Source organism: Oncorhynchus gorbuscha, linkage group LG21 (genome assembly GCF_021184085.1).
Source record: "Oncorhynchus gorbuscha isolate QuinsamMale2020 ecotype Even-year linkage group LG21, OgorEven_v1.0, whole genome shotgun sequence".
Classification (NCBI taxonomy): domain Eukaryota; kingdom Metazoa; phylum Chordata; class Actinopteri; order Salmoniformes; family Salmonidae; genus Oncorhynchus; species Oncorhynchus gorbuscha.
The window spans coordinates 55838407-56380906 of NC_060193.1; the positions used below are offsets into that span (position 1 = coordinate 55838407).

A 542500-nucleotide genomic window follows, 5' to 3' on the forward strand; every position below is an offset into this window, starting at 1 on the left:
CCCTTGATCTCTCAACTGGTGAACCTCTCTCGGCCCCCTTGATCTCTCAACTGGTGAACCTCTCTCGGCCCCCTTGATCTCTCAACTGGTGAACCTCTCTTGGCCCCCTTGATCTCTCAACTGGTGAACCTCTCTCGGCCCCCTTGATCTCTCAACTGGTGAACCTCTCTCGGCCCCCTTGATCTCTCAACTGGTGAACCTCACTGAGCTCGAGCTGTTTTGAAAGGAGGAATGGGAAAACATTTCAGTCTCACGATGTGCAAAACTGATAGAGACATACCCCAAGCGACTTACAGCTGTAATCGCAGCAAAAGGTGGCGCTACAAAGTATTAACTTAAGGGGGCTGAATAATTTTGCACGCCCAATTTTTCAGTTTTTGATTTGTTAAAAAAGTTTGAAATATCCAATAAACGTCGTCCCACTTCATGATTGTGTCCCACTTGTTGTTGATTCTTCACAAAAAAATACAGTTTTATATCTTTATGTTTGAAGCCTGAAATGTGGCAAAAGTTCGCAAAGTTCAAGGGGGCCGAATACTTTCGCAAGGCACTGTATGTTCCCTATTTGTTTTTGTGGCTTAACGCTACAACATAAACTCTACATCAGCACCGTATTATTACCATGCCGGTTATTCACTGGGGACAGAGTTTCATAGAGAAAGATATTCCCAGATATTCATCTACTTCTGTGTCTATTGGGGTCACAGTAGAACACAGTAGCAGCAGCTCTTTATAAAAGCCCACCTGACGGAGGTAGAGGGAGCTGTCTATAGAGCCTTATGCTGAGGGAGGCTACAGTAACTCAGCCTACGTATCCACTCCTGTCTTATTCAATCAAAACCAATGGTCACACTACATTTTTACATTATCATAGTTGCACATACAGCAAGTCCTTTAGTCAGCTACGTATACGGAATTGTAATTTTGCAGTGAAATGAAATTTGGGGCATGACGAAACATAGGCCTAGGTACTAACTGAATTCCACACATGTGGTTCATAGAATGTGTAGCCTAGTGTTAATTAAATAACACCTCATCCATGCAATAGTCTGCTGTAAGACTCAGTACAGGACAGCTCCAGTGCTGCTAGGTGACCTAAACTGGGACATGCTTAACACCCCAGCCATCCTACAATCTAAGCTTGATATGCCCTCAATCTCACACAAGCTATCAATGAACCCACCAGGTACAACCCCAAATCGGTAAACACGGGCACCCTCATAGATATTATCCTAACCAACTTACCATCCAAATATAACTGCTGTTTTCAACCAAGATCTCAGCGATCACTGCCTCATTGCCTGCATCCGTAATGGGTCTGAGGTCAAACGACCACCCCTCATCAGTGTCAAACGCTCCCTAAAACACTTCAGCGAGCAGGTCTTTCTAATCGACCTGGCCCGGATATCCTGGAAGGTTATTGACCTCATCCCGTCAGTAGAGGACGCCTGGTTATTCTTTAAAAGTGCCTTCCTAACCATCTTAAATAAGCATGCCCCATTCATTTTTTTTAAACCAGGAACAGATATAGCCCTTGGTTCTCTCCAGACCAGACTGCCCTTGACCAGCACAAAAACATCCTGTGGAGTTCTGCATTAGCATGGAATAGACCCCATGATATGCAAATTATCAGGGAAGTTAGGAACCAACATACACAGGCAGTTAGGAAAGCTAAGGCTAGCTTTTTCAAGCAGAAATTTGCATCCTGCAACACTAACTCAAAAAGTTCTGGACACTGTAAAGTCCATGAGTGCACCTCCTCCCAGCTGCCCACTGAACTGAGGCACTGTCACCACCGATAAATCCACTATAATTGAGAATTTCAATAAGCATTTTTCTACGGCTGGCCATGCTTTTCACCTGGCTACCCCTACCCCGATCAACAGCCTTGCACCCCCCACAGCAACTCGCGCAAGCCTCCCCATTTCTCCTTCACCCAAATCCCGATAGCTGATGTTCTGAAAGAGCTGCAAAATCTGGACCCCTACAAATCTCTTTCTAAAATTATCTGCCGAAATTGTTGCAACCCCTATTACTAGCCTGTTCAACATCTCTTTCGTATCATCTGAGATTCCCAAAGATTGGAAAGCTGCCGCGGTCATCCCCCTCTTCAAAGGGGGAGACACTCTAGACCCAAACTGCTACAGACCTATATATATCCTACCCTGCCTTTCTAAGGTCTTCGAAAGCCAAGTTAACAAACAGATTACCGACCATTTTGAATCCCACCATACCTTCTCCGCTATGCAATCTGGTTTCAGAGCTGGTCTTGGGTGCACCTCAGTCACGCTCAAGGTCCTAAACGATATCTTAACCGCCATCGAGAAGAGACATTACTGTGCAGCCGTATTCATCGATGTGGCCAAGGCTTTCGACTCTGTCAATCACCACATTCTTATCGGCAGACTCAACAGCCTTGGTTTCTCAAATGACTGCCTCGCCTGGTTTACCAACTACTTCTCTGATAGAGTTCAGTGTGTCAAATCGGAGGGCCTGTTGTCCGGACCCCTGGCAGTCTCTATGGGGGTACCACAGGGTTCAATCCTCGGGCCGACACTCTTCTCTGTATACATTAATGATGTCGCTCTTGCTGCTGGTGATTCTCCGATCCACCTCTACGTAGACGACACCAGTCTGTATACCTCTGGCCCTTCTTTGGACACTGTGTTAACTAACCTCCAGACGAGCTTCAATGCCATACAACTCTCCTTCCGTGGCCTCCAACTGCTCTTAAATGCAAGTAAAATCAAATTCATGCTCTTAAACCTGCCTGCCAGTCCAGCATCACTACTCTGGACGGTTCTGACTTAGAATATGTGGACAACTACAAATACCTAGGTGTCTGGTTAGACTGTAAACTCTCCTTCCAGACTCACATTAAGCATCTCCAATCCAAATTAAATCTTGAATCGGCTTCCTATTTCGCAACAAAGTGTCCTTCACTCATGCTGCCAAACATACCCTCGTAAAACTGACCAACCTACCGATCCTTGACTTCGGCGATGTCATTGACAAAATAGCCTCAAACACTCTACTCAATAAATTGGATGCAGTCGATCACAGTACCATCCGTTTTGTCACCAAAGCCCCATATACTACCCATCACTGCGACCTGTATGCTCTCGTTGGCTGGCCCTCGCTTCATACTCGTCACCAAACCCACTGGCTCCAAGTCATCTACAAGTCATCTATCTGCTAGGTAAAGCCCCACCTTATTTCAGCTCACTGGTCACCATAGCAGCACCCACACACATGACTGTAAGCTTTGGATAAAACGCTCCTCCAGCAGGTATTATCTCACTGGTCACCCCCAAATCCAATTCTTCCTTTGGCCGCCTTTCCTTACAGTTCTCTGCTGCCAATGACTGGAACGAACTGCAAAAATCACTGAAGCTGGAGACTCATATCTCCCTCACTAGATTTAAGCACCAGCTGTAGAGGCAGATCACAGATCACTGCACCTGTACATAGCCCATCTGTAAATAGCCCATTCAACTAGCTCATCCCCATACTGTATGTATTTATTTATCTTGCTCCTTTGCACCCCAGTATCTCTACTTGCACATTCATCTTCTGCACATCTACCATTCCAGTGTTTAATTGCTATATTGTAATTACTTCGCCACCATGGACTATTTATTGCCTTACCTCTCTTATCCTACCTCATTTACACACACTGTATATAGACTTTTTCTACTGTATTATTGACTGTATGTTTGTTTATTCCATGTATAACTCTGTGTTGTTGTGTGTCAAACTGCTTTGCTTTATCTTGGCCAGGTCACAGTTGTAAATGAGAACTTGTTCTGAACTAGCCTACCTGGTTAAATAAATGTGAAATTTTAAAAAATGAATGAAAACAAATGCATGGTGTCATACAGTGGTCTGCTGTAAGGCTCAGTACAGGATAGCACCATGCATGGTGTCATAGTCTGCTGTAAGGCTCAGTACAGGACAGCACAATGCATGGTGTCATACTGTAGTTGTTGTAAGGGTCAGTACTGGACAGCACCAATCATGGAGTCAGTCTGCTGTAAGGCTAAGTACAGGACAGCTGCTGAGAATCATTCTGTTAATAAACTCCTTCCTCCATGCTACAGAGGGTAGGACAGAGGAAGAGGCTATGCTAAGCTATACTAGCCCAAACCTCCTGGGCCTTCGCTACACCATCTCCTCATAAATCATCTTCTCACTTCCTCCTTTTGTTCCAGGAGACACTACACACACAGGACATGGCACAAGATGATATCGTAGCCATCTTAGAGGTATCACATGGGGAACCCACAGTGATAAGTGATAAACCATTGTGTTGGCGGGTCATAGTGTTTTCTGGGATCTGCTCAGCTGATTGGGGTTAGCAGTAAACAACTGATGTGTGGTAGGAAAGTGTTCTACCTGTAACCCTCTAGCATAGTCAGAGATACTGTAGTCAGCAGGGAATGACAAGAGCACAGAGTGATAGGAAACAGCAACACCTAAGTCCCAGCGTCCCGGGCTATTTGTTATTGTAGAGGCCGACTTGTCCCAGTCCCAGGGCTATAAGTCAGTCCACCCGAGCTGAGTGTTCCCAAGGCTGTGTTTTGTCCCAGGCAGGACCAGACAGGCTCCAGGGGGTGTGAAGTGGTGGATATTAGGGTGTAGCAGGATGGAACCAGACTAATTAGTCTATTTCCATGAATTGCTGACTGGCCGTCTGCTACATGGTGAGAAGACTGATCATATTATCCTACTGATTCATGGCACACTGTGACAGACGCTGTTTCACTGTCAATGCTTGGACGGGAAACAAAAATGCTGTTCCTCAAAGTATGATTCATTACTAATGTCAAGTAATGAAGCAATCTGTATTATCACGGACGGAGAGGTTCACAAACTCAATACAAGCCTGATGGAATTTTAAAGGAGAGTTCCGAGTGGCGCAGTGGTCTAAGTCTAGCGTCTCCTGTGGCGGGCCGGGCGCCATGCACGCTGACACAGTCGCCAGGTGTACAGTGTTTCCTCTGACACATTGGTGCGGCTGGCTTCCGGGTTAAGCGGGCATTGTGTCAAGAAGCAGCGTGGCTTGTCTGGGTCGTGTTTCGGAGGGCGCACGGCTCTTGACCTTCACCTCTCCCGAGTCCATACAGGGGTTGCAGCGTTGGGACAAGACTGCAACTACCAATTGAATATCAAGAATTTGAGGTGAAAAGGGGTAAAACAATTTTTTTTTAAAATACTGCTACACAAACAAGTCATATAAGGATGGTTGGTTCCTGCATGACTGATACCAGACCAGGCTTCTTACCTTGAAACTGAGATACTCCTTTTGGTTCCCAGAGCAATGTTCTGGGCATACTGCCAAATTGACTAAGCAATCTGTCACTCGCATAAACCCAACCAAGCGATGTTGTTAGAAAGCAGTATTATTCTAAACATACGATTGGATACACACAGAACATTTCCATCACAATGCATTACTAACGTCAAGTGGAAAAGGTGCAGAGTAACGAAGGTGCAGGTTATCAGTGTGTTCATGTGGCTTCATAAGCAGTATGACTCCCAGGAATGGCTGTGTGACGACAGCTTGTCTGTTCGTCTGTAGAGTGGTGCCAGGTTTGGTCCTCTCCTCTCTGTCTCTCTTCCTGCTCGGTCTCCCCAGCTATCGTCTCTGTTTCTCTGTGTGTGTGTGTGTGTGTGTGTGTGTGTGTGTGTGTGTGTGTGTGTGTGTGTGTGTGTGTGTGTGTGTGTGTGTGTGTGTGTGTGTGTGTGTGTGTGTGTGTGTGTGTGTGTGTGTGTGTGTGTGTGTGTGTGTGTGTGTGTGTGTGTGTGTGTGTGTGTGTGTGTGGTGCTGTGGCCATCCTGGGATTAATGTTGCTCTCTCAGACACACTGCCTCTTAGGCCTGGAAAACACACACACACACACACACACGATGCACTGCATTCCAGAGACAGGAAAACATCCAACTCAACTCCATTCAAGTCAACCCTGAAACAACACTCAAAACACACTCAGAACAAGTGCACATAAAAACTAAATGTTGTCGCCAAAAGATTTTAGCCTTTGGAATCTGCTGAACACAGATATGAATCCTAACAAAGCTCCTCATGACTGATCATCTACATGGTCACACTAGTGTGCATGTTACACCATAGAGGCAGTTCTGTTCTGGGCTAAACAGTCACATGATCACACAGGCCTTAGTCATGTGATGGGGGACTAACTGTGTGGTGGGATCAGACCAGCTGACCCTTCAGCAGGGGTAAATATGTTAAAACCTAATCTGCTCAGCTCTACTGAACACAGGCACTGTGAGGAACACCTCAGAGCTCTGTGCTCGGCCAGGTTTGATTATACCTCCACTCCCATCAATTCAAACTTTAGAAACTACACAAGCTTCCAACATATAAATGAATGAGATACCAAACCCATTCACAGGGTTGGTTAACTCTTCAGATTCCTCAGGTCTCCGTGGAATTAGGTAAATCCACTTTTAGTTCTCGCACTCCACAAAATGTATTACATTTATATTCCCTGGTGCCACTAGGGCAGTTTGGAACCGATGATGATGAATGAGTTCACAGAGGTGTGCAATAGTTTTGACGGATTGATTTAGTACCTTGTTAATGAAGGCTGTGATGTTGCTGATGTTCTAATGTAATGTACTTGTCATTGGATCTTGTTATATTTCTTTAAATCTTTTGCTTTGTGGTCTCAGGCCACCATTGAAAATTAATCCTGGTCTCAACTGGACTCCACTGATTAAATAAAAGTAGCTAAGAATGTATCAAATGACAATAGAACAGACGCCAGAACAGAAATGCCAAAAATAGACCTGTCAATTCTAAGTCCAGGGCTGTGTTCAAAAACCTAGCGGGGGTGTAAGTGTGAGCGTCACAGTGAAAGTGTCTCTCTGGTCTCAGTGTTAAAAGGTTACATCGCCGTGCACTGCCCACATACTGTAACAATGAGGAGGGCTCGTAAAAGCTCCGCATTGACATGATTGGGACTTCCTGTATAAACACAAACACTTCTTTGACAACTTCCGTCACAACAGCTCTGCTCCGCGAAGCGTAAGAAGTATACATGCCCTGACTTCTGCAGAGGCCGTATCTCAGTAAATGCTGTACAGCCACTGCAGACCTCAGATTGACCATACAGAGGCTTTAAGGCTGTCTGTCTGTGGTGCTATCTAATCCTCCAGACTAGAGCCAGGCGTGTGTGTGTTGGCCCTGTGGCATCACTTCACTACACTCTCACCTTAGCAGCACCAGTCAATCTCCTACTACCTATAAAACTTTCACCAGCTAAAGCCAGGACCAAAAATAGCATAGACCTGTCAGGAACCTCCCTGTCATAGAGCTAGGAGCCAGCCAGGGGACAACACAGACCACAGTCACAGCTCTGACTCCTTTAACCCTTTATTTCGTTCTTTTGAATGAAAACATTGAAAATCAATACCAGTGAAAGTTTTGAATGGAGAGAGTTGAGGTTATGTTTTTCTGACTTGAAGCCGAATTATTCTGACTAGCAGAAATCTCTCTCACACTCACTCAACGTGCAGCCAGGCATAACAACCCAATACCTCTCCGTCAGATCACTGACAGCAGCCTGATAGCAGCCTCGCTCTTCTCTCCTAAACGCTTCAAATCGATCTGTGGGCACATTGCATCCACTCACCTCACCAGGCGTTTGATAGACAAAAGGCTGCCAGCAAGAGCCAGCCATGTTTAAATAGATCATTTATCAGATTACAGACCTAGACTGAGGGATTTCTAAGCACGCAGAGACAAAAGGACCTGGTAGGGAAGTGATACTGAAACAATGGAAATCTGTTCTGAAGTTCACGGAGCTCGCAAAGTAAAAGTTGAAAAAGAATGTCTTTGTGAGATCAGATTAGGCAATGAAGCGAATTGTAATACTTGTATCATTACGGTGCCTCAGCCCACTCACAATGTGGACAACGAACACGATCATCTGTGATATTTGATCACAGGATATGACACAGATATACACACACATACATACACTGAATGTACAAAACATTAAGGTCACCCGCTCTTTCCATGACAGACTGACCAGGTGAATCAAATCCTATTTTATTGGTCACATACACATGTTTAGCAGATGTTATTGGTCACATACACACGGTTAGCAGATGTTATTGGTCACATACACATGTTTAGCAGATGTTATTGGTCACATACACACGGTTAGCAGATGTTATTGGTCACATACACATGTTTAGCAGATGTTATTGGTCACATACACACGGTTAGCAGATGTTATTGGTCACATACACATGTTTAGCAGATGTTATTGGTCACATACACACTCGGCCTTGTCTCAGGATGGTAAGTTGGTGGTTGGTTAGCAGATGTTATTGGTCACATACACATGTTTAGCAGATGTTATTGGTCACATACCTGACATGATGACTGGTTAGCAGATGTTATTGGTCACATAGTCCACATGTTTAGCAGATGAACATTTATTGGTCACATACAGCCAGAAGAGGACGCCACCCCACATATGTTAGCAGATGTGACATGATTGGTCAGTCCATCTGACAGTTTCACTGTTCTGCCTTATTATTAGCATGCTGGATGAACATTTGAACATTGGTCACAGAAGAGGATACACACTAGGTTTTGGTTAGGGAGCAGATGTTATTGTTTGCTGTTTGGGGTTTTTGGTCACTTTGAGATATCAGCACAGGGCTATATAAATAAATTTGATTTGATTTGATTTGATTTGTTTAGCAGATGTTATTGGTCACATACACACGGTTAGCAGATGTTATTGGTCACATACACACGGTTAGCAGATGTTATTGGTCACATACACACGGTTAGCAGATGTTATTGGTCACATACACACGGTTAGCAGATGTTATTGGTCACATACACATGGTTAGCAGTTGTTATTGTGAGTGTGGCAAAATGCTTGTGCTTTTAGTTCCTACAGTGCAGCAATATCTAACAATTCCCCAACAACTACCTAATACACACAAATCTAAGTAAATAAATGGAATAAGAATATAAATATATGGATGAGCAATGACAGAGCGACATAGGCAAGATGCAATAGATGGTATAGAATACAGTATATACATATTATATGAGTAATGCAAGATATGTAAACATTATTAAAGTTACATTATTAAAGTGACTAGTGATCTATTTATTAAAGTGGCCAATGATTTCAAGTCTGTGTGTAGGCAGCAGCCTCTCTGTGTTAGTGATGGCTGTTTAACAGTCTGATGGCCTTGAGATAGAAGCTGTTTTTCAGTCTCTCGGTCGCAGCTTTGATGCACCTGTACTGACCTCGCCTTCTGGATGGTAAGCGGGGTGAACAGGCTGTGGCTCGGGTGGTTGTTGTCCTTGATGATCCTGTCACATCAGGTGCTGTAAGTGTCCTGGAGGGCAGTTGGTTTGGGAAAGGGGGATACCTAGTCAGTTGTACAACTGAATGCATTCAACTGAAATGTGTCTTCCGCATTTAACCCAAACCCTCTGAATCAGAGAGGTGCGGGGGGCTGCCATAATCAACATCACCCATGGCCACGCAGTCATGGGTGAACAGGGAGTACAGGAGGGGGCTGAGCACACACACTTGTGGGGCCCCAATGTTGAGGATCAGCGAAGTAGAGATGTTGTTTCCTATCTTCACCACCTGGGGTCGGCCCGTCAAGAAGTCCAGGACCCAATTGCACAGGGCGGGGTTCCGTATAGCTATAATGATGGTTGACGGTAGGTGGGGGCAGGAGTTCCTGGATAAACACAAACTCACTTCTTTGACAAAACTCACTTCTTTCCTTCACAGCAGCTCTGCATGAAATCTATGATCCCTTATTAATTTACTTGTTAAATCCCCCTCAATCAGTGTAGGTGAGGAGACAGGTTAAAGAAGAATTTTTAAGCATTGAGACATGGATTGTGTATGTGTGCCATTGAACGGGTAGTAGGTGTCAGGCGCACCTGTTTGAGTGTGTCAAGAACTGCAATGATGCTGTGTTTTTCCCGTGTGTATCAAGAATAGTCAACCACCGAAAGGACATACAGCCAACTTGATACAATCCCCTAGGAAAGCTTTTGACACCTTTTAGGCGTCCATGCCCCGATCAATTAAGGCTGTCCTGTGGCAAGGGGGGGACGACAACACAATATTAGGAAGGAGTTCCTAATGTTTTGTACACTCAGTGTATATTTAAGTCTACTTTAGTCAGTGGTGACACAATGACCTCAGAAAGCCCTCGTTCCAGCACTTTCCATGTCCTCACAATCCACTCAACCACAGTTCAGAGCATGAAGAGATTGTTTTTATTACCCAGACAATTCAATTTGACTTCCATCACCACATTATTATAAAGCCTCTCTCTCATTGCCCCACCCCTTTTCTCTCTCATTCCCCCACCCCTTCTCTCTCTCATTCCCCCACCCCTTCTCTCTCTCATTCCCCCACCCCTTCTCTCTCTCATTCACCCACCCTTCTCTCTCTCATTCCCCCACCCCTTCTCTCTCTCATTCACCCACCCTTCTCTCTCTCATTCACCCACCCTTCTCTCTCTCATTCCCTCATTCCCCCACCCCTTCTCTCTCTCATTCACCCACTCCCTCATTCTCTCTCTCTCATTCACCCACCCCTCTCTCTCATTCTCTCATTCCCCCACCCCTTCTCTCTCTCATTCCCCCACCCCTTCTCCCCATTCCCCCACCCCTTCTCTCTCTCATTCCCCCACCCCTTCTCTCTCTCATTCCCCACCCCTTCTCTCTCTCTCATTCCCCCACCCCTTCTCTCTCTCATTCACCCACCCTTCTCTCTCTCATTCCCCCACCCCTTCTCTCTCTCATTCCCCCACCCCCCTTCTCTCTCTCATTCCCCCACCCTTCTCTCTCTCATTCCCCCACCCCTTCTCTCTCTCATTCACCCACCCCTCTCTCTCTCATTCCCCCACCCCTTCTCTCTCTCATTCACCCACCCCTCTCTCTCTCATTCCCCCACCCTTCTCTCTCTCATTCACCCACCCTTCTCTCTCTCTCATTCCCCCACCCCCCTTCTCATTCTCTCTCATTCACCCACCCTTCTCTCTCTCATCACCCCCCATTCCCCCACCCTTCCCTCTCATTCCCCCACCCTTCTCTCTCTCATTATTCACCCACCCTTCTCTCTCTCATTCCCCACCCCTTTCTCTCTCATTCATTCATTCCCCCACCCCTTCTCTCTCTCATTCACCCACCCCTCTCTCTCATTCTCATTCCCCCATTCCCCCCTTCTCTCTCTCTCATTCACCCACCCCTTCTCTCTCTCATTCCACCACCCTTCTCTCTCTCATTCCCCCACCCATTCTCTCTCTCATTCACCCACCCCTTCTCTCTCTCATTTCCCCACCCTTCTCTCTCTCATTCCCCCACCCTTCTCTCTCTCATTCCCCCACCCCTTCTCTCTCTCATTCACCCACCCCTTCTCTCTCTCATTCACCCACCCTTCTCTCTCTCATTCCACCACCCTTCTCTCTCTCATTCACCCACCCTTCTCTCTCTCATTCACCCACCCTTCTCTCTCTCATTCCATTCCCCCACCCTTCTCTCTCATTCCCCCATTCACCCACCCTCTCTCTCTCTCATTCATTCCCCCACCCTTCTCTCTCTCATTCCACCACCCTTCTCTCTCTCATTCACCCACCCTTCTCTCTCTCATTCACCACCCTTCTCTCTCTCATTCCCCCACCCTTCTCTCTCTCTCAATCCACCACCCCTCTCTCTCTCTCATTCACCCACCCTTTCTCTCTCTCATTCACCCACCCATTCTCTCTCTCATTCACCCACCCTTCTCTCTCTCATTCATTCCCCCCTCTCTCTCTTCTCTCTTCATTACCACCCTTCTCTCTCTCATTCACCCACCCCTCTCTCTCTCATTAACCCTTCCCCCACCCTTTTCCTCATTGTCTGTGTCATTCACCCACCCTGCTGCTCTCATTCACCCCCCATGCATCCTGGCTGGTGGGCATTCACATTGATGATCCAATGACCCATTCCACCACTCTCATTCAAACAAAATCCCTCTCTCATTCACCCACCCCTGAGGTCTTCCTCTCATTGAGGTCTTCTCTCATTGAGACTGAGGTCTTCTCTCTCATTGAGACCCTTCTCTCTCTCTCTGAGGTCTTCCTCTTGACCACTCAGAGGTCTTCCCTCTATGAGACTGAGGTCTTCTGGCTGGTGGGCGGTCACATGATGAGTCTTCCTCATGAAACAAAATCCCTCTGTCTACACTGAGGTCTTCCTCTATGAGACTGAGGTCTTCCTCTATGAGACTGAGGTCTTCCTCTATGAGACTGAGGTCTTCCTCTATGAGACTGAGGTCTTCCTCTATGAGACTGAGGTCTTCCTCTATGAGACTGAGGTCATCCTCTGAGACTGAGACTGAGGTCATCCTATGAGACTGAGGTATTCCTCTATGAGACTGAGGTCTTCCTCTATGAGACTGAGGTCTTCCTCTATGAGACTGAGGTCTTCCTCTATGAGACTGAGGTCATCCTCTATGAGACTGAGGTCATCCTCTATGAGACTGAGGTCTTCCTCTATGAGACTGAGGTCTTCCTCTATGAGACTGAGGTCTTCCTCTATGAGACTGAGGTCTTCCTCTATGAGACTGAGGTCTTCCTCTATGAGACTGAGGTCTTCCTCTATGAGACTGAGGTCTTCCTCTATGAGACTGAGGTCTTCCTCTATGAGACTGAGGTCTTCCTCTATGAGACTGAGGTCTTCCTCTATGAGACTGAGGTCTTCCTCTATGAGACTGAGGTCTTCCTCTATGAGACTGAGGTCTTCCTCTATGAGACTGAGGTCTTCCTCTATGAGACTGAGGTCTTCCTCTGATGATCAGAGACAACAAAGTTGTAGCAGGATCTTGTTATAACATGTTACAATTCAGGAAAATATAATTATCTTTGATTAATTTCAAAACGGAATGACACTTTGACACTATCAGATTTCTGCTGCAGAGAACACATCCTAAAGTGATGAAGATCAAAGTTCAAATTCAGACTGCCATGTCTTTGTTCTAGTTTTCAGACGACCTTTCTTGTACATGATGTATGACAGGCAAACCATAGACAGTCAATCACATGAGTGTTTAACATGTTTTCTATGACGACAACCAATGTTGAAAGGTCAGAGGTCACAGCCTAAACACATCAGCAGCGTGACGTCTAGAGAACCAACCATTGACTTCTAATCGAACTAGTCTTTGTGCTCCATTATAACCCTGAAAAGGGTTTTTTAAAAGGGGATCACGCACTAGTCTTCCGCTCCGCTCGTCCGGACACGGGCCAGAGAGCTGGGTGCATGAACCCTGATGTCCTTGGTCGTCACTGTGGGAACAGGAGGAGGATCTATATTATGGTACGCTGCACCACGGCTCTCACCTATGGTGTTGACACAGTGGATAAAATAGTGCTACGCCTCAGTGTGTTTCATTAGCTCCCTATCAGCCGTGAAATAAAGCTGCCACCTGTGCCCTCAGCCACTCCCCCCTCTCCTTCACTTCCTCTCGCCATCTCTTCCTCTTTTACTCAGTGACAGTCTAACCCCCCCCCCCCCCCTCTGTCTTACACTCATTCACACAAGTTATTCCAAGGACAGAGTGTGTCTCCAAGTTGTCATGGCACATTCTTTAAGAATTCTGACAATTATTTAACCATTAGCTCACCATTTCCATCCCAGCTGGGGACCATGAGGAGGGACGTCCTGTTTTAACTAGTCGCTCGTCATTAATCTGATTAATATCAGTCATAATAGATCAAAGGGAATGTCAAGCTCTTTCTCTCTCTCTCTTTCATAATGTATTTCCAGGCTGAGCGTGCAGTTCATCAAGTCTAGAAGTTGAGAATCTCTCCTATTCGAACAGTGAGGACGTTCACGCTTCACTTCACTAAGGTCCTATCAAACTGACAAACGCTCATCCACCATCCATTGCTATTACATCACCACTGTCTGCTGTGCTAGGCTGGCTCATTCTCCTCTGACACTGCTGTGGATAGGTAGAGGGGCTCTGTTCTCAAGGACAGAATGTCCTGAACGATCCCTCCACATAGAAATGTATTGTGTAGAATGGACAATGTTCTATCACACAGTGTTCTATCACATTTCTATCTACATTCAGTTTTATGAATGTGTCGTGCTGGGCTACTTTCATCCTGACATCACTGTAGATTAGAGCCGTTTCAGTTGGATCACATGGAACAGATTTTGAGCAGCTCCCTCTGGGCTCTGGGACCAGTGACCTGATATCAAAACACTGCTAAAAGAAAGAGTACCGTCATTGAGATTGGATTGAATTGAGCCCAAAGCCATTTCAACCTTTTGAGATGCACCTGAGCAATGTTCCTGTCTCTGTGTGATCTCTAAAGAATGAGTATGTGCTGTGTAGTGAGATCTGATTCTCTGAGGGGGGCGGCATTAAGGGTTATGCCCCCCTTTATCAGCACTGTTTAGTGTTCCTATCCAAGGGCCAGGAACCAACACATGGGACATTACCAAGTTCAAACACTCACTGGCTCAATCTCTCCTGATGTGGCCTTTTCTGCTCCATTAAATAACTGCAATCCATCACCAGCCTCTTGGTCCACAGGGCCCTTCCCTGTGTAGGTTGATACTCAGCAGTACGGTTGGTAATACTGGAGCTGTAGCAGCTCAATAGTTATAGGCAGGGCCAAAGATATACAGAGTTTGGTGGTCAACTTGCTTTAAGATTCTAGAATTATGATGGGCACCATGTTGGAACCAAATGAATGGAAAGTAGAATGTCATTGTTATTGGATGGAAAGGAATTAACCGGATACTTAAAGGAGAGCAACAAGACAAAATGGATTAAGGAGGAGCTCTGTGGATCCCTGTTCAAGAAGTAGCCCCGTCTGTCCGCACAGAGACACACGTACAGTATGAGGGTGTTAAGTCATATGTTATTACCACCTGGCTGAAAGACCCTGGACCGAGAGACACAGAGGGTGGGTGCAGCGAGGTGTGATAACACTGTGATTACACAGCTCACACAGTCATAATACCGCTATTTAACCTGGCTACAGCTAGATCAATACGGGAAGCTTGAGTCGAAGCTCTATGAGTGAGGTCTTCAGGGGAAATACGTACTCATGTCCATTGAGAGTTGCATAGTATTTTCATGCAGCAAGCCTACATCAAGGAAATGAGCTTTTTTTCTTTATCTCAGAAAAATGGTTTTAAAGAGGCCAAGCATATTACATCATATTGTAATGCACAGTACAGCTTTTGAATTGATGTAATTTACACAACAGCAGCAAAAATATTTTTTGACCAGATAAAATGTTTGTGTGACCTTTAGAAACCCCTGACCGGATCCTAAGTCTAAACACTAACGACAAGTGGTGTCATGGCCCGTTATCCGTTTAGCTCAGATCCTACTAATCCCAAAACGTCCCTCCTGTCCCGTTCTGTCCCTAGAAACACAGCACAACAGTCACAACACCATACATAGGCAGTAGACCCTGTGTAAATATCCCACTGGTGGACACAGATGCTGTGGTACTGTATTACTGACTAGCAGGAATAATGAAACACTAAGAACGTGCTATACAGTACAGCTAATGTAACAGAGTATAGGCTACATTACATAATGGTAACATTACATGCTCATGAGTTTACCTTTCAAAGCAAGTTAATTCAATATCTTCTCGTCCCATTTGGAGAGATCCATTGTGCAGTCAGATATGATCATTTACATGTCTGTATATTCACCTCATAATCACCTCTCAACAACATGATCCCATTATATCATGACATGGTTCTAGTGTTTCATTAAGGTCCCTCCCCCTGGCGAGTATAAATGAGATCATCTATCTATGTGGACAGCGAGAGAGAGAGAGAGAGAGAGAGAGAGAGAGAGAGAGAGAGAGAGAGAGAGAGAGAGAGAGAGAGAGAGAGAGAGAGAGAGAGAGAGAGAGAGAGAGAGAGAGAGAGAGAGAGAGAGAGAGCTCCCCCACTCCTCACCTAATCCCCAGGAGACAGGAAGTCAGCAGGAGAGAGACTTCCTGTCCAGACGAGCTGATTAGTCAGCAGCCAAACAGCCACGGCCCGAGAGTTTCATGCTCTGTCCCACCTTTCTAGTATTGACCAGTGTGTTACTGTTGTGTGCTTGTGCTTGTGTCTGTCGGTCTGTCGCCCGATTTGCTTCATACATGTTCCATCGCTTACCTTCGTGTTAATGAATAATGCATTACTGTCTCTATGCTGTTGTTGTTTCTATGTTTCTGTGTATTATTTTGTACTTGTGTTTTGAGTGAACCCTCAGGAATAGGGAAGAGTAGCTGCTCCGGGAACCAAATAATTGAATAGAGAACAGATGTCATTGGCTGAGACTGATGACAGAATCATTGATAATGTCCTGATTCCTGTGTCCTGGCTGATTTCCCCCGAGGCAGAACACAGGGAATTACCCCAAAGGAATAACGTATTCATCAGTAACAAACCATTGTCAGGGGATGAGCCCAAAACACAGTGCTACACACAGAAAAAAGTCTGTACAACGAGCCTCATCATTGTAAGAAACAGCAATTTCACTCACGGCTTCAGCTCTATGGATGAATTAGTATTTTGGTTTCATAACCCACCAATACATCATAGGCGAGGAACAGCGGGCACCTTGTGCAAACTGACAGCTACAAAGATTACAGTGCTGCCTTTGAACACTTTTGCGGGAATGACAATTTGAAATTGTCAACCTAAAGAAGGTACACTTGCATAACTGTGTGTCTGTGTGTGTGTGTGTGTGTGTGTGTGTGTGTGTGTGTGTGTGTGTGTGTGTGTGTGTGTGTGTGTGTGTGTGTGTGTGTGTGTGTGTGTGTGTGTGTGTGTGTGTGTGTGTGTGTGTGTGTGTGTGTGTGTGTGTGTGTGTGTGTGTGTGTGTGTGTGGAAATCTCCTCTCCTAACGCCAGACAGCATTTCTACGCATTAGATCAAAGTTCAGGGGGGCCCAAGCTTTTTGTGACAAACTAACCCAGTGCGTACTGCATCCAATGGGTTGCCTTCCTCTCTCCCTCTACTCACTGTCACACTCTCTAATAGACACCATTAATGACCATCAAAAGTTACAGTATGTTATTCAATAGTCATGTATGTAGTGAAGTCCTATGGATATAGGTTTGTAGCCAATCACCAAGACAACATCACTATTTGCTGTTCTTTAATTCACGCCCATCATATCTCAACAGAGCGAGGCAGAGTCTGAATCAGAGTCTGTCTGTCAGCCCGTCTGTTTGCTGATAAACACACGTCTCAACACGCGGCTACAGCCATGCCCTTCAGAGGTGACGCGCTGGACGACTCGCATGTATACCCCGACTAGTCCATTGATGTTCTGTGTAGTTTTTAAAAATGTATTTGATTTTTTTACACCCTTTTTCACCCCAATTTCTTGATATCCAATTGTTAGTAGTTACCGTCTTGTCTCATCACTACAACTCCCTCACGGGCTCGGGAGAGGCGAAGGCTGAGAGCCATGCGTCCTCCGAAACACCACCCAACCAAGCCGCATTGCTTGGCTACAGTCAGTAATATGTCCATAAGCTTCTCCAAATGCCTCGAACCCCGTGGCCTCATGGGAGCAGCCCTCTGGATTAGCGCCAAACAAGCATTACTGTACTGAACTGGATAACCCACGGCCCATAGGCTCCGATGTAACCTATTGATGTCCCCAGCAGCACACATCAGCCCTAAAACCACTGGATTACATCATTCTCCACACAACTACGCTAGTCATATGGTCTAATGTGTAAAGACAAAAAAGGAGTGTTTGTTTGCTTTAGGTAAGCCAGAGGAGGCTGGTGGTCTAATGTCTAAAGAAAAAAGGAGTGTTCGGTAAGCCAGAGGAGGCTGGTGGGAGGAGCTATAGGAGATGGGCTCATTAGCTGAAATAGAACAAACGGAACGGTATCAAAACACATCCAACATATGGAAACCATGTTTGAATCTGTTCCCTTCATTACAATGAGCCTGTCCTCCTATAGCTCCTCCCACCAGCCTCCTCTGATGTAAACTTATGAACAGGTGGTTTATGGGATATCTGTAATATTTTTTGCTTCATCTTTTAACATGCAACACAGAACATAAATACATTGGTAGAAGTGTATTTTGCATTCTTGGGTTGTTGCTGTTTTTACAGGCCTTTACCAGGGGCCTCTACCTCATGAGTTCAATTGCATTATTGTTATGTTTACATTCCAAAAACGGCCCGTTATAAATCGCAGTCTGGGTCAGGTGGGCATGATTTGAAAGCTTGTTCTATTGCCATCATGACTAGCTAAATTATAAAATACGAGCTAACAGCTTTCACAAGGCAATTCAGAGAAACAGATCGTAATTTTGGTGTACATAGAAAGGAGTCATTAGTGCATTCGGGTGCGTCTGCCACGACACATTTTCTTCACAATAAACAAAGTCTCATTCTGTTCAGAACAGCATAGGGTATGACGGCATGTCATCTTGTAACTGTACATAAAACATAATGATCTTAAACGTTGAAACACTGTATACGGCATGAGTTTTATTTCGAAATGTGAAGCTCACATTTGGACTCACTGTTTGGCTTGCTTGTATGACATCAAGGCGGTATTTACTATACTCCTCAATGTCTCATCTTTCAAAATACATAAAGTAATCTTAATTTATTCAGAGAACAAAAAATATGCAAAATGTTGCCCAATTAGAGGGTGGGTTAGGGATAACTTTTTGTCGTGCGTGGTATCCAAATTCATAAAGGCTGTCAGTCAAAACCCACACAGCGCCGTGAAGTGCAGAGCCGGAGCTCTGACGTCATGTATTGAGTGTTCCTGTACAGCCATTACCTTCCAAATGTATTTATTTATCCGTTATTTTACCAGGTAAATTTGAGAACACGTTCTCATTTGCAGCAACGACCTGGGGAATAGTTACAGGGGAGAGGAGGGGGATGAATGAGCCAATTGTAAACTGGGGATTATTAGGTGATCGTGATGGTTTGAGGGCCAGATTAGGAATTTAGCCAGGACACCGGGGTTAACACCCTTACTCTTACGATAAGTGTCATGGGATCTTTAATGACCCAGGACACCCGTTTAACGTCCCTTCCGAAATACGGCACCCTACACAGGGCAGTGGGACAGGGCAGTGGGATATTTTGGGGGGAGTTTATTAGTGCCGTAATCTATCATTTTCATCCGGTATATGGGTACGAGTGTAAAGGGCAACATGGGAAATGGAAACACACAATTGTTCATAGAAACGCAACAATGTTTAATTGAGAATAGACTGTAAAACCGCAACAACCTGACCAACAAGTTGGTAGCCTACTGTACAATAGTAGGCTAAACCCCATAGACTTTTGCTTTGGCACAAGCAAATCGATTCCAAGAAAGTAATTCAGTGCAATAGGCTACTTACCCATCTGGTGATCAATTTGCGAATAGAGCTAAAATCCATTATTTAACAGGTTCCAGATGCTCCGGGCAATTTATTTTTTGCAGTCTTCTTTAATCTTTTAACGCTAGCTAATTTTTATTTCTACTCTATACTCCATGATTTTCGGACGGTCCCCCTTTTCTGCCTAAGAACTATAATAGTCTGGGTGCGACTATTGTAATCCTATACAATCAGTCATCACCTATTGGTCTCTCTATGAAAGGTAAAGCTCAAATGCCCACGCGCTTTCATAGTTCTGGTTTCATTCATATGCTGACATGTTAGTCTATGATTCAGCAGCCAGTACGGTATTCTTCCCCAATGTTTCAGACGCAAAGTCGCTTACTTCTACTAGTCAGAAGTAGCGTCTTCTTTTCCCTCTCCTGCCTTCTCTCTCTCACCTTCCTCGCGCGGGTAATCTTCTTGGCTCTCGGCTGTGGGAAATAAACGTTTTTCTTCCATCATAGGCTACGTCACTGGGAGCCGTAAGCGCTTGCGCAATATAGTGTCACACACTTGCCTACTGGAATGTATCAGTTTCGGTCAGGCGTGCATGCTCATGTCTTTTCTCAGCAGAATCGCTTAAAAAACGTATTCAGGATTGGTGGGTCCCCTGCGGACGGTTGAGCTAATGTAGGCTAATGCGATTAGCATGAGGTTGTAAGTAACAAGAAAATTTCCCAGGACATAGACATATCTGATATTGGCAGAACCCATAAATTATTGTTAATCTAACTGCTCTTTCCAATTTACAGTAGCTATTACAGTGAAAGAATACGATGCTATTGTTTGAGAGGAGTGCACAGTTTTGAACATGAAAAGTTATTAAAAAACAAATTGGGCACATTTGGGCAGTCTTGATTCAACATTTTGAACAGAAATATAATGGTTGCTTGGATCAGTCTCAAACTTTGCACGCGCACTGCTGCCTTCTAGTGGCCAACATCTAAACTGCACCCGGGCTGGAATAATACATTATGGCCTTTCTCTTGCATTTCAAAGATGATGGTACAAAAAAAATATAAAACAACAGTTTATTTTGTTTGGTATTGTCTTTTACCCGATCTAATGTGTTATATTCTCCTACATTCCTTTCACATTTCCACAAACTTCAACGTGTTTCCTTTCAAATGGTACCAAGAATATGCATATCCTTGCTTCAGGGCCTGAGCTACAGGCAGTTAGATTTGGGTATGTTATTTTAGGCGAAAATTGAAAAAAAGGGGCCAATCCTAAAGAGGTTCTTAACTAATACACAAAACTGTTGCATAAACTAAGAGTTAGAAACCAAATGGAATGGCAAATTCCCCGTTAAAGCATGGCAGCGCACCATGGTAAGGTTTTGAACCATAAAGCCTAATTCATTTTGGCACGTGCAGGCTATAATAAACTTAAATCAAAAAGTGTGTGTGTTTGTGAGAGGGAGAGAGAGAGTTCACAAACCTGTTCTAATAACACACTGACATCTTAGGACCAGAACGTACAATATATCAGATCCAACCAAATTACAACACAGTCTGAGTTTGAGTTTGAGATTATTTTATTTTTTACAGGGACAGTGCACATTAATCAACGTTTCAGTAAAAGTGCCGGTTTTAGCCAGCCGGATAATTTTCAACCGCAGTCCCTGGGCAGGTTATTAAAAACAATTACAATATAGACAATAATTGAGCAGTGAGCACACGCAGAGCAATATAGGACAAGCAAGACATAGCATACAGACAGAGCAACATAGGACAAGCAAGACATAGCAACATAGAACAAAAAGCAGCAAGACAAAATTCATAAAAGCAACAAAGCGTTTCCACACCTCACAAACTACAGCCAACATGGAAAGCGGCAATACACAGCTAGGGATTATGATCACAAATCTGATTGACCTTTAGCCATGTATTCATACATTTTGTGAAAGTGTGATAGGTGGTGCAGTTATGTGTGTCTGAAGGCAGTGTATTCCAGACATGGGAAGCTCTCACAGAGAAAGCGGATTTACTAAAGGTGCTTTTCCTTAAGGGAACTATACAGTCACCTCTCATGGCAGACCTTGTGGATCTGCTGCCATATGTTTGGGTTTTCTGTTTAACAAAAATACTGAGTGGAGTGGGGGCCAGGCCATTTAGGATCTTGAATACAAGACATGCGTCGGTGTATTGCACAAGATTTTCCCAACTCAGGAACTCATGCTTTCTGTGGATGTAACAGTGATGGTGGCTATTGGGCTTCCTATCAAGCACTTTGAGAGCCTGTTTGTAGACAGACTGAATAGGTTTTAATGTTGTATAGCAAGCTTGGGCCCAACTAGTCAAGCAGTATGTTAAGTGGGGGAGTATCATAGATTTGAGGTACAGTTTTGCTACCTCTGTAGTCAAACAATTTCGTATAAATCGGAAATGAGCTAGGTTGAATTTGGTTATCTGAATGACCCTTTTCACATGCTTTTTAAAAAAGAGGTTGGAATCAAGTATGATGCCAAAGTACTTAAAATCAGATACCACCTGGAGCTTCTCCCCTGACACATAGACATCTGGCTCAGTAGCATCTGTTGCTCTCTTTGTGAAGAACATGTAAACAGTTTTTTTCACATTGAGATGCAAACACGAGTCACTGAGCCACTTTGTAACCTGGACCATTACAGTAGTGAGTTCTTGTGCAGCTTGTTGTTTGCTCTTTGCATGCACATATATCACTGTATCATCTGCATACATTTGAACTTCAGACCCAGTACAGACAGAAGGAGGATCATTAATGTACAGGCTGAACAGGAGGGGCCCCAGTATTGACCCTTGGGGCACGCCCACATCATAGCTAAGAGTGGGTGACAGCTCATTGCTCACTCTGACACACTGAGTTCTGCCTTCAAGGTATGATTTTATCCATCTCAAGGCATCGGGGGAAAAGTTGAACTTGGACAATTTTGTGATGAGAATCTCATGGTTAACAGTATCAAAAGCCTTCCTTAGGTCCAGAAACACAGCCCCAACAATGCCCCCTTTGTCCATCTTGGACTTGACATTTTCCAGAAGAAAGCAGTTGGCCGTTTCTGTGGAGTGTTTCGCTCTGAAGCCAAACTGCATGGAGTGTAAGGTGAACGGGCTGTTGTTGAGGTTGGCAATGAGTTGTTCTGCTACACACTTTTCAACAACCTTTGACATCACAGGTAGTATACTAATGGGCCTGTAGTTACTCACGTCAGCAGGGTCGCCCGATTTAAAGATGGGCGTTAATTATGGCCGACTTCCATACCCTTGGAAACACCCCGAGACGTGTTGTGTTGTGTTGGTGACCTTAGTGATGGGGCCAATGAGTGACTCTTTGTAGTTTTTAAGAAAGGTAGAGTCCAGCCCAAACACATCTTTGGCTTTAGAGTTCTTTAGTGAGCTAATCACCTTGTTCATCTTTGACTCAGAAACCTCCCTTATGATGAAGACAGGTTGAGCGTCATTCACTAGCACTGAGCCCAAGAAACCAGTGGAGGGGTTCTGTATCAGCACCCAGTCAAAACAAAACATGGCACCCTGCAGAGGAAAATCTGTGCAACCACTGCACCACAGCAGAAAGCAAAACAGAGCTGTATTTCCTGACAAAATGTCTCAAATATAAAACAATTAGAGAGTGTCATTTCCCCAAATTTGAAACCCTTATTCAAGGTTTCAAAGACCTCTCTGATGCGGATAGGCTAACCATCTTGTTGCGGGAGGACACAGAGAGCTGTGGGTTGGCAGTGCACTACATGGCTGCCTGCCATTTAATGAGGGACAGTGTCATGCCAATAGAGCTAATTGAATTTAATTGAGAGAGACTTAAATCAGTTATAGAACCTATTGCCCTTTATGGTTGTGAGGTCTGGGGTTCGCTTTCCAACCAATAATTCACTAAATCGGACAAACACCAAATTGAGACTGCATGCAGAATTCTGCAAAAATATTCTCAATGTACAACGTAAAACACCAAATAATGCATGCAGAGCAAAATTAGGCCGATACCTGCTAATTATCAAAATCCAGAAAAGAGACGTTAAATTCTACAACCACCTAAAAGGAAGTGATTCCCAAACCTTCCATAATAAAGCCATCACCTACAGAGAGATGAACCTGGAGAAGAGTCCCCTAAGCAAGCTGGTCCTGGGGCTCTGTTCACAAACACAAACAGACACCACAGAGCCCTAGCACAGCGACACAATTAGACCCAACCGAATCATGAGAAAACAAAAAGATAATTACTTGACACGTTGGAAAAAACAAACAACAAAAAACTGAGCAAACTAGAATGCTATTTTGCCCTAAACAGAGAGTACACAGTGGCAGAATACCTGACCACTGTGACTGACCCAAACGTAAGGAAAGCTTTGACTATGTAAAGACTCAGTGAGCATAGCCTTGCTATTGAGAGAAGCCGCTGATGGCAGACCTGGCTCTCAAGAGAAGACAGGCTATGTGCTCACTGCCCACAAAATGCGGTGGAGACTGAGCTTCACTTCCTAACCTCCTGCCAAATGTATGACCATATTAGAGACACATATTACCCTCAGATTACACAGACCCACAAAGACTTTGAAAACAAATCCAATTTTGATAAACTGACATATCAATTGGTGAAATTCCACAGTGTGACATCACAGCAGCAAGATTTGTGACCTGTTGCTACAAGAAAAGGGCAACCAGTGAAGAACAAACACCATTGTAAATTACAACCCATATTTATGTTTATTAATTTTCCCTTTTGTACTTAAACTATTTGCACATTGTTACAATACTGTATATTGACATAATATAACATTTGAAATGTCTTTATTCTTTTGGAACTTTTTTGAGTGTAATGTTTACTGTCAATTTGTATTGTTAATTTCACATTTATTTATTATCTACTTCACTTGCTTTGGCAATGTTAACATATGTTTTACATGCCAATAAAGCCCTTGAATTGAAATTGAATTGAGAGAGAAAGCTGTCCACTACTTGGGTCATGAAATGCATGCCTTGTACCCCAAGTCTGGGAACTGTCCACTCTCCTGGTTCTGAAATGCATGCCTTGTACCCCAAGTCTGGGAACTGTCCACTCTCCTGGTTCTGAAATGCATGCCTTGTACCCCAAGTCTGGGAACTGTCCACTCTCCTGGTTCTGAAATGCATGCCTTGTACCCCAAGTCTGGGAACTGTCCACTCTCCTGGTTCTGAAATGCATGCCTTGTACCCCAAGTCTGGGAACTGTCCACTCTCCTGGTTCTGAAATGCATGCCTTGTACCCCAAGTCTGGGAACTGTCCACTCTCCTGGTTCTGAAATGCAAATATGCAAAATAACTGTCTTTCGATAAGTCTGTATTTCATTGCAATTAATTCCAATAAAATAATTTAAAATGAACATTGAAAATGTATTTCAAAATTAACAGTCAACTGGCTATCTACTTCGCTTACAATTTGACCACCATAATAAGCATGGGGCGAAGGCTAGGAACAACTGACATGGGAACCTTTAGTGCCATTGCCTTGTTTTGGAGGGTAATATTTTCATTTATTTTTCCCATCTCTTCTTGCTAGCAACGCCTCCAGTCAGGACGCTTTCGGCGGGTTCCGTTAAAATGGCTGTTACTGAGAGTGGAAACCCAAAGCAAGAGCAATCGTAGTGGGTACAACTGCATCCAGTAGTATCGCTGGCGTCTGATAAGGAAAATTAAAGACTGCAACGCAATGGCTGCCCTAGATCAAAAGTCCCCCAACGTCCTCCTTCAAAGTCTCTGCTGCAGGATCACTGGGAAGAGCGAAGGTAGCTATGATGCTAGCTAGTTAGATTGCCCAGGCGCGGTTATGTGCAGCTAGCCTGTTCTGTTGCTAGCTAGCTAACATTTAACACTGATGCTGATATAACAGTTGTATACCAGCGTTCAGCTCGCCATCTAGCTACAGTAGCTAACGAAGTTTGTGTGACAGCCAATGTTAGTTAGCTTAGGCTAGCTAGTAACTGTACACCTAGCCAGCCAAGTCAGAGATGGCATGCTATGTATGGACCACAGCTAGTTAGCCATCTAGCTAACGTTAGCTCGACCCTTATTTTGTATTTAGGTGATGGCTACATCCAAGGCTTTAACTAGCTAACTACCAAAAGTGTGTCATAGCTAGATAGATATAGGTAGCTGCAGATAAGGTTGACAACAGTCCAACCACGCCTTGTTTCAAATAAGTTAGCTAGTTAGGGATAGCTAGCTTGGCTTGCCAGGCTGCCAGAAAGTTTGCCCAATAAATCTGACTTTGATACCAATTCTTGGTAAAGTTATACAGTCTGAAACAAAGCACTGCACAATCGTGGACATTTTCCTTACAAGCCAGAATGTTGAATACAATTACGTTTGAACTTACTATACCGGTTGTCTGTGCAGTTAAGTCTTTCAGCTGCTCGAAATATGAGACAAAATATTCACCGGAAAGTATTGTTTACCCGACTTTTTAGAGCGCAGGTACTAAAGTTTAATTTTCTATCACTTGGCATAACTACCAGAAAGTGTAAGATTGGGAGCTAGCTACTGATTTAGGGGAAACGTTCTGCATCTGTAAGATTTGAACCAGTCTGAAAGATTCATTCACCAGTCGTGAAATGTTTTAGGAAAAGCCGATATTCCATGCTCAATACTTCAACTCAACCCTATTTCACATTTCAGCTGAAGTAGCCCACCAGTTCCAGTATGCTGTGAGAGTCGTCGGGAGTAACTATGCTCCCACCATTGAGAGGGATGAGTTCCTAGTGTCGGAGAAGATAAAAAAAGAACGTGAGTGACCTATGACCTATTATTAGAGACAATAATGTGAGTGATCTAAACTGGACTGGTTTGCTGCGTGAATCCTCTTTGAGGGTCCATCTCGACAGTCGAAAGTGGCATCTGCACATCACTGGTTTGCTCTTTCTCTGTTACCTTTGCAAACATGCATCCTTTGTTAATGTGGTCTTTTGTTGTTGTTTTCCCAGTAGAGCTTTTCTGTCTCGTGTTATTTGACAATAAAGAAAGACGTTTGTTAAGAGTCTCCATAATAGTAAATCTCAATAGATTTTGTTTGTAGTCGGAGTAATGCCACTAATGACCATCTCATCGATCGCTAAGCATAGTAAATAAGATTTAAAAAACAGCACTTACCCTTGTTCAGGGTGGAGTTGGGCCCCCTTTAATCAACTGTTTTTGGAATTGGTGTATGTCTGTTTATTTAGTGGTCTGATTCTGTTTGTCTTGTCCTTTGCTTCTCCAGTGCTGAAGCAGAGGAGAGAGGGTGACGCTGCCCTGTTCTCTGAGCTCCACAGAAAGCTGCAGACTCAGGTCAGTCTTCTGTTCCAAATACCCTGGTGCATATACATACTTCCATTGGCTTTGAAAAGAGAACCAATTGAGAATCTGTGTGTTTTGCTTTCCATTAACAGGGGGTGCTGAAACACAGGTGGTCCGTCTTATACCTGCTGCTCAGTCTCTGTGAGGACCCCAGGAAACCGTCCAGGGTGGGCATACTTGTCATTACACCACAGTGCTACACACACACACACACACACACACACACACACACACACACACACACACACACACACACACACACACACACACACACACACACACACACACACACACACACACACACACACACACACACACACACACACTCTGCAGGAGGAGGGCAAGGGACCCAGTGTGCCACACCACAGAGATCAGGCAAACAAAAGAGGGCCATTACTGCTGGGACTGAATAAACCAATTGGGTCTGTACACACAGACTAACCATAGCTATATATACACAGTACAGTCAAAAGTTTGGACACACCTACTTATTAACGCATATGGAATCATGTAGTTACCAAAAAAGTGTTAAACAAATTAAAATCTTTTTTTTTTCATTTTAGATTCTGCAAAGTAGCCACCATTTGCTTTGATGACCGCTTTGTACTCTTGGCATTCTCTCAATCAGCTTTACCTGGAATGCTTTTCCAACAGTCTTGAAGGAGTTCCCACATATGCTGAGCACTTGTTGGCTGCTTTTCCTTCACTCTGCGGTCCAACTCATCCGAAAACATCTAAATTGGGTAGAGATTGAGTGATTGTGGAGGCCAGGTCATCTGATGCAGCACTCCATCACTCTCCTTCTTGGTCAAATAGCCCTTACACAGCGTGGAGGTGTGTTGGGTCATTGTCCTGGTTGAAAACAAATGATAGTCCCACTAAGTGCAAACCAGATATGATGGTGTATCACTGCAGAATGCTGTAGTAGCCATGCTGGTTAAGTGTGCCTTGAATTCTAAATAAATCACTGACAGTGTCACCAGCAAAGCACCATCACACCACCACCTCCATGCTTCACGGTGGGAACCACACATTCAGAGATCATCCGTTCACCTACTCTCACATAGAAACGGCGGTTGTAACCCAAAATCTCCAATTTGGACTCATCAGACCAAAGGACAGATTTCCACTGGTCTAATGTCCATTGCTCGTGTTTCTGGGTCCAACCAAGTCTATTCTTCTTATTGGTGTCCTTTAGTAGTGGTTTATTTACAGCAATTCGACCACGAAGGCCTGATTCACACAGTCTCCTCTGAACAGTTGATGTTGAGATGTGTCTGTTACTGAACTCTGTGAAGCATATATTTGGGCTGCAATTTCTGAGGCTGGTAACTCTAATGAACATGTCCTCTGCAGCAGAGGTAACTCTGGGTCTTCCTTTCCTCTGGCGGTCCTCATGAGAGCCAGTTAACTCTAATGAACTTATCCTCTGCAGCAGAGGTAACTCTGGGTCTTCCTTTCTTTTGGCGGTCCTCATGAGAGCCAGTTTCATCATAGCGCTTGATGGTTTTTGCGACTGCACTTGAAGAAACTTTCAAAGTTCCTGAAATTTTCCGTATTGACTGACCTCATGTCTTAAAGTAATGATGGACTGTCCTTTCTCTTTGCTTATTTGAGCTGTTCTTGCCATAATATGGACTTGGTCTTTTACCAAATTGGGCTATTTTCTATATACCCCCCTACCTTGCCACAACACAACTGATTGGCTCAAATGCATTAAGAAGGAAAGAAATTCCACAAATGAACTTTTAACAAGGCACAGCTGTTGATTGAAATGCATTCCAGGTGACTACCTCATGAAGCTGGTTGAGAGATTCCAAGAGTGTGCAAAGCTGTCAAGGCAAAGGGTGGCTACTTTGAAGAATCTCAAATATAAAATATATTTAGTAACCAACACTTCTTTTGGTTACTACATGATTCCATAGGTGTTTTTTCATAGTTTCGATGTCTTCACTATTTTTCGACGTTGTTGGAAATAGTAGAAATAAATATAAACCTTTGTGTGTCCAAACTTTTGACGGGTACTGTAGATACAGTTACTAGCTAGATAATGGAAGCATTATAATCCTCTAGACTGCATCATCACAAACAGTAATTCCATCGTGGCCATGTCAGTTCTGTAGAACTCCATTAATAGCAGAAATAGCTATTCTATTAAATGTTCCATGTTATTCCACATTTAATTATTTAATTGATACATCATTGATTTAATGATAGCATGTCATTCTCAGGTTGGCAGCTATGGGGCGCTGTTTGCCCAGGCCCTCCCCCGGGACGCCCACTCCACCCCGTTCTACTGCACCCGACCTGGGAGCCTGCCCCTCAGCTACCCCGAGCGCTCGGGGCCTGGGGGCGTCCAGATCTCCACCAGCATGGGCACCAGTGGCATCAGCAGCCTGGGGGTGTACTCCCTCAACGGGCCCACACCCACCCCTCAGCCCCTGCTGGCCGGGTAAGGCCAATCGATGGAACCCTGTTTGTCCGGTCAGCACCCAGGCCTCCATAGTCAGTCGTACATGAATCTAGACTTTCTTCAGTGTTGTTCCTGTGGACTTGCAGAGAGTGTGTGCTTTTGTTGTAGATCAGCACCGCATCTGAGTAACCAATGAACCTTCAGAATATGAAGGGGTGTTAAATTAGTAGGACATGTAAAAAAAAAAAAAAAATCTTTGTAGCCATTTGTTGTAGCAGGGTATTTCCATTCCGTTGTGAGCATCAATTATGCATGTCCTTCTCCACAACCCCACAAGCACTTGTGTATAATTAGTCTGGCTATACTCGTCTAGTGCCAGGGTAAGTATCTGATTAGTGGGTGGTTGAGTGGATCATCATCAACACTATAAAAGTCATTTGGAGCTGAGGCATCGCTACGCCCTCATTAACAGGCTATTAATGGTAATGGTCCTACAAGACAGTTTGCATTAGGAGAACCAACATGTATAGGGGAAGAGTTATGCATGTCGAGGGGGAGATAAAATGTCTATAGTTACACGGATGTAAACATACAAAATGGTCCATTAAACATTTCTATGTTTGCTCTCTCCAGACACCCACCCCAGACAGCAGGGCAGCAGCTGGGCTCTCGGCTGGCGTGGGCCCTCCCCAACACCTCCGCCCTAGCACCTACCTCACGGGCCCCGCTCGGCCCCCCACCCCTGTCCACCCGGGCCCCCAGGCCACGCCATGACGGGGACCTCACTGGTGAGTTGGGGGTGGGGACTGACATTGTTGGGATGTATAAGCCTACTTTTTGTATAAGCCTACAGGCTTCACGGTTGGAGGACATTTTGTAACGTAAGCAGAAGTTGGGCAGGGGGCCTGTAATGGTAAAAAAACACATTACTCTCTGCACAGAGGCTCTGCAAACTGAATACTCAATATTAAACAGAAAGAGATTAGAGGTCGGAGGGAAATGTACCAAGTCTGCAATGAAATGTTCCTGTTCTGCAGGAAGAACCACCTCACATAATCGCCTCATTTCATAAACCGTTTAGTTGCTCTCCCGGTATTTAATTTGTCTTGGTGCTCCTCTGACAGGGTTGGGGGCTGACTTAAATAGATATGTAGAGAGATACAGCACCTACTCATTCCAGGGTTTTTCTTTATTTGTACTATTTTCTACATTGTAGAATAATAGTGAAGACATCAAAACTATTAATAACACATATGGAATCATGAAGTAAGCAAAAAAGTGTTAAACAAATATAAAATATATTTTGATTTGTTTAACACTTTTTTGGTTACTACATGATTCCATGTGTGTTATTTCATAGTTTTGACTTCTTCACTGTTATTCTACAATGTAGAAAATATTACCAAAAAAAACAATTGAATAATGAGGTGTCCAAACTTTTGACTGGTACTGTAACTTTTATGGCTTTCATTAATGTTGTCCTACTTTTTGTTGTTTTTCTGAATCCCTCGTTCTTCTTCTCCTCTCCAGCGGAGGTTGGTGAGGCTGCACTGGTCAGAGACATCCTGTATGTCTTCCAGGGGATCGACGGCAAGTTCATTAAGATGAGCAACACAGACAACTGCTACAAGATCGACTCCAAGGTGACGTGAACATTCTGTCATACGTGAACAATGTCCAAGGTGTCTTTGGTATTTCAGTTTGTGCCCCTTGTTCCTGAAATATTTCCCTGACGAATGCAAAAACTGATAACCAACTTCATAAGCTATTTGACCTTTCACTGAGTGTACAAAACATTAGGGAACACCTTTCTAATAACCTTTCTAATGATTTGCACCCCCTTTTGCCCTCATAACAGCCTCGATTTGTCAGGGCATGGACTACAAAGTGTCAAAAGCGTTCCACAGGGATGCTGGCCCATGTTGACTCCAATACTTCCCACAGTTGTCTTGTTGGCTGGATGTCCTTTGGTTGGTGGACCCTTCTTGATACACACGGGAAACTGTTGCGTGTGAAAAACCCAGCAGCGTTGCAGTTCTTGACACACTCAAACCGGTGCGCCTGACACCTACTACCATACCCCCCCCCCATTCAAAGGCACTTAATTATTTTGTCTGGCGCATTCACCCTCTGAATCCCTCTTTAACCTGTCTCCTCCCCTTCATCTACACTGATTAAAGTGGATTTAACAAGTGATGGAGAGAGCAGGTATTCCTAATCTTTTGTACACTGCGTATATGTTAGAGTTAGTCAACGTGTTGTGTTTACACGCACCATGGTAGGTAGGCTAGCGGTTAAGAGTGTTGGGCCAGAAACCGAAAGTCTCTGGTTTGAATCCCCAAGCTGACTAGGTGAAAAATCTGTCTGTGCCCTTGAGCAAGGCACTTAACCCTAATTGCTCCTGTAAGTCTCTCTGGATAAGAGCGTCTTGCTAAATGACTAAAATGTTTCATGTAGAAGAGCGCCGTACTTCCATCCATACTAGCTAGACCAGTTATTGACAGATTACCCTGTTTCATCGCTAGCTGACTCCCTGACATCATGGCTGTTGTAGAACCGGCCGACCGACAGTGTTTGTCAGATTCAGCTGTAGTGCTGCTGACATCAAGGCTGTTGTAGACCGACAGTGTTTGTCAGATTCAGCTGTAGTGCTGCTGACATCAAGGCTGTTGTAGACCGACAGTGTTTGTCAGATTCAGCTGTAGTGCTGCTGACATCAAGGCTGTTGTAGACCGACAGCGTTTTTCAGATTCAGCTGTAGTGCTGCTGACATCAAGGCTGTTGTAGACCGACAGCGTTTTTCAGATTCAGCTGTAGTGCTGCTGACATCAAGGCTGTTGTAGACCGACAGTGTTTTTCAGATTCAGCTGTAGTGCTGCTGACATCAAGGCTGTTGTAGACCGACAGCGTTTTTCAGATTCAGCTGTAGTGCTGCTGACATCAAGGCTGTTGTAGACTGACAGTGTTTTTCAGATTCAGCTGTAGTGCTGCTGACATCAAGGCTGTTGTAGACTGACAGTGTTTTTCAGATTCAGCTGTAGTGCTGCTGACATCAAGGCTGTTGTAGACTGACAGTGTTTTTCAGATTCAGCTGTAGTGCTGCTGACATCAAGTCTGATGATCTGTTTCTAAAAGGGGTAAAAAGCTTGACAGATCAATAGTTGGCTCTTTGGTTAGGAGCCACATCGATGGTGTCCCTCTATCATCCATCAAGGATTCATTACAACTTTCCTCCCTTCTAATATTCCTACAAATTACAGTCAAACTGTTTCAGCTATACATCTTCTCAGTGTTAAAAAAAAAAATATATATATATATAGCCTGCTGTCAATGCGCTGGCCTAGGATCACTGTATCGGACAAGAACACTGGAGCCAAATCTAGCCGTCAAGGGTGTTTCCTGAGGTCTTTTTGAAATCATCATTTGCGCTATAAGCCCTATTCAATCTAACACGGTTTCCGGAATAATTAGAACAGAATACAAATGGAACATTATTAGAGACAATCATGTAGGTGAGTATCTCGTCCTCATAAGACGACTCCGTCAGCAGAGAGACACTGCTGACAGTTTGGGCTCCAGGCTTCTTGGCGAATGTCTTCAATCTGTGGAACAAGGGCCACGCTGACTACCATTTACAAAAAAGTTAAATGAATTCTGAACAAACGGGTGTGAAAGGGATGAATATTGAATTCTAATGGTCCTCCAACTGGCAAAGGGCTCTAATAATACAGCTGATGTGTTCTTATTCATGATTCTGGGCTGAAGAGCGGAGCTGCTGTTCCTTTGGTGATGCTGTAGTTATGGGGGGTTGTGGCGTACTTGTGTGTGAGTGACTGAATGGTAACCTGGCAGCAGGAGAGGCCCGTTTTCCGATTGTGAGTGTCTCCTGTTTGTGGGGAGCCATACAGGACAGATGGTACACACGGGGATAATTAACTACCAACCTGGCAACCCCTTCAAACATTAAATGGGTTACTTTGACAGATATTCACATTATTCCCTGTATTTTATGCCTGTGTGTGCATTCTCCTGTTGTAACGTCTCCAGTGTGTCCCTAGGTGGTTCTCTGTAAGTCTCTGAGGGACACCAGTAACCGATTGGCTGAGCTGGGCTGGCTCCACAACAAGATCAGGAAGTACACTGACTCGCGCAGTCTGGACCGAGCCTTCGGCCTGGTGGGACAGAGCTTCTGTGCCTCCCTGCATCAGGAACTGAAGGAGTACTACAGACTTCTGGCAGTGCTGCACTCACAGGTAAGACACACACCTTTCTCTACCTCTCAAAACACTGTACTGCCTTATTCAAGTGAATGAACTTTGTTCTTAGCCCTTCAAGAGGAAAACCCATGTAGGCTACAGGACATGTAAAGGTGTGTTTGACAGTTGCAGGTGGAGGATGACCAGGGAGTGAACCTGGGAGTGGAGAGTAGTCTGACCCTGAGACGTCTCCTAGTCTGGACCTACGACCCGAAAGTCCGCCTCAAAACCCTGGCTGCCCTCGTTGACTTCTGCCAAGGTAGAGTTGTGTGTGTTGTATGTCTGTGGCACCTGCTGATTGGTACCATCAAGTATCCATTTAAATAGTGTGTGTGATTTAAGTGTGTGGTTCAAATGTTGTGTGTGTAGGGAGGAAGGGAGGGGAACTGGCATCAGCAGTCCATGCCTATGGGAAGACAGGGGACCCTCAGATGAGAGCTCTGGTGCAGCACATCCTCAGCCTGGTGTCACATCCCATCCTCAACTTCCTCTACCGCTGGATCTACGACGGAGAGCTGGAGGACACTTACCATGAGGTGACTCCCACACACACCATATATTTAATGTACACACCATATATACAGTGCCTTGCGAAAGTATTCGGCCCCCTTGAACTTTGCGACGTTTTGCCACATTTCAGGCTTCAAACATAAAGATATAAAACTCTATTTTTTTGTGAAGAATCAACAACAAGTGGGACACAATCATGAAGTGGAACGACATTTATTGGATATTTCAAACTTTTTTAACAAATCAAAAACTGAAAAATTGGGCGTGAAAAATTATTCAGCCCCCTTAAGTTAATACTTTGTAGCGCCACCTTTTGCTGCGATTACAGCTGTAAGTCGCTTGGGGTATGTCTCTATCAGTTTTGCACATCGAGAGACTGAATTTAAAAAAAAAATGTTTATATATATATATATACATACATACATACATACATACATACATACATACATACATACATACATACATACATACATACATACATACATACATACATACATACATACATACATACATACATACATACATACATACATACATACATACATACATACATACATACATACATACATACATACATACATACATACATACATACATACATACATACATACAAATGTCTTGTTAGCAAACTATAGTTTTGGCAAGTTGGTTAGGACATCTACTTTGTGCAGGACACAAGTCATTTTTCCAACAATTGTTTACAGACAGATTATTTCACTTACAGTTCACTGCATCACAATTCCAGTGGGTCAGAAGTTTACATACACACGAAACAGCTTGGGAAATTCCAGAAAATTATGTCATGGCTTTAGAAGCTTCTGATAGGCGAATTGACATCATTTAAGTCAATTGGAGGTGTACCTGTGGATGTATTTCAAGGCCTACCTTCAAACTCAGTGCCTCTTCGCTTGATATTATGGGAAAATCAAAAGAAATCTGTCAAGACCTCAGAAAAAAAATTGTACATCTCCACAAGTCTGGTTCATCCTTGGGAGCAATTTCCAAAAGCCTGAATGTACCACAATCATCTGTACAAACAATAGTACGTAAGTATAAACACCATGGGACCATGCAGCTGTCATACCGCTCAGGAAGGAGACACGTTCTGTCTCCTAGAGATGAATGTACTTTGGTGCGAAAAGTGAAAATCAATCCCAGAACAACAGCGAAGACCGCTCGGCAAGAAAGAAGCCACTGCTCCAAAACCGTCGTAAAAAATCCAGACTACGGTTTGCCATTGCACATGGGGACAAAGATCGTACTTTTTGGAGAAACGTCCTCTGGTCTGATGAAACAAAAATAGAACTGTTTGGCCATAGTGACCATCATTATGTTTGGAGGAAAAAGGGGGAGGCTTGCAAGCCGAAGAACACCATCTGAACCGTGAAGCACGGGGGTGGCAGCATCATGTTGTGGGTTGCTTTGTTGCAGGAGGGACTGGTGCACTTCACAAAATAGATGGCATCATGAGTTAGGAAAATTTATGTGGATATATTGAAGCCACATCTCAAGACATCAGTCAGGAAGTTAAAGCTTGGTCGCAAATGGGTCTTCCAAATGGACAATGACCCCAAGCATGCTTCCAAAGTTGTGGCAAAATGGCTTAAGGACAACAAAGTCGAGGTATTGGATCAATCCTATAGAACAATTCAGAACTGAAAAAGTGTGTGCGAGCAAGGAGGCCTACAAACCCGACTCAGTTACACCAGCTCTGTCGGGAGGAATGGGCCAAAATTCATCCAACTTATTGTGGGAAGCTTGTGGAAGGCCACTCAAAAACATTTGACCCAAGTTAAACCATTTAAAGGCAATGCTACCAAATACTACTTGAGTAGGTGTACAATTCTGACCCACTGGGAATGTGATTAAATAAATCAAATCTGAAATAAATCATTCTTTCTACTATTATTGACATTTCACGTTCTTAAAATAAAGTGGTGTTCCTAACTGACCTAAAGACCGAGAATTTTTACTAGGATTAAATGTCAGGAATTGTGAAAAACTGAATTTAAATGTATTTGGCTAAGGTGTATGTAAACTTCCGATATATATATACACACACACACAACATTTTTTTGTCCATGACAATAACATCAAATTGATCTGAAATACAGTGTAGACATTGTTAATATTGTAATTAACTATTGTAGCTGGTAACGGCTGATTTTTAATGGAATATCTACATTTATCAGCAACCATGTGTTCAAATGGCACGTTATTCGCTAATCCAAGTTTACCATTTTAAAAGGCTAATTGATCATTAGAAAACCCTTTTGCAATTATGTTAGCACAGCTGAAAACTGTTAGGCTGATTTAAAGAAGCAATAAAATTGGCCTTCATTAGACTAGTTGAGTGTCTGGAGCATCAGCATTTGTGGGTTTGATTACAGGCCACAAAACACCAGTCTCCTTGTCAACAGTGAAGAGGCGACTCCGGGATGCTGGCCTTCTAGGCAGAGTTGCAAAGAAAAAGCCTTATGTCAGACTGTCCGAAAAATAATAATATTCAGATTGGCAAAAGAACACCGACACTGGACAGAGGAACTCTGCCTAGAAGGCCAGCATCACGAAATCACCTCTTCACTGTTGTTGAATGTTGAAACTGGTGTTTTGCAGGTACTATTTACTGAAGCTGCCAGTTGAGGACTTTGTAATGCGTCTGTTTCTCAAACTAGGGTGGCCTTGATGACAGCTTTTACATTTATTTTTACTGCTCTAATTACGTTGGTAACCAGTTTATAATAGCAATAAGGCACAGCTAAGGGGCTGTGTCCAGGCACGCCGCGATGCGTTGTGCATCAGAACAGCCCGTAGCCATGGTATATTGGTCATATACCACACCCCATTGTTCCTTATTGCTTAAATATAATACACACACACACTTCCATTAGTTTGTCATGGTCAGAGTCCGGATGGTAGTAACTGAGCTCAGGCTGAAGTGGACTCAGACAGACGTCAGACAGGTTCATCTCCGAGCTGAGATGGAGGGAAAGGGGGACGGGAGAGGGGGAGGGGTGCGGCGGCCTTCCAAATGAGGATGGATGAGAGGACGGTAATGGGGAACTGAGTAATGGCCCTCTCTTCTCTCTCTCCTCCTATCTCTGTCCTTGCTCTCCATCCATTTCCCTGTCTCCACAACTACAGGACAGTAGTAGAAGGCCGTGAATCTAGTCCTAATGCACCTGCTGCTGAATTGCCCTCTCAGGCTCCGTCTACCTGAGACTAAGTGCTGATTGGGCAAGCACAGAGCACAGGAGAGTTGTAGCGGCTTTCAATACCGACTGCCGAGCTATTCTCAGAATGGAACGCTTCAAAGGGCACACTGGTTTTAAGCCCCCTGTATTGACCCTCCCCGTAGCAGGGCTAAGTGATAGTTATGGAGCTGTTCGTTCCCAGCAGAGGGGAATGAGGGTATGGCTCTGAAGCTTACAGGCACCTCTGTCAGCCCAGGGGGCGGCTGGGAGGTGGCGTTACACTGTAAACACTCATTATGACAAGAAGAGCGGAAATTAAAATCAAACTTTCTATATATACTTTTTGTTTACTGAAAGGCTTTTCAATCCCCCTTGTTGTACCCCCTAGGAGAGAAGTCGTCACCTTGTAACACTGATGTCTACTTATCGGCATCCATTTTGGTTTTCAAGTTGAACCACTGGCTCAGTGACTATCATGATTGAGAGAAGGAACCACCATTCACTTTCTTTCCATTACTGTAATAAGTATCCATTGTTGTAGTAATCTCCTGTGTTCGGATATAGTTGAGTCCTGTCTTTTAAGGTGTGATTGTGATGGTGATGGGGATTCCTCTCCCTGCAGTTCTTTGTGGCATCTGACCCCACGGTGAAGACCGACAGACTGTGGCACGACAAGTACTCACTGAGGAAGTCCATGATACCCACCTTCATCACCATGGACCAGGCCCGCAAGGTAGACACACACACAAACACCAATTATCTCATCCTCAACGTAAAAAAATATAAACTTTTTATTCACGTTCTCTCTCTCTCTTCTGTCTCTGTAGGTTCTGCTCATTGGAAAGTCCATTAACTTCCTGCATCAGGTGTGCCATGACAGAACCTCACCAGGGAAAATCACCCCGGCCTCCAAGTCTACAGACTCTCCCAAAGATGGTACGCTCTCTAACCTCTCTCCCCTACCCCAACACACTGTGAAAGGGGCCTGTCAGTGGCTAGCTCAATACAACACAGGCATTTGGTGTTTGGTACACATTTGTACATAATATACCTCCAGAGAGTGTGTATTCAGCAGGCAGTGTCTTTCGACAGAGTAGAGAAGCCTTGGTCTTGCCATAGTAGTGTTTGTAGCTAGTGAGAGCAGAGCCGCATTGATCTGTTTGGCATCAGAACTGGTTGTACTGTTATGGTGCTTACTGTCGTATCGACTGGATTTAGTCTTGCTCCTCTCTCCGTCGCTGATCAATGGTTGTACAGTTCCTTCCTTAGCCTCGTCCTTGAGGGGAATGACTGCATACTGACTGGCGTTGGAAGGGGAGGGGTTGGGTTGTATTTTTACCCTGTCTGTCCCAAATGACACCCTATTCCCTTTTATAGTGCACTACTTCTGACCATAACCTTAAGGGTTAAAGGTAGTGCATTATGAAGCCCCCGGTCAAAAGTAGTGCATTATGAAGCGAATAGGATGCTATTTGGGATGCAGACTCTTATCTTGAATTATAGATACAGAGTTCAGAAAACGGTCTGAGAGATGAGTTTAATATGCATCATGTAGTGCCAACTCCAGTACCCACATAATGACCACAGATAATAACTCTCTCTCTGTAGCTGCAGAGCTGTTATCAGACCTGGAGGGGGCGTTCCAGGGGAAGATAGATGCAGCCTACTTTGAAACCAGCAAGTACCTGCTGAATGTCCTCAACCAGAACTATCTGCTGCTGGAGCACCTGCAGGCCATGAGACGATACCTGCTGCTGGGCCAGGGAGACTTCATACGCCACCTCATGGACCTGCTAAAGTTAGTACACACACACACACACACACACACACACACACACACACACACACACACACACACACACACACACACACACACACACACACACACACACACACACACCATCCTACATGTCATATATTGACGTTAGTGTTTGTCCCTTCAGACCAGAGCTGGCCCGCCCAGCCACCACTCTGTACCAACACAACCTGACAGGCATCCTGGAGACAGCCGTGAGGGCTACCAATGCCCAGTATGACAACTCTGAGATCCTCAAGAGACTGGACGTACGCCTGCTGGAGGTAGGCTGCAGCTCATACCATTACAGCCGTCATAGGCTACAGCTCATACCATTACTACTGTCATAGGCTACAGCTCGTACCATTACTACTGTCATAGGCTACAGCTCATACCATTACTACTGTCATAGGCTACAGCTCATACCATTACTACTGTCATAGGCTACCGCTCATACCATTACTACTGTCATAGGCTACAGCTCATACCATTACTACTGTCATAGGCTACAGCTCATACCATTACTACTGTCATAGGCTACAGCTCATACCATTAATACTGTCATAGGCTATAGCTCATACCATTAATACTGTCATAGGCTACAGCTCATACCATTACTACTGTCATAGGTTGCAGCTCATACCATTACTACTGTCATAGGTTGCAGCTCATACCATTACTACTGTCATAGGCTATAGCTCATACCATTATTACTGTCATAGGCTATAGCTCATACCATTACTACTGTCATAGGTTGCAGCTCATACCATTACTACTGTCATAGGCTATAGCTCATACCATTACTACTGTCATAGGCTATAGCTCATACCATTACTACTGTCATAGGCTACAGCTCATACCATTATTACTGTCATATGCTACAGCTCATACCATTACTGCTGTTATAGGCTACAGTTCATACCATTACTACTGTCATAGGGTTTATCTCAGTGGGCTAACACGGTATTGAGTCAGGGGTTTGAAACACAACCTGGTAACCCGTTGCTCAAGACTGTTAGCCCTCTGAGCTGAAGCCTAGATGGTTGATGTCTGGATGCTGGATGTACATGTGTCAGAGTTACCTATTAGATTTCAAACTGTCAACTTGGCACCATGTTATCCCTCTGAACTAAAGCCTGGTCATCAACTCATCTGTGCTCCTTCTGTAGGTGTCTCCCGGAGATACAGGCTGGGATGTCTTCAGTTTAGACTACCACGTAGAGGGTCCTATCGCCACGGTAACCACAGCACTTTACATACATACACATACCATCCTATCTGGTGTTGCCTTGTCTCTCTCCACACACATACACACACAAACACACACAAACACACACACCCTCGCAAACAATCCAATAAGCTTCTCCTCTTCCCTCTTCATTCATCCATAAAAGCCCACCTGGAGCATCTGAACGTTGTTTCTTTCTGTTCTGTTATACAGTGGGGCAAAAAAGTATTTAGTCACCCACCAATTGTGCAAGTTCTCCCACTTAAAAAGATGAGAGGCCTGTAATTTTCATCATAGGTACACTTCAACTATGACAGACAAAATGAGGGGGGAAAATCCAGAAAATCACATTGTAATGAATTGTAATGAATTTATTTGCAAATTATGGTGGAAAATAAGTATTTGGTCAATAACAAAAGTTTATCTCAATACTTTGTTATATACCCTTTGTTGGCAATGACAGAGGTCAAACGTTTTCTGTAAGTCTTCAAGGTTTTCACACACTGTTGCTGGTATGTTGGCCCATTCCTCCATGCAGATCTCCTGGCTAGGCCACTCCAGGACCTAGAAATGCTTCTTACGAAGCCACTCCTTCGTTGCCCGGGCAGTGTGTTTGGGATCATTGTCATGCTGAAAGACCCAGCCACGTTTCATCTTCAATGCCCTTGCTGATGGAAGGAGGTTTTCACTCAAAATCTCACGATACATGGCCCCATTCATTCTTTCCTTTACACGGATCAGTCGTCCTGGTCCCTTTGCAGAAAAACAGCCCCAAATCATGATGTTTCCACCCCCATGCTTCACAGTAAGTATGGTGTTCTTTGGATGCAACTCAGCATTCTTTGTCCTCCAAACACGACGAGTTGAGTTTTTACCAAAAAGTTATATTTTGGTTTCATCTGACCATATGACATTCTCCCAATCTTTTTCTGGATCATCCAAATACTCTCTAGCAAACTTCAGACGGGCCTGGACATGTACTGGCTTAAGCAGGGGGACATGTCTGGCACTGCAGGATTTTGAGTCCCTGGCGGCGTAGTGTGTTACTGATGGTAGGCTTTGTTACTTTGGTCCCAGCTCTCTGCAGGTCATTCACTAGGTCCCCCCGTGTGGTTCTGGGATTTTTGCTTACCGTTCTTGTGATCATTTTGACCCCACGGGGTGAGATCTTGCGTGGAGCCCCAGATCGAGGGAGATTATCAGTGGTCTTGTATGTCTTCCATTTCCTAATAATTGCTCCCACAGTTGATTTCCTCAAACCAAGCTGCTTACCTATTGCAGATTCAGTCTTCCCAGCCTGGTGCAGGTCTACAATTTTTTTCTGGTGTCCTTTGACAGCTCTTTGGTGTTGGCCATAGTGGAGTTTGGAGTGTGACTGTTTGAGGTTGTGGACAGGTGTCTTTTATACTGATAACAAGTTCAAACAGGTGCCATTAATACAGGTAACGAGTGGAGGACAGAGGAGCCTGTGAGCGACAGAAATCTTGCTTGTTTGTAGGTGACCAAATACTTATTTTCCACCATAATATGCAAATTAATGAATAAAAAATCCTACAATGTGATTTTCTGGATTTTTTTTCTCATTTTGTCTGTCATAGTTGAAGTGTACCTATGATGAAAATTACAGGCCTCATCTTTTTAAGTGGGAGAACTTGCACAATTGGTGGCTGACTAAATACTTTTTTGCCCCACTGTACATGTTCATTCAAAGGCCACCAGTCAACCATGTTAGATGAAGTCAAGTGCTGGCTGGTTTTGTGTTGTTCTGTGATGTGGTGAGAGAACATGTGTAAATGCTGTGCTAACCTTTGACAGGTGTTCACGCAGTCTCTCTCTCTTCACTCTGTCTCCTTTGTCTTTCTCTCTGTCTAATTTCTCTCTCTCTTTCTCTCCTTTGTCTCTCTTCTTGCTTTCTGTTTCTCTCGCTGGTTCTGGCTGTGGCAGGTGTTCACACGGGAGTGCATGAGCCACTACCTGCGGGTGTTCAACTTCCTGTGGCGAGCCAAGCGTATGGAGTACATCCTCACTGACATCTGGAAGGGACAGATGTGCAACGCCAAGCTGCTTAAGAGCATGCCAGGTGAACACACACACACACACACACACACACACACACACACACACACACACACACACACACACACACACACACACACACACACACACACACACACACACACACACACACACACACACACACACACACACACACACACACACACGTTGGGTAGCTATCAAGTAAACACAATGATACACACACACACACACACACACACACAAAACCATGCAGTTCCCTCTCACCTCCAGCAGAGGGAGTCATGTACAGAAGAGCTGTAGATAAGGCAGCCAGGGTAACATGTTAGATGTTGTGTTACAGAGCTGTCTGGTGTGCTGCACCAGTGCCACATCCTGGCCAATGAGATGGTCCACTTCATCCACCAGATGCAGTACTACATCACCTTTGAGGTCAGAGGCTGTACTTTTTCTTCTTCTTCCTCTCTAATCCTCTCACTCCTCTCACACTCTCCCTCCTCCCCTGTCTGTCTGGGTCTCTGGCTGTGTGTGTGTGTACAGGTGCTAGAGTGTTGTTGGGATGAGTTGTGGAACAAGGTAGAGAAGGCCCAGGATCTAGACCACATCATCGCTGCCCACGAAGGATTCTTAGACTCTGTCATCTCCCGTTGCCTACTGGACACCAACAGCAGGGTGAGACACACGTATGCTCATACACTCTAACAGGCACTTACTGACGTCCACTTCTCTTTGACCTGCCCTGTTGGCGCTTAAAAGGATACTTCGGGATGTTGGCAATGAAGCCCTTTATCTATTTTCTCCAGAGTCAGATGAACTTGTGTCCAGTATGAAGGAAGTTGAAGGTAGTTTCGTGACCCAATGCTAACTAGTCTTACCGCAATGACTGGAAGTTTATGCGTATCTACTAGCATGCTAGCAGATACCCATAGATTTTGTCATTGTGCTAACGCAAGTTAGCAATTGCGCTAGAGATAGTTAGCAACTTCCTTCAAAGTGCACGCAGAGACTTAAAAAATGGTATTGGTGATTACATCTGACTCTGGGGAATTAGATGAAGGGCCTCATTGCCAAAATCTCTAAGTATCCCTTTAAGAATTTCCCTGGACCCAGCTATTACATCTGCGACCCTGTACATGTGACTAATAAACTCTAATGTCATCTAGAATGTTCTTCTCTCCCGCTAGTCCTTGTTGAACCAGCTGAGGGCGATCTTTGACCAGATCATAGAGTTCCAGAGTGCCCAGGACTCTCTGTACCGCTCTGCTCTGGAGGAACTCACCCTGCGGCTGCAGTACGAGGAGCGGAAGAAGCACAGGGATTCTGAGGTAGAAGGATCGGGGCTTAAAGTGGACTGAAATGAGTGCCAGCACTTAGGGCTGTTACGGTGACCGTATTACCGCCACACCGGCAGTCATGAGGGCAGTCAAATTCCACATGACTGATTAGTCAGGGTAATTACGCTTCTCTATGCTCTGATGCTGCTGCTGTTCATTAGTAGTCTACTAAACTTGCTAACTGCCTGGTACTCAGCACTCTAAAATCAACGCAAATGTAATTGAAAATCTAATCAAACACTTCATGTTGCGCAACATTTCTATAGGCTATGCAATTATGTGAGAAAACAGAGTGATGGCTTCTATTAAAAAGAGGAGGATCCCATCAGCTTTCTATTGGCTAAGCCTACTATATTTGATTTTTTTAAACGTTCCTAATATTAAGCACATTGCTTATATGTACAACAAGAGTATAGCCTACTGGCTGGCATGAAATTAGCTATTTAAGTGCCTAGATTTTTATCCCTCTGCCCCAGTTTGGAGACAGGTGCATGATAATGGCCCATTCTAAATCAAAACAGATTTCACATATATTATTTAGTATATGTAAAGACCAGATTAAATCAAGAATAGCTGATGGGTGACAATCACTTAGGAACGATATATTATCACTTTCTTTTGCAACTTTTTCAATCATAGTCCCACACCTCATGTAGCCTAGCCCATGATATATTATCACTTTCTTTTGCAACTTTTTCAATCATAGTCCCACACCTCATGTAGCCTAGCCCATGATATATTATCACTTTCTTTTGCAACTTTTTCAATCATAGTCCCACACCTCATGTAGCCTAGCCCATAAGCCTATATATTTTGATAGGGTTTGTATCACAACTAAAGTGGCCAAATAACTTCTTAAAATTAAGCAGATGAATTTGCTTTACAAAGGGTGTAGCGCCTCACTGGCATAAATACGCAGCGTGTGAGTTTCAAGTTTGGGGAAGATCATTTTCACCTTTTTATAATAAAAGCATTACATGCATAATCTAACTTTTGATAATGGTGTTTTCCAGTTAATGGAACATTTGTGCTTGTAGCCGTGTGCGCATTGCTGCAGTTAGAATGTGAGGAAATAGCCTAATAGTTTATCAACAATTTAAGCTAAATGTTCTGAACTGTTGCGTCAGCCTCATTGCATTAAAAAAATGTTTCTTTGATGCAAGAGGTTGTATTAATTTGATCTATCACATTCCACAACTGTCCCAGACGGTTTGAAATATTTATTTCTCACACAAAATATAGAATAGGTCAACATTTGTACTATGGGGGATAGTACATTGACATAGGCTAGTGCTTTTGCTGTTTGTTAGGCCTACACATCTTGTTGGCTGACGAAAAGTAAATATGGACAGTTCTTCCAATATCTTCAATATGCACCTCGGAATTGGATAAGGACGGGTGCAGTTGCGCCCCCGATGTGTCTGTCTTCACTTGTAGCCTGTGAGAAAGACTAGATCACGTGACAGAGAGCCAAGTGAGTGAGAGTTGCATTTTTTAGGGGCATTACGGCCACACGAAAGGGATGCCGCTGGGAAATTCGAGTCATTATCAAGTGCCGGTCAAATTATGAATAAGAGACTGATGAAGTGTGTACAGCCTGCACAAAAAAAAACAAAGCAGAGCTCATGCCTTTCAAGCAACTTTTCTCAAATCCTCATTAGAGTCTCATCATGCAGCCTTAGAAAGTATTAAAAATAAAAACATTTGTATCACAACTAAAGGTACATAAATAACTCTAAATTAAGCATATAGGAGTACCTGTTTCTTTTGTTAATTGCTCAACACAGAATAGCCCATGTGGGCGCTCCCTCAAATCGTTTGGAGAAGGTATCCTTTATACTTTATTTAGCTTTGTTCAATTGTATTCTTCATACTATAAAAAAACTGTAAAATAATGCCACAGAATTCTAAGCAAATCTTGTCTGCTAAATGAGTGTAGCCCACAGCCATTTGGCATAGCCAGATCAGGACCTATCATAAGGACAACTCAGAGTATGCTATTCTGTTCTTCTGAAATAGACATTTTCATCATATCATGTTTCTTTAGACCGGTCTAAAATAAATAATGGATTTATTGTGAAGGTGTGGGCTGTATTACATGGATTTATTGTGAAGGTGTAGGCTGTATTACATGGATTTATTGTGAAGGTGTGGGCTGTATTACATGGATTTATTGTGAAGGTGTGGGCTGTATTACATGGATTTATTGTGAAGGTGTGGGCTGTATTACATGGATTTATTGTGAAGGTGTAGGCTGTATTACATGGATTTATTGTGAAGGTGTAGGCTGTATTACATAGGCTGTATTACATGGATTTATTGTGAAGGTGTGGGCTGTATTACATGGATTTACTGTGAAGGTGTGGGCTGTAGGATTTATTTAGGTTAGGCTGATGGAGGTGTGGGCTGTATTACATGGATTTATTGTGACATGGATTTATTGTGTGGGCTGTATTACATGGATTTATTGTGGAGGTGTGGGCTGTATTACATGGATTTATTGTGAAGGTGTGGGCTGTATTACATGGATTTATTGTGAAGGTGTGGGCTGTATTACATGGATTTATTGTGAAGGTGTAGGCTGTATTACATGGATTTATTGTGAAGGTGTGGGCTGTATTACATGGATTTATTGTGGAAGGTGTGGGCTGTATTACATGGATTTATTGTGAAGGTGTGGGCTGTATTACATGGATTTATTTGAAGGTTAGGCTGTATTACATGGATTTATTGTGAAGGTGTGGGCTGTATTACATGGATTTATTGTGAAGGTGTAGGCTGTATTACATGGATTTATTGTGAAGGTGTGGGCTGTATTACATGGATTTATTAGACTTTTTGAAAAGTAGACATTTACATTTAAGTCATTTAGCAGACGCTCTTATCCAGAGCGACATTCCAAAGGTCTGCATCAGTGTGGAAGCCAGGAGATGCTGAATGTGTTAATGTTCATTAACGGTCTGTTACTGTGAGACTGGCAGTTATTTGCTTGACAATCACCGGCTGACAAAGTTTATATTTAGGTTCAGGTACTCTGCAATATTTTTAAGACAATATTCTATAAGAAGTTGCCGGTACTCAAGCTGTATAACATTTTGAGGTGTTGGTTTTCAGTACCGGTGTGTACTGGCCCAATTCAAGTACTTATAATGATAACTTTTAGTTATAGAGCGCAATTGGAGGGCCATGTAGTCTTCAGAGTGTCCCATGTCCTGTTTGTTCTAAGTCGTCTGGAACCCAGCCAGGGGCCAACTCAAGTTCCCCCCTTAATGGCCACTGGCCATGCTGGTGTTGTCATTCTATTGATTTAACAGGCCCTGAGCATCAGACTATTAAACTCTTAAGTGTTAGAAAAACAAACAGCCTCGGCATTTGCCAAGTTTCTCTTTTAATAGCTTGTAAATAAGACTGAGGTCCAAGGTAAGAGGGTTTGGGGTGGCAGAAGCTGTTGGTCAGTGATGGGGGGGTTTTATATTAACTTTAAATAATGAGGCGTTGAGTGTGTTTACATGAATGAGAAGTATGCGAGTAGAAAAGACATTGAAGGTCATGTCTCTATGGGGAGAATGCTGGGGTCATAGAGTGGGAATCTGTAACAGTTTAGTATGGGTGTTAGTTACTCATTTACTGAAGTGAAGAGATGGCACTGGTTACTCTTTCAAATCAAATTGTATTAGTCACATGCGCCGAATACAACGGGTGTAGACCTTACAGTGAAATGCTTACTTACAAGCCCCGAACCAATAATGCAGTATAAAAAAAATACAGATAAGAAATAAAAGTAACAAGTAATTTAAAGAGCAGCAGTAAAATAACGAGACTATATACAGGGGGATACTGGTACAGAGTCAATGTGCGGGGGCACCGGTTAGTTGAGGTAATATGTACATGTAGGTAGACTTATTAAAGTGACTATGTATAGATGATAACAACAGAGAGTAGCAGCGGTGTAAAAGGGGGCAATGCAAATAGTCTGGGTACCATTTGATTAGATATTCAGGAGTCTTATGGCTTGGGGGTAGAAGCTGTTTAGAAGCCTCTTGGACCTAGACTTTGCGCTCCGGGGCCACTTGCCGTCTGGTAGCAGAGAGAACAGTCTGACTAGGGTGGCTGGAGAATTTTAAGGGCCTTCCTCTGACACTGCCTGGTATAGAGATCCTGGATGGCAGGAAGCTTGGCCCCAGTGATGTACTGGGCCGTACGCACTACCCTCTGTAGTGCCTTGCGGTCAGAGGCCAAGCAGTTACCATACCAGGCAGTAATGCAACCAGTCAGGATTCTCTCGATGTTGCAGCTGTAGAACCTTTTGAGGATCTGAGGACCCATGCCAAATCTTTTCAGTCTCCTGAGGGGGAATAGGTTTTGTCGTGCCCTCTTCACAACTGTCTTGGTGTGCTTGGACCATGTTCATTTGTTGGTGATGTGGACACCAAGGAACTTGATGCTCTCAACCTGCTCCACTACAGCCCCGTCGATGAGAATGGGGACGTGCTCGGTCCTCCTTTTCCTGTGGTCCACAATCATCTCCTTTGTCTTGGTCACGTTGAGGGAGAGGTTGTTGTCCTGGCACCACACGGCCAGGTCTTTGACCTTCTCCCTATAGGCTGTCTCGTCGTTGTCGGTGATCAGGCCTTCCACTGTTGTGTCATCGGCAAACTTAAGGATAGTGTTGGAGTCGTGCCTGGCCGTGCAGTCATGAGTGAACAGGGAGTACAGGAGTGGACTGAGCACGCACCCCTGAGGGGCCCCTGTGCTGAGGATCAGTGTGGCGGATGTGTTGTTACCTACCCTTACCACCTGGGGCAGCCTGTCAGGAAGTCCAGGATCCAGTTGCAGAGGGAGGTGTTTAGTCCCAGGGTCCTTAGCTTATTGATGAGCTTTGATGGCACTATGGTGTTGAACGCTGATCTGTAGTCAATGATAGCATTCTCACTTAGGTGTTGCTTTTGTCCAGGTGGGAAAGGGCAGTGTGAAGTGCAATAGAGATTGCATCATCTGTGGATCTGTTGTGGCGGTATGCAAATTGGAGTGGGTCTAGGGTTTTTGATACCACACTGATGCTGCAACAACAAAGTTCCTTCTGAAACTTGACACCTAATGTTGCCTGTCTGTGTGTGTGTTTTCAGGGTGAGTGGGGCGTGACTGCTGAACAGGAGGCAGAGGAGAACAGGAGGATCCAAGAGTTCCAGGAGACCATACCAAAAATGCGCTCTCAGCTACGGATACTAACACACTTCTACCAGGTATGGGTCTTACTCTCTTCTCACTGCCACAGTGGCTTTCACTAGGACAGTCTGGTTGTCTGTGGTAGTGTTCAGTGGATAGGACCGTCTGGTTGTCTGTGGTAGTGTTCAGTGGATAGGACCGTCTGGTTGTCTGTGGTAGTGTTCAGTGTATAACATCTGTGGTTGGTTGTGCTCCTTCTCAGGGCATAGTGCAGCAGTTCTTGGTGCTGATAATGACTAGTCCAGACGAGAGCCTGCGCTTCCTCAGCTTCAGACTGGACTTCAACGAGCACTACCGGGCCAGAGACCCCCGTCTGAGGGCCTCACTGGGGGCCACCAGGGGCCGACGGCCCTCCAACATCTGACCTGACGCACACCACCATGTCACAACATAGAGACAGAGAGCCACATGGAATCTGCCTTGATAGTATTTATATATGACATGAAGATGACATCAAAGTAGAGCTAGATGGAATCTGTTGTGATGACATCACAATAGAACCAGACAGAACATTGACATCACAAAAGAGCCAGACAGAATCTGTTGCGATGACATCATAATAGAGCCTGGTGGAGATAATACCGCATTCAAAACAACTCTAGGAACTCTGAAATCTCAGACTTCAGTGCGTTCAAAACAACTGGGAACTCGGTAAAAAAACAAGCTCCAACTGGGAAAAATCGTTTTGAAAGGTCATCCAACTCGGAATTCCAAGTCGGGAACTCGGGCCTCTTTCCAGAGCTCCGACTTTCCTACCTGAAGATCACTGACGTCATGATTTGACCAAGTTTTTTTTTCAGAATTCCCAGTTGTCTGTTCAGTGATCTTCAGGTCGGAAAGTCGGAGCTCTGGAAAGAGAACCCATAGGAGGATGCTGTAGTGGTGACTTCACAGATTCCATTTGGCTCTGCATTTTAACACCTCAAGACAAATAGGGCTAACTGGGATTCATTTCACTATGACATAAACAAACAGAACATTTTGAAACCCTGCCTCCTCCCCCAATGTCATTGGCAAATGACTCACAAACAAACACACACGCTCAATTCACCACACACACACACACACATCCACGTTTCCCACTCTTTCACAGTCCCCTCTTGGGAGGTGTGGTTTTAGAAGCCTGTCATTTTAGTAGTCTGCCTCCAGCCTCCAGCTGTGTTCACCCTCACCTCTTTGAGGTGTCTGATAGGCTACCATCACCGTGTGAATTTCATATTGTACATTTGATAATGAACAGAATGTCTTGATTTGATTGGTTTGTTTACATGTTCTGTGAATATTTTGTTTAGGTTTTCTTACTGACATTTGTTTATTTTTCATACCAGTGTCTTAAAGTCTGCGGTGTGTTTTATAAGTGTTAATAAACACTGTTCTAGCTGTTTAACAACTGTATTATGGAACCAACACCGCAGGCTCCCACCTCTAAAGAGATTCAAAAACAATGCCCACAGCCCCTAAGACTAAAAGACTGACAGACGTTAGGATTTTTATTTGTGTTTTGTATTATTTTAACTGGGTTTCTCTTGATTCTCCTTGCAGACTGTGGCCTCTGTGCTGCTTGTGCATCTGTCATGTTGAACCAGCTCAATTCCTTAATTGTACAAGACAGATTTGTCAAACGTGTTGCACCAAACAACTTATGCCACTTTTCTCTCCTGACCACTCAGACAAACCTGGGAAAATACTTTTGTCATAGTGCAACATTAAACCTTGAAGAAGCTACAAGTGGAATGGTAACTGTATGGTGACATAACTAGCCTTTCAACCCCCCCCCCCCCTATGATGGACTATACTGTAGTATTGGGGTGCATCTCAATAGTCAGAGGTGGCTTCCTCGCCTCCCTTCCCTTTTCACTGATCCGAAAGCGATATGGAAGATGCTTACCAGGACTTGCTTTCATTCACCTGTCAGCAGAGCAGATGGAGGAAAGGAGGCAAGGAAGCTATTGGTTGCGTCCTAAATGGCACCATACATAATAGGGCGCCATACAAAATAGGGTGCCATTTGAGATGCAGAGTTAAAGATGCACCCTTTAGTGTTTTAACCTCTCCCAGCAGGCTCCCCTGTCTTTCTTTCCAATCACAAGTTCTCATCAGGGCGTGCCAAGAGAAGATGCTACTGGAAGACCTCTGTCTGTAGATCCTGTCCATTGTATAGCACAGATGTATAGAAATGACATACCATGGACACAAACATCCTGTCATCTCTTTAATAATAAAGTCAAGTTTTTTAACAGTTTGTACTTCGTTTTTTTTAGTCAGCATCAGGGCTGCATTCTAAGTAGACTATATGAGGGCCTTTGTCTTAAAGGGTATTTTCTAATAAATTTAATTCAATACATCACGCTCCCGGTGAGTTTTTTTTTTCTTGCAGGACGCATTCAGAGTTGAGGCCTAATTAGTTTGAAGGGGGCATGTGACTTGGCCATTGTGCTGGATTTCGAGAACGCAGCAGAACGCATGTGAAGTTATACAGTGGAAATCCACGATATAGCAGGTAAGTTTACTTAAATAGTTAACATCGAAGTGATTTTAGAAAAAAAAGTAGTCGACATTAACGGGGCAGACTTCAGATAATGTTTTCTAGGTAGGTAGAATTTGACGCACAGACTTGTCAATGTCAGTTCCCGCTTGTTTGAATCTAGTAAGTAAATCATGTTTAGACAACTGTCATGGTTAGAAAACAAACAATATTACAGATAACTGGAGTATACAGTAGTAGTAGCTACACTTGTACTAGCTAGACACTTCCAACAAGAGCTGTCTTAAGATATTTGAGGTAGAATGAGTTTGAGTATTTAACCACGTGGTGGCAGTGTAGTTCAATAAATGCGAGATGACGTTTAGTACTGATTCATTAATGATCGCACGTGTTGATCTGTGAAACCATGGATTCACTTTTCTATCCACAATATGATACGTAGTCAGCTCTCAAGTATTTTGCTGTGTGTTGGAGTAGAATAGACAGTCACAGAGCAGCTTTATTAAGTAGCGATATATTTAGTAGGAGAGGTGTCACAATGTCAATGCATGTCTCACTGCAGCCTGGCTCTAGTTGGACACGTCACAAGACCCATGACACTGTCCCCCCCATTTAGATGAATGGCGTTCTTGTTCTTTACACTAACTCACTTTGTTTCATTAGTATCCCTGTTTGTTGTCTGTGTTCTGGTGCCTGTGTGTCTGTTGCTGGTGGCAAACTTAATTAGCTGATCTCGGGATCAGTATATTTAATAAAATGCTTTATAGCTCTGATCCATAGATGCATCGTCTGATCCACTACAGCCACTAGCAGGCAGAGTGGAGGAGGGGGTGAAAGATCATTTAAGATGACATAAATCAAACTCTCCTGCTGGTGTAGCCGGCAGCCACATCAAGCAGTCAGAGAGAATGCAAGTGTGTGTGTGGTCCCTGAAGCAGCCTTGCATGTCACAAGGGCACTACTTCCCAGCTCAGTAGCCTGTAGGTGCATTTGATGTGTGACGTGTAACTGCTAGCGATTAAGACTGTTGGGCCACAAACCGAAAGGTTGATGGTTTGAATCCCCTAGCTGACCATATCTGCCGATGTGCCATTGAGCAAGGCCCTTAACCCTAATTGCTCCTGTAAATCCCAGAGCGTCTGCTAAATAAAACAAAAATAACTAGGTCAGTGTTGCTGTTCTTTATTAAATGTGATGTTCTGGCCTGCAGCAGCCATCTTGAAGCAGAGAGGATACCAAGCTCTGTTTACACACAGATCAACCTCTGCTTTTACCACAAGTTGTTTTTTATCCTCAGTTGATGATATGTACTAGCTATACAGGACACTTTTAGTGGTGTTCTTGTACAGTTTACACACGATCTGTGAATTCTGGCTGAATATGAGATGTTAGGCTTATCAAAGTCACTGAGGGAATGGATCTGTGTGTCTGTATAACTTTCTGGAAGGTCCCTACTGACCCTGTGATGAACCTGTGGCCGTGATCATCTGTAAGATAATAAAGTGTAGGACAATGATGAATCGTGAACTGGGTGAGAGTGACCACATAAAACTCATGGTTAATACATGAGAGGGGTGAGCCTCATGCCTTCAGCAAAAATAGCGAAACAATGAGGGATTGCATGAATGATTGTCAATTAAGAAATAGTCCCTTTTTCTTGTACAGTATTAGAGATTAATCTCCATATTATCTTCTTATATTCCCATTTGCAACTCTTAATGACTTGATTCTTAACCGTAAGAACTGTGTTCAGGAGAATTCTAATCTCCTTGATTCTTAACTGTAAGAACTGTGTTCAGGAGAATTCCAATCCTTGATTCTTAACCGTAAGAACTGTGTTCAGGAGAATTCTAATCTCCTTGATTCTTAACTGTAAGAACTGTGTTCAGGAGAATTCTAATCTCCTTGATTCTTAACCGTAAGAACTGTGTTCAGGAGAATTCTAATCTCTTGCAATGCAGTGCTTTAAATCGCTGTGCTACTCGGGAGGCCCCTGCAAATTGATTTGAACAAACAATTGGTCCCCCAAAAAATGCATCCCTCTGTTGAATTTCAAAATCCTGATGTGGCCCTCGAGCCATAAAGTTTGCCCACCTTTGGTCTTTAGTGTCCCATTCAGTTGCGGCCAGTATACAGGTTTGTGAGATACTTGTTTGGGAAACTCCAGAAACTCCAGTTAGATTACCAGAGTAATACGCCTTGGATAGTTGTTGGACGGGGGTATCGGGGCAGGGGGTTGCAGTGGTTGTATCAGCTGTTGTCACACCACTCCTCAGCTGTCTGGCCTGGGGTCAAGTTTGACCCAGACTGGAGCCAGACAGACCTAATGTATAGGAAGCTGCTGCTGTTGGGGGGGAACAGACCCACTTAAAGGGATAATTCACCCACATTTCCAAACAATAGATCATCTTAAATTACATTTTTTGAGCTAAGCAGAAAATGCTCATATCTGGGGTATTGGCTTACACTGGCATTTGCTAAAAAAAATCTAAACAGTTTGGAGACAGTGGCCAGGTACACAATGAAAACATGGATTGCTGTCTTACCTTGTCCATGGACTAGCTCTGGGAGAACTATCCCTTTTTAACAGAGTAGTTCACACCAAAATCAAAGCTTGTCAGAAGTTTCCGTACCTCAGAAGTGCTCGAACAATTCAGCTGAATTTATATTCCAGGCAGATGGAGATACATTGTGCAGACAAGGACCTTTCTAACTTACTATCATGGGGAAATAACCTGTCAGTCATAGAACATACATTTCTATTACAACTCTAAACATTTCCCATAATGAAGTAAGTGCCTGGTGTACAGTAGCTGCCATTCCCTCTGTCTGTCTCTAGAGTGTTGGCTCTGTTGTGTGATAGTGAAGTGTTTCTCCAGACAGACCGAGAGAGTCACACAGAGAGCCTGCTTGTGAAAGATCGGCATCAGAGATCCTTTGACTACCCAGGGATATTGTACTGGGTGATTGGCTCTGTAAATCGCAGTTTGTTTCTATGTGATAAGAGGGGGGTGGAGAATACCCATCTTGTGTGGAGGGATACCCACTGTATGTCTGGCTGCAGATCATGCTATCAGATGTGGTAGGCCAAGAGGCAATAGAGTTGACTGAGGAAAGAGAGTCCTGATGTTGAGGAGTCTCTGATTCTGGAACGAATACGTCCTTTATTGTCACAGCCTTGGTTTGGTGCTGCTGTGGAGGAAGTGGACAATGGCATTGTTCACAGTGTGCTCACATCGTGAACTATCTGTGTGCGCATGCGTACGTGCGTGCGTGCATTGGTCCCTGAGCATGCACAGATTACACTTGGCTGGCTGTTGGTATAATTAGCGCAGTAGAAGGGGATTGGTGGTCCTAAACAGCAGCCAGCGCTGTGTTCCCTCCATCCCCTGTCCCGGGTCCCACCCCTCTCTTCCTCTCTGCTGTCAACCGGACGTACCACCACCACTAAGATGTGTTCCCCAGTCACACACACAGTCACAGACAGACTGGCTGGGGAGTGGAGGGATCAGAGGCACTGGTTGGCACAGTGCGGCTTGGTTTGACTCATTTAGACTTGATTTGGAGAGACTGGAATACACACTGAGTGTAGCTTAGTGTGGCTTGGCTCGACTTGGGGACTCCGGAACACTCACCCACGAAGCTGCATACACACACACTCTCTCCCTCACACACTCTGTCATGTCTCTGGCGGAATTTGTGCGTCAGGGACAGCTGCAGGAGGCTTCATCACATCTGCTGTCCAGACTGGGTCAGGTCCTACACAGCCTGTCTGTCATTGTCCTGGCGCACAGAGCTACAGACAACCTCAGCTACAGACGCAAGAGCACCTACTGGGACCGCCGGGACACAGGTTAGGAGTGTGTGTGTGTGCGCATCGGACCCTGGGTGTGCTTCTGTGGGGCGTTATTTTGCAGACTGTGTGTGTGCGTGCAGAAGTCTGTGTGTGTGCGTGCAGAAGTCTGTGTGTGTGTGTGCAGAAGTCTGTGTGTGTGTGAAACGCTGTTGTTGGCCTGTGTTTACAGAAAGCTACCGTCAGTATGAAATGGCTCCTACAGGAATCTCCCTGTAGCTACTTGGGTGGTTTAATGAAGTGCAGTACTTTCCCTCGAGAGTTCATTGCCTCACATGACCCTGATATCTAGCTGATGAAGATGGCGCCGAAGGAGATTTTATTTTGATTTCACCTTCATTTAACCAGGTAAGCTAGTTGAGAACAAGTTCTCATTTTCAACTGTGACCTGGCCAAGATAAAGCAAAGCAGCGCGACACAAACAATAACACAGAGTTACACATGGAATAAACAAGCATACAGTCAATAACACAATAGAAAACAATTGTCTATATACAGTGTGTGCAAATGGCCTGAGGTGGTAAGGCAATGAATAGGCCATAGGAGTGAATAATTACAATTTAGAAAATTAACACTGGAGTGATAGATGTGCAGATGATGATGTGCAAGTAGAAATACTGGTGTGCGAAAGAGCAGAAGAGTTAATAAAACAAGGTAGGTAGGTAGATTTGATGGGCTATTTACAGATGGCCTATGTACAGCTGCAGCGATCGGTTAGCTGCTCAGATAGCTGATGTTTAAAGTGAGTGAGGGAAATATAAGTCTCCAGCTTCAATTTTTGCAATTCGTTCCAGTCATTGGCAGCAGAGAACTGGAAGGAAAGGAGGCCAAAGTAGGTGTTGGCTTTGGGGATGACCAGTGAGATATACCTGCTGGAGCGTGTAATACGGGTGGGTTTTGTTATCGTGACCAGTGAGCTGAGATAAGGTGGAGCTTTACCTAGCATAGACTTATAGATGATGAATATGTAGCGAGGGCCAGCAGACTAGAGCATACAGGTCACAGTGGTGGGTGGTATATGGGGCTTTGGGGACAAAACGGATGGCACTGTGATAGACTGCATCCAGTTTGCTGAGTAGAGTGTTGGAGGCTATTTTGTAAATGACACCGCTGAAATTGAGGATCGGTAGGATAGTCAGTTTTACGAGGGTTATGTGTGGCGGCGTCATGGCAGTATCGCAACAACCTCTTAGAAAACTTTGCAGTGTTTTGTTTTTATAAGTACTTTTTTTAAACATTATTAGCTCAGGAAATGTTTTGTCATTACATACAGCCGGGAAGAACTATTGGGTATTAGAGTGGTGGTAACTCACCAGAACTACCAGCATTACGACTTCGCTGGAGCAGATCCCTTTGTTCACTCTCTCCAGAGCATTTGAACTTATTCCAGAGGCCGACCCAAAACATCGCCGGCGGAGGAGAGGCATTCGAGGCGGCCTGCTGGTTCGACCTAGGAGGCGTGCATACCACCCAGGCATGCACATATTCAATCTCTCCCTATCAAAGTCTGCTGTCCCCACATGCTTCAAGATGGCCACCATTGTTCCTGTACTCAGAGGTAACTGAACTTAATGACTATCACCCGTAGCACTCACCTCTGTCATCATGAAGTGCTTTGAGAGACTAGTCAAGGATCATATCACCTTACCTGCCACCCTAGACCCACTTCAAAAGACCCACAGACAATGCAATTGCTATCACTCTGCCCTATCCCATCTGAACAAGAGGAATACCCATGTAAGAATGCTGTTCATTAACTATAGCTCAGCATTCAACACCATAGTATCCTGCAAGCTCATCATTAAGCTTGAGGCCCTGGGTCTCAACACCGCCCTGTGCAACTGTGTCCTGGACTTCCTGACGGGCCGCCCCCAGGTGGTGAAGTTAGGAAACAACATCTCCACTTCGCTGATCCTCAACACTGGGGCCCCACAAGGGTGCGTGTTCAGCCCCCTGCTGTACTCCCTGACTGCGTGGCCAAGCACGCCTCCAAATCAATCATGAAGTTTGCAGAAGACACAACAGTAGTAGGCTCGATTGCCAACAACGACGAGACAGCCTATAGGGAGGAGGTGAGGGCACTCGGAGTGTGTTGTCAGGAAAACAACCTCTCACTCAACGTCAACAAAAAAAGGAGATGATCGTGGACTACAGGAAATAGCAAAGTGAGCACCCCCCTATCCACATCGACGGGACCTCTTTCTATTCTGGTTAGAGCCAGTTTGCGCTGTTCTGTGATGGGAGTAGTACACAGCGTTGTACGAGATCTCCAGTTTCTTGGAAATTTCTCACATGGAATAGCCTTCATTTTTCAGAACAAGAATAGACTGAAACATTTCAGAAGAAAGTACTTTGTTTATGGTTAGTTTGAGCCTGTATTCGAACCCACAAATGCTGATGCTTCAGATACTCGACTAGTCTAAAGAAGGCAAGTTTATTGCTTCTTTAATCAGAACAACAGTTTTCAGCTGTGCTAACATAATTGCAAAAGGGGTTTCTAATGATCAATTAGCCTTTTAAAATTATGAACTTGGATTAGCTAACATAACGTGCTATTGGAACACAGGAGTGATGGTTGCTGATAATGGGTCCCTGTACGCCTATGTAGATATTCCATAAAAAGCTGAAACAGTTGTAGTGGTCAACATACTGAGAGTATTTCCTATAGTGCTGTAATTACAACTACTGGCCTCCATTCACAAGTTTCGTACACTAGATAGTCTCTGTTGTGTGTGATTGGGACAGGATGGCAGCTGGCCGTTTCTGCTGCTGGAATAAGAAGAGACAGAGCTGCAGGAGCACTCAGGTCAATGGCCCGAGGTCAGTGGTTCTGCTGCTGGTCTGAGACAGAGCTGTAGGAACATTCAGGTCAGTGGTTCTGCTGCTGGTCTGAGACAGAGCTGTAAGAGCAGTCAGGTCAGTGGTTCTGCTGCTGGTCTAAGACAGAGCTGTGGGAGCATTCAGGTCAGTGGTTCTGCTGCTGGTCTGAGACAGAGCTGTAGGAACATTCAGGTCAGTGGTTCTGCTGCTGGTCTGAGACAGAGCTGTAAGAGCAGTCAGGTCAGTGGTTCTGCTGCTGGTCTGAGACAGAGCTGTAGGAGCAGTCAGGTCAGGGTTCTGCTGCTGGTCTGAGACAGAGCTGTAGGAGCAGTCAGGTCAGTGGTTCTGCTGCTGGTATGAGACAGAGCTGTAGGAACATTCAGGTCAGTGGTTCTGCTGCTGGTCTGAGACAGAGCTGTAGGAGCAGTCAGGTCAGTGGTTCTGCTGCTGGTCTGAGACAGAGCTGTAGGAGCAGTCAGGTCAGTGGTTCTGCTGCTGGTCTGAGACAGAGCTGTAGGAGCAGTCAGGTCAGGGTTCTGCTGCTGGTCTGAGACAGAGCTGTAGGAGCAGTCAGGTCAGTGGTTCTGCTGCTGGTCTGAGACAGAGCTGTAGGAGCAGTCAGGTCAGGGTTCTGCTGCTGGTCTGAGACAGAGCTGTAGGAGCATTCAGGTCAGTGGTCTGAGGTCAGTGGTTCTGTGAGTGGCAGTGAAATATTCCCTTTTGGTTTGTTTCAGGTTAGTAATGTTCAAGTGTTAATATCACGTTGGAAGTAGAGGTCGAACGATTATGATTTTTCAACGCCGATGCCGATTATTGAAGGACCAAAAAAGCCGATACCGATTAATCGGCCGATTTCTAATAAAAAAGAATAAACAAATTTTATTTGTAGTAATGACAATTACAACAATACTGAATTAACACTTATTTTAACTTAATATAATACAATCAATTTAGCCTCAAGTAGATAATGAAACATGTTCAGTTTAAATAATGCAAAAACAAAGTGTTGGAGAATAATGTAAAAGTGCAATATGTGCTAATGTTTCAGTTCCTTGCTCAGACAGAACATGAGAACATATGAAAGCTGGTGGTTCCTTTTAACATGAGTCTTCGATATTCCCAGGTAAGACGTTTTAGGTTGTAGTTATTATAGGACTATTTCCCTCTATACCATTTGTATTTCATTAACCTTTGACTATTGGATGTTCTTATAGGCACTTTAGTATTGCCAGTGTAACAGTATAGCTTCAGTCCCTATCCTTGCTCCTCCCTGGGCTCGAACCAGCAACACAACGACAACAGCCACCACATCGAAGCAGCGTTACCCATGCAGAGCAAGGGAAACAACCACCCCAAGGCTCAGAGCGAATGAAGTTTGAAACGCTTTTAGCGCGCGCTAACTAGCCAGCCATTTCACTTCGGTCACACCAGCCTCATCTCGGGAGTTGATCGGTTTGAAGTCATAAACAGCGCCATGCTTGACGCACCAAAGTGCTGTTTGAATGAATGTTTAAGCGACTGCTTCTGCCTACCACCGCTCAGTCAGATACTTGTATGCTCAGTCAGATTATATGCAACACAGGACACGCTAGATAATATCTAGTAATATCATCAACCATGTGTAGTTAACTAGTGATTATGATTGATTGTTTTTTTATAAGATACGTTTAATGCTAGCTAGCAATTTACCTTGGCTTATTCGCGTAACAGGCAGTCAGTCTCCTTGTGGATTGCAACGAGAGAGAGGCAGGTCGTTATTGCGTTGGACTAGTTAACTGTAAGGTTGCAAGATTGGATACCCCGAGCTGACAATGTGAAAATCTGTCTTTCTGCCCAGGCAGTTAACCCACCGTTCCTAGGCCGTCATTGAAAATAAGGATGTGTTCTTAACTGACTTGCCTAGTTAAATTTTAAAAATGGTCGCCCAAAAATACCGATTTCTGATTTGTTATGAAAACTTGAAATGGGCCCTAATTAATCGGCCATTGCAATTAATTGGTCAACCTCTAGTTGGAAGACTCTGATTCGTTGTGTTTGTGTTCTATGATTGAGGTGGCTCTGTTGGTTGGGACAGGGGTTCTTGCAAAAGCACTAGTGTGGGTTGGTTTCCTGTAGGTGCTGGTACTGTGTTTTGTTTCAGCCTCCCTGTCAGAATACTCTTTATTGTGAGTAGCTGAGTAAGAGAGATGGCTACAATGTGACTGGAACCTTACAGGAGTTTTGTTGTGTGGGTAGGGTGGAGAGGTCTGTTTCTGTTGCACTGTAGCTGAGTAAGGCAGTCGGGTAAATCCAGCTCAATGGCAGAAGTGAAACAGTGTGTGTGTGTGTGTGTGTGGAGGCGTATCTCTAAGGTAAAAAAAAACTCAGAGGACACACAAGGCAAAGTGGAGAGAAAGACCGACAAAGCGTTGAGAGCTACTCATTTTTACTGCAGCTGTTTGGAAGGTGGGAGAGGGAGGGAGAGAGAGCGGGAGGGAGGGACATCATAATATAGAGGTGTGAAGAGAGGGATGACAGAGCTGCACTGGTTCATATCTCTGTGACAGGTGGTGATGAGGACGGGAGAGAGGGATGAGAATATGAAGGAAAAAGAGGAGAAGATGGGAGCGAGGGATGAGATGGAGGTGCGTTTGCAGTCCAGCGGACACGGAGGAGGAGGAGGATGTGTCCACATCTCTCTGGAGGAAGTGAAGAGCTTCTACCGGTTCTCACAGAGCTGTCAGCGCCTGCATAGTGAGTGAGTGTGTGTGTGTGTGTCATGCATAGCTAGCTCTTACTCTCACTGATTTTAGACAGTGGTGAAAGTGTGTTTGAGTGAGCCTCTGTGTACTGTACTGTGTGTGTATTACCCAGGGTTCTATGTTTACAGTGTTAAAGGGTCTGTTCAGCCACCCACCAGAGTGTAATAACATACAGTACATAACCTTGTAATGCTCGGTGGAGTTTCTCATCATGGCACTAATAAGCACTGACTTAAACATCCGCCTATTGGTCAACTCTGAAGTAATGCTTTACTGGATGAGGCTGGTCTGTATGTTTTATGTGCCAGGATGCAGGACCTACATGATGAGACATTCATCTCCTTTTCACTGTAGTCACTTTTATTGCACAAGACAAGCTGTGACAGGAAATCACTATTGTGTTCAGTGGTAATTGTTACATGGTTATATCCTTATTTGCTCAGGGTGTTGCTGAATATGCGTAGGAAAGGATCATGGGAGTCCGTGTTAATCCAAGCCCCAGCTGAGCTATACCATTAGAGGGCATATTTGCCTGAATATTTGGACATAAAACATTCACCCTGCTTTGGACTACAAAGTCTGTTAAACTGAAAAAATATAAGTCTTAATTTTAGCCTCATTGATGTGCACCTCAGGGACTTGGATTGCTGTGTCATGCTGTCAGGGAATGGAAGCTATTTAAAGGTATAGTTCAGCCCAAAACCAAAAGTTTGTCAGATGTTCTTATATCTCTGAAGCCGTCTGAAGTTGAGCTTCAGAGATTGTTTTCTACACGCCGTCTACTGGGTAGAACTCGCTAAAGAGAGAATTCTGCAGGCACCCGTCCTAAACAAACAGGAAAGATTGGCACCATGTTATTGGATGGCATTAGACGGTGCCAATATTTCCACTTCGTTACACAGTCTTTGTATGCCACTCACATTTCTGCATTAATTTCCCATTGAAGTCAATCAGTGGTGGTCGGTGCTGTTTAAGATGAGGGAGGACGATTCATTATTTTTATGAGCATGACCTTATTTCTATTACAGCATATTGGAGGACTGTCATATTCATATTCCATTCACCCAGATCAATGTAACATTGATAGGTTTAGGCTACTATATGATACTCTAATGTCCCTATACCCATCATGAGGTTGCTACAACCTAGCCTATGAATGAAAGTTTACAACATAGGTGCACAGGTCAAGATGATAATTCTTTGTAATCAAGGTGACAAGACAGTGACACATAACCGCCTTGCACACTCATGCCTGCATATAGCTGATCTAGGGAGCAATCATTAGTCCAACAGTTGTAAACAATAGTTTCTATTGGACAAAATTTGGCTAATTTTATCCCCGTTTCATTTTGTTTGCTTCCGCTTTGAGAAACTTTTTTTAAACGGAATTGACGGAATGAATACAGCCCTAATCACACGCAAACACAGTTCATTTTCATAGCAGCCACATACAAACAGCATGATCACTGCTTGTTGTAATTCCTTCTTGCATGTACGTGCTGTCCTCTCTCACCTTTTCCCTTCGCTTGTGGACTTTAGTACAACACATCAGCTGCCTGTGACCAGGCAAAAAAAACTTTCCAAGCCAAAGCTTCATATCATAACCACTACGCACAGCCTTCATAGTTGTCACCATATTATCTAACGTCATAGTCAACATAGCTAATAGAACTAACACATTAGTAAACCCGCTACAATCATGCAGTACAGTGTACAGTCAGCAAGTACTTTCAGCTACACCAGCAGGCCCTGGTGGCAATAAATGAATTAAACCAAAGGCTTACCTTGACTTGGAAGAGTTCCAGTGTTGGATAGCCGTAGCCAACTAGCTAACATAGAAGCCTTCTCAGTTTGAACCGGGTGTTTGAATAGGTTAATCTAGCTAGGTAGCTAAGTAAGTGAAAGCTAGCTAGCTCTCTCTCTCTCCCTGTCTCTTGCTTCTCCTTCATTTTTGAAAAAATGTAATTGTTACGACTTCCGGCGAAGTCGGTCCCTCTCCTTGTTTGGGCGGCGGTCGACGTCACCGGTCTTCTAGCCATCGCTGATCCACCTTTCATTTTCCATTTGTTTTGTCTTTGTTTTCTACACACCTGGTTTCATTCCCCAATTACATGTTCATGTATTTAAGTATTTAACCCTCTGTTTCCCCCATGTTTTTGTGCGTGATTGTTTCTATGTTCATTCGGTACATTATGGCTGGTTTTCGATGGGTGCCGTTTTCACTCGTGCGTAATTGATTACCGTTTATTGTTGGTCAAGTGTATTGTGACCTTGTGCCTTTATTTTGAGTAAAGTACGTTGCTCACTCATTCTGCTCTCCTGCGCCTGACTTCATGCACCAGCTACACCCACCTTCTGACAGTAATTGTTCAAAACTGTTCAACTATTGTCTTTCTCTCTCTTTATGTCAACTACTCACCATATTTTATGCACTAGCTGTAGCTTATGCTTTCAGTACTATATTCATTCTCTGATCCTTTGATTGTGAGGACAAAATGTCAGTTCATGCTGCAAGAGCTCTGACAGGTTGGAAGATGTCCTCTGGAAATCGTCATAATTACTGTGTAAGTCTATGGAAGGAGGTGAGAACCATGAGCCTCCTAGGTTTTGTATTGAAGTCAATGTATCCAGAGGAGGACGGAAGCTAACTGTCCTCCAGCTACACCATGGTGCTACCCTACAGAGTGCTGTTAAGGCTACTGTAGACCTTCATTGCAAAGCAGTGTGTTTTAATCAATTATTTGGTGACACATATTTGGATACATTTAGTATAGTTTTATTTAAAAATTATAGTTTTTTTTAATTTAATTTTTTTTTTTTAATGAAATTCACTGTGGGTCTTCCTCTTTCCTCTTCTGAGGAGCCTCCACTGACATCCATGCATTATTTACTTAAAAGTCAGAGTTTGAAGTGTGGATCTAATGGTAGGATTCAGCCCTAACAACACACTATGGGCCGGTTTCCCAGACAGATTAAAGCTATGCCTGGATTAGAAATCATTCTCAATGGCATCTTCAGGACCAGTATTTATCTGTGTCCAGAAAACTGTCCCGATACATTTCCCCCACTTTTGTTCTGTTACACCTCAATCCCATGACCATGATTCCTAGTCATTTATATTTCAGTTTCCTTTTCATCCCATTGAACACCCTCTCTATCTGTCAGTGTCGATTTCGGTTTCGTCGTCCCAGCGGAGACCTTTCCCTGATCTCTGAACCTCACTGTGACCCCTCTGTAGCGCTCTGCAGCGTCAGCATCTCTAGATACTGAACAGCCCAGGCCCAGACACTGACACATAGGCTACCCCCTTCCTGTCCTAGCCTTTATCCAACTCGTGTTACTCCAGTCCAGTGTAGACTGTTGTGTGCCTCCTTTGGTATTGTGCTTGTGAAAGACTGGATATGTTTTTGACTCCGCTACAGTAATGTGATGATGCTTTCTCTGTCAGACTCGGGTAAGAGTTCATTGTTTGTCTTGCTAAGAAGTGGAATGGATAATGGTGTTTTTTTGTCTGTGCCTGATTTGATGCTATCGATGTTTCTTTATGATTGAGCAGGGCGTGTGCAATAGGTGTTACATTTGGTTGATTGAATTGTCTGTGACACATTCCGATTAATCATTGTCCACCATGAAGGCTTGTCTGATTGTTTTGGCTGTGCTCTCTCTGCCTCTATCCTGTTCTCTTTCTGTTTGTTCTTCCATCCCTCCTTTCCCAAGTTGTCTGTCTTTCAATGTAGTCGTATACTAATCCCCACAGCTGGTATTCCCAGGTGTTTCAGGCTATTAATAGTGTTTTATACATGGTGAATGTTGGAAGTATGATTATTTAATCATTATCCCAAATATGTGTTACGACGCCCAGGTTCCAAGTAAGATAGCTTGATAAGAACACACACACACAAGCCTGCCTGCCCTGGTAGCACCACCCAGGCTGCTGGTGAGGCGGACGTGACTGGGAGTGGGCAGGAACAAGCAAATTGGCCTTAATGACCGTCTGGCATTCTGAACTGATACACAGAGTGACGGAGAAGGATATAGGGATATAGAGGGGTTGAGAAACAGAGAGACGGAGAAGGATATATGATATAGAGCGGTTGAGAAACAGAGACTGAGAAGGATATAGGGATAGGGGATGAGAAACAGAGAGACGGAGAAGGATATAGGGATATAGAGAGGTTGAGAAACGGAGAGAAGGATATAGGGATATAGAGAGGTTGAGAAACGGAGAGACGGAGAAGGATATAGGGATATAGAGCGGTTGAGAAACAGAGAGACGGAGAAGGATATAGGGATATAGAGAGGTTGAGAAACGGAGAGACGGAGAAGGATATAGGGATATAGAGCGGTTGAGAAACAGAGAGACGGAGAAGGATATAGGGATATAGAGAGGTTGAGAAACGGAGAGAAGGATATAGGGATATAGAGCGGTTGAGAAACGGAGAGACGGAGAAGGATATAGGGATATAGAGCGGTTGAGAGAAGGATATAGGGATATAGAAACAGAGGATTGAGAAACAGAGAGGTTGAGAAACAGAGAAGGATATAGGGATATAGAGCGGTTGAGAAACAGAGAGGTGGAGAAGGATATAGGGATATAGAGCGGTTGAGAAACGGAGAGAAGGATATAGGGATATAGAGGTTGAGAAACGGAGAGAAGGATATAGGGATATAGAGCGGTTGAGAAATGGAGAGAAGGATATAGGGATATAGAGCGGTTGAGAAATGGAGAGAAGGATATAGGGATATAGGTATATAGAGAGGTTGAGAAATGGAGAGAACGATATAGGGATATAGAGGTTGAGAAACGGAGAGAAGGATATAGGGATATAGAGGGGTTGAGAAACGGAGAGATGGAGAAGGATATAGGGATATAGAGAGGTTGAGAAACGGAGAGAAGGATATAGGGATATAGAGAGGTTGAGAAACGGAGAGAAGGATATAGGGATATAGAGAGGTTGAGAAACGGAGAGACGGAGAAGGATATAGGGATATAGAGAGGTTGAGAAATGGAGAGCGGGATATAGAGAGGTTGAGAAACTGAGAGACGAAGAAGGATATAGGGATATAGAGAGGTTGAGAAATGGAGAGAAGGATATAGGGATATAGAGCGGTTGAGAAACGGAGAGAAGGATATAGGGATATAGAGCGGTTGAGAAACAGAGAGATGGAGAAGGATATAGGGATATAGAGCGGTTGAGAAACGGAGAGAAGGATATAGGGATATAGAGCGGTTGAGAAACAGAGAGGTGGAGAAGGATATAGGGATATAGAGCGGTTGAGAAACGGAGAGAAGGATATAGGGATATAGAGCGGTTGAGAAATGGAGAGAAGGATATAGGGATATAGAGCGGTTGAGAAACGGAGAGAAGGATATAGGGATATAGAGGGGTTGAGAAACAGAGAGGTGGAGAAGGATATAGGGATATAGAGAGGTTGAGAAATGGAGAGAAGGATATAGGGATATAGAGAGGTTGAGAAACGGAGAGAAGGATATAGGGATATAGAGAGGTTGAGAAATGGAGAGATGGAGAAGGATATAGGGATATAGAGAGGTTGAGAAACGGAGAGAAGGATATAGGGATATAGAGAGGTTGAGAAACTGAGAGACGAAGAAGGATATAGGGATATAGAGCGGTTGAGAAACGGAGAGAAGGATATAGGGATATAGAGCGGTTGAGAAACAGAGAGGTGGAGAAGGATATAGGGATATAGAGCGGTTGAGAAACGGAGAGAAGGATATAGGGATATAGAGCGGTTGAGAAATGGAGAGAAGGATATAGGGATATAGAGCGGTTGAGAAACGGAGAGAAGGATATAGGGATATAGGTATATAGAGAGGTTGAGAAATGGAGAGAACGATATAGGGATATAGCGAGGTTGAGAAACGGAGAGAAGGATATAGGGATATAGAGGGGTTGAGAAACGGAGAGATGGAGAAGGATATAGGGATATAGAGAGGTTGAGAAGCGGAGAGAAGGATATAGGGATATAGAGAGGTTGAGAAACGGAGAGAAGGATATAGGGATATAGAGAGGTTGAGAAATGGAGAGATGGAGAAGGATATAGGGATATAGAGAGGTTGAGAAACGGAGAGACGGAGAAGGATATAGGGATATAGAGAGGTTGAGAAATGGAGAGCGGGATATAGAGAGGTTGAGAAACTGAGAGACGAAGAAGGATATAGGGATATAGAGAGGTTGAGAAATGGAGAGAAGGATATAGGGATATAGAGAGGTTGAGAAACAGAGAGACGGAGAAGGATATATGATATAGAGCGGTTGAGAAACAGAGACTGAGAAGGATATAGGGATATAGAGGGGATGAGAAACAGAGATGGAGAAGGATATAGGGATATAGAGAGGTTGAGAAACGGAGAGAAGGATATAGGGATATAGAGAGGTTGAGAAACGGAGAGACGGAGAAGGATATAGGGATATAGAGCGGTTGAGAAACAGAGAGACGGAGAAGGATATAGGGATATAGAGAGGTTGAGAAATGGAGAGATGGAGAAGGATATAGGGATATAGAGAGGTTGAGAAACGGAGAGACGGAGAAGGATATAGGGATATAGAGAGGTTGAGAAATGGAGAGCGGGATATAGAGAGGTTGAGAAACTGAGAGACGAAGAAGGATATAGGGATATAGAGAGGTTGAGAAACGGAGAGAAGGATATAGGGATATAGAGGGGTTGAGAAACGGAGAGATGGAGAAGGATATAGGGATATAGAGAGGTTGAGAAACGGAGAGAAGGATATAGGGATATAGAGAGGTTGAGAAACGGAGAGAAGGATATAGGGATATAGAGAGGTTGAGAGACGGAGAAGGATATAGGGATATAGAGAGGTTGAGAAATGGAGAGCGGGATATAGAGAGGTTGAGAAACTGAGAGACGAAGAAGGATATAGGGATATAGAGAGGTTGAGAAATGGAGAGAAGGATATAGGGATATAGAGCGGTTGAGAAACGGAGAGAAGGATATAGGGATATAGAGCAGTTGAGAAACGGAGAGAAGGATATAGGGATATAGAGCGGTTGAGAAACAGAGAGATGGAGAAGGATATAGGGATATAGAGCGGTTGAGAAACGGAGAGAAGGATATAGGGATATAGAGCGGTTGAGAAACAGAGAGGTGGAGAAGGATATAGGGATATAGAGCGGTTGAGAAATGGAGAGAAGGATATAGGGATATAGAGCGGTTGAGAAACGGAGAGAAGGATATAGGGATATAGAGCAGTTGAGAAACGGAGAGAAGGATATAGGGATATAGAGCGGTTGAGAAACAGAGAGATGGAGAAGGATATAGGGATATAGAGCGGTTGAGAAACGGAGAGAAGGATATAGGGATATAGAGCGGTTGAGAAACAGAGAGGTGGAGAAGGATATAGGGATATAGAGCGGTTGAGAAACGGAGAGAAGGATATAGGGATATAGAGCGGTTGAGAAATGGAGAGAAGGATATAGGGATATAGAGCGGTTGAGAAACGGAGAGAAGGATATAGGGATATAGGTATATAGAGAGGTTGAGAAATGGAGAGAACGATATAGGGATATAGCGAGGTTGAGAAACGGAGAGAAGGATATAGGGATATAGAGGGGTTGAGAAACAGAGAGGTGGAGAAGGATATAGGGATATAGAGAGGTTGAGAAATGGAGAGAAGGATATAGGGATATAGAGAGGTTGAGAAACGGAGAGAAGGATATAGGGATATAGAGAGGTTGAGAAATGGAGAGATGGAGAAGGATATAGGGATATAGAGAGGTTGAGAAACGGAGAGAAGGATATAGGGATATAGAGAGGTTGAGAAACTGAGAGACGAAGAAGGATATAGGGATATAGAGCGGTTGAGAAACGGAGAGAAGGATATAGGGATATAGAGCGGTTGAGAAACAGAGAGGTGGAGAAGGATATAGGGATATAGAGCGGTTGAGAAACGGAGAGAAGGATATAGGGATATAGAGCGGTTGAGAAATGGAGAGAAGGATATAGGGATATAGAGCGGTTGAGAAACGGAGAGAAGGATATAGGGATATAGGTATATAGAGAGGTTGAGAAATGGAGAGAACGATATAGGGATATAGCGAGGTTGAGAAACGGAGAGAAGGATATAGGGATATAGAGGGGTTGAGAAACGGAGAGATGGAGAAGGATATAGGGATATAGAGAGGTTGAGAAGGATATAGGGATATAGAGAGGTTGAGAAACGGAGAGAAGGATATAGGGATATAGAGAGGTTGAGAAATGGAGAGATGGAGAAGGATATAGGGATATAGAGAGGTTGAGAAACGGAGAGACGGAGAAGGATATAGGGATATAGAGAGGTTGAGAAATGGAGAGCGGGATATAGAGAGGTTGAGAAACTGAGAGACGAAGAAGGATATAGGGATATAGAGAGGTTGAGAAATGGAGAGAAGGATATAGGGATATAGAGAGGTTGAGAAACGGAGAGACGGAGAAGGATATAGAGATATAGAGAGGTTGAGAAACTGAGAGAGGGATATAGAGAGGTTGAGAAACAGAGAGACGGAGAAGGATATAGGGATATAGAGAGGTTGAGAAACAGAGAGACTGAGAAGGATATAGGGATATAGAGCGGTTGAGAAACAGAGAGAGGGATATAGAGAGGTTGAGAAACTGAGAGACGAAGAAGGATATAGGGATATAGAGAGGTTGAGAAATGGAGAGAAGAATATAGGGATATAGAGCGGTTGAGAAACGGAGAGACGGAGAAGGATATAGGGATATAGAGCGGTTGAGAAACAGAGACTGAGAAGGATATAGGGATATAGAGCGGTTGAGAAACAGAGAGATGGAGAAGGATATAGGGATATAGAGAGGTTGAGAAACGGAGAGAAGGATATAGGGATATAGAGCGGTTGAGAAATGGAGAGAAGGATATAGGGATATAGAGCGGTTGAGAAACGGAGAGAAGGATATAGGGATATAGGGATATAGAGAGGTTGAGAAATGGAGAGAACGATATAGGGATATAGAGAGGTTGAGAAACGGAGAGAAGGATATAGGGATATAGAGGGGTTGAGAAACGGAGAGATGGAGAAGGATATAGGGATATAGAGAGGTTGAAAAACGGAGAGAAGGATATAGGGATATAGAGAGGTTGAGAAACGGAGAGAAGGATATAGGGATATAGAGAGGTTGAGAAATGGAGAGATGGAGAAGGATATAGGGATATAGAGAGGTTGAGAAACGGAGAGACGGAGAAGGATATAGGGATATAGAGAGGTTGAGAAATGGAGAGCGGGATATAGAGAGGTTGAGAAACTGAGAGACGAAGAAGGATATAGGGATATAGAGAGGTTGAGAAATGGAGAGAAGGATATAGGGATATAGAGAGGTTGAGAAACGGAGAGACGGAGAAGGATATAGAGATATAAAGAGGTTGAGAAACAGAGAGGGATATAGAGAGGTTGAGAAACATAGAGACGGAGAAGGATATAGGGATATAGAGAGGTTGAGAAACAGAGAGACTGAGAAGGATATAGGGATATAGAGCGGTTGAGAAACAGAGAGAGGGATATAGAGAGGTTGAGAAACTGAGAGACGAAGAAGGATATAGGGATATAGAGAGGTTGAGAAATGGAGAGAAGAATATAGGGATATAGAGCGGTTGAGAAACGGAGAGAAGGATATAGGGATATAGAGCGGTTGAGAAACAGAGAGACTGAGAAGGATATAGGGATATAGAGAGGTTGAGAAACGGAGAGAAGGATATAGGGATATAGAGAGGTTGAGAAACGGAGAGAGGGATATAGGGATATAGAGAGGTTGAGAAACTGAGAGACGAAGAAGGATATAGGGATATAGAGAGGTTGAGAAATGGAGAGAAGGATATAGGGATATAGAGAGGTTGAGAAACAGAGAGACGGAGAAAGATATAGAGGTTGAGAAACTGAGAGAAGGATATAGGGATATAGAGAGGTTGAGAAACTAAGAGACGGAGAAGGATATAGGGATATAGAGAGGTTGAGAAACAGAGAGACGGAGAAGGATATAGGGATATAGAGAGGTTGAGAAACAGAGAGACTGAGAAGGATATAGGGATATAGAGCGGTTGAGAAACAGAGAGACGGAGAAGGATATAGGGATATAGAGAGGTTGAGAAACAGAGAGAAGGATATAGGGATATAGAGAGGTTGAGAAACAGAGATGGAGAAGGATATAGGGATATAGAGAGGTTGAGAGACTGAGAGATGGAGAAGGATATAGGGATATAGAGAGGTTGAGAAACGGAGAGACTGATATAGGGATATAGAGCGGTTGAGAAACGGAGAGACTGATATAGGGATATAGAGCGGTTGAGAAACAGAGAGATGGAGAAGGATATAGGGATATAGAGCGGTTGAGAAACGGAGAGACTGAGAAGGATATAGGGATATAGAGAGGTTGAGAAACGGAGAGAAGGATATAGGGATATAGAGAGGTTGAGAAACTGAGAGAAGGATATAGGGCTATAGAGAGGTTGAGAAACGGAGAGAAGGATATAGGGATATAGAGAGGTTGAGAAACGGAGAGAAGGATATAGGGATATAGAGCGGTTGAGAAACAGTGTGACGGAGAAGGATATATGGATATAGAGAGGTTGAGAAACAGAGAGACGGAGAAGGATATAGGGATATAGAGAAACTGAGAGATTCAGAAGGATATAGGGATATAGAGAGGTTGAGAAACTGAGAGAAGGATATAGGGATATAGAGAGGTTGAGAAACTGAGAGACGGAGAAGGATATAGGGATATAGAGAGGTTGAGAAACTGAGAGAAGGATATAGGGATATAGAGAGGTTGAGAAACTGAGAGACGGAGAAGGATATAGGGATATAGAGAGGTTCAGAAACAGAGAGACGGAGAAGGATATAGGGATATAGAGAAACTGAGAGATTCAGAAGGATATAGGGATATAGAGAGGTTGAGAAACAGAGAGATGGAGAAGGATATAGGGATATAGAGCGGTTGAGAAACAGAGAGACGGAGAAGGATATAGGGATATAGAGAGGTTGAGAAACAGAGAGAAGGATATAGAGATATAGAGAGGTTGAGAAACAGAGAGCCGGAGAAGGATATAGGGATATAGAGAGGTTGAGAAACAGAGAGAAGGATATAGGGATATAGAGAGGTTGAGAAAGACATTTACATTTACATTTAAGTCATTTAGCAGACGCTCTTATCCAGAGCGACTTACAAATTGGTGCATTCACCTTATGACATCCAGTGGAACAGTCACTTTACAATAGTGCATCTAAAGCTTAAGGGGGGGGGGTGAGAGGGAATACTTATCCTATCCTAGGTATTCCTTAAAGAGGTGGGGTTTCAGGTGTCTCCGGAAGGTGGTGATTGACTCCGCTGTCCTGGCGTCGTGAGGAAGTTTGTTCCACCATTGGGGGGCCAGAGCAGCAAACAGTTTTGACTGGGCTGAGCGGGAGCTGTACTTCCTCAGTGGTAGTGAGGCGAGCAGGCCAGAGGTGGATGAACGCAGTGCCCTTGTTTGGGTGTAGGGCCTGATCAGAGCCTGGAGGTACTGAGGTGCCGTTCCCCTCACAGCTCCGTAGGCAAGCACCATGGTCTTGTAGCGGATGCGAGCTTCAACTGGAAGCCAGTGGAGAGAACGGAGGAGCGGGGTGACGTGAGAGAACTTGGGAAGGTTGAACACCAGACGGGCTGCGGCGTTCTGGATGAGTTGAAGGGGTTTAATGGCACAGGCAGGGAGCCCAGCCAACAGCGAGTTGCAGTAATCCAGACGGGAGATGACAAGTGCCTGGATTAGGACCTGCGCCGCTTCCTGTGTGAGGCAGGGTCGTACTCTGCGGATGTTGTAGAGCATGAACCTACAGGAACGGGCCACCGCCTTGATGTTGGTTGAGAACGACAGGGTGTTGTCCAAGATCACGCCAAGGTTCTTAGCGCTTTGGGAGGAGGACACAATGGAGTTGTCAACCGTGATGGCGAGATCATGGAACGGGCAGTCCTTCCCCGGGAGGAAGAGCAGCTCCGTCTTGCCGAGGTTCAGCTTGAGGTGGTGATCCGTCATCCACACTGATATGTCTGCGATTTGCCACCTGGTCATCAGAAGGGGGAAAGGAGAAGATTAGTTGTGTGTGGTCTGCATAGCAATGATAGGAGAGACCATGTGAGGTTATGACAGAGCCAAGTGACTTGGTGTATAGCGAGAATAGGAGAGGGCCTAGAACAGAGCCCTGGGGGACACCAGTGGTGAGAGCGCGTGGTGAGGAGACAGATTCTCGCCACGCCACCTGGTAGGAGCGACCTGTCAGGTAGGACGCAATCCAAGCGTGGGCCGCGCCGGAGATGCCCAACTCGGAGAGGGTGGAGAGGAGGATCTGATGGTTCACAGTATCGAAGGCAGCCGATAGATCTAGAAGGATGAGAGCAGAGGAGAGAGAGTTAGCTTTAGCAGTGCGGAGCGCCTCCGTGATACAGAGGAGAGCAGTCACAGTTGAATGACTAGTCTTGAAACCTGACTGATTTGGATCAAGAAGGTCATTCAGAGAGAGATAGCGGGAGAGCTGGCCAAGGACGGCACGTTCAAGAGTTTTGGAGAGAAAAGAAAGAAGGGATACTGGTCTGTAATTGTTGACATCGGAAGGATCGAGTGTAGGTTTTTTCAGAAGGGGTGCAACTCTCGCTCTCTTGAAGACGGAAGGGACGTAGCCAGCGGTCAGGGATGAGTTGATGAGCGAGGTGAGGTAAGGGAGAAGGTCTCCGGAAATGGTCTGGAGAAGAGAGGAGGGGATAGGGTCAAGCGGGCAGGTTGTTGGGCGGCCGGCCGTCACAAGACGCGAGATTTCATCTGGAGAGAGAGGGAGAAAGAGGTCAGAGCACAGGGTAGGGCAGTGTGAGCAGAACCAGCGGTGTCGTTTGACTTAGCAAACGAGGATTGGATGTCGTCGACCTTCTTTTCAAAATGGTTGACGAAGTCATCTGCAGAGAGGGAGGAGGGGGGGAGGGGGAGGAGAATTCAGGAGGGAGGAGAAGGTGGCAAAGAGCTTCCTAGGGTTAGAGGCAGATGCTTGGAATTTAGAGTGGTAGAAAGTGGCTTTAGCAGCAGAGACAGAGGAGGAAAATGTAGAGAGGAGGGAGTGAAAGGATACCAGGTCCGCAGGGAGGCGAGTTTTCCTCCATTTCCGCTCGGCTGCCCGGAGCCCTGTTCTGTGAGCTCGCAATGAGTCATCGAGCCACGGAGCGGGAGGGGAGGACCGAGCCGGCCTGGAGGATAGGGGACATAGAGAGTCAAAGGATGCAGAGAGGGAGGAGAGGAGGGTTGAGGAGGCAGATTCAGGAGATAGGTTGGAGAAGGTTTGAGCAGAGGGAAGAGATGATAGGATGGAAGAGGAGAGAGTAGCGGGGGAGAGAGAGCGAAGGTTGGGACGGCGCGATACCATCCGAGTAGGGGCATTGTGGGAGGTGTTGGATGAGAGCGAGAGGGAAAAGGATACAAGGTAGTGGTCGGAGACTTGGAGGGGAGTTGCAATGAGGTTAGTGGAAGAACAGCATCTAGTAAAGATGAGGTCGAGCGTATTGCCTGCCTTGTGAGTAGGGGGGGAAGGTGAGAGCGTGAGGTCAAAAGAGGAGAGGAGTGGAAAGAAGGAGGCAGAGAGGAATGAGTCAAAGGTAGACGTGGGGAGGTTAAAGTCGCCCAGAACTGTGAGAGGTGAGCCGTCCTCAGGAAAGGAGCTTATCAAGGCATCAAGCTCATTGATGAACTCTCAGAGGGAACCTGGAGGGCGATAAATGATAAGGATGTTAAGCTTGAAAGGGCTGGTAACTGTGACAGCATGGAATTCAAAGGAGGCGATAGACAGATGGGTAAGGGGAGAAAGAGAGAATGACCACTTGGGAGAGATGAGGATCCCGGCGCCACCACCCCGCTGACCAGAAGCTCTCGGGGTGTGCGAGAACACGTGGGCGGACGAAGAGAGAGCAGTAGGAGTAGCAGTGTTGTCTGTGGTGATCCATGTTTCCGTCAGTGCCAAGAAGTCGAGGGACTGGAGGGAGGCATAGGCTGTGATGAACTCTGCCTTGTTGGCCGCAGATCGGCAGTTCCAGAGGCTACCGGAGACCTGGAACTCCACGTGGGTCGTGCGCGCTGGGACCACCAGATTAGGGTGGCCGCGGCCACGCGGTGTGGAGCGTTTGTATGGTCTGTGCAGAGAGGAGAGAACAGGGATAGACAGACACATAGTTGACAGGCTACAGAAGAGGCTACGCTAATGCAAAGGAGATTGGAATGACAAGTGGACTACACGTCTCGAATGTTCAGAAAGTTAAGCTTACGTAGCAAGAATCTTATTGACTAAAATGATTAAAATGATACTGTCATGCAGGTGAAAGAGGACCCAAAAGCGACTTGGCGAAAACAGAGTCTTTAATCCAGTAAAGTAATTTACAAACAAAAAAAACACAACTTTCACTCGAAATGACTAGGACAAACTGGAGACTCGATCTTGAACAGCAGGTGAACAGCAGGTTGCCTCGGGAAGGCACTTGAACCAGACCGACTCAGACACCTGCTCACCACGCAGCATCTGAGGAAAACACGACACGACAGGGCGATACACAATCACAGCACGGTGAATTCTAAACAAGGAACCGACAGGACAGGAACGGAACACAAAGGAAGAAATAGGGACTCTAATCAGGGGAAAGGATCGGGAACAGGTGTGGGAAGACTAAATGATTGATTAGGGGAATAGGAACAGCTGGGAGCAGGAACGGAACGATAGAGAGAAGAGAGAGCGAGAGAGTGAAAGAGGGAGGGGGAGAGAGAGGGATAGAAAGAGGGAAAGAACCTAATAAGACCAGCAGAGGGAAACGAATAGAATGGGAAGCACAGGGACAAGACAAGATAATAAATGACAAAACATGACAGATACAGTACTGCGGAAGTAGGCTAGCTGGCAGTGGGTGCGTTGTTGACACTACACTAATCAAGTCGTTCCGTTGAGTGTAATAGTTTCGACAGTGCTGCTATTCGGGGGCTAGCTGGCTAGCTAGCAGTGTTGTTTACGTTACGTTGCGTTAAAAGAACGACAATAGCTGGCTAGCTAACCTAGAAAATCGCTCTAGACTACACAATTATCTTTGATACAAAGACGGCTATGTAGCTAGCTATGTAGCTAGCTACGATCAAACAAATCAAACCGTTGTACTGTAATGAAATGAAATGAAAATGTGATACTACCTGTGAATGCGACCGGGTTGTGTGTCTATTCGGTAGACGTTGGCTAGCTGTTGGCTAGCTGTTGGCTAGCTGTCGGCTAGCTGTTGGCTAGCTGTTGGCTAGCTAGCAGAGTCTCCTACGTTAAGGACGACAAATAGCTGGCTAGCTAACCTCGGTAAATTAAGATAATCACTCTAAGACTACACACTCTAAACTACACAATTATCTTGGATACGAAGACAGCAAAGACAGCTATGTAGCTAGCTAACACTACACTAAACAAGTTGTTCAGTTGAGTGTAATAGTTCTACAGTGCAGCTCATCGGTGGACGTTAGCTAGCTGGCTAGTGAAGACTACGTTAGGACGGCGAAATACGATAATTACGCAATTTTCTTTGATACAAAGACGGCTATGTAGCTAGCTAAGAAGAAATTGCTAAGATTAGACAAAACAAACCGTTGTGCTATAATGAAATGTAATGAAAAAGTTATACTAGTTATACTAAAGTTATACTACCTGCGGAGCGAAATGCGGATGCGACCGCTCGCTCCAACCCGGAAGTTGAGAGAGAAGTTGAGAGAGAAGGATATAGGGATAAAGAGAGGTTGAGAAACAGAGAGATGGAGAAGGATATAGGGATATAGAGAGGTTGAGAGACTGAGAGATGGAGAAGGGTATAGAGAGGTTGAGAAACTGAGAGACAGAGAAGGATATAGGGATATAGAGAGGTTGAGAAACAGAGAAACGGAGAAGGATATAGAGAGGTTGAGAAACTGAGAGACGGAGAAGGATATAGAGATATAGAGAGGTTGAGAAACAGAGAGACGGAGAAGGATATAGGGATATAGAGAGGTTGAGAGACTGAGAGATGGAGAAGGGTATAGAGAGGTTGAGAAACTGAGAGACAGAGAAGGATATAGGGATATAGAGAGGTTGAGAAACAGAGAAACGGAGAAGGATATAGAGAGGTTGAGAAACTGAGAGACGGAGAAGGATATAGAGATATAGAGAGGTTGAGAAACAGAGAGATGGAGAAGGATATGGAGATATAGAGGTTGAGAAACAGAGAGATGGAGAAGGATATAGAGAGGTTGAGAGACAGAGACAGAGAGATGGAGAAGGATATGGAGATATAGAGAGGTTGAGAAACAGAGAGATGGAGAAGGATATAGAGAGGTTGAGAGACAGAGACAGAGAGATGGAGAAGGATATAGAGATATAGAGAGGTTGAGAAACAGAGAGATGGAGAAGGATATGGAGATATAGAGAGGTTGAGAAACAGAGAGATGGAGAAGGATATAGGGATATAGAGAGGTTGAGAGACTGAGAGATGGAGAAGGATATAGGGATATAGAGAGGTTGAGAAACTGAGAGATGGAGAAGGATATAGAGATATAGAGAGGTTGAGAAACTGAGAGACGGAGAAGGATATAGAGATATAGAGAGGTTGAGAAACAGAGAGATGGAGAAGGATATAGAGAGGTTGAGAGACAGAGACAGAGAGATGGATAACGATATAGATAGAGAGGTTGAGAGACAGAGAGACAGAGAAGGATATAGAGATATAGAGAGGTTGAGAAACAGAGAGATGGAGAAGGATATGGAGAGGTTGAGAGACAGAGACAGAGAGATGGAGAAGGATATATAGATATAGAGAGGTTGAGAAACAGAGAGATGGAGAAGGATATAGAGATATAGAGAGGTTGAGAAACAGAGAGATGGAGAAGGATATAGAGAGGTTGAGAGACAGAGACAGAGAGATGGAGAAGGATATAGAGATAGAGAGGTTGAGAAACAGAGAGATGGAGAAGGATATAGAGAGGTTGAGAAACAGAGAGATGGAGAAGGATATAGAGAGGTTGAGAAACAGAGAGATGGAGAAGGATATAGAGAGGTTGAGAGACAGAGACAGAGAGATGGAGAAGGATATAGAGAGGTTGAGAGACAGAGAGACAGAGAAGGATATAGAGAGGTTGAGAGACAGACAGAGCGATGGAGAAGCATATAGAGAGGTTGAGAAACAGAGAGATGGAGAAGGATATAGAGAGGTTGAGAAACAGAGAGATGGAGAAGGATATAGAGAGGTTGAGAGACAGAGACAGAGAGATGGAGAAGGATATAGAGAGGTTGAGAGACAGAGACAGAGAGACAGAGAAGGATATAGAGAGGTTGAGAGACAGAGACAGAGAGATGGAGAAGGATATAGAGAGGTTGAGAGACAGAGACAGAGAGATGGAGAAGGATATAGAGAGGTTGAGAGACAGAGACAGAGAGATGGAGAAGGATATAGAGAGGTTGAGAGACAGAGAGACAGAGAAGGATATAGAGAGGTTGAGAGACGGACAGAGCGATGGAGAAGCATATAGAGATATAGAGAGACAGAGACAGAGAGACAGAGAAGGATATAGAGAGGTTGAGAGACAGAGACAGAGAGATGGAGAAGGATATAGAGAGGTTGAGAGACAGAGACAAAGAGACATAGAAGGATATAGAGAGGTTGAGAGACGGAGACAGAGAGATGGAGAAGGATATAGAGAGGTTGAGAGACAGAGACAGAGAGACAGAGAAGGATATAGAGAGGTTGAGAGACAGAGACCGAGAAGGATATAGAGAGGTTGAGAGACAGAAACAGAGCGATGGAGAAGCATATAGAGATATAGAGAGACAGAGAGACAGAGAAGGATATAGAGAGGTTGAGAGACAGAGACAGAGAGATGGAGATGGAGAAGGATAAGAGACAGAGACAGAGAAGGATATAGAGGTTGAGAGACAGAGAAGGATATAGAGAGGTTGAGAGACAGAGACAGAGAAGGATATAGAGAGGTTGAGAGACAGAGACAGAGAGATGGAGAAGGATATAGAGAGGTTGAGAGACAGAGACAGAGAAGGATATAGAGAGGTAGAGAGACAGAGACAGAGAAGGATATAGAGAGGTAGAGAGACAGAGACAGAGAGACAGAGACAGAGAAGGATATAGAGAGGTTGAGAGACAGAGACAGAGAGACAGAGAAGGATATAGAGAGGTTGAGAGACAGAGACAGAGAGACAGAGAAGGATATAGAGAGGTTGAGAGACAGAGACAGAGAAGGATATAGAGAGGTTGAGAGACAGAGACAGAGACAGAGAAGGATATAGAGAGGTTCAGAGACAGAGACAGAGAGACAGAGAAGGATATAGAGAGACAGAGACAGAGAGATGGAGAAGGATATAGAGATATAGAGAGACAGAGACAGAGAAGGATATAGAGAGACAGAGACAGAGAGATGGAGAAGGATATAGAGAGACAGAGACAGAGAGATGGAGAAGGATATAGAGATATAGAGAGACAGAGACAGAGAAGGATATAGAGAGACAGAGACAGAGAGATGGAGAAGGATATAGAGAGACAGAGACAGAGAGATGGAGAAGGATATAGAGATATAGAGAGACAGAGACAGAGAGATGGAGAAGGATATAGAGATATAGAGAGACAGAGACAGAGAGATGGAGAAGGATATAGAGATATAGAGAGACAGAGACAGAGAGTGACCAGCTACTCCCTTTGGTAAACAAATACACATGCAGTGTCAGAGAAAGGAAATATGAAAGCTTGGTTGTTGTTCTCTTGTACTATAAATGATCTCAAAAGCAACATTTAGTTTTTAGGTGTTTTCCTGTCCAATGGTTTGACAGATAAACTAGAGACAAGTCTAATCCTTTATTGACTCAGTGGATGGTCAATTGTCTTATGAGTCCTAACATGTCCCAGTGTTCCCGTTCTATAAATTCCCCTGAGATCATGTCAGCTCTCAGGTGGCTGTTATCTTACACCTACACAGATCCCACAGGCCTTAAGTCACACCTCAATGTTGATTTTCCTGGTAAGTTTATGGGGGGAGGGAACAAATGGTGTTTGAATAAAGAGATGGGGGAAGCACGGCATAAACAGTCAATCAGAGCAGTGAGTCTGGTTCCAGTCTCCACCATGCCCCCCCAGACCCACTGTTTCATCTCAGGCCACTAAAAAGACCAGTACATGTTTATCAACCACAACAATGACTTCCTTCAACTGAACAGGCCTGCCAACGGTCAGCACTAATCTCATGTTATCAGTCACGTTATAAATTAAACGTTGATATCAACCGCCGAGATCACGTGGCAAACTCATTCCACGGAGGGCCGAGTGACTGCAGGTTTTCACTCCTCCCTTGTACTTGATTGATTGAGTAAGTAGTAAGGAACTCCCCTCACCTGGTTGTCTAGGTCTTAGTTGAAAGGGAGAAAAACCAAAACCTGCAGACACCTGGCCCTCCGTGGAATGAGTTTGACACCTGTGGCCTAAGTACTAAGCTCAGTTGTCAACAAGTTCCGCCCAGAATAAAGCTAGTATGTTTGACCCTTGGATTACTTACATCGACCCTTGGACAGGTCGATTTCCCTCACCCACAGGACCAGCTTCTGTCTCACACATAATGTACACACAAACACACACTTCACAGTTGTCTCAGAGACCGTGGGGACTCCACCCATAACACTAACATCAAGTTATGTTAATAGTACCTGGCTTCAGCTGCTATTAGTCATTTATTTAGTTCCATCTGTCAACAACAAGACAATCCATCCTATATTGTTCAAATGTACGCAAACTATTCAGAAGGAAACTGCATCACACAGGTACAAGTGTTGCACGTAATTCAAACAAGCCGAGAGCATCGTACCAATAGATTAGTCTATATTGTAGACATTGACAGAAGCATCTAGTCCAGGGGTGTCAATGTTTACAATTTACAACATAGCGGGCCAGGCATGGGTCACAACTAATTTGCCTAACAATCTGTTTCTTGGAAATGAAATGCTGACCGGTCTGTTGTGCACCTTGCCCTGTGAATAGACGCCTCATGTGTCCCAAAGCAATCCAGCAGCCACAGGAAACTGTCCGTTTATAAACTACCACTTCCTTTCCTAGAGTCAGCGTTCAGTGTCACACAGATCACACACTGTCCCTGTCTACTTCCCATCTTCTGCCCTGGATTTCATATCAGTTATCAGGTCAGTATAGATATATGAGATGAGACGCACCCCTACAGTGGGACCATGTGACAGGAAGGCTGTCAGCCGTCCCATAATACAGTAGAACAGTTGACAGGCTGAATCTCCATATGCTTCCTGGTTCCTGGGTCTTCTCATAATGGGGACAAATACAGTAACGGCAGTCTATTTTCATCACTACGCCGACAGAGAGACAATGTAAAAGGATTTGGATCAGACACACTTGGTGTGCTTCCCAAGTGGCACCCTATTCCCTTTATAGTGCACTACTTTTGACCCCCCTAAATAGGAACTAGGGAGCTATTTGGGATGCAAGCTTGTTTATTCCTGAGTCTGTCCCTGTTGACTGACATCAGATGTGTTTGACTAATTACTGTAGGGCCTGGATTGACGTCTTTCGAAAGTAATTGAAGTGATGCATATTGTACGCATATTTATGCGTAGCATTAACTCAGATTACATAACTCAGATAGCATTACCTATGTTATTGGCTTGTTTATAATCAAGTTATTATAATGCTGTGTAACATGAGGTAGATAAGTATTGGGGAAGGGCCGGGGAAACGATTGACAGGGAGGGATGGAGTGGCCCTAGGGCAGAGAGACACACCGTAACAGGTCAATGATCCTTTTATATTATCCCATGAAACCACAGTCATTTGTCTGCTGTAGTCTGGGAGCCAGAACCAGCCTGGCGAGAGGTTGCTGGTAATACTCTGTCTCTAGATATATTGGACTGTGGGAGTCTATAGGACACAGACTGGAGAGAGAGATGGGATGAAATCACAGTCATTTGTCTGCTGTAGTCTGGGAGCCAGAACCAGCCTGACGAGAAGTTGCTGGTAATACTCTGTCTCTAGATATATTGGACTGTGGGAGTCTATAGGACACAGACTGGAGAGAGAGATGGGATGAAACCAATTCAATTTTTAAACCCCATCGTCCCTCATCTCTAATCTCGCAGTCATTTCAGTTTTTACTTTAAATGAAAAACCTAATGCCACCCTGTCTGAATACTGCCTGGGATTATACAGCATCCTGTATGTAGAGGGGTCTCCTAATCTGTTCTGTATTCTATGTGGAAACATGTAGCACTGTCAGATACATGACTTCATCACTAGGTGACCATCTCATAAAGGACCACAATGACAATATAAATAGAACTAAAGAGGAAGTACATGACTCTGTCCTCTCCACCATGGCCAGACAGACGGTTTTCTCCTATGTCTGGATGGATGTCTGGATGGCTATAGCGTGAGTCGGGGGAGGGGGGTTGATTGTAGAGGTCGACCGATTATGATTTTTCAACGCCGATACAGATTATTGGAGTACCAAAAAAAGCTGCTACCAATTAATCGGTCGTTTTTTAATATATTTATTTGTAATAATGACAATTACAACAATACTGAATGAACACTTTTATTTTAACTTAATAAAATACATCAATAAAATCTATTTAGCCTCAAATAAATAATGAAACATGTTCAATTTGGTTGAAATAATGCAAAAACAAAGTGTTGGAGAAGAAAGTAAAAGTGCAATATGTGCCATGTAAAAAATCTAACGTTTAAATTCCTTGCTCAGAACATGAGAACATATGAAAGCTGAGTCTTCAATATTCCCAGGTAAGACGTTTTAGGTTGTAGTTATTTTAGGAATTATAGGACTATACCATTTACCATTTCTCTCTATACCATTTGTATTTCATATACCTTTGACTATTGGATGTTCTTACAGGCACTTTAGTATTGCCAGTGTAACAGTATAACTTCCGTCCCTATCCTCGCCCCTACCTGGGCTCGAACCAGGGACGCTTCGAAAACAGCAACCCTTTTTTCACGAATGCGCATGTTAAATCATCACCCGTTTGGAGAAGTAGGCTGTGATTCGATGAGAAATTAACAGGCATCGCATCGATTATATGCAACGCAGGACAAACTAGTTAACTACACATGGTTGATGATATTACTAGTTTAACTAGTGATTATGTTAAGATTGATTGTTTTTTATAAGATAAGTTTAATGCTAGCTAGAAACGCGTAACCGGTAGTCAGCCTGCCACGCAGGCTCCTCGTGGAGTGCGATGTAAGGCAGGTGGTTAGAGTGTTGGACTAGTAATCAGAAGGTTGCAAGATCGAATCCCCGAGCTGACAAGGTACAAATCTGTCATTCTGCCCCTGAACAAGGCAGTTAACCCACCTTTCCTAGGCCGTCATTGAGAATAAGAATGTGTTCTTAACTGACTTGCCTAGTTAAATAAAGATAAAAAAGAATAATATTCGGCCACAATCGGTGTCCAAAAATGCAGATTACTGATTGTTATGAAAACTTGAAATCGGCCATTCCGATTAATCGGTCGACCTCTAGTTGATTGCCATGTGCGATGGGATCTCTGTAGTGAGTTGAGGGGATTTCCCACACAGAGCTCGTCTGTGTGTAACCATCTCAGCTAGAGTCTCATATTACTTCCTGAGGAGATTAGCCCACTGCTTCACTATCTCACTAGCTGTGACCCATGAGTCATGCACCAAGTCCGTCTGGACTTTTATGTCAAGGAGAGGCTCAGCAGATAGGACCACCGGCAATTAACACTGACCGTAAACATTCTGCATTTCACATTTTCTAACAGTTTGCCTCATTGACATTAAAAGAATCAAAACTCTGTAGATCTATGGCTAAGTACACACACACATCACACAGACACAGACTCGCACACCACAGAGACACACACACCACACAGACACACAAGGGGGGTCAGGAGACAACAGCTGTGTGAGACTAGAGGTCAATGTCAGGGGTCCAGATCACCAGGTGTCTTCTGAGTGTCTAGAACAGAGCTGGTAAAAGGGAAGACTGTGAGAGAAATCTACAAGCCCCTCCCTTCTTTCTCCCTCTCGCCCCTCTTCACACCCCCCTTCCCCCTCCCTTCCTCTGTCTCTCTCTCTCCCCCTCAGTCTCTCTCTCTCTTTTCCCCTCCGTCTCTCTCTCTCTTTCCCCCTCCCTTCCTCCTCTCTCTCTCATTCCACCTCCCTTCCTCCATCTCTGTCTCTCTTTCCCCCTCCCTTCCTCCTCTCTCTCTCATTCCACCTCCCTTCCTCCATCTCTGTCTCTCTTTCTCTCTCCCTTTCTCCGTCTCTCTCATTCCACCTCCCTTCCTCCATCTCTGTCTCTCTTTCCCCCTCCCTTCCTCCTCTCTCTCTCATTCCACCTCCCTTCCTCCATCTCTGTCTCTCTTTCTCTCTCCCTTTCTCCGTCTCTCTCTCTCTGTCTATTTCTCTCTCTGAGTCGTTTGTTTACGCTCTTTCAGTACCTGGGAGAGAGGGATCATTGGGAGGTGTAATCTGAAACTGAGCCCAGTCTGGCTGAGTGTGTATATGGAGACAGAGGGGGAGGGATGGGGGTGCGGTGAGTGTGAGTGTGTGCCGCCCAGTGACGGAGCGTTCAGTGTATGGCTGAAGTCTCAGCACTCAGGCTGTGGAGGAATGGATGGCTGCCGCTCACACGACGGCTTATTCTGAGAGTGTGTGTGTGTCTGTTTGGGAGTGTGTGTGTGTGTTCTCCCGGGGGAGAGGGGGGACAGGATGGCCCTCAATCCAGTGTCCCTGCTCTGCCATGACATCACCAGAATGTGGCTGCAACTCAACTTGATAACCGGTAAGGTGTTTGTGTGGCAGGGGGGGGGTGTTTGTGACTGACAGTGCGTGTGACAGAATACAGTGCAGCTGTGTGTGTGTGACTAAACGGTATTGTCAGAGAGGTGAGGAAGTTCCACTTCAGTTTAATGCACATTTTTTTACACTTTATTTTAGCTTTGTTGTCATCTAAATTTGTCCCTCCCGCAAAAATATTATATTTGCATAAATGGAAACACTGTAGCAGCAGTTAATTGGTACCTGGTTACTAACAATCTTCAACTACCAATGACTGTGTTTGTTGCCCTGTGCCAAGTAGTCAGGACTAGATTCTAGTAAATGTTCAACAAGAGAATTCAAATGAAAACATTGAATCTGTGCCACGTTGTCATGGCAACATTTTCACTTAGTTGGCTGTCCATTTATTTGAGAAAACTGTAGCAGTTTGTTTTGTTGTTGTGTTTTTTTCGTTTGACTTGATTCCAAAAGTATTTCAAATCATTTCTGGGAGCTTAAGGAAGCGTTTTTTCTCAGTATATTCTGCCTTGTCATGAGTTAACATGTTGTCTTAAAGACGTGAGTTATAAAAACAAAGAGAGTCGCACACTCTCAGTCATTTATCGGGTAAAAAAATATATGTTTCGGCTGAACTGTGCCTTCAGGGCTTCTCACACCCTCAAGAAGGCACAGTGATGCCGAAACGTTGGTGTTTTTTGACCCAATAAATGACTGTGATGATATATAGATATATATGGAGTGTGCGACTCCCTTTGTTTCTATAGCTTCCAGTTTATTCACCGTTAGTCAGCACCTCTACATAATTTTCTCTGGGTGTGCACCAGCTCATGCTTTTTATTAAACACCTGAGTTGACATCGATCAATACGGTGAACCCACTTCCATCTCCTGAACTATTAAGTACCAAGAGAGGTTTTACGGTACGAGTAAAAACACATCCTTGGAATCTCCTTTGGAATGTCTCTCCTTTGTCAAACCAAGGGAAAGTTTGACTAGAGGTGTCCTAAAAGAGATGTTCTGTTTCCTTGGAATATCTGGTGTGTGTGTGTGTGTGTGTGTGTGTGTGTGTGTGTGTGTGTGTGTGTGTGTGTGTGTGTGTGTGTGTGTGTGTGTGTGTGTGTGTGTGTGTGTGTGTGTGTGTGTGTGTGTGTGTGTGTGTGTGTGTGTGTGTGTGTGTAGTAGCGTGGGACAGTGGACAGGGTGATGAACAGTGGTGTGTTGTCTGTCTCTTACTTCCATTCAGTAACAGAGATATGCTCGTCAACACACAGACTGGTCCGCTGGCCAAGCGGAAAGACATTGTGCCACATTTCCTCCAGTCTCTCAGGGCTAGCACACAGACACAGGTTTACACTAATGACCAAAAGTGTGTGGACGCCTGCTCGTCAAACATCTCATTCCAAAACCATGGGCATTAATATGGAGTTGGTCTCCCCTTCGCTGCTATAACAGCCTCCACTCTTCTGGGAAGGCTTTCCACTAGATTTTGGAACATTGATGTGGGGACATGCATTAGGTCGGGCAGTGATGTTGGGCGATTAGGCCTGGCTGACAGTAGGTGTTCCAATTAATTCCAAAGGTATTCGATGGGGTTGAGGTCAGGGCTCTGTGCAGGCCAGTCAAGTTCTTCCACACCGATCTCAACAAAACATTTCTGTATGGACCTAATTTTGTGCACGGGGTAAAGTCATGCTGAAACAGCAAAGGGCCTTCCTCAGACTGTTGCCACAAAGTTGGAACCACAGAATCATCTAGAATGTCATTGTAGGCTGTTGCGTTAAGATTTCCCTTCAATAGAGCTAAGGGGCCAAGCCCAAACAGTTAAAATCAGCCCCAGACCATTATTTCTTCTCCACCAAACCCAGATTAGTCCGTCTGACTGCCAGTTGGTGAAGCGTGATTCGTCACTTCAGAGAACGCGTTTCCACTGCTCCAGAGTCCAATGGCGGCGAGCTTTGGTATTGCACATCATGATCTTAGGCTTGTGTGCGGCTGCTCGGCCATGGAAACCCATTTCATGAAACTCCAGACAAACCGTTCTTGTGCTGACGTTGCTTCCAGAGACGGTTTGGAACTTTGCAACCACGGACAGACGATTATTACACACGTCAGCACTCGGCGGTCCCATTCTGTGAACTTGTGTGGCCTTCCACTTCACAATAACAGCACTTACAGTTGACCGGGGCAGCTCTCGCAGGGCAGAATTTTGACGAACTGACTTGTTGGAAAGGTGGCATCCTATGAAGGTGCCAAGGTTGAAAGTCACTGAGTTCTACAGTAAGGCCATATTACTGCCAATGTTTGTCTATGAAAATTCCATGGCTGTGTGCCAAATTGGATACACCAGTCAGCAATGGGTGTGGCTGAAATAGCCCGAATCCAGTCATTTGAAGGGGTGTCCACATACTGCTGTGTATAAAAAGTGTAGCTTACAGTGCAGCAGAATAGCCAACATGTTGGCACCTGACGCTCCATGGAGAAAAAAGGATTTGACAAAGACTGAACAGTAGCCACATAATGCAGCTCATCACGTAGAAATATTCCAGATTTAACCCAGAGATGTATGGGCTGGGCAGAGGACACCCACACACAGTGAGCACGCATGGCAACAGGGCAACGGTGGCCGTTTGACCCAGTTGTTACTGTCATGTGTGTTGTTATCCCCATGGCAGATGGGGACCTGGTAACCCAGACTGTAATACCATAATAGAACTGGGTTCCCCCCCCACATACACAATGATACACACACACACACACACACACAGCTGTGGAACGGCTGTTCATCCCTTACTTGTCCTCTCACTCACACACACAGCTGCCCTTCTTCTTGCCACACCACCATCAACAGTTGGCTCCATCACCAGCTCATACCCACACAGCATGGTGCTCCACACAGCATGGCGCTCCACGTCATACCCACACAGCATGGTGCTCCACACAGCATGGCGCTCCACGTCATACCCACACAGCATGGTGCTCCACACAGCATGGCGCTCCACATCATACCCACACAGCATGGTGCTCCACACAGCATGGCGCTCCACGTCATACCCACACAGCATGGCGCTCCACACAGCATGGTGCGCCACGCCACACACACACACACACACACACACACACACACACACACACACACACACACACACACACACACACACACACACACACACACACACACACACACACACACACACACACACACACACACACACACACACACACACACACACACACACATACTTCCACATCCCCAATACAATCTGTTGCCTTTCAGTCCACATACCAAGACTGCCCTGCCCACCCTGCCCATACACCACATACCACAACAACACATGAAGTTACTGCATGGACCAGCGAACCGAGGGGTTAGCTGTAGGGGTTAAATAAAGGGGAGGGGAAGGGAGGGGTTAGGGTCTAGGGGTTAATGTCAGACTGGGTGATTATACTGTATTTTTCAAGGGGCGACATCAAGGACTGTACCACCTGTGATAGTGACTTTGTCCTTCAGACCAGACGTGTAATGGCAAGGAGGTCTTTCCAGGCTGCTAACATGTGTTTTACCACCGGCTGCTTGTGGGAACATGATGACGAACAAAGAGAGATTCATGGGACAGGAGAGGGAGTAGCACTCTGTGTAGCACAGAGGCATGGTAACTACCATGTTGGTGCATGTGTGGAACTGGTGGTGAACCTTTGTGTCAGTGGGGTCACACGATCAAGTGAAAGGAATGTCATGACTGGAGTGAAAATGCATTGTAAACTATTCAACAAAAACTGTTGGTCAGATCTTTTGTTTTAGCTCTGATAGCATTGGATAAAACGCATAGAAGGAACGTGGAGAGAGAGGCCTCTGTAGAATCTCCTTTACTGGAAAGGGCTGTGTAGTTGTCTTCCCAGTCTCCACAGCTCAACCAGAGCCATGTCTCCACATTAACAATGTAGGCATTAGTAATAGAACCCTGGCCTCCTTTCAATGGAGTATCTCCCTCCTCCTTTTCCCCTTTCCTCTCTCTCCTCCTTTTTCCCCTTTCCTCTCTCTCCTCCTTTTCCCCTTTCCTTTCCCTCCTCCTTTTCCCCTTTCCTCTCCCTCCTCCTTTTCCCCTTTCCCCTTTCCTCTCCTTTTCCCCTTTCCTCTCCTTTCTCCTTTTCCTCTTTCCTCTCCCTCCTCCTTTCCTCTTTCCTCTCCCTCCTCCTTTCCTCTTTCCTCTCCCTCCTCCTTTCCTCTTTCCTCTCCCTCCTCCTTTCCTCTTTCCTCTCCCTCCTCCTTTCCCCTTTCCTCTCCCTCCTCCTTTTCCCCTTTCCTCTCCCTCCTCCTTTCCTCTTTCCTCTCCCTCCTCCTTTCCTCTTTCCTCTCCCTCCTCCTTTCCTCTTTCCTCTCCCTCCTCCTTTCCTCTTTCCTCTCCCTCCTCCTTTCCTCTTTCCTCTCCCTCCTCCTTTCCTCTTTCCTCTCCCTCCTCCTTTCCTCTTTCCTCTCCCTCCTCCTTTCCTCTTTTCTCTCCCTCCTCCTTTTCCCCTTTCCTCTCCCTTCTCCTTTTCCCCTTTCCTCTCCCTCCTCCTTTCCTCTTTCCTCTCCCTCCTCCTTTCCTCTTTCCTCTCCCTCCTCCTTTCCCCTTTCCTCTCCCTCCTCCTTTTCCCCTTTCCTCTCCCTCCTCCTTTCCCCTTTCCTCTCCCTCCTCCTTTTCCCCTTTCCTCTCCCTCCTCCTTTCCTCTTTCCTCTCCCTCCTCCTTTCCTCTTTCCTCTCCCTCCTCCTTTCCTCTTTCCTCTCCCTCCTCCTTTCCTCTTTCCTCTCCCTCCTCCTTTCCTCTTTCCTCTCCCTCCTCCTTTCCCCTTTCCTCTCCCTCCTCCTTTCCTCTTTCCTCTCCCTCCTCCTTTCCTCTTTCCTCTCCCTTCTCCTTTTCCCCTTTCCTCTCCCTCCTCCTTTCCTCTTTCCTCTCCCTCCTCCTTTCCTCTTTCCTCTCCCTCCTCCTTTCCCCTTTCCTCTCCCTCCTCCTTTTCCCCTTTCCTCTCCCTCCTCCTTTCCTCTTTCCTCTCCCTCCTCCTTTCCTCTTTCCTCTCCCTCCTCCTTTCCTCTTTCCTCTCCCTCCTCCTTTCCTCTTTCCTCTCCCTCCTCCTTTCCTCTTTCCTCTCCCTCCTCCTTTCCCCTTTCCTCTCCCTCCTCCTTTTCCCCTTTCCTCTCCCTCCTCCTTTCCTCTTTCCTCTCCCTCCTCCTTTCCTCTTTCCTCTCCCTCCTCCTTTCCTCTTTCCTCTCCCTCCTCCTTTCCTCTTTCCTCTCCCTCCTCCTTTCCTCTTTCCTCTCCCTCCTCCTTTCCTCTTTCCTCTCCCTCCTCCTTTCCCCTTTCCTCTCCCTCCTCCTTTCCTCTTTCCTCTCCCTCCTCCTTTCCTCTTTCCTCTCCCTCCTCCTTTCCCCTTTCCTCTCCCTCCTCCTTTCCCCTTTCCTCTCCCTCCTCCTTTCCCCTTTCCTCTCCCTCCTCATTTTTTCCCTTTTCTCTCCCTCCTCCTCATCCACATTTCTCCCCCTTTTCTCTGAGATATCATCCATCCAGATCTGAGCTGTAACTTGTTAGGTTATACAATAGTTAACTGACAAGAAGTAATATGACAAGATATAAAACCTTACATGATAGAAATCTAATTTCAGGTCAGCTCTATCCTCACATTGACATTGTAAACCTTGACCTTCACTGATTGAGCCCCTGACCTGATTGTGAATGAGTGTAGAGGGGGAGGGGGGGGGGGGCAACATTCTTGGCCCCCATCAACCTCAAAACGTGGGGCCTGTGTTGGCCTGGTTGGGAGGAAGTTGTGGGTGTTGTGTGGTTTTGTGCTGCTTAAGAGTTCCCTGGCTGGGAAAGGCCTGTTTTGGTGGCTTTTCTCCGGGTCTCAGTTGGAGCGCTCACGGACCACAGTGATGAGACTGAACACATCTCTACACATCATATACAATGCACTTGGTGAGGAGGGTAGGGGCCTTAGTTCTCAATGGAACTGAATGGGTTAGAGACGTTCCTTACCTCTAATACCAGGAAGAAAGGGGGGAAAACACAGAGCGAGAAGTACCTACCACCCAGGGCTGTTAGACTGAGCTGTTACCTACCACCCAGGGCTGTTAGACTGAGCTGTTACCTACCACCCAGGGCTGTAAGACTGAGCTGTTACCTACCACCCAGGGCTGTTAGACTGAGCTGTTACCTACCACCCAGGGCTGTAAGACTGAGCTGTTACCTACCACCCAGGGCTGTAAGACTGAGCTGTTACCTACCACCTAGGGCTGTTAGACTGAGCTGTTACCTACCACCCAGGGCTGTTAGACTGAGCTGTTACCTACCACCCAGGGCTGTAAGACTGAGCTGTTACCTACCACCCAGGGCTGTTGGACTGAGCTGTTACCTACCACCCAGGGCTGTTAGACTGAGCTGTTACCTACCACCCAGGGCTGTTAGACTGAGCTGTTACCTACCACCCATGGCTGTTAGACTGAGCTGTTACCTACCACCCAGGGCTGTTAGACTGAGCTGTTACCTACCACCCAGGGCTGTTGGACTGAGCTGTTACCTACCACCCAGGGCTGTAAGACTGAGCTGTTACCTACCACCCAGGGCTGTAAGACTGAGCTGTTACCTACCACCCAGGGCTGTAAGACTGAGCTGTTACCTACCACCCAGGGCTATAAGACTGAGCTGTTACCTACCACCCAGGGATGTTAGACTGAGCTGTTACCTACCACCTAGGGCTGTTAGACTGAGCTTTTACCTACCACCCAGGGCTGTAAGACTGAGCTGTTACCTACCACCCAGGGCTGTAAGACTGAGCTGTTACCTACCACCCAGGGCTATAAGACTGAGCTGTTACCTACCACCCAGGGCTGTAAGACTGAGCTGTTACTTACCACCTAGGGCTGTTAGACTGAGCTTTTACCTACCACCCAGGGCTGTAAGACTGAGCTGTTACCTACCACCCAGGGCTGTAAGACTGAGCTGTTACCTACCACCCAGGGCTGTAAGACTGAGCTGTTACCTACCACCCAGGGCTGTTAGACTGAGCTGTTAACTACCACCCAGGGCTGTAAGACTGAGCTGTTACCTACCACCCAGGGCTGTAAGACTAAGCTGTTACCTACCACCCAGGGCTGTAGTAAGACTGAGCTGTTACCTACCACCCAGGGCTGTAAGACTGAGCTGTTACCTACCACCCAGGGCTGTTAGACTGAGCTGTTACCTACCACCCAGGGCTGTTAGACTGAGCTGTTACCTACCACCCAGGGCTGTAAGACTGAGCTGTTACCTACCACCCAGGGCTGTAGTAAGAATGAGCTGTTACCTACCACCCAGGGCTGTAAGACTGAGCTGTTACCTACCACCCAGGGCTGTTAGACTGAGCTGTTATCTACCACCCAGGGCTGTTAGACTGAGCTGTTACCTACCACCCAGGGCTGTAAGATTGAGCTGTTACCTACCACCCAGGGCTGTAAGACTGAGCTGTTACCTACCACCCAGGGCTGTAAGACTGAGCTGTTACCTACCACCCAGGGCTGTAAGACTAAGCTGTTACCTACCACCCAGGGCTGTAGTAAGACTGAGCTGTTACCTACCACCCAGGGCTGTAAGACTGAGCTGTTACCTACCACCCAGGGCTGTTAGACTGAGCTGTTACCTACCACCCATGGCTGTTAGACTGAGCTGTTACCTACCACCCAGGGCTGTTAGACTGAGCTGTTACCTACCACCCAGGGCTGTAAGACTGAGCTGTTACCTACCACCCAGGGCTGTAAGACTAAGCTGTTACCTACCACCCAGGGCTGTAGTAAGACTGAGCTGTTACCTACCACCCAGGGCTGTAAAGACTAAGCTGTTACCTACCACCCAGGGCTGTAGTAAGACTGAGCTGTTACCTACCACCCACGGCTGTAGACTGAGTTGTTACCTACCACCCAGGGCTGTAGACTGAGTTGTTACCTACCACCCAGGGCTGTAAGACTAAGCTGTTACCTACCACCCAGGGCTGTAAGACTGAGCTGTTACCTACCACCCAGGGCTGTTAGACTGAGCTGTTACCTACCACCCAGGGCTGTAAGACTGAGCTGTTACCTACCACCCAGGGCTGTAAGACTGAGCTGTTACCTACCACCCAGGGCTGTTAGACTGAGCTGTTACCTACCACCCAGGGCTGTAAGACTAAGCTGTTACCTACCACCCAGGGCTGTAGTAAGACTGAGCTGTTACCTACCACCCAGGGCTGTAAGACTGAGCTGTTACCTACCACCCAGGGCTGTTAGACTGAGCTGTTACCTACCACCCAGGGCTGTTAGACTGAGCTGTTACCTACCACCCAGGGCTGTAAGATTGAGCTGTTACCTACCACCCAGGGCTGTAAGACTGAGCTGTTACCTACCACCCAGGGCTGTAAGACTGAGCTGTTACCTACCACCCAGGGCTGTAAGACTAAGCTGTTACCTACCACCCAGGGCTGTAGTAAGACTGAGCTGTTACCTACCACCCAGGGCTGTTAGACTGAGCTGTTACCTACCACCCAGGGCTGTAAGACTGAGCTGTTACCTACCACCCAGGGCTGTAAGACTAAGCTGTTACCTACCACCCAGGGCTGTAGTAAGACTGAGCTGTTACCTACCACCCAGGGCTGTAAGACTGAGCTGTTACCTACCACCCAGGGCTGTAAGACTGAGCTGTTACCTACCACCCATGGCTGTTAGACTGAGCTGTTACCTACCACCCAGTGCTGTTAGACTGAGCTGTTACCTACCACCCAGGGCTGTTAGACTGAGCTGTTACCTACCACCCAGGGCTGTAAGATTGAGCTGTTACCTACCACCCAGGGCTGTAAGACTGAGCTGTTACCTACCACCCAGGGCTGTCGTAAGATTGAGCTGTTACCTACCACCCAGGGCTGTAAGACTGAGCTGTTACCTACCACCCAGGGCTGTAAGACTGAGCTGTTACCTACCACCCAGGGCTGTAAGACTGAGCTGTTACCTACCACCCAGGGCTGTAGTAAGACTGAGCTGTTACCTACCACCCAGGGCTGTAGACTGAGTTGTTACCTACCACCCAGGGCTGTAGACTGAGTTGTTACCTACCACCCAGGGCTGTAGACTGAGCTGTTACCTACCACCCAGGGCTGCTAGACTGAGCTGTTACCTACCACCCAGGGCTGTAGACTGAGCTGTTACCTACCACCCAGGGCTGCTAGACTGAGCTGTTACCTACCACCCAGGGCTGTAAGACTGAGCTGTTACCTACCACCCAGGGCTGTTAGACTGAGCTGTTACCTACCACCCAGGGCTGCTAGACTGAGCTGTTACCTACCACCCAGGGCTGTAGACTGAGCTGTTACCTACCACCCAGGGCTGCTAGACTGAGCTGTTACCTACCACCCAGGGCTGTAGACTGAGCTGTTACCTACCACCCAGGGCTGTAAGACTGAGCTGTTACCTACCACCCAGGGCTACTAGACTGAGCTGTTACCTACCACCCAGGGCTGTAGACTGAGCTGTTACCTACCACCCAGGGCTGCTAGACTGAGCTGTTACCTACCACCCAGGGCTGCTAGACTGAGCTGTTACCTACCACCCAGGGCTGCTAGACTGAGCTGTTACCTACCACCCAGGGCTGTAAGACTAAGCTGTTACCTACCACCCAGGGCTGTAAGACTAAGCTGTTACCTACCACCCAGGGCTGTAAGACTGAGCTGTTACCTACCACCCAGGGCTGTTAGACTGAGCTGTTACCTACCACCCAGGGCTGTAAGACTGAGCTGTTACCTACCACCCAGGGCTGTAAGACTGCACTGTTACCTACCACCCAGGGCTGTTAGACTGAGCTGTTACCTACCACCCAGGGCTGTAAGACTGAGTTGTTACCTACCACCCAGGGCTGCCTGGCCACCTGTCCTGATGCATTACACCAACATCAGACTGAATACTGACAGTGACTGCCAACATGCATGTCTATGGTTCTAGAATAGACTGCATTAGTGTTTCTCAGCCTTGATCCCTATGAACCCACTCACTGTGTGGATGCTAGTCTTCCCGGCTCCAGCTGGATGGAGGTAGCTAAGCCTGGCAGGTTGACGTCACCTTCCCTGTGACCTGAAGTCAGTCCCTCCTGAAACGTGACCACGGGGTTTTCTGGTTTATACTGATGATGGTTGATTGGGGAGAGCATGGTATAAAAACCAAACTGGTACATAAGCATTAGTTAGAAACAATTGAGCATCATTGCATATAGTTTTTATTAAAATGAGTTAAGAATAGAGAGAAATAAAGTATTGTTTTAAGCTCACCTTGGCAGTGGCGATTTTAGCATGGTGGGGCAAACTCAAGAAAAAAAATATATGCATGCCAGCAAAGCCACACTACACAACGCTAAACATTAATTGCACTATAACGGTGACAAACGGTGCCCATAAACTGTTAGGGCCTACATAAAGCTGTCCCAACAGAAGAGCTTTCTTTTCAGCACCATGGAGTGAATCCTTACCACCAATACACCTGGCTATCAGCGAAGCCTTGTCTGGCAGCAAAACAGTTCATTCAGCCTCATTTACTGCCCTTTTAAAAAACATAGCTGATATGGCTGACTTGCTTAAACAAATGTGGTTTCTATTGACAATTGAGATGTACAAATGGGACGACGAGCGGATAAGAGGCCATCCGTAATTTCTATTAAAACATTAATGACCGAGTGGACAGACATAGTCAATATAACTGTTTGTTCAGCACTTTTGAAAGGTACATCGACAGAATTCAGAACATGGGCCGTTCTTACAGTATTATCCCTGTACACAAGTCAGAACCGTAGGATAAATAAAGGAGGCATATAAAGCAGACAATGAAAGCTCTTACAATATTTGATGATTACATTCATCTAAAACCGGTTATAGGCTACATGTGCACCACCAAGTCAGAACAGTACGCTGAATTATGACGGGGGAAAGGAACAAACTATTAGAGTGAGGCACATGGGCTACTAACAGCTTACGACACAACATATACTTACTATGACTTTCTTAGCTACAGTATACATATCGCCTTGGCATATTACATCCTTTATGCAGCAGCATATAAGACATTTTTGGACCTCGTTGTGCTTTGCTCACTTGAACAGGAAGGTGGTGCGGCGGTCCTTCGTGTGCAAATTTTGGCATCAAACTTTGTCATCGAAGTCTGGCATTCTCTGGATTTATGGTGCATTCAAGACAACTGGGGACTCAGAAAAACACAAGGTTGAATCTTGACATCAGGTCGGAGCTCAAGAAAGATTATCGAGTTCCTGACTTTGAATTCCGAGTTGTATGACCGTATTCTCCCAGTCGGAGCTAGTTTTGTTCAGAGTTCCCAGTTGTCTTGAACTCACTGAAGTCTCCCATTTCCCAGTTCTGAGTTTCCAGTTGTTTTCAACCGCCAGAAGTCATGTTGGATTGACAGTATGACCAATGTATTCAACCATGGTGTTGAATGTTTATCCTTTTAAGCTTGGAAAAGAGACCCTTAAACCCAGACTTGGACCACACGCCCACTCGTCTGACTAGCAGGCTAGTGATTGCTTTGCAACACTTGCAGTTAGCCACTGATTCCTTCCAAACTACTCATTGTTGAATTTGTGATTTCCAACTTGTTGTGTAATGTTCATGTCCAATGACCGATGAGCACCGATACGTTTTGTCTATAATTTCTCTTCATATGACAAGGATTGAAAAGGATTTGCCAGTAGATTGTCGACTTGATTAGTCATCTATGAACATCTTGGCCATGTTCTGTTATAATCTCCACCCCTCAGCCTGGTTCCTCTCTAGGTATCTTCCTAGGTTTTGGCCTTTCTAGGGAGTTTTTCTGAGCCACCGTGCTTCTACATCTGCATTGCTTGCTGTTTGGGGTTTACAATAATAGATGACAGGTACAGTAACATACAGTATTTACAACAATACTCTCTCTGCCTCTCCCCCTCCTCTCAGCATCTTCCCGCAGCCCCTCCTCCCCTCTTTACTCCTCTCCTCAGCCTCACCTCCCGCACTCTCTTCCTCACTGAGACTGGGACTGAAAGTTGGAGAAGGGGGGGATTTGGGGAGACTTCTCCTTGAGAAGTGGGTCAGTGGCGTCTCTGCTCCTCTCTCTCTCTGTCATGTCATTTCAGGTGCTCTGTCTGACTAATACTATGTTCTATTATTGTAAATACTGTATGTTACAGTATTTATAGCTCAGTCTTACGCCCAGGGCTGTAAGACTGAGCTATATGTTACTGTAACTGTCATCTATTGTTGTAAATACTGAATGTTACTGTATATGTTACTGTATCTGTCATCTATTGTTGTAAATACTGTATGTTACTGTATCTGTCATCTATTGTTGTAAATACTGCATGTTACTGTAACTCAACTATTCTTGTAAATACTGTATGTTACTGTATCTGTCATCTATTGTTGTAAATACTGTATGTTACTGTATCTGTCATCTATTGTTGTAAATACTGTGTTACTGTATCTGTCATCTATTGTTGTAAATACTGTATGTAACTGTCATCTATTGTTGTAAATACTGTGTTACTGTAACTGTCATCTATTGTTGTAAATACTGTATGTTACTGTATCTGTCATCTATTGTTGTAAATACTGTATGTTACTGTATCTGTCATCTATTGTTGTAAATACTGTATGTAACTGTCATCTATTGTTGTAAATACTGTGTTACTGTAACTGTAGTTGATGTTTTTTGTCTCTTATCTTCCAGATGACATCATGCAGCAGGAGAGTGATCGTCTGTTTGCTGCAGACATCGATCCTGACCTCAGGAAACGGTTTGCTTTCCTCTCAGGTCAGTCTTTTTCTTTTCCCTCCATCGCTCCCTCCTTCATAGTTACCTCTCATAGTGGTTCAATCCCAAACATCCGAGTGAGCCAATCCCAACGCTATGCCAAGGCCCTTGAAGATCTCACTTCACAGATGGAAAAAGCTTAAGCAATATGGCAGAAGCTAGTAACAGTGAACCATCCCCAAAGCTGACACAGCCACTGATGGAGCAGCAATCATATCACACTGTATGAGTGAAGTAGCTGAGTGAAGTAGCTGAGTGAAGTAGCTGAGAGAAGTAGCTGGCCTAAACATCAAAACATAATCCGTCGGCATTTTCCTATTTATAAAAGTACAGGGATAGCACTCTGGCTGCCAGATAGAGTACAGCAGGGTTGTTCAAACTGATTTCCGTTGTATGACTTAACTAAATGACTTAACTAAATGACTTAACTAAATGACTTAACTAAACTAAGACTTTTGCAACGATCCGACCTTTGGGGGAAAACTGAGGAAAACCGTTCCACACCAGACCCATATTTCCAAAGAGTTGGGCCAACTCAGTTTGTTCCGTTACTACGGCGATGCCAACCCAGATAGGGCCCCACGTCGGGTTACCACGGATAATAACGGCACGGAGACGGCCCGTGAATAATTCATCGACACGACGATCCACTTGGCAACCTGGCCCGGCAACGGTTGGAAGAGCCAAGTGTGTGTGGCACTATGTGCTGCTGTGATTGGCTGCTGAGTGTGTGACTGAATTTAACACTCCACCCGTTGAGAGTGTGTGTGTGTGTGTCTAACTGAATTTCACGAGCTTCAGTTCCTTCAGTTCCTTGCTGTTACATGTCTTGCCCGGGAACCTGTTCTTAGGATGTGTACAGTCTGTGTAGAGTCTATTTGTCTTCATATCTCTCTGTCAGTGTGTTTAATAACTCCGTGGTTGCCAGGGGTGATGCGTGTGTGTGTTCATGACAGCTGCCCACCCTCTGATGAGTAGTCACATGAGCACACAGCTGATGAAGATGACCCTTGGTCTAGTTGTAATTCATACTTCTACGCTACAGCCTTGGTACGCCACTAGAATGACTCCAAGCCCAGCGGATGAGAGTGTGACGCAGCACTACTGTTTTAGCTGTGTCATTAAAGACTCCTACTGTGTTCCTGTTCCTTCCAGGTTGTCTCTGTATGTCCTCTCCCCTGGAGGTTGTCTCTGTATGTCCTCTCCCCTGGAGGTTGTCTCTGTATGTCCTCTCCCCTGGAGGTTGTCTCTGTATGTCTTCTCCCCTGGAGGTTGTCTCTGTATGTCTTCTCCCCTGGAGGTTGTCTCTGTATGTCCTCTCCCTGGAGGTTGTCTCTGTATGTCCTCTCCCCTGGAGGTTGTCTCTGTATGTCCTCTCCCCTGGAGGTTGTCTCTGTATGTCCTCTCCCCTGGAGGTTGTCTCTGTATGTCCTCTCCCCTGGAGGTTGTCTCTGTATGTCTTCTCCCCTGGAGGTTGTCTCTGTATGTCTTCTCCCCTGGAGGTTGTCTCTGTATGTCCTCTCCCCTGGAGGTTGTCTCTGTATGTCCTCTCCCCTGGAGGTTGTCTCTGTATGTCCTCTCCCCTGGAGGTTGTCTCTGTATGTCCTCTCCCCTGGAGGTTGTCTCTGTATGTCCTCTCCCCTGGAGGTTGTCTCTGTATGTCCTCTCCCCTGGAGGTTGTCTCTGTATTGTCCTCTCCCCTGGAGGTTGTCTCTGTATGTCCTCTCCCCTGGAGGTTGTCTCTGTATGTCCTCTCCCCTGGAGGTTGTCTCTGTATGTCCTCTCCCCTGGAGGTTGTCTGTGTCTCCAGGCCTTGTTTTGTGTTGTAATCATTAACCTCTGGTCCTTCTCTAGTCGCCTACTCAGGCAGGTGTCTGCCTGACACACATACACACATGGTACCAGATGGATCAGGGCACAGTGCTCTGCTTCTGCTCTAGTGGTCTGGTACCAGATGGATCAGGGCACAGTGCTCTGCTTCTGCTCTAGTGGTCTGGTACCAGATGGATCAGGGCATAGTGCTCTGCTTCTGCTCTAGTGGTCTGGTACCAGATGGATCAGGTCAGAGTGCTCTGGTTCTGCTCTAGTCGTCTGGTACCAGATGGATCAGGGCACAGTGCTCTGGTTCTGCTCTAGTGGCACGGCTGGTACCAGATGGATCAGGGCACAGTGCACTGGTTCTGCTCTAGTGGTCTGGTACCAGATGGATCAGGGCACAGTGCTCTGGTTCTGCTCTAGTCGTCTGGTACCAGATGGATCAGGGCACAGTGCTCTGGTTCTGCTCTAGTGGCACGGCTGGTACCAGATGGATCAGGGCACAGTGCACAGGTTCTGCTCTAGTGGTCTGGTACCAGATGGATCAGGGCACAGTGCTCTGGTTCTGCTCTAGTGGCACGGCTGGTACCAGATGGATCAGGGCACAGTGCTCTGGTTCTGTTCTAGTGGCACGGCTGGTACCAGATGGATCAGGGCACAGTGCTCTGGTTCTGCTCTAGTGGCACGGCTGGTACCAGATGGATCAGGGCACAGTGCTCTGGTTCTGCTCTAGTGGCACGGCTGGTACCAGATGGATCAGGGCACAGTGCTCTGGTTCTGCTCTTGTGACACGGCTGGTGCCAGATGGATCAGGACACAGTGCTCTGGCTCTGCTCTAGTGACAAGGCTGGTGCCAGATGGATCAGGGCACAGTGCTCTGGTTCTGCTCAAGTCGTCTGGTACCAGATGGATCAGGGCACAGTGCTCTGGTTCTGCTCTAGTCGTCTGGTACCAGATGGATCAGGGCACAGTGCTCTGGTTCTGCTCTAGTCGTCTGGTACCAGATGGATCAGGGCACAGTTCTCTGGTTCTGCTCCAGTCGTCTGGTACCAGATGGATCAGGGCACAGTGCTCTGGCTCTGCTCTAGTGACACGGCTGGTGCCAGATGGATCAGGGCACAGTGCTCTGGTTCTGCTCTCTGCTCTAGTGGCACGGCTGGTGCCAGATGGATCAGGGCACAGTGCTCTGGTTCTGCTCTAGTGACACGGCTGGTACCAGATGGATCAGGTCACAGTGCTCTGGTTCTGCTCTAGTGACACGGCTGGTACCAGATGGATCAGGGAACAGTGCTCTGGTTCTGCTCTAGTGGCACGGCTGGTACCAGATGGATCAGGTCACAGTGCTCTGGTTCTGCTCTAGTGGCACGGCTGGTGCCAGATGGATCAGGTCACAGTGCTCTGGTTCTGCTCTAGTGGCACGGCTGGTACCAGATGTATCAGGTCACAGTGCTCTGGTTCTGCTCTAGAGACACGGCTGGTACCAGATGGATCAGGGCACAGTGCTCTGGTTCTGCTCTAGTGACACGGCTGGTGCCAGATGGATCAGGGCACAGTGCTCTGGTTCTGCTCTAGTGACACGGCTGGTGCCAGATGGATCAGTGCACAGTGCTCTGGTTCTGCTCTAGTGACTCGGCTGGTGCCAGATGAATCAGGGCACAGTGTTCTGGTTCTGCTCTGGTGACACGGCTGGTGCCAGATGGATCAGGGCACAGTGCTCTGGTTCTGCTCTAGTGACACGGCTGGTGCCAGATGGATCAGGGCACAGTGCTCTGGTTCTGCTCAAGTGACACGGCTGGTACCAGATGGATCAGGGCACAGTGCTCTGGTTCTTCTCTCTGCTATAGTGGCACAGCTGGTGCCAGATGGATCAGGGCACAGTGCTCTGGTTCTGCTCTAGTGACACGGCTTGTGCCAGATGGATCAGGGCACAGTGCTCTGGCTCTGCTCTAGTGACACGGCTGGTGCCAGATGGATCAGGGCACAGTGCTCTGGTTCTGCTCTCTGCTCTAGTGGCACAGCTGGTGCCAGATGGATCAAGGCACAGTGCTCTGGTTCTGCTCTAGTGACACGGCTGGTGCCAGATGGATCAGGTCACAGTGCTCTGGTTCTGCTCTAGTGATACGGCTGGTACCAGATGAATCAGGGCACCATCCTCTGGTTCTGCTCTAGTGATACGGCTGGTACCAGATGAATCAGGGCACCATTCTCTGGTTCTGCTCTAGTGACACGGCTGGTGCCAGATGGATCAGGGCACAGTGCTCTGGTTCTGCTCTAGTGGCACGGCTGGTACCAGATGGATCAGGGAACAGTGCTCTGGTTCTGCTCTAGTGACACGGCTGGTGCCAGATGGATCAGGGCACCATTCTCTGGTTCTGCTCTAGTGACACGGCTGGTGCCAGATGGATCAGGGCACAGTGCTCTGGTTCTGCTCTAGTGGCACGGCTGGTACCAGATGGATCAGGGCACAGTGCACTGGTTCTGCTCTAGTGGTCTGGTACCAGATGGATCAGGGCACAGTGCTCTGGTTCTGCTCTAGTCGTCTGGTACCAGATGGATCAGGGCACAGTGCTCTGGTTCTGCTCTAGTGGCACGGCTGGTACCAGATGGATCGGGGCACAGTGCACTGGTTCTGCTCTAGTGGTCTGGTACCAGATGGATCAGGGCACAGTGCTCTGGTTCTGCTCTAGTGGCACGGCTGGTACCAGATGGATCAGGGCACAGTGCTTTGGTTCTGTTCTAGTGGCACGGCTGGTACCAGATGGATCAGGGCACAGTGCTCTGGTTCTGCTCTAGTGGCACGGCTGGTACCAGATGGATCAGGGAACAGTGCTCTGGTTCTGCTCTAGTGGCACGGCTGGTACCAGATGGATCAGGGCACAGTGCTCTGGTTCTGCTCTAGTGACAAGGCTGGTGCCAGATGGATCAGGGCACAGTGCTCTGGTTCTGCTCAAGTCTTCTGGTACCAGATGGATCAGGGCACAGTGCTCTGGTTCTGCTCTAGTCGTCTGGTACCAGATGGATCAGGGCACAGTGCTCTGGTTCTGCTCTAGTCGTCTGGTACCAGATGGATCAGGGCACAGTTCTCTGGTTCTGCTCCAGTCATCTGGTACCAGATGGATCAGGGCACAGTGCTCTGGCTCTGCTCTAGTGACACGGCTGGTGCCAGATGGATCAGGGCACAGTGCTCTGGTTCTGCTCTCTGCTCTAGTGGCACGGCTGGTGCCAGATGGATCAGGGCACAGTGCTCTGGTTCTGCTCTAGTGACACGGCTGGTACCAGATGGATCAGGGCACAGTGCTCTGGTTCTGCTCTAGTGACACGGCTGGTGCCAGATGGATCAGGGCACAGTGTTCTGGTTCTGCTCTGGTGACACGGCTGGTGCCAGATGGATCAGGGCACAGTGCTCTGGTTCTGCTCTAGTGACACGGCTGGTGCCAGATTGATCAAGACACAGTGCTCTGGTTCTGCTCTAGTGATAAGGCTGGTACCAGATGAATCAGGGCACCAGTCTCTGGTTCTGCTCTAGTGACACGGCTGGTACCAGATGGATCAGGGCACAGTGCTCTGGTTCTGCTCTAGTGACACGGCTGGTACCAGATGGATCAGGGCACAGTGCTCTGGTTCTGCTCTAGTGACACGGCTGGTACCAGATGGATCAGGGCACAGTGCTCTGGTTCTGCTCAAGTGACACGGCTGGTACCAGATGGATCAGGGCACAGTGCTCTGGTTCTTCTCTCTGCTCTAGTGGCACAGCTGGTGCCAGATGGATCAGGGCACAGTGCTCTGGTTCTGCTCTAGTGACACGGCTTGTGCCAGATGGATCAGGGCACAGTGCTCTGGCTCTGCTCTAGTGACACGGCTGGTGCCAGATGGATCAGGGCACAGTGCTCTGGTTCTGCTCTCTGCTCTAGTGGCACAGCTGGTGCCAGATGGATCAAGGCACAGTGCTCTGGTTCTGCTCTAGTGACACGGCTGGTGCCAGAAGGATCAGGTCACAGTGCTCTGGTTCTGCTCTAGTGATACGGCTGGTACCAGATGGATCAGGGCACCATTCTCTGGTTCTGCTCTAGTGACACGGCTGGTACCAGATGGATCAGGGCACAGTGCTCTGGTTCTGCTCTAGTGACACGGCTGGTACCAGATGGATCAGGGCACAGTGCTCTGGTTCTGCTCTCTGCTCTAGTGGCACAGCTGGTGCCAGATGGATCAAGGCACAGTGCTCTGGTTCTGCTCTAGTGACACGGCTGGTGCCAGATGGATTAGGGCACAGTGCTCTGGTTCTGCTCTAGTGACACGGCTGGTGCCAGATGGATCAGGTCACAGTGCTCTGGTTCTGCTCTAGTGACACGGCTGGTGCCAGATGGATCAGGGCACAGTGCTCTGGTTCTGCTCTAGTGGCACGGCTGGTACCAGATGGATCAGGGAACAGTGCTCTGGTTCTGCTCTAGTGACACGGCTGGTGCCAGATGGATCAGGGCACCATTCTCTGGTTCTGCTCTAGTGACACGGCTGGTGCCAGATGGATCAGGGCACAGTGCTCTGGTTCTGCTCTAGTGACACGAATGGTACCAGATGGATCAGGGCACAGTGCTCTGGTTCTGTTCTAGTGGCACGGCTGGTACCAGATGGATCAGGGCACAGTGCTCTGGTTCTGCTCTAGTGACATGGCTGGTGCCAGATGGATCAGGGCACAGTGCTCTGGTTCTGCTCTAGTGACACGGCTGGTGCCAGATGGATCAGGGCACAGTGCTCTGGTTCAGCTCTAGTGGCACGGCTCGTGCCAGATGGGTCAGGGCACAGAGCTTTGGATCTGCTCTAGTGACACGGCTGGTGCCAGATGGATCAGGGCACAGTGCTCTGGTTCTGCTCTAGGGACACGGCTGGTGCGAGATGGATCAAGGCACAGTGCTCTGGTTCTGCTCTAGTGACACGGCTGGTGCCAGATGGATCAGGGCACAGTGCTCTGGTTCTGCTCTAGTGACACGGCTGGTGCCAGATGGATCAGAGCACAGTGCTCTGGTTTTGCTCTAGTGACACGGCTGGTGCCAGATGGATCAGGGCACAGTGCTCTGGTTCTGCTCTAGTGACACGGCTGGTACCAGATGGATCAGGGCACAGTGCTCTGGTTCTGCTCTAGTGACACGGCTGGTGCCAGATGGATCAGGGCACAGTGCTCTGGCTCTGCTCTAGTGACATGGCTGGTGCCAGATGGATCAGGGCACAGTGCTCTGGTTCTGCTCTCTGCTCTAGTGACACGGCTGGTGCCAGATGGATCTGGGCACAGTGCTCTGGTTCTGCTCTAGTGACACGGCTGGTGCCAGATGGATCAGGGCACAGTGCTATGGTTCTGCTCTCTGCTCTAGTGGCACAGCTGGTGCCAGATGGATCAGGGCACAGTGCTCTGGTTCTGCTCTAGAGACACGGCTGGTGCCAGATGGATCAGGTCACAGTGCTCTGGGTCTGCTCTAGTGACACGGCTGGTACCAGATGGATCAGGGCACAGTACTCTGGTTCTGCTCTCTGCTCTAGTGGCACAGCTGGTGCCAGATGGATCAGGGCACAGTGCTCTGGTTCTGCTCTCGTGACACGGCTGGTGCCAGATGGATCAGGGCACAGTGCTCTGGTTCTGTTCTAGTGACACGGCTGGTGCCAGATGGATCAGGGCACAGTGCTCTGGTTCTGCTCTAGAGACACGGCTGGTGCCAGATGGATCAGGTCACAGTGCTCTGGTTCTGCTCTAGTGACACGGCTGGTACCAGATGGATCAGGGCACAGTACTCTGGTTCTGCTCTAGTGACACGGCTTGTGCCAGATGGATCAGGGCACAGTGCTCTGGTTCTGCTCTAGTGACACGTCTGGTACCAGATGGATCAGGGCACAGTGCTCTGGTTCTGCTCTAGAGACACGGCTGGTACCAGATGGATCAGGGCACAGTGCTCTGGTTCTGCTCTAGTGACACGTCTGGTACCAGATGGATCAGGGCACAGTGCTCTGGTTCTGCTCTAGAGACACGGCTGGTACCAGATGGATCAGGGCACAGTGCTCTGGTTCTGCTCTAGTGACACGGCTGGTGCTAGATGGATCAGGGCACAGTGCTCTGGTTCTGCTCTAGTGATACGGCTGGTGCAGAGATTCACATTGACCGCCTGTCTCTTTCTCTCTACTCACACCTGTTAATTTCTCATTCCCTTGACCCTCCTCTAGCACTAAATCAAGTCAAATTTGATTTGTCACAGGCGCCGAATACAACGGGTGTAGGCTTTACCGTGAAACGCTTTCTTGCGAGTCCTTTCCCAACAACGCAGACTTAAAAAGGAAGAATAAAAATAGAAAATACTATTATTGCAGCCTGCAGAGCCGCAGTAACACCAGGCTTTGTGAGAGAAGACAGATCCTATATCTCATCCTCTAATCTCCCCCTCCCCCACTCAGACCGTCACATGATTCCTCTGGGTCAATGGTTCTCAAAACCTCTCCTCGGGACCCCCAGACGTTTCACAAAGGGCTTGATGATTAGCTGACAAGTTGAATCCGGTGTGCTAACTGTGGAATAGTTCAAATACATGGAACAGCTGAGGGTCCCCAAGGAGAGGCTGGAACCGCTGCTCTGTGTGTTCATTCAACTGGGGGGGGGGGTTAGCTATATCTATCAGAAGAGTAATGGACATTATGAATATGATGTACATGAACGTTTTAAAACACATTAAATTAAAGGATTCCAAAGCTTGTCACTATGTCTATTCTGTGCGGGTCTGAAAGGGGGATATGGGGGGCTGTATGTGCTGTCTAATTGAGGGCAAAATGATGGCCTTGTTGAACAAATGTAATCAATTAATCAATCAAACGTCCCCATTTCTTTCCCAGGGGGCCGAGCTGAGAACGGCAGTCCCATCATCGTGTTCCCAGAATTCCCTGCGTTTGGCGAGCTCCAGGAGGAAGAGTTCCACAACGTGCTGACCTACCTGACCAGTGTGCCCAGGTGACACACACAATGCATTGCACACTCTGATGCTTGAGCTTGTCATTACTTTGTATAGTTGAGGAAGTGGTGTGGTAACAATACCAACCAGCAGATGTCAGTGTAGAACTATCTTCACAGTTCCTTTGTCTGAACAGAACAATGAATCTCCCTACAACAAAGTGAACTTGTCTTATGCAGGACTGTATCTTAACCATTATAGTTGGCATCTATATTACACCTCATCGTTGCTGCAACTGGTACATGTGGTGTATGTCCTTGTACATGTGGTGTATGTCCTGGTACCCGTGGTGTATGTCCTGGTACACGTTATGTATGTCCTAGTATACGTTGTGTATGTCCTTGTACACGTGGTGTATGTCCTGGTACACGTGGTGTATGTCCTGGTACACGTGGTGTATGTCCTGGTACACGTGGTGTATGTCCTGGTACCCGTGGTGTATGTCCTAGTACCCGTGGTGTATGTCCTAGTATCCGTGGTGTATGTCCTGGTACACGTGCTGTATGTCCTGGTACACGTGGTGTATGTCCTAGTATACGTTGTGTATGTCCTAGTATACGTTGTGTATGTCCTAGTATACGTGGTGTATGTCCTAGTATATGTGGTGTATGTCCTGGTACACGTGGTGTATGTCCTGGTACACGTGGTGTATGTCCTGGTACACGTGGCGTATGTCCTGGTACACATGGTGTATGTCCTGGTACACGTGGTGTATGTCCTGGTACACGTGGCGTATGTCCTGGTACACGTGGCGTATGTCCTGGTACACGTGGCGTATGTCCTGGTACACGTGGCGTATGTCCTGGTACACGTGGCGTATGTCCTTGTATACGTTGTGTATGTCCTGGTATACGTTGTGTATGTCCTAGTATACGTGGTGTATGTCCTGGTACATAATATATGCCATTTAGCAGACGCTTTTATCCAAAGCGACTTACAGTCATGTGTGCATACATTCTACGTATGGGTGGTCCCGGGGATTGAACCCACTACCCTGGCGTTACAAGCGCCATGCTCTACCAACTGAGCTACACAGGACCACATGATGTGTATGTCCTGGTATATGTGGTGTATGTCCTGGTATACGTTGTGTATGTCCTGGTATACGTTGTGTATGTCCTAGTATACGTGGCGTATGTCCTGGTACACGTGGCGTATGTCCTGGTACACGTGGCGTATGTCCTGGTATACGTGGCGTATGTCCTGGTATACGTGGTGTATGTCCTGGTATATGTGGTGTATGTCCTGGTATACGTGGTGTATGTCCTAGTACATGTGGTGTATGTCCTGGTATATGTGGTGTATGTCCTGGTATACGTGGTGTATGTGCTGGTACACGTGGTGTATGTGCTGGTACCCGTGGTGTATGTGCTGGTACCCGTGGTGTATGTCCTGGTACATGTGGTGTATGTCCTAGTATACGTTGTATATGTCCTGGTACACGTGGTGTATGTGCTGGTACACGTGGTGTATGTGCTGGTACACGTGGTGTATGTGCTGGTACACGTGGTGTATGTGCTGGTACACGTGGTGTATGTGCTGGTACCCGTGGTGTATGTGCTGGTACCCGTGGTGTATGTGCTGGTACCCGTGGTGTATGTGCTGGTACCCGTGGTGTATGTCCTGGTACCCGTGGTGTATGTCCTAGTATACGTTGTATATGTCCTGGTACCCGTGGTGTATGTCCTGGTACATGTGGTGTATGTCCTAGTATACGTTGTATATGTCCTGGTACATGATGTGTATGTCCTGGTACACGTGGTGTATGTCCTGGTACACGTTGTGTATGTCCTAGTATACGTGGTGTATGTCCTGGTACACCAGGTGTATGTCTTGGTACACGAGGCGTATGTCCTGGTACACGTGGTGTATGTCCTGGTACACGTGGCGTATGTCCTGGTACCCGTGGTGTATGTCCTGGTACATGTGGTGTATGTCCTGGTACACGTGGTGTTAGTCCTGGTACACGTGGTGTATGTCCTGGTACATAATATATGCCATTTAGCAGACGCTTTTATCCAAAGCGACTTACAGTCATGTGTGCATACATTCTACGTATGGGTGGTCCCGGGGATCGAACCCACTACCCTGGCGTTACAAGCGCCATGCTCTACCAACTGAGCTACACAGGACCACATGATGTGTATGTCCTGGTATATGTGGTGTATGTCCTGGTATACGTTGTGTATGTCCTGGTATACGTTGTGTATGTCCTAGTATACGTGGCGTATGTCCTGGTACACGTGGCGTATGTCCTGGTACACGTGGCGTATGTCCTGGTATACGTGGCGTATGTCCTGGTATATGTGGTGTATGTCCTGGTATATGTGGTGTATGTCCTGGTATACGTGGTGTATGTCCTAGTACATGTGGTGTATGTCCTGGTACATGTGGTGTATGTCCTGGTACATGTGGTGTATGTCCTGGTACATGATGTGTATGTCCTGGTACATGTGGTGTATGTCCTGGTACATGATATGTATGTCCTGGTACATGATATGTATGTCCTGGTACACGTGGTGTATGTCCTGGTACCCGTGGTGTATGTCCTAGTACATGTTGTATATGTCCTGGTACCCGTGGTGTATGTCCTGGTACATGTGGTGTATGTCCTAGTATACGTTGTATATGTCCTGGTACACGTGGTGTATGTGCTGGTACACGTGGTGTATGTGCTGGTACACGTGGTGTATGTGCTGGTACACGTGGTGTATGTGCTGGTACCCGTGGTGTATGTGCTGGTACCCGTGGTGTATGTGCTGGTACCCGTGGTGTATGTCCTGGTACCCGTGGTGTATGTCCTGGTACCCGTGGTGTATGTCCTAGTATACGTTGTATATGTCCTGGTACCCGTGGTGTATGTCCTGGTACATGTGGTGTATGTCCTAGTATACGTTGTATATGTCCTGGTACATGATGTGTATGTCCTGGTACACGTGGTGTATGTCCTGGTACACGTTGTGTATGTCCTAGTATACGTGGTGTATGTCCTGGTACACCAGGTGTATGTCTTGGTACACGAGGCGTATGTCCTGGTACACGTGGTGTATGTCCTGGTACACGTGGCGTATGTCCTCTGGTACCCGTGGTGTATGTCCTGGTACATGTGGTGTATGTCCTGGTACACGTGGTGTTAGTCCTGGTACACGTGGTGTATGTCCTGGTACATAATATATGCCATTTAGCAGACGCTTTTATCCAAAGCGACTTACAGTCATGTGTGCATACATTCTACGTATGGGTGGTCCCGGGGATCGAACCCACTACCCTGGCGTTACAAGCGCCATGCTCTACCAACTGAGCTACACAGGACCACATGATGTGTATGTCCTGGTATATGTGGTGTATGTCCTGGTATACGTTGTGTATGTCCTGGTATACGTTGTGTATGTCCTAGTATACGTGGCGTATGTCCTGGTACACGTGGCGTATGTCCTGGTACACGTGGCGTATGTCCTGGTATACGTGGCGTATGTCCTGGTATACGTGGTGTATGTCCTGGTATATGTGGTGTATGTCCTGGTATACGTGGTGTATGTCCTAGTACATGTGGTGTATGTCCTGGTACATGTGGTGTATGTCCTGGTACATGTGGTGTATGTCCTGGTACATGATGTGTATGTCCTGGTACATGTGGTGTATGTCCTGGTACATGATATGTATGTCCTGGTACATGATATGTATGTCCTGGTACACGTGGTGTATGTCCTGGTACACGTGGCGTATGTCCTGGTACACGTGGTGTATGTCCTGGTACACGTGGTGTATGTCCTGGTCCACGTGGTGTATGTCCTGGTACACGTGGCGTATGTCCTGGTACACGTGGCGTATGTCCTGGTACACGTGGCGTATGTCCTGGTACACGTTGTGTATGTCCTAGTATACGTTGTGTATGTCCTAGTATACGTTGTGTATGTCCTAGTATACGTTGTGTATGTCCTAGTATACGTTGTGTATGTCCTAATATACGTGGTGTATGTCCTAGTATACGTGGTGTATGTCCTAGTACACGTGGTGTATGTCCTGGTACACGTGGTGTATGTCCTGGTACACGTTGTGTATGTCCTAGTATACGTGGTGTATGTCCTAGTACACGTGGTGTATGTCCTGGTACACGTGGCGTATGTCCTGGTACACGTGGCGTATGTCCTGGTACACGTGGCGTATGTCCTGGTACACGTGGTGTATGTCCTGGTATATGTGGTGTATGTCCTGGTACACGTTGTGTATGTCCTGGTACACGTGGCGTATGTCCTGGTACACGTGGTGTATGTCCTGGTACACGTGGTGTATGTCCTGGTACATGTGGTGTATGTCCTGGTACATGTGGTGTATGTCCTGGTACATGTGGTGTATGTCCTGGTATACGTGGTGTATGTCCTGGTATACGTGGTGTATGTCTTGGTATACGTGGTGTATGTCCTGGTATACGTGGTGTATGTCCTGGTACATCAAATCAAATCAAATCATATTTTATTTGTCACATACACATGGTTAGCAGATGTTAATGCGAGTGTAGCGAAATGCTTGTGCTTCTAGTTCCGACAATGCAGTGATAACCAACAAGTAATCTAACTAACAATTCCAAAACTACTATCTTATACACAGTGTAAGGGGATAAGGAACATGTACATAAGGATATATGAATGAGTGATGGTACAGAGCAGCATACAGTAGATGGTATCGAGTACAGTATATACATATGAGATGAGTGTGTAGACAAAGTAAACAAAGTGGCATAGTTAAAGTGGCTAGTGATACATGTGTTACATAAGGATGCAGTCGATGATGTAGAGTACAGTATATACATATGCATATAAGATGAATAATGTAGGGTAAGTAACATTATATAAGGTAGCATTGTTTAAAGTGGCTAGTGATATATTTACATCATTTCCCATCAATTCCCATTATTAAAATGGCTGGAGTTGGGTCAGTGTCAATGACAGTGTGTTGGCAGCAGCCACTCAGTGTTAGTGGTTGCTGTTTAACAGTCTGATGGCCTTGAGATAGAAGCTGTTTTTCAGTCTCTCGGTCCCAGCTTTGATGCACCTGTACTGACCTCGCCTTCTGGATGATAGCGGGGTGAACAGGCAGTGGTTCGGGTGGTTGATGTCCTTGATGATCTTTATGGCCTTCCTGTAACAACGGGTGGTGTAGGTGTCCTGGAGGGCAGGTAGTTTGCCCCCGGTGATGCGTTGTGCAGTCCTCACTACCCTCTGGAGAGCCTTACGGTTGAGGGCGGAGCAGTTGCCGTACCAGGCGGTGATACAGCCCGCCAGGATGCTCTCGATTGTGCATCTGTAGAAGTTTGTGAGTGCTTTTGGTGTCAAGCCGAATTTCTTCAGTCTCCTGAGGTTGAATAGGCGCTGCTGCGCCTTCTTCACGACGCTGTCAGTGTGAGTGGACCAATTCAGTTTGTCTGTGATGTGTATGCCGAGGAACTTAAAACTTGCTACCCTCTCCACTACTGTTCCATCGATGTGGATAGGGGGGTGTTCCCTCTGCTGTTTCCTGAAGTCCACAATCATCTCCTTAGTTTTGTTGACGTTGAGTGTGAGGTTATTTTCCTGACACCACACTCCGAGGGCCCTCACCTCCTCCCTGTAGGCCGTCTCGTCGTTGTTGGTAATCAAGCCTACCACTGTTGTGTCGTCCGCAAACTTGATGATTGAGTTGGAGGCGTGCGTGGCCACGCAGTCGTGGGTGAACAGGGAGTACAGGAGAGGGCTCAGAACGCACCCTTGTGGGGCCCCCGTGTTGAGGATCAGCGGGGAGGAGATGTTGTTACCCTCACCACCTGGGGGCGGCCCGTCAGGAAGTCCAGTACCCAGTTGCACAGGGCGGGGTCGAGACCCAGGGTCTCGAGCTTGATGACGAGCTTGGAGGGTACTATGGTGTTGAATGCCGAGCTGTAGTCGATGAACAGCATTCTCACATAGGTATTCCTCTTGTCCAGGTGGGTTAGGGCAGTGTGCAGTGTGGTTGAGATTGCATCGTCTGTGGACCTATTTGGGCGGTAAGCAAATTGGAGTGGGTCTAGGGTGTCAGGTAGGGTGGAGGTGATATGGTCCTTGACTAGTCTCTCAAAGCACTTCATGATGACGGAAGTGAGTGCTACGGGGTGGTAGTCGTTTAGCTCAGTTACCTTAGCTTTCTTGGGAACAGGAACAATGGTGGCCCTCTTGAAGCATGTGGGAACAGCAGACTGGTATAGGGATTGATTGAATATGTCCGTAAACACACCGGCCAGCTGGTCTGCTCATGCTCTGAGGGCGCGGCTGGGGATGCCGTCCGGGCCTGCAGCCTTGCGAGGGTTAACACGTTTAAATGTCTTTACTCACCTCGGCTGCAGTGAAGGAGAGACCGCATGTTTCCGTTGCAGGCCGTGTCGGTGGCACTGTATTGTCCTCAAAGCGGGCAAAAAAGTTATTTAGTCTGCCTGGGAGCAAGACATCCTGGTCCTTGACTGGGCTGGGTTTCATCTTGTAGTCCGTGATTGACTGTAGACCCTGCCACATGCCTCTTGTGTCTGAGCCATTGAATTGAGATTCCACTTTGTCTCTGTACTGACGCTTAGCTTGTTTAATAGCCTTACGGAGGGAATAGCTGCACTGTTTGTATTCAGTCATGTTGCCAGACACCTTGCCCTGGTTAAAAGCAGTGGTTCGCGCTTTCAGTTTCACGCGAATGCTGCCATCAATCCACGGTTTCTGGTTAGGGAATGTTTTTATCGTTGCTATGGGAACGACATCTTCGACGCACGTTCTAATGAACTCGCACACCGAATCAGCGTATTCGTCAATATTCCCATCTGACGCAATACGAAACATGTCCCAGTCCACGTGATGGAAGCAGTCTTGGAGTGTAGAGTCAGCTTGGTCTGACCAGCGTTGGACAGACCTCAGCGTGGGAGCCTCTTGTTTTAATTTCTGCCTGTAGGCAGGGATCAGCAAAATGGAGTCGTGGTCAGCTTTTCCGAAAGGGGGCGGGGCAGGGCCTTATATGCGTCGCGGAAGTTAGAGTAACAATGATCCAAGGTTTTACCACCCCTGGTTGCGCAATCGATATGCTGATAAAATTTAGGGAGTCTTGTTTTCAGATTGGCTTTGTTAAAATCCCCAGCTACAATGAATGCAGCCTCCGGATAAATGTTTTCCAGTTTGCAAAGAGTTAAATAAAGTTCGTTCAGAGCCATCGATGTGTCTGCTTGGGGGGGATATATACGGCTGTGATTATAATCGAAGAGAATTCTCTTGGAAGATAATGCGGTCTACATTTGATTGTGAGGAATTCTAAATCAGGTGAACAGAAGGATTTGAGTTCCTGTATGTTTCCTTCATCACACCATGTCCCGTTAGTCATGAGGCATACGCCCCCGCCACTCTTCTTACCAGAGAGATGTTTGTTTCTGTCGGCGCGATGCGTGGAGAAACCCGTTGGCTGCACCGCCCTGGATAGCGTTTTCCCAGTAAGCCATGTCTCCGTAAAGCAAAGAACGTTGCAGTCTCTGATGTCCCTCTGGAATGCCACCCTTGCTCGGATTTCATCAACCTTGTTGTCGAGAGACTGGACATTGGCAAGAAGAATACTGGGAAGTGGTGCGCGATGTGCCCTTTTTCGGAGTCTGACCAGAACACCGCCGCGTTTCCCTCTTTTTCGGAGTCGTTTCCTTGGGTCGCTGCATGCGATCCATTCCGTTGTCCTGTTTGTAAGGCAGAACACAGGATCCGCGTCGCGGAAAACATATTCTTGGTCGTACTGATGGTGAGTTGACGCTGATCTTATATTCAGTAGTTCTTCTCGACTGTATGTAATGAAACCTAAGATGACCTGGGGTACTAATGTAAGAAATAACTACCTTCTTGGCCAGATATCCCACGATATTCTCTATTCTCTATCTCAATAGGAATTCCTGATATTAATAAATGTTGAATAACAAAAAAAAGTCATAAAATGGACCATATCCTCCCCTCCCCATTAGCTAATGGTGAAACCTTTAACCCCTGACCCCTGACTCCTGTGGGAGTTGGCTGGGGTGCGGCTTGGAGAGACAGATCATGGCTGGTGTGGAGGTGTTAATGAAAGAGACTCCCTGTGTATCTAACGGGGTCTGTCAGTTAAGACTCCAGGGCTCAGCTACTATATGGAAGCAGTTTGTCATAGAAAGGAGTTCTGTAAAGATGTAATTTCAGACAAATTTTAATTGACAAAACAAGAAAGAACATATATATTTCTAAATAAAATAGTATCATATACTATCCATTCGTTATAGCCGGAGGGAACCCATCTGTATGAAATGCATGAATGAGGTTTTACCTGAGATGTATATATTCAGTTGTGGTGTGTGACTGGGTGATGATATGTGTGATCATGAGCTCACGTTACTAAGACCAGGGGGTGTTCATAAAGCAGACAACTCTCCTGTGGATACTGCCGCCCTCCAGCTCCATGTACAGTGCCTTGTGAAAGTATTCGGCCCCCTTGAACTTTGCGACCTTTTGCCACATTTCAGGCTTCAAACATATAAAACTGTATTTTTTTGTGAAGAATCAACAACAAGTGGGACACAATCATGAAGTGGAACGACATTTATTGGATATTTCAAACTTTTTAAACAAATCAAAAACTGAAAAATTGGCCGTGCAAAATTATTCAGCCCCCTTAAGTTAATACTTTGTAGCGCCATCTTTTGCTGCGATTACAGCTGTAAGTCGCTTGGGGTATGTCTCTATAAATGTCGTTCCACTTCATGATTGTGTCCCACTTGTTGTTGATTCTTCAAAAAAAAATACAGTTTTAAATCTTTATGTTTGAAGCCTGAAATGTGGCAAAGGGTCGCAAAGTTCAAGGGGGCCGAATACTTTCGCAAGGCACTGTACCTCTGATGTGAGAGACCCCTACAAATCAGCTGGGCTAGACAATCTGGACCCTTTCTTTCTTAAAATAATCTGCCGAAATTGTTGCCACCCCTATTACTAGCCTGTTCAACCTCTCTTTCGTGTTGTCTGAGATTCCCAAAGATTGGAAAGCAGCTGCGGTCATCCTCCTCTTCAAAGTGGGGGACACTCTTGACCCAAATTGCTACAGACCTATATCCATCTTACCCTGCCTTTCTAAGGTCTTCGAAAGCCAAGTCAACAAACAGATTACCGACCATTTTGAATCCCACCATACCTTCTCCGCTATGCAATCTGGTTTCAGAGCTGGTCATGGGTGCACCTCAGCCACGCTCAAGGTCCTAAACGATATCTTAACCGCCATCGATAAGAAACAATACTGTGCAGCCGTATTCATTGACCTGGCCAAGGCTTTCGACTCTGTCAATCACCACATACTCATCGGCAGACTCGATAGCCTTGGTTTCTCAAATGATTGCCTCGCCTGGCTCACAAACTACTTATCTGATAGAGTTTGTTCAGTGTGTCAAATCAGAGGCCCTGTTGTCCGGGCCTCTGGCAGTCTCTATGTGGGTACCACAGGGTTCAATTCTTGGACCGACTCTCTTCGCTGTATACATCAATGATGTCGCTCTTGCTGCTGCTGAGTCTTTGATCCACCTCTACGCAGACGACACCATTCTGTATACTTCTGGCCCTTCTTTGGACAATGTGTTAACAACGCTCCAGGCGAGCTTCAATGCCATACAACTCTCCTTCCGTGGCCTCCAATTGCTCTTAAATACAAGTAAAACTAAATGCATGCTCTTCAACCGATCGCTGCCTGCACCTGCCCGCCTGTCCAACATCACTACTCTGGACAGTTCTGACTTAGAATATGTGGACAACTACAAATCGCTAGGTGTCTGGTTAGACTGTAAACTCTCCTTCCAGACTCGCATCAAACATCTCCAATCCAAAGTTAAATCTAGAATTGGCTTCCTATTTCGCAACAAAGCATCCTTCACTCATGCTGCCAAATAAACCCTTGTAAAACTGACCATCCTACTTCGGCGATGTCATTTACAAAATAGCCTCCAATACCCTACTCAATAAATTGGATGCAGTCTATCACAGTGCCATCTGTTTTGTCACCAAAGCCCCATATACTACCCAACACTGCGACCTGTACGCTCTCGTTGGCTGGCCCTCGCTTCATACTCGTCGCCAAACCCACTGGCTCCATGTCATCTACAAGACCCTGCTAGGTAAAGTCCCCCCTTATCTCAGCTCGCTGGTCACCATAGCAGCACCCACCTGTAGCACGTGCTCCAGCAGGTATATCTCTCTGGTCACCCCCAAAACCAATTCTTCCTTTGGCCGCCTCTCCTTCCAGTTCTCTGCTGCCAATGACTGGAACGAACTACAAACTGGAAACACTCTGGAAACACTCTCTCTGAAACTGGAAACACTTCTCTCCCTCACTAGCTTTAACCACCAGCTGTCAGAGCAGCTCACAGATTACTGTACCTGTTCATAGCCCATCTATAATTTAGCCCAAACAACTACCTCTCCCCAACTGTATTTATTTATTTTGCTCCTTTGCACCCCATTATTTCAATCTCTACTTTGTACATTCTTCCACTGCAAATATACCATTCCATTGTTTTACTTGCTATATTGTATTTACTTCGCCACCATGGACTTTTTTGCCTTTACCTCCCTTATCTCACCTCATTTGCTCACATTGTATATAACCTTATTTTTCTACTGTATTATTGACTGTATGTTTGTTTTACTCCATGTGTAACTCTGTGTCGTTATATGTGTCGAACTGCTTTGCTTTATCTTGGCCAAGTCGCAATTGTAAATGATTACTTGTTCTCAACTTGCCTACCTGGTTAAATAAAGGTGTAATAAATAAAATAAATAAGAGAGAGATGGATTCTCCAATTACCTTGAATGAACTACAGGACAAAATACAAACCCTGTGGTGTTGATGGTATCCTCAATGAAATTATCAAATATACAGACAACAAAGTCCAATTAGCTAGATCAAATTTGACCACAATAACTACCGTGGGATATGCGTCAACAGCAACCTTGGGAAAATGCTCTGCATTATCATTAACAGCAGACTCATACATTTCCTCAGTGAAAACAATGTACTGAGCAAATGTCAAATTGGCTTTTTACCAAATTATTGTACGACAGACCACGTATTCACCCTGCACACCCTAATTGACAAACAAACAAACCAAAACAAAGGCAACGTCTTCTCATGCTTTGTTGATTTCAAAAAAAGCCTTTGACTCAATTTGGCATGAAGGTCTGCTATACAAATTGATGGGAAGCAGTGTTGGGGGAAAAACATACAACATTATAAAAATCCATGTACACAAACAACATTTGTGCGGTTAAAGTAGGCAAAAAACACACATTTCTTCCCACAGGGCCGTGGGGTGAGACAGGGATGCAGCTTAATCCCCACCCTCTTCAACATATAGATCAACGAACTGGCGAGGGCGCTAGAAAAGTCTGCAGAACATAAAATTCGACATACCAATTAGGATCTGGCTAAAAATACTTGAATCAGTTATAAAACCCATTGCCCTTTATGGTTGTGAGGTCTGGGGTCTGCTCACCAAACAAGAATTCACAAAATGGGACAAACACCAAATTAAGACTCTGCATGCAGAATTCTGCAAAAATATCCCCTGTGTACAATGTAGAACACCAAATAATGCACACAGAGCAGAATTAGGCCGGTACCTGCTAATTATCAAAATCCAGAAAAGAGCCGTTCAATTCTACAACCACCTAAAAGGAAGCGATTCCCAAACCTTCCATAACAAAGCCATCCCTTATAGAGAGAGGAACCTAGAGAAGAATCCCCTAAGCAAACTGGTCCTGGGGCTCTGTTCACAAACACAAACAGACCCCACAGAGTCCCAGGACAGCAACACAATTAGTCCTAACCAAATCATGAGAAAACAAAAAGATAGTCACTTGACACATTGGAAAAAAATTAACAAAAAAACTGAGCAAACTAGAATGCTATTTGGCCCTAAACAGAGAGTACACCGTGGCAGAATACCTGACCACTGTGACTGACCCAAACGTAAGGAAAGCTTTGACTATGTAAAGACTCAGTGAGCATAGCCTTGCTATTGAGAAAGGCCGCTGTAGGCAGACCTGGCTCTCAAGAGAAGACAGGCTATGTGCACACTGCCCACAAAATGAGGTGGAAACTGAGCTGCACTTCCTAACCTCCTGCCCAATGTATGACCATATTAGACACATATTTCCCTCAGATTACACAGACCCACAAAGAATTAGAAAACAAAACCCGATTTTGATAAACTCTCATATCTATTGGGTGAAATACCACAGTGTGCCATCACAGCAGCAAGATTTGTGACCTGTTGCCACAAAAAAAGGTCAACCAGTGAAGGGCAAACACCATTGTAAATACAACCCATATTTATGTTTATTTATTTTATCTTTTGTACTTTAACTATTTGCACATCGTTACAACAATGGATATAGACATAATATGACATTTGAAATGTCTTTATTATTTTGGAACATCTGTGAGTGTAATGTTTACTGTTCATTTGTATTGTGTATTTCAATTCTGTATATTATCTACCTCACTTGTTTTGGCACTGTTAACATATGTTTCCCATGCCAATAAAGCCCCTTGAATCGAATTGAGAGAGGGGGGGTGCTTTCTCTGTTGTGCTCTCTAGCTTGCTTTCATTTATTCCCTCTCTTTCATTCTCTTTCTCTGTGCCTCTCCCTTTCTCTCTTGCTTACTTCCTCACTCTTTCTTTCTCTCTCTCTCTCTCTAGCGCACTCGCCAGACCAAAAGCGTGAGTGATTGTAAGGGGGTAGAAAGAGGGAGCTGGAAGAGGAGATATAAAAGAGAATGTGGGGGTATTGTGGGGGTGTCCTGGGTGTTTAATTACTATGAGTTTATCTCTGAATCAGAGTGTTGTATTTAACACAGTGTCCTATAGAGAAACATCCATCATGCTGCCAGTTCAGCACTATGGACGGTCCTGATTAGTACCACTGGATAAATCACATCACCGTCTGTTTTATCTCACAAGATGCTCTCTGCACTTTCTCCTTTCCTTTTTCTCTCTGTCCTCTCTCTCTCTCTCTTTGTTCGTCTCTACCTTCATTTCTATAAATCTCTCTCTTTCTATCTCTATGGCTTCCTCCTTGTCCTTTACCTCTGTGCGCTCCTCACTGCCAACACACATGCTGCTGAGCAAAGAGGGAGAGAGAGAGGAAAGGAGGGGGAGAGAGAGAGAGAGCCAATGAGACGAGGGGGAAGGGAGGGGAAGCTCTATAGCTAAAGCGAGAAGAAAGCTGTGTGTGCGTGTGCGTGCGTGTGTGTGTGTGCCACTGTCATGGCGGCAATTGAATTAATGACACTTTTGCGGTCCCCTCACCTACCAGCTAAAGGGGGGTGGATCCCATCTCATTCTCCATCAGATGTCCCGCCCCCCTCTGCTCATGAGCCATTCAAACACACTCCCGCCACCGCTGTCCATCATCCGTATGCTGCTCTGTGATAGGCTATGGGGGAGATGCAGGGCTGAGTTGATTGGCTGGTGTAGAGAAGCGGGTAGGCAGAGGATCGTTGTTCTCGGGGGCGGTTGGCTCCCGTTCTATCAGAGCTGTAAACAGAACACTGGTGCTTAACAAACGGGATCTGCAGAGAGGGGAAACCGGAATAACAGAGAAAAGGAATGGGAGAAGGAGATGACATTCTATTGAGGAGGTTTTGGGAATAACATTTGGGAATAACAGACGTATCCTGTCGTGTCACATCAATGGGATTAACCTGAAGAAGAGGCAATTTGGTAGTGTGTTTTCTACTGTGTGTGTGTGTGTGTGCACAGCAGGGTGATGGATGGATGATGGATTTGCTCATGGCTGTGTTGATGTACATGGACCACCTCAGCAGCATTGACTCTTTCACATTTCTGTGTGTGTGGTTGTCACTCTTGTTAAGAGCATCTGCTAATTGACTGAGATGTAAACGTGTGCTGCCAGCGACACTCCTCGTACTTTTGTACACGATCTACACACACTCCCACACACACACACAGGGATTGAGCGTAATAATGCCACTGCCTGTGGGTAGCCTGTGATCTTGGAGCAGGCAAGGGTCCTGTCATTAGGAGGATACACACACATCCATGTAACCGTGGTAACATACACACACATCCATGTTGCTGTCGTGACCGTGTCTCGCTCTCCTGCAGTGTGACAGCGTCTGGAGTGGGCTTCATCCTGGTCATCGACCGCCGCCAGGACAGATGGACCGCCGTCAAGGGGACCCTGCTACGCATTGCAGTGAGTAACCCACCGTGTGTGTGTGTGTGTGTGTGTGTGTGTGTGTGTGTGTGTGTGTGTGTGTGTGTGTGTGTGTGTGTGTGTGTGTGTGTGTGTGTGTGTGTGTGTGTGTGTGTGTGTGTGTGTGTGTGTGTGTGCACGCCTCATTAACACTGTATGCGGAGGGTGTGTGTGTAATCTATTAAGACATACACTTTAACAGGTGTTCGAGATGTGCTGAGCGACAGGAAACCTTTGTATATCAGAGTAGTGGCACAGTGCAGACTTCTCCATGAGGTGTCTTGCTGTCTGGTGAAACTAACTACTAGCCTAGTTCTGCAGGAGGGCAGAACTGTAGCATCTCCTCCTTTCAGATTATACAACATCACACTCACTTCAACCTGCAGGAGGGGACTGTAGCATCTCCTCCTTTCAGATTATACAACATCACACTCACTTCAACCTGCAGGAGGGCACTTAGCATCTCCTCCTTTCAGATTATACAACATCACACTCACTTCAACCTGCAGGAGGGCACTGTAGCATCTCCTCCTTTCAGATTATACAACATCACACTCACTTCAACCTGCAGGAGGGCACTGTAGCATCTCCTCCTTTCAGATTATACAACATCACACTCACTTCAACCTGCAGGAGGGCACTGTAGCATCTCCTCCTTTCAGATTATACAACATCACACTCACTTCAACCTGCAAGAGGGCAGAACTGTAGCATCTCCTCCTTTCAGATTATACAACATCACACTCACTTCAACCTGCAGGAGGGCACTGTAGCATCTCCTCCTTTCAGATTATACAACATCACACTCACTTCAACCTGCAGGAGGGCACTGTAGCATCTCCTCCTTTCAGATTATACAACATCACACTCACTTCAACCTGCAGGAGGGGGCACTCAGATTATACAACATCACACTCACTTCAAGCATCTCCTCCTTTCAGATTATACAACATCACACTCACTTCAACCTGCAGGAGGGCACTGTAGCATCTCCTCCTTTCAGATTATACAACATCACACTCACTTCAACCTGCAGGAGGGCACTAGCATCTCCTCCTTTCAGATTATACAACATCACACTCACTTCAACCTGCAGGAGGGCACTGTAGCATCTCCTCCTTTCAGATTATACAACATCACACTCACTTCAACCTGCAGGAGGGCACTGGCATCTCCTCCTTTCAGATTATACAACATCACACTCACTTCAACCTGCAGGAGGGCACTGTAGCATCTCCTCCTTTCAGATTATACAACATCACACTCACTTCAACCTGCAGGAGGGCACTAGCATCTCCTCCTTTCAGATTATACAACATCACACTCACTTCAACCTGCAGGAGGGCACTGTAGCATCTCCTCCTTTCAGATTATACAACATCACACTCACTTCAACCTGCAGGAGGGCACTGGCATCTCCTCCTTTCAGATTATACAACATCACACTCACTTCAACCTGCAGGAGGGCACTGGCATCTCCTCCTTTCAGATTATACAACATCACACTCACTTCAACCTGCAAGAGGGCAGAACTGTAGCATCTCCTCCTTTCAGATTATACAACATCACACTCACTTCAACCTGCAAGAGGGCAGAACTGTAGCATCTCCTCCTTTCAGATTATACAACATCACACTCACTTCAACCTGCAGGAGGGCACTGGCATCTCCTCCTTTCAGATTATACAACATCACACTCACTTCAACCTGCAGGAGGGCACTGTAGCATCTCCTCCTTTCAGATTATACAACATCACACTCACTTCAACCTGCAGGAGGGCACTGTAGCATCTCCTCCTTTCAGATTATACAACATCACACTCACTTCAACCTGCAGGAGGGCACTGTAGCATCTCCTCCTTTCAGATTATACAACATCACACTCACTTCAACCTGCAGGAGGGCACTGGCATCTCCTCCTTTCAGATTATACAACATCACACTCACTTCAACCTGCAGGAGAGAGAGGGAAAGCGATGGGATTTCCTACTCCGTATTTTAGAACACACTATAAGGAGTATAATGGCACCAAGATGTTGTCTGTATCATGTACGGCTCACAGATCATAGGGTCTCACAGGAGGCATGTATAGGTCTAAAAAGGGCCTTATATGGCCACTTTCATCTGGATTTTCTCACATTGTTTGTGATACAAATGTAAAAAGCTTGTTGAACATTTTTCCTCCCAAAAGTGTCTATGTTAGAATTGCCAGAACAATCTGAGAAAATATTTAGTAATAATCACCCTTTTACACCTCTTCTCCTGTACACTCTTCCTCTCTCCTTCTCTAGTCTGTCACATGCTCCTCTAGTTCTCTTTTCTTCTTTCTCTCTCTCGCTGTCTCTCTCTCGCTGTCTCTCTCTCGCTGTCTCTCTCTCGCTGTCTCTCTCTCGCTGTCTCTCTCTCGCTGTCTCTCTCTCTGTCTCGCTCTCTCGCTGTCTCTCTCTCGCTGTCTCTCTCTCGCTGTCTCTCTCTCGCTGTCTCTCGCTCGCTGTCTCTCGCTCGCTGTCTCTCTCTCGCTGTCTCTCTCTCGCTGTCTCTCTCGCTCGCTCTCTCTCGCTTTCTCGCTCTCTCTCACTGTCTCGCTCTCTCTCGCTGTCTCGCTCTCGCTGTCTCGCTCTCGCTGTCTCTCTTGCGCTCTCTCTCGCTCTCTCGCTGTCTCTCTCTCGCTGTCTCGCTCTCTCTCGCTGTTTCGCTCTCTCTCTCTCGCTGTCACTCGCTCTCTCTCGCTCGCTGTCACTCGCTCTCTCTTGCTCGCTCTCCCTCTCTCTCTCTCTTTCTCTCTCTCTGTGTCTGTGTCTCTCTCTCTCAATTCAATTTTAATTTAAGTGCTTTATTGGCATGGGAAACATGTTTACATTGACAAAGCAAAGGAAATAGATAATGAACAAAAGTGAAATAAACAATAAAAAATGAACAGTAAACATTACACTCACAAAAGTTCCAAAACAATAAAGACATTTCAAATGTGATTATGTCTATATACATAGTTACATACATATATATAGTTAGTGTGTATCTGTGTATCTGTCTGTCACTCTCACTGCATGTGGTACAGGCTGTGACAGCTCAACAGCTGTGGCTGAAGCTGAGGGGAAAGGCTGATTTGACTAGGGAGGGGATAGGGTGATTTGACTAGGGAGGGGATAGGGTGATTTGACGAGGGAGGGGATAGGATGATTTGACGAGGGAGGGGATAGGATGATTTGATTAGGGGGGGTAGGGTGATTTGACTAGGGGGGGTAGGGTGATTTGACTAGGGGGGTTAGGGTGATTTGACTAGGGGGGTTAGGGTGATTTGACTAGGGAGGGGATAGGCTGATTTGACTAGGGAGGGGATAGGCTGATTTGACTAGGGAGGGGATAGGCTGATTTGACTAGGGAGGGGATAGGCTGATTTGACTAGGGAGGGGATAGGGTGATTTGATTGGGGGGATAGGCTGATTTGACTAGGGAGGGGATAGGCTGATTTGACTAGGGGGATAGGGTGATTCGACTAGAGGGGATAGGGTGATTTGACTAGGGGGCGTAGGGTGATTTGACTAGGGGGGTTGAGGCTGATTTGACTATGGAGGGGATAGGGTGATTTGACTAGGGGGAGGGGGTAGGCTGATTTGACTAGGGAGGGGGTAGGCTGATTTGACTAGGGAGGGGGTAGGCTGATTTGACTAGGGAGGGGGTAGGCTGATTTGACTAGGGAGGGGATAGGCTGATTTGATAATATAATAATAATATGTGCCATTTAGCAGACGCTTTTATCCAAAGCGACTTACAGTCATGTGTGCATACATTCTACGTATGGGTGGTCCCGGGAATCGAACCCACTACCCTGGCATTACAAGCGCCATGCTCTACCAACTGAGCTACAGAAGGACCATTTGACTAGGGAGGGGATAGGCTGATTTGACTAGGGGGATAGGGTGATTTGACTAGGGGGAGGGGATAGGGTGATTTGACTAGGGGGTGTAGGGTGATTTGACTAGGGGGGATAGGGTGATTTGACTAGGGGGGGATAGGGTGATTTGACTAGGGGGGGATAGGGTGATTTGACTAGGGAGGGGATAGGATGATTTGACTAGGGAGGGGATAGGGTGATTTGACTATGACATTTGTAATGTCTTTATTGTTTTGAAACTTTTGTATGTGTAATGTTTACTGTTAATTGTATTGTTTATTTCACTTTTGTATATTATCTGCCTCACTTGCTTTGGCAATGTTAACATATGTTTCCCATGCCAATAAAGCCCCTTGAATTGAATTGATATCACTAGGGAGGGGATAGGCTGATTTGACTAGGGAGGGGATAGGCTGATTTGACTAGGGAGTGGATAGGCTGATTTGACTAGGGAGTGGATAGGCTGATTTGACTAGGGAGTGGATAGGCTGATTTGACTAGGGAGTGGATAGGCTGATTTGACTAGGGAGGGGATAGGCTGATTTGACTAGGGAGTGGATAGGCTGATTTGACTAGGGAGTGGATAGGCTGATTTGACTAGGGAGTGGATAGGCTGATTTGATGAGGGAGGGGATAGGCTGATTTGACTAGGGAGGGGATAGGCTGATTTGACTAGGGAGTGGATAGGCTGATTTGACTAGGGAGTGGATAGGCTGATTTGATGAGGGAGTGGATAGGCTGATTTGATGAGGGAGGGGATAGGCTGATTTGACTAGGGAGGGGATAGGGTGATGAACACAAAACACCCACAATGAGTTCCAGGAATCACCATCATATTAACTTGATACAGGCTTCACATCTGTGATCTTCATAATGTTGGTAATAAATGCAGAGTTATGAAACAGACCCAACAAAACAGAAATATTACTTTTCTATAAATATAACATTGACAAATGTGAACCTTTTAGCTCACCCATCTCCCATCAGCAAACCATAATGTCTCCATCATTCTCCTTATATGGGCCTGTCAGCCCCCCAATAATAATGGACTGTTCCAGCCATAACGGCCCGTTCCAGCCCATTGGATATGTCCATGTGACAAGGGAGGGGAGGAGGGTGGTGTTGAGCCGTTAACATTGCTGAGGTAGGACATTCGTCCTCTGTAAGCCTCTGTTAAGTGTGGGTGTGTTCATTGATTTCCCTACAGTGATAGTAGTGTGTAAACAGACTGGGGAAACCTGCTGATTAGTAGAGTACAGTATCAGTGTGGTGGACCCAAGGGCAAACGCGCACATACATACACACACACTCACACACTCACACACACCCTCAAGCATACAGTGTCTGTGATTGTGATTGTGATTACCAGTATGATTTGTGACTGTGTCCTTGTGGGCCTGCAGTGTGAGGAGCAGAGGGTTGGTGTCATTACTCACCCCTAGGCACTGCACTGCATGGTTCTGAAGCAGAGGGGTAGAGGGGCTGGGCTGTGGAGAGGAGGAGGAGGAGGGAGAGAGAGGGGCTGGGCGATGGAGAGGAGGAGGAGGAGGGAGGCAGGAGGGGGGGGGTAGAGGGGCTGGGCTATGGAGAGGAGGAGGAGGGAGGAAGGGCGGGGTAGAGGGGCTGGGCTATGGAGAGGAAGAGGCAGGGGGAGAGGGGCTGGGCTATGGAGAGGAGGAGGGAGGCAGGGGGTAGAGGGGCTGGGCTGTAGAGAGGAGGAGGAGGGAGGCGGGGGTAGAGGGGCTGGGCTATGGAGAGGATGAGAGAGGGGCTGGGCTATGGAGAGGAGGAGGAGGAGGAGGGAGGGAGGCAGGCGGGAGGTAGAGGGGCTGGGCTATGGAGAGGAGAGGAGTAGGGTGGAGGGGGCGTGTGAATGAGATGGAACCCGAGGGAGGCAGGGGGGTAGAGGGGCTGGGCTATAGAGAGGAGGAGGAGGGGGAGATGGGGGGCTGGGCTATGGAGAGGAGGAGGGAGGCAGGGGGTAGAGGGGTTGGGCTATGGAGAGGAGGAGGAGGGGGTGTGCAGGGGAGGGAGAAGGCTATGGAGAGGAGGAGGAGGGGGCGTGCAGGGGGAGGGAGAGGGGCTGGGCTATGGAGAGGAGAGGAGTAGGGTGGAGGGGGCATGTGAATGAGATGGAACCCGAGGGAGGCAGGGGGGTAGAGGGGCTGGGCTATGGAGAGGGGGAGAGGGGGGACTGGGCTATGGAGAGGAGGAGGGAGGCAGAGGGGGTAGAGGGGCTGGGCTGTAGAGAGGAGGAGGAGGAGGCAGGGGGTAGAGGGGCTGGGCTATGGAGAGGAGGAGGAGGGGGAGAGGGGGGCTGGGCTATGGAGAGGAGGAGGGAGGCAGGGGGGTAGAGGGGCTGGGCTATGGAGAGGAGGAGGAGGGAGAGAGGCAGGCGGGAGGTAGAGGGGCTGGGCTATGGAGAGAAGGAGGAGGGGGCGTGCAGGGGAGGGAGAAGGCTATGGAGAGGAGGAGGAGGGGGCATGGAGGGAGAGGGGCTGGGCTATGGAGAGGAGAGGAGTAGGGTGGAGGGGGGCGTGTGAATGAGATGGAACCCTTTAGGGAGACAAGCAGCATGGGAAAGAGATAGTGGTGTCAGGCTACTCAGCTGGGTGTGATGGTGGAGAGATAGTGGTGTCAAGCTACTCAGCTGGGTGTGATGGGGAGAGCTAGTGGTGTCAGGCTACTCAGCTGGGTGTGATGGGGAGAGCTAGTGGTGTCAGGCTACTCAGCTGGGTGTGATGGGGAGAGATAGTGGTGTCAGGCTACTCAGCTGGGTGTGATGGGGAGAGATAGTGGTGTCAGGCTACTCAGCTGGGTGTGGTGGGGAAGAGATAGTGGTGTCAGGCTACTCAGCTGGGTGTGATGGGGGAGAGATAGTGGTGTCAGGCTACTCAGCTGGGTGTGATGGGGAGAGATAGTGGTGTCAGGCTACTCAGCTGGGTATGGTGGGGAAGAGATAGTGGTGTCAGGCTACTCAGCTGGGTGTGGTGGGGAAGAGATAGTGGTGTCCAGCTACTCAGCTGGGAGTGATGGGGAAGAGACTTCCTGTAGAAAGGATATATTGGTCTGTGTGTGCTTGTGTATGTATCAGGAGGGTGTGTATTTATTTTTATTTTTTATTTATTTTTTATTTCACCTTTATTTAACCAGGTAGGCTAGTTGAGAACAAGTTCTCGTTTGCAACTGCGACCTGGCCAAAATAAAGCATAGCAGTGTGAACAGACAACACAGAGTTACACATGGAGTAAACAATTAACAAGTCAATAACACAGTAGAAAAAAAATGGGCAGTCTATATACAATGTGTGCTAAAGGCATGAGGAGGTAGGCGAATAATACAATTTTGCAGATTAACACTGGAGTGATAAATGATCAGATGGTCATGTACAGGTAGAGATATTGGTGTGCAAAAGAGCAGAAAAGTAAATAAATAAAAAACAGTATAAAAACAGTATGGGAATGAGGTAGGTGAAAATGGGTGGGCTATTTACCAATAGACTATGTACAGCTGCAGCGATCGGTTAGCTGATGTGATGTGATGGCATATCTCATGAATGTGTTTATGCTGTAGGCTGGATCTTCCTCTGCATCTTCCTCTGTAGCTGACATATGTCAAGGTTATCCTGAAATGTTCTGTCTATATCTATACTCCCTACAGAATGACATTGAAGATCGGAAAACATGTCCAGAATAAATGACCAAATCAGCTGTTCCACGGTAACCGCTAGCTGATGTGTGGTTTGAGTGTTCTGTTACATGGCCACCACCTATCATCTAAGTGGGTGCTGCTACACATTAGCGGTGGTGGCAGGCTACTCAGTGGTTTGAGTGTTCTGTTACATGGCCACCACCTATCATCTAAGTGGGTGCTGCTACACGTTAGCGGTGGTGGCAGGCTACTCAGTGGTTTGACTGTTCTGTTACATGGCCACCACCTATCATCTAAGTGGGTGCTGCTACACGTTAGCGGTGGTGGCAGGCTACTCAGCGGTTTGACTGTTCTGTTTGAGTGTTCTGTCAGCGGTTTGACTGTTCTGTTACATGGCCACCACCTATCATCTAAGTGGGTGCTGCTACACGTTAGCGGTGGTGGCAGGCTACTCAGCGGTTTGAGTGTTCTGTTACAACATGGCCACCACCTATCATCTAAGTGGGTGCTGCTACACGTTAGCGGTGGTGGCAGGCTACTCAGCGGTTTGACTGTTCTGTTACAACATGGCCACCACCTATCATCTAAGTGGGTGCTGCTACACGTTAGCGGTGGATGGGGTGAGTTCCCCCCCGACTGATGTGTGTTCCATTATTACTTCCGACAGTATATCATATACTGTGTAGCTGGGTTTATTGTTATGGAAATCACAGTTTGAAGGTCAAGAAGCAGCCCCTCCTTCCATGTTCTCATTAAATGGTGTTTAACGTTCACCCGCCCGCTGTTAAAGTGCTTTTATAATTTTAGTGTCGGTAAACTCCAAGCTCTCCAAAAATATTGATGGGTTACTTTGATAGGAAAGGGCCATATTATGTGAAAATAGGGTTCAAATCTACTGAGAGGAGGAGCCTAATAACAGTCAAGCTCTAATCACAGCAGGCTTGCTCCAGTCCCATACAGCCATCAGTCCCAAACAGATCAAGTCATTTGTTTGAGTGTCATGTGCAGGACAGACAGTGTGACCGTGTGCTGGATCATTGATTAGGAGATAAATAATTAGAGTGAGGTAATGAAGATTAACACGTTTTATCTCTCAGGACCTCTTCATTGATTTTGCGGTGGTAGTTCAGTAATACATTCAGATTTGAGTGACCTTGCCTGACACCTGAAGACACGTGTTAGCTCCCCAAGCAAATGCCTAGGTCTTTAGCTCAGTGGGCTAACGCAGTCTTGAGATCCAGGTTCGAAACCTGGTCATTGACACATTTTTTTTTCAATGAGAAAGAGCAGTCCTTTATTTACTAGATGCAATTCATTAATAAAAAATAGACTGGATGTGTGACAGACGTGGAAAACGTCGCTGTGTGGAACCTCATGTCTTTCTCCCAAGGAGTGCAGTTTCCATGGCAACGTGGTCTTGCAGGGTAGGTAAGCAGCTGTGTGTGGATGTAGTGGGCTAGTCTCTGGGAAGCAGCCGTTTGGCAATATGAGATGACATCATACTGCTGAAATAGAGCCTTATTCTGCTAATTGGAATTGTGATTTGCAGAGGTTTTACTGTGGTTACAAACCTATTTATTTGAACAGTTAGGCTAAAACTTTTAATTTGTCGCATTTTGGATTTGAGATCAAATGTTTAATACGAGGCAACAGTACAGAATGTCACCTTTTATTTGAGGGTATTTTCATACATACAGTGCCTTCAGAAAGTATTCATACCCCTCGACTTATTCCACATTTTGTTGTTACAGCCTAAATTCAAAACGGATCAAATCATGTTTTTTTCTCACCCACCTACACGCAATAATACCCCATAATGACAAAGTGAACATGGGTTTTTAGAAAATGTTGCACATTTCTTGAAAATGAAATACAGAAATATCTCATTTACAGAAGTATTCACACCCCTGAGTGAATACTTTGTAGAATAACTTTTTGACAGCGATTACATCTTGTATCTGGATAAGGGGTGAGAAAAATTCAGGCTGTAACACAACAAAATGTGGAATAAGTCAAGGGGTATGAATACTTTCTGAAGGCCCTGTATCTGTTTCACGGTTTAGAAATGAAAGTCCCCCAATTTGAAGGTGTCATAAGTATTTGGATTTAGTTAAATGTAGTATTTGGTCCCATATTCCTGGCACACAATGACTACATCAAGCTTGAAGCTCAATAAACTTGGGTGCATTTGCAGTTTGTTTTGTCTGTGTTTCAGATTGTTGTGCCCAATAGAAATGAATGGTAAATAACGTATTGTCCTTTTTTGGTCACTTTTACTGTAAATAAGAATAGAATATGTTTCTGAACACTTCTACGTTAATGAGATCATGCCACCAAAACATGCTTACCACTCACCATTACCAATAACAGGGGAGGTTAGCATTTGGGGGGGGGGGGGTGTGACTCTGGCTCATCCAATCAGACAATAGGCTACATTCAGGCTGTCAGTTGCTGTGTGGATTCTGGGTTTTCTGGCGAAATCTCTTCTCAGTATTTTCAACACAAAGAATTCAATAAAAGTACCTATTCTAAAACAAGCGAGAGATGCACCTGTTTTATAACATGCACTAGATATTTTTGGCTGCACCCTCCAGTGATGTTGGTTGAAGCGTTATCCCTCCCTCCTCCAGGGATCAGTGTTATGCCCACTCAGCCTGCTATATATGTCAGCTGTAGCCAGCAGCAGTAGAGTGTGGTGATGCTGCATCACTGTGGGGGTGTAGGTTCTACAGCGGGTAGTGTTGTTTGTGTGCCTGAGGCTGAGGAAGGTTGTCCTACTCTAGCTAGTCTTGCGGTATCGATTGAAGACCACCCCTGTAGAGCAGAGTAATTCACCACTCCTGTTACAACAAGCCACTAACCATCTGGCTTACAGGTCCTTCAGAAAGTGTTCACACTTCTCGACTTTCTCCACATGTTGTTGTGTTACAGCCTGAGTTTAAAATGGATTACATTTATATGTTGTGTCACTGGCCTACACACAATACCCCATAATGTCAAAATTGAATTATGTTTTTAGAAATATTTACAAGTATTTAAGGATTCATCCCCTTTGCTACGGCAAGGCTAAATAAGTTCAGGAGTAAAAATGTGCGTAATAAGTCACATAATAAGTTGCATGGACTCAATGTGTGTGTAATAATAGTGTTTACCATAATTGACTACCTCATCTCTGTACCCCCACACATAACATTTTCTGTAAGGTCCCTCAGTCAAGTAGTGAATTTCCAACACAGATTCAACCACAAAGACCATGGAGGTTTTCCAATGCCTCGCAAAGAAGGGCACCTATTGGTAGATGGCTAAAAATGGACAAAGCAGACATTTAAATATCCCTTTGAGCATGGTGAAGTTATTAATTACACTTTGGATGGTGTATCGATACACCCAGTCACTAACACAGTTGCCGGAGAGGAAGGAAACCGCTCCAGGATTTGACCATGAGGCCAATGGTGACTTTAAAACAGTTAGAGTATGATGGCTGTGATAGGAGGAAACTGAGGATGAATCAACAACATTGTAGTTACTCCACAATACTAACCTAAATGACAGAGTGAAAAGAAGGAAGCCTGTACAGAATAAAAATATTCCAAAACATGCATCCTGTATGCATTAAGGTACAAAAGTAAAACTGCAAAAAATGTGGGGAAAATCCAGCACAACACTGACTACCACAGTTCATATTTTCAACCATGGTGGTGGCTGCATCATGTTATTGGTATGCTTGTCATCGGCAAGGACTAGGGAGTTTTGTAGGATAAAAAGAAACTGAATAGAGCTCAGAACAGGCACAATCCTAGAGGAAAACCTGACCCAGTCTGCGTTCCATCAGACACTGAGAGAAAAATTATATATATATAAAAATTCACCTTTCAGCAGGACAATAAGCTAAAACACAAGATCACTGGATTTGCTTACCAAGATGAACCACTGCCCTGATTTACCACTCTTCCCAGTAAGGCATGTGTATGTATGTTCAGTTAATTTGTATCAATGAATTCCATTCAAGTCCATAAGCCTTGAAGGTTTATCCCCCAACAACAACATCACAAAGTAATGAATGTGTGTGTTCCACAGGGCTCATTCCCAGTGCATTTACAGCTGGTTCTGGTCTTGCGGCCCTCCACCTTATTCCAGCGGACGCTCTCCGACATCTTCTTCAAGTTCAACAGGGATGAGTTCAAGATGAAGGTGCCGGTGTGTTTTTTTTATATGCATGTGCACGTCTGATGTGAGGACGTTAGTGGACCTTTGTATGCGTCTCATATGTCGGTTAATGTGTGTTGACTCTCCTCGCTGTGTCTCAGGTGGTGATGCTGAGCTCTGTGACTGAGCTCCATGCCTACATCGACCGGACTCAGCTGCCCCAGGAGCTGGGAGGAACCCAGGATTACTGCCATGATACCTGGATCTCACATCGCACCGTGAGTACCCTACTACCATACCCTTCCCACCAGACCCCTGACAGACTACATAGGGCCCAATCCCAACATGATACCTGGATCTCACACCGCACCATGAGTACCCTACTACAATACCCTTCCCACCAGACCCCTGACAGACTACATAGGGCCCAATCCCAACATGATACCTGGATCTCACACCGCACCGTGAGTACCCTACTACCATACCCTTCTCACCAGACCCCTGACAGACTACATAGGGCCCAATCCCAACATGATACCTGGATCTCACACCGCACCGTGAGTACCGTACTACCATACCCTTCTCACCAGACCCCTGAAAGACTACATAGGGCCCAATCCCAACATGATACCTGGATCTCACACCGCACCGTGAGTACCGTACTACCATACCATTCTCACCAGACCCCTGAAAGACTACATAGGGCCCAATCCTAACATGATACCTGGATCTCACACCGCACCGTGAGTACCCTACTACCCTACCCTTCTCACCAGACCCCTGACAGACTACATAGGGCCCAATCCCAACTTGATATCAGGTCACTGAACTGAACTCATTCTAAACTGTCCCATTAGTCCACCCCATCTCAATAGGATGTGTGTGTGTTTCTAACCAGTGATGACACAATTGGGTTGTGTTTGTCCGATCCTCAGGCTATCGAGGCCTTTGCTCTGATGGTGAAGACCACGGCTCAGACCCTGCAGTCGTTTGGGACGGAGCTGGCCGAGACCGAGCTACCCAACGACGCCCAGGCCACGTCCAACCTGCTGGCCACACACACCGAGAAGAAAGGACAGATGAAGGTAAAGGCACGGAGGGACCAAGTCATTAATATACAGACTATTATCAAAAACTCCATGTTTTAAGTGATCGTGTTGAGGTTGTTTCATTTGAAGTTCAAGGCACAGTTAAACATTCAGTTCATTCTGATTGGTTCCTGATGTTTGTGTTTCTCAGGGGAAAGATATACTGAAGAACAGACTTTGGCTGTAGCTGAGACTGTATACTCTGTACTGTCCAATGGTAGATCCCTCTAACTGATGTGTCCATGTCCTGACTCTCTCCCAGGAGGACCTGTGTGTGGCACTGAGCCAGGGAGGCCGGCTCCTGGAGAGCATCAACGAGCCCCTGCAGAGAGAACCCGACTATAAAATGAACCAGGACGAGCTGGAGAACCTGGCCACCGTGCAGAGGTCAGGGGGACAGGGGTCAAGGGTCAGGCTTAGAGGTACTCTCATACCTAAGAAGTAGTCTAAAGTTGTGTTGTTTAGATCATACTAAATCTGTATGTTTGCCTCAATCTTAAATTAATGGAAAAGTTTAGCACCATATACATTTTAAGGTGAACTGTCCCTTTAATGCTAATGAAATAGGTTGAGAAAGGGACAGGGTACAGTAGGAGCAAAAGAGATAGGAAATAAGACAGAGAGATCCTGAGGTCCAACTGGTTATGGAACAGTCAAGATTCATGTTCTCTAGTATCAATGCTGGTGTGTGTCTTGCTAGAAGTTACCTAGAACTCTACTCTCTCATCTCCCATCATGACCCTGAACCTTCTAGGCTGTGTTCTGCCGCGCTGCAGTGAAATCTGCCCCCATGCCATTCTGGTGTATTTTTGGAGTACGGGGATAGGATGCATAGTGGCAGCACTCACAGCTGCTGAGCAGAATTGGGAGAACAAAGGAAAGAAAACTGCAGTGTTTCATAACCCAAAACATTATGTTGGTTATACTGTAAAGTGCTCTGCTCTTGGAGGAGTAGGTTATGTAAGGGATTTGATTAAACACAGGACTTTGGTTTGGTTTCAATGAATAGATAATTCTGGTTTCACTTAGTGATACTTTGAGATCCAAGCTGAAATACCATTGTTAGCTTTTTTTTCTTTGACTACTCTCCATCCCTTCATTCCCCTTTCATTTCTCCCTCCTTCCTTCCTTCCTTCCCTCCCTCCCTCCCTCCCTCCCTCCCTCCATCCATCTCTCTCTCTCCATCCCTTCATTCCCCTTTCATTTCTCCCTCCTTCCTTCCTTCCCTCCCTCCCTCCCTCCCTCCATCCATCTCTCTCTCTCCATCCCTTCATTCCCCTTTCATTTCTCCCTCCCTCCCTCCATCCATCTCTCTCTCTCCATCCCTTCATTCCCCTTTCATTTCTCCCTCCCTCCATCCATCTCTCTCTCCATACCTTCATTCCCCTTTCATTTCTCCCTCCCTCCATCCCTCCCTCCCTCCATCCATCTCTCTCTCTCCATCCCTTCATTCCCCTTTCATTTCTCCCTCCATCCATCTCTCTCTCTCCATCCCTTCATTCCCCTTTCATTTCTCCCTCCCTCCATCCCTCCCTCCATCCATCTCTCTCTCTCCATCCCTTCATTCCCCTTTCATTTCTCCCTCCATCCATCTCTCTCTCTCCATCCCTTCATTCCCCTTTCATTTCTCCCTCCCTCCATCCATCTCTCTCCATCCCTTCATTCCCCTTTCATTTCTCCCTCCATCCATCTCTCTCTCTCTCCATCCCTTCATTCCCCTTTCATTTCTCCCTCCCTCCCTCCCTCCATCCATCTCTCGCTCTCCATCCCTTCATTCCCCTTTCATTTCTCCCTCCCTCCCTCCATCCATCTCTCTCTCCATCCCTTCATTCCCCTTTCATTTCTCCCTCCCTCCATCCATCTCTCTCTCCATCCCTTCATTCCCCTTTCATTTCTCCCTCCCTCCCTCCCTCCATCCATCTCTCTCTCTCCATCCCTTCATTCCCCTTTCATTTCTCCCTCCCTCCATCTCTCTCTCCATCCCTTCATTCCCCTTTCATTTCTCCCTCCATCCATCTCTCTCTCTCCATCCCTTCATTCCCCTTTCATTTCACCCTCCCTCCCTCCATCCATCTCTCGCTCTCCATCCCTTCATTCCCCTTTCATTTCTCCCTCCCTCCATCCATCTCTCTCTCCATCCCTTCATTCCCCTTTCATTTCTCCCTCCCTCCCTCCATCCATCTCTCTCTCCATCAATTAATTCCCCTTTCATTTCTCCTTCCCTCCATCCATCCATCTCTCTCTCCATCCCTTCATTCCCCTTTCATTTCTCTCCCTCCCTCCATCCATCTCTCTCTCTCCATCCCTTCATTCCCCTTTCATTTCTCCCTCCCTCCCTCCATCCATCCATCTCTCTCTCCATCCCTTCATTCCCCTTTCATTTCTCTCTCTCTCCATCCCTTCATTCCCCTTTCATTTCTCCCTCCCTCCCTCCATCCATCTCTCTCTCTCCATCCCTTCATTCCCCTTTCATTTCTCCCTCCCTCCATCCATCTCTCTCTCTACATCCCTTCATTCCCCTTTAATTTCTCCCTCCCTCCATCCATCTCTCTCTCTCCATCCCTTCATTCCCCTTTCATTTCTCCCTCCCTCCATCCATCTCTCTCTCTCCATCCCTTCATTCCCCTTTCATTTCTCCCTCCCTCCCTCCATCCATCTCTCTCTCTCCATCCCTTCATTCCCCTTTCATTTCTCCCTCCCTCCCTCCATCCATCTCTCTCTCTCCATCCCTTCATTCCCCTTTCATTTCTCCCTCCCTCCCTCCATCCATCCCTTCATTCCCCTTTCATTTCTCCCTCCCTCCCTCCATCCATCTCTCTCTCTCCATCCCTTCATTCCCCTTCCATTTCTCCCTCCCTCCATCCATCTCTCTCTCTCCATCCCTTCATTCCCCTTTCATTTCTCCCTCCATCTCTCTCTCTCCATCCCTTCATTCGTCTACCGTTCTTCCTCCATCCATGTGTAGACTGCTGGGCCAGCTGGATGAGACAGAGACGGCGTTTGATGATTTCTGGGAGAGACACCAGACCAAGCTGGAACAGTGTCTGCAACTCCGCCATTTTGAATACTACTTCCGTGAGGTGAGGGGAACAGGGACACGAGAGCATCATGGGAGATGTAGTCACTGTTTGTCAATTTGTAGTGTGTGTGTCTGTCTGTGTGTCTGTCTGTGTGTCTGTCTGTGTGTGTGTGTTCTGACTCTACCTGTCCCTCACTTTGGGTGTTCAGGTGCGTGCCCAGCTGGATGTGGTGTCAGAGCGGGTAGAGGCGTTCTCGGAGGTTGGCATCAGTCCCGCCCATGCAGAACACATCCTACGAGAACTCAACAGCCAGGAGGAGAAAGCCTGTGTAAGACACAAACACACACACTTCATCCCAATAGCACACAACATCCTCCCCATAGCTCAACTTGTCTAACAGATCCAAAACACGATGAGTGAAATGAATGTAGAAACTTGAATGATGAGATTCCACCAGCTGACATGGGTCGTATCCTGTTTCCACTCTAGTTGTACCCCAGTACATTATAGACCCCATTCATCTCAATGACAGTATTGACTTTACAGATTAGACTCACGTGCAGTGGACCATACCTCCTATTGGTTGGTTCACACATGGTGTGAACCATGGTTCACACATGAAATCTCACATGAAATCTTTACAGACTGTATACGTTTTGTAAGTCGCTCTGGATAAGAGCGTCTGCTAAATGACTTAAATGTAAATGTAATGTAAATGTGTAAAATGATGAGTTGGCTGTTATGCATCGGCCTTTATTTCAGAGGCAACTAGGAAGTAACATGGATTTAATGGCTTTCCATTATGACTGCTTTGTTCATATTTATTTTGTTTTATTGTGTAGTTGTCGTGTGTGTGTGTGTGTTCTCACCTGCCTGTGTCTCTCTCTCCAGGATGTGTTGGACTGGGCTCTGTCCCTGGCCGCTGAGGGGGATGGGCTGATTGAGAGTGCTCACTATGCTGAGGACTCCATCCTGCCAAAGTGCAGTGAGCTGAGGGCCATGTGTGATGAGGTCACCTCCTTCCTCAAGACCAAGAAGGTCCTCCTCCTGAGGGCCATGGAACTGCACCACTGTCTGGAGAAGGTGAGGGCTGGAGGGGAGAAGTAGGGTCATGGAGCTGCACTACTGTCTGAAGAAGGTGAGGGAAGAAGTAGGGCCATGGAGCTGCACCACTGTCCTGAGAAGGTGAGGGCTGGAGGGGAGAACTAGGGTCATGGAAACACTGGTAAACCCTGGTTTAGATGGGGATCAGTAACCGGGTGATTGGTCAATGTAGCCCTCTAGTAGGTGAGAGCTGATGGAATCTTTCTGATGTATGACAAGTGTCAAGGTATAAGAGTTCGGGTTTGAGTTCAGCCAGGTAAGGATTCATTCTCCCTCTGACCTATGGTATAATGAATCCCTCCCTCCCTCCCTCCCTCCCACCCTAGGCATCGAGGTGGTGTGAGGAAGGGATCTACCTCCTTGCCTCCCAGCCGGTAGATAGATGTCAGTCTCAGGATGGGGCGGAGGCCGCGCTACAGGAGCTGGAGAAGTACCTGGACACGGCCGCCCAACACCAGATAACCGACCTCAACGCCATCTGGAGGGACTATGACTCCATCCTCAACCCAGAGCTCAGGGTAGGTGGCGCCCCATAGAGGCACCAGATATACATTACATGAGAAAACATTGTATTTGGTGGGCCAGTTGTTTTGAACACGAGACGTGACCAGGAGGTCGAGATATTTTTCCAGGTTTTTCCTCCCCTCTCCACGTGGTCAGGAAAAACTCCTGGCCCCAAGTATAATCAAACGATTGAATAGAGACGAGGAGAGGAAGACATCTTTTACTATTGAGCTACACCCTCAAAATGTCAGCATTTAACCCTCCCTCCCCTCTGTGTGTGTTAACAGGAGCAGGTGGAAAAGGTGTTTCAAAAGCAGGTGTCCATGCAGGAGATGTTTGAGAAGAGGAGGGTCAGTCTGAAGAAGCTGGCAGCCAAACAGACACGGCCCGTCCAACCAGTGGCTCCCAGGCCTGAAGCCATCATCAAGTTCCCCATGTCCCCTCCTGGTGAATACCACACTCTGCGCCACATGTCACACTGGTCGTCACTATCTGACTCTACCTTTCCCTCCCCGTCTCTCTGGTTCTGACTCTACCCTTCCCTCCCCTGTCTCTCTGGTTCTGACTCTACCTTTCCCTCCCTGTCTCTCTGGTTCTGACTCTACCTTTCCCTCCCTGTCTCTCTGGTTCTGACTCTACCTTTCCCTCCCTGTCTCTCTGGTTCTGACTCTACCTTTCCCTCCCTGTCTCTCTGGTTCTGACTCTACCCTTCCCTCCCCTGTCTCTCTGGTTCTGACTCTACCTTTCCCTCCCTGTCTCTCTGGTTCTGACTCTACCTTTCCCTCCCCGTCTCTCTGGTTCTGACTCTACCCTTCCCTCCCCTGTCTCTCTGGTTCTGACTCTACCTTTCCCTCCCTGTCTCTCTGGTTCTGACTCTACCTTTCCCTCCCCTGACTCTACCTTTCCCTCCCTGTCTCTCTGGTTCTGACTCTACCTTTCCCTCCCTGTCTCTCTGGCTCTGACTCTACCTTTCCCTTCCTGTTTCTCTGGTTCTGACTCTACCTTTCCCTCCCCGTCTCTCTGGTTCTGACTCTACCTTTCCCTCCCTGTCTCTCTGGTTCTGTGTCTCTCTGGTTCTGACTCTACCTTTCCCTCCCTGTCTCTCTGGTTCTGACTCTACCTTTCCCTCCCTGTCTCTCTGGTTCTGACTCTACCTTTCCCTCCCTGTCTCTCTGGTTCTGACTCTACCTTTCCCTCCCTGTCTCTCTGGTTCTGACTCTACCTTTCCCTCCCTGTCTCTCTGGTTCTGACTCTACCTTTCCCTCCCTGTCTCTCTGGTTCTGACTCTACCTTTCCCTCCCTGTCTCTCTGGTTCTACCTTTCCCTCCCTGTCTCTCTGGTTCTGACTCTACCCTTCCCTCCCCGTCTCTCTGGTTCTGACTCTACCTTTCCCTCCCTGTCTCTCTGGTTCTGACTACCTTTCCCTCCCTGTCTCTCTGGTTCTGACTACCTTTCCCTCCCTGTCTCTCTGGTTCTGACTACCTTTCCCTCCCTGTCTCTCTGGTTCTGACTACCTTTCCCTCCCTGTCTCTCTGGTTCTGACTCTACCTTTCCCTCCCTGTCTCTCTGGTTCTGACTCTACCTTTCCCTCCCTGTCTCTCTGGTTCTGACTCTACCTTTCCCTCCCTGTCTCTCTGGTTCTGACTCTACCTTTCCCTCCCTGTCTCTCTGGTTCTGACTCTACCTTTCCCTCCCTGTCTCTCTGGTTCTGACTCTACCTTTCCCTCCCTGTCTCTCTGGTTCTGACTCTACCTTTCCCTCCCTGTCTCTCTGGTTCTGACTCTACCTTTCCCTCCCTGTCTCTCTGGTTCTGACTACCTTTCCCTCCCTGTCTCTCTGGTTCTGACTCTACCTTTCCCTCCCTGTCTCTCTGGTTCTGACTCTACGAGTTGTTTTGCAGGTCAGCAGTAGTCTCTCCTGTTTCTGATTGCCATCTAGTGGCATGTAAGAATTGCAATTGTGCCTTAACCTTTCTAGCGCGGAACCCCTCGACAACATTCCCCTGAAAAGGCAGCGCGCAAAATTCAATAATATTTTTTTGAAATATGTAACTTTCACACATTAACAAGTCCAATACAGCAAATGAAAGATAAACATCTTGTTAATCTACCCATCATGTCTGACTTAAAAAATGCTTTACAGCTAAAGCACAACATATGATTATGTTAGGTCATAGCCAAGTCAAAAAAACACAGCCATTTCTACAGCCAAAGATAGGAGTCACAAAAAGCAGAAATATAGATCAAATTAATCTCTAAACTTTGATGATCTTCATCAGAAGACACTCATAGGACATCATGTTACACAATACATTCGATAATGTGCATATTTATATCCAAAAATCTTAGTTTACATTGGCGCCTTACGTGCAGTAATGTTTTGATTCCAAAACATCTGGTGATTTTGCAGAAATACTCATAATAAACATTGATAAAAGATAGTGTTATTCACAGAATTAAAGATAGACTTCTCCTTAATGCAACCTCTGTGTCAGATTTCAAAAAAACTTTATGGAAAAAGCATAATCTGAGAACGGCGCTCACAACCCAAAACAGCCAGAGGAATATCCGCCATTTTGGAATCAACAAAGTTAGAAACAACACCATAAATATTCACTTACCTTTGATGATCTTCATCAGAAGGCACTCCCAGGAATCCCAGTTTGACAATAAATGACTGATTTGTTCCATAACGTTCCATCATTTATGTCCAAATAGCCACTTGTTGTTAGTGTGTTCAGCCCAGTAATCCATCTTCATGAGGCGCAGGCACTTCATCCAGACAAAAACTCGAAAAGTTCCGTTACAGTCCTTTAGAAACATGTCAAACGATGTATGGAATCAGTCTTTAGGATGTTTTTAACATAAAACATCAATAATGTTCCAAACGGAGAATTCCTTTGTCTTCAGAAAAGCACTGGAAGTCTGTCGGGTGCGCGCTTCATGAGACCAAGGCTCTCTGCCAGACCACTGACTCAAAGAGGTCTCATGAGCCCCTCCTTTATAGTAGAATCCTCAAACCAGTTTCTAAAGACCGTTGACATCTAGTGGTATCCCTAGGAAGTGTAACCTCATCCATATCTCAATGTGTATTTGGTAGGCCAAGCTTTGAAAAACTACAAACCTCAGATGTCCCACTTCCTGGTTGGATTTTTCTCAGGTTTTCGCCTGCCATATGAGTTCTGTTATACTCATAGACACCATTCAAACAGTTTTAGAAACGTCTGAGTGTTTTCTATCCAATACTAATAATATTATGCATATATTAGCATCTGGGACAGAGTAGGAGGCAGTTCACTCTGGGCATGCTATTCATCCAAAAGTGAAAATGCTGCCCCCTATCCCAAAAAGGTTCAACAATATCTCATTCCCCAACAATATATCATTGATTGATTGAAATGACTTTTTTGTTGGTTGTTTGTAGTTCAGATGAGTAGTTCTTATCCCGTCTTTCTGTTTCTTGTAGCTCACAGGAGTCAAGAGTCAAGGAATGCAGAGGACAACATCTTGAACGTAGAAAACTGCAGAATAGTGGAGGTCCAGGTACAGAACGACGGCAGCAGACACGGCTCTCTGTCTGAGGAGGAGGAGAACCTGGCTGTGCTACGACGGTAGGGTCAGGGGTCAAAGGTCAATGATGTCATACTATAGCCTGAAATGCCTTAAAATAAATCAGTGAATGGCCTCCCGAGTGGCTCAGTGGTCTACTGCACTTGAAGCGTCACTACAGCCCCGGATCAATCCCAGGCTGTGTCACAACCGGCCGTGACCGGGAGTCCCTTAGGGCGGCGCACAATTGGCCCAGTGTCGTCAGGGTTAGGGGAGGGTTTGGCCGGGGGGGCTTTACTTGGATCATCGGGCTAAAGCGACTCGTGGCGGGCCGGGCGCCTGCAGGCTGACTTCGGTCGTCAGCTGGACGGTGTTTCCTCCAACACATTGGTGCAGCTGGCTTCCTGGTTAAGAGGACAGGTGTTAAGAAGCGCGGTGTGGCGGGTCATGTTTGGGAAGACGCATTACACGACCTTCGAGTCCATTGGGGAGTTTCAGCGATGAGACAAGATCTAAATTGGGGAGAAAAAGGAGGTGAAAAAATATATTTTAAAAAACAATATCAATTCATCCTCTTGTGAAACACAATTGAAAAGAGATGGTTAGAAAGATAGTTAGATATTTCATACTTGGTATAGTTTATCAAAATAATAATACAATATGTTGATGTTAAATAGAATGTTGTTGTTTTGTTCCTACAGACATGTAATGAACGAGCTGTTGGAGACTGAGAGGGCGTACGTAGAGGAGCTTCTCTGTGTACTGCAGGTGTGTCACCGCTAGAGGTCGCCACTACTCCACTTACTGTCCTAAATGTAGTAATACATATACATACATACAGTGCCTTGAGAAAGTATTCGGCCCCCTTGAACTTTGCGACCTTTTGCCACATTTCAGGCTTCAAACATAAAGATATAAAACTGTATTTGTTTTGTGAAGAATCAACAACAAGTGGGACACAATCATTAAGTGGAACGACATTTATTGGATATTTCAAACTTTTTTAACAAATCAAAAACTGAAAAATTGGGCGTGCAAAATTATTCAGCCCCCTTAAGATAATACTTTGTAGCACCACCTTTTGCTGCGATTACAGCTGTAAGTCGCTTGGGGTATCTCTCTATCAGTTTTGCACATCGAGAGACTGACATTTTTTCCCATTCCTCCTTGCAAAACAGCTCGAGCTCAGTGAGGTTGGATTGAGAGCATTTGTGAACAGCAGTTTTCAGTTCTTTCCACAGATTCTCAATTGGATTCAGGTCTGGACTTTGACTTGGCCATTCTAACACCTGGATATGTTTATTTTTGAACCACTCCATTGTAGATTTTGCTTTATGTTTTGGATCATTGTCTTGTTGGAAGACAAATCTCCGTCCCAGTCTCAGGTCTTTTGCAGACTCCATCAGGTTTTCTTCCAGAATGGTCCTGTATTTGGCTCCATCCATCTTCCCATCATTTTTAACCATCTTCCCTGTCCCTGCTGAAGAAAAGCAGGACCAAACCATGATGCTGCCACCACCATGTTTGACAGTGGGGATGGTGTGTTCAGGGTGATGAGCTGTGTTGCTTTTACGCCAAACATAACATTTTGCATTGTTGCCAAAAAGTTCAATTTTGGTTTCATCTGACCAGAGCACCTTCTTCCACATGTTTGGTGTGTCTCCCAGGTGGCTTGTGGCAAACTTTATACAACACTTTTAATGGATATCTTTAAGAAATGGCTTTCTTCTTGCCACTCTTCCATAAAGTCCAGATTTGTGCAATATACGACTGATTGTTGTCCTATGGACAGAGTCTCCCACCTCAGCTGTAGATCTCTGCAGTTCATCCAGAGTGATCATGGGCCTCTTGGCTGCATCTCTGATCAGTCTTCTCCTTGTATGAGCTGAAAGTTTAGAGGGGCGGCCAGGTCTTGGTAGATTTGCAGTGGTCTGATACTCCTTCCATTTCAATATTATCGCTTGCACAGTGCTCCTTGGGATGTTTAAAGCTTGGGAAATCTTTTTGTATCCAAATCCGGCTTTAAACTTCTTCACAACAGTATCTCGGACCTGCCTGGTGTGTTCTTTGTTCTTCATTATGCTCTCTGCGCTTTTAACGGACCTCTGAGACTATCACAGTGCAAGTGCATTTATACGGAGACTTGATTACACACAGGTGGATTGTATTTATCATCATTAGTCATTTAGGTCAACAATGGATCATTCAGAGATCCTCACTGAACTTCTGGAGAGAGTTTGCTGCACTGAAAGTAAAGGGGCTGAATAATTTTGCACACCCAATTTTTCAGTTTTTGATTTGTTAAAAAAGTTTGAAATATCCAATAAATGTCGTTCCACTTCATGATTGTGTCCCACCTGTTGTTGATTCTTCAGAAAAAAAGACAGTTTTATATCTTTATGTTTGAAGCCTGAAATGTGGCAAAAGGTCGCAAAGTTCAAGGGGGCCGAATACTTTCGCAAGGCACTGTATATACACTGCTCAAAAAAAATAAAGGGAACACTAAAATAACACATGCTACATCTGAATGAATGAAATATTCTTATTAAATACTTTTGTCTTTACAAAGTTGAATGTGCTGACAACAAATCACACAAAAATTATCAATGGAAATCAAATTTACCAACCCATGGAGGTCTGGATTTGGAGTCACACTCAAATTTAAAGTGGAAAACCACACTACAGGCTGATCCAACTTTGATGTAATGTCCTTAAAACAAGTCAAAATGAGGCTCAGTAGTGTGTGTGGCCTCCACATGCCTCTATGACCTCCCTACAACGCCTGGGCATGCTCCTGATGAGGTGGCGGATGGTCTCCTGAGGGATCCCCTCCCAGACCTGGACTAAAGCATCCGCCAACTCCTGGACAGTCTGTGGTGCAACGTGGCATTGGTGGATGGAGCGGGTCATGATGTCCCAGATGTGCTCAATTGGATTCAGGTCTGGGGAACGGGCGGGCCAGTCCATAGCATCAATGCCTTACTCTTGCAGGAACTGATGACACACTCCAGCCACATGAGGTCTAGCATCGTCTTGCATTAGGAGGAACCCAGGGCCAACCGCACCAGCATATGGTCTCACAAGGGGTCTGAGGTTCTCATCTCGGTACCTAATGGCAGTCAGGCTACCTCTGGCGAGCACATGGAGGGCTGCGCACTCCCCCAAAGAAATGCCACCTCACACCATGACTGACCCACCGCCAAACCGGTCATGCTGGAGGATGTTGCAGGCAGCAGAACGTTCTCCACGGCGTCTCCAGACTGTCACGTCTGCCACGTGTGCTCAGTGTGAACCTGCTTACATCTGTGAAGAGCACAGGGCGCCAGTGGTGAATTTGTCAATCTTGGTGTTCTCTGCCAAATGCCAAACGTCCTGCATGGTGTTGGGCTGTAAGCACAACCCCCACCTGGGGACTTTTGGCCCTCATACCACCCTCATGGAGTCTGTTTCTGACCGTTTGAGCAGACACATGCACATTTGTGGCCGGCTGGAGGTCATTTTGCAGGGCTCTGGCAGTGCTCCTCCTGCTCCTCCTTGCACAAAGGCGGAGGTAGCGGTCCTGCTGCTGGGTTGTTGCCATCCTACGGCCTCCTCCACGTCTCCTTATGTACTGGCCTGTCTCCTGGTAGCGCCTCCATGCTCTGGACACTACGCTGACAGGCAGAGCACACCTTCTTGCCACAGCTCGCATTGATGTGCCATCCTGGATGAGCTGCACTACCTGAGCCACTTGTGTGGGTTGTAGACTCCGTCTCATGCTACCACTGGAGTGAAAGCACCGCCAGCATTCAAAAGTGACCAAAACATCAGCCAGGAAGCATAGGAACTGAGAAGTGGTCTGTAGTCACCACCTGCAGAACCACTCCTTTATTGGGGGTGTCTTGCTAATTGCTTATAATTTCCACCTGTTGTCTATTCCATTTGCACAACAGCATATGACATTTTTTGTCAATCAGTGTTGCTTCCTAAGTGGACAGTTTGATTTCACAGAAGTGTGATTGACTTGGAGTTACATTGTGTTGTTTAAGTGTTCCCTTTATTTTTTTGAGCAGTGTATATATATATATATATATATATGTATATATGTATATATATATGTGTGTGTGTTATTGTTGAAAATAGTTTTTTTTTAATTGTTAAAATTTTAGTATGTGTTGTTATTCCAGGGTTATGCTGCAGAGATGGACAACCCAGCCATGGCTCACCTCCTCCCCAGTGCTCTGCTCAACAGGAAGGATGTCCTGTTTGGCAACATGCCAGAGATCTACCAGTTTCACAAGAGGTGACTTTTACTCCACTGCAGCACCCATGTTACATAATGTTTACTGAGTAATGTCCTGTCATTGTAAACAGCTGTAACAGAAGAGGCACATTCATTCAACCATATCGATTTATAGGGACCAATTTTAACAATATTTAATTTGGTTAACATTACCTCAAGTCCCCCACTGCTTCCCAACCTTGGTTGTACTAACCTGTGTCCCGCTGTCTGTCTGTCTCTCATCAGGACATTCCTCAGGGAGCTGGAGACCTACACAGACGTCCCTGAGCTGGTGGGACGCTGTTTCCTGGAGAGAATGGGCGACCTGCAGATCTATGAGAAGTACTGTCAGAACAAACCTCGCTCCGAGAGCTTGTGGAGACAGTGCTCCGACTGCGCCTTCTTCCAGGTAACCTTTCACCTTTCTGTCAGGACCCTCAGTGTATATTGGATAGGATCCTCAAGCTCAGTATACTGTAAGCTTGTAAAAAAAATTGTATTGATGTGTGATTGTTTGTTTTTACGAAGGAGTGCCAGAGAAAGTTGGAACACAAACTGGGGTTGGACTCGTACCTCCTCAAGCCAGTCCAGAGGATAACCAAATACCAGCTGATACTGAAGGAGTTACTGAAGTACAGTAAGGGCTGTGAGGGTTCAGAGGACCTGCAGGAGGCGCTGTCCTCCATCCTGGGGATCCTGAAGGCCGTCAACGACTCCATGCACCTCATCGCCATCACAGGATATGAGGTCAGCTAACCACGACACCCCTATTCTCCTCATGCTTTAGGGTGGAGAGGAAAAATGTACCCAACCGTGTAACATCTTCTGTACCACAGACAGCGCTCAGTTACCTTTCCTACTTGTGATTGATTGGTTGTGTTCATTTATTGATCCCCAGGGGAGCCTGACGGAGTTGGGCAGGCTGCTGATGCAGGGGTCGTTCAACGTGTGGACGGAACACAAGAAAGGTCACGCTAAGGTCAAGGACCTGGCCCGCTTTAAGCCCATGCAGAGACACCTGTTCCTGCATGAAAAAGCCTTGCTCTTCTGTAAGAGACGGGAGGAGAGCGGGGAGGGTTACGAGAAAGCCCCGTCCTACAGCTTCAAACACTCCCTCAACGTGAGTCTGTTTATGTCTGGCTGGCTGGCTCACTGACTGGGGGAGGGTTACGAGAAAGCCCCGTCCTACAGCTTCAAACACTCCCTCAACGTGAGTCTGTTTATGTCTGGCTGGCTGGCTCACTGACTGGGGGAGGGTTACGAGAAAGCCCCGTCCTACAGCTTCAAACACTCCCTCAACGTGAGTCTGTTTATGTCTGGCTGGCTGGCTCACTGACTGGGGGAGGGTTACGAGAAAGCCCCGTCCTACAGCTTTAAACACTCCCTCAACGTGAGTCTGGTTATGTCCAGCTGGCTGGCTCATTGTCTGTGGGAGGGTTACGACAAAGCCCCCTCGTACAGCTTCAAACACTTCCTCAATGTCCTGTCTGACTTTCTGGCAGTCTGTCTGCCAGTCTGTCTGGCTGGCTGGCTGGCTCTCCTTGGATTTTTATTTGGATCTATAGTATGTTATGAGTTCAACAGTGATATAGAAGTGTAATATTCTTCGGTTCTCTCTAACAGATGAGTGTGGTGGGCATCACGGAGAGCGCCAAGGGTGACAACAAGAAGTTTGAGATCTGGTGTAATTCCAGAGAGGAGGTGTTTATCGTCCAGGCTGCGACACCTGAGATCAAAACATCTTGGTTGAACGAGATCAGGAAGGTTCTGACTGGCCAGCTGAAGGCTTGCAGGGGTAAGATAGGGGATCTGCGGCATTACAGACACACGCACACACATTCCAGAGTTGATACACATCTGGATGCTAAATTCTCTGTTGTTGTGTCTGTGTTCTGTTAGTAACTGTGATGATTTGTTCCAGAATCTAGTCAAAAGAAGGCGTCAGACACAATGTCTCCCAGTCCAACCAGCAACAGCCCACCTATCTGTCTCAGGTCAGATTTTACAGAGAGAACCATGGCTAGAGCCAGTTACAGAGAAGGAATCAACATGGTTGGTTCTTCTCTTTTTCACCTGTTTGTTTCTCCCTCTTAGTCCATTTAGGAACTGTCAGAAGAGCGTGAAGAAGGGAGATGAGAAGAAGACAGATGCTGTCAACTCCGACCCCAACTCCCCCTCCTCCCCAAAACACAAAGGTGAGTTGCCCTATTTTGTTGATTAAAGAAAATGTTTTTTACTTCTATCAAATGCTCTTGACAAGGAAGCAAACTTCTGTTGCCGTTTTAGTGACCCCCCTCGTCTGGTTAGGTACCCAAGCCGCCCTTGAATCTTTTCCTACTTCCTCCTTCCTTGTTCCTCCTTTAATCTGAGCTTTCTTCCTCTTCTTTTCCTCTTCAAACCACTCTACTCTGTCTCTCCTTCCTGTCCCTCTTTCTCTACCATGGTTGTAGAGGAGACCGTCACCAGTCCCACCACTGACAGGGCATCAGTGGTTAAAAAGCGTTTTACCCTTCAAGGCTTCAGCAATCTGAAGAGTCAGAAAGGTAACACTAGTGTCCTGGAGGCGTCCCCCATGTTGTCGTCATCATATATGGCAAAGATATGTTCTCCATTTTGACGTCAACCCCAAGCTCTCTTCACCTACCCCCCTAATATGATTTTAGACAGGACACATCCTTTCCAGTAGTCGACTGCATCAGGGCTTTTGAAGAATGATATTTTGGCTTGCTTTCCTTTGCAGAATTTCTTCACCCTGCTGGTAAAAGTCTAACATTACCAATGGTATTCTCTCAACCAGGTATACTACAGTGTAGTTTGCAGTTAATACATCAAATATTAGAATGAGTGTCTGTTTTAGTAGGCCTGTCCCCCAGCCTCATTATTTAGATGTCTCCAATAGTATTAGCAAGTAGCTAATTATTCTAGTCAGTGTCAGGAAGCTCTTCCCTCTCTCACGGCTGTTTTTCTATTGCTCGCTTTATAATTTCTCTCTGTTTCCTTCTCTTCTGTCTCTCTTCTTCGGCCAACAGGATCCCCCCTTAGCCCTGACCATAAGGCCAAAAGCCACGAGATTAAGAGTGACCCATCTCCCTTTGGGTGTAAAGGTATTCTATCTAGTCCATGTCATACCTGTGTTTGACTCTGTAGTGTAGTCATCCATCCTGACCCTCCCTCACTGTAGTCATCCATCCTGACCCTCCCTCACAGTAGTCATCCATCCTGACCCTGCCTCACTGTAGTCATCCATCCTGACCCTGCCTCACTGTAGTCATCCATCCTGACCCTCCCTCACAGTAGTCATCCATTCTGACCTTCCCTCACAGTAGTCATCCATCCTGACCCTGCCTCACTGTAGTCATTCATCCTGACCCTGCCTCACTGTAGTCATCCATCCTGACCCTGCCTCACTGTAGTCATCCATCCATCCTGACCCTCCCTCACAGTAGTCATCCATCCATCCTGACCCTGCCTCGCTGTAGTCATCCATCCATCCTGACCCTCCCTCACTGTAGTCATCCATCCATCCTGACCCTGCCTCACTGTAGTCATCCATCCATCCTGACCCTCCCTCACTGTAGTCATCCATCCATCCTGACCCTGCCTCACAGTAGTCATCCATCCTGACCCTCCCTCACAGTTGTCATCCAGCCATCCTGACCCTGCCTCACTCTGGTCATCCATCCTGACCCTTCCTCACAGTAGTCATCCATCCTGACCCTCCCTCACAGTAGTCATCCATCCTGACCCTCCCTCACTGTAGTCATCCAGCAATCCTGACCCTGCCTCACTGTAGTTATCCAGCCATCCTGACCCTGCCTCACTGTTGTCATCCATCCTGACCATGCCTCACTGTAGTGATCCATCCATCCTGACCCTGCCTCACTGTAGTCATTTACATCATTACATTTAAGTCATTTAGCAGACGCTCTTATCCAGAGCGACTTACAAATTGGTGCATTCACCTTATGACATCCAGTGGAACAGTCACTTTACAATAGTGCATCTAAATCTTAAAGGGGGGGGTGAGAGGGATTACTTATCCTATCCTAGGTATTCCTTAAAGAGGTGGGGTTTCAGGTGTCTCCGGAAGGTGGTGATTGACTCCGCTGTCCTGGCGTCGTGAGGGAGTTTGTTCCACCATTGGGGGGCCAGAGCAGCAAACAGTTTTGACTGGGCTGAGCGGGAGCTGTACTTCCTCAGTGGTAGGGAGGCGAGCAGGCCAGAGGTGGATGAACGCAGTGCCCTTGTTTGGGTGTAGGGCCTGATCAGAGCCTGGAGGTACTGAGGTGCCGTTCCCCTCACAGCTCCGTAGGCAAGCACCATGGTCTTGTAGCGGATGCGAGCTTCAACTGGAAGCCAGTGGAGAGAACGGAGGAGCGGGGTGACGTGAGAGAACTTGGGAAGGTTGAACACCAGACGGGCGTTCTGGATGAGTTGAAGGGGTTTAATGGCACAGGCAGGGAGCCCAGCCAACAGCGAGTTGCAGTAATCCAGACGGGAGATGACAAGTGCCTGGATTAGGACCTGCGCCGCTTCCTGTGTGAGGCAGGGTCGTACTCTGCGGATGTTGTAGAGCATGAACCTACAGGAACGGGCCAACGCCTTGATGTTGGTTGAGACGACAGGGTGTTGTCCAGGATCACGCCAAGGTTCTTAGCGCTCTGGGAGGAGGACACAATGGAGTTGTCAACCGTGATGGCGAGATCATGGAACGGGCAGTCCTTCCCCGGGAGGAAGAGTAGCTCCGTCTTGCCGAGGTTCAGCTTGAGGTGGTGATCCGTCATCCACACTGATATGTCTGCCAGACATGCAGAGATGCGATTCGCCACCTGGTCATCAGAAGGGGGAAAGGAGAAGATTAATTGTGTGTCGTCTGCATAGCAATGACAGGAGAGAACATGTGAGGTTATGACAGAGCCAAGTGACTTGGTGTATAGCGAGAATAGGAGAGGGCCTAGAACAGAGCCCTGGGGGACACCAGTGGTGAGAGCGCGTGGTGAGGAGACAGATTCTCGCCACGCCACCTGGTAGGAGCGACCTGTCAGGTAGGACGCAATCCAAGCGTGGGCCGCGCCGGAGATGCCCAACTCGGAGAGGGTGGAGAGGAGGCTCTGATGGTTCACAGTATCGAAGGCAGCCGATAGATCTAGAAGGATGAGAGCAGAGGAGAGAGAGTTAGCTTTAGCAGTGCGGAGCGCCTCCGTGATACAGAGGAGAGCAGTCTCAGTTGAATGACTAGTCTTGAAACCTGACTGATTTGGATCAAGAAGGTCATTCAGAGAGAGATAGCGGGAGAGCTGGCCAAGGACGGCACGTTCAAGAGTTTTGGAGAGAAAAGAAAGAAGGGATACTGGTCTATAATTGTTGACATCGGAGGGATCGAGTGTAGGTTTTTTCAGAAGGGGTGCAACTCTCGCTCTCTTGAAGACGGAAGGGACGTAGCCAGCGGTCAGGGATGAGTTGATGAGCGAGGTGAGGTAAGGGAGAAGGTCTCCGGAAATGGTCTGGAGAAGAGAGGAGGGGATAGGGTCAAGCGGGCAGGTTGTTGGGCGGCCGGCCGTCACAAGACGCGAGATTTCATCTGGAGAGAGAGGGGAGAAAGAGGTCAGAGCACAGGGTAGGGCAGTGTGAGCAGAACCAGCGGTGTCGTTTGACTTAGCAAACGAGGATCGGATGTAGTCGACCTTCTTTTCAAAATGGTTGACGAAGTCATCTGCAGAGAGGGAGGAGGGGGGGGAGGAGGAGGATTCAGGAGGGAGGAGAAGGTGGCAAAGAGCTTCCTAGGGTTTGAGGCAGATGCTTGGAATTTAGAGTGGTAGAAAGTGGCTTTAGCAGCAGAGACAGAGGAGGAAAATGTAGAGAGGAGGGAGTGAAAGGATGCCAGGTCCGCAGGGAGGCGTGTTTTCCTCCATTTCCGCTCGGCTGCCCGGAGCCCTGTTCTGTGAGCTCGCAATGAGTCATCGAGCCACGGAGCGGGAGGGGAGGACCGAGCCGGCCTGGAGGATAGGGGACATAGAGAGTCAAAGGATGCAGAGAGGGAGGAGAGGAGGGTTGAGGAGGCAGAGTCAGGAGATAGGTTGGAGAAGGTTTGAGCAGAGGGAAGAGATGATAGGATGGAAGAGGAGAGAGTAGCGGGGGAGAGAGAGCGAAGGTTGGGACGGCGCGATACCATCCGAGTAGGGGCAGTGTGGGAGGTGTTGGATGAGAGGGAAAAGGATACAAGGTAGTGGTCGGAGACATGGAGGGGAGTTGCAGTGAGGTTAGTGGAAGAACAGCATCTAGTAAAGATGAGGTCGAGCGTATTGCCTGCCTTGTGAGTAGGGGGGGAAGGTGAGAGGGTGAGGTCAAAAGAGAGGAATGAGTCAAAGGTAGACGTGGGGAGGTTAAAGTCGCCCAGAACTGTGAGAGGTGAGCCGTCCTCAGGAAAGGAGCTTATCAAGGCATCAAGCTCATTGATGAACTCTCCGAGGGAACCTGGAGGGCGATAAATGATAAGGATGTTAAGCTTGAAAGGGCTGGTAACTGTGACAGCATGGAATTCAAAGGAGGCGATAGACAGATGGGTAAGGGGAGAAAGAGAGAATGACCACTTGGGAGAGATGAGGATCCCGGTGCCACCACCCCGCTGACCAGAAGCTCTCGGGGTGTGCGAGAACACGTGGGCGGACGAAGGGAGAGCAGTAGGAGTAGCAGTGTTGTCTGTGGTGATCCATGTTTCCGTCAGTGCCAAGAAGTCGAGGGACTGGAGGGAGGCATAGGCTGAGATGAACTCTGCCTTGTTGACCGCAGATCGGCAGTTCCAGAGGCTACCGGAGACCTGGAACTCCACGTGGGTCGTGCGCGCTGGGACCACCAGATGAGGGTGGCCGCGGCCACGCGGTGTGGAGCGTTTGTATGGTCTGTGCAGAGAGGAGAGAACAGGGATAGACAGACACATAGTTGACAGGCTACAGAAGAGGCTACGCTAATGCAAAGGAGATTGGAATGACAAGTGGACTACACGTCTCGAATGTTCAGAAAGTTAAGCTTATGTAGCAAGAATCTTATTGACTAAAATGATTCAAATGATACAGTACTGCTGAAGTAGGCTAGCTGGCAGTGGGTGCGTTGTTGACACTACACTAATCAAGTCGTTCCGTTGAGTGTAATAGTTTCTGCAGTGCTGCTATTCGGGGGCTAGCTGGCTAGCTAGCAGTGTTGTTTACGTTACGTTGCGTTAAAAGAACGACAATAGCTGGCTAGCTAACCTAGAAAATCGCTCTAGACTACACAATTAGCTTTGATACAAAGACGGCTATGTAGCTAGCTATGTAGCTAGCTACGATCAAACAAATCAAACCGTTGTACTGTAATGAAATGAAATGAAAATGTGATACTACCTGTGAATGCGACCGGGTTGTGAGTCTATTCGGTAGACGTTGGCTAGCTGTCGGCTAGCTGTTGGCTAGCTGTTGGCTAGCTAGCAGAGTCTCCTACGTTAAGGACGACAAATAGCTGGATAGCTAACCTCGGTAAATTAAGATAATCACTCTAAGAATACACACTCTAAACTACACAATTATTTCGGATACGAAGACGGCAAAGACAGCTATGTAGCTAGCTAACACTACACTAATCAAGTCGTTCAGTTGAGTGTAATAGTTTCTCCAGTGCAGCTAATCAGTGGACGTTAGCTAGCTGGCTAGTGAAGACTACGTTAGGACGGCGAAATACGATAATTACGCAATTATCTTTGATACAAAGACGGCTATGTAGCTAGCTAAGAAGAAATCGCTAAGATTAGACAAATCAAACCGTTGTGCTATAATGAAATGTAATGAAATGTAATTAAAAATTAAAAAGTTATACGACCCTGCTCCAAACCGGAAGTGCTCGAGGTCATCCAGCCATCCTGACCCTGCCTCACTGTAGTCATCCAGCCACCCTGAGCCTCCGTCACTGTAGTCATCCAGCCATCCTGACCCTGCCTCACTGTAGTCATCCATCCTGCTGTAGTCATCCATCCTGAGCCTCCGTCACTGTAGTCATCCAGCCATCCTGACCCTCCCTCACTGTAGTCATCCAGCCACCCTGAGCCTCCGTCACTGTAGTCATCCAGCCACCCTGACCCTCCCTCACTGTAGTCATTCCAGCCATCCTGAGTCATCCATCCTGAGCCTCACTGTAGTCATCCATCCATCCTGTAGTCATCCATCCATCCTGAGCCTCCCTCACTGTAGTCATCCATCCTGAGCCTCCGTCACTGTAGTCATCGAGCCATCCTGACCCTCCCTCACTGTAGTCATCCATCCATCCTAAGCCTCCGTCACTGTAGTCATCCATCCTGAGCCTCCGTCACTGTAGTCATCCAGCCATCCTGACCCTCTCTCACTGTAGTCATCTCAGCACCATGTCAACTCCCCATCATCCCAAAATATATCTCTGTGTGACCATCATGCAAGCAGAGTAAACTGGAGAGGGAATGAATAGTGGTAGATCAATGTAAGACATTCAGCCACCGGGGCCCACTGAGTGCATTGGTACTGTCTAGCTAAAGACACTGGACTGACGAGAGACTGCAACATGGAGATGACCCAGAAAAGATCATTCAAATCTGACGATCGTTGAAACAGAAGATGCATACAACAATGTCTTGATTTCAACAAGTGAAAAATCTATGACATGCCTTATTGGCCTCAAAGGCCTTTGTAAGACAGTTTGATGGATGAGTCAACCTACACCTGTGTACTTCAAAGCCACCTGAGTGTCAGACACAGCGTTCATCTGGACGACGTTGCTGACTGCTACTGCTTCTTCTCCTCAGAGCCTGGTCAGACTCCTCACATCACTCTAAGCAGGACCAAGTGGCTCAGCACCTCTAGTCTCTTACAGGCCAAAAGGAGAGGTAGTGTGACAACATGCCTGGGAGGAACATGCTGCTGCACTGTATGGTTGGCCTGGAGCCTGCTCTGCTTCTCCCACATACAGAACCCCCCCCCCCCCCCCCCCAACACATAGTCACAAATCACTGGCTTGTTCCACAATCTTCTCTCTGAGATTTGCTGTTGAATATCTGTGTGATATTCACAGCCGGAAAATACTGATTTGGGTTGTTTGTTTACTGAAAGGCAAACTGTGTGTCTCTCTCTGTAGCATGTGTTGTCGTGTTGGTTGCTGTGTGTCTGCGTTTCTGACGGATCACAATGCATTGATCTAGGTCTCACTGGATGCTAGGACTCCACGTCTGTTCTTCTTGGTTATTCAATCATGTTCTTTGGGTTCTAATCTGGTTCTTGTGGTTCTGTTTGAGGATTTACAGTGTACTCTGTCAATGGATGTGTTTGCATCCAGTTCTCACCAGCTATCACTGTACATATCACCTTGTCTTGTGTATGATTGTGTTAGTGTCCACTCTTCCTTTCCTCTTGAGTTTCACTCCCTTTCTCTAGTTTGACAAACTATCCTCCATGTTGGGATCAAACATTCCATGACAATAACGTTCTCTAAATTGCAATCTATCTTGGATATGTCTTGGAATTTTTGGTGCCACTGCTAAATCTTAATCTAGATATCAAATCGAGTTTGCTGAATTCTATTACTCTCCTTCTCTCTTTCCTACTCTCCTTCTCTCTTTCCTACTCTCCTTCTCTCTTTCCCTCCTCCCCCTAGGTTGGAACAAGGCCTCTTTCTCCATGGACGTGCCAGAAGTGCAGGATGGGTACTCCAGTGCCGAGGACCCCATGAACTCTGACCCTGAGGATGAGGGAGGCAGGAAGCTGGTGAGTCATGGTCACCAACATGTCTACAACATGTTATGAAAGTTACTTGTTATTCCCTAGCAACACACATAGTAACATGACACACTGGACGCAAACATATGAACTTTGCCCTTTACCCTGTGACCCAAGGCTGTCGGCGACAGGTTCACAGTGGTGGCAGACTATGAGAAGGAGAAAGGAGGGCCTCAGGACCTGTCAGTGAAGAGTGGAGACATGGTGCAGCTCATTAAAGAGGGAGATGACGGACAGTGGTTTGTTAGAAACTTGGGGAGCAACAGAGATGGCTGGGTAGCAGCAGCCAACCTTCTCACCCTCATCATAGAGTTCAAGTCCTCACAGTCCCTCTGCAGCTCAGGTACACTGGCTCCATCTGTCTGTCTGCCTCTTTCTCTTCAGTCTCTCTCTCTCGGTTTGTGCAAGAGGGAACTGTATCTTGCTACCCAAATAGCTATTTTGAAAAGTGACAGGAGTGTGTCAGTATTTTAGTTTGTTTTAGAAGTATCTGTGGACTCTAATGGAAACTAACTTGTGTGTGTTTTGTTGTATTACAGAGGGCAGTGTAACTGGCAACCTCAGCACCTCCTCCAGCTGCAGTGAAACCTACACAAGTTTCTCTGACATCAAGCCCTAAAGTCCCACCCCCTCTAAACCCTGAGACACAGCTACAGCGCCACCCAGTGATTGGCTGTGCAAACGACACGTGCACTTTTCCCCTCTACTACTGTTCAAATCAAATCTAATTGTATTTATCACATGCGCCGAATACAACTGGTGTAGCCTTTACAGTGAAATGCTTGCACACGTTAGTTTTCATTACAGTCCATAGATACTTCACTCTCATACTGAAGTGGAGGCTGCCTGGAATGTAGCCGAAAGCAGTCTAATAGCTGCTTATCTGTCAATGTGAAGGGAAGGTAATGAAGGACTGCTTTCCTCTGGACATACTCTACTCTCAGGGATAAGAGGCAGTGTCCTAGTCTTTTACTGTGATTGAGGGCTAGCACACATTGAGAACAGGAAGTTCAGGCCTCTCCCCTACCTGTTTGACAGAGATGAACAAGGAAGGACACACCCGCTCCATTCACACACACAGGCAGGCTTTGTTAGCCTAGCGCGGTCCCGCTCCTCCCACTCCAACAAGGTGACAGTGATATGGAGCCAGGAGCTCCTCTACTGAATTCAACACTTCAACAGACAAACAAACAGACGCCTCAGTCTCTCTCCTGTGGACTCTGGTAACCAGTTGTGTCATAATGTTTCTCTGTGTCAGGCTGTCAGCCTCCTCAGTATGTCCTCAGTCCTCTCCTGAGTGACTTTAAAAATAGATGATGGATTTATATTTCATATGTTTCTACTGGATCCCCCAAGACAAACTGAACTGTAAAAGTGTCGAGACAATCACATTCTAGCAAGAATGCAAAATTAGAATGGAATTGTCATTAAATACTTTTTGAGTTTGGTCAACTGTGTATATCTATGGCTTTGTCCAGAGGCCCTCCAGTACATTTCCAGTCCCTGTTTCTCCTTCCTCCACCTGTGCTGTCTGGGCTATTAGTGAACTCTTGGCTTTGTTCCCAGTGATCTGAGAGAGCTGGGCTTTAAACTACCAGGTGTTTCTTTAGGCAGGGGCGATATTACAGGACGGTCAGATATCATAGATACTTCAACAATAACAGTGCTCAGGATGTTCTTCTGAATCATTTTCTCTTGGCTCAAAGTCCAATCCTATACACTACACAGAAATCCCCTGAAGATTGAGATTCCCGTAAAGAGATTCATGTCAAGTCGATTGGTGTTGAAATAACTGTGTACTGTACCAGAGAGTATAAACTTAAAAGGAAATATTTGTGTGCTTAATCAACGTGTATCAAGTTCATTTATTTGAGAAAGATGTGTACAGATAGTATTATCCTATACCTCGTATTTTTCATTGAATGTGTATGTTGTGTATGAAGACCATGGATATGTTTTCGTGGGTCTAAGTATATCAAAGATATTTTATTAATTGGTTGGCGGAGCATGTTTCCATGGTAATTTCTCAACTCCTGAGACGATACATATTAATAGAAATGCCATCCCTTTTGCTCATTTGAGAATGCAGTCTGTACACTGAAAACCGAAGATGGAATATAACTATACGTCGTGTGCTGAAATAATGATGGCTGTCTCAAATTTCAGCACGCGCAATAGGTTAGGTTTTAAACTGTTTTGGTTATAACCGTTTTAGTTATAACTGTTTTTATAACTCATTGTTCTACTGTATATCTTTTTCGATTTGCACCCAGTGAGATTACAATGTTGTTCCTGTGTGTCACATTGTTATGCAGCACATTGCCGCATTATTTTGTTCTTTATTTTCCTACGGTAACAATTATTGATACAGATGTTATATAATTAATGATATGCATTCATATCTGTGTATATGTGTAAATATGTATCTCTGAGGTGTATTATTAAAGTCGCTGAACAAAGTCAAACATCCTTTGCTTTAATCCAATGACTGTTTGTTTTTCTCGTTATAAAACCATCAAATATCATTAAATGATGTAGTCAATCATTGCTCAATGTGTGGTCGTTAGTTTGTTTTAAATCATTTAACGTTGCAGCTACTGACTTATTTTAATGTCGAGTTTCACTCTCACAGCCTAGACATGTTTGAAAATCTATACATTTGAAATTGTTTCATATTTTCAATCTTTTTGTGATTTTGACATAACACAAAATAAAAACAGTACAGTATATGAATAGAAAACACCACGCACAACTCAAGTTAGGCTTCTACCAAAAATATTTTATGAAATATTTAATTGAGTGTATATTACTAGAAAATATTATTATTCACCTCTAGTTGCTCAGCTCCAGAAGCGTGATTTACAGCGACTACGGAGGTTTGGTGAATACTGTTTCGTGAATACTGTTTCGTGAGCTGTAACTGATAGACCTACTGTAGGGCCATCTTGTTTCTCCGGTTTAAGGGTCAAATTGACTTTTTCCCATTTATAAATCATTTGTACACAAAAAAAACACAGACATAATCAAAACATTGTTCGAGCATGTTTTTCTGGAGCATAGCTGCTATTATTCATGAAATCTAAAAAACAATTCTGATCCGGATATGAAAATCCCTCAACGTCACAGGGGAAAGGACCAATTGGCTGGTAGATAAATATTCAGTGTGCGCCGCCTATCCCGGGACTGTGGCTCATAACGAATCAGACCAAATGGAATTCTGCACTGCCTTCTTAAAAGATTCCGTACATTTTAATTCGCACATACACATATTCCTCTGACGTTTTGCCCAGCATACAACACACCGCTGGCGTGACCAGAAAAAGCTGCTCGGTTACATTGAGAATCGAGACAGCAGCAAAGACATCCGAGAGAAAAAATACTAAATAGACTCTTGCACCGTAAGTATTCGGAATTTATTAGATCCTTACGAGATAGCTAGCTAGGTAAAGTTAGGCAATTTTACCCCACAATTATTGTTCAAATGTTTCAAATTGATGCTGCCCTTAACATTGTATTCAATCGATTCAAGTTTGAAACAATCTTGCTATTTAAATACAGCCATTGCCCATCTGTTTAGCTGCTTCTCTGTAAAACCATTAGCTGCTAAAACGGTCCGATTTATGCATGTGACATCCATTCTATTAAAGGGAGTTTAAAAGCCCAAACGGGTGTATCCCATAGTTGACATATTCGCACATGTCTTATTTGTTTTATTTCTGCGTGTCTACATTAATCTACATGTCATGTGAAGCCTTCATCCGGGAACGCTCTTCCCTAAACATGTTTTATGGTCCTTTAACACACAGGACAAGTAGAGTGCGTAAGCGTAATGTCACGCATCGAATGTGTCAAGCCTGGCTTTGTTTGTACAGGGTTTGTTTTGCTTTAGCGCTAGCAGAGCTTTGCTTTCCGTGCAGTAGGATAGGAACACCAATGGCCGGAGTGGCCGTTGCATAGGCTGCTAATTCTGTCTCGCCAGCTGTCATTCTATTAGGCCTACAGTAACAACTTCATCGAAATGTTCTTCTTATAAATAATTACTTAATTTATAGACATTGGACCTTGACCTACCATGTTACATTTGTAGTTTGGCTCCTTGTTTTGTTATTATTCATTAATTTATGTATTTATCCAGCCAGACTAGTTTGGTGTTCTCCAGCTTTAATGCATAATTATTTGTGCCTTCATATTTTTAAATCAGACAGTCCGTGTCATTAGACAGGATGTGTGCTGTAAATGTATGTTATGAAAGTGTCAGATTGGCTACCAACATTCACAATCTTAGACCAGGCATAAACAACTGTCACCCAGACTGCACCTCACATAGGTTAGATTGTGTCTCACCATTTTTTTAAAGAGTACCCTATAACATCTCTGACAAGCTGCATAGGCCTATGTCATCAGTGATGTAGTCAGTGCAGGGACTGTCATGATGCTCAGTGCCCCTTTAGGTAACTCTAGGCCTTATGGGAGTTTTATTTCAGCGGCAGCGCCATGTACTGTGTGTTGGCTCTAACCACAGATCTAGGACCAGATTACCCTACCCCCAATCATAGCCTTCACCATTAGGGGTTGGAAAATATCTGACCCGATCTGTGGTTAGGGGTGGTTATCTGTGGTTAGGGGTGGTTATCTGTGGTTAGGGGTGGTTATCTGTGGTTAGGGGTGGTTATCTGTGGTTAGGGGTGGTTATCTGTGGTTAGGGGTGGTTATCTGTGGTTAGGGGTGGTCTGTGGTTAGGGGTGATTAGAGGCCAGAATGATGATGGTGGTTTGATGATAAAATAACAGGCAAAATGGCTGCAGAACATCTCCTGAAATAGAACAACTCATTGGAGTGTTCTATCAGTTTGTTTTGTCTGGGTTCCGTTTGCATTCAGTCAGAGTTCTGAGCTGTTCCACCTGTATTCTTTCTGCCTTGCGTCTGTGATGAGGTTGTGTGTTTGTTCATGGAGCTCTGGGACTGGACTCCATCTTGACTGATGGAGATGGAATCATGTCAGGCCCTGTGAATGGCAGTACCTCTCCTCTCTCCTGCTTCAGTCTCTCTCTTACTACCGTAACCATTCTCATGATTTATAAATGACTCCATATAGCTCCATAAATGACTCCCTATAGCTTGTTTAGCAAAAAAATCGATGCATTCGCAACCATGGAGCAAAACAGACGGGGTTGGCTTTGAATCAATGGATTGTTGACATGTAAACTTGTATTTTTATTGTCACATGCTTAGTAAACAACAGGTGTAGACTAACAGTGAAATGCTTACGGGGCCTTCCCAACAATGCAGAATATGAAAAAATTGTGACACAAGGAATAAATCCACAATGAGCAATGATGGCTTGGCTATATACATGGGGTACCAGTACCGAGCCGATGTGCAGGGGTACGAGGGATTCGAGGTAGATATGTACTTATAGGTAGGGGTAAAGTGACTTGTTAATAGGATAGATGATATGTGATGAGTGTGTGTTTGGCGACGGTGTGCCTGTGAGTGTGTATGTGTTGGAGTGTCTGTGTGGGTAGAGTCCAGCTTGTATGCATATAGTCAAAAAGAGTTAGTGCATTATTTTCGTGACGTTGTCAGCTAACCTATCTGGCTGTAGATCAACTATTTTTCAGTTTCACATCTGATCAACCAATGCTAGATATTTGGTGAGATGATTTTAATTTAATATGCTATGTAATAACAGGGTATTGTTAGATGAGGTTAATGTAATATGCTATTGTAGTACCAGGGTGTCGGTTAGATGAGGGTAGTTTATTAATATGCCTATTGTAATACCAGGGTGTCGGTTAGATGAGGGTAGTTTATTAATATGCCTATTGTAATACCAGGGTGTCGGTTAGATGAGGGTAGTTTATTAATATGCCTATTGTAATACCAGGGTGTCAGTTAGATGAGGTTAGTTTATTAATATGCCTATTGTAATACCAGGGTGTCAGTTAGATGAGGTTAGTTTATTAATATGCCTATTGTAAACCAGGGTGTCGGTTAGATGAGGGTAGTTTATTAATATGCCTATTGTAATACCAGGGTGTCAGTTAGATGAGGTTAGTTTATTAATATGCCTATTGTAATACCAGGGCGTTGTTAGATGAGGTTAGTTTATTAATATGCCTATTGTAATACCAGGGTGTCGGTTAGATGAGGGTAGTTTATTAATATGCCTATTGTAATACCAGGGTGTTGTTAGATGAGGTTAGTTTATTAATATGCCTATTGTAATACCAGGGTGTCGGTTAGATGAGGGTAGTTTAATTAATATGCCTATTGTAATACCAGGGTGTCAGTTAGATGAGGTTAGTTTATTAATATGCCTATTGTAATACCAGGGTGTCAGTTAGATGAGGTTAGTTTATTAATATGCCTATTGTAATACCAGGGTGTCAGTTAGATGAGGTTAGTTTATTAATATGCCTATTGTAATACCAGGGTGTTGTTAGATGAGGTTAGTTTATTAATATGACTATTGTAATACCAGGGTGTCAGTTAGATGAGGTTAGTTTATTAATATGACTATTGTAATACCAGGGTGTCAGTTAGATGAGGTTAGTTTATTTAATATGACTATTGTAATACCAGGGTGTCAGTTAGATGAGGTTAGTTTATTAATATGCCTATTGTAATACCAGGGTGTCAGTTAGATGAGGTTAGTTTATTAATATGCCTATTGTAATACCAGGGTGTCAGTTAGATGAGGTTAGTTTATTAATATGCCTATTGTAATACCAGGGTGTTGTTAGATGAGGTTAGTTTATTAATATGACTATTGTAATACCAGGGTGTCAGTTAGATGAGGTTAGTTTATTAATATGACTATTGTAATACCAGGGTGTCAGTTAGATGAGGTTAGTTTATTTAATATGACTATTGTAATACCAGGGTGTCGGTTAGATGAGGTTAGTTTATTAATATGCCTATTGTAATACCAGGGTGTCGGTTAGATGAGGGTAGTTTATTTAATATGCCTATTGTAATACCAGGGTGTCAGTTAGATGAGGTTAGTTTATTAATATGCCTATTGTAATACCAGGGTGTCAGTTAGATGAGGTTAGTTTATTTAATATGACTATTGTAATACCAGGGTGTCGGTTAGATGAGGTTAGTTTATTAATATGCCTATTGTAATACCAGGGTGTCGGTTAGATGAGGGTAGTTTATTTAATATGCCTATTGTAATACCAGGGTGTCAGTTAGATGAGGTTAGTTTATTAATATGCCTATTGTAATACCAGGGTGTCGGTTAGATGAGGTTAGTTTATTAATATACCTATTGTAATACCAGGGTGTCAGTTAGATGAGGTTAGTTTATTAATATGCCTATTGTAATACCAGGGTGTCGGTTAGATGAGGTTAGTTTATTTAATATGCCTATTGTAGTACCAGGGTGTCAGTTAGATGAGGTTAGTTTATTTAATATGCCTATTGTAATACCAGGGTGTCGGTTAGATGAGGTTAGTTTATTTAATATGCCTATTGTAATACCAGGGTGTCGGTTAGATGAGGTTAGTTTATTTAATATGCCTATTGTAATACCAGGGTGTCGGTTAGATGAGGTTAGTTTATTAATATGCCTATTGTAATACCAGGGTGTCAGTTAGATGAGGTTAGTTTATTAATATGCCTATTGTAATACCAGGGTGTCGGTTAGATGAGGTTAGTTTATTAATATGCCTATTGTAATACCAGGGTGTCAGTTAGATGAGGTTAGTTTATTAATATGCCTATTGTAATACCAGGGTGTCAGTTAGATGAGGTTAGTTTATTAATATGCCTATTGTAATACCAGGGTGTCAGTTAGATGAGGTTAGTTTATTAATATGCCTATTGTAATACCAGGGTGTCAGTTAGATGAGGTTAGTTTATTAATATGCCTATTGTAATACCAGGGTGTCGGTTAGTTTATTAATATGCCTATTGTAATACCAGGGTGTCAGTTAGATGAGGTTAGTTTATTAATATGCCTATTGTAATACCAGGGTGTTGTTAGATGAGGTTAGTTTATTAATATGCCTATTGTAATACCAGGGTGTCGGTTAGATGAGGTTAGTTTATTAATATGCCTATTGTAATACCAGGGTGTTGTTAGATGAGGTTAGTTTATTAATATGCCTATTGTAATACCAGGGTGTCGGTTAGATGAGGTTAGTTTATTAATATGCCTATTGTAATACCAGGGTGTCAGTTAGATGAGGTTAGTTTATTAATATGCCTATTGTAATACCAGGGTGTCGGTTAGATGAGGTTAGTTTATTTAATATGCCTATTGTAGTACCAGGGTGTCAGTTAGATGAGGTTAGTTTATTTAATATGCCTATTGTAATACCAGGGTGTCGGTTAGATGAGGTTAGTTTATTTAATATGCCTATTGTAATACCAGGGTGTCGGTTAGATGAGGTTAGTTTATTTAATATGCCTATTGTAATACCAGGGTGTCGGTTAGATGAGGTTAGTTTATTAATATGCCTATTGTAATACCAGGGTGTCAGTTAGATGAGGTTAGTTTATTAATATGCCTATTGTAATACCAGGGTGTCGGTTAGTTTATTAATATGCCTATTGTAATACCAGGGTGTCAGTTAGATGAGGTTAGTTTATTAATATGCCTATTGTAATACCAGGGTGTCGGTTAGATGAGGTTAGTTTATTTAATATGCCTATTGTAATACCAGGGTGTCGGTTAGATGAGGTTAGTTTATTTAATATGCCTATTGTAATACCAGGGTGTCGGTTAGATGAGGTTAGTTTATTTAATATGCCTATTGTAATACCAGGGTGTCGGTTAGTTTATTAATACGCCGATTGTAATACCAGGGTGTCGGTTAGTTTATTAATATGCCTATTGTAATACCAGGGTGTCAGTTAGTTTATTTAATATGCCTATTGTAATACCAGGGTGTCAGTTAGTTTATTTAATATGCCTATTGTAATACCAGGGTATCGGTTAGATGAGGTTAGTTTATTTAATATGCCTATTGTAATACCAGGGTGTCGGTTAGATGAGGTTAGTTTATTTAATATGCCTATTGTAATACCAGGGTGTCGGTTAGATGAGGTTAGTTTATTTAATATGCCTATTGTAATACCAGGGTGTCGGTTAGATGAGGTTAGTTTATTTAATATGCCTATTGTAATACCAGGGTGTCAGTTAGATGAGGTTAGTTTATTTAATATGCCTATTGTAATACCAGGGTGTCGGTTAGATGAGGTTAGTTTATTTAATATGCCTATTGTAATACCAGGGTGTCGGTTAGATGAGGTTAGTTTATTTAATATGCCTATTGTAATACCAGGGTGTCGGTTAGATGAGGTTAGTTTATTTAATATGCCTATTGTAATACCAGGGTGTCGGTTAGTTTATTAATATGCCTATTGTAATACCAGGGTGTCAGTTAGTTTATTAATATGCCTATTGTAATACCAGGGTGTCGGTTAGATGAGGTTAGTTTATTTAATATGCCTATTGTAATACCAGGGTGTCGGTTAGATGAGGTTAGTTTATTTAATATGCCTATTGTAATACCAGGGTGTCGGTTAGTTTATTAATATGCCTATTGTAATACCAGGGTGTCAGTTAGTTTATTTAATATGCCTATTGTAATACCAGGGTGTCAGTTAGTTTATTTAATATGCCTATTGTAATACCAGGGTGTCGGTGAGGTTAGTTTATTAATATGCCTATTGTAATACCAGGGGGTAGATGAGGTTAGTTTATTTAATATGCCTATTGTAATACCAGGGTGTCGGTTAGTTTATTTAATATGCCTATTGTAATACCAGGGTGTCAGTTAGATGAGGTTAGTTTATTTAATATGCCTATTGTAATACCAGGGTGTCAGTTAGATGAGGTTAGTTTATTAATATGCCTATTGTAATACCAGGGTGTCGGTTAGTTTATTAATATGCCTATTGTAATACCAGGGTATCGGTTAGTTTATTTAATATGCCTATTGTAATACCAGGGTGTCAGTTAGATGAGGTTAGTTTATTTAATATGCCTATTGTAATACCAGGGTGTCAGTTAGATGAGGTTAGTTTATTTAATATGCCTATTGTAATACCAGGGTGTCAGTTAGATGAGGTTAGTTTATTTAATATGCCTATTGTAATACCAGGGTGTCAGTTAGATGAGGTTAGTTTATTAATATGCCTATTGTAATACCAGGGTGTCAGTTAGATGAGGTTAGTTTATTTAATATGCCTATTGTAATACCAGGGTGTCAGTTAGATGAGGTTAGTTTATTTAATATGCCTATTGTAATACCAGGGTGTCAGTTAGTTTATTAATATGCCTATTGTAATACCAGGGTGTCAGTTAGATGAGGTTAGTTTATTTAATATGCCTATTGTAATACCAGGGTGTCAGTTAGATGAGGTTAGTTTATTTAATATGCCTATTATTAATACCATTGTAATACCAGGGTGTCAGTTAGATGAGGTTAGTTTATTAATATGCCTATTGTAATACCAGGGTGTCAGTTAGATGAGGTTAGTTTATTAATATGCCTATTGTAATACCAGGGTGTCGGTTAGATGAGGTTAGTTTATTAATATGCCTATTGTAATACCAGGGTGTCAGTTAGATGAGGTTAGTTTATTAATATGCCTATTGTAATACCAGGGTGTCAGTTAGATGAGGTTAGTTTATTAATATGCCTATTGTAATACCAGGGTGTCGGTTAGATGAGGTTAGTTTATTAATATGCCTATTGTAATACCAGGGTGTCAGTTAGATGAGGTTAGTTTATTTAATATGCCTATTGTAATACCAGGGTGTCGGTTAGATGAGGTTAGTTTATTTAATTGTCATACCAGGGTGTCGGTTAGATGAGGTAAGTTTATTTAATTGTCATACCAGGGTGTCGGTTAGATGAGGTTAGTTTATTTAATATGCCTATTGTAGTACCAGGGTGTCGGTTAGATGAGGTAAGTTTATTTAATTGTCATACCAGGGTGTCGGTTAGATGAGGTAAGTTTATTTAATTGTCATACCAGGGTGTCGGTTAGATGAGGTAAGTTTATTTAATTGTCATACCAGGGTGTCAGTTAGATGAGGTTAGTTTATTTAATATGCCTATTGTAATACCAGGGTGTCAGTTAGATGAGGTTAGTTTATTAATATGCCTATTGTAATACCAGGGTGTCGGTTAGATGAGGTTAGTTTATTAATATGCCTATTGTAATACCAGGGTATCGGTTAGATGAGGTTAGTTTATTTAATATGCCTATTGTAATACCAGGGTGTCAGTTAGATGAGGTTAGTTTATTAATATGCCTATTGTAATACCAGGGTGTCAGTTAGATGAGGTTAGTTTATTTAATATGCCTATTGTAATACCAGGGTGTCGGTTAGTTTATTAATATGCCTATTGTAATACCAGGGTGTCGGTTAGTTTATTAATATGCCTATTGTAATACCAGGGTGTCGGTTAGATGAGGTTAGTTTATTTAATATGCCTATTGTAATACCAGGGTGTCGGTTAGATGAGGTTAGTTTATTTAATATGCCTATTGTAATACCAGGGTGTCGGTTAGTTTATTAATATGCCTATTGTAATACCAGGGTGTCAGTTAGTTTATTTAATATGCCTATTGTAATACCAGGGTGTCAGTTAGTTTATTTAATATGCCTATTGTAATACCAGGGTGTCGGTTAGTTTATTAATATACCTATTGTAATACCAGGGTGTCAGTTAGATGAGGTTAGTTTATTTAATATGCCTATTGTAATACCAGGGTGTCGGTTAGTTTATTTAATATGCCTATTGTAATACCAGGGTGTCAGTTAGATGAGGTTAGTTTATTTAATATGCCTATTGTAATACCAGGGTGTCAGTTAGATGAGGTTAGTTTATTAATATGCCTATTGTAATACCAGGGTGTCGGTTAGTTTATTAATATGCCTATTGTAATACCAGGGTATCGGTTAGTTTATTTAATATGCCTATTGTAATACCAGGGTGTCAGTTAGATGAGGTTAGTTTATTTAATATGCCTATTGTAATACCAGGGTGTCAGTTAGATGAGGTTAGTTTATTTAATATGCCTATTGTAATACCAGGGTGTCAGTTAGATGAGGTTAGTTTATTTAATATGCCTATTGTAATACCAGGGTGTCAGTTAGATGAGGTTAGTTTATTAATATGCCTATTGTAATACCAGGGTGTCAGTTAGATGAGGTTAGTTTATTTAATATGCCTATTGTAATACCAGGGTGTCAGTTAGATGAGGTTAGTTTATTTAATATGCCTATTGTAATACCAGGGTGTCAGTTAGATGAGGTTAGTTTATTAATATACCTATTGTAATACCAGGGTGTCAGTTAGATGAGGTTAGTTTATTTAATATGCCTATTGTAATACCAGGGTGTCAGTTAGATGAGGTTAGTTTATTTAATATGCCTATTGTAATACCAAGGTGTCAGTTAGTTTATTAATATGCCTATTGTAATACCAGGGTGTCAGTTAGATGAGGTTAGTTTATTAATATACCTATTGTAATACCAGGGTGTCAGTTAGATGAGGTTAGTTTATTAATATGCCTATTGTAATACCAGGGTGTCGGTTAGATGAGGTTAGTTTATTAATATACCTATTGTAATACCAGGGTGTCAGTTAGATGAGGTTAGTTTATTAATATGCCTATTGTAATACCAGGGTGTCAGTTAGATGAGGTTAGTTTATTAATATGCCTATTGTAATACCAGGGTGTCGGTTAGATGAGGTTAGTTTATTAATATGCCTATTGTAATACCAGGGTGTCGGTTAGATGAGGTTAGTTTATTTAATATGCCTATTGTAGTACCAGGGTGTTGGTTAGATGAGGTAAGTTTATTTAATTGTCATACCAGGGTGTCGGTTAGATGAGGTAAGTTTATTTAATTGTCATACCAGGGTGTCGGTTAGATGAGGTTAGTTTATTTAATATGCCTATTGTAGTACCAGGGTGTCGGTTAGATGAGGTAAGTTTATTTAATTGTCATACCAGGGTGTCGGTTAGATGAGGTAAGTTTATTTAATTGTCATACCAGGGTGTCGGTTAGATGAGGTAAGTTTATTTAATTGTCATACCAGGGTGTCAGTTAGATGAGGTTAGTTTATTTAATATGCCTATTGTAATACCAGGGTGTCGGTTAGATGAGGGTAGTTTATTTAATATGCCTATTGTAATACCAGGGTGTCGGTTAGATGAGGTTAGTTTATTTAATATGCCTATTGTAATACCAGGGGTTGTGAGGTTAGTTTATTTTAGATGAGGTTAGTTTATTAATATGCCTATTGTAATACCAGGGTGTCAGTTAGATGAGGTTAGTTTATTAATATGCCTATTGTAATACCAGGGTGTCAGTTAGATGAGGTTAGTTTATTAATATGCCTATTGTAATACCAGGGTGTCGGTTAGATGAGGTTAGTTTATTAATATGCCTATTGTAATACCAGGGTGTCGGTTAGATGAGGTTAGTTTATTAATATGCCTATTGTAATACCAGGGTGTCAGTTAGATGAGGTTAGTTTATTAATATGCCTATTGTAATACCAGGGTGTCGGTTAGATGAGGTTAGTTTATTTAATATACCTATTGTAATACCAGGGTGTCAGTTAGATGAGGTTAGTTTATTAATATGCCTATTGTAATACCAGGGTGTCGGTTAGATGAGGTTAGTTTATTAATATGCCTATTGTAATACCAGGGTGTCGGTTAGATGAGGTTAGTTTATTTAATATGCCTATTGTAATACCAGGGTGTCGGTTAGATGAGGTTAGTTTATTTAATATGCCTATTGTAATACCAGGGTGTCAGTTAGATGAGGTTAGTTTATTAATATACCTATTGTAATACCAGGGTATCGGTTAGATGAGGTTAGTTTATTAATATGCCTATTGTAATACCAGGGTGTCAGTTAGATGAGGTTAGTTTATTTAATATGCCTATTGTAATACCAGGGTGTCAGTTAGATGAGGTTAGTTTATTAATATGCCTATTGTAATACCAGGGTGTCAGTTAGATGAGGTTAGTTTATTAATATGCCTATTGTAATACCAGGGTGTCAGTTAGATAGGTTAGTTTATTAATATGCCTATTGTAATACCAGGGTGTCAGTTAGATGAGGTTAGTTTATTAATATGCCTATTGTAATACCAGGGTGTCAGTTAGATGAGGTTAGTTTATTAATATGCCTATTGTAATACCAGGGTGTCAGTTAGATGAGGTTAGTTTATTTAATATGCCTATTGTAATACCAGGGTGTCAGTTAGATGAGGTTAGTTTATTTAATATGCCTATTGTAATACCAGGGTGTCAGTTAGATGAGGTTAGTTTATTAATATGCCTATTGTAATACCAGGGTGTCGGTTAGATGAGGTTAGTTTATTTAATATGCCTATTGTAATACCAGGGTGTCAGTTAGATGAGGTTAGTTTATTTAATATGCCTATTGTAATACCAGGGTGTGTTAGATGAGGTTAGTTTATTTAATATGCCTATTGTAATACCAGGGTGTCAGTTAGATGAGGTTAGTTTATTAATATGCCTATTGTAATACCAGGGTGTCGGTTAGATGAGGTTAGTTTATTAATATGCCTATTGTAATACCAGGGTGTCAGTTAGATGAGGTTAGTTTATTAATATGCCTATTGTAATACCAGGGTGTCGGTTAGATGAGGTTAGTTTATTTAATATGCCTATTGTAATACCAGGGTGTCAGTTAGATGAGGTTAGTTTATTTAATATGCCTATTGTAATACCAGGGTGTCGGTTAGATGAGGTTAGTTTATTTAATATGCCTATTGTAATACCAGGGTGTCGGTTAGATGAGGTTAGTTTATTTAATATGCCTATTGTAATACCAGGGTGTCGGTTAGATGAGGTTAGTTTATTAATATGCCTATTGTAATACCAGGGTGTCAGTTAGATGAGGTTAGTTTATTAATATGCCTATTGTAATACCAGGGTGTCGGTTAGATGAGGTTAGTTTATTAATATGCCTATTGTAATACCAGGGTGTCAGTTAGATGAGGTTAGTTTATTAATATGCCTATTGTAATACCAGGGTGTCAGTTAGATGAGGTTAGTTTATTAATATGCCTATTGTAATACCAGGGTGTCAGTTAGATGAGGTTAGTTTATTAATATGCCTATTGTAATACCAGGGTGTCAGTTAGATGAGGTTAGTTTATTAATATGCCTATTGTAATACCAGGGTGTCGGTTAGTTTATTAATATGCCTATTGTAATACCAGGGTGTCAGTTAGATGAGGTTAGTTTATTAATATGCCTATTGTAATACCAGGGTGTCGGTTAGATGAGGTTAGTTTATTAATATGCCTATTGTAATACCAGGGTGTCGGTTAGATGAGGTTAGTTTATTAATATGCCTATTGTAATACCAGGGTGTCGGTTAGATGAGGTTAGTTTATTAATATGCCTATTGTAATACCAGGGTGTCGGTTAGATGAGGTTAGTTTATTAATATGCCTATTGTAATACCAGGGTGTCAGTTAGATGAGGTTAGTTTATTTAATATGCCTATTGTAATACCAGGGTGTCGGTTAGATGAGGTTAGTTTATTTAATATGCCTATTGTAATACCAGGGTGTCAGTTAGATGAGGTTAGTTTATTTAATATGCCTATTGTAATACCAGGGTGTCGGTTAGATGAGGTTAGTTTATTTAATATGCCTATTGTAATACCAGGGTGTCGGTTAGATGAGGTTAGTTTATTTAATATGCCTATTGTAATACCAGGGTGTCGGTTAGATGAGGTTAGTTTATTAATATGCCTATTGTAATACCAGGGTGTCAGTTAGATGAGGTTAGTTTATTAATATGCCTATTGTAATACCAGTTAGTTTATTAATATGCCTATTGTAATACCAGGGTGTCAGTTAGATGAGGTTAGTTTATTAATATGCCTATTGTAATACCAGGGTGTCGGTTAGATGAGGTTAGTTTATTTAATATGCCTATTGTAATACCAGGGTGTCGGTTAGATGAGGTTAGTTTATTTAATATGCCTATTGTAATACCAGGGTGTCGGTTAGATGAGGTTAGTTTATTTAATATGCCTATTGTAATACCAGGGTGTCGGTTAGATGAGGTTAGTTTATTAATATGCCTATTGTAATACCAGGGTGTCGGTTAGATGAGGTTAGTTTATTAATATGCCTATTGTAATACCAGGGTGTCAGTTAGTTTATTTAATATGCCTATTGTAATACCAGGGTGTCAGTTAGTTTATTTAATATGCCTATTGTAATACCAGGGTGTCGGTTAGTTTATTAATATGCCTATTGTAATACCAGGGTGTCAGTTAGATGAGGTTAGTTTATTAATATGCCTATTGTAATACCAGGGTGTCGGTTAGATGAGGTTAGTTTATTTAATATGCCTATTGTAATACCAGGGTGTCGGTTAGATGAGGTTAGTTTATTTAATATGCCTATTGTAATACCAGGGTGTCGGTTAGTTTATTAATATGCCTATTGTAATACCAGGGTGTCGGTTAGTTTATTAATATGCCTATTGTAATACCAGGGTGTCGGTTAGATGAGGTTAGTTTATTTAATATGCCTATTGTAATACCAGGGTGTCGGTTAGATGAGGTTAGTTTATTTAATATGCCTATTGTAATACCAGGGTGTCGGTTAGTTTATTAATATGCCTATTGTAATACCAGGGTGTCAGTTAGTTTATTTAATATGCCTATTGTAATACCAGGGTGTCAGTTAGTTTATTTAATATGCCTATTGTAATACCAGGGTATCGGTTAGTTTATTTAATATGCCTATTGTAATACCAGGGTGTCAGTTAGATGAGGTTAGTTTATTTAATATGCCTATTGTAATACCAGGGTGTCAGTTAGATGAGGTTAGTTTATTTAATATGCCTATTGTAATACCAGGGTGTCAGTTAGATGAGGTTAGTTTATTTAATATGCCTATTGTAATACCAGGGTGTCAGTTAGATGAGGTTAGTTTATTTAATATGCCTATTGTAATACCAGGGTGTCAGTTAGATGAGGTTAGTTTATTTAATATGCCTATTGTAATACCAGGGTGTCAGTTAGATGAGGTTAGTTTATTAATATGCCTATTGTAATACCAGGGTGTCAGTTAGATGAGGTTAGTTTATTTAATATGCCTATTGTAATACCAGGGTGTCAGTTAGATGAGGTTAGTTTATTTAATATGCCTATTGTAATACCAGGGTGTCAGTTAGATGAGGTTAGTTAGTTTTATGCCTATTGTAATACCAGGGTGTCAGTTAGATGAGGTTAGTTTATTTAATATGCCTATTGTAATACCAGGGTGTCAGTTAGATGAGGTTAGTTTATTAATATGCCTATTGTAATACCAGGGTGTCAGTTAGATGAGGTTAGTTTATTAATATGCCTATTGTAATACCAGGGTGTCAGTTAGATGAGGTTAGTTTATTTAATATGCCTATTGTAATACCAGGGTGTCAGTTAGATGAGGTTAGTTTATTAATATGCCTATTGTAATACCAGGGTGTCAGTTAGATGAGGTTAGTTTATTTAATATGCCTATTGTAATACCAGGGTGTCAGTTAGATGAGGTTAGTTTATTTAATATGCCTATTGTAATACCAGGGTGTCGGTTAGTTTATTAATATGCCTATTGTAATACCAGGGTGTCGGTTAGATGAGGTTAGTTTATTAATATGCCTATTGTAATACCAGGGTGTCAGTTAGATGAGGTTAGTTTATTAATATACTATTGTAATACCAGGGTGTCAGTTAGATGAGGTTAGTTTATTAATATGCCTATTGTAATACCAGGGTGTCAGTTAGATGAGGTTAGTTTATTAATATGCCTATTGTAATACCAGGGTGTCAGTTAGATGAGGTTAGTTTATTAATATGACTATTGTAGTACCAGGGTGTCAGTTAGATGAGGTTAGTTTATTAATATGCCTATTGTAATACCAGGGTGTCAGTTAGATGAGGTTAGTTTATTAATATACCTATTGTAATACCAGGGTGTCAGTTAGTTTATTAATATGCCTATTGTAATACCAGGGTGTCAGTTAGATGAGGTTAGTTTATTAATATACCTATTGTAATACCAGGGTGTCGGTTAGATGAGGTTAGTTTATTTAATATGCCTATTGTAATACCAGGGTGTCAGTTAGATGAGGTTAGTTTATTAATATGCCTATTGTAATACCAGGGTGTCGGTTAGATGAGGTTAGTTTATTTAATATGCCTATTGTAATACCAGGGTGTCGGTTAGTTTATTAATATGCCTATTGTAATACCAGGGTGTCAGTTAGATGAGGTTAGTTTATTTTATATACCCGGTTAGATGAGGTTAGTTTATTTAATATGCCTATTGTAATACCAGGGTGTCGGTTAGATGAGGTTAGTTTATTAATATGCCTATTGTAATACCAGGGTGTCGGTTAGATGAGGTTAGTTTATTAATATGCCTATTGTAATACCAGGGTGTCAGTTAGATGAGGTTAGTTTATTTAATATGCCTATTGTAATACCAGGGTGTCAGTTAGATGAGGTTAGTTTATTAATATGCCTATTGTAATACCAGGGTGTCAGTTAGATGAGGTTAGTTTATTTAATATGCCTATTGTAATACCAGGGTGTCGGTTAGATGAGGTTAGTTTATTTAATATGCCTATTGTAATACCAGGGTGTCATTTAGTCTATTGTAATACCAGGGTATCGGTTAGTTTATTTAATATGACTATTGTAATACCAGGGTGTCAGTTAGATGAGGTTAGTTTATTAATATACCTATTGTAATACCAGGGTGTCGGTTAGTTTATTTAATATACCTATTGTAATACCAGGGTGTCGGTTAGGTGAGGTTAGTTTATTAATATGCCTATTGTAATACCAGGGTGTCGGTTAGTTTATTTAATATACCTATTGTAATACCAGGGTATCGGTTAGTTTATTAATATACCTATTGTAATACCAGGGTGTCGGTTAGATGAGGTTAGTTTATTAATATGCCTATTGTAATACCAGGGTGTCGGTTAGATGAGGTTAGTTTATTTAATATGCCTATTGTAATACCAGGGTGTCGGTTAGATGAGGTTAGTTTATTAATATGCCTATTGTAATACCAGGGTGTCGGTTAGATGAGGTTAGTTTATTAATATGCCTATTGTAATACCAGGGTGTCGGTTAGATGAGGTTAGTTTATTAATATGCCTATTGTAATACCAGGGTGTCGGTTAGATGAGGTTAGTTTATTAATATGCCTATTGTAATACCAGGGTGTCAGTTAGATGAGGTTAGTTTATTTAATATGCCTATTGTAATACCAGGGTGTCGGTTAGATGAGGTTAGTTTATTAATATGCCTATTGTAATACCAGGGTGTCGGTTAGATGAGGTTAGTTTATTTAATATGCCTATTGTAATACCAGGGTGTCGATTAGGTGAGGTTAGTTTATTAATATGCCTATTGTAATACCAGGGTGTCGGTTAGTTTATTAATATGCCTATTGTAATACCAGGGTGTCGATTAGGTGAGGTTAGTTTATTTAATATGCCTATTGTAATACCAGGGTGTCGGTTAGTTTATTAATATGCCTATTGTAATACCAGGGTGTCAGTTAGATGAGGTTAGTTTATTAATATGCCTATTGTAATACCAGGGTGTCAGTTAGATGAGGTTAGTTTATTAATATGCCTATTGTAATACCAGGGTGTCAGTTAGATGAGGTTAGTTTATTAATATGCCTATTGTAATACCAGGGTGTCAGTTAGGTGAGGTTAGTTTATTAATATGCCTATTGTAATACCAGGGTGTGTCAGTTAGATTGTAATACCAGGGTATCGGTTAGTTTATTAATATACCTATTGTAATACCAGGGTGTCGGTTAGTTTATTTAATATGCCTATTGTAATACCAGGGTGTCGGTTAGATGAGGTTAGTTTATTTAATATGCCTATTGTAATACCAGGGTGTCGGTTAGATGAGGTTAGTTTATTTAATATGCCTATTGTAATACCAGGGTGTCGGTTAGTTTATTAATATGCCTATTGTAATACCAGGGTGTCAGTTAGATGAGGTTAGTTTATTTAATATGCCTATTGTAATACCAGGGTGTCGGTTAGTTTATTTAGATTGTAATACCAGGGTGAGGTTAGTTTATTAATATGCCTATTGTAATACCAGGGTGTCGGTTAGATGAGGTTAGTTTATTTAATATGCCTATTGTAATACCAGGGTGTCGGTTAGTTTATTAATATGCCTATTGTAATACCAGGGTGTCGGTTAGTTTATTAATATGCCTATTGTAATACCAGGGTGTCGGTTAGTTTATTAATATGCCTATTGTAATACCAGGGTGTCGGTTAGATGAGGTTAGTTTATTAATATGCCTATTGTAATACCAGGGTGTCAGTTAGATGAGGTTAGTTTATTTAATATGCCTATTGTAATACCAGGGTGTCGGTTAGATGAGGTTAGTTTATTAATATACCTATTGTAATACCAGGGTGTCAGTTAGATGAGGTTAGTTTATTAATATGCCTATTGTAATACCAGGGTGTCAGTTAGATGAGGTTAGTTTATTAATATGCCTATTGTAATACCAGGGTGTCGGTTAGATGAGGTTAGTTTATTTAATATGCCTATTGTAATACCAGGGTGTCGGTTAGATGAGGTTAGTTTATTAATATGCCTATTGTAATACCAGGGTGTCAGTTAGATGAGGTTAGTTTATTAATATGCCTATTGTAATACCAGGGTGTCAGTTAGATGAGGTTAGTTTATGTAATATGCCTATTGTAATACCAGGGTGTCGGTTAGATGAGGTTAGTTTATTTAATATACCTATTGTAATAACAGGGTGTCGGTTAGATGAGGTTAGTTTATTAATATGCCTATTGTAATACCAGGGTGTCAGTTAGATGAGGTTAGTTTATTAATATGCCTATTGTAATACCAGGGTGTCAGTTAGATGAGGTTAGTTTATTAATATGCCTATTGTAATACCAGGGTGTCAGTTAGATGAGGTTAGTTTTATTAATATGCCTATTGTAATACCAGGGTGTCGGTTAGATGAGGTTAGTTTATTTAATATGCCTATTGTAATACCAGGGTGTCGGTTAGATGAGGTTAGTTTATTAATATGCCTATTGTAATACCAGGGTGTCGGTTAGATGAGGTTAGTTTATTAATATGCCTATTGTAATACCAGGGTGTCGGTTAGTTTATTTAGATTGTAATACCAGGTTAGTTTATTAATATGCCTATTGTAATACCAGGGTGTCAGTTAGATGAGGTTAGTTTATTAATATGCCTATTGTAATACCAGGGTGTCGGTTAGATGAGGTTAGTTTATTTAATATGCCTATTGTAATACCAGGGTGTCGGTTAGATGAGGTTAGTTTATTTAATATGCCTATTGTAATACCAGGGTGTCGGTTAGATGAGGTTAGTTTATTTAATATGCCTATTGTAATACCAGGGTGTCGGTTAGATGAGGTTAGTTTATTTAATATGCCTATTGTAATACCAGGGTGTCGGTTAGATGAGGTTAGTTTATTAATATGCCTATTGTAATACCAGGGTGTCAGTTAGATGAGGTTAGTTTATTAATATGCCTATTGTAATACCAGGGTGTCGGTTAGATGAGGTTAGTTTATTTAATATGCCTATTGTAATACCAGGGTGTCGGTTAGTTTATTTAATATGCCTATTGTAATACCAGGGTGTCGGTTAGTTTATTTAATATGCCTATTGTAATACCAGGGTGTCAGTTAGATGAGGTTAGTTTATTTTAATATGTCGGTTAGTTTATTAATATGCCTATTGTAATACCAGGGTGTCGGTTAGATGAGTTTATTAATATGCCTATTGTAATACCAGGGTGTCGGTTAGTTTATTAATATGCCTATTGTAATACCAGGTTAGTTTATTAATATGCCTATTGTAATACCAGGGTGTCGGTTAGATGAGGTTAGTTTATTTAATATGCCTATTGTAATACCAGGGTGTCGGTTAGATGAGGTTAGTTTATTTAATATGCCTATTGTAATACCAGGGTGTCGGTTAGTTTATTAATATGCCTATTGTAATACCAGGGTGTCGGTTAGATGAGGTTAGTTTATTTAATATGCCTATTGTAATACCAGGGTGTCGGTTAGATGAGGTTAGTTTATTAATATGCCTATTGTAATACCAGGGTGTCGGTTAGATGAGGTTAGTTTATTTAATATGCCTATTGTAATACCAGGGTGTCGGTTAGTTTATTTAATATGCCTATTGTAATACCAGGGTGTCGGTTAGTTTATTTAATATGCCTATTGTAATACCAGGGTGTCAGTTAGATGAGGTTAGTTTATTAATATGCCTATTGTAATACCAGGGTGTCGGTTAGATGAGGTTAGTTTATTTAATATGCCTATTGTAATACCAGGGTGTCGGTTAGTTTATTAATATGCCTATTGTAATACCAGGGTGTCGGTTAGATGAGGTTAGTTTATTTAATATGCCTATTGTAATACCAGGGTGTCGGTTAGATGAGGTTAGTTTATTTAATATGCCTATTGTAATACCAGGGTGTCGGTTAGATGAGGTTAGTTTATTTAATATGCCTATTGTAATACCAGGGTGTCGGTTAGATGAGGTTAGTTTATTTAATATGCCTATTGTAATACCAGGGTGTCGGTTAGATGAGGTTAGTTTATTTAATATGCCTATTGTAATACCAGGGTGTCAGTTAGATGAGGTTAGTTTATTTAATATGCCTATTGTAATACCAGGGTGTCGGTTAGTTTATTTAATATGCCTATTGTAATACCAGGGTGTCGGTTAGTTTATTTAATATGCCTATTGTAATACCAGGGTGTCGGTTAGATGAGGTTAGTTTATTTAATATGCCTATTGTAATACCAGGGTGTCGGTTAGATGAGGTTAGTTTATTTAATATGCCTATTGTAATACCAGGGTGTCGGTTAGATGAGGTTAGTTTATTAATATGCCTATTGTAATACCAGGGTGTCGGTTAGATGAGGTTAGTTTATTTAATATGCCTATTGTAATACCAGGGTGTCGGTTAGATGAGGTTAGTTTATTTAATATGCCTATTGTAATACCAGGGTGTCAGTTAGATGAGGTTAGTTTATTTAATATGCCTATTGTAATACCAGGGTGTCAGTTAGATGAGGTTAGTTTATTAATATGCCTATTGTAATACAGGGTGTCAGGTTAGATGAGGTTAGTTTATTAATATGCCTATTGTAATACCAGGGTGTCGGTTAGATGAGGTTAGTTTATTTAATATGCCTATTGTAATACCAGGGTGTCGGTTAGATGAGGTTAGTTTATTAATATGCCTATTGTAATACCAGGGTGTCGGTTAGATGAGGTTAGTTTATTTAATATGCCTATTGTAATACCAGGGTGTCGGTTAGATGAGGTTAGTTTATTTAATATGCCTATTGTAATACCAGGGTGTCGGTTAGATGAGGTTAGTTTATTTAATATGCCTATTGTAATACCAGGGTGTCGGTTAGTTTATTAATAGCCTATTGTAATACCAGGTTAGTTTATTAATATGCCTATTGTAATACCAGGGTGTCGGTTAGATGAGGTTAGTTTATTTAATATGCCTATTGTAATACCAGGGTGTCGGTTAGTTTATTAATATGCCTATTGTAATACCAGGGTGTCAGTTAGATGAGGTTAGTTTATTTAATATGCCTATTGTAATACCAGGGTGTCGGTTAGATGAGGTAATACCAGTTTAGTTTATTAATATGCCTATTGTAATACCAGGGTGTCGGTTAGATGAGGTTAGTTTATTTAATATGCCTATTGTAATACCAGGGTGTCGGTTAGTTTATTAATATGCCTATTGTAATACCAGGGTGTCGGTTAGTTTATTAATATGCCTATTGTAATACCAGGGGGTTAGTGAGGTTAGTTTATTAATATGCCTATTGTAATACCAGGGTGTCAGTTAGATGAGGTTAGTTTATTAATATACCTATTGTAATACCAGGGTGTCGGTTAGATGAGGTTAGTTTATTAATATACCTATTGTAATACCAGGGTGTCGGTTAGATGAGGTTAGTTTATTTAATATGCCTATTGTAATACCAGGGTGTCGGTTATGCCTATTGTAATACCAGGGTGTCGGTTAGATGAGGTTAGTTTATTAATATGCCTATTGTAATACCAGGGTGTCGGTTAGTTTATTAATATGCCTATTGTAATACCAGGGTGTCGGTTAGTTTATTAATATGCCTATTGTAATACCAGGGTGTCAGTTAGATGAGGTTAGTTTATGTAATATGCCTATTGTAATACCAGGGTGTCAGTTAGATGAGGTTAGTTTATTTAATATACCTATTGTAATAACAGGGTGTCGGTTAGATGAGGTTAGTTTATTAATATGCCTATTGTAATACCAGGGTGTCGGTTAGATGAGGTTAGTTTATTTAATATGCCTATTGTAATACCAGGGTGTCAGTTAGATGAGGTTAGTTTATTAATATGCCTATTGTAATACCAGGGGGTTAGATGAGGTTAGTTTATTTAATATGCCTATTGTAATACCAGGGTGTCGGTTAGTTTATTTAATATGTCTATTTGTTAGGGTGTTTAGTTTATTAATATGCCTATTGTAATACCAGGGTGTCGGTTAGATGAGGTTAGTTTATTAATATGCCTATTGTAATACCAGGGTGTCGGTTAGATGAGGTTAGTTTATTTAATATGTCTATTGTAATACCAGGGTGTCGGTTAGTTTATTTAATATGTCTATTGTAATACCAGGGTGTCGGTTAGTTTATTAATATGCCTATTGTAATACCAGGGTGTCGGTTAGATGAGGTTAGTTTATTAATATGTCTATTGTAATACCAGGGTATCGGTTAGTTTATTTAATATGTCTATTGTAATACCAGGGTGTCGGTTAGATGAGGTTAGTTTATTAATATGCCTATTGTAATACCAGGGTGTCGGTTAGATGAGGTTAGTTTATTAATATGCCTATTGTAATACCAGGGTGTCGGTTAGATGAGGTTAGTTTATTAATATTATTGTAATACCAGGGTGTCGGTTAGATGAGGTTAGTTTATTAATATGCCTATTGTAATACCAGGGTGTCGGTTAGATGAGGTTAGTTTATTAATATGCCTATTGTAATACCAGGGTGTCGGTTAGATGAGGTTAGTTTATTAATATGCCTATTGTAATACCAGGGTGTCGGTTAGATGAGGTTAGTTTATTAATATGCCTATTGTAATACCAGGGTGTCAGTTAGATGAGGTTAGTTTATTAATATGCCTATTGTAATACCAGGGTGTCGGTTAGATGAGGTTAGTTTATTAATATGCCTATTGTAATACCAGGGTGTCGGTTAGATGAGGTTAGTTTATTAATATGCCTATTGTAATACCAGGGTGTCGGTTAGATGAGGTTAGTTTATTAATATGCCTATTGTAATACCAGGGTGTCAGTTAGATGAGGTTAGTTTATTAATATGCCTATTGTAATACCAGGGTGTCAGTTAGATGAGGTTAGTTTATTAATATGCCTATTGTAATACCAGGGTGTCAGTTAGATGAGGTTAGTTTATTAATATGCCTATTGTAATACCAGGGTGTCGGTTAGATGAGGTTAGTTTATTAATATGCCTATTGTAATACCAGGGTGTCGGGTTAGATGATGAGGTTAGTTTATTAATATGCCTATTGTAATACCAGGGTGTCAGTTAGATGAGGTTAGTTTATTAATATGCCTATTGTAATACCAGGGTGTCGGTTAGATGAGGTTAGTTTATTAATATGCCTATTGTAATACCAGGGTGTCTATTGTTTATTTAATACCAGGGTGTCGGTTAGATGAGGTTAGTTTATTAATATGCCTATTGTAATACCAGGGTGGGTTAGATGAGGTTAGTTTATTAATATGCCTATTGTAATACCAGGGTGTCGGTTAGTTTATTTTGTAATACCAGGGTGTAGTTTATTAATATGTTAGATGTGGGTTAGTTTATTAATATGCCTATTGTAATACCAGGGTGTCGGTTAGTTTATTAATATGTCTATTGTAATACCAGGTTAGTTTATTTAATATGCCTATTGTAATACCAGGGTGTCGGTTAGATGTGGTTAGTTTATTAATATGTCTATTGTAATACCAGGGTGTCGGTTAGTTTATTAATATGTCTATTGTAATACCAGGGTGTCGGTTAGTTTATTTAATATGCCTATTGTAATACCAGGGTGTCGGTTAGTTTATTAATATGTCTATTGTAATACCAGGGTGTCGGTTAGATGGGGTTAGTTTATTAATATGCCTATTGTAATACCAGGGTGTCGGTTAGATGAGGTTAGTTTATTAATATGCCTATTGTAATACCAGGGTGTCGGTTAGTTTATTAATATGTCTATTGTAATACCAGGGTGTCGGTTAGATGGGGTTAGTTTATTAATATGCCTATTGTAATACCAGGGTGTCGGTTAGATGAGGTTAGTTTATTAATATGCCTATTGTAATACCAGGGTGTCGTTAGTTAGTTTATTAATATGCCTATTGTAATACCAGGGTGTAGTTTTTATTAATATGCCTATTGTAATACCAGGGTGTCGGTTAGATGAGGTTAGTTTATTAATATGCCTATTGTAATACCAGGGTGTCGGTTAGATGAGGTTAGTTTATTAATATGCCTATTGTAATACCAGGGTGTCGGTTAGTTTATTTAATATGCCTATTGTAATACCAGGGTGTCGGTTAGATGTGGTTAGTTTATTAATATGTCTATTGTAATACCAGGGTGTCGGTTAGTTTATTTATGTCTATTGTAATACCAGGTTAGTTTATTTAATATGCCTATTGTAATACCAGGGTGTCGGTTAGATGAGGTTAGTTTATTAATATGCCTATTGTAATACCAGGGTGTCGGTTAGATGAGGTTAGTTTATTTAATATGCCTATTGTAATACCAGGGTGTTAGTTAGATGTAATACCAGGTTAGTTTATTAATATGCCTATTGTAATACCAGGGTGTCGGTTAGATGAGGTTAGTTTATTAATATGCCTATTGTAATACCAGGGTGTCGGTTAGTTTATTAATATGCCTATTGTAATACCAGGGTGTCGGTTAGTTTATTAATATGCCTATTGTAGTACCAGGGTGTCAGTTAGATGAGGTTAGTTTATTTAATATACCTATTGTAATAACAGGGTGTCGGTTAGATGAGGTTAGTTTATTAATATGCCTATTGTAATACCAGGGTGTCGGTTAGATGAGGTTAGTTTATTTAATATGCCTATTGTAATACCAGGGTGTCGGTTAGTTTATTAATATACCTATTGTAATACCAGGGTGTCGGTTAGTTTATTTAATATGCCTATTGTAATACCAGGGTGTCGGTTAGTAATAGATTGTAATACCAGGTTAGTTTATTAATATGTCTATTGTAATACCAGGGTGTCGGTTAGTTTATTTAATATGTCTATTGTAATACCAGGGTGTCGGTTAGTTTATTAATATGCCTATTGTAATACCAGGGTGTCGGTTAGATGAGGTTAGTTTATTAATATGTCTATTGTAATACCAGGGTGTCGGTTAGATGAGGTTAGTTTATTTAATATGTCTATTGTAATACCAGGGTGTCGGTTAGTTTATTTAATTTGTCTATTGTAATACCAGGGTGTCGGTTATGTCTAGTTTATTGTAATACCAGGGTGTCGGTTAGTTTATTAATATGCCTATTGTAATACCAGGGTGTCGGTTAGATGAGGTTAGTTTATTAATATGCCTATTGTAATACCAGGGTGTCGGTTAGATGAGGTTAGTTTATTAATATGCCTATTGTAATACCAGGGTGTCGGTTAGATGAGGTTAGTTTATTAATATGCCTATTGTAATACCAGGGTGTCGGTTAGATGAGGTTAGTTTATTAATATGCCTATTGTAATACCAGGGTGTCGGTTAGATGAGGTTAGTTTATTAATATGCCTATTGTAATACCAGGGTGTCGGTTAGATGAGGTTAGTTTATTAATATGCCTATTGTAATACCAGGGTGTCAGTTAGATGAGGTTAGTTTATTAATATGCCTATTGTAGTACCAGGGTGTCAGTTAGATGAGGTTAGTTTATTAATATGTCTATTGTAATACCAGGGTGTCGGTTAGATGAGGTTAGTTTATTAATATGCCTATTGTAATACCAGGGTGTCGGTTAGATGAGGTTAGTTTATTAATATGCCTATTGTAATACCAGGGTGTCGGTTAGATGAGGTTAGTTTATTAATATGCCTATTGTAATACCAGGGTGTCGGTTAGATGAGGTTAGTTTATTAATATGCCTATTGTAATACCAGGGTGTCAGTTAGATGAGGTTAGTTTATTTAATATGCCTATTGTAATACCAGGGTGTCGGTTAGATGAGGTTAGTTTATTAATATGCCTATTGTAATACCAGGGTGTCGGTTAGTTTATTAATATGCCTATTGTAATACCAGGGTGTCGGTTAGATGGGGTTAGTTTATTAATATGCCTATTGTAATACCAGGGTGTCGGTTAGTTAGTCTATTGTAATACCAGGGTGTCGGTTAGTTTATTTAATATGCCTATTGTAATACCAGGGTGTCGGTTAGATGTGGTTAGTTTATTAATATGTCTATTGTAATACCAGGGTGTCGGTTAGTTTATTAATATGTCTATTGTAATACCAGGGTGTCGGTTAGTTTATTTAATATGCCTATTGTAATACCAGGGTGTCGGTTAGTTTATTAATATGCCTATTGTAATACCAGGGTGTCGGTTAGATGAGGTTAGTTTATTAATATGCCTATTGTAATACCAGGGTGTCGGTTAGATGAGGTTAGTTTATTAATATGCCTATTGTAATACCAGGGTGTCGGTTAGATGAGGTTAGTTTATTAATATGCCTATTGTAATACCAGGGTGTCGGTTAGATGAGGTTAGTTTATTAATATGCCTATTGTAATACCAGGGTGTCGGTTAGATGAGGTTAGTTTATTAATATGCCTATTGTAATACCAGGGTGTCAGTTAGATGAGGTTAGTTTATTTAATATGCCTATTGTAATACCAGGGTGTCGGTTAGATGAGGTTAGTTTATTAATATGCCTATTGTAATACCAGGGTGTCGGTTAGTTTATTAATATGTCTATTGTAATACCAGGGTGTCGGTTAGATGGGGTTAGTTTATTAATATGCCTATTGTAATACCAGGGTGTCGGTTAGTTTATTAATATGCCTATTGTAATACCAGGGTGTGTTTATTAATATGTCTATTGTAATACCAGGGTGTCGGTTAGTTTATTTAATATGCCTATTGTAATACCAGGGTGTCGGTTAGATGTGGTTATTTATTAATATGTCTATTGTAATACCAGGGTGTCGGTTAGTTTATTAATATGTCTATTGTAATACCAGGGTGTCGGTTAGTTTATTTAATATGCCTATTGTAATACCAGGGTGTCGGTTAGTTTATTAATATGTCTATTGTAATACCAGGGTGTCGGTTAGATGGGGTTAGTTTATTAATATGCCTATTGTAATACCAGGGTGTCGGTTAGATGAGGTTAGTTTATTAATATGCCTATTGTAATACCAGGGTGTCGGTTAGTTTATTAATATGTCTATTGTAATACCAGGGTGTCGGTTAGATGGGGTTAGTTTATTAATATGCCTATTGTAATACCAGGGTGTCGGTTAGATGAGGTTAGTTTATTAATATGCCTATTGTAATACCAGGGTGTCGGTTAGTTTATTAATATGTCTATTGTAATACCAGGGTGTCGGTTAGTTTATTAAAATGCCTATTGTAATACCAGGGTGTCGGTTAGTTTATTAAAATGCCTATTGTAATACCAGGGTGTCGGTTAGATGGGGTTAGTTTATTAATATGCCTATTGTAATACCAGGGTGTCGGTTAGATGAGGTTAGTTTATTAATATGCCTATTGTAATACCAGGGTGTCAGGGTTCGGTTAGTTTATTAATATGATTGTAATACCAGGTTAGTTTATTTAATATGCCTATTGTAATACCAGGGTGTCGGTTAGATGTGGTTAGTTTATTAATATGTCTATTGTAATACCAGGGTGTCGGTTAGTTTATTAATATGTCTATTGTAATACCAGGGTGTCGGTTAGTTTATTTAATATGCCTATTGTAATACCAGGGTGTCGGTTAGTTTATTAATATGTCTATTGTAATACCAGGGTGTCGGTTAGATGAGGTTAGTTTATTTAATATGCCTATTGTAATACCAGGGTGTCGGTTAGTTTATTTAGATTGTAATACCAGGGTTAGTTTAGTTTATTATTGTAATATGTCTATTGTTTATTAATACCAGGGTGTCGGTTAGATGTGGTTAGTTTATTAATATACCTATTGTAATACCAGGGTGTCGGTTAGATGAGGTTAGTTTATTAATATACCTATTGTAATACCAGGGTGTCAGTTAGATGTGGTTAGTTTATTAATATGCCTATTGTAATACCAGGGTGTTGGTTAATTTATTTAATATACCTATTGTAATACCAGGGTGTCAGTTAGATGTGGTTAGTTTATTTAATATGCCTATTGTAATACCAGGGTGTCGGTTAGTTTATTAATATGTTAGATGAGGTTAGTTTATTTAATATGCCTATTGTAATACCAGGGTGTCGGTTAGTTTATTAATATGTCTATTGTAATACCAGGGTGTCGGTTAGATGAGGTTAGTTTATTTAATATGCCTATTGTAATACCAGGGTGTCGGTTAGTTTATTAATATGTCTATTGTAATACCAGGGTGTCGGTTAGTTTATTTAATATGCCTATTGTAATACCAGGGTGTCGGTTAGTTTATTAATATGTCTATTGTAATGAGTTTATTAATATGCCTATTGTAATACCAGGGTGTCGGTTAGTTTATTAATATGTCTATTGTAATACCAGGGTGTCGGTTAGATGAGGTTAGTTTATTTAATAATGTGTCTATTGTAATACCAGGGTGTCAGTTAGATGTGGTTAGTTTATTAATATACCTATTGTAATACCAGGGTGTCGGTTAGATGAGGTTAGTTTATTAATATACCTATTGTAATACCAGGGTGTCAGTTAGATGTGGTTAGTTTATTAATATGCCTATTGTAATACCAGGGTGTTGGTTAATTTATTTAATATACCTATTGTAATACCAGGGTGTCAGTTAGATGTGGTTAGTTTATTTAATATGTCTATTGTAATACCAGGGTGTCGGTTAGTTTATTAATATGTCTATTGTAATACCAGGGTGTCGGTTAGTTTATTTAATATGCCTATTGTAATACCAGGGAGGTTAGTTTATTAATATGCCTATTGTAATACCAGGGTGTCGGTTAGATGAGGTTAGTTTATTTAATATGCCTATTGTAATACCAGGGTGTCGGTTAGTTTATTAATATGTCTATTGTAATACCAGGTTAGTTTATTAATATGTCTATTGTAATACCAGGGTGTCAGTTAGATGTGGTTAGTTTATTAATATACCTATTGTAATACCAGGGTGTCGGTTAGATGAGGTTAGTTTATTAATATACCTATTGTAATACCAGGGTGTCAGTTAGATGTGGTTAGTTTATTAATATGCCTATTGTAATACCAGGGTGTTGGTTAATTTATTTAATATACCTATTGTAATACCAGGGTGTCAGTTAGATGTGGTTAGTTTATTTAATATGCCTATTGTAATACCAGGGTGTCGGTTAGTTTATTAATATGCCTATTGTAATACCAGGGTGTCGGTTAGTTTATTAATATGCCTATTGTAATACCAGGGTGTCGGTTAGTTTATTAATATGCCTATTGTAATACCAGGGTGTCGGTTAGTTTATTAATATGCCTATTGTAATACCAGGGTGTCGGTTAGTTTATTAATATACCTATTGTAATACCAGGGTGTCGGTTAGTTTATTTAATATGCCTATTGTAATACCAGGGTATCGGTTAGTTTATTAATATGCCTATTGTAATACCAGGGTGTCGGTTAGTTTATTAATATGTCTATTGTAATACCAGGGTGTCGGTTAGTTTATTTAATATGTCTATTGTAATACCAGGGTGTCGGTTAGTTTATTAATATGTCTATTGTAATACCAGGGTGTCGGTTAGATGAGGTTAGTTTATTAATATGCCTATTGTAATACCAGGGTGTCGGTTAGATGAGGTTAGTTTATTAATATGCCTATTGTAATACCAGGGTGTCGGTTAGATGAGGTTAGTTTATTAATATGCCTATTGTAATACCAGGGTGTCGGTTAGATGAGGTTAGTTTATTAATATGCCTATTGTAATACCAGGGTGTCGGTTAGATGAGGTTAGTTTATTAATATGTCTATTGTAATACCAGGGTGTCGGTTAGTTTATTAATATGTCTATTGTAATACCAGGGTGTCGGTTAGTTTATTTAATATGCCTATTGTAATACCAGGGTGTCGGTTAGATGAGGTTAGTTTATTAATATGCCTATTGTAATACCAGGGTGTCAGTTAGATGAGGTTAGTTTATTAATATGCCTATTGTAGTACCAGGGTGTCAGTTAGATGAGGTTAGTTTATTAATATGTCTATTGTAATACCAGGGTGTCGGTTAGATGAGGTTAGTTTATTAATATGCCTATTGTAATACCAGGGTGTCGGTTAGATGAGGTTAGTTTATTAATATGCCTATTGTAATACCAGGGTGTCGGTTAGATGAGGTTAGTTTATTAATATGCCTATTGTAATACCAGGGTGTCGGTTAGATGAGGTTAGTTTATTAATATGCCTATTGTAATACCAGGGTGTCAGTTAGATGAGGTTAGTTTATTAATATGCCTATTGTAATACCAGGGTGTCGGTTAGATGAGGTTAGTTTATTAATATGCCTATTGTAATACCAGGGTGTCAGTTAGATGAGGTTAGTTTATTTAATATGCCTATTGTAATACCAGGGTGTCGGTTAGATGAGGTTAGTTTATTAATATGCCTATTGTAATACCAGGGTGTCGGTTAGTTTATTAATATGTCTATTGTAATACCAGGGTGTCGGTTAGATGGGGTTAGTTTATTAATATGCCTATTGTAATACCAGGGTGTCGGTTAGTTTATTAATATGTCTATTGTAATACCAGGGTGTCGGTTAGTTTATTTAATATGCCTATTGTAATACCAGGGTGTCGGTTAGATGTGGTTATTTATTAATATGTCTATTGTAATACCAGGGTGTCGGTTAGTTTATTAATATGTCTATTGTAATACCAGGGTGTCGGTTAGTTTATTTAATATGCCTATTGTAATACCAGGGTGTCGGTTAGTTTATTAATATGTCTATTGTAATACCAGGGTGTCGGTTAGATGGGGTTAGTTTATTAATATGCCTATTGTAATACCAGGGTGTCGGTTAGATGAGGTTAGTTTATTAATATGCCTATTGTAATACCAGGGTGTCGGTTAGTTTATTAATATGTCTATTGTAATACCAGGGTGTCGGTTAGATGGGGTTAGTTTATTAATATGCCTATTGTAATACAAGGGTGTCGGTTAGATGAGGTTAGTTTATTAATATGCCTATTGTAATACCAGGGTGTCGGTTAGTTTATTAATATGTCTATTGTAATACCAGGGTGTCGGTTAGTTTATTAAAATGCCTATTGTAATACCAGGGTGTCGGTTAGTTTATTAAAATGCCTATTGTAATACCAGGGTGTCGGTTAGATGGGGTTAGTTTATTAATATGCCTATTGTAATACCAGGGTGTCGGTTAGATGAGGTTAGTTTATTAATATGCCTATTGTAATACCAGGGTGTCGGTTAGTTTATTAATATGTCTATTGTAATACCAGGGTGTCGGTTAGTTTATTTAATATGCCTATTGTAATACCAGGGTGTCAGTTAGATGTGGTTAGTTTATTTAATATGTTATTGTAATGAGGTTAGTTTATTAATATGCCTATTGTAATACCAGGGTGTCGGTTAGTTTATTAATATGCCTATTGTAATACCAGGTTAGTTTATTAATATGCCTATTGTAATACCAGGGTGTCGGTTAGATGAGGTTAGTTTATTTAATATGCCTATTGTAATACCAGGGTGTCGGTTAGTTTATTAATATGCCTATTGTAATACCAGGGTGTCGGTTAGTTTATTTAATATGCCTATTGTAATACCAGGGTGTCGGTTAGTTTATTAATATGCCTATTGTAATACCAGGGTGTCGGTTAGATGAGGTTAGTTTATTTAATATGCCTATTGTAATACCAGGGTGTCGGTTAGTTTATTAATATGTCTATTGTAATACCAGGTTAGTTTATTAATATGCCTATTGTAATACCAGGGTGTCAGTTAGATGAGGTTAGTTTATTAATATGCCTATTGTAATACCAGGGTGTCAGTTAGATGAGGTTAGTTTATTAATATGCCTATTGTAATACCAGGGTGTCAGTTAGATGAGGTTAGTTTATTAATATGCCTATTGTAATACCATGGCCTATTGTAATACCAGGGTGTCAGTTAGATGAGGTTAGTTTATTTAATATGCCTATTGTAATACCAGGGTGTCAGTTAGATGAGGTTAGTTTATTAATATGCCTATTGTAATACCAGGGTGTCGGTTTAGTTAGTTTATTAATATGCCTATTGTAATACCAGGGTGTCGGTTAGTTTATTAATATGCCTATTGTAATACCAGGGTGTCGGTTAGATGAGGTTAGTTTATTAATATGCCTATTGTAATACCAGGGTGTCGGTTAGTTTATTAATATGCCTATTGTAATACCAGGGTGTCGGTTAGTTTATTAATATGCCTATTGTAATACCAGGGTGTCAGTTAGATGTGGTTAGTTTATTAATATACCTATTGTAATACCAGGGTGTCGGTTAGATGAGGTTAGTTTATTAATATACCTATTGTAATACCAGGGTGTCAGTTAGATGTGGTTAGTTTATTAATATGCCTATTGTAATACCAGGGTGTTGGTTAGTTTATTAATATGCCTATTGTAATACCAGGGTGTCAGTTAGATGTGGTTAGTTTATTTAATATGCCTATTGTAATACCAGGGTGTCGGTTAGTTTATTAATATGCCTATTGTAATACCAGGGTGTCGGTTAGTTTATTAATATGCCTATTGTAATACCAGGGTGTCGGTTAGTTTATTAATATGCCTATTGTAATACCAGGGTGTCGGTTAGTTTATTAATATGCCTATTGTAATACCAGGGTGTCGGTTAGTTTATTAATATACCTATTGTAATACCAGGGTGTCGGTTAGTTTATTAATATGCCTATTGTAATACCAGGGTGTTAGTTTATTAATATGCCTATTGTAATACCAGGGTGTCGGTTAGTTTATTAATATGCCTATTGTAATACCAGGGTGTCGGTTAGTTTATTTAATATGTCTATTGTAATACCAGGGTGTCGGTTAGTTTATTAATATGTCTATTGTAATACCAGGGTGTCGGTTAGATGAGGTTAGTTTATTAATATGCCTATTGTAATACCAGGGTGTCGGTTAGATGAGGTTAGTTTATTAATATGCCTATTGTAATACCAGGGTGTCGGTTAGATGAGGTTAGTTTATTAATATGCCTATTGTAATACCAGGGTGTCGGTTAGATGAGGTTAGTTTATTAATATGCCTATTGTAATACCAGGGTGTCGGTTAGATGTGGTTAGTTTATTAATATGTCTATTGTAATACCAGGGTGTCGGTTAGTTTATTAATATGTCTATTGTAATACCAGGGTGTCGGTTAGTTTATTTAATATGCCTATTGTAATACCAGGGTGTCGGTTAGTTTATTTAATATGCCTATTGTAATACCAGGGTGTCGGTTAGTTTATTAATATGTCTATTGTAATACCAGGGTGTCGGTTAGTTTATTAATATGTCTATTGTAATACCAGGGTGTCGGTTAGTTTATTTAATATGCCTATTGTAATACCAGGGTGTCGGTTAGCCTATTGTAATACCAGGTTAGTTTATTAATATGCCTATTGTAATACCAGGGTGTCGGTTAGATGAGGTTAGTTTATTTAATATGCCTATTGTAATACCAGGGTGTCGGTTAGTTTATTAATATGCCTATTGTAATACCAGGGTGTCGGTTAGTTTATTAATATGCCTATTGTAATACCAGGGTGTCGGTTAGTTTATTTAATATGTCTATTGTAATACCAGGGTGTCGGTTAGTTTATTAATATGCCTATTGTAATACCAGGGTGTCGGTTAGATGAGGTTAGTTTATTAATATGCCTATTGTAATACCAGGGTGTCGGTTAGATGAGGTTAGTTTATTAATATGCCTATTGTAATACCAGGGTGTCGGTTAGATGAGGTTAGTTTATTAATATGCCTATTGTAATACCAGGGTGTCGGTTAGATGAGGTTAGTTTATTAATATGCCTATTGTAATACCAGGGTGTCGGTTAGATGAGGTTAGTTTATTAATATGCCTATTGTAATACCAGGGTGTCGGTTAGATGAGGTTAGTTTATTAATATGCCTATTGTAATACCAGGGTGTCGGTTAGATGAGGTTAGTTTATTAATATGCCTATTGTAATACCAGGGTGTCGGTTAGTTTATTAATATGTCTATTGTAATACCAGGGTGTCGGTTAGTTTATTTAATATGCCTATTGTAATACCAGGGTGTCGGTTAGTTTATTTAATATGCCTATTGTAATACCAGGGTGTCGGTTAGTTTATTAATATGTCTATTGTAATACCAGGGTGTCGGTTAGTTTATTAATATGCCTATTGTAATACCAGGGTGTTGGTTAATTTATTTAATATACCTATTGTAATACCAGGGTGTCAGTTAGATGTGGTTAGTTTATTTAATATGCCTATTGTAATACCAGGGTGTCGGTTAGTTTATTAATATGCCTATTGTAATACCAGGGTGTCGGTTAGTTTATTAATATGCCTATTGTAATACCAGGGGTTAGTTTATTAATATGCCTATTGTAATACCAGGGTGTCGGTTAGTTTATTAATATGCCTATTGTAATACCAGGGTGTCGGTTAGTTTATTAATATGCCTATTGTAATACCAGGGTGTCGGTTAGTTTATTTAATATGCCTATTGTAATACCAGGGTGTCGGTTAGTTTATTAATATGCCTATTGTAATACCAGGGTGTCGGTTAGTTTATTAATATGTCTATTGTAATACCAGGGTGTCGGTTAGTTTATTTAATATGTCTATTGTAATACCAGGGTGTCGGTTAGATGAGGTTAGTTTATTAATATGCCTATTGTAATACCAGGGTGTCGGTTAGATGAGGTTAGTTTATTAATATGCCTATTGTAATACCAGGGTGTCGGTTAGTTTATTAATATGTCTATTGTAATACCAGGGTGTCGGTTAGTTTATTTAATATGCCTATTGTAATACCAGGGTGTCGGTTAGTTTATTAATATGCCTATTGTAATACCAGGGTGTCGGTTAGATGAGGTTAGTTTATTAATATGCCTATTGTAATACCAGGGTGTCGGTTAGTTTATTAATATGCCTATTGTAATACCAGGGTGTCGGTTAGTTTATTAATATGCCTATTGTAATACCAGGGTGTCGGTTAGTTTATTAATATGCCTATTGTAATACCAGGGTGTCGGTTAGTTTATTTAATATGCCTATTGTAATACCAGGGTGTCGGTTAGTTTATTAATATGCCTATTGTAATACCAGGGTGTCGGTTAGATGAGGTTAGTTTATTAATATGCCTATTGTAATACCAGGGTGTCGGTTAGATTTAGTTTATTAATATGCCTATTGTAATACCAGGGTGGGTTAGATGAGGTTAGTTTATTAATATGCCTATTGTAATACCAGGGTGTCGGTTAGTTTATTAATATGTCTATTGTAATACCAGGGTGTCGGTTAGTTTATTTAATATGCCTATTGTAATACCAGGGTGTCGGTTAGATGTTAGTTTATTAATATGCCTATTGTAATACCAGGGTGTCGGTTAGTTTATTAATATGCCTATTGTAATACCAGGGTTAGATCGGTTAGTTTATTAATATGCCTATTGTAATACCAGGGTGTCGGTTAATTTATTTAATATTATTGTAATACCAGGGGTTAGATGTGGTTAGTTTATTTAATATGCCTATTGTAATACCAGGGTGTCGGGTTAGTAATACCAGGGTGTTTAGTTTATTAATATGCCTATTGTAATACCAGGGTGTCGGTTAGTTTATTAATATGCCTATTGTAATACCAGGGTGTCGGTTAGTTTATTAGGGTGTCGGTTAGTTTATTAATATGCCTATTGTAATACCAGGGTGTCGGTTAGTTTATTTAATATGCCTATTGTAATACCAGGGTGTCGGTTAGTTTATTTAATATGCCTATTGTAATACCAGGGTGTCGGTTAGTTTATTAATATGCCTATTGTAATACCAGGGTGTCGGTTAGTTTATTAATATGTCTATTGTAATACCAGGGTGTCGGTTAGTTTATTTAATATGCCTATTGTAATACCAGGGTGTCGGTTAGTTTATTAATATGTCTATTGTAATACCAGGGTGTCGGTTAGATGAGGTTAGTTTATTAATATGCCTATTGTAATACCAGGGTGTCGGTTAGATGAGGTTAGTTTATTAATATGCCTATTGTAATACCAGGGTGTCGGTTAGATGAGGTTAGTTTATTAATATGCCTATTGTAATACCAGGGTGTCGGTTAGATGAGGTTAGTTTATTAATATGCCTATTGTAATACCAGGGTGTCGGTTAGATGTGGTTAGTTTATTAATATGTCTATTGTAATACCAGGTTAGTTTATTAATATGCCTATTGTAATACCAGGGTGTCGGTTAGTTTATTAATATGCCTATTGTAATACCAGGGTGTCGGTTAGTTTATTAATATGTCTATTGTAATACCAGGGTGTCGGTTAGTTTATTAATATGTCTATTGTAATACCAGGGTGTCGGTTAGTTTATTAATATGTCTATTGTAATACCAGGGTGTCAGTTAGATGTGGTTAGTTTATTAATATGCCTATTGTAATACCAGGGTATCGGTTAGTTTATTAATATGCCTATTGTAATACCAGTCGGTTAATTTATTTAATATACCTATTGTAATACCAGGGTGTCAGTTAGATGAGGTTAGTTTATTTAATATGCCTATTGTAATACCAGGGTGTCAGTTAGATGTGGTTAGTTTATTTAATATGCCTATTGTAATACCAGGGTGTCGGTTAGTTTATTTAATATGCCTATTGTAATACCAGGGTGTCGGTTAGTTTATTTAATATACCTATTGTAATACCAGGGTGTCGGTTAGTTTATTAATATGCCTATTGTAATACCAGGGTGTCGGTTAGTTTATTTAATATGCCTATTGTAATACCAGGGTGTCGGTTAGTTTATTAATATGCCTATTGTAATACCAGGGTGTCGTTAGTTAGTTTATTTAATATGCCTATTGTAATACCAGGGTGTCGGTTAGTTTATTTAATATACCTATTGTAATACCAGGGTGTTAGCCTATTTATTAATATGCCTATTGTAATACCAGGGTGTCGGTTAGATGAGGTTAGTTTATTAATATGCCTATTGTAATACCAGGGTGTCGGTTAGTTTATTAATATGCCTATTGTAATACCAGGGTGTCGTTAGTTTATTTAGTTTATTAATATGCCTATTGTAATACCAGGGTGTCGGTTAGTTTATTAATATGTCTATTGTAATACCAGGGTGTCGGTTAGTTTATTAATATGCCTATTGTAATACCAGGGTGTCGGTTAGATGAGGTTAGTTTATTAATATGCCTATTGTAATACCAGGGTGTCGGTTAGATGAGGTTAGTTTATTAATATGCCTATTGTAATACCAGGGTGTCGGTTAGATGAGGTTAGTTTATTAATATGCCTATTGTAATACCAGGGTGTCGGTTAGATTTAGTTTATTAATATGCCTATTGTAATACCAGGGTGTCGGTTAGATGTGGTTAGTTTATTAATATGCCTATTGTAATACCGGTTAGTTTATTAATATGTCTATTGTAATGTCGATGAGGTTAGTTTATTAATATGCCTATTGTAATACCAGGGTGTCAGTTAGATAATATGCCTATTGTAATGGTTAGTTTATTAATATGCCTATTGTAATACCAGGTGTCGGTTAGTTTATTAATATGCCTATTGTAATACCAGGGTGTCAGTTTAGTTTATTAATATGCCTATTGTAATACCAGGGTGGTGTCAGGGTTAGATGTGGTTAGTTTATTTAATATGCCTATTGTAATACCAGGGTGTCGGTTAGTTTATTTATGCCTATTGTAATACCAGGGTGTCGGTTAGTTTATTAATATGCCTATTGTAATACCAGGGTGTCGGTTAGTTTATTAATATGCCTATTGTAATACCAGGGTGTCGGTTAGTTTATTAATATGCCTATTGTAATACCAGGGTGTCGGTTAGTTTATTAATATGCCTATTGTAATACCAGGGTGTCGGTTAGTTTATTAATATGCCTATTGTAATACCAGGGTGTCGGTTAGTTTATTAATATGCCTATTGTAATACCAGGGTGTCGGTTAGTTTATTAATATGCCTATTGTAATACCAGGGTGTCGGTGTAATACCAGGGTGTCGGTTGGTTTATTTAATATGCCTATTGTAATACCAGGTGTCGGTTAGTTTATTAATATGCCTATTGTAATACCAGGGTGTCGGTTAGTTTATTAATATGTCTATTGTAATACCAGGTTAGTTTATTAATATGTCTATTGTAATACCAGGGTGTCGGTTAGTTTATTAATATGTCTATTGTAATACCAGGGTGTCGGTTAGATGAGGTTAGTTTATTAATATGCCTATTGTAATACCAGGGTGTCGGTTAGATGAGGTTAGTTTATTAATATGCCTATTGTAATACCAGGGTGTCGGTTAGATGAGGTTAGTTTATTAATATGCCTATTGTAATACCAGGGTGTCGGTTAGTTTATTAATATGTCTATTGTAATACCAGGGTGTCGGTTAGTTTATTTAATATGCCTATTGTAATACCAGGGTGTCGGTTAGTTTATTAATATGTCTATTGTAATACCAGGGTGTCGGTTAGTTTATTAATATGTCTATTGTAATACCAGGGTGTCGGTTAGTTTATTAATATGTCTATTGTAATACCAGGGTGTCAGTTAGATGTGGTTAGTTTATTAATATGCCTATTGTAATACCAGGGTATCGGTTAGTTTATTAATATGCCTATTGTAATACCAGGGTGTCGGTTAATTTATTTAATATACCTATTGTAATACCAGGGTGTCAGTTAGATGCGGTTAGTTTATTTAATATGCCTATTGTAATACCAGGGTGTCGGTTAGTTTATTAATATGCCTATTGTAATACCAGGGTGTCGGTTAGTTTATTAATATGCCTATTGTAATACCAGGGTGTCGGTTAGTTTATTAATATGCCTATTGTAATACCAGGGTGTCGGTTAGTTTATTAATATGCCTATTGTAATACCAGGGTGTCGGTTAGTTTATTAATATGCCTATTGTAATACCAGGGTGTCGGTTAGTTTATTAATATGTCTATTGTAATACCAGGTTAGTTTTTATTAATATGCGGTTAGTTTATTAAATATGTCTATTGTAATACCAGGGTGTCGGTTAGTTTATTAATATGTCTATTGTAATACCAGGGTGTCGGTTAGTTTATTTAATATGCCTATTGTAATACCAGGGTGTCGGTTAGATGTGGTTATTTATTAATATGCCTATTGTAATACCAGGGTGTCGGTTAGTTTATTAATATGTCTATTGTAATACCAGGGTGTCGGTTAGTTTATTTAATATGCCTATTGTAATACCAGGGTGTCGGTTAGTTTATTAATATGTCTATTGTAATACCAGGGTGTCGGTTAGATGGGGTTAGTTTATTAATATGCCTATTGTAATACCAGGGTGTCGGTTAGATGAGGTTAGTTTATTAATATGCCTATTGTAATACCAGGGTGTCGGTTAGTTTATTAATATGTCTATTGTAATACCAGGGTGTCGGTTAGATGGGGTTAGTTTATTAATATGCCTATTGTAATACCAGGGTGTCGGTTAGTTTATTAATATGTCTATTGTAATACCAGGGTGTCGGTTAGTTTATTTAATATGCCTATTGTAATACCAGGGTGTCGGTTAGATGTGGTTATTTATTAATATTTATTAATATGCCTATTGTAATACCAGGGTGTCGGTTAGTTTATTTAATATGCCTATTGTAATACCAGGGTGTCGGTTAGTTTATTAATATGCCTATTGTAATACCAGGGTGTCGGTTAGATGAGGTTAGTTTATTAATATGCCTATTGTAATACCAGGGTGTCGGTTAGATGAGGTTAGTTTATTAATATGCCTATTGTAATACCAGGGTGTCGGTTAGTTTATTATTAATATGTCTATTGTAATACCAGGGTGTCGGTTAGATGGGGTTAGTTTATTAATATGCCTATTGTAATACCAGGGTGTCGGTTAGATGAGGTTAGTTTATTAATATGCCTATTGTAATACCAGGGTGTCGGTTAGTTTATTAATATGTCTATTGTAATACCAGGGTGTCGGTTAGTTTATTAAAATGCCTATTGTAATACCAGGGTGTCGGTTAGTTTATTTAATATGCCTATTGTAATACCAGGGTGTCGGTTAGTTTATTAATATGCCTATTGTAATACCAGGGTGTCGGTTAGATGAGGTTAGTTTATTAATATGCCTATTGTAATACCAGGGTGTCGGTTAGATGAGGTTAGTTTATTAATATGCCTATTGTAATACCAGGGTGTCGGTTAGTTTATTAATATGTCTATTGTAATACCAGGGTGTCGGTTAGTTTATTTAATATGCCTATTGTAATACCAGGGTGTCGGTTAGATGTGGTTAGTTTATTAATATGTCTATTGTAATACCAGGGTGTCGGTTAGTTTATTAATATGTCTATTGTAATACCAGGGTGTCGGTTAGTTTATTTAATATGCCTATTGTAATACCAGGGTGTCGGTTAGTTTATTAATATGCCTATTGTAATACCAGGGTGTCGGTTAGATGAGGTTAGTTTATTTAATATGCCTATTGTAATACCAGGGTGTCGGTTAGTTTATTAATATGTCTATTGTAATACCAGGGTGTCGGTTAGTTTATTAATATGTCTATTGTAATACCAGGGTGTCAGTTAGATGAGGTTAGTTTATTAATATACCTATTGTAATACCAGGGTGTCGGTTAGATGAGGTTAGTTTATTAATATACCTATTGTAATACCAGGGTGTCGGTTAGTTTATTAATATGCCTATTGTTAGTTTATTTAATATACCTATTGTAATACCAGGGTGTCGGTTAGTTTATTTAATATGCCTATTGTAATACCAGGGTGTCGGTTAGTTTATTAATATGCCTATTGTAATACCAGGGTGTCGGTTAGTTTATTAATATGCCTATTGTAATACCAGGGTGTCGGTTAGTTTATTAATATGCCTATTGTAATACCAGGGTGTCGGTTAGTTTATTAATATGCCTATTGTAATACCAGGGGGTGTAATCGGTTAGTTTATTAATATGCCTATTGTAATACCAGGGTATCGGTTAGTTTATTAATATGCCTATTGTAATACCAGGGTATCGGTTAGTTTATTAATATGCCTATTGTAATACCAGGGTGTCGGTTAGTTTATTAATATGTCTATTGTAATACCAGGGTGTCGGTTAGTTTATTTAATATGTCTATTGTAATACCAGGGTGTCGGTTAGTTTATTAATATGTCTATTGTAATACCAGGGTGTCGGTTAGATGAGGTTAGTTTATTAATATGCCTATTGTAATACCAGGGTGTCGGTTAGATGAGGTTAGTTTATTAATATGCCTATTGTAATACCAGGGTGTCGGTTAGATGAGGTTAGTTTATTAATATGCCTATTGTAATACCAGGGTGTCGGTTAGATGAGGTTAGTTTATTAATATGCCTATTGTAATACCAGGGTGTCGGTTAGATGTGGTTAGTTTATTAATATGTCTATTGTAATACCAGGGTGTCGGTTAGTTTATTAATATGTCTATTGTAATACCAGGGTGTCGGTTTTTTTAATATGCCTATTGTAATACCAGGGTGTCGGTTAGTTTATTTAATATGCCTATTGTAATACCAGGGTGTCGGTTAGTTTATTAATATGTCTATTGTAATACCAGGGTGTCGGTTAGTTTATTAATATGTCTATTGTAATACCAGGGTGTCGGTTAGTTTATTAATATGTCTATTGTAATACCAGGGTGTCGGTTAGTTTATTAATATGCCTATTGTAATACCAGGGTGTCAGTTAGATGAGGTTAGTTTATTTAATATGCCTATTGTAATACCAGGGTGTCAGTTAGATGTGGTTAGTTTATTTAATATGCCTATTGTAATACCAGGGTGTCGGTTAGTTTATTTAATATGCCTATTGTAATACCAGGGTGTCGGTTAGTTTATTAATATGCCTATTGTAATACCAGGGTGTCGGTTAGTTTATTTAATATGCCTATTGTAATACCAGGGTGTCAGTTAGATGTGGTTAGTTTATTTAATATGCCTATTGTAATACCAGGGTGTCGGTTAGTTTATTAATATGCCTATTGTAATACCAGGGTGTCGGTTAGTTTATTAATATGCCTATTGTAATACCAGGGTGTCGGTTAGTTTATTAATATGCCTATTGTAATACCAGGGTGTCGGTTAGTTTATTAATATGCCTATTGTAATACCAGGGTGTCGGTTAGTTTATTAATATGCCTATTGTAATACCAGTTTAGTTTTAATATGCCTATTGTAATACCAGGGTGTCGGTTAGTTTATTAATATGCCTATTGTAATACCAGGGTGTCGGTTAGTTTATTAATATGCCTATTGTAATACCAGGGTGTCGGTTAGTTTATTAATATGCCTATTGTAATACCAGGGTGTCGGTTAGTTTATTAATATGCCTATTGTAATACCAGGGTGTCGGTTAGATGAGGTTAGTTTATTAATATGCCTATTGTAATACCAGGGTGTCGGTTAGATGAGGTTAGTTTATTAATATGCCTATTGTAATACCAGGGTGTCGGTTAGATGTGGTTAGTTTATTAATATGCCTATTGTAATACCAGGGTGTCGGTTAGTTTATTAATATGTCTATTGTAATACCAGGGTGTCGGTTAGTTTATTTAATATGCCTATTGTAATACCAGGGTGTCGGTTAGTTTATTTAATATGCCTATTGTAATACCAGGGTGTCGGTTAGTTTATTAATATGTCTATTGTAATACCAGGGTGTCGGTTAGTTTATTAATATGTCTATTGTAATACCAGGGTGTCGGTTAGTTTATTAATATGTCTATTGTAATACCAGGGTGTCAGATGTGGTTAGTTTATTAATATGCCTATTGTAATACCAGGGTGTCGGTTAATTTATTTAATATACCTATTGTAATACCAGGGTGTCAGTTAGATGAGGTTAGTTTATTTAATATGCCTATTGTAATACCAGGGTGTCAGTTAGATGTGGTTAGTTTATTTAACATGCCTATTGTAATACCAGGGTGTCGGTTAGTTTATTTAATATGCCTATTGTAATACCAGGGTGTCGGTTAGTTTATTTAATATACCTATTGTAATACCAGGGTATCGGTTAGTTTATTTAATATGCCTATTGTAATACCAGGGTGTCAGTTAGATGTGGTTAGTTTATTTAATATGCCTATTGTAATACCAGGGTGTCGGTTAGTTTATTTAATATGCCTATTGTAATACCAGGGTGTCGGTTAGTTTATTTAATATGCCTATTGTAATACCAGGGTGTCGGTTAGTTTATTTAATATACCTATTGTAATACCAGGGTGTCGGTTAGTTTATTAATATGCCTATTGTAATACCAGGGTGTCGGTTAGTTTATTAATATGCCTATTGTAATACCAGGGTGTCGGTTAGTTTATTAATATGCCTATTGTAATACCAGGGTGTCGGTTAGTTTATTAATATGCCTATTGTAATACCAGGGTGTCGGTTAGTTTATTAATATGCCTATTGTAATACCAGGGTGTCGGTTAGTTTATTTAATATGTCTATTGTAATACCAGGGTGTCGGTTAGTTTATTAATATGTCTATTGTAATACCAGGGTGTCGGTTAGATGAGGTTAGTTTATTAATATGCCTATTGTAATACCAGGGTGTCGGTTAGATGAGGTTAGTTTATTAATATGCCTATTGTAATACCAGGGTGTCGGTTAGATGAGGTTAGTTTATTAATATGCCTATTGTAATACCAGGGTGTCGGTTAGATGAGGTTAGTTTATTAATATGCCTATTGTAATACCAGGGTGTCGGTTAGATGTGGTTAGTTTATTAATATGTCTATTGTAATACCAGGGTGTCGGTTAGTTTATTAATATGTCTATTGTAATACCAGGGTGTCGGTTAGTTTATTTAATATGCCTATTGTAATACCAGGGTGTCGGTTAGTTTATTTAATATGCCTATTGTAATACCAGGGTATTGTTTATTAATAATAACCAGGGTGTCGGTTAGTTTATTAATATGTCTATTGTAATACCAGGGTGTCGGTTAGTTTATTAATATGTCTATTGTAATACCAGGGTGTCAGTTAGATGTGGTTAGTTTATTAATAGTTAGATGTGGTTAGTTTATTAATATGCCTATTGTAATACCAGGGTATCGGTTAGTTTATTAATATGCCTATTGTAATACCAGGGTGTCGGTTAATTTATTTAATATACCTATTGTAATACCAGGGTGTCAGTTAGATGTGGTTAGTTTATTTAATATGCCTATTGTAATACCAGGGTGTCGGTTAGTTTATTAATATGCCTATTGTAATACCAGGGTGTCGGTTAGTTTATTAATATGCCTATTGTAATACCAGGGTGTCGGTTAGTTTATTAATATGCCTATTGTAATACCAGGGTGTCGGTTAGTTTATTAATATGCCTATTGTAATACCAGGGTGTCGGTTAGTTTATTAATATGCCTATTGTAATACCAGGGTGTCGGTTAGTTTATTAATATGCCTATTGTAATACCAGGGTGTCGGTTAGTTTATTAATATGCCTATTGTAATACCAGGGTGTCGGTTAGTTTATTAATATGCCTATTGTAATACCAGGGTGTCGGTTAGTTTATTAATATGCCTATTGTAATACCAGGGTGTCGGTTAGTTTATTAATATGCCTATTGTAATACCAGGGTGTCGGTTAGTTTATTTAATATGTCTATTGTAATACCAGGGTGTCGGTTAGTTTATTAATATGTCTATTGTAATACCAGGGTGTCGGTTAGATGAGGTTAGTTTATTAATATGCCTATTGTAATACCAGGGTGTCGGTTAGATGAGGTTAGTTTATTAATATGCCTATTGTAATACCAGGGTGTCGGTTAGATGAGGTTAGTTTATTAATATGCCTATTGTAATACCAGGGTGTCGGTTAGATGAGGTTAGTTTATTAATATGCCTATTGTAATACCAGGGTGTCGGTTAGATGTGGTTAGTTTATTAATATGTCTATTGTAATACCAGGGTGTCGGTTAGTTTATTAATATGTCTATTGTAATACCAGGGTGTCGGTTAGTTTATTTAATATGCCTATTGTAATACCAGGGTGTCGGTTAGTTTATTAATATGTCTATTGTAATACCAGGGTGTCGGTTAGTTTATTAATATGTCTATTGTAATACCAGGGTGTCGGTTAGTTTATTAATATGTCTATTGTAATACCAGGGTGTCAGTTTATTAATAGATTGTGGTTAGTTTATTAATATGCCTATTGTAATACCAGGGTGTTAGATGAGGTTAGTTTATTAATATGCCTATTGTAATACCAGGGTGTCAGTTAGTTTATTTAATATGCCTATTGTAATACCAGGGTGTCAGTTAGATGAGGTTAGTTTATTAATATGCCTATTGTAATACCAGGGTGTCGGTTAGTTTATTAATATGCCTATTGTAATACCAGGGTGTCGGTTAGTTTATTAATATGCCTATTGTAATACCAGGGTGTCGGTTAGTTTATTAATATGCCTATTGTAATACCAGGGTGTCGGTTAGTTTATTAATATGCCTATTGTAATACCAGGGTGTCGGTTAGTTTATTAATATGCCTATTGTAATACCAGGGTGTCGGTTAGTTTATTAATATGTCTATTGTAATACCAGGGGTCGGTTAGTTTATTAATATGCCTATTGTAATACCAGGGTGTCGGTTAGTTTATTAATATGCCTATTGTAATACCAGGGTGTCGGTTAGTTTATTAATATACCTATTGTAATACCAGGGTGTCGGTTAGTTTATTAATATGCCTATTGTAATACCAGGGTGTCGGTTAGTTTATTAATATGCCTATTGTAATACCAGGGTGTCGGTTAGTTTATTAATATGTCTATTGTAATACCAGGGTGTCGGTTAGTTTATTTAATATGTCTATTGTAATACCAGGGTGTCGGTTAGTTTATTAATATGTCTATTGTAATACCAGGGTGTCGGTTAGATGAGGTTAGTTTATTAATATGCCTATTGTAATACCAGGGTGTCGGTTAGATGAGGTTAGTTTATTAATATGCCTATTGTAATACCAGGGTGTCGGTTAGATGTGGTTAGTTTATTAATATGTCTATTGTAATACCAGGGTGTCGGTTAGTTTATTAATATGTCTATTGTAATACCAGGGTGTCAGTTAGATGTGGTTAGTTTATTAATATGCCTATTGTAATACCAGGGTGTCGGTTAGTTTATTAATATGTCTATTGTAATACCAGGGTGTCGGTTAGTTTATTAATATGCCTATTGTAATACCAGGGTGTCGGTTAGTTTATTAATATGCCTATTGTAATACCAGGGTGTCGGTTAGTTTATTAATATGCCTATTGTAATACCAGGGTGTCGGTTAGTTTATTAATATGCCTATTGTAATACCAGGGTGTCGGTTAGTTTATTAATATGCCTATTGTAATACCAGGTTTATTAATATGCCTATTGTAATACCAGGGTGTCGGTTAGTTTATTAATATGCCTATTGTAATACCAGGGTGTCGGTTAGTTTATTAATATGCCTATTGTAATACCAGGGTGTCGGTTAGTTTATTAATATGCCTATTGTAATACCAGGGTGTCGGTTAGTTTATTAATATGCCTATTGTAATACCAGGGTGTCGGTTAGTTTATTAATATGCCTATTGTAATACCAGGGTGTCGGTTAGTTTATTTAATATGCCTATTGTAATACCAGGGTGTCGGTTAGTTTATTAATATGCCTATTGTAATACCAGGGTGTCGGTTAGTTTATTAATATGCCTATTGTAATACCAGGGTGTCGGTTAGTTTATTTAATATGCCTATTGTAATACCAGGGTGTCGGTTAGTTTATTAATATGCCTATTGTAATACCAGGGTGTCGGTTAGTTTATTAATATGCCTATTGTAATACCAGGGTGTCGGTTAGTTTATTAATATGCCTATTGTAATACCAGGGTGTCGGTTAGTTTATTAATATGCCTATTGTAATACCAGGGTGTCGGTTAGTTTATTTAATAGATTGAGGTTAGTTTATTTAATATGCCTATTGTAATACCAGGGTGTCAGTTTATTTAATATGCCTATTGTAATACCAGGGGTTAGTTTATTTAATATACCTATTGTAATACCAGGGTGTCGGTTAGTTTATTAATATACCTATTGTAATACCAGGGTGTCGGTTAGTTTATTAATATGCCTATTGTAATACCAGGGTGTCGGTTAGTTTATTTAATATGCCTATTGTAATACCAGGGTGTCGGTTAGTTTATTTAATATGCCTATTGTAATACCAGGGTGTCGGTTAGTTTATTTAATATGCCTATTGTAATACCAGGGTGTCGGTTAGTTTATTTAATATGCCTATTGTAATACCAGGGTGTCGGTTAGTTTATTAATATGCCTATTGTAATACCAGGGTGTCGGTTAGTTTATTTAATATGCCTATTGTAATACCAGGGTGTTGGTTAGTTTATTTAATATACCTATTGTAATACCAGGGTGTCGGTTAGTTTATTTAATATGCCTATTGTAATACCAGGGTGTCGGTTAGTTTATTTAATATGCCTATTGTAATACCAGGGTGTCGGTTAGTTTATTTAATATGCCTATTGTAATACCAGGGTGTCGGTTAGATGAGGTTAGTTTATTTAATATGCCTATTGTAATACCAGGGTGTCGGTTAGTTTATTAATATGCCTATTGTAATACCAGGGTGTCGGTTAGATGAGGTTAGTTTATTTAATATGCCTATTGTAATACCAGGGTGTTGGTTAGATGCCTATTGTAATACCAGGTAAGTTTATTAATATGCCTATTGTAATACCAGGGTGTCGGTTAGATGAGGTTAGTTTATTTAATATGCCTATTGTAATACCAGGGTGTTGGTTAGATGAGGTAAGTTTATTTAATTGTCATACCAGGGTGTTGGTTAGATGAGGTAAGTTTATTTAATTGTCATACCAGGGTGTCGGTTAGATGAGGTAAGTTTATTTAATTGTCATACCAGGGTGTCGGTTAGATGAGGTAAGTTTATTTAATTGTCATACCAGGGTGTCGGTTAGATGAGGTTAGTTTATTTAATATGCCTATTGTAGTACCAGGGTGTTGGTTAGATGAGGTTAGTTTATTTAATTGTCATACCAGGGTGTCGGTTAGATGAGGTAAGTTTATTTAATTGTCATACCAGGGTGTCGGTTAGATGAGGTAAGTTTATTTAATTGTCATACCAGGGTGTCGGTTAGATGAGGTAAGTTTATTTAATTGTCATACCAGGGTGTCGGTTAGATGAGGTTAGTTTATTTAATTTAATTGTATACCAGGGTGTTGGTTAGATGAGGTAAGTTTATTTAATTGTCATACCAGGGTGTCGGTTAGATGAGGTAAGTTTATTTAATTGTCATACCAGGGTGTCGGTTAGATGAGGTAAGTTTATTTAATTGTCATACCAGGGTGTCGGTTAGATGAGGTAAGTTTATTTAATTGTCATACCAGGGTGTTGGTTAGATGAGGTAAGTTTATTTAATTGTCATACCAGGGTGTCGGTTAGATGAGGTAAGTTTATTTAATTGTCATACCAGGGTGTCGGTTAGATGAGGTAAGTTTATTTAATTGTCATACCAGGGTGTCGGTTAGATGAGGTAAGTTTATTTAATTGTCATACCAGGGTGTCGGTTAGATGAGGTAAGTTTATTTAATTGTCATACCAGGGTGTCGGTTAGCACTGGGCGATATTGCCAAAAATCCACATCAAGCTAAATTAATTGAATTATCCCGATAACAATACATTTAACGATACGTTTATAACATTTAATGTGTACGACAGTTATTATTTTTTATTACCCTTAAAATTACTACAACTACTTTGAATGTTGTAGCTATCATTTGTCCTATAAACAATAACCCATATTAACAAATGTATATCATTTTCATAATTCACATTTCTCTAGTAGGACCCTATAGGTTATTTATGTAATGACCGATATCAGCAAAATGTTCACGATATGTGGTCAGTGTCGATCATTTTCAGTTTATCGTCCCAGCTCTGGTGTCAGTACAGGACAACAACCTTGCTGTTCTAGGCCCATGACAAAAAATACAACCACTCCCTTTAGGAAGGGCTAAAAGCATTCCTCCTTATTTTTACAAATATATTTATTTAACCTTTATTTAGCTAGGCGAGTCAGTTAAGAACAAATTCTTATTTACAATGACGGCCTACCAAAACGCCTCCTGCGGGCACAGGGGCTGGGATTAAAAATAAATCAAATATAAATATAGGACAAAACACACATCCAGGGAAAATCAGTTTATTTGTAAAATATTACATACTGTACGCCCCTAGTCTGTTACTAGATGTCCGATAATGAACCCAAGTCTGTGAATTGTGTTCAACTGGGCCTAGGCTACATCCAGGATCCTTGGTTTCATCCAATTGCTCCTAATATCCGTAGGCTTCGTGGTATGTTTATAAAGTAGGCTAGCAGCCTTTTATTTCCTGGTTGAGCATGTTGTGGCGTGTCTGAATCAGGATTATCCCTTCCATTATGGACTCATGCAGTTGCCTGTCCAGAGACATTTAGCCTCATTCTTGTTTAATTCTGATTGATGGGTTGTTATTAAAGTTGCATTAATCAAATCAAATGTTATTTGTCACATGCTTCGTAAACAACAGGTGTAACAGTGAAATGCTTACTTACGGGTCCTTTTCCAACAAAACAGAGACAAAGATACTACTTATACTGTGTTTACCTCACAGCTTCATGGGAAATGCAGTTTTCTGAACAGGTCTGGGTGGGGAGAGCGGGGTCGGGTAGAGAGGGGGCTCCTTTCTTGCTTGTAGTCAGTGAGTGGGATAGGAAAATGATTTTCTTGGGTTCACTGTCCTGCGTTGTGCACTGGGGCTTTTTCAGGGGTGACTGCAAGCATACCAAACATCCAGATAGAAATGGATAGTGTAGAACAGACATTCTCTTGCATGAAGAAAACAGGAATAGGGAATCCCATCTGCTCTACATGATGTGCAAGGCTGTGAGCGACGCAGTCCACTGACTAGTCTCCTGCTGTGGACTGTGATCAAAGTGACAAGCTCCTGGCATCAGTCTGTCTGTTCTGGGAGGAATGGAGGTAATACCGTCACGCTCAGCACTAAGGATTAACAGTCACAAGTTCTACTCACCCCCACCCTCTCCCTCACACTCTCTTGCTCTCTCTCTCTCTCTGAGAGTTTGTTTCAGCAGCTAGGTTATCCTTCATGTTGGCGACAAACACTCCATGACAATAATGTTGTAAGATTCTTGCTAGAATGTAAACTGTGTTCGAACGCCAGGTGCCAGCATGGCGAACCATTGGAGTCCTAAATCTCAAACGGAGTTGTCCTAACTTTACACTGGCCATGAGTAGGCTATCTCAGTATCTCGGACGCACATTGTTGAGACATCCTCTTGAGTGATGAAACGCACACACCTATTATCTGTGGTCTGGCTGCCTTTGTTTTGTTGTCATGACAACCATGCTGAATGCAGTGAGGTGTGCAGTGTCGTCTGACTCAACGTAAGCGGGTATTGCTTATGCCCTTTCATAAATCACTGCGAGATCCCAGGGGGAAGACTGCACTCTTCTTTCTGTGGGTGTATCTCAATACAATTGCCTTCTTCTCCTTGTCTCCTCTCCTCCATCACTACTAATGTTCTTCAGTTCTGGTCTGGGACACCCTCAGGGGATGCAGGCTTTTGTTTGTTTATTTCACATCAATGTAGGTAAACGAGAGAAGATTAGAAGATACTTCAGACTATTGAGATGCACCCCATGTCAAGTAAGGGGAGAAATGCCTGTGGTACACTGTTCTATGGTATAATTAAGCAATAAGGCTTGAGGGGGTATGGTATATACCACAGCTAAAAGCTATTCTTATGCAAAACGCAATGTGGAGTGCCTGGATACAACCCTTAGCCGTGGTTTATTGATCATATACCACAAACCCCCGAGGTGCCTTATTGCTATTATAAACTGGATACCAACATAATTAGAGCAGTAAAAATATGTTTTGTCATACCTGTGATATACCACAGTTTTCAGCTTTCAGGTCTTGAACCACCCAGTTTATAATGTGTGATATACACTGAGTGTACAAAACATTAACTTAAGAACACCTTCCTAATATTGGCTTGCAACTCAGTTCTTTGGGGCAATTCTTCGGGGCACTCTGCAAGGTGTCGAAAGCTTTCCATAGGGACGCTGGCCCATGTTGACGCCAATACTTCCCACAGTTGTGTCAAGTTAGCTGGATGTCCTTTGTGTGGTGGAATATTCTTGAAACACACAGGAAACTGTTGTGTGGAAAAACCCGGCAGCGTTGCAGTTCTTGACACAAACCACTGTGCCTGGCACCTACTACCATACCCTGTTCAAAGGCACTTCAATATTTTGTCTTTCCCATTCACCCTCTGAATGGGAAACATAGACAATCTGTCTCAATTGTCCCAAGGCTTAAAAATCCTTCTTTAACCTGTCTCCTCCCCTTCATCTATATTGATTGAAGTGGATTTAACAAGTGGCATCAATAAGGGATCATAGCTAACACACTCTTGTCATTCTCTCAACCAGCTTCACGAGGTAGTCACCTGGAATGCATTTCAATTAACACGTGTGCCTTGTTAAAAGCTAATTTGTGGAATTTCTTAATGTGTTTGAGCCAATCAGTTGTGCTGTAACAAGGTAGGGTGGATATACAGAAGATAGATAAAAGACCAAGTCCATATTATGGCAAGAACAGCTCAAATAAACAAAGAGAGACGACAGTCCATCATTACTTTAAGACATGAAGGTCAGTCAATTCGGAACATTTCAAGAACTTTGAATGTTTCTTCAAGTACAGTTGCATAAACCATCAAGCGCTATGATGAAACTGGCTCTCATGAGGACCGCCACAGGAAAGGAAGACCCACAGTTACCTCTGCTGCAGAGGACAATTTCATTAGAGTTAACTGCCATTCAGTTTGCAGCCCAAATAAATGCTTCAGAGTTCAAGTAGCAGACACATCTCAACATCAACTGTTCAGAGGAGACTGCGTGAATCAGGCCTTTATGGTTGGATTTCTGCAAAGAAACCACTGGTAAAGGACACCAATAAGAGACTTGCTTGGACCAAGAAACGAGCAATGGAAATTAGACCAGTGGAAATCTTTCCTTTGGTCGGAGTCCGAATTTTGAGATTTTTGGTTCCAACCGCTCTGACTTTGTGACTCAGAGTAGGTGAACAGATGATCTCCGCATGTGTGGCTCCCACCATGAATCATGGAGGAGAAGGTGTGATGGTGTGGGGGTGCTTTTCTGGTGACACTTAACAAGCATGGCTACAACAGCAATCTGCAGCAATATGCCATCCCATTTGGTTTGCACTTAGTGGGACTATCATTTTTTTCTTCACAATGACCCAACACACCTCCAGGCTGTGTAAGAGATATTTGACCAAGAAGGAGAATGATGGAGTGCTGCATCAGATGACCTGGCCTCCATAATCACCTGAACTCAATTGAGATGGTTTGGGATGAGTTGGAATGCAGTGGTATTTTGGGATTTCATTAGCATCCCCATTAGCTGTTGCAAAAGCAGCAGCTAATGTTCCTGGGGGCCACACAACTTGAAACATGACATAATACAGAACATTAATTAGACAAGAACAGACAAGAACAGCTCAAGGACAGAACTACTTTTAAAAAAAGAAGGCCGTAGCCTTCATATCAATGCATACACAAACTATCTAGGTCAAATAGGGGAGAGGCATGGTGCTGTGAGGTGTTGCTTTGTCTATTTTTTTCTTAAACGGGTTTGCTGTTTATTTGAGCATTATGAGATGGCATGGAGTTCCATGCAATAATGGCTATATATAATACTGTACGTTTTCTTGGATTTGGGGACAGTGAAAAGACCCCTGGTGGCATGTCTGGTGGGATAAGTGTGTGTCAGAGCTTGTGTAAATTAACTATGCAAACAATTTGGGATTTTCAAAAAAAGAGGGCCTAGAGAGCTGCCCTGCGGTACACCACACTTTACATGTTTGACATTAGAGAAGCTTCCATTAAAGACTAGCCTTGTTTTATATTAGATTGCCATATCATGGATTTAGAGGTTGAAAGTTGAGTTGAGGTGCAACAACAGTTTATGGTCAATAATATCAAAGGCAGCACTGAAATCTAACAGTACAGCTCCCACAATCTTCATATTATCATTTGTCAGTGCAGTACATGTTGAGTTTCCTTCTCTATAAGCATGCTGAAAGTCTGTTGTTATTTTGTTTACAGAGAAATAGCATAGTTTTTGGTCAAACACCATTTTTTTCCAACAGTTTGCTAAGAGCTGGCAGCAAACTTATAGGTCTGCTCTTTGAACAAGAAAAGGCCGCTTTACCACTTGGGTAGCAGAATTATCTTGTTTCCCTCCAGGCCTGAGAACGGAGACTTTCCTCTCTTTCCTCTAATTAAAAATAATTGGCTAAATTAAATGGTTTTGTGATGACTAAGCCATCTGATTCGATGAAAGATGGAGTTGAATTTGTCTTTCTGCCCATAAATTCATTTAGTTATTCCATCATTCTTAATTTTTTGATCTTGACTTCATAATACAGTTTCTTCTTCTTTTTGAGTTTAGTCACATTTCTTCATTTGCAGTAAGTCAACCAGTCAGATGTGCAGCCAGACTTATTAGACACTCCTTTTGCACCATCTCGTTCAACCATATGGTTTTTCAATTCCTCATCAATCCATGGAGCCTTAAGTCAGTTTCTTAACAAGTGTGTGTTTATCAATAATTGGAACATCATCCACATAAATCACAGCTAAATCTCTTATACACTATTTTAGGCCCAGCTGTTGGAACTTTGGCTTTCCTGGATATAGCCACTATATTGTGATCACTGCATTCAATGGGTACAGACACTTCTTCCCGTGGTGTTTGTAAACATGGGATAGCCTTCGTTTCTCAGAACAAGTATAGACTGATGAGCTTCAGAAGACAATTATTTGATTCTAGTATAGACTGATGAGCTTCAGAAGACAATTATTTGATTCTAGTATAGACTGATGAGCTTCAGAAGACAATTATTTGATTCTAGTATAGACTGATGAGCTTCAGAAGACAATTATTTGATTCTAGTATAGACTGATGAGCTTCAGAAGACAATTATTTGATTCTAGTATAGACTGATGAGCTTCAGAAGACAATTATTTGATTCTAGCCATTTTGAGCCTGTAATCGAACTCCAGATCCTCACCTAGTCTAAAGAAGGCCAGTTTTATTGCTTCTTTAATCAGAACAACAGTTTTCAACTGTGCTAACATAATTGCAAAATAGTTTTCTAATGATCAATTAGCCTATTAAAATGATAAACTTGGATTAATTAAATGATATTGAAACACAGGAGTGATGGTTGCTGATAATGGGCCTCTGTACGCCTATGTAGATATTCCATTAAATATCAGCAGTTTCCAGCTACAATAGTCATTTACAACATTAACAATGTCTACACTGTATTTCTGATCAATTTTATGTTATTTTAATGGACAAAAAATGTGCTCTCTTTCAAAATAAGGACATTTCTAAGTGACCCCAAACTTTTGAACGGTAGTGTGTGTGTATGTATTCTCCCGAAGGATTCTCAGATCAAAACCGTGTCCTATCCTATCTGAGGAAATGAGAAGCATCACATCTTCCAATACATTTTTTCTGAATTGGGACTTTTAAATAAATTATCTGCCTCTGATAGTTATATTTTTTAGCATGAAAAAACAGAGTTTCATTCCGACGGACGGTATAAATAAGCAATAAGGCCCAAGGGGGTGTGGTATACGGCCAATATACCAGGGCTAAGGGCATGACGCAACACGGATACAGACCTTAGCTGTGGTATACTGGCCATATATCACAAACCACTGAGGTGCCTTATTGTTATTATAAACTGGTTACCAACGTAATTATAAATAAATGTTTTGTCGTACCCGTGGTATACGGTCTGATATACCGCGGCTGTGAGCCAATCAGCATTCAGGGCTCAAACCACCCAGTTGTGTAATTTATATGTTATCGATAGATAGGGTATAATGTGTGTGTTTTTAAGGCTGCCAGGAGAGACCCGAGGAGAGGCCCAGCCACCATGCCGCTGTTCGGTAAATCCCACAAGAATCCCGCCGACATCGTCCGGACTCTGAAGGAGAACATGGCCATCCTGGTCAAACAAGACAAGAAAACAGAAAAGGTGTGGCGCATCTTCATAACATGAGTCCTTACACCACGAATCCTCACTAAACAAATCCTTACAACACAAGTCCTTATAATAGTCCTCACCACACAAACCAGTACTTCCCTTAGAAAAGGCCCACAAGCAGGTGTTGTGTAACATTGCTGTTGGGGCCTCGGTGTACCTCTTCTATTTGATCCGATCAGTCAGTTGGTGTGGTTATTATTACGGTGCGCCTCTAGCTGACACTGGGCTGTGAAAGTAGCATCGCTGCCTGGCCGTTCCTTCACTGACACCCAGCTGTAAAGGCCCTCTCCACCATGGGACTGTTAGAGGGGCTGTCCAGGCAGAACTCCCAGTAACCTGGCTCTGGGCTGGAACTGCTTCAGCTCTAACCAGGCTGCTTCCACACACAGCCAGGCTATAGTGATCTCAATACAGTCCACTCCTGTCATATGCAATGCTGATATCCAGAGAAAGTCAATAATAATATGTCTTATGATTGGGCCTGAGGCTGAGACACAAGTGTATACAGAGCTGTACCTCCATAGGTAGTCAATTAAATGTCTCCCTCTTGTGGGCAACTCAAGTATAATACCATGGCAGTTTTTAAAAATAAACAGCATAACATTATTAGCAGCAACACTGTTAGAAGTACATATTGTGCCTGTGTGTCTAACTGGTGTCCCTGTCCCAGGCATCAGAGGAGGTGTCTAAGTGTCTTGTGGCCATGAAGGAGATACTATATGGGACCGGTGACAAGGAGCCTCACACAGAGACGGTGGCCCAGTTGGCCCAGGAGCTCTACAACAGCGGCCTGCTCATCTCCCTGGTGGAAAACCTGCAGGTCATCGACTTCGAGGTGAGACTGAGCCAAAGCCGGACCATCAGGGTCGTGTTCATTAGGCACCAAATGGAAGAAAACAGTCTGAAACAAGGCGGCTTTCGTTTTTAAACGTTTTCCATTGCATGTCCCCAGGGGAAGAAGGACGTGTGTCAGATCTTCAACAACATCCTGCGGAGGCAGATCGGCACCCGCAGCCCCACCGTCGAGTACTTCTGCTCTCACCAAGAGGTGCTGTTTGTGCTGCAAAAAGGGTGAGTTTCTCACACACACACACTCTCCATGTACCACAGCTGACCACAGCCATTGGTATGATACTCAGTGACGTCTGCATGTGTCCCTCTTCCTGCAGGTATGAGACCCCTGGGTCTGCGCTGAACTGTGGCATCATGCTGAGGGAGTGTATCAGACACGAGCCACTGGCCAAGCTGGTTCTCCACTCAGAACACTTCCAGGACTTCTTCAATTACGTAGAGATGGAGACCTTCGACATCGCCTCAGACGCTTTCGCCACCTTCAAGGTCAGATTACACAAGATTTGAAAGCATCTTTGGGTCCTGGAAAAACCTTGTATTAAACCCATGCTAATAAGACTAGGATGGTCCGAGATGATATGCTGATCTTCACATGACTGTTGTATCTGTCCATGCCCATTTGTTTGAGAGTTGACAAAATGTATAGATCAGAAATGATTCGATGCAGCAGATGATATGCAATATTCAATGTTTGTTTTTGTGTGAATTAAAGTGAGCACGTCTCCTCCCCCATTCACAGGACCTGCTCACAAGACACAAGGTCCTGGTAGCTGAATATCTAGAACAGAATTATGATGCCGTAAGTATATGTTCAACATTCTGCTGCCCTGGGAGCATTTACCTTTTTTCAGATGGACTTCATGGAAAGAAAATGCTTTTTGTTGTTACACCCTCTGCCCTCTTGACAGAATTCGTGAAGGAATGGGTGAATGCAATTACGACGTCACACACTCGTACTCTCATTACCATTTACCAGATGAATACACTGAAGTGCGTGTGTGTCGATAAACAAAACATGTTGATTGATGACCCATGCTCTACAATGAATGAGTGCATTTATACCACCCTTGACACACTAGCCACATACACTCCAGGCATCTGTGGTCACTGGCTTTCCCCGCTTGCATAAGACCACCTTGTGTGTTGGTTGTAGTGTGGGGCTCAGGGAAGACCCCAGGGGAGAGCAGACAGTCCGGCTGGAGGCTGCTCGGGTTACAGGCCAGACACTACCCTACACTGGGCCGCACTAGTTTACAGAAGGATGCTTTCATGCCAAAGGCCGCTGGAGGCTTATCACACGCACACACACACTGGCCCAAACAACACCCTTGATAAGGGTCCTTTTCAGACCTGACTGAGAGATGTTAGAGAATGTATCAACTTCAGACATTCCATCCCATTTAACTATCTGAAACACCCATTTAATTCTATGAACATTTTCTTTTTATTGTGAATTTATTTTGAGCCACTTTTGACTGTTGAGATGCAGCCACCCCTCAGCCTGTTCCTTTATATCTTTGCAGATCTTTGACCAGTATGAGAAGTTATTACACTCTGATAACTATGTGACAAAGAGACAGTCATTAAAGGTGTGTTCTATTATTCACATTGTACATGGATTATTTATAGACTAAAACTTTGCATGCTATTATGGTGTTGATTATCTCGCTTCATAGTAAACATTTGCATACTCTGTTCTTTGTGTGTTTATGTAGTTGTTGGGAGAGCTTCTGTTGGACAGGCATAACTTTACAGTGATGACCCGGTACATCAGCAAGCCTGAGAACCTGAAGCTGATGATGAACCTACTGAGGGACAAGAGCCCTAACATACAATTTGAGGCCTTCCACGTCTTCAAGGTACGACACAAAAGCTGTTCCCTGAGCCGTTCATATACAAAGTCTGGCAAACTGGCATCCATGTTGGCCCCAAGCATTCCATGTTATTACCATTGGGTTCTTACTAGAATGTAATTGCCGATATCAATGTAATGTACAGAGCTGACAGGCTGACCCCTCCACCCAGGTGTTTGTGGCGAACCCCAACAAGACGCAGCCCATCATAGACATCCTGCTGAAGAACCAGCCCAAACTCATCGACTTCCTTAGCAACTTCCAGAAGGACCGCATGGACGACGAGCAATTCAACGACGAGAAGACCTACCTAATCAAACAGATCCGAGACCTAAAGAAACCCGCCTCTTAAAACCTTACCCCCATTCGTCCCCAAAACCCTTCCCCTTAGCTAGGACCTTTACCCTAACCTTTACTTTTTGTCGACAAAAAATACATTGACAATAATGATTCAATTTCTTAATATCGAAGACATTGTGTCTTTTTCTTGGTTCCTTAAACTTTGCAGAGAATAGTTCGTAATCACAGATTTTTTTTCATTGTTTTTACTTTTAAATTAACCCTTTTCTTATTAGTGTGTAGTGTTCCAAAACGGGAAGGGGATTTCCTCTCTTGGGGGGAACCAATGGTTAGAGACCTCTAGGTGATTGGCTGAGTGAGCTGTGGAGACCACTGGTCATCACTTTAATTGTGCAAATATTTTTCCGCAAATGTTCTCTTTTCATTGCCACTTGCAGCACGAGCCAGCTAGATAGTTCTGACTTCTTTCTAATACTCTCCTAATCTCACCACAGTACAACTGAAGTATCCAGAATCATAGAAGGAATTGCTATTTCTCTATTAGAGGATCTAAATGGTATTCTCAAATGTTCCGTAGAACTCCTCTTCAGAATCACATTCCCTGCTAGTCTTACTCCTGTGGTTGTTCTTCCACTATTTACACTTAAGTTATGTTTCAACACTGAAGTAGGTCCTCTGACATGACAACTCTACATTTGATCTTACAAGGAACATATTAGATGTCTGGTGATCAGCAGGACCATTCTTCTACTGCTAACCTTCGTATAGAATATGACTTATCAATAGTTTTGATAATTGATTCTCCACAGATGGCTGGTAGCACTTTCTGTATCATTCAACGCTAAAGGAGCGATTCCTTTTTTGGTTTATTTTAAGCTGATGAAGTAGTTTCCTGTTCAACAGGATTCTATCATGATGATGAAAAAAGTATTGTGTATAATAGCTGGTTTTAACCCATAAGTAAGTGCCATTGCAGGTGACAGAAATCCTGATATTTTTTTCTGTACAAAAGTGATTTCTTTAACTTGTTTTCTTATTTAGATGGTGGAGGGGGATGGTTGGAACACATTAACAGTAGGGGTACATACAGAGGTGCCTTTTGTTTTCCCTCTTCAGGGGGATGGTTGAACACATTAACAGTAGGGGTACATTGCCTTTTGTTTTCCCTCTTCTTATTTAGATGGTGAAGGGGATGGTTGGAACACATTAACAGTTTACAGAGGTGCCTTTTGTTTTCCCTCTTCTTATTTAGATGGAGGGGGATGGTTGGAACACATTAACAGTAGGGGTACATACAGAGGTGCCTTTTGTTTTCCCTCTTCTTATTTAGATGGTGGAGGGGGATGGTTGGAACACATTAACAGTAGGGGTACATACAGAGGTGCCTTTTGTTTTCCCTCTTCTTATTTAGATGGTGGAGGGGGATGGTTGGAACACATTAACAGTAGGGGTACATACAGAGGTGCCTTTTGTTTTCCCTCTTCTTATTTAGATGGTGGAGGGGGATGGTTGGAACACATTAACAGTAGGGGTACATACAGAGGTGCCTTTTGTTTTCCCTCTTCTTGGAACACATTTAGATACAGGCCTTTTGTTTTCCCTCTTCTTATTTAGATGGTGGGGATGGTTGGAACACATTAACAGTAGGGGTACATACAGAGGTGCCTTTTGTTTTCCCTCTTCTTATTTAGATGGTGGAGGGGGATGGTTGGAACACATTAACAGTAGGGGTACATACAGAGGTGCCTTTTGTTTTCCCTCTTCTTATTTAGATGGTGGAGGGGGATGGTTGGAACACATTAACAGTAGGGGTACATACAGAGGTGCCTTTTGTTTTCCCTCTTCTTATTTAGATGGAGGAGGGGGATGGTTGGAACACATTAACAGTAGGGGTACATACAGAGGTGCCTTTTGTTTTCCCTCTTCTTATTTAGATGGAGGAGGGGGATGGTTGACATTAACAGTAGGGGTACATACAGAGGTGCCTTTTGTTTTCCCTCTTCTTATTTAGATGGAGGAGGGGATGGTTGGAACACATTAACAGTAGGGGTACATACAGAGGTGCCTTTTGTTTTCCCTCTTCTTATTTAGATGGTGGATGGTGGAGGGGGATGGTTGGAACACATTAACAGTAGGGGTACATACAGAGGTGCCTTTTGTTTTCCCTTTTTTTGTATTTTAAATACTTTTCTAGGCGGAGCTTAATTCTTATTTAGAAAAATATGGTCTGGTTGAACATATTAGTCGTGATTAAGCAATGAACCTTGAACTCACTATATTTGAGTTGTGCAGTTGAAATAATATTTTATTTTAAACTTATTGCAGTTCATTGATCGCATCATAAAACTAGGAACCAGGAGGCCAAAACTCAGGACTATGATTGTCCAGGAAAGTTAACATTCCAGTAAACTGGATAAGGTAGAAGAATCATCTTTCTCTGAATATATATATTTGACATGTAGCTTGTTTTGGGGGAAATCTAAATTAAATAACCTCAGACAAATTGAGCCAATGCATATTTTAATCGTGGTGGTTGAGCTTACATCTAAATTGAAAATATGAACCAATTAATATGGCTCTTCAATGTAATATTGAATAATTCATGTGATGGGCACCATGCCACGAACAAGTGATTGTCCTTTAAATTGCCAAATACTTTTTTTTTTTCAATTGTTAGATTGGACTTGACACAAGTCAATGCCCTTGTCGTTTTGGTGAAACTCCATTCCAGCCCTGTTCTATATCTGGTGCTAACATGCAATCTTGACCACATTTCTAGACCAGTGTAGACAATTAATTGTGAACAGATCTTCCCGACCACCTCGAGGTAGCCAGGGACAAGCTGATTGGATGAAAGTTCAGTGGGCAGACCTTAGTGACATGTCACTGGGTGGAGTTTAGGAGTCAAGTAAAGGTGTTTCAGGGAGGTGGAGTGCTTGTGGGAGGGTGTTAAAACAGGTTGCGACAGATGGTGTTGCCAGTTTGAATCCAAATGCAGCTCTTGTTTTCCAACCTACTTAAAATGTTTTAGTACATATCTGACATTCTAAAATGACTAAAGGAATTAACAGCTTTATAGAATCTACACCCAATCCTTCATGAATTCTGTCAAGAGGGCAGATGGTGTAACAAAAAAATATATATTTCCATGAAGTCCATCTGATTAAGGTAGGCTCCCAGGGCAGCAGAATGTTGAACATATCACTTATTGCATCATAATTCTGTTCTAGATGGTGCCCTCCCTCCTGCTGGTGCTGTGGACTATGACCACAAGGTCACAGGTTCAAGTCTTGCCATGCCAATGACCTTTCTCAACTTATATTTTGAACCCTAGTCCCTCCCTGTATTCAAATGATGAGATTCCCAATGTTAAGACATATTGATCCCTTGAATCAATGATTTGAGGGACTATTTAAAATGGTTTGACAATCCAGATCTGTTTACACTTGTAAGATATCAAGATACCATTAGTCCTCGATGGCCTCTGGAGGTAGTCAGGAAGAATAACCAGCAATAATTGTAATATTCTACACAGGTCTAGAAATGGTCACAATCAGAATATGGACAAGATCAAGACACAGGACCCATGTTAACACCAGGTATAAACGGGGCTTCGAATGGCAAACTGACATTGTTGGATTAAAATGTTAAACAAAAGAGACTTAAAAGATTCAGGCTGTATCAGAAGGAACTTCCACCCGAGCCAAAACAGATTTACTTAACATACTGTACTAAAGTAATATTGACCCTTTTCAACCATGGGATTTCATTTATCATCACATTGATACTGTACCACAACACCAATAAAATAAATGCATACATAGTTTTCCTGGTTTGTCATTTTATATAGATTTTGTTGCTGTTAGATGCTTATTGTTATCAGTTAAAAGCAGTTTGGCAAAACAGGATGAAACAATTCAAGGATGTAGGAGCTAAACCATGTAACAAAAAAACAGACAAAGCACAGTTGCACAGGTCTTGGAGTTAGTATCCTTTGAGGCAAAGTGCAATCTAGTGGTGGTAGCCTGCACTGGCTGGGATGTGACTTGGATTCTTCAAGTCTGGAAGAACTATAGTAAACTTAAAGCTACAATCAACAGTAACCTTCATAGTAAACTCTTCAGACAAATAATTAGGAAACACGCATTTAGAGTTCACTTGCCTTAAAATTACTTTTAAAAAAATCTCCGTAGTACCATTTCCTTTGAATATACAGTCAGTCCATTAAAAATCACTGAGTTTACTCCTTGAAACTGTCCATTATAGGGGAGTATGAAGAGGCCTTTGAATTTCCAACATTGTTAAAATACATCCTTCCTTGAATCACTGATCAATATGCGACTGGATAAATGAAATGTTTCCAATGCCAACAAGAACCTGGGGACCGTAGCCTGGTGAAACCAGACTGAAAGCTACAGGTACCATTGTTCAACAAACAGGGGAAAGGTCTGGATTTGTTGCCGACCGTAACCTCTTATTGGATTGAAGGGCCTGTTCAGGCTGTCTCCCATGCTTCCCCTCACATCCATCTGTAATCATAACAAGACATGGTCAGAGGTGGGACACATTGCAGAGTCAAATCAGAGACGTTTAGAAGGGCTGATCCGTCATCAGTATTGCGGTGATTAGGTGGAGGCATACAATATAAACTCAGCAAAAAAAAGAAAACGTCCTCACTGTCAACTCAGTTTATTTTCAGAAAACTTAACATGTGTAAATATTTGTATTAACATAATATTTAACAACTGAGACAGACTGAACAAGTTCCACAGACATGGAATAATGTGTCCCTGAACAAAGGGAGAGGGGGGGGGGGGGTCAAAATCAGAAGTAACAGTCAGTATCTGGTGTGGCCACCAGCTGCATTAAGTACTGCAGTGAATCTCCTCATGAACTGCACCAGATTTTGCCAGTTGTTGCTGTGAGATGCTACCCCCCCTCTTCCACCAAGCCACCTGCAAGTTCCCAGACATTTCTGGGGGGTTGGGGGAAAATGGTCCTAGCCCTCACCCTCCAATCCAACAGATCCCAGACGTGCTCAATGGGATTGAGATCCGAGCTCTTCGCTGGCCATGGCAGAACACTGACATTCCTGTCTTGCAGGAAATCACTCACAGAACGAGCAGTATGGCTGGTGGCATTGTCATGCTGGAGTGTCATGTCAGTATGAGCCTGCAGGAAGGGTACCACATGAGTGAGGAGGATGTCTTCCCTGTGACGCACAGCGTTGAGATTGCCTGCAATGACAACAAGCTCAGTCCGATGATGCTGTGACACACCGCCCTAGACCATGACGGACCCTTCACCTCCAAATTGATCTCGCTCCAGAGTACAGGCCTCGGTGTAACGCTCATTCCTTCGACGATAAATGCGAATCCGACAATCACCCTTTGAGACAAAAACCGTGACTTTTTGTCAGTCCTGTCTGGTCCAGCAACGGTGGGTTTGTGCCCATAGGCGACATTGTTGCTTGTGATGTCTGGTGAGGACCTGCCTTACAACAGGCCTACAAGCCCTCAGTCCAGCCTGTTACGGACAATCTGAGCATTGATGGAGGGATTGTGCGTTCCTGGTGTAACTCGGGCAGTCGTTGTTGCAATCCTGTACCTGTCCCGCAGGTGTGATGTTCGGATGTACCGATCCTGTGCAGGTGTTGTTACACGTGGTCTGCCACTGCGAGGACTATCAGCTGTCCGTCCGGTCTCCCTGTAGCGCTGTCTTAGGTGTCTCACAGTATGGACATTGCAATTTATTATCCTGGCCACATCTGCAGTCCTCATGCCTCCTTGCAGCATGCCTATGGCACGTTCACGTAGATGAGCAGGGACCCTGGGCATCTTTTTTTTGTGTTTTTCAGAGTCAGTAGAAAGGCCTCTTTCGTGTCCTACGTTTTCATAACTGTGACCTTAATTGCCTACCATCTGTAAGCTGTTAGTGTCTTAACGACCGTTCCACATGTGCATGTTCATTAATTGAACAAGCATGGGATCTGTAAAGTTGTTTGGGTTTTTACGAATTATCTTTGAAAGACAGAGTCCTGAAAAAGAGACGTTATTTTTTTTGCTGAGTTTATTAGAGGAGAAGACGTGACATCACTCTCTACAAAGTGACAAATATCATGCTAACTAATGGTACAGAGAAGGACAACTCACTGGCTAGATGAGGACCAGCATGTTCAGAGGCTCTCCTGGCCAGAGAGGACTTCTGCCACTGTGACGAAAACATGTAAACACACTAAGAAAATTGCATCTGTAGAAAGCACTATAATGAGTATACCTCAGTAGCCTAACGAGGAAAACACAAGGATAGGTAAAAGCTGAATGGAAAACATCTACGAGGAATCCCTCCAGTTTTTCCCTCATCGGTACAGATGAAGAAAATGGCAGGAATAGACTATTGAGATGCTGCTACACCCATAGAAAAACTATTCATCAGTCAATCAATGTAGGTACTCACAATGAACTTCAGGACTCCTTGGAGGCTGGGGAATCTGAGGTAGGAGATGTCTCCCTTGTCTTTGCCGCTGTCCAGGTCAGTGGTGTAGATCTGCTTGATCCCAGCTCCTCGGATCAGAGGGACACACTCATCACACGGACACTTAGTCACAAACAGCATGGTGTTCTCCTCCTCGCGGATCTCTTCACTCCTACAAACGACAGTCAATCACATGTATTTACATCATAAATCCTCATGCCCAGCTACGAATTCCTGTCCCCTGGTCCGACTTCTCGGATGTACCTCCTTGCTTCCTCTCCGCTGACCTGTAAGGACTGGACAGGTTGAGAGCAAATATACCCATGTACCCATACACACATTCCCTGTATTTCCTTCATCTACAGATGTAGAATCTTAATTTGATCACCCTGTTGCAGAAAAACTTTCCTGCAATGCAAGAAATGTAAAATGTGTAGTGCATGAGGTTTAACAAGTCTTCTGAAGTTTGCCAATTCCACTTTAAAAATGTCAATACCTTACGAAAAATGTATCAAAACCTACAAAAATGTCCATTAATTATAATCCACATAATTCACATTTCCTGTTGCTGCAATTAAGCTCCTACATCTGTACCCTGTCCTCTCATATCAGTGGAGATGAAGGGTGGATATAAGGGGAGGAAGTCACTTAGGAGTATTGAGATGGGGCCCATGTCTTCCCTCTCCTCCTGACCTGAAGGTGAGTGCGTTCTGCTCAGCGTGGATGATGTAGCGGTACTTCCTCCTCTGGCGGTCCTGCTGTTTGGTGTCCATCTGGGGGTACTGTCCGTACTCTGAGCCCACTGGGTAGGCGTTGTACCCACAACCCACCAGGTACAGCCGCCCCGTGCCATCACAACCACCCTAAAACAGTTGAGCACAGAACACAGTGAATGGCAGTTTGACCTTATTCATTTTTCACATTGAAATCTTTGTTACCAGCCTTTGCACTTTATTTTGTGTCATTATATTACAGAGGCAACATACATAATATTCATGTATAGTTATGAGCTTAGAAAATACAACGGTATTTTCAATGGTTTTCTCACCGATTTCCCTTCTGCCCAAATGACAGCACCAACCCCAACCTTAGGGTCCTCTGGAATAGCAACAAACAAGTAACAGTCAGACATGTTCCATCTGTTTAAACCTTCAGACAGGTTGAACCACCCATCGCAGCTTGTCCTGTTAGCCTTAACATGAACAACGTGCAGTCAACCATGGGACGTTATGTCATAACAATAGTCTTCTCTCCTGCAATTTTTTATTACTTGGAACTCCTTTATGTGATTCCCCACAAAATGTGGTGACATGTCACCTTTACAAAATGACTTCCTAGTTTGAATGAGTAATCTGGCTAGTATATAGGCTACTAAACAGATAATTCAGGTACCTGTTCTGTAGGCCAACAGTCTGGCCTGTACGATGCAGTGTCTGGCAATTTCCTGGGACACCCCCTGAGGCTGGGGCTGCTCAGAGGTTGCAGGCTGGGAGTCCTTCCTGTAGAAGCCATGCTGGAGAAGAGGCACACTAGCAGCTACGGAGGCCAGAACCCCAACCAGCTCCCTCATGTTCTGACGCAGGTTGGAGAAGTACGGCTCCATGCAAAAGTTCTCCAGACCTGTAGCAAGACAGTGTCAAATCCTCATCTATAAACAGTATGTTTACCATTAATTTAACAGGATCTACACAACAGATGGCGTGGCACGTGGCCTCTTGAGCAAAGGAGATCCTCAAACCTACCAATCTTGAGTTAGCCAATATAGCCCAAATACAGCTAACCGGTGAACACAAGCTAGCTAACAAGTATGGTTGAATGATTGTACTACGGACCTATTTTGGTGAGAATGTCACGGTGGCACTGTTCGTGTGGGATTAGGAACTCTTCGGAGAAAGTGTCCAGGTTCAGTCTCCTCTGCTTCCAGTAGAAGTCCCCAGCGTCCAATTCGGGGTCGTCCCCCGACACCCTCTCCATGAAGTCACTCCCCCTAGAGGTCTCCTCCACAAACTGCTGCAGGCCAGGGGCCACGGGCTGCACCACCACACTGATGTGGGGCCGGCTGTTGGACTTCAGCTTCTCGGATGCAATGGCGTCCAATATGGCCTCCTGGGAAATGGAGTCCGTCCCATTAGGCCTGACCGCTAGCAGACTCATCTCAGGGTCACCAGGCCAGAAGGAGATGCGGCTCACCCCAGCTGGAGATGACAGACAAGAGACAAGACTTGTATGTATATATATACACTGCTCAAAAAAATAAAGGGAACACTTAAACAACACAATGTAACTCCAAGTCAATCACACTTCTGTGAAATCAAACTGTCCACTTAGGAAGCAACACTGATTGACAATACATTTCACATGCTGTTGTGCAAACGGAATAGACAACAGGTGGAAATTATAGGCAATTAGCAAGACACCCCCAATAAAGGAGTGGTTCTGCAGGTGGTGACCACAGACCTCTTCTCAGTTCCTATGCATCCTGGCTGATGATTTGGTCACTTTTGAATGCTGGCGGTGCTTTCACTCCAGTGGTAGCATGAGACGGAGTCTACAACCCACACAAGTGGCTCAGGTAGTGCAGCTCATCCAGGATGGCACATCAATGCAAGCTGTGGCAAGATGGTCAGCGTAATGTCAAGAGCATGGAGGCGCTACCAGGAGACAGGCCAGTACATCAGGAGACGTGGAGGATGCCGTAGGAGGGCAACAACCCAGCAGCAGGACCGTTACCTCCGCCTTTGTGCAAGAAGGAGCAGGAGGAGCACTGCCAGAGCCCTGCAAAATGACCTCCAGCAGGCCACAAATGTGCATGTGTCTGCTCAAACGGTCAGAAACAGACTCAATGAGGGTGGTATGAGGGCCCAACGTCCACAGGTGGGGGTTGTGCTTACAGCCCAACACCGTGCAGGACGTTTGGCATTTGCCAGAGAACACCAAGATTGGGAAATTCGCCACTGGCGCCCTGTGCTCTTCACAGATGAAAGCAGGTTCACAATGAGCACGTGACAGAGTCTGGAGACGCCGTGGAGAACGTTCTGCTGCCTGCAACATCCTCCAGCATGACCGGGTGGCATTTCTTTGGGGGGCCGCACAGCCCTCCATGTGCTCGCCAGAGGTAGCCTGACTGCCATTAGGTACCGAGATGAGATCCTCAGACCCCTTGTGAGACCATATGCTGGTGCGGTTGGCCCTGGGTTCCTCCTAATGCAAGACCTCATGTGGCTGGAGTGTGTCAGCAGTTCCTGCAAGAGGAAGGCATTGATCCTATGGACTGGCCCGCCCATTCCCCAGACCTGAAACCAATTGAGCACATCTGGGACATCATGTCTCGCTCCATCCACCAACGCCACCTCATCAGGAGCATGCCCAGGCGTTGTAGGGAGGTCATACAGGCACGTGGAGTCCACACACACTACTGAGCCTCATTTTGACTTGTTTTATGGACATTACATCAAAGTTGGATCAGCCTGTAGTGTGGTTTGAGTGTGACTCCAAATCCAGACCTCCATGGGTTGATAAATTTGATTTCCATTGATCATTTTTGTGTGATTTTGTTGTCAGCACATTCAACTATGTAAAGAAAAAAGTATTTAATAAGAATATTTCATTCATTCAGATCTAGGATGTGTTATTTTAGTGTTCCCTTTATTTTTTTGAGCAGTGTATATATAGATCTCACCATTGATAAGCATCTTGAGGCAGGTAGCGCAGGGTCTCCTAGAGAAGTAGAGGTCTGAGGCAGCCAGCCTGGGCCCGTGTCTGATCACAGCTACCTGCCCCACGTGGAGCTCCGGACCGGAGCAGTGGAGACCCACCACCCTCTGGTCCCGAACCACCACCAGGCCTGTACCCCGCGTCTGACACACGAAAACAGACAGGAGATAAGGGAGAAAAGTGATGATGCATATCATATAATTGATGATGCTCAATATGGTAATTTATTGCATGTTATGTATACAAATAAATTAAAAATGACACATACACCTGATAGGTGCAGTGAAATGTGTTGTTTTACAGGGTCACCCATAGTAGTACAGTGCCCCTGGAGCAAATTAGGGTTAAGTGCCTTGCTCAAGGGCACATCAGATTATTTACCTTGTTGGCTCGGGTGTTCAAACTAGCGACCTTTCGGTTACTGGCCCAACGTTCTAACAACAATATGTAATGAGGTACCTAGGTGTCTGGCTAGACTGCAAACTCTCCTTCCAGACCCATATCAAACATCTCCAATCGAAAATCAAATCAAGAATCGGCTTTCTATTCCGCAACAAAGCCTCCTTCACTCACGCTGCCAAGCTTACCCTAGTAAAACTGACTATCCTACCGATCCTCGACTTCGGCGACGTCATCTACAAAATTGCTTCCAACACTCTACTCAGGAAACTGGATGCAGTTTATCACAGTGCCATCCGTTTTGTCACTAAAGCACCTTATACTACCCACCACTGCGACTTGTATGCTCTAGTCGGCTGGCCCTCGCTACATATTCGTCGCCAGACCCACTGGCTTCAGGTAATCTACAAGGCCATGCTAGGCAGAGCTCCGCCTTATCTCAGCTCACTGGTCACGATGGCAACACCCATCCGTAGCACGCGCTCCAGCAGGTGTATCTCATTGATCATCCCTAAAGCCAACACCTCATTCGGCCGCCTTTCGTTCCAGTACTCTGCTGCCTGTGACTGGAACGAATTGCAAAAATCGCTGAAGATGGAGACTTTTATCTCCCTCACCAACTTCAAACATCAGCTAGTTGAGCAGCTAACCGATCGCTGCAGCTGTACATAATCTATTGGTAAATAGCACACCCATTTTCACCTACCTCATCCCCACAGTTTTTCTTTATTTACTTTTATGCTCTTTTGCACACCAATATCTCTACCTGTACATGATCATTTATCACTCCAGTGTTAATCTGCAATATTGTAATTATTCGCCTACCTCCTCATGCCTTTTGCACACATTGTATATAGACTCCCCTTTTTTTCTCTGTGTTATTGACTTGTTAATTGTTTACTCCATGTGTAACTCTGTGTTGTCTGTTCACACTGCTATGCTTTATCTTGGCCAGGTCGCAGTTGCAAATGAGAACCTGTTCTCAACTAGCCTACCTGGTTAAATAAAGGTGAAATAAAAAATAAAATAAAAAAATGGCCGCTACACAGTGCATTCAGAAAGTATTAAGACCCCTTGACTTTTTCCACATCACAGCCTTATTCTAAAATGGATTTTTAAATAAATGTTCTTCACCAATCTCAGCACAATACCCCATGATGACAAGGCAAAAGCAGGTTTTTAGAAATGTTTGAAAATGTATTAAAAATAAAAAACGGAAATATCACATTTACATAAGTTTCCAGACCTTTGTAGAAGCACCTTTGACAGCCTCAAGTCTTCTTGGGTATGACGCTACAAGCTTGGCAGACCTGTAGTCGGGGAGTTCCTCACATTCTGCTCTGCAGACCCACTCTTCACCGTAGGGATGGTGCGAAGGTTTCATCCAAAAGTGATGCTTTGCATTCAGACCAAATAATTCAATCTTGGTTTTATCAGACCAGAAAATCTTGTTTCTGATAGTCTGAGAGTCCTTTAGGTGCCTTTTGGCAAACTCCAAGTGGGCTGTCATGTGCCATTTACTGAGAAGTGGCTTCCACCTGGCCACTCTACCATAAAGGCCTGATTGATGGAGTGCTGATGAGATGGGAGAACCTCCCAGAAGGACAACCATCTCCACAAAGGAACTCTGTCAGAGTGACCATTGGGTTCTTGGTCACATCCCTGGCCAAGGTCCTTATCCCCGATTGCTCAGTTTGGCCGAGCAGCCAGCACTAGGAAGAGTCTTGGTGATTCCCAACTTGTTCCATATAAGAATGGGGCGGCAGGTTAGAGCGTTGGACTTGTAACCGAAAGGTCGCAAGATCGAATCCAGCTGACAAGGTAAAAAATGTAATTCTGCCCCTGAACAAGGCAGTTAACCCACTGTTCCTAGGCCGTCATTGGGAATAAGAATTTGTTCTTAACTGACTTGCCTAGTTAAATAAAAGGTAAAAATATATAGAGATTTTTTAAAGAATGATGCAGGCCAATGTGTTCTTGGAGACCTTCAATGCTGCAGAAATGTTTTGGTACCCTTCCACAGATCTATGCCTCGACACAATCCTGTCTCTGAGCTCTAGGGACAATTCCTTTGACCTCATGGCTTGGTTTTTGCTCTGAAATGCACGGTCAGCTGTGGGACCTTATATAGACAGGTGTGTGCTTTTCCAAATCATGTCCAATCAATTGAATTTCCCACAGGTAAATTCCAATCAAGTTGTAGAAACATCTCATGGATGATCGATGGAAATAGGATGCACCTGAGCTCAATTTCAAGTCTCACAGCAAAGGGTCTGAATACTTATATAAATAAGGTATTTCTGTTTTTTATTTTTTAATACATTTGCAAAAATTCTTAGCCTGTTTTCACTTATTTATTATGGGGTATTGTGTGTAGATTGATGAGGGGAAAAGGCTATAACAACAAAATGTGGAAAAGGGGAAGGGGTCTAAATACATTCTGAATGCACTGTGGGTCAAACCTACAAAGTCATTCTGGTTTATGTCTTCTGGTTCCTCCTTGGGGAAAAGTTCCATCCATAAACTCAGCAGGGTGAAGAGGTTAACCTTGGACAGCCTGGGTCCATGACCTAAAAACACACCATAGAAAAACGGGATTACAAATAGGGAAGGCAAGTGAGTTGTGTCCACTAGATCTTTGCTGCTCCCAAGTGATAACACATTGAGCTCAAAGAAATTATTTAGGTTAAAGCAAACATTGGGCAGACATTTACTTCCTCTTCCCACTGCAATTCTGGAGCACTGACATAGAATGTGAAACTGTTGGCCGGGACATTTCTCTTCAAAACATGTATGTGACTCTGGCATTCATAGGGGAGAACAACCAAATGGATGCTTGATCCAGCAACCCTACTATTACAGAGCAAGCCTAGCTTACCTGTCCGGTGCCATAATGCTCAAGACCTTTTTGCAGAACCAGTCACATGATCCTTGGAACGTCACTACCCGAAACCGCTACCATTTAAGTTTCAACTTCAATGGGGTGACAAAATTGTTAAAACAAAAAAAATACGACCGGTTGTACTATTTAATGGTTTTGATATGATTAATTTCAGAAATTCTGACAAAGATGCAGTTTAATTTAATATACTACTAATAATACTAGGTAAATTTCATATTCACAAATGGTCTAATTCAAAACCTAACTTTTTTCACTGAGTTTAAACAATATGGCACTACTTTAACTAAAATGAAAAACAAAAAGGCAATTCAAACTTGTATTATTGATATGATTTGTTTGTTTAGGATTCTTGGAAATGTAAATAGTTTGTATTCTTGTTTGCATGCGACTATTCCTCTTTTGTTTGAAGATATTTGTAAATAAAATAAAATAAATTCAATGGGGTGACGTCAGACAGTTGGGACGTCCCAAGGATCCCGTTTGGACGCTTCTAGACAGTCACTAGGTAGGTTACAGACGTGTGGGTTCAAACTAATAAAAGCCTAGACGGTGACACAATTACGTCTTTATTTTTAATATGCCTCAAAGCTCATTATTCCGTGTGAGTAGCAATATTATATCGAACAGTAAAAACATTCGCAGCATTCTCTGTCAAGCTGTCAACTCGCCAGTAACTGACAGCGCAGTAGTCTCACCTTGTACTTTGGTGTCGGTTTGTGTGCTGGCTTCCCTTACATCGCGAGATCCTTTACAGTTGCATGAAACGGCACAGGTTGGTTTCAAATATTGGTTCGACTGTACAGTATCCGTCGTTGCCATTCAATCAATTGAATGTAAAATGTAGCGAACGTCTCCAGACAAGGCAAATACGTATGATGATTTGATGTTGTTTGTTTCTGAACAGCTAAGCTCGGCTTCTTCCTATATCTTCTGACGTCGAACAAATAGGCGGAGCTTGTCTTGCACCCAACCCCCAGAACTGTCAAACGCAGTGTTTGTTATAAATGTTCTGCATTCTTGGTTGTAAATGTTCTGCATTCTTGATTGTAAATGTTCTGCATTCTTGGTTGCAATTAAAAAACAATTGTCAGATTACATCTGCATTCCACTATAAATATGTCATTTCATTCATGACGTAATAATCTTAAAACATAAGGCCCCTGGAGGTGTGGTATATGGCCAATATTCCACGGCTAAGGGCTGTTCTTAAGCACAACGAAATGCCTGAACACAGCCCTTAGCCGTGGTACATTGGCCATACATCAAACCCCTGAGGTGCCTTATTGCTATTATAAACTGGTTACCAACGTAATTAGAGCAGTAGAAATAAATGTTATCATACCCCTGGTATAGGATGTGATATACCACAGCTGTCAGCATTCAGGGCTTGACCCTCCAGGTTCAAATAAAAATGGTATTCATTTGGCAAGTGTCTCTAGGATTAGATAATGTATGTGATGGCCTCTAGATGGCAGCATAAGGACATGTTTGTAATTATCTGTCATTGCTCATATGAATGTTCAAAACAATAATATATGAAGTAATTTCTAATGCATCATCCAGCATTGTATACAATAATGTAGTTGTTTATTTCAAATTGGTTGCATTTCATTTTTTTGCAAGTCGATAAACATGTTGAATTGTGGCACCAATATAAACTCTTTCCATCCTAAATAATTGTAAATATTACAAAATAAATGTAATTGCAAAAATAAACATAAGCAACAAATCTAAGAGTACAATGCATTGAATTTAAATTTCAGTACAAACACTCGCTTCAAAGTAAATTAGAATGTAGTAATTAACGTTAAACCATTAAAACAATATTCAAAGCAGCAGAATGATTGGAAATGCTGGGGTGGAGTAATCTCAACCAAAGGAATGCAATAAGTAATAGTAAAAAATGTAGATAATATCTATTTTTGTAAGAATAAAAAAAGTTCACACACAGTAACAAGTTGTATATGGTGCAAATGTGTTGTTTTCTGTCTGGTAAAAGACCAGAAGAGGTGAAAACCAACTTCCTGCTCATTGTTGCATTGCATCACCATGTTCATCTCAAGTCTCGAGAATGAACGTGCCTGAATGAATAAATGACAAGCTCTGCTCTACTTTGTCAGTACACAGCATATTACAAGTCATATTGAAACTGTCATTTTCTCAAAACATCCACAGGCTCTGAACCATAAACCCTGTCAAATATATTTCTGGCCAGCTACATCCACCCTTTCAACAGTAGAGCAAAGTACACAACTTTGATGCAAAAAAATCTATTATAATAATAATAATAATAATCTGCAAATCGGAGGGGGGGGTTGACTGCCATCACCTGCCATCAGACATTGTCAGGCATGTAACCGTGTCCATCTTAAGCTAGAGCTATGGTCCTCCAATTAAACTGACACTAAATGAGCAGTCTGATGCCATTTAGCAGGTTTGTAAACATGCAGTGACAGACAATGAACTCGATGTCACTGTTTTGACTGGTAAAGGAACTTCCTCCCCACAGTGCCATCTGTCCACGTGGAATATTAGGTGCACAGGCAGGGACTGGCTTTGGCTTCTTTGGCTGTGTAACTGGAGGTGAGCCAGTCACCAGATGACCTCACCAGATGACCACGCCAGACATTGTCTCAATGGATTAATAATATGGCAATTTAGAGATCCGGTTCAAGCTAGCCGTTTCCATGTTCATACCATTTCTTTCTTTGTCCTTTCTACCATGGCCAAGTAGTGTCAAGCCAAACCAGTTCATGCTAGCCCTTTCCTCGTCCTTCCTTCGGGGCTGGTTAGTGGTCAGTCAGTTTTTGAAGGCCCCACAGCGGCTGGCTCTGCAGATGAACTCTTTGAGCATGTTGCCATCGATCTGCCAGAAGGCTGCAGTCTGGGTCACCTCTGTCAGGTGGTTCACACAGAACTTGAAGCAGAACTCCTCCAGGTCCTACAGGGAAGCAATCACATCCAGTCACAGTATGAACCCCCCCCCCCCCAAGTGATCTTTTGGGCCCCCCCCCCTTAGTTTTGAGTCAGAAAAGACTGTAAAGTCACCAGGAATTCAGCAACAAACAAAAAAAACAGCTTAACGTAAGGTAATCAAGGTATCTTTGTTATTTTCAAATCAAATCTATTTTGGGGCTTAGTTGTATCCAATTTGTAGAGTACAACTTATAATTTTAAAAAACGGCCTGTGGCTGAATCTAGTTGCCTACCCCTGGCACACAGTACCTAAATATGTATAAGATGGAATACGAAGTCATCTGACCAATATGTCCATAATGACATGGCCAACGTCTCTCGTAGAAGGCAGCCTCAAGAAACTTGTGGTAACCAGTAAGCATCTGAGCGGTTAACCCTTAGCAGTGACACTGTCACAGTGTGTCTCACCTCAGCGTCGTATCGCACGGCTGCAGAGAGCAGAGAGAAAGCGTTCTCCACGGTGATGCCTCTCTTGATGATGTGTTGACACAGACGTTTCAGACGGTTCTCACAGTAGGATGTGGCCAGGTCCAACAGGCCTGAAACAGAGACATAGTTCATACACACAGCGGCTTTCCTATGGATGGACTTTAACTCAATCAAGTCATTTGTTTTGATTCTGGGGCCCCGTATGGATCCTATACAGGATTCCTGCTTCAGTCCAACTCACCGATGGCGTCCTCTGGAGGCAGGTCTACATTGTCAGTGTAGAGGAACTCCAAGAAGGAGCGGTAGACGGGGTAGGAGAACTGGTCGATCTCAATCACCTCCTTCATGTCCTCTGTCCAGTGGGACTGGAACATGGAGCGGAAGTGTTCACACCTGACAGAAACAATGATGGACACATGTTTTCGTGTTACGTCTATAGACAGGTTTTGTACCTGGTTGATCCTATCGGAAAGGCTAAAACTAGAAAAGCTACATTTCTTAAAGATAATGTCTGTGCTTGCTTCAGCAGTATAATAAAATATATATTTAACTCAAATTCACATACCGGATCTTGAGCACAGCCTTGTGTACGTGGATGTATTTCCCGTCCACACTGAACTTGAGGTCGGCCGTCTCAGGGCTGTCGAACTCTTTCCTCAGAGACTGGGCCACAGTCAGGAAGTCATCATGCTCTACAACAGAACACAACGCCTTAGCTGGGAATCGTGTGTGTGTGTGTGTGTGTGTGTGTGTGTGTGTGTGTGTGTGTGTGTGTGTGTGTGTGTGTGTGTGTGTGTGTGTGTGTGTGTGTGTGTGTGTGTGTGTGAGAGAGAGGGTTATCCTAGACCATTGGTTAGGGGAACCTCCTACTTAGAGATCAGAAAAAAAACACAGAACCAAGTTACATACTGCACCTTTAAATAACATTTAATAAATGATTAAATTAGCTCACCCATGGAGAGTAGCCTCCACATGACAGACGGCGTAGCGAAGCAGGCGAAGACGTCGTCAGTGCAGGAGAAGTGTGTGAGGTGTGGCAGCACGATGGACTGACCTCTACACTGGCCCCACATGTACACCTGGCCGCTCTGGGTCTTACAGGCAGATGTGTGTGTGGAGTGGCACGCCGCGATCTCCACTATCCTGCTGGGGTGGGGGTGGGGGTGGGGGGGGGGAGTGTGTTACACACACACACTCTACCAAGTAACGGTACTCTCCTGTGTCTTTTGACCGCTATAAGAAATTCTGTGCTTCTTGAGTGCATTGTTTCTTTACACGTCTCCCTACTCTGTCTCTCTGTGCCACGCCTCTTCAGTGTTTTCCCTTGTCCTTTTGCTGCCTACGGTGGGCCTCTCTCCCTCTCCCCTTTAAGACGAAGACAGGAAACACAAAAAAAGAAGGAAGAATGACAGGACACTGCTGAAGTCACTGCTGTTCCATGAATTTAACTATATGGGATATACACTATGTACTAAAGTATCTGGACACCCCTTCGAATTAGTGGATTTGGCCATTTCAGCCACACCTGGGGCCTCCCGGGTTGCGCAGTGGTTAAGGGCGCTGTACTGCAGCGCCAGCTGTGCCATCAGACTCTGGGTTTGCGCCCAGGCTCTGTCGTGACCAGGAGGTCCGTGGGGCGACGCACAATTGGCCTAGCGTCGTCTGTGTTAGGGAGGCTTGGCCGGTAGGGATGTCCTTGTCGCGCACCAGCGACTCCGTGGTGGGCCGGGCGCAGTGCGAGCTAACCAAGGTTGCCAGGTGCAGCGTTTCCTCCGACACATTGGTGCGGCTGGCTTCCGGGTTGGATGCGCGCTATGTTAAGAAGCACTGCGGCTTGGTTGGGTTGTGTATCGGAGGACGCATGACTTTCAACCTTCGTCTCTCCTGAGCCCATACGGGAGTTGTAGCGATGAGACAAGATAGTAGCAACTAAACAATTATAATAAATTGGATGCCATGAAATTAAGGAGAAAAAGGGGTAAAATAAAAAAATAATAAAAGGGTTTCCATTTCGAACAGCCACACACAAGCCTAAGATCACCATGCGCAATGTCAAGCATCAGCTGGAGCGTCATTAGACTCTGGAGCAGCGGAAAAGCATTCTCTGGAGTGATGAATCACGCTTCACCATCTGGCAGTCAGGTGGACGAATCTGGGTTTGGAGGATGCCAGGAGAAAGCTACCTGCCCCACTGGATAGTGTCAACTGTAAAGTTTGGTGGAGGAATAATAGTCTGGAGCTTTTTTTCATGGTTTTTCCAGGCCCCTTAGTTCCAGTGACGGGAAATCATAACACTACAGCATACAATGGCATTCTAGACCATTCTGTGCTTCCAACTCAGTGGAAGGCCCTTTCCAGTTTCAGCATGACAATACCCCCAGGCACAAAGCGAGTTCCATACAGAAATGGCTTGTCAAAATCGGTGTGGACGAACTTGACTGGCCTGCACAGAGCCCTGACCTCAACCCCATCGAACACCTTTGGGATGAATTGGAACAGACTGCGAGCCAGGCCTAATCGGCCAACATCAGTGCCCGACCTCACTAATGCTTGTGGCTGAATGGAAGCAAGTCCCCGCAGCAATGTTCCAACATCTAGTGGAAAGCCTTCCCAGAAGAGTGGAGGCTGTTACAGCACAAAGGGGGGGGACCAAGTCCATATTAATGCCCATGATTTTGGAATGAGATGTTTGATGAGAAGATGTCCACATACTTTTGGTCATGTAGTGTAGCTTATGTCAGAATCGATTTTTCGCAGCAGGTTAGGAGAACTTACCCAGCAGGTTAAGATAATTAACGTAGCAGGTTAGGAGTATTAGGTTAGGGTTAGCTAAAATATTATACTTTGACGTCAATTTGACAAACTGTATCCTGTCTAGCCATGACCGTATTCCCATGGACATAGAAGGTTGCTGGTTTTATTGTGCCCTCTGTCTTGTAGCTTGATCTCAAGGCCAACCTGAGGCTCATTCAAGAGTGTTTTGACATGTTACACAACGTTCAGAGATAGAATAAACATGACAAATGTCCACGATCTATTCCGAATTAAATCCAAATAACTGGTTTGCATGTTTTCAGTGAAAAGTTCATGCTTGTCAAGTGTCAAAACCATTTGTACCCCAGCCCACAACATAATGGCCCCCTCTCTCCCCTCCATTCTAGTTTTGCTACATTGTGACAGGGACAATGTAAACTCAGAGACAGATTATTCTAGATCTGGTGTGTGAGCCAATGTTTGGACTATGCAGTGTTACAGTACGGACAAACACTGGATGGAATACAACAGAGAAGACGAAGAGAAAAGAGAACTAACCATGGGTCTCTGAAAGATGACAGTATCAACTGGGGCTTTTAGTGGGCAGTAGCAGCCACCAGAGTTACATCTCAATCCTGTGAGTGTGTTCTCTCCCTTACCTCTCCTTCTCAGCCATGATGTGTACAGGACTGAGCTGGTTGCTCTTGTTGCCAGTACCCAGCTGTCCGTAGGTGTTAGCCCCCCAGGCATACAGCAGGCCCTCGTCGGTTAGAGCCAGGGAGTGGGCGTAGCCTGACGCGATCTGGAAGACAAGTCCTTAAGGGTTTTACACAGTGGGAGTGGATAGCAACAAGGCTCTGGGCTCAATTCTGTTTTGTATTAGTTTGAGTTGAAGTAGACATGAGTAGACGATTCAGACAGAGACATACAGGTGGTAGTAGTGTACAGTCCAGTCTTACTTGTAGTACACAGAGACCCTGGAGGGCTGCCAGGCGACAGGGGGTCAGCTGGTTACCGTTGTTGCCCACTCCCAGCTGGCCATTCCCATTGTAGCCCCAGCCAAACACCTGCAACACACGCAGGCCACGGTAGTCAGCAATGTCTTCCTTTATGTACATGTTGCTATATAACATTTTGATTTGACTTTCTCTGGACCGTAGAGAAATATACAATATAAACCCATCCTTCCCAAGAGCTTGGTCTCTTACCTCCCCATTGTCGAGCACAGCCATGGAGGAGGTCTGTCCACAGGCGATGCCCATCACCACTTTACCCTGCAGGCAGTTGGTCACCCTGCGGGGGGTTGGCTGGTTGGCTGTGGCACCTGAACCCACCTGGCCACAGTTGTTGTAACCCCACGCAAACACCTAGCAGATAGAATCATATAAATACACCGACTGTCAACCCTATACACAATCACACCTCGTGACCAGTGATCCTAGGTAACCATGATATTAGGTAATGTTGTAACTACCCCCTTACAGTGCTAAGTAACATATTTCAACACATCCAAGATAGATATTTAGGGCTACTTTTGGAAATCATTAGTCATTTCTACATCAGCTCTGCAATCGTGTGTGAGACCAGGCCAGTGGGCCTGGGTTAGATGCAGCCAGCCTGGACTCAGTGAACTGAGATAATACCTTCCTAACCTGCTGCTGGGACAAACATAAACCACTTAAAGAGACAGACAGCCAAGACAAGTGACCACTGATCAGCCCTGGTTAGAAAACTTGAACCTGACAGGGTTCCATAGTCCACTCCACACACTGACAGGCTACACACAACCTCCACCAATACTCCACTCATGTTCATCAGTGTTTTTATTCTCTTGAACATTATGTACCTAGCAGTAGTACTGTAGCAGTAGCATTAAGACGCTGACATCTTCAAACGGGCTTATTTCAGGGTTACAAGTGCATGTAAAAGGACTTAAACAATAATTTCCCCTCACCTCTCCATCATGTGTCAGGGCCAGAGAGTGATGTGACCCACAGGCCACTTGTGTTATTTTGTTGTTCTGCAGGTTGGTTGAAACCAGGATGGGTGACACCCCCTGGTTGGTGGTCCCGTTGCCCAGCTGGCTGTATCCATTGTGCCCCCAGGCAAACAACTCTCCCCCTGAGAGACAAACACACCAAAGTATAACAGAGCTATTTAAGTAAGCTGCACTATGACAATTAATTATACTGGCTTTTGGTAAAGTTCTAGTAACGTGCCAACGTTGCCATTTGGTGGTGGTAAAAACAAGTAAGGCAAGTGGGCAGCATACCTTCTGTGGCCAGTAAGACGTGTGGTCCACTGCCATAGCTGAGACTGACCACCTTCTTGCCTCGGAGGAAGTCTAGTTTCTTAGGGACCATGGTGCTCTGACTGTCTCCCGTCCCCAGACAGTTACTGCAGTTCAGCCCAAACACAAACACCTACAGGGAGATCAGAGACAAAGAGGAAGAGGAGAAGGCAGGGAGAGGATGCCATTGCATGTAATTATATTTATTTAACCAAGAAACTCCACTCAGTAACCATTTCCACTGCTTTCCAGAGAGTTCTGCACTACATAAAAACTATGAAGTTATTCTATACAATAGAGACACCCCCAGTCTCACCTCATCGTCCTGGGTGATGTAGATGGCTTCGTTGGCCGAGGTTCCGAAGACACAGGCCTGCCTGATGCGGGAGACCTCCTGAGCCCCCAGCAGGGTGAAGAGGGGCCACTTCCCCACATCCACCATGGCTGGGTACCTCACTCTGGCTCTCCGCGGCGGGGGGGTCGGGGTGAGGACGGGGGACACAGGAGAGGGAGAAGCAGGGGCTGTGAGGCCACCACTGTCCCCGCTAACACTGTTACAAGACAACCATCAAAGACAGACACAAACAAAACACTGTGTCTTAGTCTAAACCTCAGTGGTGAGGCACCCTGGTTTCAATTAAGGTATTCATAAATATGTTCACATTTGCTCAAAGGCTTGTGCAGTAAGTTAGACATGACTTCCGTACTTTATAATGCCATCTCTGGATGCTCACGGTGATATCGACATGGTTTTAAATAGTATTGGGCCATACAGACAACATGCAGATGGAGATGGAATGACTACTTTATATGGCAAACGTTCCCATCCAGATCTTTCAACTGTCTCATACAGTTGGTTAAATAATTGGATGACTAGCTAGGTAACATTAGCTAACTACGTAAGTACTGCAGATCCAGCGCATCTCTGGCCATGCACTCTGTTTACCATTGGGATTACAATCGTGAATTTCAGCCACAACAGATGCGGCATCCATTAGCCTCCTAGCTGGCTAACAGTAGTTAGCTTACATTGCCAGGTAGCAAACGAGCTTGCGACATGGTAACGGTCACCTAACAGTGACTGGTCAAGCTAGCGATTCACTACGTTGAAGGCTGCACCCATGGCAGTCTCCCTTTGCTGTTTACAGTTCGCTGGCTATTTACAAAGCAAGCTAGCCTAGCACCTAGCTGGATAGATTCAGCGCTGACTAATAGCTAGCAAGCTGTAACGTTACTGTACCTAAAGCATCGCTCCATATCATCAAGAAAACTGAGGAGAGAAACAAGAAAGACACATTTAACAGCTCGACTATTAATAAACCTACCTCAAGTAAATATGATTTGAAAGGACGATTACCAGAATAAAGCTGTCACTTCGTTGTTGTCGTCGCTGATGTAAGGATACCAAACGTACCAGGCAGCCGCTTTGAGTTTAGCGATAGTTTTGCGCTCGAGCCCCGTCCAAATCCTTGGTCCAGATGGACACTCTGACGTCATGGGCTGAAGAAGGTGCGCTTGGTTTAGGTCATCAGCGGACTCGGTGGGCAGAGTCCACGGTTGAGAAGATTTTCGGACACATGCGCCTAGCCTGGGTGCTAGTCTATTGTTCTCTTGCCAACTACTAACGCAATAAATGGGAGTTAAGAACAACCGGTTTCAGCCCTCTGGTGTTTAATAATAATAAAACATAGGCCCAATTAAAATAATAAAAAACATACTTTCCTCCCTTGCGATAATAATCACCCCACTGCTTTCACCAATCAAACCGTACCGTCATTTGCGCAATGAGGGAGGATGCATTAGAGTATAGAGAAACTGAGAAAGCCTGTTGGTACAGCCTCTACAAGAAGAATGTGAAAAGACTGGTTCTCATGTGACCATGTTTATATTCTGAAACTCAAACTCAGTTTTATTCACGTTGAGTGAGTCTCTAGTCACCGGAGGGCAGCAGCAAGTGAGCACACCAGACGCGTTCACGCCTATCACCGAATCTCCTTTTGTTGATGTAAATCAGAGACTACCGAGGAAGACCCAACAAACCAACATTGTTCAGAAGCTGTGGATGGACTTCCCAGATGAGCCCAGGCCCATCAGAACCGTGGGAGTCCTCTTGTTTCCCTCTTGGATAGAAGCAGCCCCATGACAGACACACTTGGCTAGGCAAAGCAGGGTCTGACGTAGAAGGTAAATAGGAAGTATGGCCTATTTAACGCACAGGCCCACACCCCTGCCTAGGTAGGACTGCCGTACTTCCTATTTACCTTCTACTGCTTTGCCTAGCCAAGTGTGTCTGTCATGGGGCTGCTTCTATCCAAGAGGGACATCAAGAGGATTCCCACAGTTGTTCTGATGGGCCTGGGCTCATCTGGGAAGTCCACCCTGCTCTTCAGGTTCAAGACAGGGTTGGTGATGGATACTTCCCCCACCTTGAGCTTCAACGTGGTGACCCTGGATCTGAACAAGAAAATGGCCTTGACCGTGTGGGATGTGGGCGGACAGGGGGAGATGAGGGCCAACTGGAGGTGAGTTGTTGGTTCTGTGCTATTCTATTTCTGTTTTAGCCCAGTACTACAAACATCTCATTCCACTAATCATAATGCCTGTTATTAGACTGAACAAAAAGTAAATCAATCGATTTACACAGTAAACCAGTCAATTGAATTAAATAGGCCCTAATCTATGGATTTCACATGACTACACAGGGGTGTGGGCCTGTGAGGACATAGGCCAATCCACTGGGGAGCCAGGCCAAGCCAGTCAAAATGTTTTTCCCTGCACAAAAGGTCTGTATTAGACAGTGTCATCTTCTGTCTGGGTGGCTGGTCTCAGACGATCCCACAGGTGAAGCCGGATGTGGAGGTCCTGGGCTGGTGGGGTTATACGTGGTCTGCAGTTGTGAGGCCAGTTGGACGCAATTTCTCTAAAATGACGTTGGAGGCAGCTTATGGTAGAGAAATTAACATTCAATACTCTGGCAGCAGCTCTGGTGGGCATTTATGCAGTTAGCATGCCAATTTCATGCTTCCTCAACTTGACATCTGTGGAATTTTGTTGTGACAACTGCACATTTTAGTGGCCTTATTGTCCCCAGCACAAGGTGCACCTGTGTAATGATCATGCTGTTTAATCAGCTTCTTGATGTCACACCTGTCAGCTGGATGGATTATCTTGGCAAGGAAGAAATACTCACTAACAGGGATGTAAACACAGTTGTGCACAAAATTTGAGATGAGGCTTTTTGTGCGTATGGAAAATGTATGTCATCTTATATTTCAGCTCATGAAACATGGGACCAAAACTATGTTGAGTTTATATTTTTGTTCAATGTAGTTTAATCAGGTGTGACAGTTAAAGTCTAGAACAAATAAATGCACATTCTGTCTCCGGTCCCATGATCAGGTTGCGAGAGTACTGGAATAGAATAGAACCTTTTAAGAACCTTTTATCCTCAACTAATGACTTGCTAAAATTGCAATGTCATTAGCTAGACACTACCTGGAGGGCTGTAAGGCTATGGTGTTGTGGTGGACAGTAGTGACCGGGCCAGTATAGGGGATGCTCAGAAGGCTCTGAAGAATGCTCTGTCCGACGTCAACATGAAGGGAATACCTCTGATGGTGCTGGCTAACAAGAAGGACCTCCCCAACACCATGAACATCAGAGAGGTGTCCAACCAGCTGGAGCTGCCCAGCTACAAAGACCGAGCCTGGCAGATCCAGGCATGCAGCGGCCTGAAGGGAAAGGGGCTCCAGCAAGCCTTCCTCTCTGTGGCCAAACTCATGAAGAAGAGCTGAGAGGAGACACGTCAGTGGAGATATCACCGTGTGAGAGACACTTGACAAGTCGGAGATACTGACTATATAGTGCACTACCTTAAACTAGAACAAAATTAAAGCACCTCAGCAGTAGTACACTATAAAGAGAATAGGGTGCCATTTGAAATGCAGATAACAGAACAATGATTGTGGAAGAGCCAGGATTCTCAATCCAATTATGAACTAAGCACTAATTCCATATTTGGGCATTTTGATTGTGCGATCAACATGGTTGAGATTTAACACTTAACATCACAGCAGTTAAATGTGCCTGCTAAGGGAGACTGGAGACTATTGTTACACTGTGGAGATGTGGGGAAAGATGGCTAGGGAAACTAATATTTTTGTTTGCAGATACATCACTATTTATATTAATGATAAACTAATAAAACATGCTAAACCTAATGTCTGTCTGCTAAATGGCATATTATTTGTGCGTAGCCAGGCTTTTGGGTAGTGGGCGTGCCAATGCCTACTATGTACATACAAAATAATGTCTATTTCTGCTTCTTCGGTGCTTGGTAGGAGGGGTGAAGTCGTTTGAGTGACAGCCATGATTGCCACAGCAGCAGTCCAGGCACCACCACCCACACCCCATTGAAGAAGACCAGGTAGATCCATAAGTAGAGCCAGTGGTTTGTGTTGAGGTTGGGGCTGCCTGCCAGCCAGTCTGGACAGAAGGTCATCCAGCCTCCGTACAACTCACACACGCACAACGTGATCTGGACAAAGTGCCTGAAAACAAACATGGAGAACTATTCACCCGGAAGGCCAGGCTGTGCAACAACAAAACAAGCTAACAACACGTTGACCATTGAGATTCAAAACAAACAATGACACGTTTACTTAGGTTGATAACCAACTTGCGCCCAGGCTATATTTTCCATGTACAGTGCATTAGGAAAGTATTCAGACCTTGACTTTTTCCACATTTTGTTACGTTAAAGCCACATTCTAAAATTGATTAAATTGTGTGTGGGGAGGTTCTCAGCAATCTACACACAATATCCAATAATGACACAGCAAAAACAAGTTTCACATTTTTTCAGGTTTGACATGTATTAATACCTGAAATATCACATTTACATAAGTATTAAGTCACTATACTCAGTACTTTAAAGCAACTTTGGTAGCAATTACAACTTCGAGTCTTCTTGGATATGCTACAAGCTTGCTACACCTGTTTTTGGGGAGTTTCTCCCATTCTTCTCTGCAGATCCTCTCCAGATCTGTCAGGTTGGATGGGGAGTGTCACTGCACAGCTATTTTCAGGTCTCTCCAGAGATGTTTGATCGGGTTCAAGTCCGAGCTCTGGCTGGGCTTCTCAAGGAAATCCAGGGACTTGTCCAGAAGCCTCTCCTGCGCTGTGTTGGCTGTGTGCTTAGGGTGGTTGTCCTGTTGCCCCAGTCCTTCACCCCAGTCTGAGGTCCTGAGCAGGTTTTCATCAATGAGCTCTCTGTACTTTGCTCCGTTCATCTTTCCCTCAAACCTGACTAGTCTCCCAGTTTCCGCCGCTGTAAAACAACCCCACAGCATGATGCTGAGGTTTCCTCCAGATGTGACACTTGGCATTCGGGCAAAGAGTTCAATCTTGATTTCATCTGACCAGAGAATCTGGTTTCCCATGGTCTGTCCTTTGGGTGCCTTTTGGCAAACTCCAAGAGGGCTCCATGTGCCATTTACTGAGGAGTGGCTTCCGTCTAGCCACTCTACCATAAAGGCCTGATTGGAGGCGTGCTGCAAAGATGGTTGTCCTTCTCGGAGGTTCTCCCATCTCCACAGAGGAACTCTAGAGCTCTGTCTGAGTGATCATCGGGTTCTTGGTCACCTCCACGACCAAGGCCATTCTCGCCCTGATTGCTCAGTTTGGATGGGCGGCCAGCTCTAGGAAGAGTCTTGGTGGTTCCAAACTTCTTCCATTTAAGAATGATGGAGGCCACTGTGTACTTGGCAACCTTCAAAGCTGCAGAAAATGTTTGGTACCCTTCCCCAGATCGGTCACTTGACACAATCCTGTCTCGGAGCTCTTCGGACAATTCCTTTCGACCTCATGGCTTGGTTTTTGCTCTGACATGCACTGCCAACTGTGGGACGTAGACAGGTATGTGCCTTTCCAAATCATGTCCAATCTATTGAATTTACCACAGGTGGACTCCAATCAAGTTGTAGAAACATCAAGGATGATCAATGGAAACAGGATGTCCACGGAGCTCAATTCTGAGTCTCATAGAAAACAATCCTTACATAAATAAGGTATTTTTATTTATTTAATAAAATGTTAAAAATGTTTGTCCTGTTTTCACTTTGTCATTATGGGTATAGTTTGTAGATTGAGGGGAAAACAGTATTTCATTTTAGAATAAGGCTGTAATGTAACCATGTGGAAAAAGGGGTCTGAATAATTTCCTAATGCACATTACATCTATGTATATGGTAATAGGTCATTCAACACATCACATGCTGAAGACAGCAAGAAAATTCACATTTTTATAGTGTTTAATGGGATGTAAACACTCGTTTGTGTAATGGGGCAATTCTGTATATAATTAGTGTTCTCTATAAAGAAATATGGTACCAATATAGAAATTAATGGCATATAAAGCATGAGAAAAGCCTGACAATGAAGAATATTTAGTACCAGTGTTCCTACCTGTAGTGTTTGTCCTTGACGATGGCATAGACAAGCACCAGCGCCAGGATGCCATCCAGGACGACCGTCAGCAGCTCCAAGGAGACGATGGTGGGGTCAGAGTGGAGCCAGCGCTCATCTGCCTTTCCATACTCCTTCCCTACATGGACAGGATATCTGTTTGAGCAGTATCTCAATATATTCCCGGGGGACCCCAGGGCCAGAGGGTGCACGTTTTTGTTCTACTCCAGCATTAACAGTGATTGATATTCCATTCCTGTATATTATTCAGTTTAATGTGAGCATTTTAATACTATATCCACTAGATGTCTCACCACAACCAGGCTCCAAAGCACATCTCAAACACACGCACCATTGTTAATAATTTATATTTTGCATGATAAAACAAAAAGTTCAATACACAGTACTATAAATCATTTTGTTTAATCCATTTGTTTTTTATTGCACAGTCAAGGTAGCCTACTTACAAAGTTCAGCAAAAATATTGTCTGAAGTTGCCACGGTTCCAACAAGTGACATGTAAACAAAGGGTCCTTCCTGAAAGAACAAACAGTAGAAAGAGTCAAATAAGAGCTGCAAATTAACTTTCTATGTTGACAACGCCTTCTCACTCACATCACACACTCACCAAAGTAATGTGAACAATTGCGTCGTAGAAAAGCCACACGAGCACCCATCTATCAGTTCCAGAGCATTTTCTTCCCCATATCTGCGCGAGGATGTATCCCACGACGAACTGAGTGGCGCAGGCCAGCAGAGAATAAACCGTCACTGGAGTAAAGAGAGATTGGGTTTCTTTAAACGCCGCCGATACCATTTTCACAGAAAACTCGACTCAAACCATGCAAATTACTCTTTGAACTTGTAACTATTGTCTCGTCCATAAAGCTAGATAGATGACTCATCTGTGCCCTTTTGCGTCTGCCTGCCCTGCGGATGCTGTCCATCTCGATTTTGAAGTAGCACATTTTCTTCTTCATGATTGGCTGATCCGTCCGGTCGGACATGACGCTAACAGAGTCACCAGGCGGGATCATTCAATGAAGTTGGAAGTCCCACCCATTTGACTTCATTACAATGGTGGAAGCCCTCAATGGCGCTTCCCATCCTAATATATCTTGTTTTGCCACTAGAGTCCTCTATCCTTCTCTATGGTCTTGTCCCAAATGGATTCCGTAGTCGTCTCCCCCTGCCACAGTGTCACGCTGTGAAAAGTACATGATTGGCTGTCGGATAAATCTCTACACTTCTGAGAGAAAATGAAGGGGGAGCTGAAGTTGGTAAACCGGAGGCGAAGCGAGTCTCGACTCCGCCCAAAATCTGTCTGCGTAAAAATAATCGTTTAAGCAGACCAAGTGAGGAGTTTTTGTATTGGGGGCGGCGCAGCAATGAGTGTCGAATCTAGTGAAGATACAAGTTAATTGCTATTTTTATGGGTGCGGATTATTTGATCAAATATACGTTTCATAATACTTAAATTACTAAGAGTGTACTGATGTCCTGCACGTGACATTGCGACGATTTTTCTATCGGTTGTGCCAGTTCTTACGGGTATCTGCTCTCTCATTGGCTAGAATGTTCCCATCTGATCTCGCCTGCCGCATGCCTTTCGCCTTTGAGAAATTGTTAGAGCGGTCAGTCGACCATCTTGCCACGCCGATTGTAGAATCAACCAGGAGGAAGTCCGAAATCAGGACCTTGGACAGCAGATTGGACAACGATTGACAATAGTATAAATAAAGCATAGTATATTTGACTAGTCAAACTTTATACTGTTTGTATATCGTATTTTACAGTGGTGTAAAGTACTTAAGTAGTTTTGGGTATCTGTACTTCACTATTCATATTGACTACTTTTACTTCACTAGATTCATAAAGAAAATAATGTAGTTTTTACTCCATACATTTATCCCAACATCCAAAAGTACAAGTTACATTTTGAATGCTTAGCAGGACAGAAAATTGTCAATTTCCAACACTTATCAAGAGAACAACTCTAGTCACCTCGAATGCTTATGATCTGACCGACTCACCAAACAAATGCTTAATTTCTAAACTGTGTTGGAGTGTTCACCTGGCTATCTGTAAATTTTAAAAACAAGAAAATGGTGCTGTCTGGTTTATAAAGGAATTTGAAATGTATACTTTTTACCCATACTTTTACTCAAGTATTATTTTACTGGGTGACTTTCACTTTACTTGAGTCATTTTCTATTAAGGTATCTTTACTTTTACTCAAGTATGACAATTATGTACTTCTTCCACCACTGGCATTATACACTGCTCAAAAAAATAAAGGGAACACTTAAACAACACAATGTAACTCCAAGTCAATCACACTTCTGTGAAATCAAACTGTCCACTTAGGAATCAACACTGATTGACAATAAATGTCACATGCTGTTGTGCAAATGGAATAGACAACAGGTGGAAATTCTAGGCAATTAGCAAGACACCCCCAATAAAGGAGTGGTTCTGCAGGTGGTGACCACAGACCACTTCTCAGTTCCTGGTTGATGTTTTGGTCACTTTTGAATGCTGGCGGTGCTTTCACTCTAGTGGTAGCATGAGAAGGAGTCTACAACCCACACAAGTGGCTCAGGTAATGCAGCTCATCCAGGATGGCACATCAATGCGAGCTGTGGCAAGAAGGTTTGCTGTGTCTGTCAGCGTAGTGTCCAGAGCATGGAGACGCTACCAGGAGATAGGCCAGTACATCAGGAGACGTGGAGGAGGCCGTAGGAGGGCAACCACCCAGCAGCAGGACCGCTACCTCCGCCTTTGTGCAAGGAGGAGCACTGCCAGAGCCCTGCAAAATGACCTCCAGCAGGCCACAAATGTGCATGTGTCTGCTCAAACGGTCAGACCCCTTGTGAGACCATATGCTGGTGCGGTTGGCCCTGGGTTCCTCCTAATGCAAGACGATGCTAGACCTTATGTGGCTGGAGTGTGTCAGCAGTTCCTGCAAGAGTAAGGCATTGATGCTATGGACTGGCCCGCCCGTTCCCCAGACCTGAATCCAATTGAGCACATCTGGGACATCATGACCCGCTCCATCCACCAATGCCACGTTGCACCACAGACTGTCCAGGAGTTGGCGGATGCTTTAGTCCAGGTCTGGGAGGAGATCCCTCAGGAGAACATCCGCCACCTCATCAGGAGCATGCCCAGGCGTTGTAGGGAGGTCATACAGGCACGTGGAGGCCACACACTACGGAGCCTCATTTTGACTTGTTTTAAGGACATTACATCAAAGTTGGATCAGCCTGTAGTGTAGTTTTCCACTTTAATTTTGAGTGCGACTCCAAATCCAGACCTCCATGGGTTGATACATTTGATTTCCATTGATAATTTGTGTGATTTTGTCAGCACATTCAACTATGTAAAGAAAAAAGTATTTAATAAGAATATTTCATTCATTCAGATCTAGGATGTGTTATTTTAGTGTTCCCTTTGTTTTTAAGCAGTGTACATTGTTGCGACTGCCCTTGTCTATCGGTTTTGTAGACCCCAGGAAGAGTAGCTGCTGCTTCTGCAAAAACTAAATGGGGATCCAAATAAACAGTGAGCATTTGCCATGATTCTCAGTTAACCTAGTGAGAAAACAAGAGACCAAACAGCTAAATGGATTTCAACTCATTTTCTTTAATATGCACAAGAGTTGAAAGGAACATTGTGAGCCACCTTAAAGAGATATGGATTCTAAAATGTATAAAAAGTAAGACAGAGGCCAAAATGCTATCTGTTGCTTTTTCGTCTTTAGTACATGTTTCGTTAGCAAGTAAAAATCTTGCCCAAAAGCATAAGCTTGTATCAGTTGCTGATACAAGACAAAAATTCCATTCTTTAAAGTGGCTCTCATTCTATGTCTCTAGAATCTAGATCAATGACTGTACACCAGCTAGACTTTGTTCATCGGTTGTGAATGGCTAGTCCAAAAAGGCGTGGGCCGCTCCCCTGAAATAATCCCCATTCCTTCTCAGTAGTTAGCAGCCAAAACATAACTACATTAGTCCAAATGTAATTTTTTTTTTTTCCGGTCCCTTCACAAATAAATGCTGGAGGGAAATCAAGACAAAAGTCCAGTTCACAAGATAATTTTCAATCAAGTCATCGATCACGTTTAAAAACAAAAGTTCCCTGTTAATCTTTCAACTGTAAAAACATTACAGCTTCGCAAAGTGAACCGATTGATGGATGACTGGCAAAATGCAGCTGCTTTGTACAGACCAAACTTCAGACAGTTGGGGAAATACTCTTAAATTGTAGAATTAGATGTAGCATATAGAAGAGAAAAATATGGAACAACTGTATGGTCAATGGACCATTGCAATGCAACCATAGCTTTGACTTATTGAAGCAAACATTGCTTTCCACACACAGTAAGCAGAGGGAGGGGTGACTGAAGTGTGCATAAGACTGAATAGAAACTGCAGATGTGGAATCTACACAGATGAAATCAGTGTTCCATCGTCTTTCTCTGTCCCTCTACCAATAGATCTATCCAAAATATTTCCTCAAATTCTTGAGTCATTAAATTCAATGTCCGACGATATGTCTCCCCTGCAAGAGGAGATGGATGTCTTTTGGAAAAGCCCAGTTGAAGCCTGGTTTAAGGCTTATGTTGTTGAGGGGTTTCTCATTAGAACCTGGTAAGAGGGACTGATCCAAAACCCAGTTTAGAGGTTCTGAGGAGAGGTGCGTTTGGTTCCAGCTCAACTCAACTCCACTCCCCTTCCCCCTCCTTTCAACCCAAAAACCTTTCCATCAGCAAGCCATCCATAGATCAATGCTACAAAGTCTTCCTTGTTATTAATTTCAGAATTTCCCTGTTGCATAATTTTAAATATATATTTTTTGTACTGTAAATCCATTGTTTTTCATGATGATTTCACAACTAAAAGGAAAAATATTATAGTGGTGGGTGGTTGTTGAAATCTGTTCAGTCCACTTGGGAATATGTCGACTGCTCACTTCTCTACCCTCTGAGAAGGGTTGAGAGCATTCATTCTCAGGGTTCTGTTCCAAAAAAAACTGTAGTTCAATGAGGACTGAATAATTAACAGCCCTTTGATGAGGTCATCAATTAGAATGTTTAACAAAGGACAGCCTAGATGCTGTCCGTACTCCTCAAGAGTCAATTAACTCGGAGGTTGAGTGTCTTCAGTCGCTGTGTCCAACGTGCTCTGATCCCAGACCATGAGACCAGACTCCAGAGAAGAGCACGCCTTTAAATGAGACCATTCCTCTTCTTTGCTGATATGATGATTGGTAGAACAAGATCATTGGTCCATGCACACAGACGACTTCAGTCTCTTCAGTGTGTATGTGTGAACGTGTCTGAGTAAGAGGATAATAGCAACTTTTTGGCAACTGCAGGAATGACGGACGAGGCGTTTTCTCTTTCTGGAACATTTATAAGCATCGCTGTGAGATGCTTGAAAAGAGATGGATAACAATGATCCTTCCTTCAGTGCTTGAACTGTTGTTAGTGAGTCAGTGATTGATGTTGGGAAGGAGGTGACTTGAGGGTTCAGAGCAGCTAGAGAGTTAGACCTACTAGGTGGCCGTTTGCCTTTAAAACTTGAACTCCTTTGCTTGCAGGTTGGTGGCGGGGTCAAAGTTGAATGTTCCGCCCTGAGTGGCTTCGGGGATCAAGCTGGGATCCTCGTCAATCTAAAAAGAGAGAAGGAAAATAAATGGATCAGGGTGGTGCCATAGATGAACAAACACACAGAGTGGAGACTAGATTCACTGTCACTACACAAAACATAGGTCAATTTTTCATTAGATTTTATATAGAATTTTGTAGCAAGGCCTATAGCCGATTCCTCCGTCTTACCCCATTGACAGAGGAAGTGGAGGAAAAAGGCCCTGCGTTTCTGTAGCACACATCCTACACCCAGCACAGCACTGTCAGGACAGCGCTGGGTTCTAACGGTGTGCAAACTGTAGGGCTTCTGTCAGAGCAGAGGTACTCACATCGTCTCCTGAGAAGTACTGGTCGATGATCTCGAAGGCTAGTTTGTAGATATCCTCGTTTTCATGCTGCTGAAGGTTCTCGATCTTCTCTAGACCTGATGGGCAGAGGGAAATTAACATGAAAGTCCATCGCAGTGAATCAATCTAGAATGTGTGCTTCACAATAGCAACACTACACTGTCATACAATGGCAACATGGTGAACTGACACACAAGCACTCCCCCCTCTAACCCACACACTGACCTCCACACTCCTCTATGATCTCAGCGATGGTGCTGGCCTCGTCCCCGGCCATGATGAGGACGTTCTTGAGGCCGTCTAGGACCACTTGAACCACCTGGGAGTCCTTCACAGACAGCAGGCTGCAGAACGGAGGAACCACATTCTGCTGCACCAGGTACTCTACCTATGGGGTCGGGTAGAACATAGCAGATCAGCCTATCAGGGCCTTGCTTTGCCTACAGATGGGTAACCTTAACCAGCCAATCAGGACCATACAAAATGCAACGCTGTATGGATTGGGTATTGATGTAAACAGCCCTGGTAGAACATACCTGATCTTTTCTTCCACTTATTGTCAAGTTGCTGATTGCCCAGGCTGCCTCCTTCTGTGTGCCAAAGTCTCCCTGCAGACAAACACAGAGAGAGGTTGTCAGTGGTTAGGGTAGTGTTCCATACAGATCTCCACAAGAATATAGGGGCTACATAATGCTTCGTAGGGCTACATAAGGGCTCAGCGACTCACCTTAGCCAGCTGGTGGATGATCATGGGCAGCAGGCCAGCGTCGATGACGGCCTGCACCTGCTGCTGGTTGCCTGCTGTGATGTTGGACAGGAACCACACGGCCTCCTAGTGGGCGGGAGGGATACACACACACACAGGAAGCCATTCAGCTGAGAGAAACCCACAGACACGCACACCATGGACCACATGAGTACGACTGAGACCGTTACACAGAGGTATAGATACTGTTGGAAATAAACGACACTGGGGTCCATCCCATTTCAACGCTACAGGACTTAGTTACAGCAAAACAAACATATGCCACCAATAGCATCTAAAAGTGTGCCTGTTACCTTGTTGATCTTCTCCTTGGGGTGTGTGAGCAGGTTGGGGAAGTGCGAGAGGACGTCACAGTTGAGCACCACCTGCGTCTGCTCGTCTGTCCCCGTCACAATGTTCCCCACTGCCCTCAGAGCTGCAGTCTACAGGATATGACATAATGCATGGTTAATGACGTCACAGGAAGTCAGATCAGAGTAGGGGCGACTTAACCCTACTTAGGGATGTGACTCATGAAATCTTGTCAGCCGGTGATTGTCAAGCAAATAAACTGTCATTCACACGGTAATTGACAGTTAACATAAACACGTTTAGCATCTCCTGGCTTCCACACAGCCTACAAGTCACTGATGCAGACCGTAGGAACATCTAATAAATCCATGTAATATAGCCTACACCCTCACAATAAATCCACTATTTATTTTAGACAGCTCTAAAGAAAATGTAGTCTATTTCAGAAGAACAGAATAGCATACCGAGTTTCCTTATGATAGGTCCTGACCTGGCTATGCCATATGGCTGTGGGCTACACTAGTTTAGCAGACAAGATTTACTTAGAATTCCATGGCATTATTTTATAGTATGAAGAATACAACTGAACATAGCAAAATTAAATAAAGGATATTTTCTCCAAACAATTTAAGAAGTTTGCAAATGCGACTATTCTGTGTTGAACAGTTAAAACAGGTACTCCTATATGTTTAATTGAGTTATTTATGCAACTTTAGTTGATACACCAACATTGGGAATGTTTTCATTCAGGCTGCATGATGCGACTAATGATGATTTGAATAAAGACTCATGAATGGCATGAGCACTGTTTCTGGTGCAGGCTGCACACCATCATTCTCTCATTCACAAGCACTTGATAATATTCTCAACATGCCTCAAATTTCCCAGCGGCATCCCCTTAATCCCCTAAAAAAAATCTATGCCTTTTGCCACTAAAGTGGCCGTTGGGCTAAATATAATAATTATAATTCCTTTCTCCCGGCTGCCGTGCTCCAAAGCATCTCTTACGTGGTTCTCTCATATTTCAATTCTTATTAATAAGCCGATGCAGGTCACGTGATCAGGTCCTTCTCGCAGGCGTCTCAGCTAAGAAGTAGGCTACAAGTGAAGACACATGCGTGTCGCTCATATATCACTCACAACTGATAGGCTATTGTCACCCATCAGACTATTCTTGATTTAATGCTGTCTCGGAACAGGTGTAGGGAGGGAAAAAAATAATGCGATCTATGCACTTATATAGTGAATGGAGGACGCTGTGGTTTATTTTCATACCAGCCAGTAGGCTATACTCCTGTTGTAAATATAAGCAATGTGCTTAATATTAGGAAAGTTTAAAAATTAAAAATAGTAGGCCTAGCCAATAGAAAGCTGATGGGATCCTCCTCTTTTTAATAATAGCCTATTAAAATTTTGCGCAACATGAGCGCTCATGAAGTGTTTGATTAGATTTTCAAATACATTTGCATTGATTTCAGAGTGATTAGAGGGACAATAGAGTGCTGAGTGCCAGGCAGTTAGCAAGTTTGGTAGGCTACTAATGACCATCAGCAGCAGCATCAAAGCTATAGAAGCCTAGTTACCCTGACTAAACGGTCACTTGGCATTTGACTGTGGACATGACTCATGACCATTGATGTGGCCATAATACGGTCACAGTAACAGCCCTAATCCTACTTCCAATCAGGGGAAAGGAAGCAAACATACCTGAACTTTGACCTCTTGGTGGCTGAGCAGGGGGACGAGGAAGGGAACAACCCCCGAGTCGATGACCATCTGGATCTGTTCGTTCCCTCCATCTGTGAGATAGGACAAGGCCCACACTGTATCCACTAGGATCTGACCACAGAGAGAGGACAGAGTTAGAACCAGGGAATTTCCATAGGGAATGGCAAAGCAACTAGCTTTGCTGTTGTGATAGTAGGGTGATACTTACATTTATATCAGTGTGGTATATCAATACACAGAGAGCAGGTAGAATCTGGAAGAGGAGGAGAGGAGAGAGAGTCAGGCATAATGATTGGAGGCCTACAATGAAGCTACTATTGAGCAGATCAACAGACAGGACCCAGGGTGTTTTCTGTTTCAGCAGGCAGACACTGCAGACCTCCAGGACCAGGCTAGATGGTTGGGAACAGGGAAGCAGAATGCTAGGCAGCACCCAAAGTCCCAAAGTCCCAGACCACTTTCCCTAATCAAACCCCCCATGGTCTGATTGTCCTCAGAGCCAAACACATGGAACACAGCCAGAGCTGTTGGGCAAAGGGTTCAGCTTATATTGACGACACAAACATCTATGTGAAGATCATAAATCAGTCAGATTGGCCTCCCGAGTGGCGCAGCATCGCAGTGCTTGGGGCGGCAGCGTAGCCTAGTGGTTAGAGCGTTGGACTAGTAACCGGAAGGTTGCGAGTTCAAACCCCCGAGCTGACATGGTACAAATCTGTCGTTCTGCCCCTGAACAGGCAGTTAACCCACTGTTCCCAGGCCGTCATTGAAAATAAGAATATGTTCTTAACTGACTTGCCTGGTTAAATCAAAGGTAAAATCACTACAGACCCGGGTTCAATTCCAGGCTGTGTCACAACCGGCCGTGACCAGGACTCCCTTAGGGCGGCGCACAATTGGCCCAGTGTCGTCAGCGTTAGGGGGGGGTTTGGCCGGGGGGGGCTTTACTTGGATCATCGCGTTAAAGCGACTCGTGGCGGGCCGGGCGCCTGCAGGCTGACTTCGGTCGTCAGCTGGACGGTGTTTCCTCCAACACATTGGTGCAGCTGGCTTCCGGGTTAAGAGGACGGGTGTTAAGAAGCGAGGTTTGGCAGGTCATATTTCGGAAGACGCATGACACAACCATCGCCTCTCCCGAGCCCGTTGCAGCGATGAGACAAGATCGTAATTGGATATCAACGAAATTCAGTTAGATTGAATGTCTGTCTTACCTCCTGTACGGTCTCCATGGGGGGCGGTGGGTCCTTGTTGCGGCAGAGGTTGACGATGACCCAGGTGACGTTGCGGAGGAAGGTGATGGGGATGGAGGGGTTAATAAACGACAGCAGGGGCTTGACCACGCCCAGGGAGATTACGTAATCCCTGCACTGCGGTCCATCGCCTGCACGGGAAGAACACAGGTGTCATTGACTGGCATCGGCCAGTGTGTGTGTGTATGCATGTGTGTGAGCCATCACTCACCGATGATGTTGCCTAGCGCCCACACAGCCTGTTCACATACGTTCTGGTGAGGAGATTGTAGCAGCCGCAGAAATAGAGGCACAGCATCTGGACATGTAGAGAGAAAGGCAGACTCATATGTTAGACAACATTGTAGACAACAGACAGAGACATCAGTTAGAGACAGGTAGAGAAAGAGACATAGGTTAGACAGAGTTAGAGTGAGGGTCTGGCAGACAAGAGACAGAGAGATGGGGAAGACAGTTGAGAACAGGTGTATCTATACCAGGAACCAGATGGATAGATTGCCTCAAATAGACCGGTCCATTATGTATGCCTGATGGGTCAGTTTGAAACTGGGCCACAGAAGAACTAGAAACTACTTACTAGATTTGACCACAGCTTGAGTCTGTTGTGACGTCCCTGATGCTATGTTGGTCAACGCCCAGGCAGCCTCAAACTGGAGAGAGGGACTGGGGAAGAGGAGAGAGTAAATGAGGCTGGCTATATGAAGAGACAAACAGAAGCTGTCCCCAGACAACAAAACACAACCAATAAGCCCATCACAGCACATGGCTACTGATCAACAATCCATATCAACCTGCATCACCACTAACCCCCACCCCTGTCTAATATATATATATATATGGTCCAATTTTTCAGTTTTCGATTTGTTAAAAAAGTTTGAAATATCCAATAAATGTCGTTCCACTTCATGATTGTGTCCCACTTGTTGATTCTTCACAAAAAAAATACAGTTTTATATGTTTATGTTTGAAGCCTGAAATGTGGCAAAAGGTCGCAAAGTTCAAGGGGGACGAATACTTTCGCAAGGCACTGTAAATATACACACACACACACAAAAGTTTAGGGTCACTTAGAAATTCCCTTGTTTTTGAAACAAAAGCACATTTTTGTCCATTAAAATAACATCAAATTGATCTGAAATGCAGTGTAGACCTTATTAATGTTGTAAATGACTATTGTAGCTGGAGAAGGCAGATTTTTAATTAAATATATACATTGATGTACAGAGGCCCATTGTCAGCAACCATCACTCCTGTGTTCCAATGGCACGTTGTGTTAGTGCAAGGAGTGGGAGGCCCCGGTGCAGAACTGAGCAAGAGGACAAGTACATTCGTGTCTAGTTTGAGAAAGACACCCCCACAAGTCCTCAACTGGCAGCTTCATTAAATTGTACCTCTAGGTTAGCTAGCCAGCTATTGTCGTTCTTTTAACGCAACGTAACGTAAACAACACTACTAGCTAGCCAGCTAGCCCCCGAACAGCAGCACTGTAGAAACTATTACACTCAACGGAACGACTTGATTAGTGTAGTGTCAACAACGCACCCACTGCCAGCTAGCCTACTTCAGCAGTACTGTATCATTTTAATCATTTTAGTCAATAAGATTCTTGCTACGTAGCTTAACTTTCTGAACATTCGAGACGTGTAGTCCACTTGTCATTCCAATCTCCTTTGCATTAGCGTAGCCTCTTCTGTAGCCTGTCAACTATGTGTCTGTTTATCCCTGTTCTCTCCTCTCTGCACAGACCATACAAACGCTCCACACCGCGTGGCCGCGGCCACCCTAATCTGGTGGTCCCAGCGCGCACGACCCACGTGGAGTTCCAGGTCTCCGGTAGCCTCTGGAACTGCCGATCTGCGGTCAACAAAGCAGAGTTCATCTCAGCCTATGCCTCCCTCCAGTCCCTCGACTTCTTGGCACTAACGGAAACATGGATCACCACAGACAACACTGCTACTCCTACTGCTCTCTCTTCGTCCGCCCACGTGTTCTCGCACACCCAGAGAGCTTCTGGTCAGCGGGGTGGTGGCACCGGGATCCTCATCTCTCCCAAGTGGTCATTCTCTCTTTCTCCCCTTACCCATCTGTCTATCGCCTCCTTTGAATTCCATGCTGTCACAGTTACCAGCCCTTTCAAGCTTAACATCCTTATCATTTATCGCCCTCCAGGTTCCCTCTGAGAGTTCATCAATGAGCTTGATGCCTTGATAAGCTCCTTTCCTGAGGACGGCTCACCTCTCACAGTTCTGGGCGACTTTAACCTCCCCACGTCTACCTTTGACTCATTCCTCACTGCCTCCTTTCCACTCCTCTCCTCTTTTGACCTCACCCTCTCACCTTCCCCCCCTACTCACAAGGCAGGCAATACGCTCGACCTCATCTTTACTAGATGCTGTTCTTCCACTAACCTCATTGCAACTCCCCTCCAAGTCTCCGACCACTACCTTGTATCCTTTTCCCTCTCGCTCTCATCCAACACCTCCCACACTGCCCCTACTCGGATGGTATCGCGCCGTCCCAACCTTCGCTCTCTCTCCCCCGCTACTCTCTCCTCTTCCATCCTATCATCTCTTCCCTCCGCTCAAACCTTCTCCAACCTATCTCCTGATTCTGCCTCCTCAACCCTCCTCTCCTCCCTCTCTGCATCCTTTGACTCTCTATGTCCCCTATCCTCCAGGCTGGCTCGGTCCTCCCCTCCCGCTCCGTGGCTCGATGACTCATTGCGAGCTCACAGAACAGGCCTCCGGGCAGCCGAGCGGAAATGGAGGAAAACTCGCCTCCCTGCGGACCTGGCATCCTTTCACTCCCTCCTCTCTACATTTTCCTCCTCCGTCTCTGCTGCTAAAGCCACTTTCTACCACGCTAAATTCCAAGCATCTGCCTCTAACCCTAGGAAGCTCTTTGCCACCTTCTCCTCCCTCCTGAATCCTCCTCCCCCCCTCCTCCCTCTCTGCAGACGACTTCGTCAACCATTTTGAAAAGAAGGTCGACAACATCCGATCCTCGTTTGCTAAGTCAAACGACACCGCTGGTTCTGCTCACACTGCCCTACCCTGTGCTCTGACCTCTTTCTCCCCTCTCTCCAGATGAAATCTCGCGTCTTGTGACGGCCGGCCGCCCAACAACCTGCCCGCTTGACCCTATCCCCTCCCCTCTTCTCCAGACCATTTCCGGAGACCTTCTCCCTTACCTCACCTCGCTCATCAACTCATCATCACTGACCGCTGGCTACGTCCCTTCCGTCTTCAAGAGAGCGAGAGTTGCACCCCTTCTGAAAAAACCTACACTCGATCCCTCCGATGTCAACAATTACAGACCAGTATCCCTTCTTTCTTTTCTCTCCAAAACTCTTGAACGTGCCGTCCTTGGCCAGCTCTCCCGCTATCTCTCTCTGAATGACCTTCTTAATCCAAATCAGTCAGGTTTCAAGACTAGTCATTCAACTGAGACTGCTCTCCTCTGTATCACGGAGGCGCTCCGCACTGCTAAAGCTAACTCTCTCTCCTCTGCTCTCATCCTTCTAGATCTATCGGCTGCCTTCGATACTGTGAACCATCAGATCCTCCTCTCCACCCTCTCCGAGTTGGGCATCTCCGGCGCGGCCCACGCTTGGATTGCATCCTACCTGACAGGTCGCTCCTACCAGGTGGCGTGGCGAGAATCTGTCTCCTCACCACGCGCTCTCAACACTGGTGTCCCCCAGGGCTCTGTGCTAGGCCCTCTCCTATTCTCGCTATACACCAAGTCACTTGGCTCTGTCATAACCTCACATGGTCTCTCCTATTATTGCTATGCAGACGACACACAACTAATCTTCTCCTTTCCCCCTTCTGACGACCAGGTGGCGAATCGCATCTCTGCATGTCTGGCAGACATATCAGTGTGGATGACGGATCACCACCTCAAGCTGAACCTCGGCAAGACGGAGCTGCTCTTCCTCCCGGGGAAGGACTGCCCGTTCCATGATCTCGCCATCACGGTTGACAACTCCATTGTGTCCTCCTCCCAGAGCGCTAAGAACCTTTGTGTGATCCTGGACAACACCCTGTCGTTCTCAACCAACATCAAGGCGGTGGCCCGTTCCTGTAGGTTCATGCTCTACAACATCCGCAGAGTACGACCCTGCCTCACACAGGAAGCGGCGCAGGTCCTAATCCAGGCACTTGTCATCTCCCGTCTGGATTACTGCAACTCGCTGTTGGCTGGGCTCCCTGCCTGTGCCATTAAACCCCTTCAACTCATCCAGAACGCCGCAGCCCGTCTGGTGTTCAACCTTCCCAAGTTCTCTCACGTCACCCCGCTCCTCCGTTCTCTCCACTGGCTTCCAGTTGAAGCTCGCATCCGCTACAAGACCATGGTGCTTGCCTACGGAGCTGTGAGGGGAACGGCACGTCAGTACCTCCAGGCTCTGATCAGGCCCTACACCCAAACAAGGGCACTGCGTTCATCCACCTCTGGCCTGCTCGCCTCCCTACCACTGAGGAAGTACAGCTCCCGCTCAGCCCAGTCAAAGCTGTTCGCTGCTCTGGCCCCCCAATGGTGGAACAAACTCCCTCACAACGCCAGGACAGCGGAGTCAATCACCACCTTCCGGAGACACCTGAAACCCCACCTCTTTAAGGAATACCTAGGATAGGATAAGTATCCCCCCCCTTTAAGATTTAGATGCACTATTGTAAAGTGACTGTTCCACTGGATGTCATAAGGTGAATGCACCAATTTGTAAGTCGCTCTGGATAAGAGCGTCTGCTAAATGACTTAAATGTAATGTAAATGTAAAACACCAGTCTCAACGTCAACAGTGAAGAGGCGACTCCGGGATGCTGGCCTTCTAGGCAGAGGTCCTCTGTCCAATGTCTGTGTTCTTTTGCCCATCTTAATATTTAATTTTTATTGGCCAGTCTGAGATATGGCTTTTTCTTTGAAACTCTGCCTAGAAGGCCAGCATCCCGGAGTCGCCTCTTCACTGTTGATGTTGAGACTGGTGTTTTGTGGGCACTATTTAATGAAGCTGCCAGTTGAGGACTTGTGAGGCGTCTGTTTCTCAAACTAGACACGAACGTACTTTTCCTCTTGCTCGGTTGTGACCCGGGGCCTCCCACTCCTCTTTATCAAACACACAAATGCTGATGCTCCAGATACTCACCTAGTCTAAAGAAGGACAGTTGTATTGCTTCTTTAATCAAAACAACAGTTTTCAGCTGTGCTAACAATTGCAAAAGGGTTTTTTAATGATCAATTAGAATTTTAAAGTGATAATCCAAGTTTAGCTAACACAACGTGCAATTGGAACACAGGAGTGATGGTTGCTGATAATAGGCCTCTGTACGCCCATGTAAATATTACATTAAACATCTGCCATTTCCAGCTACAATAGTCATTTACAACATTAACAATGTCTACACTACATTTCTGATCAATTTGATGACATTTTAATGGACAAAAAAATTAGCTTTTCTTTCAAAACAAGTATATTTCTAAGTGACCCCAAACTTCTGAACGGTCGTGTGTGTGTGTATATATATATATATATATCTATCTATAGTTGCCTCAAAGCTCCTGCTTCCATCACCCAACCTCCCCTTTTTACACAACACATACATCCCCCCATGTCTCCAGCAGCCCTGTGCCTGTCCAAGCGTGACACCCCACCCTGCACATTAAGCCCTGCCCCCCCATCTCATCCCACCCACCAGTCCATGTCCAGGGGAGTCCCCCCTAATCGCTCCCCACCCCCATCACTGAAGAGACAGAGCTGTCAGCTGTGGGGCAGCACTAGTGCAGCAGAGCAGAACACACACTTTCTCTCCTATCCGTCTGTGTCTGCAGCCTGCTACAGTGTTCACATCAGCCCAGCCATGCGGAGGAGTGGGAGGGCACACCAGTAGCCCCAGAGCATGACAGAGAATGTAGAGAGAGACAATGGAGAGAGAGAATGGAGAGTGAGCAGTCTGACACATATGGGGCTAGTCTACCCACTCATTCACGCTCCGGTTTTCAGCCTTCTCTCCTTTCTCACTTCTCCAACTTTTGAATGGGGGCATCACACAGAATTAACACAGGGGCAATTTACCGCCCCATCTTTTAATTACTCTTCCATGGCAAATGTGCCCCATGACCCATACAGTCTATTCCTCCCCCACATGAAGCAGACTTACTTGTCGTCCCTCTCTAGGCATTTGACCAGGATGGGCAGGATGCCGGATTTAATCAAGTCGTCGATGGGGGGGTTTCTGTCACTGGACAGGAGTTTTCTGGCTGCCTGCACGGCACTGAGCTGGATGAGTCCGTTGTCACTGACAGCATTCTGACAGGAAGGAGAGCGAGAACACGAGGTTAGCTCCAACAGCTCAAGGTGTATGTACGGGATGGGTCTCCACAACACTGACAGAATGCAGGCTTACCTGTAAGATGGCTTCCAGTGTTACATTTTGCTGCAAAACAAAAACTAGAGTCGTGAGATTTGCTGTAGCTACGCGTTTACATGGTGCAAGGTTAGAGCTAGGAAACATATCCCTGTCATTCCTGAACTTGAAGTCGTAGTGTGAGAGAGAATGAGGATTGACTCACCCCTTTAAAGTCAGAGTCTATGTCTGAGTCTTCCAGGCTCTCCTCCTGTGGAACGTTCCTCTTCTTCAGAAGGTGCTCATCTCGTTTGTTCTGGGGGAAAAAAAATATATATATATTTTTTTTAAGTGTTGAGAATCCTAGAAGGAATATAGGAGTGAATGCTATTGGGAACATTCACCCACACAGCGAGGGAATAGATTCCCTGCTTGACTCCTACAGGCTAAGACTGCTCCCATAACCTCCCAGTGATGTTAGTGGCAGATAGCACGAGGGAGGAATGCATCCATCTCTGCACAGACGGTTCTCTTCTGCAGCACACATACTGCTATGTGAGAGAACTGCTGTGTCACTCATCCTACATTAGTGGTTTGCTCTTCTGTAAGGGTAGGACATGGCTTTTTAGCAGAAAAAAACTGAAGTTCTCTCACACTTGTTGTCAAATCATACAGGCCTACTGGAAATGTTTCTACAAAACTGCTGGTCAGCTCAGACTTCCTGAAACACTTCTGCAAGCCGCATTCGGAGGACATGTTGGGGCCTTAGTGCAAAGACCAAGGGCTCAGAGTAGAGCTGGGCAATATGGACAAAAATCCATACCGCGCTAAATTGTCTGAATTGATGCAATCATGATAAGTTTGGAACATTGATGTGCAGTGCAGTTTAAAATGATCCTTTAAACTACTAGTATGATGCTTGTACATTTTCTCAAATCACCCATTTTAGAAAATGTATTTGATTTCAAACTTCTCTTTTCTCTAATATAGGCTTCTTATCGTAATGAACGAAGTTCAGTTTGGCACCATCCCCTCTAATAGTCATGGTTCTACCCAGAGAAGCTGCTATAGAGTTATACATCCAGAGGAATGGTCATGGTTCTACCCAGAGCAGCTGCTATAGAGTCATACATCCAGAGGAATGGTCATGGTTCTACCCAGAGCAGCTGCTATAGAGTCATACATCCAGAGGAATGGTCATGGTTCTAACCAGAGCAGCTGCTATAGAGTTATACATCCAGAGGAATGGTCATGGTTCTACCCAGAGCAGCTGCTATAGAGTCATACATCCAGAGGAAATGGTCATGGTTCTACCCAGAGAAGCTGCTATAGAGTAATACGTCCAAGACAAGCCTGTGTGTCTGACGAACCTACTTAATGGCCCCTGGCCAGAGCTCTGTGCTTCCGCAGGCCAGGAGAGGGAAACCCTCCCCAAGGCTGAGGGGTAAGACCAGTCTGGCCTCTCTGACAGGGTGGGAGAGCGAGAGAGGGATGACCTATACAGCCAAGGCATCCTGACTCTTCAACAACAACCTGAGCATAAGAGGAGGGGGGGGGGGGTCCTCACACACACCTATTTACAAACTAAATGACTCCACAGATAGAACAGCCCATAAGGGGCAGGGGGTGTACCAGGCTGCTCTGTCTCAGCCAATTGGATAAACAGAGACTGCAACATTTCCTGTCAAAATAAAGGTGAATTAATTCTATAACCCTGCTTCCACCTAAGTCCCAGAGAGGCTTAACAGGCTGAAATAAGGGCTAGTATGTATCAATTATATGTACAGTTGTGCCACGCATACCAAAATAAGAGGTACATGACAGACACAGCAGAGCTGGAATGGCATCTGTGGAGTGGGCCAGGACACAAACAGAGACCAGAGTGGTGTGGTAGGGTGGGAGGTGAAGGGTGAAACTCAAGAGGATAGTGTGGAGATTTAGCCTTTCTAATTTCAGTGTGGGGAGGAGCAGAAGTAGGCTAATGGGTTAGTCCACTGGATGCAACTGAAGTATAAACAGTCAATAGAGATGCTGAGGCTCACCTTTCTCAGCTCCACTGTCACTTCATTGCGATGTCTTCGCATAGTCTGTAAGAGAGAGAGGAGCACAGTCAGAGATGAGCCTAACTACTGGAGCATTAAAAAGACAGCCCATACACTCAAACAAACCCCATGCAATGTTAGTCAATTGGAACTGGCTCCATTTTGTTTACAGACTGGGCTTTAGATTACAAGTGTACTGCTGCATGTTGGCAACTGGCGGCAGAGGATCATGTTAACTTGATTGCCAGTCGGGACATCCTGGTTCATATTACTAATGCTGTGTAACCTCCCTCATGCAAGCAATGATTCTGTTTACATTTATCCACCAAATCAACGGTGTGACCCGCTGCTGCTGGCAAAACCCTGCCCCTGATCTGACACCCTAACTCAAGGTTGCAGTAAAAACAGATGTGGTTCTGTATGTGTTTGAAACACTCCATCTATTGAAGACGGAACACAATGTTTTGTCAACACTGCCTTTTGTGGGAACTGTGTTTAGGGAGGATAGTGAATCAGCCATGAGAGAAAGCCTGAGAGTGGGTCAGCTGGCCAGCTGGGAGGAGGAAGTCAGAGACCTCTGAAACTCAACAACGATCGATCAAATCTATGGAATTCCAAGCATTTCTCTGGGACACTCATTCCATGCTGGGACAAGAGGGCAACTTCCTGTGAGAGGGAAGACTGCCTCAGCTCCTGGAGAACACACCAGAGGTCTTCAACCTTTCTTTACATTTGAATACTACTTATTCTGCATAGCCAATGTTGATTGTGGAGTATCCTGTTATATGTTGGGATTATTATTGTATTATATCAACGTCATACACAGCAGTCACTGTGGCCCTCTGTGGTGGTGTAGGTCAGAACTTGTGAAAGGGATACATTTTCTGTAGCCTACATCTTTTAACATTCATTGAAGTCTAAACACAGCCTAAATCTCACTGAAGATGCTGTGCGTGTCCTCTGATGCAGTAGAATTCAGCACTATAGGAGCAGGGTGAGTGTGTTGCCCTGGGGCACTTCTATAGATCTGATAGGTTACTGTGCCTAAAGGATAAGGGCTGTATCTGGACAAGGCTTTCATCTCTGACAACAAGTGATCCATTTCGTATTCTTGGCTTAGCTGCTGCAAGCTTATCAGCAGGGCTGGTGGGTCGTCAGACATGTGCAAGTCACACTGGCACTTGGCCCCAAAACAACCATGCCACACTTCTGTTTCCTCTTCGCTCAATATAGCACATACCAGATGGACAGTAATCCATCATGACCCCATCCGAGATTACTGTGTTTCTAATACATAAGAATATGGGATAGTCAACATGTTATGTCGTCCCAAAAGTGGAATATTTATGTTAAGGATGTGTGATCAATACAGATACAAGGTAAATGGCATGTCCCTTTGAATTAAATGTGTGGCCCTAATCATCGAGTACTGGGTTTTAATTTTACCTTTATTTAAATAGGCAAGTCAGTTAAGAACAAATTCTTATTTACAAAAGACTGCCTACCCCGACAATCGTGCACCGACCTATGAGTCTCCAAACACGGCAGGTTGTGATACAGCCTGGAATCGAACCAAGGTCTGTCGTGACGCCTCTAGCACTGAGAGACAGTGCCTTAGACCGCTGCGCCACTCTGGGGGGGTATTGAATCAGCATGGTGACAGTAGCATCATTAGCTTTAGTTCCAGATGTGCTATGGTGTTTATGGTGCAACTGCTCTAACTCACTGTTTGTTAAACACCCACCCTGCGGTCACTGGGACATTGAATTGCAAGCTGTTCATTCACGTATGAGTTAGTTAGCTGGGTATATTATTATAAACTGATTAATAACGCCGAATCTCAACTGTTGCAGCCGTAGAAGTTGAGTTGTGCTAGTGGTTTTGTAACAGTTAATGTGCATCATCCGCCCATTTTGACACATACAACTAGCTATAATTAGCTGGTTTGGTTAGCTGGTAAGCGTATCTAGCTCAGTTAAGTTACAGTGACTGACTTGCCAACTCGAAATATCAAATGTCATGCCCATGACCGACATAAAGATAGTTATTTGTCTGGTGCCTTTTACCAATTATAACTATTACTTTAATTTAGTTTATGCCAGAATAGTTCATTTCCAAAAATATGTTCCTCACAACCTAGCTAGCTGCTAGCAAGCACAGAGTTAGCAACTTTCCTGGCTAGCTAGCAGGCCTTGCGAAAGCCGCGCCCGCTCCGCATGATACACTTTAGTTAGTTAGTGAATGTGGATGATATCATAATCGGCGACACATTATAGAAAAAGATAACTTCAACACGGACGAACAATGAATACTGCAGCAACCAAACCGAATTGAGAACTAGGTAACCCCGAGTGTTCGCAAGCACTCGTTGCTAACGGCTAGTTAGCCAGCCAGCTAACGTTAGCCTAGCTAGATTCTCACCTCGACATCGCGTCCCTTGTTTTTGAAGCTCTTAATTCGGTGGTTATCCAAATCGGCGTTTTCTGCCATGGCTGTCTGTGTTCGGGATGTTTGGCTATCCTGCACTTGAAGCTCCGGAGGGAAAAGAGAAAACGTACTGCTGTTTTGCCGAAGGGTGGCTGGCCAGACGTGATACACCGCGATGGGATAATCTCGTCAGGGAGGAGCCACGGAATCCTGTCAATTGGGGGAGGAGGACCTATGGCTAGTATGTGTGCATCCCCTGGTGAACCCACTTCCTTGCAACATTGCTGCGCAATGTAACTAGTTGATACCCTGAAATTGCTGCAATATATCGTTTTTTTGTCTCCAAATGAAGATACTGTACATTATTACCAAACGACTCGCTAATCAACTATGCTATGGGTGGCTACTTTACACGGATTGCTTGCCGTTGTTGACAGATAGGTTGGATTTGAGCCGAAAGGGAGGACATCATTATGAAGAATCACTGAAGATCAATGCTTCACAAATTAAACAAGAAATGAATTGACTTTACTGTTAATCCACACAAATGTAGCTACACTAATATCTGAACAGAAAAACTATCAAATCACTACTAGTTTGTTGTTTATTATTGCTTTAATGTATTACCTACAACTAAATAAACATTATCACATTGAATTTGAGGAAACTACATAAACATATGCTCACATATTTACCCATCCTATTTTTTTCAGATTAGTGCAGATTAAGTGCCACTCACTGTCATTTATTGAACTAAACGGACAGGAGGGTAGACTGAATAAAAGAGACACAAAGCATAAAAAACAATGCAACAAAAAAAGGGTAATGCTAATCCCATGTTGAATGTAGATGTAACTTTAGACCAATGTCTACTGTCAGGAGCCAAACCAACCATCTGGGGGCCAACCTCTCTGTACTCCATTTAGTAACTTTAGTACCACTTGAAGTTGTTGGGGGAGCACAGCTCATAATTATGGTAACCATGTATTTGATACTTTTCCGCTCCAGCCATAACCACGAACCCGTCCTCCCCAATTAAGGTGCCTCCAACCTCCTGTGTTTTATTACTCAATTTACTCCATTGGGGCTCAATGATCAATTTCAATTTGTGGCTCATATTAGCCCCTAGTGGTAACATTCTGTACTGTCTCCAACTGAAGTTATGTGACTGCACTCACCTAGCATGAAATTTGTTTTGTTTACAGTTGGTGTTGCCAGGATATGTTCGCTGAATACCACTCCTCTCCTTAGACCCATTCTTGTCTGCAATGATTTAAACTGTTAGTCATCTAAACATGAGTGCCCAGGACTTAATAACATTCAATATTGGAGGTCAAACATTCACCACTACTCTGTTAACTCTCAGAAGACACCAAGACTCAAGAATAGCTAGGATCCTGGATGGCAAAGACGTAGATTTTAAAGTTATCAGTGGACAAGTTTTTGTAGATAGAGATGGAACTTTCTTTAAATACATCCTGGATTATATGAGGACAGGTCAAATCACCTTGCCAGCAGAATTCTCTGACTACAATGGCTTGGCTCAAGAAGCACAGTTCTATGGTTTGCATCCTTTGGCACTTTGGGTTGAGAGGAACAGCCATCGATCCAGAGTTGAGGTTCTAGAGTTGCGCTTCTCTGTCCAGGAAACTCACGGATTCTTCCAAATATTCTGCTCCAACAACAAAACTCTGGAGGCTTTGGCGAGAAGGATATCCATTTTTGTGGAACATCCAAATCTGAATGGGAATTTCCCACACCTGCCTCAGAACTCCAGCACACCTCATCCTGTACCAGTCCAGAGACCCTCTCACCACAACATGGTGTTCCACTGTGGGACTGACCAACTAGCCAGTGATGATTTCTCTGCCAGGTGAGGGGAAGATACACTCACCCTATTATACCCATCTCAGTGTCTCCCATTGGCCAATTCCTCAAGGGCTCCATATTGTATGATCAGTTTATTAGTCACATGCACAGAGTTGCAGATGTAATTGCAGGATACAGTGAAATTCTTAAGCTCAGAGCTCCAACAGTGCAGGTCAAAAAGAGAAGTGAATGAAACAATACAAATAATAATTAAAATATATACATATTTACAACTGTAACACTAATACATGTCCATTGGGGGGTGGGGGCAGGGTAAAGGTAGAATGTCCCTGAGGAATTGTCCATTGGGGGAGCAGCAGGGGGGAAGTGAGAAGTCCGGGACCATGGGGAGCAGGTAGCTGCCTAGTTTATAGGCATTCACCTGTGTAATGTTAGGGGAAACACTGGATCCTTAATAACTCTTGTATGTTTATTCAAAGAACTATATTATGCACAATTTTTAAAGACCAAACTTGCATTGTTTTACTCTTACAGGTTTGTAACTATTGAGCCGGATGACAGAAAGCTTTTCAACAGCACCAACGTCCTGGGCCTGCTGGTAGACACCCTTCTGAAGGATGGGTTTCGCCTGATCGACACAAGGACAGTTTCCCAAGAGGAGAAGACTGAATGCTACATGTTTGAAAGGAGCAGGAATACCCAGATCGTTGTACTGAGTGAAACCCCCAGGGCAGAACATCTCAGAAGACAGAACACACAGAGCCAGCTTGTTGAAGGAAAGAAAAAGTGAACTCAGTGTCAGGGTGCATCTCAAAAGTCTGAAATGGTTCCCTTTCCATGTCCAGTTCTGTCATATCAGTGGACTTCAGACTATTGAGATGGATCCATTCTCTGCGAGTCAGACTGGATTGACCAGCAGATGGCGACAAAGGATAATAATGTTGATGGCCATAATGTCAATATGCTTCACCTCACCATTAGTCTCAATTTATACAGTATATTTTATTTGACATCAATTTCCTGTGTCCTAAAGTATATTTCCAAAAGTACAATTCTCTAAATTGAAATAGAATTGAGAATGTATTTGATCAAGAACACAAATAAAACATGAAAAAAAACGTTGTTTTATTCAACCAGGTAGCCCATAGACTGATGTCAAACGGCAATGCTTTGCTTCAACAGCACCGTCAATACTGGAGGCTTCAGCAGTGGTGAACTCCAATATTTACGTGCTGCTACAGCAAGGCAGCCAGTCACAGAATGGCGGTCACAAGCCTCGGATGTCCAGGTTTCGCTCACGTTGTTACAAACATGCACGTAACACCACAGCCATCCTCTCTTGTACCCTGGCTGAACTCTCAAGCTCTTAGACACTTATCAAGCCCTTAGACACTTATCAAGCCCTTAGACACTTATCAAGCCCTTATCAAGCCCTTATCAAGCCCTTATCAAGCCCTTATCAAGCCCTTAGACACTTATCAAGCCCTTATCAAGCCCTTATCAAGCCCTTAGACACTTATCAAGCCCTTATCAAGCCCTTATCAAGCCCTTATCAAGCCCTTATCAAGCCCTTAGAACTCTCAAGCCCTTAGACACTTATCATAGGTCTGAGAGGATAGGATAGGTGTAAGCACAGGTTGGGCAACTCTGGTCCTGGAGGGCCATGGTGTATGCAGGCTTGTGCTCCGGCACACCTGATTTAATTGATTGTGGTCTTAAACCACAATTAGTTGAATCAGGTGTGTTAGAGCTGGGTTGTAACAAAAGCCTGCATACACCGTGGCCCTCCAGGACATAAGCTAGCAGGTGGAACTATTTGTGTATTGCTTTCACTCTTCCAATCCTTTTTTCCATGTTTCTCCAGGCGTTACTGCAACAGCACAGTACAGCCTGTATCCCTGTATTACCCACAAACCATTCTGTGCTGCTTCAGCACTGCAAGGCCTGACACATCTACACTAACACATTCACACATACCCATCAGCTGTGTATGAAGGATGGCTAGAGTTCTCCTCTATCTGAAACAAGACAAGAAAAGCCAATGAGGTTGGGATGGCATGGTCATGGAACAATAACAGCATGCTGTATCCTCTGCCATGAGGTATGGGCCTTTATGGCACAAGTGGTAGTATGCACAGGGTCAGTTGTAACACCTACAAATTGGAAACCACTTAGAAAGCTGTTATTCAATGTGCTAATACTTGGTTAATGTCTCTACATACCTGAGATGTTTTAGGAGTACCAGTCAATCTTTTTTTATTTATTGGTCAAAGTGTTTTGAGGCCTAACATGAATAGTCTTGATGCCTCCATTTTTTTAATGACCAGTGGAACATTCCCCATGTATCTAATCATATATAATTTATCCGTAAGAATAGATATTTTGATTAGTTGATGACAATAATGATTCTAGTATTTTTTTCAATAGACTCAGATTAGATTAAAATAAGTAATTGGGGGTCAAATGAAACACATTTTATAATTTGATATTTTATATGGTATTTAGACACATTCACATAATTATATAACATTTCACTTCTTTACATCAAGTTTCCCAGTACAACTAAGATAATACCTTTTTGAATGCTTATATTAATTTTGGACAATTCGTTTTTGGCCAATATGACATGCCCAAAAAATGTAATCAAAATATGTTTTGTCAACTTAGTGTATTTCCATCTAAATATCAGTTTCAAATCATAACATTTTTCAATTACCACTTATTTTTAAAATTGAAGAGTGTAACATTGAATCCTGCAGCCTGTTACATTTAACCCTGCTGACGGGGTATTTCACTTCAGCCACTCTCGTTGAACTGTAAACGTCTGTATGTCATAGAAACTTAGTTACAGTGTGTAATGGTTGCTGAGACGTGTGTTGTTTGTATAAAAATATTATTAATCTAACTCAAACAATCCTTTCAGAAATAAGTAAAAGGCAAAAGTGTTAATTTAGCACATTTAACAAAGCCCATGCATTGTTGCATTATATAATATATATTTTTTAATCATTTATATTTATTTCTATCACTTATTACATATTTTCGTAGGCTCTGGCAGTGATAAAACAGCAGTTGATGTGGAGAACTCCGCCGCAATTGAAACGGAAGTCCCGCCTTTTATTGGTTACAGTTGATGATGTAACCCGTTTTTAAATTGATCTAGTTGTTGATGCCTCAAAAGTTGTTTTTCTCCAGTGGCTGAGTCTACTGTCTGTTACACGAGGTCATTGTTATTGTAAACAGTCGACCCTCCACATCAAGCATTAGTATGTACCTGTTAATCAAATACAAATAAGGAAGTGTACAGGCTATACTATAATTGTAATTTATGAAATGTATTAATATTTTAAGGTAGGCTATTTCAAGTGTTGTATTTATTGAGGAACGCACACGGCAATCATAACAACAACTGCACACACCGATTTGACAAAAAAATGTTAGACAGACTGAGTGAGAATAACGGTCACAACAACTGTCACGCAACGACCTCACGAAAAGAATGTTACAGACCGACTGAGTGAGAGTAAAATGAGTAGACATCGTGCTACTTACCTGCGCGTATGACACCTGGAGACGGTAGCCTACAGCCAATGATCCCGTTTAGACTCTTCCCAATGTGCACAGGAAGCCGCGGATTGAAACAACATAATATCCCAGTGAGTTTAACCAGCCGGTCATCACGCTTCAAGGAAGTTCTATTCTTTTGTTACTACTGTAGTAGCCTATTTATAGGCTACCCCATAGCGCTAGTTTTGCGAGGGAGGCGGGGCGAAGGCATTTGAAGAAAATAGGGAGATCACTTGACCTCAGCCGACACAAGAGCTAATACACACGAACCAATAGATCAACGCATCCTCCATCGACTTTATATATAGACAGAGCGCGACCCCCCCCCCCCCCCCCCCATCTCTATAAAACCATAATCGGCGAGCCCTCTTCCAAAGACGTGCGCCTCGGGGAGAGAAGAAGAAGTCGCCTTTCGAAGTTCGGTTAAGTGATGACTATAGTTTTCAGCGGTGGTTTAAAGTACTTAAGTAAAAATACTTGAAAGTACTACTTAAGACGTTTTTTTCAGTATCTGTACTGCACTATTTATATTTATGGAAACTTTAACTTTTACTTCACTACATTCCTTAAGATAATAATGTACTTTTAACTCCATACATTTCCCTGACACCCAAAAGTATTCGTTACATTTTGACAAGAATGGTCAAGTTCACATAATTACCAAGAGAACATCCTTGGTCATCCCTACTGCCTCTGATCTGGCGGACTCACTAAACACACATGCGTAAATTATGACTGAGTGTTGGAGTGTGCCCCTGGCTATCCAATAAAAAAGGAAGATTGTGCCGTCTGGTTTGCTTAATATAAGGAAGTCGAAATTATTTATACTTGTACTTTTACTTTTGATACTTAATAAGTACATTTGAGCAATTCCATTTACTTTTGATACTAAAGTATATTTAACACCAAATACTTTTAGAATTTTCTCAAGTAGTATTTTACTGGGTGATATTCACTTTTACTTGAGTTATTTTCTATTAAGGTATCTAATTGAGTACTTTTTCCACCGCTGGTCGTCAGGAGCTGTCAGGCCTTTTCTTTAACTCTGTATTATGAACTATTTGGGGCGTAATTTTGCGTGGTTGGATAAACGGAGGCCCGACAGTGCGGAATTCTCGCGCGTCAACGCCAACTAACACTGGCTGCACTGCATTGCAATGATGATGGAAATATTCCATTCGTTGATAATGTTGTTTTAAAGTTGCTTCATACAATGAATTAGCAGTTGGAAGTGTTGTTGGTGGAATTGCCTTAATCTTTTACATTTTTACATTGTTGTCCACATCCTTCTCGTTTCATGTAGCACACATTTTCAATATCATAACTTTGTTTCTCGTTTTCTGTGATCAAAATTGTAAGAGCAAAATTGTGTATTTTGAAGGTGCATGTGTTTAGTCGTAAATTATATACATTTTCACGCTTAGTTTCATCCTTAGTGTGGTAATTTATTTGAAATGATTTATTTTACATTTTGATGTCACACTACTTAGGCTACATAACATGTAGTACATTTCTAGCTTGTTGTTCAATTAAAACATAATTTGTTTCATTACAGTTCCATTTTCAATTAATGTACACGCTATAGCTGTAGGCTGAAAGTCTTTCTGAAAGGAATATACACCAAATATAAACAATTAGTTTTCGAAAATATTTGCAGTCAGACATAGTAAGGCTACTCAACAAACGATCATCGACTCTGCTTGGAATAGTATTGTCGCGTGCTCACTGAAATAAGTTAGCCCAGTCTGATTATCGAAAAGAAAAATGTGTTGGAAAACAAAACTCTGAATTTGTCGTCTTCATTTGAATAGCAATGAGCTAATATTTGGAACGCATTATATAGTTTATAGTCTATGAACCCTTTTAATCCTTGAAATAATGTATGTAATGTATCGGAGGCCTGTGTAATGGAACATTGGTCTTACAAAGGTGTTTTTCATTTATCAAAATCTTCATTATAGGTCTATGGATAAAATACTGTAAAATATCATGCCTATTACTAAATCCCGCTTTAATCTGTGACGTCTTCGTGCAACCCGAAGATTGTATTCATGTTTAATATTATTTACTCTTACATGGAACGAATTTGAAACATAAATTCGTCCAGTTTTCTTACATTTGTCTTATACCTCACTTGCAACTACAGCTGAGTGATTGGTCTACATTGTTACCAAAGTACAGTAACAGCATGGCATAAAGACAAACTGTTGCATCACTTTCTCTGATGTGTCTGTATCGACAAAAGGCATCGGAGATGACAGACGTGTCTGCTATTGCAACAGAAGACCCACAGTATCTGCAAAAGGCCAACCTCAGAATCAGTTGATGTCCCATAAGTGAAAGAAAACATGACAGTGGATCCTATCAACAAACATAGCCTACATTCAATTGTGTTCAAATTTACCCAGTTTACAGGGACAACTGAAAGCCCATGTTTCAGTGGAATTGGTAGAGTGGGGATCCCCTGTATGAATAAAGTATATACTAAACAAAAATATAAACGCAACAAGCAACAATTTCTAAGATTTTACTGAGTTACAGTTCATAGAAGGAAAACAGTCAATTGAAGTAAATTCATTAGGTCCTAATCTATGGATTTCACATGACTGGGCAGGGGCGCAGCCATGGGTGGCCTCGGAGGGCTTAGACCCACCCACTGGGGAGCCAGGCCCAGCCAATCAGAACAAGTTTTTCCCCACAAACAGACAGAAATATTACTCAGCACCCCCATCCCCCTCCTCAGACAATCCCGCAAGTGAAGAAGCCGGATGTGGAGGTCCTGGGCTGGCGTGGTTACACGTGGTCAACGGTTGTGAAGCCGGTTGATTGTACTGCCAAATTCTCTAAAACAACGTTGGTAGAGAAATTAACATTAAATTCTCTGGCTACAGCTCTGGTTGACATTCCTGCAGTCAGCATGCCAATTGCACGCTCCCTCAAATCTCGAGACATCTGTGGCATTGTGTTGTGTGACAAAACCGCACATTTTAGAGTTGTCTTTTATTGTCCCCCGCACAAGGTGCACCTGTGTAATGATCATGCTGTTTAATCATTTTATTGATATGCCGCACCTGTCAGGTTAATGGATTATCTTTAGTAAAGGAGAAATGCTCACTAACAGTGATGTAAAAAAAATAAGCATATATATTTTATTTATTTTTTCTTTCTCTTTTTCTCCCCAATGTCGAGGTATCCAGGGATCTTTTATTTCAGCTCATGAAAAATGGGACCAACACTTTACATGTTTTGTTCAGTATTTTTGTTCAGTATAGATTAGTTAATGAAAACTAAAGAAGATAATGAAGCTCATTTCTGTATAAGCAATATCTACATGGCAACTGATGAGGTAAAAATGGTGGACTAAAGTCCATGGAGACAAGATAACACAGGAGCAAAAGGTGTCCTATATCCCCTGTGCACATCTCAACCCCTCTCTCTGTCTATCTTTATCTCTCTCTGTCTATCTTTATCTTTCTTCATGTCCCAACAGGTTAAATGTTTGTCTGCATTTCTGAGCAATCATTCCACGTGTGCTTGCTTCCTGACTATTTATAAAGGACTAGTTGCTACCCTCTTCGATTACACTAGTCCCCATCCCTTTCCATACTGAGACCTATCCTCTAGCCATAGGCCCCTTCCCATTTAGTGATTTCAGATATGAAGGGGCTGGATAGGTTTAAGCAATAAAGTAAGGATTTTATTACAGTCTTCCAAATGGACTTTGGTAACTTTTACCATGTTGCTTACAACTATCCACTTCCCTCAGATCTACAAACACCATAGGGTGGAACTACAGATGTAGGATCTTAATTTGAGCCAGAAAATAATCCTGCAGCATCAGGACATTTGAATTATTATGTGGATTATAATTAATATACATTTTTGTAGGGGTTGATACATTTTTTAGAAGGGAAAATCAAGACCGAAATGTAACAGTGGAAATGACAAACTTCAGAAGACTTTTTAAACCTCAAATACACCACAAGTTTTAAATCCCCCCTGCATTGCAGGAAAGTTCTCTTGCAACAGGCTGATCCAATTAAGATCCTACATCTGTAGTGAGAGAAGGTTCTAGAGATTCTTTTAGGACCGGGCTTAACAGTATCTGTGCAGTAGCAGTAGCCCAACCCGTCAATGCAACACAAGACAGGACACAGAATCCAGATCCAGGGTTGTGATCACCAGACACCACAGCATAAACAAATATGGCCGACAAATGCGATGTACAGAAATAAAGCCAGAACAAGTTGTCACCAGGTCTTAACTCTTTAAGTTTGGGGAATGGCCAGCAAGTGCAGTGTGGGGCTGTGAGAGGCGATATGGGGAATGGCCAGCAAGTGCAGTGTGGGGCTGTGAGAGGCGATATGGGGAATGGCCAGCAAGTGCAGTGTGGGGCTGTGAGAGGCGATATGGGGAATGGCCAGCAAGTGCAGTGTGGGGCTGTGAGAGGCGATATGGGGAATGGCCAGCAAGTGCAGTGTGGGGCTGTGAGAGGCGATATGGGGAATGGCCAGCAAGTGCAGTGTGGGGCTGTGAGAGGCGATATGGGGAATGGCCAGCAAGTGCAGTGTGGGGCTGTGAGAGGCGATATGGGGAATGGCCAGCAAGTGCAGTGTGGGGCTGTGAGAGGCGATATGGGGAATGGCCAGCAAGTGCAGTGTGGGGCTGTGAGAGGCGATATGGGGAATGGCCAGCAAGTGCAGTGTGGGGCTGTGAGAGGCGATATGGGGAATGGCCAGCAAGTGCAGTGTGGGGCTGTGAGAGGCGACATGGGGAATGGCCAGCAAGTGCAGTGTGGGGCTGTGAGAGGCGACATGGGGAATGGCCAGCAAGTGCAGTGTGGGGCTGTGAGAGGCGACATGGGGAATGGCCAGCCAGTGCAGTGTGGGGCTGTGAGAGGCGATATGGGGGGAATGGCCAGCCAGTGCAGTGTGGGGCTGACAAACACACTGGGACAGAAACGCACACACACGCATAGACAAAGAGAAGCACACACACACACACACACACACACACACACACACACACACACACACACACACACACACACACACACACACACACACACACACACACACACACACACACACACACACACACACACACACACACACACACACACACACACACACACACACACACACAGAAGTGAGGCGATATGGGGAATGGCCAGCAAGTGCAGTGTGGGGCTGTGAGAGGCGATATGGGGAATGGCCAGCAAGTGCAGTGTGTGGCTGTGAGAGGCGACATGGGGAATGGCCAGCAAGTGCAGTGTGTGGCTGTGAGAGGCAATATGGGGAATGGCCAGCAAGTGCAGTGTGTGGCTGTGAGAGGCGATATGGGGAATGGGCAGCAAGTGCAGTGTGTGGCTGTGAGAGGCGATATGGGGAATGGGCAGCAAGTGCAGTGTGGGGCTGTGAGAGGCGATATGGGGAATGGCCAGCAAGTGCAGTGTGTGGCTGTGAGAGGCGACATGGGGAATGGCCAGCAAGTGCAGTGTGTGGCTGTGAGAGGCAATATGGGGAATGGCCAGCAAGTGCAGTGTGTGGCTGTGAGAGGCGATATGGGGAATGGGCAGCAAGTGCAGTGTGTGGCTAGCAATGGTAGTGTACTCGACTAAAAATAAGGAACTACTACTGTTAATACACTACAACAAACGGACAACCCCCTCAGTGAAACTTGACTGATTCCCTTGTAGTCTATTCTAAATCCTCATCTAAATGAACCGTCTCTAGCTGTTTCATGTCCATTAGACGTTTCCCCTCAACAGGGCCAAAGTCATAAGCGACATAAGCGGTTGCTTAGGGCCCCCGGGGTCTCCACTTACTATTGAATATACTAAGAATACTAGAATACAGCAGGTGCAATTTCGAAATATAGTTGTGCATCAGCAGTTTTTCACTTGCTACTGTATGTCAGTCACTCCATTAGTCATGTCAGCTAACAATGATTTGAATGGTATCTGAACTTGTAGTAAGTCATGGCCGAATTCCGACCGGGGACACAGTGCACGTCCCCATGGGCCCTGACCTCCAGGAGGCCCCATTCATTTTGTTAGTCATTCTCACTCAGAAATCATGTTAGCGTGATAATTGTGGAATTGGAGGAAATTTGCTTTAAAACTGTAACCATTTCCTTCCACTCCATGGGAAATGGGTAGAATTGCATGAAATTTGTCATAAAAATGCTATGTTTTCTCTCTGCCCCATGGCAAATGGGTAGAATTGCAGGTAATCTGTTATAAAACTGCAACATTTTCTCTACACCCGTGGCAAAATGTGTAGAATTGCAAGAAATTAAATCTAAAACTTACCAAATCTCGCTTAGGGCCCGGCCCGCAAAAGGCTAGAGCCGGCCCTGCCCCTCAATAACTGAAGGTGAGACTGACAGACTGATGGCATCGGGGTGTTCTGTATCTGTATGAGGTCATCATGAAGCCTGGAGGCGGTTTGGGTTTTATGGATTTCTGCCCTGTCATGCTCCGTCCACTTCCATCTGACATGATCAAGATCTAATGAGAATGAATGTGATTCCTTCCATCTGACATGATCAAGACTTAATGAGAATGAATGTGATTCCTTCCATCTGACATGATCAAGACTTAATGAGAATGAATGTGATTCCTTCCATCTGACATGATCAAGACTTAATGAGAATGAATGTGATTCCTTCCATCTGACATGATCAAGACTTAATGAGAATGAATGTGATTCCTTCCATCTGACATGATCAAGACTTAATGAGAATGAATGTGATTCCTTCCATCTGACATGATCAAGACTTAATGAGAATGAATGTGATTCCTTCCATCTGACATGATCAAGACTTAATGAGAATGAATGTGATTCCTTCCATCTGACATGATCAAGATCTAATGAGAATTAATGTTATTGCTTCAAATCTGTAATAATCCAGATCTAATGAGAATGAATGTGATTCCTTCCATCTGACATGATCAAGACTTAATGAGAATGAATGTGATTCCTTCCATCTGACATGATCAAGACTTAATGAGAATGAATGTGATTCCTTCCATCTGACATGATCAAGACTTAATGAGAATGAATGTGATTCCTTCCATCTGACATGATCAAGATCTAATGAGAATTAATGTTATTGCTTCAAATCTGTAATAATCCAGATCTAATGAGAATGAATGTGATTCCTTCCATCTGACATGATCAAGACTTAATGAGAATGAATGTGATTCCTTCCATCTGACATGATCAAGACTTAATGAGAATGAATGTGATTCCTTCCATCTGACATGATCAAGATCTAATGAGAATTAATGTTATTGCTTCAAATCTGTAATAATCCAGATCTAATGAGAATGAATGTGATTCCTTCCTAAAAGTGTACACTAACTTTGTACTAGCCTTACTACCCTCCAGCTAGAGATAGGGAGAGAGATGAGAGAGAGAGATGGAAAGAGAGCTAGATGAAAGAGAGTGGTGGAATGAGAGAGATGGCGAGAGAGATGAGAAGAGAGAGAGATGGAAAGAGATGGAGAGAGAGATGGAGGGAGAGAGAGAGAGATGGAGGGAGAGAGAGAGAGATGGAAAGAGAGCTAGATGAAAGAGAGTGGTGGAATGAGAGAGATGGCGAGAGAGATGAGAAGAGAGAGAGATGGAAAGAGATGGAGAGAGAGATGGAGGGAGAGAGAGAGAGATGGAGGGAGAGAGCGAGTGAGAGAGATGAGAAGAGAGAGAGATGGAAAGAGATGGAGAGAGAGATGGAGGGAGAGAGAGAGAGATGGAGGGATGGAGGCCTTTGAATTGAATTGAGAGACAACCCAATTCTGGTATTTTTTGCACTAATTGGTCTTTTGACCAATCAAACCAGATATTTTCACATCAGCTCTTTTTCAGAGCTGCTCTGATTAGACAAAAGACCAATTAGTGAGAAAAACACATCTGAATTGGGTACCTTTGTGAACGGCGCCTTAGAGGAGTGATGGAAGAAGGGGAGAGAGACTTGATGGGTTGGGGTGTGCGGTTGATCAAATGACCATCTCTGGGTTATAAATCAAATCATTATTAAGTCTCTTTGGAGGGTACACAAGAAGCAGGCACGTCCTTTCTTTGACTGCTTCTGTGGGGTAAAGAGCAGATCCCAATCAGTCACATATTCCCACATGCCAAAGTCACCCTGCTAGAATGACATCATGGATGAAAACCCACTAGTCAATTCCCCACCCACGCATACATTTATATACACACACACACACACACACACACACACACACACACACACACACACACACACACACACACACACACACACACACACACACACACACACACACACACACACACACACACACACACACACACACACACCTATACGCTCTGTGTGCAGCAACCATGGCAGCCAACATCTAAGCCATGACATCACCCTTCCCACCCCAGGAGAGGAGAAGGTGACTCGTGACTTGTCTGTCAGTCGGTGACTCTCTTCCCAGGGATTTCACTCAGCTCGACTCGATAACGGTACCGATACTGCAAGGACGTTTCAACAACCCTCTATGTGGTTTACAGTGCTAACACTAAACTACCAAACCAGACCATGTTACAGGTCCAATCAGCTGTCAGGGCCTACCTAGACCCATATCAGACCAAGGGGGGAAATTCCCTCTGACCACCACCTACCGCCCACTGTCTAGCACCTCCACAGTCCTATGCTGCTGTGGGACATATTCTTGAGCCTACAGTTTTCCCACAATGGTGAGTCACTGCATGGCTCTCCCGCTATCACACAGGTGCTGTCTGGAACCATTCAAATGGACATAGACACAGTATACACACATCACATCACTCCATACAGGTGCAGGGTTTAGAGAATATCATTTGAAAAGAAAGGATCCTTTTTGTAATACTCCCAGAGTTGCAGTAAAGACTGGATCAGAGTCTAGAGGGTTGTCATTACCTATTAGTCAAATACATAGTGTACATAAAGACAACACACGTACACAGAACATTAACGTCATTTAGCAAACACTCTTAATAACCAGAGAGATTTACAGGAGCAATTAGGGTTAAGTGCCTTGCTCAAGGGCACATTGTTCGCCCTGTTGATGGCTCGGGGATTCAAACCAGCAATCTTTTGGTTACTGGCCCAACACTCTTAACCACTAGGCTACCTGCCAGGCTACATTGTCTTCAATTAGTCACAACTGGTAATAAATTAAATTCAGATTACAGACAATGACTCAATGGACTAATTCATTATTGAATGAATCATCTTGCACTTTATCTAGAACTCCTAGGAAACAATGGAGACATGCTAGAGTGGAACGAGTGGGATGGGGGTCCATACATCCTGGGACAACCTCTAAAGCCAGACTGCAGACTGCTCTAGACACCCACGCACCACATGGTGGGCCCTGACCCGAGCCCTGACTCCTGACTCAGCCGTCTAGGACCGTCTGAGACCCTGAGAACAGGATGTGTCACAAGCTTAGAGTTCTGTATGTGCCTGTGTAATGGAGTCCACCCATGAACGGCCGACCAGGTATTAGAACTCGCGTTCACAACTATATTTGATAGGGCTGTCGACTAACTTACTTTAATGCAGTATCTAGCTACAGTAGGAGTATGTAGTACTATAAAAAAAACCTGTCTAACTATAAAACATTTTCACAACTTGTAGCCTTTTAAGAACCACTATTTCTTAAGAGCAGTGATCTTCAATCCTGGTCCTGGGATCCACAGAGTCTAAACAAGGGCTATAGGGCTTGATGTCGAGTAAATTAGTTGAATCAGGTACTTCAGTGCTGGGCTAGCACAAAATACTGAGAACTACTTCCTTGATAAATAGCGCCATCTGGTAACAGCAGCTTGGATCCACCCTGTAGTGTGCTGGCATGCCCATGCTTCTCATCCATCCACATAGCCGTTTTAGTCACGCCTTGTATAAGGTCAGATCTAAACATATATCCACCAAATTGTGAAGTAACAACTTCATACAAAGATTCAATCAATGTTTATTATCCAATGAAACATACTAATACTTTGGAAAGGCCAACCCACCGTGGGCAGGTCTACAGTACACAACTGTTGGGATCTGGAATTCCTGGTAGGTTTTTCAAACTGACAGAAACTTCAGGCCTTTAAGGATTTGTATAAAACACTTTGCATAACACACATTTTTGTCCCAGTATCATTTCTTCTAACATTCCTTTTTACAATGTAGGCCTACATAGTTGCACCTCCAATAATTTTATATAAAATAAATTATTTTAAAAGTACATTCAAGTAAACAATAGGCTATCAACCCTGAGATTGGGTAAAGTGAGATATTAGCATTTCAGATTTCAGGGAAGCTCAGACATATCTCTTCAAGCGTGCATGATGTCTGAATGGCTACAGGATGGTTCATGTTGATGAGAGAAGACGCCTGACTGTCCACCATGGCTTTTAAACAGTCCTGCAGATCTCTAAGGTCCCAGGTCTTCTGACAGTCAGAGTCCCTCAATGCCATGTGCACACAGATGTTCCTCAGCTCTATGCTTACACCTAGGTGGAGAGAGTAGAGGCACAGATAAGATAGAACAATGAGACAGATATTTCACCGGATGTATAAATGTGAAGTATCAAGTTGGCGTTTCCACTCACTACCAAATATGGTGATGAGCGGAAACCCAGTGGCCGGCAGTGGGAGAAGATGGAGCGAGATGGATTTTCGCCGACGTTCTGCAAATTTTCTCATTGATGAAACCAAAGCTCCATACAGTTTCCAAAACTAAAGTCTGTAAAAAACAGAGTGGACTGAGTTTTGTAGACTTTACTCTTTGCCAAAGTTTTTAAAATGGTGTTGTTTAGGAGTGCAAGGGAAACTTGAGTTCTTGCACACGCGCATTTGACAGAGTAGGTGTTCCCTAAAGGAAATATGCAAATAAATGCTAGATTGAGCCAATAGGTTCTCACTAGGTCGTGCTTGGCTCTGTTCACCTCCTTGCTTGTTTTGCCCGCTATTATTTATTTGCTCCCATTGGAAACGACAGGCTCTGGTCTATCTTGCGTTAGTTATAAAACATATTTGGTAGAGGCGTCCGCATACATAGGTTCGGTTTGCTCCTAGCAGAACTCGGCTAGGCGAACATCTCTGCTCGCATACTCCCGAAGACCTTTGTTTGAAAAAGCGGCAATATTACTTTTGTTTGTCGCTCGTGTCATCATAGCAACAACATAGCCAGTACAGTTCCTCAAAATAGCTTAAATTAAATCAGATAAATCAAGAAATCTGTAAAAAATTGACATTTTTCTAGATGTCTAGACGTTTGGTGCAGTATTTCTCAAGTGAAAAAATGTGCATGAAAACTAGTCAGACGAGACTGATGGGCTCTTGCCACAGATGATTTGCTTACATCGCAGTTTAGGATAACTAAGGTGGACTAATCCACATAAATAGAAGCATTGTTTCCTCAAAATGATTTTGCCACTGAGCAAATTTCAATTTCCAGCTCGAGTTTACTGTCAAAACTGAGGCTGTACCCGCTTTAAGTTACAGTTTCAGACAGTGTTCAAGTAAGCTACTGTGGCTATTTGATCATAATATAGGCCTACCAGTGTGTCCTACCATCAAAAACAACTGAAAAAATGCATTCCATAACAGTTTAACTTGTCTGTTCTATCATTCAGCCTACGGTAGCAGCCAATGTGTTGTGTTCAATGTAGGCCAACATTCCATGAGACATTTGAAAAAATAAATCTGGGTTTGACATTAACCTGTTTATCCACTTGTCCTTCCGACAAAGAGGTGACTGAAAATGTTCTTGTTATTTGATGCAAGAAACCACTTCACAAAATAAAATGCATTATTATTGATATACCGTTATTGTCTTTAAGACAAAAAAAGCTCTAGATTTTCTTTCAAATATGTCTAGAAATGTACATGTTTTGTGCTCTTGTAGGAAGCAATCACTCCATTGCTGACTACAAATGATCTATAACTGGTCTTAATTTATGATTAGGCATAAGGTTAGGAATGTGGTTATGGTTAGGTTCAAAATCCCATTTCAAGAAGAGGAATTGTAAAATAGTGATGTTTAGAAACTCAAGAGCAGACAATGAATGTTGTTCATATACTCTGTTTGTTCTTTTTATATTTTACATTTTGAATTGCTTTACAATACAACAAATAAAGGTTAGGATAACGTACGTGTCAGGTTAGGATAATTAACGGTTAAAGTTAGGAAAAGGGTTAGCTACAATGCTACAGTTGTCAACAACTGTTGTCCCGACATAAAATAAACGCCCACAGACCAATGGCTAGCATCAATTGGTGTAACTTGATATCAAGACACACCTATATCAGAAAACGCCTCTGATTGCGGTCTGCAATTATACCCTTCACGAAAAAAAAAGACCAAAACGTCACAAAAACGTCTTCATAATATATCCGTGAACTGTTTCGACTGGGAAGCGTATGGTAAGCTTTTAGGTCGAGCCAACATGAGTCAGTCATAACAAATGAAGTGTTTTTTTTAAACATATACAGAATATGTTGATGTCCATATACCATACAATATTGTTTTCCCATTCATAATCATGTTTATTCTCATCTCTAGCCTATCAACCAAATAGAAAGATATCAAACATTTTTGTCAAATTATGAAAACCAGCAGATGCACACCATCACTCACCAAGAAATTAGAACTTCATATCAGGGATAAAACACTCACTTTAGGACGCCGAAATATCCTCAGATCCTGAAACGAACTATGACTGATTTCTTCGTCGAATGTGAGTATTTGGGTCGATTAGCTGCGTAATGACACTTTCACGCGCCTTTTCTGCTATTGTGCGGGCCGCTGCTGACGAATCTTGGTTGGTTGTCACTTGTTTTTCTAGTCCAAGTTTACTGGGCCTACTGATCGCTATTTGGTGAGAGCGCACATTCTGTAGCAACTTCAGTGCTTCTGTTTGGTGCTCCATGGGACAGTACTGCAACGTTGCTGTCTCCATTTGGGCCCCTCTCTGTGTCGCTGCCTGTAGCGCGATTGCACTTCGGTGCGCTTAAGTCACAAGAGTTTCCACCTCTCCCACTCACGCGTCAATTGTTGTGCTATCGCTGGTATTTGTGGTAATTAAATGTTAATGACAGCCACTTTCCCAACATACACACACACACCACATGACCTTTTTTTCCCAACTGTTAACTGTTTACTTTAGTCAGCGAAAAGGGCCACAGGGAGTTGGAAAATGAGGCATAAGACCTAAAGTAAACACGTCTAAGAACATCCCAACTGTACAAGGTTTAGGCTATATAACAACACCTCCTTATGCAGATTACAGTTACTGTGTACTCATGGCATCTGGAAATGCTGAGAGAAGAGAAAGATGACATTCCTTGCTGTTGTCTAGCAGACCCCAAACTATTAAAATAAATAAAAGTAACCTTTATTTAACTAGGCAAGCCAGTTAAGAACAAATTCTTATTTACAATGACACCTACCCCGGCTAAATCCGAACAATGCTGGGCCAACTGTGCACGGCCCTATGGGACTCCCAATCACGGCCGGATGTGATACAGCTTGGAATTGAACCAGGGACTGTAGTGACCTTTTGCACTGAGATGCAGTGCCTTAGACCGCTGTGCCACTCGGGAGCCCAAAACGACAGCATCTCTATTCAATAGATCCGTCTCTCTGCTATCTTTCTACTATCGAATACAAGCCTGGGGGGCATGTATTAGCTATGGCAGAGTTCTGGTGTTGACAGCAGCTGCACGTGAAGCTTGTCTTTTCTATAATGGCTGCCCCCACCCCATGGCAACCCCAGGTGTCCCCACCCTATGGCAAACCCAGGTGTCCCCACCCCATGCCAACCCCAGGTGTCCCCACCCCATGCCAACCCCAGGTGTCCCCACCCCATGCCAACCCCAGGTGTCCCCTAGAAGGTGGCAGTCACCACAACAACACAGAGCTCATCCAGGAGGCTCCCACAGATTGAATACACCTGTTTAGAATATCTAAACATAATTTTGTCAATGTGGTTACAATGTTGAATCAACGTGGAGACCATTGGATCATCAACAAAAATTTGAGATACGACTTATCACTTTTTGTCTACAGTATTTATAAAACTTCCCACTGGGCACACAGTGGTTTAATCAACGTTGTTTCCATGTCATTTCAATGAAATTACATTGAACCAGCATTGAATAGACATTGAATTGACTTCTGTGCCCAGTGGGTTAGTAAGCCTGTGTAGAAACATTGTTGATTCTTTGAAAACTGTCAGAACTAGCATGCCTTTGTGGAGTTCAACATTTCATTTCCTAAATGGTCTCAGATTTTCAAATGATGTGCTTCCAAATGGAGTCCTCATACTTAGAGCAGTTGGCAGAATCTTGACTTCACGTCGTTGAGGTGGCCCTTTTGAAAAGGTGTAGTGTCTCCCAGAAAAGGTGTGTCTTCGTTGGTGAGGTCACTGGAAGAAGAAGCAGATGCCATGTTTTGGCCATTCGTTTCTTCCTTTCTCACACTGTCTGGTTCTTCTGTGTCTAAATGGGACAAGAAAGACTCCTTTATCTGGCTGTATCATATGAATCTGAATATTTCATATCTTCTGATATGTAATGAAGGCTGTATAACTTGTCCAATAATAAACACATTTTGTTGTTTAATAACCTTTTTTTCCTCCCTACTAGCTAGCAATTCGAACAAACCCAAATTGCCTCATCTCTCTCACTCTCTCCCGCCCTCTGCTGGTTGTCTCTGTACACGCATGGCTCTCCTGTCCCTCTGGCCATGATGGTGTCCTCAGACACGCACAGGTTCTGCAGCAGGAAGTTGGTGGTCATCAGGCCTTTCCCCTTCACCTGGATCTCTCCTCTTTCTAGGATGTCAAAGCCCTTATCTTCCAGCGCACTGCAGATAGGTATAGTTAGAGAGAATCAGAACCATAAGAACTAAGTTCTTCGGCCAACTATATTGGCAAATCTGAATGGGAGCCATGTTGGCACTACCTGTATCAAATCAAATCAAATTTTATTTGTCACATACACATGGTTAGCAGATGTTAATGCGAGTGTAGCGAAATGCTTGTGCTTCTAGTTCCGACAATGCAGTATTAACCAACAAGTAATCTAACTAACAATTCCAAAACTACTGTCTTATACACAGTGTAAGGGGATAAAGAATATGTACATAAGGATATATGAATGAGTGATGGTACAGAGCAGCATAGGCAAGTATCCAGGCAGTATCGAGGCATCTTGTCCCCTACCACACCAGCCAGCACTGGACCTGTGTGCAGACCCACCCGAATCTGGTACACGCACGCCACACATAGACACACACACACACACACACCGCTACTTCAAATCACAATTCGATAGTTTCATTAAAGAACAGCTAGTTTGGGGCAGGGCAGTGGGGCAGACTGGCACACCTGGCTCTCATCCTCTCCAATGCCTCTGCCTGATGCTGTTACCAGACCAGAGGAATACACCAGAGATCTCACACTGAACCCCTGGAGACCACAGTGTCTGCTTGGTGTAGACTACTTTGCTCTTATTATTTAACCCTCTCGACCTCATTCTACTTTCATTCAATTATAAACATATAATACTTAAACACTGCGACTTGACTCTTGTTTTGAATCATGACAAATTTAAATAGAAAATAAACGTCTCAACCCTCCTATCAATCTCCTCATCCTCCTTGGTTACCTCCTTGATCTCTCTTTGGGGCCGGAAATCCCTCTTTGACCCTCGGCTCTGAGAGACCAGGAAGACCACATGTTCTTTCTTCCCTATGCGCTCGTTCTCCTCTGATTGGTTAAGGATGGTCATGCTCACTTCGCTGTCAAAGAAGTCTTTGGCCACCGCCTCAATGATGCCTGCACAGAGAGAAAAGAGATAACCTCCTTAGATTAAAGGTACACTTTAGGTATGGATGATTACCGTACCTGGCACAATGTGATATAGGCCTTTCCTGTCCGAGTAGTAATGAAGCAACATCCTCCCATCATCGTTCTTCTCCACACGGAACGAGGGAGCGTTCATCTCCTGGAAGAAGGATATTTATTGCATACATAATCTTTTTAAATTTTAAATTTGGGCTCTAATGGATTGAAATACATAATAGATTACCCATTGTAGAGGCCGTAAAGAGTAGGTCACCTGGTCGGAGAGAGCCAGGTAGCTGCTAAAGGGCATCCAGGATCCCCCCTAGCGTACGCAGCATGGTGTCGTACCCCGCCATCTTACAGAAGCTGAAGAAGTACTCCCCGAAAAGCTTCAGCACCACCTCAGAAGGCATGTCTGTGGCCACAACACCACCACATCATCATCATTGTCATCACTATATCATCACCAACTGTCAAACTAAATGGTGCCTATCTCTCACCTTAGTTTGGGATTGTGGACTGTCACGTAATTCTAACCCTGATACCGTGTCATGTCCACAGGCTCTGGGGTGACCCCTCAGGTACAGGACATCTGGAACACACTTGGGTCACCTGTGCCACACCTGGAGGGCCTCAGCAGGGATGTTGTTAACACCTGGCCTTACACACCCCCTCCCCCAAGGAGGTAGACACTCCTAACCACTGATATAAGGGTATCAAAAACACTGACATGTGTTTCTGGTTCAAGATGAAACACCGTTATAGAATTGTAAAGAGCGTAGAGACTGGTACTTACCCAGCATAGTACATGCCTCCTGCACAAGACGCAGAGTAATGACATCATCGTATATCTCATAAGTCATTAACGTGTCCTGGACCTCTGCCAGGGTCCTGAAGAGATAGAGAGAATTGGCATACTCATGTCCTGAATCCTTTCAAATTTACATCAACATTTACTTAGTACACAAAACACCAGACCTCAATGACCAGAAATCTCAATGACCAGATCTCAATGACCAGAGATTTCAGACAGGTATTTATGAATCCGTACTGCGAACACAAACAGCGAAGAAGAAGAGAGCGATATGAGATATCATAGTTGTCAAAAGCAAGAATGGGTTAGACTGACTAGAATGACTTGATGTTAAAATCAACAAACAGACATCTTGGTACTCACCATCTCTCTGGTATCTCTCTGTCCTCGTCCTCCTGGTTTGTACTCTCTATGTACAGAACCCCTAACTCCTCACTCACTCACGCACACACACGATGGAATTATTCTGCCACCATATGGTGAGAATTAGACATTGCAGGGCATCCAGTCCCATCTTCTTGTTGCATGAATCCTGTCTTCAATTTTTCCAATTATTGTATTTTTCGCAATGTGTATTCTTTCTCTTGGTAGTTGATTAATTCAGTGGAGGCTGTTGGGGGGAGGACGGCTCATAATAATGTCTGGAACGGAGTGAATGGAATGGCATCAAACACATAGAAACCACACGTTTAATGTATTTTATACCATTCTGCCTATTCTGCTCCAGCAATTACCACGAGCCTGTCTTCCCCAATTAAGGTGCCACCAACCTCCTGTGGATACAATATACACTGAGTGTACAAAACATTACATAAAATGATCAAGTGAATCCAGGTGAAAGCTATGTTCTTTTATTGATGTCATCTGTTAAATCCACTTCAATCAGTGTAGATGAAGGGGAGGAGACAAGTTAAAGAAGGGTTTTTAAGCCTGGAGATAATTGAGACATGGATTGTGCATGTGTGCCATTCAGAGGCTGAATGGGCAAGACAAAAGATTTAAGTGCCTTTGAACGGGAGATGGTAGTAGGTGCCAGGCATACAGGTTTGTGTCAAGAACTGTAATGCTTCTGGGTTTTTCACACTCAACTGTTTACCATCTGTATTAAGAATGGTACACTCCCAGAAGAATATCCAGCAAATTTAACACTACTGTGAGAAGTATGGAGTCAACATGGACCAGCATCCATGTAGAACGCTTTCGACACCTTGTAGAGTCCATTCCCTGACAAATTGAGGCTGTTCTGAAGGCAAAAGGGGGTGCAACTCAATAGTAGGAATGTGTTCCTAATGTTTTGTAGGTCTGTATATCAGTAGTATAGAACACACAAAGCTGCCTGAACTGTTATTGGTTGGAAGTCCTTGTCCATGGTCCTGAAATAGTGTCCAGGTCAATGTTGCAGGCTGCATGTGAGATTAAGGGTTAACAGCCTTATAGGAATTTGGTCTATTTGAAGTAAATAACGCATTTCAGTCTTTGGATGCAAAAGGAAGCTATTTTATTTTTCTAATAAATGATTACTTGACATAGTCTGCAAAAACCATAAACAGTAGACGTCTGTCTTATCTGAAAGAAAAAAGAAAGAAACAATTATGATTGCGCTGCCTATGCTTTCCCAGTAGCTATAAATGCTGTTGTTCCCCCAATAAATGTTTTACCAGTGTCACAACATATTACGTGAAACACAAGACAAGCTAAAACTAGACACGAAATTGTAAAAACTGATACATCCTGGCATGCTTTCAAAAAACAAATGGCTCCCTAAAATAAAGTGGGAACTGACGCAAAGTTACTTTGATCATTTTTGTTAAAAAAAATAACGTTCATGTTCAGTTTGTCGGAAATTTTCAGACCCCTCAAGGAGGGTCAAATGTTAAGATGATTTGGAATCAAACAAACATTGATTTGGAGTGAATCAACACGTGAACTACTTTTTTTAACGAACTTAAAATTGCTCTGACATTACATCACAGCAATTTTTATTTTGCAATGATCATAACCGTTGGCAGTATTTTCTGTTAATCTTTAATTGAATGTACTTTTCCAAAAGAAATCTCCTCCATCGGCAAAGTGCTTATGCGCGGTGTGTAACCAGAGACAGTAGAGAAATCATTCCCAGACCATCTCTAGTGTAACTTCAGGAAGAGAAGAACCAATAGCCTACAGCTGAATCAAGTACAGCATTGCCAAAGGAGAAGCAGGCAAGACCTTGAACGTTTATTTATTTAAATACTGAGTTTTTACGATCGACAACAAATCACAGCCATTCTCAACGCTTTTTGTGTTATATGGGTTTTGTAATCAGCGTGAGTCATTTCACATGGAGGGCAATGAAGTGACAATGGTGTAACTGATAAGGTAGAGATACTAAAACACAGCGAAAATACAGTTTAGAGGCTTGGAGGCTTTTCAGTTGTAATTCGAGTAACACTTCAACTACAGCAGACCATACAGTATAAACGCATACTATATTTACTGTCTTGTTCTACACAGGGATGTTGTGTGAAAGCGCACTCTGGGGCATGGATCACCATGAAGACTTGGCGAGAGAACTCACTCCTCCTCACGCGTCCCTATCAGAGCCAACATCAGACCGGGGTAGTTTCTACCCTCATCTCTCCAAATGCGCCAACATCGAGGTTGATGGCAGGGAAAATATGGAAAACCATACAGTGAAAAGGGCGGTGAAACAGAGATCGGGTCATCAAGAAAATGGACTGGTCCCAGGAGACCAATTAGTGAGGAATATGGCATCACCCCATTCTACAGAGCGGTTTGGACCAACAGGGAGAGGGAAATCATCAGGAGCCGGACGGACACTGGTACCCTGTCAGACTTCATCTCCAAGCCTCTCGCAGAGTCGCACGAAAAACCATGTAGTGTAAAGCTTGCCTCTTCATTCTCCATGGACATATTTAACAGTGGCTTATGGAACAATGTTATTTATTTTGTATGTCATTTCACTATCCTTCACAACCTATGCTTTTTCGTTGACACGGTTGCCAGTTGTACGGTGTTTCCTCCGAAACAATGGTGGGGCTGGCTTCCGGCGAGCAGTGTGTCAAGTAGCAGTGTGGCTTGTCAGTGTCGTGTTTCGGAGGACGCGTGACTTTCGACCTTCGCCTCTCTGGAGTCGGTACGGGAGTTGTAGCGATGCGACAAGACTGTAACTACCAATTGGATATCACGAAAATGTGGAGAAAAAGGTGTAAAAAGTACAAACAAAAATGACAATAACACTGTGCTTGATATCCTGTTCAACCCTTCCTGTGAATTAAATAGCATTACAGGCCTATTGCTTATTGCATTTGTTTGATTGAAGAATGTTCATGTATTGACTAAATGTGCAGTGTTTATACATTGTTCTTTCAACTATTTATTATTCATGGAGAGGAAGCCGGCCTTAACATTCACCATCACTGGAACACTGTAACAGGATGGCATGGAATGAATCCTGTACTCTATTCTGTGTTGATGTTATTAACAAATAGGGATAGAATAGGCCTGCACTTGTTTCTTATCATTATTCCTTTCCTTTTAATGTGGGTCCATTCCAGATAGTGAAGATAGATATTTAGGTCTATGACATATCTATCTAGGTCTATGAAAATACTGTAGATGTTAGTTACCATAAATGACCTCAGATCCAGGTTTATAAGGAAGCACTTACGAGAGTCAAATTTAGTTGTTCATTTTTTTGTTCAGTCATGTTCACCATATTTTGCAAAAATATTCTCTGTTTTATTTAATTTGAAAGTAGCTGTTGACACCAAAAAACAAGTCTCAACTATTCAATGATTACTACCATTCATATGGGCACAACATACAGTGCCTTCAGAAACTATTCATAGCCCTTGACTTATTTCACATTTTGTTGTATTTCTATTTATTAGGGATCTCCATTAGCTGCTGAACTTTAAAGGGCCAGCCCTGCTGCCCTGTTCTGAGCCAACTGTCATTTTCCCAAGTCCCTCTTTGTGGCACCTGGCCACACTACTGAACAGTAGTCTAGGTGTGACAAAACTAGGGCATGTGGGCCCTGCCCTGTTGATAGTGTTGTTAAGAAGGCAGAGCAGGGCTTTATTATGGACAGACTTCTCCCCATTTTAGCTACTGTTGTAAACTGTTTTGACCATGACAGTTTACTACAATCCAGGGTTACTCTAAGCAGTTTAGTCACCAACTTGCTCAATTTCCACATTATTCATTACAAGACATAGTTGAGGTTTAGGGTGTAGTAAATGATTTGTCCCAAATACAATGCTTTTAGTTTTAGAAATATTTAGGACTAGCTTATTCCTTGTTACCCATTCCAAAACTAACTGCAGCTCTTTGTTAAGTGTTGCAGTCATTTCAGTTGCTGTAGTAGCTGACGTGTATAGTGTTGAGTCATCCGCATACATAGACACATGCCTTACTCAAAGCCAGTGGCATGTCGTTAGTAAAGATTGAAAAAAGCAAGGGGCCTAAACAGCTACCCTGTGGAATTCATGATTCTACCTGGATTATGCTTGAGAGGCTTCCATTAAAAAACACCATCTGTGTTCTGTTAGACAAGTAACTTTTTATCCACATTATAGCAGGGGCTGTAAAGCCATAACACATACGCTTTTCCAGCAGCAGACTCAAAGCTGCACTGAAGTCTAACAAGACAGCCCCCACAATCATTTTATCATCAATTTCTCTCAGCCAATCATCAGTCATTTGTGTATGTGCTGTGCTTGTTGAGTGTCCTTCCCTATAAGCATGCTGAAAGTCTGTTGCCTGAATTCAAAATTGATTACATTTAAAAAAAAATCCTCACCCATCTACACACAAAACCCCATAATGACAAAGTGAAAACATGTTTTTAGAAATTCTTGAAAATGTGTTGAAAATTAAGTATAGAAATATCTAATTCACGTAAGTATTCACACCTGAGTCACCTTTGGCAGTGATTACAACTGTGAGTCTTTCTGGGTAAGTGTCTAATAGCTTTGCACACCTGGATTGTACAGTATTAGCCCATTATTATTATTTTTTAATTTTCAAGCTCTGTCAAGTTGGTTGTTGATCATTGTTACACAGCCATCTACAAACATAATGCTTTCTATTCAAGACATAAAGTTAATGTATTTGCCACATTTTTTGCAGTTGTACTTTTTTGCCTTATTGCAAACAGGATGCATGTTTTGGAATATTTGTATTCTGTAATGGCTTCCATCTTTTCATTCTATCATTTGGGTTAGTAGTGTAGAGTAACTACAAAGTTGTTGATCCATTCTCAGTTTTCTCCTATCACTGCCATTAAACTCTGTAACTATTTTAATGTCACCATTAGCCTCATAGTTAGATCCCTGAGAGATGTCTATCCTTCCTGGCAACTGAGTTAGAAAGTATATTTGCAGTGACTGGGTGTATTGATACAGCATCCAAAGTGTAATTAATAACTTCACCATACTCAAAGGGAAATTCTGTCTGCTTTTTTTTTTTTTACCATCTACCAATAGGTCAAATCAAATCCAATCAAGCTTTATTTATACAGCACATTTTAGACATACAATGCAATGTGCTTCTCTGGCAGGCTATTCCAGAGGCTGGGGGAATAATAACTAAAGGCTGACTAAAGACTTACTGGGTAAATAACTTAAAAGCATGTCTGACATGTGCACAATGTGCACCATGGTGCACAACCATGGATTGATTTAAAAACCAATGGAAGAATCTTAAAATGTATTCTAAAACTCACAGGCAGCCAGTGCAGAGACCTTAAAACTGGTGTCATGTGTTCTCTCCGCCTGGTCTTTGTCAGTACCCATGCTGTAGCATTCTGTATGTTTTGCAGTTGACCAATGGCTTTTTTGGGTATACCAGACAGGAGAGCATTACAGTAGTCAAGCCTGCTTGTAATAAAAGCATGGATGAATCTCTCTGGATCAGCCTAAGAGAGAAATGGACACACCTTGGCAATGTTCCTCAGATGGTAAAAAATGAATTTTGATCACATTCCAAATGTGTGATGAGAAATTTAGTTCAGAATCTAAAATAACACCTAGGTTTTTTACCTGGTGTTTAATCTTTATTGCCCATGAATTCAAATGTGCGGCTAGATTCTCTCTTTGTGCTTTGGCTCCAACAATAAGTACCTTGATCTTATGATGATTTAGCTGGAGGAAGTTGTGAGCCATCCAAGTATTTAAATCACTAATACAGTCTAATAATTTATCCTTGGAGCTAAAGTTGTGTATCGTCTGTGTAGCAGTGGAAATCAATGCTGAGCTTTCTGATAACGCTGCCAAGGGGTAACATATATACATTGAACAGTACCGGTGTTACAATCGCCTGGAGTGGTGGGTGCAGAGTCAATTGCAGAGAGCAGAGGATACTGGGGAAAACCGTCTTTATTGGGATTCCCACACGAATGCCCAAAACCATAGGCGATAAACAGACAGAAAAATAGTCCGACCCAACACAGGGCACAAACAGGACGGAAGGACCGACCGACCATGACTAACAGAAAATAATCCTGCACGAACATAGGCGGGCCTAAAAGGCTAAAATAGACATAAATCAGGAAACAAAATAAGGGACAGGTGCAACGAATAAGACCAAACGAACAGAAAAGGAAAAAGGGATCTGTGGCGGCTAGTAGACCGGTGACGACGACTGCCTAGCGCCGCCTGAACAGGCAGGGGAGCCACATTCGGTGGGAGTCGTGACAACTGGACCCAAAATTGAACCATGTGGAAAGCACATGTGATGTGTATTTTCTTTGAGTTATGTTACAAGAAACACTTGACTGGTTAAATAGGTCCTAAAACAATTTAGAACTGGACCGGAGAAGCCAACCCACCTCTCTAGTCTTTCCAGAAGGACATCATGGTCAACAGTGTCAAATGCAGCACCTTAATCTAAGAGTACAAGGACAGAAAGTTGTTTGGCATCTGTGTTGGCTCTAAGATCATTTACCACTTTAACTAAGACTGTCTCTGTGCTGTGGTGGGCATAAAAAAGCAGAATAGAATTTTTCAAAAATACAAACTTCTAATCAGGTCTTGCATGACTGATACCGAGCCTAATGTTATCTAATCTTACCTCTGAAATACACTGCAAACTCATTACATTTAGATGTGGAGGAAAGTTCAAATAGGTTTGCAGGGGTAGGATTCATCAGGCCATTATTGGTCGAGACTCAAATTATTCTGATTAATAGTGATGAAGTTCAACAAATGACCTCGGTTGGCATTTATAATTGCCTTGTTATATATGCCAAGTTGCTCTCTCAGAATATCATATTGGACCTGCAACTTTTGTTTCAAATATTTTTTATTAAACACACACAAGAATGGTGTATAGGTATACAAGACAGGTATATAATTCTTATTTAAACATAAAAGAACATACCGGAACAACAAGACCCAGAGTTCTGGGTGCAAAACAAATAATACAAAACACGACATACAAAACAAGGACATATAGAAAGAAAGAGGGTAGATGTCCCGCCCCCCACCAGAGATAATTCATCTCTTTCCTGTGCTATCGAGGGTGTTTAAAAATGTTTGTAATCCTCACTCAGTTCCTCAGATCTCTTAAAACAAAGGTCGTTAAAACCTACCTGAGTGACAATGGTGTCAATATTGGAGTAGTTGGCCAGAACCGTGGGCAGGAGGGAGTTGATGCCATGGACACAGGCTCCTGGGTGACAGTGGAACTTAGTCTGTCCACAGATCTTCTCTGATAGAGGAAGATGCAGGTGCCCTTCTTTGCGAGACATCAGAAAACTTCCCTGGTCTTTGTGGTTGAATCTGTGTTAAAAATGCAATGCTTGACTGAGGGACCTTACAGATAATTGTATGTTTTATTTAACTAGGCAAGTCAGCTAAGAACAAATTCTTATTTACAATGATGGCCTACACCGACCTAACCCGGACGACGCACCCGGACGACGCGGGGCCAATTGTGCACCGCCCTATGGGACTCCCAATCAAGGCCGGTTGTGATACAGCCTGGATTCGAACCAGGATGTCTGTAGTGACACTTCTAGCACTGAGATGCAGTGTCTTAAAAATAATGTTAAACAATATTGTTACACACAGAGTAAGTCCATCCAAGTTATTATGTGACGTGTTAAGCACATTTTTATTCATGAAATTATTTAGACTTGTCATAACAAAGATGTTGAATACTTATTGACTCAAGACATTTCAGCTTTTAAATTGTATTAATTTGTAAAAATGTCTAAAAACATAATTCCACGTGGACATTATTGGGTATTGTGTGCTAGTATGCCAGTGAAACAACATCTCAATTTAATACATTTTAAATTCAGGCTGTAACACAACATAATTTGGGAGAAGTCAAGTGGTGTGAATACTTTCTGAAGGCACCTTTTTGACAAACTAAATGTGAGGTGAACTATTACTTTAATTGTAAAACGTTACCTTAATGGGCTTGTTCGACATTGGCGCCGACAGTGCAGGCGACTGCCGACTGACTGATCTACAAGGAACTTTACATCGTAAATAATTGCTCATTATTATTTGTCGATCAGTCAGCAAGTCACCCATGATACATGACGGGTTTGATCCTCTCGAACACGGCCTCCGTCAGCTGCGCTTACCACGGACTGGCTGGGAAAACTGTGCTAGACTACAGTAGAGGGGGGGGGTTGATGGTGACGCAGGAAAAACACCCAAGTGCAGACAAAAAAAAAAAGCAAGGAAGAGAGATCATATTAGCAGATCTGGATGTATGCATGAAAATATTATGTAACACACGTTGACACTTAGCGAAACCCAGAATAGAACGATTCATAGACAGGACAAGTCAACTCAAGGAAGTTCCATCAAATTTTGGGGTAAGTAACATTGGGAAGCTAGCAACAATGGTGCTAACTGGCTAGTATAGCTAGATAACATTTCTGAGTAATCATTAACAATGAAACGTTATAGCTGTCTAGCTTCAAGGTGTAACGTTACACATATGCTTTTCATTAGATACAGAGGAGAGAGTAATAGCAAGCAAGGTATCTGACATCGACAGAATGAATGCTGAAATGCCGGTTTGTTTCTGTATGTAACGTTGGCTAGTTAAGTTAGCTGTTATTTTTGGCTGTGGCAAAATGGCTGACGTTTCCCATACCAACCTGTTAATTGTTTGGATTTTGAAATATAACGGTTTCCACATAGCTAGTTCAAGGTCAGTCTCAACCAGACAAGATGTTGGCTAACTTCTTGGACTAGTGGTGTTGACAGATATGGGCTGGTGTTTGATCAACAACCTACCAATGCACACAGACTGTTGATTGTTGTGGCAGCGCCATTAGCTAACGTTAACTAGCATGTTAGCGCTACTACCGATGTTGAGTAAGGAGAAGGCCCTTGCAATGCTTGTCAGTAGCTAGCTAACTAACGTTACGGGCCTTGATAACGTAATGCATTAGTTATCGTCCAGACTCCTGTTGCATGAAGTTATTTTTCACATCAGTTAACCGTGTTCCAGGCAGTGTTTGCAGGCTGGTTATTTTCGCATTGTTTGAAATATTTGGCTAATGCTACGCAATCTAGCAAGTGTAGTTAGCTACTGGCTAGTTAGCGGTCTCTCATATCTAGAATACACCATATAATGTAACAGCGACACTTATTGAGATTGCGTTGTTTGCTGTAACTAAATCAAGTTTTCCTTATACTCCATAACCCCAAGTAACTTGATTTAATTAGCTGTACAATGTTACTCAATGACGTGTCCTCATAGAAAGAGATTCTGGTGAGGAAAGCGGATCGTGATAAGAATGATTAGCAAGCCAAGGACCAAGTACATTTTTATTCACACACATCATGCAAGCAACCTTCTCATTTGTCGTAACATAATGTTTTCCGTTGTGCCAAGCTCCTTGTAAACCAACGGCTGTCACAAGAAATGTCCAAATATCTTGACATGCCTGTCTGCATCAAACTGTCTCCAGAACAGAAACTGAAGGTGGAGCCAAGGGTAGTCTTGAAAATCCGACCCTAGTTGCCTCTGCCTAGTGTCGGTTTTTGAGGCTAGCCAAGGAGGGGGCTGGCATTGGATCTATTGACAAAGATTAGATTTGTTATTTGCAAGCAAGGTATTGTCAATAAAAGCAATTGTTGCCGATTTTGAGGCCTGGTAATATGCTTACTTTGTGCATTTCCGGATACAAACGCAGAACTTTCAGGTGAACTTTCCTCAGTCATGACCTAGCTATGCTCACTTCAAGTTTTACTCAAGTCAGCAAAACTAAGCCTTGACCATGATGACCTGAATAGTTGTCGTATACTAGCTGTGTATACACACTGCCATGGCAGCTGTGCCCCCCAGAAGTTCTAATTTGAGTTTTAACCCTAAACTTGCACCACTAATTCAGTTATTCAACTAATCATAACACCTTTGACTAATTAAATCAGGTGTGACGTTTATGGTTAGAACACACATGTGGAACGTCTGGGGGTGCTGAGGAGAGGGTTGGGGAAACCCTGGTTTATGGCCCGGTCAGGTGCTTTCTCAAGACTCAAGGTTTCTTTTCATCTGATTGGTTCCTCAACCGTTCTTGCTCCTTGGGTCATTGATTCCGATTGGCTTGTCAACTTTCATTCACACTGTAGCTGTCAGCTGTAGCCTACTCCTGCCGGCTTGCCTGATGATGCTTGAGGTAGAAGTCGGCCCAAACCACAGATCTAGGATCAGATTCCCCTTCCCTAATACTAACCTCTTCCATTAGATGGAAGCGGATACATCTGAAGACAGGAAACTGAAGACAGCCAATAATAAACCTGTAAACTGAGCCCAGAGGATCGTAACTCAGCTGGAGACTGTCTTAATGTGTCTCAAGACTTCCAGTGTCTCACAACTAGACACACAGACCTTTCCTACCCAGAAACCCTATCCCCTAATCTTAATGTTCCCTCATAGGCACTTGAGTGGATTGAAGGAGCCTGAGGCCCTAAACCTATCTCTTCCATCCTGACTCATAGTGATTTAAGATGTTTTGCGTTGTCACTCTGCTGTTGTGTAAGGTCAATATTCTACACAGACTCTCTCCAGTCCTCCAGTACCCCCCAACATCACACATTTGTCTTATAGGCCTGGGAAAAAAAACTGATTCAACTCATTGAGGGCTTGATGATTAGTTGACAAGTTGATTCAGGTGTGTTTGTCTGGGGCTCCAACAAAAATGTGTGCTGTTGGGGCTACTGGAGGACTGGAGTTGGGAAACATTTACAGAACTGGGACACATTGTTGGACTACCACAACTTTATGTCAGTGGCACTGGCAGCCAAGCATAGATGGCCTGATTTCAATCCAATATGCTATTATTAATAATTTTGGGCAATTGTTAAGAATACATTGTTTGTTAGTAAGCGCACAATGGCTTGTTCTCCTTGTTCAATTGTTCTTGTTTTGTTATTGTATTAGGCTTGGCTAATATAGCCAGGTGATATCTTGAAACCTCAATATCCCATGCATGTTTTGCTGTAGTGAGACGTGTGTAACCTAGGGGCTGCAGTTAGTTGGGGTTGGGGTAGGGTTAGGCTAGGGTCATGCTCTGTGTGACCAATCAACAGTTTGTCAGTAGCTGTATACTGTCTTGCACAGTCTAGATATCTCTGAACCAGTTCGACAGAGACTATTAATAGGCCAGTGTGGTGCATGGTTGATAGTCCTGTGCTGTCTGCAACTGGAAATAGGAGAGTTGATGGCAGTGGGGGGGGCTTCTGTCTGTTGGTATTTGGGCTAGTGTGTATGTATGTAATAATTCCACCCCGTTGCCAAGCATGCGTAAATAGCATTTTAATGTCTAGACCCAGATTGTGGCAGAGTGAGAGTCATTTGAATTGGTCTCGCTTAGTTGAAGAGTCCTGTCTTGCAAACATACTGTGGAATCATGGCCTTTGGATGTTGTTTCGCAGCTATTTTTACACCTCGAGTGGTCTGAAGTTGTCCATGTGATGTTCACTACATTTTACACCGATTAGCTGAAATGCACATGCCTCAGTCCCAAATGCATGGGGAAAAATGGGGCATCAACCATTCTAAATCTCTCTCTCCTGTCTCTGTCCCACAGCTTCTGCGATGGTTTCTGCAACCCTCCCTGAGCCTCAGCAGCCGGAGCGTTCCCTCTCAGCCGGCCTCTGGTTCTCCTTTCCTACCCAGGCAGTGATTCCCCCCCAGGCCAGGGCCTCCTAAAGCGGACAAGACTGCCAAGATCTGCCCTGTGTCGATCATGACGGTCACCACACGTGGCTCCCCCGTGGGGGGAAATGATAGCCAGGGCCAGGCACCCGCTGATTCTCAGAGCCAGCCCCCACCCACACAGGCCCAGGTGAGTGTCGGGGTGACGTGTGTCTATCTATGCATAGTTCCCCAATTATCAGTGAACAAGGTTACCCGCATGTCAACTGTATGTCTGCGTGAAGTTGACTGACTAATATGGAGCGATCTGCAATACCATATGCTTTAGTACTTACTTACTTAGGCCCATCGCCCCATGAGGAGCATAGGACAGTAGTAGGCGTTCATCTTTAGTATGAAACGGCATGAGTCGTGTTGAGGCCACAGCTGGATGTTCTCCAATGAGAGAAGCTCTTTGTAATTTAAGAGTTTCTGAGCTGTGGACAGGATCACTGATGTAAGCCTAATTACTGTCACATAATTGAATAAGCTTTATTTATAATCTAATTTAGTCCCTCATGCTCTATGAATTGTGTTTGTTTGACTTTGTGCTTCCTGTGAAGTTCCAAGGCTTAATTACCTACCTTCCTCACTGTGTGTGTGTGTGTTCCCGACTAGCGTTTACCTCTTTTAATCAGTGTCTGTAGTATGCTTGCTATTAATGTGTGTGCGCGTTGCAGGCGGTGTCCCCAAACCCGTCGACCACGGAGCCGTCTCCTGTGAGCCCACCGGCGGCGGAGGAGGAGCAGGGCCAAGGAGACTCTGCCCCTGCTCTGGAGGAGGAGGAGCCTGCCTTCCCTCACACTGACCTGGCCAAGCTGGACGACATGATCAACAGGCCCCGATGGGTAGTCCCAGTCCTGCCAAAGGGGGGAATTAGAAGTTCTACTTGAAGCTGCTATAGACTTATGTAAAAAAGGTGTGTCCATCATCGTATACAATATACATCCATATAGGACATCTTTTTCATTTGTCTTCTATTGATCTCTCTTTGTTTTCTGCCTTTAATCGTTGCCTCTTTTTGTAGGGCTTGATGTGAAGTGTGAGGCGTGCCAGAGGTTTTTCAGGGACGGCCTGACCATCTCCTTCACTAAGATCCTCACAGACGAGGCTGTCAGTGGGTGGAAGTTTGAGATCCATGTAAGTGTGTGTGTGTGTGTGTGCGTGTGCGTGTGCGTGTGCGCGCATTAGCACTTCCTGTTTGAACTACAGCTGATTGTCCTTCCCTCCACAGAGGTGTATCATCACCAACACACACCGGCTGGTGGAGCTGTGTGTGACCAAGCTTCCTCAGGACTGGTTCCCCTTACTGGAGCTACTGGCCACAGCCACCAACCCCCACTGCAAGTTCCACATCTACAACGGCACGCGGCCCTCTGAGACCATCCCCGCCGGGGCCACGCTGGCCGACGACGAGCTCTTCGCCCGCCCACCTGACCCTCGCTCACCCAAGGTAGGCCCCAACTCACCCTCGCTCACTCAGGATTCCTTACTTGATACAGTATGTCCAAGTTTTCAACATGAATAAAGCTGTCGTCAGTGATTAGCCATTCATTGTTTTCTCTCCATCTCTCCCTCTCTCAGGGATGGTTGGTGGACCTGATTAATAAGTTTGGCACGCTGAACGGGTTTCAGACTCTACACGACCGCTTCATGAGCGGACAGGCTCTCAATGTACAGATCATCGCTGCCCTCATCAAGTATGTTAGATCAGATGGACCAATGTAAGGGACTTGTAAGGGATGTGTGCGTGTCCTAACCCGTGTATGTCTTCCCTCCAGGCCGTTCGGCCAGTGCTATGAGTTCCTGACCTTGCACACAGTGAAGAAGTACTTCCTGCCAGTGATCGAGATGGTTCCTCAGTTCCTGGAGAATCTGACGGACGAGGAGCTGAAGAAGGAGGCCAAGAACGAGGCCAAGAACGATGCCCTGTCCATGATCATCAAGTCCCTGAAGAACCTGGCCTCCAGGGTGCCCGGTCAGGAGGAGACCGTCAAGAACTTGGAGATATTTAGGTTGAAAATGATCCTTAGGTGAGATTCCTTCAGTTGTTTTCTTTTTAGGTTGTTATTGTATAGAATTAAAACTGTCACATTGGGGTTTGAGCACCTCGTATGATGAGTGTTTTGGACAGTCAACTGCTGTTTTATTATTAAGGGAAAACTCCACCCAAAAACTATATTTTGGTATTTCTTTCATTAGTCCATTGTTCACATAGTCCCAAACTTGTTTGCTAACATGCACATTTTTTTTCAAGATGTATAACTTTCAAAATACAGCTGGTATTTTTCTGACATGCAAAACATTTTGGGACTCTGTCAACAATGGACTAATGAAACAAATACCAAAAGATAGCTTTTGGGTGGAATTTTTATTTTCGATAAGATGGTTAGGCTTTTAATTTGTTGATTGGTCCCCAGGTTATTGCAGATTTCCTCATTCAACGGCAAGATGAATGCCCTGAACGAGGTCAACAAGGTCATCTCCAGTGTGTCCTACTACACGCATCGGCATGGCAACCCCGAGGAGGAGGAGTGGCTGACTGCAGAACGCATGGCGGTGAGTCACCTAGCCCCTAACAGTTACTCCTTATGAATGATAATGGACTGGATTTGTATAGCGCTTTTAAATTGCTCATCAGAGTTTAATAGTCAATTCCAGTTCAATTCCCATCAGTCGAATTGGACATGGAATTTCTCCACAGGAATGCAAATCTATGCCTGACGTTTGTCTTTCTCTCCCTTTCTCTCAGGAGTGGATCCAGCAGAACCACATCCTGTCCATCGTGCTGAGGGACAGTCTCCACCAGCCTCAGTACGTAGAGAAACTAGAGAAGATACTCCGCTTCGTCATCAAGGAGAAAGCCCTCACCATGCAGGACCTGGACAACATCTGGGCAGCGCAGGTACTGAATTAAACGTGTCATGGGAAAATGGGTCTCAGCAATATGGGGATTTGGGAATTTTAATGTACTTCCTATTCATTGAACCTATACAGGTTATTCTCATTTGTGAAAAATATATTTTTTGCTAGAGAGACCTTTTCCTTTATGGGTAGGGGAAGGGGTTGTTTTTAGAACCATGCCTAAGTGTCTTCTGTGTCTGTTTCTATGTCAGGCTGGTAAGCACGAAGCCATAGTGAAGAATGTCCATGACCTTCTGGCCAAACTGGCCTGGGACTTCTCTCCAGAGCAGCTCGACCATCTCTTTGATTGCTTCAAGGAGAGTTGGACGAATGCGAGTAAGAAGCAGCGTGAGAAGCTGCTGGAGCTGATCCGTCGTCTGGCGGAGGACGATAAGGATGGAGTGATGGCCCACAAGGTGCTCAACCTGCTGTGGAACCTGGCTCACAGTGACGACGTCCCCGTGGACATAATGGACCAGGCCCTCAGCGCACACATCAAGATACTGGACTACAGCTGCTCTCAGGTAAAACTACTGTTACTGCTACTGGGTTGTAATTCATTAGGCACCAAATGGAAAAAAAACAGACTGAAACTGGGACACTCTACCTAAGCTTGTCAAATGAGAATATCTTGTTTTTTTGTTTTCTGTTGCAAAATGTTTTGCTACGATGTTCCCTAATGACTAGGACCCTGCTCTGTGCTTCTGTGTTCCAACAGGACAGAGACACCCAGAAGATCCAGTGGATAGACCGCTTCATCGAGGAGCTGCGCACCAACGACAAGTGGGTCATACCAGCCCTGAAGCAGATCAGAGAGATCTGCAGCCTGTTTGGGGAAGCTCCTCAGAACCTCAGGTAACGAAACACACTCTCCACCTCCCTGTCTCTCTCCATTTCTCTCTCGCTCTCTCATCTCCTTTTCCCATTGAGTCATAGCTTGTGATGAAATATTACACGTCTCTCCTTCCCTTTCCTCTTCCCCATACAGTCAGACCCAGAGGAGTCCTCATGTGTTCTATCGTCATGACCTGATCAACCAGCTGCAGCACAACCATGCCCTGGTCACTCTGGTGGCTGAGAACCTGTCTGCCTACATGGAAACCATGAGACCGTTCTCCAAAGCTGAACATGCAGACTTTGACCCTCAGACGGTCAGAGTGGGAAGTCGCTACAGTCATGTTCAGGAGGTCCAGGAGAGGCTCAACTTCCTGAGGTAAGACAGGCGGCTGTCTACAGGTATCTCAGGATGAAAACAATGACCATTGACTGCTTTTCTGGGCGGCGAGGCATTTCTCAGTCTGTGGGAATGAAAGTCGTCTGTTAGTGTCGTCTGTTAGTGTCTAACTGCTTTGAACCATCTTGTTCTCCAGGTTCCTGTTGAAGGACGGACAGTTGTGGCTATGTGCTCCTCAGGCCAAGCAGATCTGGAGGTGTCTGGCTGAGAGCGCTGTCTTCCTGTGTGACCGGGAGGCGTGCTTCAAATGGTACGTACACATTTGTTTAGACCAGCCTTGTATATTATATTAAATATGATTTCCCTTTTGAATTATTCCAGGTTAGTTCAACTCAAATGTTATTGGTAGCACTTCACTTAAATTGTTATAAGCAAGTATGAGCCTTTATAATGTCTTTATACTGTCTATTCCAACTCTAGGTACTCTAAGCTAATGGGAGATGAGCCAGACCTGGACCCGGACATCAACAAGGACTTCTTTGAGAACAATGTTCTGCAGCTGGACCCGTCCCTGCTCACGGAGAACGGCATGAAGTGCTTTGAGAGGTTCTTCAAGGCTGTCAACTGCCGCGAGGGCAAACTGGTGGCCAAACGCAGGGCCTACATGATGGATGACCTGGAGCTCATAGGACTGGACTACCTCTGGAGGGTGAGTGTTAAACAGCTTATCAATGTTCTAAAGCTTTCTGAACATACTGTAAAACCTGGAGCTCATAGGACTGGACTACCTTGGGAGGCATTTGACTTAAAGTCCTCTTATCACTGTTATAAGCTTTTATAGACAACAGTCTGGTTCCTGGATTAACCCTGGAGGAGGATAGTGAGCAAAACAGCTTTGCATTGTTCTACCAGGTGGTGATCCAGGGTACTGATGACATCGCCAGCCGAGCCATCGACCTGCTGAAGGAGATCTACACCAACCTGGGGCCCAAGCTGCAGGTCAACCAGGTGGAGATCCACGAGGACTTCATCCAGTTGTGTTTTGACCGTCTGAAGGCGTCGTACGACACGCTGTGTGTCCTGGATGGGGACAAGGACAGCATCAACTGTGCCCGGCAGGAGGCCATCCGCATGGTTCGCGTGCTCACCGTGCTCAAGGAGTACATCAACGAATGTGACAGCGACTACCACGAGGAGAGGTCCATACTGCCCATGTCCAGGTAGGAGAGAGAAACACACACACACAGACTCACACCAACACACACTTGTGAAAGCGAGGTCTAACTTAGTTTGTCAGAGTCTCAGTGCCAACATTTTGACAGACCGATCCCTCTTTCTTTCTCTCAGGGCGTTCCGGGGGAAGCACATCACGTTGATCGTGCGTTTCCCTAACCAGGGTCGTCAGGTGGATGACCTGGACATCTGGTCTCACACCAATGACACCATCGGTTCGGTGCGCCGTGGCATCCTCACACGCATTAAGGCCAACGCCACGCACACCAAGATAGAGCTCTTCATTGGCGGGGAGGTTGTCGACCCGGCGGATGACAGGAAGCTGATTGGACAGCTGAACCTCAAGGACAAAGCAGTGAGCTAGTCATTTCGTAATCAATGGCCCATGCACTGGTTTTGAATTAGGGCTTAGTTTCCGATGTGTTTAAATACAATTTTACTCTCTCCTGGAATCACTAATCTACTGGGATTAGATGATGAAAGCACAGTGTATCTGTTAGCGTTTGGTTCAAATTGGTATATTTTGTGTGTGTGTATGAAGTTGATCACAGCCAAGCTGACCCAGGTGAGTGCCACCGTGCCCTCCAGTCCTGACAGCTCCTCAGACTCCTCCACTGCCTCGCCCAGTAACCACGGCAACCACTTCAGCGAAGGACCCAACCCAGAGGTGGAGGGCTGCCTGCCTGGAGTGGTAAGACACACACACACACACACCTTTCCTCACGTGAGAAATGTCAAATGTGTCGTCTTCTCCTGAGTATCATCTTCCTCTCTAGATCATGTCTCTCCACCTGCGCTACATCTCGTTCCTGTGGCAGGTAGCAGACCTGGGTTGTACCCTCAACATGCCTCTGCTGCGAGATGGAGCCAGGCTCCTCATGAAGCTTATGCCTCCAGGTACACTGTCTTTCTCTCTCACGCTCTCATTCTTTCTCATTATAGCTTGCTGTCCTTCTGTGGCCCCAAAACAGCATCTCTCATCCTTCCTCTGCGTCTCTCTCTCTCTCGCTCTCTCTCTTACTGTGGTTTGAAATGATTCGTCCTGACTGACTGATGTTCTGGTTGAGCTGTGTGTAGACAACGGTACCGTGGAGAACCTGCGTGCTATCTGTCTGGATCATGCCAAGCTGGGAGAGAACAGCCTGAGCCCCACACTGGACTCCCGCTTCTTTGGCCCCTCGCCCTCACAAGTCCTCTACCTCACTGAGGTTGGTAACACACACCACTGTGTGTGTGGTGGTTTACGTGATCGATTCATTACCCCTTACACTCTTCACATCCTCCTGCCACGTTTGATTGATTGGATTGATTCCCCAGGTTGTGTATGCGTTGCTGATGCCGGCCAGCGGAACCCTCGGTGAGGACGCCAGCGACTTCCAGTACAACTTCCTGAAGAGCGGCGGCCTCCCGCTCGTATTGAGCATGCTCACCAGGAACAACTTCCTGCCGTCGGCCGACATGGAGACGCGGCGGGGGGCGTACCTCAATGCCCTCAAGATCGCCAAGCTGCTGCTGACCGCCGTGGGGTTCGGACACGTCAAAGCTGTGGCCGAGGCCTGCCAGCCCGTAGTGGAGGGGACCAGCCCCGCATCACCAGTAAATAACTCTATTGTATTGCTGTTAAATTACCTCTGTAAATACGGGGAAAACCTCGTAGTACTACAGCTTAGACGAGTGCAGAACAATGAGAGTAACAGGACCCTTGTTACCAGACCCCGAATGGACAGACCATGATCACCTCAAACATAACTTCTTTAATCCACTGTCTTCTGTTTTTGTTCCTCTCCAGATCAACCAGGTGACCCACGACCAGGCCCTGGTCCTCCAGAGTGCTCTACAGAATATCCCGAACCCCGCCTCTGAGTGCATGCTCCGCAACGTGGCCATACGACTGGCCCAACAGATCTCTGACGAGGTGAGACGAGTGCTTACACATGCATTCAACCGGGTAACAACGGCCAGTCAAAAAGAGTACGACCGTAAACGTCTGGTCACTTTTTTTGGCAGTCTCTGCCCCCGAACGCCCAGAACTTCTTCCAAGCATCCAAGTACATCCCAGACCTCTGTGTGATCCGGGCGGTGCAGAAGATTGTGTGGGCTTCAGGCTGTGGCACGGTACAGCTGGTCTTCAGCTCTAATGAAGAGATCAGTCAGATCTATGAGAAGGTAAAACCCTATCTAAACTGAGATGGTGTGTGCTTGATTCTTAAGGTGTGTATCGCAGACTTCTAGGGGTTTGTATGGAGAGTTTCTGTGTCTTCTATAAACTCACAGCGGTGTGTGTGTTCATCACCTCTACAGACGAACGCGGGTAAGGAGCCGGACGGGGAGGATGAGATGGTGTGCTGTGAGGCACTGGAGATCATGACCCTGTGTTTTGCCCTGCTGCCCACCGCTCTGGACACTCTCAGTAAGGAGAAGGCCTGGCAGACTTACATCATAGACCTGCTACTGCACTGCCACAGCAAGTATGTCTGCATCTGGCTGTTAATCTATGTCTGTGTTGTGGATCCGTTCATTCAGGGCATTTCCTGGGCACGAAATAATCGTGGACTGAAAAGCATTTTCAATGATGGATTCTCCATTGAGTTTATTATAGGAGTGGGCATAATCTGTGTCGGGGAAACCGCCCCTTGGTGTTCAAACTTAATCTCACAAAAACAAGCCGATATAAAACTGTCATCAGACTATGTTAAAAGCACCTTTTGACGGTGAAAGGAACCTGTTGTCATCTTCCTGTCTGTCCCCAGGTCAGTTCGTCAGATGGCTCAGGAGCAGTTCTTCCTCATGGCCACTAGGTGCTGTATGGGACACAGACCCCTCCTATTCTTCATCACCCTCCTCTTCACTGTTTTAGGGGTGAGTATCCTTCCATCTCTTCACTGTCCCCTACTGACACAATAGTCATTCTTCGGCTTTGGGTAGAAGTTGCCCTTAAGGACAGACCTCGGATCAGTTTACCAGCTCTTAATCCCAGCCTTCATCATTAGAGGAGGAAATGTAACACACTGAAACTCTTCACCTCACTCCATTGGGACCCCTTGTTGTTGTAACACGTATCCTTCCTCTCCTCCAGAGCACGGCGAAGGAGAGGGCGAAGCACGCAGGGGACTACTTTACGCTGCTGAGGCACCTGCTGAACTACGCCTACAACAGCAACATCAACCTGCCCAACGCTGAGGCGCTGCTCAATAACGAGATCGACTGGCTCAAGAAGATCAGGGTATTGGACAAGAGAAGTCTTTTCATTGTTAGAAAATGAAATGCAGTTTAATATGATGTAGTTTAGAGAAGACCTAAGATGGGCTTTCATATCTCATAAATATTACCGCTAAATGGCAGTTTGGTGTTTTTTCCACAGGATGAGGTGAAGCGGACAGGAGAGACTGGGGTGGAGGAGACCATTCTAGAAGGTCACCTGGGGGTCACCAAGGAGCTGCTGGCCTTCCAGACACCAGAAAAGAAGTACTACATTGGCTGTGAGAAGGGCGGGGCCAACCTCATAAAGGTGGGTCATTATGTTGTTTATGAAATCCAGTATGGTTGCCAAATAGTTCACTCAATATAGTCACAGGACAAGCCACCATAAGATGATGCTTTGTCCATTCTGTTAATTCACCCCACTCTTTCTCCAGGAGTTGATAGATGACTTCATCTTCCCGGCGTCTATCGTGTACCTGCAGTACGTGAAGAGTGGGGAGTTCCCTACGGAGCAGGCCATCCCTGTCTGTAGCAGCCCCGCCTCCATCAACGCCGGCTTCGAGTTGCTGGTGGCTCTGCCGGTCGGCTGTGTCCGGAACCTCAAGCAGATCGTTGATACACTCACTGACATGTACTACCTAGGTACACCAACTATACACTCACTGACATGTACTACCTAGGTACACCAACTATACACTCACAGATATGTACTACCTAGGTACACCAACTATACACTCACTGACATGTACTACCTAGGTACACCAACTATACACTCACTGACATGTACTACCTAGGTACACCAACTATACACTCACAGATATGTACTACCTAGGTACACCAACTATACACTCACTGACATGTACTACCTAGGTACACCAACTATACCCTCACTGACATGTACTACCTAGGTACACCAACTATACACTCACAGACATGTACTACCTAGGTACACCAACTATACACTCACAGACATGTACTACCTAGGTACACCAACTATACACTCACAGACATGTACTACCTAGGTACACCAACTATACACTCACAGATATGTACTACCTAGGTACACCAACTATACACTCACAGATATGTACTACCTAGGTACACCAACTATACACTCACAGATATGTACTACCTAGGTACACCAACTATACACTCACAGACATGTACTACCTAGGTACACCAACTATACACTCACAGACATGTACTACCTAGGTACACCAACTATACACTCAGACATGTACTACCTAGGTACACCAACTATACACTCAGACATGTACTACCTAGGTACACCAACTATACACTCAGACATGTACTACCTAGGTACACCAACTATACACTCACAGACATGTACTACCTAGGTACACCAACTATACACTCACAGACATGTACTACCTAGGTACACCAACTATACACTCACAGACATGTACTACCTAGGTACACCAACTATACACTCACAGACATGTACTACCTAGGTACACCAACTATACACTCACAGATATGTACTACCTAGGTACACCAACTATACACTCACAGACATGTACTACCTAGGTACACCAACTATACACTCAGACATGTACTACATAGTCACTTAATCTGTGATCTTAATTCCTAATTATTATTTTTCTCACATATTCCTCTATCTATACTGGTAAATTATACCTCTCCTCAATGAATTATAAATGTTTTTCTGATATTCATTGTTGCGTTGATCATATATGTGGAATGGATAAACGTTAAACAACTCCCTCTCCTTCTCTCCCTGTCTCTCAGGTTGTGAGGCTCTGACAGAGTGGGAATACCTCCCCCCAGTGGGGCCGCGGCCCACCAAAGGCTTTGTGGGGCTGAAGAACGCAGGGGCCACCTGCTACATGAACTCTGTCATCCAGCAGCTCTACATGATCCCACCCATCCGTAACGGTGTCCTGGCCGTGGAGGGCACCGGCACCGACGTGGACGATGAACTGTCCGGGGACGAGAAGCAGGAGAACGAGGTGACCTGACTGACTGGGAATCAATCAAAACTGTATTCACTCTTCAGATTGAATAACTGCAAAATGACTTGCTTAAAGCTACAATCTGAGATGCTTTTTATGGCAGCCCCAGCCCTTGGTATAGAGCGAAGGGACTAGGGAAATGAAATCCCTCATATTACCGAGTGTTTATGGATGTTGTGTAGAGGAACCAAGATGTACATTTTAAATTGAAATAATCCATCCGGTGTATTGTTACTTTCCCTCCTCAGACTAATGCAGACGGAACGGCGCGGGACGAGGTGTTCGCCTACCAACACCAGTTTGACGACAAGCCCTCGCTAAGTAAGTCGGAGGACAGGAAGGAGTACAACATTGGGGTGCTACGCCACCTACAGGTCATCTTTGGTCACCTGGCCTCCTCCCGACTGCAGTACTACGTACCCCGAGGCTTCTGGAAACAGTTCAGGTGAGCTAACGATAGCAGGCTGAGGTAAAACAATGAAATGTCAAGGAATGTAGTGGTGTACAGATTACAAGCTGTTTATTTTGATACCAATTTCACACAAACGGTCTTGGAAGACTAAGAGCTATCTCTATCGATCTCTTTCCTGTAGGTTATGGGGTGAGCCGGTGAATCTGCGAGAGCAGCACGATGCCCTGGAGTTCTTCAATTCTTTAGTGGACAGTCTGGATGAGGCTCTGAAGGCCATGGGCCACTCTTCCATGCTCAGCAAGGTGCTGGGAGGCTCCTTTGCTGACCAGAAAATCTGCCGTGACTGCCCCCACAGGTGAGTTGTTTTCATCCATTTACTAACACTGGCGGAACCGAATGAATGACCACTCATCCTCCAGATATGCAAATATTCTAAAACCTGCATAAACAAAATATGTACATTTTCCCACCAGTGTGGTATTTCCACCAAATGGACTTGTTTTGGAAAAAATCAGTACGTGATGACGTAGTGCACACAATGTACTTTTTCGCATAACCTTTCTAGGCCAGGCGTTCCGCTAGCGGAACCCCTCGACAACATTAGGCTGAAAAGGCACCACGCGAAATTCAAAAATATTTTTTAGAAATATTTAACTTTCACACATTAAGTCCAATACAGCAAATGAAAGATAAACATCTTGTTAATCTACTCATCGTATCCGATTTCAAAAATGTTTTACAGCCAAAGCACAAAATATGATTATGGTAGATCACCGCCAAGTCAAAAAGAAACACTGCCATTTTTCCAGCAAAAGATAGGAGTCAGAAATACAGATAAAATTAATCACTAACCTTTGATGATCTTCATCAGATGACACTCATAGGACATCATGTTACACAATACATGTATGTTTTGTTCGATAATGTGCATATTTATATCCAAAAATCTCAGTTTACATTGGTGCGTTACGTGCAGTAATGTTTTGATTCCAAAACATCTGGTGATTTTGCAGAAATACTCATAATAAACATTGATAAAAGATACAAGTGTTATTCACAGAATTAAAGATAGACTTCTCCTTAATGCAACCTCTGTGTCAGATTTTTTAAAAACTTTACAGAAAAAGCATAATCTGAGAACGATGCTCAGAACCCAATCCAGCCAGAGAAATATCTGCCATTTTGGAGTCAACAGAAGTTAGAAACAAGTCAAACGATGTATGGAATCAATCTTTAGGATGTTTTTAACATAAAACATCAATAATGTTCCAACCGGATAATTCCTATGTCTGAAGAAAAGCCATGGAAAGAGAGCTAACTCTGTCGGTAGCGCGCGTCACGAGCCTGAGACACTCTGCCAGACCACTGACTCAAACAGGTCTCATGAGCCCCTGCTTTGTAGTAAAATCCTCATTCAAGTTTCTAAAGACGGTTGACATCTAGTGGAAGCTGTAGGAAGTGCAACTTGACTCCATAGATACTGTGTATTCTGTAGGCCAAGCTTTGAAAAACGACAAACCTCAGATTACTCCAACCAGGAAGTGGGATTTCTCAGGTTTTCGCCTGCCATATGAGTTCTGTTATACTCATAGACATCATTCAAACAGTTTTAGAAACTTCAGTGTTTTCTATCCTATACTAATAATAATATGCATATATTAGCATCTGGGACAGAGTAGGAGGCAGTTCACTCTGGGCATGCTATTCATCCAAAAGTGAAAATGCTACCTCCTATCCCAAAAGAGAACTTCTCATGTATCGAATACAAATCTGAAGTGCAATGTTTCCATTGGATTTTCCACTTGACCATTAGTTTTGTCACAAACTGTTGTGGTAAATAGAAAATGTGCCTACTCTTGTCTTTACATGTGCGCTCCAGCTAACAGCTCTGAGTCAGTGTGGGTCGGCTAGTCTACATGATGACATTATTCTGGAGAAGAGAATTTGTTTTTTTTGTTAAACAGCAGTCATGTATTTACCATCTTGTCACCAGAATAAGACCCATGATATTTATTGGAAAGGAGCGTCAAGCTCATCACCTTTAATCTGTAGCCTAATAAACTGCATGGTTTCCTGAACCGTAGTGGGAGGACCCACACCGTGTCATCGCATGACTCAAAGTTTACTTCCATATGATGATTATTATATAAATGTTTGCGCATTTCTCGCATAATACATTTTTAACAAAGATCCCACCATGTTGAACGAACAAAATGTGGTTAGTGACACAAAATGGCACCACATAGTTCTCAGTTATCACATGCATGAAATATAATAAGTGAAACTGTTCCACCATCTTGTTCCCAGGTATGAGTGTGAGGAGTCCTTCACCACGTTGAACGTGGACATCAGGAACCACCAGAACCTGCTGGACTCTATGGAGCAGTACGTCAAAGGAGACTTGCTGGAGGGAGCCAACGCATACCACTGTGAGAAGTGTAACAAGAAGGTACCTCACTCTTCTCCTGTCCTTCATCATTCCTGTTGAGTACTCAGTCCTTTGTTTTCATTCCATTGCAAAATAGCAGTGTCGATATGGATAGATACTTTAGGATGACATTTCTTACTGTTTTGTTTTATCCACTACAGGTGGACACAGTGAAGCGTCTGCTGATAAAGAAGCTTCCTCCAGTGCTGGCCATCCAGCTGAAAAGGTTTGACTACGACTGGGAGAGGGAGTGTGCCATCAAGTTCAACGACTACTTTGAGTTCCCCAGGGAGCTGGACATGGAGCCCTACACTGTGGCCGGGGTGGCAAAGCTGGAGGGAGATGACGGCAACCCGGAGAGCCAGGTAGATTACTTTTATATCAAATTTGATTTGTGTATTAGAGCTCTATAAATGTTTCACAAAGTTCTAAACAAAACCATGAAAGAGTAAACAGAAGCAGCATTGGCAGGGAAACTCATCATTAGTCCAAACATTGTCTGTACTCAGTCACTCCTCCCTCCTCCTTGCCCTCTCAGATGATCATGCAGAACGAACCATCGGAACCCGACCCGCCAGGCTGCAGTTCTAAGTACCGCCTGGTGGGGGTGCTGGTGCATTCAGGCCAGGCCAGCGGCGGCCACTACTACTCTTATATCAGCCAGCGAGACTGCGGCGCCGGCGGTAGCGCCGACAGCGGGCAGAAGGAGCGCTGGTACAAGTTTGACGACGGTGACGTGACGGAGTGCAAGATGGACGACGATGAGGAGATGAAGAGCCAGTGCTTCGGGGGGGAGTACATGGGAGAGGTGTTTGACCACATGATGAAGAAGATGTCCTACAGGAGGCAGAAGAGATGGTGGAACGCCTACATCCTGTTCTATGAGAGGATGGATGCGGCAGGGGGAGGGGCCGCAGTGGAGGCAGACGGAGAGCTGGCCAGGTGCATCTCAGAGTTGACTGTGTCTCCCACTACACCACGACAGGTGGGGATCAGGACTGTGTGTGCATTTGTTTGTGATAAAGTGCAGAGGCGAGAACCTGTGGGTGTGAATGAGTCTGTTTGTGTGTATGATGACGTAATGCTCATAACCGTACTAATGAATTCCCCCCTCCCCTCCCAGGTGACGATGCCGGGGGCCATTGAATGCAGTGTGAGGAAGCAGAATGTCCAGTTCATGCACAGCCGTATGCAGTACAGCTTGGAGTACTTCCAGTTCGTCAAGAAGCTGCTGACCTGCAACAGCGTCTACCTCAACCCTCCCCCGGGTCAGGACCACCTGCTGCCAGAGGCAGAGGAGATAGCCATGATCAGCATCCAGCTAGCAGCTAGGTTCCTCTTCAGCACCGGGTTCCACACCAAGAAAGTAGTCCGGGGGCCCGCCGGTGACTGGTGAGTGGGTTGTCTGTGAGAGGGAGAAAGTGTGTTTTTTTCTTTATATTGTAAGACAGCCTTGTAACTCTCTTTCCCTCGTCTCTCTCATTTTCCCTCTTTCTGTCTACTCCTCCCTCCCCCACCTTCTCTCCCTCTCTCTCAGGTATGACGCCCTGTGCATCCTGCTGCGCCACAGTAAGAACGTCCGCTGCTGGTTTGCCCACAACGTTCTGTTTGCTTATCCCACGCGCTTCTCTGAGTACCTGCTGGAGTGTCCCAGTGCCGAGGTCCGGGGGGCCTTCGCCAAACTCATCGTCTTCATCGCCCACTTCTCTCTGGCTGACGGGCCATGCCTCGTCCCCACCAGCTCCCCTGAGGGGTCCACGCAGGTACGGAGGGAGAAAAGGGGGAGTGAGAGATGGAGGGAAAGAGTAGTGAAAGTGTGTGATTATAATACTAATGACCATACTTGGTATTCACATCTAAAAAAATACAAATGAACTTACCACAATCAATTTCAATAGTAAGTTAGCAAAAATAGATAAGATTCTGCAACCATGGAGAAGTAAATACTTGTCTATTTATGTAAAAATCACATTGATTAACTCTGGTCCCATCACAGTTTACTTACTTACTAATGGCACTGCCTACTCCAGATGACTCGTTTAAAAAAATCATATGAGCAAATAATATTTCATTTTATTTGGAATGCTAAGCCAGAAAAGTTAAACGTACCTATTTATATAATGAATATCACTTTGGGGGCTAAAATTATTTAAATATTAAAGCTTTAAACCTCTCACTAAAAGCTTCACTTATGTATAAGTTATACTTAAACCCAAAATGGTTCTCCAGTAGATTAAGGCTCATCCTTTGTTAAAAAAAAATATTTTTTTGCCTTCATACAGATTACAAATTCTCATTTTTGATGAATTGAAAATGAAATTTTGTTTAAAGTATTGCCGTTTTGTTAAACAAGCCATACAAAGCTGGTTGCAATTTCAGTTTTATCCTCCAGAAATGATAGAACAAATGTTATGGTTAAACACAAATATACTGATTATTTAAACAAACAATACATTCTTTGTGGAAAAAATGTTTAAAAATTGTATTCATTAATGATATTATGATTAGAAACGGAAGAGTTATGTCACATATGCAGCTATCGAAAATATCTGCTCAATCCAAATGTACAACCAACTGATTGCAGCACTACCACAAAAATGGAGGAGGCGACTTGTTATCCTGCCATATATTAAAGATACAAATTGGCTGAAAGGAACTGGCATAAATAGAAAAATATACCAGTTTCATTTCAGGACAAAAATGTTGTGCCATACAGGATGTAAATCAATGGAAAGAGATTTCCGATGTACCGATTCCATGGAAGATGGTTTATGAACTGGTACAAAAAAACACTTGATTCAACACTTATTGTTTTTCAATTTAAATTATATAAAATTCTTTGCACCAACAGAATGCTATATATATGGGGTGTACAACAATCTCAGCTCTGTAGATTTTGCTGCAAAGAGACAAAATCAATAGATCAATTATTCTGGTATTGCCTCAATGTAGCTTGTTTCTGGTCACACGTTCACGGAATGGTTAAAAAAATCATAACGTGCCATTAAAATGAACCTTACAAGTTGCAGTGTTTGGCGGTTTCGAAAGCTGTAGTCACTAAATAATATAATACTCGTGGGAAAGGTTTTCATCTTTAGCTCACAATCTGTGGATACTATACGTTTTAGAAAGGTTCAATTATGTTAAAGAGCACAATTCAAAAATATATGGCACATGGAAACCAAACGAGGGGGGTCTATGGTGATAGGTGGGATGGGCTGAGAGTAGCTGAGGGGCAGGATTAAAGAGCTGAGGTCTATGGTGATAGGTGGGATGGGCTGAGAGTAGCTGAGGGGCAGGATTAAAGAGCTGAGGTCTATGGTGATAGGTGGGATGGGCTGAGAGTAGCTGAGGGGCAGGATTAAAGAGCTGAGGTCTATGGTGATAGGTGGGATGGGCTGAGAGTAGCTGAGGGGCAGGATTAAAGAGCTGAGGTCTATGGTGATAGGTGGGATGGGCTGAGAGTAGCTGAGGGGCAGGATTAAAGAGCTGAGGTCTATGGTGATAGGTGGGATGGGCTGAGAGTAGCTGAGGGGCAGGATTAAAGAGCTGAGGTCTATGGTGATAGGTGGGATGGGCTGAGAGTAGCTGAGGGGCAGGATTAAAGAGCTGAGGTCTATGGTGATAGGTGGGATGGGCTGAGGGGCGGGATTAGAGTTTATGGTTGGTAATGTATTATTGTTAGGTGACTGCTTTATATAAAAGTCCCATTGACGCTAAATGTATGTACATGCATGTAGCAGAAAAGCTGTAAAAAATACAAAAATATATTTGGCCGACTGGGGGGGCCATGGGTAAATAAAAAAATGACCTGTAATCTTTGACCTCCTGCATCAGGGCTGTGATAACCTGAGTCTGAGTGATCACCTGTTGAGGGCTGTGTTGAACCTGCTTAGGAGAGAGGTGTCAGAGCACGGCCGACACCTGCAGCAGTACTTCAACCTCTTCGTCATGTACGCCAACCTGGGTAAGACGACGTGCGTGTGCAGGAGAAACGCTATTGGTTTGTTTCTTGCTGGAATAAAACATGGTTTCTCTTCCTCCCTCCCTCTCCCCCCAGGTCTGGCAGAGAAGACCCAGTTGTTGAAGCTGAGTGTCCCTGCTACCTTCATGCTGGTGGCTCTAGATGAGGGGCCTGGCCCTCCCATAAAGTACCAGTATGCAGAACTGACCAAGCTCTACGCTGTGGTCTCCCAGCTACTGCGCTGCTGTGACGTCTCCACACGCATGCAGTCGTCCATCAATGGTATGTTTCACTCTCTCTGTCACCGCCTTGTGGTTGCTGTCTCTTCTACTCTCCTTTCTCTCTCGTTCTCTAATGGTTCCATTCTCTCTCTCGGGTTCACTGTCTGTCATTCTCTCTCTCCTGTTTCTTTACTCTTATTTGCGTTCTTAGAATAAAGCGAAGTGTCCAAATAGATATAAATGTATCTCACTGTCCTCTAGGTAACCCGTCCCTTGCCAACCCGTACGGAGACGCCAACCTGACCACCCCCATCATGCCCCTGCAACAGCTGGTGTCAGAGATCCTCTTTGTTAGGACCAGCTATGTGAAGAAGATCATCGAGGACTGCAGCAACTCTGAGGAGACGGTCAAGCTGCTGCGCTTCAGCTGCTGGGAAAACCCCCAGTTCTCCTCTACCGTGCTGTCTGAGCTGCTCTGGCAGGTAAGGGGTTAACACTGATGACTCACTCACACACAGCGTTTTTGTTTCCCTCACCCGTCTACCTGTCTCGACCCCTAGGTGGCGTACTCCTACACATATGAGCTGAGGCCTTACCTGGACCTGCTGCTGCAGATACTGCTGATAGAGGACTCCTGGCAGACCCACAGGATCCACAACGTGCTGAAGGGTATACCAGACGACAGGGACGGCCTGTTTGACACCATTCAGCGCTCTAAGAACCACTACCAGAAACGGGCCTACCAGTGTATCAAGTGCATGGTGGCTCTGTTCAGCAACTGTACTGTGGCCTACCAGATACTACAGGTAAACCATGACAGTAATAGACTAGATATGATATGGTAGTCACCTTTCTCTCCTCTCTGCCTACCAGATCAGTCATTTTAGAATGGTGTTTCAGATATGTGCAATATGTTTGTGTCTGGATATCTTGAATGGTGTGTATCAGGAATAGTTCTAATATTAACACAGTTCTATTCGTCTCTCTCTGTTGTGCTCCCAGAGTAACGGGGACCTGAAGCGTAAGTGGACGTGGGCGGTGGAGTGGCTGGGGGACGAGCTGGAGAGGAGGCCCTACACAGGGAACCCTCAGTACACATACAACAACTGGTCTCCCCCTGTCCAGAGCAACGAGACCTCCAACGGGTACTTCCTGGAGCGCTCACATTCCGCACGCATGACCCTGGCCAAGGCCTGCGAACTTTGCCCCGAGGAGGTACGGAAGGTGTGTGCGCGTGGGATGGGTGTTGGCATGTTTTGTCGGTGTGTGTGTGTGGTAATGTAACAGAGCTCTCCTTGACTGATTCCATTGTCTGTATTTTCTTTCAGGAGCCAGATGATCAGGAGGCAACAGAAGATCACGACTCCTCCCCTCCCGAGGACACAGCGCTGTACCCCCATAACCCTGCTCCTGCCACGCAGTTTCAGCAGGTAACACACACACTTTATGGCACTGTTCCAGAATTTACAGAATGCTCATATTGAATGCTGACACCTCTTTCTCCCTGTTTCCATGTCTCTCTACAGCAGAACAACCACCCCCACGCCCAGCCCTATACGGGTCCGGCTGCCCAGCACATGAACACGCCCCAGCGGCCCCCACAGAGAGCACAGGAGAGCTGGGAGAGCACCACAGAGGAGGTGGGGCCCGTGGCGCTCCCGCCCGCTGTCCAGACGACAAAAGAGTAACAACACGACACGAGGGCAACCAAACCCCCTTAACCTGCAACTCACCAAATCTCTTTGAACACTAATATCACTCAATACCTTCAAGACACCTAGTTTATTGATTGATCAAACAGTCGATTTAAGACTAGACCCAGGCTGGAGCGCTCTCTTTTCTCCAGGAGGAACAGCGTCCTCTTTGTCACCTCTGACCCTTGATTCCTGCCCTCTGGATCGGGCCAATTAAGCTCTTCAAGTGTCTCTGTTTCTATCGTAGAATTGGAATTCTATGATTTTTAGAACGTTGAGTTGGAAGAGTCTTGACCTTCTATTTCTCTCTGCCCCATGGAGACACGTCACTGCTGACAGAGAAAAAAACATACCTCTGCAGGGTTGTGTGTACAGTGTTTTTGAGAAACTTTGAGATGAAAGACAATGATGTGTGCAATGTGTGTACAGGAACTGAAACAAAATGGTGAAGGGAAGGGGTACATGTTAATGTTTTGGAATCGTTAAAACCTTCCTTCCCTCGACCTCCCTCCCAACCTACAGCAATGATGCAGCAAGGCTGTCCTGGATTGGCCCCTAATATGTGACTTCAAAACTGAAAAGGAAGACCAACGTCAAATCAAATGGGGAAAAGAACAAGCGTTTCTATTGTTTTCTCTGCTTTGTAGTCAATGCATGGAGGTGAGGTTTGGCCTTTCACTGGCTGACCGGGTCTTGGTTGATGCAGTCATCTGTTCCAACACTATAGTAGGTTTTAAACGCCTGTCTCGCAGTGAGGACATGTTGAATAAAGAATTAAAACCAGTATCACCCTGTGTGCACCAGTTGACAATGGCAGGGGTGGGTGAAGGGTTGTTTAATCTCTGCTCACTTGAAGTGAAAATAACTGCTTTTTGGTTTTCTTACTTTTTTCCCTTCCACATTTTGTCCTACTTGAACACAGCTACAGTCTTACAAATGTCTGTCTGTTGAGAATAACATATGAAGCATTCTAAAGCAGGGTCATGATCTACAGTAACTGCTGGTAAACAAGCTAACTGACTCGCCCAGCGTTTCTGATTGTTCTTCTAGGATTCTATCTGCAACGAAAGTAGATGGCTGTGTTTCAGTTGGTAACATGAATCCGTGGTTTGTTGTCAATTGTTTTTTGTTTTACTAGGAGAATTGTCTGAAATGAGCAAAGTCCCTGCAAAAAAAAGAAGCCCTTGATATGAAGAATCGTAGACTATTTTATTTGAATTTCCTAGATGTTGTTTTTGCTGATTTGAAAGGAAGTAGGAAGTAATTGAAGAGGAACTTTTTGGTCCAATTCTTTAAAAAAACAACACTTTGTTTTGAGTTCCATCTGCCCTGAACTGTTTTTGCTAACAATAGTTTTGGCCATGGTGTGATTGTGAATTCTGCTACAGTTCACACTTCGAAGTTGTTGTTTTTGTCTGTACAGCAGTGTGCCCTCTACCAAGAATACATGGAAAATGCAATCTTTACATTGTAGCGGTTTCATATTTCATCTATGGTACATTGTAAATACCTAATGCACGCAAAAAAAATCATCAGGACATACAACGTGACAATGACGAAACAATATCTAGTTGAGGGAATTTGCCAACAGTAAATGGCATTGCCCCAAGGGACTGGGTTAAAACTGCAATGGATTAGACACAAGATGTCTTCTAAAACTGTGGCCTATACAGACGAGCTGTGGAAGCGCAAGGTGAGGAGGGAAACAGTCTCCCTGCCCCCCCCCCCCCCCCCTCCCCCAAACAAAAAGCATACTGGGGAGAAAAAAGGGGCAACCCGGGAACCTCCTGAGAGGACAAGACTATGGATGGTTCTAGATTAGGACCTAATGAGGGGGTGTGGTTAGAAGGCTGTATGGACTGATGTCATCCTTCCAGGCCCTGCCCTAAAGCACTACAGGTCATCTCTCCTCACTTATTCCATTTTTTTTTTAGACTGCAAGGTCTTACAGGTTTTGTTTATGTAGGCAGTTTCTTTGTGTAAAGTGTTATTTCAGGATCAGATTTGCCTTATCTTGTTTGATTAAATCAGAAGTTTTTTTTTTTTTGTGAAACATGCATGGATGGTTATTACCCCCCCCCCCCATCTGCCTTGGCGCACTCAACAAACACACCACACTGTAAAATTATACTTTAAGAAAAGGACAAATAAATGGTCTTTTGAATTATTATGCCCTGTATGCAAGGAGGAACCTACATTAAAAAAACAACTTTCACTTGTCATTTGTTTTTAGATTAGCATGGATAAAGGGGAGGAGTCAAGGGAGAGGAAATTACTTTATTATTGAGTAACCTTTCTTTTGCCCCCATATAACCTTGTGCTTGTCAATCTAACGAACCAAACAGACAAGCTTTACAACACAGCTTATAAACCCAACTTTGAGCATACGCTCGGAAGGGATGAGCCGGTCTGCCACAGCAGGTTTCCAGCCACTGATCCAGTCAGCCAACTTTACCCCATCCCTATCCTCCTTCAGTATGTGAAAACTGACACTAGATCTGCTTTTGAAGCAACAATGTCTGGCGTCTATTCTCTCAGCAGGCACTGTTTATTCTAGCTCATTCTCACCCGCAGGAGGAATGTCAAGGGGAGAATCTCAATTGTGTACATCTCGCTTCCTTTCTCCTCACCGCCTCCTCAAATTTCATTGGACGACAAAGCCAGAAGTTCCTCCCCTCTGACCTCCAATGGGTTTTGAGGAGGCGAGAAATTGCAATTGAGATTCTCCCAAGGACTGTTAGAAAGGCAAAGGGGATGTGGTGTTGACATAATGAGACTTTACTGCTGTCATCCATTCCTTTATCTCTACCTAATATAACAGAGTCAAAGTTCCTTGCCCAGTCAAAGTCATGAATGTAGAATTATCAGCACCAGTGTCCAGGCCGATCTGACTAAAACCAATGCAGCCAGGAAAACCTTGAGCCAGTGACAATGTTTTCGATGCATCCACCATGCACACTACCTCCTGTGCCATAGAAGTACAGAACTCCTGGCAGAGACTTCAGGACACCTACATTTTGGGACCCTGCATTCACATAACAAGGAGTGTCAGTACAGTAGCCTCCAGGCAGCTACCTGTTATGTCACAATTTGAAACAGCAGGGGAATACTACAAAAAGAGTAGGTTGGTGATTGATTAAAAGGCTTCCTTCAAAAATGTTTTATTAACAAATATAACACACCTCATTTCAGGGTTTTTATTTTGATTATTTTCTACATTTTAGAATAATAGTGAAGACATCAAAACTATGAAATAACACATAGAATCATGTAAAAGTGTTAAACAAATCAAAATACATTTTATATTTTATATTCTTTAAATAGCCAACCTTTGCCTTGATGACAGCTTTGCACACTCTCAACCAGCTTCACGAGGTAGTCACTTGGAATGCATTTCAATTAACTGGTGTGCCTTGTTAAAGAAAAAAAAATATATATATATATATTTAACCTTTATTTAACTAGGCAAGTCAGTTATGAACAAATTTTTAGTTACAAAGACGGCCTACTCCGGCCAAACCCGGACGACGCTGGACCAATTGTGTGCCGCCTTATGGGACTCCCAATCACGGCCGGATGTGATACAGCCTGAAGATAAACTTTTGTTAAAAGTTCATTTGTGGAATTTCTTTCCTTAATGCATTTGAGCCAATCAGTTGTGTTGTGACAAGGTAGGGGGGTATACAGAAGATAGCCCTATTTGGTAAATGATCAAGTCCATATTATGGCAAGAACGGCTGAAATTAGCAACGAGAAATGACAGTCCATCATTACTTTAAGACATGAAAGTCAGTCAATATGGAACATTTCCAGAACTTTTAAAGTTTCTTCAAGTGCAGTCTGAGGACCGCCACAGGAAAGGAAGACCCAGAGTTACCTCTGCTGCAGAGGATAAGTTCATTAGAGTTACCAGCCTCAGAAATTACAGCCCAAATAAATGCTTCACAGAGTTCAAGTAACAGACACATCTCAACATCAACTGTTCAGAGGAGACTGCGTGGATCAGGCCTTCATGGTCTGATTGCTGCCAAGAACCTACTACTAAAGGACACCAATAAGAAGAAGAGACTTGCTTGGTTCAAGAAACATGAGCAATGGACATTAGACCGGTGGAAATCTGTCCTTTGGTCTGCATGTGTAGTTCCCACCATGAAGCATGGAGGAGGAGGTGTGGGGGTGCTTTACTGGTGACACTGTTAGTGATTTAGAATTCAAGGCACACTTAACCAGCATGGCTACCACAGCATTCTGCAGCGATATGCCATCTGATCTGGTTTGCGCTTCATGGGACTATCATTTGTTTTTCAACAGGACAATGAACCAACACACCTCCAGGCTTTGTAAGAGCTATTTGACCAAGAAGGAGAGTGATGGAGTGCCGCATTAGATGACCTGGCCTCCACAATCACCTGACCTCAACCCAATTGAGATGAGATGAGTTGAACTGCAGAGTGAAGGAAAAGCAGCCAACAAGTGCTCAGCATATGTGGGAACTCCCTCAAGACGGTTGGAAAAGCATTCCAGGTGAAGCTGGTTGAGAGAATGCCAAGCGTGTTCAAAGCTGTCATCAAGGCAAAGGGTGCTAACACTAATTGCAGTGTGTCTTCATAACCTGGTTCAATAATCCATGACATTAACCTGAGGAAGGCACAGTGATGCTGAAATGTTGGTAAATACCCATTAAATTGCTGGGAGATTATACATGGAGTGTGCGATTAATTTTATTTTGATAGTTTATAGTTTATTCGCCGTTAGTCAGCACCTCCACACAAACTATTATTCTGGTTGTGCGCCAGTTTTTATCTACTTAGAAAAATGTAAAATATATTTTGAGTTTAACACTTTAATACATGATTCCATTATTTCATAGTTTTGATGTTTTCAGTATTTGTCCTCAATGGACAAAATAGGAAGAAATAAAGGACTTAAATTAATGGTATGTCCAAACTTTTGACTGATACTGTATGAGGTATTGATTGTCATATATCTTTATATCTTTAACTAAACTATGACGATATCGATATTCTACATCACAATTGAATATGAAATAGTCCAGCAAATTATACAAATGTAGCCATACTTTTACAAACTTTTTGGAAAGGGTGATACAATGTCGTGATATGCGCAAGGTCCTCTGCTCTTTGTGGTTGTCTCAACCAATAAAATCTCGCTCTGGGTTCCTGCTTCTAGCTTCCATTACACCACGACACGCACCACCACCAGTTAGTAAGCGGTGTCGGTTTTAAAGGCTTTTGACCACCTAACTATAGTGTCATGAAAATAAGCAAAAATAATTTACAGTAATATAATATATCAACTGTATATTCAAGGTTCATTCATTCGGAAATTGACAAAAGAAAAGACGAGCGAAATCTAAGGGACGTCGACAAACCGGCAAACAAAGAGATCCCTTCTCGACGACAACATTTTTCCTCAATATTCTTTAGTTATGAGTCATGTGGCCGTCGAAAATTTACACGGTCTAGAACAGCAGGTGAGTTTTCTGTATTTCTTTTTTATTTGTGTTCATGTCTATAACACGTCGGAATGAGTAGAAGTCTGAATGCAGTCGTGGATACCAAGCTAGTTGATTAGCTTTGTTCGCTAGCTGTAACTGCGTGTGTTGTCTAATCTCTGGGTAAAATGGAGGCCGGTGGGTGATAATGGTTGGTGACGATGCTTCACGTTCAACAATGCAGTATTTCTCACAATTGGGTTGATCCTTAACTATACCTCCAAGACATGCAATCTAACCCCTATGTTCAATGTTGGTGACATTAAAAAAATAATTATATATATATATTGCATTTATTCACTTGAGCTGATTGTTAGCGTGCTTGCTAGTTTGGCCTCTAGTTAGCGTTAGGTACTTACGCTAACATGAAAGCTAGCTGGCAACATTTTCTTCTGCGTCACTGTGACATTGTTTTATTCCCGAATGAACAAAGCGTGCTTATGCTTTGCACAGTTGCTGGCTAGCAACGACTGCATTGTTTGGGTTTGTGTTGTGCTATAGATTTTGTTGCCATGTTAAAGAACATGTCATTGTTAAGTCAACCAGTTGTTTTTTGTCACCTGTAACGTTAGTCCAGCCGACAGTATCCAGGAAAACACCCATTAATTTGGTATGGAAGCATTATAAAAGTGAGTCTTGCTGTAACTGCATTTGCAAATGCAACATTTGTCTATTTTAAATAAGGTTTCATCTTCCATGTTTTGACCAAACATAATTAGTAAGCTGTCATGACATTTTCTGATAGTCAGCAGATGCATATTTGACATGTGCTTGGAAGTGTGAAAGGATGTTGGGTTGGTGGGGGCCAATTTATTTTGACACAGGAAATAAGACCTCTGAGCCATGTTGGTCACGCTCCTTGATAACCTGTATTTGTCTGTTAAAGCAAAGGACTCGAGGGGAAGAACTTCGGTAGCAGTATATATATTTGAGCAGAGAAGAATCTAGTCCAACTCTGTAATTGGAGTGTTTTGGTAGGGTTAGGGAACGAAATCAAGCTATGGTTTGTTCTGGTGTTACACTTTGTATTCCATGACTTAGAGAAGCTTCTCATGAACGCACAATACTTTATTTCCTGATGATAGGATTTACCATTGCTAATATCAAATGTTCAAGTGATTTAAAAAGGTCCGACAGGTTGTCAACCCCTATTCAATAATGGCACCAAATCACTTCTCTGAATTCTTAAATGAAACACATATTGTCCAATATTATAAGGATAGGGTGGTCATACTGTTAGGATATTTTCAGGGCTGATGTAGAATAGAGATTATTCAAATAAAAGCAATAAATTATTAACTTAAAATGGCACTTCACTTGCAAATTAGGCACTTCATATGCAAACCAGAATACATAATTACTGTAATTTAAGCCCAATTGAAAGTAGGGTGGTCATATTAACAGATATAAATGCTTTATACCAGACTGAGTTGGCAAAAATTTGAAACAATTTATGATCTTATTAGCTTTAAACTTTTTACACTACTTTATGCAAATTACATATTTAATACACTCCTACACTCACTCACACACAGCCTAATGGTGTCTGCATGCTTCTCATCCACAATCATTTGGAACAGTTTTGCATTTATTATAACAAGTGTTACATTTTTGTTCATTTTTGTTTTCAGCAAGTTTTTTCCCCCTGGCTGTTCACGCCCCTTCGTCTGTGAATGCTCAGCAGTATGGATTCTTCAATGAAGTGTGACATTCCAATGAGAGTAATATTTTTCACTTTAGATATAATGCACCAAAATGATTTGTTAGATGAAAAAAATGGGGGGGGGGGAAACGTCTTTGGCAACCTCAATGATTTACAGATTTCTTGAGGTGTCTATTTTGACCAGGTGTATTCTGGCTATGGTGTCTCAAGATGGAAAAAGGTACTATTGCTTATTTATTTTCTAGTTTTTAAGCGATGTTCTTTTAACCTGTCTAGGACACGGACCCCCCCCCCCCCCCCCCCCAACATTCCGCTGAAAAGGCAGCACGGGAAATTCAAAAATATTTTTTTGAAATATGGAACTTTACACATGAACTCTTGTAACTACCCATCCTGGATCCGGGAGCGTTGCCATCAACTGACACTAATTAGCATAACGCAACGGACATAAATATTACTAGAAAATATTCATGAAATCACAAGTGAAATATATTGAAACACAGCTTAACCTTTTATTAATCACCCTGTCATCTCAGATTTTGAAAATGTGCTTTACAGCCAAAGCAAGACGAGCATTTGTGTAAGTTTATCGATAGCCTAGCATAGCATTATGCCTAGCTAGCAGCAGGCAACCTGGTCATGAAAATCAGAAAAGCAATCAAATTAAATCGTTTACCTTTGAGCTTCGGATGTTTTCACTCAAGAATCCAAGTTAGATAGCAAATGTTCCTTTTTTCCCAAAATATTATTTTTGTAGCTGAAATAACTCTGTCAATTTTTCACGTTTGGCTGAGAATTCGAACGGAAATTGCGGTCACGACAACACCGAAAAATATTCAAAATTAGCTCCATAATATCGACAGAAACATGGCAAACGTTGTTTATAATCAATCCTCAAGGTTTTTTTCAAATATCTATTAGATATCAACCGGGATAGGTGGCTTCTTAGTAGGAAAGAGAGAAACAATGGCCGCATTTGTCTCTTAGGCACAAAACACTCTGAGAGACTCCAGCTGACCACTGACACAATGTTGACGTTCAGGCTCAGTTTTCAAAATAAATGCCTGAAACTATGTATTGTGACACTAGACACATTAGGGACGCCATAGAAAGAGGAATCTGGTTGATATCTCATTCACTGCTCAATAGGGACGCTTAGGAACCCAGATTTTTCTTTCCCTTCCTGATTGGATTTTTCTCAGGCTTTCGCCTGCAATATGAGTTATGCTATACTCACAGACATTTTTACAGTTTTGGGAACTTTAGAGTTTTCTATCCTAAGCTGTCAATTATATGCATATTTTAGCATCTTGTCCTGACAAAATAGCCCATTTACTTTGTGAACGTTATTTTTCCAAAAATGAAAATAGTGCCCCCTAGGTTCAACAGGTTAACAAGTCCAATACAGCAAATGAAAGATAAACATCTTGTTAATCTACCCATCGTGTCTGATTTTTTAAATGTTTTACAGCGAAAATACAACATATATATTTGTTATATCACCACCAAATCCAAAAAAAACACAGCCATTTTTCCCAGCCAAAGATAAAATGAATCACTAACCTTTGATAATCTTCATCAGATGACACTCATAGGACATCATGTTACACAATACATTTGTTTTGTTCGATAATGTGGATATTTATATCCACAAATCTCGATTTACATTGGCGCCATGTTCAGAAATGCCTCCAAAATATCTGGAGTAATTACAGAGCCATATAACAGAAATACTCATCATAAACTTTGATGAAAGATACATGTTTTACATATAATTAAAGATACACTGGTTCTTAATGCAACCACTGTGTCAGATTTTTATTTTATTTTTTACAAAAAAAAGTAGACCGTGCAATCTGAGACGACGCTCAGACGTAAATATATTTCTCCGCCAGGTTGGGAGTCAACAGAAATATGAAATTACATCATAAATATTCCCGTTACCTTTGGATGATCTTTCATCAGAATGCAGTGCAAGGAATCCTAGTTCTGCAACAAATCTTTGTTTTGTTCAATAATGTCCATTACTAGTGTCCAGTTAGCTACTTTTGCTAGCACGTTTAGTTCACATGTCCAAAAGCTGGCGCTGGTCCAGGCGAACTCGGACGAAAGCTTCAGAAAGTTAAATTCCAGGTCGAATAAACTGGTCAAACTAAGTAGAGAATCAATCTTCGGGATGTTATCATATATCCAATAACCTTCCAACCGGATCATTTGTTTTTGTCTACAGAGTAATGGAACGCAAGGCATATAATGAGTACTGCGTGTAACCAGGAACTGGCATTCTGCCAGACCAGTGACTCAAATAGCTGCCATCCGGTCCCACATCACACTAGAGGCTTCATTCCACGTTCTACTGACTGTTGACATCTAGTGGAGGGCGTAGGAAGTGCGAACAGATCCATATATTTTTGGGATGTGAATAGGCGAGGAGTTGAAAATCAAACAGCCCCAGAATTTCCACTTCCTGTTTGGAAGTTTGCCTTGCCTATGAGTTCTGTTATACTCAGACATAATTCAAACAGTTTTAGAAAAGTCAGTGTTTTCTATCCAATAGTAATAATAATATGCATATTAGCATCTGGGACAGAGTAGGAGGCAGTTCACTATGGGCACGCAATTCATCCAAAGTGAAAATGCTGCCCCCTATCCCTAAAAGGTTAAGGGAATATATGAGCACACTCGTTAGGCTTGCCGAAGGCATGCGGAAGGCTTAAGACACACACTTCTCAGCATCCCCACACAGTTACCCAACACACACTTCTCACTAAGTCTGAACTGTATCACAGAAAGCTACTAGTCAAATAACGTACACTACATGGCCAAAAGTATATGGACACCTGCTCGCCCAACATCTAATTTCAAAATCATAGGCATTAATATGGAGTTGGTCCCCCCCTTTGCTGCTACAACAGCCTCCACTCTTCTGGGAAGGATTTCCATTAGATGTTAGAACATAGCTGCAGGGACTTGCTTCCATTCAGCCACAAGCATTAGTGAGGTTGGGCACTGATGTTGGGTGATTAGGCCTGGATTGCAGTCAGCATTCCAATTCATCCCAAAGAGTTGAGGTCAGGGCTCTGTGCAGGCCAGTCAAGTTCTTCCACACCGATCTCCACAAACTATTTATGTATGGACCTCGCTTTGTGCACGAGGGCATTGTCATGCTGAAATAGGAAAGGGCCTCCCCCAAACTGTTGCCACAAAGCACAGAATCATCTAAAATGTAATTGTATGCTGAAGCGTTAAGATCTCCCTTCACTGGAAATAAGGGGCCTAGCCCAAACAGTGAAAAACAGCCCCAGACCATTATGCCGCCTCCACTAAGTCTTTGTTGGCACTATGCTTTCAGGCAGGTAGTGTTCTCCTGGTATTTACCAAACCCAGATTTGTCTATCGGACAGCCAGATGGTGAAACATGATTAATCAAACCAAAGCACGCGTTTCCACTGCTCGAGAGTCCAAAGGAGGCAAGCTCTACACCACTCCAGCCAATGTGTTGCGCATGGGGATCTTAGGCTTGTGTGCGGCTGCTTGGACATGGAAACCCTTTTCATGAAGCTCCCGACTAACCGTACTTGTGTTGATGCTTCCAGAGGCAATTTGGAACTCTGTAGTGAGTGTTGGAACCGAGAACAGATTTGTATGTGCTTCAGCAGTCCTGTTCTGTGAGCTTGTGTGGCCTACCACTTGCTTCTAGACGTTTCCACTTCACAATAACAGCACTTAAAGTTGACCGGGGCAACTCTTGCAGGCCAGAAATTTAACGAACTGACTTTATGATGTTTCGTTGAAAGTCATTGATCTCTTCAGTGAGGCCATTCTACTGCCAATGTTTGTCTATGGAGATTGTATGGCTGTGTGCTCAATTTTATACACCTGTCAACAACGGGTGTGGCTGAAATCCACTCATTTGAAGGGGTGTCCACACACTTTTTTATTATAGTGTTCCATAAAGTATATTTGGATTTTTGGACATTGGGTAACAGCTGATACTTTGTTTAAAAAATGCTATACGTTTTTATTTGAGTGAAAACTGATTTGTTTACAGAGTTTAAATAAATAAAACGTTTTTATTTTTTACATTGGTCCATTATTTCTCCCTCACCGAACACCCTAGTTTTGGGTCTGTATTCCTTTTCACCAACTTTCTTCCTGGATATCTGCAGTCCTGTAGGTTTTCAGTCCAACCCAAATTTAGCACATCTGATTCAGCTAGTTAAGGTCTTGTTGAGCAGCTAAATGGTAGAATCAGGTGTGTTAAATTAGAGTTTGACGGTAGATCTCCAGGAAGAGGGTTGTGCAGCCCTGATCTAGCCTATTGGCAGTTTTGAGTGTCTGCCTTGCAAGAAAGTATCTTTTGTTGCTTGCAAAGGTACACCCATGGTAGACTGCTCTGCAAAATGTACAATTGAAACTTACTGTAATCGGATTGTGGTGGGGGGGCAACAACTAGACAGGGGAGTTCCCTGCTTCACATATGTATAATGGGGGAAGCACTGTAGTATAAGGGTTATTCATGTCTTTCTGCTTTCTGGAGATCAAGTTTGTCACACTATCCAAATAAAGTGACAATCTGTTGATATGCAACTGCTGGTGTGGGTTAGGATAAGTGTTGGGGTTAGTTTAAATATTACTGTAGAGCATCTATAGATGGTGTTACTGAGTTTTTGTCACCCTTTGTCTTGCGGCTTACTGTCCTATATGCATGTTTAGAATTACATTTATCCGTAACAGTGTTTACCGTAGTACTTAACTGTATGTTTTAATTTTCTATTTCAGCTTGCTGTCCTAGGCTTGAACAATGCTGATGGGCAGGGTGGAGGCACTGGCAGTAAGTGATCTCTACTCTTTGAGCCAAAGGACATCTAGGTTGTGTTATGGTGATCCTTTTATGATCACTTGGTCTGAAGCGGCCCTCACTCTTATCCTTTCCTTCGGGGCCATTGGGTAGTTCAAGGACTGAATATAACCCTCCCCGCAGGTGGCCTTTTTAATGGATAATTCATACCCCAAAGTCAAAAACTTGTCAGGTGTTTTCAGACCTTAGAAGTGGTCTGAAGTCGAGCTGAGTTAGTGTTCTGCAGGAAACTGCAGATAAATTATTGGTACTGTCCAATAGAGGTCGACAGATTTTATGATTTTTCAACGCCGATACTGATTATTGGAGGACCAAAAATGCCGATACCGATTAATCGGTCAATTTTAAAAAATTGTATTTATTTGTAATAATGACAATTACAACTACCGAATGAACACTTATTTTAACTTAATATAATGCATCAATAAAATCAATTTAGCCTCAAGTAAATAATGAAACATGTTCAATTTGGTTTAAATGATGCAAAAACAAAGTGTTGGAGAAGAAAGTAAAAGTACAATATGTGCCATGTAAGAAAGCTAACGTTTCAGTTCCTTGCTCAGAACATGAGAACATATGAAAGCTGGTGGTTCCTATTATTAACATGAGTCTTCAATATTCCCAGGTAAGAAGTTTTAGGTTGTAGTTATTATAGGAATTATAGGACTATTTCCTCTATACCATTTGTATTTCACTAACCTTTGACTATTGTATGTTCTTATAGACACTTTAGTATTGCCAGTGTAACAGTACAGCTTCCATCCCTCTCCTCACTCCTCCCTGGGCTCGAACCAGCAACACAACGACAACAGCCACCATCGATGCAGCGTTACCCATGCAGAGCAATGATTGTTTTTTATAAGATAAGTTTAATGCTAGCTAGCAACTTACCTTGGCTTACTGCATTCGCGTAACAGGCAGTCTCCTTGTGGAGTGCAACGAGAGAGGGGCAGGTCGTTATTGCGTTCGACTAGTTAACTGTAAGGTTGCAAGATTGGCTCCCCTGAGCTGACATGGTGAAAATCTGCGTTTCTGCCCCTGAACAAAGCAGATTATGCCACTGTTCCTAGGCTGTCATTGAAAATAGGAATGTGTTCTTAACTGACTTGCCTAGTTAAATACAGGTATAATTATTTTAATCGGCGCCCAAAAATACCGATTCCCGATTGTTATGAAAACTTGAAATCGGCCCCAATTAATCGGCCATTCCTATTAATCAGTCGACCTCTACTGTCCAATCAAAGGCCTACGAAACATCCCATTACTGACATCCCTGGCATTTGTGGGAAAGAGACTAGAGTAGGGAGCTTTAAACTATTGGGACTGACTCACATTTCCATCAGTGTATTACTAGGTTCATTTAGGTATAAGATGCCATCAAGTGATTTTAATTTCACTTGTTTGTTTTTAGCAAATTCATGCTCTTTTCATTTATGAAATCGCATAAACGCCATTTAAGTTTTCAGTTTCCTCATTTGGGATACAAGACAGTTTTCCAATTTGTTTGTTTAATCAAACAGGCCAGATAGGCTACTTAATCCCTATTAAATGAATCCCTATTAAATTAAAGGGATTGAGACATCCCTAGAATAAGACTAGGAACCCATTAGACCTTTGACGTGTTTGTGTACAGTACTTCCCTTGTGTTCACAAGTCTGTCTCTCTAGGGACCTGTTACATTCCACCTCATTTACGGAACCAAGAGGCTTCCAAAAATGGTAAGTGTCGTCCCCCCATCAACAGTACCACCTCTATGAGGTATGCCAGTTGGACACCGTAAAAATGCCCTGGCCCCCTAGTGGTCAAGAATGCCATAATGCATTGTTGTGGCCCATAATAAACATTTCACAAAATTAATTGAGCTAGCAACAATGTTGTGAAATTCCCCCTTTTTTTAAAAAAAAACTCAGATAATTAGCTTTAGTTTTATCTTGACAATTTTTTTTCTCGCTGGGCTGGGACAAGGTCAGCTAGAGGGTGACCCGACTGTATTGATTTTCTCCACTTGTTGGAAACAGTGGCGTAAAGGTTGCGTTAGAATCCCCATCTTATATAGCCAGCCGCTTGTTTTTCTCATCCCAAAAGACACTACGGAAAGACGGACACAAAACCGTGCATATCCAATGTCCTGGAGTCCATTTTGTGACAGCATCTGGGAACTGCGTTGACAAACCATCAACCACTCCATTTCCCTGCTCTTACCTACCGGCCAAAATATCGCAGTACATCGGCAGCATGTTTTCATCATGAAGCTCCCCCCCCTATGACGCTTTTTTTTTTGTAACAGATGCTTTCTCTAGACCGAGCGCCTTGTCAATGGCACCAGGAAGCTGTAAGTCCCTTTACAGTCCGCTCTTTGGCTGAGGGAAGCTCTGGTGTTTTTTATTTTAAATGTTGTCTTTATTTTATTCTGCATGTTTTAATTAAATTGCCTACCAGAACAGTGGTCTCACTCAATTCGATTAGAAAACAAGGCCACGTGCATTTAGACAAGGGGACTGGAGGCTCTCAAATTACATCTTTAAAACCACATTCCCATGGGTGAAATGAAGACATGACTGGCTTTTTCCTGCATTAAGGGTGTTGGCATCCGCTCACATGCTTACATTTTGTTCAAACAAAAAACAGCCTCCATTAGTTATGTCATTCCAACATACTGCTTAATTGCAATGTATCTATTTATTTGTGTGTGGAATTGAAAGTGGTAGGTATTAGCAAATTAATGCTGCTTGCATAACAAATGTTCCTTAATCGGAACCCTAGTTCATGAGCCAAATTATTGACTTGTGTATACTGTTTTGTATGGCTTGTGCATTGTTTACTGGGAAAATAAGCCAGGTCCTTTTTAATTTAAGTATTTCCCTTTTCAGAGGCATCCATGAGGTAACAAGTGGTGGGTATCTGGGATGTTAAAGCCAAAGGAACCAAGAAGGGCGTGGTTCCATTGTGCCCCTAACTCCTACTAGCTCTAAAGGACCTCAACACATTTCTTACAGCCATCCAGGTCATTCTAATCTGTTAACATAGAAAGGCTAAGGGGAAGTAGTTAGAGGCTGAAATGGAACTAGGCCTACTTAGTCCAAATCTCTCTTCCTATAGGGTACATTACTGCCTACCACCGTTGTGCCCTTGAGCAAGGCAAACCTCTAAGTGCTCTAGGGGTGCTGCTCTGCCGCTGCCCCTGTGTTGCTCCCAGCCTGTGGTGTCTGTGAGATTGGGTACTGTGACAGCAACAACTAAGAATATCTGTGCAAATGGACCAATAAACAATGTATTGTATTGACTGTGTGTGAGGAGGAAACCCTCTTGTACAATGGGAGTCAACATGTCTCCCCTCGATTTCCTTTCTGTTTTTACCCAAGATACGCCTGGCGGTTGGGACGGTGGACGCAACAATGGCTTCGTGCAGAATGGTTACCACGACAACCGCATGAATGGGGGCAACAGGTACAACAGTGGCCCGCCTCGCATGGAGAGGGGCAGGGGGGGTGGAGGTTTCCGTGGCGGAAGGGGCGGGTCCTACAACCCGGTACAGCCTATGCAGAATGCCGGCATGTTTGGAGTCTACGACAACAAAGATGGCGGCGGCTGGAACACGACTAAAGATGCCTACACCAGCTTCGGCGCACGTCCCGACCGGGGAAAGTCTGCTTTTTTCAACAACGGCGGGAGTGCGCCCCGAGGAAGGTGAGAAGACTAGAGAATTCACTCCCAAGCCCTTAGCCAGCAGTTTTCAGGTTCCTCAAGAGTTCTGTGCTGTACCATGAGGCAACTCATTAGCAAGCTAGCTTTCCTGACCCCTGTGGTTATGTTATGCTTGACAGTTACCAGCGTGGAGGGTTTGGAGGCAGTGGAAACAGCCGCTGGGTGGAGGAGTCCAGGGATGACGAGGACTGGTCCAAACCCACTCAGGCCAATGAGCGCCTGGAACAGTGAGTAGTAAACCTAACCTACCCCCCTTTCTGCATACTAATGATATTTCAATAATGAGGAGTTACCAATGTAATTTTATCAACATCCCCTTTCGTTAAAATGGTCACGTAGACCTTTTTCTGTCACTTTCCTGACCTTCTGTGTTTCTGCCTCTCCCCAGGGAGCTGTTCGCTGGTGGCAACACAGGGATTAACTTTGACAATTACGACGACATTCCCGTTGAGGCCACTGGCCAAAACTGCCCCCATCACATTGACAGCGTGAGTCCCCAAGTATTCTAGCCAAATAACCCTGTTTCAGATCCAGTAACCCTCATGTCCTATTAGTCAGCATTTTGTTAGTATTCTTCAAAACCAGAAGCGTTTCCCATGGGCTCTACTGAGCAGCTTGTGGTGCTGTTGATCCCCCTGCACATACCCCCCCTCCCTTCCCTCTGAAACAGAGTTGCGTGAAAGCTGTTTGGTGTTCATTTGAGTGACTGGTTTGTCTTCATATTTCAGTTCCAAGACGTGGAGATGGGAGAGATCATCATGAGTAACATTGCCCTGACCCGCTACACTCGGCCCACTCCGGTCCAGAAGTACGCCATTCCAATCATCAAGAACAAGAGGGACCTGATGGCCTGCGCCCAGACAGGTTAGAACCAGAGCGAACTAGAACCACTTCAAATTGGATTGGTCTGGAGAGCTGCAGATATGACGTACGACAACTGTATTGTACTGTAGTTGATTTAAGTATAGGTATATGACTAATATAAACTGTGGTCTCTCAGGTTCCGGTAAGACTGCTGCGTTCCTGTTGCCTGTACTGAGTCAGATCTACACTGAAGGCCCAGGAGAAGCCCTCGCTGCCCAGAAGTCTGGAGGACAGGACAATGGAAAGTATGGTCGCCGTAAGCAGTACCCCCTCGCTCTGGTCCTGGCACCCACCAGAGAACTGGCCCTGCAGATCTATGAAGAGGCCAGAAAGGTAAGCAACTGCCCTCCTCTCACCTGGGATGTTATTGCGGGTGTAGCAAAATGCTTGACACACCCACGCAATGTGACCACACACACAGAGGGGACAGATATCCCATCAGCATCAATACCAGCTAGGTCGGTAGCGGTCTGCCAGTGGGCCTCTATCTCTTTGTCTCTGTTTTTGTGTTGACGGCCAACCAGCCACGGTTGGTATTAGGGAACTGCAGTGTAACACACAATCATTGTTTGTGTTCTCCTTTCTCTCTCCTCTCTTGTCCCTTTCCCTGCCTTCTCTCTCTGTACCCCGTATTCCCCCTCTCGCTCTCTGTACCCTGTATTCCCCCTCTCGCTCTCTGTACCCTGTATTCCCCCTCTCGCTTCTCTCTCCATCTCTGTACCCTGTATTCACCCTCTTCCACCCCTCTCTCCTGCTGTAGTTTGCATACCGGTCCCGTGTGCGTCCTTGTGTGGTGTACGGAGGGGCTGACATTGGCCAGCAGATCAGAGACCTGGAGCGAGGCTGTCACCTGCTGGTGGCTACACCTGGACGCCTGGTGGACATGATGGAGAGGGGCAAGATCGGCCTCGACTACTGCAAGTGAGTAGACTTCCAACATGCTGGACTGCTGGCAGACTGAGCTGTCCCAGACATAGCGTCTGGTTCTTGACTTCATTGTTTTTGAAAGGTGTAGACAAGTTACAAAGCCCTAGGGCCCAGTCACTAGGCACTTTACCTAGATGAATAACCTAAGCCTTATTCGTATTGGGTTAGTTTTACTGGGGGAGATGTGGTGATTTGTTCACATAATTCCCATCTGTGATTTAAGTCCTGTCCAAATCTTCCATGTCTGTCATTTTTAAGTAGCAGGAGAGTAGTAAATCCAGCTGGAAAAATATAGCATCTCCAAAGTACTCTGATAATACTAGTCATGTGCGACTCGATATCCCTTTCTTTTGAGAGAAATGTCTTGAGTTTGACAGGCGTTGCTCATGGTTTGAGCAAGAAACAATAACTGATTTAGATGGGTTTTTAAGTGTATGTATGAAGGGTCTACATGTACCAACTTTCAGTGAATGCTTTTGTTTATACGTTTTGTGGCAATTAATTGAATGTGTTTTTTTTGTGCATATTTAATCTAACACTTGCTGTTAATAGATCACAAAGAAGCATTACAACGTAGCTATACTTTTGGAAATGACTTCCCTTTCTCACCCATAGCCGAAAAATGCATCGCAAGTCTGCTATTTAGCTCGCATCTGTGGAATGGGGGCCTTTTAAGGACGTTTTCTACTGCAGAACGCTAAAATACCCTTATGATTGTACTTCCTCAATCTAAAGCTGGCTTTGTATAGTTTAGAAACTTGGGAGCTAAGCTCTAGTTATCAGTGTAGCCTGTTGTCACCTGGACATGTTGAAATATATCTTCACACCTAGAATAAAAACCTCCAGGTTTCCGTCATAACTGTCAATTTATTGAGTAGGAAAATAATTAATTACGGGGCAGTTTGGGGAAATAAACTTAACCCATCTGAATCATCCTCTGGAATAAGACATTCTGGGGTAATAATTACATAACCAATGTTCTCTAGTAATACTAGCGCTGTGCAAATGGAGCTCTAGATGAATTGCGTACATGTGGGCAATATGATTCATTCCACCTAGTCCATCAGAATGCAAGCAAGAGCTGAGACCATATTGCGTAGCCCAGCTCTACATCTCCTGATGCAGCTTATCAGACTATTGATTAGTTGAATTGGCCTGCTGGACAGGAAAGGAATCCTACATACCCATGCGACTATGATGGGAAAACAGGTCTACAGCCAATCCCTGACCCTGTCTCTGTTAGTTATCTGGTGCTGGATGAGGCTGACCGGATGTTGGACATGGGTTTTGAGCCCCAGATCAGACGCATCGTGGAGCAGGACACCATGCCCCCTAAAGGCATCCGTCAGACCATGATGTTCAGCGCTACCTTCCCCAAGGAGATCCAGGTACTCACACCCACATGGTGTTCAACTCCCTTTCCTAAAGAGATCATGGTACATGGACAATAATTCTTACACTCCAGTCCCCACAATTGCTTATGTATTTGTCAAAAGTATTGTGCTTAATGAAGAAAGGTGTTATTTGCCATATGTCCTCTCTATGGTGTATTAACCCACCTTTCCACACACATTTAATAAACTGTCCTCCATGTTGGCTCCACAACAATAACACAAACCCCTCGGTCAGATCCTGGCGCGTGACTTCCTGGAGGAGTATATCTTCCTGGCGGTGGGACGTGTGGGCTCCACCTCTGAGAACATCACCCAGAAGGTGGTGTGGGTGGAGGACGGTGACAAGAGGTCCTTCCTCCTGGACTTGCTCAATGCTACAGGTAACTACCTGGACTATAACTGCCGCTGGCTCAACCCCCTCTCCTGTCCCTGTGTGTTACTTACTGGAACCTTTACTTGTAGTGCAGGGTTTCTCAAAGCTCATCCTGGGGACTCGCTCACTGTGTTCTCGATTTTAAGCAAAAATTGTATATACATTGATATGTGGTTGGTAAGGGCATTGAGTTATCTGAAGGAAGCTTTGATTGGTTGAAATTAAAACCTGCGTTGACTGTGGGTGTTTGAGGACTGGAGTTGAGAAACCCTGTGTTTGAATAGCCCCTCTGTGTCTTATGAATATGTTGACTTGATCTGTTGGGCTAGGTGGAATCTGCAATGGCATGATTTCCCAACATCAGCTGTCTTTATTCAAATCGAACTAAATCCTGAAGCTAATCATTGATTGAATATGCAGACATGTTTTTCATAGGACATCTTCCCAGCAGATTCCACCTGTTCCTAACACTTGGCTAGTTCCTGATTTTAAAGCTTGTCAGATGTAAGCTATAGATCTTAGAAGATGGGTAACCATTCAGCTGTGAGGGTCTAGTATTGATTGCATTAGGTATTCTGTTCTTTCAGATGGTCATAAGCCTGGGTTTTGTTCAGTGGGCAGTTTTTGTGTGTTGAACATGACCCAGTGTTGGTAGTGTCATAGGGTCAGATATGAGGTGAAGACTTGTACTCTAGCTTAGGTATGTTGGATATCATAAACAGACCCTGCCTAGTATCCCCAACCCCCAGTTACTCCTATGCAGAGCCATGTACACACAGAGTTCAGGAAACCATCCTCCATGTTGGCACCAAATGTTCCTCAACAATAACATTCTAATAATGAGGTCGTATTGGAACTTGTTGGTACCACTAACCTCTCTGGGATAGGGGGATGCAAATGTCCCACTTGGCCAATTACCAGGGAAAATGCAGAGCGCCAAATTCAAATAAAATACTATAAAATTCAAACCTTCATTAAATCACATATGCAAGATGGCAAATTAAAGCTACACTCGTTGTGAATCCAGCCAACGTCAGATTTCAAAAATGCTTTTCGGGGAAAGCACAAGAAGCTATTATCTGATGATGGCACAGCAGTAAACGAAGAGTAGCATATTTCAACCCTGCAGGCGCTACACAAAACGCAGAAATAAAATATAAAACATGCATTACCTTTGACAAGCTTCTTTTGTTGGCACTCCAATATGTCCCATAAACATCACAAATGGTTCTTTTGTTCAATTAATTCCGTCCATATATATCCAAAATGTCCATTTATTTGGCGCGTTTGATCCAGAAAAAAACAACTTCCAATTTGCGCAAAGTCACCACAAAATATCTCAAAAGTTACCTTTAAACTTTGCCAAAACATTTCAAAATACTTTTGTAATACAACTTTAGGTATTTTTAAACATTAATAATCGATCAAATTGAAGACTGGTCTATCTGTTTTCAATAGAGGACGAGAGGAAACTAACGCTACTTTTCAAGTCTTGGCCAACTCTCAACAGCGTTACCCTTTTCCTGGATGGCCGTACTTCTTCATTGCACAAAGGAATAACCTCAACCAAATTCCAAAGACTGGTGACATCCAGTGGAAGCGGTAGGAACTGAAAACAAGTGCCTAAAAATATTGTTTCCCAATGAGAACTCACTGAACAGACAGACTTCAAAAAAACAAACAAAAATCTGAGCGGTTAGTCCTCTGGGTTTTGCCTGCTTACGTAAGTTCTGTTATACTCAGACACGATTCAAACAGTTTTAGAAACTTCAGTGTTTTCTATCCAAATATACTAATAATATGCACATCTTATATTCTTGGCATGAGTAGCAGGAAGTTGAAATTGGGCATGCTATTTATCCAAAAGGGAAAATGCTGCCCCCTATACCTTAAGAAGTTAATGGCGGCCATTGGGTTTTCTGATCTCTGTTGGCAAGCCTCCCCCTTTTAATGTCACTTATGAACTGTTGAAACTGCAATGAGTTTATCATCGGGTTTGGTTTTATCCAAAGTCATTCCGAGCGAAGTTCAGGACAATGCAGGTGAAAACATAGAGAAACCTGGTAAGTAGGAATTTATTATTACTAAAGTGGATGTAGAAGCTTGTATCCCATTTCATTTTTCAGTTTATTGATTTATTGCTTGGCCTGTATTGGTTACCCATAGTAGTCATCCATTTGTGTCCAGGCGAGAAGGTCCCGTTGGTTCTGATCAGCCATCTAGTGTGGTTGTCATTGTGAGGTCATAAACTGTTTTGAAGGGTGTTGTCTCCTTTGTGTGTGTGGGGGGGTTGATTTGTTTAGCCCACATCCTGCTTGCTACTGCAACCGTTTGCCATTTCCTACACATATGCTTTTGTTATGATGGCCACGGCAGCTTGCAAAATGTTCACTGCAGGTAGAAAAATCAATAACATGATCCACTATTCTACCAGACGGAGAAACATGTTCAAACATATCTCATCTGGATGGGCTGTAACATTTTAAACATTTTGAAGAAGCCCTCTGGTCATCATGCATCACGACTCACTGTAGAGTAGCCAGACACAGCTTTAGATATGCAGCTTTTCTTTGCCAGAGCTTCCATTTCTTAGCAACACTATGGATGTTTCTCCTCTCTCCTACTCCCACAGGGGGTAGTGGGTAGATGCTGTTTCCATACCTGTAATGTCTCCCCTGGGGCTCATTTAGGAGGGTACTGAGCAAGCGCTGAACGTTGCAGATAGAAATGCCACGAATAGACCTGACGCTAAGCTAAGCCTCCCATATCAGAAACTGAGGCCATGTCTGTTAGAAATGGATTCTGTATATCTGAACATTTTTAAGCAGTGACTCACCGGTCATCCTTCTCCTCCCCAGGTAAGAACTCTCTGACGCTGGTGTTTGTGGAAACCAAGAAGGGAGCGGATGCCCTGGAGGACTTCCTGTACCGTGAGGGTTACGCCTGCACCAGTATCCATGGTGACCGCTCCCAGAGGGACCGAGAGGAGGCTCTGCACCAGTTCCGCTCGGGACGCTGCCCCATCCTGGTCGCCACGGCGGTGAGTCTGCAAGCTGACATTTTGGTTTGAATTCTACAGCTCTGTGACAGGTAAAATATATTGGTTGACAAATGATAAAGCCAAATACACTAGCTCTTTGTTCAATACTGTTCAAGGCCTGGTGTTTGTTTTGCAATATGGTTGCATGTTGGGGTCATTTAAAAAGGGAGCTAACATGCTTCTGTTCCAACAAGGCGGCCAATAGTTGAATTCGGTCTCTTGTACCAGGTGGCTGCCCGTGGCCTGGACATCTCCAATGTCAAGCATGTCATCAACTTTGACCTGCCCAGCGATATAGAGGAGTACGTCCACCGTATTGGCCGTACTGGACGTGTAGGCAACCTGGGTAAGCCTCTACAACATTCAAGAACTCTCAACTCGCCACTCAACGACACGTAATGCACATTTTTTTTTTTTAAGATAACTATTTGACTGTAACATGGTGAACTCTCTCCTCTCCCAGGTCTGGCCACGTCGTTCTTCAACGATAAGAATGGCAACATCACCAAGGACCTTCTGGACATCCTAGTGGAGGCCAAACAGGAAGTACCCTCCTGGCTGGAGAGCCTGGCCTATGAACACCAGCACAAGAGCAACACCCGCGGACGCTCCAAGAGGTACACACACACACACACACACACACACACACACACACACACACACACACACACACACACACACACACACACACACACACACACACACACACACACACACACACACACACACACTCCTACATAAAGGAGCAGAAGTACCAGGGTTTAGAGATGTTTCACTCTCTTAATCACTGACTCATCCTCTCTGTTTAGGTTCACCTCTGGTGGCTTCGGAGCCAGGGACTACCGTCAGACCAGTGGCGGCGGCAGCACTGGAGGGTTCGGGGGTCGTGGTGGACGCCAGCCCAGTGGGCATGGAGGAAACCGTGGATTTGGTGGCGGCGGTAAATATCAGTTAAAACCTCACACTGGCGCAACATTTGGGTATAAATATTACTGTTGGTCTATCCCACAATTCTTAGGACACAAGTCCAAGAGTTAGTGTTTAATTCCAACCATGCTCCACACAGTCCTAATTCTCCTAACACTGTCCTGACGCCCCCCACATCACAGGTGGCTTTGGAGGCAACTTCTACACCAGTGACGGCTATGGAGGAAACTACACTCATCAGGGGGAGTGGACTGGTGGGGCAACTAAACATCCCCCCAACCCTATCCCCATCTACCTACACCCCCCCCCCTCTACCATCGCAGTGGGTCGCGCCACGCCAAACTCACTGATAAGGAAACCACATGTGTAACCTAAGCCAGACTATATAAACCCCTGTGTAGCTTCCAAACAGACTGCAGTACATTACCAGCTGTGATTCTCTGACCGCTTATCCAAAAAATGGAGCTGAGAGACAGGGGACCGAGAGGACAGCTGACCAAGAGGAAAGCTGGAGCCACTGAGCGATTCCTAAAGAAACATGGCACCGCCAGGCTCTGGAATCCTCGTGTGGCCGCCCGAAGTGACAATAACGTATTTAGGATCTTGGGACTTGCAGTTCTTTTTTTTCTTTCACGATAACTGCTTTTTCTTTCTTTGTAACAAAACAAACTGAGGATCATTTGTTTGTAAATGTACTGTGCCTTTAACAATTAGATTGTTTTATCTGTCTTTTCTTTTAAGCGTCATAACTGGCTAAAACCTGGCCAACGTACTAAATTATATATTTTTTGTTTTGGGGTTTAAATGTGGTTTTGTTATTTTATTCGGAAGGAAAGCAAAATAAGCTTGAACTAAATATCCAACCTTGGCAAACACTGAGATGACATTACTTTTGAGTGAGTCATTTGTCCATTTGAGCTTCAAATTTGTCACAGGGTAATCTGATGGCTCAAACTAGCTCCGACCGCACGTTGCAGCCATCCAATGAGAATTCCGCTATAGGTTTTCAAACCCTTGTGTGACGAAAGTGCACTTCAAGAAAAAAAAAGTGTTCAAAATATTTTTCGCTCACTCTATCCTGGAGAGGAATATGGTAGTCTTCACTAAACGAGCCATTCCAGTTGTACGATTTTAAAATGGAATATTTAAATAGTATGTTCATACATACAAGCTATTTGAGCAAGTCGATGCTCAAAGTTCAGTTCCCCACTAACAAATTGACTTGGCATTGTGGCACCTAGTGAAGCAACTTCTAGCTGCCTGGTGGGTGAATTTAGTTTTTGATTGAGCTTTTTTACTTAAACATTTTGGAGGATGGCAATTGACAAATATCCATCCTTCTGAGAGAATGTTTCTTAAAATTGTCAATTCTAAAACAGCACTTGCCATATAGAAAGTGAAGTTTGAATGGTTGCCATAGGACCACACAGTAACCTGGGTGGCTTTGCTTTTTGTCAAGGCCATCCTGGGATGAAATACGCATGCAAGTGTTGTTGTTTTTTGGTCAAGGAGTTTTAAAAAAAATGCAAAAGGAAATTCTGCAGCAGGCTTTTATTTCATTACAAAATGTCGTTCTCTTACACCTTTTAATTTAGTTCTCTTTTTCAAGCTGCGTTCGAATCTGAAGGACATTCTCGGGTTAACTGTTTAAAGACACAAGCTCTTCCTCCTCGGAGAGCGTAGGAAGGTCAGAAGTTAAGGGTCAGCAATGTACAGGCGAGCAAACTAAATTGCACACGTAGCAAAGGGTGATGGAAAGTGCAGTTTATTTACCAGTGCACCATTTTAAGAGGCAATGTGGTTTTCCTGTGTATCCTGGCTGGTGAATCTAGCCCACGCGACCCGGCCAAAGACGGGGGTGCTTTAACTATCCTTCATTCTGACACAGAACCAATGCAGCTATTCTTCCCTTTGTAGGGTTGGGCCGCCTTGATGTATTATGTAAAACCACTGGCCAGTTTACTACTATAGCTGGCATCCAGGCTTCGTCCTTAAATAGGAGGGAGGCCCAATGTTGGCTAGAAAATGGCATTTTAAGTGCAATAGGTATATATTCTCAGTGTGTCTGTCGTGCCTTGACATTTTGAATTAATAAGTGGTTATGAAGCAGATGCACTGACAGTATTGTGTTAATTTAAGATTGAATGGTGCTACCTAAGTTAGGTCTAGGCCCCTTTGTGATGTTACTTAACAGCCATCAAGTTTTCAAAAAAACATTTTATTGCACATCTAGAGTTTTATATAAATGTCTTGAGTGTGTGTCCTTAAAGCTTCCGAATTTTGTGTGAGGAGATTGTGAAAAACGCAGCTTGTTTACAAAAGGGGAAGGGTTATCACTATTTAAACCAGGATTTATTTGGGACCAGGTGTTAGTTCAGTAGCAGTCTGAGAATTGAGCTATTTGCACACAGATTACTAGATTCTACTTTTGCTGCTAGTTTGTGTAATTTATTAAGCATTTTTGAGAAATATTTATTTTTATAAGCCTAAAGTGATAGTTTAAGGAACTTGACCAAAAGACAGTACAAAAACACTGGCACTTGAATGTTGAATGTCACCGGTATGCGTGGAAATTTATATTTTTCGGGGTAGTGTGAGCTTTTTAATGTCAGTCATATTGGACTCAAATCAAAATCCACACCTGTTACTTCTAGTAGTACTGGCCACACCGTCTAATCAACCTTAACGTTTAATTGGCGAACAAAATTTGAAACAAACAACCAATGCCAAGGTTTGGATAAAAGTGATAACATTTTCTAAAAAATATTGTACCAGTGCAAGAAGTGTCCAGATTCTCTTCAATTAGCTTTTCCTTGTTTTTGAGGGTTTTCTTCCCTCCCCCAGCAAATGTCTGGCACATGGCAATCTTAAAGAAAGAAAACATGTGGCTCTGCTCTGTTGTTGTATTTGCATATTTGGGCCTCTGTGTGTGTGTTCTGTGGAGTGTGTGTGTGTGTGTGTGTGTGTGGTGAGTCTTACAGTAACATTGGCTGACTGAGTCTGAAAAGTAAAGGTTTGGATGAAACGTATGAATGGAAATGTGAAGCTGCAGAGAGGAGAGGTTGGAGAGCTTTCGGCTGGCCAGACACTCCCCTGAACGCCACTGAGTCGCCCACTAGTTTGTATTTGCTTTATGTACTAGTTTAGAGGCTGTGCACTGCACGAGAAAACACCTGTGCATTTATTGTATGATTTTACCAAAATTAAAAGTTTTGACTTGCAAACACTTAACTAACTTTTGTATATCATGTGTCCAGAGTTTAACATTCAAGCCTGCGCTATGAAGTTATTTATTGACTATGATAAATATATTCCATTCCACCTTCATTAGTAAAACATTTACAAAAATAAGTGTTCCCTTGCACACCCACAGTGATTCAGATGCTGGTTTGACTAGTGGAGGTCAACAACCCTAAGTAAGATTAATCAATTGAACCAGATGTGTTAATACAGGGCTGGAACAAAAGCCAGCACCCCCTGTAGCTCTCCAGGAACAGGGTTGGTGACCACGAATACAGGAAGAGCATCTATGTGCTTATTGGTCTCTGGTATCGTTCTCAAAGGTAATTGGTTGGTCTTCTGGTTTGACGTCTGGCCAGAAGTCTGGGTTCTCTTGGTACCATTTGACTGAAAAACAAATGAAGGAGAGGACACTTTAGAGATTACCCCTTGTGCTAAAATATATGAAAGTCAATCTAAGGAATCCATAGAGTAATGTGTTCATGTACTGTACCTGTCCTTCTGATGCCCTCTGCCCATGACACTGCAGGCTTCCAGCCCAGCCTCCACAGCTTCTCACAGTTCACAGGGTATCTCAGGTCAACCACTGGCCTTGGGTGGGTGAGAGGTTCAACAATGTCAGTGTCTTAGGAGCCAATCACCCAGCTTGCCTTTCTCACACTGGTTTCCATGCCAAAGACATGCTCAAAGTGTTTAGTGTGATCCCCTTGTACTTCACTCACCGGTCAGGCACAAACTCCAGCCAATCGTCCAGTTCTGCGTCAGGTACATGCCTGACCTGTAACACATTATTAGAGGTCTCTCAGTAGCTCAGTAAAGAGGACTACAGAGTGACCAGACACACACTTCACCCACCATCTTGATAAGTTCTCTGGCTAGTTGAATGATGGGTTTCCTACCATCTTGATAAGTTCTCTGGCTAGTTGAATGATGGGTTTCCTACCATCTTGATAAGTTCTCTGGCTAGTTGAATGATGGGTTTCCTACCATCTTGATAAGTTCTCTGGCTAGTTGAATGATGGGTTTCCTACCATCTTGATAAGTTCTCTGGCTAGTTGAATGATGGGTTTCCTACCATCTTGATAAGTTCTCTGGCTAGTTGAATGATGGGTTTCCTACCATCTTGATAAGTTCTCTGGCTAGTTGAATGATGGGTTTCCTACCATCTTGATAAGTTCTCTGGCTAGTTGAATGATGGGTTTCCTACCATCTTGATAAGTTCTCTGGCTAGTTGAATGATGGGTTTCCTACCATCTTGATAAGTTCTCTGGCTAGTTGAATGATGGGTTTCCTACCATCTTGATAAGTTCTCTGGCTAGTTGAATGATGGGTTTCCTACCATCTTGATAAGTTCTCTGGCTAGTTGAATGATGGGTTTCCTACCATCTTGATAAGTTCTCTGGCTAGTTGAATGATGGGTTTCCTACCATCTTGATAAGTTCTCTGGCTAGTTGAATGATGGGTTTCCTACCATCTTGATAAGTTCTCTGGCTAGTTGAATGATGGGTTTCCTACCATCTTGATAAGTTCTCTGGCTAGTTGAATGATGGGTTTCCTACCATCTTGATAAGGCTAGTTGAATGATGGGTTTCCTACCATCTTGATAAGTTCTCTGGCTAGTTGAATGATGGGTTTCCTACCATCTTGATAAGTTCTCTGGCTAGTTGAATGATGGGTTTCCTACCATCTTGATAAGTTCTCTGGCTAGTTGAATGATGGGTTTCCTACCATCTTGATAAGTTCTCTGGCTAGTTGAATGATGGGTTTCCTACCATCTTGATAAGTTCTCTGGCTAGTTGAATGATGGGTTTCCTACCATCTTGATAAGTTCTCTGGCTAGTTGAATGATGGGTTTCCTACCATCTTGATAAGTTCTCTGGCTAGTTGAATGATGGGTTTCCTACCATCTTGATAAGTTCTCTGGCTAGTTGAATGATGGGTTTCCTACCATCTTGATAAGTTCTCTGGCTAGTTGAATGATGGGTTTCCTACCATCTTGATAAGTTCTCTGGCTAGTTGAATGATGGGTTTCCTACCATCTTGATAAGTTCTCTGGCTAGTTGAATGATGGGTTTTCCTACCATCTTGATAAGTTCTCTGGCTAGTTGAATGATGGGTTTCCTACCATCTTGATAAGTTCTCTGGCTAGTTGAATGATGGGTTTCCTACCATCTTGATAAGTTCTCTGGCTAGTTGAATGATGGGTTTCCTACCATCTTGATAAGTTCTCTGGCTAGTTGAATGATGGGTTTCCTACCATCTTGATAAGTTCTCTGGCTAGTTGAATGATGGGTTTCCTACCATCTTGATAAGTTCTCTGGCTAGTTGAATGATGGGTTTCCTACCATCTTGATAAGTTCTCTGGCTAGTTGAATGATGGGTTTCCTACCATCTTGATAAGTTCTCTGGCTAGTTGAATGATGGGTTTCCTACCATCTTGATAAGTTCTCTGGCTAGTTGAATGATGGGTTTCCTACCATCTTGATAAGTTCTCTGGCTAGTTGAATGATGGGTTTCCTACCATCTTGATAAGTTCTCTGGCTAGTTGAATGATGGGTTTCCTACCATCTTGATAAGTTCTCTGGCTAGTTGAATGATGGGTTTCCTACCATCTTGATAAGTTCTCTGGCTAGTTGAATGATGGGTTTCCTACCATCTTGATAAGTTCTCTGGCTAGTTGAATGATGGGTTTCCTACCATCTTGATAAGTTCTCTGGCTAGTTGAATGATGGGTTTCCTACCATCTTGATAAGTTCTCTGGCTAGTTGAATGATGGGTTTCCTACCATCTTGATAAGTTCTCTGGCTAGTTGAATGATGGGTTTCCTACCATCTTGATAAGTTCTCTGGCTAGTTGAATGATGGGTTTTTCCTACCATCTTGATAAGTTCTCTGGCTAGTTGAATGATGGGTTTCCTACCATCTTGATAAGTTCTCTGGCTAGTTGAATGATGGGTTTCCTACCATCTTGATAAGTTCTCTGGCTAGTTGAATGATGGGTTTCCTACCATCTTGATAAGTTCTCTGGCTAGTTGAATGATGGGTTTCCTACCATCTTGATAAGTTCTCTGGCTAGTTGAATGATGGGTTTCCTACCATCTTGATAAGTTCTCTGGCTAGTTGAATGATGGGTTTCCTACCATCTTGATAAGTTCTCTGGCTAGTTGAATGATGGGTTTCCTACCATCTTGATAAGTTCTCTGGCTAGTTGAATGATGGGTTTCCTACCATCTTGATAAGTTCTCTGGCTAGTTGAATGATGGGTTTCCTACCATCTTGATAAGTTCTCTGGCTAGTTGAATGATGGGTTTCCTACCATCTTGATAAGTTCTCTGGCTAGTTGAATGATGGGTTTCCTACCATCTTGATAAGTTCTCTGGCTAGTTGAATGATGGGTTTCCTACCATCTTGATAAGTTCTCTGGCTAGTTGAATGATGGGTTTCCTACCATCTTGATAAGTTCTCTGGCTAGTTGAATGATGGGTTTCCTACCATCTTGATAAGTTCTCTGGCTAGTTGAATGATGGGTTTCCTACCATCTTGATAAGTTCTCTGGCTAGTTGAATGATGGGTTTCCTACCATCTTGATAAGTTCTCTGGCTAGTTGAATGATGGGTTTCCTACCATCTTGATAAGTTCTCTGGCTAGTTGAATGATGGGTTTCCTACCATCTTGATAAGTTCTCTGGCTAGTTGAATGATGGGTTTCCTACCATCTTGATAAGTTCTCTGGCTAGTTGAATGATGGGTTTCCTACCATCTTGATAAGTTCTCTGGCTAGTTGAATGATGGGTTTCCTACCATCTTGATAAGTTCTCTGGGTTTCCTACCATCTAGTTCTCTGGCTAGTTGAATGATGGGTTTCCTACCATCTTGAGTTGAATGATGGGTTTCCTACCATCTTGATAAGTTCTCTGGCTAGTTGAATGATGGGTTTCCTACCATCTTGATAAGTTCTCTGGCTAGTTGAATGATGGGTTTCCTACCATCTTGATAAGTTCTCTGGCTAGTTGAATGATGGGTTTCCTACCATCTTGATAAGTTCTCTGGCTAGTTGAATGATACCATCTTGGGTTTCTGGCTAGTTGAATGATGGGTTTCCTACCATCTTGATAAGTTCTCTGGCTAGTTGAATGATGGGTTTCCTACCATCTTGATAAGTTCTCTGGCTAGTTGAATGATGGGTTTCCTACCATCTTGATAAGTTCTCTGGCTAGTTGAATGATGGGTTTCCTACCATCTTGATAAGTTCTCTGGCTAGTTGAATGATGGGTTTCCTACCATCTTGATAAGTTCTCTGGCTAGTTGAATGATGGGTTTCCTACCATCTTGATAAGTTCTCTGGCTAGTTGAATGATGGGTTTCCTACCATCTTGATAAGTTCTCTGGCTAGTTGAATGATGGGTTTCCTACCATCTTGATAAGTTCTCTGGCTAGTTGAATGATGGGTTTCCTACCATCTTGATAAAGTTGAATGATGGGTTTCCTACCATCTTGATAAGTTCTCTGGCTAGTTGAATGATGGGTTTCCTACCATCTTGATAAGTTCTCTGGCTAGTTGAATGATGGGTTTTCCTACCATCTTGATAAGTTCTCTGGCTAGTTGAATGATGGGTTTCCTACCATCTTGATAAGTTCTCTGGCTAGTTGAATGATGGGTTTCCTACCATCTTGATAAGTTCTCTGGCTAGTTGAATGATGGGTTTCCTACCATCTTGATAAGTTCTCTGGCTAGTTGAATGATGGGTTTCCTACCATCTTGATAAGTTCTCTGGCTAGTTGAATGATGGGTTTCCTACCATCTTGATAAGTTCTCTGGCTAGTTGAATGATGGGTTTCCTACCATCAGTTCTTGAGTTGAATGAGTTTTCATCTGATAAGCTAGTTGAATGATGGGTTTCCTACCATCTTGATAAGTTCTCTGGCTAGTTGAATGATGGGTTTCCTACCATCTTGATAAGTTCTCTGGCTAGTTGAATGATGGGTTTCCTACCATCTTGATAAGTTCTCTGGCTAGTTGAATGATGGGTTTCCTACCATCTTGATAAGTTCTCTGGCTAGTTGAATGATGGGTTTCCTACCATCTTGATAAGTTCTCTGGCTAGTTGAATGATGGGTTTCCTACCATCTTGATAAGTTCTCTGGCTAGTTGAATGATGGGTTTCCTACCATCTTGATAAGTTCTCTGGCTAGTTGAATGATGGGTTTCCTACCATCTTGATAAGTTCTCTGGCTAGTTGAATGATGGGTTTCCTACCATCTTGATAAGTTCTCTGGCTAGTTGAATGATGGGAATTTCCTACCATCTTGATAAGTTCTCTGGCTAGTTGAATGATGGGTTTCCTACCATCTTGATAAGTTCTCTGGCTAGTTGAATGATGGGTTTCCTACCATCTTGATAAGTTCTCTGGCTAGTTGAATGATGGGTTTCCTACCATCTTGATAAGTTCTCTGGCTAGTTGAATGATGGGTTTCCTACCATCTTGATAAGTTCTCTGGCTAGTTGAATGATGGGTTTCCTACCATCTTGATAAGTTCTCTGGCTAGTTGAATGATGGGTTTCCTACCATCTTGATAAGTTCTCTGGCTAGTTGAATGATGGGTTTCCTACCATCTTGATAAGTTCTCTGGCTAGTTGAATGATGGGTTTCCTACCATCTTGATAAGTTCTCTGGCTAGTTGAATGATGGGTTTCCTACCATCTTGATAAGTTCTCTGGCTAGTTGAATGATGGGTTTCCTACCATCTTGATAAGTTCTCTGGCTAGTTGAATGATGGGTTTCCTACCATCTTGATAAGTTCTCTGGCTAGTTGAATGATGGGTTTCCTACCATCTTGATAAGTTCTCTGGCTAGTTGAATGATGGGTTTCCTACCATCTTGATAAGTTCTCTGGCTAGTTGAATGATGGGTTTCCTACCATCTTGATAAGTTCTCTGGCTAGTTGAATGATGGGTTTCCTACCATCTTGATAAGTTCTCTGGCTAGTTGAATGATGGGTTTCCTACCATCTTGATAAGTTCTCTGGCTAGTTGAATGATGGGTTTCCTACCATCTTGATAAGTTCTCTGGCTAGTTGAATGATGGGTTTCCTACCATCTTGATAAGTTCTCTGGCTAGTTGAATGATGGGTTTCCTACCATCTTGATAAGTTCTCTGGCTAGTTGAATGATGGGTTTCCTACCATCTTGATAAGTTCTCTGGCTAGTTGAATGATGGGTTTCCTACCATCTTGATAAGTTCTCTGGCTAGTTGAATGATGGGTTTCCTACCATCTTGATAAGTTCTCTGGCTAGTTGAATGATGGGTTTCCTACCATCTTGATAAGTTCTCTGGCTAGTTGAATGATGGGTTTCCTACCATCTTGATAAGTTCTCTGGCTAGTTGAATGATGGGTTTCCTACCATCTTGATAAGTTCTCTGGCTAGTTGAATGATGGGTTTCCTACCATCTTGATAAGTTCTCTGGCTAGTTGAATGATGGGTTTCCTACCATCTTGATAAGTTCTCTGGCTAGTTGAATGATGGGTTTCCTACCATCTTGATAAGTTCTCTGGCTAGTTGAATGATGGGTTTCCTACCATCTTGATAAGTTCTCTGGCTAGTTGAATGATGGGTTTCCTACCATCATCTTGATGAAAGTTCTCTGGCTAGTTGAATGATGGGTTTCCTACCATCTTGATAAGTTCTCTGGCTAGTTGAATGATGGGTTTCCTACCATCTTGATAAGTTCTCTGGCTAGTTGAATGATGGGTTTCCTACCATCTTGATAAGTTCTCTGGCTAGTTGAATGATGGGTTTCCTACCATCTTGATAAGTTCTCTGGCTAGTTGAATGATGGGTTTCCTACCATCTTGATAAGTTCTCTGGCTAGTTGAATGATGGGTTTCCTACCATCTTGATAAGTTCTCTGGCTAGTTGAATGATGGGTTTCCTACCATCTTGATAAGTTCTCTGGCTTGATAAGTTGAATGATGGGTTTCCTACCATCTTGATAATGGCTAGTTGGTTTCCTACCATCTTGATAAGTTCTCTGGCTAGTTGAATGATGGGTTTCCTACCATCTTGATAAGTTCTTGATAAGTTCATCTTGATAAGTTCTCTGGCTAGTTGAATGATGGGTTTCCTACCATCTTGATAAGTTCTCTGGCTAGTTGAATGATGGGTTTCCTACCATCTTGATAAGTTCTCTGGCTAGTTGAATGATGGGTTTCCTACCATCTTGATAAGTTCTCTGGCTAGTTGAATGATGGGTTTCCTACCATCTTGATAAGTTCTCTGGCTAGTTGAATGATGGGTTTCCTACCATCTTGATAAGTTCTCTGGCTAGTTGAATGATGGATATCTCGAAGTCGGTCCCGATGTTGTAGGTTTCTCCCACCGTCCCCCTCTCCAGGATGGTGTGGAATGCTTCAATGGCATCATCCACGTACAGGAAGTGGCGAGATTGGGGGCTGGTCCCTTGGATGGTACTGTGGCAGAGAGGAGCATGGGATATGTAGGCTTTATTTGAAACAATAACATATGAAGTAAAAGATGTCCACATAGTCTGGGATGATGTCAGTGCTCTCTTAAAGTTGAAGTATTTACCATTTTTTGTTCAGCTGAAGGAAGGATACGAATTTTGGAATGACCTGGGGGTCAAAAAAAAAGAAGTTTGAGACATCTTAACAGACCAGACACACAACAGAAATATATAGAACTGTGGTTCACGACCTGGGGTACTTGAGAAGACTCATGAAACCATAGGGTTACTGGTAAAATGCACATTAGAGGGTACTCCAGGCAGAGCAAAATTCAGTTGGTACAGTAATGGAAAAGGTTGGGAACCACTGGTATAAAATATAGATACTATATTGACCTTCTCCAAGTACTGTCTGGGTCCATATACATTATTGCTCCTTGTTATTATAACAGGAAACTGAAAGAAAAAAACAAATATTAATACAGATGTGTACATGCCTCACAGAAAAACTTGGTTATAACTGTGGTATGTCTGTTGACAGTATTTACTACCTTATGTCTCTCCCTGTAGGACAATACAAGACACTCAGCAGCTGCTTTAGACACCGAGTATGGGTTGTTGGGTCTTCTTGGGCTGGTTTCATCTAATTCCTGCATGGGGGTAAAAAAGACTGCTTTCAACACCGGGGACTGACAGTACTGCAGACAAAGAACCTTAAAAAGTGGCAAAAGAAGTGGAGAAGTGGCACCCAAAAACTTGGAGTTCAAATGTAAATGTGGCAGACACCTTACAAAAAGTTATGATATTTACGTCAGGATAACAGTGAAAATGATATGAGTGGACTGACCTTATACAGACTCTCTCCATACACCTTACAAAAAGTTATGATATTTACGTCAGGATAACAGTGAAAATGATATGAGTGGACTGACCTTATACAGACTCTCTCCATACACCTTACAAAAAGTTATGATATTTACGTCAGGATAACAGTGAAAATGATATGAGTGGACTGACCTTATACAGACTCTCTCCATACACCTCATCTGTACTAATGTAAATAAACTTCTCCACTTTCGCCTCAAAAGCTGCTTTCAGTAGCACCCTTGTCCCCTCCACGTTCACCATGTGGTATCTGGACGGCCATATGAAGGACGTCTCTGAAAAGGGGGCACAGAAACATATGGATGAATGTCTTGCTCTATGGGTCACTGAGTGTTGTCAACAATGCCTTTGATTGTTTTGGCATGGTAACAACACAATCTAAACAGTAAAACGTCATTTCTTACCAACATGTGTTTGAGCCGCAAAGTGAAAGACAATGTCGACGCTTTCTGTTGCAAAGATGTGGTTTACCAAGCATCGATTGCATATATCCCCCTGTTAAAGAAAAGGGACAAACCATGACACATATTCAAGCTAACAGTCTTTATGATTTTTTATTTTTTATAAATATTTTTTTACAATAAACAAAAACATACATATACAAAAACAATAAACAACTTAACATTCATACATTTCCAAACATTAATCACACCATACGTACTCAGACCCAAATGTTCCCACCGTAACCACACAATATCTTGTTAGTAACGCTTTTAAGACTCTGCCCCATATGACTTCAAATTGTCTTCTTTTGTTTCTGTTTCTGTTTTTTTCAATGTTTAAATAATAAAGCATTTGATTCTTCCATTCTCTTAACGTTGGAGTATCATTATACTGCCAGTATTTAAGTAATAGTTTATTCAATATAATTGTCCAACCCATTCGGTATCTGACCGCACCCCTATATGCCATGTCTTGAAATATGCAGAAAGACGGATTAAAAGTAAACTTACATTGTACAACTTCTGACAACTAGCTTTCTAACTCCACACAAAACTTTTGGACCATAGCACTCCCAGAAGGCATGAATTATTGAGTCATTGTTAGTTTTACACTTAAGACATAACTCTGCCGTTGTCCTGTAGAATTTGTGAATTTTGTCTCGTATAATACATCGTATACATTAGTTTATACTGGATTAAGCATATATTGTCATTAACTGTAATTTTGTTCATTATGTTTTTCTAAGACATTGTTAGTTCATTAGGCTTTTTTTGTACAAGGTTTTGTATATACACTGCTCAAAAAATAAAGGGAACACTTAAACAACACAATGTAACTCCAAGTCAATCACACTTCAGTGAAATCAAACTGTCCACTTAGGAAGCAACACTGATTGATAATACATTTCACATGCTGTTGTGCAAATGGAATAGACAACAGGTGGAAATTATAGGCAATTAGCAAGACACCCCCAATAAAGGAGTGGTTCTGCAGGTGGTGACCACAGACCACTTCTCAGTTCCTATGCTTCCTGGCTGATGTTTTGGTCACTTTTGAATGCTGGCGGTGCTTTCACTCTAGTGGTAGCATGAGACGAAGTCTACAACCCATACAAGTGGCTCAGGTAGTTCAGCTAATCCAGGATGGCACATCAATGCGAGCTGTGGCAAGAAGGTTTGCTGTGTCTGTCAGCGTAGTGTCCAGAGCATGGAGGCGCTACCAGGAGACAGGCCAGTACATCAGGAGACGTGGAGGAGGCTGTAGGAGGGCAACAACCCAGCTGGACCGCTACCTCCGCCTTTGTGCAAGGAGGAGCAGGAGGAGCACTGCCAGAGCCCTGCAAAATGACCTCCAGCAGGCCAAAAATGTGCATGTGTCTGCTTAAACGGTCAGAAACAGACTCCATGAGGGTGGTATGAGGGCCCGACATCCACAGGTGGGGGTTGTGCTTACAGCCCAACACCGTGCAGGATGTTTGGCATTTGCCAGAGAACACCAAGATTGGCAAATTCGCCACTGGCGCCCTGTGCTCTTCACAGATAAAAGCAGGTTCACACTGAGTGCATGTGACAGACGTGACAGAGTCTGGAGACGCCGTGGAGAACGTTCTGCTGCCTGCAACATCCTCCAGCATGACCGGTTTGGCGGTGGGTCAGTCATGGTATGGGTGGCATTTCTTTGGGGGGCCGCACAGCCCTCTATGTGCTCGCCAGAGGTAGCCTGACTGCCATTAGGTACCGAGATGAGATCCTCAGACCCCTTGTGAGACCATATGCTGGTGCGGTTGGCCCTGGGTTCCTCCTAATGCAAGACAATGCTAGACCTCATGTGGCTGGAGTGTGTCAGCAGTTCCTGCAAGAGGAAGGCATTGATGCTATGGACCGCCCGTTCCCCAGACCTGAATCCAATTGAGCACATCTGGGACATCATGTCTCACTCCATCCACCAACGCCTCATTGCACCATAGACTGTCCAGGAGTTAGCGGATGCTTTAGTCCAGGGCTGGAGTTCCCTCAGGAGACCATCTGCCACCTCATCAGGAGCATGCCCAGGTGTTGTAGGGAGGTCATACAGGCACGTGGAGGCCACACACAGTCTACTGAGCCTCATTTTGACTTGTTTTAAGGACATTACATCAAAGTTGGATCAGCCTGTAGTGTGGTTTTCCACTTTAATTTTGAGTGTGACTCCAAATCCAGACCTCCATGGGTTGATACATTTGATTTCCATTGATCATTTTTGTGTGATTTTGTTGTCAGCACATTCAACTATGTAAAGAAAAAAGTATTTAATAAGAAAATTTCAATCATTCAGATCTAGGATGTGTTATTTTAGTGTTCCCTTTGTGGTTTTGAGCAGTGTAATGCCTTTCATATGAGTATCTTTTCCTGACACAAATAGGATTCCCTCAACATTGCTCTGATGTCCAAAAGCTTTCAGGTCAAAATTTCAAGATATAAAACCTTTAAGTTGCATTTATTTGAAATTGTCTACATTGGTCTGTCCAAAATGTATTTTTAATTCTGTCATGGAAATAATTGTATTTCCTATTCCCGTGTAATTTATGGTTTCTATGCCTTCAATTTTCCATGTGGGCCAATTTATCAGTGAACGCTGAAAAGCTATCCAAGGATTGTTCCAGAGGGAGTGAAATTGGTTCTTGTAGAATACGTTTCATTTTCTTCCATGTTGTTATAGTGTTGTTAACTATGAAGTTGTTCATGTTCTTAGCTCCATCCTTTGAAAACAGACACTTAAAGAAAATTCTGGGGAAGAGCATGTGCATCTTCAATATGTACCCATGGTTCCTCTTTACTGTGTTTAACAACATGTTGCAAGTAAAAGCCTTGGGTGGCGAGTTGATACCATTCCAAATCTGGAAAGTTAAAAAAACACCCTCAGACTTAGGAAGATGTTAAACTATCATTTTTATTCAGTGGTAATTGCCCATATGAAGTCTGTTATGGCAGAGTATACATTTGTAAATAATGTCTTTGGTGGGTTAATTGGTATATAACTGAAAATACACAGAACAAAAATATATGTATGTAAAATGTTGGTCCCATGTTCCATGAGCTGAAATAAAAGAGAAATTTTCCATACCTACAAAAAGCTTATTTCTCTCGAATGTTGTGCACACATTTGTTTACATCCCTGTTAGTGAGCATTTCTCCTTTGTCAAGATAATCCACCTGACATGTGTGACATATAAAGAAGCTGATCAAACAGCATGGCATTACATAGGTGCATCTTGTGCTGGAGACAATTAAAGGCCACTCTAAATTGTGCAGTTTTGTCACACAACACAATTCCACAGATGTTGAGGGAGAGTGCAATTGGCAGGCTGACTGCAGGACTGTCCACCAGAGCTGTTGCCAGATAATTGAATGTTCATTTCTCTACCGTAAGCCGCCTCCAATGTTGTTTTAGAGAATTTGTCAGTACGTCCAACTGGCCTCAACTGCTGACCACATGTATGGAGTCGTATGGGTGAGTGGTTTGCTGATGTCAACGTTGTGAACAGTGTTCCATGGGTGGCGGTGGGGTTATGGTATGGGCATAAACTCCGAACAACGAACACAATAGCATTTTATTAATGGACATTTTAATGCACAGAGATACCATGACAAGATCTTGAGGCCCATTATGCCATTCATCCGCCGCCATCACCTCATATTTCAGTATGATCATTTTTGATTTGTACCTTTATTTAACTAAGTCAGTTAGGAACAAATTCTTATGTACAATGTGCCATCCTATGGGACTCCCAAATCAAGGTCAGATGTGATACAGCCTGGATTCGAAAATGGATTCAACATTCCACAGGCCAAAATCAACAGCCTGATCAACTCTTTGTGAAGATGTGTCATGCTGCATGAGGCAAATGGTGGTCACACCAGATACTAACTGTTTTTTTGATCCACACCCCTACCTTTTTTTTAAGGCATCTGTGACCAACAGATGCATATCAGTACTCACAGTCATGTGAAATCCATAGAGTCGGGTCTAATGAATTCATTTCAATTGACTGATTTCCTTACATGAACTTTAACTCAGCAAACTCTTTGAAATTGTTGCATGTTGCGTTCATATTTTTGTTCAGTAAAATATAAAACTTTGGGAGCCATGACATTCCAAAGAGGTTAATCTAACTGTAAGATTTATGGTGAGATTGTTCCATTTAATTAGATATGCTTTCATGTTGTTGAGTAATGGGATAAACTTAATAACTTTATATATTTGTTGTCACTTATTAAGTATCCTAAGTATTTCATATTTTTTATGGTCCACAAAGGATTGCTGTAGTTCATGAGTTATTACTTTTCTAATTGCAATTATTTCATTTTTTTCCAATGTTAATTTCATATGGGGCGGCAGGGTAGCCTAGTGGTTAGAGAGTTGGACTAGGAACCCGGAAGGTTGCAAGTTCAAACCCCCGAGCTGACAAGGTACTAATCTGTTGTTCTGCCCCTGAACAGGCAGTTAACCCACTGTTCCTAGGCCGTCATTGAAAATAAGAATTTGTTCTTAACTGACTTGCCTATTTAAATAAAGGTAAAATAAAAAAAATTCTGAGTATTCCGATAATATTTTGAACAAGGGAGACAGAGATTAAAATATTAGTCAGGTATATTAGAAGATCGTTAGCAAATTAGTATATATTCATGTTTATCAATACGGATACCTGTTACATTTGAGTCCTGTCTAATTATTTCTGCAAGAGGTTCAATTGCCAGTGCAAACAGGAGGGGAGAGAGGACATCCCTGTCTCATGACACTGGCACTCCATATACAGTGATGTTACATAACAGCAGGACTTAACAGCAGTTCTCTCACCCTGATAAAGGTGTAGTTCTCATTCTCCTCTACAGACTCCAGGTTCCTGAGATTGGAACAGTAGTCCAGCTGTACGGGACCAGGAAACGTTACACAGTCACTCACAGGAAATGATGACAACTTGGAATTCTACAGTCACATAATGTGGTAGTTAGGGTGTATGGGAAATAAGCTTCACATCGTTTTTTTCCACACATACACCGGATATGTGCAGTGAAATGTGTTGTCAAATCAAATCAAATCTTATTGGTCACATACACATATTTTGTGTCCCTAGATCCAACAGTGCAGTAATATCTACCAATACACACAAGTCTAAAAAAAAGTAGAAGAATGTTATTAAGAAATATAGAAATATTAGGACGAGCAATGTCGGAGTCCGGAGTATAAATATGGACAGCTGGACTACTGTAATTATGGACAGTAATATGGATAGAATATGTAGTATATCTGAAGAATACGTAGGATAGAATAGTTGATGTACAGCAATAGTTGAATAGGATAGACCTTGACTATAATACAGTATATACATATGAAATGGGTAAAACAGAATGTAAACATTATTAAAGTGACCAGTGTTCCATGTCTATGTTACACCTTGGCGGCAAAGGGAACAAGAGGCCCCAGCTTGAATCTGTCGTTTACAGGAAAGCACATTTAGCTCCTACTCACATTGTCAAAGTTGATGATACGCCAATCTGGGTGCCTGTTGACTAGGGAGCAGACAAAATGGGACCCACTGTATTGGGAAAGAGTTACAGATGAAACATGTATAGTATGCAATGAAATCTCATATTTGACATACATTGTAGATTCAACTTGCTTGTTTTCTGTAGTTTAAGTCTTTGTCAGAACACTACTGATTGTCTTTATGATGATGATGATTTGCTAACTGTTACTTACATGAAACCTGCCCCTCCAGTCACCAGGACCGTTTTGACAAAGTCCATCCTCGCACAACCTGTTGATGTCTCCTCACAACTCTTCTCCTGGATCTTCAGTTTTCATTGAAGCCCAAAGGCGCTGGCCTAGTGACATAAATTATGCCTACCTTAGCTAGCTAACTAGCTTACCTGTGCTGGAGTGTGTCTTATTGTTGAGTAAACAAGAGATAATCTCATAAACTATATGCAGGAACTGATTTTAAATGATTGAGGCCATTCTAAAGCGAAGCACATCGACAACACGTTAACGAACAGCTATATTACATTACTCAGATGTTTGTGTTGTCACCAGTTCATGTCAGAAGCAGTTGATACAGTAGAAACCAACATCAGCTAAATGTAATGTGCAACTTTTGCGACAGTCTTTTGTCGCTTTATGGCAATGTTGACACGTATCAGAGGCCTGCGTTGAGATGGGCGGTTTTAGTGCCCACCCCTATATCGCTCTCTGATTGGCTTGCAGCTTTGACGTGAGTAGAGGTCCTTTTATGATTAGGTGAAACCTAAATCAATCAAACGTTTCAGTGTAGATGGAACTCACAATTTTTTACGAGATCATTCATTGTTGTCGTACAATAAATCACCTTCTTTATATCTAATTTGATACGTCGCTTTTAGGAGACAATGTATCCGTTAATGTTCACATTTACAGCCTTCTTACTATGCATTCCAGCTACATTTGGAAAAACTGTGTCGGGAGTTTTCAAGAGCGATGCAGCCAGAGAGCAGAATGGACAGTACATCACAAAATTCATGTACAACGGTAGGTGTAGCAGTCTGAAGCTAGCGACAAAATTCTGGAGGGAGGCTTGTGTGGATGGATACACATGCACCAAGATGACGTGATGCGTTTTATTATTTGATGTTTTATATAGGCTATAATTGCAATGCTAATGTACATACGGAAGCAACAGAACATGTGTTCTTAGTCTAGGAAAGTGCTAATCTCGTGCATGGTGTTATTGGGTTCAAAGATCAAATCACATAGGCCTATGCAGTGTCTTAATAATAGGTTGGTTCAGTCTTACATTAGACCCATGAGCATCGGCAATGTCATTCTGTTCTCAAGTACAACATGTTGCCAAATGTGATTGAATCAATAGAGCGCCTTCCTTCATCACAGACTGTTTGTATATTCTGTAGGTTCAAATGAAACCAAATCCTCTGAAAGGTGGATTTAGTGTCCTGTCAGATCTCTTCCCTCTTTCTCTCTCTCTCCTCCACTCTACTTCCACTACCTCTTCTTCTCTCACACCCTCTCTTGTCTCTCCCTCCCTCTGTCTCTTCCCCAGTGGGTAGGGGTCTGGTGGTGTGCAGGCTGGAGAATGCTACCCTGGCCATGGAGAAGGAGTCCAGACTGCTGCTCTTCCCGGAGACGGAGGACGGCTTCGACATCGACAACCTCAGCTGCCACGACCGCCTCTCCAAGGCACAGCTCTCCAGTGAGTGTGTCTCTGTGACTGTCACGTGTATTGTTGTTTGCATTCATGTCCCGCTGGCTCGTAGTAAACATGCATTCATGTCCCTCTGGCTCGTAGTAAACATGCATTCATGTCCCGCTGGCTCGTAGTAAACATGCATTCATGTCCCGCTGGCTCGTAGTACACATGCATTCATGTCCCGCTGGCTCGTAGTAAACATGCATTCATGTCCCTCTGGCTCGTAGTAAACATGCATTCATGTCCCGCTGGCTCGTAGTAAACATGCATTCATGTCCCGCTGGCTCGTAGTAAACATGCATTCATGTTTTGTCCATTCATGTTGGCTCGTAGTAAACATGCATTCATGTCCCGCGTAGTAAACATGCATTCATGTAGTAAACATGCATTCATGTCCCGCTGGCTCGTAGTAAACATGCATTCATGTCCCGCTGGCTCGTAGTAAACATGCATTCATGTCCCGCTGGCTCGTAGTACACATGCATTCATAAACAAGAGGCATTTGGTTAAGTGGCATAAATACCATCATTTACAGGACATATTCTGAATGTACTTGCAGTATGTTGCATCTGCATATGTAACCGACTGGTTATCAAACCTTGGTTGCCTGCATGACTTAAGGCCACATCAGCCCTCTGAGCGAAAGCCTAGGCCTTGTCTCCCACCTAACGTTGTTTCCCTCTCTCTGCTCAGTCCGTCTGAGTGAGGAGGAGCACAACCAGAGCATCCCCCACCTTCACTCCCCCACGGCCTGGATGGCGCTGTATGCAGACCGCTACACCTGTGGGGAGGGGGGCATCATCCCTGCCCACGGGGACCTGACCTTCACCATCCTGCTGTTCAACCCTGATTCGGCAGGCAACCCCCTGGAACACTTCAGCGCTGAGGAGGCAGGTCAGTACATGCACACACTTTAATATATGCATTTGGTGCACTGTAAATCGCTTTGGATGAAAGTGTCTGCTAGTCATAACACACAATTTTATACTTCTAAATTTAAGATATGACGAGGGCTCCAGACAGGACTGCACTGAATGCTTGACTGAATGGTTCTTACCCCTGCCCCCCTCTCCCTCCTTCCTACCCCTGTCCCCTTCCCCCTCTCCCTCCTTCCTACCCCTGTTCCCTTGACCCCCTCCCTGCCCCCTAACCTACCCTCCTCCTTGCCCCCTAACCCACCCTCCTCCCTGCCCCCCAACCCACCCTCCTCCCTGCCCCCAACCCACCCTCCTCCCTGCCCCCAACCCACCGTCCTCCCTGCCCCCAACCCACCCTCCTCCCTGCCCCCGACCCTCCTTCCTATCCCTGACCCTACCCCTGCCCCCTGACCCACCCTCCTTCCTACCCCTGACCCACCCTCCTTCCTACCCCTGACCCACCCTCCTACCTACCCCTGACCCACCCTCCTTCCTACCCCTGACCCACCCTCCTACCTACCCCTGACCCACCCTCCTACCTACCCCTGACCCACCCTCCTACCTACACCTGACCCACCCTCCTACCTACCCCTGCCCCCTGAACCACCCTCCTTCCTAACTTCCCCCTGACCCACCCTCCTTCCTATCACTGCCCCCTAACCCACCCTCCTACCTACCCCTGGCCCCCCTCCTCCCTATACCTCCTCCCTACCCACCTGTCCCACCCTCCTACCAGGCCTGTATAGTTTCTACTGTCTGCTGATCCTGGCCTACTTTGTGGCATCCTGTATCTACATTCAGCCTCTGTGGATGGCCCTGAGAAAGGGTGGGCCCATGCAAACGGTGCTGAAGGTGCTCTCCACAGCCTTGGCCCTACAGGGGATCTCTGCCCTCTTCAACTACATCCACCTGGCCAGGTGAGTGAGACTCAGTCCCAGTCATTATTACAGTCACCTTTCAGCAGCCCTGTTCAGGTTTACATCAGTTACTGTATAACAGGATTATCCTGTATTTCAGGATATTTGGATAAGTGAATATCAGTCTTGTTGTGTAAAAACACACACCTGTCGCTCTCGTTCCACAGGTATGCCAGGGATGGAGTGGGTATTCCTATCATGGGCAGCTTGGCTGAGTGTGAGTTTTGTATTCTCACTCTGTCGCTCTTGCTTCTTTCATCGTATTGTCTTTCGTTCTTCCTTTGTGACTGTGCTGACTGTTGCCTGTTGTTGTTCTCCCATGTTGCAGTCTGTGACATGGTATCCCAGGTGTCCATGCTGTACATGCTGCTGAGTCTGTGTGTGGGCTGGACCCTGAGCAAGAACAGGAAGCCCCAGAGCAGACCTCTCCAGTGGGACTCTTCCCCCGCCTCCAAAGCCCTCGCTATGGGAGGGGTCGTCACACAGGTCAGAGCCTCATCAGCCTATCCATGACCTTTAATCCCTTACCCCAAAATACTAAGCCCTGACCCTCACACTAACTTCCATCTCAATGGATACAGTAGTGCTACTACTCGCACTAACCTCTACTTTGCTCAAACCATCCCCTATCCTGACCAATACTGTAACCCCCTATCCTGACCAATACTGTAACCCCCTATCCTGACCAATACTGTAAACCCCTATCCTGACCAATACTGTAAACCCCTATCCTGACCAATACTGTAAACCCCTATCCTGACCAATACTGTAAACCCCCTATCCTGACCAATACTGTAAACCCCCTATCCTGACCAATACTGTAAACCCCCTATCCTGACCAATACTGTAACCCCCTATCCTGACCAATACTGTAACCCCCTATCCTGACCAATACTGTAAACCCCCTATCCTGACCAATACTGTAAACCCCTATCCTGACCAATACTGTAAACCCCTATCCTGACCAATACTGTAAACCCCCTATCCTGACCAATACTGTAACCCCTATCCTGACCAATACCGTAAACCCCCTATCCTGACCAATACTGTAAACCCCCTATCCTGACCAATACTCTAAACCCCTATCCTGACCAATACTGTAAACCCCTATCCTGACCAATACTGTAAACCCCCTATCTTGACCAATACTGTAACCCCTATCCTGACCAATACTGTAAACCCCTATCCTGACCAATACTGTAAACCCCTATCCTGACCAATACTGTAAACCCCCTATCCTGACCAATACTGTAAACCCCTATCCTGACCAATACTGTAAACCCCCTATCCTGACCAATACTGTAACCCCCTATCCTGACCAATACTGTAACCCCCTATCCTGACCAATACTGTAACCCCCTATCCTGACCAATACTGTAACCCCCTATCCTGACCAATACTGTAACCCCCTATCCTGACCAATACTGTAAACCCCCTATCCTGACCAATACTGTAAACCCCCTATCCTGACCAATACTGTAAACCCCTATCTTGACCAATACTGTAAACCCCCTATCTTGACCAATACTGTAACCCCCTATCCTGACCAATACTGTAAACCCCCTATCCTGACCAATACTGTAAACCCCCTATCCTGACCAATACTGTAAACCCCCTTTCCTGACCAATACTGTAAACCCCCTATTCTGACCAATTCTGTAAACCCCTTTCCTGACCAATACTGTAAACCCCCTTTCCTGACCAATACTGTAAAGCCCCCTATCCTGACCAATACTGTAAACCCCCTATCCTGACCAATACTGTAAACCCCCTATCCTGACCAATACTGTAAACCCCCTATCCTGACCAATACTGTAAACCTCCTATTAACTCTCAATTTCCCCTTTGGGATCAGTCAATAAATACGCATTCGATACGAATTACCTAAATACCTTTCCACTGACTCCCTGTATGTCACTGCCGGACCACTAGGGGGTGCTACTGCTGTGGGAACAGTATGAGGAGACGGAGCACCACAGCTACCACGCCCAGCGCAGCATAGCGGGTCTGTTACTCATATCTCTACGTATCATCCTGGCCTTGCTGCTGGCCTCCGTGCTCTACACCATCATCAGCACAGAGAGGAGCGCCCTCAAGAGAGACTTCTACCTCAGCTTCGCCAAGGTAGGTGTAGAAATTGAAGTCGGCCGATTAATCAGAATGGCCGATTAATTGGGGCCGATTTCAAGTTTTCATAATCGGAAATTGGTATTTTGGGGCGCCGATTAAAAAAAATATACAGATATATTTTTAAACACCTTTATTTAATCTTTATTTAACTAGGCAAGTCAGTTAAGAACACATTCTTATTTTCAATGACGGCCTAGGAACAGTGGGTTAACTGCCTTGTTCAGGGGCAGAATGACAGATTTTCACCTTGTCAGCTCGGGGGAGCCAATCTTGCAATCTTACAGTTAACTAGTCCAACGCAACAACGACCTGCCTCTCTCTCGTTGCACTCCACAAGGAGTGTTACGCAAATGCAGTAAGCCAAGATAAGTTGCTAGCTAGCATTAAACTTATTTTATAAAATACAATCAATCATAATCACTAGTTAACTACACATGGTTGATGATATTACTAGATATTATCTTGCGTGTCCTGCGTTGCATATAATCTGACTGAGTATACAAGCATACAAGTATATGCGTCATATTGTGCGTCAAGCATTGCTCTGTTTATGACTTCAAGCCTATCAACTTCCGAGATGAGCCTCGTGTAACCGAAGTGAAATGGCTAGCTAGTTAGCGCGCGCTAATTGTCGTTGTGTTGCTGGTTCGAGCCGGAAGCTATCCTGTTACACTGGCAATACTAAAGTGCCTTTAAGAACATCCAATAGTCAAAGGTTAATGAAATACAAATGGTATAGAGAGGAAATAGTCCTATAATTCCTATAATAACTACAACCTAAAACTTCTTACCTGGGAATATTGAAGACTCATGTTAAAAGGAACGACCAGCTTTCATATGTTCTCATGTTCTGAGCAAGGAACTGAAACGTTAGCTTTCTTACATGGCACATATTTTACATGGAACATATTGCACTTTTAATTTCTTCTCCAACACTTTGTTTTTGCATTATTTAAACCAAATTGAACATGTTTCATTATTTACTTGAGGCTAAATAGATTTTATTGATGTATTATATTAAGTTAAAATAAGTCATAAATAAATTCAGTATTGTTATTGTCATTATTACAAATAAATACATTTAAAAAGTCTGCCGATTTTAATCGGTATCGGCTTTGAAAAATCATAATCGGTCGACCTCTAGTAGAAATACAACACAGAATAGCTGGTAACCCTTTCCATGTGTTTGTAGTGCCATCTACATTGCATTATAATATTGGTTATTCCAGTCTCACTAGTTTGTTTCTCAGGGTTGTTTTATCTGGTTCCTGTGCCACCCTGTGCTGGTTTTACTCTCTGTGGTTTTCAACGAGCATCAGAGAGAAAAGGTGAGAGGATGACACTCTATAGATATATATATAGATATAGATGGATAGATATATATATTGTACTGACTCATTCGGAAGTTTTTTGGTGTTGATGTTTGTGTGTCTGTTTGTAGGTTGTGACAATCGGTGTGATTCTATGCCAGGCTATCTCGGTGGTGATCCTCTACCAGCTTTTCCTGTCCCGTAGCTTATACTGGGAAGTATCTTCTCTCTCCTCTGTCTCACTACCCCTCACCATGTCCAGAGGGGGCCGGGGACGCTACTGACCCCGCGTGCAGGGGGAACACTTTCAATGTGAAACACGGCGAGGGCGAAGGGATACACCGTGACACCTGCAGTTAAAGGGACAATACTTCCACTCCTCTCCGCTCACTCACGGCGAAGGTGCCCCCACAGACGGGTGAGGAAAGAGAGATGGGTGGGATGAAGAGAAGTAGGAAGTTCACCCACAAATATAGAAGAGAAGAGGAATGATGGCCTGCTCATGTAGCTGGATAGCACACCTATTTAATAGCCTCCCAAACAGGATGAGAATGAGACCTGGGTTTTAATAGCCTCCCAAACAGGATGAGAGTGAGTCCTGGGTTTTAATAGCCTCCCAAACAGGATGAGAGTGAGACCTGGGTTTTAATAGCCTCCCAAACAGGATGAGAGTGAGACCTGGGTTTTAATAGCCTCCCAAACAGGATGAGAGTGAGACCTGGGTTTTAATAGCCTCCCAAACAGGATGAGAGTGAGACCTGGGTTTTAATAGCCTCTCAAACAGGATGAGAATGAGACCTGGGTTTTAATAGCCTCCCAAACAGGATGAGAGTGAGTCCTGGGTTTTAATAGCCTCCCAAACAGGATGAGAGTGAGACCTGGGTTTTAATAGCCTCCCAAACAGGATGAGAGTGAGTCCTGGGTTTTAATAGCCTCCCAAACAGGATGAGAGTGAGTCCTGGGTTTTAATAGCCTCCCAAACAGGATGAGAGTGAGTCCTGGGTTTTAATAGCCTCCCAAACAGGATGAGAGTGAGACCTGGGTTTAAGCGCACATTAAGTATGTATGTAAATGAGACTCATTTGTTAGTATACAACAGATGTGGACACAGGTAACTGCCAAAATAATGGAAACCCTTGAGTAAAAGAGGAATCCAAAGTATATTAAAAGCGGGTGCTTCCACACAGGTGTGGTTCCTGGGTTAAGCAATTCACATCCCATCATGCTTAGGGTCATGTATACAAATTCTGTCTGCCATGGCTGTGGCCCTACAGGATGACAATGTCCCCATTAACAGGGCAAGGGTGGTCACTGAATGGTTTGATGAGCATGAAAACTATGTAAACCAAATGGCCGTCTCAGTCACCAGATCTCAACCGGGGACAGTGTTTTCCACCATCAACAAAACATCAAATGATGGAATTTCTCGTGGAAGAATGATGTTGCATCCCTCCAATAGAGTTCGAGAATCTATGCCAAGGTTTATTGAAGCTGTTCTGCCTCGTGGCACAACGCCCTATTAAGGCACTTTATGTTGGTGTTTTCTTTATTTTGGCAGTTACCTGTATGTTATTTACAATAGTAGTATGTATGTGTGAAGTTGTGGTTTACGGTTTTATTTTGAATGTCAAACTTGAGCTGGATTTGATGTCTCTTTTTCATTTTCTGACGGAGTATAAGACTCCCAAAATGTTACATAGGTTTATAATAGATTACAATGAAAGGTTACCGATTGTCAAATTCATTGCCGATAAAGATAACCAGGCTCGGACTGAAATACCGTTGATCCATAGAGATATGGATCCATGTTCACTGTGGTAAATCTCAAACCCATCATTTAGTCTGATCTTAACTCTGTCAGAAATAGAAAGTTGGGTCTTTTCTTTTTAAACAGAGTTGCTTCACACTGTTTTACTGCCGTTTCATTCTATTGTCGTCAATTGATCGTTCTTTCTGCGAGGTGCAGGTTTAGGGTGTGCTGAAGCTATTACAGAAATCACATGGAACTCATGGAATCTTTGTGTCATCCCCAGCACTCCAACACAGCAGCTAGTTGCATGTGTGAGAATCGTATTACTATTATTATGTGTACTTATTGAATTATACTTGAATATGAACGCTTGGTATTGTTTTGTCTGACATTGGAGCTAGACATGTGCAATGTTTAAATGTAGCTTTATTTTCTTTCTCAATCGTCGTAAGTGCCTGAGAAGACAATCACTTTGCTAGTAGAGAAGGTACCTGTGTTTGTCTATGAAAAGATGGGTTTCACATTGACATACATGTCCAGTCTGATAGTTAAGTTATGCAGAGATATTGGGGGGGAAATGGTCAACAGAGCAGTGACTGTGTAATGTTCCTATTGAGCATGTTTATAACACTGTTTAAATTCATTACTGTATACTTTTGTAAAATAAGTCTTTATCAGATGCTAATGCAATACAAGAAAATGTCTGCAGGGGGCAGCAGTTCTCTTGATCTGTTACAGTAGCTTATGTTGACCAGCGTTTCTCAACCCTGGTCCTCCAGTATCCCCAAGGGTGAACGTTTGTATTGCAACCCTGGACAAGCACACCTGATTCAACTTGTCAACTAATCATCAAGCCCTCAATGAGTTGAATGAGGTGTGTTTGTCAAGGGCAACAACGAAACGGTCTATTTTTGAGCAAAGACACCGCTGTAGACTACTCTCAACGAATGCACACTCAAACCATAGAAGTGACCGGTGTCTTTGCTCAAACTGCCTGCATTCTCATTCAACAGCTAAACGCATGATAATTCTGGATAATTCAAACATGGAAGGACAAACCACGAAATGTCAGTTGCTAGGAAATGCCACCACGACGCCCCACCTTGAGTACACAAACAGTTTCCCGCCTCTCCAGTTCCTCAAATGGATATGAGAGGCTAATAATCAAACACTAACATCAGAGCTAAGCCAAGTCAGTCTAACTTCATTTGGGTAGTTGCTTGCAGATAGATAATCATCTTTGGTTGGTCATTGGTTTCGGTCCGGCTGCTATGGGTTCCAGTATGTGACACTAAATAGGCCAATATAAATAGTAGCCTACACAACACAGTCAAAGTTGTGGAAACATGCTGTGGAATGTGGTTAAACTAACCCCAGACTTTTAAACAGTGAAAAGGGGAGGAGTCATGTTACTGACGTTTCTCCACTATCTGCCTGTTTTCTTTGGTGGTTTCAGAGTCACTGTAGCTGGTTATAATCCTTGCTTTCTGGATCCTCTTTTTTCACTCATTTTACCTTCATGTTGCAAAAGATCAAGAACATACCAGGAACTATGATTGCTGTGTTTACACAGGCAGCCCAATTCTGTTATTTTTTCACTAATCTGTCTTTTGACCAATCTGGAAAAGATCTGATGTGATTGGTCAAAAGACCAGTTAGTGTGTGTGTGTGTGTGTGTGGGGGGGGGGGGGGGGGGTCAGAATTGAGCTACCTGTGTAAACGCAGCCTATATGGCACTGAACCTTATATGAATTAAACTATTTGAGAATGGTGGGCTATTAGTGACAGTGAGGACTAGGCCAGCAGCAAAGTAGTGCTCACTCCCACACCAATCCCATACTGCTGTTTAAACCAGCACAGGAGCACCTGGTTACACACATCAGTGGCTCCCTACAGACCAGACCATGGTGTCCATCTTGGGTCTTTTCAGGACACTGGTTACCCACTGGGCTATTTCTGACCTCAGGCACACCAGGACACTGTGGGCTGAGGGGGATAAATACACACAGGACTTATTTTCCTGCAATACCACCACTAACTAACTCCTTTTCTTGTATTATGCAAATAGTCTGACAACAGGAACGTGCTTGGGCTAATACTGTAACATTCATTTGCACCTTTTTTGACTCTACCACAGAAAGTAGTACCAATTCAGGCAGTACTATTCCATTACAGGGGGGACTTTTTTAATAGTGTTCCTTTAGATAAGGGGGTTTCTATGTATTCTATATCTAGGTCAGGTAGAGAGTAGCGTAGCTGGCAGCCTGAAACCACAGGCAAAGATGGACAGTTTCTGTTAATGTATTTGAAATACTTATTTGAATTCAGAGTATTTTGTCATTTGACTTACACTTGGCTGAACTACAATCCAATGTATTTTGTATTTTCAAAATACTGTAATTTGGATTGTCAAAATAAAAAATACTTTTCTATACCATTTTTGCTAGCGGTTCACATTTTGTGGCCCCTCCTTCACCCTGCGTTGGTATCAGAAGTATAATAGCACGATGGTGTGATAAAATTGTCTGCTAAATTAATGAATGTGTTTGTCATCGGCAAGGACTTGGGAGTTTTATTTGGGATTAAAAGAAAGGGAATAGAGCTAAGCACAGGCATAGTCCTAAAGGAAAACCTGGTTGTCTGCTTTCCAACAGACACAGAGACAAATCCACCTTTCAGCAGGACAATAGCCTAAAACGCAAGACCAAATATACACTGGAGTTACTTACCAAGATGATATTGAATGTTTGAGTGCCCTAGTTACAGTTGACTTAAAATCGACTTTAAAATGGCTGTTTAGCAATGGTCAACAACCAATTTGACAGAGCTTTAATAATTTTTTAAAGAATGGGCAAATATTATACAATCCAGGTTTGCAAAGATCCTCGAGACTTACCCAGAAAGCTGTAATTGCTTCCAAAATTAATTCTAACGTGTATTGACTCAGGGGGTTGAATACTTATCTAATGAAAATATATTAGTGTTTTATCTTCCATTTAACTAGTTGTGAATTTTTTTCCACTTGTAAATCGTTGACAAAAAAAATGACAATTACATCTATTTTAATCCCACTTTTAATCCCACTTTGTAACAACAACATTTTGAAAAAGTCAAGCGGTGTGAATACTTTAAGGCACTGTACCATACGAATTGTAACATTACATACTAGATTTGCGTTTCCTATGTTACGTCTACCCCTGAGTCCATGTTGGAGGACCACCAAGGTTGGACATTTTTGTTCTAGCCCAGCTCAAGCACACCTGATTCACTGGGCTTGAACTTTTGGGGTGGCGTAGGAAACACTTCTTTAGATGTCACATGTAGACATATTACATATAAACTATATTGTGTATGTCACAGGTTGAGATCCCCTCCTACAGAGAGAAGTAGATGAAGAGGAACACCCCCACAGAGCAGACCAGCACCAGGCCCATGTTGAGGATGAGTCTGGTTCTGGGGGTCTCCTGGAGCATCTCCTGCAAAAGCCTCTCTTCCTCCTCGGCTGATCTGGGCCGGGTCTTAGCCGGTTCCTCCTTAAACCCACAGAACCACTCTAGAACCCTCACACACCTCCCCTTCTCCCCTCCTACTCCTCCACAGCAGACCACCCAAGGCTTTTCTTGGTCTACTGCCATTCTGGTGCTTGAAAAGGTCGGGTGGCCACCATTTTGGAGATTAGATGGAGCCTCCATATCGGATAAAGCCTCCACCCCATTATGGAGGTCTTTGGTCGTCTCTTTGTCCATGCAGCCGTTCCCATTGACATGGGTCTTAGTTTGGGGGTTCAGCTTGCTCATCTCATCTCTCTCTATGTTTAGGGTTGTGTTTCTTTGGTGTAGCCCCCAGAAGGTAGTGGTGCGGACCTGCTCTATGCTCGGTGGAGGGGTGCAGAGGCTAACCACCACAGCCACCAGGCCTGAGATCCAGAACAGCCCGGCTGCCACGTACATGAAATGGACGTCCTTGACAAAAGATGGCCGCTCGTCCGGTTCATCGCAGTGTGGCTCTCTGTAGACGAACGCAAGCACCAGTCTCGTGGCGCCCAACGCGAACCCCACTATGCCACCCCAGAACGCACCAGTCTCGTTGCAGCGCCGCCATAGGACGCCCAGCAGGAATAGGGCAGCGATGGGTGGGGTCAGGTAGTCAGACACTTCCTGGATGTAGTAGAACATCTGGCCTCCCTGCATCTCGATGATGACAGGAACCCAGGCGATGCTGATAACCACCATGAACACCACGAACACACGTCCCACCACCATCAGCTCCCTCGACGACGCCCGCTCCCGCGCCATTTTGTAAATGTCCAAGGTGAAGATGGTGCTGGCGGAGTTGAAAATGGAGTCCAGGTCGCTCATGAGCGCTGCGATCATCACCGCCATCATCAGGCCACGCAGACCCACTGGCATGACGGACATCACCAGGCGGGGGTAGGCGATGTTAGAACACCCAGCCCTGGATCCACACACCTCCATGCAGTGTTCTGGGCTGATACACGCCAGCTCATCTGCAAACAGTATGCGGGAGATCATCCCGGGAATGACGATGATGAACATGGGCAGGATCTTGAGGAAGCCGGCCATCAGTGTGGAGCCTTTAGCGTGGGAGATGCTCCGTGCGGCTAGCACCCGCTGGACAATGACCTGGTCGGCACACCAGTACCAGATGGAGGCCGGGGTCTGGCCAAAGAGGAAGCCCGGCCAGGGGAGATCCTTGTCCAGCGGGCCCCTTAGGATGCGCAGGGAGTCGGGCTTGGGCTCCACGTGGCAGGAGGGGATGTAGGTGAAGTTGGAGGATGCTAATATTGCTGTGATGTTTGGTCTGGCTTCCATGTACTTGGTCCGCACCCCTTCCAGGCCACCCACTTTTACCAGGCTAATGGCGGTTAGGCATAGCGCGCCGCCAATCATCAGGAACGCCTGGAGGGTGTCGGTGTAGATGACCGCAACCAGGCCCCCTGTGACGGTCAGCAGCGCGGTCACGGTAATGAGGAGGATGATGGACAGATAGAGGTTCCAGCCCAGTGACTCCTGGATGAAGAGCGCTCCGGAGTACAGGTCCACAGAGAGCTTGGTGAAGATGTAGAGCAGCAGAGAGAGAGCAGCGAAGTAGACCTTGAGCCGTCGGCCACCGAAGCGCTTGGCCAGGTACTCAGGCATTGTGTAGACCCCAGAGTGGATGTAAACCGGGATGAACACCCAGCCCAGGAGCTGGAGGAGCAGGAGGGCATTGAACTCCCATGCGGCGACTCCAAACCCGCTGGCCGCCCCGGACCCTGCAAGGCCAATGAAATGCTCGCTGCCAATGTTGCTGACGAACAGAGAGGCACCAATCATAGCCCAGTTCATTGATCGGCCGGCCAGGAAGTAACCGCTCACAGTGTTCCGATTGGCTTTCATCATGGCGAAGAAGCCAATGGCAAGGACCAGGATGAAGTACAGCACCACAACAACGATGTCAGCCGCCTCCATGGTGGTGGGAGCCATCTTGGATAATACTTCTAAAGAGTGTTATTGAGGAGTTAGGTGATATGGTTGCTAGTGATATGGTGATATGGTTGCTTTAGTGATCAGTACCCTTTCAATTTAAGTTCCAGTCTTTCAGTTGATTATGAGAGATTCTCACACAATGCTTGGATGCTGCAGGTGAGTCTGGTCCAGTTCAGGTCTTGGTGAGGTATTCCCACAGCAAGGCACCCTAAGGGTTGACGGAGAATACTGTAGGTTTGAGGTAGCAGCTCATCTGTATCGATGCTCCTACAATAGAGCATAAAAACACACAACAGATCAGGGTTAGAAAAACCAAAGAAATAGCAGGTAAAGATAAACAGGTTGTGAGTTGTGGCAAAAGTCTTTTAATTAAGTTGTGGCTGGGTCCTGGCCAGGAACGCTGGTTTCGCTGACTTGGTTGGCCACTAAAAAACCTCAAAAGCTATAAAAGGGTCACAGTGAAAAAGGCATTTGGGAACCACTGATCTATAACACATAGCTAACAGTATAGTAGTACTAGTCTTGTATGAGTTTTGTACAGTTCAATGGGTGCATGCATATTTACCCCTACCAGTCCCACCCTCACGCTTTATAGCTGTGTAAACAGTCATCCAATTTTAACATGCAGTAGCTGGATCTTCTTGTGTCACATGGATGTACATATTTGTGGTCGTCAGGTTTGACTCAGATTTATGTCAAAGTTCCATAGGGTGTCGTTTGTTCATCTGGGTTATTTTGAAGAGATGCATGTCACAAAGGGATGGATGTGTCTGAGTTATTGTATGTCCAAATGTGTGCTCCTTCCACAACCAATAGCTCTGGTGTGTTTATGGGACAGTCAAGGCCTCGCAGGGCTATGGACATAAGGATGTGTCTGTTACTGACATTCATTCTAAACGTGTCCAGGCAAAGCCTCGCAGGGCTATGGACATAGGGATGTGTCTGTTACTGACATTCATTCTAAACGTGTCCAGGCAAAGCCTCGCAGGGCTATGGACATAGGGATGTGTCTGTTACTGACATTCATTCTAAATGTGTCCAGGCAAAGCCTCGCAGGGCTATGGACATAGGGATGTGTCTGTTACTGACATTCATTCTAAACGTGTCCAGGCAAAGCCTCACAGGGCTATGGACATAGGGATGTGTCTGTTACTGACATTCATTCTAAATGTGTCCAGGCAAAGCCTCACAGGGCTATGGACATAGGGATGTGTCTGTTACTGACATTCATTCTAAATGTGTCCAGGCAAAGCCTCGAAGGGCTATGGACATAGGGATGTGTCTGTTACTGACATTCATTCTAAATGTGTCCAGGCAAAGCCTCGCAGGGCTATGGACATAGGGATGTGTCTGTTACTAATAATTTGTGTGATTTTGTTGTCAGCACATTCAACTATGTAAAGAAAAAAGTATTTAATAAGAATATTTCATTCATTCAGATCTAGGATGTGTTATTTTAGTGTTCCCTTTATTTTTTGAGCAGTAACTCCGTACAATCATTGAAATTGGTGCATGCTGCGTTTATATATTTTCTCTCAGTGTATAATTAAACCCCCTTGTTTATGGACGCGTTCCTCTGCCCAGACGTAGTTGACGCCTGCCAGATAAGTATTTTACGTATCAGCTAACCACATATGTTATGGCAATCTGTCAGTTGGACAGTGGATGACGTGATTGGTTGATGCATGCAACGTCTGAGCAGGTGAATGACACCTTTGGCTGTGTTCGAGAAGATCAAAACCTTAATGTACAGCGCCTTGCAAAAGTATTCATCCCCCTTGGCGTTTTTCCTATTTTGTTGCATTACAACCTGTAATTTAAATTGATTTTTATTTGGATTTCATGTAATGGACATACACAAAATAGTCCAAATTGGTGAAGTGAAAAAAATAACATGTTTCAAAGAATTCTAAAAAAATACAAAAGGGAAAAGTGGTGCGTGTATTCACCAGCGTTGCTATGAAGCCCCTAAATAAGATCTGGTGCAACCAATTACCTTCAGAAGTCACATAATTAGTTAAATAAAGTGTCACATGATCTCAGTATATATATATATACACACATACATATATATACACACCTGAAAGTGTGCAAAACCACTAAAAGCAAGCGGCACCATGAAGACCAAGGTGCTCTCCAAACAGGTCAGGGACAGAGTTGTGGAGAAGTACAGATCAGGGTTGGGTTATAAAAAAATATTCAAAACTTTGAATAAAATAAAATAAAATGTATTTATATAGCCCTTCGTACATCAGCTGATATCTCAAAGTGCTGTACAGAAACCCAGCCTAAAACCCCAAACAGCAAGCAATGCAGGTGTAGAAGCACGGTGGCTAGGAAAAACTCCCTAGAAAGGCCAAAACCTAGGAAGAAACCTAGAGAGGAACCAGGCTATGTGGGGTGGCCAGTCCTCTTCTGGCTGTGCCGGGTGGAGATAACAGAACATGGCCAAGATGTTCAAATGTTCATAAATGACCAGCATGGTCCAATAATAATAATAAGGCAGAACAGTTGAAACTGGAGCAGCAGCACTGCCAGGTGGACTGGGGACAGCAAGGAGTCATCATGTCAGGTAGTCCTGAGGCATGGTCCTAGGGCTCAGGTCCTCCGAACCTTGAACATCCCACAGGGCTTGAACATCCCACACACCATTAAATCCATTATTAAAAAATGATAAGAATATGGCACCACAACAAACCTGCCAACAGAGGGCCACCCACAAATTCACAGACCAGGCAAGGGGGACATTAATCAGAGGCAACAAAGAGACCAAAGTTAACCCTGAAGGAGATGCAAAGCACCACAGCGGAGATTGGAGTATATGTCCATAGGACCACTTTCAGCCGTACACTCCACAGAACTGGGCTTATGGAAGAGTGTCCTAAAAAAAGCCATTGCCTTCAGAAAAATAATCAAACACGTTTGGTGTTTGCCAAAAGAACTGTGAGAAACTCCGCAAACATATGGAGGAAGGTACTCTGGTCAGATGAGACTAAAATTTCACTTTTTGGCCATCAAGGACAACACTTTGTCTTGTGCAAACTCAACACCCTGAGAACACCATCCCCACAGTGAAGCATGGTGGTGGCAGCATCATGCTGTGGGGATGTTTTTCATTGGCAGGGACTGGGAAACTGGTCAGAATTGAAGGATGGTGCTAAATACAAGGAAATTCTTGAGGGGAAACCTGTTTCAGTCTTCCAGAGATTTGAGACTGGGATGGAGGATCACCTTCCAGCAGGACAATGACCCTAAGCATACTGCTCAAGCAACACTCAAGTGGTTTAAGGGGAAACATTTAAATGTCTTGGAATGGCTGAGTCAAAGCCCAGACCTCAATCCAATTGAGAATCTGTGGTATGACTTAGATTGCTGAACACCAGCGGAACCCATCCAACTTGATGGAGATGGAGCAGTTTTGCCTTGAAGAATGGCTAGATGTGTCAAGCTTATAGAAACATACCCCAAGAAACTTGCATCTGTAATTGCTGCAAAAGGTGGCTCTACAAAGTATTGACTTTGGGGGGTGAATAGTTATGCATGCTCAAGTTCTCCGTTTTTTTTTGTCCTATTTCCTGTTTGTTTCACCACAAAATATTTAGCATCTTCATAGTGGTATGCATGTTGTGTAAATCAAATGACACAAACCCTAAAAAAGTATAAATTGCCAAGGAGGCGGGGGGGGGTGAATACTTTCACAAGCCACTCACTGTATCATGGATAAATTGGGACTGACTGATCTACAAATAATATGAAGTAGTTATTTATGAGTAATTATTTTTATTGATCAGTCAGTAGGCAGTCACCTGCAATGTTTAACAAGCCCTATGTGCAGCCGCCCACAGGAAGTGATCCAGTACAGAGGCATGTTGGATCACTGTTTGCTGAAAGCCTATTATGGCAGGCTGATACGATTGGAGAAAGCACATGGTAAGGGCGCGTTCCTCTGCCCAGGCGTTGCTGACGCATGCCAGATCTTATAATGCTTGAATAGATTTGTTTAAAGTATCAGTTAACCACATGGTTGTGTTTCCCTGCTCAGGCATTGCATCCACCAACCAATGGTTGCGTGCCATGTGATTGGCTGACAGATTGCTATAACACATGATGTGGTTAGCTGATACATAAAATACCTGTCCAGGCGTTGTAAGATCTGGTATGCGCCAGCAACGCCTGGACAGAGGAACACGCCCTTAGTTAATTACAGCACAAATTTGACCTGTCTTAGCGCTGAGGATGGACACCTGTTTGCTGGGCTGCGTCGCTTCCTGTGCCCCTTTTTGCTTGGTTTGGATGATTCTGATTTTAAGTAGCATGGTTTTTAAAGAAAAGTTAATGAGAAAATGTTCATTTCCATATACAATTTAACTGAATAGAGTACCACAGTACGAGTCATAATACCCGTAAAACCTAGCGGTCAAACAAGGAAATGGTTCCAATCGTTTTGCCAACGAAACACAGCCCTTATTTGAAGTGTTCCTAAAAATGTCCTATGGGTATTATGACACCTCCACTGTGGGGTTCTATAGTGAAACCAAATTGAGAATGTACCGGAACTGAGAATTTGCTGAAACTGATTGAAAACCTTTTCCTTACCATATTTACTTGCAGGATAACCATAAGTGACAGACAGTAAAGATTAATAAGTTAACGAAATGTTTGAACAATCGTTTCTTATCCAAACTTTGCACAAGTGTCAATAAGGCTCATCTTTCTCTCTTGCTTTATCTGGTGACTCCAACATTATGATAGAGTATTCATAATGTTTCTCTAAAAACTGAAGAGTAACCTAATGTATGAATGAAGTGCACCAAGGTCCCTAGACACTTGAACACTCCATTAGAACGGTGGAAATTCCATGCGTAAAGTGAGGTTCACTAGCACACAATCCAAAAGTGGTCACTAGACTAACAGGTTTAAGGTGAACTAACAGGTTTAAGGTGAACTAACAGGTTTAAGGTGAACTAACAGGTTTCAACTCATTTTTCAGGTGAATGTGTCACTTTCCACCTTGTGACATTTGGTGTAGCATCAGCTGGGTCCGGGCCACCGAGTGGGCAGTTGTGGAGCAGGGACCATTTTAGTTTCATGGTCTAGTGTTTCTTTGTGCCCTCATAGGTTTTGCGGTCTCTCCCATGGGTGGTTCTGGGCGCAGGTGAGGAAGCCAGTCTCTCCCCTTCTGGTCTGAGTGACACTGAGTGACACTAACTGGAGGGCAAACTACCTGCCCTCCAGGACACCTACACCACCCGATGTTACAGGAAGGCCATAAAGATCATCAAGGACATCAACCACCCGAACCACTGCCTGTTCACCCCGCTATCATCCAGAAGGCGAGGTCAGTACAGGTGCATCAAAGCTGGGACCGAGAGACTGAAAAACAGCTTCTATCTCAAGGCCATCAGACTGTTAAACAGCCACCACTAACATTGAGTGGCTGCTGCCAACACACTGTCATTGACACTGACCCAACTCCAGCCACTTTAATAATGGGAATTGATGGGAAATGATGTAAATATATCACTAGCCACTTTAAACAATGCTACCTTATATAATGTTACTTACCCTACATTATTCATCTCATATGCATACGTATATACTGTACTCTACATCATCGACTGCATCCTTATGTAATACATGTATCACTAGCCACTTTAACTATGCCACTTTGTTTACTTTGTCTACACACTCATCTCATATGTATATACTGTACTCGATACCATCTACTGTATGCTGCTCTGTACCATCACTCATTCATATATCCTTATGTACATATTCCTTATCCCCTTACACTGTGTATAAGACAGTAGTTTTGGAATCGTTAGTTAGATTACTTGTTGGTTATCACTGCATTGTCGGAACTAGAAGCACAAGCATTACACTACACTCGCATTAACATCTGCTAACCATGTGTATGTGACAAATACAATTTGATTTGATTTGATTTGAGGTGTGTGGTCTGGTGATCTGAGGGCAATGTGCCAGCAATAGGACAGGTCAACACCACTATGGGAGCCCTGGCTGCCTCAGGACACCATGTGGTAGAGTTGCTAGCAGGTATTAGAGTCTATTTTTCCATAGGGACTTTGTTGTATAGTTCGAGTTTCAGGGAGTTTATCTTTGAGTGCAATTTGTGTGTGAAATATTTGCCTTTTTTAACCAGTGTGTAAAACCTATTATTGAACATGTACTTTTGCAGAGTTTCACTATCAAGTGTAAGGAAAAGCTCATTTTAAGTGAGTGAGAATGTCACCTGTGACTTATTGGCATGTTTAACCTGAGTAGCATTTTCCATTGGTTAATTGCCTGGTCATGAGCTAAATGATAGTATTTAAAACTTTTTTTTTTTCCAGGCAACTGCCCACAGGAAGTGACGCTATCCCGAGGCATGGTTAATCAATGTTCGCTGAAAGCGTATTACGACAGGCTGATATGTTTGGTGAGAGTACAACTGGAGACTGTGTTGCGAGGTTTGCTACACTGACTACATCTAGATGGACACCTGACTGATGGGCTGTGCCCCTTTTTGTTTGCGTTTGATTTCAAAGTAACGGTAACAACATCGAAACCAAATTGGGAATGCGCCAGTACTGACAATGTGCTGAAACTGATAGAAAAGCATGCCTTACAAAATAATTGTTAGTCACTTTTGTCTGCTTCAAACTTCACGCTGCCTGCTCAACTAAGACCTAGAACCTGTCAATTTCCACGTGACAAACGCACCACTGTTTAGGATTGTTCTACAGTCTGACTCCATAATATAATTATGACATTGCTTGTACTTACCATTTCCAGCAGCCCTTCTCTGACTAATCTCTCCAACACCAGACTCAAGGCATCAATCACGCTCCTTCCTAGGCAGGTAGATTAGGTGTAATTTTTTTCATAGGTTGCATTCCAAATTTGGTTTGACAGCATAGTGCCATTTCTATGAACACGCCCCCCACCTTGCCTGTGGCGTAGATGCACGCTCTAGCCCGGAGTTTTCGCATAATTGGCGGACATTTTAGTCGCTTTCCAACCAATTGGCATTTCCCCATCAATGTTCCCATCAAATTTACTAGTTTATGTAAAGTCTGTGCTTGACGTGCACGCAAGTAACTTTCGCAGTTAAAGTCCCATTTCCGGAATAAATAAAAAAACAAGTTTAAATAGGTTTCCATTGCATTTAACTCCACTGGTGGTTTTGAAACTAAAAATGTTGCATTATGTAATGAATGTGCGCGCTAGCCAGCAACTCATTCCGACATTTCTTGATTCCTTTTACGTGTGTACTCTAGATAGTTCCTAACCTTGCCAGTAAATTAACATAATAATTTCGCTGCACCCGCTATAACATATTCTAAACCGTCTACTTGACTTAACGTTGATTTGATAAAGTTCTGCAAGCACTTCCTTATACGTCTATATATGACTTGGAAGTGTGTTTGTGCTCTGGAGGTCATGTGCACACTCCAGGGGTGCAACACCTTTGGCAATCGATAGTTTCAAATATGCATGAAATTAAAACACTTTCAGGGGTAGGCTACATCAGATATTATCTTCAGTTAGCCCTGCACATTACATCCTACTTGATTTTTCATAATAGCCCTACCTGCAGCCAGCGATGACAAACCAGCCCATGTTGTTGCTCTATTAGTCAATAGTTCCCTTGGAACACCCTCATTCCCTCAAAGGGCTTAATCACTAAACCAAACAGCCTTTTAATTACGTTTGTCATTTAGGCGACGCTCTTATTCAGAACGATTTATAGGAGCAATTAGGGTTAAGTGCCATGCTCAAGGGCACATCAACAGATTTGTCACCTAGTTGGCTCAGGATTATCTGAATAACAGACTGACTGGATACTGTCCACATGTCGTGGACTGTCACCTATGAAACCCCCAGAAGCACTCACTCCCTGAGTGACAGGCATGTAATTAGTAAATATCTTATTAGCCTGCCCATTACCCTGATGTGGACCAGGGATATGGCAGTCATTTTCTGCAAAGACACCATGAATATTGCATTTTTCACCCCTTAAATCACTGCTCGTGGTATAAATAAGGCTACTTAATTAAAACATACTTTGAAGTATAGCTTTTACTGAAGTTTGACAATCGACTACTTTTTCCACCACTGTACTTAAGTAGGCTACGTTTATTTTACGTTATAACAGAAGCTCGTATTCAGAGCAATAACAGTTAAGTGCCTTGCTCAAGGGTTTACCAACCGATTTTAGACCTACTCATCTCAGGGATTCGCAGTTACTAACATACTAACACTCTTAACCACTAGGCTACCCCTACCTGCCAGATACTTATAACCAGATACTGGGTGACGTTCACTTTCACTTGAGTCATTTTCTATTAATTATGGTATCTTTACTTTTACTCAAGTATGACAATTTGGCACTTTTCCTCCCTGCTAGCCGGGATCCTTGAGACGTCCGTTATCCCTTAACTTAACCATTTAAAATGTAAACTTCAATGGGGTAGGGCCGTTCCATGGATCCGGATAGCACAGACCCTGATAATTGCTGGCTTTGACCAAGACAGCAATTTTCCCTGGAGCTGTGTGTACATCGCAGAGATCCATGCAAAAAAACAGAATTTGATCAAACTGTCATTCACGGAATTGATGTGTGTGAGTTTACCTCGTCAAAATAATGCACTTTTGCTTCGATATTAGTAGCAGCTACAAAGTATGAGCCAATTTAGTTGTGTGTCCTCTGCCAAGTGGTCTGGACCTTTATTGCGCTGGAAGCAGAGTCCCGTGGGCTACCTGCAGGGTCGCTGGTTCAATCGAATCCCACGCTGGCTCTTCGCTCTCAATTGCTACAGTTGTACTGTGTAAAGACAGGCTTTACATTGCACCCAAGGGCATTATAATCTGCAAATGCATTGACAAATAAAACCCCGATGATCTCTTTGGAAATTTCTTTCTTTGAGCTTTCTGTCCGTCAAGCATTCTATTTGCTTTATCTTACAGTTTTCTCATCAGTCTTGGTGATTGTCAGATGGTGATTTTGCAACATTCTATTCTAAATAGCAGATTTACTCATAACCAGGGTTAGGGTTGCTATGTAATGAAGGTCTGATGTAGTGTCTAGACACTAGGTGGCAATGTTGCATTTCTAACACTATAAAATGCAGATGTCAAACCTTGAATGTCACTGTATGCATATACTGGTAAATCACTATGAAATGATAACACTGAATGGAGCAGACAGGAAGCACAAACCACAAACAGGAAGATACTATTTTTAACCTAACGCAGTTATTCGGTTAAGGAAGCTAAATGTCTGTGGAATTGATAGAGATCTGTCTTTAAGGTGAAGAATAGTGAGCCAGTTGTTAAAGGTGCTCCAGTCAATAGAAATAGAAGACTAGAATGTACATCAACCTTCTTATGATGGTCCAAAGGTCAGCCATGGTTTTCCAGTGCTGTGATAGTGTAAAATAATTCATTTGAATAATGTATCTGCACAGAATGTTTATTAGCTAGCCAGACAATTTGAGGAATGGTTCCGTAAATACTTCAAATGAACTGCCAATATGACAACATTCCATTCAAACAATGCAGTCAATCCACAGCCATACACTGGCTGAAATCAGTTGATGATAGGACTTACTGATATTGCATCATATAATAGAACTCACAGCTTTCCAAAAAAACACACCTGTTTAGATATTTTAGAGGCTATTTATACACAAGGTGTATAAAACCCCTATAAAATACATTTAATTATATAACAATATTTTAGGTTGACAATTCTATTACACAATTTGATATTTTCTATTTCACCTTTATTTAACCAGGTAGGCAAGTTGTCATTTACAATTGCGACCTGGCCAAGATAAAGCAAAGCAGTTCGACACACAACAACACAGAGTTACACATGGAATAAAACAAACATACAGTCAATAATACAGTATAAACAAGTGGTAAAGGGAGGTAAAGGCAAAAAAAGGCCAAGGTGGCAAAGTGAATAAAATATAGCAAGTAAAACACTGGAATGGTAGATTTCACATGCCTTACTTTTATTTTCCTGCATAAGTCAAATCAGGATTATGCCTCTACTGCCATTCATTCCAATTAGAATTATTTGTTTTTCTCCCTGACCAATATGGCTGCAGTTTTAACCTCATTCTGAAACTTTTATGACATAGCCTCTAGTAATTTAATAGGATCGCTATGCTCCAGTCACTCTCCAGCCCTAACAACTGATTCCAGATCAGAGCTGTTCATTTCAAGGCTATTGTCAAGGTAACAGGTCATGTCTCCACTGCAGACAATAGAAATAGAATACCTATGATCTTCTAGAATGGTAGACGATTATAGCTAGAATAGAGTGGTTCTAATTGCTACATATTTTTTTCCAAACTCTGGCAGGCAAAGAAAAAGATCAACCAAAAGGTCACAGAGCTCTAAAGTGCCCAATTGTAACCATGGAGATGAGAATATTTACATTCTACCCCGACCTTTGCCCTATGGGAAAAGTGAAGGAAGAGAAGAAGGAAAGAAAGAACAGAAAAGTTGATTCAACATGGACTGTATTGATTCTCAGTCTGGGAGAGGAAGACAAAGGCTTTTGACCTGAATGAAGCCAGTCCAGAAATCATTTCCTACACCGTTAGGAATCTTCTTTAGCCTCGTTTGTGTCACAGAATAGATGATTTTGATAACTGATTGATTTTTAAAAGAGACACAGCCTACAGTACAGTACTGTATTCTTAAGGACAAAGTTCTAAAATGTACAATTAGCTGGGCATTTTAACCATTCATTTGACTTATGTTAAGTCCCTCTGGATAACACACGTTTATTTAAATAAGGAGCCTGAAACCCATCGTCAATAGTAACATCCTAAATCCCTCTTCACAATGGCAGCGCTAGACTATAAGATTCTCCAGGATAGGCATTCCTAATGCATGTATGTGGTGAAACAGGAGACTGATGAGGTTGGAAAGAACTTTGTCCTCCCTCATTGTTCCTTAAGCCAGGCAGAGTAGTTCTAAAAATGGTGGGGGGATTGAGTCAGGCAGAGTAGCTGTGTGTGTAACAGAGGCGGGACTGAGGGCGTCTTATTGTCTGGAGACATCTGATCTGTTCACTGACCTAAGGAACATAAAGCTTAGACTCAGCTGTTTTAACAGAGAGAAAGAGACTGCCGTAACCAGAGAGAAATCGAGGGATAGAGAGAGAGAGAGAATGGGACGAAGAGGGAGGGAGAAAGAGATTACATGAGTTATATATATATCCTGATGGAAGTTCTTTACCCTTTAGGTTAACAAACAAAAACAGCCATTAGATTGCAGCACTGAATTATTGAAAGCACATTCCTGGTAGGCATCCATCCACCATATTGCTTTCAATCAGCCTGTGTTTTCAGACCAGAACACGAGGGAGAGCAGAGGAGATGAGAGGGAGCCACTTTAGGCTATTAAGATGCAGCCTTTAGGCTTTCGTCTGTCACAGCATCAGATGAGTGGTTGTTGAGGAAAGGAGAAAAGCCAAGGTATCTATGACAGTGGAATGGAATACGACCACAGAGGCAATGCTGTGTGTGTAGGATGTATGGGTATGGGGTTAATTCAATATTCGGCCATTCTTCACTGAGCCATCCTGTGCATCTATGAGATGCAATGCCAGCAGCTGTATGGCAATGCGAGGGGACCTGACCTAAATAGCCCCATGGGGCTAGCATGCATAACAATGGACTAGATCAGGGTTACCCAAACCCGGTTCTGGGGCCCTCCCTGGGTGCACGTTTAGTTTTTTGACGTAGCACTACACAGCTGATTCAAATAACCAACTCATCAAGCTGGGAGGCCCCATGGCCGGGTTTTGGAATCCCTAGATTAGATGACCACAGGCAGGGCCATAATGTAGGCTGATTGAAGGCTAATAAAGTCTGCTCTGCATTGGCAGAAGTCTCTGTGGCTCCGTCCTGTGTTTATTATAGTGACTGTATGGCTGTGCTAAATCAACATGAGCAGAGCTAATAGGCATTACAATGTTAGTCACTCAGAAAGATGTCTGTGCCAGCATGGATGGACAAACAGGGTGATGCAGTCAGAGCTGATGGGATATGTGTTCTTTATTAAGGGTTAGAGGTCAGGGCTACTTAGTGATTAGAAGCATATTGGTGGTTAGAAAGGTCTCTAGAATGATACAACAGACAGCTAAAGGGCTTCAACGTAGCTTCCCGCAGGCTGTGAGCATTCATAGAGCATACATAACAGGTTATGACAGCCATATGAACGGATCTATAAAAAGCCTTAGAAGCACACCAGCAGCCGTAGTGGCAGAGGTTAAATAACTGCAAGATAATAATCAGTGAAGATGTATATGGATTATGGGAGGGAGATATTGAACCAAATGGCCATGTGACTGAAATCCAATCAATTTTCACATCCATGGGTTGTGTTTGATTGATTTCATTTCTATGAGCCAGGGCCTCCTGAGTGCTGTGACAGTGATGGGTGAGGACACAGAGGAAGTTGGCACAGAGGGACGGTCGCCCTGGAGAACACACACAGCCTTACAAGGACAAAGCATGCGCCTACCAACTCCTAGAGTATGACACTACTGGAGGTGTGTGTGCGCAAGTATTCTGTGTGTATAGTATTGACAGAATATAACTGTGGATAGGGGGAAACTAAACATAGATATAGGTTACGTGTGTATGTGTGTGTGAAAAAGAGTGTTTGGAGTTGGAGGCAGATCAGATATCACACCCCCAACTTGTTCCCCCCCCCCTCTGTAGACAGTTGCCATGGCGAGGCGTTGACGAGTCATCGCCACATTCCGGGGCATGGCTCTCCCCTCTGGACACTCGCCTCCTCTCAAGTTTAACATTTACTCTATGCTGTGTACTCATGCAGTCGCCTCCTGCTGCTGCTGAGGAGCTAGAACAACCAACATACCAGAATCATTAACCTGTACCTCACGGGTGTCAAACTCATTCCATGGAGGGCCTAGTGTCTGCAGGTTTAGTTTTGTTCCTTTTAATTAAGCCAGACAAGGTGAGGGGAGTTCCTTACTAAATTAGTGACCTTATTTTCATCAATCAAGTACATGGGAGGAGCAAAAACCCACAGACACTCAGCCCCTCGTTGGAATGAGTTTGACAAGGGATGTACATGGTTTAAGAAGCAGGATTTGATTAGGCTTAAGCATATCACACAATTGACCACATTGCTTAATTCTAGCCAATTGCAATCAGACCGACAGGAGTGTTTACTTAGTTAGCCGGGGGCTAGGAGTCCATTTGGGTGGCCAGGTCCAACTCTGGTCTAGAGTTGTTGTAAACTGTTGTTCTGAGCCATCAGGCCCAACCAACAGAGACCCCAGAGATGATATGTCTAATACAGGAACCACCATTGAGGATCAAACAAGACCTTAAAGGATGTGTGTCCAGACGAACACACACACACACACACACACACACACACACACACACACACACACACACACACACACACACACACACACACACACACACACACACACACACATCACAGAGGGGGCATGGAGGATACAGCACCAATATCTGGGTCAATCTTTTGAAAGCGAGAGGAAGATGGAGGGAGAGAAAGAGGGGAGAAGAGAGCGAGAGAAAGAAACATTTAGGGAGTAAAGGAGAGCGAGGGATGAAGAAAAACAGGTGTGAAAAAGATAGAGGGGAAGAAGAGAGACAACGTGAGAGAAGGTGAGGAAAATAACTCACTGGAGGCTGACAGTTCTAAACATAACACTCATCTGCATTTGTAATTGAAGGAGAGAGAGAGGACACAGAGGCTGTTCCCTGAAGAACAACAAGAGATGGAGGGAAGGAGGGATACAACAAACCAGCTTCAGTCGTGGTACTGTTATAAAACATTTATTCTGGCAGAAATATTTGAAGTTTTTCAGAGGCCTGGAAGCAGAGGCGAATCATAAAAAACCCTGATTGATCGTTACCCAGAGAAACATCGGCACAGAATAAGATATTCATGTCAGATAAAAATCCATATCAGGCTTTACAATCATTTACAAAAAGACTTAGAAATCTATTTCAAATTACAAAAAATAAAATGACAGTAAGGATCTTTAAAAAGAACTTGCAGGGTTTTGTGTTGGCGGTTGTCCTATCGGTCTGTGGTTCTAGACTTTAGGGAGGTTCTTCGGATAGATCTCAGATCAGCTTCCCCAAGTCCAAATCTGAACTAAATAATTACGAGGTTGCACACAGAACAGACCTTGGGTCAGTGCTTAGGGACACCTTTCACCCACACAGTGGGACAGCTCGAGGCCTGATACCAATACTATAAAATGCATCTCTTTCCTTCAAGTACATGTCTGATCTCATACAGATGTATGGCAGCTGATAGCCAGGGTTCCACTACACATCTTTCACCAATCCAGTCATGTCAGATAAGGAAGGATGCAATTTCTAAGTATTTTAACAGGGTCCTGGTTTATTGATTGGCACACAGCAGCTCTTCTCCCATCGGGGGCGCTAGTGAGTTAAACCAGGTCAGATCCCAGAGCCAAAGCCCCAGTTGGTACCAGGCCAGAACCTAGATACAGCTGGTGCCTCTCACAGGGTTACATTGGCAGTGTGTATACAGGACAGTGTGTGTGTAGGGTTGTATGTGTGTGTGCATGAGGAGTGTGATTTTATTTGTAGATGTTGGGGTACATGGCATTGGGTAAGAGGAGTGCTCGATCAAGCAGTGTGTGTTTACAGTTGTTGTGCATGTCAGTATGTTCAGTGTTGGCAGTATATGGAGCATGTGTATAGACAGGGTAGCATTTCAGGGGTGGTAGTTGACATCAGGTACAGGACCATTCTAAAAAGGCCTTCTGGGTCTAGGTTGGGGTAATTAGCAGAGCTGGGCTGGTCTTTGTCACTGGGCAGAATACTGCTGGGCCAACCACTAACCCCAGGAACACACACAACAGCCCTGAGTGCCCCAGCCCCATACAAACACAGCATAGTCCTTTCGATGGACACACAGCTATTGTACTGTACCAGAGACAGGGGAAGAAGACTCCCTAAGGGACTGGGCCCTACTAAACTGGGAGGTGACATGGAGATTGCTTTCAGGAATGGGTTTGTTAACAGTTCTCTCTAATCCTTCTACATTGCATTCCAGGGGTGTATCTCCATGCTCTGGCTTCCTCGTCCCGTCTTCTTCTTCATCTGCACTGATGTGAATGTAACGGGTAGGCTTCAAACATTATATTGCTTAGATCCACCCTGTGTTTATTGATCAGTGCAGATGAAGGAGAGGAGACGAGGAAGCCACTTTGGGACTATTCAGCTAGAGCCAGGCATTGGCTGGGAGAGTGTGTGGAGGACTGCAGGTTCCACGCATTAATCCAGTATGCTACCTATATAAACAATGTCTCCCTCTGACTGTGTCAGTCCATATCATACCACTCCTCTCAGTCACCACCACTAGTCCACTCTCTTATTGGCCAGCTTGCTCCTCAACCTGCCCCATATAAACCCTAGGTCCAACATAACATCAACGTCCTTCACAGTGGGGGTAGCACCAGTGTCAGTGTAGGGGGTTACAGCAGGTGAGCTCTGGGTCCTTAAGTGTCTTTCATTCGCTCTAGAGGAGAGCCTCTGAGGTCATCAACGTGCACCAGGGAACCTGGCTAGTTGCTGTTGAGTTACTGAAATTACATCTCACCAGGAACAGGGCAGGACAAAACTGGTAAAGCGGCTCTCTTTCCCAGCCTCAGGTGTGGCAAACCACACAAATAAAGCACACACACACCTCCATTTAAAAGCATTCTCATTTCAAAAACTAGTGATGAGGACAAACGTAGACAAAGTGCACTAAGGTAGGAATACTCCAGGGCTGTTCTGTGCAATACCTAACATCAATACGGTCACATAGGCAGACTAGATATCCTGCACTCTTCTTTAGCAGTTGATTCAGTTCAGTGGTTTTTTCCCCTCTACAGCTCCACAATAAATGTCCTATTGTCTCTCCTCCTCCTCTCCCGTTGGTGCGCTTAAAAGCTCCACGGAGCGCACCCGAAGGGTTGTGATTGGTCAATTGTCTGCCGTTGCCGTGGTAATGTGCCGGCGCGGTAACGTGCGCGTGCTCGTAGTTCATCAGCTGGAGAAGCGGTGGTCGCTCCAGCGGGCCTGTGCTAGTCAATCCATCTCCAGGTCCATGAGTTTGTTGCGTGAGCGGGGGGTGTGTGTGGTGTTGCGGCAGCAGCAGTGGGCACAGATGAAACCCAGGAGGAGAGAGAAGAGCCCCACGGACACAGAGGCTACAGAACCGTACAGCAGAGGCAGCTTCAGAGAGTCCCACACTGGAGGGAGACAGAGACAGACAGACCGAGAGAGAAAGTGTTAGTTACTGTACACACACACACACACACACACACACACACACACACACACACACACACACACACACACACACACACACACACACACACACACACACACACACACACACACACACACACACACACACACACAGTGCCCCCCCCCCATCCTTACTCACTGGGGAATCGTACAGTGAGGAACACCCTGGTAGAGGTGAGTTCTGCCCCATGTGTCCAGGCCCCTGTGGAGGCAGACAGGTACCAGGGCGTTGCCTGGCAGTGGTACTCCCCGCTGTCGCTGTCCTGGGTGGCGTGGATGTTCAGGGCATAGGTGTGTGTGTCTGTGCGCTCCAGGGACACGTCACTGCTGGCGTTGCGCGCCTCCTTCTTGACCAGACCGAAGCGGTCCACGCTGGCCAGCAGGGTGCCTTTGTTCCCCCCTCTCAGCCGCGTGAGGTACCAACGTACCTCGTAGGACAGGTCATCTGAGCAGAGGGAGGAAGAGGAGAGAATTCTATTAAAACCACTTCATTGGGTTTATGTAATAGAGCTAACATCAGCAGATTGAAACTGGATGTAGGGACAGGAAGACGGGAGACTGGATCGGGCAACAGGAAGAGACATGGAGGGGAGACTGGATCGAGCAACAGGAAGAGACATGGAGGGGAGACTGGATCGAGCAACAGGAAGAGACATGGAGGGGAGACTGGATCGAGCAACAGGAAGAGACATGGAGGGGAGACTGGATCGAGCAACAGGAAGAGACATGGAGGGGAGACTGGATCGAGCAACAGGAAGAGACATGGAGGGGAGACTGGATCAAGCAACAGGAAGAGACATGGAGGGGAGACTGGATAGAGAGAGAAGAGAGGGGGAAGGGAATGGGACAGAGAGACAGAATAGAGGGGGAGGGGACTGGATAGAGACACAGAAGAAGTAGAAGGGGGAGGAGAAAATGTTAAGTATTTTATAGAAATCTTTTCCATGTGGTTGAGGCCAAAGGTTTTATCAGTCTATCGCTGAACCTACAGTTAGTGTCTGGTGTTGCCACCGTCTCAATGTTGATCTGTGATGGGAATTCATGGATCTGAAGGAAAACTACATGTGAATAGACATGATATCACTGAGAGAACATAGAACACATCTTCCATATGGATACATCTGTTTCTCTGTCCATGTATTCATACATCTGTGTTTCTGTGCTAGGGGCTCTTAGCAAAGGTCTAAAGAGGAGTAGCTTTAACCGGTCATTAATGTGTCTAAAAGGGACTATCATTACTGTCCTACCCACACACAGATTACACATCAATACTATGTGTGTGTCTCTACAGCCACCTTTAGAGAACATCTCACAGAAAGAGACAAAGAGGGAAGGAACAAGAAGAAAATAAAGAATAAGATGTTCTAGAGGAGATTAAAAAAAAAGAGAACGAGAGAGAGAGGGAGAGCGAGCGAGCAACGAGAGAGCGAGCAACGAGAGAGAGCGAGCCGGAGAGCAACGAGCGAGCACCGAGCGAGCGAGAGAGGAACGAGAGAGCGAGAGAGGAACGAGAGAGCAATGAGTGAGCGAGAAACGAGAGCGAGAAACGAGCGAGCAAGAAACGAGAGAGAGGGCAGTGCCAGTGATCCAGAATGTGGTATGACTTCTTCAGTCAGATTTGCTATCCTGTCGCAGCCTCTAATGACTGGACATCTTAACCACCAATACAGAGTTGGGGTGAATCCTAACTTTAAGTAACATTTTCACTTCACATCAATGTGTGACTAACTGCTAATACAAGGCCTACTTAGTAAAAAATATGAATATGCTGATGGTAATGATGATGATGATGAATAAGATGGGGAAAGGCAGGAAGGGACACGACTATATTTATAGAGATGGAACGGAGGGCACAGCGACCCCTCGTTTCCACAACCTCGGTGTCCGGATTCAAGAGGTGACTGGATGTGACACGAGCCTAAATGTAGAGGACCGCTGGACTAATGGACCAATCAGGCCGATTCCTGCAGACCTAATTGAGGACTGGTCAGTGGACGTTAGTCTTAAAGAGATAGTTTGGTAGCTGGGCTGTTGTCAGTCGTAACCCTTTTCACTCCTAGAATTGGGACTGTATGGATAGGGCCAAATTGAAATGTTTTTTAACAGAAGAAATACGAAAAATAATATGCATAACCAATGATAAGGGAACAGTTTGGAGATTAAGGGGAAATTATCTGGCCAAAAGGTGAGAACACAATAGTTCACCTGACAAGACTGAATCCAAACATTATACTGTCATGACCAAAAGTTTTGAGAATGACACAAATATTAATTTCCACAAATTTTGCTGCTTCAGTGTCTTTAGATATTTTTGTCAGATGTTACTATGGAATACTGAAGTATAATTACAAGCATTTCATAACAGCCAAATGCTTTTATTGACAATTACATTAAGTTGATGCAAAGAGTCAATATTTGCAGTGTTGACCCTTCTTTTTCAAGACCTCTGCAATCCACCCTGGCATGCTGTCAATTAACTTCTGGGCCACATCCTGATGGCAGCCCATTCTTGCATAATCAATGCTTGGAGTTTGTCAGAATTCATGGGTTTTTGTTTGTCCACCCGCCTCTTGAGGATTGACCACAAGTTCTCAATGGGATTAAGATCTGGGGAGTTTCCTGGCCATGGACCTAAAATATTGATGTTTTGTTCCCCGAGCCACTTAGTTATCACTTTTGCCTTATGGCAAGGTGCTCCATCATGCTGGAAAAGGCATTGTTCATCACCAAACTGTTCCTGGATGGTTGGGAGAAGTCGCTCTCGGAGGATGTGTTGGTACCATTCTTTATTCATGGCAGTGTTCGTAGGCAAAATTGTGAGTGAGCCCACTCCCTTGGCTGAGAAGCAACCCCACACATGGTCTCAGGATGCTTTACTGTTGGCATGACACAGGACTGATGATAGCGCTCACCTTGTCTTCTCCGGACAAGCTTTCTTCCGGATGCCCCAAACAATCGGAAAGGGGATTCACCAGAGAAGATGACTTTACCCCAATCCTCAGTAGTCCAATACCTGTTGCAGAATATCAGTCTGTCCCTGATGTTTTTCCTGGAGAGAAGTTGCTTCTTTGCTGCCCTTCTTGACACCAGGCCATCCTCCAAAAGTCTTCGCCTCACTGTGTGTGCAGATTAACTCACACCTCCCTGCTGCCATTCCTCAGCAAGCTCTGTACTGGTGGTGCCCCGATCCCGCAGCTGAATCAACTTTAGGAGACAGTCCTGGCGCTTGCTGGACTTTCTTGGGCACCCTGAAGCCTTCTTCACGACAATTGAGCCGCTCTCCTTGAAGTTCTTGATGATCCGATAAATGGTTGATTTAGGTGCAATCTTACTGGCAGCAATATCCTTGCCTGTGAAGCCCTGTTTGTGCAAAACAATGATGATGGCAGTTGTGTGACAGAGGAAGAACAATGATTCCAAGCACCTCCCTCCTTTTGAAGCTTCCAGTCTGTTATTCGAACTCAATCACCATGACAACGTGATCTCCAGCCTTGTCCTCGTCAACGCTCACACCTGTGTTAACGAGAGAATCACTGACATGATGTCAGCTGGTCCTTTTGTGGCTGGGCTGAAATGCAGTCTAAATGTTTTTTTGGGGATTCAATTAATTTGCATCTGATCACTTCATAAGATTCTGGAGTATATGCAAATTGGCATCATACAAACTGAGGCAGCAAACTTTGTGAAAATTAATGTGTCATTCTCAACTTTAGGTCACGACTGTACACTTCACTTTATGTGCATTTTACATTTACAGTACTTTTTGCAGGGTTTCTCATAACGAAAATCTAAAAATACTCTGGATACATTCAGTAACAAAGAAAATGGTTGCTTAAATGGGAAGAGGTCCATGATAAGGCGTTGCTCTGCCTTCTTGACATCTCAGTCGAGGGAAAGTGTCAGTAACATGCATGTCAATCAAAAAACAGCCCATTATAAAGCTCAACGTGGTTCAGGTGTGCATCGTTTGAATGCCTGTTCTATTGCCAACATTAGTAGTTCCATGCGTATTCGGCTGCCTACATTAGTAGTTCCATGCGTGTTCGGCTGCCTACATTAGTAGTTCCTACATTAGTAGTTCCATGCGTATTCGGCTGCCTACATTAGTAGTTCCATGCGTGTTCGGCTGCCTACATTAGTAGTTCCATGCGTGTTCGGCTGCCTACATTAGTAGTTCCATGCGTGTTCGGCTGCCTACATTAGTAGTTCCATGCGTGTTCGGCTGCCTACATTAGTAGTTCGGCTGCCTACATTAGTAGTTCCATGCGTGTTCGGCTGCCTACATTAGTAGTTCCATGCGTGTTCGGCTGCCTACATTAGTAGTTCCATGCGTGTTCGGCTGCCTACATTAGTAGTTCCATGCGTGTTCGGCTGCCTACATTAGTAGTTCCATGAGTGTTTGGCTGCCTACATTAGTAGTTCCATGCGTGTTCGGCTGCCAACATTAGTAGTTCCATACGTGTTCGGCTGCCAACATTAGTAGTTCCATGCGTGTTCGGCTGCCAACATTAGTAGTTCCATGCGTGTTCCATGCGTGTTCGGCTGCCAACATTAGTAGTTCCATGCGTGTTCGGCTGCCAACATTAGTAGTTCCATAGTAGTTCCATGCGTGTTCGGCTGCCTACATTAGTAGTTCCATGCGTGTTCCATACGTGTTCGGCTGCCAACATTAGTAGTTCCATGCGTGTTCGGCTGCCAACATTAGTAGTTCCATGCGTGTTCGGCTGCAAATGTTCTTCACAATATGAGAAATAGGCTCATTCTGTTCAGAACAATCCAGGGTATAACATGTCATCTTGTCATCTACACCAAAAATAGCAAATAAACATCGATACTGTAAATAAATACATTTTAAAATATGAAGTACAGATTATGACATCAAACCGGTATTATAATCCTTCAACGTCTCATCTTTCAGAACACATGGACTCCTCTAGATTTACAGCATTCCCCTTGCTCAGATTACAAACTAAATTACTAAAGTAGCCAAAATCATCTGCGACGAGTTACAGGTGCTGAGACTAGTAGTTTTAAAAAGTAGTAGTGGTAGTACGTTGCTAGGTAACAATGTAAACAATGCCACTTTATATGAACGGGACCATGTGTATGTTGTCTCATATCATGGGCAGGAGAGGCTCTAACAATGGGAACTCTAACCCACCCGTCATATAAACACATTTAGAACGTCTGCCAGTTGAAACTCATACAACGCTGTAAAGCAGACAGCTTGAGCTCTGACGTCATATAAACACATTTAGAACGTCTGCCAGTTGAAACTCATACAACGCTGTAAAGCAGACAGCTTGAGCTCTGACGTCATATAAACACATTTAGAACGTCTGCCAGTTGAAACTCATACAACGCTGTAAAGCAGACAGCTTGAGCTCTGACGTCATATAAACACATTTAGAACGTCTGCCAGTTGAAACTCATACAACGCTGTAAAGCAGACAGCTTGAGCTCTGACGTCATATAAACACATTTAGAACGTCTGCCAGTTGAAACTCATACAACGCTGTAAAGCAGACAGCTTGAGCTCTGAGGTCATATACAACATGTTACTGTACAGCCCCTGCATTCCAATTGAGGTGCTCATTAATGACCAACTCTGCCATTTTCAACCAGTATATGGGATGACAGGGGCTGTGAGGGTAAAGGGTTAATAGTTTGGTAGCCGGGCCTTTTATATTGAATAGTAAGCAGTGTTTCTATGAAGCCACTTAGGAGATCCTTTCAGATGGGAACTAAGTTATAAAGCTTCATAAAGCTGCCGTTTGCCTCCTTTGACATTGAATACAATTATAACAAAGGACAGGAAGAGAGAACATGAAGATATTGAAACAACATCCCTGGAGTTGTATGAACACCCATTACACTATCCAAATAGAAGATATCTAAAGGGGAATTAAGGTGACCCACCACACCTTAGAGAAACAAAAAGAGGAACCTGCCAAGACCCCCTGCACTGCAGATAACATTCTCTCACGTACATGCCTGCCTGCCTGCCTGCCACACACACACACACACACACACACACACACACACACACACACACACACACACACACACACACACACACACACACACACACACACACACACACACACACACGTCCCAGCTGTTTCAGTGGACTGTAATTCCTTGAATACACTGCTCTTTGAACCACATGCATTGCAACAATAACCAAGACGGCAAAACAAATACATTATCACCAGTGTTCCCATTAACAAGCTTGATCCCCACCACAACACAACAATGTAAGATTCCTCCCACTGGCCCCTTTATCCTCCCCTCCACCTCCATCCCCCCCTCCACCTCTATCCTCCACCATCCTCCACCTCCTCTATCCTCCACCATCCTCCCCTCCACCTCCATCCTCCCCTCCACCTCCATCCCCCTCCACCTCTATCCTCCCCTCCACCTCTATCCTCCACCATCCTCCCCTCCACCTCCATCCTCCCCTCCACTTCTATCCTCCACCATCCTCCACCTCCTCTATCCTCCACCATCCTCCCCTCCACCTCATCAACACCAGGATCCGCTAAGGAGAAATAAAACTAGATTGTCTTCACATCGAAATGAACTGAATAAAATACATTTGATTGGTTCATTCCATGTATTGATCCCCAGAGGGGGGAGTTAGTTAGTTTTGCCAGCAGCAGCAGAAGGTAAAGACCAATAGTGGTAGAGACACTACAGGCATCCTGAACACAGAACTCAACAGGGATACTGCCACTGATGTCTGATAGAACAAAGTATATTACACGTGGGCCATAAAGCGCTGCTACAACACAGCACACAGGAATACTAAACACTGCATGGACCTCGTAGAATCACAATGAGCAGAACGGCCATTCCAATTACGAGCAATGAGCCATGACCGACGGGCAGCGGCCATTTTGGGTGTCTCATTTTGAATTGACGCTAACAAGTCACGACGTCGCGTAAATTCTATTGTGTCGCCAATATTTGGTTGGAATGTGAAAAATGTTGTAATTCTTAGTTATGGGCTGATCTAAAGAGACATATTGTGCAGTAGGGTGCCATTTCACACACAATGTCTGTTCTGTTACCCCTTCTATTTCTATGCTCAAGCCGTCCTCCCCTTTATTACCAGAAGGACTTAATGGCCTGAGTCTCTCTTTCCCCGCACCAGTGAGTTAGACCGTTCTCTCTTCACCAGTCCTTTTGGAGGTCTCTCCAGTCTCCTCTTCTCCCTGTGAGGGGGAAATGGACCATGGAATATAACTAATTAATTACTGGCTGTAGAGGTGAGGAGAAGAGAACAGGTTTAGCTGGCTAGTTTGATTCTGTGGGGCAGGCCAGGAGAGAACAGGTTTAGCAGGCTAGTTTGATTCTGTGGGACAGGCTAGGAGAGAACAGATTTAGCAGGCTAGTTTGATTCTGTGGGACAGGCTAGGAGAGAACAGGTTTAGCAGGCTAGTTTTATTCTGTGGGGCAGGCTAGGAGAGAACAGGTTTAGCAGGCTAGTTTGATTCTGTGGGGCAGGCTAGGAGAGAACAGGTTTAGCAGGCTAGTTTGATTCTGTGGGGCAGGCTAGAAGAGAACAGGTTTAGCAGGCTAGTTTGATTCTGTGGGGCAGGCTAGGAGAGAACAGGTTTAGCAGGCTAGTTTGATTCTGTGGGGCATGGTAGGAGAGGAGACTAGAGACTCAGTGAACTGCTCTAGTCGTAAAGGATGGTTCAATCCTAGTCAGACGTTTATATGCTTCTTTAGTGGGTTTACATTTTTTATTTATTTAACTAGGCAAGTCAGTTAAGAACACATTTTTGTTTACAATGATGGCCTACCCCGGTCAAAACCGGACGACGCTGGGCCAATTGTGAGCTGCTCTATGGGACTACCAATCACGGCTGGATGTGATGCGGTACTGGACCGAGTCCATATTCCACTCCATTCAAAGAAAATTAAAACCAATAAACGATTTTATGTTCCATCTTTCTCTTGATCTTAATTTAACCTCCTGTTGTCCTTTTTATGTTATGTCCTCTCATGGCAGCAACTGGCACAAGCATGGGACAACGTCTTCAGTGTCTCCCCTAAGGAAACAGACTCCATACTCTGGGTACAGAGACAGGGTACAGAGACAGGGTACAGAGACACAACAGCATCGGAGAAAAACAGCTGTTGCTTGTCAGCTCCAACTGCTACCAAACAAACAAACACATAACTCTGCTCTTTGATGACAACATCCTCGTGTCCCAACCACTCACACACACTATACCTTTGCTGTGCATTCCTCACGTTGTGAACATCTGACGTCTCCCGTTAGCCTTGGTCAGCAGGCATCAGCACGCCAGGCCAACAGCTAGCTAGCTTTCTCAACAGCATCAGCACGCCAGGCCAACAGCTAGCTAGCTTTCTCAACAGCATCAGCACGCCAGGCCAACAGCTAGCTAGCTTTCTCAACAGCATCAGCACGCCAGGCCAACAGCTAGCTAGCTTTCTCAACAGCATCAGTTCACAAGTGCAACATTCCCACCAACACACGTGCAGTCTGTCGGTCTCACACAATCACCACACCGGCTGCGTCCTAATGGTCTAATATACATGTATTTCCTTGATGTCCACTAATCTGAAAGGACATGATGGATTTAAAAAAAATATTGGTCTGTTATATCAGCTGGGAAGGGAAACAAGGAAAGGTGGCTGTTTGTGTCATCTTGTGGTCTCTCTGTGACGCTAGGTCTTGTGGGTAGGTCCATTCCAGTGCTGCATAGGAATGTGATTCTCCTGCTCAGGCTTGTTCCTGCACTGTAAGTGTTGTATATAGAGTATCACTGTCGATTACTCAACACTTACACCACACCATCATTCTTGTCAGGTACTATCCAGTCACTCTCCTTTCTATAGAGCAGTGGTTCAAAAACTTTTTATAGTCCCGCACCCCTTCAAACATTCAACCTCCAGCTGCGTACCCCCTCTAGCACCAGGGTCAGCTGTACCCCCTCTAGCACCAGGGTCAGCACACTGTTTTTGCGGGACTATAAAAAGTTTTTGAACCACTGCTCTATAGAAATTGGAAGCCTGCCACACACACTATACATTTACTAAACATAGGAATGAGTGAGTTTTTGTCAAAAACCCAGCTCGTGGGAAGTGACAAAGAGCTCTTATAGGACCAGGGCACAAATAATAATAAAAAAAAATCTCTTTATTTAACCATCTTACATATAAAACCTTAAGACATCGAAAATTGTGATGAACTCACCCCAGGTTAATGAGAAGGGTGTGCTTGAAAGGATGCACATAACTCTGCAATGTTGTATTGGAGAGAGTCTCAGTCTTAAATAATTTCACAGTCTGTGCCTGTATTTAGTTTTCATGCTAGTGAGGGCCGAGAATCCACTCTCACATAGGTACGTGGTTGCAAAGGGCATCAGTGTCTTAACAGCATGCTTTGCCAAGGCAGGATACTCTGAGCGCAGCCCTATCCAGAAATATGGCAGAGGCTTATGATTAAATGACATTTTCACAGAAACGCTTGTTTCTGGACGAGAGGCAGGGCACGAAAGGGATAACGAACTCAGTGTGTCATCCGTTTCAGGAAAGTACCTACGTAATTGAGCACCCAACTCACGCAGGTGTTTCGCTATATCACATTTGACATTGTCTGTAAGCTTGAGTTCATTTGTACACCAAATAAGCAAAGAAATGACAGTCCATCATTACTTTAACCTCTTAAGTCGACCTGACACGCATGCGTCCCATCTAGCCACCTGGAAATGCAAATGCGCTACGCTAAATGCTAATAGCACTCGTTTAAAACTCAAACGTTCATTAAAACACACATGCAGGGTACTGAATTAAAGCTACACTCGTTGTGAATCCAGCCAACAAGTCAGATTTTTAAAATGCTTTTCGGCGAAAGCATGAGAAGCTATTATCTGATAGCATGCAACACCCCTAAAGACCCGCAGGGGACGTAAACAAAATAATTAGCATAGTCAACACTACACAAAATGCAGAAATAAAATATAAAACATTCATTACCTTTGACCATCTTCTTTGTTGGCACTCATAGATGTCCCATAAACATCACTATTGGGTCTTTTTTTCTCTCGATTAAATCGGTCCATACATAGCCTAGATATCGATCTATGAAGACTGTGTTTTATAACACAACGTCATTTTTTTAAATAAAAAAAGTTGACGATAAACTTTCACAAAACACTTCGAAATACTTTTGTAATGCAACTTTAGGTATTAGTAAACGTTAATAATCGATCAAATTGATCACGAGGCGATGTATATTCTATAGCTGTAGGTCTTGAAATAATGTCCGGATAAATCTCAACCAAAATATCCGGTCGGAGACCGGAAGAAATGGGCTGTCTCTTGTCCGTTTGACCAAGAAACAAAACCTAGGCAAATGACAAGACTGTTGACATTGTGTGGAAGCTGTAGGTATTGCAACTTCGGCTCCAGGTAATGTGGTTTCTATTCAACAATACATTCAAGTGGCGCATTGATATATTTTCCAGCTTTCAGTGATCAGATTTTCCTGCGCTTTTCGATGAAACGCACGTTCTGTTATAGTCACAGCCGTGATTTAACCAGTTTTAGAATGGTCTGAGTTTTCTATCCAGACATACTAATCATATGCATGCATATACTATATTCCTGGCATGAGTAGCAGGGCGCTGAAATGTTGCGCAATTTTGAACAGAATGTTCGAAAAAGTAGGGGGTAGGATCAACAGGTTAAGACATGAAGGTCAGTCAATGCAAAACATTTCAAGAACTTTGAAAGTTCCTTCAAGTGCAGTTGCAAAAACCATCAAGCCCTGTGACGAAACTGGCTCTAATGAGGACTGCCACAAGAAAGGAAGACCCAGAATTCTCTACTGCAGAGGATAAGTTCATTAGAGTTATCAGCCTCAGAAATTGCAGCCCAAATAAATATATCAGAGTTCAAGTAACGGACACATCTCAGCATCAACTGTTTAGAGGAGACTGAATCAGGCCTTTAGTAGTGGTTTCTTTGCAGCAATTCGAACATAAAGGACACCAATAATAATAAGAGACTTGCTTGGGCCAAGAAACACGAGAAATGGACATTAGACCGGTGGAAATTTGTCATTTGGTCTAGAGTCCAAATTGGAGATTTTTGGCTCCAACCGCGTGTCTTTGTGGGACACAGTGTGGGTGAACGGATGATCTCTGCATGTGTATTTCCCACCATAATCTATGGAGGAGGAGGTGTTATGGTGTGGGAGTGCTTTTCTGGTGACACTGTCTGATTTATTTAGAATTCAAGGCACACAACCAGCACGGCTACCACAGCATTCTGCAGCAATACGCCATCTCACCTGGTTTGGGCTTAGTGAGAATATAATTTGTTTTTCAACAGGACAATGACCCAACACACCTCCAGGCTGTGTATTTTACCAAGAAGGAGAGTGATGGAGTGCTGCATCAGATGACCTGGCCTCCACAATCCCCAGACTTCCACCTAATTGAGATGGTTTGGGATGAGTCAGACTGCAGAGTGAAGGAAAAGCGGCCAACAAGTGCTCAGCATATGTGGGAACTCCTTCAAGACTGTTGGAAAAGCCTTCCAGGTGAAGTTGGTTCAGACAATGCCAAGAGTGCAAAGCAGTCATCAAGGCAAAGGGTGGCTACTTTGAAGAATCTCAAATATAAAATACATTTGGATTTGTTTAACCCTTTTTTGGTTACTACATGATTCCATATGTATTATTTCATAGTTATGATGTCTTCACTATTATTCTACAATGTAGAAAAAAGTAAAAATAAAGAAAAATCCTTGAACAAGTCGAGGTTCTGAAACTATTTGACAGGTAGTAAGTAAATATATATATCGTTCAAGGGTTTCTCTTTATTTGTACTATTCTGATCAATTTAATGTTATTTTAATGGACACATTTTTTTTTGCTTTTCTTTCAAAAACAAGGACATTTCTAAGTGACCCCAAACTTCTGAACGATAGTTCTAACATATTGGCAAAAGGGTTTTCTAATGATTAATTAGCCTTTTAAAATTATAAACTTGGATTAGCTAACACAACGTGCCATTGGAAAACAGGAGTGATGGTTGCTGATAATGGGCCTCTGTACACCATTGTAGATATTCCATTTAAAAAATCTGCCGTTTCCAGCTACAATAGTCATTTACAACATTAACAATCTCTACATTGTATTTCTAATCAATTTGATGTTGTTATATTAAAATGGACAAAAAAAAGAGCTTTTCTTTCAAAAATAAGGACATTTCTAAGTGACCCCAAACTTTTGAACAGTAGTGTATATATTTGTTTTAAAATGTGAATTACGTTTTTATTATACCCCCGACGACATTTGGGAAATTTATTTGGGAATACATGCTATAACTGTGGATTACTCTACATTTACACCAAACCATCAGTCACACCAGTTTCTCTCCGAGACATCTGTTCCCCAAGTCTCTCTGTCATTTGGTTTCATGTGGTATTGTTGACAGTTTAACAGCACCTCACATATCCTACATCAACAGCATTAATATGGGGATTAAATATGCCCCTCTGTAAGAGAAGAAGGAATAAATAGTGTGTGTGTGTGTGTACGCACGCTAAGACAAAGGTTGGGTAACACCATCCGGTGCATGACTAAACACCACACACACCTACCCATGTGAGTTTAGGACACCGCAGATGGCATGGTTGGGCAAAACCATATCAGTCAGCACATGACTAAACGAAACAAACCACTGCCACACCTGAAGGAAACGAGATGTATTGGTTTTAGTATTAGTAGGATTAGTTGGAACAAATTGGCTTGAATAGTGCGTCACAATACCTATTTTGAGGCATCATGACCAAGTTAATAAGAAGGTAAGTCTGGCTCATGGAATTCTTAAAGCTACAGGTCAGGGTCTGCAGGCTTTTACTCCTGCCTAGCTCTAATTAATTAACACCTGATTCAACTAAATCAGAGGTCTTGATAATCAGCTGATTGGTTGAATTGGGTATATCAGTGCTGGGATGGAACAAAAGCCTAGGCTACACCCGAAAGCTCTCACCACTGTCAGAGAAAATTCTGCAGTCGATTGAGAAGACAAAATGCCATTCTAACAAAAAAAAAGCCATGAGCTAATTAACTGACAAACAGTGTAGTTCAGTAGTACCATTCCCCTGCAGCCTTCTAGCTGTCTCCCTGTAGGTAGCTGACAGACTAACAGTGTAGTTCAGTAATACCATTCCCCTGCAGCCTTCTAGCTATCTCCCTGTAGGTAACTAACTAACAGACTAACAGTGTAGTTCAGTAATACTATTCCCCTGCAGCCTTCTAGCTGTCTCCCTGTAGGTAACTAACTAACTAACTAACTAACTAACTAACTAACTAACTAACTAACTAACTAACTAACTAACTAACTGTGTAGTTCAGTAGTACCATTCCCCTGCAGCCTTCTAGCTGTCTCCCTGTAGGTAGCTGACAGACTAACAGTGTAGTTCAGTAATACCATTCCCCTGCAGCCTTCTAGCTATCTCCCTGTAGGTAACTAACTAACAGACTAACAGTGTAGTTCAGTAATACTATTCCCCTGCAGCCTTCTAGCTGTCTCCCTGTAGGTAACTAACTAACTAACTAACTAACTAACTAACTAACTAACTAACTAACTAACTAACTAACTAACTAACTAACTAACTAACTAACTAACTAACTGTGTAGTTCAGTAGTACCATTCCCCTGCAGCCTTCTAGCTGTCTCCCTGTAGGTAACTAACTAACAGTATAGTTCAGTAATACCATTCCCCTGCAGCCTTCTAGCTGTCTCCCTGTAGGTAACTAACTAACAGTATAGTTCAGGAATAGCATTCCCCTGCAGTCTTCTAGCTGTCTCCCTGTAGGTAACTAACAGACTAACAGTATAGTTCAGTAGTACCATTCCCCTGCAGCCTTCCAGCTGTCTCCCTGTAGGTAACTAACTGACAGACGAACAGTATAGTTCAGTAGTACCATTCTCCTGCAGCCTTCCAGCTGTCTCCCTGTAGGTAACTGACAGACTAACAGTGTAGTTCAGTAATAGCATTCCCCTGCAGCCTTCCAGCTGTCTCCCTGTAGGTAACTGACAAACTAACAGTGTAGTTCAGTAATACCATTCCCCTGCAGCCTTCTAGCTGTCTCCCTGTAGGTAACTAACTAACAGACTAACAGTATAGTTCAGTAATACCATTCCCCTGCAGTCTTCTAGCTGTCTCCCTGTAGGTAACTAACTAACAGTATAGTTCAGTAATACCATTCCCCTGCAGTCTTCTAGCTGTCTCCCTGTAGGTAACTAACTAACAGACTAACAGTGTAGTTCAGTAATACCATTCCCCTGCAGCCTTCTAGCTGTCTCCCTGTAGGTAACTAACTAACAGTGTAGTTCAGTAATACCATTCCCCTGCAGTCTTCTAGCTGTCTCCCTGTAGGTAACTAACTAACAGTGTAGTTCAGTAATACCATTCCCCTGCAGTCTTCTAGCTGTCTCCCTTGGATTGCGTCCTACCTGACAGGTCGCTCCTACCAGGTGGCATGGCGAGAATCTGTCTCCTCACCACGCGCTCTCACCACTGGTGTCCCCCAGGGCTCTGTTCTTGGCCCTCTCCTATTCTCGCTATACACCAAGTCACTTGGCTCTGTCATAACCTCACATGGTCTCTCTTATCATTGCTATGCAGACGACACACAATTAATCTTCTCCTTTCCCCCTTCTGATGACCAGGTGGCGAATCGCATCTCTGCATGTCTGGCAGACATATCAGTGTGGATGACGGATCACCACCTCAAGCTGAACCTCGGCAAGACGGAGCTGCTCTTCCTCCCGGGGAAGGACTGCCCGTTCCATGATCTCGCCATCACGGTTGACAACTCCATTGTGTCCTCCTCCCAGAGCGCCAAGAACCTTGGCGTGATCCTGGACAACACCCTGTCGTTCTCAACCAACATCAAGGCGGTGGCCCGTTCCTGTAGGTTCATGCTCTACAACATCCGCAGAGTACGACCCTGCCTCACACAGGAAGCGGGGCAGGTCCTCATCCAGGCACTTGTCATCTCCCGTCTGGATTACTGCAACTCGCTGTTGGCTGGGCTCCCTGCCTGTGCCATTAAACCCCTTCAACTCATCCAGAACGCCGCAGCCCGTCTGGTGTTCAACCTTCCCAAGTTCTCTCACGTCACCCCGCTCCTCCGGTCTCTCCACTGGCTTCCAGTTGAAGCTCGCATCCGCTACAAGACCATGGTGCTTGCCTACGGAGCTGTGAGGGGAACGGCACCTCAGTACCTCCAGGCTCTGATCAGGCCCTACACCCAAACAAGGGCACTGCGTTCATCCACCTCTGGCCTGCTCGCCTCCCTACCACTGAGGAAGTACAGCTCCCGCTCAGCCCAGTCAAAACTGTTCGCTGCCCTGGCCCCCCAATGGTGGAACAAACTCCCTCACGACGCCAGGACAGCGGAGTCAATCACCACCTTCCGGAGACACCTGAAACCCCACCTCTTTAAGGAATACCTAGGATAGGATAAGTAATCCCTCTCACCCCACCCCCCCTAAGTTTTAGATGCACTATTGTTAAGTGACTGTCCCACTGGATGTCCTAAGGTGAATGCACCAATTTGTAAGTCGCTCTGGATAAGAGCGTCTGCTAAATGACTTAAATGTAATGTAAATGTAACTAACTAACAGACTAACAGTGTAGTTCAGTAATACCATTCCCCTGCAGCTTTCCAGCTGTCTCCCTGTAGGTAACTAACTAACAGACTAACAGTGTAGTTCAGTAATACCATTCCCCTGCAGTCTTCTAGCTGTCTCCCTGTAGGTAACTAACTAACAGACTAACAGTGTAGTTCAGTAATACCATTCCCCTGCAGTCTTCTAGCTGTCTCCCTGTAGGTAACTAACTAACAGACTAACAGTGTAGTTCAGTAATACCATTCCCCTGCAGTCTTCTAGCTGTCTCCCTGTAGGTAACTAACTAACAGTGTAGTTCAGTAATACCATTCCCCTGCAGCCTTCTAGCTGTCTCCCTGTAGGTAACTAACTAACAGTGTAGTTCAGTAATACCATTCCCCTGCAGCCTTCCAGCTGTCTCCCTATAGGTAACTGCTATGTTCCACCACCGGGAAAAGAAGCTGCAACTGACCATAAGATTACCATGACATTCCATTACGTTCTCTGATATGCACGTGAATAACAGGAAGGCGTATGTGGGTATGCCTGTGAATACACACACACACACACCCAGCTGGGGTTCTGAAAAATGACACCCCCCACTTGCATAATCACACAACCACATTCAGACAAACACACACAGCTGCTATGAGCAGAACACTGTTCTGATCTCTGACCGGTCTCGTGTTAGACTGGACTGAAGAATATAGAAAGATAACAATATGAAAGAGACAGAGAGGAGGAGGAGAAAGGAGACAGAGACCGACAGACAGACAGAGACACAGAGACATAGTTATGTAATCTAATGGCTGAGGGAGGGAGAGGAAGACAAAGTGATAGAGTTGATAAGAGAGAATGAGACAGAATGACTTCCAATAAGAGATCACACTGCACTCCTCCCTGAGCTGGGAGAACGGGAGAGATTGAGTGCAGAAAGAACAGTGATAAGAGAGGCAGGAGGAGGACAGGAGGAAGGGAGGAGAGGATGGAGAGATGTGAACAGGACAGCTGATAAGAAACTAATTAACTCGCAACACTGGAAGGTTGTGTCTTATGGATACAGCGATCACCTGATGAGTGTGTGTGTCGTCCCCTACCTGACTTGGGGGATGCTCCAGAGATGCTGAGGGCACACACCATCTTGGCGGTCTCCCAGGGATACAAAGTGGTGGTGTCAGAGCGGATGGCCACAGCGAACGAGGGGCCTACAGGAAGGAACACAGAGGTTAGAGGTCAGGGGTTACATTCACTGTGTTAACACCTCTAACACTGGTACTTCGCTAGGTCTTTCAAAGGGGTTCATCCAAACAGCTCCTCTCAGCTCACTGAGCCAGTCAGAGTGTGTGTGTGTGTGTGTGTGTGGGGATAAGCACCTACAGAGGGACTCAGTATAGTGTCTCCTCTAACACATGTTCAACACACACACGATAAAGAGAGCCAGTGATACAAATCATTGCGGCTTCTAACTGATTTGTCCAGGAGAGGTTGGTTATGGGGTGCCGTTTTGAAGCTTCCACCCCACAGAGAGGAATAAGGGCTGCAGGTAGCCTAGCGGTTAGGAGCGTTGGACCTGTAACCGAATGGTTGCTGGTTCGAATCCCCGAGCAGACCAGGTGAAACATCTGCCGATGTGCCCCTGAGCAAGGCACTTCGCTATATTTTTTCCTCTAAGACGCACTGTATTAGAGCATCTGCTAAATTACTCAAATGTAAGAGAGAGAGTGCGTGTGTCTTTCCACAGTGAGAGAGAGCTCAAGGGGTCTACCTCCCCAGAGACGGTAGTAGAGGTTTCAGTAACTAGTTACATCTCTCTCCAACGAACATCAAACACAGCCAACTAGGCCGATGCAGGGAATGTGAGAGCATATTTAGGGTTCATGTGCGAGAGCATATTTAGGGTTCACGTGAGAGAGCATATTTAGGGTTCACGTGAGAGAGCATATTTAGGGTTCACGTGAGAGAGCATATTTAGGGTTCACGTGAGAGAGCATATTTAGGGTTCACGTGAGAGAGCATATTTAGGGTTCACGTGAGAGAGCATATTTAGGGTTCACGTGAGAGAGCATATTTAGGGTTCATGTGAGAGAGCATATTTAGGGTTCATGTGAGAGAGCATATTTAGGGTTCATGTGAGAGAGCATATTTAGGGTTCATGTGAGAGAGCATATTTAGGGTTCATGTGAGAGAGCACATTTAGGGTTCATGTGAGAGAGCACATTTAGGGTTCATGTGAGAGAGCACATTTAGGGTTCATGTGAAAGAGCACATTTAGGGTTCATGTGAGAGAGCACATTTAGGGTTCATGTGAGAGAGCACATTTAGGGTTCATGTGAGAGCATATTTAGGGTTCATGTGAAAGAGCATATTTAGGGTTCATGTGAAAGAGCATATTTAGGGTTCATGTGAAAGAGCATATTTAGGGTTCATGTGAAAGAGCATATTTAGGGTTCATGTGAGAGAGCATATTTAGGGTTCATGTGAGAGAGCATATTTAGGGTTCATGTGAAAGAGCATATTTAGGGTTCATGTGAAAGAGCACATTTAGGGTTCATGTGAAAGAGCACATTTAGGGTTCATGTGAAAGAGCACATTTAGGGTTCATGTGAAAGAGCATATTTAGGGTTCATGTGAAAGAGCATATTTAGGGTTCATGTGAGAGCATATTTAGGGTTCATGTGAGAGCATATTTAGGGTTCATGTGAGAGAGCATATTTAGGGTTCATGTGTGAGATTCAGTAAAAGTCTAGTGGGTGTAGACTCAGTAGGACACATGTAACGCAGTGGTGATCAGGGTGTGTATTCTATCCTCTTACCAGTCTCCTGGAAGTTGATCTGGACCTTGTTGGACTTGGCGCTGACAGCTTTGGTCCAGGCCTGGCCTGGTTGTTTGGTCCAGGCGGTGATGTCACACCAGTAGAAGCCCCTGTCAGCCTGCTGCACTCCGGCCAGACGGAAGCGGAACTCAGCCGGACCAGTCTTAGTCAGAACCAGGCTGTCCCTGGGAGCCAGAACCCAGTTTACTTTCAACATAACTCACTAGTAATACCACAACAACTTCATTCATCTTACATACTGCTCAGTACTGTGTGTGTGTACCTGCGGTTAGGGTCTGTAGCCCCTCCATGTTGTAGTACAGAATCAGGACTGAGAGAGAGGACGGTTCTAGTGGCAGAGTCCACACTGTCCTGAGTCTGCACCAGCACAGAGTAGCCCGGGTCCTGCAAGTGCACATGGGATACGGTACAGCTCATCTCAAAGGTGGCTCCGCCCGCCACCGCCTCACGCACACGCTGTGCCACGGCGGTTAGAGATGGACCTGGAGGGAGACAGATCAATCAATTAATAATCAGTGAGTCAGTCAATCACCAAAATGTTCATCCTTAGGACTTAGAAAGCTACCTGGAGCGAAACCTAAATCAAGGACCATGAGAGCAGCTGGGATTTGTGCGATAGTGTGGGCCGGATACCGAGGTAATGGCAATGGAAGCAGTGCAATCAATCAAGATAGAGCCTGAAGCTAGTAGAGTGGTAGGGAGTAACCAGGACTACAGACAGACACTCGTAACCTAACAACCAGCTGTCTGTAGTAACCACAGGGACTGAGTGGACAGACCATCAGTAGGAAAGTCCGGACTTCATGAATGGACAAAGACACTGACTGAGCTCTGCAGAGAGATGGACAGAGAGAGATGAACCGAGAGAGAAGGGGAATCCCAGAGTTGGTGGGAGGAAACAGAGGAAGACCAAACTAGAGGGAGAAAGACAAAAACTCCCTACTGTATATCCTCATCACATCGCTATTCAGTAGCTATTACACTAGATCACCATTATCTAACCAGCCTTACAGGGTTCACAGAGTTCAGTTTGTGTGTGTGTGAATGCCGAAAGGCAACTGTTGAGAACTATTTAGACTCAAATCAACAGAGGAAACTAGGACTCCTAGCTGTCACTCAGGGTGTCAGCTGTCTAGGTCCCTTACTTTACTCAAGTCATGCCACCTGCTTTGACTAAATGACTCAACACTACACACGTCAGCAGATACTACAGCGACTGAAAATGACTCTGCAACGATTAACAAAAAGCTGCAGTTAGTTTCAGAGTGGGTGGCAAGGAATAAGTTAGTCCTAAATATTTCTAAAACTAAAAGCAATGCATTTGGGAGAAAATCATTCACTAAAACCTCAACTAAATCTTGTAAGAAATAATGTGGAAATTGAGAAAGTTGGTGACTAAACTGCTTGGAGTAACCCTGGATTGTAAACGGTCATGGTCAAGACAGTTTACAAGAGTAGCTAAAATGGGGAGAAGTCTGTCCATAATAAAGCGCTGCTCTGCCTTCATAACAACACTAATCAACAGGGCAGGTCCTATAGGCCCTGGTTTTGTCGCACCTGGACTACTGTTCAGTCTTCTGGTCAGGTGCCACAAAAAGGGACGTCTGCCATTGGCTCAGAACAGGGCAGCACAGATGGCCTTTGGATGTACACAGAGAGCTAGCATTAATAATATGCATGTCAATCTCTCCTGGCTGAAAGTGGAGGAGATTGACTTCATCACTACTTGTTTTTGTAAGAAGTGTTGACAAGCTGAATGCACTGAGCTGTCGGTTTAAACTACTAGCACACAGCTCAGACACCCATGCATACCACACAATACATGCCACCAGAGGTCTCTTCTAGAGGTCAACCGATTATGATTTTTCAACACCGATACCGATTATTGGAGGACCAAAAAAGCTGATACCGATTAAAATCGGCCAATTGTTTTATTTGTAATAATGACAATTACAACAATACTGAATTAACACTTATTTTAACTTAATATAAAACATCAATAAAATAAATTTAGCCTCAAATAAATAATGAAACATGTTCAATTTGGTTTAAATAATGCAAAAATATTGAAGAAAGTAATATGTGCCATGTAAAAATATGTGCCATGTAAAACATGTGCCATGTAAAAAAGCTAACAATTCAGTTCCTTGCTCAGAACATTAGAACATATGAAAGTTGGTGGTTCCTTATAACATGAGACTTCAATATTCCCAGGTAAGAGGTTTTAGGTTGTAGTTAATATAGCATTTATAGGACTATTTCTCTCTATACCATTTGTATTTCATATACCTTTGACTATTGGATGTTCTTATAGGCACTAAAGTATTGCCAGTGTAACAGTATAGCTTCCGTCCCCTTCCTCGCCCCTAACTGGGCTCGAACCAGGAACACATCGACAACAGCCACACTCGAAGCATCGTTACCTATCGCTACACAAAAGCCTTGTAGCGCAAGGGGAATAACTACTCCAAATCTAAAAGCGAGTGACGTTTGAAACAGTATTAGCGCACACCCAGCTAACTAGCTAGCCATTTCACATTGGTTACACCAGCCATTAGGCTGATAGACTTGAAGTCATAAACAGCGCTGTGCTTGTGAAGAGCTGCTGGCAAAACGCACGAAAGTGCTGTTTAAATGAATGATTACGGGCCTGCTGCTGCTCAGTCAGACTGCTCTATCAAATCAGACTTCATTATAACATAATAACACACAGAAATATGAGCCTTTGGGTCATTAATATGATAGTTTCCGGAAACTATCATTTCGAAAACAAAACGTTTATTATTTCAGTGAAATACAGAACCGTTCAGTATTTTATCTAATGGGTGGCATCCCTAAGTCTAAATATTCTTGTTCCATTGCACGACCTTCAATGTATGTCATAATTACGTAAAATTCTGGCAAATTAGTTCGCAATGAGCCAGGCAGCCCAAACTGTTGCATATACCCTGACTCTGCGTGCAATGAACGCAAGAGAAATTACACAATTTAATCTGGTTAATATTGTCTGCTAAACTGGATTAGTAGTTATAACTAGTGATTATGATTGATTGTTTTTATAAGATAAGTTTAATGCTAGCTAGCAATTTACCTTGGCTTCTACTGCATTCGCGTAACAGGCAGGCTACTCGTGGAATGCAATGGTGAGAGCGTTGGACTAGTTAACTGTGCGGTTGCAAGATTGGAACCCTGAGCTGAAAAGGTGAAAATCTGTCGTTCTACCCCTGAACAAGGCAGTTTACCCACAGTTCCTAGGCAGTCATTGAAAATAAGAATGTGTTAACTGACTTACCCAGTTAAATAAAAAGGTATAAAATAAATAACAAATATATACAATATAAATAAATATATATATATATATAAAATATAAATAAATATATATATATATATATATATATATATATATATATAAACAATCGGAAATCGGCGCCCAAAAATACAGATTTCTGATTGTTATGAAAACTTGAAATCGGCCCTAATTAAATCGGCCATTCCGATTCATCGGTCGACCTCTAGTCTCTTCACAGTCCAAGTCCAGAACAGACAACGGGAGGCACACAGTTCTACATAGAGCCATGTCTCTTCATCAGTCCAAGTCCAGAATGTCAGTTTCATGTGGACCCCAGGAAGAGTAGCTGCTGCTTTAGCAACATTTAATGTGGATCCTAATAAAATACCAAACCCATGCAAGCAGTAAAATTAGATAAAAAAAAACAGAAAAATTCCCCTTAAGGAACAGGGGGGGGACTGTGAAGCAACAAACATAGGCACAGCCACATGCATACACACGCACACACACGTACACATGGATTTTGTAATGTAGTTGTGGTAGTGGTGGAGTAGGGGCCTGAGGGCACACCGTGTATTGTGAAATCTGTGAATGTATTGTAATGTTTTTAAAATTGTATAACTGCCTTCATTTTGACAGACTCCAGGAAGAGTAGCTGCTGCCTTGGCAGGAACTAATGGGGCTCCATAATAAATACAAATACTCACACGCCAAACTGACTGACACCATCTCTGGTATGTTAGAGACTGATGCATCCGTCTGTGTCTGTGTGTGTGTGTGTGTGTGTCCTAGGCTTGTGGCGTGCCATGGTACAAGGCTTTCCTGTTGTCAGACATACAGTGGGGCAAAAAAGTATTTAGTCAGCCACCAATTGTGCTAGTTATCCCACTTAATAAGACGAGAGGCCAGTAATTTTCATCATAGGTACACTTCAACTATGACAGACAAAATGAGGGGAAAAAAATCCAGAAAATCACATTGTAGGATTTTTTATGAATTTATTTGCAAATTATGGTGGAAAATAAGTATTTGGTCACCTACAAACAAGATTTCTGGCTCTCACAGACCTGTAACTTCTTAAGAGGCTCCTCTGTCCTCCACTCGTTACCTGTATTAATGGCACCTGTTTGAACTTGTTATCAGTATAAAAGACACCGGTCCACAACCTCAAACAGTCACACTCCAAACTCCACTATGGCCAAGACCAAAGAGCTGTCAAAGGACACCAGAAACAAAATTGTAGACCTGCACCAGGCTGGGAAGACTGAATCTGCAATAGGTAAGCAGCTTAGTTTGAAGAAATCAACTGTGGGAGCAATTATTAGGAAATGGAAGACATACAAGACCACTGATAATCTCCCTCGATCTGGGGCTCCACGCAAGATCTCACCCAGTGGGTTCAAAATTATCACAAGAACGGTGAGCAAAAATCCCAGAACCACACGGGGGGGACCTAGTGAATGACCTGCAGAGAGCTGGGACCAAAGTAACAAAGCCTACCATGCAGTAACACACTACGCCGCCAGGAACTCAAATCCTGCAGTGTCCCCCTGCTTAAGCCAGTACATGTCCAGGCCCGTCTAAAGTTTGCTAGAGAGCATTTGGATGATCCAGAATAAGATTGTGAGAATGTCATATGGTCAGATGAAACCAAAATATAACTTTTTGGTAAAAACTCAACTCGTCGTGTTTGAAGGACAAAGAATGCTGAGTTGCATCCAAAGAATACCATACCTACTGTGAAGCATGGGGATGGAAACATCATGCTTTGGGGCTGTTTTTCTGCAAAGGGACCAGGACAACTGATCCGTGTAAAGGAAAGAATGAATGGGGCCATGTATCATGAGATTTTAAGTGAAAACCTCCTTCCATCAGCAAGGGCATTGAAGATGAAACGTGGCTGGGTCTTTCAGCATGACAATGATCCCAAAGACACTGCCCGGGCAACGAAGGAGTGCTTCGGAAGAAGCATTTCAAGGTCCTTGAGTGGCATATCCAGTCTCCAGATCTGAACTCCATAGAAAATCTTTGGAGGGAGTTTAAAGTCTGTGTTGCCCAGCAACAGCCCCAAAACATCACTGCTCTAGAGGAGATATGGGCCAAAATACCAGCAACAGTGTGAAAACCTTGTGAAGACTTACAGAAAACGTTTGACCTCTGTTGGCAATGGGTATAGAGAGGTCAAAGGGTATATAACAAAGTATTGAGATAACAAAAGTTTATCTACAAGTTATCTACAAGTCCATGCTAGGTAAAGCTCCGCCTTATCTCAGTTCACTGGTCACGATGGCAACACCCACCCGTAGCACGCGCTCCAGCAGATGTATCTCACTTGTAAGTCGCTCTGGATAAGAGCGTCTGCTAAATGACTTAAATGTAAATGTACTGATCATCCCTAAAGCCAACACCTCATTTGGCCGCTTTTCGTTCCAGTTCTCTGCTGCCTGTGACTGGAGCGAATTGCAAAAATCACTGAAGTTGGAGACTTTTATCTCCCTCACCAACTTCAAACATCTGCTATCTGAGCAGCTAACCAATCGCTGCAGCTGTACATAGTCCATCGGTAAATAGCCCACCCAATTTTTACCTACCTCATCCCCATACTGTTTATATTTATTTACTTTTCTGCTCTTTTGCACACCAGTATCTCTACCTGCACATGACCATCTGATCATTTATCCCTCCAGTGTTAATCTGCTAAATTGTAATTATTCGCCTACCTCCTCATGCCTTTTTTTCTACTTTATTATTGACTTGTTAATTGTTTACTCCATGTGTAACTCTGTGTTGTCTGTTCACACTGCTATGCTTTATCTTGGCCTGGTCGCAGCCTACCTGGTTAAATAAAGGTGTTCTCAACTAGCCTACCTGGTTAAATAAAGGTGTTCTCAACTAGCCTACCTGGTTAAATAAAGGTGTTCTCAACTAGCCTACCTGGTTAAATAAAGGTGTTCTCAACTAGCCTACCTGGTTAAATAAAGGTGTTCTCAACTAGCCTACCTGGTTAAATAAAGGTGTTCTCAACTAGCCTACCTGGTTAAATAAAGGTGAAATAAAAAAATATAAAAAAATTGACCAAATAATTACCTTCCACCATAATTTGCAAATAAATTCATTAAAAATCCTACAATGAGATTTTCTGGATTTTTCTCATTTCGTCTGTCATAGTTGAAGTGTACCTATGATGAAAAGTACAGGCCTCATCTTTTTAAGTGGGAGAACTTGCACCATTGGTGGCTGACTAAATACTTTTTTGCCCCAGTGTACATTGGCACCTCTACTTCCTCTGCCATGTCTGTTGAGCAGCCAACATGAAACAAGCCATGGTTACATGGTAATGTTTTACATCCTCTAGCTTGGACTCCCATTCAGAACACACGTCCCTTATTACCTCAAACACATCACATAGAAAACAAATGAACATAGCAGAATGACAAATGTATTAAATAGAAACATTTCTATATTCAGGTGGTTTCATCAAAAGAGAAATAAAAAAAGGATGGAGGGAGGAGAAGAGCGAGATGATATGAGAGTCACTACTTACGCTTGGGTTCCCATCGGACGGTCAGAGGGGGGGTGAGGAACTCTGCTGCCTCCTCCATTCCACCCTGCCTAGAGGGAGTCCACGCTGTCACACTGCACGCATACGCCCCCATGTCCACGTCCTGACGGTACACACACACACCTTGTTAGCAGCTCTTGCTTTAATACAAACTTGTGTGTCTAACAAATGATTGTGCTTGAGACACACACACACACACACACACACACACACACACACACACACACACACACACACACACACACACACACACACACACACACACACACCTGTGTGCGTAGGAAGCGGAGCTTGAATGTATCCGGCTCTACTCGGGTCAGAACGATGGCACCAGACTCCAACCTATCATGGTACAGTGTCCCAGACTTCAGGTTGCCGTGGGCATCCAGGGAACCAATAGGGAGGGTGGTCTGTGTGGTTGTCAGGCGGTCGCCGGGTGGACCAGGAAGTGGTGTGTACTCCCAGGCCACGCCCAGTCGGCCCCCTGCAAGGAAGTGAGTGATGTTGGTCACATGACACGCCAGCTCTGTGGGGTCACCTGTGACCTGCGGGGTCGACGAGGGGGTGAGGGTCACTGCAAAATTAGGCTCTGGAGGGAGGGACAGAAAGATGGGGGGGGGAGAAGAGAGCGAGAAACATTAATAAACAGACTCTAAATGTCAGTAAAGGGACATGGTGAAATAACATCCACGGTAATGTTGACTGTATACAGAACCAGATCAGTTCAAAATGAATAATCTGGAAGCCACTTCACATCCACTAAGGTAGTGGTGAGCAGAGCTCTTCCCTGTCTGTAGCCATGAATCCAATGGGTGGTATGGGTGTGTGCGCGTTAGGGATGTGTATGGTTATCTGAATATTCGATGGGTGGTGTGTGTGCGTTAGGGATGTGCACGGTTATCTGAATATCTGATGGGTGGTGTGTGTGTGTGCGCGTTAGGGATGTGTATGGTTATCTGAGTATCCGAACGGGCGTTAGTATTCAAATAAATCGGGAGCAATAATTGTCAGAGAAAGTGAAGTATTTTTCCAAGGTAAAATATCTATGTGACATTCTTATTCCATGACCTTTCAAATGACGAATTTAATAAAAACAAACTTTAATGTAATTCATGACATGCGCCCCATAAAAGACTGGTAGCCAACCGGTAGCCTTTACGTGTGTAGCTTGTTGTTTATGTTGGCCAATCAAAGAGGCTCAATGTGTAGCAAGTGGAATGAGAGTTCACTAATGCAGCGCAAGATAGAACAAAAATATCCAACAGGTAGGCTGTTTTATCTGAACGGGTTGGGGAGAAAGCACAGCATATGGCCTCAATTAGCCTAGCTAGCTATAGCTGGCTAGCTAGCTTCTAGGCTCCTGCAATCAAGACAGGTATTGATATATGGGATGATAAATTGCTTCTACACGTTAGCCTGTCTTGGCTGTAGTTGCGTTGCCTTGGGTACTCGTCTCGCTAGCTCCCATCTCACTGGCCCCTCAGCAGAGCAACAGAGCATCAGCCTCTCTCCTTCCCACAGCGGTGCTCAGGTTAAAAACTTAAGCAATAAGTAAATAATACTTTTTCTATTACGAATATCTGGATATTTGACAAATTCATGATACTATTCGAATAGTGACATTTTTAAACCCCATTCCTAGTGTGTGTGTGTGTGTGTGCGCGCGCAAATGGGGCATTTTTGCTTCTCAAACACAGTGTATCAGTGTGAAACGACCGAGGCTTTTACACACCACACACACACAGTGTATCAATGTTAAGTGTCAGTAGCGGAGTGTGTGTGGGGTCTCAGTAGGTGATTGGGCTGGTATCTCAGTCAGACCTCTAGTCTACAGATTGTCCTTTTATGCTCCAATGAACAGGGAACACACATATTCCTTGCTCTCGATTAGTGTGTGTGTGTGTGTGTGTGTGTGTGTGTGTGTGTGTGTGTGTGTGTGTGTGTGTGTGTGTGTGTGTGTGTGTGTGTGTGTGTGTGTGTGTGTGTGATCATGGGTTTTCCACGTTGTGTCATTTGGACGTCACAGGGGCTGAATCACTGTCACCATCTGCTACACTGCTGTGAGGATCATCACAAGATCATCTGTGAAAATCCTCCTTCCTTTGTGAGGAGAGAATCCCCGCCAATTACCCATGTGCCCATTCCTCCGCTTTCATCCCCCTTTCTCACACACACACACAAGCTCCATTAATAGACCAAAGGAAGACACACTGCAGAACGACTCAAACACATTTCCTGCTAATGGCCTACAAATGGAACGAAACATACATTTGAAAAAAATCATGTGCCCACACAAGTACTCAGGTGCACACCCACCCACCCCTACTTACCCAAGACCGTTTAAACTGAGGCATTATGCACAGGACAAGAGCTGTTCCAGGGCCATTTGTTAAGGGAATAGAAAGCTGAAATCTAGTCCACCCAGTAGAGCTGATATCAGGCAGTGAAGAACACTACTCTGCTCTGATGAAGAAGGTAATGGCCCTCAACAAAAACAAAAGACTAATGCACATTTTGAAACCAAACAGCACTAGGTTTCCATTAGCCTGGCTGTGGTTCCCAACTGGTTGGTATGGACCATAGAGATGTAGAATACATTAAATGTTCTTCATACATATATGCATGTAATTATATGGACCTACTGCTGGGTTGTGGTTGTGGCTAAACACTGGGATGCTATGCACTCTAGCTAGAACCACAGTTCTGTTTACTTGAAAGGTTGTATTGAAAAACAGACATGGTTTGGGTATAGCCTAGCACAGCATAGGGATTGACAACCACTGATCTACAAACTAACCATATGCAGGATTATGTGCTTGCTTGCCTTAAAGAGTGTGACCTATAAAAAAAACTACAAGCACACACACATTCGCTAAACAGACAGACACTTCGGAGGACATTTCAGTTGATTAAAAGCTCTGATAAAACCAGTTTGCGTTTCAATTGATTTGGATTAGACCTGGGTTGTGTCAGCATGGGCAAGCTGACGCAGTGTTAACTGCCAGATATCTCTGGGGGGGGGGATGTGTGTGTGTGTGTGTGTGTGTGTGTGTGTGTGTGTGTGTGTGTGTGTGTGTGTGTGTGTGTGTGTGTGTGTGTGTGTGTGTGTGTGTGTGTGTGTGTGTGAGAGAGACTCACTGTTAATACAGGTCTGGAGTGTCAACGGTAAACACAGCCTGGCCTGTGTTTGAAATAGGTCATTCAATCTTACGTCAGAACGAAGTTCAGGTAAGAACATAAAATGTTGTTGTACTTTGACCTCGTACAGTAAGGGAACAATATACTTCAGCCACCATGTTTCCCTGGGAGCTAAGAGTGAGACACAGTGTGTGACATTTGAGTGTGGAGTTCTGCTCCGTTTTCAAGTGTTTTGGTGTGTTACCATAGATATACCATTCACTTACAACAGACAGGAACTACCTGACCATCTGAACTCTAGTACGTTAGTAAACGTCTCTAGAGGTCACCTGTTCATACAGACTACCACACAAACCAGATGGAACTAATGAAATGCTGTATATTTCATGAAAATAGTTCAACATTGGTGCCGATAAATAATAAAACACACCCAAGCGCACGTGTCTGCACACACACCTAATATAGGGACACACAGGGACACAAACTAAAACGCCAAGGGGAGATTTAATTATTAGGACAGAGCAAGCAGGTGTTCTATCTGGAGTGAAGACAGAGAGACAGATGGATGAGCGAGGCGAGAGAAAAGGAGAGCGAGAGAGAAAGAAAAGGGACTAAGCATGTTCCAAGGAATGTTCTCAGAGGACTCTCTCCACTGCCAAGAAGCTCCGGCCTTCATAGGAGGGTCTCAGGTTTCACTGGGGTGTTTGGTGTGTGTCTGTGTTGAACCAGATATGACCCAGAGTGCATTCCTCCACTCAGTCTCCACCCTGTCAACACCCTCCATCATCACTTTTCCTCCACTCCCTCAGCTGAAAGCAGCCACTGAGCATCCTGAAGCCTGACATGAAGGTGACATGGAGAGAGAACCAGTGGTGGTCGGTGCCGTTTATGATGAGGGAGAATGATCATTTATTAAATGATCGAAGCGCCTTATTTTCTGTTACAGCATATTGGATTCACCCAGCTCAATGTAACATTGATAGGTTTAGGCTACTACATGATACTCTAATCTTCCCTATCCCCATCATGAGTTTGCCACAACCTAGCCTATGACTGGAAGTCAACATAGGTGCGCAGGTCGAGGTCATTTTTTGTAATCAAGGTGAGAGACAGTGACACATTCAATACCACCTTCCACACTCTTGCCTGCATCTAGCTGATCTAGGATGTGAATCATTCGTACACCATGGTGCTACCCTACAGAGTGCTGCTGAGGCTACTGTAGACTTTCATTACAAAACAATGTTTAAAATCAATGATTTGGTGGATATATTTTGTATTGTATTATCTAAAAAGTGTAACATTCATGTTTAACGGTTTATTTTTATGAAACTCACTGAGGATGGTCCTCCCCCTCCTCTCGGGAACCTCCACTGGAGAAAACCCATTGAACTCCATGGTGACTCTGGGTGATTGTATGGGAGAGGTGACACAGCACTAACACCACAGGGGGGTTTGTAGGACGGAGGAAGAACAGCAACTTAAAGTTGTAACATGTCACTTTTTGGGAGAAAAGACCAAATTCACGTAGAAATGTGAGTTATAGATCAGTCATCCTCATTGAAAGTGTTGGCATCTTTTAATTTCAGTTTTGTGCAACAGCCTCAAACAACTAAAAACAAGATTTGGGGCTATTGAAAAGGTGTGGTACAGTGTGATTATCTACAGAATAACTGCTTGCTTTGTCACAAACTGAAATTAGGCGAACTATTTGAATATTAGCAAACAGGATTTCTGCATATTGCACCTTTAAGTAAAGTTCATTAAGTGTGTGTGTGCACGCGTGTAACCACAGGAAGCTGCCGAGGGGACGACGGCTCATAATAATGGCTGGAATTTAATAGATGAAATGATAAACACTTGGAAACCATGTTTATGTTACCAATCCTTTGAATCCGTTCCAGTGATTATTATGAGCCCGTCCTCCACAACTAAGGTGCCACCTGTGTGTGTGTGTGTGTGTCATGCTTCCGTCATCATTGTGACATACAGTACCTATTGTTGTGATGGACTGCAGATGTAGAGACAAACAATAGTACCAATCAGTCAAGGAAAGACGCACCAGGGTAGCTAGCCCCCTCTGCAGCTCCATAGGGGATTAGAAGGACACAGTGACTTCCAACTCCTTATACTACACCTCTACTGTTGGACAGAGGTTTATAGTGGTATCCTGGATAGAGTGTGTGCGCACGTTACTACATACAGTGCATTCAGAAAGTATTCAGACCCCTTGTCTTTTTCCACATTTTGTTGGGTTACAGCATTACTCTAAAATGTATTAAATAGTCCCCCCCCCTCAATTTACACACAATACCACATAATGACAAAGCATTATGGGGTATTTAGCTATTTTAGATGCATTTTTTTATAAATGAGCAAAAACAAATAAACAAATATCACATTTACATAAGTATTCAGACCCTTTACTCAGTACTTTGTTGAAGCACCTTCACCAGCGATTACAGCCTCGATTCTTTTTGGGTATAACGCTACAAGTTTGTCAAACCTGTATTTTGGGAGTTTCTCCCATTCTTCTCTGCAGATCCTTTCAAGCTCTGTCAGGTTGTATGGGGAGCGTTGATGCACAGCTGTTTTCACGTCTCTCCATTGATGTTCGATCAGGTTTAAGTCAAGGCTCTGGCTGGGCTACTCAAGGACATTGAGATTTGTCCCTAAGCCACTCCTGGTTTGTCCTGTGTTGTCTTGGCTGTGTGCTTAGGGTCATTGTCCAGATGGAAGATGAACCTTCAACCTAGGTCTGGAGGTAATGAGAGCTCTGGAGCAGGTTTTCAACAAGGATCTCTCTGTACTTTGCTCAAAGGGTCTGGATACTTATTTACATAAGGTATTTTTAATGTATAATAAATGTACAAACATTTCTAAAACCATGTTTTTGCTTTGTCATGGGTATTGTGTGTAGATTGCTAAGAATCTTTTTCTATTTAAATCAATTTTAGAATAAAGCTGTTGCGTAACAAAATGTGGGAAAAGTCAAGTGGTCTGAATCCTTTCCGAAGGCACTGTATACTACCATTTCCTCAGCGTAGTAAGTCTGAATTTCATGGGATTTGGGTGCGAGTGTGAATGTCTGGGTGTGTGCGTGCGTGCGTCGGTCTTCCAGACGTAGGCACAGTTCATCTTTCATTGATGTCTGGCCTTGCCTACGACCCTCTCCCACTAGGCTTAACCCAGGGCACTTCTCTCAACATGCACAATGGCAGACAGAAAACAGACATCTAGTATCCACCAACACATACATTCGGTTGGAGAGTCTGTTGGTGTAGGGCTCTGTGGTACTAGAGGGGAACTCCTACACTCTGGCTACACATTCCTTTCCTCCATGATCGTTTTCACTGCACAGCGGTGTGTGTGTGTGTGTGTGTGTGTGTGTGTGTGTGTGTGTGTGTGTGTGTGTGTGTGTGTGTGTGTCAGAGGAGCGTCAGGTTTGGGACTCTAGAGAACCAGCACCAGGCAGACCTAGTTCCAGAGCAGATTTAACCCCACAGCTACTGCAGCACAAACAGCTGCTGTGTGGAGCATTCAAGATCTGAATTCTAAGATGGTTTCATACACTAGGAGCAGTGGGGTTGCTTATTATCATGTTAACCCAATGGACTTTATGGCATTTCCTCACACAGAAATACAACACGTAGCCTAAAGCAGCGATTCTCAACTGCTGGATCGCGACGCAAATTTGGGTCACAGGAGGTTTCTTCAGAGTGTCAATATAAAACTATAAGCAATGCGATTTTGGAAGTTTCAAACCAGTGAGTTTACTACTGTTAGGTTCTAATTTTCAGTGTAAAAACTCACTATAAAAAGCTCAAACCAAGTTTATTCTTCCCAGAGGGCCAATACAGCTGCATTAGACAAAGATACTTCACACAAGCAGTGATTATTGAACCCTTTCTCCTCTGTTGAGCCTACCCCTACACATCTGAGCAAACATTGTATCCTTCTTGCTAGGCAGGAAACTAAGTGATACGGGCCATAAACTTGTATTTCTCACTTAGCGTGACCTGGGCCCCTTTCCATCACTAATCCATGGCTCTCTCCCCTTATCAATGCCTGCCACGTGATCATTTTCCCTACACTCAGTACATTCCAAGGTTAACCACAAACTTCTGCTGTAGCCCCTCAGCTATGACACTCCTCAGGTCTATATTACAACAAATGATGAACAACATTTAAAGTTCAGAAATCCAAACCTATCATTAACATTCTTCATCATGAATATAGGGCAAGATTTAATTAATGACAATGAGAGGTTGGAATGTTGTTCCCTTTTCATATAATTGCTACATTTACTATCTATATAACATTTTTTTGTATTGTATTTGTATTTTGTCAATTCTTTTCGCGATGAGAATATTGGGTCGGGACTGAGACAACCTGATTCAATTTGGGTCCCGAGGAAAAACCAGTTGAGAACCACTGGCCAATAAGGTCATGAAAATCTATACCAAACTTAGACGGATGACGTTCCTGTGTAGGACAAGGCATCACTAATGTACTGCCATGGTGAAGCATGTGTGTTCAAAGTAAGCCTAGTGAGAGGCCAATGCTATTAATAGTATGTTAGATATGGTAATCTTGGTTGGACTGCATTTCAAGACCTGAAAAAGATACAGTAGATATTTTAACAGCACTTTCACTCACTGATCTGTGTGACTAGAACTTGTACTGGGTTGGAGGTCTTCTCTGCAGCCTGGTACCATCTTCCTCCTCCTCCGACCCAGGCCCGGACCCTACAGGAGTACATCCCCTTGTCAGACCCCCTTACCCCCCTCACCACCAGCCTAAACTCCCCTGGCCCCGTTCGCTCCAGCCCCACCGAGGGGGACCCGTTTGAGACCACCCCGTCGCGGCCCAGGCTGACCGCTGTGCGTCCGTCTACAAGCCAGGTGACCTCCAGGGCCAGGGAGGCCAAGTTACCCGCGGAGACCAGGCAGGTGAGGGTCAGGGTGTCGTCCATGTTGAGCGTGGTGTTGGACTTGGCCACAACAGACAGGGAACGAGCTGGAAGGCGCAGGGAGAAGACAAAATGGCTGCCGTTAGAACCAATAAACAAGGAAACAACCGAGGTCCTAACTGCTAGACACCTGTAGAACTGGACCGGTTGGATAAGTAGAAGCAATATGGTGAAAATATAGAACACTCCAGCACAGTTGGATATGGAGATACAAGTATTCTACACATCAAGAGAAGACAGAGTAGAAGGGATTCAACATGGAAAACTTGATTAAAACCATCCAGATCAAAAGAACCAACAGTGAGAAGTTGAAAGACCCACATATAGAAGAAGATCAAGGATTACTATTTATTAAAAAGCCAATTTCAAAAGCTTTAGAACCCACAAAATGTCAAGTATAAATGGGTAACAATTAAAAGTGAATATACGCCGAGAACGATTTAGGCTAAATGTTAAGAGTTTCAAAGCTATGGAAGGAAAAGTCAAATTAAAACATGATACGACTCATGACTCCAGAGACTGAACAGAAGTGAAACCATTTTGAGGGAGTTATATTTCTCAAATTAAATCCTGGATACTGCTACTATAGGAGACTGGGATATCTGGTAGGTGAGATGACTTCACTGTGCATATTTAGACAAGAGAGCCAGGACAAAGGCCCCTGTTAGACTTCTCCAATCCTCTTAACTTTAGCATCTCAGTAGACAGTCAATAGTGGCTGCATGGCTACACTAGTCTGTACTTAGATACAGCATGTAAAGGAAGGCCCAGTCCCTCCATGTTGTCTTCCTGCTAAGCTAGTCCCTCACCCCATTTTAAAATCACTCACCATGTATGAGAGGTTTCGGGGGATATGGTGTCCCAGGCAACCACTGTGTGTCAGGGGTTCTTCACACACCCAGGGATAAAGGCCTGACAGGGGGAGGGCCTGAGATGGATCTCTAGGTCAAGAGCCTCTCCAACACAAAGAAATGCTGCTAGGCTAAAACAAAGTTGGGGCCATAGAAACCACTCGACCATCCCCCAGATCCCCCTCTCTCAGCTGGTCCTAACCCTTCGATATTTTTACGTCTGTAAGGTGGAAGCCATATTGTGGAAGCTCCATTGCACTGCTTATACCAATCCAGACCATACAGATCTGCAAATATCTCGGGGTTAAGGTCAAAGGGGAGTGATTTAGGATCGGCTGAATGTTTCACATGCTAAAGTACATACAAAACACACCCCACCCCCTTTACCTGTAGGTGTGACTGCCACAGCTCCCATCTCCACAGCCTTCTCCACGATGTTCTTCCACTGACCCCCTTCCTCGTGAATCCATTCCCTCCCCGTGCACACGTACATCCCTGCATCAGCCTGCGTCACCCCGGCAACAACCAATCCAAACGCCCCATCTCTGCGAATAGCCAATCGGAGCCCTCCGTCAGCGTAGCGCTGGGCGGAAGCACTTCCTGTGACCACATCCCCATCTGGGCCAACGGTCAGGATATCCACCAATGGGATACCTGGTCTCCGTACCGACCAGGTGACAGACAGGTAGGTGGGATCAGTGAAGTGGCGGGTCACGTTGCAGGAGAGGGTGATGTCGCCACCCTCGGGGACCACGGGCTCTGGGGCCTCCGGGGCCACCTTCAGGGTGTTAGCAATGACTGTAGGGAAAGGACAGACAATTACACATTCCTAGCATCGTTCATTTGCTGCTTCACTACAGCGACGTGGTTCTTTACTGCATGTTAAATGTCATAGTGACAGAGAACGCTAACAGATGTTGCAGTAAGCCAACAACATTTCAACAAGTCATCATGTTCGTTCATCTTCATCGCCAAGAGTCATTACTTCTTTTATAATCCATGAAAAATATAATACCAATGTAAAGCTTACATATGTGCATATTCCTTATCTGCCCCTTTTACTAACCCCCCCACTCCAACACACACAGTTTAGGCTGTCAGTGAGGGGTGTAATGGAGGGGGGGTGGGTGGGTGCTGCTGTCAACAGTATGTGTAAGGAGGGTTTAGATTTGATAATCACATCAGAGGAGAGAGAAGCCCTGTTTACTCTGAACCTCACAGCTGAATAAACAGAAGAGAAATAGGGGGGGGGGGGGGCGAGAGACAGGCAACGTATGCCTGTCGCAATGTCTGTTCATCTCACTCCCCCTCTTACCCTCTTCCTCACTCCCTCAGCCTCAGCCTCTAAACAAGAATGATACTGTGCTTTGAAGTGTTCATATTCTGATGAACTTTCTTACTCTAAGCTCAGTAAGCTGCCATTCTACCAAGTCTTTGATATTGGACTTAGTGTCCTGGAGCTGCCAAATCACGGTCACACTCATCAGTTAAACACCCCCCACTAGCTAAACATATTCATGTCTAGATTCCTGTCAGAAAGCCATTATTAATGTTGAATGTGCTGAAAGCCATTCAGTGGATCATGAACAGTTGTCATAGCAGAAGCAGCATTCAGTCTGTTCAGGGCGGGAGCAAAGAATTGTCAGTGGTGTGTGTGTGTGTGTGTGTGAGTACAGTGCATTCTGAAGTATTCAGAACACTTTACTATTCCACATTTTGTTACGTTAGAGTCTTATTCTATAATGGATTCAATCGTTTGTTTCCCTCAATCTACATTTACATTTACATTTAAGTCATTTAGCAGACGCTCTTATCCAGAGCGACTTACAAATTGGATCTACATAGCCTCAAGTCTTCTAGGGTATGATGCTACAAGCTCGGCACACCTGTATTTGGAGAGTTGGTCCCATGCAGATCCTCAAGCTCTGTCAGGTTGGATGGGGAGCGTTGCTGCACAGCTATTTCACGTCTCTCCAAAGATGTTCAAATCGGGTTCAATATGGGCTCTGGCTGGGCCACTCAAGGACATTGAGACTTGTCCCGAAACCACTCCTGTGTCGTCTTGGCTGTGTGCCTAGGGTCATTGTCCTGATGAAAGGTAAACCTTTGCCCCCAGTCTGAGGTCCTGAGCACTCTGGAGCTGGTTTTCAAGGATCTCTCTACTATGCTCAGTTCATCTTTCCCTCAATCTTGACTAGTCCCTCAGTCCCTGCCGCTGATAAACATCCCCACAGCATGCTGCTGCCACCACCACCATGCTTCACTGTAGGGATGGTGCCAGGTTTCCTCCAGACATGATGCTTGGCATTCAGGCCAAAGAGTTCAATCTTGATTTCATCAGACCAGAGAATCTTGTTTCTCATGATCGGAGTGTCTTTCGGTGCCTTTTGACAAACTCCATGCAGGCGGTCATGTGCCTTTTACTGAGGAGTGGCTTCAGTCTGGCCACTCAACCATAAAGGCCTGATTGTTGGAGTGCTACAGAGAAGGTTCTCCCATCTACACAGAGGAAATCTGGAGCACTGTCAGAGTGACCATCAGGTTCTTGGTCACCTCCCTGACCAAGGCCCTTCTCCCCGATAGAGCTGGCCACCAGGCACAGGAAGAGTCTTGGTGGTTCCAAAAACTTCTTCAATGTGTTCCTGCGGACTTTCAGTGCTGCAGAAATGTATTGGTACCCTTCCCCAGATTTGTGGCTCAACACAATCCCGTCTCAAGAGCTCTACAGACAATTCCATCAAACTTATGGCTTGGTTTTTCCTCTGACATGCACAGCCAACTGTAGGACCTTATACAGACATGGCCAATCAATTTAATTTACCACAGGTGGAATCCTATCAAGTTGTAGGAACATCAGGGATGATCAATGGAAACAGGATGCGCCTGAGCTCAATTTCAAGTCTCATGACAAAGAGTCTGAATACTTATGCAAATAAGGTATTTCCATTTTTATATATATAAAAAACAGAAATACTATATTTGCATAAGTATTCAGACTCTTTGTTATGAGACTTGAAATTGAGCTCAGGTGCATCCCGTTTCCACACACACACACACACACACACATACATTACATTACACAGTTGAAGTCAGAAGTTTACATAAACGAGTTAATGACTACAACCTAAGTGTTTCAACCCCTCCACAAATTTCTTGTTAACAAACTACAGTTTTGGCATGTCGGTTAGGACATCTACTTTGTGCATGACAAGTACTTTTTCCAACAATTGTTTACAGACAGATTATTTCACTATCACAATTGCAGTGAGTCAGACATTTACATACACTAAGTAGACTGCCTTTAAACAGCTTGGAAAATCCCAGAAAAATGTCATGGCTTTAGAAGCTTCTGATAGGCCAATTGACATCATTTGAGTCAATTGGAGGTGTACCTGTGGATGTATTTCAAGGCCTACCTTCAAACTCAGTGCCTCTTTGCTTGACATCATGGGAAAAGTCAAAAGATATCAGCCAAGACCTCAGGGGGAAAAATAAAATAAAAAATAAAAAAATAAAAAATAATTGTAGACCTCTTGAGAGTTCATCCTTGGAGCAATTTCCAAATGCCTGACGGTACCACGTTCATCTGCACAAACAATAGTACGCAAGTATAAACATCATGGGACCACATCGCCATCATACCGCTCAGAAAAGAGACGCGTTCCCTCTCCTAGAGATGAACGTACTTGGTGCGAAAAGTGCAAACCAATCCCAGAACAGCAAAGGACCTTGTGAAGATGCTGGAGGAAACAGGTATAAAAGTATCTATATCCACAGTAAAACAAGTCCTATGTCGACATAACCTGCAAGGCCGCTCAGAAAGGAAGAAGCCACTGCTCCAAAACAGCCATAAAAAAAAGCCAGACTACGGTTTGCTACTGCACATGGGGACAAAGATGGTACTTTTTGGAGAAATGTCCTCTGATCTGATGGAAACAAAAATAGAACTGTTTGGCCATAATGACCATCGTTATGTTTGGAGGAAAAAGGAGGCTTGCAAGCCAAAGAACACCATCCCAACCGTGAAGCACGGGGGTGGCAGCATCATGTTGTGGGGATGCTTTGCTGCAGGAGGGACTGGTACAATTCACAAAATAGATGGCATCACGAGGGAGGCAAATTATGTGGATATATTGAAGCAACATCAAGACATCAGTCAGAAAGTTAAAGCTTGCTTGCAAATGGGTCTTCCAAATGGAAAATGACCCCAAGCATACTTCCAAAGTTGTGGCAAAATGGCTTAAGGACAACAAAGTCAAGGTATTGGAGTGGCCATCACAAAGCCCTGACCTCAATCCTATAGAAAATTTGTGGGCAGAACTGAAAAAGCGTGTGCAAGCAAAGAGGCCCACAAACCTGACTCAGTTACACCAGCTCTGTCAGGAGGAATGGGCCAAGATTCACCCAACTTATTGTGGGAAGCTTGTGGAAGGCTAGCCGAAACGTTTGACTCAAGTTTAAATAGTTTAAGGCAATACAACCAAATACAAATTGAGTGCATGTAAACTGACCCACTGGGAATGTGATGAAAGAAAGAAATCACGATTATTCTGACATTCAACATTCTTAAAATAAAGTGGTATTCCTAACTGACCTAAGACAGGGAATCTTTACTTGTATGAAATTGTCAGGAATTGTGAAAAACTGCATTTTAATGTATTTGGCTAAGGTGCATGTAAACTTCCGACTTCAACCGTATACACACACACACACACGTGGAAATAAATATGAAAAAACAGTTTTTGCTTTGTCATTATGGGGTAACGTGTAGATTGAGGAATAAAAAAATACTTCATCAATTTTAGAATAAGGCTGTAACGTAACAAAATGTGGAAGTCAAGGGGTCTGAATACTTTTCGAATACATGTCAAGGCCACTTTAGTTGGAAGAAAAAAAATGATAGACAAGCGAGTCAAGCAAACACAAAACTGAAAGTGTTGGTGGAGAATGTGGTTTGTGTCGACACACCCATAGGAGAGGTCAGTATACTGACTCACCTACACAGGTGACTCTTCATACCAGAGTAAATTCATTTACACTACATGGTGTTACATCAATGATCTCACTGTACACAAACCGTCTACTAGTTCAACTACACCACCATGAAACATTGTTTTACAGCACGGCTACAAGCAGCACTAAAAATCACCTACTAGTTCAAGAGCACTTAGATTTTACAATATAATCTCACCCCTCTACCTGTTCCAGCTCTCCTCGTCAGCACAATTCACCACTAAGCCTCTTTCTTTTCCTCTCCCTCAGCTCATTCAGACAGACTGTTCAGAACAAGGCAACAGTCAGCTCAACAGAAATAACAACCCCCATTTGACATGAGAGAAATACACCCATCTGGCATCTGCTCTCCAAGTGTGTGTGTGTGTTAGAAGACTGAACATGTGTGAACATGAGTGAAATCAACACTTGATCACCTCTCACTAGTGTTTCTCCAAAGCAGCAGATCTAGGAACCGGTTTTCCCTCCCCAAAGCAGATTAGCATAATTGGGGTTAAAAGTTACATAGCTGATCCTGAACCAGTCCATCTAAGGAAAGTGCAGCTGTGTCCATGTAAGTGTACTGTATACAGTATATAAGCAGTCACGTGTGTGTGGTCTGACAAACACACCAGCTTAAGAGAGCGAGCCATGTGTAAGGAAGGGATATGAGCCGTGTTCAATAGATCACACGAACCACAATCACAGCAAGAGGACATGAACACACACACACGGGTCTTCACAACCAGCCAACCTCAGCATGTAAACTAGAAGTCATAATGGAGGTCTGACTAATCTAGTTTGAAGTTAATACAGTTCTCCTAAATGGATATACGGTGATTCCACACTGATGGTTAAGACAGTCTATAAGTCTCTCATACTAGTGTCTGACCCACCTTTGAGAGTCACCCCTGCGTCGTAGTTCCCGCTGAAGACAGAGTCCGTACTGGGTGTACTGCAGAGGTACGTGGCGCTGTCTGAAGACCTCACTTCCCGTATCCTCAGCTCCACCACGCTGTCCCCCAGCCGCACCACACTCAGGTCACCACTGGCCACCCGGTCGCTTAGCGACACATCAGAGTACTTTGGTTCGAAGGTGGAGATTACATGGATAGACCCCGCCTCCCCCTGCTGCATGGTCCAATCAAAATCCTGCTCCCTGGGCCCCTCATAGTCAGTGACATCACAACGCAGTGAGACAGGTTGGCCCTCCACACGGAGCAGAGGGCCAGGGGACACAGACACCACCCTGGCATGGGATACACCTAGAGAGAACACACACATGTCATTGACAGATACATAAAATCAGCTAAATCCCCCACACAATGACAGCGTTCCTACCACATCAGACTTCCTTAGCTAACCTCTTGAAAGTCTCTCTGCTTAACAATACGCATACAGTTGCGAAAGACATGGATATATTGAGCACAGGGCAGGCTAAATATACACTTAGATACTACCTTTGGTTTGATTCCTCTGTGATTCCAAACCCACAGTGTGCGTGTGGATCTGTGTTCTATAAAAACGCCCACATATTGACACCTGAACCTTAGCGTCGCTGCACTCAACGGGTGAATCAATAATCTGAAGTGGTTCCCTCTCCTTGTCTCCTTTCCTTTATTCCCACTGACATAGTGGGAACAGACCTGACTGCCCTTAACCAACACAAAAACATCCTATGGCGTTCTGCATTAGCATCGAACAGCCCCCGTGATATGCAGCTATTCAGGGAAGCTAGAAACCGTTATACACAGGCAGTTAGAAAAGCCAAGGCTAGCTTTTTCAAGCAGAAATTTGCTTCCTGCAACACTAACTCAAAAAAGTTCTGGGACACTGTAAAGTCCATGGAGAATAAGAACACCTCCTCCCAGCTGCCCACTGCACTGAAGATAGGAAACACTGTCACCACTGATAAATCCACCATAATTGAGAATTTCAATAAGCATTTTTCTACGGCTGGCCATGCTTTCCACCTGGCTACTCCTACCCCGGTCAACAGCACTGCACCCCCAACAGCAACTCGCCCAAGCCTTCCCCATTTCTCCTTCTCCCAAATCCATTCTGCTGATGTTGTGAAAGAGCTGAAAAATCTGGACCCCTACAAATCAGCCGGGCTAGACAATCTGGACCCTTTCTTTCTCAAATTATCTGCCAAAATTGTTGCCACCCCTATTACTAGCCTGATCAACCTCTCTTTCGTGTCATCTGAGATTCCCAAAGATTGGAAAGCAGCTGCGGTCATCCCCCTCTTCAAAGGGGGGGGACACTCTTGACCCAAACTGCTACAGACCTATATCTATCCTACCATGCCTTTCTAAGGTTTTCGAAAGCCAAGTCAACAAACAGATTACCGACCATTTCGAATCTAACCATACCTTCTCTGCTATGCAATCTGGTTTCAGAGCTGGTCATGGGTGCACCTCAGCCACGCTCAAGGTCCTAAACGATATCTTAACCGCCATCGATAAGAAACATTACTGTGCAGCCGTATTCATTGATCTGGCCAAGGCTTTCGATTCTGTCAACCACCACATCCTCATCGACAGACTCGACAGCCTTGGTTTCTCAAATGATTGCCTCGCCTGGTTCACCAACTACTTCTCTGATAGAGTTCAGTGTGTCAAATCGGAGGGTCTGCTGTCCGGACCTCTGGCAGTCTCTATGGGGGTGCCACAGGGTCCAATTCTTGGACCGACTCTTCTCTGTATACATCAATGAGGTCGCTCTTGCTGCTGGTGAGTCCCTGATCCACCTCTACGCAGACGACACCATTCTGTATACTTCCGGCCCTTCTTTGGACACTGTTAACAACCCTCCAGGCAAGCTTCAATGCCATACAACTCTCCTTCCGTGGCCTCCAATTGCTCTTAAATACAAGTAAAACTAAATCCATGCTCTTCAACCGATCGCTACCTGCACCTACCCGCCTGTCCAACATCACTACTCTGGACGGCTCTGACTTAGAATACGTGGACAACTACAAATACTTAGGTGTCTGGTTAGACTGTAAACTCTCCTTCCAGACCCATATCAAACATCTCCAATCCAAAGTTAAATCTAGAATTGGCTTCCTATTTCGCAACAAAGCATCCTTCACTCATGCTGCCAAACATACCCTTGTAAAACTGACCATCCTACCAATCCTCGACTTTGGCGATGTCATTTACAAAATAGCCTCCAATACCCTACTCAACAAATTGGATGCAGTCTATCACAGTGCAATCCGTTTTGTCACCAAAGCCCCATATACTACCCACCATTGCGACCTGTACGCTCTCGTTGGCTGGCCCTCGCTTCATACTCGTCGCCAAACCCACTGGCTCCATGTCATCTACAAGACCCTGCTAGGTAAAGTCCCCCCCTTATCTCAGCTCGCTGGTCACCATAGCATCTCCCACCTGTAGCACACGCTCCAGCAGGTATATCTCTCTGGTCACCCCCAAAACCAATTCTTTCTTTGGCCGCCTCTCCTTCCAGTTCTCTGCTGCCAGTGACTGGAACGAACTGCAAAAATCTCTGAAATTGGAAACACTTATCTCCCTCACTAGCTTTAAGCACCAACTATCAGAGCATCTTACAGATCACTGCACCTGTACATAGCCCACCTATAATTTAGCCCAAACAACTACCTCTTTCCCAACTGTATTTTATTTATTTATTTATTTCGCTCCTTTGCACCCCATTATTTTTATGTCTACTTTGCACATTCTTCCATTGCAAAACTACAATTCCAGTGTTTTACTTGCTATATTGTATTTACTTTGCCACCATGGCCTTTTTTGCCTTTACCTCCCTTCTCACCTCATTTGCTCACATTGTATATAGACTTGTTTATACGGTATTATTGACTGTATGTTTGTTTTACTCCATGTGTAACTCTGTGTCGTTGTATCTGTCGAACTGCTTTGCTTTATCTTGGCCAGGTCGCAATTGTAAATGAGAACTTGTTCTCAACTTGCCTACCTGGTTAAATAAAGGTGAAATAAATCAAGAAAAAAATAGTAACAGGTGAAAGCAGAACCTATGGTAACATTTTTAAACTGGAGTAGAAGGAAAGCCACTACAGACCATTTAGACGCACCCATAGAGAGAGAGACAGTCTTGCTAGAGAAGGGAACAGCCTAGACCACTTACTCTAGCTAGAGAGAGAGACAGTCTTGCTAGAGAAGGGAACAGCCTAGACCACTTACTCTAGCTAGAGAGAGAGACAGTCTTGCTAGAGAAGGGAACAGCCTAGACCACTTACTCTAGCTAGAGAGAGAGACAGTCTTGCTAGAGAAGGGAACAGCCTAGACCACTTACTCTAGCTAGAGAGAGAGACAGTCTTGCTAGAGAAGGGAACAGCCTAGACCACTTACTCTAGCTAGAGAGAGAGACAGTCTTGCTAGAGAAGGGAACAGCCTAGACCACTTACTCTAGCTAGAGAGAGAGAGACAGTCTTGCTAGAGAAGGGAACAGCCTAGACCACTTACTCTAGCTAGAGAGAGAGACAGTCTTGCTAGAGAAGGGAACAGCCTAGACCACTTACTCTAGCTAGAGAGAGAGACAGTCTTGCTAGAGAAGGGAACAGCCTAGACCACTTACTCTAGCTAGAGAGAGAAGACCTATATAAAGTACAGGCTTGTTTGGATGGGCATAGGGGAAAGAGCAGCAAACATGCACACACACACACCAGGCTTGTCTGAACAGGCTGAGGGGAAGAGCGTGCACATGCCATGGCCAGCATGGAGCAACACATGCTCCCCCACCCACACGCACACACACCACAAACCAAAGAACAGTATCAGGAACAATGAGAGGCAAGAACAAAGGGACGATGCACCAGCAGCTTTCAAAAGAACGACCCCACAGCCCAGAAATAGTCCCTGTTAAATCCCAACTGGAACAACCAAAGAGCAAAGCCTTCTGGGAACATTTCCATCGCACTCTACTTCTAATGGTAACGTTGGCCGCATTCCAATATGATCCTACACCACTGCCTTAGTTGGACCCTTAAGTGATTAACATATCACTTCAAAACACCTTGTTGACACACAGTACACTTAACCCTATTTCCTGTTCCAGCGTGTTGGGACACTCAAGGAACTGGAGAAATAGATGTTTGAGGGAAGGTGGTCCATAAAACATTGCTGGAACAGTCTGGTTCTGGGGGTGTCATCTCTTTGACTTACCCTACGTCATAAGAGAAGGGATATTATATTGGCCGGACACCAATTAGGAGTGTGACTAATATTAGCACGCAACTCTTAAGTCACTCTTATCCAAACAAACAGTCGGAGTCGTAGGGCCACAGAGTAAACAAGCAATGTGAGACAGCCCAGTTAAGGAGAGGAAAGTGGAGAGACTTAACTGGTCAGGTGGTCTATGAGTAGTAGATCATGGATTTACCGCATCGGAAAGACCAACAGAATCATACAGCATCTGAACGGTCTTCCTGCTGTGTTCATTCTACAAACCCGAATAACGCAGGCTATCGGAAGCTCGCTCACACACACACACACACACGAAAGAATGGGCAGTAGTACCCCATTCATAGGCACCAACTACTTTCGGGGCTATGCACGATAGTATCTTCTGACCCGGGAAGTTTTGTTCAGAGCCCCGGTGCTTGCTCTAACATTAACACGCATCGCTTGCGATATGGTTGTGTCGACATAACGCATCTTTCATATATAAATATATAATTTTAAAAAGTTTTAAATTACTACACACCTTTTTAGGGTTAATGTTCCCACATGGCCATATCACTTGTTTACAGAAGACATAAGTGGCCACCTATGCGAATTAGCAGTCTAGCATCCCCGAATGAACACCTGTTTGTAATCTGAGGAAGTATAGTTCGTCAACTGGAGACAGTTTGTTGATCTGTGCAAAACTGCTGCACGAAGTCCATCTTTTTTTATTTGGAAGATTCTTTCTTGCCAATATGAAAGATAAGGGACATATGAACATATTTTGCAAAACTTGTTAAAACACTGCTGAAAACCACACACACAGAAATGTTTTGGAGAGCTAGGGCAGTAGTACGTCATCAACATGTTTGGGGAGGTGTGCATGTATTTATTATTTAGGACAGGGATGTCAAACTCATTTTCATTTTTTTTGGAGTTTGACTGTCTAGACTTCATTTGTGATTCTGCGAACGGGAGAGCCAATAAATGAATGTAGGTCCATTATCATTTCTACAGTTGATGGTTTTAGTAATAAAAGTATATTAAGTTTGTATATTAAATACATTTACTCAAACCACCCGTGTGCAGTATATTTGACAACCCTGCTTCATATCGACTGGCGCCAAGCCAAACTGTTAGGAAAAATCAAATGTGTGCTCATGTACTCCCGTATAAAGACCTTAGCTTGAAAAACTGTCATTAATTGACGTTTTTGCCATGGAGATCTTAGTCACGCAATTTCATAAAGAAAAATATGAACACAACAATTTTAAATGATTTACAGTTCATAAGGAAACCAGTCAATTTAAATAAATGAATTAGGCCTTAATATATGGATTTCACATGACTGGGAATACAGATATGCATCTGTTGTCATGGATCAGAAAACCAGTCAGTATCTGGTGCGACCACCATTTACCACACAGTGCGACGTCTCCTTCACATTGAGTTGATCAGGCTGTTGATTGTGGCCTATGGAATGTTGTCCCACTCCTCAAATGGCTGTGCAAATTTGCTGGATATTGGCGGGAACTGGCGCACGCTATCATGAATGTCAATCCAGAGCATCCCAAACATGTTCAATGGGTGACATGTCTGGAGAGTATGCTGGCCATGGAAGAACTTGGACATTTTCAGCTTCCAGGAATTGTGTACAGATCCTTGTGGAATGAGGCTGTGCATTATAATGCTGAAACATGAGGTGATGGCGGCGGATGAATGGCACAACAATGGGCCTCAGGATCTCGTCACGGTATCTCTGTGCATTCAAATTGCCATCGATAAAATGCAATTGTTTTCGTTGTCCGTAGCTCATGCCTGCCCATACCATAACCCCACCACCACGAGGCACTCTTCACAACATTGACATCAGTAAACCACACACCCACACGATGCCATACGCGTGGTCTGCGGTGAGGACCGGATGGGGGACAATGGAGGGGCTTAATGGCGATTTGATGCATGGACAATCCACCATCTGCATTGGCCATGCAGTATTTACAGTGATATGGCCTCTGTAGAAGTCTGGGCATTCATACTCCTTGCGGTTCGCCGAACAGCGCAGAGTGGTACACAGAAAGCCAGTATGAGCTCAATTTGGCCTCTGTGTGCCATCGTAATTGCATCACAGCAGAAATAGGCTCTTATGGTAGAGAAATTAACATTAAGTTCTCTGGCAGCAGCTCTTGTGGACATCCCTGCAGTCAGCATGGCAATTACACGCTCCCTCAAAACATATGTGGCCCTGTGTTGTGTGACAAAACGGCACATTTTAAAATGGCATTTTATTGTTCCCAGCACAAGGTGCACTTGTGTAATGATCATGGCGTTTAATCAGCTTCTTGATATACTACACCTGTCAGGGGGTGGATTATCTTGGCAAAGCAGAAATGCTTTCTAACAGGGATGGAAACAAATTTGTGCACCAAATTTGAGAGAAAGTATGTGTGTATGGAACATTTCTGGGATCTTTTATTTTTGATCATTAAACATGGGGCCAACACTTTACATGGACACTGAACAAAAATGTAAACGCGACATTAACTACGCTGTTTGGTGCAATATTTCAGTTAAAATAAAGTGTATGAATACACTTTGAATGACAGCTTTCCTGCAGAATCCATACTGACCAGTCACAACGAAATGGCGTGGACTCCGGCTTGCCTCAAGAAAAATCCCCAAAAGAAAGAAAATATCGTTATAATATGCACGAACTCTTCTGAACGGTTTCGGCTGGGAACCATGCGGAAGCCTTTAAAGCCGTAGGAAAGGGCAGACGGGCACACACCCCTGCTCCATGAAGGCGGGAGACATGTTAACTGGAGACATTTGATAATCTCAAGGTACCACACTAATTTAAATTTAGCCGCTCACACAAACAATGGCACAAGGAAGCCTTATGCGACGCAGAATATACGTTGCCAGACACACACACTCCCCATCCTACACAATCTGACACCGTTGTGAAATAAAATGGGTCCGGTCAACTAAACGAAAAGGATATTCCTGCCTTGATCACGGAGATCTGTTATTAGTCATTGGTTAGCATAAGTCCATCAGTGGTGGACAGTGCTCCAGTCCAAATTCAACTACATTAGTTAAATTGTCAACTGATCAAGGGGATCTATGCGAATTGGACGGCTACCCATCGCGTGTTATGGTGCCTCCATGTAACTGGACCATTGTCAGGGTTGTCATCTTATCTTTTGATTAATTTAATGACATCAATTATCTCGCTCGTTCTCCTTTGATTGAACGATTAAAAGTTTCGACTGGGATTTAAGGCTCGAGCTGAAATGGAAAATTGCCACACACCCTCTTCTGTGACCAACCACGGTAGCCTACATGTAACTAGGAAGTTGGGCGTGGGAAAATCTATTCATATTAAAAAATGTTCGTTTTGGAAAAACTCAGTCATGTCATTAATTTAGGAGAAACAGCATGATCAGTAAAAATCTGTTGATAGCGTTGCCTTTAAATTAATTTGACTAATTGCTTTGTCAATGGAGATTCAGGTTAAGTGAAAACGTGCCCGCGTGTACATGTCAATCTAATAGTTCCCACTAAACGACAGCACACGCGTTATGACGATATTAACAGACCGTTTGACAACCCTTTTTCAAATATAACTTACCCATCGATAAAAACAAGAGTAGAAGAGATAGATGTTCCATCCTGCAAATTCGCTTCTTTTTAACTCCCAGTTCGTTCCTTTGTCATTAAAATCAGCCACGGGTGAAAGGAGTCCTCTCGGACCTTCAGTTCAAAAACCCAACCACCGGCGACCTCTAAGAAATCCCCAAAACGCTGTCTACGAGAACCGACACTGGCGAGAAGACGTTCGGATATCCGTTAAATGGACGCGCGTACAGTGAAAGTCCACTGTTTTGGAGAGGGAGGGAACAACGTTGCCGTGTCCGGAAGTCAGTTTTTGGAGGAGGGGAGTAGCGGAGGGATTTACACAGGTAGCTCTGTCCCATGTCTCATCTCATGTGGTCTCACTAGTGGCTATTTAGAGCTGAATAATATGCCTACAGAATATCATCATCATCGATACAGTATGTGTAACGTTACACGGAACCCAAACCGGCAGGCGCTATCATGCACACATTTATTTTGTCCCCCTACACCAAACGCGATCACGATTCGCAGGTTAAAATATCAAAACAAACTCAACCAATGCCATTCATTTGGGGACAGGTCGAAAAGCATTAAACATGTATGGCAATTTAGCTAGTTAGCTTACACTTGCTAGCTAATTTGTCCTATTTAGCTAGCTTGCACTTGCTCGCCAATTTGTCATATTTAGCTAGCTTGCTGGTGCTAGCTCATTTGTCCTGGGATGTAAACATTGAGTTGTTATTTTACCTGAAATCCGAGGATTAATCCACACATAAAACGGTCAACCGAATCGTTTCTAGTCATCTCTCCTCCTTCCAGGCTTTTCAATCTTTGAATTTATATAGTGATTGCATCTAAACTTTCATAGTATTACCACAACAACCGGCAAAACATTTAATCTTTCAATCACCCACGTGGGTATAACCAATGAGGAGATGGCACGTGGGCACCTGCTTCTATAAACCAATGAGGAGATGGGAGAGGCAGGACTTTCAGCAAGATCTGTGTCAGAAATAGGAATGACTTCTATTTTATCCCTTGGCATTGCAGACGCTGGGTGCAATAATTGATTAACATAGATTCCTAAATTTATTTGCAAAGCTAGCAGTATAGTCAGGGTATTAGCCTATTGAAATTATGCTGTCAGATCATTTCACATCTACAAGGGGCCACTAAGAGGTGTGTAGTTTCAAGTTTTAAAGGGAATTTAACTCAAAAGTGATATTTTCATTAATCCACTGTTGATATAGTGCTAAAATGTCTGGCATGTCAGCAGTCGAGTTGTCAAGATATTATGCAAGGGTGAGTCTAATCCTGAATGCTGATTGGGTAAAACCGCATTCCACTCGGTGTCTATTCCACAAGTTACTACAAGCTACATCTATGATGTTAAAGTGCCTATTTACTGTGTTCCATCTGACTGCGCAATCCACTGTCTCATTAGCCCAGCCAGGCAATTTATAAAGATGATCTCCACTATAAAAAGCATATAGATATTATCTCACATTTCTTTTCGACTAACATTTAGTTATCAACAGCGGAGATTTGTACAAACCTTGCTGTCTGTCCGACATTTGCAATATTGTTTCAATGTTGAAATTAGTTCTCGCATAGTAATGAACATGTTGGGATGAGACAGACAGGCACCTTTTCTCGTCTGCTAAATGACTTCAATGTTCTCAGCCAGTCAAAATCATGAATCAGCATCATTTTTGTGTATTTCTATTGTTAAGAACAAATTCTTATTTTCAATGATGGCCTAGGAACAGTGGGTTAACTGTCTGTTTAGGGGCAGATGACAGATATGTGACCAGATAAATGACCTTGTCAGCTCGGGGATTTGAACTTGCAACCTTTTGGTTACTAGTCCAAAACTCTAACCACTAGGCTACCCTGCCGTACATAAATATGGAATACAAAATTGTAATTATTCGCCTACCTCCTCATGCCTTTTGCACACAATGTATATAGACTTGTATATGACTTGTTAATTGTTTACTCCATGTGTAACTCTGTGTTGTTGTCTGTTCACACTGCTATGCTTTATCTTGGCCAGGTCGCAATTGTAAATGAGAACTTGTTCTCAACTAGCCTACCTGGTTAAATAAAGGTGAAATAAATAAAAAAATGTAAAGTTATGATCAAAATCTTATTGACAATGACCCTAATGGGGAACAGTGGTTTAACTGCCTTGTTCAGGAGCAGAACAACAGATTTTTACCTTGTCAGCTCAGGGATTTGATCCAGCAACCTTTCAGGTCCAGCAACCTTTCAGGCCCAACGCTCTAACCACTAGGCTATCTGCTGCCCCAAAACATGTATCAGAAGTTGAATGATGATGTGGCTGGAGACACTTTTTTTTCTTAAGTTCAATATCTTGAAAACTTGACTGCTGACATGAAAAACATTTTGGGAGCGTATCAACAGTGGACTAATGAAAAAAATACCAAAAGTTTGTTTCTGAGTGAAATTCCCCCTTTAATGTCATATGCACAAGTACAGTAAAATGCCTTTCTTGCAAGCTCTAAACCACAAAATGCAGTAATCAATATCAATTTAGTGTTAAAAATAACACAAGGTATACCAAAAACACGTGAAATAAGAACACAAGAAGTAAGTAAGCTATACAGTATACAGGGTCAGTTCCAATACCATATGTACAATATGCAGGGATACTGGAATGATAGATGTAGATATGTATAGGGGTAAGGTGACTAGGCATCAGGAAATATGATAAACAGAGTAGCAGCAAAGTATATGATGATTGCATGTCAGTGTGTGTGTGTAGAGTCAGTATAAATGTGTATGTTTTGGGCTCCTGAGTGGTGCAGCGGTCTATGGCACTGCATCTCAGTCTTAGAGGTGTCACTAGAGACCCTGGTTCAATTGCATGCTGCATCACAACTGGCTGTGATTGGGAGTCCTGCAAATGGCCCAGTGTCATTTGGGTCAGGTTTTGGCTGGGGTAGGCAGTCTTTGTAAATAAGAATTTGTTCTTAACTCACTTGCCTAGTTAAATCCATATATTTTTTATGTTGTGTGTGTGAGCAAATTAATAGGGATTGGTGCTGGGGATTGATTTTGGGACTGGGTTGTAGAAGAACCTGACACCTCTGAAGACTTGCCACTGTATTTGCTGTAGGTATAGTTTAGAAAGTGCGGGTTAGGTTTAGGGTTGGAGAAAATAGGATTTTGAATGGGACTTTTGTTTAGCTGTACAAGACTCTGTGTGTGTGTGTATGTGTGCATGTGTGTGTAACTAAGCATCTCAATGTTAGTCTACCCCGTTGTTTACGAAGAATGTGATGAATAACATTTGATTTGGGTGTTGGTGTGTGTTTGTGGGTCTAAGTGTGTGCAACAAGTGTGTGTGTTGGGGACAGGCGCACGGCTGGCAGGTGCCCAAAGCCAAATGGTAGATGTATCGGCTCACGGTCACATCACACACACACAGTCACCCAGACCTCTATTTATACTGGGCCACACAACAGAGTGACTGACCACACACGGCTCTTGTCTTTCTGACCCATTTTCTCCTTACCAATCTTTAACATGGAATGCATGTGAATGACGTCTCTGTCTGAAGGCTGAAGCCTTAGTACCTCAGTGTGAATAACTGAAAGTGACTGACTGTACAATATTAACAACCCAGACAGGAAACTGAAGGTCAAACCACATCCTTTTCACTTTGTTTTAGGCAGTAGGTTGATCTTAGATATGTGCCTAAGGGCACAATGATTTAACCCAGGGACTGGAAGTGATTTGTTTAGGGGTCAGAGTTCAGACTGTCGAACATGGCTCTGAGTGATAAACCTGAGTTTACTGTAGCCTCAGTGTGTATCAGGGATACAGCTATTTTCAACCTAGCTTCCTTTTCTGCTGAAAACCTGGATGTGGGAACTCCGTTCAGGCGTTTCTCTTACGCCTGCTACGTTCGGTTAACTTTATTGTGACTCCTGCCGGTCTGTCATCAAACTGGTTCCCAAACGTTTACTCGCTGTCAGTGATCCAGCCAAAGTCTTTCAGGAACATATTCAGATTTCTGTCAACTAACTCGTTTAAATGTGATTCAAAGGAAAACGTTAATGGCCCACAAGTAGGTCCCTGGCCCACCCACTTCCACTATTACTGTTGAATAGGCATGCGAGCAGATTAAATGAACATGGAAGCAAAGCGCCATCTAGGGTTTATATAGAGAACAGGTGTGTGATGGAGAGGTTTTTTCATATAACATTTTATTGGTCACATACACATGCTTGCAGATGTTAATGCAAGAGTAGCGAAATGCTTGTAAAAAAATGGGTGCAAAAACCTGTGTTAACAGTCATGTGCAGTTCATTAAACGCAAATGCGCACACACACACACACAGCATCATATCCCTCCCACACACACACACACACACACACACACACACACACACACACACACACACACACACACACACACACACACACACACACACACACACACACACACACACACACACACACACACACACACACACACACACACACACACACACACACCATCATATCCCTCCCACACACACAGGAAAAGGAGGTAAGATGTGTGGAAGCGAGGGCTTCAGTTAAGTGTTGCTTTCAGCATCTTTGCTCCCTGCATGCTATTCGTTGGTGCCGTGCCAAAACCTCCGCCAAGAGGCCTCAGCGATGTAACAAGAAAACAATTGATTACATGAGAGCTTTACTCAGAGGTGTGAATACAGAGAATGACTCAAATGCACAATGATGTGAATGGAAACAATTTCAGAACTATTATTATCATCTTGCAATTGTTAGCTATCAGACCTGGGTTCAAATACATATGCATTTGAATTATTTGTATTTGAAATACTTATTTCCTGTGTATTTGAGTATTTTCAAATAATGTTGCCCATCAATGACTATGTGCCTGTAGTTATTTAGTTTTTATTGACAACCACACAGACATCAAGTTAAGGTCACTACTTCAAGAGGAGGCGGATAGATAGGTAGGCTACAACTCAACATAAAAACAATGAAACAGAATTTTGAAAAGGCATTGGAAGAAAAGAACACTATGTGGGTATTTTTCCCTTCCTTTTCTATTCTATTCTTTAGATAACAACATTTTCAACATCTACAACATGTAGACTGCTGGAACTCCTTTCCTTGGATCAGAAAGTATATAGGCGAAACCTGTTTCCAGACTCATTGCCTGGCGGGGTGAGAGCCTTTCTTCCTGGGCTGGGGTAGTGGTGGGGGCTGCTCCTCATCATCATCCATTGGTGTCTGTGGAGGCTTCCCTCGAGCCTGGGCTCTGGGTTGGGGCGCAGCCTGGCTGGAGGCTCTGGCCGTGGAACCAGGTGGGGCCCCACCGGGGGGTCTCTGCCTTTGCTTCTGGCCCTCTGGTTGAGAAGGATGCTTTGTCTGGCCCTCTGGGAGGTAAGGATGCTGGGTCTTGGTCAGGGGGGCTAGTCTCAACTCTCTTTCCTCTGTGAAGGAGAATGAACAGATGAAATGAGGGAGGGAACAAAAGAAAGATACTGTAGACACCATAAATGTTTCTGTGCACAGAACACCAACACAATAGCCATAGACATTTGAGTTTTGGTCTGAAGCGATTACCTTCAAAGCTCATGTGGCTCTTGCGTCGGCTGAGGCAACAGCACACCAAGGTGATGATGATGAGGAGGAGTACCAAGCCCCCTCCCCCGGCCAGGATGCCCACCATGGTCCAGAAATCCAAACCAAACAGTGAACGCAGATCACCCGATTTGGAGACAGCTGAGAGGAGGGTGGGGGATGAGGGGTGGAGCAGAACGAGAGACAAATGACATGTTTTACTTTGTCTTTTTTATTTGTTTTGCCACCAATCTTAAACATTAGTCACTTTATTCCTGAAAACAGAAGAAAACAGAGAGAAAAAGAAAGACAGAGATTCGCAGAGAATTGCAATTGAGCCCTTCAAAACATATCAAATCAAATCAAATTTATTTATATAGCCCTTCGTACGTCAGCTGATATCTCAAAGTGCTGTACAGAAACCCAGCCTAAAACCCCAAACAGCAAACAATGCAGGTGTAAAAGCACGGTGGCTAGGAAAAACTCCCTAGAAAACATACTGTACCATTGCATGTTGGTTTGATGATGTCACTTGTCTCCGCGCTGACCTCATTGACTGCAGAGCAGGTGAAGGTGTCTGGCTCTTTCAGTTGTTTCAGACTGATGATCAAGGTTGGATTTTTTTTCCCATTTAAAGGCTGTCTGTTCTTGCTCCACTTGAAAGTCACTCCCTCAGTGTTGGTCAAAAAACAGGTAAAGGTGACGTCCTTATCAGAACAGGTGAATTGCACTGAGGGCTTGGAGACCTTTTCTGGAGAGAAACAAAATGGCCGCCATCAGTGTCTCTAAAGGAGAGGATACGGTACTTGTATGGTTGGAAAGAAAGAGAGAAAGAGACTTACCCTTCATACACAGTCTGAAGGACTCTTCTTTGATGCTTTTCCCATCACTGTTGAACACCTCTGCTTTGTAAGTACCTTCGTTTGCTGACACCAGGCCTTTGAGTTGGAGAGACCCATCATCTAAGATATCCTCAGGCTTGCCTGGTTTGAACTTTCCATTCTTTCTTTTTAATATAACTTTTTCATTGTGTTTCCAGGTTATTTCTTTCGAACTCAAGTCAGTGTATTTCAGAGGGATGGAGAAGAAAGATCCATGTTGGAAATAATAATTGCATGAATCTGTGATAGAAGAGAAGAAAAGAGATCAGAATAATTATCTGTTGTTGCTGACGGTAACATACTTTTATTACGTTTTGGGGTCAATAAAGAGTTACAAAATGTGATCTAATTCAAATCTTATTATTGACATTTTTGGTCAAGCATGTATTTACAGTATAAATGACCAATTATGCATGCTACATTTCAAAGTAAAATAAGTTCATTTCAAGTACAATTGTCCATTGTTAGTTTCTCATCATTTGTCAGTTAGGACAACTACTAGGCAAATATGCTCTAAAACAGCTTCTTCCAAGTGTTTTTAACTTGGATCAAATTCAAATAATGCTACTGTATGAAAATATGTGTTCAACTGGCTGGGTTAGCCACAGTAACCCAGATCATTCTATTAAATCTTCCCGTTTTTGTGTACTGGGTGTTTGAAACAGAACATGTCTAAAACCACAACTGTCTGAAAGGCCAAAGATACTAAAATAACAGGACCTCTTTAAAACAAATGGCCGATCTGGGGACAATCTCATAGACAGATGGTCAGATTAAGCCTTCTCCTTGAGTAAATAGGATGTTCATCTTGGTCAAATGACCGATATCTTATACATTTATATATCAATGGTAATTGAAGTCAAATACATTACATTGGCATGGAAAAAAACACTTCAGTAAAGAAATAAGTATTGTCCCACATAATGATCTTAAAATATCTAAATAGCATTTACAATATCCATACAAATCATTCTGATAATGAGATAAAATTGCAATATCAAATCATGCAAAGGAAGTTGTTCAAAAAATAGATGACATTGTTACATTTACAAGATAACACAGAGGCACAACAGAAGAGACATTTTATTACATTTACATTTAAGTCATTTAGCAGACGCTCTTATCCAGAGCGACTTACAAATTGGTGCATTCACCTTATGACATCCAGTAGAACAGTCACTTTACAATAGTGCATCTAAATCTTAAAGGGGGGGGGGTGAGAAGGATTACTTATCCTATCCTAGCTTTTCCTTAAAGAGGTGGGGTTTCAGGTGTCTCCGGAAGGTGGTGATTGACTCCGCTGTCCTGGCGTCGTGAGGGAGTTTGTTCCACCATTGGGGGCCAGAGCAGCGAACAGTTTTGACTGGGCTGAGCGGGAACTGTACTTCCTCAGTGGTAGGGAGGCGAGCAGGCCAGAGGTGGATGAACGCAGTGCCCTTGTTTGAGTGTAGGGCCTGATCAGAGCCTGGAGGTACTGAGGTGCCGTTCCCCTCAAAGTCATTTTTCATGCCCATGTCGTTGTTCATTTTCTCCCTAACATTGCTCAAATCAATTGTGATCAAATGTACAGATTCAATAGCAATCCATGAATGTGACCATCAATGGATACGACCTTTTTATTTACCAGATTGACCCTATTTGATGATCATTTAAATGAAAAGTATGCTATTTAAAATCAATAGACATCCTCTTCTCAAATAACTGATCAAACAATTACTCATCTTTTTTTTACTGTAAAAACAAACAAACAGACTAAACAAAACATCCTCAACCAATCCACAGGCTTGTGGGGGATAGAGGGAGAGAGTCTTACCTGCTGAAAGAGAGAGAAATCCATGAAGGACAAGGAATGCCAGTGGTAATGTACAGGCCATTGTGTTGTTACTACATGTACTGTGAGAAAAATGTACAGGTTTCAGTTTAGTTGTCAGACTCTTTCCTTTGTCTCACTGTGTGTGTCTCAGAAGACGAAATGAACCAACCAGCAGGCCCTGTATGTATCTACTCCCTCAGCAGTGCAGAGATGCCATATCTTAAAATAAGCTTCAAACAAACTCTTCATCTTCTCATCAGTATCAACACAGGCATTTTCTCACGTACATCCTAAACGTAACAAAATGTTCTTCTAAAATTCCTGCCAAAATAGACATCTAGGCTACATTCATTGTGTGGCATTAAATGCCACAAAACTCCATTTTAGGACATTCTCATAAATTATAATGATGTAAGAAAAATAAGTTGACTTATGATACTGGTTTCAGATCAGCTTTTCCTAGCTCAACCTATACGCTAGGTCACCGTACAAAACGGACCCTGGGTCTGTGCTTAAGGGTGGCAAGCTCATACACTGTAGTTAGTCACTTACCAATTCAAAACTGAGCCCTATATACCTGCCCGAGAGTAGATCTGAAAGGATTGGACAAATGAAAGCAATATGGCAGAACGTGTTGATATCTTTCCTTTCCTCAATCTACCAGAAGTACCCAGGCGTGGGTAACTGGGCTTGAATTGGAATAGGGCAAGCTAGTGAACAACAGTTTTCATGGATTGTAGAACTATGCTGACATCTAGTGTTACTTGCATCTCGTGCACTTTGGGAATTCCAATTGCCTTTTGTCAATTTGAAACATTCAGTTTACCGGTAGTTTTAGTCAGCCTATGCTACGAGAGAATTTACACCTTGCGGGTGTGATGAGATAACTCGATCCGGTGGAATACGACGATATACGAACGCTTATTTCAGCGAGCGCTTCGTAAACCACGCCAGGCATGTTGGACGGGGACGAATTTTAATACAAAACGCCTATAATGTTACAGTCGGTCCGCCATTGTTCTGTGTAGCTAATATATTTTAGACCAGTGTATTTTAGTTAATTTCGTTTGACTTAATACGTAAAATATATTTGAGTAGTAAACAGGGAAACAACAACGAGTCCCAGACAGTTCGCAATAGAGCATGCCATCGTTTACTACCTTAACTATTGGAGTCATCAAGTTACCTGGTTATACAAGGAGCTCGTTGACAAAACAGACCATGGTGGGCCTTTTTACACGAATATGTATTTGTCTAAGGCCCGCGGTGGGTCTGTAAACTATGCGATTGTATTGGAGAAAGGTTTATAGCGTTAAATGTCACCTATTAATTTACTGTTATAGTATTTCAAAGTGACAGCCATGGAAACTAATTGTACTCACTTTGATAGAACATGCTGTTTTTTCTGCCCTACTGTGGCGTTGTTTGCCTGAATTATTCAAATGTCCTGGTGACCACAACAAAACTACTTATTGTTTTCAAATAGATATAGAATAGAACATTGAGTTTTCTGCCTGAGCGTGGCACTGTTTACTGCAATTTTCTGTATTGTCTTTTAATCAGAACAAAACGTTGTTAAAAAAAAAACTCAACTAGAGATTGAAATAAATGGTGTTTATTTAAAAAGATGCGCTAGGCTGACATGGACTGTTTCCTCACCTGACATGGACGGTTTCCTCATTATGGTTGTTGGTTATTTACCAGGTAACAAGTCTAAAACGAAACAAGGAATGAAGCCATAGACTCCTTATTTTACTCAACTAGATATTGTTACTTTGAAAAGATTGGCCTGGCTGACAAATACATTAAGGGAAAATTATCTACAGACACAGAGGATGATTATATTTCTACACATCTCTTTACGCTATTTGTTATTGTTATTATTATTATGTTATTATGTTATCTATATCTTTTTTTCCTTTTCCTGGGCCTCTATAACTATATCTATTGTTTTTTCGGAAACGCACAAGGTGGCTAATAACAGACCTTCATCCTATGCTAGCTTGCTACCGATGGCCCGGCTAGCTGTCTAAATCGCCGTGACCCCAATCAACCTCACTACTCACTGGACCCTTTTGATCACTCGACTAAGCATGCCTCTCCTTAATGTCAATATGCATTGTCCATTGCAGTTCTGGTAAGTGTGTATTGGTTTATTTCACTGTAGAGCCTCTAGTCCTGCTCACTATACCTTATCCAACCTTTCAGTTCCACCACCCACACATGCGATGACATCACCTGGCTTAAATGATGTTTCTAGAGACAATATCTCTATCATCATCACTCAATGCCTAGGTTTACCTCCACTGTATTCACATCCTACCATACCTTTGTCTGTACATTATACCTTGAAGCTATTTTATCGCCCCCAGAAACCTCCCTTTGCTCTCTGTTCCAGATGACCAATTCTTATTGCTTTTAGCCGTACCCTTATCCTACTCCTCCTCTGTTCCTCTGGCGATGTAGAGGTGAATCCAGGCCCTGCAGTGCCTAGCTCTACTGCTATTCCCCAGGCACTCTCTTTAGATGACTTCTGTAACCGTAATAGCCTTGGTTTCATGCATGTCAACATTAGAAGCCTCCTCCCTAAGTTTGTTTTATTCATTGCTTTAGCACACTCTGCCAACCCAGATGTTCTAGCTGTGTCTGAATCCTGACTTAGGAAGACCACCAAAAATTCTGAAATTTTCATCCCAAACTACAACATTTTCAGACAAGATAGAACTGCCAAAGGGGGCAGTGTTGCAATCTACTGCAAAGATAGCCTGCAGAGTTCTGTCCTACTATCCAGGTCTGTAAAAACAAGTCTCTCACTGTTGCCGCCTGCTATAGACCCCTTCTGCCCCCAGCTGTGCACTGGACACCATATGTGAACTGATTGCCCCCCCATCTATCTTCAGAGCTCGTGCTGCTAGGCGACCTAAACTGGAACATGCTTAACACCCCAGTCATCCTACAATCTAAGCTTGATGCCCTCAATCTCACACAAATTATCAATGAACCTACCAGGCCCAAAGCCTTAAACACGGGCACCCTCATAGATATAATCCTAACCAACTTGCCCTCTAAATACACCTCTGCTGTCTTCAACCAAGATCTCAGCGATCACTGCCTCATTGCCTTCATCCGTAATGGGTCAGCGGTCAAACGACCTCCACCCATCACTGTCAAACGCTCCCTGAAACACTTCAGCGAGCAGGCCTTTCTAATCGACCTGGCCGGGGTATCCTGGAAGGATATTGATCTCATCCCGTCAGTAGAGGATTCCTGTTTTTCTTTTTTTAAATGCCTTCCTAACCACCATTAAATAAGCATGCCCCATTTAAGAAATTTAGAACCAGGAACAGATATAGCCCTTGGTTCTCCCCAGACCTGACTGCCCTTAACCAACACAAAAACATCCTATGGCGTTCTGCATTAGCATCGAACAGCCCCCGTGATATGCAGCTGTTCAGGGAAGCTAGAAACCATTATACACAGGCAGTTAGAAAAGCCAAGGCTAGCTTTTTCAAGCAGAAATTTGCTTCCTGCAACACTAACTCAAAAAGTTTTGGGACACTGTAAAGTCCATGGAGAATAAGAACATCTCCTCCCAGCTGCCCACTGCACTGAAGATAGGAAACACTGTCACCACTGATAAATCCACTATAATTGAGAATTTCAATAAGCATTTTTCTACGGCTGGCCATGCTTTCCACCTGGCTACTCCTACCCCGGTCAACAGCACTGCACCCCTCACAGCAACTCGCCCAAGCCTTCCCCATTTCTCCTTCTCCCAAATCCAGTCATCTGATGTTCTGAAAGAGCTGCAAAATCTGGACCCCTACAAATCAGCCGGATTAGACAATCTGGACCCTTTCTTTCTAACATTATCTGCCGAAATTGTTGCCACCCCTATTACTAGCCTGTTCAAACTCTCTTTCATGTCATCTGAGATTCCCAAAGATTGGAAAGCAGCTGCGGTCATCCCCCTCTTAAAAGGGGGGGGGACACTCTTGACCCAAACTGCTACAGACCTATATCTATCCTACCCTGCCTTTCTAAGGTCTTGAAAGCCAAGTCAACAAACAGATTACTGACCATTTTGAATCTCACCATACCTTCTCTGCTATGCAATCTGGTTTCAGAGCTGGTCATGGGTGCACCTCAGCCACGCTCAAGGTCCTAAACAATATCTTAACCGCCATCGATAAGAAACATTACTGTGCAGCCGTATTCATTGATCTGGCCAAGGCTTTCGATTCTGTCAACCACCACATCCTCATCGACAGACTCGACAGCCTTGGTTTCTCAAATGATTGCCTCGCCTGGTTCACCAACTACTTCTCTGATAGAGTTCAGTGTGTCAAATCGGAGGGTCTGCTGTCCGGACCTCTGGCAGTCTCTATGGGGGTGCCACAGGGTTCAATTCTTGGACCGACTCTCTTCTCTGTATACATCAATGAGGTCGCTCTTGCTGCTGGTGAGTCCCTGATCCACCTCTACGCAGACGACACCATTCTGTATACTTCCGGCCCTTCTTTGGACACTGTTAACAACCCTCCAGGCAAGCTTCAATGCCATACAACTCTCCTTCCGTGGCCTCCAATTGCTCTTAAATACAAGTAAAACTAAAAGCATGCTCTTCAACCGATTGCTGCCTGCACCTGCCCGCCTGTCCAACATCACTACTCTGGGCGGCTGACTTAGAATACGTGGACAACTACAAATACCTAGGTGTTTAAACACTCCTATAACAGTAAGTCTCACTTAGCAATGTCATGTACTTGAACGGTCAGGCCAGAGGGGGACTTTGCTATGTTTCCTATGTTTCAGATTAAAAGCACCCCAGCTGCCAAGTGGGCCCCAACTGACTGGTTCTGACACTTTTACTGTTTATTTTCTCCCCCAAACGTATGAGCCATTGATTCAACACCTTTTATATGGCATTATATGTGCTAATCACTTAAACAAAAATGGCTTTTAACAGGGGTGATAATAACACTCACAGCATTTAATGTACAGGTGGAAATTTCTCTGGTGGATATGGAGGCCAAATGACTAAGTCAATCCTTTCTATTCAAATGTATGTTTTAAAATACTTTTTATATCAGCAGTTGTCACAAAATGCTTTCAAAATACAGTACCTTGCATAAAACCAGTCAAATAAAGCAATGCAGAGTGAATGCCTAGAAACCTGAATGTTCTGGCCAGACTCATCGCTTCAAAGAAAACACCATTTAATTCTATATCTATTTGAGCAAAATAAGTAGTTGTGATCACCAGGACATCCTAATAAATCAGGTAAAGAACCCCACAGGCAGAAAAATCGACATGTTTATATCATAAAGTGAGTACAATTAGTTTCCCTGGCTGCTACTTATAAATACCATAACAGTAAATGAATAGATGACATTCGCTGCTATAAACCTTTCTCCAATATAACTGCATAGTTTACACTGACCCACCGCGGACCTTTCTCAAAATAAATCTCCCATGGTCTGTTTTGTCAAAGAGCTCATCATATTCCAAACACTGGTGGTAACTAGATGATTCCAATAATTAAGGTAGGAAACGATTGTATGTTCTATTGCGAAATGTCTGGGACTTGATCGTTGTTTCCCAGTTTACTACTCAAATATATTTAGCTAATTAAGTCAAACGAAATGAACTGCAATACACTGATCTCAAACATATTAGCATAACTAGGCTACACAGAACTATTGCGGACCCACAGTAAAATTAGTATTTTTATGTCATTAAAACATGTCCCGGTCCAACATGCCTGGCTCTGCCCACTGGGGCGTGGCTTACGGAGCGCTCTCTGAAATAAGCGCTCGTATCTCGATTCTGCCAGATCGAGTTATCACACAGGTATTCATAATAATCATCCTCATCGACAACATCTCCAAATTGTAATAATTGCCTTGACCTCGGATGACTTCAAACCGTAAGAAGGTAATCGTGGTCGACTACATTGGATGTGAGCATGAACAAACACACGACACACCCATAATAGTTCTCAAAATAATTACACTTTCACATTGATCGCACTTGCGTTCCATTGGCTGACCGCTGATCACCTCTTCACTTCCTCTCCTGTCCTAGAAAAACCGGGTTGTCCTTGCAATATAATATGGTATTGGTTGCTGTTAGTCTAATTCTACACCCGGAACGTTTGCTTACCATTCTTTGCCACTCCTTTAGATACATTGATGTTGTATGTTCCAACTGAATTTAGGATCACTACTAGAGTGCGGTGAATTTAGCTTTAGATTCCGACTTCTCCTCAATACCTCAACAGAACATGGCAGGATATAAATGTCATATCAGCTGACGATAGCGAACAAGTTGCACCCCCCCTTGTTTTCCCTGTTCCGTTTCCCCAAAAATATTTTACGTAGATTTCTATGGCTGATTATCCGTGTAGTCGCAGCTAAGGGACCGTGTTAAAACGACCCCTTAATGCGTGAATAAACCCCCCTCCCCGCAAAAAAAGCCTTATTACAACCTGTGTTGTGATAATTGCTTGTTTGCTATATAACTTGTTAATCTGCCTTGTGACCGTGATATAGAGGCCTGAAGGCCGAGACAATAAGACAGTGACAAAATAAATTCAAAGATAACTTTTTTTTTTAAATCACAAAACCAGATAGCGACCTCTGTCCAGTAAAGTCCACAAAGAATATTGCATGTAAATAAAACAAAAAAACGTTGGTCACATACACACATTTAGCAGATGTTTGTGCCATTGTAAAAATAAAAAAAATGTCTGGTACATTTTTGGGGGAAGCCTGGCTTCCCTTGGTATCCATGAATACGCGCCACTGCTTAAAGTGCAATTAAAATGTAGTGTTAACTGAAATTTAAATAGCTTTGTAACCACATGAAATAAAACTCAACCCAACTGAAATACATTCAGGGACCTCTACTCTCCCATCCAAATAATTGAATACCATTATACGTAATTAAAGAAATATAATAATAATATTGCTTATAACTTCAATAGCTTCCACCCCATATAACTTGCAATAATACAACCAATTTATTGGTTCAGGGACCTCGTCTGTACAATCTACAACAATTACTTTTGTGTGTTATGACTTTGGCTATTTTAAATGACATTTATTTAACTACATGTCAGACATACATGCTTTGAACTTTAATAACTTCCACACCATATCACTTGCATGAAAACAACCAATTGTTATTGGTTTAGGGACCTCTTCCCTCGCATTGTAAGGGTGTTTAACTTGCGGCAGAGAAGTGAGACGCAGGAGAGAAATAACGGCACAGTCTATTTACGAAAACTCACCAGAAAACATAATAATACAAATCAAGGGGTCACATAACCCAACGCGCACACCAGTACAGACATACACTTACAATAAACAAGGACATGAGGGGAAACTGAGGGTTAAATACACACCATGTAATTGATGGGATTGGAACCAGGTGTGATGGAAGACAAGACAAAAACCAATGGAAATTAAAAAATGGATCAGCGATGGCTAGAAGGTCTGTGACGTAGACCGCCGAACACCGCCCGAACAAGGAGAGGGAACAACTTCGGCGGAAGTCGTGACACCCATCTACGGCAAAGACTGTAGTCTGGCTATTTTATGACGGTTTTGGAGCAGTGGCTTCTTCCTTGCTGAGTGGCCTTTCAGGTTATGTCGAATATAGGACTCGTTTTACTGTGGATATAGATACTTTGTACCTGTTTCCTCCAGCATCTTCACAAGGTCTTTGCTGTTGTTCTGGTATTGATTAGCACTTTTCGCACCAAAGTACGTTCACCTCTAGGAGACTGAACGCATCTCCTTCCTGAGCGGTATGATGGCTGCATGGTCCCATGGTGTTTATACTTGCGTACTATTGTTTGTACAGATGAACGCGGTGTCTTCGGGCATTTAGAAATTGCTCCCAAGCATGAACCAGACTTGTGGAGGTCTCCAATTTTTTCAGAGGTCTTGGCTGATATCTTTTGATTTTCCCATGATGTCAAGCAAAGGTAGGCCTTGAAATACATCCACAGGTACACCTCCAATTGACTCAAATGTCAATTAGCCTATCATAAGCTTCTAAAGCTATGACATAATTTTCTGGAATTTTCCAAGCTGTTTAAAGGCACAGTCAATTTGGTGTACGTAAACAAACTTCTGACCCACTGGAATTGTGATACAGTGAAATAATCTGTAAACAATTGTTGGAAAAAGTACTTGTCATGCACAAAGATGTCCTAACCGACTTGCCAAAACTATAGTTTGTTAACAAGAAATTTGTGGAGTGGTTGAAAAACAAGTTAATGACTCCAACCTAAGTGTATGTAAACTTCCGACTTCAACTGTATCTACTCCCTCAGCAGTCCAGAGGTGTCATATCTTGAAATAAGCTTCAAACAAACTCTTCAGCTTCTCATCAGTATCAACACAGGCATTTTCTCAGGGATGTTCTAAACACAACCTTTTTTTTAAAAGAAAACAATCTTATAAAATGTATGTCAAAATAGACATCCAGGCTACATTCATTGTGTGTCATTAAATGTCACAACTCCATATTTGGGCATTCTCATAAATGTAAAAAAAAAAGAAATGCCAAAAACGAAGGATATTACCAGAAGTTTATTTATGATACTGGTTTCAGATCAGCTTTTCTTTTCTCAATTGAACGCTATGTCATCATACAAAACTAACCCTGGGTCTGTACTTAGAGGAATGGCAAGCTCATGCACTGTAATCACTTACCAATTCCAAACTGAGCCCTACATACCTAATGGGGAGCACATCTGAAAGGGTTGAACAAGTGAAAGCAATATGGCAGAATGTGTTGTACTTCTGGTGGATAGAGGAAAAGACCTAAGAGTAGGTGATTGGTCTTGAATCTGAATGGAGCAAGCCAGTGAACTACAGTTTTCATGGATTGTAGAACTATACTTACAACTAGTGTTCAATAAAGTTAGTTGCATCACCTGTACTTTGGAAATTCCAATTGCCTTCCCCCCCAAACTGCACATTGTACGTTTTTCTAATTTTAGTCAGTCAAAGAGAGAATTGACATCCAAATGTCCTTTCCTTGATCTAGGATGACTTCCGCAGGCCACCGTGGTCGACTACACTCCATGTGAGCATGTGAGTCCTCGAAAGAAGAACACTTTCACTTTCATATGGATCGCACCTGCGGGCAATGACTGACCAAGGAATTTCAACTCCCAGTATAATAGGCCTAGTCACTATATTCTGCTGCATTTATGGCGGACAATTCGTCAATGGTAAGTGAATGTATTTCTCAGGGCTAGTAGACTATTTATCAATCGAGACCCTATTAAAGAAAGCTGAGATTTCAGTCTAGTGAGACCAAGTGTTTGTACGCGATGATCCATGATCGCCGCTTCTTCACAACTCTCCTGTCCTAGGAATACATTTGGTATTGTTATAGCCTTTTTCTATTACTTTTGCTTACGAATGTATTTTCTTTTGTTGACTGTTACGAATCCCTTTTGGCCCGACAGTCTAGGGGGGATGGTAATGAGACCCGTAACATAACTCATGCAAATTGTTATTGTGACAAAGTAAAAGTGTGAACGAAATAACCACGACAACAGAAATCTACCGTCAAACTCCAGGTTTATTTATAAACACACGGTAATGGGGGGAGCAGGAAAAGGGGCTGAGCTGGACCCAAGGAAAGAAACTATAAATATACAAAAACACACCCCTAAGCTAGACTAGCCTACTTTAACAACAACTAACTAACTAACCAAAAATACAGTGGGTGGTCCGCCCAGTTCTAACTAGTGTATTTAACAAAGTTCACCTACGGGTAGTGTATGCCCATGGGCGACTTGTCTTGGTTTCCCCCTTTTCCCACGAGCAACAAACAAACACCATAACCAAAAACAATACTCACAGGTGATGACAAAGTGCTATGGAGGTGCTTTAAACAAAAGAGAGGTTTAAGACACAAAGCGAGAGTGAAACACAGAGACCTACAGACATGGCATTTACAGAGAGATTGAGCTAGAGATTGAGTTGAGCTTTAGAACAAACAAATGATGGGGTTTTTAAACCATGGGGAAGGAACTGTGATAGGTCAAGAAATAGGAGGAGGTGTGTCTTCTGATTGATGATTGATTGTTGACTGATTGGGGAGTGATGATTTTCACCTGTGAGTGGAGAAGGAGAGAAAAGAAACACACACACAGGATACACACACACACACAGGATAACTGTATCCGTAACATTGACATAAAAGGTTATTCAGAATACCAGTGATGGAAAAAGTACATCATTGTCATACTTGAGTAAAAGTAAAGATACCTTAGTAGAAAATTGCACAAGTGAAAGTGAGTCACCCAATAAAATACTACTTGAGTAAAAGTCTAAAAGTATTTGGTTTTAAATATACTTAAGTATCAAAAGTACATGTATAAATAATTTCACAGTCCTTATATTAAGGAAGCATTTGTGTTTGGCCAGGGGAACACTTCAACACTCAGACATCATTTACAAAGGAAGAATGTGTGTTAAGTGAGCCAGATCAGAGGCAGTAGGGATGACCAGAGATGTTCTCTTGATGTGTTGAATTGGACCATTTTCCTGTCTGCTAAGCATTCTAAATGTAATGAGTACTTTTGGGTGTCAGGGAAAATGTATGGTGTAATTTTTACATTTTCTTTAGGAATGTAGTGGAGTAAATGTTGTCAAAATATTAATAGTAAAGTACAGATACCCCCCAAAATTACTTAAGTAGTACATTAAAGTATTTTTTTACTTAAATACTTTATACCACTGGAAAATACTACAACTGAATTTAGGCTAACCTAGCTAGAGTTTACCCACCATCTATTCTCCACACCTTCTGTTTCCCCGCCCTAAAATATTTTGGGTTTCAGTTATTGCATTTTGTGCCAGGTGTTGCTTTTGGGGCCTCTGCACTGTCTAGAAAATAAACTAGGGGGAAGACTGTTGTATTACAGGGTAATAACATTGTTCCCTACAATAATTCAGCCCATTTATACCGTATGAGGGCAATGTGACTGTCATGTTAACTGTGGTATAACTCTGTTCTCATCCCATAACGGCTGGACCGTCCACCACCCATTTGTCATAACAAACGCCAATGTCATTCTCAACCCTGGGATCCGTGGTGGAGTTCTACAGGAGATCCTCTGGAAACATGGTGTAAACTAGGCGGTGGAATGGGACAGTGCTGAGATGTGGGAATTTCGTGATTTTAAAGGGAGGACATCCTTGAACAGTACAACAGGAGAAATCACTATCAGACAGCTGACCAAGCAGCTCAGTGGGGTGTATGATTGGTGGAAAAATACAGACCTTTCAGCAGAGAGTGAAATTCGTTGTAAAGTCATTGTTTCCTAAATGGAAGGTCGGGACTTGTGATCCAATGATGGATCGGGACCTCTTTTTAGGTACTAGCTAAAGGCGGGGATGTAACACATTTTAAAAATGTACTCTTTATTTAACTAGGCAAGTAAATTAAGAACAAATTCTTATTTACAATGACCGCTTACTCCTAGCCAAACGCTGGGCCAATTGTGCGCCGCCCTATGGGACTTCTAATCATGGCCGGATGTGATACAGCCTGGATTCGAACCAGGGACTGTAGTGATGGCTCTTGCACTGAGATGCAGTGCTTTACACAGCTGCGCCACTCGGGAGCAAAACATGTAAAAGGTTCAAACACAAAAAGGTTGCCAACGACTGTGTCATGTGTTACGGTGCTGAACAAGAACCTTGGTTAGTCCACACTTTTTAAAGACATTTCTGTTTCTGGTTATCTTTTTACTTCTCTCATAAGCAAACCCTATATGCGGCTCTCTCCAAACGTCCCCGTGATAAGAACGCAAGGGACTTTTTGTTGTATATCAGATGGGAGAACTATGCAGGTTTGTGAGTAGAGAGAAACAAAGAGACTGTCACAGATACATCTGACATGTGTTTTATTCCATGGATCCTCATACTAGCTGCTTTTGGTGTCCTGGCCTTAGTTTTGCTTGTTGTTGGAGTATTTCTTATCTACAAGAAGTGTTAAAGTAATACTATGGTGGTTTTATTTAGCTTTTTCTCCTTTTAAATTGGATTTAATCTCTCAGGATCAAATGATGATTTCAGGTCAAACACTATTCATTATGTTAAGTTTAGACTAAAGCATCCCACTAGGCAGAGCCTCCCACTAGGCAGAGCCTCCCACTAGGCAGAGCCTCCCACTAGGCAGAGCCTCCCACTAGGCAGAGCCTCCCACTAGGCAGAGCCTCCCACTAGGCAGAGCCTGGTTGAATCTGTTGTTTTTATGTCATTTCAACCAAAAATGAAATGTGATGATGTTCAGTCTATGCCAAAAACGGATTGGATTTACAAGGAATTTCATGTTTTTCACCCAACTTTGAACCTAAATAGCTCAGTTGGTAGAGCATGGCGCTTGTAACGCCAGGGTAGTGGGTTCGATCCCCGGGACCACCCATACGTAGAATGTATGCACACATGACTGTAAGTCGCTTTGGATAAAAGCGTCTGCTAAATGGCATATATTATTATATTATTATATTAAATCCAATGACATTGTGATTTTTTTTATTGATATCACGTTGAATTCAAGTTAGTTGACAACTCAACCAAATTCAAATCAAAACTAGATGTTGAAATGACGTCTGTGCCCTGTGGGAAATCTGTCACTTGAAGTTGTTTTTCGGTTACATAGATACAGATTGTTATACCAGATAATGGGATTTAGTCAAAGATGTTTGGTAACCATTTCTGGGAGTGACAGGTTAGGTACTGTTTGGTGTAGCATGGAGGATTTTCGACCAACCTTATCTTGGAGATACTATCTTCGTTCTCGATTCGGCCAAACGTATCATCTAAAATATCCATGTCCAGTTGCAGGAGGTGCGTTTGAATATAGAAAATGCTCCATTATTCAAATAAATACATGTTTTGCTCCAGGAAGTAATCCAGCAATGTGTACACCGTCATCATGTCAGATCTTCTCTCATTGTTCGAAACAGGTGAGTGTCATTATGACATGCAGCACTCTCGGGTGGGCCCACCTGTCTCAATCAATGAGAGAAGATTTGAAATAGACAAGATTTTGTCATAACCCGCCTCTCCATACCTCTACGCCCATTGACTTTGCCTACTTTCATCTCCTTTGTTTTCCCTAACATTCACATATCCAGACCAATGCAAAGTCAATGGAGACCCTGAGACCAGAGCTGTCCGCTCCATTGGAGGTATCACAGCTGATCCTCAACAGACATCACATCCACATGCCTCAATGTGGGCTGAGCCCTGGGGATGACGACCACTCAGAAGAGGTTCCAGAGAAGACAGTAGTACCAGCCACTCTGAAGATGACCCAGAGAAGACAGTAGTACCAGCCACTCTGAAGAGGACCCAGAGAAGACAGTAGTACCAGCCACTCTGAAGAGGACCCAGAGAAGACAGTAGTACCAGCCACTCTGAAGAGGACCCAGAGAAGGCAGTAGGACCAGCCACTCTGAAGAGGACCCAGAGAAGGCAGTAGGACCAGCCACTCTGAAGAGGACCCAGAGAAGGCAGTAGGACCAGCCACTCTGAAGAGGACCCAGAGAAGGCAGTAGGACCAGCCACTCTGAAGAGGACCCAGAGAAGGCAGTGGGAACCAGTCATTCTGAAGAGGATCCACAGAAGGCAGTGGGACCAGCCACTCTGAAGAGAACCCAGAGAAGGCAGTGGGAACCAGCCACTCTGAAGAGGACCCAGAGAAGGCAGTGGGAACCAGCCACTCTGAAGAGAACCCAGAGAAGGCAGTGGGACCAGCCACTCTGAAGAGAACCCAGAGAAGGCAGTGGGACCAGCCACTCTGAAGAGGACCCAGAGAAGGCAGTGGGAACCAGCCATTCTGAAGAGGACCCAGAGAAGGCAGTAGGACCAGCCACTCTGAAGAGAACCCAGAGAAGGCAGTGGGAACCAGCCACTCTGAAGAGGACCCAGAGAAGGCAGTGGGAACCAGCCACTCTGAAGAGAACCCAGAGAAGGCAGTGGGAACCAGCCACTCTGAAGAGAACCCAGAGAAGGCAGTGGGACCAGCCACTCAGAAGAGGACCCAGAGAAGGCAGTGGGACCAGCCACTCTGAAGAGGATCCACAGAAGGCAGTGGGAACCAGCCACTCTGAAGAGAACCCAGAGAAGGCAGTGGGACCAGCCACTCTGAAGAGGATCCACAGAAGGCAGTGGGACCAGCCATGCAGAGAGTGGGGAGAAGGAGAAGCAGCCATTACTGGAACAATAACCTGGGGTTAAAGTATGGGACATGGTCAACCAGATCAAGCAGACCAGGGAGGGTGTGAGAACCAGAGATAGTTAGGGAGATAAGAACCCATTACTGGACTATGACAAGGCAGTATCTACTGATAACATATAGGTGGGACAGTGAGTAATAACCAGTTGAAACTAAACAACCAGAATCAAGGCCGAGGTTCCAACCGCCCTAAATTTTAGATGAGGACACCGACTAAGGAATGTGAAGACGGAGAGGGGGAGGGAGAGAGAGGAAAGTGAAGAAATAGAGTGAGGGAGAGGTAGAGGATGGGCTCATCTCACCCCTTCCAAAGCACCCTCAGATGTCTTGTGCCAGCGATGGGTACAGCCTGAACCACAATCTAACACTCTCAACAGGTTCAGGATAAAGAGTGGGGGAACCGAGCTGACCAAGAGTTACACAAGAGGAGTGACAAAGGAAATGACTCAGAGACAGAGGGAGAGAGAGTTGAAGAGGAAAGGAGATATGTCGATGGTGAGAGGGAGGGAGAGGGAGAGACAGAGGGAGAGAGAGTTGAAGAGGAAAGGAGAGATGTCGATGGTGAGAGGGAGGGAGAGGGAGAGACAGAGGGAGAGAGAGTTGAAGAGGAAAGGAGAGATGTCGATGGTGAGAGGGAGGGAGAGGGAGAGAGAGTTGAAGAGGAAAGGAGATATGTCGATGGTGAGAGGGAGGGAGAGGGAGAGACAGAGGGAAGATGAGATGCAGCGAGGGGGGGAAAGGAAGACGAGGAGACACAGAAGGAAGCAAGGGAAGAAGAGGGATATAGAAAATAAGAAGGTGACGACCAACAACAGGAGGACATCCTATCTGAGGTGGAGCCAGGGTCAGAGGAGCAAGAGGAGGAATCCAGCAGAGCAACACACAGAACAGCCAGACTGACGGTCAGAGGTCTCCACCAACCCCTCAGAGAATGGACTAAGATGGAGCGTCCAGAGAGAGAGTAGGTGAAAGAACCTAACTTATCCCAAACAAACACCTCCGTTCTAAATTCCCATAATAATAATAATAATACATCAAGACCCAACTTCTCCTAAAACAACGCCCCACCACCTCTTGCCCCAAAATCATCAAGTATAAGACACTCTCATGGCTATCATATGGGTGTAGAACAAGGAAGTGTGTTGGAAACAATGGGGACCCAGAGGAGCAGTAGTCAGGTAGACAGAGAGGGAGGAAGACCTGGCCTATCAGGTCTGAGGAGACCCACTAGCTCAGTGTCAGACAGACACTCCTGATAGAAGCAGTCCAGGATTGTCAGTTGGTCTCAGAGCCACAGCATGTAGATACATTATCTACCCCAGTAAACTACAGTTCAGGTGCACCTTCTGGACCAGTAGACACCAGCTCAGATACAGCATGTACACCAATAGAGAGTAGCTCAGATACTCTGTCTACTTCACAGGGAAGTATAGGTCTCTGTACCAACAGAGACCAGTACAGCTACAGCCCCTGTACCAGAAGAAACCAGTTGAAAAGCACTTGTTGAATATATAGTTTGTTTGACAAATAGTTAGATTATGTTCAGGGAAGGTTTGTCTTCAGTAAACTCATATCTCTTCTTGGTTATCATGTATGGCCTGTCATGTTAAGCCTAGGCTACTATAATGTTCACCTATGTATACTGAACCAAAATATAAAAGCAACATGTAAAATGTTGGTCCCATGTTTCATGAGCTGAAATAAAAGATCCCAGAAAAAAGCTTTATTTCTCACAAAATATTTGCACCAATTAGTTTACATCTCTGTTAGTGAACATGTCTCCTTTGCCAAAATAATCCATCCACCTGACAGGTGTGGCATATCAAGAAGCTGATTAAACAGCCTGCTCATTACACAGGTGCACCTTGTGCTGGGGATAATAAAAGTCAACTTGAAGAAGTGCAGTTTTATCACACAACACAATCCCACAGATGTCTCAAGTTTTGAGGGAGCATGCAATTGGCATACTGACTGCAGGAATGTCCACCTGAGCTGTTTCCAAAGAATTTAGTGTTCATTTCTCTATGATAAGCCACCTTAAACATAATTTTAGAGAATTTGGCAGTACATCCAACTGGCCTCACAACCGCAGACCACTCGGCTCCCACTTGGGCCTGGCTCCCTTCCAGGCCCACACATGGCTGCGCCCCTGCCCAGTCATGTGAAATCCATAGACTAGGATCTAATTAATTTATTTAAATTGACTGATTTCCTTATATGAACTGTAACTCAGTCAAATTGTTTAAATTATAGCATGTTGCGTTTATATTTTGGTTCAATATTCATTGTGAATTTTAATGAAATGTTGACCGATACAGTAAGATGGCAAACTGTTATAAACTCAGCAAAAAAAGAAACATCCGGGCCTCCCGGCGGTGCAGTGCCAGCTGTGCCACCCACCAGAGACTCTGGGTTCGCGCCCAGACTCTGGCGCAGCCGACCGCACAATTGGCCTAGTGTCGTCCGGGTTAGGCCGGTAGGGATACCCTTGTCTCATCGCGCACTAGCGACTCCTGTGGCGGGCTGGGCGCAGTGCACGCTATCCAGGTCGCCAGGTGCACAGTGTTTCCTCCGACACATTGGTGCGACTGGCTTCCGGGTTGGATGCGCACTGTGTTAAGAAGCAGTGCGGCTTGGTTGGGTTGTGTTTCGGAGGACGCATGGCTTTCGACCTTCGTCTCTCCCGAGCCCGTATGGGAGTTGTAGCGATGAGACAAGATAGTAGCTACTAAAAATTGGATACCACGAAAAGGGGGTAAAAAAATAATTTAAAAAGTCCCTTTTTCAGGACCCTTTCCTTCAACGATCATTTGTCAAAATCCAATTAACTTCACAGATCTTCATTGTAAAGGGTTTCAACATGCGTTTCCCATGCTTGTTCAATGAACCATAAACAATTAATGAACATGCACCTGTGGAGCGGTTGACACTAGCACAAGCTTACAGACAGTAGGCAATTAAGGTCACAGTTATGAAAACTGTGGAACTTGTTCAGTTTATGTCTCAGTTGTTGAATCTTGTTATGTTCATACAAATATTTACACATGTTAAGTTTGCTGAAAATAAAATCAGTTGAGAGTGAGAGGACGCTTCTTTCTTTTGCTGAGTTTATGTTTTGAGGAAAATATTTAATATTGTCAATGTTTTAGTGTGCATGCCATATAGGCCTGTGAATGAATGGCTATAGGCTGGTGAATTAAAATATATTTTACTCTCAGTGGACAGGAAAGCACTTAAATTAACTATAGTTATTCATTTACATTTGAATATTTCAGCATTGCCAAGTTTTGTTACATTATAGCAGAGATTATATCAATTCTAAACTAGATATATGGAATTCTGTGCGTTGCAGCCAATTATACACACAGGGAGGCGCCAAAGACCAGGTATGGGTTGACTTCAAGAAGGAATATGACAGAACTGGTTAGAAAAAAATGCTTATTAAAGTTATTATAACATATTAACAATAATGCAATGTGTTTGTTATAAAATATTATTTAGTTGCCGCCGTCATTTACAAGTCAAATGGAACTTTATTTTATTTTCCACCAAGAGGTCACGAGTAAGGAGGAACTAAACCACAGTTTACTTTCACTCTCACAGCCTTAGGAAATAAAATATCAGAAGTAGGCTGAACAAACAAACGAATGAGCAAATATGCCCAAACTAACGCTCATCGGATTGTACTTTTGGATTTGTCTGGCGCAAAAGGTGGTTTCCAGAGGTAAGTTGATTGACAAGGCCGAACGTAGTTTTTGGCCTACTCAATATTTGTAATGTTATTTGTGTGCTATAGTGTGCTTCCTGTATAGCCTACAATATTATCACGTAATGTTTGACAATCATGAACAATAGGTATATGATATGTTACAATGTGCCTTATTAACACAATGTGCGTTGCAACTTCAAGAACACACGAAGCCGCCTAAGTTTTATTCACATCAATGAAAAAACATGGCAATCTGAAACAAGAAGCTTTTATATCGACATTATGGATAATAGCCTAAACACCCTCTTCATAGTGATTTTCAACATGGAAAGTCAGAATGGTTTTAAACGAAGTCTATGGGGGTTTCGATGAGAAATAAGGACCGCACACTTATTATTTTCACACACGCACGCACACACGCACACACACGCACGCACACGCACACGCACACGCACACGCACATGCACACGCACACGTTGGGGAGGGGAGGGGCGTGTTTCTCTCCAGAATGCGTGCACTCAGCTCTCCAGAATTCAACTCGCTATCTCCCGCCAATCCTTGCCCATTCATTGTTTCATTGTTTGCCGTTTGTTTGTTTATTTTTTAAAAATCAATTCCCCATCACATATGCCACAAGTAGGCCTAGTAAATGTACCGTTAATCCCTCTTCATTTGGTTACATACATTTATGTTAATACATGCATTAAATACAGTAATTTACAGTAATTTTTCAGAGATTTTTGTGGTTCGTTCCAGTCATTGGCAGCAGAGAACTGGAAGGAGAGGCGGCCAAAGAAATAATTGGTTTTGGGGGTGACTAGAGAGATATACCTGCTGGAGCGAGTGCTACAGGTGGGAGATGCTATGGTGACCAGCGAGCTGAGATAAGGGGGGACTTTACCTAGCAGTGTTATGCAGGTGAATGAGGACCCAAAAGCGACTTGGCGAAAACAGAGTCTTTATTCCAGTAAAGGAAATAGGCAATACTCCTGGACAATCAGAGTAGAAAACAAAACATAAAAAACTTAATTCCACTCGTAGTGACGAGGACAGACTGGAGACTCGACCATTAACTGTAGGTTGCCTCGGGAAGGCACCGACCGTAGCAGACTCAGACATCTGCTCACACGCAGCATCTGAGGGAAACAAGACACGACAGGGCGAGACAAAGACACAGCACGGCGAACAATATACAAGGATCCGACAGGACAGAAACGGAAAACAAGGGGAGAAATAGGGACTCTAATCAGAGGGCAAGATACGGAACAGGTGTGAAAAGACTAGATGATTGAGTAGGGGAATAGGAACAGCTGGGAGCAGGAACGGAACGATAGAGAGAAGAGAGAGAGGGAGGGAGAGAGAAAAAAGGGAACGAACCTAATAAGACCAGCAGGGGGAAAACGAACAGAAGGGAAAGCAAAATGACAAGACAATATAAGACAAAACATGACAGTACCCCCCCACTCACCGAGCGCCTCCTGGCGCACTCGAGCAGGAACACTGGCGGCAACGGAGGAAATCATAGATCACAAACGGTCCAGCACGTCCCGAGAAAGAACCCAACTCCTCTCCTCAGGACCGTAACGGAAAACGATGAAAAGGGAAACTAGGGTACTACTCTAAAAAAAAAAAGAGACACGGGTAGAGAACTGAAAGCTTTAGAGCAAACAGGACCAAACAGGCCAGGAGAGTAACAACTAGGGACAGACTGAGACACAGCAAGGGCAGGAACAAGACCAGGAGAGATGCGGTGGCAGGGAACAGACTGAGACCCAGCAAGACCAGGAGCGCAGAAGCAGAAAAAAAATTACCAGGCTTATTCTGCGCGCAGTCCGAACAAGCAGCCACGAAACGGCGCGTGTCACGCTCCAGAGTAGGCCACCAAAACCGCTGGCGAATGGAAGAGCGTATTTATTCCTTTGTTAACGCCGGGGTGGCCAGCTAACTTGGCAGAGTGCGCCCACTGAAGAACAGCCAGACGAGTAGAAACAGGAACGAAAAGACGGTTACTAGGACAAGCGTGCTGCGACGGAGTGTGAGTGAGTGCTTGCTGCAGTCTGTGGCCGCTTCTCCAGTTGTTTTCCCCTCTACTAATCTAGAGGATTTCAGTTATTCGGTTTTGAACATTAATAAACTCTGTTTCTGTTAACCTGTCTCTCAATTCCCCAGACAGTCAACCCGACAACACGCCCAACAGGAAGGATCCCTCGGGATCGGTAGAAGCCACAGAAGAACTAAAGAGACGGGATAAAGCATGAGGCTTGGTGTTCTTAGTACCCGGGCAATAAGAAATAACGAACTCTGGAAACGAGCAAAAATAACGCCCAACGAGCATGACGCGCATTCAGTCGTTTGGCAGAACGGATGTACTCAAGGTTCCTTTGGTCAGTCCAAACGACAAAGGAACGGTCGCCCCTCCAACCACTGTCGCCATTTGCCTAGGGCTAAACGGATGGCGAGCAGTTCGCGGTTAGCCACATCATAGTTACGTTCCGACGGTGACAGGCGATGAGAAAAATACGCGCAAGGGTGGACCCCATCGTCAGTATCGGAGCGCTGGGACAGAATGGCTCCCACGCCCACCCCCGACGCGTCAACCTCGACAATAAACTGTTTAGTGACGTCAGGTGCAACAAGGATAGGAGCGGATGCAAAACGCTTCTTGAGGAGATCAGAACAACAATCATACGACCGGTGAGGAGGAAGGGAGTTGGTTTTGGACCGACTGAAGACCGTGCGCAGACCATGATATTCCTCCGGCACTCCTGTCAAATCACCAGGTTCCTCCTGTGAAGAGGGAGCAGAAGAAACAGGAGGAATATCAGACATTAAACACTTCACATGACAAGAAACGTTCCAGGAAAGGATAGAATTACTAGACCAATCAAAAGAAGGATTATGACACACTAGCCAGGGATGACCCAAAACAACAGGTGTAAAAGGTGAACAAAAAATCAAAAAAGAAATGGTCTCACTATGGTTACCAGATACAGTGAGGGTTAAAGGTAGTGTTTCACATAATATACTGGGGAGAGGACTACCATCCAAGGCGAACATGACCGTGGGCTCCCCTAACTGTCTGAGAGGAATGTCATGTTCCCGAGCCCAGGCTTCGTCCATAAAACAGCCCTCCGCCCCAGAGTCTATTAATGCACTGCAGGAAGCTGCCGATCCGGTCCAGCGTAGATGGACCGGTAAGGTAGTACAGGTACTTGACGGAGAGGACCGTCTAGTAGCGCTTATCAGTCGCCCTCCGCTTACTGATGAGCTCTGGCCTTTAACTGGACATGAAATGACAAAATGACCAGCGGAACCGCAATAGAGACAGAGGCGGTTGGTGATTCTCCGTTCCCTCTCCTTAGTCGAAATGCGAATACCCCCCAGCTGCATGGGCTCAACACCAGAGTCAGTGGGGAAAGATGGTAGTGTCGGAGAGAGGGGAGACACAGTTAACGCGAGCTCTCTTCTATGAGCTCGGTGACGAAGATCTACCCGTCGTTCAATGCGAATAGCGAGTTCAATCAAAGAATCCACGCTGGATGGAACCTCCCGAGAGAGAATCTCATCCTTAACCTTAGCGTGGAGTCCCTCCAGAAAACGAGCGAGCAACGCCTGCTCGTTCCAGTTACTGGAGGCAGCAAGAGTGCGAAACTCTATATAGAGTAATCCGTTATGGATCGATTACCTTGACATAGGGAAGACAGGGACCAGGAAGCTTCTTTCCCAAAAACTGAACGATCAAAAACCCTTATCATCTCCTCTTTAAAGTTCAGATAATCGTTAGTACACTCAGCGCTTGCCTCCCAGATAGCTGTGCCCCACTGCCGAGCCCGACCAGTAAGGAGTGATATGACGTAGGCAATCCGAGCTCTCTCTCTTGAGTATGTGTTGGGTTGGAGAGAGAACACTATATCACACTGGGTGAGAAAGGAGCGGCACTCAGTGAGCTGCCCAGAATAACATGGTGGGTTATTAACCCTAGGTTCCGGAGGCTCGGAAGACCCGGAAGTAGCTGGTGGCACGAGACGAAGACTCTGATACTGTCCTGAGAGGTCGGAGACCTGAGCGGCCAGGGTCTCAACGGCACGCCGAGCAGCAGACAATTCCTGCTCGTGTCTGCCGAGCATCGCTCCCTGGAACTCGAGAGTAGAGTAGAGAGAATCCATAGTCGCTGGGTCCATTCTTGGTCGGATCCTTCTGTTATGCAGGTGAATGAGGACCCAAAAGCGACTTGGCGAAAACAGAGTCTTTATTCCAGTAAAGGAAATAGGCAATACTCCTGGACAATCAGAGCAGAAAACAAAACATAAAAAACTTAATTCCACTTGTAGTGACGAGGACAGACTGGAGACTCGACCATTAACTGTAGGTTGCCTCGGGAAGGCACCGACCGTAGCAGACTCAGACACCTGCTCACCACGCAGCATCTGAGGGAAACAAGACACGACAGGGCGAGACAAAGACACAGCACGGCGAACAATATACAAGGATCCGACAGGACAGAAACGGAAAACAAGGGGAGAAATAGGGACTCTAATCAGAGGGCAAGATACGGAACAGGTGTGAAAAGACTAGATGATTGAGTAGGGGAATAGGAACAGCTGGGAGCAGGAACGGAACGATAGAGAGAAGAGAGAGAGAGAGGGAGAGAGAAAAAGGGGAACGAACCTAAAAAGACCAGCAGGGGGAAAACGAACAGAAGGGAAAGCAAAATGACAAGACAATATAAGACAAAACATGACAGTACAGGTCGTAATGGTGGGTAATATATGGGGCTTTGGTGACAAAACGGATTGCACTGTGATAGACTGCATCCAAGTTGTTGAGTAGGGTATTGGAGGCTATTTTCGCCAAAGTGGAGGATTGGTAGGATGGTCAGTTTTACAAGGGTATGTTTGGCAGCATGAGTGAAGGATGCTTTGTTGCGAAATAGGAAGCTAATTCTAGATTTAACATCCCCACACACCCCTCACTGTAACGGTCGTCGTTGCATGAAGAAGAATCGGACCAAAGCGCAGTGTGGTAAGTGTTCATGACTAGAACACTAGAACAAAATAACAATGTGCAAAACGAAACCGAAACAGTCCTGTCAGGTGCAGAAAGCACTAAACAGAAAGTAACTACCCACAAAACATAGGTGGGAAAATGCTACCTAAGTATTGTAGTGTCTCTGATTGGGAACCATACTTAGGTAGGTTTTTCCCACATGGTTTTTGTGGGTAGTTGTTTTCTGTTTAGTGTTTTGCACCCTACATGTTAGTTTTGGTTTCGGTTATTCACTTTGTTATTTTTGTTTAGTGTTCAGTTTAAATAAAAAGTCATGAACACTTACCACACTGTGCTTTAGTCCAATTCCTCTTCATCCGATGATGACACCGGTTACAGAACTACCCACCACAAACGGATCAAGCAGCGTGGTATTGAGGAGCAGAGGGTTCAGGACTCCTGAACATGGGAGGAGATCCTGGACGGAAAGGGACCCTGGAGACAGGCTGGGGAATATCGCCGCCCTAAAGAGGAATTGGAAGCAGCTAAAGCTGAGAGGCGGTGGTATGAGGCAAGTCAGCGCAGCAGGCACGAGAGGCAGACCCAATTTTCTTTTGGGGGGGGGGTGGCACACGGGGAGATTGGCGGAGTTAGGCTATAGACCTGAGCCAACTCCCCGTGCTTACCGGAAGCAGCATGGTACTGGTCAGGCACCGCGTTATGCGGTAAAGAGCACAGTGTCTCCAGTGCGTGCTCATAGCCCAGTGCGCTTATACCTTGGGTGTGTCAGGGTGTGATTTGGGTGGGCATTCTATGTTCTTTTTTCTATGTGTTTGTATTTCTTTGTTTTCGCCGGGTATGGTTCTCAATCAGGGACAGCTGTCTATCATTGTTTCTGATTGGGAACCATACTTAAGTAGCTTTTTCCCACATGGTTTTTGTGGGTAGTTTTCTGTTTAGTATTTTGCACCTGATAGAACTGTTTTGGTTTCGGTTATTCACTTTGTTATTTTTTTTAGTGTTCAGTTTAAATAAAAAGTCATGAACACTTACACTCATCTTATTATTTTCTAAATATTTTAAATGATTCTCAAGACACATTTACATTTACATTTAAGTCATTTAGCAGACGCTCTTATCCAGAGCGACTTACAGAAAAAAAAAATTAAGGCTTATTCTGCGCGCAGTCCGAACAAGCAGCCACGAAACGGCGCGTGTCACGCTCCAGAGTAGGCCACCAAAACCGCTGGCCACGCCCGGGTGCAATCACCTTATGACATCCAGTGGGACAGTCACTTAACAATAGTGCATCTAAAACTTAGGGGGGTGGGGTGAGAGGGATTACTTAACCTATCCTAGGTATTCCTTAAAGAGGTGGGGTTTCAGGTGTCTCCGGAAGGTGGTGATTGACTCCGCTGTCCTGGCGTCGTGAGGGAGTTTGTTCCACCACAGGGGGGCCAGGGCAGCAGAAGAACAGTTTTGACTGGGCTGAGCATGGGAGCTGTACTTCCTCAGTGGTAGGGAGGCGAGCAGGCCAGAGGTGGATGAACGCAGTGCCCTTGTTTGGGTGTAGGGCCTGATCAGAGCCTGGAGGTACTGAGGTGCCGTTCCCCTCACAGCTCCGCCATTTGCCTAGGGCAAGCACCATGGTCTTGTAGCGGATCATAGTTAGCTTCAACTGGAAGCCAGTGGAGAGAACGGAGGAGCGGGGTGACGGAGAGAACTTGGGAAGGTTGAACACCAGACGGGCTGCGGCGTTCTGGATGAGTTGAAGGGGTTTAATGCACAGGCAGGGAGCCCAGCCAACAGCGAGATTGCAGTAATCCAGACGGGAGATGACAAGTGCCTGGATTAGGACCTGCGCCGCTTCCTGTGTGCAGCAGGGTCGTACTCTGCGGATGTTGTAGAGCATGAACCTACAGGAAGGGCCACCGCCTTGATGTTAGTTGAGAACGACAGGGTGTTGTCCAGGATCACGCCAATCAAGGATTCTTGGCGCTCTGGGAGGAGGACACAATGGAGTTGTCAACAAAAAATGATGGCGAGATCATGGAACGGGCAGTCCATAATTCCTGGGGAGGAAGAGCAGCTCCGTCTTGCCGAGGTTCAGCTTGAGGTGGTGATCCGTCATCCACACTGATATGTCTGCCAGACATGCAGAGATGCGATCCGCCACCTGGTCATCAGAAGGGGGAAAGGAGAAGATTAATTGTGTGTCGTCTGCTTACTGATAGCAATGATAAGAGAGACCATGTGAGGTTATGACAGAGCCAAGTGACTTGGTGTATAGCGAGAATAGGAGAGGGCCAAGAACAGAGCCCTGGGGGACACCAGTGGTGAGAGCGCGTGGTGAGGAGACAGATTCTCGCCACGCCACCTGGTAGGAGCGACCTGTCAGGTAGGACGCAATAGCGTGGGCCGCGCCGGAGATGCCCAACTCGGAGAGGGTGGAGAGGAGGATCTGATGGTTCACAGTATCGAAGGCAGTTCGATAGATCTAGAAGGATGAGAGCAGAGAGAGAGAGAGTTAGCTTTAGCAGTGCGGAGCGCCTCCGTGATACAGAGGAGACGCCAGTCTCAGTTGAATGACTAGTCTTGAAACCTGACTGATTTGGATCAAGAAGGTCATTCAAAGAGAGATAGCGGGAGAGCTTTAAAGTTCAGATAACGGTACACTCAGCGTTCAAGAGTTTTGGAGAGAAAAGAAAGAAGGGATACTGGTCTGTAATTGTTGACATCGGAGGGATATATCACAGTGTAGGTTTTTTCAGAATGGGGGTGCAACTCTCGCTCTCTTGAAGACGGAAGCTGGGGACGTAGCCAGGTCGGAGACCGGCCAGGGTCTCAACGGCAGGGATGAGTTGATGAGCGAGGTGAGGTAAGGGAGAAGGTCTCCGAGCAGCAGAAATGGTCTGGAGAAGAGAGGAGGGGATAGGGTCAAGCGGGCAGGTTGTTGGGCGGATCCTTCTGTTATGCGTCACAAAACGCGAGATTTCATCTGGAGAGAGAGGGAGAAAGAGGTCAGAGCACAGGGTAGGGCAGTGTGAGCAGAACCAGCGGTGTCGTTTGACTTAGCAAACGAGGATCGGATGTCGTCGACCTTCTTTTCAAAATGGTTGACAAGTCATCTGCAGAGAGGAGGAGGGGGAGGGGGCGGAGGATTCAGGAGGGAGGAGAAGGTGGCAAAGAGCTTCCTAGGGTTGGAGGCAGAAGCTTGGAATTTAGCGTGGTAGAAAGTGGCTTTAGCAGCAGAGACAGAGGAGGAAAATGTAGAGAGGAGGGAGTGAAAGGATGCCAGGTCCGCAGGGGGGAGAAGCGAAAGCAAAATTTCAAGACTCCATTTCCGCTCGGCTGCCCGGAGCCCTGTTCTGTGAGCTCGCAATGAGTCATCGAGCCACGGAGCGGGGGGGAGGACCGAGCCGGCCTGGAGGATAGGGGACATAGAGAGTCAAGGGATGCAGAGAGGGAGGAGAGGAGGGTTGAGGAGGCAGAATCAGGAGATAGGTGGGAGAAGGTTTGAGCGGAGGGAAGAGATGATAGGATGGAAGAGGAGAGAGTAGAACGGGGGGGAGAGAGAGCGAAGGTTGGGAGGGCGCGATACCATCCAGTAGGGGCAGTGTGGGAGGTGTTGGATGAGAGCGAGAGGGAAAAGGATACAAGGCAGTGGTCGGAGACTTGGAGGGGAGTTGCAATGAGGTTAGTGGAAGAACAGCATCTAGTAAAGATGAGGTCGAGCGTATTGCCTGCCTTGTGAGTAGGGGGGAAGGTGAGAGGGTGAGGTCAAAAGAGGAGAGGAGTGGAAAGAAGGAGGCAGAGAGGAAAGAGTCAAAGGTAGACGTGGGGAGGTTAAAGTCGCCCAGAACTGTGAGAGGTGAGCCGTCAGCGCAGCAGGCACGAGAGGCAGACCCACCTCAGGAAAGGAGCTTATCAAGGCATCAAGCTCATTGATGAACTCTCCGAGGGAACCTGGAGGGCGATAAATGATAAGGATGTTAAGCTTGAAAGGGCTAGTAACTGTGACAGCATGGAATTCAAAGGAGGCGATAGACAGATGGGTAAGGGGAGAAAGAGAGAATGACCACTTGGGAGAGATGAGGATCCCGGTGCCACCACCCCGCTGACCAGACGTTCTCGGGGTGTGCGAGAACACGTGGGCGGACGAAGAGAGAGCAGTAGGAGTAGCAGTGTTGTCTGTGGTGATCCATGTTTCCGTCAGGGCCAAGAAGTCGAGGGACTGGAGGGGGGCATGGGCTGAGATGAACTCTGCCTTGTTGACCGCAGATTGGCAGTTCCAGACACATTATCTTCACACATTTTAGATGCTTTCCACTGACCGCCACACCTCAATAATTAGCTAGACATATTGCCACACACGCTGAGCACATGCTGGCTTCCCAAATATGCATAGGCATGTGCATTTTTGATTTGAAACAATATTTTTTAAAGAAGCTAATGATCCTCTGTGGCTAAGTCAAGCTTTCTGGTAAAGTATTTTGCATTATTTTATTTAGACAGGAGTAATTATATAATTTTGGCAAAACATCCATTTACTTTATTTTTTTATTTTTTTATTTAACCTTTATTTAACCAGGTAGACAAGTTGAGAACAAGTTATAATTTACAACTGCGACCTGGCCAAGATAAAGCAATGCAGTTCGACACATAACACAACACAGAGTTACACATGGAGTAAAACAAACATACAGTCAATAATACAGTAGAAAAATAAGTCTATATACAATGTGAGCAAATGAGGTGAGATAAGGGAGGTAAAGGCAATAAATAGGCCATGGTGGCGAAGTAAATACAATATAGCAATTAAAACACTGGAATGGTAGATTTGACAGTAGTACTTTAGGGGAAGGCTGCATCCGAACAGTGAGCTGTGCACCAGCCAATTCTCCTTTCTAATTCGCAAGTGGCTGAATCCAGAGATTTGTATATAATGATGAGATGCGAGTAGTTGTCCCAAAGGCGGGAATGCAGGCGACAAGTTTATGTCCCATGGAAACGTGTTGGGTTTATTCAGGACAGATTTTGGCGAGAGTGAGCTCTCTCGCTTAGCCTCTTTCTCTTTGCTCTTTTATTTAAGTTAACTGCCACGTGGTTCTCCACTCATATAGGCAGCCTACTCTTATCTCAATGAGTCCACACACACACTAGACGCACTGAGTGTGTGAATAATGCAAAAACTATGTGATTTTAATACAATATATAGGCTAACACATACAAAGCAGAAAGAGGACAGTTTCCAAATAATCTATGGGACAACCTAAATACAGTGTTTTCATCCCAAAGTCGTCTATCTGACCACCCGCTCCCAGAGATCATTGCAGACCGTGCCGCAATGATCTCTGTCGGAACCCGCAGAGAACCCGCGTGAAAGCAGCCCTCTGGTACACAGTCAGTACACAACACTATGCTCATCATGTCTTAGCAGGATCAGATGGTGACAGGGGTCCCAGCAGGTCAGACAGTCAGGGAAGACCAGACTACAGTGAATTTAGCAGTATATTAATAATATCAGTGAAAGATACAAACTTCCATATTGAATTGATGGGTAGACCTACAGTAGCTACAGGACAACAGTTTAAGCTTAAAGCTACAGTTTGGTATCTGGGAATAATGAACCATTGATTCTATTCTTGGATGATATCATGTATAAATGTACACCAAGGAAATTCTTTGTCATGCCTCATCTTAGGAGGATCAGATGGTGACAGGGGTCTCAGCAGGATCAAGCAGTCAGGGAAGACCAGTCTGTGATGGATCTCAGGGGAATTTTTTACAGATACAACACTCTCTGTGCAGTAAACCCTGGACAAGCCAGATGCTATTTTAAGGCAGTCTGACAAACCTCCGAAGTTGATTTACAAACTGTATCAAGGGTTAATAGAAGCTTTTCCCGATGACACAAAACATGTAAAACAAAAATGTGAGGAAGACCTGGTAGAAGCTATTGATGACGATGAATGGATACAGATGTGTTTGAATGCCCAGTCAGGTTCATATCATCTCAGACATCAATTACTGCAGTTTAAGACCATCTATAGAACGTTCTACATGCCAGTGTAACTGAATTACATGCACTCGGAAATGTCATCCCTGCCTCACACAGGAAGCGGCGCAGGTCCTAATCCAGGCACTTGTCATCTCCCGTCTGGATTACTGCAACTCGCTGTTGGCTGGGCTCCCTGCCTGTGCCATTAAACCCCTTCAACTCATCCAGAACGCCGCAGCCCGTCTGGTGTTCAACCTTCCCAAGTTCTCTCACGTCACCCCGCTCCTCCGTTCTCTCCACTGGCTTCCAGTTGAAGCTCGCATCCGCTACAAGACCATGGTGCTTGCCTACGGAGCTGTGAGGGGAACGGCACCTCAGTACCTCCAGGCTCTGATCAGGCCCTACACCCAAACAAGGGCACTGCGTTCATCCACCTCTGGCCTGCTCGCCTCCCTACCACTGAGGAAGTACAGCTCCCGCTCAGCCCAATCAAAACTGTTCGCTGCCCTGGCCCCCCAATGGTGGAACAAACTCCCTCACGACGCCAGGACAGCGGAGTCAATCACCACCTTCCGGAGACACCTGAAACCCCACCTCTTTAAGGAATACCTAGGATAGGTTAAGTAATCCCTCTCACCCCACCCCCCTAAGTTTTAGATGCACTATTGTTAAGTGACTGTCCCACTGGATGTCATAAGGTGAATGCACCAATTTGTAAGTCGCTCTGGATAAGAGCGTCTGCTAAATGACTTAAATGTAATGTAAATGTAATGTAATTGGAGGTGTAAAACACAAAAGGGGACATATTTGCATATATTATGGTCTTGTGAAGGCTGGCTGAATTCTGACAAAGAGTATCTTCTTTTATCTCAGCAGTCCTACAGATTCTCCCCTCTCCCTGTTTCTGTTTGCTTTAAATGTTGATATTGGAGACTTATCTGAAGAAACTGCATTTAGAGAGGATAAGAAATGTATTGCCATTAATTGGAAAGTTGGTTATGTATCACTAGCTTTGATCTATTACCAGATTAAGGGTATACTGGGCAACTTTCATAAAGCCTAGATGCCTTATATGGAATTCAGTATGACTAAATGCGTCTGTATTGAAAACATGCCCACGCCAGGGGAGATACCTATCCCTAGCTGTTGGGGGTCTGCAGTCCTGTGGGTGGTCACTCTGGCCTTAGCCTAACACACCCACAACTAATAATATATGTTTCACGAAGATCCTAAAGCTGAGTCAGGTGTGTTGGGTGGGGCGCTGCAGGGTGGTGGACCCCTAGGGACAGGACGGGGGGACCCAGCTATATTGTGTGCAAGTAAAAAGAGATCTACAGTACTTTTAGTCCTATGCTATTAATTATATGGAGGATTTGCTATTTCTGTGTGTTAATGTATTTTTATTTATCTGTTATTTTACCAGGTAAGTTGACTGAGAACACGTTCTCATTTGTAGCAACGACCTGGGGAATAGTTACAGGGGAGAGGAGGGGGATGAATGAGCCAATTGTTATGCAGGTGAATGAGGACCCAAAAGCGACTTGGCGAAAACAGAGTCTTTAATCCAGTAAAGTAAAAATACAATCAAAAAACACAATTTCCACTCGTAATGACGAGAACAGACTGGAGACTCGATCTTGAACTGCAGGTTGCCTCGGGAAGGCACTTGAACGTAGCAGACTCAGACACCTGCTCACCACGCAGCATCTGAGGGAAACACGACACGACAGGGCGATACACAAACACAGCACGGTGAACAATAGACAATGATCCGACAGGGCAGGAACGGAAAACAAGGGGAGAAATAGGGACTCTAATCAGGGAAAAAGATATGGAACAGGTGTGGGAAGACTAAATGATTGATTAGGGGAATAGGAACAGCTGGGAGCAGGAACGGAACGATAGAGAGAAGAGAGAGAGGGAGGAAGAGAGAAAGAGGGGAACGAACCTAAAAAGACCAGCAGGGGGAAAACGAACAGAGGGAAAAGCAAAATGACAAGACAAAATAAGACAAAACATGACAGTACCCCCCCCCACTCACCGAGCGCCTCCTGGCGCTCTCGAGGAGGAACACTGGCGGCAACGGAGGAAATCATAGATCACAAACGGTCCAGCACGTCCCGAGAAAGAACCCAACTCCTCTCCTCAGGACCGTAACGGAAAAACGAAAAAAAAGGGAAACTAGGGTACTACTCTAAAAAAAAAAAGAGACACGGGTAGAGAACTGAAAGCTTTAGAGCAAACAGGACCAAACAGGCCAGGAGAGTAACAACTAGGGACAGACTGAGACACAGCAAGGGCAGGAACAAGAACAGGAGAGATGCGATGGCAGGGAACAGACTGAGACCCAGCAAGACCAGGAGCAGAAGCAGAAAAAAAAATTACCAGACTTCTTCTGCGCGCAGTCTGAACACGCAGCCACGAAACGGCGCGTGTCACGCTCCTGAGTAGGCCACCAAAACCGCTGGCGAATAGAAGCAAGCGTACCCCGAACGCCGGGATGGCCAGCTAACTTGGCAGAGTGAGCCCACTGAAGAACAGCCAGACGAGTAAAAACAGGAACGAAAAGAAGGTTACTAGGACAAGCGCGCGGCGACGCAGTGTGCGTGAGTGCTTGCTTAACCTGTCTCTCAATTCCCCAGACAGTCAACCCGACAACACGCCCAACAGGAAGGATCCCCTCGTCAGTATCGGAGCGCTGGGACAGAATGGCTCCCACGCCCACCCCCGACGCGTCAACCTCAACAATAAACTGTTTAGTGACGTCAGGTGCAACAAGGATAGGAGCGGATGCAAAACGCTTCTTGAAGAGATCAGAACAACAATCATACGACCGGTGAGGAGGAAGGGAGTTGGTTCTGGACCGACTGAAGACCGTGCGCAGACCATGATATTCCTCCGGCACTCCTGTCAAATCACCAGGTTCCTCCTGAGAAGAGGGGACAGAACAAACAGGAGAAATAGCAGACATTAAACACGTCACATGACAAGAAACGTTCCAGGAAAGGATAGAATTACTAGACCAATCAAAAGAAGGATTATGACACACTAGCCAGGGATGACCCAAAACAACAGGTGTAAAAGGTGAACAAAAAATCAAAAAAGAAATGGTCTCACTATGGTTACCAGATACAGTGAGGGTTAAAGGTAGTGTTTCATATAATATACTGGGGAGAGGACTACCATCCAAGGCAAACATGACCGTGGGCTCCCTAACTGTCTGAGAGGAATGTCATGTTCCCGCGCCCAGGCTTCGTCCATAAAACAGCCCTCTGCCCCAGAGTCTATTAATGCACTGCAGGAAGCTGCCGATCCGGTCCAGCGTAGATGGACCGGTAAGGTAGTACAGGTACTTGACGGAGAGGACCGTCTAGTAGCGCTTATCAGTCGCCCTCCGCTTACTGATGAGCTCTGGCCTTTAACTGGACATGAAATGACAAAATGACCAGCGGAACCGCAATAGAGACAGAGGCGGTTGGTGATTCTCCGTTCCCTCTCCTTAGTCGAGATGCGAATACCCCCAGCTGCATGGGCTCAACACCTGAGTCAGTGGGGAAAGACGGTAGTGTCGGAGAGAGGGGAGACACAGTTAATGCGAGCTCTCTTCTATGAGCTCGGTGACGAAGATCTACCCGTCGTTCAATGCGAATAGCGAGTTCAATCAAAGAATCCACGCTGGATGGAACCTCCCGAGAGAGAATCTCATCCTTAACCTTAGCGTGGAGTCCCTCCAGAAAACGAGCGAGCAACGCCTGCTCGTTCCAGTTACTGGAGGCAGCAAGAGTGCGAAACTCTATAGAGTAATCCGTTATGGATCGATTACCTTGACATAGGGAAGACAGGGACCAGGAAGCTTCTTTCCCAAAAACTGAGCGATCAAAAACCCTTATCATCTCCTCTTTAAAGTTCAGATAATTGTTAGTACACTCAGCGCTTGCCTCCCAGATAGCTGTGCCCCACTGCCGAGCCCGACCAGTAAGGAGTGATATGACGTAGGCAATCCGAGCTCTCTCTCTTGAGTATGTGTTGGGTTGGAGAGAGAACACTATATCACACTGGGTGAGAAAGGAGCGGCACTCAGTGGGCTGCCCAGAATAACATGGTGGGTTATTAACCCTAGGTTCCGGAGGCTCGGAAGAACCGGAAGTAGCTGGTGACACGAGACGAAGACTCTGATACTGTCCTGAGAGGTCGGAGACCTGAGCGGCCAGGGTCTCAACGGCATGCCGAGCAGCAGACAATTCCTGCTCGTGTCTGCCGAGCATCGCTCCCTGGAACTCGAGAGTAGAGTAGAGAGAATCCATAGTCGCTGGGTCCATTCTTGGTCGGATCCTTCTGTTATGCAGGTGAATGAGGACCCAAAAGCGACTTGGCGAAAACAGAGTCTTTAATCCAGTAAAGTAAAAATACAATCAAAAAACACAATTTCCACTCGTAATGACGAGAACAGACTGGAGACTCGATCTTGAACTGCAGGTTGCCTCGGGAAGGCACTTGAACGTAGCAGACTCAGACACCTGCTCACCACGCAGCATCTGAGGGAAACACGACACGACAGGGCGATACACAAACACAGCACGGTGAACAATAGACAATGATCCGACAGGGCAGGAACGGAAAACAAGGGGAGAAATAGGGACTCTAATCAGGGAAAAAGATATGGAACAGGTGTGGGAAGACTAAATGATTGATTAGGGGAATAGGAACAGCTGGCAGCAGGAACGGAACGATAGAGAGAAGAGAGAGAGGGAGGAAGAGAGAAAGAGGGGAACGAACCTAAAAAGACCAGCAGGGGGAAAACGAACAGAGGGAAAAGCAAAATGACAAGACAAAATAAGACAAAACATGACAGTACCCCCCCACTCACCGAGCGCCTCCTGGCGCTCTCGAGGAGGAACACTGGCGGCAACGGAGGAAATCATAGATCACAAACGGTCCAGCACGTCCCGAGAAAGAACCCAACTCCTCTCCTCAGGACCGTAACGGAAAAACGAAAAAAAAGGGAAACTAGGGTACTACTCTAAAAAAAAAATGAGACACGGGTAGAGAACTGAAAGCTTTAGAGCAAACAGGACCAAACAGGCCAGGAGAGTAACAACTAGGGACAGACTGAGACACAGCAAGGGCAGGAACAAGAACAGGAGAGATGCGATGGCAGGGAACAGACTGAGACCCAGCAAGACCAGGAGCAGAAGCAGAAAAAAAATTACCAGACTTCTTCTGCGCGCAGTCTGAACACGCAGCCACAAAACGGCGCGTGTCACGCTCCTGAGTAGGCCACCAAAACCGCTGGCGAATAGAAGCAAGCGTACCCCGAACGCCGGGATGGCCAGCTAACTTGGCAGAGTGAGCCCACTGAAGAACAGCCAGACGAGTAAAAACAGGAACGAAAAGAAGGTTACTAGGACAAGCGCGCGGCGACGCAGTGTGCGTGAGTGCTTGCTTAACCTGTCTCTCAATTCCCCAGACAGTCAACCCGACAACACGCCCAACAGGAAGGATCCCCTCGTCAGTATCGGAGCGCTGGGACAGAATGGCTCCCACGCCCACCCCGACGCGTCAACCTCAACAATAAACTGTTTAGTGACGTCAGGTGCAACAAGGATAGGAGCGGATGCAAAACGCTTCTTGAAGAGATCAGAACAACAATCATACGACCGGTGAGGAGGAAGGGAGTTGGTTCTGGACCGACTGAAGACCGTGCGCAGACCATGATATTCCTCCGGCACTCCTGTCAAATCACCAGGTTCCTCCTGAGAAGAGGGGACAGAACAAACAGGAGAAATAGCAGACATTAAACACGTCACATGACAAGAAACGTTCCAGGAAAGGATAGAATTACTAGACCAATCAAAAGAAGGATTATGACACACTAGCCAGGGATGACCCAAAACAACAGGTGTAAAAGGTGAACAAAAAATCAAAAAGAAATGGTCTCACTATGGTTACCAGATACAGTGAGGGTTAAAGGTAGTGTTTCATATAATATACTGGGGAGAGGACTACCATCCAAGGCAAACATGACCGTGGGCTCCCTAACTGTCTGAGAGGAATGTCATGTTCCCGCGCCCAGGCTTCGTCCATAAAACAGCCCTCTGCCCCAGAGTCTATTAATGCACTGCAGGAAGCTGCCGATCCGGTCCAGCGTAGATGGACCGGTAAGGTAGTACAGGTACTTGACGGAGAGGACCGTCTAGTAGCGCTTATCAGTCGCCCTCCGCTTACTGATGAGCTCTGGCCTTTAACTGGACATGAAATGACAAAATGACCAGCGGAACCGCAATAGAGACAGAGGCGGTTGGTGATTCTCCGTTCCCTCTCCTTAGTCGAGATGCGAATACCCCCAGCTGCATGGGCTCAACACCTGAGTCAGTGGGGAAAGACGGTAGTGTCGGAGAGAGGGGAGACACAGTTAACGCGAGCTCTCTTCTATGAGCTCGGTGACGAAGATCTACCCGTCGTTCAATGCGAATAGCGAGTTCAATCAAAGAATCCACGCTGGATGGAACCTCCCGAGAGAGAATCTCATCCTTAACCTTAGCGTGGAGTCCCTCCAGAAAACGAGCGAGCAACGCCTGCTCGTTCCAGTTACTGGAGGCAGCAAGAGTGCGAAACTCTATAGAGTAATCCGTTATGGATCGATTACCTTGACATAGGGAAGACAGGGACCAGGAAGCTTCTTTCCCAAAAACTGAGCGATCAAAAACCCTTATCATCTCCTCTTTAAAGTTCAGATAATTGTTAGTACACTCAGCGCTTGCCTCCCAGATAGCTGTGCCCCACTGCCGAGCCCGACCAGTAAGGAGTGATATGACGTAGGCAATCCGAGCTCTCTCTCTTGAGTATGTGTTGGGTTGGAGAGAGAACACTATATCACACTGGGTGAGAAAGGAGCGGCACTCAGTGGGCTGCCCAGAATAACATGGTGGGTTATTAACCCTAGGTTCCGGAGGCTCGGAAGAACCGGAAGTAGCTGGTGACACGAGACGAAGACTCTGATACTGTCCTGAGAGGTCGGAGACCTGAGCGGCCAGGGTCTCAACGGCATGCCGAGCAGCAGACAATTCCTGCTCGTGTCTGCCGAGCATCGCTCCCTGGAACTCGAGAGTAGAGTAGAGAGAATCCATAGTCGCTGGGTCCATTCTTGGTCGGATCCTTCTGTTATGCAGGTGAATGAGGACCCAAAAGCGACTTGGCGAAAACAGAGTCTTTAATCCAGTAAAGTAAAAATACAATCAAAAAACACAATTTCCACTCGTAATGACGAGAACAGACTGGAGACTCGATCTTGAACTGCAGGTTGCCTCGGGAAGGCACTTGAACGTAGCAGACTCAGACACCTGCTCACCACGCAGCATCTGAGGGAAACACGACACGACAGGGCGATACACAAACACAGCACGGTGAACAATAGACAATGATCCGACAGGGCAGGAACGGAAAACAAGGGGAGAAATAGGGACTCTAATCAGGGAAAAAGATATGGAACAGGTGTGGGAAGACTAAATGATTGATTAGGGGAATAGGAACAGCTGGCAGCAGGAACGGAACGATAGAGAGAAGAGAGAGAGGGAGGAAGAGAGAAAGAGGGGAACGAACCTAAAAAGACCAGCAGGGGGAAAACGAACAGAGGGAAAAGCAAAATGACAAGACAAAATAAGACAAAACATGACAGTACCCCCCCACTCACCGAGCGCCTCCTGGCGCTCTCGAGGAGGAACACTGGCGGCAACGGAGGAAATCATAGATCACAAACGGTCCAGCACGTCCCGAGAAAGAACCCAACTCCTCTCCTCAGGACCGTAACGGAAAAACGAAAAAAAAAAAAGGGAAACTAGGGTACTACTCTAAAAAAAAAAAAATGAGACACGGGTAGAGAACTGAAAGCTTTAGAGCAAACAGGACCAAACAGGCCAGGAGAGTAACAACTAGGGACAGACTGAGACACAGCAAGGGCAGGAACAAGAACAGGAGAGATGCGATGGCAGGGAACAGACTGAGACCCAGCAAGACCAGGAGCAGAAGCAGAAAAAAAATTACCAGACTTCTTCTGCGCGCAGTCTGAACACGCAGCCACGAAACGGCGCGTGTCACGCTCCTGAGTAGGCCACCAAAACCGCTGGCGAATAGAAGCAAGCGTACCTCGAACGCCGGGATGGCCAGCTAACTTGGCAGAGTGAGCCCACTGAAGAACAGCCAGACGAGTAAAAACAGGAACGAAAAGAAGGTTACTAGGACAAGCGCGCGGCGACGCAGTGTGCGTGAGTGCTTGCTTAACCTGTCTCTCAATTCCCCAGACAGTCAACCCGACAACACGCCCAACAGGAAGGATCCCCTCGTCAGTATCGGAGTGCTGGGACAGAATGGCTCCCACGCCCACCCCCGACGCGTCAACCTCAACAATAAACTGTTTAGTGACGTCAGGTGCAACAAGGATAGGAGCGGATGCAAAACGCTTCTTGAAGAGATCAGAACAACAATCATACGACCGGTGAGGAGGAAGGGAGTTGGTTCTGGACCGACTGAAGACCGTGCGCAGACCATGATATTCCTCCGGCACTCCTGTCAAATCACCAGGTTCCTCCTGAGAAGAGGGGACAGAACAAACAGGAGAAATAGCAGACATTAAACACGTCACATGACAAGAAACGTTCCAGGAAAGGATAGAATTACTAGACCAATCAAAAGAAGGATTATGACACACTAGCCAGGGATGACCCAAAACAACAGGTGTAAAAGGTGAACAAAAAATCAAAAAGAAATGGTCTCACTATGGTTACCAGATACAGTGAGGGTTAAAGGTAGTGTTTCATATAATATACTGGGGAGAGGACTACCATCCAAGGCAAACATGACCGTGGGCTCCCTAACTGTCTGAGAGGAATGTCATGTTCCCGCGCCCAGGCTTCGTCCATAAAACAGCCCTCTGCCCCAGAGTCTATTAATGCACTGCAGGAAGCTGCCGATCCGGTCCAGCGTAGATGGACCGGTAAGGTAGTACAGGTACTTGACGGAGAGGACCGTCTAGTAGCGCTTATCAGTCGCCCTCCGCTTACTGATGAGCTCTGGCCTTTAACTGGACATGAAATGACAAAATGACCAGCGGAACCGCAATAGAGACAGAGGCGGTTGGTGATTCTCCGTTCCCTCTCCTTAGTCGAGATGCGAATACCCCCAGCTGCATGGGCTCAACACCTGAGTCAGTGGGGAAAGACGGTAGTGTCGGAGAGAGGGGAGACACAGTTAACGCGAGCTCTCTTCTATGAGCTCGGTGACGAAGATCTACCCGTCGTTCAATGCGAATAGCGAGTTCAATCAAAGAATCCACGCTGGATGGAACCTCCCGAGAGAGAATCTCATCCTTAACCTTAGCGTGGAGTCCCTCCAGAAAACGAGCGAGCAACGCCTGCTCGTTCCAGTTACTGGAGGCAGCAAGAGTGCGAAACTCTATAGAGTAATCCGTTATGGATCGATTACCTTGACATAGGGAAGACAGGGACCAGGAAGCTTCTTTCCCAAAAACTGAGCGATCAAAAACCCTTATCATCTCCTCTTTAAAGTTCAGATAATTGTTAGTACACTCAGCGCTTGCCTCCCAGATAGCTGTGCCCCACTGCCGAGCCCGACCAGTAAGGAGTGATATGACGTAGGCAATCCGAGCTCTCTCTCTTGAGTATGTGTTGGGTTGGAGAGAGAACACTATATCACACTGGGTGAGAAAGGAGCGGCACTCAGTGGGCTGCCCAGAATAACATGGTGGGTTATTAACCCTAGGTTCCGGAGGCTCGGAAGAACCGGAAGTAGCTGGTGACACGAGACGAAGACTCTGATACTGTCCTGAGAGGTCGGAGACCTGAGCGGCCAGGGTCTCAACGGCATGCCGAGCAGCAGACAATTCCTGCTCGTGTCTGCCGAGCATCGCTCCCTGGAACTCGAGAGTAGAGTAGAGAGAATCCATAGTCGCTGGGTCCATTCTTGGTCGGATCCTTCTGTTATGCAGGTGAATGAGGACCCAAAAGCGACTTGGCGAAAACAGAGTCTTTAATCCAGTAAAGTAAAAATACAATCAAAAAACACAATTTCCACTCGTAATGACGAGAACAGACTGGAGACTCGATCTTGAACTGCAGGTTGCCTCGGGAAGGCACTTGAACGTAGCAGACTCAGACACCTGCTCACCACGCAGCATCTGAGGGAAACACGACACGACAGGGCGATACACAAACACAGCACGGTGAACAATAGACAATGATCCGACAGGGCAGGAACGGAAAACAAGGGGAGAAATAGGGACTCTAATCAGGGAAAAAGATATGGAACAGGTGTGGGAAGACTAAATGATTGATTAGGGGAATAGGAACAGCTGGGAGCAGGAACGGAACGATAGAGAGAAGAGAGAGAGGGAGGAAGAGAGAAAGAGGGGAACGAACCTAAAAAGACCAGCAGGGGGAAAACGAACAGAGGGAAAAGCAAAATGACAAGACAAAATAAGACAAAACATGACACCAATTGTAAACTGGGGATTATTAGGTGACCGTGATGGTTTGATGGTCAGATTGATAATTTAGCCAGGACACCGGGGTTAACACCCCTACTCTTACAATAAGTGCCATGGGATCTTTAATGACCGCAGAGAGTCAGGACACCCGTTTAACGTCCCATCCGAAAGACGGCACCCTACACAGGGCAGTGTCCCCAATCACTGGCATGGGGCATTGGGATATTTTTTTAGACCAGAGGAAAGAGTGCCTCCTACTGGCCCTCCAACACCACTTCCAGCAGCATCTGGTCTCCCATCCAGGGACTGACCAGGACCAACCCTGCATAGCGTCAGAAGCAAACCAGCAGTGGTATGCAGGGTGGTATGCAGGGTGGTATGCAGGGTGGTATGCTGCTGGATATTTGAGGTGTACACTGCATTCGGAAAGTATTCAGACCTCTTGACTTTTTCCACATTTTGTTACATTACAGCCTTATTCTAAAATGGATTAAATAACAAAAAAATCCTCATCAATCTACACACAATACCCCATAATGACAAAGCAAAAACAGGTTTTTAGAAATGTTTATAAAAAAATGATATACTTATTTATATAAGTATTCAGACCCTTTGCTATGAGACTCTAAATTAAGCTCAGGTGCATCCTGTTTCCATTGATCATCCTTGAGATGTTTCTACAACTTGTTTGGAGTCCACCTGTGGTAATTTCAATTGATTGGACATGATTTGGAAAGGCACACACCTGTCTATATACGGTCCCACAGTTGACAGAGAATGTCAGAGCAAAAACCAAGCCATGAGATTGAAGGAATTGTCTGTATAACTCTGAGGCAAGATTGTGTCGAGGCACAGATCATGGGAAGGGTACCAAAACATTTCTGCAGCATTGAAGGTCCCCAAGAACACAGTGGCCTTCATCATTCTTAAATCTTCCTAGAGCTGTCTGCCTGGCAATCGGGGGAGAAGGGCCTTGGTCAGGGAGGTGAACAAGAACCTGATGGTCACTCTGACAGAGTTCCTCTGTGGAGATGGGAGAACCTTCCAGAAGGACAACCATCTCTGCAGCACTCCACCAATCAGGCCTTTATAGTAGAGTGACCAGACGGAAGCGGCTCTTCAGTAAAAGGCACAAGACAGCCCACTTGGAGTATCCCAAAAGGCACCTAAAGACTCAGACCATGAGAAACAAGATTCTCTGGTCTGATGAAATCAAGATTGAACTATTTGACCTGGATGCCAAGCGTCACGTCTGGAGGAAACCTGACACCATCTCTACGGTGAAGCATTGTAGTGGAAGCATCATGCTGTGGGGATGTTTTTCAGCGGCAGGGACAGGGAGACTCGTCAGGATCGAGGGAAAGATGAAGGGAGCAAAGTAAAGAGAGATCCTTGATGAAAACCTGCTCCAGAGTGCTCAGGACCTCAGACTGGGGTGAAGGTTCACCTTCCAACAGGACAACGACCTTAAGTACACAGCCAAGACAATGTAGGAGTCTCTGAATGTCCTTGAGTGGCCCAGCCAGAACCTGGACTTGAACCTGATTGAACATCTCAAGACCTGAAAATAGCTGTGCAGCGATGCTCCCCATACCACCAGACAGAGCTTGAGAGGATATGCATGGTAGAATGGGAGAAACTCCCCAAATACAGGTGTGCCAAGCCCAAGTCATACCCAAGAAGACTCAAGGCTGTAATCGCTGCCAAAGGTGCTTCAACAAAGTACTTAGTAAAGGATCTGAATACTTATGTAAATGTTATATTTCAGTTTTTTACTTTTAATAAATTCGCAAAATATTCTAAAAACCTGTTTTTGCTTTGTCATTATGGGGTTATTGTGTGTGGATTGATGAAAAAAAATGTAATCCCTTTTAGAATAAGGCTGTAACACAACAAAATGGGGAAAAAGTCAAGGGAATACTTTCCGAATGCTCCGTATGTGAAGAATACGTAGGATAGAATAGTTTATGTACAGCAATAGTTGAATAGGATGGCCTTAACTAGAATACAGTATATAGATATGAAGTGGGTTAAACAGTATGTAAACATTAATAAAGTGACCAGTGTTCCATCCATGTCTATGTTGTACCTTGGCTGCAAAGGGAACGAGAGGGCCGAACTTGACCAGGCCATGAATCTGTACAGGAAAGCACATTAAGCCATTGATGGATGGATGGATGGATAGACTGTATGTGTTATTTTGTGTGTGTTTTTTTGTTTCCAAAATGTTCCCTTGTGAACAAAGAAAATGAAAGGTAGGAACTGGGAAGGAACTTTTGTTTGGAGAGAGTTGAGTTATTGACTAGACTGGTGGGGGTCGGGCTGGTGGGGGTCGGACTGGTGGGGGTCGGGCTGGTCGGGGTCAAGAGTTGTTCACTTGTTAGGCTATTGGTTAAAGGTGCAACACAATATTTATTATTGAATTACTTTTGATCAAGTTTAGTCACACTTAAACATATTTAATATTGATTTCTTACCTAGCTTGATGATTGTGGGCATTTGTGCTTACTTTTTGTTCTAAATAGAGACGGCATAGTGGATTGTGTAAAAATGCAGGAAATTGGATTTAGATTCCCCAACAAATGTTGGGACCCCCAGACGCCCTGCAAAGTTATTTCCCACCCACTTCTAAAAACAAAGTGGTGCCCCTGGAAACAAGTTATGATGAACTTCCCAGGGTGGTGAAAGTGCACGCAATCTTAATGCTCCTTTCCAATGAATATCCAGGGTCTTATTCTGGTGACATGATTATCGATACTTGACTGCCGTATTAATGTCATCATGTAGACTAGCCTACCAGCACAGCCTACCAACACAGCCTACCAGCACAGCCTACCAACACAGCCTACCAGCACTGTATCTGAGAGCTGTTGCCTAGAACCCACGTGCCAAGACCAGAGTAGGCATTTCGCTATTTAACTCAACAGTTTTTGTTACAAAACTATCAATAGAGTTGAAAATACGCTGGAAACATATTGAACTTTAGATGTTTATTCCTGTACATGGAAATGTAAGTGAAAAAGTACATTTAGTGTGATTTTGATTAGATTTGATTAGGATCCCAATTAGCCGACGCCAATGGTGACATTACAGACAAAATACTTTACAATTTACATACATTTAAAACATTAACATGTAGTTTGTGTGCATTTATCAGTTGCACATACAGTGGGGCAAAAAAAGTATTTAGTCAGCCACCAATTGTGCAAGTTATCCCACTTAAAAAGATGAGAGAGGCCTGTAATTTTCATCATAGGTACACTTCAACTATGACAGACAAAATGAGACAAAAAAATCCAGAAAATTACATTGTCCTCCACTCGTTACCTGTATTAATGGCACCTGTTTGAACTTGTTATCAGTATAAAAGACACCAGTCCACAACCTCAAACAGTCACACTCCAAACTCCACTATGTCCAAGACCAAAGAGCTGTCAAAGAACACCAGAAACAAAATTGTTGACCTGCACCAGGCTGGGAAGACTGAATCTGCAATAGGTAAGCAGCTTGGTTTGAATAAATCAACTGTGGGAGCAATTATTAGGAAATGGAAGACATACAAGACCACTAATAATCTCCCTCGATCTGGGGCTCCACGCAAGATCTCACCCCGTGGGGTCAAAATGATCACAAGATCGGTGAGCAAAACTCTCAGAACCACACGGGGGGACCTAGTGAATGACCTGCAGAGAGCTGGGACCAAAGTAACAAAGCCTATCATCAGTAACACACTACGCCGCCAGGGACTCAAATCCTGCAGTGCCAGACACGTCCCCCTGCTTAAGCCAGTTCATGTCCAGGCTCGTCTGAAGTTTGCTAGAGAGCATTTGGATGATCCAGAAGAAGATTGTGAGAATGTCATATGGTCAGATGAAACCAAAATATAACCTTTTGGTAAAAACTCAACTCGTCGTGTTTGGAGGACAAAGAATGCTGAGTTGCATCCAAAGAACACCATACCTACTGTGAAGCATGGGGGTGGAAACATCATGCTTTGGGGCTGTTTTTCTGCAAAGGGACCAGGACGACTGATCCGTGTAAAGGAAAGAATGAATGGGGCCATGTATCGTGAGCTTTTGAGTGAAAACCTCCTTCCATCAGCAAGGGCATTGAAGATGAAACATGGCTGGGTCTTTTCAGCATGACAATGATCCCAAACACACTGCCCGGGCAACGAAGGAGTGGCTTCTTAAGAAGCATTTCAAGGTCCTGGAGTGGCCTAGCCAGTCTCCAAATCTCAACCCTATAGAAAATCTTTGGAGGGAGTTGAAAGCCGGTGTTGCCCAGCAACAGCCCCAAAACATCACTGCTCTAGAGGAGATCTGCATGGAGGAATGTGTAATGCTCCGGGTGTCGTGGGTGTGGAGTCAAACGCAGGAGACAGAGAGTGCAATGCTGTGCTCTTTAATTGCACCAACGCACCACAGGGTGCTCACAATAATAACGTCCCCAAACACGGGGAATGAAAAATGTACAACTGAAAAATGCACGACCAGGAACTAACACGTTCCTCTACTACAGAGCCAAAGGTTACAATAATTAATCCCGCACAACAAACAGGCAGGCCGGCTGTCTAAAGAAGCCCAACTAATCATCACAAACAGGTGCTACCAATAAACATACAAGGAGGGGGAGGAAAGACAATCAGTGGCAGCTAATAGGCCGGTGACGACGACCGCAGAGCTCCACCCGACCGGGAAGGGAAGCCACCCTCGGTCGGACTCATGACAGAATGGGCCAAAATACCAGCAACAATGTGTGAAGACTTACAGAAAACGTTGACCTCTGTCATTGCCATCAAAGGGTATATAACAAAGTATTGAGAAACTTTTGTTATTGACCAAATACTTATTTTCCACCATAATTTGCAAATAAATTCATAAAAAATCCTACAATGTGATTTTCTGGAAAAAAATTTTTTCTCATTTTGTCTGTCATAGTTGAAGTGTACCTATGATTAAAATTACAGGCCTCTCTCCTCTTTTTAAGTGGGAGAACTTGCACAATTGGTGGCTGACTAAATACTTTTTTGCCCCACTGTACATGTCAGTACATACACAACAAGTAGGTCACATGGGGGAGAGGCGCTGTGCCGTGAGGTGTAGCTTTATTTGTTGTTTTTAAACCAGGTTTGCTGTTCACTTGCCCTATATAAGACGGAAGGGAGTTCCATACACTCATGTGCACTACGTCATCACACACAGCCTTTTATTCTCAAAAAGTCTGTTTGATGGGAGCATCTCTGTGGTGGGAGAATTTGCCTATTGTTTTATGCAGATTTAGAGTAATAGCATGAAATTCGGTCGCAGATTGGATGGAAACCTAGCTCGTGATATAATAGGGGACAGGGTGTAGACAAACACTTTAATATATGGTGTAGTCTAGATACATTTCTGCTCCAGTGGTGGTGAGGTGGAAAATACTAGTCAAAGTGGTCAGACTACTGTCGTGTTTTTGGCCATGTCAGATTAAGTGATATGACATGCAATTCTATAAAATAATTTATCCTAAATTAATATTACCTGATTGAGCTAATCATGTAAATGTAATTAACTAGAGAGTCGGGCACCACTAAATAATATTTATAGAGCTTTTATCTTCCGAATAAACTCTTAAAGACCTAGTAATATTTTACATCCATAGCAGTCAATATTAATCGTCATCTTAATTCAGTCTCATCTGAAAGTTGTAAATTCTTGGTTATATGCATGAACCCTGGCTAACAATTTGAATCAGCAATACAAAAATTGGGTTTAATAATGTATTTACTAAATACCTAACTAATCACACAGATTTACACATACACAAAATTAAATCATAACTTGATTACAAATTACGTCATAAAGGAAAACGTTCCTAGCGGGCGGAACAGATATGACAGCTTGTTACACAAAAGAAAAGGGGCTGGGTTTGTGTGAAAGACTGAGGAAAAAAGGGAAGAAGCTGTGCTATTGTAAATACAGTATCTTATGCATTCTAAATTACCACCCATTTGGAAAGGAAAATGCAATAAATATTTACTCTGAGCTGTGCTTCGGTAGGTTGGTGGTAGATGGAAGGCTGTGTTCCCCAACCGAGTCCTTTGAAGTATGTCTCTGGTTGTCAATGGAAAACGTTGTAGTAATGTCGTTGGGTGATCGACGGGATACTCTGTCTGTTCCTTCCTAACCCTCGTTGCATCTGCTGTTGCTAATTCAATGGCTAGGAGGTATCACTTCTGTAGTGAATAAGAGTTCAAAGTTCATACCATTCGCAACCAAAGCTCACACTGATGTTGGCTTCGTTCTGTAGTTATTATCTGAACCATTCTGACATCGGACCGTCGTCCTCACGCCCTCGGAACAGGAGGTTACATTGTCGTCAAGGGCTTATATAGGAAGGGAGAGGAGGGCGTGTTTGAAAAAGTTTTATAGCCCATGTCCCTTCACAGGGGCGGGCCACTGATTGAGCAGAGCCCTATCTTATGAAAACCCAAATCTCACATTTTAAAAGCTAAAATCACAATTCATCCCATCACAAATAATTTCATATTCAAACATTTAAATTGAACAACAATTCCATGTGAATCCGATAACTCTGATGTGTAGACTTTCCACTGTAGAGTTTATGTCATCTTATCATTGATGAGAATGTCTCAGATGACAACCGAACTGACATCATATTCATTAAGTACCACTGCATATGTTCCATTGGTCGGATTACCAGAATATAGTTCATTTCCCCCACCTTCTGATGTTCCCAGAATCTCTATGTTAACCAAGGGTTTTGCAAATGTAACATCAGTAGGGTGGAGAGAGGAAAAAGGGGGAAAGAGGTATTTATGACTGTCATAAACCTACCCCCCAGGCCAAAGTCATGACACTACATAGACCAGATATACCCAGCAAGAAGAATTCTAGACATAAACAGTAAAGATTAATAATAATGACAGTTTAATGCCAATTGGGTTAGGACTACATATTTATACCCTCACCATAATGTGTTCCCCTGGATACATTGATACTCTGATACATGTATGAAATGTCTGCTTTTCCAGATCTTTATTGTGAAGTGGGAGGGAAGCTCCTGTTGACACCGGACAAGTCCACAGTGCCTGACCCCATCACAAGCATCATATGGAAGCATGGGAAGAACAAGGTGGCAGAATGGGACAATGATTTTGGTGGTCTGGACATCTATGCTGCCTTCAAAGGCCGCACAACCCTGGACCAGACTACTGGAGAGCTGAGAATCAGTGGATTGATGAAAACAGACAGTGGAGTTTATTCTGTGGAGTTCAACAGCAAACTGCTTGACATTACATATAAACTGTCTGTTATCAGTAAGTGTTTCTATGTGTGTGCGCATACATGTGTGTGTACGTACATGTGTGTATGTATGTGTGTGTGTGTGTGTGTGTGTGTGTCGTGTAGAAACAACAGGTTATTGTAGTGCCTCAAGTATTTTCCCAAATGATTCCTGTTTCTTTCATCTATTTACAGAGGCAGTTCCCAAACCCAAAATCACTTCTTCCTGTAACACCAGCCAAACCTCCTGCACTCTGACCTGTGAAGGTGACACCACTGATGCTGAACCCGTCACCTACAGCTGGAAAGTGGGAGAGGGGGCGTGGGAAGTCGGAGTAGAACAGTTTAATGTCTTTAAGAGCGACACTGGCCAATCAAACAACGGTTACAAGTACATCTGCAAGCTGAATAATGCTGTTAGTGGGGAAGTCAGTGAGCCAGTTGGAGAGGTGTTTGGTTCAGGTGAGTGGACACCCATAAGTGTGTTACAGTCTTATGTATTGATATGTCAGTAACACTGCTAGTGTTGTAGGACATTTTGAATGCTGCACTATGTTGAATACCTGATCAACTCCTGTCAAAGTAGCAATAAAACATGTTTTCTTTTCAGAGCCTTCCAGTACCAGTACTATTGTTGTTGGTGTTGTCATATTAGTGCTTATTAGTGCTTGCATCATAACAGGTAAGAACAGCACATCTACAGTAACAGAGCACTGCACATGTACATAGTTGTGAAGCACATATTGACATAACAGCAGCAACAACAGTGAGCTATACCCCCTGAAGGGGATACCTGTTCTACCTGTATTTACAGTAGTGTTCAGGCTACTGCTACAGTCAAGACAAGGGGTTAGATGCACCACCTGCCGTAGGGCACAGTCTTCATAATGTGTCACAGGGAGGCACCAATTTGGACCGGCACAATATGGATTAGTCCAGTCTGAATTAATCAGCAAAAATCAGTCAACATACTATACAACTGTTAGTTACAAGCACTAACAACTAACAGATGTGGGCCATGAAACCACGGAAAGCCATTAATTTCCAATGGAAGAGAAGTGAAGTGGCAGGGGACAGTTTGGCGATGCGAGAACTGTCGGGAACAGGGCTGGACCAAAGTCAGGGAACTTTATGCAAATACTTACCCCCATCGTGGTGGGCTTGAAGTACATAAATAACAACACAAATCAATAAAACACAATGTTAGGAAACTGCTAATAATAAGCCATGGGTAGAATCTGAATGGTTTACTCCTCGTGTCCTCACTTCCTTCTTTAAACCCATTGGAGGAGAATGTCACAGGGGAGGGATCTCTGACTTTCTCATCCAATGGGTTTGAGAAGTAGTAGAGAGGAGAGAGGACGCAAGGAGTATGCCACTGACATTCTCCCCTAGTCGCACGAGTATGCTACGTTCTCCATACAATATCGTCCACACCCTTTAACTTTAATGTGACTGTGCATGAGGCCTATCTACAGGTCCATAAAAGGCTGGTTCATTTTAGCTGTGTGTGGGTGTGTGTGTGGGTGGCTTTACCATAAGAAGTAGGGGGTTTCCAGGGTTGGGGAGGTTACATGTATTTAGTTACTCTCCAACCCCCAGGGGCATTCCATTTGGATTAGCAGGGTAGCTCAAGAACAATCATTTTAGAAAGTAGACTAAAATCATTCCAATCCCCATTTAAAATGCAACATCTGTTTAGAGTATTGGATGGCATGGCTCAGAGAGCAGCTTCCAGCATGGTACCTTTTCTTTCACTTTTAGAAAGCGGAGAACAGAGTAACAGTTTGTTTTTCCGGTCAGCAGTTTAGGCCGGTCGCCGATTGCTTTGAATCTTATGTCAGGATTTGAACTCGCCCTTGTAATCCTTGTTGTAATCTGATAGCCAGGGAATTGGTGGAGTCCTCCTTTTTGGTGACCATTGGAAACCAAAAGCTATTTTATTGCTATTAAAATATAGGTTGTGATAGCTGTAGCTTAATTGGTATCTTCATTCATTTGGCCCAGGAGGCTAGTGCCATTTTGGTTTCATGTATTGTTATAAAAAGAAACACAACTGAACAACTTCCCCAAAATACATGTCCTGATTTTTTTATAAAGCTAGGCTACTGTAATGTAGTTCGTCTGCTGTTTGAAGAGAGTCAGACCGAAATGCAGCGTGTAGGTTACTCATGACTTTTAATGAAGAAAATAGCGGTACATGAAATAACTGAAAATACCAAAACAACAAACGAGTAAAACTAATACAGCCTATCTGGTGACTAACACAAAGACGGGTACAATCACCCACGAAATACAACGCGCACTCAGGCTGCCTAAATACGGTTCCCAATCCGAGACAACGAGAATCAGCTGACTCCAATTAGGAATCGCCTCAGGCAGCCAAGCCTAACTAGACACACCCCTACTAATACACACTCCCAATTAATACAAACCCCAATACGAAATACAACATATAAACCCATGTCACACCCTGGCCTACCCAAACATATAACAAAAACACAAGATACAATGACCAAGGCGTGACAGAACCCCCCCCCCCCTAAGGTGCGGACTCCGGGACGCACCTCAAGGCATAGGGAGGGTCCGGGTGGGCGTCTGTCCATGGTGGCGGTTCTGGCTCGGGACGTGGACCCCACTCCATAAATGTCCTAGTTCCTCCCCTTCGCGTCCTAGGATAATCCACCTTCTCCGCCGACCATAGCCTAATAGTCCTCACCCTGATCCCCACATAACTGAGGGGCAGCTCGGGACCGAGGGGCAGCTCGGGACAGCGGGGCAGCTCGGGACAGAAGGGCAGCTCGGGACAGAGGGGCAGCTCGGGCAGCTCGGGACAGAGGGGCAGCTCGGGACAGAGGGGCAGCTCGGGACAGAGGGGCAGCTTGGGACAGAGGGGCAGCTCGGGACAGAGGGGCAGCTCGGGATAGAGGGGCAACTCAGGATAGAGGGGCAACTCAGGATAGAGGGGCAACTCAGGATAGAGGGGCATCCCGGGACAGAGGGGCAGCCCGGGACAGAGGGGCAGCCCGGGACAGAGGGGCAGCCCGGGACAGAGGGGCAGCCCGGGACCGAAGCAGCCCGGTACTGAGGGGAAGCCCGGTACTGAGGGGAAGCCCGGTACTGAGAGGGAGCCCGGTACTGAGAGGAAGCTCAGTACTGAGAGGAAGCTCAGTACTGAGAGGGAGCCCAGTACAGAGAGGGAGCCCTGTACAGAGAGGGAGCCCAGTACAGAGAGGGAGCCTAGTACTGAGAGGAAGCTCAGTACTGAGAGGAAGCTCAGGCAGGTAGTAGGCTCCGGTAAATCCTGGCTGGCTGGTGGACCTGGATGATTAAGGTTGTCTGGCCGATCTAGAAGATCTTGGCAGACTGGCACTTCTGGCGGATCCTGGCAGACTGGTGACGCTGGGCCGAACGGCGGCGCTGGGCAGAGAGGAGACTCCGGCAGCGCAGGAGAGGAGAAAGGCTCTGGCTGAGCTGAACAGGCGGGAGACTCCAACAGTGCAGGAGAGGAGAAAAGCTCTGGCTGCGCTGAACAGGCGAGGCGCACTGGACGCGCTGGGCCGACTGGTAGCACTGGTGGCGCTGGACAGACAGGAGACTCCGGCAGCGCAGGAGAGGAGAAAAGCTCTGGCTGCGCTGAACAGGCGAGGCGCACTGGACGCGCTGGGCCGACTGGGAGCACTGGCGGCGCTGGGCAGACAGGAAACTCCGGCAGCGCAGGAGAGGAGAAAGGCTCTGGCGGCGCTGAACAGGCGGGAGACTCCAACAGTGCAGGAGGGGAGAAAAGCACTGGCTGCGCTGAACAGGTGAGGCGCACTGGAGGCCTGGTGCGTGGTGCTTGAACTGGTGGTACTGGCGCGAGGACACGCACAGGAAGCCTGGCGCGGGGAGCTGCTACCGGAGGACTGGTGTGTGGAGGTGGCACAGGATGGGCTAGACCGTGAAGACGTACTGGAGATCTTGAGAGCAGTGTAGGCACAGGACGTGCAAGGCTAGGGATGTGCACAGGAGGCCTGGTGCGGGAGGCTGGCACCAACTTCACCAGCTGACTAACACGCACCTCAGGTTGAGTATAGAGCGCTAACTCAGGTGCTATTAAATCCCCGACACGATCCGTCGGATGAATATTATATCTATAGCACCAAGCTAGCAACTCCCTCATTACTCTCCACTCCACTTTCCCCATTAACTCCTTCACAGTCTCTGCTTCGCTCACCTCTAACACTGGCTCTGGTTCAGGTCTCCTCCTTGGCTCCTCACGATGAACAAGGAGAGTTGGCTCAGGTTTATCTCCTGACTCAGCCATACTCTCCCTAAGCCCCCCCCCAATAATTTTTTTGGGGTGACTTTCCGGTTTCCAACCGCGTCGCCTTGCTGCCTCCTCATACTTGCGCTTTCCCCGTTACCTTCGGTTCTCGCTCTGTATAACCGTGCTTTCCTTTTCGATTCCATATGTGTATAGCCCTCTTCGCATTGCTGTAGGGAATCCCAGGCGGGCTCCTGCACTCGCTCTGGGTCGGCCGCCCACCTGTCGATTTCTTCCCACGTCGTATAATCCCTGCTTCTGCCGTCCATAACGTCCTCCTTTAGATCCTGCCAGTTCACACGCTGCTCGGTCTGTGAATGGTGGGCGATTCTGTAATGTAGTTCATCTGCTGTTTGAAGAGAGTCAGACCGAAATGCAGCGTGTAGGTTACTCATGACTTTTAATGAAGAAAATAGCGGTACATGAAATAACTGAAAATACGAAAACAACAAACGAGTAAAACTAATACAGCCTATCTGGTGACTAACACAAAGACAGGTACAATCGCCCACGAAATACAACGCGCACTCAGGCTGCCTAAATACACAACGAGAATCAGCTGACTCCAATTAGGAATCGCCTCAGGCAGCCAAGCCTAACTAGACACACCCCTACTAATACACACTCCCAATTAATACAAACCCCAATACGAAATACAACATATAAACCCATGTCACACCCTGGCCTACCCAAACATATAACAAAAACACAAGATACAATGACCAAGGCGTGACAGCTACTTATTGTTTTTAGACCGTTCGTGTTCTCTTCTCCTGTGTCGTTGAAGACAACAATGACTTCCCACCAACATTGTCTTGCTCTCTTCCCACTTTCCACAAAGACCGTTGGTGGGAGGTCATTACAGGCCAACACTGTATGCGCCGTTCAAGTGGCTGTAGCCTAGGGGGTCGGCAACCTTTTTCATCTGCAGTGCCAATTTACAATTATTCCTACCTTTTCTAAAGTTCTGCGTGTCATTTATGATTTTCATATATGCTTTGTAGGCTACCTAACTGTGCCCAGAAAATGTCTAACTGCCCACAGACTGAAGAATTGTATAGCTGTCTACTAGACAGAGTTGCTGTCCAATCAGCACCACACCACAGAACTCCACTATGCCTACCTGTAACGAGGAGCTGTCCATTCAGCGGTGCTGAATCAAAGACGCAGCCTTACATGCTGACTAGACTGGGCACATCGCGAGCATGTTGATTTTGTCCATCCACACTAGATGCAATCAGAACATGCAGGTTGAAATATCAGAACGAACTCTGAACCAAGTGTATTTATTTGGGAACAGGTTGAAACATTCATGGCTTGCTGTTGCTAGCTAATTTGTCCTGGGATATAAACATTGGGTTGTACGGTTTCCTGAAATGCATAATGTCCTTTTTTCTGGATTTTGAGTCAAACAAAATCACGTGTTTTGTACTCTGCCATTTAATCCACAGATAAAAGGGGAAACCTAGTTAGTTAGTTTCTAGTAATTATTTGTATACCTTTTGTTTCCAGTAATCTCTCCTTCAGTCATTGTCTTCTTCTTCAGACTTTATATGGCGGTTGGCAATCAGCTATAAGGTGCATTACCACCACCAACTGGACTGGAGTGTGGACCTCAGTTCATTTTTCAATCACCCACATGGGTATATGCTCCTAAAAACCAATGAGGAGATGAAAGAGGCGGTTCTATTTTAAAATGTATTAAATTGATTTTATGCCTCATTAATCCACATACAATACCCCATAATGACAAAGCAAAAACAGGTTTTTAGTATTTTTGCTCATTTATAAAAAAAATGTAAAACCGAAATATTAAATTTACATAAGTATTCAGACCCATTACTCAGTACTTTGTTGAAGCATCTTTGGCAGTGTTTACAGTATTGAGTCTTCTTGGATATGACGCTACAAGCTTGACACACCTGTATTTGGGGAGTTTCTCCCATTTTTCTCTGAAGATCCTAAAGCTCTGGCAGCTTGGATGGGGAGTGTCGCTGCACAGCTATTTTCAGGTCTCTCCAGAGGTGAACCTTCGCCCTAGTCTGAGGTCCTGAACGCACTGGAAAAGGTTTTCATCAAGGGTCACACTGTACTTTGCGCCGTTCATCTTTCCCCCGATCCTGACTAGTCTCCCTTCTGCTGAAAAACACACCCACAGCATGATGCTGCCATCACCATGCTTCACCTTAGGGATGGTGCCAGGTTACCTCCAGACATTCAGGCCAAATAGTTCAATCTTGGTTTCAACAGACCAGAGCATTTTTTTTCTCATGGTCTGAGAGTCTTTAGGTGCCTTTTGTCAAACTCCAAGCGGGCTGTCATGTGCCTTTTACTGAGGAGTGGCTTCTGTCTGTCCACTCTACCATTAAGGCCTGATTGATGGAGAGCTGATGAGATGGTTGTCCTTCTGGAAGGTTCTCCCTTCTCCACAGAGGTACTCTGTGAGTGACCATTGGGTTCTTGTTTACCTCCCTGAACAAGGCCCTTCTCCCCCGATTGCTCAGATTGGCCGGGCGGCCAGACCTAGGAAGAGTCTTGGTGGTTCCAAACTTCTGCCATTTAAGAATGATGGAGGCCACTGTGTTCTTGGAGACCGTCAATGCTGCAGAAATGTTTTGGTACCCTCTGCAGATCTGTGCCTCGACACAATCCTGTCTCTGAGCTCTGGGCAATTCCTTTAACCTCATGGCTTGGTCGTTGCTCTGACATGCACTGTCAACTGTGGGAACTTATATAGACAGGTGTGTGCCTTTCCAAATCATGTCCAATCAATTGAATTTACCACAGGTGGACACCAATCAAGTTGTAGAAACATCTCAAGGATGATCAATGGAAACAGGACGCACATGGGCTCAATTTCGAGTCTCATAGAAAAGAGTCTGAATACTTATGTAAATAAGGTATTTCTGTTTTTTATTTTATTATATATTTGCAAACATTTCTAAAAACCTGTTTTCGCTGTTTTTTTATGGGGTATTGTGTGTAGATTGTTGAGGACATTTTTTTTATTTGATCAATTTTAGAATAAAGGTGTAATGTAAGAAAATATGGAAAAAGGGAAAGGGTCTGAATACTTTCTGAGTGCATAGTATGTGTACATTTATTTTGCAACAGCAGTGGGGTGTTCAGCATGTTAGCTCCCTTCAAAAAAGCACGTGTATACTTTATCATTTTTGTCATTGAGTTTGTTTGTCTTCATGCATCCTTGTTGATTGTAAGACTTAGTTGTATGCCTTTTATTCCAACACACGTGCAGGATTTATCGAGCATAGTTTGCATTCGTCGTCAGCTGTTTTATGCACTGGTTACTTTCACATTGATCTTGGCATTTGAAGTCGGCCTTGTGCACGTACTGTATGCATGTTGTTTATTGGTGCTCTCAGAAAAGATGTATTTTTATTGCAGCTTAAGCATGTAAATGTGGGTGAAGTCATACTCAACAGCTGACAGAATGGTTAATGCAGACCTGTACTTTAAGAGGTATTTCTCACTCTGATATAGCTAACACAAGCTACAGAACCATGGATCAACTTGGAAAATAAAACATTTATTTTCTTACTCCTCAGGATTTCTGGTGTGGAAGAAAAAGACAAGTAGGATAATTCTCTGTCTCTTCCTGTCTCAATTCTTCATACTCACTGCTTCACAAAAATGGTAGAACATTTGGATTCCAGTGAAAACAAAGAACCATTTGAATGAAAATGTTAATAATGTCTTACATTTTTGTCTTTCTTTCCTCTCAGAATATCCCCAAAACACCTGGATTGACTTTTTGAGAAAGTTTTGTGGTGCAAGGTTTGGTAAGTGTTACCTTAACTAGACTGGTCCATATTCAACCTGCTAATGGGGTCCCCAAAGTAATACAGACACAGCATTATTCATGTATATATCCACAACCTTCCATGCACTGTGATAGAGAGTGTGTGAATTCACAGATGTAATCCCACAACCTTCCATGCACTGTGATAGAGAGTGTGTGAATTCACAGATGTAATCCCACAACCTTCCATGCACTGTGATAGAGAGTGTGTGAATTCACAGATGTAATCCCACAACCCAGAAGTTTTCCAAGTTTTCTCATCATAACCTTATGCAAACTTTAAAGGGCAAATACCTCCTAAATTCAAGGAACCCTTTCTACTCTATTTGCTGTAAACAATGTCGGTGGATGGTGAAACTTTACAGGGGATGATCAGGTCACCAACCGTGGAGCTTCAGGGATTCTATCTGGGGTTGCCATGGATACAGTTTATAGCACTGTAGGGGAGGAGTCTTCAAGAGATGACTCCAGGAATCAGAATAATAACAATCAGCCCACTAACACAGGTAGTAACACTAACACACCTTTTACATGGTACTTCTGTGGGGATATTTTGACCATGCAGATATGTGGAGATGTTGCCAGAAATGTGTTTTTCATATTATTTGTGGTGGCATTTATTTGAAGAACATGTTTTAGTGACATCTACATACAGTATGAGAAGGTGATTACTAATGTGAGTTTAAAGTGAGCAGTGTGTGGACTAACATATATAAAATGTGTATGATGCAGTTGTAATCTGCAAGGAAAATGTGCTTTAAATTATGTACTTGTGATGAGTATTTTAAGTAACCTTCTGGGTTTTGGTTTATCTTTACATCTATGCATTTTTGCACTGTCAAAATGTCACCCATAAGAGGTAACACTGTGGATAAAGGTTGTCACTGTCGCCCCTTGCTAGGTTGTACTGTTGAAAAGCCAATTATTTCACAATCTTCATTCAGGACGTTTTCAGTTCTGAGAACTGTTTCCATGTTGTTTTGTTTCATATGATTGTTGCTAGTTTAGAGATGTGGCTTGTTTCAGAACGTCTCAAGTCCATTGCAGGTTTTGTGTCTTTAAGAGCTCATGGTTAAACCATTCATCTACTGCAGGGGTAGACAACCCTGGTCCTGGAGGGCCGTAGGAACATCATGTTTTTGATTTAACCAACCTGGAAGACCAAGTGCGTTGAATTTAGGCAATCACTGAACTGATCAATTAGATCAGTTGGTCTGGTGTGTCGCCTAGTTGGAACGAAATCCTGCTGCACTCCAGGAACAGGGTTACCTACCCCTGATCTACTGAATGTTACAAATCCAATAGTTGCTTCATCATCATTCAATATTGTCACAACAAAGATGTTTGAGAATGCTAAACTGATCTATTCTCTCTTCAGTTAGATCCAGTGATGGAAACAACCAAACCACAGGCAAGTCCTCCAGCTAATTTAAGACGTCATGAAGCAGAAGTAGCATTAGAAGTTAGATGCTCATCTGCATATCTCAGAATATCACAAGAACATAGCAATCAATCTATTTTATTTGAATTCTGTTAATCACTTTAAGTAGGAAGTCGCTGTGTAAATCAATGACACTTGATGGTAAGACACAGTGGCAGTCACCTTGAATTCTGTCACTCAGCATCCTTTTCATTGTCATCCAGAAGTGAACACAACAAATACTAATATGGTTTGTGTATGAGAATGCGAAGCTCAACTTTTCTGTCTTCTCAGTTAAACTCAGTGATGGAGTCCAGCCAGAACAAGGCAAGTCATCCAGTTCATTTAAGATTGTATAAAGTGGAAGTAACTTCTTAAGTAGCATTTGAGGTCGTAGGAGAGAGGCTGTAGTTAATGTTTTCCTTCTGTGATTCTGCAGAGACGGTTAGGCTACTGTCCAAAAAAACAGGGGATGATGACACAGACAAATTGCAGGGGAATGGAGGTGTGTATGAGACTTAAGCGGATGGTTTAACCTGTAACAGATCTGGAATCAGTGGTTTGGCAGTTACAGTACACCCAATCCATATCTGTTCCAGATGATTCATATAACTGACTGATTCTTAAAAGCTAAATACATTATACTGTGCATTACAAATATAAAGGGTTAATCTAGAACAGGGGTGTCAAATTCATTCCATGGAGGACTTCGCGTCCGCAAGTTTTTCTTTCTTATTTCAATGGAGACCTACACAACCAGGTAAGGGGAATTCTTTACTAATTAGTGACCTTAATTCATCAATCAAGTACAAGGGAGTAGAGGACGACCGATTAATTGGAATGGCTGATTAATTAGGGCTGATTTCAAGTTTTCATAACAATTTTTGGACACCAATTTGGACAATTTTTTTTGTTTTTTTTGTTACACCTTTATTTAATCTTTATTTAACTAGGCAAGTCAGTTAAGAACACATTCTTATTTTCAATGACTGCCTAGGAATGGTGGGTTAACTGCCTTGTTCAGCGGCAGAACGACCGATTTTCACATTGTCAGCTCGGGGGATCCAATCTTGCAAACTTACAGTTAACTAGTCCAACGCTATAACCACCTGCCACTCGTTGCACTCCACAAGGAGACTGCCTGTTACGCGAATGCAGTAAGCCAAGGTAAGTTGCTAGCTAGCATTAAACTTATCTCATAAAAAAACTATCAATCAATCAATCATAATCACTAGTTAACTACACATGGTTGATGATATTACTAGATATTATCTAGCGTGTCCTGCGTTGCATATAATCTAACTGAGCATACAAGCGTACAAGCATACAAGTATCTGACTGAGCAGTGGTAGGCAGCAGCAGGCTCGTAAGCATTAATTCAAAAAGCACTTTTGTGCGTTTTGCCAGCAGCTCTTCGTTGTGCGTCAAGCATTGCACTGTTTATGACTTCAAGCCTATCAACTCCCGAGATGAGGCTGGTGTAACCGATGTGAAATGGCTAGCTAGTTAGCGGGGTGCGCGCTAATAGCGTTTCAAACGTCACTCGCTCTGAGACTTGGAGTGGTTGTTCCCCTTACTCTGCATGGCTAACGCTGCTTTGAGGGTGGCTGTTGTCGTTGTGTTCCTGGTTCGAGCCCAGGGAGGAGCGAGGAGAGCTATACTGTTACACTGGCAATACTAAAGTGCCTATAAGAACATCCAATAGTCAAAGGTTAATGAAATACAAATGGTATAGAGGGAAATAGTCCTATAATTCCTATAATAACTACAACCTAAAACTTCTTACCTAGGAATATTGAAGACTCATGTTAAAAGGAACCACCAGCTTGCATATGTTCTCATGTTCTGAGCAAGGAACTGAAACGTTAGCTTTCTTACATGGCACATATTGCACTTTTACTTTCTTCTCCAACACTTTGTTTCTTTGCATTATTTAAACCAAATTGAACATGTTTCATTATTTATTGGAGGCTAAATTGATTTTATTGATGTATTATATTAAGTTAAAGGATGTGTTCATTCAGTATTGTTGTAATTGTCATTATTACAAAGAAAAAAAATGGCCGATTAATCGGTATCGTTTTTTTTTTTTTTTTTGGGGTCCTCCAACAATCGGCATCGGCGTTGAAAAATCATAATCGGTCGACCTCTACAAGGGAGGAGTGGGGCTGCATTCCGAATACGTAAAAAGGCACACCCCCAGCCCTCAAATTAAGTGGACACTTCTGATGACGTATGACGAGTTGACACTTGAAGGGCAAGGGAGGAATGTATGAATGAATGAATGAATGTTAAATGGACCGCCCTTGCCAGGACATTTGTCTCTCATTTGTCCCACGGTTGTGTTTTCAGTCGTCATGGAACCACCGGTACACCGGTAGCTGTTGTGTGGGTGCTTTATATTCTCTACAGTCATTTATGATAGCATTTCCTATCTTGGCTAGAAGACAACGCATCCGCAGACATCGAATACTTGCCATCCAACGATATTGGGTAAATCAAAACGTATTATGTGTGATGTCAGGGAAAGTTGAAAGCTAACCAAACAAAAACATCATTACTTTTATGAGATGTTTGTGCCGTCAGGTGAATTATTAACTTATTTACATGATTCTTTACTTACGTATGTTGACTTCTCCATATTGATGTTGGTTTTACGTTGAGGCTGACTTCTCTTAGCAGATGTACAATCATCACAAATTGTATTATGAGGCGTTTCAGGCCCAGGAGTGAACAGAATTATACACTCGCACACTATCACAAACGAGGTCTGAGGGGTTATGTTGCCAACTTCCTTGCTTGGCTAATTGTTTGGACCGACGGCAAAGATGGCTGCGGGGATTCCCCCAAGGGCGTAAGGCAAGTGTAAGTGGAGGATGGTGTGTCTTACATGTCTGGAATGCAGTCTGAAAATTGTCAGACATTCGGCCCTCCGTGGAATGAGTTTGACACATGACCTAGAGGGTTACTAGAAATGATCTGATTAGAACGTTTGTCCTTCTGTTCGCTTTTGCAGATAAACCTAGTAGATCCAACAGTCCTAACGATGAGTCAAAGTTTGATTGTAAGAAGACACAGTGGCATTCACCCGGAATTTTGTCATTGAGCATCCTTTTCAATGTCATCCAGAAGTGAACACAACCAATGCTAATGTGGTCTGTGTATGAGAATGTTAAGCTTAACTTTTCTTTCTTCTCCTCATCTAAAGGCAGTGATGGAGTCCAGCCAGACCCAGGCAAGTAATCCAGTTAATTTAAGGCTGTATAAAGCATAAAAAACGTCTTTAAAGATGAACTATGCAGAAATCGCTCCGCCATTTCCTGATTTCTAAAAATCTAGTAGTTAAACTAAAATTAGGCCATGTGAAGAACAAGCAGTCATTGTGTAGAGAATCATTGTACCAAAAATCAAATATATTTTCCAAACCAAAAATGTTATATATTTTTCATAACCAAAAATATTGTATATTCAGCTGTTTTGAAGCTGGTGTAAAAAAAAAAGTAGAAAAGAACAGGAAGCATAGAAGAGAGCTACTGCTTCTTAGATTAGCTTTCAATGAGAATGAAAGCTCTAGAACTCACATTTCTATGAATTTGTTTGGGTCTCCCAAAAAGTTCATTATTGTAGCTTTAAGCAGTGTTTTATGCAGTAGGAGAGAGGCTGTAGTTGATTTCCTTCTGTGTGTGATTCTGCAGATGTTACAGTGGCCATCACCAGAAATCTGTTTACATTTAATTAGGAACCTTTACTCGCGTGTGTGTGTGCGTGTGCGTGTGCGTGTGCGTGTGTGTGTGTGTGTGTGTGTGTGTGTGTGTGTGTGTGTGTGTGTGTGTGTGTGTGTGTGTGTGTGTGTGTGTGTGTGTGTGTGTGTGTGTGTGTGTGTGTGTGTGTGTGTGTGTGTGTGTGTGTGTGTGTGAGAATGCACAGCTGTAATCCCGACACCCAGAATATTTCCAAGTTTTATCATCATAACCTTATGCAAACTCAAAAGGGCAAATACCTCCTAAATTCAAGGAACCTCTTCTACTCTGTTTGCTGTAAACAATCTTGATGGATGGTGTAGCTTTACACGGTACACAGGCAACAATCAAAATGATGTTGCCCCGAATATCGTTTATTGCGCTGTAGGGGATGATCAGGTCACCAACCGTGGAGCTTCAGGGATTCTATCTGGGGTTGCCAAGGATACAGTTTATAGCACTGTAGGGGAGAAGTCTTTTAGAGATTACTCCAGGAATCAGAATAATAACAATCAGCCCACTAACACAGGTAGTAACACTAACACACCTTTTACATGGTACTTCTGTGGGGATATTTTGACCATGCAGATATGTGGAGATGTTGCCAGAAATGTGTTTCTCATATTATTTGTGGTGGCATTTATTTGAAGAACATGTTTTAGTGACATCTACATACAGTATGAGAAGGTGATTACTAATGTGAGTTTAACGTGAGCAGTGTGTGGACTAACATATATAAAATGTGTATGATGCAGTTGGAATCTGCCAGGAAAATGTGCTTTAAATTAAGTGCCTTGATGAGTATTTGAAATCATTTGTTTGGTTTTGGTTTCTCTTCACATCTATGCATTTTTTGCACAGTTAAAATGTCACCCATAGAGGCAACACTGTGGATAAAGATTGTCACTGTTACCCCTTGCTAGTTTGTATGTTCTAAAAGCCAATTATTTAATGCACCTCAGTGTGAGTCTTATTCTTTATTTGATCTGTCAATCAGAACATTTTGAGTTATCAGAACTTCCATGTTTTGTTTGAACATCTGAAGACCTTTGCAGGTTTTGTCGTCATAAAGCAGAAGTAGCATAGATGCTCATCTGCATATCACAAGAACTTAGATGACTATTTTATTTTAATTGTGTTGATAACTGTCAGCAGGAAGTCACTGTGTATGATGCTATGCCTACTGGTAAAACTTTATTGGGAAGTTATTCTTGTCAAAATAGAAGGTTAGTAAGTGGCAACTTGTAGGTGAGTGGGGGCCAGTACTACTAATATCTACACCATATTGCTGACAGTCATTCTGAAATGATACCCTTTCTACCTGTATTTACAGTAGATCTTAGGTGTGCATATACAGTACGGCAGTTGTTTATTAGTGTTCTCTGTTGTGTCCTCATTATTGAAGTAGCTTAGAGTGTAAATGTAGTATAAATCTTCCAAGAGCTCAGTGCTTGTGGTCTTGCAAAGTTTTTTCCATACATTTTCATACAGACTCTTAGATTTCCTGAAATCATCAGCAAATTTTAGACTGTATTAGATGTGTATCTGAATATCTCAGAATATCATAGGAACTTAATTCTCTGTGTGGCTAGGTATTTCTTCTGAGAGCTCCACTACCTGTAAGCTCCACTACCTGTACGCTCCACTACCTGTAAGCTCCACTACCTGTAAGCTCCACTACCCACTACAGACAGGATAGGAGTCATACAGCCCTTAACCGGGGGAGATGATTTATAGACAAACTTTGTTATTCTGTCCTCAGGGACGGCTGGCAACAATGCCAGCAGTGTAAAGCCGGTTACAGAACCTGAAGAAGGTTAAGACACTAGTTAGGTTTCCATCCAATTCGCCACAGATTTTCATGAGAATATTCTAAAATCTGCATAAAAACAATATGCATGTTTTCCCACCAGAGATGTGTTTCCATTAAACTGACTTGTAGCGGATAAAAGGCTGTGCGTGATGCCCTGGTGCACATAAAAATAACATTTGGAGTTAATTTCCCATCTACTGAATAAAAAATACAACTTAAGTGGGTATCCCATCCCATTTTCAACTCTACTGATGGTTTTTCACCCAAAAATGTGCCCTCTAGCCAACAGCTCTCAGATACAGTGTGGGCATAGCATACATGATGAGATTATTATGGACAAAAGTTCGATTATTTTTTTTATTTGTCAAACAGCAGCCAACTATCTATCATCATGTCACCAGAATAAGACCCTGAATATTTATTTTATTCATTTAAGGAGCATCAAACTCATCACCTTGGACTTTCACCACCCTGTGAAGTTCATCATTTATTTAGTCTGTAACCTAATAAACTGCGTACTTTCCAGAGTCGTAGTGGCAGGACCACACGTCATTGCGTGACTCCAAGTTTACTTGAATATGATCATTATTAAATCAATATTTGTGCATATAAATGTTTCCACTGTCATTTCTCACATAATTAATTTGACAGACACAAAGATCCCACCTTGTCTTGTGTATTTTGTCGACATTTGGAAAGTTTACTGACATTAGTTGTTTCCAACAGGCTGGCCTTTAAAAAATATTTATCGGACATGTACTTACATAAAAAGGTTGGCTGGACACCTGGTTACAGATTGAGGTGAAAGTGACGTTACACTGGAATTCTACCATCAAATATGTTGAGGATTGTTAGAACAAGTCGGGTTTGAAAAACATTGTGGTGGGAGGGCTTGTCCTGTCTAAGAAAACACTGTCTGGGAAACACTGGTGGTTCAGTAGAGAGGCTGTAGAACATGGTTTACCCTCTCTGTTTGTTTCCTCAGTGGCCGAGTCTAAAACGGATGGCAGCGCTGCACAAGTGGGCGAGGATGAGTCTAAAACGGATGGCAGCGCTGCACAAGTGGGCGAGGATGAGTCTAAAACGGATGGCAGCGCTGCACAAGTGGGCGAGGATGAGTCTAAAACGGATGGCAGCGCTGCACAAGTGGGCGAGGATGAGTCTAAAACGGATGGCAGTGCTGCACAAGTGGGCGAGGATGAGTCTAAAACGGATGGCAGCGCTGCACCAGGGGCTGACCTAAACGCAGCTGAAGGAGAGGCAAAAGGAGGTGTGTATTAGAAAGGGATAGTAAACCTCAAGTCCCTCTAAATGCATCAGGATAAATGTACAGACCTCAGTCTCAAATAGATGGGAAAGACTGGCATCTTAAACTGTCATAACAGAGCAGGAATTAGTGCCATTGTAATTACAGCATTCTTGAATCACATTCATTCTGAATGGTTTCATTTCTCAAGTTCAGTTCTCCTATTGTGTTTTCTTGCAGGGAAATATGATTCCGTATTGTAGGACGGTAAGTTGGAGTGTGATAACAATGTAGACTGTTAGTCTGTTACCAACTCTTGTTCCTACTAACTGACGTCTCTCTAGACAGGGAACTGTGGACCAGAGGTACGCAGAGGATCATGAAGACAAGAGAACCCACCGTCTCACCTGAGTTACCAGCACTGGACGACAAGACATTCTAACGTTCAGAGAACATTTCCATAGCAATAGACTGGCTTGTGTTCGGTGAAACTGAGGTCCATTTTTAACAGTCATTTGTCCTTTCTAAACAAGTGTGCTTTATAAAAACAAGGAGTGGGAAATGTGTGGCAATAGTTTGACCCCTAGAAGACCTTTTTGAAATTGAAAGTATAGAAATGCACAAGCCCAACAAAGAAAAGAGATTCAGTTCAACCAAAAATGTCCTTTAAATCCAGGATTCCCAAGATTCAATTCAGTTCTTTCCCAAAAAAGGTAAATCCACAAAAAAATATAAATTATATTCCAATAGTAAGAGCAGGAGAGTCGATCAACAATTCACATTCAATCAGATACACTAATCATTCCGTGGTGTTGAATGGAAGTCCTTAAATCCAGTCATTTCCCTTTTATTGGCAAATAATCCAGTGGAACAGGTTTAAACTACACCATTACGGAGCTATTTTACTTGCAAAGTTTTCAAAAAAGCATTTTCTCTTTGTTCCTCACACCATAGCCTAGCCACACACACATGACCACATACTTAAATTGACAGGTATCATTTCTGGCCAATCAACAGATTATCCACTTTGTGGCACTTACATCATGGCAAGGAATACATGCATGACCATTAATTCTGTTTCGTATCACATTTAATGTGGCAACGCTACACGCGTTAGTTGATTTGAATCTTGTTTAGTAAGTAATGTCCAAAGCTGCCCTCTTCTACTCTGCATATGTCTGATCTTCCACCTGTCCTCTCTTCTATTTAAGAACACAATTATTGCTAGCAAGTGTTATGCACATGTCAAGATATTAAGTAAACAAGCAGAGGAATTTCCATGCCCTGAACATACCGTAGGCCTACTGTATTTGAACTGAATTTGCTTGTTTGTATGCTTATATTGACATGATCACTTTCCCTTGTTGTACATGAATCCTAGTGTATGTGGTTTGTGTGTTGTTTGTGTGTTGTATGTAAGAAGTTTTGATAAAAGCCTTTATATATTTTGCAAAAAACCCTCAGGCCAAATATATTTAAATATGAAAATAACAAGGGGTGCTGCTGAGAATCTTTGTCATAGTATTTTTCTCCGCTCATATAGGAGTATTTTGTTTATATTATTAACACACACACATACACACACATATATATATATATATATATATATATATATATATATATATATATATATATATATATATATATATATATATATATATATATATATATATATATCAAAAGTTTGGAAACCTATTCATTCAAGGGGTTTTTCTTTATTTTGATAATTTTCTACATTGTAGAATCCTAGTGAAGACATTAATGAGGCTGGTAACTCTAATGAACTTCTCCTGTGCAGCAGAGGTAATTCTGGGTCTTCCTTTCCTGTGGTGGTCCTCATGAGAGCCAGTTTCATCATAGCTCTTGATGGTTTTTGCAACTGCACTTGAAGAAACTTTCAAAGTTCTTGAATTTTTCCAGAGGCAAAATAACCAGGGATGTTGTCTTGATAAGTGTGTGAATTAGACAATTTTCTTGTCCTGCTAAGCCTTCAAAATGTGACACATACTTTTGGGTGTCAGGGAAAATGTATGGAGTAAAAAGTACATTATTTTCTTTAGAAATGCAGTGAAGAAGTTGTCCGAAATATAAATAGTAAAGTACAGATACATTCTTAGCATTCTCTCAACCAGCTTCATGATGTAGTCACCTGGAATGCATTTCAATTAATAGGTGTGCCTTGTTAAAAGTTAATTTGTGGACTTTCTTGCTTTCTTAATGCCTTTGACCCAATCAGTTGTGTTGGGACAAGGTAGGGGTGGTATACAGAAGATGTCCTATTTGGTAAAAGACCAAGTCCTTATTATGGCAAGAACAGCTCAAATAAGCAAAGACAAATGACAGCCCATCATTACTTTAAGACATGAAGGTCAGTCAATCCAGAAAAATTCAAGAACTTTGAAAGTTTCTTCAAGTGGAGCCGCAAAAACCAGCAAGCGCTATGATAAAACTGCCTCTCATGAGGACCGCCACAGGAAATGAAGACCCAGAGTTCTCTCTGCTGCAGAGGATAAGTTAATTAAGGTTACCAGCCTCAGAAATCATCAATTAACTGCACCTCAGGTTGTTCAAGTAACACACATCTCAACATCAGCTTTTCAGAGGAGACTACATGAATCAGTCCTTCATGGTCTAATTACTGCAAAGAAACCACTACTAAAGGACACCAATAGGAAGAAGACTTGCTTGGGCAAAGAAAGACGATCAATGGACACTTAGACTGGTGGAAATGTATTTTTATCTGATGTTTCCAAATTTGAGATATTTGGTTGCAACTGCCGTGTTTTTGTGAGAGGCAGAGTCGGTGAACGGATATCTCTGCTTGTGTGGTTCCCACCGTGAAGCATGGAGGAAGAGGTGTGATGGTGTGAGGGTGCTTTTGCCGGTGACATTGTAAGTGATTTATTTAGAATTCAAGGCACACTTAACCAGCATGGCTACCACAACATTCTGCAGCGACACGCCATCCCATCTGGTTTGCGCTTAGTGGGACTATCATTTGTTTTTCAACAGGACAATGACCCAATACATCTCCAGGCTGTGTAAGGGGACTTTGACCAAGAAGGAGAGTGATGGACTGCTGCATCAGATGACCTGGCCTCCACAATCACTCGACCTCAACCCAATTGAGGGTTGAGGCAAAGGATGGCTACTTTGAGGAATCTAAAATAAAACCAAAAAATTACAGAAAAGTTTTACTTTCACTTTTACGTCATGTCTGCTAGGTAGGCAGGCGTAAGACTGCCACAGTGAGTCAACATACTACAAAAAGTCGGTAGCTACAAACAAACTAGCAAAATTACTTCTAAGAAAAGGCTCACACTTCATAGCGTCACTTTGACAGAAGCGATACTCTGCGCAGTATCATCAGGTAGGTTATTCTGTTGCACAGGTTGTTGTCTGGGTGGCGCAAAACTCTTCTTTTAAAGATGCACTCGTGTTTATTACAAGTTACTGGTCTGTTATGTGTGCTGATTACAAACAAGGATATCACAAGTCAATACAGCATAATCTTACGACACTGCTAATAAAAACACAGATACCTTAAAAAAATGGAGGGGCGTGGATCAGAAAACCAGTCAGTATCTGGTGTGACCTCCATTTTCCTCATGAGGCGCAACGCATCTCCTTTGCATAGAGTTGATCAGACTGTGGAATGTTGGCCCACTCCTTTTCAATGGCTGTGCGAAGTTGCTGCATATTGGCGTGAACTGGAACTGGTGAACTGGAACACATCGATCCAGAACATCCCAAACATGCTCAATGGGTGACATGCCTGGTGAATATGCAGGCCATGGAAGAACCTGAACATTTTCTGCTTCCTGCAATTGTGTACAGTTCCTTGCGACATGGGGCTGTGTATTGTCATACTGAAACATTAGGTGATGGCGGTGGATGAATGGTACGACAATGGGCGTCAGGATCTTGTCACGGTAACTGTGCATTCAAATGGCCATAGATAAAATGCAATTGTGTTCATTGTCTTTAGCTTTTGTCTGCTCATACCATAACTCCACCGCCACAATGGGGCACACTGTTCACAAGGTTGATGTCAGCAAACAGCTTGCCCAAATGACGCCAGTCATCTGCCTGGTACAGTTGAAACATCTGTGGCATTGTGTTGTGTGACAAAACTGCACATTCTAGAGTGGCCTTTTATTGTCCCTAGCACAATATTCATCTGTGTAATGATCATGCTGTTTAATCAGCTTGTTGACATACAGTGCGGAGAACAAGTATTTGATACACTGCCGATTTTGCAGGTTTTCCTACTCACAAAGCATGTAGAGGTCTGTAATGCAAATTAATTACTTAAAAATCATACAATGTGATTTTCTGGATTTTTGTTTTAGATTCCGTCTCTCACAGTTGAAGTGTACCTATGATACAAATTACAGATCTCTACATGCTTTGTAAGCAGGAAAACCTTCAAAATCGGCAGTATATCAAATACTTGTTCTCCCCACTGTACCACACCTGTCAGGTGGATGGATTATCTTGACAAAGGTGAAATGCTCACTAACAAGGATGTAAACAAATTTGTGCACAACATTTGAGAGAAATAAGCTTTTTGTGCATATGGCAAATTTCTGGGATCTTTTATTTCAGCTCATGGAACCAACACTTTACATGTTGTGTTTATATTTTGGTTCTGTATACATAGTTATAGTTGTTGTTTAGAAGTGGAAGCAAAGGTGGTGGATAAATAACACATTTTACCGAGGCCTTTTACCATTGAAAAGAATGGTGACGGTTCTGGTCTTAAGTGGGTATTTTCCTCTCTCATGTTAGTATACTTTTACTGTGTGGTGTGAGCATGCTTTTCCTGTGTGAGCTCATGGTTCATCCATAATATCTGGCATGCTCACGCGAGAGGGAACAGCTGGCTCTGATCTACTTACTTCCCCCTCCTGCTTGCCTCACCCACCCCACCCAGAAACAATTATCCAGTGTGATGTCTAACCCTGGGGAACCCCCTCCATGGGGTCTGGGCAATAAGTAGACCAGAGATGCCCCGCTCGATTAGAAAAAATTGGATAGTGGGGCTTCTTGCTTTCTCTACCTTCTCTGGGGGAAGCATTAGAAGTGTTGATTTTGGATGCACTGTGAGGCCTGGGTAATTTTGTAATATCTCAATAATTGTAGTGTCTCAATCATGATGATACCCTCAGTTAACTCCAGCGGCAGTGAGTGGGCAAAGTGGGCAGCTCAGAAAGTTAATGTAATTTTTTAATACCCTTTAAAATAAAGTGTTACTCTGGCTTCTAATTTGAATACATCAATAATCTTTTATATGTTTGGAATGTCTGTTTTTCCAGATCAGCTTAATCTTAAGGTGGGGCGTGAGCTTGTGTTGACGCCGGACAAGTCCACAGTGCCTGACTCCATCATAAGCATCATATGGAAGCATGGGAAGAACAAGGTGGCAGACTGGGACAAGGATTTTGGTGGTCTGGACATCTATGCTGCCTTCAAAGAGCGTACAACCCTGGACCAGACTACTGGAAAGCTGAGAATCAGTGGATTGATGAAAACAGACAGTGGAGTTTATTCTGTGGAGTGTAACAGCAGAGCCCCATCTGTTTAGCTATAAAAAAGTTTTGCCTGTTATTTGTGTTAATACGTGTCACATATCAGTTTGCAAACTGTTGTATTTCACCTGTTAGTAACCCAAGTGCCTCACCTTAATAATTTGATCCCATTCCCCTTCATAACAGCCTAATGTTCTGACTTGGTGGTGCACATGTAGCCTATAGCCTGTTTTAGAGAAATGTCATCATTTAGTATTCAAATAACTTTCGTCTGCTTATATGGCCCCTTTATTTATCATACGGTTCTGACTTGGCGTACAGAGAGAATATTTTAAGAACGGACCATGTTCTGAATTCTGTCGTTGTACATTTCAAAAGTCCTTGTAATGACGACGCTGTGACTCGAGAAGCAGGTGAAACGTTTAATAAAATAACAAATATGAAACGAGACAGCGGCGACGATGCATGAACACATGAACAATACCGACAGGAATGAACGTAAGGGAGGGACAGAAAGATAATAGCGTCCAGGTGTGAATCATAATGATCTGCAGGTGCGCTTAATGATGGATGCCAGGTGTGCATAATGATGAATCCCAGGACCGATGGTTAGTATTCTGGCGAAGTCAAACACCGGAGGGGAGGAGCAGGAGTAGACGTGACAGTGCTGAACAAATAGTTATTGTGACTACGCCCATTTTAGCTCGCTCATTAATGTCATAATCAAAATTACGGATTGCCTTCTATACACTCATCGTTCCCTTGTGCCATAGTTTGTACACCTAAATTGTCAGTAGAAACCACATTCGTTTAAGCAAGTCAGCCAGATCAGCTATGTTATTTAAAAGTCAGTAAATGAGTCTGAATGAATTGTTTCGATGCCAGATAAAGCTCCGCTGATAGCCAGTAGTAGCGGTGGTAAGGATTCCCTCCATGATGCTGAAAAGAAGGGTCTGCTGTTGGGCGCCGTTTGCCACTGTTATAGTGCAATTGTTAGTGTTGAGTTGTGGATTTGCTGGCATGCAGCTACCATTTTATTTACTTTTTGCCCCACCAAGATCGCCACTGTTTACAAGACATAAACTTTCTGTCACCAGTACCTTGTTATATGTGTGTGTTTGTGTATATAGTGCCGTGAAAAAGTATTTGCCCCCTTTCTGATTTTTTTTCTATTTCGGCAACATGTTTTGACACAGAATATTTTTTGATCTTCAACCAAAACATAATATTAGATAAAGGAAACCTGAGTGAACTAATAAAACAACATGTGGATACTTGAGGGTTTTGGCGCATGAGCTGCTCGTTTCAGGTCCTTCCACAACATTTAGTGGTGGTAGCTATTCAAGTGTGTTAACTTCTGTGCAGCGTGGGGAGCCAACACGATGCAGAACAGACCCCCAATATGCAGGCTAAGTGGAGCAGGCACTGTGCGCAGTTAAGGGGGACATCTGCAGCACCGAAAGTAATGCAAATTCTAGTGCCAAATCATTTTTCATGTTCTAGTATTGAAAAAGTACCTTAAGATTCCGTATACCGTGCAACACTATATCAAGCATTTTCCCAAATTATTCCTGTTTCTTTCCTCTATTTACAGGGGCAGTCCCCAAACCTACAATCACTTCTTCCTGTAACCCAGACAAAACCTCCTGCACTCTGACCTGTGAAGGTGACACCACTGATGCTCAACCAGTCACCTACAGCTGGAAAGTGGGAGAGGGGCCGTGGGAGGTCTTAGACAAACAGCAGAATGTCTGTAAGAGCAACACTGGCAAATCAACCAGCGGTTACAAGTACATCTGCAAGCTGAATAATGCTGTTAGTGGGGAAGTCAGTGAGCCAGTTGGAGAGGTGTTTGGTCCAGATGAGTGGACACTCATAAGTGTGTTACAGTCTTATGTATTGGTATGTCAGTAACACTGCTAGTGTTGTGGGACATTTTGAATGTTGCACTATGTAGAAAACAGACAGTGGAGTTTATTCTGTTGAGTTGAACAGCACACTGCTTTAGGGGACATATACATTCTGTTATCAGTTTGTGTGTGTGTGTACATCTGTGTGTATGTGTGGTCGTGTAGAAACAGACGGTTATGTATTGCAGTGCCTCATAAGCAGTTTGCCAAATTATTCCTCTCTGATACATGTATGAGATGTCTGCTTTTCCAGAGTATCTTTATCATAAAGTGGGAGGGAAGCTCGTGTTGACGCCGGACAAGTCCACAGTGACTGACCCCATCACAAGCATCCTATGGAAGCATGGGAAGTACAAGGTGGCAGAATGGGACAAGGATTTTGGTGGTCTGGACATCTATGCTGACTTTAAAGAGCGTACAACCCTGGACCAAACTACTGGAGAGCTGAGAATCAGTGGATTGATGAAAACAGACAGTGGAGTTTATTCTGTGGAGTTCAACAGCAAACTGCTAGACAAGACATATACACTATCTGTTATCAGTAAGTGTGTGTGTGTGTGTGTGTGTGTGTGTGTGTGTGTGTGTGTGTGTGTGTGTGTGTGTGTGTGTGTGTGTGTGTGTGTGTGTGTGTGTGTGTGTGTGTGTGTGTACATCTGTATGGAACACCGTTTGGGTCTTAAAGCACATGGTCAAAACGCAATCTTTTTAATGCTACGTGTGTAAAGTAAACAGGTGCAGGCGCTAAATTAACGCGAATAAACATCTTCACGCACTAAATTAACGCCAAACATGCGTCTAATAAGCTTGTGCAGGCGGTCCAACATGTGCTAAATAAACAGCTGTCAGCGGTCCTGCACAAGTCAAATGAACCCCTACAGCTGCTAAATATACACTTACACACGCTAACATAACACGTTCTTTAATATGAACATTTTACTAGACAATTCCCCTCTTCCTTTCAACCAGGTTTCACAGTTTGAAGGAACTTCCTTTTCCACTTGCATTGCAAGCAGAGTATGAACATTTACAAGGTAACGGTTTTGTCTTGGAAAATTGTTGTTATTGAATCTTAAAGTTTATCAGCTAGTTTACAGTTGAAGGATCTGTTTCTCATCACTGGCTTTAAAATTCAGCCAACATTAATCTCACACCAGGATCAGCAGTGCTTAGCATAAACTAAATCAGATACTTGCCAACTAATTTAGCTAATGTCGGTAGCCTCGAACCCTGGCCATATTGGGGCGGCAGGGTAGCCTAGTGGTTAGAGTGTTGGACTAGCAAGTTCAAACCCCCGAGCTGACAAGGCACAAATCTGTCGGTCTGCCCCTGAACAGGCAGTTAACCCACTGTTCCTAGGCCGTCATTGAAAATAAGAATTTGTTCTTAGATGACTTGCCTAGTTAAATAAAGGTTAAATATATATATATATCATATACTTTGCCTCAAACTGCTAGCCACAGTGAACCGCGCCTGTCTTGTGTTTTATTAAAAGCCCTGCTGAAAAAACATGTCAACTATAACTGCCACAGAAACACATTGAATTATGTTAATACTATCAAGGTAAATGACATACCAACAAGCTTGGCTTGAATGCAGGGCCAGGCATACATAGATTAGACAACGGAGATGCTCAACATCCCGGTAGTTCTCGTTGGTCTTTATCATTGACTAAAGGAAGACAAGCTACCTAAATGTGACTTATTGGCCAGTACTGAAGCAGGACATGCTTTTTGAGTTACGTTTTTAGCCCAAAACCTTGTATTTAAGCAAAACAACGGCTGAAGGTAGGCTAGCGTTAGCCGTGCTAGCTCGCATTTGGCATGAAGACACTGAAAAGCTCACACAAAGCAAATTTGTCTAGTGACAACTTTGTAAAAACCCTTGCTAACATCTACATGTCAGCTTTCGAACAGAGTAGACTTTAATGGGCATGTACACTTGGTTTTTTGATTATTTATATTCCATCGAAGCTTATTATGGTAAAATGCCTTCAGGCATATACTCTGTACTGCTTCAAAGGAATAGGGTTCCCATTCCTTCCACTTTATTTTCACACAATTGTCTTGCAGAAGGGAACCATGAAGAGGAGCTCGGAGTGGGCAAGGGAGAGGCTGATGAAGCAGCAGAGAATACCTGATTCATCAAGTATCATTAACCCCAATCAAATATCCAATGTCATTAAAACATGTATCCCAATTTACAGTCAAGTAACATCGGTCAGTTGTGTTAATGTTATGAACTACAAACCATCTATGGTTCTTGGAGTCAATGAATCAATTGAAAGTGACTACAATTAGACATTTTAAAACTGTGTCAGTAAATATGACAAAAAAAGTCATCTGCTCTTATGGTTGTGTTTACATTTCTTCAACACTTCAATCCGACACTCTTGCTAATGTTTGACGTCAGGCAAAACGTCTTCAGCCACCGTAGGACGGAGAGCCGCTGGTTGGCATTTTTGTCTGTGTGGGTGTACCAGGAAAGGACGTTAGAAGTTATGTCTCCATGATATCGAAGCTTCTTACCATCTCCACTGCAGCCCAGTCGATATCGATTTTAAAAAACAGGAACAATAGATATTGTGTAGCACATAGTAGCAAAAAAAATCACTGGAACAACATGTTTGCCTATTCTCCCAACAAATGTCAATTATACATTTTTACATGCGTCAGAGTGCATTTTATTTTTTAGCTCTGCTTTTAACGCCATCCTGACCCACAAACTGGTTAGCAGACTCAGGGCTCTGGGTGTAAATCCTGTAATAACATTTTTTTTTTTTTTTTTACATTATCACAAGAATGTGTATCCCCAGAATGGACCCATGATCATGAGTACATGAAGGAGCTGTGGGACCTGACATAATGGTGAAAGGACAACAGTCTCAGCGTAAGCAAAACAAAGTAAATGGTGACACTTGACCGTTCTCCCATCTACTGTACATTGACATGGAGATGATCAGCAGCTTCAAGTTCCTGGGTACCCTGATATCCTTTTCTGACCCTCAGTTACTTCAATCATTCCCACTTGTGTTTCGCCACTACCCTCAATCTTGCTGTACCACGACCTATGTACCAAGTACAGTGTGTTTGTATTGCCATAACATGTAAATGAAATGTCCATATTTACTGTAAGATGTATTTATGGGAACATTGCACATTGTAACATAGTCCCTTAACATACATGACTTAACTACTTTGCATAATTCTCAGTTTACCCACTAAGAAATCATACATATATTAAAGCTGCATTATGAATTACTGTCCAATTGATTCTGGTTGTTTGTAATGTTTTTGAAAACTTTCACGACAACTTTTTTTTGCTCATGGACACTGGAAACTTTCATAATATCAATTATTTTGGGACACATCACCAATTAACAGTGGCTGCAGCATCCCGAACTTACTAGGTTGTCATGCAATAAACATTTTGGATAATCCCCCTTAAATCAATTCGTATTTGTCACATGCGCCAACTACAACCGGTGTAGACCTTACAGTGAAATGCTTACTTACAAACCAACAATGCAGTTTTAAAAAATTACAAAAAAAGTAAAGTAAATAATTAAAGAGCATCAGTAAAATAACAATAGCGAGGCTATATACAGAGGATACCGGTACAGAGAATGTGGCTCCGGTTGAGTTAATATACACTGCTCAAAAAAATAAAGGGAACACTAAAATAACACATCCTAGATCTGAATGAATTAAATATTCTTATTAAATACGTTTTTCTTTACATAGTTGAATGTGCGGACAATAAAATCACACAAAAATGATCAATGGAAATCAAATTTATCAACCCATGGAGGTCTGGATTTGGAGTCACACTCAAAATTAAAGTGGAAAACCACACTACAGGCTGATCCAACTTTGATGTAATGGCCTTAAAACAAGTCAAAATGAGGCGCAGTAGTGTGTGTGGCCTCCACGTGCCTGTATCTCCCTACAACGCCTGGGCATGCTCCTGATGAGGTGGCGAATAGTCTCCTGAGGGATCTCCTCCCAGACCTGGACTAAAGTATCCGCCAACTCCTGGACAGTCTGTGGTGCAACGTGGCGTTGGTGGATGGAGCGAGACATATATATAAAAAAAATAGACATGATGCCCCAGATGTGCTCAATTGGATTCAGGTCTGGGGAACGGGCGGGCCAGTCCATAGCATCAATGCCTGCCTCTTGCAGGAACTGCTGACACACTCCAGCCACATGAGGTCTAGCATTGTCTTGCATTAGAAGGAACACAGGGCCAACCGCACCAGCATATGGTCTCACAAGAGGTCTGAGGATCTCATCTCGGTACCTAATGGCAGTCAGGCTACCTCTGGCGAGCACATGGAGGGCTGTGCGGCCCCCCAAAGAAATGCCACCCCACACCATGACTGATCCACCGCCAAACCGGTCATGCTGGAAGATGTTGCAGGCAGCAGACCGTTCTCCACGGCGTCTCCAGACTCTATCACGTCTGTCACATGCTCAGTGTGAACCTGCTTTCATCTGTGAAGAGCACAGGGCGCCAGTGGCGAATTTGCCAATCTTGGTGTTCTCTGGCAAATGCCAAACGTCCTGCACGGTGTTGGGCTGTAAGCACAACCCCCACCTGTGGACTTCGGGCCCTCATACCACCCTCATGGAGTCTGTTTCTGACCGTTTGAGCAGACCCATGCACATTTGTGGCCTGCTGGAGGTCATTTTGCAGGGCTCTGGCAGTGCTCCTCCTGCTCCTCCTTGCACAAAGGCGGAGGTAGCGGTCCTGCTGCTGGGTTGTTGCCCTCCTACGGCCTCCTCCACGTCTCCTGATGTACTGGCCTGTCTCCTGGTAGCGCCTCCATGCTCTGGACACTACGCTGACAGACACAGCAAACCTTCTTGCCACAGCTCGCATTGATGTTCCATCCTGGATCAGCTGCACTACCTGAGCCACTTGTGTCGGTTGTAGACTCCGTCTCATGCTACCACTAGAGTGAAAGCACCGCCAGCATTCAAAAGTGACCAAAACATCAGCCACGAAGCATAGGAACTGAGAAGTGGTCTGGTCACCACCTGCAGAACCACTCCTTTATTGGGGGTGTCTTGCTAATTTCCTATAATTTCCACCTGTTGTCTATTCCATTTGCACAACAGAATGTGACATTTATTGTCAATCAGTGTTGCTTCCTAAGTGGACAGTTTGATTTCACAGAAGTGTGATTGACTTGGAGTTACATTGTGTTGTTTAAGTGTTCCCTTTATTTTTTTGAGCAGTGTATATACATGTAGGTAGAGAAATGAAAGTGACTATGCATAGATAGAATAGCAGCAAATAGACTGGGTAGCCATTTGATTAGATGGTTAGTAGTCTTATGGCTTGGGGGTAGAATCTGTTTAGAAGCCTCTTGGACCTTGTCACGCGGGACTAGGTGTGTGTGCAGGAATCAGACGCAGAAAGAGAGAGTAACGGAGTAAAGTGCTTTACTATTGCACACCAAACTGATAAGCCCAATAAAATACAGGGCGCAGGACACTATACCAGACAACCCAAAACCACAGGGTGTCCAGTATAGAAAACAAAATACACCACAACCTAATATGTACACACGTAACAAAAGACAATCCCGCACAAAACAAGGGCGGGTCAAACTACTACATATAGGGATGCTAATTAAACCAAAATACACACAGGTGAAACTAATAAGACAAAACCAACAGACAAACGAAAAAGGGATCGGTAGCGGCTAGTAGGTCGGTGACGACGACCGCCGAGCACCACCCGAACAGGCAGGGGAGCCAACTTATATATATATATATGCCATTTAGCAGACGCTTTTATCCAAAGCGACTTACAGTCATGTGTGCATACATTCTACGTATGGGTGGTCCCGGGGATCGAACTCACTACCCTGGCATTACAAGCGCCATGGTAGTGGGTTCGATCCCCGGGACCACCAATTTTAATTGGAGATCCTGGAACAGAAGTGATCATCCCTCCCATTTCTTCTGTCCCTACCGAACCCTGTGCCGGAGGAATATCATGATCGGCAGAAGTCGTGACAGACCTAGACTTGGTGCTCCGGTACCACTTTCCGTGCGGTAGCAGAGAGAATTGTAGCTGTGGCTCCACTGGCAATCCCAGCCTAGGAATGCTGAAGCCCCCGACTTGAAAATATAAACCTTCTCCATGGTTAAAGGGTATGTGTTCCCCCCTAAAAAAGGGAAGGAGGGAACGTTAAAGTCCATAAGTAACACTTATTGGAGAACACATTACTCTTAAGTGAAAGTAGTTTGGGATTTAATTTAATCTATTACATTCTTAGGGGGCCCATTGAAGAATAACGGTATAAAATGCTGTCACATTTGTGAGAGTGATTAAGTGATATTCTACTGGTGTTGGCCGTGTTACTTCAATGATCGTGGTTTTGTATCTAACCTTCCACCTCCAGAAACAAATGACTCTTCTCTCTATTGCTCTTTGATTGGTACCAGGTGGGGAGCGCTCTGCTTTGAAGAGAGAAGCTATGTCTTCGGTCAAAAGAGACTTCGTTACCGGTCTGCCTTTGTTTTGGGTCACCCCTGGCTTGTATGTCATAATCGGTTGTGATAGGTTAATTGGTCTAGCACATTTCTCAGCGTAGATGAAAACCTCTTTGGAGAGGCTTGAGTGTCTGTTCATGTAAAGCAGGAGACCTAGACACTCCAGACCCTCTTTTAATCTATCAAGTAAAAAAGGTCAATGAATTTGCCCTGACAAATGTAATTAAACTTGAGATTCCTTAGATATATGGAAACTCACTGCTCAAGAGCATCCCGTATCCTGCTTTTTAAGTAGAACTTTGTGGCTGAGTCCACCAGGGCATCACTCTCCACTTTACAAATGCACTGGACCCAGCATGACTGCTTCCTGTACCTCGTCAACAGTTTGTGCTAACTGGATATTAGATTGTTTATTGAACTGTGTTTTGGGAAAAATTAGCAAAACAATAAACTGATCACTACCCTTAAAAAAGATTGACTGGGCCTCCTGGGTGGCGCAGTGGTTAAGGGCGCTGTACTGCAGCGTCAGCTGTGCCACCAGAGAATGTGGGTTTGCGCCAAGTCTCTGTCGTAACCGGCCGCGACCGGGAGGTCCGTGGGGCGACGCACAATTGGCCTAGCGTCGTCCGGGTTAGGGAGGGGTTGGCCGGTAGGGATATCCTTGTCTCATCGCGCACCAGCGACTCCTGTGGCGGGCCGGGCGCAGTGCGCGCTAACCAAGGTTGACAGGTGCACGGTGTTTCCTCCAACACATTGGTGCGGCTGGCTTCAGGGTTGGATGTGCGCTGTGTTAAGAAGCAGTGCGGCTTGGTTGGGTTGTGTATCGGAGGACGCATGACTTTCAACCTTCGTCTCCCCCCGAGCCCGTACGGGAGTTGTAGCGATGAGACAAGATAGTAGCTACTAAAAACAATTGGGTACCATGAAATTGGGGAGCAAAACGGGGTAAAATTTAAAAAAATCAAAAATAAGATTGACTGCCAACAAAAGGAAACCAAATCCATGTGGAAAAGTATTCATGAAATACATTTTTTTTCAAACTTAGTGCAAATGAACAGTAACATAACATCCATCACAGTATAAAGTTACTTACCTTCTCCAACTTCTTTCAGAAGTCCTATTCTGCAATTTCTTTCAGTTCTGGCACAGGAGGTTGTAGGCCACACACTTCAGAAAGATTCTCTGGTGGCACAGCTGACGCTGCAGTACAGCGCCCTTAACCACTGCGCCACCCAGGAGGCCCAGTCAATCTTTTTTGAGGGTAGTGATCAGTTTATTGTTTTGCTAATTTATAGCCTCTGAAAAAATGTAGCTCTACACCCCCATGTACCAGACAGACAGCAATCATGCGGCCCACCTGCTTGTATACGCCATCATAGAGTGCTGTCACACAGAAGAAAAACAGTAAATAAAGGACACATTACATTCAAAAATCAAATGTCTTACTCAAGTCATATATTACCATAAACAAACGTGTCTTTGTTGGTGTAAAAGTGTAACTCACCTTGAGAGTTGCAAGAAAGACATTTTTGCCAATCAGGTCCCTCAAATATTGCAGAGGAATGGATTGCACTCATTAGCAGCCGGATAAATTCTCTTGAGGGACCACCCTCATCAGCTGCCCCTTTTCCATCAGCGTCCCTAAAAACCATGTCTATTTTTGCCTCCGGATTAAAGCGGACTCTCTTAAAGGCTCTCATTGCACAATCATAAATGTTGTCCCTCATCACGTTAATTTGGTTGGCATCTCATTAACTTCAGCAGTGTTTGGAGGTCAACACTAAAATAAACATTCAGAATAACAAAGCTCAGATACTTCCCACAATTCATCTGTAATAACAAGACATTGAATTATTTACAGGGATGACTTACTCACTGTCATCACCAACATCAACAGAAGAGTGTGGTGAAGGTGGACGATAAGCCTTGGGGAATGGGGAAGGGGAGGCCACAGGAAGTGGTGCAGAAGATGGGAGGAGGCACAGGAATAGGTGCTGCCACAAGTGTGTCCGTTCTAACTGGAGGGAACGCCATATCTGGAGACAGTGTTGTTTTCTCCTCCATGGTCCGTTCTAACTCTGGAGGGAACGCCATATCTGGAGACAGTGTTGTTTTCTCCTCCATGGTCCGTTCTAACTCTGTAGGGAACGCCATATCTGGAGACAGTGTTGTTTTCTCCTCCATGGTCCGTTCTAACTCTGGAGGGAACGCCATATCTGGAGACAGTGTTGTTTTCTCCTCCATGGTCCGTTCTAACTGGAGGGAACGCCATATCTGGAGACAGTGTTGTTTTCTCCTCCATGGTCCATTCTAACTCTGGAGGGAACGCCATATCTGGAGACAGTGTTGTTTTCTCCTCCATGGTCCGTTCTAACTGGAGGGAACGCCATATCTGGAGACAGTGTTGTTTTCTCCTCCATGGTCCTTTCTAACTGGAGGGAACGCCATATCTGGAGACAGTGTTGTTTTCTCCTCCATGGTCCGTTCTAACTCTGGAGGGAACGCCATATCTGGAGACAGTGTTGTTTTCTCCTCCATGGTCCGTTCTAACTCTGTAGGGAACGCCATATCTGGAGACAGTGTTGTTTTCTCCTCCATGGTCCGTTCTAACTCTGGAGGGAACGCCATATCTGGAGACAGTGTTGTTTTCTCCTCCATGGTCCGTTCTAACTGGAGGGAACGCCATATCTGGAGACAGTGTTGTTTTCTCCTCCATGGTCCATTCTAACTCTGGAGGGAACGCCATATCTGGAGACAGTGTTGTTTTCTCCTCCATGGTCCGTTCTAACTGGAGGGAACGCCATATCTGGAGACAGTGTTGTTTTCTCCTCCATGGTCCTTTCTAACTGGAGGGAACGCCATATCTGGAGACAGTGTTGTTTTCTCCTCCATGGTCCGTTCTAACTCTGGAGGGAACGCCATATCTGGAGACAGTGTTGTTTTCTCCTCCATGGTCCGTTCTAACTCTGGAGGGAACGGCATATCTGGAGACAGTGTTGTTTTCTCCTCCATGGTCCGTTCTAACTCTGGAGGGAACGCCATATCTGGAGACAGTGTTGTTTTCTCCTCCATGGTCCGTTCTAACTCTGGAGGGAACGCCATATCTGGAGACAGTGTTGTTTTCTCCTCCATGGTCTGTTCTAACTCTGGAGGGAATGCCATATCTGGAGACAGTGTTGTTTTCTCCTCCATGGTCCGTTCTAACTGGAGGGAACGCCATATCTGGAGACAGTGTTGTTTTCTCCTCCATGGTCCGTTCTAACTCTGGAGGGAACGCCATATCTGGAGACAGTGTTGTTTTCTCCTCCATGGTCCATTCTAACTCTGGAGGGAATGCCATATCTGGAGACAGTGTTGTTTTCTCCTCCATGGTCCGTTCTAACTGGAGGGAACGCCATATCTGGAGACAGTGTTGTTTTCTGGAGGGAACGCCTCCATGGTCCGTTCTAACTCTGGAGGGAACGCCATATCTGGAGACAGTGTTGTTTTCTCCTCCATGGTCCGTTCTAACTCTGGAGGGAACGCCATATCTGGAGACAGTGTTGTTTTCTCCTCCATGGTCCGTTCTAACTGGAGGGAACGCCATATCTGGAGACAGTGTTGTTTTCTCCTCCATGGTCCGTTCTAACTCTGGAGGGAACGCCATATCTGGAGACAGTGTTGTTTTCTCCTCCATGGTCCGTTCTAACTCTGGAGGGAACGCCATATCTGGAGACAGTGTTGTTTTCTCCTCCATGGTCCGTTCTAACTCTGGAGGGAACGCCATATCTGGAGACAGTGTTGTTTTCTCCTCCATGGTCCGTTCTAACTCTGGAGGGAACGCCATATCTGGAGACAGTGTTGTTTTCTCCTCCATGGTCCGTTCTAACTCTGGAGGGAACGCCATATCTGGAGACAGTGTTGTTTTCTCCTCCATGGTCCGTTCTAACTGGAGGGAACGCCATATCTGGAGACAGTGTTGTTTTCTCCTCCATGGTCCGTTCTTCTAACTCTGGAGGGTTCTAACGCCATATCTGGAGACAGTGTTGTTTTCTCCTCCATGGTCCGTTCTAACTCTGGAGGGAACGCCATATCTGGAGACAGTGTTGTTTTCTCCTCCATGGTCCGTTCTAACTCTGGAGGGAACGCCATATCTGGAGACAGTGTTGTTTTCTCCTCCATGGTCCGTTCTAACTCTGGAGGGAACGCCATATCTGGAGACAGTGTTGTTTTCTCCTCCATGGTCCGTTCTAACTGGAGGGAACGCCATATCTGGAGACAGTGTTGTTTTCTCCTCCATGGTCCGTTCTAACTCTGGAGGGAACGCCATATCTGGAGACAGTGTTGTTTTCTCCTCCATGGTCCGTTCTAACTCTGGAGGGAACGCCATATCTGGAGACAGTGTTGTTTTCTCCTCCATGGTCCGTTCTAACTCTGGAGGGAACGCCATATCTGGAGACAGTGTTGTTTTCTCCTCCATGGTCCGTTCTAACTCTGGAGGGAACGCCATATCTGGAGACAGTGTTGTTTTCTCCTCCATGGTCCGTTCTAACTCTGGAGGGAACGCCATATCTGGAGACAGTGTTGTTTTCTCCTCCATGGTCCGTTCTAACTCTGGAGGGAACGCCATATCTGGAGACAGTGTTGTTTTCTCCTCCATGGTCCGTTCTAACTCTGGAGGGAACGCCATATCTGGAGACAGTGTTGTTTTCTCCTCCATGGTCCGTTCTAACTCTGGAGGGAACGCCATATCTGGAGACAGTGTTGTTTTCTCCTCCATGGTCCGTTCTAACTCTGGAGGGAACGCCATATCTGGAGACAGTGTTGTTTTTTCTCCTCCATGGTCCGTTCTAACTCTGGAGGGAACGCCATATCTGGAGACAGTGTTGTTTTCTCCTCCATGGTCCGTTCTAACTCTGGAGGGAACGCCATATCTGGAGACAGTGTTGTTTTCTCCTCCATGGTCCGTTCTAACTCTGGAGGGAACGCCATATCTGGAGACAGTGTTGTTTTCTCCTCCATGGTCCGTTCTAACTCTGGAGGGAACGCCATATCTGGAGACAGTGTTGTTTTCTCCTCCATGGTCCGTTCTAACTCTGGAGGGAACGCCATTTCTGGAGACAGTGTTGTTTTCTCCTCCATGGTCCGTTCTAACTCTGGAGGGAACGCCATATCTGGAGACAGTGTTGTTTTCTCCTCCATGGTCCGTTCTAACTGGAGGGAACGCCATATCTGGAGACAGTGTTGTTTTCTCCTCCATGGTCCGTTCTAACTCTGGAGGGAACGCCATATCTGGAGACAGTGTTGTTTTCTCCTCCATGGTCCGTTCTAACTCTGGAGGGAACGCCAGTGTTGTTTTCTCCTCCATCTGGAGACAGTGTTGTTTTCTCCTCCATGGTCCATTCTAACTGGAGGGAACGCCATATCTGGAGACAGTGTTGTTTTCTCCTCCATGGTCCGTTCTAACTCTGGAGGGAACGCCATTTCTGGAGACAGTGTTGTTTTCTCCTCCATGGTCCGTTCTAACTGGAGGGAACGCCATATCTGGAGACAGTGTTGTTTTCTCCTCCATGGTCCGTTCTAACTGGAGGGAACGCCATATCTGGAGACAGTGTTGTTTTCTCCTCCATGGTCCGTTCTAACTCTGGAGGGAACGCCATATCTGGAGACAGTGTTGTTTTCTCCTCCATGGTCCATTCTAACTGGAGGGAACGCCATATCTGGAGACAGTGTTGTTTTCTCCTCCATGGTCCGTTCTAACTCTGGAGGGAACGCCATTTCTGGAGACAGTGTTGTTTTCTCCTCCATGGTCCGTTCTAACTGGAGGGAACGCCATATCTGGAGACAGTGTTGTTTTCTCCTCCATGGTCCGTTCTAACTGGAGGGAACGCCATATCTGGAGACAGTGTTGTTTTCTCCTCCATGGTCCGTTCTAACTCTGGAGGGAACGCCATATCTGGAGACAGTGTTGTTTTCTCCTCCATGGTCCATTCTAACTGGAGGGAACGCCATATCTGGAGACAGTGTTGTTTTCTCCTCCATGGTCCGTTCTAACTCTGGAGGGAACGCCATTTCTGGAGACAGCATTCTTGAGGCAATCCATTACAGTACTGCTGCGATTGTTGCTGGAAGCACGGAGGAACAACAAGACAGCTGTACCCATCAACGCCACCATGTACTGGTTGATACAAAAGCTGAAGACACATTAAATATACAAACATCACCATCCTCCTTTACCACTTAGATGATGCATCAGGTTCCTGTGGTATTTAACTAAGCAGCAGACCAAATATTACATTAACATCCAAAATGTGGAACAACGTTAATAAAACAGTCTACCGCGGATCACAACTATAAGTACTTCCGTTAGCCCTCTAAAGGCTACAACAAAGGTTTGTTCTAGACTGTTTCCTTTCCTGAAAGATGTGTGATTACAATATCTACTTCAATTGGAAAAATAACCACATTCCTGTTGTTCACACTTAGGCACAAATACTTTGCTCCAACTGTTTAAGCCTCCGGACGTCCTCAATATAAGCATGTTTGTTAATTTCATGATGCAGATATTCTATCAATCACAGAAATAGCAGAAACACAATAAAACAATTATTATCCACATGAGTGACATATGGTATCAAGGGCCATTGCTTACTGAACTGTTAGTTGTTTGATGAACAATTTGAGATGTTACAATGTACAACTTCTCACCAGTGATATAGATAATTGTGTCTATCACAAAGATACATCTACCTTATCAGTTTGTGATTTCCATCAAGGTGCCATAACGAGTTTGGTCCAGCAACATGGTATGATCTTCTATGCAGCCTCTGCGACATGGCTTTGAGGGCAGCCACCCTCGGGTTAACACGAAGCATGCTGTCCCTCACTCTGCGTATCTGCACCCAGAGCCCTTAAATGTGCTTGAACAGCCCCCGGTCCATGTTTGTCGTTCCCTGCCACCAAGTCCTTCATCTTTTCATCCAGAGCCAAGTCTGACATGTCAGAATATACAGTACATGTGACAGATTGAAGTGTCTGGGGAAAAAAGGAACAATTTGCAGGGATGAGGTAATAATCATTTTAAAGTCCTGTCTTGATAGTAGTCCTTCTAAATTGTTCAATTGGTAAGAAACTGGAAACCATGCATCTAAAGTCTGTAATTTATAGCATTACTCCGAAGCACAACTAACCTTAGTCAAAGTTTGACTGTCGATCGGGACACGTAGAATATCTGCCACACTGAAAACACAGGACATCAGAAACTTCAGTTGCACTTGAGTGATGGCATAACAAGGTGCAACTCTAGTTCCTCTCCAAGTCCGAGGAGCCCGGTAACCGGAACTGGCTGTAACAATAATACACTGTGTTTAGACTACTTAATGTATTGTGACACAGCCCACCCCCCTCATTCCAAAAACACTTAAATTATAGTAACAAATTGTCAAGTAATGTTTTTATAATATTGGATTTTAAAGCCAAGACATAAATAGAAATGTTGACCAAGAACGAATTCAATGGGCAGCAGGAGAACGAAGTGCGAAAAAAACAGTAAACCCAACCACACCCAACATCGATCAGCCTCCCACTAGCACACTCAAGGCTCCTCTGCATATGGGTTCCATTCTGCAAGACGACAGTTATGAAAATAGAGACCATGGATGGGACTGCGATTCCTGTTCAAACAGTGCCAGAGTACTAACGTTAACGTTCCTGGTTTATGTCTGAAGTTGTTCATTTCTACATCATAGGCATAGATGTCACGCTGGTGTTTGGCAGAGACGATGGCCAGCTGCTGTCCAAGCGTTTTGTTGAAGCGCTCCACAATGCCATCACTTTGAGGATGGAGAGGAGTAGTGCGGGTCTTGTGCATACCCAGCCTCTCACACATGGTGGCGAACACACGGGACTCAAAGTTTCTGCCTTGGTCGCTGTGGATGGACTCTGCAGCTCCAAACCTGCTGATCATCCCCGCGGTCAGGGCATCGACGATGGTCTCTGACTCCTGGTCAGGCAAAGCATAGACCTCGGGCCATTTTTTAAAATATTCCATGAGCACCCAGCGGTTTCCACTGTCTGTGGTGGGGAACGGCCCAACTATATCCACTCCCACCCTCTCCATGGGAGCCCCCACTGGGAACTGTTGGAGCTGAGCATGAGGGCCCTTTCTTGCTGTGCAGTTGTCACAGCGGCAGCAAAAGTCCTCCACATCCCTCTTGTGCTGCCCCCAGTAAAAGCCCTGACGGAGGCGGCAGAGCGTTTTTGTGACCCCAAAGTGTCCAGTCCCCACCCTCCCATGAGTACTCTGGAGCACAGTTTCCGCAATGCTTTTGGGACCACCACCTGCCACCTCTGCTCTCATGGGGGGGTGGGCTGACTCCTTCCATGCCCGCTGTAGCACGCCATCAGCCAGCCACAGTCTCTCAAACTTTGACCACAACCCTTTGGTCGTGAGTGAGAGTGCTGTCACCTCTTCCCATGGTGGCCTCACCTGCGCCTCTACCCACTGTAGCACTGGCTGTAGGTCTGTGTCCCGTCCCTGCTGCTGCCCCCATTCAGCCACGTCGACAGTCTGCAGCTCATAGCAGACAGGCCCGCTCGCCCGACACACAGCGCTCTCTCCCGTCCCTCTCTCCGCTCACAGTGGCGACAGCCGTCTGCAGTACAGGGCCAATGGGACATGGCGTTGGGGTTGGAGTGACGTGCCCCTGCCCTGTGCACCACTGTGAAGTCATACGGCGGAAGCTCCTCCAACCAGCAAGCCACCTGCCCCTCTGGTTCTCTGAAAGACATGAGCCACTGGAGAGCAGAGTGGTCAGTCCTCACAGTAAATGGTAGGTAGTACTTGAAGTGTTTGACGGAAGCCACAACAGCCAGGAGCTGCTGGGGTGCGGCCCGGGCTCACAGAGGGCTGTGTCGTGGGGGGAGCTGGGGGAATGTAACACAGCCGTAGGTGACAGGGGGGCTGGGGAAAAGTCACACACAAATGTGGGGTAAGGGGGCAGCCATGAGTTTTTGCTGCTTTAACTGTTGGAGTAAAGGGTTTGTTGGGTTGTGTGAATGTGACATTAGGGGGGGCCATGGTGACTGCCGGCCCTCCCTGGAAGCTCAGTGTGCCCCCATTTAGGTCTAACTGGCAGCCTGTGCTCCTAAGAAAGTCCAACCCCAGGATACAAGGGTCCTGCACAGCCGCCACCAACACAGGATGACACACAGTCCTGCCCCCTACTGTCAGAGTCATTATTCCCTTCCCTTTCATGGGTGCCAGCTCACCTGTGACTGTGCGGAGCTGTACAGTCCAACCTGGCACATTATCTATCCTCACCCAGTGTCCACCAGGACAGAGCAGGGCACCCCCTCCACAGTGACAGGGACATGACAAAAGTCCCCAACACAGGTCCAACCCACCACAACAACAAGCTCCACCAGCTTGCCCTCGTATGCTTCTGGTGGAAGTGGATCCTTGCTTCCCCGTCTGTGCCGGTGCTCTCCTCCTGAAGAAGATGGTGGTTGGGATAGAAAGCCAGGGGTCCGCACTACCCCGTCTATGCAGACCCCGAGCCATTTCCCTGAGCTCTGGGGGACATGGGGCAATCCCGGCGCAGATGGCCTGGCTGGCCACAACCCCAGCAGATCCTGGGACCAGGGCGTGTGTTTCGGGCCGCCTGTACCGACACAGCACGAATGAGTTCTGTCATTTCAGCCACCCATGCAGGCTTTTCCAGATCTGGGCTGCTCTGCCCCCCAGCCCGCACAGAGGATCTGTCTCCCTGCACCCCTACCAACGCCCCAGCTGAAAGCCCACACCAGCTCACTCTCCAAAGGCAACTCCAAGGCTATCATCAATAACTCCGGAAGAGCCAGGTGGGTCTGTATGCGCAGCTCCGTAGGAGAGAGAACCTGTATGAACTGGTCCCGTGCTAGCATATCCCCTCCCCCCCGAGAGAGGCTCTCAATGTTATTAGCTAGCACCCGTAGAGGCACTCCAGGTTGCCTCCGTCTATTACTCAGTTCCGGGTGCAGCAGCCCGGGCTGTACACACTGTCCACAGCACCTCCTCAGTGCTCCTACTAAAGCACCATAATCACGTCTGTCCTCGGGCTAATCAATATCAAACAGGCCAGAGCATCATCCGTGAGGCATAAAGCCAACTGCAGTGCCCTTTCTTCATCCGACCACCCCCTAAAATGAACAGTTCAAACTGAGCATGAAAAGTTTCCCAATCCGCCTTACTGGAATACTTCGGGATCTTAACTTATATGGACGCAACCGGGAACTGGACGCCGCAATGTTTGTTTACATCCTGAGCTCCAGATTCCTCATCCTGCCGAACACTGGGTACGGGTAAGTACAACACAACCAACTAATAGCCTAACACATAACACACATCTGTCTGTGCAAGTTGCTAGAGTATTATTTTTTTATCAACCTTGTTAACGTGGACTGAACAGCATCTAGAAAACACTAAAGTTTCCAAAACGGTCAAAATATTGTCGGTGAGTATAACAGAACTGATATTGCAGGCAAAATCCTGAGGAAAATCCAACCCGGAAGTTCTGTTTTTCCTGAAAGCTCTCTGTTCCATTGCATGCCTTTGCTCCATTTAAAGGGATATCAACTAGATTCCTTTTCCTTTGGCTTCCACATTGTGTGAACAGTCTTTAGACATAGTCTTAGGCTTTTATTTTGAAAAATGAGCGAGAAAGATCACATCACGCCATTGGATGGCTGGGTGCCAGCAGCGTTTTGCATGCGCAACAGCTTGGAGCAGACATTTTCTCTCTCTCTCCTATTGAAGAAACTACAGTCCGGTTGAAATATTATCGATAATATATTGTAAAAACAACCTGAGGATTGATTATAAAAAAACGCTTGACATGTTTCTACGAACTTTACGGATACTATTTGGAATTTTCGTCTGCCCCGTCGTGACCGCTCAAGCCTTTGGATTTCTGAACATAACGCTCCAACCAAATGGAGGTATTTTGGATATAAAATCATCTTTATGGAACAAAAGGAACATTTATTGTGTAACTGGGAGTCTCGTGAGTGCAAACATCCAAAGATCATCAAAGGTAAGCGATTCATTTTATTGCTTTTCTGACTTTCGTGACCAATCTACTTTGCTGCTAGCTGTTTGTAATGTTTTGTCTGCTGAGAGAGATGTCCTTACATAAACGCTTGGTATGCTTTCGCTGAAAAGCTTTTTTGAAATCTGACACGCCAGGTGGACAAGCTAAGCTAAATGTGTTTTGCTATATTGCACTTGTGATTTCATGAAAATAAAATATTTTTAGTATTTTTGAATTTGTTGATGAAAATGATCCCGCTAACGGGATGGGTGCCTCAAGAAGTCGATTTAATGAAAGGAGGAGCTAGGGAAATTGTCTGGTAAAATTAGCATATTAAAGAACGTGTTAAGTTATATTGTGTATATTTAGCAGCTGTAGGTGTTAACTTCCTGATGCACCCCATCCCGTTAGCGGGATAATTTTCATCAACACCCGCTGAATTGCAGCGCGCCATATTCAAATAAAATGACTAAACATGTTTAATTTTCATGAAATCACAAGTGCAATATAGCAAAACACAGTTTAGCTTGTTGTTAATCCACCTGTCGTGTCAGATTTTTAAAATATGCTTCACAGCGAAAGCAATCCAAGCGTTTGTGTGAGTTTATCGATCATCATACGGCGTTGGCCCACTCCAGAGCTTTCCCTGAGAGGTACGAGATGAGGGCGGCCAGCCTCTCCCTTCCCGGAGGAGCTGGATAGACGGTGCCCAGGTAGAGGTCCAGCTGTAGCAGGAAGCCCTGGCACCATGCCGCCGTTCCATCATACTCTCCGGGAAGGGCGAGACGCATCCCACTGGAACCGGGTACAGGAGGGACGGTTAGTGAGAACTCCTGTTGTACTGGAGGAGGTACTGGAGAACCTCCTTGTCTCTCCCAGTGATCCATCATCTGAACTATGAGGTCCATAGCGATGACGAGATGTGAATCAAATCCATGTGCTCCTGGACATGCTCCTCGACTCCGCTACTATAGGTACCTGACCCTGCTCAATTTTTCATGTATCCATTTGTTTTGTCTTGTTCCCCTCACACCTGGTTTTCATTCCCCAATCAATCTACATGTATTTATTCCTCTGTTCCCGGAAAAACATACCAGTCTGGCGCATCAACAACGAACAAGTAACACAAACAATCTCACACAAAGACATCATGTCACAGTAGAAGCATCAAATAAGGTTCTAAACACTGTTGTCATCTAGTGGAAGCCTTAGGAAGTGCAGTATGACCCCATAGACACTGTATTTTCGATAGGCAATGAGTTGAAAAACTACAAACCTCAGATTTCCCACTTCCTGGTTGGATTTTTTCTCAGGTTTTTGCCTGCCATATAAGTTCTGTTATACTCACTGACATCATTCAAACCGTTTTAGAAACTTCAGGGTGTTTTCTATCCGAATCTACTAATTACATGCATATTCTAGCTTTTATTGCTGAGTAGTAGGCAGTTTAATTTGGGCATGCTTTTCATCCAAAATTCCCAATGATGCCCCCTACACTAGAGAAGTGAATTGTTTTGTTATAGTGTTAATTTAAGTTCCATTCATTGTTTTGTAGTAATGTTCATTTAAGTTCCATTCATTGTTTTGTAGTAATGTTCATTTAAGTTCCATTCATTGTTTTGTAGCAATGTTCATTTAAGTTCCATTCATTGTTTTATAGTAATGTTCATTTAAGTTCCATTCATTGTTTTCGCTGCCATCACGATTCCTCACGATCATGTCCCTTTGCTCCGGTGGAAGGGAGATAAACATGTTACATGTGTATTACTTGCATTAGTCACTGTTGAGATTATTGACCTAATTGAATATCTCTTCTCTGTTTTCCATTACTAGAATTTTGGAAAAACCAGAGAGAAGTGGGACCTAGTAAGTGTTTCCTTTACTTGACCACAACAAACAGGATCTATGTATAATAAAGCTAAGCTAAACTCTTCTCACTTCTCTCTCTCTCTTCAGCCACTGACACATCAAATGGAGTGTCTGCATCAACAGGCACGTCATAGAGCTACTTCCAGACTGCATGGTGCAGAAATAGCACCAGAAGTATCATTAGATGCATATCAGCATATCTCAAAATATCTGAAAAACTTGATTAGTCTATTCCATCATAGATGGGATGTCTAAAGTATTGCACCAAGTACTGAGTGCAAAATTACAAAGCAGACATTATTTTTTATTTGATATCAATTATTGTGCTTTTAAGCTAATTTATTGATCGTTTATAGACTTATATAGATGTTTCTAGATGCTTTATAGAGGGGCTGTAGTCGATGTGTTTCTTCTCTGCGTTTCCTCAGGTGTCTCCTACTGTGCTGTTCACCTCTAGCGTCGAGCAAACCCGTATCCGGGAGCGTAATCATAGCCTCAAGCTCATTACCATAACGCAACGTTTCCTATTCATGAAAATCACAAATGAAATTAAATAAATATATTCAAACAAGCTTAGCCTTTTGTTAACAACACTGTCATCTCGGATTTTCAAAATATGCTTTTCAACCAAAGCTACACAAGCATTTGTGTAAGAGTATTGATAGCCTAGCATAGCATTAAGCCCAGCATTCAGCAGGCAACATTTTCACAAAAACAAGAAAATCATTCAAATAAAATCATTTACCTTTGAAGAACTTTGGATGTTTTCAATGAAGAGACTCTTAGTTAGATAGCAAATGTTCATTTTTTCCAAAATATTATTTGTGTAGACGAAATAGCTCCGTTTTGTTCATCACGTTTGGCTAAGAAAAACACCGGAAAATTAAGTCACTTACAACACCAAACTTTTTTCCAAATTAGCTCCATAATATCGACAGAAACATGGCAAACGTTGTTTAGAATCAATCCTCAGGGTGTTTTTCACATATCTATTCGATAATCTATCAGTGGTGGCAGTTGCCTTCTCATCAGAAGAAAACTGAAAAATACTGCAGCTGGAGATTACGCAATAATTGCGACGGAGGACACCAAGCGACCACCTGGTAGATGTAGTCTCTTATGGTAAATCTTCCAATGATATGCCTACAAATGCGTCACAATGCTGCAGACACCTTGGGGAAAACGTGGAAAACGTAAGCTGACTCTTAGCTCCTTCACAGCCATATAAGGAGTCATTGCCATGAGGCGATTTAAAAAAATACGGCACTTCCTGATTGGATTTTTATCTGGGTTTTTTCTGTAACATCAGTTCTGTGGCACTCACAGACAATATCTTTGCAGTTTTGGAAACATCAGAGTGTTTTCTTTCCAAAGCTGTCAATTATATGCATAGTCGAGCATCTTTTCGTGACAAAATATCTTGTTTAAAACGGGAACGTTTTTCATCCAAAAATTTAAATAGCGCCCCCTATATCCAAAACACAACCGCAGCTGAAGAGGGGCAGGGGAAGGAAGGTATGAAGCCCAGCATCTTCCACTTCTATGTTTGATCTGAAGGGACCAATTAGGAGTTAGGAATATAACTTTAACCGCCTGGGCCACCCAAATGAAAAATGTATGCATGCATGACTGTACAGTAAATCGCTTTGGATAAATGAGTTTGCTAAATGGCATAAACAGGATTATATTTAGGTGTTAGCAATATGGTGGTAGCTCTATCTAGCGATGGCAATGGGACTTTGGGCACTCCAACTATCCTGTTTTGTTTGTTATTTTGCAGAGGAAGCCTTGGCGAGGGAAAATGATCATAAAGATGGTTCAGTAAATAATTCAGTACTGGAGGATGGTAAGTTTGACTGTAAAATAATATATACTGCATCCACCTCATTCTCTTAATTGTGAACCAATTTAGGCCAACTCTACCAGTGTGTTGAACTCTTGTTCTTACTGATGTGTCTTAGCTGTGGATCTGTGGGCCAGAGGATCACTGTGGATGATGGTAAACAAATATCTAGACAATGAGCATTCGATGACAAAAGGAACAATCTACCACTTTATTGTACCCATTAAAAGAATGTTACATCCCGATCTGAGAAATAGAGGAACATTTGAGTTACAGATGTAGGATCTTAATTTGAGCTAAACTGAGTTTGTTACTGCAGGAAAATAGTCCTGCAGAAAGGATTTTTTTAAATATGGATTATAATCAAATGTTTATTTATAATACATTTTGTAGGGGTTAATATATTTTTTGTACAGGAGAATTAAATCAGAAGTTTTAAAGTGGAAATTACAAACATCAGAAGCTCTTTTAAGACTTGAGTACACTACACGTTTTACGTGCCTCCCGAGTGGCGCAGTGGTCTAAGGCTAGCTGTGCCACTAGAGATCCTGGTTTGAGTCCAGGCTCTGTCGCAGCTAGCTGCACCCGGGAGACCCATGGGGCGGCGCACAATTGAGTTCCAGTGGTGTGTTAATGGCATGTAAACACATTAATCTCACTTCCAGTGGTGTATTAATGGCATGTAAACACATCAATCTCACTTCCAGTGGTGTATTAATGGCATGTAAACACATTAATCTCACTTCCAGTGGTGTATTAATGGCATGTAAACACATCAATCTCACTTCCAGTGGTGTATTAATGGCATGTAAACACCCTAATCTGAGTTCCAGTGGTGTATTAATGGCATGTAAACACATCAATCTCACTTCCAGTGGTGTATTAATGGCATGTAAACACATTAATCTCACTTCCAGTGGTGTATTAATGGCATGTAAACACATCAATCTCACTTCCAGTGGTGTATTAATGGCATGTAAACACCCTAATCTGAGTTCCAGTGGTGTATTAATGGCATGTAAACACCCTAATCTGAGTTCCGGTGCTGTATTAATGGCATGTAAACACATCAATCTCACTTCCAGTGGTGTATTAATGGCATGTAAACACCTTAATCTGAGTTCCAGTGGTGTATTAATGGCATGTAAACACCCTAATCTGAGTTCCAGTGGTGTATTAATGGCATGTAAACACCTTAATCTGAGTTCCAAGTGGTGTATTAATGGCATGTAAACACCCTAATCTGAGTTCCAGTGGTGTATTAATGGCATGTAAACACCTTAATCTGAGTTCCAAGTGGTGTATTAATGGCATGTAAACACCTTAATCTGAGTTCCAAGTGGTGTATTAATGGCATGTAAACACCTTAATCTGAGTTCCAAGTGGTGTATTAATGGCATGTAAACACCCTAATCTGAGTTCCAGTGGTGTATTAATGGCATGTAAACACCCTAATCTGAGTTCCAGTGGTGTATTAATGGCATGTAAACACCCTAATCTGAGTTCCAAGTGGTGTATTAATGGCATGTAAACACCCTAATCTGAGTTCCAGTGGTGTATTAATGGCATGTAAACACCCTAATCTGTGTTCCAGTGGTGTATTAATGGCATGTAAACACCCTAATCTGAGTTCCAGTGGTGTATTAATGGCATGTAAACACCCTAATCTGAGTTCCAGTGGTGTATTAATGGCATGTAAACACCCTAATCTGAGTTCCAGGGGTGTATTAATGGCATGTAAACACCTTAATCTCACTTCCAGTGGTGTATTAATGGCATGTAAACACCTTAATCTGAGTTCCAGTGGTGTATTAATGGCATGTAAACACCCTAATCTGAGTTCCAGTGGTATATTAATGGCATGTAAACACCTTAATTTGAGTTCCAAGTGGTGTATTAATGGCATGTAAACACCTTAATCTCACTTCCAGTGGTGTATTAATGGCATGTAAACACCGTAATCCCACTTCCAGTGGTGTATTAATGGCATGTAAACACCTTAATCTGAGTTCCAGTGGTCTATTAATGGCATGTAAACACCTTAATCTGAGTTCCAGTGGTCTATTAATGGCATGTAAACACCCTAATCTGAGTTCCAGTGGTGTATTAATGGCATGTAAACACCCTAATCTGAGTTCCAGTGGTCTATTAATGGCATGTAAACACCCTAATCTGAGTTCCAGTGGTCTATTAATGGCATGTAAACACCCTAATCTGAGTTCCAGTGGTGTATTAATGGCATGTAAACACCTTAATCTCACTTCCAATGGTGTATTAATGGCATGTAAACACCCTAATCTGAGTTCCAGGGGTGTATTAATGGCATGTAAACACCCTAATCTGAGTTCCAGTGGCGTTTTTGATCTGCACATGTGCTATCACGAGCAGCGCAAGCCTCCTTTTCTGGCACAGGTGAAGTGAGTTTGGAAAATCTGAAAGTATGCATAGTTTTCACATGCAAACTTTATATTGTATGTCCAAACTCTGAATCAGATAAGCTTCCCAAAAATGATATGATCGATGTGATAGAACGTTTATGTTGATTGGTCATTTTCAGGTTGCCTGTATATGACCTGTCCACCGGATTGTAGAGGAAATCGTTCTTCTCGCTAAGCATGTAAACGTTAGAAACAAACTATTATATTAATCAGAGTATTAACACGAATCATATTATTGAATGCATATAAACATACCTGTTGTTACATGAAATACAGTAGTTTGCAAAAATACTTCATTTAAAGTTTGTGCTTATGTAGAAATATGCAGTTGGTAAAGTGCAATTGCTCAAACTAAAGCCATGTACCTTTAAAGCCTGCTCACACTTCTACTCTGCCAGTGTGTATCTCTGTGTATATCTCTCTTCTTTCTTAACCTATGTGAGAACAAGTTTACTGCAGTACTAGCAAACTTTACAATGACAATCTTAAACTGTGTGATGTGATTGCAAGATCACTGCCTTACTTCTCATAATCAATAATAGTAAAGTCCATTTTTACCCAGTGCTGTCGAATTGGAATGTAAATAATCTACCGTTTTACATGTTTATTTTCTGCAACTTAAATCAATGTTGATTTTGTGTTGAATGTATGTAACAGCATGTGGTATGTATATATTTCTAGAGAGACCAAGGCCTCATGTTGTGAGAGTGAAGGCTGTCTTTTTAACAGAATTGTAAAACTTGTCACACTTAGAACTTAGTTGTAAAAGCAGTGGTTTTCTTTTTAATGATTTGAATGTGCCTGATACCATAGACACCCTACAGGCCTGTACTGTACCTGGCATTGCGTGGTATACCAAAGATACTGCCAACTAACCCAATATATCTCATCGGCGTCGTTTCTAATGTGAGCAAATTAAGCATATTAGACAGAACAAGGTGGGCAGAGCCAAGCACGAGCTAGCAAGATCACATTGGCACGTGTTTGCAAGCATTTGCATATTTCCGTTAGGAAATTCCTTTTCTCTAAAGTGTGTTTTGTGCTTTTAAAGTGTGATTTTTGCATTCCTAAACAACAAAAACATTTGAAACTATGGCAAAGGGTCAAGTACAAAACGTAGTGAGTGGAGGTTCTAAATGGATGCTTCAGATTTATACATCCGGTGAGACATCTGGCTCCTTTATCTGTGGTGCACTTTGTGACAGTTGAACAAAGGAGTCTCTATTGCCCCCCCCTAGTGAACTCACACGATCACTGCGTCATAAAAGGAACATTACAACCACATAGTTAGTCCATTTCACCGCTCCCCCTAACCTTAACCATTACCCAAACCTTAACCCCAACTAAATCGAGTACCAAAAATGTACGTAGTCACACATTAGTTCGGACAAAATCGTAACTTTAGTTCTTTCTAGCATGGACATCTACAGTAGTAACTACAGAGTTGTTTTTCGATGCACTCAGTTACTCACAGATGCTCCCAAAATGCAGCCAAAAGCACTATGGACACCGTTGTGGCCAGTTTGTGCTGTTAGATCTAGTTGTGTGCGTGTTTGTGTGTACCCACAATG

At 43.7% G+C, this 542500-nt stretch overlaps 16 protein-coding genes, 4 long non-coding RNA genes and 2 pseudogenes across 50 annotated transcripts in view; 9 read left to right on the top strand and 13 right to left on the bottom strand.

Moving 5' to 3' along the window:
• LOC124007627 (phospholipid-transporting ATPase IH-like) overlaps positions 1–19845 on the bottom strand; it is a 118840-nt gene extending 98995 nt beyond the window's left edge. For all 4 annotated transcript variants that reach the window (XM_046318265.1, XM_046318264.1, XM_046318266.1 and 1 more), the window contains exon 1: positions 19433–19845. In XM_046318265.1, coding sequence (XP_046174221.1) covers positions 19433–19471 — 39 coding nt within the window. In that variant the 5' untranslated portion in view covers positions 19472–19845. The remainder of the gene's footprint in view (positions 1–19432) is intronic.
• A 5121-nt stretch (positions 19846–24966) lies between these two features.
• On the top strand, positions 24967–50732 carry LOC124008474 (gamma-tubulin complex component 3 homolog). 2 transcript variants are annotated; one of them, XM_046319769.1, is made up of 21 exons: positions 24967–25211; positions 26101–26208; positions 26681–26748; positions 26850–26924; positions 28989–29209; positions 29804–29958; positions 30701–30813; positions 33229–33423; positions 33553–33685; positions 33796–33962; positions 37753–37863; positions 37958–38066; positions 38739–38928; positions 39074–39209; positions 40095–40163; positions 42098–42233; positions 42531–42619; positions 42728–42859; positions 43372–43512; positions 48648–48764; positions 48950–50732. In XM_046319769.1, exons 1-21 carry the CDS (start codon positions 25136–25138, stop codon positions 49109–49111), a joined length of 2703 nt encoding a protein of 900 aa, XP_046175725.1. In that variant the 5' UTR covers positions 24967–25135; the 3' UTR covers positions 49112–50732. The 2 variants fall into 2 exon arrangements, with proteins under 2 accessions (XP_046175725.1, XP_046175726.1); XM_046319770.1 differs by having other exon boundaries at positions 33559–33685.
• A 392-nt stretch (positions 50733–51124) lies between these two features.
• On the top strand, positions 51125–157918 carry LOC124008157 (guanine nucleotide exchange factor DBS-like). Of its 9 annotated transcripts, none has more exons than XM_046319216.1 (29): positions 51148–51247; positions 60452–60642; positions 97255–97338; positions 106018–106132; positions 120295–120385; positions 132008–132127; positions 132238–132354; positions 133012–133161; positions 133427–133551; positions 136130–136244; positions 136393–136512; positions 137076–137267; positions 137615–137806; positions 138080–138239; positions 141258–141402; positions 142042–142108; positions 145507–145622; positions 145848–146010; positions 146130–146348; positions 146500–146721; positions 147225–147396; positions 147523–147595; positions 147696–147796; positions 148052–148144; positions 148342–148398; positions 148631–148705; positions 155250–155359; positions 155489–155714; positions 155911–157918. In XM_046319216.1, the coding sequence occupies exons 3-29, from the start codon at positions 97263–97265 to the stop codon at positions 155988–155990; spliced, it is 3492 nt and encodes a 1163-aa protein (XP_046175172.1). In that variant the 5' UTR covers positions 51148–51247; positions 60452–60642; positions 97255–97262; the 3' UTR covers positions 155991–157918. The 9 variants fall into 9 exon arrangements, with proteins under 9 accessions (XP_046175171.1, XP_046175172.1, XP_046175165.1 ...); XM_046319209.1 differs by having other exon boundaries at positions 60452–60638; XM_046319211.1 differs by having other exon boundaries at positions 60452–60638; positions 132008–132121.
• Positions 157919–158548: 630 nt separating this feature from the next.
• LOC124008147 (calcium-binding protein 39-like) lies at positions 158549–219994 on the top strand. 4 transcript variants are annotated; one of them, XM_046319172.1, is made up of 11 exons: positions 158549–158769; positions 213020–213157; positions 213837–214001; positions 214119–214237; positions 214336–214504; positions 214758–214817; positions 215542–215607; positions 215734–215877; positions 216044–217263; positions 217394–217714; positions 217833–217966. In XM_046319172.1, the coding sequence occupies exons 2-9, from the start codon at positions 213056–213058 to the stop codon at positions 216221–216223; spliced, it is 1005 nt and encodes a 334-aa protein (XP_046175128.1). In that variant the 5' UTR covers positions 158549–158769; positions 213020–213055; the 3' UTR covers positions 216224–217263; positions 217394–217714; positions 217833–217966. The 4 variants fall into 4 exon arrangements, with proteins under 4 accessions (XP_046175128.1, XP_046175129.1, XP_046175131.1 ...); XM_046319173.1 differs by having other exon boundaries at positions 217472–217714; XM_046319175.1 differs by lacking the exons at positions 217394–217714; positions 217833–217966 and adding an exon at positions 218321–219994.
• LOC124008146 (cytidine and dCMP deaminase domain-containing protein 1-like) lies at positions 218675–230621 on the bottom strand. Its single transcript, XM_046319170.1, has 10 exons — positions 230356–230621; positions 229225–229328; positions 226325–226502; positions 224478–224840; positions 224038–224265; positions 223694–223743; positions 223339–223508; positions 222628–222817; positions 222324–222381; positions 218675–220700 (listed from the first exon to the last, which is right to left on the bottom strand). Exons 1-10 carry the CDS (start codon positions 230477–230479, stop codon positions 220600–220602), a joined length of 1566 nt encoding a protein of 521 aa, XP_046175126.1. The 5' UTR covers positions 230480–230621; the 3' UTR covers positions 218675–220599.
• A 599-nt stretch (positions 230622–231220) lies between these two features.
• Positions 231221–240297, bottom strand: LOC124008145 (RCC1 and BTB domain-containing protein 1-like). Of its 8 annotated transcripts, none has more exons than XM_046319165.1 (14): positions 239524–240297; positions 239350–239379; positions 238426–238660; positions 238092–238242; positions 237774–237940; positions 237028–237186; positions 236779–236886; positions 236479–236621; positions 234353–234430; positions 234018–234211; positions 233631–233757; positions 233307–233458; positions 233045–233175; positions 231221–232601 (listed from the first exon to the last, which is right to left on the bottom strand). In XM_046319165.1, the coding sequence occupies exons 1-14, from the start codon at positions 239604–239606 to the stop codon at positions 232461–232463; spliced, it is 1899 nt and encodes a 632-aa protein (XP_046175121.1). In that variant the 5' UTR covers positions 239607–240297; the 3' UTR covers positions 231221–232460. The 8 variants fall into 8 exon arrangements, with proteins under 8 accessions (XP_046175121.1, XP_046175119.1, XP_046175118.1 ...); XM_046319163.1 differs by having other exon boundaries at positions 234018–234208; positions 239467–240297; XM_046319162.1 differs by having other exon boundaries at positions 239467–240297.
• On the top strand, positions 239875–243352 carry LOC124008149 (annotated as a pseudogene).
• On the bottom strand, positions 241418–245766 carry LOC124008148 (emopamil-binding protein-like). The gene is made up of 4 exons (XM_046319176.1): positions 245203–245766; positions 245042–245111; positions 244575–244713; positions 241418–242659 (listed from the first exon to the last, which is right to left on the bottom strand). The coding sequence occupies exons 1-4, from the start codon at positions 245389–245391 to the stop codon at positions 242422–242424; spliced, it is 636 nt and encodes a 211-aa protein (XP_046175132.1). The 5' UTR covers positions 245392–245766; the 3' UTR covers positions 241418–242421.
• A 2433-nt stretch (positions 245767–248199) lies between these two features.
• Positions 248200–265725, bottom strand: LOC124008168 (importin subunit alpha-4-like). 2 transcript variants are annotated; one of them, XM_046319238.1, is made up of 16 exons: positions 265417–265725; positions 262996–263040; positions 261180–261269; positions 261014–261043; positions 260768–260916; positions 255187–255272; positions 254821–254907; positions 254571–254740; positions 253568–253612; positions 253339–253470; positions 251634–251762; positions 251302–251406; positions 251111–251182; positions 250800–250962; positions 250557–250651; positions 248200–250250 (listed from the first exon to the last, which is right to left on the bottom strand). In XM_046319238.1, exons 1-16 carry the CDS (start codon positions 265483–265485, stop codon positions 250152–250154), a joined length of 1566 nt encoding a protein of 521 aa, XP_046175194.1. In that variant the 5' UTR covers positions 265486–265725; the 3' UTR covers positions 248200–250151. The 2 variants fall into 2 exon arrangements, with proteins under 2 accessions (XP_046175194.1, XP_046175192.1); XM_046319236.1 differs by having other exon boundaries at positions 254821–254913; positions 265417–265724.
• A 718-nt stretch (positions 265726–266443) lies between these two features.
• On the top strand, positions 266444–268327 carry LOC124008169 (putative potassium channel regulatory protein). Its single transcript, XM_046319239.1, has 2 exons — positions 266444–267295; positions 267787–268327. Exons 1-2 carry the CDS (start codon positions 266718–266720, stop codon positions 268040–268042), a joined length of 834 nt encoding a protein of 277 aa, XP_046175195.1. The 5' UTR covers positions 266444–266717; the 3' UTR covers positions 268043–268327.
• A 16518-nt stretch (positions 268328–284845) lies between these two features.
• Positions 284846–287950, bottom strand: LOC124007644. Its single transcript, XR_006833983.1, has 5 exons — positions 287177–287950; positions 286921–287091; positions 286498–286836; positions 285493–285694; positions 284846–285327 (listed from the first exon to the last, which is right to left on the bottom strand). It is a non-coding gene; the product is annotated as an uncharacterized LOC124007644 (long non-coding RNA).
• Positions 287951–288971: 1021 nt separating this feature from the next.
• LOC124007666 lies at positions 288972–296087 on the bottom strand. The gene is made up of 4 exons (XR_006833986.1): positions 295911–296087; positions 295085–295274; positions 294323–294380; positions 288972–289056 (listed from the first exon to the last, which is right to left on the bottom strand). It is a non-coding gene; the product is annotated as an uncharacterized LOC124007666 (long non-coding RNA).
• On the top strand, positions 296086–321108 carry LOC124007665 (annotated as a pseudogene).
• Positions 321109–324062: 2954 nt separating this feature from the next.
• Positions 324063–345379, top strand: LOC124008137 (ATP-dependent RNA helicase DDX3X-like). Its single transcript, XM_046319143.1, is given in 17 exon segments — positions 324063–324380; positions 330847–330898; positions 332593–332643; positions 334288–334612; positions 334750–334857; positions 335019–335118; positions 335359–335494; positions 335631–335827; positions 336255–336415; positions 337665–337809; positions 338051–338195; positions 341047–341228; positions 341457–341574; positions 341692–341845; positions 342038–342168; positions 342338–342393; positions 342396–345379. Coding segments are annotated over 17 exon segments (2133 nt in total). The 5' UTR covers positions 324063–324335; the 3' UTR covers positions 342423–345379.
• Positions 345380–345429: 50 nt separating this feature from the next.
• Positions 345430–360327, bottom strand: LOC124008138 (dTDP-D-glucose 4,6-dehydratase-like). Of its 2 annotated transcripts, XM_046319145.1 has the most exons (14): positions 360230–360327; positions 359925–360049; positions 359694–359760; positions 359022–359090; positions 354146–354236; positions 353874–354016; positions 353789–353812; positions 353408–353506; positions 353253–353312; positions 352982–353025; positions 352698–352863; positions 346118–346173; positions 345889–345986; positions 345430–345782 (listed from the first exon to the last, which is right to left on the bottom strand). In XM_046319145.1, exons 2-14 carry the CDS (start codon positions 359969–359971, stop codon positions 345691–345693), a joined length of 1056 nt encoding a protein of 351 aa, XP_046175101.1. In that variant the 5' UTR covers positions 359972–360049; positions 360230–360327; the 3' UTR covers positions 345430–345690. The 2 variants fall into 2 exon arrangements, with proteins under 2 accessions (XP_046175101.1, XP_046175102.1); XM_046319146.1 differs by lacking the exon at positions 353789–353812 and having other exon boundaries at positions 359925–360323.
• A 163-nt stretch (positions 360328–360490) lies between these two features.
• LOC124008756 (integral membrane protein GPR180-like) lies at positions 360491–370097 on the top strand. The gene is made up of 9 exons (XM_046320285.1): positions 360491–360728; positions 361258–361407; positions 362098–362298; positions 363058–363238; positions 363406–363455; positions 363567–363724; positions 365171–365362; positions 366619–366696; positions 366810–370097. Exons 1-9 carry the CDS (start codon positions 360590–360592, stop codon positions 366960–366962), a joined length of 1302 nt encoding a protein of 433 aa, XP_046176241.1. The 5' UTR covers positions 360491–360589; the 3' UTR covers positions 366963–370097.
• Positions 370098–370168: 71 nt separating this feature from the next.
• On the bottom strand, positions 370169–381599 carry LOC124007615 (sodium/myo-inositol cotransporter-like). Of its 2 annotated transcripts, none has more exons than XM_046318242.1 (2): positions 381512–381599; positions 370169–374184 (listed from the first exon to the last, which is right to left on the bottom strand). In XM_046318242.1, the coding sequence occupies exon 2, from the start codon at positions 373912–373914 to the stop codon at positions 371803–371805; it is 2112 nt and encodes a 703-aa protein (XP_046174198.1). In that variant the 5' UTR covers positions 373915–374184; positions 381512–381599; the 3' UTR covers positions 370169–371802. The 2 variants fall into 2 exon arrangements, with proteins under 2 accessions (XP_046174198.1, XP_046174195.1); XM_046318239.1 differs by lacking the exon at positions 381512–381599 and adding an exon at positions 380704–380950.
• Positions 381600–387766: 6167 nt separating this feature from the next.
• LOC124008152 (prostaglandin F2 receptor negative regulator-like) lies at positions 387767–438656 on the bottom strand. Its single transcript, XM_046319193.1, has 11 exons — positions 438395–438656; positions 430486–430854; positions 424985–425395; positions 423434–423793; positions 415906–416225; positions 415619–415739; positions 409048–409267; positions 408765–408949; positions 407049–407156; positions 390421–390726; positions 387767–390223 (listed from the first exon to the last, which is right to left on the bottom strand). Exons 1-11 carry the CDS (start codon positions 438432–438434, stop codon positions 390060–390062), a joined length of 2604 nt encoding a protein of 867 aa, XP_046175149.1. The 5' UTR covers positions 438435–438656; the 3' UTR covers positions 387767–390059.
• Positions 438657–442917: 4261 nt separating this feature from the next.
• LOC124008950 (T-cell surface antigen CD2-like) lies at positions 442918–446798 on the bottom strand. The gene is made up of 5 exons (XM_046320551.1): positions 446680–446798; positions 444828–445106; positions 444491–444736; positions 443989–444147; positions 442918–443855 (listed from the first exon to the last, which is right to left on the bottom strand). Exons 1-5 carry the CDS (start codon positions 446738–446740, stop codon positions 443572–443574), a joined length of 1029 nt encoding a protein of 342 aa, XP_046176507.1. The 5' UTR covers positions 446741–446798; the 3' UTR covers positions 442918–443571.
• Positions 446799–464355: 17557 nt separating this feature from the next.
• Positions 464356–511294, top strand: LOC124007819. 5 transcript variants are annotated; one of them, XM_046318602.1, is made up of 15 exons: positions 464356–464683; positions 493190–493474; positions 493635–493901; positions 494050–494121; positions 501312–501338; positions 501489–501545; positions 501931–502071; positions 502944–502976; positions 503280–503312; positions 503425–503490; positions 506002–506049; positions 506194–506220; positions 509524–509808; positions 510025–510051; positions 510133–511294. In XM_046318602.1, the coding sequence occupies exons 1-14, from the start codon at positions 464617–464619 to the stop codon at positions 510045–510047; spliced, it is 1431 nt and encodes a 476-aa protein (XP_046174558.1). In that variant the 5' UTR covers positions 464356–464616; the 3' UTR covers positions 510048–510051; positions 510133–511294. The 5 variants fall into 5 exon arrangements, with proteins under 5 accessions (XP_046174558.1, XP_046174557.1, XP_046174553.1 ...); XM_046318601.1 differs by having other exon boundaries at positions 464358–464683; positions 510129–511294; XM_046318597.1 differs by lacking the exon at positions 510025–510051 and having other exon boundaries at positions 464359–464683; positions 510129–511294.
• Positions 511295–523241: 11947 nt separating this feature from the next.
• Positions 523242–527145, bottom strand: LOC124007820. 2 transcript variants are annotated; one of them, XR_006834016.1, is made up of 3 exons: positions 525604–527145; positions 524825–525511; positions 523242–523403 (listed from the first exon to the last, which is right to left on the bottom strand). It is a non-coding gene; the product is annotated as an uncharacterized LOC124007820 (long non-coding RNA). The 2 variants fall into 2 exon arrangements; XR_006834015.1 differs by having other exon boundaries at positions 524825–525114; positions 525236–527145.
• Positions 527146–529084: 1939 nt separating this feature from the next.
• The window catches only part of LOC124007821, a 13591-nt gene continuing 175 nt past the window's right edge, over positions 529085–542500 (bottom strand). The window contains exons 2-3 of the long non-coding RNA XR_006834017.1: positions 530901–531055; positions 529085–530745 (exon numbers count right to left, since the gene is read on the bottom strand). This is a non-coding gene — a long non-coding RNA (uncharacterized LOC124007821). The remainder of the gene's footprint in view (positions 530746–530900; positions 531056–542500) is intronic.

What these genes read in the sequence shown, in the direction of transcription:
- LOC124008145 (XM_046319162.1), bottom strand. Translation starts at nt 239,606, where the DNA reads ATGACGTCAGAGTGTCCATCTGGACCAAGGATTTGGACGGGGCTCGAG. An exon ending in GATATGGAGCGATGCTTTAG is followed by an intron (nt 238,661 to 239,349) that starts GTACAGTAACGT and finishes GTCTTGTAACAG; the next exon opens with TGTTAGCGGGGACAGTGGTG. An exon ending in AGGGTCTCTGTGTACTACAA is followed by an intron (nt 236,622 to 236,778) that starts GTAAGACTGGAC and finishes CTTGTCTTCCAG; the next exon opens with ATCGCGTCAGGCTACGCCCA.
- LOC124008152 (XM_046319193.1), bottom strand. Translation starts at nt 438,434, where the DNA reads ATGGAACATCTATCTCTTCTACTCTTGTTTTTATCGATGG. An exon ending in CGCAGGGGTGACTCTCAAAG is followed by an intron (nt 425,396 to 430,485) that starts GTGGGTCAGACA and finishes CTTTCCCTACAG; the next exon opens with TCATTGCTAACACCCTGAAG. An exon ending in TGGAGCATCCCCCAAGTCAG is followed by an intron (nt 390,727 to 407,048) that starts GTAGGGGACGAC and finishes CCCTCTGCTCAG; the next exon opens with ATGACCTGTCCTACGAGGTA.
- LOC124008168 (XM_046319236.1), bottom strand. Translation starts at nt 265,485, where the DNA reads ATGGCAGAAAACGCCGATTTGGATAACCACCGAATTAAGAGCTTCAAA. An exon ending in ACAAGGGACGCGATGTCGAG is followed by an intron (nt 263,041 to 265,416) that starts GTGAGAATCTAG and finishes TCTCTCTTACAG; the next exon opens with ACTATGCGAAGACATCGCAA. An exon ending in GGCGCTAGGCAACATCATCG is followed by an intron (nt 254,741 to 254,820) that starts GTGAGTGATGGC and finishes CTTCCCGTGCAG; the next exon opens with GCGATGGACCGCAGTGCAGG.
- LOC124008148 (XM_046319176.1), bottom strand. Translation starts at nt 245,391, where the DNA reads ATGGTATCGGCGGCGTTTAAAGAAACCCAATCTCTCTTTACTCCAGTG. An exon ending in CAATTGTTCACATTACTTTG is followed by an intron (nt 245,112 to 245,202) that starts GTGAGTGTGTGA and finishes TTGTTCTTTCAG; the next exon opens with GAAGGACCCTTTGTTTACAT. An exon ending in GTCAAGGACAAACACTACAG is followed by an intron (nt 242,660 to 244,574) that starts GTAGGAACACTG and finishes GTTTGTTTTCAG; the next exon opens with GCACTTTGTCCAGATCACGT.
- LOC124008146 (XM_046319170.1), bottom strand. Translation starts at nt 230,479, where the DNA reads ATGGCAACGACGGATACTGTACAGTCGAACCAATATTTGAAACCAACC. An exon ending in CCTCAAGATGCTTATCAATG is followed by an intron (nt 224,841 to 226,324) that starts GTGAGATCTATA and finishes TGTCATCTCCAG; the next exon opens with CTGGGGTGAGCCGCATCTCC. An exon ending in ACTGTTGGCCTACAGAACAG is followed by an intron (nt 223,744 to 224,037) that starts GTACCTGAATTA and finishes TTGCTATTCCAG; the next exon opens with AGGACCCTAAGGTTGGGGTT.
- LOC124008756 (XM_046320285.1), top strand. Translation starts at nt 360,590, where the DNA reads ATGTATCCGTTAATGTTCACATTTACAGCCTTCTTACTATGCATTCCA. An exon ending in TGGGAGGGGTCGTCACACAG is followed by an intron (nt 363,725 to 365,170) that starts GTCAGAGCCTCA and finishes CCGGACCACTAG; the next exon opens with GGGGTGCTACTGCTGTGGGA. An exon ending in TCTACCTCAGCTTCGCCAAG is followed by an intron (nt 365,363 to 366,618) that starts GTAGGTGTAGAA and finishes TTTGTTTCTCAG; the next exon opens with GGTTGTTTTATCTGGTTCCT.
- LOC124008157 (XM_046319209.1), top strand. Translation starts at nt 60,458, where the DNA reads ATGAGGACGGGAGAGAGGGATGAGAATATGAAGGAAAAAGAGGAGAAG. An exon ending in ACGGTTTGCTTTCCTCTCAG is followed by an intron (nt 97,339 to 106,017) that starts GTCAGTCTTTTT and finishes TTTCTTTCCCAG; the next exon opens with GGGGCCGAGCTGAGAACGGC. An exon ending in ATCTACCAGTTTCACAAGAG is followed by an intron (nt 145,623 to 145,847) that starts GTGACTTTTACT and finishes GTCTCTCATCAG; the next exon opens with GACATTCCTCAGGGAGCTGG.
- LOC124007615 (XM_046318242.1), bottom strand. Translation starts at nt 373,914, where the DNA reads ATGGCTCCCACCACCATGGAGGCGGCTGACATCGTTGTTGTGGTGCTG.
- LOC124008950 (XM_046320551.1), bottom strand. Translation starts at nt 446,740, where the DNA reads ATGGCCTGTACATTACCACTGGCATTCCTTGTCCTTCATGGATTTCTC. An exon ending in CTTCAGACTGTGTATGAAGG is followed by an intron (nt 444,737 to 444,827) that starts GTAAGTCTCTTT and finishes GTTTCTCTCCAG; the next exon opens with AAAAGGTCTCCAAGCCCTCA. An exon ending in GAGCCACATGAGCTTTGAAG is followed by an intron (nt 443,856 to 443,988) that starts GTAATCGCTTCA and finishes TCTCCTTCACAG; the next exon opens with AGGAAAGAGAGTTGAGACTA.
- LOC124008474 (XM_046319769.1), top strand. Translation starts at nt 25,136, where the DNA reads ATGGCTGCCCTAGATCAAAAGTCCCCCAACGTCCTCCTTCAAAGTCTC. An exon ending in ACAGAAAGCTGCAGACTCAG is followed by an intron (nt 26,749 to 26,849) that starts GTCAGTCTTCTG and finishes TTCCATTAACAG; the next exon opens with GGGGTGCTGAAACACAGGTG. An exon ending in TGGACGTACGCCTGCTGGAG is followed by an intron (nt 39,210 to 40,094) that starts GTAGGCTGCAGC and finishes CTCCTTCTGTAG; the next exon opens with GTGTCTCCCGGAGATACAGG.
- LOC124007819 (XM_046318597.1), top strand. Translation starts at nt 464,617, where the DNA reads ATGCCCAAACTAACGCTCATCGGATTGTACTTTTGGATTTGTCTGGCG. An exon ending in TGGAAACAACCAAACCACAG is followed by an intron (nt 502,977 to 503,279) that starts GCAAGTCCTCCA and finishes CTGTCTTCTCAG; the next exon opens with TTAAACTCAGTGATGGAGTC. An exon ending in TGGAGTCCAGCCAGAACAAG is followed by an intron (nt 503,313 to 503,424) that starts GCAAGTCATCCA and finishes GTGATTCTGCAG; the next exon opens with AGACGGTTAGGCTACTGTCC.
- LOC124008147 (XM_046319175.1), top strand. Translation starts at nt 213,056, where the DNA reads ATGCCGCTGTTCGGTAAATCCCACAAGAATCCCGCCGACATCGTCCGG. An exon ending in TGCAGGTCATCGACTTCGAG is followed by an intron (nt 214,002 to 214,118) that starts GTGAGACTGAGC and finishes GCATGTCCCCAG; the next exon opens with GGGAAGAAGGACGTGTGTCA. An exon ending in TAGAACAGAATTATGATGCC is followed by an intron (nt 214,818 to 215,541) that starts GTAAGTATATGT and finishes ATATCTTTGCAG; the next exon opens with ATCTTTGACCAGTATGAGAA.
- LOC124008138 (XM_046319145.1), bottom strand. Translation starts at nt 359,971, where the DNA reads ATGGACTTTGTCAAAACGGTCCTGGTGACTGGAGGGGCAGGTTTCAT. An exon ending in CCAGACAGTACTTGGAGAAG is followed by an intron (nt 353,026 to 353,252) that starts GTCAATATAGTA and finishes TTTGACCCCCAG; the next exon opens with GTCATTCCAAAATTCGTATC. An exon ending in CTGGAGTTTGTGCCTGACCG is followed by an intron (nt 345,987 to 346,117) that starts GTGAGTGAAGTA and finishes CACCCACCCAAG; the next exon opens with GCCAGTGGTTGACCTGAGAT.
- LOC124008169 (XM_046319239.1), top strand. Translation starts at nt 266,718, where the DNA reads ATGAGTGCCCAGGACTTAATAACATTCAATATTGGAGGTCAAACATTC. An exon ending in AGTGATGATTTCTCTGCCAG is followed by an intron (nt 267,296 to 267,786) that starts GTGAGGGGAAGA and finishes TTACTCTTACAG; the next exon opens with GTTTGTAACTATTGAGCCGG.